At 44.7% G+C, this 576,716-nt stretch overlaps 1 protein-coding gene across 7 annotated transcripts; it reads left to right on the top strand.

The window, feature by feature from the left end:
- The first annotated feature begins 155,206 nt into the window (after positions 1-155,206).
- On the top strand, positions 155,207-519,731 carry PDZRN3 (PDZ domain containing ring finger 3). Of its 7 annotated transcripts, none has more exons than XM_068253998.1 (10): positions 155,207-155,226; positions 208,356-208,442; positions 238,818-238,925; positions 488,134-488,387; positions 501,633-501,720; positions 511,382-511,480; positions 512,556-512,618; positions 512,956-513,057; positions 516,028-516,144; positions 518,150-519,731. In XM_068253998.1, exons 4-10 carry the CDS (start codon positions 488,245-488,247, stop codon positions 519,707-519,709), a joined length of 2,172 nt encoding a protein of 723 aa, XP_068110099.1. In that variant the 5' UTR covers positions 155,207-155,226; positions 208,356-208,442; positions 238,818-238,925; positions 488,134-488,244; the 3' UTR covers positions 519,710-519,731. The 7 variants fall into 7 exon arrangements, with proteins under 7 accessions (XP_068110099.1, XP_068110097.1, XP_068110098.1 ...); XM_068253996.1 differs by lacking the exon at positions 155,207-155,226 and adding an exon at positions 163,460-164,242; XM_068253997.1 differs by lacking the exons at positions 155,207-155,226; positions 208,356-208,442 and adding an exon at positions 163,460-164,242.
- Positions 519,732-576,716: the final 56,985 nt, after the last annotated feature.

Below are 576,716 nucleotides of genomic sequence, written 5' to 3'. Positions count from 1 at the left end.
TACTTGGATTATCGGTGATTCTGCAGATCATCAATAATCAGGTATAATCTGTATTCTTGGTGATACTGCAGATCACCAATAATCAGATTCTCTCTGTGTGCTGACACCGATCGTTACAGTTTTGAGGTAAAGCAGTTTGGAATAGGACATCTTGGTTAATGAAGTCAGCCGTGGTGATTATCTGTGATCCTGAAAGCCCTATTCAGAACAGATTATAGTGACTTTGTGGTGTGAGTGAAGCAATTTGTCAGGGGTTGTGGCACTGTGTCACAGCACTGCCCTCTGTGAAAGGTCAGCCAGAGAGATTGCAGTATGAATAATTCTATAGAAGTCTGTAGTGTTTGGCTCAGCTGGGCCTCAGCAGCTCTGAAGTACATGTATTCAGACATGGTCTCCCGAGACTTGTTCGTGTCAACACAGGCGATGTATACACTGAGTAATTCTGTCCTGCTTCTGCTACATACTGAACGTATTACTTCAAAGAATGCTTTGCAGAGTTCAGCTAAAAGGGTAATTCCAAGGATAGAAATTGGGCAGTACAGCTTTCAATGCAGCCAAACCGAAGTACAATAGCCTATTTATTAATAGGAATGGTTTTCAGTAGATCTTGCCATTGTAATCATAAACCCTGATATCTCTTGGAATACTTTTTTAAGTAGTTCCGGCTCGAAGGAGGAAGTGCGCCAGCTGTGAGGCTTGCAACGCAACCAATAGGACACTTGCAAGCTCTTTGGAACACAGGGCGGACGGCGGAATTATGGCTAAATCACCCCTTCTATCCCCGCCGCACACCTGCACCAATTAAACCTCATTGGAATCATGAGTAATCACTCGTGATTACTCGTGTTTGCCTCCGGTGAGCACCCCTGTTTAGATTTACTTCACTAGATGCAGATCACCTAAACAGAGCTGGGACAAGGTTCTCCAGTACCCAAGGCTGAGACACCAAAGTGCGCCCCTCCATCCCTGCCACTCCAGCCATCACACATTGATTGCTGTTAGACTAAGAAGCGCCACAGGGCCCACAACCTCCCCAACACCTTAATATCTAGTTATCTGGCTTGCAGTCACTGCCATGTATCGCCTTTTCTTATTTCTTTCTGCTTCAAACACAATTAGGAATGACAGCTGAATGAATTGTGCGGCCCCTCCTACACTGCGCCCTGAGGCTGGAGCCTCTCCAGCCTATGCCTCGGCCCAGCCCTGCACCTAAAAGTATGATACCTCCTTTGAGCATGTTTACTTTGCCTTGTAAAATAGTGTAGAGTTCCTAAATTGTACAAATACAGTGTTCAGTATTGCCACACGTATTACGTAAGTCGAATAAACTGTTCAAGTTAAAAGTATAAAATATAGTTTTAGTTTCAAAGTCTTTTATTGAAATTTTTCAAAAGACAATACATAGTTAGCAATATAATTGCCCCTGTGGGGCCAGGAATACAATGATATTCTTAAAGAGATGAACAAGAACAAAGCAAGATTGACATGCCAAAATTATGGGTTTAAGGGTTACAGAATCTTCAGAAACTGATAAGGGGAAGGTTTCTTCAGCCAAGAATAGCGTAAGATCATAGGTAACAGGCAATATAGTTAATACCATGTTTATAAAAGATAGTTTTAGCAACCTAGTACAGTTTGTACATTGCCTAGGCAGGTGTCATTGCTTATCCCCCCACACACATTTGTGCCTATACGCCACTGATGGCTACGTGGTTGAGTGCACAATGGGTGGGCTGTAGCTAGCCCTGGGAACCTAGTGCAATGAGCGTAGGTATGCTAGCAATAATATGCGAGATTGCTAGGTATACTAATAATGGTATGAGGGGTGGGTGTATTGACCAAACAGTGACATAACCTGGGTCGAACCAGAGACGGCAGAGTGTTGCCCATAAATCAATCTGGTCTCCCAATCACAGTCACGGATGGCTACCTCACACACCACAGTCCTCAGCTGTACCAGGGGTGTATACAAGGATTAGGGAGTGCAATATATATTTACAGTGCTAAACAGTGCTCAACATGTTTCATCTTAGTTAGATTTCATCAAGAGCTAGATCAGGCATGGGCAAACTCTGCCCTCCAGCTGTTACGGAACCACAAGTCCAACAAATTTGCCTTTATGAGTCATGACTGTGGCTGTCAGACTCCTGCAATGCATTGTGGGACTTGTTGGTCCTTAACAGCTGGAGGACCAAGTTTGCCCATGCCTGAGCTAGATAATGTGCAGAAAATAATAAATGGAGAACCCCCACCACCACAGAAACCCCCAGCAGCATATCGCTCAAGTCAGAGCTGAGGCGCCCTGGCGCCCATTGAATGTAGGGTTTAAATATGCTCCTAGTGGTGAGAGACTCCCACCCATTTTGGGTGTGGCTGTAAATTAGTTGACCTCCCAGTCTTAGGTCAGGGCTCTCACATTACCTCCACTCCGTTAGCTGAGATTGCAATGAGAGTCCTGTAACCTGGATGGTGCCATTAAGTGCTGCTGGCTTTGTCTGTAATGGACAGACGCTAGTTTCACAGCCAGTACGATGCACTTGCATACTTCCTGTTACACGTTTGACGTCGCTTCTGTGTTTCCATAGTGACCCGCACTGAATCTGAGGTGGTAGTCATATTAACGCGTCAGTAAGGCCGTGTGTAACGCGTACATACACCAGTCATAGTGTTTAAAACGCAGGAGCAGCGTACTGGTGAGGAAATCTGACAATTGTAATGTGGCGTATAAGACCAGCCAGTGACAAAATCAACAGACTGTGAAGCTGAAATCCTTGCCCTTTCTAATTTGCAAAACAGCTCCAGCTCAGTCAGATTAGATGGATAGCGTTTGTGAACAGCAGTTTTCAGATCTTGCCACAGAGTCTCGATTGGATTTAGATCTGGACTTTGACTGGGCCATTCTAACACTTAGATATGTTTTGTTGTAAACCATTCCATTGTTGCCCTGGCTTTATGTTTAGGGTCATTGTACTGCTGGAAGGTGAACCTCCGCCCCAGTCTCAAGTCTTTTGCAGACTCCAAGAGGTTTTCTTCCAAGTTTGCCCTGTATTTGGCTCCATCCATCTTCCCATCAACTCTGACCTGCTTCCCTGTCCCTGCTGAAGAGATGCACCCCCCGAGCATGATGCTGCCACCACCATATTTGACAGTGGGGATAGTGTGTTCAGAGTGATGTGCAGTGTTAGTTTTCTGCCACACATAGCATTTTGCATTTTGGACAAAAAGTTCCATTTTGGTCTCATCTGACCAGAGCACCTTCTTCCACACGGTTGCTGTGTCCCCCACATGGCTTGTGGCAAACTGCAAACGGGACTTCTTATGCTTTCTGTTAACAATGCCTTTCTTCTTGCCACTCTTCCATAAAGGCCAACTTTGTACAGTGCATGACTAATAGTTGTCCCATGGACTGAGTCTCCCATCTGAGCTGTAGATCTCTGCAGCTCGTCCAGAGTCACCATGGGCCTCTTGACTGCATTTCTAATCAGTGCTCTCCTTGTTCGGCCTGTGAGTTTAGGTGGATTGCCTTGTCTTGGTAGGTTTACAGTTGTGCCATACACCTTCCATTTCTGAATGATCGCTTGAACAGTGCTCCGTGGGATGTTCAAGGCTTTGGAAATCTTTTTGTAGCCTAAGCCTGCTTTAAATTTCTCAATAACTTAAAGGGGAACTTCAGCCTAAACAAACATACTGTCATCAAGTTACATTAGTTATGTTAATTAAAATAGATAGATAATATAATCTCTTACCCACCCTGTTTTAAAAGAACAGGCAAATGTTTGTGATTCATGGGGGCTGCCATCTTTGTCATGGGGGCAGCCATCTTTTTGGTTGAAAGGAGGTGACAAGGAGCAGGAGACACAGTTCCAACTGTCCTGTGTCCTGATAACCCCTCCCAGCTGCACACACTAGGCTTCAAATGTCAAATTCAAAATGTAAAAAAAAAATTGCACCAAAACAGCAGAACGAGAACAACAACATCAGAAATCCTATCATGCTTTGCACAGCATCAGGGGAAAAAAGCCCGGGCAGTTTTCTTCTGTGCAGCTAAAAATGAGGCTTGTATAAGAGAAACAAAGTTCTGATGCTGTGAAACTGTTAAAGAAACACCACGCCTTTTCAGTGCTGCTGAGTCGATTTTTAGTCCGGAGGTTCACTTTAATCCCTGACCTGTCTTGGACCTGTCTTGTGTGTTCTTTGGACTTCCCGGTGTTGTTGCTCCCAATATTCTCTTAGACAACCTCTGAGGCCCTCACAGAGCAGCTGTATTTGTACTGACATTAGATTACACACAGGTGCACTCTATTTAGTCATTAGCACTCATCAGGCAATGTCTATAGGCAACTGACTACACTCATATCAAAGGGGGCCGAATAATTATGCACACACCACTTTGCAGTTATTTATTTGTAAAAAATGTTTGGAATCATGTATGATTTTCGTTTCACTTCTCATGTGTACACCACTTTGTGTTGGTCTTTCATGTGGAATTCCAATAAAATTGATTCATGTTTGTGGCAGTAATATGACAAAATGTTGAAAACTTCAAGGGGGCCGAATACTTTTGCAACCCACTGTATATTGATCTATAGAAAGCTTGCTAACACAAAATCTTCAGCCCCTTGGGGGTTAGGGTGTCTGCGTGGAAAATCCATTCAGATTCAAGCTGTAACAACTTTTTAACAAGGTTACCCCCAGGAATACCTCATTTCCATTGCTGGATGCCCCAGAATGATATTTTTCTGGTGTCTGATTAATGTTTCTCTTACATGTGGTGGGCTACACGTGAGTCTTTTTTATGAGCAATGTCACCCACATGTTCCAGCACTCGTTCTTTTAGGGGTTCTAGTTGTTTATATGTTATATATATTTTATTGCAGGTACATTTAGCAGCATAAACAACTCCCTTGGTGTTACAATTAATGAAGGATCGTATGGAAAACTTCCTGTTGATGGAAATTCAAACATTTTTACTGTTGGCATGTTAGTACAAGCCTTACAATGTCCACATTTATATTTACCATTCGGTTTGGGGGGAAGCCACGTCAGTCTCACAGGAACACTGTCATTGAATGTGCTGTACATGTACCAATATATCTTTTAAATTACGCGTTTGCCTATAAGTAATTCCCGGTCTTGCAGGCAGAAATTTGGTGAGTTCTTTATCTTGGTGCAAGATGGGCCAATAATGTTCAACAATGTTGAAGATTTCATGGGACTGGTTTGTCATACGGAGGGCATACACTAGGGCCAAAATAACTGATTGCCCTACTACACTCATCGACCAGATACTGTTGTAATGTATAGGCACATATGTGTGTGTGTGGGGGGATAAGCAATGGCACCTGCCTAGGCAATATACAAACTTTACTAGGTTGCTAAAACTATCTTTTATACTTTTAACTTGAACAGTTTATACGACTTACGTAACACATGTGTGGCAATACTGACCACTGTTTTTGTACAATTTTGGAATTCTGAGCCAAAACTGACTCCAGTGTTTTATCTTACATTTCCTGTACACACTGTTAACATTGTTCTTATCTAAAATAGGGTAGAGTCAAAGTAGCCATACATCTATTGACTTGGCGTTCAATCGACCTTCCGATTCGATAATTATTATTGATTTGGATGAAAATCAGTGTCTTCAAGCGCATGTCCAATCGACAATACGACCAATTTTGGGCAAAGCATGTAAATTGGACAAGCTGCAAGATGGTGACTGTCGTGGTCGATCAGGTGCGCGGTGGTAACGGCGATTGGTATTGGGTCGAAACGCAACAAAACCCCCGGCACAATCCCCCCATGCCCAGTGCAGTATTACTATACCTGTCCGTGTCCACTGCTGGCTCCATCCATACACATGCCCCACGTGGTTGCCGGAATCATGAAATCGATCGGGAATCAGCCTGCGGTGTATGGGCAGCTGACAGGTCTCTTGGTTGAATCTGTTCATCATCGCAAGATGTATGGCTACCTTTAAAATAGGCAAACAATCAATCAAGACTGACTGCTTTTCCAGATGGAAGTATTGCCAAAGGCTACTGTGGTCACATAATGGTGAACTGGGTCATATTTACCATTTGCAAAGAAAATATGTATCTTCTCCAAGCACCCAGGAGCAACACTCCAGGCTCCAATGTTTAAAACGGTGTGCCAAGGTCCTCACCCCGGTACCAAGGGGCCACAACAATGAAATCAGCAAAGGACTGGCACCACACAACGTATTGTACAGCTCTTCTTAGTGCTTTATTGAAATAAGCATGATAGCAACAACAGACGCTGTTTCGGCCTCCTTAGGCCTTTTTCAAGTTGCTTAGTGATCATCAACATAGTGCAATACACACATATATATACTACAACACCACTCCTCCCAATAGGGTCCAATGACCAATCAGAAAAGCCAAAAAGTGGAGGACCTGATAGGAGACTGCCATAGTCAAACAGACCAATGAGATAAATGTATTTCAAATCACGTCTCACCTATCAGAAGAACAGGAAGGTTCCCCACCTGTAGCCATCTATGGAGCAGGTAGAAACGGGCGCATCTTGATACAAAAAAACGCCGTCTCCATCCACAGAGGTGAGCGGTATGCGTCATGGTCACATGAGGAGTCACATGACTCGCTCAGCTGACCGGCGCCTACCAATCACTTGCGTCCATTTCGCCGCATACCAACATAAGGCTACGCATAGAAGCGGCAGGCGGTACTAAAGCGGCCAAAAGTCTGCATGACCAAACATTAGCCTATGCATACACACAGAGGGCGGTACCCATACAACACAAGGTCCGCCCCTGTCACCTAGGAAACAAAACACACTACCAGAATGTGTAAGCTGTAACTCCAAGTTGGCATTTTCTGTTGATCTGTAAAACAGAAATGTTAAAATACATTAAAAACAATCTCAATGAAACCATAAGAAGGTATACAGATATACATCTATTTTATCAAAGAGGCAACAGCAGTGACTATACAATTCAAATACAGAACCCCAGAAAATGTGTATGTAAAAATTCCTGCAAACTTCATCTACTTGAACTGTGCTATTTACAGCAGGGCCATTTCTAGGCATAGGTCATCTAGGCATGGAACCTTGGGTGCAACTTAGTGGTAAGGGTTTGTATTGTGCCCTTTCATTGTGGAATTGCTCAGCAACATTTGAGTCATCCTCCTCTCTGCATACAATTGGTTACTATAGGAGCAGCTTGGCAGGAAACCTCTGTTCCCCTCACTGCTGAATCTGTGCAGCTTCTGGCAGTTGTGAGGACTGAGGAATAAGAGGAAGAGACTGGAGATCAGGCAGATTAAAGGTACGTACACACACTAGATAAAAGTCAGGTAAAATGAACGATAACGTAATGACCATATCGGCCAGCGATCATCAAGTGGATGTACATCGGATGCCCAACGTCCCTTCATGAACCGGCATGGCGGATCATTAACAACACCTGAGCACCCCTGATCGGATTGTCATGCTCGCCACCTGAAGGCTACCGATGCATCTATATAGCATCAGGCCACCCGAGGGATCATTTCCCCATCTCTGCAAGGTGACAAGTATCGCATGTGTGTACTTAGCTTAAGAAGAGGACACAGATAGTGTCCTGGGCTGGTGGGTGAGGTGGGTCTGTTCCAATGAATTATATTTAGGCTGATGTTCCACGTTTGTCTTTGGATTCATGAGTGCGTCTGTGTATGTTTGTAAGTAGATGTCTATGTATGTATCTGCTTCTATATCTATGTGCATGTATATGTATCAGCATACAGTATATATACCAGCACCAATAACCGAATCTCCATAGATCCATCTGTAGGTTCTGAAGTTTGCAGATGACACAACAGTAGTGGCAATGAGTCTGCATACAGGCATGTAGTGGGACAGCTTTCTTCCTGGTGCAGCAATAACTTGGAACCTAACACTCTTAAGACCATGGAGGTGAAGTACCTCCCCCTAATAATAAATGGATCTACAGTGACCCGAGTAAAGTAATTCAAATTTCTTGGGTCTATAATCGCCAACAACTTAAAATGAGATTACAATACTGTCACCGTCATCAAGGAAGCGCATGGATGGATGTACCCCCTACAGCAGCTGAAAAAGTTTGGCCCACCACAAAAACTACTGGTGCAGTTCTATACTGTTCTATACTGCGATCATCAAATCCATCAGGAAATCATTTATGACTGTCTGGTTTGACTCACTCTCCATATGAGAAACAGTGAGACTGCAGTGCATCATCCAATCAGCACAAAGAATAATTGGCTGTAGCTTACCCTCCATGCAGGAGGGTAAGCTACAGGGATATCTAAAAAAAAAAACAACACTTGTTTTTGGATATTGTTGGTTTTGTTTTATATTTAAACATTTAGTAGATTGAATGTTTTGTCATCTCTGCTCAGTGGCAGCCTATTAAGTGTCCCTAAATGAAAATACATGAACTGTTGAAACTTTTCTATCTCCTTCTGATCTCAGAAGTTGAATTCTGTCAGGAAAACTTTTATGGCTGTAATTAGCTTATTAGTGTTGTTAACTATATTCCTTACAAGGTACCAACAAGAAAGAAGCTGTCACTTCCATGTGACAATCAGGCACTTTGGTTGAGAGTGTGTATGGGCCTTTCATTTATTTTTGGACTTTTAGGAGTTCTAAATATGTTCTTTTTTGAAGGGGAGATGCCCAAATTGCTAGAAATGGCACAAATTTACAGTGCTAGAAAAAAAAAGTTGAAACTGCTTGTATCTTTAACTTTAAATGCATTTCTTCAGAGATGTAAGTGTAGTATAAATTCTCCTTTATGACACAGTGTTTGCTGGTGGCATGTACTCAGGATTGGCTGCCCCAGAATTATAGATTTTACAGCAGAGGTAGTGCATACATGCAAAGCAGGGACTGGGGAAATTTAAATCCTTAGAAAACCCGATAGTAGAGTATTGGTTATTTTACAATACTCTACTATTACAGTGAAAATTATGATAGTAAAATATGGGTATTAATACCGATATTTTACTGTAGCTAAACATAAACCTATTCTCACACTGAATGTCTAACCTTAACCATTCCCCCTATGGCTAACCTTAACCACCTTACCCCCACGGCTAACCTTAACCACTCCCTCTATGGCTAACCTTAACCACTCCCCCTATGGCTAACCTTAACCACCTAACCCCCACGGCTAACCTTAACCCCCCCCCCCCCATGGCTAACCTTAACTACCTAACCTCCACGGCTAACCTTAACCACTCCCCCATGGCTAACCTTAACCACCTAAGTCCCACGGCTAACCTTAACCACTCCCCCATGGCTAACCTTAACCCCCCCCCCTATGGTTAACCTTAACCACCTAACCCCCACGGCTAACCTTGACCACCCCGTACGGCTACCCTCAAAGAACAACTGAAATGAGTGGTATATGGAGGTTGCCATATGTGTTTCCTTTTAAGCAATACTGGTATACTGGTTGCCTGGCAGCCCTGCTGGACTATTTTGCTGCATTAGTTCCTGAATCACACCAGATACAAGCATGCAGCTAATCTTGTCAGATTTGTCAAAAATGTCAGAAACACCTGATCTGCATGCTTGTTCAGGGTCTATGGCTGAAAGTATTAGAGGCAGAGGATCAGCAGGATAGCCAGGCAACTGCTATTGCTTAAAATGGACCTAAATTAAAAATACAAGATTTCATAAATAAAATCTATTTTCTAAATTTATAATAATAAATAGCAGCCTTTTTTCAGCTGCATGATGACAAATATAAAATATTTTACATTTATTGAAGGAACCCCTCCCTTCCTTTCATATTGCCGGGACAGAATCCTGCAAACTGGTGGAGTAGAAGGTGTCCGGCAAAGGAGGAATTGCTAATATTGTCCTTAACTGTCCCCATACCCCCACCCCACCCCCTCGATCGCCGGAAACCCGCACAAAAAGCACAAAAATAGCTTACATTGCAGGCGGCCCGGCACCTGATATTTAGCAGGTAACTCCAGCACTCGAATTTCCCCTCAATGCCGTTATTTCAATGGGCATGTATGGTGGCACCCAAACTTCCACTACTAGCGGGCGCCGGGCGCCCGAATATACATTCACCGAGGTAGATGTGTAAATATGTCTCTGCAGGTCCTTCCAACAACCAGACTGCTGCCAGTTCCCTTGTCTGGGTACAGCTGCTGTGCCCCTGCCCAGCGGAGTGTGTTTAGCCAGGAACACGCCAGCGTATGGAGATGAAAAAACAAGTTCCTTAATGGATTCCACACATCTTACATTACTGTGTGCTGCAGACCAGACTGAGTGTCTGTGTTCTTAGATATGAAAGTTTATTAGAAAAGTAAACTATGATGAAATGAATGGCACGCAAGACTTTCTCTGCATTTCTTTGTTTATCACATTGCCCATAAACAGAATGTGGCCACCATGAGGACTGACTTGCCAATCTAGCAAATTGAGAGCCTGTAAGAAACCTGGTTTGTTAGAATCTATAAGGGGGTTCACAAGAGATTTTGAGGCCCTACTGCAGGCACAGATTTAAATACTTTTATTGAGGAGGATCAATAAGGAGGATGACCAAACTGTTACTATTTTTGTATCATGTTAGATTTTGGAGATAAAAAAAGAATATATTTTTGGTGATATGAACTGAAGCAGCCTATGTGAAAGATTCAGGCTGGTTTCAGACTGTGGGCCTGATTCACAAAGTGGTGATAACTCAGTTATCACGCCTAAAAGACTTTAGGCGTGATAACCTTTGCACCTCTGAGTTAGCACCGCTTTGTGCTCTTTATCGCGCGTAAAGTCCAGTGCGCAAAGTTTTGCGCACGCATTCGTGAAATTCCGCGCACAGCGCCCATAGGGTATAATGGGCGCATTGCACAAAATTTTGCGCGAGTTTAATTTTATCACGCCTAAACTCAGTTTAGGCGCGATGAAGGGCTTTTCACAGGCGTGCAAACACTTTGCACTACTTTATAAATCAGGCCCCGTATACTGGTGTCAGCGATGCAGTGCGTCGCGCCCCGTCGCAACGCATTGCAACGGCAAAAACAGGCCTTCAGGGAACACTGCATTAGTATACGGTGTTTCCTGTCTGGCAATCATCCAAGCTGGAAGTGACGTGCATTTGCTGTCACTTCCTGTTTCGGGTATATGGAAGTGTATTGTAAAAATACGCATGCGTGCCGCGACGTCAACTTTTTAAACAACCCAGCGTCGTCCTAGAGTAACATGACTTACAAGCCAAACGCAAATCACCACAGGTCGCCGCAGGAGCCACACGGTAATGTAGTTCTGCTCTAGCTCTAGCGTTAGGGAACTTCCGGCACAGCGTACAGCAACGTGGGAAGTATGAACTTCCCCATGGAGTTACATTAGGCTGCGGTAGACCACGCCAGTGTGAAAGGGCCCTTAGGCTAAGTTCACAGTGGGGCATTGCGGTGCGACATAATGGCAATGCGCCAACAATGTCCTCCTGGACCTTCTATGTAATTTTGCACGCCGCCATTTCTTTGTTGTCCCCCGCACGCCTCCTCTATCACGCTCCTGTGGCCGGGAGCACTCTGCGCATATGCGGTAGCAATTTTTGCTTACTGCGCAGAGGCTTCCAACTACGGGAGCGTGTTGGAGGAGGCACAGAGCTGCACAAGAGGCGATCGGAGGTGGACACCAGAGGAACCGATTGGCGTGAGACAACGGAAGAAGACCTAGGTATGTAAATGGGCAATTATTTTTTCACTTAAAGCGGACCTAAACCCAGGACTTTCACGTTGCTCTAAAAAATAAGCAACAGCATGATAACCTTTACAGAAAAACATTTTCTTTTTACTGCTTATATAGCTCCATCAGAGATGCTGCAGAATAGTTACTTCTTGGTTTGCTGGGAGCATATACAGGGTTAAACGCCTGTGTTTACATATAGTCAGTCTGAACGGCACACCTTGCACAGTTCAGACAGAGATGATCGCTACAAATTACAGTAGCTCATTACTAGCAGATGAGGGAGAATTATGCTAGGTATACAAGATACAATTTTCTGACAGATTTACTGTCAGATTGATTATTTGCAACAGGTCCGATCTGATTTCCAATCGATTTTCCACAGAAGTGAATGGAAATTCGATCGGAAAATTGATCAAAAATCAGATCTGACCTGTTGGAAATAATCGATTTGACAGTAAATCTGTCAGAAGATTGTATCATGTGTACCTAGCATAAAACAGGCTGTTATCTCTAAATACAAACAGGGTGGGTTTTCCTTCTCTCCTGTGGAAGAGTTTAGGTCCTCTTTAAAGCGGACTTGAACTCAGAACTTCCTCTCTGCTCTATAAGATACGTAACAGCATAATATCCTTTAAAGAAAAAAAATTAATTCTTACAACTGATACAAATCATGCAATAAATCTACAGTTTCTACTTCCTGCTTTCATGGAAACAGACATATTGTTAACACTTATTTCTTTCAAATGAACTTATCTGCTGTGGCAGTCAGCTGACGAAGGGGATAGAACAAATTACAACTTGTGATTAGACACAAATGAGTAGGAATTATGCTGGGAATACACGGTATGTTTTTTGCGTTCGATTCTGTGCGCAATCTATTAGCCATCCGATTTTCTGCTCGATTCTCTTATCTTCCACTCGTTTTTCTTATCTTTTTTCCATTCACTTCTATGAGAAATCGAGTGGAAATGAATTGAGCGGAACATCGGACATGTCGGAATTTTATCATCAGAAGGCATCTATCGGAACGATTCATAGCAAAAAATGTACCGTCTATTCCCAGCATTAGACAGACTAAACTCTCTAAATACATACAGGGTACATTTCTCTATGTTTTCCTTCTGTCCTGTGCAAGAGTTCAGGTCCACTTTAAGGTTTTCTTTAAGGGCTATATTTTGAAGACTGAATTCTAATTAGCAGCCATGAAAGTCTGATGTAAAATCTGCTTCATTCAGCTGAAAAACAAACCGAAGTAAGGCCCCTTTGAGCCGCAGTTCAGTGTTTTGCACTGCCACCCACCAGTGCAATTCATTAAATGCAGCCAGCCGAATTGCAGCGGTTGTAACACCACTCGTGGCAAGTGTTACTGGTCTGAGCACAAGTCGAGTGCGATCAGATCTCACTCCATGATGGGACCTCCTGTACAGCGATGGTACCGGGCGATAACAAACACCCGTCCGGTGCAGGAGAATAGCTGACAGACTGTGACTTCACCAGAGAGCTGGATTGCCCCAGCCAAGCACGTTGTTCTCATCCTTACCCAACCTGTGCTATCATCCATCCTCCTCATCCATCCATAGCAACAGAATGGCTCTGCCCCTGAACTGTAGCCCAAGAGATTAAGTCCCAATCCCTCAGGTCGATACTCATACGTGTGTATGTACCTTAAAGTAAATGTGAAGTGGCCTGAAAAAAAAAGCGAGATTCACCTATGGAGAGGAAAGGCTCTGGATCTCGACTTAGAGCCTTCCTGGTCCTCTCTCCGTGCACTCGGTCCTTGCCTTTGGGAGCCCTTGGAAGGCTTCAAAAGAACAGTGTCTCCAAGTGCTTCCAAAGGATGGGCAGCTCCATACCCCGAATTTGCAGAGCCTCCCATTTGTAGTGTATGGAAGGATTGGATGGTGGCTGCCTGTGACTGCAGCACTCATGGGGAAGCAATGGATGAGACTGCAAGCAAATGGACAGTTGCGGCAGCTGGAGCAGGTTAGATGAGTAGAGCATAATTCATTGCATTCTTCTCTACTCATCCTATGGTAAAAACTTTATGCATGTAATTCTGCTTAACGTAGTTAATTGCATATGTTATGGCCAAAGCCAGAAGTGTGGCCAGTTCCCACATTGGCAGGCCAATTGGCTGACAAGGTGACAAAAAATGTGTTTTCTTCCAAATGGTTGACCTGCAGGCCTAAGCCTAACACTGACCATTACCTCTCTAGTGCCTAACACTAATCTCCGCTCTCCTCTGCCTAACACTAATCTAACCTCTCCCCTGCCTAACACTAATTTCCACTCGCCCCTGCCTAACACTAATCTCCACTTTCCTCTGCCTAAAACTATTTATTTATTGTATTTATAAAGCGCCAACATATTACGCAGCTCTGGACATTAGTTTAGGTTACATACAATATTTAGGGGTGACATACAGCAATATGACAATACAGGAGTACAAGAAAAACCAGATCACACAGCACAGTATGAGTACAAGGTAATGCTTAGTCAGTCACTGGATGGGAGCATGGGGATTAGGCAAGCGAGATCACTCAGATGCATAGCATGAGTGCACAGTAATGGAGGTGCATGATCAGGTAGGACACAAAAGGAAGTGCCCAAAGGCTTACAATCTAGCGGGAGAGGTAGGGACACGAAAGGTAGGGGACCAGAGTTCAGCTGTGGGTTTAGAGCACTTGTGAGGGGTGGTAGGCCACAAAGAAAAGGTGAGTTTTGTGGGCCTTCTTGAAGATGATGAAGGAGGGGACTGCCCTAATGGGTGGAGGTAGGGAGTTCCATAGTGTTGGAGCAGCTCTTGAGAAGTCCTGGAGGCGTGCATAGGATTGGGTGATGCGGGGGGGGGGGGGCGGGGGGTCAGGGGAAGTTTGTTCGGGAAGCGGAGTGAGTGGCTAGGTGTGTACCTCTGAGTAAGATAGGAAATGTAGGTTGGACAGGTTTTGTGGACAGATTTGTAGGTCAGACACAGTATCTTGAATCTGAATCTGGACTGGATAGGAAGCCAGTGGAGGGGTTCACGGAGGGGAGCCGCCGTGGTAAGCTCCCATCTACTCTGCTTAAAGTTAACCTCCCCTCTCCTGTGCCTAAAGCCCCCTCTACAACATGCAATTCCATGTGCGATTGATCGAATTCGATTGGACATGTCGGATCTAATCAATCCAATCGGGATTCAATTGATCGTGTGATCAATTTTGGTTAGTTTTAAATGCAAAATTGATCACACAATCGATTGAAGCCCAATTGGACATGTTGGATTTAATCCATCCAATCGAATTCGATCCAATCGAATTTGATCGATCACACATGGAATTGCATGGTGTAGAGGGGGCTTAACACAAACCTTCACCTCTCTACTGCCTAACACTAATCTCCACTCTCTTCTGCCTAACACTAAGATCCCCTCTCCTCTGCTTAAAATTAATCTCCCTTCTCCTGTGCCTAACACTAACCTTTCCTCTTCTGTGACTACCACTAACCTTCCCCTCTCTTTTGCCTAACCCTAACTTTTCCACCTCTCCAGATATTTCTGTCATGTTCAAGAAAGTGACACAACACCTGGAAAATAGTGAAATGGCAGGAAAGCCATTTTGCATTTGGTCGGCCAGTGTTGGACTTTCACCGGTAATGTTGCAACTAAATTACACATTTTGAGAAATGGCTCTCCAGTTCACACTTTGGCCGACTTCTGGCTCTGGCTGTAACACATACACCTCTATAGGCCGTATGGCGTATGCAATTAACTTTCATCTTCTGTTTAAAAAACTGGTAACTTTTAAGCACTCTGCAATTGGAAAAGTACCAAAAGTAGGTGAAAAAGTACTGTCAACATTATTCTGAGTATTTTCTTGCTTGCTGGTGGCTTAAAGGGCACTTTATTGATAATGTGTGAAAATATATCTAGGAGAAGAAGTGCATTAAATAATTGAAATTATTCAATTCACCTTTTCTTCTAGGTGATATTTTCATACCTCATCTATAAAATGCCATTTAAGCACACCAGCAAGCAGGAACATACTTAAAATCATTTTGACAGTGTCCTAAAAATTCACCTATTTTTGATACATTTTAAACTTCAGATTCTGAAAAGTTATTTTAACCAGAATATGAAAACTTATCTCCTATGAGAAAAAGTTAATTGAATAACGGCTTATGGCCCATATGCAATTCGATTTTACTCCTGAGTTTTAACACCTTGTCATAAAATGCCTTTTAAACCACCCACAAGAAAATACTCAAAATAATTTTGATAGTACTTTTTCATCAACTTTTTCGTACTTTTTCAATTGTAAAATCCTTACAAGTTATTTTAAAGAGAATATGAAAGGAAAAAAATCGCCCATATGCAGTTAATTTTTTCTCCTGAGTTTTCTACTAGGTGATAATTTTAAACTTGTCAATAAAATGCCTTTTAATCCACCAGAAAGCAAGAAAATACTCTTGTTTTACTATTATTTTGAAAGCACTTTTTCACCTACTTTTCTGTACTTTTAGGCTGGTTTCACACCAGGACGTTGCGTTTTAGGGGACGTTATGGTCGCACAACGTGCCCCTAACGCAACGCCTGGTGCTCTCTGCTTTGGACGTCAGAGTGAGCCGCGTTGTGCAGCTTACTCTGGCGTCCGTGATGCCGTTATGCACGCTCTTGGACGCATGCGGCATCACGTGGTCCCGCCGGCCAATCGCCGCACAGAGCGGCCTCTCCAGGAAGTAAACACTGCACGTCACTGAGTGCAGTGAATATTAATTAGCCATGTGCCTGGCCGCTCTCCGCTCCTCCCCAAAGTTACTGAGCATGTGCAAGCAGTCTAACACGGCTCTGCCACTTACAAAGTACTGCATGCAGTACGTTATATTATGGCGCAGCGTTACACAGTAACGCAACATGGGCACTGTGAACAACCCATTGATTTTTCATTGCTGTGCGGTGGGGTGCGTTACAGGCTGCTCTAACGTGCGCCTGTAACGTCCCACTGTGAAACCAGCCTTACTCGGAAGAAGCTATGTGCACACCACGTGACATGGTCGTAAGGCCGTGCAACCCACTGGCGCCCACAGCTGCCTCTTCTATATTCAGCACATGAACATGTCATAAGTATACCTATTTATTGCATGTGTCAAGATTGTGATCGGCACTGGATTTTCACTTTATTGTTCATATGCAACAGTAATTGAAGCTATAGTGCCAGACTTTTTTCTTCTCTTGGATTTTTCTCTGGGACCTGTACTGTACAGTCTCTAGAGCAAGGCTTTTCAACCTGTGGTACGCGTAGCACCAGTGGTACTTTGGCGTTGGCCAGGTGGTACATTCCAAGCTTGCCTGCTACTTAATTGCCCATCTGCCACTTGTCCTGGTCCCGTCCTGCTTCCACAAATGACGGCTACCCCTCGCTGTGCTGCCCTGTCGTCAGTGTGGACCGCTTGTCTTGCTGTCTCTTTACTGCGGCTGGGTTACCACTGTTCTAAGGTCTGAACTATTACGCGGGTAAGCACAGAGAGGAGCAAGTAAAGAGGAACCGAACTTTGTAGCAAGTCACTGCCCAGCTCTACGGTGGTGGGTGAGGTTACCTATATTGAAGTGGTACCCATAGTGGCAGTCTACCTACAGACTGCTAATAATGGCAGTCTGTAAGCTAGCAATCTAAATTTCATCTTTTTCCCCCCAAGCAATTAATCCTGCTATTCCCCTCCCGTATGCCCCCCCTTTCTTAAAGTGTACCTGTAAGAAAAAAGTTCCGCGTGGGAGAAACGCTCTGGATCCTAAAGAAGGCTTCCTCATTCCTCCTCAGTAGAGGGGATCCAGCACTGGAACCCCTTGATGATCTCCTTGTTGGTAGGAGTGCATGTGCATTTGCGGCTCTCCGTTGGAAACAGCCGAGCTTGATCAGGTCAGATCTATTGCGCTGGAACACTGATGGTACTTAAAATGTTTCAGGTGAAAAAAGTGGTACAATGAGTGAAAAGGATGAAAAGACCTGCTCTAGAGCACATAGCTTATGCTGAATAGCACTGCTGCAGCATACTGTGAATTAACCAATTGTGTATAACAGCTGAGTTTGAGTGCCACATTTTTCCTCCCTTTTTTGATAACTGTAAATATTTTAAAGGTAGAAAAATATGTAAAAGATGCCTAAGCGTTGTTACCAATATTTAATTATAGCAATAATTTCTCTATTTTTTTTTCCCCTGGACCATCACCATCAAAGAAATTTGTGTATACACTTATTATAAAGCACCACTAGATGGCAATGCAACACCCACCTTGATGCATTGAGCCAGGCAGGTACTGTACTAGTAAGTGACAAATCGACAATCATACTCATAACAACAAATATTTAATGTGATGAAATGCTGATATGCATTATCCACCTGAGCGGACCAAAATATTTTGTAATGTCTGTCTACGTTTAACTCTTGTCATTATTATCGTAACCCTCTTTTCTAAAATAAACTGGTCAAGTGGTTCTTGTCCAAACAGCACTAGGGATTATAGTGTACTAAATGCAAATTGTGAGCTTCCATTTTCATGGGATCCCCAGCCCTAGACACATTTGAAAAATGACTCCCCCTGCAGCGGGCACAGAAATAATACTTCAAATAAAATAAATAAATAAGGGGAGACCTGGGGGCCCCGATAGCTCTCGGGGGCGTTGGTGCAATTTCACAGGTTGCCCCTATGGTAGCCCTGGCCTGTATTAGTGTGTTAGCTCTCTAGTCATCAGTGAATAATTTGACTATGTCAGGGAATTAAAGAGCTGACCAAACATCTTAGTGACAAAAACATATATAAAGGTAAAAATTGAAATCCATAGTCAATCCAATCTAACTATCTGACATAGATAATCTGGCCTTGGTTGCCTATAGCTAGAATCACAGATGTGAATGTTAGTTTTAATGGTACATAATGTACCCCAACCAAACATCAGCACAAGGATCTCCTGGTAGGGCGTATTTGCTGTAGTTGTGTTACGAGTCGCTGGTTAATTTGTGAACGGCAGGTCACCCTTTCGCACCAACTGAGAATTGATGTCAACTCGAGCAGAGAAAATCTGCTCTAAATGCATCTTTATTCGTACTCAAAGCAGTGAGACAAATCTGTCTTCATGCTGTCAGGCGTTGCAGCGTAACAGGTTTTTGTCTTTTACTTTGTGGCTTCACAAGAATGGAGAGCTGCTTATTTACAGAGTATCATGTAAATTCATAACTTTATTGTAACTTAAGTAGCATCATATTGTGAGATAAAAGTCAAGAAGGGCAGGTGGCTCATTGCAACTGTTTGCAGGACCTGCAGGCACAAATGTTTACCTGGTTCTGTGTACACATCCACTGGCAGAGTTTGCTGTTAAGCTAAGTGCGCTTTGGCCTGAGTTTTCTCCTAGGTGATATTTTCACACCTTGTCATAAAATGTCTTTTAAACCCCCAGCAAGCAAGAAAATACTCAAAATAATTTTGATAGTACTTTTTCATCAACTTTTTGGTACTTTTTCAAATGTAAATTTATTTTTCAAATGTAAAATCCAGATGGATCAGAGATCTCCACCAACGAATGATCGTTCCCCGATCCAACTGGTCGAATCTGCAATCTTCGTTTACAGTGTCAGAAACAAACAATTGTGTAACAATGTACATGATGGCGGCGGGGTGGCATGTGTCATGGAAGATCGCTTAACAAATTTCTGTTTAATGATGTTGTGCAATATCATGAAAAATATTGTTTGTTGCGCAAAATTTTTTAAAAAAAAATCACTTAGTGGGTATGGGTATGGGTATGGGTTCAAGTTCACACTAGGTCAGCTGCCATACCGTTTACCAGAGCAGAAGGGCACACGTCCACAGACATGGAGCATGGACCTTCCCTTGCTCTCCTTTTAGCCCGTTCTCACTTTGGGCTTGATTCACAAAATCGTGATAACTGCTATTACAGCAGCTATCACGCAATCTGCCGCGCACGGCTGTTTGCACGCGTAAAGGATTACTTTGCGTGATAAATGAACGTTTGAAACACGCGCGTGATCGTGTGCAAACGTTCGTTTAACACGCAACGTAATGCTTTACGCGTGTGGCAGATCGCGTGATAACTGCTGTGATAGCAATTATCACGCTTTTGTGAATCAACCCCTTTGTCTTTTTGCTTTTCTACTACATACGAATGAACCAGCAGGATTTTACGGACAATGGATGTGTTGCCATTCATCGGATAGACTTGTATACATCCGCTCCCAGGTGGCAATGAGCATCTAGAATGGCACAGCATATCCATACAATTCAGATATGCTGCCTTGACTCCAGTGGACATCATTTGCAATGGGTCTCCTCTGTACAGATCCTGCTTCATTAGCTAATGCCAGATAGGACACTTTTAATGCTCGCACACATGTGCTACTATTCCGCCCGACTATCATCCAAACTTGGTCTGATGGGCTGATAACAGGTCAGGTGGTTTGCCCGTTCCAACTGGCAGATCAACTCACACGATTGTTGAGCTGATATCCTGCAGCTGGCCACGTATGTATAAGTCGTTTGAACGACTTATACTTGCTTTGTATTTTGCCATATTGTGCAGTCCGCTTGCCCGTGCAGTATGCAAATGAATTAGTTGTTCAGTTGGTTGGTGCTCAGAAAATCGAGTCGAGCAATTGCTTGGTTGTGCGATTATTCATTTTGTGGACTTTGTTGCGCACTTTGTTGGACATAAAGTATGAGCCTTTAGGGCTTGCTTTCACTAGGGGCTAGAAATCTGGGTGCAATGTGGTCTTCTGGGTGAGGCATGCGTACATCTCCATAATCCGCGCGTGTCTTGGGGGGCGGGGCTATATACCCCTATGGAGAAACGCACACGTCGTAAACAACATTGCAGGAAGGAAATATTCCACACGCAATAGTGCGCAATTTATTGCATTAGGGGAAAACAGACCAATGATTTTCAGTAGGCTGCCCCATCTAATGCAGTTTTTACGTACGTTCGGTGTCCGGGAAATTGGAAACAGAGGAAATGGTGCCTTAAAGGAACTAGACATCAAATTCTGTCCTAGAAAGCATGCAAACAATGTTCCAATAAACAAATGGATCCTGCTGTGAAATATTAAACCATCTTGCTGTGATATAGTCATTAAGCAAGTATTTTGCGCCTACCATGACCATTACCCTGAGATCATAAAAAATCTCAGTAATCTGGTAAATCACAAGTTATGGTAGGCGGAATATGTCAGTTCAGTGAGTTCACAACATTATTAATCTCCATTAACAAGCAGCTTTGTGAGCCTGGGACCCTTTTGCAATTGCAAAACGCTCTCAAAAATGCAAAAGCGATTTTGCCACATAAAAGCAGAGCAATTTCCACATTACTTTCAGGGAAAGTGATTTTGATAACTCCAAAAAATGCTGCATGTCGAGGGATTGCAATTCCAGCAAATTGCGATTGCTTCTGTGGGATCTTGGCCATTCACACTGTTGGAATTGTTGGCATGCATCCTTTTGATTTGGTTTTGTTCAGTTAGAAGCTGCATAAACTTTGCATAAAAATTGGTGCGCAAGTCTGGAAAATGAAAATTTTATTGACCACCTCTATTTGTTCCATTTTTGGAAGACACTACCCACTGCATACTGGGACTACTCCACAAGACCTGTTGTTTTGGAGATGCCCTGAACCAGTTCTCTAGCTATCCCAATCTGGCCGTTGCCAAAGGCGCACAAATCACACTTATCGGTAACTGTTATTCTTGCTTCCAAGACAAGCCCTTTTAAGAACTAAAGGTGCCCATACATCTACCAATATTGTGGCCCTATCGACCATCCGAATTGATAATTTTATCAAACTGAATGGAAATCGGTGCTGCAACAAGCATACCCAATTGATGATTTGACCAATTTCAGGCTGAAATCAGTGAAATGCATCGATCAGAAATGCTGAAAAGATCTCAGTTGAAAGTGCTTGATCACTTGCACGGTGGTAAAGGCATTGGATATCACAACGACCTACAAATGCAATGGAGACAGCCTGCTGGATGGTGTAATGGTTAAAGGGAACCTTAACTAAAAAAAACAAAACATGAGTTTCACTTCGGGGGACCGGAGGAGCCATGAGTGACTGCAAGGGCACAGGATGGCTGCAGGGGGCTGGTAGATGCCACAGATAAGTGAAACTCATGTTTTTTTTTTGTTAAGGTTCCCTTTAAGGCCTCTGCCTCTGATGCAGACGACCTGGGTTCAAATCCCAGTAAGCCAGCACCTATTTAGTAAGGAGTCTTCAGGCTAAATTCCCTAACACTGCTACTGCCTATAGAGCAAGTCCTAGTGGCTGCAGCACTGGCACTTTTCATCCACCAGGAGAAAAGCACAATATAAATGTTATTTGTCTTGTAAATGTCTGTGCAGCATAAAATCTCACCTGTCCCACTGACGTGACTCCAGGCCTCCCCTGTAGCACCAGGTGTGTGTGTGAAGTCACTTGTGTCTCTACGTGGTGGTGGTGCGACAGCAGACACGCAGGGAGTCTCAACCAGGGTTGCCACCTCATCCCTTTAAATACCGACACATCTAATTGATACAGGTTCTAGGGCTACTCACACATAATCAGTGCCTAAACTGCATCCAACTAGCCACAAGGCATTTATAATTCATTCATGTGCCGGTAAAGGGATGAGGTGGCAACCCTGGTCGCAACAGCAAGACTGGTGACATTTTACACCACACAGGCATCGGGGTGGGGGGCAGAACATGTAAATTTGGGGAGTGGCCGGGCAGGTGGAGAAAGTGGAATCGCTTGGCCGATTCCTGATAGATTTCGGGAATTGACCTGTGGTGTATAGGCAGGCAACAGATCTCTCTCCATTCAGATTCGACTAGAGAGAGATCTGTCTCTTGTTCATTCTGCCTATACATCCCTAGATGTAAGGGTACCTTGACTATTATTCACGTGATGCCTAATATAGCCAACCCCTTGATAGGTACCTTTCTAATGCTACGTACACACATGCGACAACGATCGTTCGTTGAGAACGACGAACGAACTTTTAATTGATGAAAGAACGACCTATGTAAAGATAGTTTAAAAAGGTGTGTAACGATCTGATCGTTAGAACGAACGTTACATCATGTAAAGCAACTATTGCGCCTGCGCATAAAAATGAGAAGTTTCACAGAGAAATAGTGAAATGCGCATGTCAAGCCTAGTACGAACGACCGTTTCCAACGATGTACTACTTTTGCAAACGATCGTCGTTGGTTAAAATCCGCCGAGACAGAACTTTCTTTTGTAGCGATTTGGCTCGTTCGTCGTTTGCCTTAATAGTCGGTGGTTCGTTTTTTGTAACGATCGTCGTTGGTAAAGATCGGGGAACGATCGTTACAAATGACTATAGTCGCATGTGCGTACGCACCTTAATAAGAAAACCAATGTTATCATCAACTCCATCAGAGGTTTCCCTGTTACAGCTGATCAGTGTATTCTGCATTCTTCTCAGGGAGGGATCACGCTGCAAGCGTTTTTCCTGTCAATTGTGTGCTTGGTGCACGTTTTACTTTTTTTTTTTTTACAGTAGCCAGTTATTTCAATGAGGAAACACATGCGTTGTGATGAAAAGTAGTGCAGGTGGTTTGGGTTTTTCTGAACACTGTACAGAATCACAGATGCCTCCTAAAAACGCAGTGGCTCCAAAGAAATCATTACTTTTGCATTGCGGCAAAGAGCTGCTGAACTGCGGTAGCATGATTCCTCCCTCAGAGGAGAAAATTCTACTTTTTTGGTCTCTGCACTTGCTTTGAGTCAGTGTAAACTACCCAGGGAGCCATTCAGACTTTAAAAAAATACATTTGCATATGCAGGGAAATTCCTTGCATATAATGTGTTGGGGTTTAATTAAGCATTTATTAAACTGAGCCCTTCAGAATGGGCCGCCTCAAGGGGGTAAACAATGGGCCCTCTGTCTGTGGCTGCTGCGCAGGTAACCGGACAGAATTGCTCCCTGCGATATACTTTACAAGCCCTGCGCCTCATCAAAGGGCAAGCATCAACCTGATCTCCCTACAGCCCATCATTATGGAACAGGTCTGACTCTACGTCTGCATGTGACTCCGGCATTAATGATGACCGCCAAACCGGTACTCACAATGTAAGCGCTAGTCATCTGTGAACATTTCCTATTTCAAGAAGTACACTACCAAGTATAGACGGCTTGCTTGCTGTGTCATGTGCTGTTTATGGTTAATCAGTGCAATGTTTCCTTCAGAAGATATTCAAATCTGCAAAGCACAACACACAACAAACACATAACTTTCTGGTCAAGGCTGCAGGCTTAATCTTGGCTAATAAGGTCTGGCCTGTCCACTATGGTGACAGAAGAAATGGTGGTCACTGTGGGGATACCACGGTCATCTATATGTCAAGGAGAGACCAGGAGCCAAATGGTGCAGTATTGTGGGGTATTAGATGTTAGATTGATGGCGTCCATGCTTGTGACCATATTTTAAAGGCACTTGTATTGACCTGAAGAAGCAGGCTGAGACTCGTGAAACGCGTTGTCATTTTAATCGTGCTGAATAAATATTTTACATTTTTTACATTAACCCTGTGGTTTGAGTTCTTTTATCTGGAGTGGTAAAGACACCTCCCTCCACCTTATTATTATTTTTTGTTTAATCACATTACCTATCTTTAGTTGCCTCCACCCCCCAGCACTATGGTGACAGACTGTCATAGTAGTCCTTGTATACCTGTTCAGTGGTAGCAGCCTGTGTGGCAGCACACAATAAATCATCGCTTTCTTTTAGCCAAGATGGGAATGGTGGTGGCAAGGTACAATGTGCAGGACTTTGGCACAGACAGCATTGGGCATCCACAATATACAAGTGCTGTATGCAGTTATAGGCATCAGATTGCAAATAAGCAGCAACCTCCAACATAATTTGCATCAAGGACCACTTTCCTATAAAAAGCAAAAAAAAACCCTGTTGCAGTTTCCCGTAAGACATATTTTCTGTTGACTGGGAAGGAGATTGAAGCACATAATAACATTTTCCACAGTTGAAACAAGCTATTGGGATCATTTCCGAGGCAGAGCTTCTTGGCGGGCTGAGCGTGCCGCATAGTGCCTGATTTCAGTGTGTCTATTGCAGCAATGCTTCAGTCCGCACCCTGTGTACAGGTTATTCGGGGATCTGGCCATCACCGGACCCTCAATTACTTCTCCCTCCAAGTTGCTATGACTCGGAGGGGGAATAGTAATTAGCGCCACCTGGAGTTTGTGCGGCGGCAGGGAGAGCCGTCATTAGACTCAAACTGCGCCAAAATGACGGGCACCCAGAACGAATGTATGCCATTGCTGGTTTTGGCGCTGTTCATATCAAGTGACTATCACTACATAAAGCCCTTCTACTTCCTGAACCTTCCTCCCGCAGTACCACCTGCACCGCTACTGCCAGTTTAATTTATTACCCTTGACGATTAACTGTAATTGCTCCTTACCCTCCCTACTCCTCACAATAAAGGTGCCCATACACTTATCAATGTTCCCATTTGATTCCCTGAAGATTTGATCATTTTGATCAAATCGGATGGGAAGCGATTCCTTTAAATATTCGATTCGATTGATTTTGACCAAAAATCAATCGAAAGTATCGAATCGTACAAAATGGAAAATGTAGGTCGATTGATGGCAGAGTATACAGATTAGCTTGAAAGTGGCAATGATTCAGTGAGACATATGTATCCGTTACCAAATTCATAAATTGAATCGTCAATAATCTTTCTTACAACGATGAAACAGTAAAATTAGCAAATTTATTAAGCATTAAAGTACAAGAGTGCTATTAAAAACAACATGGGATGGCCACCCCGTCACAACCACCCAATGCAGCTCACCATACACCCACACACATATTCAACGGCCGTAATGAATCACACTGAGATTTAGGGCTTAAAAAAGAACCCCATAAGAATTTTTCCTGTAATGGATGAATATAAAGTTCCAATGGTCTTTTTAAGAAAAAGTTGCACCACCCAAGCAAGCAAATTAGTGCATGTTGGCAAACCAACTAAGCTGGAGTAACAGTTCCTGTATCAGCAATGGTGTCACCTTAGCAAAGCAGGGTTAGTGGTCACAGTCTGCGCAGAACCAATACACAGTTGTATATCAAGTCAGCAGGCTGATATCATCATATCACAAAACTTTCACAACTCAAAGCTGTTTGCACAGGCTGCATGGTCTCACCACATCCGGACAGGCATCAGGTTTCTCATGTACATCATGGAGACAGCACCAGGAACCGATATATCTGTCTTATTGTCTTACTGCTGGGTGGTGTAGTCCATATCCATCAGAGATATGTAGGTAGGTAAATCCAACGTGAATCCAGGTTCCAAAAAATCCTAGTTGTCTAGATGGAACTCAGTGTGTGGTGAGTGAGGGGGCCGCAACTGCGGCGGTCGGGGCGGCGTGGTGTCCCATGTGAAAAGAGAGGCGCTCCCGACAGTTTCGCCGGCTTCCGGCTTCCTCATGGGGGAGTGGCCTCTCTCCGTACGCACACTCAATTAAATCATACATCCCAGCCAGTCAGACTCTAGCGTGGGACTGTCCATTCGGGTGGCCAGTAGGAGGGACGCGCCCAGTCCGCATCAGCGATTACCGGGCAGAACAACAAACTCGATTGATGGCAGGCCAGGAGCTGCAGATGATCGATAGGCCATAGTGTTGCAGTGAATAGAACAGTGCAACACTGCACTTCGATCTATTTTCAATAGATTTCCTGCTATTAAAAATGGTTGTACTGTTTGAGGTAGGAATCAATCATTTTGGTATATTGGATGGATATCTATAAGTTTATGGCTAGCTTAAAGGTAGCCATACACTGGTCGATTTGCCATTAGATCGACCAGCTGACAGATCCCTATCTGATCGAATCTGATCAGAGAGGGATCGTATGGCTGCCTTTACTGCCTTTACTGCAAACAGATTGTGAATCGATTTCAGCCTGAAACCGATCACAATCTGTTGAGCTGCTCCTGCTGCCTGTGCCCCCTCCCCTATACATTACCTGACGCTGGCTCCCGGGCGTCTTCTCCGCGCTGCACCACACCGCTCTGTTCTTGCTCCATCCCGGCGCTTCCTGTGTCACTCCGTGACCAGGAAGTTCAAATAGAGCGCCCTCTATTTGAACTTCATGGTCACTGCAGTGACACAGGAAGCGCCGGGATGGAGCCGGAACAGAGCGGTGCAGCGCGGAGAAGACGCCCGGGAGCCAGCGTCAGGTAATGTATACCTGATCGGATCGGCCGCCGCTAGCGAAGCGCACCCTACCCGCGGGCGATCGAGGGTAATTTCCCGCACGGCGCGATCGACGGACCGATCCGATTTCGGGAGGAAATCGGATCGGCGGGTGCGTTTAGTGCGAGCGATTGGCAGCAGATTCGATCCCAGGATCGAATCTGCTGTCGAAACGGCCGTGAATCGGGCCAGTGTATGGCCACCTTTACACTCCCTAACTCACACATAACCCTAACCAGTGACCCATTTTTATCTATGCCCTGCATAGGGCTATAGTCTTACTAGGTCCCGACTAGTGAGAAACTGTCACTTCCATAGCTAAGTGTTAAAGAGGAAATTCAGCCTAAAAAAACATACTGTCATTAAAGAAAACCCGAGGTGAGTTTGAAGAATGTGATCTACATACAGAGGCTGGATCTGCCTATACAGCCCAGCCTCTGTTGCTATCCCAAACCCTTCTAAGGCCCCTCTGCACTCTGCAATCCCTCATAAATCACAGCCACGCTGCTGACAAACAGCTTGTCAGAGCTGGCTGTGTTTATCTCTATAGTGTCAGTCTGCTGCTCTCCCCGTCTCCTGCAGAACTCCAGTCCCCGCCTGCATCCCTTCCCTCCCTGCTGATTGGAGGGAAGCAGGGCCGGATTACTGACCAGGCAACAAAAGCAGTCGCTTGGAGCCCCATTCAGAGTCAAAGTGGCCCCATCAGCACATAAACCAGACCTCGCCATCCTGTCAGTGGTGGCTGTATGGTATAATGGTTAAAGGGACTCTGAGCAGTGCAGTAACTATGGAAAGATGCATATCATTTTAAAGCTCTCTTTCTCCTCTTTCCAATGATATATAAACCGCCGCCCTATGCCTTTTAATTTTCGCTATTTTCGCAATCGAAATTGCGGCAATTTCGATCGTGAAAATAGTGAAAACTAAAAGGCGTAGGGTGGCAGTTTATCTATCATTGGAAAGAGGAGAAAGAGAGCTTCAAAATGATATGCATCTTTCCATAGTTACATTGTATTACACAGGACGACTTTTCTTCAAAGTTGGCAGCTCGATTCAGCACAATGCAATGAAATATAAGGAACCCAGGGGGATAAAATTACAAACATCATGCTGGTAGGTGTGAGGATGTAATTAGTTGTGGGTATGCTTAAAGGAATACCCACATGCACTGCTCTGGTGCTTTGAGTCCACCAGGAGAAAAGCGCAATATAAATGTTATTTGTCTTGTCAAATGATGCCGTGCGCTGCTGATTGTCTTCAGAGCCAGGCTCTCCTCCTAGGTCCCCCTCCTGCTACTGTGCGCTCTGCCTGAGTACCCTCCTTCCCACAGAGAACCACAGCTGCAGCAAGAATGATAGCAGCAAATGGCAAACGCTCACTCACCTATCCATGATCCAAGCGATAGAGATCCCGTCATCTGAAACCCATCTGTCTCTTCTACAGTGCAGCCGCTCGCTCTGAACTTCCTGATTCTCAGATCAGACAGGAAGTAGGAAGTAGTAATAGTAGTAGTAACAGAGCGGCAGCACTCTAGAGGAGACAAATGGGCTCCGGATGACGGGACCTCTATTGCTTGGATCGCAATAGGTGAATGTGAGTCATCTGGTGCTGTCATTCTCCCCCGCTGCGCTTGCCTTCTCTGCTGGACTATCGTATTCACTGGGATGGAGGCTGCATGGTGGCTGTCTAGTTTGGGAGGAAATCGGTTGTTCGGTGGTGGGGGTGGTTATGTAATTCTGTCTGGGGAATGGCTTCTGGTTTGGCGGTGTCCAGAGCTTTCTGCTATTGCCAGGCTGGAGATGCAGGGGGAAAGTGCTGCTGCTGTGATATCTGGCGCCCTCTTCACAGGGGTGCCCCAGCCCCTGAGTGCAAATGTCCCAGCCATTCATCTCACTCTGCATTTTGCCACTGCTATTCCCTGCATTGTGCACCCACAGAGGAAAGTGGGCTGTTGCCCATAGCAACCAGTAGCTCGGCTGCCCCGCTGTGTGCGGCATGTTGCTGTGCAGCTGCATCTTCTGATTCTATTACGATATGATGGGGGGGCCAAAATCAGTTACTTTGCTTAGGGCCCCATTTAGCCTTAATCCGGCTCTGGAGGGAAGGGACGGGGGCAGGGACCGGAGCTATGCAGGAGGCGAGGGAGCAGCTGAGACTGACACTACAGATGTAAACAGAGCCTCACAGCACGGCTGTGATTTATGAGGGATTGCAGAGTGCAGGGGGACCTTAGGGGGGTTTGGAATAGCAACAGAGGCTGGGCTGTATAGGCAGATCCAGCCTCTGTATGCAGATAACATTCTTTAAACACACCTTGGGTTCTCTTTAAGTTACATTAGTTATGTTAATTAAAATAGATAGGTAATCTAATCTCTTACCCACCCTGTTTTAAAAGAACAGGCAAAGGTTTGTGATTTCATGAGGGCAGCAATCTTTTTGCTTGAAAGGAGGTGACAGGGAGCATGAGACACAGTTCTAACTGTCCTGTGTCCTGATCACCCCTCCTAGTTGCTAGGCAACGAGAACAACATCATCAGAAATCCCGTCATGCTTTTCACGGCATCAGGGGAAAAATTCCTGGGCAGTTTTCTTTGATGGGGTGGAGCTTAGCTCCTAATCAGCTACAAATGAGGCTTGGGTATGAAAAACAAAATTCTGATGCTGTGAACCTTTTAAAGAAACACCAAGCCTTTTCAGTGCTGCTGAGTAGATTTTTAGTCTGGAGGTTCACTTTAAGGCCCCGTTATAACTGAAAGAAAACTGATTTTCAAAGTAATGCCCATGTTTTCCTATGGCACCTTTAACACTTAGGGCTTGATTCACAAAGCGATGCTAACAGTTAGCACGCTGGTGAAAAGCCCTTTATCACGCCTAAACTCAGTTTATCACGCCTAAAGTCTCTAACTGAGTTAGCACCGCTTTGTGAATCGAGCCCTTAAAGAGTAACTGTTAGCCCCCAAATTGAAATTTAAATCTCTATTGCAATGTTTTATTTAGTATTTAAGTGAGCCAAAAAGCCAATGCAGAACTTAAAAATCAATCTAATTTTTTTACTATGTAATCTTTTCCCCCAGCTCCGGACGCAAAGCCACATATCAGATACTGCGTAGCATGCAGAGCATGCCTATGTCTGGCCGACCCCCCTCTCCCCCCAGGACCAGGTGCCAATATATTCTCCCCACCAAACAGCTGACCGCTCTGACACGGAGAGAGAGCGGGAGCACTTCCAGCGCCGCCACCGCAGAGCAGCCGCCGCCGTGCATCTCTCTCACATGTGAGAGAATCACATGTGACTCGGCGGCGGCTGCTCTGCGGTGGCGGCGCTGGAAGTGCTCCCGCTCTCTCTCCGTGTCAGAGCGGTCAGCTGTTAGGGGGAACAATATATTGGCTCCTGGTCCTGGGGGGGAGAGGGGGGTCGGCCAGACATAGGCATGCTCTGCATGCTACGCAGTATCTGATATGTGGCTTTGCGTCCGGAGCTGGGGGAAAAGATTACATAGTAAAAAAATTAGATTGATTTTTAAGTTCTGCATTGGCTTTTTGGCTCACTTAAATACTAAATAAAACATTGCAATAGAGATTTAAATTTCAATTTGGGGGCTAACAGTTACTCTTTAAAGAGAAACCGTAACAAAGAATTGAACTTCATCCCATTCAGTAGCTGATACCTCCTTTTACGTGAGAAATCTATTCCTTTTCACAAGCGGATCATCAGGGGGAGTTGCATGGCTGATATTGTGGTGAAATCCCTCCCACATGAAACTATGAAGACCATGGTCCTGGCAGTTTCCTGTCCGTGAACCTCATTGCATTGTGGGAAATAACTGTTTACAGCTGTTTCCCACTGCCAAAAAGCAAGCAGCATCTCCTTCCAGTGACATCACCTGCCAGCAGTAAAAATGTCACCATGTAATAAATGTCAGAATGTAAATCAGGGAGAGGAAAGCTTTTACAACGGGCAAACACGGACTAAATCATTTATACATAATTATTGTAAAAATGAAGCACTTTTTTTATTACATTATTTTCACTGGAGTTCCTCTTTAACGCATTTTACCTGAAATCTTTTTCACAATGCACTGCAGTGCAATACGTACTAACGCACATCAACTGATTACGTGTAAATGGGCCCGAAGGCCCGGTTCACATTAGCGTTCGCTATCCGGATTTTCCGGATCTGATCCGGACCGCATACTGTACAAACGGAACGTACGTTCCGCATAGCAATGTAAAGTCTATGCGGACGTTCACACGCGTCCGTTCCGTACGCACCGGAGCCGGATCGGATCCTTACTCCGGACTGTTTTCCAACATGCGCTATTTTTTGGGTCCGAATCTCCGGCCCACGCACCCGGACCGGAGCCGGACCTGAGCCTGACAGCACCATCCGGAACACAGAAACCAATGGGGAACGGAAGGCACAGAACACACTGCCTACAAAAACCTGACGTTCTACCCCACTTCCTATGCGTATCCAAGCGGCCATTTCGGATGGGGACACATGGGCCAAGCATGTCTGGAGTGGAGCAGCAGTGACACACGTGCTGGAGCTGTTTGGCAGAATGTCGGAGGTGGAGGTGAGGCCTACAGTGGAGGAACCTGATTCTACAGGTGCTCCAGGTGCACCTTCTGCTGACCCCAACATTTTTTTCTTAAAATTTCGCTATATTTTGCCCACGGATCCGGATGGCAGCCTGATGCAAACGGACCAGATACGGATCGGATCCGGATCGGAACCGTACGGTTCCGATCCGGATCAGGTCCTGATCCGATCAGGATCCAATCAGGATCCGGTCCGTTTGCATGGCAAAATGCAAGTGTGAACGGGGCCTAACTCTTTCAGGCAGAGAAAGAAAAAAAGGAACACAGACTAGTTATTCGTGTGCTCGGCACTGTACATACACACGTGTCACCTCGATATTCCTTTAAATGACCTGTCTAGCATGTGCACAAGGCTCTGTTGTAGTGTAAGGTGCGAGTACACTAGCAATATGGACACAGCAGAAGAAACTTGGAATTCAGACTCAAAAACCCTGGAACACTAGAGATCTCCTGGAAATATAACCTGCTAACAACATGCAACCAGAAGAACTGACCTTTTCATAAACCTTTTACCAAATCTTCAGGGTCCTCCTCAGCATGTACAAATCCAGCGTTTGGCAAGCTGCTCAGAGTTAACTGGTAGAATGGGAAAACTCTTGAACTTGTCGAATTCGGTTATGCTTTGCTTCTTTCCAAACGACGGACATAAAACCTGAGACAATCTGCCTCCAAATATATTTGGAATATTACTCTAACACATTTTCCTAAGGATGCGAACATCCGCACACAGCCCTACTACACCGAGAGAGACTCGGAAAAATGTTTCTTGTCCAAGAAGACAATGTTTTAATCGCCCTCAGTTGCTGAAGTCTAGACCGAACTGTTCACGTGCAGCTTACATAATCCCAAAATAGTCATAAAAAGTATTTGGGGATGAAGGAAAAACAATTGGAGAGTATAACATAGAAAACAGTCTGGCCTGTAACCCACTAGGACCACTTTTCTGAGCACTTTGTGATTTGAAAAGCTCTTGCTAATGTAATGCTAAGGGTGTGATCCCACTCAGTGTTTTAAGATAGGCAATTACACCAAGCTTCGCTTTTTTAGTAGGAGGGCTTTTTGGTTCCTTTTATCCCCTATACATTCCTAGTAGTTTGGGTCACCCTGAGCTGCTTGGTTACTCTATCCCACTAGAGTGATGTGATTTTATAAAAGTTCCCCCATAGCATTGTATTAGCAAGAGCTTTTTTTTACATCACCAGCGCTTAGAAAAGGCTTCTAATGGGTTTGAGACCCAAGATATGGCACCTCTAAGTAAAGGAAAACTTAACTTTAAAAAAATTAAAGCGACACTAAAGCAAAAAAAACAAAACTTATGAGATAATTAATTGTATGTGTAGTATGGATAATTTAAAGAACATTAGTAGCAAAGAAAAGAGTCTCATTTTTTATGAAATAGGTAAATAATATTGCATCATTCCCTAATATTTGCAGAACTACTCTCTGCATTTTTAACTATGAAACAGAGCAGAGCTAATGACCCTTTGAATTTTCCTCTGCTTTAAAAGCTTAAACAATCAAGAAACAGTGAGCGACAGGTTGAGATAAGTGCTTCAGAAAACAGCACTGCAACAGATATAGTTACCTATCCAGACGGCTTCTTCTCTTCCTCCACCGATGACTCTCAACTTCCGGCAGGTCCTGTTGGTCCTGCTCACATGATATGAAATGTGATCAGGATCCAGGAGACCAAGTCAGCATTGCAGCGACTCTTCAACCAACCCTCTTCCACGCTGACATGGTCTCCTGACTCTGGATCACGCCATACCATGTGATCGGAACCGAGAAAACATGTCAGGGGTTACATCGCGGCTGTGGTGGAGGAAGAAGTAGCCGATCCAACCGTCCAGACAGGCATGTATGAGAGCTCCTTGCCGCCACATACCCTGCTGAGCCTGGCAGGCTGGGGAAGGCACACTTCCCCAGCGGTGGGAAAAATTTGGCCCTGCAGCCAAATAAAGTTTTACTTTCTTGGCTGCTAAAAGTTTAAAGAGACTCTGAAGTCTCCCTAAGATGAGGATTTTATTTTAAAAACCTCATTACGATTATTGTCCCTCCTAAAATGCCACAGAATCGCGGCTGAAAACCCCCTCGATCACCCCAAACAATCGCGGGCTCCTTCCGCATAGAGGCAGCGCAGCTCTGCCTCTATGAGCGTCAATCGGTCCGGATTGCCGCCTCTCCCCCGCCCCTCTCAGTCTTCCTTCACTGAGAGGGGCGGGGGCGAGGCGGAGATACGCGCTGATTGACGCGCATAGAGGCAGCCGCAAAATCCAAGTCGTGGATTTTGCCTGCCGTGTACCCCCTTCAGTTTGGGGATTTTCAGCAGCGGTTCTGCTGCGTTTTAAGAGAGACAATCATGTAAATGAGGTTTTTAAAATAAAAACCTCATTTTAGAGAGACTTCAGAGTCTCTTTAAAGTGCCCAAGGTGCACAAAACAAACACCTTACTTTTCAATAACGCAATGACAGTAGGTCCCCACAGAGCAAGGCTATCCACCTGCCACAGGAAGAGAAATCTAAGCTGAAGCCTGTTTGGGTAGAAGCGGCTGACATTTTGGGTGAGAGAACAGAATTGCTGCTGCTGTTCTGGAGATTGACTCATGCTGTCATGGTTTATTGTCATTGAAGCGTGCAATTTCTACTGCACTTCAATTTTCCAGTAAATAAACACAGTGACCGAGCCCAAGCCGCACGACATACTCCTGATTATGTCCCTGGCCACTTAGCTCCCTATCATTTCATGCCATTGCTTATTGTTCCCGCTCCCGCCGCCACGTAATTACTCTGCAATTTAAGGTCACTCACCAAGGCTGAGGGTGCCTCTCACATTGTACAGTAACAATGCTTGTTTTCATTGTGGCTTTCTGAAACCACAGCTGTGACAGAGATAAGAATGATCACTGCAGCAAATATAATCCCTCAATTATTTTAAGGGAAACAGTACTTAAAAATATGGTTAATTAACCCCAAACCTCTCCTGTAGTAATAATACCGTTATACTGTATACTCACAGGCTGCTTCTTGTTTAACGTGTTCCCTCTATACTAGTAGTAGAGTATTGTACCAAGTTAGCCATCAGTAAAAGCAAGACGTTTGGAATCAGGATGACCCCATTTATTGGCTACCTAAAAAAATATAAGAGTAAGCTTTCAGCTATTTTGCCTTCATCAGACTTAAAGAGACTCTGTAACAAAATGTTCATCCTTATTTCTTCTATCCTATAAGTTCCTATACCTGTTCTAATGTGCTCTGTCTAACTGCAGCCTTTCCTAATTGCACAGTGGCTGTATTATCTCTGTTATATGATCTAATCTTCTCTCCTCTGTCGGGTCTGTCGGGCTGAGGCAGTCAAGCTGGAATGTGCTGTGCTGCTTGGGATTGGATAGAAGCTATACACACCCTCTCCAGGCCCTCTGCACACTCTGTATGACTCACACACTGAGCTCCTCTCAGCATATCACTTGCTCTGTCTTTTGTTTGTAAACACTGCATAAAAATGGCAATTACAAGCCAGGATTGCAGCAAGGAGTGGCAGAAACAGCACATAGGGGCCCAGGAGAACATAATGAATAGAATGGTATGCTTTTTATTGTAAGAATTTTAGAGTACAGATTTTCTTTAAATCCTGTATGCTGACCAGTTGTTAAAGCACACAGCTATATACATCCAGGATCAAAAGGGGATACATGGATTTTTTTGGAAACATAAATACATGTCATTACAATGCCTTAATTGAAGCAAGGCATCCAAATAAAGTCTTGAGAGGAAGTTAGCTGATTCATGACAAATAGATAAGACCCTTTGTTTACTCAATGCTCACATAACTGAGGCTCTGTCTCGCACAGGGGCATCATAAATTCTGAGTTCAAGATACAAGCAGAAAAGATGCAGTTAGGCCTAGTGCACACCGGAGCGTTTCCGCTGCGGTTTGCGATCTGCTTGCGGGTGCGGATCCGCTAGGGTAATGTATTTCAATGGGCTGGTGCACACCAGAGCGGGTGGCGTTTTGCAGAAACGCATACTCCCGGGCTGCTGCAGATTTTGGATTGCGGATGCGTTTCTGCCTCAATGTTAAGTATAGGAAAAACGCAAACCGCTCTGAAAAACGGCACTTCAGAGCGGTTTGCCAGGCGTTTTTTGTTACAGTAGCTGTTCAGTAACAGCTTTACTGTAACAATACATGAAATCTACTACACCAAAAACGCTACACAAAACCGCAAAACGCTAGCTGAAACGCTGCAGAAAAATAAGAAAAAGCGTTTCAAAATCTGCTAGCATTTTGCGGATCTGCTAGCGGTTTTTGGTGTGCACCAGGCCTGAGTCTGGGCTGAAAAATAATTAAGACATTAAAGTGTACCAGAGATGAACTAACCTAAAGATTTGCTGCTTACCCAGGGCTTCCTCCAGCCCCATAAGCACAAATGTGTCCTCCCCGCGGTCCACCATTTTTCCGCAATCATCCCCAGTAACTATCTCAGTCGCGTCAGTTGGGATCGTCTGCGTGCGTGTGGCCTCTCCACACATGCACAGAAGAGCCTGACTGTCGCGGCTAAGCCCGTTACCAGGTCTGATTGCTGCTAAGGACTGCGGGAGGACGGTGGGGGACGCATCCTTGCTTGTGGGGCTGGAGGAAGCCCTGAGTAAGTAGCAAATCTTTAGGTTAGCTCATTCCCGATTCTCTTTAAATATCATCAATCTTATATAAGAAATTGGTGTCCTTGTTTGATATTTTATCTACAGATTTAAATAAATGTATACATTTTGTTTCTGCTGTTAGTCTCTCTTTCTCTGATGTGAATGACAGGTATTTATGTTTCAAAAAAAATCCATGTATCCCCTTTTGATATTGCATGTATACAGTATAGCTGTGTGCTTTAACAAACTGGTCAGCATATAGGATTTAAGTCTGATGAAGGCACAATAGCCAAAAGCTTCCACTAATATATTTTTTAACTGCTTTCCGACCGGTCCACGCCATCGGCGTGGATGCTGCGGCAGCCCCAGGACCGCTCAACGCCAATTGGCGTGAAGTCATGGGGTGGGGTTTTGCAGGAGATCGCGCCGCTGCGTCATCAATCTCCCAGAGGCGATCACCCTTAGGAGACTGTTAGACGGTGAAACCGCCGTCTATTTACATGGTACAGCTCTGCAATCTATGGCACGGCACGGCTGTCCCCCTGGGAGGCACAAGAGCAATCGGCTGTTATAGGTTGATGCCTGTGACAGCCGATCTTGGTGATTTGCTGGAGGGGGGAGGAAGGGTGGGCTTGGGATTAAAAAAAAAAAAAAAAAAAGTGAAATTTATAAACAAATAAAAAAATAAACAAACAGGAAAAAAAAAGGATCAGAGCCCACCAACATAAATCTCTGTTGGTGGGAAGAAAAGGTGGGGGGAATGACTTGTGTGCTGAGTTGTACAGCCCTGCAGTGAGGCCTTAAAGCTGCAGTGACCTAAATTGTAAAAAATAGCCTGGTCACTTGGGGGTGTAAGCCTACGGTCCTCAAGTAGTTAAGTTAGACAATAAATGGTATCATCCTTATTCAAAACTTCTTGCCTCTATACAAAATACTGCTGTGGTGCTCCCTGCTCCTGTTGGCTTCTTGATGTCTCTCCAGTGCCCTGCAGTCCCCCCACTGCTGCACAAGGCTGTGTGTGTAACAGCACTACTAACATACCTGTGATCTGTTATCTGCAAATCAAGTCTGCCTGCTCCTCTCTCTAGTTGAATGTAATTTTACCTTCTTAATGCTGGGAATACAGGTTACGTTTTGAGCGTTCGATTCGGCACGCGAGCTATTAGCCATTCGATTTTCTGCTCGATTCTCTTATCTTCCACTCGTTTTTCTTATCTTTCTTCCATTCACTTCTATGAGAAATCGAGCGGAAAAGAATCGAGCGGAACATCGGACATGTCAGAATGTTATCATCGAATGATTCTTAGCAAAAAACGTACCGTGTATTCCCAGTATTAAGCAGAAGGTGTTTGCGATAATTCAGCTCTGAGGCCCAGTGCACACCAAAAACCTCTAGCAGATCTGCAAAAAGCAGATTTCAGAGCGATTCTAGGCATGTTTAGAGACGATCTCTAAACATGCCTAGCGTTTTTTGGAGCATTTTTTGAGTAGCAGATTACAAATATTGTTACAGTAAAGCTGTTACTGAACAGCTTCTGTAACAAAAACCCCTGGAAAACCACTCTGATCTAGCTTTTTTCAGAGCGGTTTTCCACTTTCCTATACTTTAACATTGAGGCAGAAACGCCTCAGAATTCTAAAAAATGCTGCCGGCGTGGCCAGGAGCATCTGATGGGGTCGGCGTGGGCACGATACAGCTCAGGGGGCTGCTGGAAGCCCCAGGTGAGTAAAACTCATTTTTTTACAGTGACTTAAGTGACCCTTTAAGCAGATCAGCTAACTGTCACTTGTCAATGGCTGGTGACAGTTTATTGTTGACCAACAATGCTTGATATTTTTTGATATTTTTTCCTGGAAGTCCACTTTATCACTATGTTATCCCCATAGTCTCAAGAGAAGGTATATTATTGCAACCAGTAAAAATATTCACACCAAGAATTAAATAAAACCTCGCTAGAAAAAGATGAGATGGGAGTTTGACTTTAGATAAGAGTTTGACTATTAAAATTGGCAACAGCAGTATAAAAATTACACATGGAATTTATATAGTTGTTTTGTTCTAGTGTAAATACGCTTTCCTCTTGCCAAGCCCTTATCAGTGACAGGCTTATCTTGTAGCTGTCAGTTTGCCAGCTCTGTTTTCCTTAGCACCTCCATCTGAGTGATACATGCAATGTACTACAAGAGGGGCTGTTGTGTTCAGTGTATAAATTAGTTGCCTCAAAGTAGTCTACAGCATTTTTCTCATACCTCCCAACTACCACGTTTAGCCTGAAATAGGTGGTGATCATCTATCTCCAACATAGAAGCTTGCAAAGCAAATATTAAAGGCATGGGGATTATCAGGAGCAGGATTTGGAGTTAATAATTGAGAGTTTCCAAACCAGTAGTTAAGTATTGGGAAGGTATGGTTAGTTCAAGGCAGTGGCGTAGCAATAGGGTGTGCAGAGGTTGCAACCACATCAGGCCCTCAGGCCGGAGGGGTCCTGAGGGCGGAGCAGAGCTTTTCAGCGCAGGAAGATTTGGGCGCATCCGGCACCACCATAGACCGTGATAGGAATTACATCTATAGCGGCACTCAGTGAGTAACATTGGTGCCATCAGAAGACAATAATTCGGCCTCCAGCAATAGCTGGAAGCCGAATTATTTCACTCCCCACCATCCATGGTGGCCTTGAGGGGGAATAGTAATTAACACGGCCGGGACTTATGCAACAGCAGGATCAGCCATATACAGGCTGTATCCTGCGCCCAAGTCTACCGGCGCCTATTTCAAATGTATTCTCCTGAGGGGCCCTTTCCTCAACCACAGTATTAGCTCTTTATTGGCCCTGTGCTGGTAATAATCACTTCTATAGATGTTTTAAATGGTAGTTATTAACAAGCTGTTCTCCATCCCCTGCATGCACCTCTGACACCGTGGATTTCCTTGGCAGGTTTTGGTGTACTGTATCAATTGTTATGTACAGAGTGCTTTGGGGGGGGGCGCCTATGTAAAACTCACACCGGGGCCCATAGCTCCTTAGCTACGCCACTGGTTCAAGGTGATATTAAAGGATGACTCGCAAAAAATTGTGAAATTTAAAATGCATGCATTGACAAGGTTTTTTTGAGGGGAATTATTGGTGCCCAGAATCCCCCTCAGACTGGGATCGGTGCAGTGTATGGGGACAGGCACATGTTGAGACACCAGAATGCCAGCAGGAATCCTGCAGCTCACAGCACTATACTGCAGCCTGCACTATGTGCTATCCTGCCCCCCTTTCTTTCCCAGCTACATTTGACTTTGGATGTAGCAGCAGCATGTGTACAGAACATGGAGCAGCTCTGGGAAACCTGACAGAGCCAGGTATGAGCACAGCCCTGTACCGCTGTTGTGTGCTAGTAAAGAAGGAAGTCGGGACCTTGCAGAAGGCCTCACTTCCCCCTTCATTACAGATGGCGACTGTCCTCATTATTAACTGGCTCCTGTAACACCAAACTGAATATGCCGCAGAGGCCAGTGGATACAGATAACAGAACAAGAAGCACTGAGGAAAGTTTAGACAGATAAGCCAGCTGTATACTTCCTGGTCCTGGGCTGTTCATGTGATAGCCACCTTAAATCCAATTACTTCTATTTATCACTGAAGTGTGTAGCTCACTCTCCTCCATGGCTTTCTCACTCTCCCTGGTATATCCTCTCTCCCCCTTTACACCCCTGTCTCTCCTCTACAGTGTTTTTTAGCCTTTTATCTCAGTGTGGCCCTGCCAAATAGAATATTGCAATCCTGGTCATTCATCTCTCGCCATTTCCATGAAGCCCCTCCCCCCCCAATTCCCTCTGACCTGTGCCTCTCTCTCCCCTACTCTGTCCTGTGTGTGTCTCTCTGTCTCCCCCATTCCTGTTTATCACTCCTCCTCTTTCCTCTCTCTCTTTTCTCCACTTTCTTCTTCCCCACAGACACACTCACTCATTTCTCTCCCCCTTTACTGTCTGTCACTTTCCTCTTTGCCTTTCCCCGATAGAGATGGGAAGTTCGGATCTTTTCAATGATCCGGATGATTTGAATCGGATCATTGAAAAGATCCGGATCTTTGATCCGAATCTGGGATCATTTTACTACCGAAGCATTCGGGGGTGAAATGAATAGCAGGACAGGTCTTTCCCTGCTGTGGACAGGAGAAAGGGAGGGGGGTGGACACACAGAGAAGGGGAGAAGATGGACAGAGGGCAGGGAGTGGACAGAGAAGGGAGGAGGGACGAGCAGAGAGCAGAAATGTTTGCTTGCACACAATACCCACATGCTGCAATCATATGCTTTACATGTATTTCACCTATATGCTCATCTGTGTACTTTTAATGCAAACGTTGCACAGTGAAAGAAAGCATTCCCAGAAGTGAAGTGCAGCTGTTTAGAGCAGTGCAGGAGGATCATATTGCCCTGCAATCACAGTGCCTGCAAAGTTACTGAGCTGTGCTGAGCTGAGCCAAAAGCTTCCAATTTGTTCACTGTGCACAACTACGGAACAGACAGCCTATAATGAGCAGCACATTTCAGCCAGTATGAGTGCTCTACACATATCTGGCAGTGGCACCCATGTCCCCTCTCTCTCATCTACCTGTCTCCCTGCAAGGCTGCCTCCCCTCCAACAGAGCGATCCGAATCACCTCATTTTGATGATTCGGATGATTCGACTCACAAAATAGATTCGGATCAAAGATCCGAATCGTTCATGATCCGGACAACACTATTCCCCGACACATTTCTATCTATTTCTCCCAGGCTTCCACTGTCTTGTTGCTGTTTCACCAGCTCTCTCCCACCTAATCCACCCTAGAAGAAGATAAAAAAAAAACTGTCTCATTCTTATTAATATTATGTATTTATATAGCACTGACATCTTCTGCAGCATATTACAGAGTACATTATCATGACAGTGACTGTCCTCAATGGAGTTCCCAATCCATAGTCATACTCTAATGTCCTTCCATAGTCATACTGTAATGTACTACCATATTATTATTCTGTATTTATATAGCACTGACATCTTCATACCTCCCAACTTTTTGAGATGAGAAAGAGGGACACTTAAGCCATGCCCCTGCCACACCCCTGATCACGCCCCATCACACCCCTAGTCACACATACCATAAAGATTTCATAAGAAAAATATGTTGTTTTATAATTCAAACCACACTGGTCCTTTCTATCCTGGGTTATTTTCCTTTATATTCACATTTTAAAATTAGTAATATATCAATTAAAAGGGTTCGGAATAAAGTTTAGAGTCAATCAAACACATTTTTTTGTAGAGAAATATAAATATTTACATAGAAAGAGGGACAATGTCCTGAAAGAGGGAAAAATTAGGAGGACAGAGGGATAGGGCTCCCAAAGAGGGATTGTCCCTCCAAAAGAGGGACAGATGGGAGCTATGCATGTTTTGCAGCGCTTTATCAAGTACATGAGAAAAAGAAGGGACACCGAGAGCCCAATATAGTGTAGTAAATTGGGTGATGGGTAAATGGAAAAGTATATGATAGATATACTCACAAGTCAGGGTTACCAATTAGGCAACCACTGTGTAGGCAGGTGAGGAGATTAGGCCTGTCCTCACTCAGGATTAAAGGTGGCCATACACTGGTCGATTTGCCATCAGATTCGACCAACAGATAGATTCCTCTCTGATCGAATCTGATCAGAGAGGGATCGTATGCCTGCCTTTACTGCAAACAGATTGTGAATCGATTTCAGCATGAAACCGATCACAATCTGGGGTGGTGCTGCCGCTGCCCCCTCCCCCTCCCCGCATACATTACCTGCTCTGCCGGCGCGTGTCCCCTGGTTACCGCTGTCTTCTTCTCCACTGGGCTCCGAGTCCAGCAGGCTTCACTTCTTTCTGTCCGGGGAAGTTTAAACAGTAGAGGGCACTCTACTGTTTAAACTTCCTGCCAGGACAGGAAGAAGTGAAGCCTGCTGGACTCTGAGCCCAGCGCGGAGACGGAGCAGCGGTGACCAAGGGGACACACGCTGGCGGAACAGGTAATGTATTACCGCTGTATTGCGTCGGTCGTCGGGCATTCGAACGCCGCAATCGACGCACTCCCGACCCGCCAGCGATCGAGCAAAATCTTCCGCACGGACGGCTAAGGAGAACAGAGGCGCCAACAGAATAAAATATATCTAAAAACTTTCATATTCCTCGGGAGGCGGTGGTGGACTCATCTCCCCGAAGCAGACATGATACTGTCGGTTTTAGTGCAAACAAATTTATTTATATACTCCAACATACAGTGCAGCGCATTTTGCAGGTATATTCCCGATTCCTCAAGCAATAACGAACAGGAGTACACACTAAAAGACAGAGACAAATACAGTGTCCTCAGACTAATGAACATCATGTTTAAGTGTTGTTTTTAAAGCCATTGGTAAGGGGGCATAAAAATATGGGGGGGGGGGGGGGAAATGGGTTGCCAGGCTGGGAAAAGCCTGCTAGGGTGCTGGATATGCAGGACCTTCCTTATATCACTTTACTCTAAGTGTTTCATCCCCCCTCCTGTTTCCACACCCCATCCACCACTACCAAGTCCACCACCATATCCAGCACCCTAGCAGGCTTTTCCCAGCCTGGCAAACCGCCCCCCCCCCGGTATGTTTTTTATGACCCCCTTTTTTATGCCCCCTTACCAATGACTTTAATAACAACACTCAAACATGATATTCATTAGTCTGATAACGCTGTATTTGTCTCTGTCTGTCAGTGTGTACTCCTGTTTGTTATTGCTTCAGGAATTGGGAATATAACTGCGAAATACGTTGCACTGTATATAAATAAATTTGTTTGTACTAAAACCGACAGTATCATGTCTGCTTCGGGGAGATGAGCCCACCACCGCCTCCCGAGGAATTTTAAAGTTTTTAGATATATTTTATTCGGTACTTTACCAAGTACATAGTCATGTCACTGACCGTCCTCAGAGGAGTTAACGATCTAATCCCTACTGTACAATAGTCATACTCTAATGTGGCTGAGCAAGACCTTTCAGAAATCCCCTCCTTGAAACTCCTGGGTTTGATCAGACAGCACTACGGATCACAGATACAGTGGTTTGCAAAAGTATTCGGCCCCCTTGAAGTTTTCCACACTTTGTCATATTACTGCCACAAACATGAATCAATTTTATTGCAATTCCACATGAAAGACCAATACAAAGTGGTGTACATGTGAGAAGTGGAACAAAAATCATACATGATTCTAAACATTTTTTACAAATAAATAAGTGCAAAGTGGGGTATGCGTAATTATTCAGCCCCCTTTGGTCTGAGTGCAGTCAGTTGCCTATAGACATTGCCTGATGAGTGCTAATGACTAAATAGAGTGCACCTGTGTGTAATCTAATGTAAGTACAAATACAGCTGCTCTGTGACAGCCTCAGAGGTTGTCTAAGAGAATATTGGGAGCAACAACACCATGAAGTCCTAAGACCACACCAGACAGGTCAGGGATAAAGTTATTGAGAAATTGAAAGCAGGCTTAGGCTACAAAAAAGATTTCCAAAGCCTTGAACATCCCACAGAGCACTGTTCAAGCGATCATTCAGAAATGGAAGGAGTATGGCACAACTGTAAACCTACTAAGACAAGGTCGTCCACCTAAACTTACAGGCCGAACAAGGAGAGTGCTGATCAGAAATGCAGTCAAGAGGCCCATGGTGACTCTGGACAAACTGCAGAGATCTACAGCTCAGGTGGGGTAATCTATCCATAGGAGAACTATTAGTCATACACTGCACAAAGTTGGTCTTTATGGAAGAGTGACAAGAAGAAGGCCATTGTTAACAGAAAAACATAAGAAGTCCCGTTTGCAGTTTGCCACAAGCCATGTCAGGGACACAGAAAACGTGTGGAAGAACGTGCTCTGATCAGATGAGACCAAAATTGAACTTTTTGGCCAAAATGCAAAGCGCTATGTGTGGCGGAAAACTAACACTGCACATCACTCTGAACACACCATCCCCACTGTCAAATATGGTGGTGGCAGCATCATGCTCTGGGGGTGCTTCTCTTCAGCAGGGACAGGGAAGCTGGTCAGAGTTGATGGGAAGATGGATGGAGCCAAATACAGGGCAATCTTGGAAGAAAACCTCTTGGAGTCTGAAAAAGACTTGAGACTGGGGCGGAGGTTCACCTTCCAGCAGGACAACGACCCTAAACATAAAGCAACAATGGATTAGTTTGAAACAAAAACACATCCATGTGTTAGAATGGCCCAGTCAAAGTCCAGATCTAAATCGAATCGAGAATCTGTGGCAAGATCTAAAAAACTGCTGGTCACAAACGCTGTCCATCTAATCTGACTGAGCTGGAGCTGTTTTGCAAAGAAGAATGGGCAAGGATTTCGGTCTCTAGATGTGCAAAGCTGGTAGAGACATACCCTAAAAGACAGGCAGTTGTAATTGCAGCAAAAGGTGGTTCTACAAAGTATTGACTCAGGGGGCTGAATAATTACACACACCCCACTTTGTAGTTATTTATTTGTAAAAAATGTTTGGAATCATGTATGATTTTCGTTCCACTTCTCACGTGTACACCACTTTGTATTGGTCTTTCAAGTGGAATTCCAATAAAATTGATTCATGTTTGTGGCAGTAATGTGACAAAATGTGGAAAACTTCAAGGAGGCCGAATACTTTTGCAAGCCACTGTATGTGAGTAAAGATTTCACATGAAAAAAGACAGCAGAGAGGATATTGCATGGTAAATGGGAAAGCTGCAAGCTCAGTACCGAGAGCATAGATCAGATATGTAATGTACATAGGATACTGTGAAGAATTGTTTTTAAAAATGAGGCAGCTGGGGGTCTTCATAACTTTTTCAAGAGAGCAAAAATAGTTATGCATTATTGATCATAGAGCAGTTGGAAACTAATTTAATACATTTATATTGTACATATATATTTCGGCAGTAACCTATGGTTTAATGTGTCGTTAAAATTCAATTTAAGAGATAGGCTGTACCTTAAAGGAATACTTAAGGGAAACAAAAAAAATGACATTTACTCACCCGGGGCATCCCTCAGCCCCCTGAAGCTGGATGGTGCCCTCGCAGCCCCGCTCCGATCGTCCTGTCCCCGCCGGCGGCTACTTCCGGGTTCGGCGACAGCCGCCGACAGGCTGGGAACGTGGCTAATTTTCCGCGTTCCCACTCGCTATATGCTGCTATAGCGTATATAGCTACGCTATAGCAGCATATAGCCGGAAGTAGCCGCGGGGACAGGACGATCGGAGCGGGGCTGCGAGGGCACCATCCAGCTTCAGGGGGCTGAGGGATGCCCCGGGTGAGTAAATGTCATTTTTTTGTTTCCCTTAAGTATTCCTTCAAAGAGAGTTGGTAAACAATACTCACCAAATTAGGTTGTTTAGGTAGGCAGCCAACCAATAAGACATGTGGAGAACACCCGCCTCCATTTGGGTTGGATGGACTCTTGAGTTATGGTCGCTCTCCTGGGTGAAAAGATTGCCATCAGTACAGGTGTGCACAGCTGGAAGCCTCCCTCCAAGGAAGAGTAGACAATAGAAACAGTGAGAAAGAGGCACCCAGGTTGTAATAGAACTGCAATAAAAGGAGAAAAAGGAGGTGGCTTACCTCAGGGAGGACACGAAATTGGTTAAAAAATGTAAACATTTTACTTACACTCTGGCAAAGCGTTTCATGCGTTTTTATTACAGCGTTTTTATTACAAACTGGGCACCTCTTTGTCACTATTGTTAAAGTAGCTTTTGACAATTTCTGCATTGAAATTTCTTGTTGAATAAGCCCTATTTGTAACTGGTTCACTTTAAGCTGGGCAACCTTCACATGAATCTACAAAAAACATAGCTGACCTTTAAATATGCTCTGGCTACAAATCCCTGGTACAAGGGGAGTGTACTCATGCTTAAAAATCCTACAGATTTTAATGGAATTTGACTTGTAACACAATAGTAGCTCAGCGCCTAACCCCGTCTTTCAGAGGTCATGTGACATTTTTCTTTCCCGTTTCAATAATTAAATAGCAGAAATATCTCAGAACAATTCTATTTCAGTTCTGTATTTATCAGATGGACTTATGACCATATTTCTCTCTTGTGAGGAAAAATGATGGTATGTAAAAGTTCAAAGGAGCTGCTGGGCCCAGATTGAAACTCTTGTCTTGGGAATGGGGAGTTATGAAATCTGATAGGCTGCCTTTTGTCTGCCGCAACAATAAGGCTTTCAGTTTTATCATGTTAGCAGCTATTTAGCTGAATGTGCACTTTTTCGTAAAGGAGGGGGGACAAAAAAGAGGTTTTAATTAAGTTAGATTACAGCACAAGGGGGAAAATGTTAAACATACTTACGCAGAATGTGATTTTAATTGTAGAAAGATTTTTGGATGAAAACTGCTGTCTTGGAATGAAGCATTATAGAACTATGTATATAAGTGGTATTGAATGTTGCCATTTAATACACTTCTATATTTAAAGGGAACCCAAGGTGAGTATGAGATGGAGGCTGCCATATTTATTTCCTTTAAAACAATGCAAGTTGCCTGGCTGCAGTGGTATACCTACCACAAAAGTACAGGTGCTCACAGCCCCAGGTTTAGCCATGGCTAGGGGTGCCACTGTGGTGCTCAGCTACTGTGTTCTTTCACCTGGGACCTTATTTCATAGTTCAGGCAACATTCGGGAAAATAGCAGCAGGTAGTGCATGGGACTATACTGCTTCATGCACTAGATGAAGCACCCCTCCCCTTCCTGTCCCATGGGCAATGGGTATCCTTGCTCTCTACACACAGCATGCAGTGAGTGGATGTGCAGAGCAGCAGGGTGAGTAGAGAATAGGATTGCTGTGCTGCAGCTGGGACATTAGCAGGGAGATGTGACAGGATGTGCTTCAGAAGTTGCCTGTCATTAGTGTTACTGTAATACCAGAGTGCCCTAGACTATTGATTATTTATCCTGATCAGAGTAATTAATCAATAATGTAGAGCAGTTTGCTGTTACAGAAGCCAATGATACTAGTGCTGACAACCAACTTCTGTAGTAAGCAGAAAGCAAGCTCCAGGCAATTTAGATTAGCTAATCTTATCTCTTTTGCCAGTTCCCCCTCCCACCCTGTTGTCTTCCCCATGACCCTTTCCTCTTTTCAGATTTTAGTGGCTTCTTGCCAAACAGCACTGGTGATGTCTGCAGTCCACATGAGAGTCCTTCCTGCCATTTCTCCTCTTCCACCGTCCTCTCTGTTTTCTGCCTCGATCTCTGTATCTCCCCCTCATTTGTATGTCCCCCCTTTCTGACTGTCCTCATAGGAGCTCACAATGTAATCATACCATAGTCATAGTCTAGTGTCCTACCATATTATTATTCTGTATTTATATAGCACTGACATCTTTTGCAACACTGTATAAGAGTACAGACATTCAAAACAGTTAGCTCCGTCCACATCCTGACTTCTCCTTTTCCCAAAAACTCCCCCAAAATTTGCAGCAACATGCTCGTCGCCTCAACCCGTCCATCTTCCCATCAAAAAAATTGGTTGTTTGGTTTTTCTGTTAAAAATCAGCACCAGGTGTTAAATTCCCTAGGTAAGCCACTGCGCTGTACCCTGGATCCTCTGCCTTTAATACTTTAAGCCATAGACCCGGAAAAAAGCATGCAGATCAGATCCTCTGACTTAAGTGTCCCGGGTCCCGGACAATTTGTCCAAAACCGACAAAGTCGCCATCAAATGGTTCGAGCGGCATCGCGACCTGGTGATCAAGCAGGCGGACAAAGGGGGGAATGTGGTGATCATGTCAAGCGAGTTCTATACAAAGGAGGCCTACAGGCAACTGAATAATACTGAATTTTACCAGAGGTTGGGGAGTAATCCAACATGCAGGTACCAGTCAACTCTCCGCACTTTGCTAAGGCGGGGAGTTGAAAATGGGTACATGTCGCAGAGGCTGGCGGTTGATCTACTCCCCGTGTCCCCCCGGTACCCTGTGTGGTATCACCTTCCCAAACTGCATAAGTCCGCGGAGAGCCCCCCGGGAAGACCGATTGTCTCAGGGTGTGGCTCTCTGACGGAGCGCCTGTCCAGGTTCCTTGATCACCTGCTGCGTCCCTTACTCGTGGGGGTTCCGGCCTATTTGGCCGACACACTTGATACGATCAATATGGTCGAAAATATCATATGGGAACCTGGTTACAGACTGGCCACCATTGACGTGGAGAGTCTGTATAGCAGGATACCCCACGAGGAGGGACTGGGAGCGGTTCGGAGGTTCCTGGACAGGACGAATAAAGATGAAGGGTACAAAGACTTCATCTGTGATTGTTTGAGGTTTATCCTAACACACAATGCCTTTATGTTTGATGGAAGGTGGTACCACCAGACATCCGGGACGGCCATGGGGACCTCTGTGGCATGTACCTATGCTGGCCTCTTCCTGGGGGCGTGGGAGGAGGATTGCGTGTGGGGCCCCAACAACCCTTATAGGTATAACATCAAGAAATGGGCCCGATATGTGGACGATGTGCTGGTCGTGTGGCAGGGAGGTACAGAAGCTTTCGAGGCCTTCATGGATTATCTTAACGATAATCGCGTGAATATGCGTTTCACGTCAGAAATAAATGATGTTTCCACCAGTTTCCTAGACCTTAAGATAAAGCCACATGGCACGAAATTGGTATGTGAGGGCTTCAGGAAGACCACAGCTGTTAACTCCCTGCTACACAGGAATAGTTTCCATCCTAAGCATGTCACAGCCTCCCTGCCTTACGGCCAGTACTTGCGAATAAGACGCAACAATTCAAGTTTAGATACTTTTGAACAGCAGGCACAGGAACTGACTGGGCGACTGGAGGCAAGAGGGTATGACAGGCGCTCCCTTGAGGTAGCTCATGATAGAGCAAGAAAAGCGGATAGGAACTCCCTCCTCACTAGGGACCCCAAAAACCAAGAGAGAGGAACCTTCACGTTCACTTTCGATTACACCCCAATGTCCAAAAAATTGACACAAATTATCAAGAAGAACTGGGGAATAATAGTGAGAGACCCTACCCTTTGTAAGATTTTTCCGGATCCCCCCAGAGTAGCATACAGGAGAGCACCGACCTTGGGGGACACTTTGACTCGGAGTGAATATCGCTCACCCCCTATTCAGAACTGGCTTTCCAGTAGACGCCCCAAGGGGAATTATAGGTGTGGTAACTGTGGCTTTTGCAGGAACATGTGGGAGGGCACGAATTACCGGTTAGGTGGCCTACAGTGGGAAGTGAGAGCCTTCATCACATGCCAGACCAAATTTGTTTCGTATGTGATCTTCTGCCCCTGCCTCTTTTACTATGTGGGCAAAACTACCCGCCCCCTAAAAGAAAGAATAGGGGAACATTTTAAGTCGATCAAATCGGGGAAGGGCAGCCCGAGGTTGATTGAACATGTGAGGGAGGCTCATGGGGGTAGGGCCAGGTGTCTGAGATTCGCAGGCCTTCTGCACGTTTCCCCTTCGGGTAGAGGGGGCGACCGCGATCGGGAACTGACCAGACGAGAATCGCGAGTCATCTTACGTGCAGAGGCCATGGGCCCTTTGGGCTTGAATGATAGGTTGGAGCTATCATGCTTCTTGGACCCCTAAGGACTCTTGTTTCTTTCCTTCCCTTTTCCCTTCTTCCCCCTGGCTGGTTCCTACCCCCTCATTCATGGTGCTTTTCTCACTTACAGTGCACTTCTTCCCATGTCTGGCCTCCCACCTCCTGGTATTTGGGACCAACCAATTCATCTCTGCCCCTCTGGGATTACCCTGAGCACTCCCCCTTTTTTGGAGTCTTTCTTGCCGGCATGTGAGGCGCACCCAAGACGGACCAATTGCCCAACCACGATGTAGTGTCGGGCTGGGGAGGTGCAGACTGCACTGCCAGGTTCTCAATAAGAGACCAGGCTCCCCACCGTTTTGACCGAGAACAATTGTAGTTTGCGGCCAAAAAATAGAAGATTGAGCCGGTTCTATGACCCAGCGTCCGGGACCCGACCCTCTTCCCCTTCCTCCTCTCCCCCCTGGGAGAGGGGTTTGGGGGTTTGTACCTCGGTCTAGAGGGGTTGGGCCTGACATTCGGCCCGGTCTCTGGGCATTTTCTGGGTGATGGGCTCTATGACGCCTTGGCTTTCCTCTGGGCCCCACTATCCCAGCCTGCCTGGAATGATCCAGGTCTGTCCCCACGTGGTGCTCCCCTCCCCATAGATCCCTCTCCTTTCTCTTTTTCTCCCCCTTTTCCCCGTGCTCAAACATACACCTGTTAGCAACAGGCACCTGACCTGGTGTCTACCTGGCCTGGAGGTCCGGAGTTCTGGTACCCCCAAGCATTTTCATTGTAGAAATGACCAGCACCTGTTCTTGAGCATACAGGTGGGATGCCCTCGGGGCATCCAGGTATGGGGTGGGCAGTCCTCCGTATACTCTTACTCCCAGAGGATGGAATTAAACCAAATAGGAGTATGGGTGTATTCCCAAAGGTGAATGCGCCCCTTTAGGTCTCTTTCTAGTGCGCTTCACCCCCTGATCTGTTTTAGTGGGACTCCCCTTTGGGGTAGGTCGGATGGGGTATTTATCACCCCTTTTTAGCTTGTATTAATAAAGGGTGAGTTTTAAACATACAAAACTGTAGGATTCCGGATGGTCAAGCCATCATGCTGGCGTTAATGTATGCCTCCAACAATGCACTAATGCACTTTTAGTTTCATGCACTTTAAATGTTATGTGAAGCACAGAGATGAGTGATGTTTACAACAATTCCTGTTTAATAATGCACTAAATGTATTGCACGTATATGGTTTGTTTACATAGGTCACTTTTCTATTGGCTGCATAGCGCAGCCCAGCACGATCACGCATGACGCATGGCCAAATCTCTCCGCAGAGCGGAGAGTCTCCGCCCCCTCACCTCCGACCCCCACCATCACGCAACTCACACCAATGGGGCAGCGCTGGGGGCGCGGCTTGATGACAGTATGTAGGAAGCCGTTCAGCTCTGCCCCATTATCGGACACACGCACGTGAACAAGCGCCAGACGGCGTGAAACGGCTGTAGTGCCGTCCACACATCCCCCGGTCACCTCTTCCCTGCTCACCCCGGCACCCTCATCGATCCAGGTTTGGCAATTCCTTTTTTCCAAATGTCATCCATGCTGGCTGTTGGCTGTGAAACGGAAATAATAAACATACTGAAGGAAGGTGCACAGCGTTCTCTGTGTGTACTTTGCATTTGAATTTGTGCTCTGCACTACCCCAAAGCTTGCTGCACTTCCCAATGTTTGGACTGTGAGCTAACTGTTGGGTGCTGCTGAATGGGTGATGCTTAATGCAGGTATATTGGAGCTAGCTGTACCCCCCACGTAACCAGCTGTGTGCCAAGTGTCGTTTCTTCACTGGAGTGTCACAATGTAATCATACCATAGTCATAGTCTAGTGTCCTACCATATTATTATTCTGTATTTATATAGCACTGACATCTTTTGCAACACTGTATAAGAGTACAGACATTCAAAACAGTTAGCTCCGTCCACATCCTGACTTCTCCTTTTCCCAAAAACTCCCCCAAAATTTGCAGCAACATGCTCGTCGCCTCAACCCGTCCATCTTCCCATCAAAAAAATTGGTTGTTTGGTTTTTCTGTTAAAAATCAGCACCAGGTGTTAAATTCCCTAGGTAAGCCACTGCGCTGTACCCTGGATCCTCTGCCTTTAATACTTTAAGCCATAGACCCGGAAAAAAGCATGCAGATCAGATCCTCTGACTTAAGTGTGAGTGGATTAGCCACATACTTGTTTTGGGATTGTGACTCAGACACTACTGATGCCAGAAGATCAACAGGTCTGTCAGGCAACGGGGTGAGTCCTGGGGTTTGGGGTTGGGATAGGGGTACAATGGGTAAGCAGTCTGTGGACATTTTGTGTGCAGTGATTGTCATTGTGGATTTCTCTTCTCCCTTTAGAATGTAGGGTTTTCTCTCATTTTCTAATGAGGAAATTGTTTGATCAATTTCTTAAAGAAGGTTTCAATGGTTGCAATATATTTGGGGCAGTGCAGCAGAAAGTGATTCTCATCCTTAAGGGTTTTCTGCTCACAATGTTAGCATAGTCTATTCTCCCTATGTACATCTGTTTGTGTCTCCCAAACTCGATCTCAAGGTTGTGAGCACTCAATCTGTTAAAGGGGAACTGAAGTAAGAGGTATACGGAGGCTGCCATATTTATTTCCTTTTAATCAATACCAGTTGCCTGGCAGCCCTGCTTGTCTATTTCTCTGCAGTAGTATCTGAATAACACCAGAAACAAGCATGCAGCTAGTCTTGTCAGATCTGACTTTAAAGTCTGAAACACCTGATCTGCTGAATGCTTGTTCGGGGGCTATGGCTAATAGTATTAGAGGCAGGGGATCAGCAGGGCTGCCAGGCAACTGGTATTGCTTAAAAGGAAATAAACATGGCAGCCTCCATATACATCTCTCTTCAGTTCCCCTTTAACACTCAGGATTTGCCACTCTTGAGTTTTGAAGATTTTTTTAAGTATGAGGACTTTTTAGATTCTCTCTGTAGGGACTGGTATATGGTTAGCTTTTGTGACGGTTTTATTTCTCTCTATCTACATAGTCCTCTTTGCTCTTGGCAGTGGTGTGTTTTATATGTGCTCTTGTTAGGACCTGTGAATCTGGGCTTGGAGGGAGCATAGAGTTGACTACCTTTTTCAGGGCACATGGCTTTTTTTTCGGTCTTCTCTTCACTGTGCAACATGACTTTGTAGTGTGTGAGTCAGGGCTGCTACTCTGTAGGTGAGCCCAGTAGGACAAGCACTCAAGCAGAAATGGGAATCTCTCTGTTGGCAATACAAATAAGAGGTCATCTGCATACACTAGGAGCTTCACTGTTGTGTCTTGGTGCTGGTGAGGCATCTTATGGCCCATACTCACGGGCTACAATTGTCGCCGCAACCACGTGGCGCACGCGTGTTGCGGCGACAGGTCGCCTGTGAGTATGAGGTGCGCACCCCGAACCGTCGCCCATCGCTGCTGTCGCCAGGCGATTAGCGGCGGTCAATCGCATGGCAACAGTTGCCGCCGCAACTGCGCCGCAACTGTCGCTAGTCCGTGTGTGTAAACGGACTAGCGACAGCGACCTAATAGACAGTGCACTAGTTTCCGGCCGGGGGGAGGAACGTCGGCGACAGCTTCCGTCGTGTCGCCAATCCCTCTTCCGCGGTGTGTATGCGGAGGGACCTGGCGATGAGCTGTCGCCGAACTGTCGCGCACACGCTCCTGTGTGCTAGCGACAAGATGCAAAAGTAGCCCGTGAGTATGGGCCATTGGACTCATGCTGCAACCATTTCTTCCCTCCCCCCCCCCCCTTTCCCCGGCCCTGTGGGGAAAAAAAAGGTGTTTTTTTCCCATTCACTTTCACACTGTGTTTATTCCCAGTTTATGAGCTTTTCATGACATATCCTATTGGCGTTAATTACTATACCTCCTCCAGGCTGTCATGGACTCAGAGGAAAAGATATAATTCGCTGGCAGCTATTGCTCAGTTTTTATAGTCATTTGGGCTCCATTGACAGTGCCTAAATTACTTTCTGAGCGCCGCTGTTGCCATAATTCAGATTACAGCGCATGGTGGGTCCAATATTCCCTGCAACATTTTGAGTTGTCTCGCAGCCCTCCACCCCTCCCATTGCAAAAGAACATGTCACTGGCCTACAAGCTAACTACGCTACTGTACTGCCTCAGCCCAGTGATGTTGCCGGAGGGATCAGTTCCCCCATCAGATGATATCTATCTAGCATGTGCACAGGCCTTTAGAGGCAGAGAAGCAAGACATCCAGGCAATGTGCGTTGTTTAAAAGGAAATAAATATGGCATCCTCCATATCCCTCTCACATCACTTGTCCTTTAATTCTCAATACTGTATCATGTGGCAATATGTAAAGTGTATTTGTCATGATAGAAATATGTTTCTAGTTCTTTGAGTGGCTTGTCCTAACCATAGGCTCCAGTGTTTAGTGAGTCACTACCTCAGTACATTCATGCAATTAGCAGATGGGAAAAGCCAGACCTGCATGCACTTATGTTGGCTACATTTATATAGATGTTTCAATAGTTTTTTATTAAAAAGGTAAAGCACTACAATTTATCAAATGGCAAAAGTAATTCAAAAGACATTTGAACAACACAACCTATAAAGGTAGCCATACATAAGGTGATGATAAGGCGGATTCGACCAAGAGACAAATCTCTCTCTGATTGAATCTGATTAGAGAGAGATCTGTCGGCTGCCCATACACCGCAGGCCAATTCTCGATCAATTTCAGCATGAAATCTTTTGGGAATCGGCCTAGCCTGCCACGTCCGCTGCCTTGCCACTGTTCCCCTAGTGTACAAATGTACATGTATGTATGTATGTATGTATTTACACATTACCTGTCCTGTGTTGTAGTGCCCACCCATCTTCCGAATCCGCGGTTCTTCCATTAGCCTTATACACACCACATGTGTGACATCACACATGCACCGAGTGCTATGCACCAGTGGCGTATATAGATTTGAATGCACAAATACATTGTACATTCATTCACTAGGGTAACAGTGGTGATGCAATGGACTCGATGGACTTGGCCGATTCCCGTGAGCATAAAATTTAGCAGCAGATTTGGAGGACGGACGGACATCGCGACACAGGACAGGTAATGGTTAAATGCACACCTACATGTACATTTATACACTGGGGGAACAGCGGCAGGGGTTTTGTCACGTTCCTTATTCGTCCCGAAATAGCTCGCCATTAGCACCGCTCACCCGACCGACTACCATGGCCCTGCATCTTGCAGCATGTCTGATGGACATTGGAGAGGAGAGGCACAGTGGGCTGCGCATTACAGGCACTGGCACCATGCTTACCTCCCTCTGCTGCCTCCAAGACATCATCTCTTCCCTGCTGATACCCAGGAAGCCAGGCATGTGCTCACCCACACTTAGCAGAGTAGCCATCCGATCATCAGCCACACGTGAAGTCCTGCCTCCTCTCTGACTACAGCAGCACCTCATGTGACCCAGCAGCATGTAACAGATCACATGAGGCACTGCTGTAGCCATGGATATAGGACTCAGAATGGACGGATTGAGATCCTATCGCTGAAACGCTGAGTGTAGGTGAGTATATATGGAGCGGGAGACTGGGAGTGCGGGGAGGGGACATTTGAGGAGGAGAGCTGCCTCTTGCCGTTCTTTAATTGTTGCCACCCTGAAGCGCATGATTCACATTGCTTCCTGGAAGAACCGCCTCTGGGCACGCCCCCACAGTTCCCCCCCACCGACCTCTGGTTAGTTGATACTCCCGGATGGTTGAGTTCCAGTTAACCAGGACTTTACTGCACTTTGCATCCTAGTTCTGCTTACAATGTTTATTTGTAAAATAACTTTTAGAAAAATAACAAAATAGCCATCTTTGCAAACTTACCATTTTTTTTTCTTTAAGATAACACTTGTAGCACAATTCTATAAAGCTCTTTCCTTTGCTGACAAAGAATAATGTGGCTCCGAGACTTCTGCCAAACTCTCATGACTTTCGGACCCCCGCGCAGAAGAGAACAAGATTCCAGATTGAAAGAGCTGTTTTCTATTGTACACATCAATTCCTGATGTCAGGAAAAAAGTTGTACAATCAGCAGTTTATCAGCATCGCGGCCGTGCCAGGAAAACGCCTGCGCAGTAAGACATACAGCCTTTTAGGGCGAGCAAGGCCCATAAGCCTACAATTTTCTAGTAATGACTCTATTCGGGAGGACATTGAAATGAATTTGTAGTTATATTTTTATATGTCCACTGGCCAAAGGGAACAATCGCTGCTTGCCAAGTCTGCAGTTGCTGCTGTAACCCCTTAGGCACCAGCCAGAATCTATACGAGAGCTCTGAGCAGGCGAGAGTGCTGGGGCTCAGCGGTGAAAGGGTTAAGAGAGCGAGAGCGGAGAGGGCTCTTATTACAGTTCATACTAACTGAATTCACACAGAGCTCCATACAATCCATAAATCCATTCACAAGTAAAATGGCCCTGCTGTTAATTTATCTCAGGCTGAAAATGTCTCTTTCTTTTACAAATATCAGTTTGGCCGACTGTACATCTAACCACAGGTATAAAGATCAGGGCTGACATCAGCAGCACGTGGAAAGCGCTATCGGTAATGGACCAAGAGGCAAAATGTAAATTTAACGAATTAGTCTTTAAAGTGGTCTTGAACTCTTGCACAGCACAGAAAGAAAACATAGAGAAATGCACCCTGTATGTATTTAGAGAGTTTAGCCAGTAATTTGTGTCTAATCACCACTGTAATTTGATCCCACAGCTGTGTCAGCTGGCTGCCTCATCAGAGCAGCTAATTTGTAAACACAGGATGTTAACCCTATGTCTGCGTCTATGAAAGCAGGAAGTAGACACACTGCAGATTTATTGCAGGATTTTTTTCAGCTGTAACAAAAATATTTTTATTTAAAGGTTATTATGTTGATGCTTATCTTTTAGAGCAGAGAGCAAGTCTTGAGTTCAGGTCTGCTTTAAATGGTTAATACGGCACAGAAACAGGTTTAATTTTTCTCAAAATGCTTTATTATTATATGAAAAAAAGGGGAACCTTATGCTGACACAAGTGCTGATACCGTGTACAAATGATACAAATCACCATCTGTTTTAGGTAATAATAATGATTGCATAGCGCTTGTCTTCTGTTGGATTCAAAGTGCTTGAGAGCTGCAACTACTAGAGCCCACTCAACAGGTCACCCTTCAGGTGACTTGCCTAATGACTGCGTACTGAATAGGTACTGGCTTCAGCCAGGTTTCAAACTCTGGTCTCTTATGTCAGAGGCGGAGTCCTTTAATATTGCACTATATCTGGCCCTTCATGGCAACATGAATGTTTCAGAACAAGCTTTGTACAGGGACACTGCTCAGCTCTCAGCTTGTTGTGTTGTATGAAGAAAGAAGGGTGGAGGATGAGTGGGGGGAGCTCCTGTGTGGGGTCTACAATAGTAGTCAACATGATATATCACAGCTTGGTGGATCACTGAAGGGAGGACAACAACTTCAGGAGACACTTGTATGCAGAATCAGAATCAGAATCAGAATCATTTTATTTCGCCAAGCATGACTGGGTCAAGCCCGGAATTGGGTTTGGCACAATGGAGCAGAACATAGAGAGAAAGACAGGAAATACGTTAGAATGACAGTAATATCTCGTACTCAGTGGCGTAGCTAAGGAGCGGTGGGCCCCGATGCAAGTTTTACATGGGGGCCCCCCAAGCACTCTATACATAACAATTGATACGGCGCACCAAAATCTTCCAATGGCAACTACAGTGTCAGAGGTGCAAGAAGGGGATGGGGAGCAGTCTGGTAATGATTACCACTATTCAATGTCTCTATAGAAGTGATTATTATGAGCACAGGACCACTAGAGAGCTAATACTGCAGTTGAGGGAGGGCCCTTCAGGGCCCCTCTGGCCCAAGGGCCCTGATGCGGTCGCAACCTCTGCAACCCCTATTGCTACGCCCCTGCTCGTACTCAGGTATAAGCATATACACAAGTATAAGCACACACGAATATACAATCAGCAATTTGATATACACAGCCGAAGTCTGCCGCTCCTATGCAGGTGGCAGGGCGTTGATAGAGGGTGGTAGAATGTTAAGGGAGTTCAGGAGGCTAACGGCCATCGGGAAAAAAGAGTTCTTGTGTCTGGTGGTCTTGGTGGGGATGGCCCGAAGTCTCCTACCCAGTGGAAGCGGGGTGAAAAAACAGTGGCCTGGGTGGGAGAGGTCACCTGCAATCCTCAGAGCCCTGGCTCGCAGTCTAGTGTTATACAGGTGGTCAAGTGGGGGCAGAGGTCTCCCAATGATCCTCTCCGCCGACCTAATGATCCTCTGCAATTTGTGCCGGTCGCTGGCGGTGGCTCCCCCATACCAGACCAAGATGGCGGAACAGAGGATCGATTCAATGGTGGCAGAGTAAAAGCATGTTAGAATCTCCTGCGCCATGCCGAACTTCCGCAGTTGGCGGAGGAAGAAGAGTCTCTGCTGGGCTTTCCGTTGGGTTGACATGATATTGACTCTCCAACTGAGATCGCTGGAGATGGTGGTGCCCAGCAGGCGAGCGCAGGGCACTCTGGCCACCTCGGTGCCATCGATGTAGATGGGAGGTGGGGTAGGTGCCAACTTCCTGAAGTCAATTATAAGTTCGACGGTTTTGGCCGTATTGAGCACCAGGCTGTTCTCTTTACACCAGTGGCATAGTCTTTCCACCTGCTGCTGGTAATCCCGAATGTTGTCCTTGGTGACGAGGCCGACAATGGTGGTGTCATCCGCAAATTTTATGACTTTGACAGAGTCTGCCGTGGATCTGCAACCATTTGTGTAAAGGGAGAAGAGCAGCGGGGACAGGACGCAGCCCTGGGGTGCCCCTGTGTTTGTTATCGCTTCTCGTGAGTAGATGTCCCCCAGCCTGACAACTTGGGATCTGTTAGAGAGAAAGTCAGTGATCCATAGCCGTAGGGTGGAGTGGACCCCCAGTGTGGTCAGGACATTCTGAAGAGTGCTTGGGCATATAGTGTTAAAAGCCGAGCTGAAGTCTAATAGCAGTACTCTGGCATACGCATCTCTCCTGTCTAGATGGTTGTAGATGTATTCCAAGCAGATGTTAAGAGCATCATCAGTGGACCTATTTGCCCTGTAGGCGAACTGGAGTGGGTCTAGTACACACTACAATGCACACTACATTGTAACCCAATTGATCAGAAATTATTGTTTCAGATGATGAAAATGTAGCTTACTTCTTATGTATCGCTTTCTTGGTATTGATAATTCTTTATGGGTTTGATTAAGGGAAGTAGATGCCACATATGGCCCTCTTGGGTTCTATGTTTGTGGTTTACACTGTTCTAGTACTCCGAAGAAGTCGGTGTATAACCACAAAACGGGTTAGAATAAACCACTTTTTATTAATGCACTTCAACCTCATAAGAATTATATATGTTTTTTGGCCTTTAAGCTTATTATTATATGGATATTGTATTACATGTTATTCACCAGTGCAACAGTTTCACTGTGCTTCACTTTTCAAGGACTTTTTGTTATTCCTGTTGGTTTAATTCTCTATTTTGGTTTCTTGTTTACATTTTAATGATATTGTAAGAGATCTCTCTGCGCATACTGGTGGGCGGATGTCTCGCTCCTCTTGGCCGCAGTATGGTCTGAGGCAGCGACAGAGGTAGTGTCAGCTGACAGGATAGTCAGCTGACCTTTAGGCAGAGGTTTATTTTATTAATATAAAATATGGATGTTAACCCTGGCTGGGATTGAACCCTGGTCTCTCGCATCACTGGCAATGCTCTTGGCCAGTATGCTATAGCTGACACACAGTCAGGATGTTTTGCTGACATGTATTGCCACCTGTGTCAGCTGATCTCTCTGTCAGCTGACACTTAAACAGGAATAATGCCTGCATGTGATTGGCTGTTGTGTTCATGTGGCTGGCCACTGATTGGATGCTGTCAGTATTTAAGCCTTGCTATGACCGTTGCATGTTGCCCATGATAGCTTTAGCTTGCTGGGTGCTCTGTTTACCTGCTGTTGTTATATTGGATTATCTGGACTTTGACCTCTGCTCATTTACTGGCTCTCCCTTGTCTGCTGCCTGAATCGACCTATTGCCTGGATTATCGTTTCGACTGTTTGCTGCCTGGTTTGGCCTCTGATCCATTCTTGACCTCTCTTCTGCCTAGCCTTCCTGTACTGCAATATATCTGATCACCCGTGTATGACCTCAGACTGTTACTGAACTTTGCTACTCTGAAACCTTGTTTGGCCTGGAAGTTTATTCGCTCACCCTGCATTCAGCTCCAATACCTTGCACACTAAAGGCCTGGGTGTAACCGAAGTCGGGTAGGTGTTGTTTCCTCACCTCCTGTTCAAAGGGTGAAACGTGTGGAGTTAGATTGGGGCATTGGAGCCGATTCGTGGGTGGATACTCCTACAGGCCTGACAGATATAATAATAAAACTAATGTTATTTTATATGCCAAAATCACAATATGTTGTCTAAAAACTATGGGCACAAGTTAGTATGCTTCTTTAACTTTTACATTTAATTACCGGGCCTATATTATTTATTTCCCCTTTTCTTGGTATATCTCATTGCTGGCCCTGATTGCTTCCTCCTCGGGACCTCCAGGGTTCAAAATACACACCAAGTTCAAGCTTAATTTTCATTGATGTTTTTTTTTGTAATTCATAAATGAAACAAGCTATATATTTGTTTGTTTTTAAAGTGATACCATTTTTGAACCTGAGCTAAAACGAATCACAGCTGTCCACATCTTCTTCACTGGCTGACTGAAGCCTCCTCACTCCCCATCTATTCCCAGGCCATCAACACCACAAAGGTTGTGCCACCATACAACTACATTTGCAACCGGGGCTGCAGTCCCCATAACTAACTGGCAAGTCCAGACCCTGTTAAAGACCAAGGTAGGAACAAAGCACCTTATAAGTAGTAGAAGAGATCATAGAATCATAATTGATCCTGCTCATTCTGTATATATAGGCATCTGAGAATAAGTGATGTTCACTTGTGAAAGGTGAAAGTGACATTAGATAGCGCTGCAAGCAGCAGAGGGGGGGGGGAGGAGGGGGGGTTGTTAACTTACCTATGCTGCCGCCTATACCGGATGCGTTACATTTGCAGTCCACAAAATTCCACTACTTCTTCCTTCAAACCCAGAACGAGGAAGTAATGGTATTGCGTGGACTGTCAGTGAAATGCATAGGCTACGGGCGGCAGCATAGGTAGAGTAAACACCCCCCTTGCCGCAGGCAGCGCTATCTAATTTAAATTTCGATTGCGAGTAGCTATGTACTTGTAGCTACTGGTAGCGAACAGCACTACTGTAAACCTGTTTCTTTTGTAAGCTTTAAAGGTGGGTTCTACGGTAGTAGAACACAGTGAGAAAATAAAGCAATCGCAATTTGCAGTACCACGTGTCACCTGAATATATGCGGCAGGCAAGACTGGATATCACAACTCCTGGAGAGCGCAAGCAAAAAAGAATGCTAATGAGAAAAACAGCAACATTTGTGGACTTTTAAAGGGCAGCGCTGTGTATTTTTCTCATTATTCTGAGTGATGCTGAGCTGACAGATAGTGATTTGTGAATCCCCAAACACAAGGCTGTTTCATACAGTCCATCTCCGGTTTCCATGGGAGTTTGGGAAGTATTTAGTCCCACTCCTGAGTTTCAATCTGTTTTCCGTGTGATGGGCACTGGCGGACAAATTCCAGCCTTAGCAAGTGGCGATAAGATCAGACAGTAGTAGTGACGATCCTAAATCACATTTACAATGATGTCTCTCCTGCACATAAAAGCAGGAGGAAAATATAAACCCCCGATGCACAACAAGTACATAGAATGTCTCTACTTATCCTGAATTCCTAGCCTTTCCTCTGTAAACCTTTTAGTGACATGAACTGCTATTAAATAAGTTCATTTTGTATGTGCTGAAATCACAGAGGTGATCTGTAACTTTAATGACCGGGAAACATAAAAAAAAAAGATTGCTATGAAGAGTTTTTAATCACATTTACAGACATGTATGTAAAACACTCCAGCACAAAAACAACTTGTATAAGTGATTTAAAACAAAACAAACAAAGTAATGGAAACTGTGCTAAAAGAACTTCATAATCAGAGGTTACCTGCAGTCCGGTTTTACATCGGCAACCTGCGATAAGATAATCGTCCTGTGGCAGAAATACGCATTGCAAGCAAGCGTCCTGAAAAAATATACTTTGCGCATGTGCACCGCAACAGTTTTAAATATTTGCGTTACCATTGACTTACACGACTTCAACACTCATTACCGCGGACGTGGCCCATAACACGCTGTTGCCCTAGCGTTAAATCGGCGCATCGCATCACATCCCGTATGAAATGTCCCATAGGTAAAAATGGGTAACACAACGAAAACATGGCAGTGTCCAAGTGGCCGCGGTAAAAACTGCATGTTAAATTATTCTGTAATTCACTGCAAATTATTAATGCAATATGAATGAGAGGAAAGTGAGTTGAACTCTCGAGCTGCCTATGTGCCCATAAAGCTATAATCACATTAAAGTGGTCTGAAAGTCCGCATTTCTATTTTACGGTAAAAGATTCCTCACAGCTTTAAAGCTACTGTCCCAGAATTTTTTTTTAGCAGAACATCTCTGAAATGGTTAAACAAAGCACTTTGTCCTGCTATTCAGCTTCAAATCTGCATCCAAACTGGAGATAACAGTATTTTTGTTTACATTCCAATGTTGATACATGTGTGTAACAATAAAAAAACACAGTTCAGAGCAACTCATTAGAAGATTTTAATATATGCTAAAAAGTGGTTAGAATAAAATACAATGACAGCTTTCAGGGCAAGAAAAACTACACTTTGGAAACTTGTAATTTGTATACAGACAATATTACTTGTACATAACAGAAAATATGATAACTGAATGAATAATACAAAGTAAAAAAAAAATACATTTTTATTGAATGTTATGTCAGCGTTTCAGAGCACTTTAAAGGACCAATAGGGGCGGGATTTTCACCTAACACGCCTATCTGTAAATAGAGACTAAACATCTTTGAGGATTGTGGCCCTTGAGTACTGGAGTTGGACAACTCTTATCTGGAAGAACTAACAATGGCTCTTCTATAGGTGCCAATACATCAGGTGATGTAGGAGTAATTCAACCATCGATTCTGATACCTGATAGAACTCTGCATGAAATCTATAAGGAATCCGGCTAGCGATGCCGCCACTGCTGCATGTCTGGCCACCTCCCAAGTGTCACATGCCACACTGGTGCCCGTGCTATAAAAATTCTCACCTGTCCGCCGATCCTGGTCTCCTCTATCGCCATCAGCCCCCTCGTCCGCCATTACTGTGAGTGATCCACCACGTGGCATGTGTTTCATGTGGCATGCATGTGACATCACACTCACACGCCTGGTGCCATGTTCTACAGCACTCACACTAACAGGGGTGACGGCATAGGAGTGGCCGGGAGTTGTGTCTGAGGACAGGTGCGTATTTACAGAACACCATGGGGTAACAAGTTGCGACCAAGATTTTCTAGCATGTTGTCATGATCGTTTCTGCAGCGTGTACTGCTGGCTGCAGTGGTATTGCAACCCAAGCAGTTCTGATGTCATTACATGCATTTGCTTGCATAGTTTGGTTTGCACTCAAACTAGTTGCTGATTCCATCTGCAGTGGCTCTGCAGTTCTGGCCAGCTCAGGATTGAATAATTACCATTCACCTGTGTGGGAATCTGCATGTCTGCTCCCATTGGAGGGCCTCAGTATAAAGATCTGCTTCCTGCAGGGCTCCACGGGCTATCATAGTTTCAGATCAGTCTGTTACTCTGTCCGCCCCCCCCCGTTCCTAGTCCGTGTGGACTGCACTGACTCCTGCGCAGGGGTCAGTGAGTCCTTCCAGTCCTGCTCTTGTTATCAGTAATTGTTACTTTGCTAGTCTTGCATCATATATTGGTTCATTGCCAATATATACGCATACTAGCGTGTTTGTTATTTTCCTTGTATTCGTGTTATGTTAATACATCAGTGTCGCTGATATATACGTACTCGAACTGTTTATATCCTGTGTTCAGTCAGTTAGTTTCCAGCACGTTTTGGTAGGTTGCGCGTATCGTGATCACCCGTGCTTAGTTAGTTCAGTCCTGTTCCTGTTACCTTGCGTGGATTGCGCTCACTTCTGCGTAGAAGTAGCGAATCCTTCCTAGTCCTGTTCCTTGTATTGTTCCAGTTCCTAGTTAGTGTTCCTTGCTTATGTTATATATCGGTTCTTCGCCGATATATACATATGTTAGTCAGTCATTTGTAGCTTCATTGATAGCTGTAATCGTAATACGCTAGGAATATCGTGTCCATTGTATTTAAGTATTGTTTGTGGTTGCTCAGATCTACGCCTGCTCTGTGCGCCACATCTCCTATGGGAGTCAGTCCTCTCCTCCACTACAACTGGGGATATCCTGGTTCCCTGTGCTAGCGTGTGTACCTCCTTCACATCAGGTTATACTGACTGTGCTGACTGTGGAGAATATACCACCGAGCGTAACACATGTCCAATCGATGCTTTCAGATGATTTTAGCTCAAAATCAAATGAATCATCAATTGGTTGGACATTTTGTTGCACCAATTTCTAGTACTATTTTGGAACATTATGGAAAACTAAGCATGCTCCAAATCAAATGCTTTACCTGTCTGCCTGAGATCACGTAACACTAATTCTGGGCCATTTAAAAAGTATCTACACCTTATCTCTAGTCAGACACTGTAAGTCCCATTTTCCTTACTCTCCACCAGCATTATCACCCTGAGCAGATGTGCCGGTTTGCTTTAATGGTTATCCCATGGTCTTTGCTGAATTCATGGAAATCATCAGGAATCTGATATCCCAAAGCTGACATTTCTGCTGGGAATTGGAACTTCAGTAACATTTCTGAGAGTTTTCACATCGTCTTAGCAAGTCATACATATTCAAGAGTCATTTTATCCAAAAGTGCAGATGCTACGCCCGGGGCTTTGTAACCCGTGCCTGACCCAGCTTTCTAGAGTCTCATTGTATTAATATCAGAGCCGGAGCTGGTCCCTGTAACCTGCTGTGGAGGCAGCAAGTGGCTTTCTGGCTGTTAGGGAATTAAAATGCCAGGTTTACCAGGGCATGCTGGTTAGAGAGGACTGGTTCATTATTATTGTTATATACAGAATTTATGTAGCATGGCTTCTACAGCACTTTACATAGTCCATAGTCACATCACTAACTGTCCGCAGAAGAGCTCACAGTCTAATTCCTTCCATAGCCATATATCCTTAAGGTGCCCATACACTCGTCAGATTGGCAGCAGATAGATAAGAAATGCATCTGATGATCTATCTGATGCGTTTTTAGAACATTTTTTACCAGGAAAGAATTCCAATAGATTTCAGTTTGAAATCTATTGAAATTCGATCTGATGGCATTTTTTTGCCACCAGATTTCCATTAAGGACAATGCAAACTGATAAGCAATCTCATCAGATCGACCTAAATTTTCCATCCTGCCTGGTCGATGGAAATCCATCGAAATCGATCGAAATCGGCCATCGATCGGTCGATTGGCCAACCGATTTTCAAACGATCAATCGATCGATCGATCGGGATCGATCGATCGGCCAGAAAATCGGCTGAGTGTATGGGCCCCTTTACTGTCAGGGGCATAACTAGAAATCACTGGGTGCCCCTGCAAAACTTTGGATGGGGCCCCTCGCTCACTCTCTGCACAGGTAAAGTGAAAACCAATGTTAATCAATTGCCTGGTGCACACTTCTCTCCCCAGGGGGACCACTTCTGCTTCAGGGGTCCCCTGCAGCTGCATTCCTTGCAGGGTCTATTGTTACGCCCCTGCTTACTGTAGGCTTAATCCCCATCTACACCATACAATTTTCGATTCAATTTGATTCATTGATTCGATTCAATCCGACATGTCCGATCCGGATGCGATTCAATTTGCTATGGTTTTGCAATGGCAATTGTCTTGAATTGAATCGAATCCCGATCAGACACCTCGAATTGAATCGAATCAATGAATCGAATCGGACAAAAAATTGTATGGTGTAGATGGAGCTTAAGACCAATGTAAAAGAGAAACTTTCAAACTCTCCCTGCTGATGATAACTTATTATACAGCTCTACCTAGTGTGTCCACCCCCCCCCCCCCCCACTCTTAGATAGTAAGCCTTTGGCAGGGTACTCCCTTCGCTAGTGTATTCTACATGATCATGTACCCCCATCATTGTGCTCCTTTCCTATGACCTCCTCATACTTGAATTCCCACTTGTTGCCGGACCAGGTGCTGCCAGCGGGAGTTGACAGTGTAGTATCCGATCTGATGGTCCGGCTGGAGCCTGGTGCGGATGCGCTTCCCCATAGGCTATATGGGGAACGCATTCTCTTGCCCAGGATTCTCGTAGACTGCACAGAAGTGCGGCCCACTTACTGCAGCATGAACAAGTGTGAACCGCTCCTATTTATAAAATAGGAGCCGTTCACTCAATGAGCAGAGAACGGACAAAAATATCTGTTCTGTTTAGTGGGAACAGAGCCTGACTGGATCTACCTAACCAGCCCCTTATCACATGATCATGTATCTTGTACCCTGTCTGCCTTGTATAACTTTGTTCTATGTTACGTTACGTTTGCCATTCTGTATACCATTTTGTGGATTTATTGTCTAGCGATGCGTAATATGTTGGCGCTTTAGGGCTGGTTCACACAGGCTTAAGCAGCTCCAGCAGCTCCGCGCAGCGCCCCTCCACGTCCTCTTCCACTCCGGCCACCGGAGGAAGAAGTCGTCCCCTCCAGCTGACCGGGCTCCTGTGTGTCCGCATGGCAGCCATCTAAGCCGCGTCCGTCACCAGAAGAAGGCTCAGCTAAGACTTTATGGTATGTATGTAGAGTGGGATGTAGTACTGGATTAGCTGGGCCTGGTTTTAACTTTGAGTCTCAACCAACCAGAAGGCATCAGCGGATCCCTGTTGGTGCCGGATAATCGAGACTACAGTATATATGTCAATAACCTTCATCTTCCCTGTCTCATCCAGCTCCAAACCTTTTTCCCAAAATAACCAACAAAAGAAAAGACTTTTGTCCAGCTTTTGTCTCCGATATCATTCTGAGCGATTGTTTACACTGCATAAAGCGTGGCTGTCCCCCGAGACTTTGTATATTTTTATAGCAAGGAAATATTTCCAAAAGCCATGAATTCAGGCCCAGTATGGAAAGATTCTCTATTTATTTAAGCAGGGGCTTTCTATTCCTGGAGTTTTGCTTGCAGAGGACCTGGAGGAACTGATATGTTAATGTAGATCAGATGAGTATACTTTTTCTTGTTTAATGTAAAATCACATTTCTAACAAAAATGTAAAAATGTTAATATAGAAATTGCAATAGAAACTGAAAAATTTTTTGAAAAAAAAAAAAAAAGATAATAATACTGTATATGGTTCACCTGTGGTAATAACAGTATGTGAAATCTGGATTTTATACTTGGGTGCCATACACCAAGACCCACTAAGCTTATTTTCTCCTCTGTCCATACCTAAGCTCCTCCTCTATTCTGCCCCCCCCTTCCTGACAACAAAGCACCCACTCCCATATTAAGCCTGATTTAAACAAACAGGATTGATAGGGAACTAATTACTCTATAAGCAGAAAGTGAGTGTTCGACATGGGGATGGGTGGAGGAAGAGCTTAGGTGGGGTTGCAGGTAAAATAGTGCTTAGGGTTGGGTGTTGCCTTTGTGGTTATTTTTTTCTAGTATTTCATAGTGCATGTTATGATCATGTCTGCAGCGTTTGCTGCTGGCTGCAGTGGTATTGTAACCCAGGCAGTTCTGATGTCATTGCATACATTTTCTTGCATAGTTTGGTTTGCACTTAAACTAGTTGCTGATTCCATATGCAGTCGCTCTGAAGTTAATGACAGTTTAATATGCTTTTGTGTAAACAAACATTGTCTGCTGCTATGGAGGGGCAATCCCTTTCCTGCAGGCTGCATATCATTGTCTGCCTTTTCCTGCTGTCAGCCTATGATTAATTACCATTCACTTGTGTGGGAATCTGCAGGTCTGCTCCCATTGGATGACCTCAGTATAAAGAACTGCTTCCTGCAATGCTTGATGGGCTACCATAGTCTCAGATTCAGTCTGTTACTCTGCCCGTGCCCCACCTCGTTCCTAGTCCGTGTGGACTGCGCTGACTCCTGCGAAGGGGTCAGCGAGTCCTCCTAGTTCTGCTCTTGTTCTAGAAGTTGTTACTTTGCTTGTCTTGTGTCATATATTGGTTCATCGCCAATATATACGCATACTTGCACGTTTATTATTTTCCTTGTATTCGTGTTACGTTGATACATCAGTGTCGCTGATATATACGTACACGAACTGTTTATATCCTGTGTTCCGTTAGTCAGCGTTCCAGCACGTTTTGGTAGTTTGCGCGTACCGTGAGCACCCGTGCTGAGCTAGTTATCCTGTTCCTGGTCCTGTTTGTGGATTGCGTTCATCTCTGCGAAGAGATAACGAATCCTTCTGAATCCTGTTCTGTTACTGTTTGTGGATTGCGTTCATCTCTGCGAAGAGATAACGAATCCTTCTGAATCCTGTTCTGTTACCGTTTGTGGATTGCGTTCATCTCTGCGAAGAGATAGCGAATCCTTCTGAGTCCTGTTCCCTGTATTACTCCAGTCCTAGTCAGCGTTCCTGCTTATGTCATATATCGGTTCATTGCCGATATATACATATGTTAGTCAGACGTTACAAATAGTTTCATTGATAGCTGTAATTGTAATACGCTAGGAAAACATACTTATTGTATATTTATCTGTGTTACGTTCATCTATCTTGATCCTGCTATTTCCTGACTATCCTGTCCTGTCTTTGTGAGGCACGCCATCGCCGCAACGCATTGGCTGCCTCATTCCAGTCTGTCTGGTTTTGGACGCTTGCTGTCGCTAAGTAGCCGCTAGCTAGCAAGCGTTCATTCTGTCTACCTGTCCTGATCTCCTCAGTCCTGGTTTATGCGCTCAGCGCTACTTTGCGCTGAGACGTTATTACGAAAGTGTTGTTTGTGGCTGTTCGGATCTGCACCGGCTCTGTGCACCACAATCTCCTATTGGAGTCAGCCCTCTCCTCCACTAAGCTGGGGATATCCTGATCCCTTGTGCTGGTGTGTGTACCTCCTTCACGTCAGCTTATGTGTTGTATGCTGACTGTGGAGATTACACCTCCAACCTTAACAGTGCAGACAGGTGATTGACAGTAGCATGGACCTACAATGTGGCTGGAAAGTGTACTGGTTAAGGGCTCTGCCTTCAACATGGGTTACCAGGGTTCAATGTCTTGCTAGGGTCAGTACCTATTCAGTAAGATGTCCTTGGGCAAGACTCCCTAACACTGCAGGGTGGCCCCTTGAGCGAGCCCTTAGTGGCTGCAGCTCTTGAGCACTTTGAGTCCAACAGGAGAAAAGCGCTATACGAATGTTAGGGTTTTTTACAACGATGAACACTCTGAAAACTGTTGCAGTATTTCTGTAACATTCATAGTTTACACCCTTATGAAGTGTGTCCTTTTAAAAAAGTTAAAACAAACCTTTAATGAACCTCATGAGGACCGTGTGGTTACATTTTCATTCTATGATCACAGTGATTGGCTCACAGTGATTACAGGTTCAAGATACAATTAAATTGGCTCCTTACAGGTGCACAGAACTCAGCTGTTTCATTCTATGATCACAGTGATTGGCTCACAGTGATTACAGGTTCAAGATACAATTAAATTGGCTCCTTACAGGTGCACAGAACTCAGCTGTCATTTAGACGGCTGGAGCTATGAATGCACACTGTCGCGTCAGGAGCCAGTGTAGTCAAATCTACACCACGTCAGGCAAACAAGGCCACAAGAACAACATAGATTTTAACTAGGCATGATCCTCAAGAGGCTGAAAGGAAATTCTAATGTTGTAATAAAATTTCCATTAACATAGTTTGGGCTGCACAAGTCTATTTTAACGTTATAAAAATGATCCATTTCAATTTGCAGCAGAGCTAAGAAGAGCTGATGGAAAGCTCACATTGTACACCCTACAGATCAGGTATTTCTCTCTCTCTTTTTTTTCAATTTAAGGAGTTAATTATATACTGTATATTAGGACACAGAAGGATGGGGTGGATGTTTGGAATCCTGATGCTGGAAAGGAGTGATAGATAATTTTTCAAAGCAAATTATAAGGAAAAAGTAATGCTAACACTTGCTGTGATGACGTATACAGCTAGAAACCTGTATTTAATGTATCCTGGTGTTTCCCTTTAAGGTTTAATTGTTGAAGAGGATTCACAGGGAGAAGTAAACCTGTCACCTGGGGGTAAAGGATTTATACTTATCTGGGGCTTCTTCCAGCCCCCTGTTGTCCTTCAGCTCCCTCTGTGTGCTCCAGTCCCCTCCATTCTCCTGCTGTCAGCCCTGGTAGTCACAGACCACCATGCATGTGTGCCTCCTCCACCAGCTCTTATATCCGGGAGTGCTCTGCTCCTGCGCAGTCAATTAAAGGGACCCTTAGCAGTAGAAATAAAATAAATCAGTACTTACCTGGGGCTTCCTCCAGCCCACCGTAGGCCGTGAGGTCCCCCAGCGTCCTCCTGGCTCCTCTCCAGGTCCCGTTGCAGGCTTCATTACCGGCTACACCGGGGCCGAGTGTTGGCCCCACACTTCCTGAATGGTGACGGTACGTGTCATCAAGCCAGCCGCTACGCGTCATCATGGCGGCCGGCGTGACAGTGCTGCACATGTGTGATTCAAAGTTAGCAAACCACACATGCGCAGAACTGTCACGTCGGCCAAAGTGATGGCACGTAGCCTCACCGTTCAGGAAGTGTCGGGCCAACCCTCGGTCCCGGTGTCGCCAGTAATGAAGACTGCAGTGGGACCTGGAGAGGAGCCAGGAGGACGCCGGGGGACCTCGTGGCCTACGGTGGGCTGGAGGAAGCCCCAGGTAAGTACCGACTTCTTTTATTTCTACTGCTAAGGGTCCCTTTAAGGTTTGTAACTGCGCAGGCACAGAACGCTCCTGTCCAAGGGAGTGTGACCAAGGAGGTGCACAGCCAGGTAAATGTATGTGCACTAGTCCCCGACTTGCTCAGTTCGCCAGAACGGACTGGGAGAACAGAGTGGACTGGACAGGCACAGAGGAGCTGATGGACTAAAGGGGGAGGATAAAGTAAAGTATAACTTATAAATACTTTACTCCTATTCCTCGCAAGTAGACTTTAAGATGGAAACACTAAATGACCCTTACTCAACTCACTTTTCCTCCTTTAAAGTGAACCTCCGGACTAAAAATCGACTCAGCAGCACTGAAAAGGCCTGGTGTTTCTTTAACAGTTTCACAGCATCAGAACTTTGTTTTTCTTATACAAGCCTCATTTTAAGCTGTACAGAAAAAAACTGCCCGGGCTTTTTTTTCCCTGATGCTGTGCGAAGCATGATGGGATTGCTGATGTTGTTGCTCTCATTCTGCTGTTTTGGTGCAATTTTTTTTTTTTGACATTTTGAATTTGACATTTGAAGCCTAGCGCGTGCAGCTGGGAGGGGTTATCAGGACACAGGATAGTTGGAACTGTGTCTCCTGCTCCTTGTCACCTCCTTTCAACCAAAAAGATGGCTGCCCCCATGACAAAGATGGCAGCCCCCATGAATCACAAACATTTGCCTGTTCATTTAAAACAGGGTGGGTAAAAAATTATATTACCTATCTATTCTAATTAACATAACTAATGTAACTTATTGACAGTATGTTTGTTTAGGCTGAAGTTCCCCTTTAAGTTAATAATAATGTGGACACTACTTTTTTCACCTACTTTTTGGTACTTTTTCAATAGCAGAATGCTGAAAAGTTATTTTAAACAGAAGATGAAAAATGATCTCCCAGGAGAAAGTTTAGGAGAAAAGGCTACTAAAGAAGGGTCAGGACTATTGCCCATAGGGATTGGGACTCCATCCCATGGCTGACAGTCCAAAGCCAATTGCTGTATGCAGATGCATCGCTAAGCCACTGCCTGATACACCTTCTGTTGCCTTTTGCAGGCATACGTTTGTGTTTAAAGGAAACCTTAAGTCATGTAAAAAAAAAGCCAGTTTTACTTACCTAGGGCTTTTACTGGACCCCCTGTAGTAGCCCTGTGCCCGAGCCGGTACTTAACGATCCTCCAGTCCCCCACCGCAGCTCTGTTTCGCTGAGAGGTTTTCTCGCACTGCGTCTGCACAGGACGCTGCCGGTGTTCTATTGTCTTTGCAGCTGTAATGCAGATAATCTGCTTCTCTTGTTATTTCCAGATGCATGCCCAAGAGCTAGTCAGAGAGCATTTAAAGCATTTTGAAGGAGAAAATACACTGAAAATGTATAAATTACAAACATTATGTATACTGAATGTCCATTTCATGGGTAGCCATAGGGGATGCAGAGTGTGCCACCGCATTGGGACCCCAGGATCAGAGGGACTGTCCTTCAACCACTTTATTAGCTCCTCATTGATATCAATGATCACCTCTATATGTGGTCTTGATAGTGGTAATCAATAACAAACCATTTCTGTCCCCTGCCTTCTCTGACACTGAGGAAGTTCTTGGCAGGTTTTGGTGCTCATTGGTCAGATATAGCGCTCCCTAGCTATGCCATGTGCGTGAGCTTGTGGAAAACAGGGTTTAAGGAAGTGAATTAGGAAGTAAAAGAAAGTGGAGTGTTCCCTTAAACCAAATGTGTTTCTAATTTCTGCCACCGCTTCCTCTTACATAATGCATAGCAGTAGATCGCTTCCTCTATGTTTACATTGTTTACGTCGCATGCAAACATGCCACAGGCTATACAAATATAACACAAAAGGCTGGTAAAACACACAGACACCGCATAAAGTTAAACTTTCCTTGAATAATGTCCTCTGGCTGTTTTCTATTAGAAGTGAAGACCAACTAGCTGGCTGGATGTGCTCTTTACTGACAGTAGGGTTGGCTTGGGAATTAGCGGCTGTGAAGCTTCAAATAAGGCCTTGATGACAGTGTGCTCTGCTCTGAAATTCACAAGTGGTCTTCTGATCAGAGAGAACATACAGGAATAGACTGACAGCACTTGCAACTTAAAGAGGAACTGTAACCAAGGATTGAACTTCATCCAATCAGTAGCTGATACCCCCTTTCCTTTTCTTAAATGGATCATCAGGGGGCTCTGTATGGCTAATATTGTGGTGAAACCCCTCCCACCGTGTGATGTCAGCACCTAGGTACTGACATCACACTGTGCATTGTGGGAAATAACAGCTGTTTTGTACTGCCCCAAAAAAGCAGCATCTCCTTCCACAGAGATCACCTGCCTGCAGTACAAATTTCACCCTGTAATACATTTCAGAATGTAAATCAGGGAGAGGAAAGATTTAACAATGAGCAAACTGACTAAATCATCCTATCTAATAATATCTCTGTGTCCATGCGTCATCCTGTCCTTGTGTCCGTGCATTTGCGCTACTGCGCATGTGCAGGATGAGAACGGACAGCCATTGGGACAGGAGGATGGGGCCAGGGAGCCTGGCGGACGGGTGCGCTTGTGCGTGGCGGACAGGTGCGCACACATGGCGGACAGGTGCGGGCGCATGTACACTGACTGGTGGTGGCAGCGTGAAAAGACCTAGAGCCCATTTTTAAACGGGCTTAGGTCAACCAGTTTATAAATTAGTATTGTAAAAATAAAGCACTTTTATCATTACATTATTTTCACTACAGTTGCAATCTTTTGTGATGCGGCTGATGCAATTTCTAGAAGGATAGCTGCCACCCAATGCTTGCCGACTCCTTGGACATGCTGGAAAACTATATGTGATCACCATTGTTATATATAATGGGGCAGGTGTCTGCAGCTTGCTATCAATCATCCTACCCCTACTTCGGATTTTTTGCCACCCAAATTACTTTGGTAGCTCTATCATGTAAAGGCAAACAACACTGCTCCACCGCGCCATGTATAGAAAACTGTGTATGCTTGTTTCACAGCGCAGATGTGAGAAAAGTTATTTTTCCATCATTTTATTTTCTGTTCTTCATCTGGTTCCCATGCCTCCACAACACGGGGTTGGATCTGTATCTGGTAACCAGACAGAGAATGCACACGTGCCAACAAGCCCATAGGAAAGAAACTGATCATAAAACTTGAACATAATCACAAAGATTCTAGACTGATGTGAACCCACCCAGGGGTGTTGACTCTTGGAATGAACTGGCTGTAAAGGGTTCCAAAAGGATGATGCTGCGTAAAGGTGGGAATACACGGGTCGACCGGCGGCTCGATTAGCTACCGGATCGACCCCAGCCGCGTCCCCACCATGTGTCCGCTCGTCCGCGCGGATCGATTGCCGCTCATCCCTGTTGGCGATTCCTTATCAGTGCTCGATTCCCTGCCATTGTCCGCAGGCGGTAATCGAGCGGGTGGGGGTCGAGCGGCTTGATCGGGCCAGCTGAGTATTATCAGCTGGTCGATACACAGTACAGAAACGTACCGTGTATCCCCAGCATTACACTAGGCTACGGCCCAAAAAGCTTCAAGGTGGGCTAAAATACAATACAATAGATAGATAGATAGATAGATAGATAGATAGATAGATAGATAGATAAATAAATATGAGATTCACTAACTGGGAACTGACTCAGCAAAACATTTAATCTTGTTAAGGTGGGAATACACGAGTCGACCGGCGGCTCGATTAGCCGCCGGATCGACCCCAGCCGCGTCTCCGCCGTGTGTCCGCTTGTCCGTGCGGATCGATTGCCGCTCGTCCCCGCCAGCGCTTCCTTATCACCGCTCAATTCCCTGCCATTGTCCGCAGGTGGGAATCGAGCGGGTGGGGGTTGAGCGGCTTGATCGGGACAGCTGAATATTATCAGCTGCCCGGATCAGCTGGTCGATACATGGTACAGAAACGTACCGTGTATCCCCAGCATTAGTGTTTTGAACATTTCCAAAGATGTCTGTCTAGTCAGCTGAAGGTGATGTATTGAGCCAGGAGAGTAAAATCTGCAATTCCTCAGCTTAGTGAAACCACAGAAGGAAGGTGCCCACCTGGTAGGTCCAGGAACTGCAATCGCTTGCGAGGATTGCAGGATGGTATCAGGCAAATTTGGCACATGCGGCTTCTGGACAAATCGGGCGCCTCTATAGACTTCAGTTGAAGGTATCGGCAAACAAACACAGAACATTTATATCACGCTTTTCTTTTCTTGCAGACTCAAAGCGCCAGAGCTGCAGCCACTAGGACGCGCTCTATAGGCAGTAGCAGTGTTAGGGAGACTTGCCCAAGGTCTCCTACTGAATAGGTGCTGGCTTACTGAACAGGCAGAGCTGAGATTCGAACCCTGGTCTCCTGTGTCAGAGGCAGAGCCCTTAACCATTACACTATCCAGCCACCGCAAGCTGGCACCAAAAGGGAAATCTGGGCATCAGGCAACGCCTTATAATTACTGACTTTTGCTGTTTTTTTCTCTGCATAACTATGCAGTACATATAAGTAATATTCAATTTTGTATCTTCTGTGATCTGCCAAAGTCCTGAACAGACCAATGAGTTCCTCACAGAGAGAAATGATGCATGATGAGCCACCAGAAACACTAATTCACAAAGACACTTTCTCTTTTAAATCATCTAAGTCGTTTATCTGCAAGTGGATGCTGTGAAAGAATGTGGCCATAAAAATGATAACTTTTGAGTATGGCACCATTCCAGAAGACATCCCCATCAAATAGTCCCTCCGGAGGAGCTTCTTTTGGAGAGCCTGTTTCACAGCTAATTGAGGATGTTTGCAGCACAGACATAATCTATCACTTCAAAAAGAAACACACAGAGAGGATTAGAGTCACTTAACTGGGATCTGTTAATAATTGGTCGTATGATTAACAGCGTTCAGTAGCTCAGTAAGTCATTGGCGAGCTCCCATAGGCTCCTGCAGAGATAAAAGCCCCTGAATGAATCAGAACTATTAACCCGTGAGCTGCTGAGGAGTGACATTTGTCCTGTCCAGTGGGAAAGCTCTGCTGTACTCGCCCCTTTCAGCAGTCAAGAACTGGGCCTCTTACTGAGGACAACGTCACAACAGTTTGTGGTCATTACAAGTATGGGAGAAGATTGTTTGCATGAAATACACATACAAATTATTCCTAATTTGTCTTTAACCAATAACATACAGTCTTTTAAAAATAAAAAAAAATCTGTTTTAATGAAATATCTCTTTCATTGAAAACTTTCTATATACTAGATTTGTCCCGCAAAAGTCATTTTGTCAATGAGTGGTTTTGAAAATCATCTTTCTATTGCAATCTGCAGAAAGTTGTGAATTTTCCAAAGCTGATGGTAAGCTGAAGTGGCACTTCTTTACTGTCTTGGACATAAAAGCTGCCTAGAAATTAATTATTTCCTGAATAAGAAATTATAGGGTTTTTTTATGATTCTTGTAAGGGCCAAGAATACCTAGGTGAGAAGTAGGGAGAGACCGGGAGCCCAATGGTGCAGTATCGTCAGGTAAAAGGAGGATAAACTTATATAAATACAGTATATACTCACAAAGGTGGTGCAACCACCGTATAGGCCTGCAGGGGATTAACCGTCCCTGCTCGGTACTCCAGGTCCTGCTGGATACTGGACTGTCGCTCTGCTGTAGTACGATAGACTTTCCAGAAAAACTGCAAAGCTATTACCTCCAAAGGAGGTCTGACTGACTGGTAATGGATAGGATGAAGGCGCCCAATGTGCGTTCTATTTTAGTATTTTTAAATACAAATATAAAAATGATAAAAAGAGAGGTAATTGCTTACCTCTCCAGAAGATCTAGACATCAGTTCAACTGGAAAAAAGTTTCAAAAAGCAATCTGACAACACGTTTCACGGGTCATGGCCCGCTTCCTCAGGTCAATACAAAATGCCTTGATAGCATAGGGGATAGAGTAAGAAATTAACTGCAGAGGCCAGCAGTTTGTTACTTAGGCCCTGTTCACATGGACATCTTCCGGCAGCAGGCGGGTCATGTAATTTCCAGTCCAAAGTTTGGAATTGATGTTTCGATGGGTGTGCAATATAAATGTTATTTGTCTTGTCTAATTAAGCAGGAATCAGAGTCCAATAGGATCATTTGTGATTGTTTTGAGTGACAGCTCAACTGTTTTGTTCATGCAGCCCATTCTGTTCTATGGAAAGGTCCAGAAGGAGGCTCCTTGCTGTGGCAACTACCATTGCAGATGCCCAGGGCTAACCCAACATAGCAGATTGCTGAATTAGAGGCCACCAACAGTTAATAATAATAATAAAGTATTGGATATCAGCCTGGTCATATTGAAAACAATATCACCCTATCTCTGTGACAAGAGACACTCTCCAAAGCCAGCCAAGTAGCTTTTCAGAAGAAGTTCTGCAATGGCTTTGATGAGCTGTGTCTGTAGCTTAAAGCTGTATAAAAATATGCAGTGTTGGTGGGTCTTGAGGATAGGGTGGGGGAACTCTGCTATAGAGCCTTCCTGCTGCTCTCACAATCCCCTAATTGTCATCCCCGCTTGAACCCCCTGCCGCAGGAGGCTTCAGAAGTCTTTGGAAGTATGAGCACTCCTGAAGATGTGCAGTATGGAGCTGCCCATCTTCAGGAGCACTCGGGTTCCCAAAGACTTTCAAAGCCTCCTGCAGCGGCACAGACCAGTCTTTGATCCATCTGTCTAATGCTGGGAATACACAGGTCGCTCCTGAGCCATTTAGATGGCTCGATAGATAATTCCCGACATGTCCGATCTCGCGCCCAATCGTTTCCGCGCTCGATTCTGCATGAAGGACAATGGGAAAAGATAAGAAAAACGAATGGAAGATAAGAGAATCGCCCGCAAATTTGAGTGTGGAAAACGATCGGGCATGGAGTCGAGCGGCAAAATTGACCCGTGTATTCCCAGCATTAAACTGCTAATGGGGGGGGGGGAGTGCTGGAACAAGGGGATCAGCAGAGGAATGGGGAGGACCTATAGGACCCAGAGCCTTGCCTCTCCATAGACGAGTATCTGAGTGTCTGTTTTCTTTAATTAGACTTCAGGTTGCAGAAGCTTCCCTGATCCTCCACAACCCCTCCGCTGCTGGCTGTGACCCTCCTCATACTCGCGGCCATTAAGGAGCATGGAAAAAAAATGAAAGCTGTGCAGGAGCGACTCTATTCTCCTGTACAGATACGGGCCGTACTTTGTGCCTGCTCAGTGCAGCAGCGCACGAAGGGGAGCACAGCCGCAATCAACCTTCGACTTTAATGTCAAAGATTGTTCAGAGGGGCACATCACAGGAGAGGTGTAGGGAGATCACGGAAGTCTGGACCATCCAGAGGCTTCTCCCTACTGAGGTAAGTATCTAACTTTTTTAAAGGTTACAGGTTCCCTTTCACCCCAGTGCAGAGAAATCCTCTCAGGTTACTGCGTTATGCTGCTCAGCGCTGCTGTCCTGCTGAGAGGGATTTTTAAATAGTTGAATCAGTTCTCTGGAGTAACGCAGAAAGCGGAGAATGCAGTCTCGCTGGCAGAGAGGGAGGACACTTTGTACAGTTGCTCAATCAGTTTAAAGAGACTCCGTAACAAAAATTGCATCCTGTTTTTTATCATCCTACAAGTTCCAAAAGCTATTCTAATGTGTTCTGGCTTACTGCAGCACTTTGTACTATCACAGTCTCTGTAATAAATCAATGTATTTTTCCCTTGTCAGACTTGTCAGCCTGTGTCTGGAAGGCTGCCAAGTTCTTCAGTGTTGTGGTTCTGCTATGCACTCCCTTCTCAGGGGGGGAAGAAACACACAAATGATCTCTTGAGATTCAAAAGGAATGCTGTATACAGCCTGCTTGTGTATGGATGTATTTTCTATGTGTGGACATATTGTACATCAACCTACTTCCTGTTTTGGTGGCCATTTTGTTTGTTTATAAACAAACTTTTTAAAACTGTTTTTAACCACTTTTAATGCGGCGGGGAGCGGCGAAATTGTGACAGAGGGGAATAGGAGATGTCCCCTAACGCACTGGTATGTTTACTTTTGTGCGATTTTAACAATACAGATTCTCTTTAAGAACTGCATCAAGCATAACTTTCCTCATTGTTTCTCTGTCAGGTTTTCTACCAAACATAGTCATTACTTTCCAAAGTCGTCTCTTTCCAGTAATTTAACCAATGTAATTTCCACAGCAGGGGTATACTGAATGAATTATACACATGTTTGTGTTATTTACAGTTATAACCTAAAGCTCAAATCCAGACACAAATACTTTCCTGGGCTTGTCATGTACAGATGAGCAGAAAATTCTAACATGCAAATCTCCAGAGGTCCAGGAAGTGGAGGATGTGCTAGCAAATGAAAGCTGCTAGCTGTTTATCACTTAGCTGGCAGCTGATTGATTAACACAGATGTCAGCCGATTGCTAGTATGGCTTCCACTTCCTGGGTCTGTTGAGATTTGTACATTAGGAGAATTATCGCTCATCCCTAAGGCCTGGGACCCACTTGCAGTGTTTTGCACATCTTTTGCATTTTAAATAAAATGCTCTGCCATGTACTGTATCAGCCACAACATCAAATTTAATTTAAATACTGCACTATATTTATAATGCTGCCAGGAATCTCACCCTGTAGTGCAAGCTCTCCAATCTATTCAGAAATGTCTCTGCTGTAATTATCTTATCTCAGTATACCAAGCTCTATTCTCTTGCCGATGCCAAAGACAGAGAGAGAAGGAAGCTTGTCATAACCCCTCCCACATTCCTGCTCCTCTCTGATTGGGCTGAGTGCACTGCAGTGTGACAGGCTTGGCTGAAATCTGATCAAAAGTAAAAGAAGAGGCGGCACACCACTGGCTGCAATCAAGGTGCTGTGTATTAGCGAACAAGTCACACTACATGTTACGGAGGAACATCCTCCTTCATCAGGTGTCAAACAGGTGTTGTTAGACACCTGATGAAGGAGGGTGTTCCTCCGTAACATGTAGTGTGACTTGTTCGCTAATACACAGCACCTTGATTGCAGCCAGTGGTGTGCCGTCTCTTCTTTTACTTTTGATGTGACATAAGCTGTTTGAGCAATCCAGCTGAGACAAGGCACCGGCAGATTGTTTCAGGTAACTTGTTACTTGATTAGCTGCTTACCAAGCACCTTGGTGAATTCCATATTGGCTGAAATCTGATCCTGTGCTCACACGTGGTTAGAAAGCAAGCCAGAATGACACAGCAGATTGGAGGAGAACTTGATTTGTTAAAAAAGATTGTAGGAGAACTAAGGGAGGAAATGACATCAGGATTTAGCTTCAGACTTTGGGAAAAAGACATGGAACCTGACATGAACAGAATTGTCCTCATTTACTATTTAAAATTCACTGAAATCAACATGTGGACAGTACAATACATATGTTATGTAAGTAGATCAAGTATTTGTAGTATTTATCTACTTATACTGTATATGTGTTTTTTTTTCCTGGCATAGTATTGCTAACACTCCTGCTTTAAAGAGACTCCATAACAAAAATTGCATCCTGTTTTTTATCATCCTACAAGTTCCAAAAGCTATTCTAATGTGTTCTGGCTTACTGCAGCACGTTCTACTATCACCATCTCTGTAATAAATCAACTTATCTCTCTCTTGTCAGACTTGTCAGCCTGTGTCTGGAAGGCTGCCAAGTTCTTCAGTGTTGTGGTTCTGTGATGCATCTCCCCCCTCCAGGCCCCTCTCTGCACACTGCCTGTGTATTATCTAGATTAGGGCAGCTTCTCTCTTCTCTCTTATCTTTTACAAGCTGGATAAATCCTCCTCTGAGCTGGCTGGGCTTTCACATACTGAGGAATTACATACAGGCAGAGCTGTCTGCACTCTGCAGGAAGAAACAGCCTGACACTTCAGTGGAAGATAGCTGCAGGGGGAAAGAAACACACAAATGATCTATTGAGATTCAAAAGGAAGGGTGTATACAGCCTGCTTGTGTATGGATGTATTTTCTATGTGTGGACATACTGTACATCAACCTACTTCCTGTTTTGGTGGCCATTTTGTTTGTTTATAAACAAACTTTTTAAAACTGTTTTTAACCACTTTTAATGTGGCGAGGAGCGGCGAAATTGTGACAGAGAGTAATAGGAGATGTCCCCTAACGCACTGGTATGTTTACTTTTGTGCGATTTTAACAATACAGATTATCTTTAAATTATATGGTGCCTTTTACCTGTAAAGTTGTTTTTTTGTTATTAAAAGCTTTATTGAGCAGGTAACAAGTACAAAATGCTGAACATAGCATGAAATAATAATTTGCACAAATGGCAAAAGCCATCCCAAAAACTCAACACAAGTAAATAACCAACACACATAAGAAAAATAACACAAAGGTAAATAAAAAGAAAAAAAGAAAAAAAACTCTTGGAGAGCGGAGTCCAGTCAACCGGACCGTTTGACCTGGGAAATGGAGCAACAAGCACCTCCAGCTGAGATCCCAGGGATCGGTCCATCCCTCAAGTCCATATTACCTGCAAGCAAGAACTATATGGAGGCTGCCATATTTATTATTAAACAATACCAGTTGCCCTGAAGCCCTGCTGGTCTATTTGGCTGCAGTAGTTTCTGAATCACACTAGAAACCAGCATGCAGCCAATCTTGTCAGATCTGACAATAATGTCAGCAACACCTGATCTGCTGCATGCTTGTTTAGGGTCTATGCCTAAAAGTATTAGAGGCAGAGGATCAGCAGGACAGCCAGGCAACTGGTATTGCTTAAAAGGAAATAAATATGGCAGCCGCCATATCCCTCTCACTTCAGGTTCCCTTTAATATAACACTACACAGAAGATGCAGAGCGTTTCCATCACTCCTGGAAATTGGCTCTGTATAATGGTAATGATCAGGTCGCCAGCGCTCGATTAATTCCCACTTCTGCAGAATGTTATGAGGTAACGAGGCAGATTGAAATGATGGAGTGTGTTATTCCAGCGAGCGGTGGTGGGGCCCGTGTGCGCTCCCGTGCAATTTCCTTGTTAGCTTACAGAGCAAGAAATCCATGCACAGCTGTCAGTCAGCATGGAGCCAATGTTTCCTGCCTGGCCCCCAATTACATCCAATGGCTAAAAAGCCAGGATTAAATAAGATTACAGTAATGGTTTTCTTTCCCCAATAGTGGAGGGGTTGTGCGCTCAGAGGGACAGAAAACTCCAATATTGCAAACAGATTGTCAGCATCTCCACTGTGACACACAAACAACCCTCCTGAATTCACCCTATGACACTTAACCTCTTCATTACTGGCTTCCGAATGAGAAAGGACTGATACAGAGAGCAGTTACTAAGTCATCCAGCAAGGACAGTAAACCCGGTAAGGGCCGGTTCACACTATGGACTGGTGCACACCAAGAGCGCTTCTGAGCACTTTTTAAAATGCCAGCGCTTTGAAAAGCACTTGGCTAATGTATTTGAATGGGATGGATCACACCAGAGCGATGTGATTTTCTCCCAAACGCAAACACGGGTCCTGCAGCACTTCTGCTGATTTCTGAGGCGATTCGCCCTCAATGTTAAGTATAGGAAAGTGGAAAATCGCTCTGAAAAGCACTAGATCAGAGCGAGCGCAAGTGTTTTTGTTACAGAAGCTGTTAAGTTTCAGCTCTACTGTAACAAAAAATAAAAATGCTACACAAAAACGGTCCAAAAATTGCTAGGCATGCTTAGAAAATCGATAGGCACATGCCTAGAATTGCTCTGAAAAATAACTTCAAAAAACGCTGAGCGTTTGCGATTACGCCTGCGCTTTTTTGTGTGCGCTGGCCCTATGATTGCATTTAGTTTGCTGATCGCCAGCCATCGGCAAAGCTCTACGGCAGTGTCATCCTATGAGGGTGTTCTCATTGCAGCATTTCGATTTTAAGAAAATAAAAAATGTGCTGCCTGTACCATTTTTAGGGATTTTTTACACTACATGCAATTCCGATTTTGATGGGATTTTACATGCGATTCCGATTTTGATGGGATTTTACATACGATTCCGATTTTTCATGCAATTTAAAAAAGTCCTGCATGCTTCATTTTTGCATTTTTTTTCTTCTTGTGTTGCTAGCATCCAGTAAAAATCGGAATCTCAAATTGGAATCGTAAATCACAAATAGAATTTGCAGTGTGCTGGGGGCCTTAGAGTGATTTTTCTTAAAGGAATGTGCAAAAAGCACACATTCCTTTAACGATCGCTCTGAAAATCGCTTTGCAAAATTGCAATTGCTACGCACTTAGCGATTGCGTTTTGTAGTGTGAACTAGGCATAAGAATACCTTACAGATGAAGCCCTTTGTAAGTTACATGAAGTAGTCTTGAAGTTATATCAGTATTTTGATTTCACTTTTAGACATTTTTTTTTTTCTTATAAACCAGCTTGAAAGACAGAGCCTGATTTACCATAAGGCACTGTAGGCACGTGCCTACAGGCGCCTGATGATAGAAAGGCGGCTCACTCCCCTCCCCTAGTGCTTCCCTCCCTCCTTCCCTATGCAGAGTCCTCAAACAAAGCGTAAATTAGAGGTTAATCACCCGGGTCTCAGCATTCCACTGACGAGATCTCCTTTCAGTCGGGGGCACCACCAGTTACCTCTGAGGGTACCTCTGGCTGCCTAATACTATGCGACATCTGTAGCTACCTATGACTGGTAAGGGCAGTATGGGAGAAGTGACAGCTGGGCCAGCCAGCACACTTGCCAGGAGATCTGTGCCTATAGGCTCCTGTGATGTAAATCCAGGCCTGTTAAAATATCATGTTTATATGCTTTCTCAGCTCCTAAAAAAAAAATGTTGTGTTATTATGTATTGAGTTTAATGACACTTTCAGAAGGCATTTGCACAATGCTTGCTGTGTTAAAATCAGCTGTAGATCCCAGCCAGAGCCTGGACATCTACCATTCTTCAAGCTGACCGATTTATTTTCAATAAGAGATACTCCTGCTTCTAACAATTTATCAGCAATTTGTACGGGTGTAGTTCTCGTGTGAGATTGGACCAGGGTCGGGCCGAGGCAGAGGCAAGAGAGGCTCCAGCCTCAGGGCGCAGTGTAGGAGGGGGCGCACAACTCACTCAGCTTTCATTCCCCTATTGTGTTTGAGGCAGGGAGAAATAAGAAAAGGGATACATGGCAGTGACTGCAAGCCAGATAACTAGAGATTGGAGGGTTGGGGGCCCTGGGGCGTTTCTTAGTCTAATAGCAATCAGTGTGTGACGGCTGGGGTGGGAGGGATGGAGGGGCGCACTTTGGTGTCTCAGCCTTGGGTGCTGGAGGACCTTGTCCCGACTCTGGATTGCACAGCCCAGCCTTTGCTCGCCATGCACATTAAAGAGCCTGAAGAGCCCATGACCCTGTATCTAGTTCACTCTTTTTCCTTTATTGGACCTCTTCTCCTAGGCACTAATCGCTTCACTACATACCTGGACCACCCACAAGACCTGCAGGCTTTTGGATGCACTAACCCAGTATTCTAGCCATCACTATTTGGTCCTTTTTAGTGTTGCTCAAGCCTTATGCATTTTTCCGGCTTCCAGCACATCACCTCAAATAACCGACTGTTAATTTCCTATTCCAACCCTTGACAGGTGCTATTGCAAGAAGATAATCAATTTAATTCACATCCCCCATAAATGGTTTTCATGTTTTAGCTGATTGGTGCATATAATTAAAAAAAAATATTCAGCATTAGTGGTTTCATAAATGTGTAGGTGCAGTGGAGAATATTAATGTGGAATTTATGGGCTTGTTACTAGAGACAATCTCAAAAGTTAAATGTGAGCAAACATTTGTAAAATGCTTTATCTTCTTTAGGACACTAATTCCATGGGCAATGGAGTGTGTTTATTAAGCTACCCTAGTTCTTTGTTTATACACTCTAGTCACCAGGGGACAGTTTTGTGAGAGAATTAATCTACCCATATGTTTTTAGGATGTTTGCCGAAACTAGACTGGCTGAAAAAAACCAACATAAAGACCATATGATGTCTGTGCAGATAGTCAAGGAGCCATTGCACTGCTAGGGGATTTAACTAGGCTAGCTGGCTCCAGGGACTCATACAGGCCTATTTGGAAAGCATTTACAGACAATTAGGGTGTATCTCTGTAGCGGGCACTAAAATAACATAACTTACACAAGGGAATACACTGACTTTTATAAAGGGTAAGTGCACCTGAAATCAGGAATATTTTAGGTGTTTTCAGGAATATTTTACAAACAAAGGTTACAGTGTCATTCTCCTCACAAAGACAATTCCACACATATCTTTTGTTTGCACATCTGGAGTTTCTGCCAAGACAAATTAATCTTTGCACTTTGACTACTTGACCCTGATGCGACTCTCTAAAATAAATAAACAAACAAACTCAGAGGCAGAGATAACCCTTTAATACAGGGGTGTCAAACTCAATCACACAAGGGGCTAAAATCTAAAGCATAGTATAAAGTATAGTATATTACAGTATAAATATTCCCGCTGACTGACAATTCTTTGAGCGACTATCGATCGTTTCCATGATCTCGCGACGTGTATACAGGCGCGCGATTACCCAAACAATGATTATAGCGATTGCCACGGCAGATCAGATCTTTAAGATCTCCAATGACTCCATGCAAAGAGCCATGTTCACTTGACTTCTCTTCGCGCCCGTCATGTGCTGTCGCAAGTTCCCGCCCACGGAAAGATGGATCGGAATGCTTGTTGTCGAGGAACATCGCTGGGATCCATCTTCCTGGGTCGTCAGGTGAGTATTTAGCTATAGCCATGGACCATAGTCTAAATCGTGGCATAACTATAGCGACCGTAGCGGGCCAGCTCCTCCCCTTCTGTAGAGTAGCCCAGTGGAGTAGTTTAATATTTACTTGCTGCAGTGCTTCTCAGGGTCTTCTCCAATCTTTCCAACAACCCCATGCTTAATGGTGGCCATACACGACACAATAAAATTATCCTATTTTACGTCAATTCAATAAAAAGATAAGAGATTCAAAAACATCAAAAGCTTTTTTTTTATTCGAGCAATAATTTAGATCGGATTTCCAGTTTGTTTTTTTGGGATAAAAGTCGATCAGGAATGGTGCATTTTTCTGATCAATTTTCATTAGAATTGAATGGCGTGTGGTAGATTGTTAATTTATTAATATACACCCAAGCAATTTTCTCAGTTTCCAATCATTTTTATCATAATTGAGGAAAAACTGAATATATGTGTGTGGTATATTGGATCAGATTTTTGAAATGTTACAATCAGTCAGAAAAATTGATTGCTATTCTTGAATTGAACATATATTTAAAAAATTGTATGGTGTGTGGCCACCTTTATGCTGCATACCTCTGGCTCCTGAGGCATGTCACGCGATTAGGATAAGGTGGTATGGAAGCACAGAGCTTGCGATTGCCAGGAAGAACAGAAGAGACACAACGCATTGTTGGATCCAAGGAGGGGACCCTATGCTAACTTGGTTGAGGGATGTCTTGTGGGTTATTGCTGCACCTGGTACATACATAGTTACATAGTTATTTGGGTTGAAAAAAGACATACGTCCATCGAGTTCAACCAGAGAACAAGTACAACACCAGCCTGCTCCCTCACTTATCCCTGTTGATCCAGAGGAAGGCGAAAAACCCTTACAAGGCATGGTCCAATTAGCCCCAAAAGGGAAAAAAAATTCCTTCCCGACTCCAGATGGCAATCAGATAAAATCCCTGGATCAATATCACTGGGCATTACCTAGTAATTATAGCCATGGATGTCTTTCAACGCAAGGAAAGGATCTAAGCCCCCTTCAAATGCAGGTATAGAATTTGCCATAACTACTTCCTGTGGTAATGCATTCCACATCTTAATCACTCTTACTGTAAAGAACCCTTTCCTAAATAAATGGCTAAATCGTTTTTCCTCCATGCGCAGATCATGTCCTCTAGTCCTTTGAGAAGGCCTAGTGACAAAAAGCTCATCCGCCAAGCTTTTATATTGCCCTCTGATGTATTTATACATGTTAATTAGATCACCTCTAAGGCGTCTTTTCTCTAGACTAAATAAATAACTAAATAAACCCAGTTTATCTAACCTTTCTTGGTAAGTGAGACCTTCCATCCCACGTATCAATTTTGTTGCTCGTCTCTGCACCTGCTCTAAAACTGCAATATCTTTCCTGTAATGTGGTGCCCAGAACTGAATTCCATATTCCAGATGTGGCCTTACTAGAGAGTTAAACAGGGGCAATAATATGCTAGCATCTCAAGGTTTTATTTCCCTTTTAATGCATCCCAAAATTGTATTAGCTTTAGCTGCAGCGGCTTGACATTGAATACGATTATTTAACTTGTTGTCGATGAGTACTCCTAAGTCCTTCTCCAAGTTTGATGTCCCCAACTGTATCCCATTTATTTTGTATGGTGCTAGACCATTGGTACGACCAAAATGCATGACTTTACATTTTTCAACATTGAATTTCATCTGCCATTTATGTGCCCATATAGCCATCCTATCCAGATCCTGTTGCAATATGTCCCTATCATCCTGAGAGTTGTTGATTCTGGACAATTTTGTATATGCAAAAATAGCAACATTGCTTTCTACTGCATCTACTAGGTCATTAATGGACCCAGTGCAGACCCCTGTGGGAGCCCACTGCTAACAGTCACCCATTTTGAGTATGATCCATTCACCACAACTCTTTGTTTTCTGTCCATTAGCCAGTTCCCTATCCATGCACCCAGACTCTTCTCTAGTCCTTGCATCCTCAACTTTTGCACCAGACTTTTGTGGGGAACAGTCGACGGCCTTTGCAAAGTCCAAGTATATCACATCTACAGCATTCCCAATAAGCACATTAGCGTTCACTACCTAATAAAAGCTGAGCATGTTAGTCAAACAGGACCTGTCTTTATTAAAACCATGCTGATGCTGCAAAATAAGATTATGTTCTATTATGAAGTCATGTATAGTATCTCTTAGTAACCCCTCAAATAGTTTGCATACAACTGATGTTAAGCTGACAGGTCTATAATTTTCTGGATCTGATTTTTTGCCCTTCTTAAGGGGCCCATACACCTAACGATTTTCCCGCCGATATACAGCCGATCCGATCACAGTGATCAAATCGGCTGTGAAATCGCCGCGCACACCGCTGACAGAACGATCGATTTCCGTCTGAAATCGATCGTTCCCGTCGATTCCCGTTGAACCGTCCGTGCGGAAGATTTTTCTCGATCGCCGGCGGGTCGGGAGTGCGTCTATAGCGGTGTTCGAATGCCTGACGCAATACAGCGGGTATACATTACCTGCTCCGGCCGGCGCGAGTCCCCTGGTCTCTGCTGTCTTCTTCTCTGCTCCAGACCGTTCCTGCAGCTACACAGAACTTCCTGTCCCGGCAGGAAGTTTAAACAGTAGAGCGCCCTCTACTGTTTAAACTTCCCCCGGACAAGAAGTTCAGTAGCTGCAGGAACGGTCCGGAGCCTGGAGCGGAGAAGAAGACAGCAGAGACCAGGGGACTCGCGCCGGCCGGAGCAGGTAATGAATGCAGGGGGGGGGGGGGGAGGGGGGAGGGGGCGGCAGAGCAGCGGCAGTTCCACAGATTGTGATCGGTTTCAGGCTGAAATCGATTCACAATCTGTTTGCAGTAAAGGTGGTCATACGATCCCTCTCTGATCAGATTCGATCAGAGAAGGATCTATTTGTTGGTCGAATCTGATGGCAAATCGACCAGTGTATGGCCACCTTAAAATAATGGGAAAACGTGGGCTGTAGGCCAATCCACTGGGACTCTGCCAGTTGAAAGAGAGTCACAAAAGATAAGATAAAGGGGTTTAGCTACAACTGAACTTAATTCCCTTAGGACCCGAGGATGCATGCCATCTGGGCAAGTTGCGTTTTCTATTTTTAATTTATTTAGTCTTGCTTTCACTTCTTCCTGGGTTAAGTATTTAATATTTCAATTGGAAGATTGGGACTCTTCTGCATCTGTGATTTGCAACAGTGCTGTTTCCTTTGGGAAGACAGAAGCAAAGAAAGCATTTAATAACTCTGCCTTGGTCATCCACCATTGAGTTCCCATCCTCATCCTTTAGGAGTCCAGTACAGTCAACCTTTCTTTTTTTAGAGTTGATGTACTTGTAAAACTTTTTTGGGTTAGATTTGATATCCCTAGCGATTTGATTTTCAGCTTCAATCTTTGCCAACCTAATTTCTTTTTTACAACTTTTATTGAACTCGTTATAATTGCTTAATGCAGCCTCGGTCCCCTCCTGTTTTAGGTCCTGATAGGCATTCTTTTTCGACTTCATTTTATCTCTAACCTTTCTATTCATCCGTAGAGGCCTTTTTTGTTCCTAGACGTTTTGTTTCCATATGGGATATCCATACTACAATATTGATTGAGAATAAGTTTAAAAGCTTGCCATTTCCCTTCAGTGTCCTCCCCTTGTAGTACATTATCCCAGTTCACCAAACTTAGTGCTTGCCTGAGTTGATTGAACTTTGTTTTTCTAAAATGCATAGTTTTAGTGGTCCCACTGCCCTGTGGCCTGTCAGTCAGCAGATCAAACGTTATCATGTTGTGATCACCATTTCTAATAAAGATAATCCCGGCGCTGCAACCCAGTAGATTCCAATAGCAGTGAGTCAACCAGTCGACACCCCTATCCACCTAAGTGTAACTTCATGCAAACAGAAAAAAGACTGGGTCTCCACCTGGATTTATGTGTGGTCTTTTTCAAGTGATCACTATTTCCCAAATGTTCTTGAACCTGCATATTTGATACAGTTTCTGGTCTATTTGAAATGATCAAATCCAGTAACGCATTCCCCCTAGTTGGTTCGGTTACCATTTGTGTCAGGTAACTGTCCTGTAGTGTTGCCAGAAATCTGCCGCTTTTACCAGAATGGGTAGCCCCAATACTCCAGTCAATGTCTGGAAAGTTGAAGTCACCCATAACTATGACCTCATTTTTACTTGCAGCTTTTTCAATCTGCTGTAGTAATTGCAGTTCTGCAGCTTCATGAATATGTGGTGGTCTGTAGCACACCCCAATAAGCAATTGGCATCCTTTATTTCCACCATGAATATTTACCCAAACAGACTCCACATCTTCTCAATGTTCATCCATCTCATCGTTTAGGACCAAGGGCGTAGGGCCCGTGGTCGCAGCGGTCGCCTTGGCGACCGGGCCCGGCTCCTGAGGAGGCGGGGGAGGGGCCCGGGGGGCCCATCTCCGTTTGGAGGGCCATGCGCCCGTTCGCGCTGGTAGGAGGGAGCCGCAGCCGCGGGGAGGGCAGCCCGACCTCTTCCTCCCTTCCTCTCCCCGGGGCCCCCCCTCAGATGCAGAGTAAGCGGCTAACGGAAGCGCTATAGGCAGAACTCACCTCCCTGCGTTCCACTCGCCGCTGATCTCCTCTCTGGCTGGCTCTGCATAGATGTTGTTACACACGCAGCTTCCGGCTAAACAGGAAGCTGCGTGTGTAAGCATCTATGCAGAGCCAGCCAGAGAGGAGATCAGCGGCGATTGGAACCAGGGAAGGAGGTGAGTTCTGCCTATAGCGCTTCCGTTAGCCGCTTACTCTGCATCTGAGGGGGGCCCCGGGGAGAGGAAGGGAGGGAGAGGTCGGGCTGCCCTCCCCGCGGCTGCGGCCCCCCCCTCCATTATGGGGACGGGCAGCTACCTAATCTATCCTGGGGGGCAGCTACCTAATCTATCCTGGGGGGCACCTACCTAATCTAACCTATACTGGGGGGCAGCTACCTAATCTATCCTGGGGGCAGCTACCTAATCTATCCTGGGGGGCACCTACCTAATCTAACCTAATCCTGGGGGGCAGCTACCTAATCTAACCTATACTGGGGGGCACCTACCTAATCTATCCTGGGGGCAGCTACCTAATCTATCCTGGGGGGCAGCTACCTAATCTAACCTAATCCTGGGGGGCAGCTACCTAATCTAACCTATCCTGGGGGGCACCTACCTAATCTAACCTAATCCTGGGGGGCAGCTACCTAATCTAACCTATCCTGGGGGGCACCTACCTAATCTAACCTAATCCTGGGGGGCAGCTACCTAATCTAACCTATCCTGGGGGGCACCTACCTAATCTATCCTGGGGGGCAGCTACCTAATCTATTCTGGGGGGCAGCTACCTAATCTAACCTATACTGGGAGGCACCTACCTAATCTATCCTGGGGGCAGCTACCTAATCTATCCTGGGGGGCAGCTACCTAATCTAACCTAATCCTGGGGGGCAGCTACCTAATCTAACCTATACTAGGGGGCACCTACCTAATCTATCCTGGGGGCAGCTACCTAATCTATCCTGGGGGGCACCTACCTAATCTAACCTAATCCTGGGGGGCAGCTACCTAATCTAACCTATACTGGGGGGCACCTACCTAATCTATCCTGGGGGCAGCTACCTAATCTATCCTGGGGGGCACCTACCTAATCTAACCTAATCCTGGGGGGCAGCTACCTAATCTAACCTATACTGGGGGGCACCTACCTAATCTATCCTGGGGGCAGCTACCTAATCTATCCTGGGGGGCACCTACCTAATCTAACCTAATCCTGGGGGGCAGCTACCTAATCTAACCTATACTGGGGGGCACCTACCTAATCTATCCTGGGGGCAGCTACCTAATCTATTCTGGGGGGCAGCTACCTAATCTAACCTATACTGGGAGGCACCTACCTAATCTATCCTGGGGGCAGCTACCTAATCTATCCTGGGGGGCAGCTACCTAATCTAACCTAATCCTGGGGGGCAGCTACCTAATCTATCCTGGGGGGCAGCTACCTAATCTAACCTAATCCTGGGGGGCAGCTACCTAATCTATCCTGGGGGGCACCTACCTATTCTAACCTAATCCTGGGGGGCAGCTATCTAATCTATCCTGGGGGGCAGCTACCTAATCTATCCTGGGGGGAAGCTACCTAATCTATCCTGGGGGGCAGCTACCTCATCTAACCTATACTGGGGGGCACCTACCTAATCTATCCTGGGGGCAGCTACCTAATCTATCCTGGGGGGCAGCTACCTAATCTAACCTATACTGGGGGGCAGCTACCTAATCTAACCTATACTAGGGGGCACCGACCTAATCTAATTTATACTGAGGGCACCTACCTATCTAACCTATACTGGGGGCACTTACTTATCTAACCTGTATTGGGGGCACCTAGCTAGCCTATACAGGTGGCAACTAAACTGGCTACCTATATTGGAGGCACCTACCTAACTAACCTATACTGGGGGCACCTACCTATCTAACCTACGCTGGGGGCAACTATTCTGGCTACCTATATTAGAGGCACCCACCAAGCTAACCTGTACTGGGGGCACCTATCTATCTAACTTATACCGGCCGCGCCTGCCTATCTCACCTATACCGGGGGCAACTATACTGGCTTACCTATGCCTGACTACCTATACTGGGGGTACCTATAGCTGGCTATAGGGATTTTGATATGTGTGTGCATCCGTCGGGTGTTGTAGGGGGAGGGGGGGCTGTTGTTGCCGGGGGGGGGGGGGGGGGCCCACATCCAGATTCCGCATCGGGGCCCAGAGGTTTGTAGCTACGCCACTGTTTAGGACAGCTGTAAAAGAGATCTTAATAAAGAGACAAACCCCTCCACCTTTTTCCCCTGTTCTATCCTTTCCAAACACATTGTATCCCTCTAAATTCGCTATCCAGTCATGGCTTTCATCCATCCATGTCTCGGTTATTCCCACATGTCATAGCCTTTGTCAATCAGAATGAACTCTAGTTCGTCTATTTTATTTGCAAGGCCCCTAGCATTGGTTACCATGCACTTTATATTTTTACCACCACATTTTCCAATATTGTTTACATGAAATGGGCTACTTGAAATTTTACCTTACTCTTTACACATCCCAACGCTGACGGACAGGCGAGCGGAATGCAATGGGAACGAGGCCTCAGGGCTGGAACCCACTAGAGCGATTTTCTGAGCGCTAGCGATTTCCCTAAACGCTCAATGTTAATGGATGGGCCAAATTCCACTGGAGCGATTGCGATTACAAAATCGCAAAACTCAGGACATGCAGCATTTTTGAGCGTTAGCATCAGTGTTTCTGCAATGTAAAGTATATAAACGCTGGCATAATCGCTCGTCAAAACCTACACAGATCGATTTTGCAAGTGTTTTTGCATTACTGCACACTCTAACAAAATAAAAATTAATTGAAAGGACCAATCGGCTAATCGCTACACAACCACTGGCAAATTAATTACACTTTTTAAAATCGCTCCCGAAAACGCTCATGAAATCGATTACAAACCGCTCATACAAAACGCTGGCGATTGCGATTAGCGATATCGTTTTGTAGTGGGTTCCAGGCCTCAAGGTGATTTGACACTGCTACAAAATACATATCTTGCTGGGGTTTCCTAATATCCTAAAATTACTTGAAATGTTCCTGCAGGATAAAAAGGTTGAGAAAGGCTGTTCAACACAAATAAAACAGTATCCACAATTCTGAGTGTAATTTGCCTTCTTAAATGTTACAGAGCCACATCAACCCAACATGCAGACAGCCTGTTTTGCCTGTTTTGATTATAATTAAATCGACTAAGCGACTCCACTTTATTGGGCGATCAACTTCAGGGTGGTTGATCAAAAGTCAATCGACTAGTGGCCCACACACTACAAGCGATGGCCTACGCGATTCTCCTTCACTAATGGATCTGATTGATGTTGTGCCTTCAGGCTCTGAATGCAAAAATCAATTCAGTGTCAATTAAATGATATGTGAACAGTAGCCAATCCCTATACATTCAACCAATATCTTCCATCCTACTCAATCGACATAATATTGACCATGTTTTATCGATTGGGCATACAGGAACACACTCGACTCTCTCTTGATTTGATAAAATGATCTAATTGAATGGTTGATCATACAGCCAAATTGCTAGATGTATGGCCCTCTTTAATTTTATGCGGTCTATTCAACAATGCCATAGGAGCAGAGCTCTTCTGAGATCCTAAGCAGGCTCCTCCATTATTCTTTGGAAGACCCTGGGCACCCTGAAGGATTCTGGGAAATAGTGAGTGTCTCTTTTCTTGCTTCTGTCAGCATGACTTGGAGGCTTTGAAGCCTTTGTCTAGGAGATAACATGGTTCAAATCAAACAGAAAGCTGGATGGAGTTCATAGCTGGCACTTATCTGCAGACAAACAGGGAAGGTGACTCATGCATTACACAGATAGGACTTCCAAAGCACCCAACTGCTCTGTTTCAGTGAGTTTTTGTAATTTTATTTTACATATGCAGTGCAGTCCCAGGCTGAATCTCTGCCACAACACTGTCTGATGGAGTTTTTATGTTCTTCCTATGGATTTCCTCTGGGTAATTGAGTTTCATCCCAAAAACATACCAGCAGCTTGATTGGTTCCCTCCTATTTGGAAGGTGAGGAAGTGTATACTGTTACACACCATACAAAGGTCTATAGCTGCAGTGGTGAGAATGATTATGGACATTTTATGATGTAGAATGGTGAAGCCAGTGTAGGTATGTTCAATGGCTCTCCTGACCAATCAAGTTCCATTAGTAGATTAGACAATCAGTACCTTTTACTGATCTTAGTTATTTGCACAAACACATACTGTGTTATATGCAGGACTGATGAGTATTTTACCTCAATACCGACCATTTAACAGCCAAGAATCTGACTGGTTCTCAGTTATTTCCAGTCAGTCGGTAGAAGAATTCACTCCTGATCAAAGGCCAATCATATCATTCTGATTGTCTCCTGTGTAGCAGCTCTTTGAATTCAATTTACTCCTACCTTTGACGTAAAACACAACACTTCTGTACATTGTTCCACAGTCATGTGACTTCTTTCTGTGCCCAGGCTTTAGAGTAAGTTGAGGGTAAAGCCTTCTATACACGTAGAAGAATGGTCTCTTGACCTATAGGCTGAGGTGGCCCCAAACATCTACATCAGCCTGAAAACCTTGAGGGTAGGAACACACTAGGCAGAAACGCTAGCATACCTCCCAACATTTGAATTATTGAAGGCGGGACACTTAGACCACACCCCTGGCCACACCCCCAACCCCCAGTCACGCCCACCAAAAAGTTTTTTAAATGAATATTTTTAATTATTGAATATTAATTACTCCCGAAAGGGGAGGCGCGTGAAGGTGCCAGTGGGTGGGGAGGAGGGTGAGGGTGGCCGTGGGTGGGCAGAGAGGGGAAAAAAAATGATTGAGGCACCAGCGGTATGCGGCATGGATGGCCGCCGCCATTAAACTTCTCCATCCCTCCCTCCTAATGTGCCCCACAGTGTCGTCCCTCCCCCCCTGCAGAGTAAAATGCGCAGCGGAGCGGGCTGTAAATCTTACCATTGCCTCTCCATGCGTACCGGGATCTCATCTGGTCTTCTCGCTTCCTGCTTCCTGTGATGTTATAGGAAGCAGGAAGCGAGAAGACCAGATGAGATCCCGGTACGCACGGAGAGACAATGGTAAGATTTACAGCCTGCTCTGCTGCACATTTTACTCTGCGGGGGGAAGGGGACACTGGGGGGCACATTAGGAGGGAGGGAGGGAGAAGTTTAATGGCGGCGGCCATTCTTGCCGCATACCGCATCCCCGGGCTGGTGCCTTGATCGTTTATTCCCCCTCTCTCCCCAGCGGCCGGGACCAAGGGGGAGCAGCGCGGGATAGCGGGAGGGCCCCCCAAAATCGGGACCGTCCAGACGAAAACGGGACGGTTGGGGGTTATGCGCTAGCGTTGTGGAAAACACATAATGCAAGTGAATGGGCCACATGGAAAAAAGCATGTTTGCGTTCTGCAATGTGAGTTTTTTAAAATACAGGACTTGCTGCATATTTTTCCAAAACGCATCTAAAACACAGCTAATCAATGTCAATGGTGACGGAGAAGTATTGCGTTTTAGTGCGGTTTTTTATGTTTAAAAAAAAACAACAAGTTTAATGATGTATTTCCACTTCTTGTTGACTTCCTAGTGATTAGCATAAAACACATATCAAAAACGCAGCATGCAAACCGCAAGAAAAACATATGTGCGGAACAAAAATGCAAAACACAAACACACTCAAACCGCACGAAGAATGGCACCATACTAACTTTCACGCACCGCCTAGTGTGTTCCTAGCCTCATGCAGTGTTTTTATTCGCTAGGGAGAGGTACTTTTTCACTCAAAACAAGAATATTATGCTTCAGTACATCAGATGGTTAGAAAAAAAATTATAATTTTACAGTGTTTTGCAGTGTAACTCTTCTCTACAGGACTACCTTAACTCCTGCATAACTTTACAGCCTAACTTTAACCTCCCTGGCAGTAACCCCGACCTGAGCTTGGGGTAGGAAAAATGAGCTGCGACCCATAAGCCTGAGCTCAGGTCGGGGTAGCTGATTCTCTGCTTTAAATGCACTTTTGGAGTCCCACGCGCGATCTGCGCTGCGGGACTCCAGCCTTTCCCCCCAGCTACCTGTAATCTTCCCGGGACGCCGAGATCCCCATAGTCCCGCTCATCTTCCGGGGACCCGGCGGCCAATCAGAGCGGCGGTGTGGCGTGACATAATGGGGCGGGACAAAATTTTAAAGGTGACCTGAAGAGCCCTCACTGTTTGTATATATTTTGATCGAAACCGTGCCGTCTACAGACCAAAAAGGAGAAAGCAGGCCATAAAACAAGTACAGGACAATACAGTATACAGTGTGTGTGTGTGTGTGTGTGTGTGTGTGTGTGTGTGTGTGTGTATATATACACACACACACACACACACACGTGTATATATATTAGCGTTTGTAATTTCTCCTTATTTGCCTCTAATCACATATTATAATTCCATCTCTCCCCTGTGTCACCTGACTGCCATGGCAGAGATGGCAGATAAGCTCATTTTAAAGCACAGGATTACAATATAGCCAATTACTGTTACCGACGTCTGCCAGGATTTTGACTACTCTGCCTGCCTTATTTGTACAGTTTCAAAATGTTTACAGTTTACTCATAAATTTAATTAAATAAACAAGTTTGTGTTCCAGTCTTTTATTTATATGCAGAATGTCTACCAGGCTTTTATTCTGGTGAGTTATGACGAATTGGAGGCCTAAAATTCTTGGAAAAAATGTACTGCTTTTGACTTATAATTCCAGACAGAAATGCACCTCCAGGGAGGTTTAAGCCTTGTACACACATTAGATGGTTCTCTATAAAGAAAATCTAGCATTTGCACAGCAGCCCCTGATCTCACCTCCATAGCAACTGTCAGCCCTCCTACCCTCTTTAGCAACAAAACATGTTTCTAACCCTCAGGCTAGTCACATGTCTGTACAGCACTCTGCCCTGAACTGGTGCCCAAGGGATCAAGTCCCAATCTCGTGTACAAGGCTTAAAACTTTTGTTTTTTTTTTTACTGCTAAAGGGGTCTTCCAGGTGTATTCAATATTTAGCCAGGTTACCTGAAGTATACCATTCTCCAAAAACCATGATCTAAGGTTCAGCTTATCATCATGCTATTCAAATCTCCATGGGTCTGAGCAAATACTGAAGAATTTAGGGCCTCTTGCACACTACATGCTATTCCGATTTTTTTCATTTGATTCGATTTTTGATTCAGATTAAAAAATGTACAGCATGCTGTTACGTTTTTTTGATCGGAATAAAAAAATCGAACGTATGAAAGATCGAAATCGCATGTAGTGTGCAAGAGGCCTAAGGCCTCATTCACACTGGAGCATTTTCAGCAGCTTTTTCAATCGCAGGCGATCGCTAGCATTTTGAAAAGTGCTACAGCAATGTAATGTGTATGGCCAGAGCCGGATTAAGGCTGAATGGGGCCCTAAGCAAATTAACTGATTTGCCCCCCCCCCCCCCCCCATCATGTCGTAATAGAATCAGAAGATGCAGCTGCACAGCAACATGCCGCACACACCGGGGCAGCCGAGCTACTGGTTGCTATGGGCAACAGTCCGCTTTCCTCTGTGGGTGCACAATGCAGGGAATAGCAGCGGCAAAATGCAGAGTGAGAGATGAATGGCTGGGACATTTGCACTCAGGGGCTGGGGCACCCCTGTGAAGAGGGCGCCAGATATCACATCAGCAGCACTTTCCCCCTGCATCTCCAGCCTGTCAATAGCATAAAGCTCTGGACACCGCCAAACCGGAAGCCGTTCCCCAGACAGAATTACATAACCACCCCCACCACCGAACAACCGATTTCCTCACAAACTAGACAGCCACCATGCAGCTTCTATCCCAGTAAATACGATAGTCCAGCAGAGAAGGTAGCCGCAGCGGGGGAGAATGACAGCACCAGATGACTCACATTCACCTATTGCGATCCAAGCAATAGAGGTCCCGTCATACAGAGCCCATCTTTCTCCTCTAGAGTGCTGCCGCTCTGTTACTACTACTATTACTACTTCCTACTTCCTGTCTGATCTGAGAATCAGGAAGTTCAGAGCGAGCGGCTGCACTGTAGAAGAGACAGATGGGTTTCAGATGACGGGATCTCTATCCCTTGGATCATGGATAGGTGAGTGAGCGTTTGCCACCTGCTGCTATCATTCTTGCTGCAGCTGTGGTTCTCTGTGGGAAGGGAGGGAGGAGTGGGCAGCAGCAGAGCGCACAGTAGCAGGAGGGGGAACTAAGAGGAGAGCCTGGCTCTGAAGACAATCAGCAGTGCACGGCATCATTTGACAAGACAAATAACATTTATATTGCGCTTTTCTCCTGGCGGACTCAAAGCGCCAGAGCTGCAGCCACTAGGACGCGCACTATAGGCAGTAGCAGTGTTAGAGAGACTTGCCTAAGGTCTCCTACTGAATAGGTGCTGGCTTGCTGAACAGGCAGAGCTGAGATTCGAACCCTGGTCTCCTGTGTCAGAGGCAGAGCCCTTAAAGGGACTTCGAGGAGTGCCTGTGGGTATGCCTTTAAGCATACCCACAACTAATTAATTACATCCTCACACCTACCAGCATGATGTTTGTAATTATATCCCCCTGGGTTCCTTATATTTCATTGCATTGTGCTGAATCGAGCTGCCGACTTTGGAGATAAGTCGTCCTGTGTAATACAATGTAACTATGGAAAGATGCATATCATTTTGAAGCTGTCTTTCTCCTCTTTCCAATGATAGATAAACTGCCACCCTACGCCTTTTAGTTTTCGCTATTTTCGTGATCGAAATTTTTGATCGCGAAAATAGCGAAAACTAAAAGGCATAGGGCGGTGCTTTTTATATCATTGGAAAGAGGAGAAAGTGAGCTTTAAAATGATATGCATATTTCCATGGTTGAAAGCACTGCTCAGAGTCCCTTTAACCATTATACCATCCAGCCACTGCTGACAGGAAGGCGAGGGCTGGTTTATGTGCTAATGGGGCCCCTTTGACTCTGAATGGGGGCCCCAAGCGACTGCTTTTGTTGCCTGGTTGGTAATCTGGCCCTGTGTATGGCAGTGTTGACAAAAGCGCTGCATGCAGCATTTTTTAGCGATTACGTTTGAATGTTACAGAATCTCAAAACACAATCACTCCAAAATCGCTTTCCTGTACAGCGAAAAATCTCTGGAAAATCGATTTGCAAAAAGCTTGTGACTTTGCTTGCGTTTTGCAATTTCTAGTGTGAAGGAGGCCTAAAACTGCAGCATACAGCTCTAACAGGGTGTGCTGCAGCATAAGTGGTATGGGAGCCCCAGATCAGGGGGCTATAAAAGTATTTTTCTTCAGCCAATCAAGACACATAGATACAGATACACACACACACACACACACACACACACACACACACACACACACACACACACGTCAGCACCTGGGGAACTGTCAGTAATTGGGGTGATGAAACACACAGACCAAAAGGGTCATCCGGGTTCACCATAGAGGTCCCAGCAGCAAAATGGTCATTAGCAGGTGTTGGGATAGAGCACTGTTTAGTATGTTGGTGTAATTTCACTTTTCCTTTTCATATCCACTATTGCTAATTAATGAAGTGACCGTCTGTATTTCAGAGCCCCCTGTAAAGGTGCACACACACACACATGCCTTGTCGCCGGAAGCAATCAGGGGTTGATCCCTTGGGCTACAGTTGGAGAACTGAGTGCTGTACAGACACCTCGCTCGGCTGTAGAAGAGTGACATGTCTGTTGCTATGGGGAGGGGAGGAGGAGCAACGTGTGGTGCCTGATGGAGCAGCTTCCCGCGAGCAGCTTCCTCCTTCCACACTGAAAGGAGGAAGTGTCAGAGTCACCTGAAGCGCAATGTGACACGCATGGCAGTGATCCCCTCCTGACCCCGTCCGCTGGTTGAGGTGCTGAACAGTGGCGGTCGGGAGTATCCAGGTGTTTGAATTCACTATACCGAATTCTACCATTGACACCACTGTACAAGGCTTTAATGGGAACAGAAGCTATACTGACATATTCATAGTACTTCTCTCCTATGAGTAGAAGCTGTACACATAGCCCATCCTGAGCTGCTGGGCTGCAGGACTGAATGCACTGTCAGTGCTCTGCACAGAGCTTGTCTGCCAAGAAATTAATGAAGACAAGATGCACACTGGAGACTCGCAGCATGGAAAGAGCTGCAGAGAGTGGCGCTCCCCCTCCCTCCTCCGCCAGCGCAATGTAGCTGACAGCGTGGCGGCTTCCGGGGAAAATATTTACTTGGACCAAGTCAGAAAATAAATGCGCATCTTCAAAACAATAACGTAAGTCGCGTTTCTGGAGCTGCCAATGGAAAATAGAACTGTTAACTGACGGCCAGATTCTCGTGACAGACGTTAAAACACGCAAGCAAATCTGTGAGCTAAATCAAAATCAAATAAACAGAGCAGCCCAGCCTATAACAAAATCACAGCAGTGACAATGTTTAAGTGGCCTTCTAATGCCTGGTGCACACCATGCAATTTCCCATCAGATTTCGTGATGAATCAATAATTTCCGACAGGTCCGATCTCATTTCCGATCATTTTTATGATATCAGATTGGACCTGTCGGAAATTATCGTTTTGACAGAAAATCTGACAGGGAATTGTGTGGCGTGTACCAGGCATAAAATACACAATTTTTCAGATACTGTCCATAGAACCATTGGGAAACCTGCTTACTGCAGGTTTCTTTGTGCACAGATTTAATAGCTTAGGAATACATCTACATACATACACGTAAGATTTTCCTTGGCCTACACACAATTATTACAGGTAGTCTAGACTAGAGTACGTACTAGATGTACTTTAATGTACACAAGATTTCTCACACGCTTCACCCCTCTTTTGGAATCCCTTGCCACAACACATCCGTCACTCTCCAACCTTTGATATCTTTAAACGTTCCTTTAAACTCAGGGCCCCCTTCCGTGGCCCTTCAGTGCTCTGGGGCAATTGCCCCCTTTGCCTTTATGGTAGCACCAACCCTGTGGGGCAATAGTGATTATGTATGTATTTAGAGAGTTTAGCCAGTCTAATTCCTTCTCATCTGTGACTAATCATAGTGTAATTTGGTCAGCTGGCTGCCTCAGCAGAGCAGCTAATTTGTAAATACAGGATGTTAACCTTCAGTAACAGTTGGATTGACTTGAGCTGCGTCTTATCAGTTGTTTGAAAAATAGCAAACTTTTTTGGTTTGTTTCAACAACAAAAGTTGTTTGATAATTGTGCATTTAAAAAGACTTGTTGAGCGTGTAATGTATATGAGGCTTTAGGTGCTGGCTTTTAGGCATTATCACATGACCATGATTCCAGGCAAATATACTTATTCTTGACATACAAAAAAAGTGAAATGATAGCACACCTGATAGGTCTCAATTTGTGCTGCTGTCTGTTTATGGTATATGCAAAGTTCAATTCCTGCTGTGTTTAGGTGAGTTGTGAAGAGGATTCCTGTAGCAAAATGTATGATTATACGTGATGTTTTACTGTGTGCTCTAAATAGAGATTTGACTTTGAACAATTATTATGTAAAGTGTAGTTCCTATTTAAAGTGGGACTCTACACTAGTGTGCAAACAGAGAAACAAAGCAGGGATTGCCATATAAGCCACCTACAGCAGAACTGTGTTGTATGGTAGACATATAAGTCTAAAAAAAACCCTAAGAATAATTTTGGGTAACATTTTTGATACAAGCTTTGTACAGACACCATGTTCTGCTCCCTGCAGTACAGTGTAACCAGCTCTATAGAGAGGGGGTGTAACGATTGTGGAATTATCTCCGTGGTCAGCGCACAAGATGTCTGACACTGCAGAAGCCCTCCACAAGCGTATAAAACGACAGAACCCAGCTTTGGTGCTATGCACCTGTAGAGAGAAAGTGAGCACAGAGACAGAATGTATGCGTGTCCACCAATCTAGTCTCCACCCGGCGACGGCGAACACACAACAGCGGAAACGCAGTGGGAATGCAATCGCAAGAGTGGCGATTGCCAATCATGACACAAGACCGAGTAAGACAGAGCACAAGTGTAGCAAGAAAGACACAGCAAATAACAATGTTCAGAACGCCAAGGAAAATTACAAACGCACTCGCTAAGCGCGGTCGCCGCGCGAAAAGCGCAACAGCGACAAAGCACGCTAATGGCGCGGTCTCCGCACAAAAAGCGCAACAGAGACAAAGCACGCCAACCCTAACTAATCGATGTAACACAAACGAAAAGAGAACGTGAACGCTTGCTAAACGGTTTCCTCACCGAGCCTACAACAAGCGTTCGCTCCAGACAAGACAGACAGAAGGAGTAGCCAGTAGCAACCGCAGCTCTGGCCTACACTCCCAGACAGAAGAAACCACCGCCACTACCACTAGGGCGAATGCGATCCCAACAGACAGTACAATTTCCTGGCGACAAGACAATCGCAACAGATAGACAGTACAAAGCAAAACAGATAGTACAATCTGACTACACTAGAAGGATTGCTTAGTGCACTCCCAAGGAATTACTCTAAGATAATCTTAGCAAACGATTTGCAAAGGCTGACACTCCAGGTAAGTAAGCAGAAACAAACCAGTATGACCAGCAGGGAATTCTGGGAAGAAATGGTATTTATACTGCAAGCCATCAAAGGAAGCAGCTAAGCAATTTGCATGACAAGTGTATGCAAATTCCTCCCCAGAACAGCAGCTCTGCAACTTGCAGAGTGAAGACAGGTCTCTTTTCCAGAGACCTGCAGCACTCAGACCTAAAAAATGGTCAAACAGCTGTCTGCCAGTGCAGACAGCGGCGCAGATCATTACAGTGGGCTTGGCAGGCACTTCCTTTAACCTACCCAGCGTTCAATTTCCCCAGGATTTCTGTGCAAACAGTGATAAAAATTATTTTTAAAACTTTTTTTTTCCTGTAACTTGCCAAAATGTGTCAAGCAAGGGTCTAGTATACAGTGCAGGAGAGTATTGATGTGTATGCATGTTTATACTGTTCACAGCATGTTTTTTTGAATGGACATTTCTGTCCATACCGCTAGGGAGGTTAAAGATCCTGCAGGCAAAAGTAGACATTGGGGAACATCAATCAAACTAGGAAGATTGTTATGGAAAGGCTAATGATGTTGGTGGACACTTGTACATACTTTAACCACTTTATCCACCACTACAGTATATCTACGTCCTTGTGACTTCATCTAAGCCACGAGTCAGTAGATATACGTCTTGTAGCAGAAGCAGTGCTGTGCAGGATTGGGCTTGCTCCTGTGCACATTTATGGCACTATGTGATGCAGCACTAATTGGTGAACAGGAATATATGTTTCCTGAGCTAATGAGATTCATTATTACCATTAAAAATGCTTTTATTTTCTCAGTTCCTAGTGAAAAATACATTATTTTCAGAATCCAATATCTTCACCATAAATTGTGACAGGAACATAATTTAAGTTTTGTGATAAGCGGTAAGAATAGCCAAACAAAATGTATGTTTTTTATCTACAGTAGCACTTTTTATTTTTAAACTGTAATTGGTAAAACTGAGAAATAATGTGTTTTTTCTATTTTTTTCCATGTTTTCCAATTAAAATTCATAGAAAACAAAATTGGTTGAAGAAAAAAATGGCATACAAGGAATGCCTAGTTTATCTTGAAAAAAACAATATATATTTTATTTCTGTGTCATAAGTAGGGATAAAGTTATTTCTGATTAAATAGGAACATAGTTAAATAGGGACATAGCTAAACTGTCAAAACTGCTCTGGTCCATAAGTGAGAAACCAGGTCTGGATGCAAAGTGGTTAAATTTCCAACCTAGGGTCAGTTTTCGGGTGGACCTATTTCTCTTACCATTGTGTTCTTCAGGTATAGGAAAAAACCAAAATGGCCAAAGGAAACTCATTTAACCACTTCAGGACCACAGTCTTTCTACCCCTTAAGGACCAGGCACTTTTTTTCCATTCAGACCACTGCAGCTTTCACGGTTTATTGCTCGGTCATACAACCTACCACCTAAATGAATTTTACCTCCTTTTCTTGTCACTAATAAAGCTTTCTTTTGATGCTATTTGATTGCTCCTGCGATTTTTACTTTTTATTATATTCATCAAAAAAGACATGAATTTTGCCAAAAAAATGATTTTTTTAACTTTCTGTGCTGACATTTTTCAAATAAAGTAAAATTTCTGTATACATGCAGCGCGAAAAATGTGGACAAACATGTTTTTGATAAAAAAAAAACCATTCAGTGTATATTTATTGGTTTGGGTAAAAGTTATAGCGTTTACAAACTATGGTGCCAAAAGTGAATTTTCCCATTTTCAAGCATCTCTGACTTTTCTGCGCACCTGTCAGGTTTCATGAGGGGCTAAACTTCCAGGATAGTACAAATACCCCCCAAATGACCCCATTTTGGAAAGAAGACATCCCAAAGTATTCAGTGAGAGGCATGGTGAGTTCATAGAAGATTTTATTTTTTGTCACAAGTTAGCGGAAAATGACACTTTCTGACAAAAAAAAGAAAAAAAAAAGTTTCCATTTCTTCTAACTTGCAACAAAAAAAAAATGAAATCTGCCACGGACTCACTATGCTCCTCTCTGAATACCTTGAAGTGTCTACTTTCCAAAATGGGGTCATTTGTGGGGTGTGTTCACTGTCCTGGCATTTTGGGGGGTGCCTAATTGTAAGCACCCCTGTAAAGCCTAAAGATGCTCATTGGACTTTTGGCCCCTTAGCGCAGTTAGGCTGCAAAAAAGTGCCACACATGTGGTATTGCCGTACTCAGGAGAAGTAGTATAATGTGTTTTGGGGTGTATTTTTACACATACCCATGCTGGGTGGGAGAAATATCTCCATAAATGACAATTGTTTTATTTTTTTTACACACAATTGTCTATTTATAGAGATATTTCTGCCACTCAGCATGGGTATGTGGAAAAATACACCCCAAAACACATTATACTACTTCTCCTGAGTATGGCGATACCACATGTGTGGCACTTTTTTGCACCCTAACTGCGCTAAGGGGCCCAAAGTTCAATGAGTACCTTTAGGATTTCACAGGTCATTTTGAGAAATTTCGTTTCAAGACTACTCCTCACGGTTTAGGGCCCCTAAAATGCCAGGACAGTATAGGAACCCCACAAATTACCCCATTTTAGAAAGAAGACACCCCAAGGTATTCCGTTAGGAGGATGGTGAGTTCATAGAAGATTTTATTTTTTTGTCACAAGTTAGCGGAAATTGATTTTAATTGTTTTTTTTCACAAAGTGTCATTTTCCGCTAACTTGTGACAAAAAATAAAATCTTCTATGAACTCACCATACTCCTAACGGAATACCTTGGGGTGTCTTCTTTCTAAAATGGAGTCATTTGTGGGGTTCCTATACTGCCCTGGCATTTTAGGGGCCCTAAACCGTGAGGAGTAGTCTTGAAACCAAATGTCGCAAAATGACCTGTGAAATCCTAAAGGTACTCATTGGACTTTGGGCCTCTTAGCGCACTTAGGGTGCAAAAAAGTGCCACACATGTGGTACCGCCGTATTTAGGAGAAGTAGTATAATGTGTTTTGGGGTGTATTTTTACACATACCCATGCTGGGTGGGAGAAATATCTCTGTAAATGACAATTGTTTGATTTTTTTTTACACACAATTGTCCTTTTACAGAGAGATTTCTCCCACCCAGCATGGGTATGTGTAAAAATACACCCCAAAACACAATATACTACTTCTTCTGAGTACGGCGATACCACATGTGTGACACTTTTTTGCAACCTAGGTGCGCTAAGGGGCCTAACGTCCTATTCACAGGTCATTTTGAGGCCTTTGGATTCTAGACTACTGCTCACGGTTTAGGGCCCCTTAAATGCCAGGGCAGTATAGGAACCCCACAAGTGACCCCATTTTAGAAAGAAGACACCCCAAGGTATTCTGTTAGGAGTATGGTGAGTTCATAGAAGATTTTTTTTTTGTCACAAGTTAGCGGAAAATGACACTTTGTGAAAAAAAAAACAATACATATCAATTTCCGCTAACTTGTGACAAAAAATAAAATCTTCTATGAACTCATCATACACCTAACAGAATACCTTGGGGTGTCTTCTTTCTAAAATGGGGTCACTTGTGGGGTTCCTATACTGCCCTGGCATTTTACGGGCCCAAAACTGTGAGTAGTCTGGAAACCAAATATCTCAAAATGACTGATCAGGGGTATAAGCATCTGCAAATTTTGATGACAGGTGGTCTATGAGGGGGCAAATTTTGTGGAACCGGTCATAAGCAGGGTGGCCTCTTAGATGACAGGATGTTTTGGGCCTGATCTGATGGATAGGAGTGCTAGGGGGTGACAGGAGGTGATTGATGGGTGTCTCAGGGGGCGGTTAGAGGGGAAAATAGATGCAATCAATGCACTGGGGAGGTGATCGGAAGGGGGTCTGAGGGGGACCTGAGGGTTTGGCCGAGTGATCAGGAGCCCACACGGGGCAAATTAGGGCCTGATCTGATGGGTAGGTGTGCTAGGGGGTGACAGGAGGTGATTGATGGGTGTCTCAAGGTGTGATTAGAGGGGGGAAATAGATGCAAGCAATGCACTAGCGAGGTGATCAGGGCTGGGGTCTGAGGACGTTCTGAGGTGTGGGCGGGTGATTGGGTGCCCGCAAGGGGCAGATTAGGGTCTAATCTGATGGGCAACCGTGACAGGTGGTGATAGGGGGTGATTGATGGGTAATTAGTGGGTGTTTAGAGGAGAGAAGAGATGTAAACACTGCACTTGGGAGGTGATCTGATGTCGGATCTGCGGGAGATCTATTGGTGTGGGTGGGTGATTAGATTGCCCGCAAGGGGCAGGTTAGGGGCTGATTGATGGGTGGCAGTGACAGGGGGTGATTGATGGGTGGCAGTGACAGGGGGTGATTGATAGGTGATTGACAGGTGATCAGTGGGTTATTACAGGGAATAACAGATGTAAATATTGCACTGGCGAATTGATAAAGGGGGGTCTGAGGGCAATCTGAGCGTGTGAGCGGGTGATTGGGTGCCCGCAAGGGGTAGATTAGGGTCTAATCTGATGGGTAACAGTGACAGGTGGTGATAGGGAGTGATTGATAGGTGATTGATGGGTAATTAGTGGGTGTTTAGAGGAGAGAATAGATGTAAACAATGGATTTGGGAGGTGATCTGATGTCGGATCTGCGGGCGATCTATTGGTGTGGGTGGGTGATCAGATTGCCCGCAAGGGGCAGGTTAGGGGCTGATTGATGGGTGGCAGTGACAGGGGGTGATTGATGGGTGGCAGTGACAGGGGGTGATTGATAGGTGATTGACAGGTGATCAGTGGGTTATTACAGTGAATAACAGATGTAAATATTGCACTGGCGAATTGATAAAGGGGGGTCTGAGGGCAATCTGAGCGTGTGGGCGGGTGATTGGGTGCCCACAAGGGGTAGATTAGGGTCTAATCTGATGGGTAACAGTGACAGGTGGTGATAGGGGGTGATTGATAGGTGATTGATGGGTAATTAGTGGGTGTTTAGAGGAGAGAATAGATGTAAACAATGGATTTGGGAGGTGATCTGATGACGGATCTGCGGGCGATCTATTGGTGTGGGTGGGTGATCAGATTGCCCGCAAGGGGCAGGTTAGGGGGATGGGTAGCAGAGACAGGGGGTGATTGACTGGTGATTGACGGGTGATTGACAGGTGATTGACAGGTGATCAGGGGGGATAGATGCATACAGTACACGGGGGGAGGGGTCTGGGGGGGGGTCTGGGGAGAATCTGAGGGGTGGGGGGGTGATCAGGAGGGGGCAGTGGGCAGGGGGGGGGATAAAAAAAAATAGCGTTGACAGATAGTGACAGGGAGTGATTGATGGGTGATTAGGGGGGTGACTGGGTGCAAACAGTGGTCTGGGGGGTGGGCAGGGGGGGGTCTGAGGGGTGCTGTGGGCGATCAGGGGGCAGGGGGAGGGAAATCAGTGTGCTTGGGTGCAGACTAGGGTGGCTGCAGCCTGCCCTGGTGGTCCCTCGGACACTGGGACCACCAGGGCAGGAGGCAGCCAGTATAATAGGCTTTGTATACATTACAAAGCCTATTATACAATGTAAGTGCGGCGATCCGGGTGCTAGTAACCCGCCGGCGCTTCCGAACGGCCGGCGGGTTACTACGAGCGGTGGGCGGAGCCAGTCCCCGGCGGCTGATCGCGTCACGAATGACGCGATCGCCGCATAACCACTCCCGCAGCCGCCCCCGCCGATGGGCGTATTGCGGTCGTTTGGGCCCGGACTTTGCCGCCGCCCATCGGCTGGGGGCGGTCCTTAAGTGGTTAAACACTAAAGGTGGCCATACACTAAAGGTGCGTACAAACGCACTATAGAAGCCAACAACAGGTCCGTCAGACCCTCCCGCTGGGCGGACTTTCAGCAGACAGTAGTGCGTGTGTACGTTGGCTTCTGTAGTGCGTGTGTACGCACCTTTATAGATTTGCAGCAGATTCGACCATCAGATAGATTTCTGTCAGATGCCTGTCAAGTCCAATCTGACAGGAATGTATCTGATGTGTGCCACACACTAGGAACAGATTTCCAATAGATTTCAGAATGAAATCTATTGGAAATCGATATAAATGCATTATTGGACCATTAGATCCAATGCAACTTCATGGGCCATTGATCTGCTGCCAGCAGCAGATCGACCTAGATTTTCCATCCTGTCAGATAGATCAAATCGATCGAAATCGGCTGCAAATTGATCAAATGGGGAATTTGATAGAATCGATTTCTGATCGATCGATGGATTCTATAGAATCGATCAATCGATCAATGGCTGAAATCAACCAGTGTTTGGGCCCCTTTAGTATTGGGGGAATAGTGGCAGCACTATGGGAGATATGGTAGCACACTATTTGTTATGGGAGCCACAAGTGGGGGTTATGTTTTCAGCTGGAGGACCTCATCAGAATTCTGCTGGATGGCCCAATGGTTTGAAGTTACACCCCCGATTTAAGTTCCCATTACTGAATTCTTTTAAAAAATGTTTTTGCTTTCCTGCCCCATATGGACTGTGGGCTCCATCGCCTTCCTCCCCGGCCACTCAGTCCTCCCATGCTCAGCTGTATTCATTTAGCCAGTTGAGGCTAGTTGTGCTCTTCTGCTCATGCGCAGCCACAGGAGTGTGGCGGGGCCACTGACTGGCAGAATGAACACAGCTGAGCTTGGGAGAATGGAACAGCGGGGAGTAATGGGTGATGGAGCTCATGGTCAACATGGGGCTGGAGGAAGCCCCAGGGAAGTATGAATAATGCAGCATATCTTGTCTCAGGTACACTTGGTATACATTTTAGTACTACATTGAGGCTAGGATCACAGTGGCCAGTTGCATAATGCACACAATATAATGCCTTATAATGAGTGTGAACAGCAATGGAGACCGGAGACTTTAATGCAAAGCCAGAATGCAGTGAGTCAGAAAAATGCTATCAGTTATAATGCAATAATGTGAACAGACCCATAGAATTGTACGGGCAGTGATCTGACATGCAGAATTATTCTGCAACGCAAAAGAGCACTGGGAACAGGGCCTGAATAATAATAATAAACAAAAAATAAAAGAAATGTATATCACAACATAAACACCATTGTCCTCAAGAAGTACATTTGCTTTATTAACATACCAAATCCAAAAAGCTTTATTTTGACAGGACCAAATACATTTAGCATACACCCTCACTTTCCAGGGTTTGTGACAGGTTCCCTTTACAATTTCAATACTGCTAAGATTTATGGCATGTGATTGTTAGAGTGAATGAAAGCCACTGAGAGAGAGAGTTGTGGGCTGCTGTGTTTAGCTCTGGGCTGTTAAGTCTTCCAGTTAATTGCACAAACCACACAGCAGGGCTTCCATGTAAGCTCCATATATCTCCTCAACACACAAACATGCTTCTATTTTAACAAACTCCCTGCTTCTCTGGGGTGTCCCTGAGCTCTGCACAGCATGTGGCAGCACTGAGACACAGATTAGGCTACAGTACAAGTTAGAACCATTTGCTAAAGTCTCTCCTATCTGCTCTTATCTTATCTGCCTGTTGCTGACATGTCACAGCCCTAAATAGCTAAACAGTGACAAATTACCAGCAATTATGTGTCTCAATACCACTCTGCAGTGCTGGTTTGTTGTACAAACAGGGGGCATGGCATGTTCCCCACTGCAAACAGGAGATTATTTAAGAAAACCAAACAGTCATGGAATGACCAAAGCTATCTGATCTCTGCTGGCTACAAACAAGCATGTGAGGCTGTACATCCAGGTGTGATCCAACCACCCTCATGTGACCCCACATGCTGGCTGATAATGTGTGCTTCAGTGTGCAGATACATACACACAGTATGGGGCCTGACAAGTAGCAATTACTGTTTTGATCACATACTGTAATTACTTGAATCCACAGACCCATTCACTCCAATGGAGCTTCGAATCATGTGAGAGTGATCTGGAGGCTGCCTGCCATATTTATTTCCATATAAATAATGCCAGTTTCCTGGTAGTGACCAGATTTTTGTGGGTCCAACCTGGGACGGGGAGGGCGAAAGGTGGGGAGGACTGAGGAGCGCGCAGCAACGAAGACGGGGGGGGGGGGGGGGGGCTGCGGCGCCGTGGCGAAAAATGGGCGTGGCCATGACATTGTATGGGCGGAGCTAACGTAATGATGTAACAGCAAGGCATAAGACAAACGAGACTTTGCATCATCAGGTGTGCAGAAACTGTGTGATGCTAATAGTATACCGTAACCACAATGCAGCAAACATAGCCATCTATGACCATTAAATAATAAATGCAGTAACAGTTACCCTGGACACCAGAAAATAAACGCAATGAGCAACATGTCAGCACAAAATAAATGCAATGCGGGCAACATGTCAGTATAAAATAAATGCAATGCGGGCAACATGTCAGTACAAAATAAACGCAATGCGGGCAAACATGTCAGTACAAAATGAACGCAATGCGGGCAAACATGTCAGTACAAAATAAACGCAATGCGGGCAAACATGTCAGTACAAAATAAACGCAATGCGGCCAACATGTCAGTACAAAATAAACGCAATGCGGGCAAACATTTCACCTGGAAAAGAAATGCAATGCGGGCAAACATTGCACCAGAAAAGAAACGCAATGCGGGCAAACATTTCACCTGGAAAAGAAAGCATTTACTCACCTGGCAGAAGTCGCCGGCCTCTGGCGCGCTGCTCCCGGGACCATCTTGCTGCTGATCTTCTCTCCCGCGCTGACAGGGCTACGGCAAGATGGCGCCCAAAGCCCTGTACTGGAGACACAAATAGTCTCCAGTACAGGGCTCCGGCAGCCATCTTGCCGTAGCCCTGCTCGCCTGCCGGTGTCGGAACACCGGAAGAAGGAGGCTGGAGCGGGGCTGCGGGCAATGAACTTGCACGGCGTCTATAGACGCCGCTGCCAGTTCATGAGTATAGAGTGGCCAGAGTCCCGAGGCCGGGACGTCCCGCTGCTGAAAGCGGGACGTTTCCCGGGACCTCATGCTGCCTGGGACAGCGGACCCCGAATCCGGGATGCGTCCCGGGCCATCCGGGATGTCTGGTCACTCTATCTTCTGACATACATAGTGTCTGAGTCAAAACCCTGGAACAAGCATATGGCTACTCCAGTAAAACCTGAGTCAGAGTACCTGATCTGCTGCATGCTTGTTCAGGGTCTATGGCTAAAATTAATAGAGACACAGGATCAGGAGGACTTCCTGGCAACTGGTATTGTTTTAAAATAAATAAATATGACAGCCTTCATATCAGTCTCACCTCAGGTTCCATTGAAATCATTGTGGTGAAAGAGATTTGATTCTTTTTTACCCAACAAGAATAGATTGCCACTTCATATTTTAAGTCAATACATTATTGTATAGCATTTACAAATAGAGCTGGACCAAAGCTTATTTTTCACTGTTACTCAGATTTCTCTGATAACTGACCCACAGACAGTGCTGTTTTGGCCTACTAAGCCTCCTCAGCCTGGGGCCTCCACTCTTTTCTGCTTTTCTGCATTTTTCCCAGCGTGTCCGCTGTTCTGTGTGGCCGTGCTGGCCTTGTGCTCCTCGTCAGCTTGTGAATGGCTTCTTTACAAGGTTTGAACAGTTAAACCCAAGCCCTGCAAATCCCAGTATACAAGCCAAACAAAAACACACAAGCACTTCCGGAGTGTCCAGCCACTTCATGCAAATCCCATTTTTCACCAGCGTCCTTGACAAAGCTGCTATTACTGTGAGGTTAATCTCTGCTCTGCATCACTCATTCATTCTTGTGTCAAGCTGCGCTATGCTCGCCACTCTGTTCTAGAATTAGACAGCTGCTCCCTTTTAACCACCGCTGCCCGCCAAGGCCTGGAATGCTGAAAATGTTTGCTTCTGGAATAAAATGACAATATCCTTTAATGGATGTAGTCAAAACATAATGTTATACTTTAAAGGATAACTGTACATATGTATAGAATGTTACCTGCTTTACTACTACCATGTGTAACCATAACTAAACTCAGCCCCCTGCCTATGATGTCTGGATACAAATGGCTGGCCTCCGTGCTGGAGGTTGTGAACAACAGTGGCGTTTCCTGTGTACCTAAACAAGCAAGGAGGTAGTGCTTGTTCTAGTGACAGTTCTGACATTGCAGCCATTGACCACTATAGTCCTGCCCTCCACCACCAGAAATTCTGCTCCATGGTTTGCCTCCTAGCTATTTTGGGATGACCTGAGGTCATGTTGCTCTTGTTTATAGCTGTCTGCCTGGTGTGAACGGCACTAGGTCACAGTGGCCAGATCTCACTATCCAGAGTCTGGAGGTCAGTTTAGTTTTTGGTGCACTCTGTGGCATACAAAATGTAACTATCTTGAGGGTAGCAATTTTTCTGTTGCTATGAGGTGTCTTCTGGTGAGTAGAGCGTGTAGTAGGAAAATGTGGAGTCGTTTGGGAGTCAGATTTAGCTAAACATCCGGCATGTCCTTTCTTTAGTCGATGTCTGCCCCAGACCTATACACACTTACAAGTCTATGTTTTTTTTGAAGGTGGTTGTTAACATCTGCCTTGGCTGAGGTAATCCAGCGTGTGTGCATAACGTAAAGCCTTGTACAAACTTTAGATGGTTCTCACCACCTCACTTGGGAATCTAGCAAGTGCACAGAGGACACAACCTCCCTCAGTGGATCGGCAAGCGATCAGCTGAGGAAATTGTTCTCCCCAATCACCCGCTTGTTCTGTGCACTCCATTGTGGGCTGCTCTGTCGGCCCTCCTCCCCCTTTGTAGCAACAGAATATGTTGCTAGCCCTTCAGGTCTGTACAGCCTCAGCCCCACACCATTGACCGCGGCAACAAGTCCTGATCCCTCTTTGGTGACAGTCTGCATGCCTGAAAGACTATGCAACCAATACGGGCTGAAATTGGTCACATGAATTAGTCAGACATGCTGCAAGATGTAGGGCCGATTTGCTTAATGGGGTGTGTGGCTGTAACGGTGAGCAATATCGGGGCGAGCGATGAATGCGACAAAACACCCACCGCTGTCCCCCCAATGTGCAATGTGCCTCCCAGTGTCCAGAGCTCTATACATTACCTGTCTGTGTCCACCACTGGCTCCGGGTGCAGTCCTTGGTCCATACACACATACGTGACGTTACACATGAGCCCATGTGTATGCCGGCAACCACGTGGGGCGCATGTATGGACGAAGGAGAGAGCCAGCTGCACTGGGGGGCACATTGCACATAAGGGGGCGAGCATCAGGCCAGCGAGGCGGTGGATGCGGCATCACAAGGCCGACTCCTGATCATATTCAGCATGGACTTGATCAGGAATTGGCTTGCGGTGTATGATCAGCCAACAGATCTCTCTCTACCAGTCACCAATGTGGTGCTGGCAGAATCTAACTATCAGGATCAGAAGGATTTCACTAAGCCCCCACAGGTCAGCAAACATCCAGCAGACATGACAATACAGAGCAAGGCATTATACATTTACAATAACAACTTTCACAGCATAGACCCAACGACAACTCAGAGAGCTGAACGCTATGATGGGCGAGGTCTAAAAGGGGAGGCAGACTTTTATGCTGGCATCAGCCAATGGATGCAAGCATGCAAATCTCCACACAGCTGAATGGTAATCATTCAATCCTGAGCTGGCTTGATTACCATTTGCTAGCTGAAAGACTATCATAACAAATGCATGCAGTACTATGCAACAACATGCATGCAGGAAATCCAGGGCTATCTGGGTGCAGCTCAGCTGTAGTAAGCCATTGGTGGAATAATAACAGCATTCTGAGTTACCCAGACCTGCAGAGCAATTGCAAATGATAATGTGACTCATTGCGAATGCACAACCTAATGCAGACTGACAAGCCAGAACTGTCCGTTTGCGGCTCCACCGTAATGGACAGAACACGCCACAGGAGGAATCCTTCAGACAGTTCCTCTTTAAAGGGACTCCGAGCAGTGCAGAAACTATGGAAAGATGCATATCATTTTAAAGCTCTCTTTCTCCTCTTTCCAATGATATATAAACCACTGCCCTACGCCTTTTAGTTTTCGCTATTTTCGCGATTGAAATTGCCGTGGCCGCGATTTCAATCATGAAAATAAAGAAAACTAAAAGGCGTAGAGCGACGATTTAGGTGTCGCCAGAAAGAGGAGAAAGAGAGCTTTAAAATGATATCCATCTTTCCATAGTTACTTGTATTACACAAGACGACACTTTCCCCAGTGTCAGCAGCTCCATTCAGCAGAAAAAGTCGCCCTGTGTAATACAATGTAACTATGGAAAGATGGATATCATTTTAAAGCTCTCTTTCTCCTCTTTCTAACGACACCTAAATCGTCGCCCTACGCCTTTTAGTTTTCTTTTTTTTTCGCGATTGAAATCGCGGCCGCGGCAATTTCAATCGCGAAAATAGCGAAAACTAAAAGGCGTAGGGCAGCGGTTTATATATCATCGGAAAGAGGAGAAAGAGAGATTTAAAATGATATGCATCTTTCCATAGTTTCTGCACTGCTCGGAGTCCCTTTAAGTCAGGAAAACATGAAATAATGTTTATGAACAGTTCCTATTTCCTAGTTTCACTAGCAGGTGAATTAAACAACAAAACTGTTTGTACATTGCAGAAGAGCAAAGCCTCGTACATACACTTAGGGTTCTCGGCCGAGGTGGCCAGTTGGAGCCGTCTCTGCTAAGAATCTGGTGTGTATACGGCGATCTCATTGCATCACCAAGAGATCCGGAGTGCCCAGTCATCTCAGCTGAGGTAATTGTTCACCTACTCAGCCCATCTGCTTGAAGCAGCTCCGATGTGCACCCTGCCATCATTACTCCTCTCCCCTCCATAGGAACAGAACTACAGGCTAGCGACGCACTTGTACAATACTCGCCCAGATCGATTCCTGATCTCTGAAGCCAACAATAATTGTGTAACTCAAACCACTTCTAGACAAGGTGTGCACTGTCACTTTACTGGGACACTGCAATAATGGTATCTATACACATGATGCTCTGAATGACCAAAATATGTGACATTGGACATTTTGTCTGACCTTCAAAAAATTATGATTCTCGGGTTATTGCAATAAACTACCTCATCTCATTCTATTTTTTCGAATCTGTACTCAATGCTTTAAAGAGTAACTGTCGGGCATAAAATCAAAAATCAATTCTTTATTTTTATCTGGTAAACAAGTAATAAGGATGCTAATCAGGCAATCCAAAAGTTAAAATCACTATTACTTTTCTTGTTGATAAATTATCATTCCCCAGTTTACAGGACTCTTATTTGGTACACAGAAAATTTGGTACACAAAAGAGAAGTTGCAGGGCATGCTGGGTTGTCTTTTTTTGCTTCTCTACTTCTGCTCAGACTTAAAGTGGACCCAAATTAAAAATACAAGATTTCAGAAATAAAATCTATGTTCTAAATTATAATAATAAATGTCATTACCACTTCTGTATTTTGTATTCTGTATGCTGTATCATTTTTTTTTATTTTGTCACTAGTTATGTATCTTGTATATTAGTGTACACCATTGTCTGTATTATGTACCCCATGTTTGTTTCTTACTTTGTACAGCGCCACGGAATATGTTGGCGCTTTATAAATCAATCATAATAATAATAATAATAAGGGTGAAAAGCATGCACTGAAATACTCATAGGCTTAAAGGAGTGTTTATTTATCTTTGTATGTGTCAGAGTGGTGCAACTAAATATTTTGAAATAAAAAAATGTTTGGTTTGGGTCCACTTTAACTAATGCAGCCTGATTGGTTGAAGCCTCTTTCCCTTCTGTTTTCCCCTCCCACACCTCTGTTCCTCTCTAATTGGCCAAAATTTCTCAGGCTGAAACAATGCACTTTCTATAGTGAAGGGCGGGCAAATCAGGCAGAGGAGACCAAGGGCGGATATTACATCACAACTGGCTTCAAAATAGCCACAGTTAATATGGAAACTGTCTAGAATAGGATAATAGGACTTTTCCTTTATAAAATTCACAGGAATCATAACGTGGACAGTGCAATACATATGTTATGTAAGTAGAGCAAGTATTTATCTACTTATATATTTGTTTTTTTCCTGAGAAAGCATGGCTGACAACTCTCTTTAAAGTGACTCTGTAACAAAAATTACAACGTTTTTTCTACCATCCTACAAGTTCCTAAACCTATTCTAATCTGTTCTGGCTCACTGCAGCACTTTGTACTATCACGGTCTCTGTAATAAATCAATGTATCTTTCCCTTGTCAGACTTGTCAGCCTGTGTCTGGAAGGCTGCCAACTCTTCCGTGCTGGTCTGTTCCTCTATGCACACTCCAGTGTGTGTTTTATTTACATAAGCCAGCAGCTTCTCTGCTATCTTATCAGTGATAGAAGAGAGCTGGATAAAAATCCTCCTCTGTTAGGCTGTGAAAGTAGCTGGCTGACACATAATGAGGAATTACAAACATAGGCACATGCAGAGCTGTCTGCAGGAAGCCTGTAATGTTCAGTGCATGAGAGAAGAAGGGGACAGAAGGTAAACACACAAATGATCTTTTGAGATTCAAAAGGAAAGCTGTATACAGCCTGCTTGTGTATGGATGTATTTTCTATGTGTGGACATATTGTACACCAATCTACTTCCTGTTTTGGTGGCCATTTTGTTTGTTCATAAACAAACTTTTTAAAACTGTTTTTGACCACTTTTAATGCGGCGGGGAGCGGCGAAATTGTGACAGAGGGTAATAGGAGATGTCCCCTAACACACTGGTATGTTTACTTTTGTGCGATTTTAACAATACAGATTCTCTTTAAACACAGATTATTTTTACACCAAAAAAAAAAAGAATGTTACAATCCTGGCTGCAGAAAACATAACAACCATGTCAATATGGAGACTATAACCCACACAAATGAGTTTTCCAGACACCAAGAGCCAATATCCAGGCTATGCTCAGAAATGTAAATACTGTTGCTGCCAGAAAAAAGTCATCATGTCAAAATGCAACAATTATCACCTGGCCAAATGCACTTCACAGAACAGACTGAAACCACATAACAAACACTTTTTATATAATAGTATCAAAACATAACTAGTATGTATTTATTTAGTGCTGGCATCTTCCATGCTGTTTTGGAGATACTCAGTCACTTCACTGATATCCCTCAGAGGAGCTCACAGTCTAATCCCTACCATAGTCATGGTTTAATGTGTCTATCATAGTCTAGAGGTGTGTAACCACGCATAAAGAAGTCACCTGCAAGGATCAGGACTTGATCCCTCGGGTAATGGAGCCTACATGGCGCATGATGGAGTGACTATCAGCAGGAGGGGTAGGAGAACAATTTGCCTAGCCAAATCAATCTGGCACTCCTAACCTCTCGGCGACACATCAGTACCCACACCAACGTGGGATCAGAGGAGCAGCATCCTGGAAGTAATGATGCCCCCCCCCCCATGGTACACTCTTGCTTTTAGGGACAGTTTTGGGTACGTTTTTGAAAGGGTCACTGAACAGAATAAAAAAATGCAATACTGAACTTATCTGGGACTTCTTCCAGCTCTCGTAGCCCATGAGGTCCTCTGGGTCCCCTCCATCCTCCAGCTCGCAACTACGTTACCTATAAGACTGGCCGGGAGTCGTGGGCGACTGCCAATCATGTGCCGGTCGCCTTGAGCATTCACAGAGATCGCCTGGTAAGTAGCCAATAAATCTGGCTCCATACCCATAGGAGGAAAGTTTACTTCTGCAGCGAGCAGTGATCGGCTCAGAGAGTTAGAGAAATGCAGACGTGGCGTAGATTCTAACTACTGTGGTCCTGAACTGGATAAGGGTGAGTGAATGCCAAAAAGACTTCAAAGGTGAAACTCAAGAAAAATCCATATTGCAAGAATGACAATGGAGAATATTGTTAGCGGACAGAGGATTTCGGAGTATTTTAATGGTGCCTCATGAAAAACCGATATTATAAAAGTGCCCAGACAGGAACATGGCGGTGACATGAGCTGATTTGTTTTCCAGGGGGTGGAGAGGATGGTGGCTCCGGTTAGACAAGGCGATATGTATTGCAAGCTGCTACTACATTAAGCCTATTGGATTCTCTAGGTACTTGGATCCCCGGGGACCTGAACACTAGGTGGGACTTCAATTTTATCTGTTTATATCTATTTAATTTTGTAGTTTTTGTTATAAATTGAATAGTGATTTTTTTTATTTGCAAATAACCTTTTTTTCTGTATGACGTGTACAAGGTCCGGAACAGTTTGCTTTAAATCTTGATTAGATTCTCTGGGATGCACACCCTAAGGGGGTGTGTCTTACCGTATATATACCTTGTAAAGATGCCAGTTGTTTAAAGGTAACCTAAAGTTAAAAAAAACAGTTAAACTCACCTGGGGCTTCTATCGATCCCCTGCAGCCGCCCTGAGCCTGCTCTGTCACGGAACGATGCTCCAGTCCCTCGCAGTGACTGAGCTTTGATTTCGGTGACTGAGCCAGTTAATCACAACTAGGCCTGCGCAGCCCATCTCGTACATGTGCAATGGGAGCGCGATCGAGGATGTGTGCAGCCAGGGCCGTGCAGGCGCAATGGCCATTGACTGGCTCAGTTGCCGAAATCAAAACAGTCACTGCGGGGGACCAGAAGATCGTTCCGTGGTGGCGAGGGCACAGGGCGGCTGCAAGGGACCAGCAGAAGCCCAGGTGAGTTAAACAGTTTTATTTTTTTACTTTTGGTTTCCTTTAAGGATATGTGTAAGGAAGCTTAGTCTGAAACATGTCAGCCAACTCAATGCTGTACCTTCTGGTGCTCCGATTGTTGCGGAACTGTTGTGCAACAGGGGTTGAGGTTTGGCACTCTGTACATTGTGCCTGTAATGAGGGCGTAAAGCTAAGTACACATGGGGGACCATTGTAGCTGGTCGCTGGTACACCGGGGACGTGTGCGCGACAGCTCAGCGATAGCTCGTCGCCAGGTCCCTCTGCGCAGCAGCCGTACACACGGCGCACAGAGAGACAGAGATGCGGCGGAAGCTGTTGCCGAAGGTTCCTCCCCCCCCCCCCCCCCCCCACTGGAAGCTCCATGCTCCGGCTATGGGTTGCTGTCGCTAGTCCGCATACACACGTGGTACGACAGCTCTTACTAGCGACGGTTCGTGGCGCGCGCGTTGTACACACGGGGGATCTGTCGCCGCAACACGCGCGTGCCACGTGGTTGCCGCGACAGTTGTAACCCTTGTGTATGTACCATTAGTGTATTTTACACAGAGGCGTGTTTACTTATTGTAACACACGGGTGAGATTGTGAATCAAGTGGTGCAGAAGAAATTCTATACTGTTCCTGGGAGAGTACCTATCACCTGGTTATGCTATATTGGGCCCGAAGATTTACTGACATGTCAGTCTAAGTTTTTCTAATTGGAGTGCACTCCTAATAGGACTGTAGGGCTCTTTATATATGAACATGATCAGGTCAGAATTACCTGTGCTCTTTTGAATTTAATAAATGTGTACTTTTCTATATAACTAGCCCAGTGCTCTCCGTACCCTTTTCTTATATTTACCTGAAATATGCCAATAAATGTTTTCTTGGACTTTTACAACCCTGGAGTGTGTGGACCTCGTGTATACTGGAGAAATTCTTAGCAGAACAGAGGCTGTGAATAGGATGGTATAGGGAAATGAGTGCAGATATGAAAGTTGAAGCCAGACTGTAAGATTTGGTGAGAGTTGGCTGCCTCTGCCAGGTGTATGTACAGCCATTGCGATGTGTCGTTGAAAGATGCAAAATCTCAGCCGATCGCATTGTACCCCTTCTTACCCCGGAAGCCACTCTGTTGTGTGTTTTACTGTTGTCTCTTCTTCTCCATCCTGTACAGTATTTAAAGCCCCAACTGGCACATGAGGGATTGAGTCCCGAACACTTGCCGGTGATAATTATTATGCATGTATACGCATCCAGAAGACCTTGAATTATACCCTTTGTTATAGGCAGCTAGTGAAAGGACAGACCGAGAGGAGCAGCATTATAGAAGCGAAAGGGGAACCAGTCGCGCAGCAGGGAACATGATGGAATGGAGCCAGTTGGGAAGCAGGTAGGCCACACAGAAGGGTGTTACACCAATCAAGTTGGAAAGTTGCAGATCTGTGAAACCGACTATCTTTTTTGTTTTTTAGATATTGTGTGCATCCCCTGCCTATTTGTGAGTTTAAACCAAGATCCCTTTAAAGTGGACCTGAACTCTATCACAGGACAGAAGGAAAACATAGAGAAATACACCCTGTATGTTTTTAGAGAGTTTAGCCTGTCTAATCCCACCTCATCTCTGAATAATCACAACTGTAATTTGATCTCTCAGCTGTGTCAGCTGGTTGCCTTGGCAGAGCAGCTCATTTGTAAACACAGGATGTTATCCCTATGCCTGCTTCCATGAAAGCAGGAAATAGACACACTGAAGTTTATTCGACACACACAAGCAATAGAACACAGCAATACATGCATGCAGCTACATTTGAGTCGTCAGCAGGTGCTCGTCAGCCAATCAGGATGCACTGTCATACACCCTTTACCTACCATACCACATCTAGCAGCCATTAGCATTCAGGTGGGAGGCTTCAGTTGGACGCAAATCGCAAGATTGCGTCGCTAGCAGGACCGCCCCGTGCAGGCATCCCTCCCACAGGGGTCCCTCCCTAACCGCTCACCTGTCCGCCATGTCCTAGAGCTGAAAAAAAAACGTTTAAAAACACACGATTGGTTCGCACGATGGCCAGGGGCCCCAGACCTCTTGGCAGAGCAGCTCATTTGTAAACACAGGATGTTATCCCTATGCCTGCTTCCATAAAAGCAGGAAATAGACACACTGAAGTTTATTGCAGGATTTGTATCAGTTGCACTGAATAAATGTTTTTTCTGTAAAAGTTATTATGCTGTTGCCTATCTTTCAGAGCAGGGAGGAAGTCCTGAGTTCAGGTCCGCTTTAAACTTTGCCACGCAGAAGTAGTGTACCCAGGGCCGGATTTCTACTCTTTACCGCCCTAGGCCACTGTCACCAACCGAGATGACCCCTCACCCCTTCCTTCTAGTATAGGTAGCCTGATGACCCCCCCCCCCCCCCACCCCAGTATAGGTAGTCAGATGACACCTCCCCCTTCCCTCTAGTATATGTAGCCAGTTGACTCCTCCCCTTTCCTTCCAGTATAGGTAGCCAGATGACTCCCTTATTTCTCCTTTCCCCCCCACCCCCTTCTAGTATAAGTAGCCAGCTCGCCTTCACACCGCAGCAGCCATCTGTGTCACTCATTTCTCTGCTTGTCTCTAGTGCAGAAGCTTCCTCTTCCCCTCAGTCTCCAATGCTGCCCAAGTCCATAGCCGCTGGCCACAATGCAAACTTGCACAGAGAGCAAGGTGGCTGCTGCACAGGCGGCTAGCAGCAGAGTACCGCGGTCAGGCGCTTGCCTGATCTCCATGCAATGCAGCATTTGCAAGCTTGCAAATGCTGCACCAGTTTAGCCTGCTGCTTTGGTGCCCTTCCCCCTGTGGTGCCTTAGGCCATGGCCTAAATCCGGCCCTGAGTGTACCTGTGCCCTGAGTAAGAAAGGAGAGAGTGCAGGAATGATTTTTAGGTGGAGAAAACAGTAGATGGTTAGTTAATATCCTGTTCAGCTGTATGGTAAATAAAACCACAAGCCAAATACAAAAAGCTGTGAGATTAGATGTCTTCTAGAAGGGTCATAAACACAATGATTTCAGGGAAGCCTAGATTGTATGCTGCTGGGTAACTCGCACTGAAAGAGAAGGTGTGTAAACAATACTTTTTGCATTTTTTATCATATAACAACAGTGGAGTTAGGCTACCAGAGACCAGGCCCCAAGTTTAGTTGAGCAATATAAGATGCACAAGCTTGTATTTCCTCAGAGGATGAGCTGTCCCTGCGATCGATCGCAGCACCTGTTCCTGCTGAGAGTCCCCTGATGCTGAACTTTGATCTCCATAACACACAAGTATGACTTGGAAAGAAAAGAATTGAGTCTGCCATAAACACAGGCTGATGTTCAGCACCCGGGGAATGATGAAGGGGAGAAGGAGAAGAAAACATAACACAGACAACTGGCACTCAGCATGCCCTGCACTGTGCCGACGAATGAGACAGCCATATAAGGAGCGCACTGCAGGCCTGGAATATGATTGTATATGAGCTGGTAAAATATGTTGACAGAGCCACAGGCCCAGCACCACTCTGCGTCTTCCAGCTGCACAGTGCTATAATAGTGTCCATGCAGAATATGTTTCATTACTTTTACTGGGAAGATGACTGGCCTCAATGAAGGCAATCCATATGCACAAGTGTGTCTATTAATATATGCATATTATGCTACGTTCACAATTACATTTCTGTAGGCTAATATTAATTTTAGTCATAGCTACTATTGTGACTTGAAGTGTACCCAAGCTGAAGCTCAGGTACAACATCACATACTAACTTAAAGTGACCTGAACTCAGAATTACCTCTCTGCTCTAACCTTTAAAGAAAAAAAACATTTTTTTTGTTACAGCTGATACAAATCCTGCAATAAATCTGCAGTGTGTCAACTTGTGTTCATGAAAGCAGACATAGGGTTAACATTCTGTGTTTACAAATTATCTGTTCTGCTGAGGCATTCAGCTGACACAGCTGAGGGATCATATTACAACTTGTGATTAGTCACATAGGAGGGGGAATTAGGCTAAACATTCTAAATACATACAGGGTGCATTTCTCTATGTTTTCCTTCTGTCCTGTGCAGTTCAGGTCCACTTTAAGAAGAGGGAAGCCTTCGGATCCTAATAAGGCCTCCCACGGTGTCCTCTGGTCCCCTTTTGCCACCAGCAGACCCTCCAAATAGTGATGGCAGGAACTGTACGTGCCATCACAGACATCAGGCATCTCCAAGAAAGCAAGTCAGATGTTCCCACTAAGCGTATTGCATTTCAGTGTTGGATTGGACTGGTGCACTGCTTAAAGGAACACTATTAATTAACATGTTTGTTTTTTCAATTGAGATAGGAAATGTTTGGGAAGTGCTGCTAAGTACTGTTGTATACATTTGAATTCATATCTCTTTGTTTACTGTTATCTAATTCCTTTCACACTTGTATGAAGGCAAATCTGATGGCAGAGTGAACCATGATGGGAGGTGGATTTCCCTCTCACTTCATCTGTTAACCCTGTGTGTGTGAGAGAACGCTTGGTGCGCCTATATCTTCGCACCGGGTGCGCCTGAATCGTCGCACCGTGCAACGTTTCGGGCGCACCCGGTGCAACGTTATAGGCGCACCTAGTGCGCCGTTTTCGGTGTGCCGTTCTGTGCGCGCTGCACGGCGCTAAACTTTGCACGCGTGAAGCTTAGCGCGACCTAAAGCCCTTTAGGAGTGCTAAGGTCCTTTTCACAGGCATGCTAACACTTAGCACACTTTTGTGAGTCGAACCCAATAAATGAAAGCTTTTGCCTCTGATATTTAACATGAAAAGTAGGAAAATGTTTACACAGCTACTTAAACATTATTTGTACATTGTGATTTTAGAACACTTGGGGCTTGATTCACAAAGCAGTGCTAACCTACTTAGCACGTCTAAAGTCTTTAGACGTGCTAACCAGGGTGCTAAGTAGGTTAGCACCAGATTTCTCAATCAGATCGCGCACAAAGTTTTGCGCGCGCAAAGTCCTATGCGCGTGCTAAGTCCCATAGGCTTTAATGGGCACTTCGCACGGAGCGCCCTGCGCTCTGTGCAGTACGCGCGTAAAGTTTTACGCGCATAAAGTTTTACGCGCGAAAAGCTTGTTTAGACGTGCTAAGGGAGTTTTCACAGGCGTGCTAACAGTTAGCACCGCTTTGTGAATCAAGCCCTTGGTTTTATAGTGTTCCTTTAAGTGAATTCTGTTGCAATTTTTTGTGCTGCCCCACTTAAAGGGAACCAGAGATTAACGTTTCACACAAAATAAACCTAGCAATCGATGGTTTGTAAAGAATAAATGCGCTACCTGATAATTTCGCCGCTCTGGTGTGCTTTTTTGAGTGTTTTTTATCCATTATTGCTCCAGGAAAAATCCAATATGGCCGCTGGCTCATACCCATTCTGCTTCCAGGTTATGAGCTGTTCTGGATGTGCTGTCTAGGCTCTATGAGACTATAGACAAGCAGGGCTTCTGCAGGCTTTCATCTGTGTGCTTTTATTATTCTGGTATGCTGTGTGTCTGCTTGTAGGAAGTGTCTCTCATAGGAATGAAACTGCACAGTGCACACAGATCACACAGCCACACTTGTCTGTTTCAGAGCTTCTTTCTTGGCAGGAGCAGCCCCTCCCTTGTCATCAGAGCTCTAAGTATGCAAAGAAAGAAAACAAGGCCAGAAGGGGGCAGGCTTGGGCTTGAAAAGACTACACAGAACACTGACTCAGCTATAATGATTCCAGGTCAAACCTAGACTGAATGCTCAGTCAGGGATTCTCATCAGAACTGATAATAGGCAGATTTAGGAGAGTAGAATGAAACTTTAAAGCAAGGTAGGTGTTCACTGATAAATGTAATAAAATACATGAGGGTGCTTCGTCTCTAGTTCTCTTTAAAGGAATGAATAGGGCCAGCATCATGGTGTTCATAAATACAAATTCACTATATATATGCGCTTTAGGAAAATAGCACTCTCCGTGGTTCGCGTTCAGCAAATGTCAAGTGCAGACATAAACATAAAAAATAAAATAAAAGCAACGCGCACACTTGTCTCAAAGGTAAACAAGATCAGAAAATCTCACAGTTCCACTAAGGATATGCTCCACGGATCCAGCCATTATAGCAAAGAACTGTTCTTTTGGTCTCTTGTCCTTGGACAATCACATCCACATGCAAACAAACAAGGGAGAAAACATAGTGTAACACTGCTACCAAGGATTAAATCCTGCCGCAGAAACCGTCACCAAGATGTTCTAGCCGTGTATAGTAAAGCCAACTTAATCAGCACCAGTGTCAGGACACCCCCCTAAGTGCCCGCACTCACCGTGCTGGCCTCTTAAATCTCCGGAGGTGGCACTGGATGCTGTGGAGGGAGGAGGAGCTGTCACGTGATGTCTGGCAAGTTTGCAGCCTGAAAGCGGTCTATTTACCTATGAAGCAGTGAAACAGTCCTACCCCTTCCTCTGTCAATCCCACCTCCGGAGAGTTGAGTTTCCAACTGCCAAAAAAGCAAGCAGCAGGTACTTCCAGCGACGTCACCTACCAGCAATAAAAATGTCACCATGTGATAAATGTCAGAATGTAAATCAGGGAGATCAAAGTAAATCAAAGTTTTTACAATGGGCAAACACTGACTAAATCATTTATACATAATTATTGTAAAAATGGAGCACTTTTTTTATTACATAATTTTCACTGGAGTTCCTCTTTAAGGTGGGGTTTCAAGTGATGTGCGCATTACTGTGTCTAATCTGCATACAGAATAACGCAGCACAGTACTAGATAAATGTTTGTTCATAGAAATTAATTGTTTTGAATTGAATTCAAGAGCAAACGCGACCAAAAACACTATTTTATTATAAAATCCCAGTCACTGGATAGAGATATAGCTTTAAAGCGGATCCGAGATGAAAAACTAACTGTAACAAGTAACTTGTCTATATATCTTATGTACAGAGTAGATGGTTTAGACAGCAAATCTGTCTGCATACTGCTTTAATAGAATATGATTATTTCTTCCTGTGATACAATGACAGCAGCCATGTTGTTTGTAAACATTACAGAGGCAGACTTATCTGCACCATCAGCACTCAGACTGAAAAAAAACTAATCCCCCTCCTCCTCCCCTCTGTCTCTGAAATCTCTGGCTAGTAATAGCTCCCCCTCCTGCCCAGACTGAGCTCCCATGAGCCCTTGCTACTGCCAAGGCTCTCTGAAAACTGTGGGTGGGGCTTATTTCGTTTATAGGGTATTAGACTATTAAAACAAAAACAAAAAAGTATTTGGCTTGAGGAATGCCCTATAAACTATAGGAAAGGAACACAGTTATGCAATGAGTAAAAGTTCATCTTGGATCCACTTTAAACTCCACTGGATGTTCAGTGTGGCTCATTTATCTTCAGTGGAGCGTAAATATTCCTTTCAGTGACCATATACAAGCCTTTCTAAGTTTTCTATTGTTTTTTTTTTTTTTTTTTTGGTTTAATGTTTTAGAGAAAAAATTAAATAGTGAGTTGCAAACCACTTTGTAGGAGCAGGAATACTTTACCAAGCTCATCAGAGCACAAGCTTCCAACCCCCAACGTTTTTTTGCCACTTTTAACTCCCTGCTTAAACCCCCCCATCCTCCGTTTCCTCCCTCTCTGTCACTAGAGATGGCCCGAACGGTTCGCCGGTGAACGGTTCCCGGCGAATTTCGGTGATTTGCGTTCGCCAGTTGAAGTTTCGGATCACCCCCATAGTGCATCATGAGGGTCAACTTTGACCCTCTACATCACAGTCAGCAGGCACATAGTAGCCAATCAGGCTACACTACCTCCTGGAGCCCAAACCCCGCACTTATAAAAGGCAGGCAGCATCAGACATTGGACTCACTCGTGTGCCTGCATTAATTAGAGAAGGGAAAGATGCTGCAGACTCTCATAGGGAAGGCTCTTGTAGGCTTCTTAGCTTGCTCCTTGTTGTTTCTTATTGCTGAAAAAGAGCACCCTCACAACAGCTCTTTTGAGAGCTAATCTTGTTCTTGTGATCTATTTTGTGTGTGTGTGTGTGTGTGTGTGTGTCTGTGTGTGTCCCAGACACGTGTGTTGCATAGACAGCCTTGGTAATTCCTACTGTGTGTGCCACTGCCAGGCCCAGCACATTCAGTGACTACCTGTGTGTGTGCCAGGTGCACATTGTAATACCCATCACTGCATATACCTACCTGTTGTTCACTTTAGTGCACCCACCTACCTACGTGAGCATACGCAGGGTCACTGTGCCTGTCCGGTACCTGTCTGTGTGTGACAGGTGCACATTGTAATACCCATCACTGCATATACCTACCTGTTGTTCACTTCAGTGCACCCACCTACCTACGTGAGCATACGCAGTGTCACTGTGCCTGTCCGGTACCTGTCTGTGTGTGACAGGCGCACATTGTAATACCCATCACTGTATATACCTACTACCTGTTCTTCACTTCAGTGCACCCACCTACCTACGTGAGCGCACGCAGTGTCATTGTACCTGCTTGGTACCTGTCTGTGTGTGACAGGTGCACATTTGTAATACTCATCACTGCATATACCTACCTGTTGTGTTCAGTGCACCCACCTACCTACATGAGTGCACGCAGTGTGATATACCACTCCATGCATACCTGTTAACTGCACCTGTGTGACTGACTGCACATTGTATTAGTCAAGTCAGTGCAGACCTTTCACTTCATCCCCCCCAATATGGACAAAACAAAAGGCAGAGGCAGGCCACCTGGCAGGTCTGTTGGAGGTCTCGCTGTCGTGATTTTGTGCGTCCCTCGACCAAAGTACAGTGTTCAGAAGAAGGCACGTGCCATCAACCCTCAATATTGTCAGGACGTAGTTGACTATTTAACACTGAACACCTCATCTTTCTCAGCTTCCGCACGGAAGCATGACATATCTTCCTCCTCCTGCTCTGATTCTGGCACCCCACTTAACACTCAGTCGGCCGCCACCACTAAAGTGCCATCACCCCAGGGCTCAGCGTTGTGAAATATTTTTTGTGTGTCTGCCTCAGATGAGAGCAATGCCATCTGTACTCTCTGCCACCGAAAATTGAGCCGTGGAAAGACCAAGACCCGCGTAGGGACAACTACCTTACAAAGGCATGTGATTACAAAGCACAAACTGCAATGAGATTACCACCTGAGGAAAATCAGCACACAAAAGCAAAGCCACACACCGCAGTGGAAGATACCAGGCCACAATTTTTTCTCAAAAAAGGCGATACCTGAATTGTACTGTGATGTTGAAAGGCAAGTGGTGACATCTCTGGCACACAGCGTTGGGTCAAGGGTCCATCTGACCACGGATGCCTGGTCTGCAAAGCACGCTCAGGCCTGCCCGAAGACTAAGTCAGTCCCCACACACAGCATCTCTGCCTGCACGCCGTATGACTGCCTGCCCCAAGACTAAGTCGCTTCCCACACAGCATCTCTGCCCGCAGACCGGTTGACTGCCTTCTCCGCCACCACCAACAGGGTCCAGGACACCAGATGGATTCCTGAATTTTTAAGACCGCTGCTAGCAGCGGCCGCTATAATCATTTTTCTGGTGTGTGTACATGCCTGCCTAATTTTTCTGGCTGCACTGCAGCTGCAACAACAAAACAAAAGGCATGTACATGTGCCAATTCCCCTTCGTGATCATTACCTTGCCGCGGTGAAGGGGCTTGCATATCACAATGAAGCAATGACCGCCAGCTATATTAGTTTCTCTGGTGGGGCACATGCAATATAATAAGGTCGTTGCTTCATTGTGGACAGACCACATTTGATCAGCTGGACAGTCACTGTTGTTCTATCATTGAGCTACCACACCCCGGCGACCATATGGGGTTGAAAACCGCCACGGCCTGCACTCTCGCCATGGTGCGCACCAGTCCAGCACGGCCGTCACTACACAAACAGCTGTTTGTGGTGCGGTACACAGTGAGTTTGGTGTGTCAGTGTGAAGCAGTACTCTAATTACACTCCCTGATTGATGTATACACATGCAAGATGTTTTAAAGCTCTTTAGGCCTGCAATTTAGCATTCAATGTGATTTCTGCCCTTAAAACGTCGCTTTGCGTCCAATCCAGATTTTTCCCCGGGACTTTTGGTGTCTATCCCACTCCGCCATGCTCCCCTCCAGGTGTTAGACCCCTTGAAACATCTTTTCCATCACTTTTGTGGCCAGCATAAATGTTTCTAGTTTTCAAAGTTCGCCTCCCCATTGAATTCTATTGCGGAACGCGAAAGTGCGCGCAAACCAAACTTTTGTGGAAGGTTATGAAGCTAGTTCGCGAACCGAAAATCGGAGGTTCAGGCCATCTCTATCTGCCACAGATTTAGCCACCCACTTCACCAACAAAATTGTCTCCATCCGTCAGGAAATATCCAATCTTTAATCTTTACCTCCCACCCCCTTCCAACCAGCTCCTCCTCCACCCTATCCTCCCCTCACCTCCTTCACTCCTACTACCACTGAGGAAGTCAACCACCTACTGCAGACTTCCCATACCACTACTTCCCCCCTTGACCCCATGCCTTCTGATTTACTCCAGCCTCACTTCACGGAATAGGCCCCAGTCCTCACTACCCTGTTTAACCTCTCCCTATCCACAGGCACCTTCCCCTTTCGACTTCAAGCAGACCACTGTACTACCCCTGCTCAAGAAACCCTCCCTTGACCCCTCGCTACCCTCCAACTACCGCCCTATCTCCCTCCTCCCCTTTGCCTCAAAATTTCTTGAGCGTCTGGTTCACAAACGCCTGACCCAGTACCTCAATGCCAACTGACTGCTAGACTGCAATCTGAATTTCGGCCTGCTCACTCAACTGAAACTGCTCTCACCAAAGTGGTCAATGACCTTGCCTTAGCTAAAGCTGAAGGTAAATACTCCATTCTCCTCCTCCTTGACCTATCAGCAGCTTTTGACACAGTAGATCATCCCCTACTCCTCCAGTCCCTCCTGTCCATGGGCATTCACAATCTCGCCCTGACCTGGCTTTCATCCTATCTCTCCAACCGCTCCTTCACGACCTCCTTCAATGAGTCCTCGTCCACCCCCAACCAGCCCCAGTCCCCCAAGGCTCGGTCCTTGGCCCCCTACTGTTCTCCCTATACACATCCTCCATTGGCAAGGTTATCTCCTCCATGGGTTTTAACTATTATCTGTATGCAGATGACACCCAGATCTACCTCCACACCCCTGACATATCCACTACTACCATGGACAAGGTCTCCTCCTGTCTATCAGCCATCTCCTCCTGGATGTCCGCTAGGTTCCTGAAACTAAATCTAGACAAAACAAAATTTATGATCTTTCCACCCCGGCCATCCATGAACCTCCCAGATGTGCATGTCACTGTTAACCACACTACCATTTGCCCTACCTCTCAAGCCCGCTGTCTGGGTGTCACCCTGGACTCCGCACTCTCCTTCACTCCCCACATCCAAAACCTCACAAAGTCCTGCAACTTCCACCTTCGTAACATCTGTAAGATTCGCTCTTTCCTGACCTTTGCCACCACCAAACTCCTCATCCATGCCCTCATAACTTCCCGCCTTGACTACTGCAATGCCCTTCTTTCTGGTTCTCCTATGACCCGAATAGCCCCACTGCAGTCCATCATGAATGCGGCAGCAAGAATTATCCACTGCTCCCATCGCTCCACTATGGCGGATCCCCTCCTTGAATCCCTCCACTGGCTTCTTATCCAGTCTAGATTCAGATTCAAGATACTGTCTCTGACCTACAAATCTGTCCAACCTACATTTCTGATCTTACTCAGAGGTACACACCTAGCCGCTCACTCCGATCTTCCAAAGAACTTTGCCTGACCGCCCCCGCATCACCCAGTCCCATGTACGCCTCCAGGACTTCTCAAGAGCTGCTCCAACACTACGGAACTCCCTACCTCCACCCACTAGGGCAGCCCCCTCCTTCAACATCTTCAAGAAGGCCCTCAAAACTCACCTTTTCACTCTGGCCTACCACCCCTCACAAGTGCTCTAAACCCACAGCTGAACTCTGGTCCCCTACCTTTCATGTCCCTACCTCTCCCTCTAGATTGTAAGCCTTTGGGCATGGTCCTCCTCCTTTTGTGTCCTACCTGATCATGCACCTCCATTACTGTGAACCCATGCTATACATTTGAGTGAACCTAACTTGCCTAATCTCCATGCTCCCATCCAGTGACTGACTAAGCATTACCTTCTACTCATACTGTGCTGCATGATCTGGTTTTTCTTGTATTCCTGTATTGTCATATTGCTGTATGTTACCCCTAAATATTGTCTGTAACCTAAACTAATGTCCAGCACTGCGTAATATGTTGGCGCTTTATAAATGCAATAAATACATAAAAATGAGAATGGCACTACTCTATGCGGTTCTCAGTATTTGGGTAGGGGACCCGCAGTGCTACCACTACTAACCATGAAGCCTCCCAGCAAAACTTTGATGCAGCTTTCCTGCCTAATTTACACTCCCTTCTCTTATTGATGATCTTCATGACCAGGGGACCCACCTGTCAGGGATTAGGTATTACATAACAGGTGTGGCCACCATGACTCTTCCCACCGATCACAAGTGTGGCCACAAAAGAGAGAGGCACCTGTATTGGAGGAAGGGTAGAAGTTTGGTGCTACCTTATAGCTCTGGGCCCTCGATGATTGCAGGTGCTGCTTTTTCCTATGGGACCACCCTACTTAAAGTGGATCCAAGATGAACTTTTATTCATTACATAATTGTGTTCCTTTCATATAGTTTGTAGGGCATTCCTCAAGTTAAATACTTTTTTTTTTTGTTTTAATACTCTAATTCCCTATAAACTAAACAAGCCTCACCCACAGCTTCTCCAAAACGCCAAGGCACTAAGACCCATGTAGCAAGGGCTTATGGGAGCTCAGTCTGGGCAGGAGGAGGTTACTAGCCAGAGATTTCAGAGGCAGAGGGGAGGGGGGAGTGAATTTTTCGCAGGCTGAGGGGTGGAGATGCAGTTGCAGATTACCTATGCAATGATGACAAACAGAACATGGCCGCTCTCATTGCATCACAGGATTAAATCATCATAAACTGTTGAAGCTGTATGCAGCCAGATTTGCTGTGTAAACTATCTAAACTGTAGATAAGATATATAGACAAGTTACTTGTTATAGTTAGTTTTTCATCTCGGATCCACTTTAACAGGAACCAGATGCGTGCATCCCCCTCTTGATCAGGAACCAGGGGGGTGTGGTGGCCCTTTCCTGTAGTGATCCATGGAGGGGTGTGGCAGGACCATGGGTGAACCACAAAGACATCCAACCACCACTGTTTTCTTCAAAATAAATAACTTAGTACCTTTTAATCAGTTTAACATAACTTATACGACTGGAAAAAGGGGGAAGGAGGGGTTAGTGTACTAAAATATGAAGCTTTAGGGCACGCTTCCACTAGCGTGGTTTCCGTGCCGAATCCGCAGAATTTCCCCGCAGGCAAATCGCGCAGGGAACTCTGCCATAAGGTACAATGGTGCTGCCATTTCCATCCGAAATGGTGCTAGAGGCTGCGAATTGCATCGCACGGCTGATGGGATTCGTCTCTGTATCCACACACCAGGAAGTGACACTGCGAGTCTTGCAGACGCGTGCGTCACAAGTGGAAATGGGCCCTGACACAAGCTATTAGCTAACCATGGACTCAATGAGACATATCCTACCACATTGAGGGCTGATACTCCACAACTGAAATACTAGCACACTGTGGCCTCGATTCCAATCAGCAGGCATGACAATGTATGTATGTCTTCATTGTTCACTGTAACTGTAAATCAGTTAATCAGATCAGCATAAGTAGCGGATTTACTGGAAATAACCCTAGGAAAAAACTTTTCATGTCCAATATTCCCAAGCCATAACCTGTTCCTAGCCTATATTCTGCTATAATCCTGCAGATTCCTGCTTAAAGAGAATCTGTACTCTAAAATTCTCACAATAAAAAGCATACTATTATGTTCTCCTGGGCCCCTCTGTGCTGTTTCTGCCACTCCCTGCTGCGATCCTGGCTTGTAATTGCCAGTTTTAGGCAGTGTTTACAAACAAAAAAACATGGCCGCTAACCAGCATGTGACAGGCTCAGAGAAGCTCAGTCTGTGACTCATACAGAGCCTGCAAGGGGCGTGGAGAGGGTGTGCATAACGTCTATCCTCTCGCAGCAGAGCAGCACATTCCTGCCTGAGCCGACAAAGCCGGCAAAGGAAAGAAGATTAGATTAGATAACAGAGATAATACGCCACTGTGCAACTAGGAAAGGCTGCAGTAAGAGAGACCACATTAGAACAGGTATAGGAAGTTATAGATGTAACGTTTGCGGAATAGTTTTCGCGGTCAGTGCACAAGATGCGCACTGACACAGCGAAAACCTTCCACAAGCGTATAATTGGGTGAACCCAGGCTAGGTGCAATGCACCAGCAGAGAGCAATTCCCACCAGCAGATGGTGCTGTGGATTGCAGACGAGTACAGCCTCTGCACGGCCACAAATGCCAGATGGGAATTGTACAGATCTAAGACAGTGCGGGGCTGAACAGCCCTTAAAGAGAAGAGCACAGAGATAGGCTAAATGTGTGTTCCCCAATCTAGTCGCCACCCAGCGACGGTGAACACACATTCGCAGAAACAAAGTATGAACGTGATCGCGAGAGAGGCGATCGCCAGAAGTGACACAAGACTGACCAGAACAGAACACAAGAGTAGCAAAGGCACAGCAAACGAGAATGAGAAAATAACGAAAATAACAAACGCTAACTAAACGCGAACACCGCACTCATTCGCAACAGCGAACGCGTTTACACCGCAATCTCCACACTTTAAGCGCAACAGAGACAAGCACGCCTAACTAACCACCAACAGACAAACACGAAACAAGGAACGTGAGCGCTTGCTAAACAGTTACCTCACCGAGCCTACAGCAAGCGTTCGTATCAGACAAGACAGAAAAACGAAAAACAGGAATACGAGAGGAAAGATCCACTGCTCTTTCCGTCAGAGCGAGTGCGATCCGAGTTCAGGAACAGGCTAGGGAAGATCCACTGCTCTTTCCACCAGAGCGAGTGCGATCCGGGTACAGGGACAAGAAAGCAGATCAGAAGGATCCACAGCCGCTACCGCTAGGGGCTAGTGCGATCCAAGCACGACAGACAGATGAGATAGCAGGGAGCATCCGCTGCTCCAGCTATACTCCAAGAACAAAGATCAGAAGGATCCACAGCCGCTACCACTAGAAGCTAGTGCGATCCAAACACGACAGACAGATGAGGTAGCCGGTAGCAACCGCTGCTCCAGCTTACACTCCAAGAACAAAGATCAGAAGGATCCACAGCCGCTACCGCTAGAGGCTAGTGCGATCCAAACAAGACAGACAGATGAACAGAAGAGGCTACCAGTAGCGACCGCTGCTCTGGTTAGCACCCCAGACAGACAGAACGATTTCCTGACAACCACCGTTGGTGACAGGACAATCGCAACAGAGAAGCAATACAGACAAAACAGATAGCAAGCTAACTGCACTAGGGAAGCTGCCTAGTGCAGTCCCAAGAATTACTCTAAAATAACATAACAAGCAATAGCACGGCTGACACTCTAGGAGTGTTTCAACAAACCATGAAGGAATGACCAGCAAAGGACTCTGGGAAACATAGCTCTTTATACTGCCAGCCTACAAAGGAGTTAGCTGGGTGATTTGCATAACCAATGTATGCAAATTCCTCAGCAGCAGAGCAGATCAGAAACTTGCAAAGGAAAGACAGGTCTCTCTTCCAGAGACCTGCAGCCCACAGACTAGAGGAATAGTCAAACAGCTGTCTGCCTGTGCAGCCAGCTGAGCGGATCATTACAATAGAATAGAAGAAATAAGGCTGAACATTTTGTTACAGAGTCTCTGTCGCGAAAATTTTTTTACAATTTAAAATATATGTAAACACATACAAATAAGAAGTACGTTTCTTCCAGAGTAAAATGAGCCATACATTACTTTTCTCCTATGTTGCTGTCACTTACAGTAGGTAGAAGAAATCTGTCAGAGCCATGGGGGGGGGGGGGGGGGGGGGGTGTTCGCAGGGATTTCTTTATATGCACTTAGTGAATGGCAGTTGCTCTGTCCAACTGCCTCAAAAGTGTGCAGCACGCAGGGAGGCTGGTCAGCATTTTTGCATAAATCTTTTTCAGGGAGTGTCTTTATAAAGGTCATGCTGAGAATCCCCTATGGAGAGATGGAGTAGCCCAAAACCTGCCGGTAATGTCAGATTTCTACTACTTACTGTAAATGCCAGCAACAAAGGAGAGAAGTAATTTATGGCTAGTTTTACTCAGGAAGAAACGTACTTCTTATTTGTATGTGTTTTAAATGTTAAGATTTTCGCAACAGTTCCTCTTTAAGCTCAGATCTCAATGTTTACAAGCTTAAAAACGTAATATCTTAAACTTTATTTTTCTGTTGAACATTGGGGTACATATAAATGTTTAAAGCCATAGTTCAGCCTCTCAAATGTTTATTGGTAGTAAAGGCGTATAGGAGACTATGCCATTATTTGCTCAGTTGGTCATGTTACCCAAGGATTACTTTGGAAAACAGGCAGGGGACTGGAGAGGGGGAGTTGCTTCCCCATCCCAGAGCCTGATCATTTAGCCCCACCCATCTTCCGCTTCAGCTGCCAATAGATTAACACATTGTGGCCAGGATTGCAGATACAGCTCAATAGAGTCTTTTGCTCCGGTGGGCAACACTAATGTACAAGTGTATGAAAGTGGCATAGCCTCCCCCCTCCCCTGGACAGGACATGAATATCCTTACAATTACCCTTGGCAAAATCTCATTGGTAATTATATTACAAAAAATTGTTTTGTGAAACAGGCACTTTCCATGGTTGAGCATTATAGAACTCACAATGATGCTATTTCCAGGAATGGCATTCCGATAAATCTTCAGACAGCTCACATAACAATAGGCACAGTGCCAGGGCCAGGCCGAGGCATAGGCTGGAGAGGCTCCAGTCTCAGGGTGCAGTGTAGGAGGGGCGCAGAATTCCTTCAGCTGTCATTCCTAATTGTGTTTGAAGCAGAAAGAAATAAGAAAAGGGGATACATGGCAGTGACTGCAAGCCAGATAACTAGATATTAAGGTGTTGGGGAGGTTGTGGGCCCTGTGGCGCCTTTTAGTCTAATAGCAATCAGTGTGTGACGGCTGGGGTGGGAGGGATGGAGGGGCGCACTTTGGTGTCTCAGCCTTGGGTGCTGGAGGACCTTATCCCAGCTCTGCACAGTGCGTTGTTCAAAACGCAGAGCAGAGATACCGTTTCTGCAACTGGCAGCTTCTGTTATGAAGAGACAGCAAGTGTCCCTCAGCCAGTGCGCATCCCTCTCCAGCAACTGGCATAGCACCACTCCGACACAACAAGATCTGATGGCAAATTAAATGCACATTAAAAGACCTGTATTCTGGACATAATTCACAAGTTGTTTTTGCAGGCCGATAGAAGAGATAATCAACTCTACAGCAAGGAGATGTGCCAGATGCAACATCCAGAAGGTCTAATTATCTGTTTGTAACAAACCTTCTGCTGGATAATTAGTCACAAATTTGTCTAGGACTAAATAAACCTGCCACTTCCTCAAGGAAACAGAGAAAGCTCTGCACTGCATAAAGCCCATTTACTTTGTACTGTAGATGTGCATCTTTAGTATCGGCAACCAGTGCCAAGGTATTGGTACAGGATCCGGCTGGGCGCCCACTACAGAACGCTAACCGCTAAGGACCCGTTTCCACTAGGGATTTGGATGCGAGGCCATCGTCGCATCGCCTCGCATCCCTCCGCAGGCATTTCCGGTTGTCTTCCGGACTGCCGGATGCGGCAACATTTGCCATTTGGCGAAATAAAAGATTCTGATTCTGATTCTGAACATGCGGCTTCCCATCGGCGGCTATGGGGATCGGATGCGTGCTGTGGAAATCTGCAGCATGCTATCCATTATTTCCCCCGCTTCACATCGTGCCGGATCACGTAGGTAAATTCGCGTCAATGGAAACTACTCTATTGATGTGAATTGCTTGCACTTCCCTTGTGTTGCGATGCGGAGTGGTTACCGCATTGCAATGTGTCTAGTGGAAACGGGCCCTTAGTGTTTTTGAAAGCGTTTTGTAAAACAATTTTAGAGCAATTTTTTGCAATTTTACAGTAATTTTTTTTTGTGTGTTTGTGTTTACAGAGCCATTGTGATTTGCAATCTTTTGGTTCCTGTATGGATTTTTTGTGATATAAAAGTATTGCAGTTTGCTGACCTTTATCTAAAGCACAGGTGTCAAACACAAGGCCCACGGGCCAAATGTAGCCCTCCTTGACATTTTATGTGGCCCTTGAGAGCTTCTAATGTCCATCATTGTGAACAGCAAAACAACTACAACACACTGATTTCCAGTCCAGAGGAGCATACTGGTGACATCAGTTTTAAACGGTGTGCTGCAATAATCCACATGACTCCCTGAGCAAAATTAGCATGGGTTCCCCTACATGGATCCAAGCCCCCTCCCCTCTTGTAACTGGGAAATCAAATACACACATCTACACACCTTCCCCCCCTTGACACCATCTTCCGACATAGCAGATTAGCGCAGCAGAGCAGTGTAATGCTGCTCCAGTGATACGCTGTCTCTTCGGTTCTTCCTGGCAGTCAGACTCAGTGCTTACATACCTCCTTCTCCCAATCACGGGAGGTAGAGGAATACAGCATAGAGGAACAACAGAGGAGACCCGAAGCAGCACCGGAGCAGGTAAATATTACACTGCTCCACTGTGCAACTCTGTAGAAGGGAGGAACAGGCCAGCTTATATAGTTACATAACTTGATTTAATATTGTTCAATAAATATTAAATCTTAATAAACTATTTGGCCCTTACATGATTGAGTTTGACACCCCTGATCTAAGCCTTGTGCACACATATGGGGACTCCCTCAGGCAAATGTTTGCATCCAAGTTCTGCACAGACGTGTTTCTAGCATACAGGCTAACGACATTTACTATTGCTATGCGGTGGATGGCAGTGTGGCGTCAGATGTTCCTGCAGGGAGAGGGCAGGGTGGTTAGGAAAACAATGCCATTGTCCTGCACTCAGCTGAAATACTCGTCCAGTTGGATCTCCTGTTGATCCATCAAGGGGTATCAGGAGCAACTGTACAAATGCTAGATTCTCAGCAGAGGCACCCCTGAACTGCCCCTTCGACCAAGAACCATCTAGCATGTGTATAAGGCATAACTATGGCTGAGATCTCCAGATTGGATGCCAATTCAATCACAATGCGACCATGATGTGCAAGAATCCACAGACTCCTGGAACTCTTACAGCAGGTGTCACAACTGGAACCATTAAAATGAATAGGGAACCACTATTCACCATTGGGTTGGAATTTTTACACAGTACTTGTGTTGAAAAAAAAATATTGTGAAAATGCACATGTAAACATTGCATTTGTGCAGTATTCTCAAATGAAACATGCATTGTAAACAATATGGTCACATGAGCTACGTCCTTAAAGAGGAACTCCAGTGAAAATAATGTAATAAAAAAGTGCTTCATTTTTACAATAATTATGTATAAGTGATTTAGTCAGTGTTTGCCCATTATAAAATCTTTAAAATCCCTGATTTATATTCTGACATTTATCACATGGTGACATTTTTCCTGCTGGCAGGTGATGTAGCTCCTGCTTGCTGTTTTGGCAGTTGGAAACAGCTGTACACAGCTATTTCCCACAATGCAACAGGGTTCACAGACAGTAAACTGCCAAGAGTACGTACTCAGAATTTCTTTGTGGGAGGGGTTTCACCACAATATCAGTCATACAGCGCCCCCTGATGGTCTGTTTGTGAAAAGCAATAGATTTCTCATGTAAAAGGGGGTATCCGCTACTGATTGCGATAAAGTTCATTTCTTGGTCGGAGTTTCTCTTTAAAGGGGCAAATTGTAAAATTTAAAATTTGTGCAAACATACACAAATAAGAAGTATGTTTTTCCAGAGTAAAATGAGCCATAAATTACTTTTCTCCTACGTTGCTGTCACTTACAGTAGGTTGTAGAAATCTGACATCACCGACAGGTTTTGGACTAGTCCATCTCTTCATAGGGGATTCTCAGCAAGGCTTTTATTCCTTATAAAGATATTCCCTAAAAAAGGGAACTGTGCTCGCTACACAGTTTTTTGGCAGTTGGACAGCGCAACTGCCATTCACTAAGTGCTTTTGAAACTAAATAAATCCCTGTGAATCCCCCCATGAAGAGATGGACTAGTACAAAACCTGTTGCTTCTGTCATATTTCTACTACCTACTGTAAGTGACAGCAACATAGGATAAAAGTAATTTATGGCTCATTTTACTCTGGAAAAAACGTACTTGTTATTTGTTTATGTTTACATATATTTTAAATGTTACAATATTTCGCCACAGTGCCCTTCTAAATAGCTCAGCTAAGGGCTTGTGCTGCTGCTTGACTCATAACTAGCGGGGGGGGGGGGGGGGGGTTGCAAACACAGACTGAGCGAGCTGGAAGTCTCTGGGGCACACAACTCACTCAGCTATTATTCCCCTATGTTGTTTAAAGCAGAGAGAAATAAGAAAAGGGGATACATGGCAGTGACTGCAAGCCAGATAACTAGAGATTGGGGGGTTGGGGCCCTGAAGCGCCTAAGCCTCATACACATGAGGCACAAATGTCTGCAGTTGCAAGCAGACAAGAGACACACACAAAAAAAAAAGCAGCGACAGTTCGTCGCCAGGTCCCTCTGTGTGGCAGCTGTACACACGTTGCACAGAGGGACAGAGATGCAGCGGAAGCTGTTGCCGAAAGTTTCGTCTCCCTTCTGGCTGTGGGTAGCTGTTGCTAGTCCGCAAATACACACGCAGTACGCGTGGCGGACTAGCGACAGTTGCGGAGACAGATGTTGCCGGTGATTGAACTTTTCAATCGCGCGGCAACTGCTGTCTTCGGCGACAGTTCGAGGTGCGCGCCTCATACACACGGGGCAACTGTCGCCCAGACATGCGCGTGCCACGTGTTTATGGCGACAGTTGTGCCGAGTGTGTATGAGCCATTAGTCTAATAGCAATCAGTGTGTGACGGCTGAGGTGGAAGGGATGGTGGAACGCACTTTGGTGTCTCAGCCTTGGGTGCTGGAGGACATTGTCCCAGCTCTGATACGGAGCTACAATTGGCACCTGGAAGAAGAGTTATGCTTTAAGCCATGTACAGCGGGGAACATTCAAGGTTCTTTTCAATGAGAATTTATGTTATTAAAGCTCCAGCATTAGAACAGGAAGTAGACGACCTGCTGATCTATCCAAATGGCAGAATAAATGAAGTGCGCGGATGGAAATAATTAGGGTCATCACTTTCACTAATTCTTTCCGAAGGCAAATTAAAATAACATCTCTGCAAGCAGCAATATATCTGGGTCAAAGAAAAAAACTGGCAGGGAGGCGAAACATCTATCCTGTTACACCCAGAGTACACCCGCTCCATGTCACAACCCAAAACAAGGCTCCGGCTTACATAAACAGGATTTTATATCATTAGAGCAGATCAAGACAGCTCCAATACAGAACACATCCTCACAGCTGTGTTAAGATGCTCACTTGTTTCCTGTATTTGTGATATAATAGATTGAATCAAATTACAGATGGTCTCTTACTTACAAACGCCTCGAGTTACAACATTTCAGAAATAAACACCAAAGTTGTCTTCATTTATAAAATATACAATACTGTTTTTTTATTACATATTTTTGTTGTTAAAGCAAAGCTGAGGCAAAAATAAACATATGAGATAATGAACTCTGTGTAGTACAGCTAAGAAATAGAAAATTAGTAGCAAATAAAAGATTCTCGTATTGTTTTCTAGTACAGGGAGAGTTAAAAAAAAACTTTAGTTGTTATCTATGCAAAAGAGCTTCTCTGAGCTATTCGACTCACTGGGTTGAATACAGTCCTGTTTCCTGAAGCACTTAAACAGTCATGAAACAGTGAGAGACAGCTTGTGATAAGGTTGTACTGCAGGAAAGTTCAAAGGATCATTATTTCTGCTTTGTTTTATAGCTAAAAAGACAGAGTGTGGTTTAAAACTGCAACTGTGAAAGTACGATGTTGTTGTTTTTTTTTTTAAAAAGCTATATAACTGAAAATAAAAATATGAGACTTTTCTTTGCTACTTATGTTGTAGTCATTGTTCGTACTACACATACAATTCATTACTGTATATCATAAGAGGTTTTTTGCTTCAGGTTTGCTTTAAATGTTACAGTATTGCATAAAAACACTTTAGTCATTCAGGGACATAACTATACCCATCTGGGCCCCCAGCAAATAACAGTCATGGGGCCCCCGTTCACCAAATAGCCTCCCTCCCTCCTTAGGAGCCCAAAGGCTACAGTGGCTGCTTCTCCTCCCTTCTCCATTGCTGAGTGCAGCGGAGCTGTGTAAATACATTTACCCGCTCTCGTCCTGTCGCAGTTCCTCTTCCACTTGCCAGCCTCTCGCTTTGCTGCATGCCCGGCTCCCGATGTATGTCATGTGATCAGGAGTCAGAGAGGGGACAAATAGAGGGAGTGGCAGCCAGGGGAAAGAGGAGTCCAGATGCGATGTGAGCAGACAGGGCCGCCTCCAGGGCAGTATAGAAGGGACTGCCGCATGGGGCCCCAAGACAGTATGGGGCCCAAACAGTGGCAGTTCCACATGGGCCCCAGCTGTCAATCACTCCTGGGGTGTGGCCCCTTTTAGCCACATGAGCTATGTGGTGAAATGCTGTTGATGCCAGCTGCTGTATGTCCGCTATCTCCCACTATAAGCTACCTAACAGATTGTGATTTGACATGTGGAGGCACAGGGGAGTAAGGGGGGCCCAGTAGGTTTCCTTAGTACAAGGCCCAGAAAATTCTGATGGCGGCCCTGTGAGCAGATAAATATATTTAGGCCCACTTCACCTTGACCTAAAAAATGGGTACTTTAGCATGCCGTAATGGAACAAATGAGAATGGATGCGAACGGATCCAATGTTAACCAATGGATCAATTCACATTGGTCCGTTCAAATAGATCTGTTTGATCAGGTTTGGGTCTGCAGCGATTTTTCTGTATCGATGGATGCATCGCATTGACTGCGCGCTAACAGAACCTGGCTGGGGTTCCAATCGGGAACTCACCATTGCAAGGCGAAACCTGAACTGAAGGGGTTGCTTTTCTCTCATCGTTTCCCTCTAATAAGTGATCTCTACATTTCGTATTAATAAGTGTTGGCTGTGCCCCCCTGAACATTACATATTGCTAAGCAGACGCATCGGGAAAGCGATCTCATAGAAACCTTTATTCAGGCAGACAGACGTCGTTAACCATTGATGTGGCACTTTTGTGCATTGAAGGGCAGCATTAGATGAAGCGGTGTCAGATTATTTCCAGACCTTGATCTTTCTCTGTGCGGCAGAGTGTACGGCAATGGCCACGCCGCATTCAGCCAACCTGCAGGAGATGCCCCGAATGTCACATCTGACAGCTGCAGGTTGCCCAATCATCCCCCTCACATCTGATCATTCATACTATTCCATAGAGCGTTCAGATCGTCGTTTTGTTCTCTGCTGGAGACAGACCCCGGGCGTTCCCAAAAGCTGAATGAGCAGATCGGAGGGAGAAGGCGACCCGCCGCTCTCCTCCCAGGCTCCCCCCCTCTTGATGTGGTCGGCAGTATGAAAGAAGGGTCCAGAACCTGATTGAAATGGGAGATAAGAGCTACAAGCTATCCTGCTGCAGGCGCCGATTGAAGGGAGCCATTATTACCTGACCAGGCATTGTTAGCCACAAGCCAAGCAGAAGATAGACAGAGAATCAAAGGCGACTTTCCATCAAGGAACCAGCAAAAAGTGAAATAGTCTAAGGAATAAAAAGGAAAACTATTTCCTTCGCAGGGTTTTTGTGCACTGCTATTTCAAAGCCAGACATTTTTCTACTCGTGATATAATTAGACATTTGAAGCTGAGCTGAACGCAGGCTTCTAAATATATCATCTGAGCTTAGTAAGCAGAATCTTCTAATGTTACATTTTTGTGCCAAATGAGACTTTGCAACAAAAAATAAATAAAAAAATCCTGTTTTAAAAATATAGTCACGTGATCTGCGACCGCGCTGCTGGAAAAGTCACAGAAAGCTTGGCTCAATTTCATCTCGCTGTTCAGACTGCGAGGGAATACTGCCCAGACAAAACTGTCCAGAATGACTGCAGCCTGCAGCTCTGGAAGTCTGATGCTGGTGCAAGGGGCTCCTGACCAGCCCAGGTCATTTAAAGAGGAACTGTAACAACATATAGTAGAATGCAGTCAATTATTCAGGATACCCACTATTATGTTAAATATCCTAGTTTCAGTATCAGAAATACTTCCTATAGCTATATATCGCTGTAGATTGGTATGTAGCTCCATCCTCCCACTGAGGCTCAACTTAGGCTGTTTATTATGTGGAATTTGGACAAATGGGAGCCTATGGGAACAGACGATGTCCACAGCTATTTTGTGCCAATTCCCTTAAAATATATTTGAGCCAAATACAAGACTATCAGATTTACTTACCTGGGGCTTCCTCCAACCCCTGAAAGCCTATGTGTCCCTCACTGCAGCTCAGCTCTCTGGCAGTGTCCTGTTTCCCCTCCATAGCAGCCCCTGACCCGGCTTCTGCGCATGCGTGAGCGCGCAGTTGCGTAGCTGGGAGCGTTCTGCTTAAAGTGTACCTGAGACAAAGAGGGGGAAAGGATGTTTCCTTATCTGGGGCTTCCTCTGCCCCCTGTAGTCTGTTATCTCTCTTGCCATCCTCCTGGTTCTCTCAGTTTTGCTGTTGTCAGCCCTGTAAAGTCTGCAACTCGGCTCAGTTGTGAACCACTGCGCATGCATGGTCCCGGCTGCACGCACTCCCCAATTGCACTCCCGTAGGTGGGAGCTTTCTACACATGCGCAGTTTGGCAGGAGCATTCTGCACATGCGTAGTTTGTTAAGACTGTAACTGTGCTCATGAAGATTGCTCCCTGCAATGGGAGCACAATAGGGGAGGTGCATGGCCCAGAACAGCGCATGCGTTGTTCCAGCATCTCAGCTGGATTGCGGACTTCACAGGAGCACAGCCTTTAGTGGGCTGGAGGAAGTCCCAGAAAAGAAATATCCTTTTCTCCAATTCATCTTAGGTACACTTTACAGCACATCTGAACGGAAACGAACCCTGTAAAATAAATACATGTAATTAAATACTTACCCAATCTGACGTCTTTGACATCCCTCCGGTGTCCCATTCAGCCACTGCTCCTCTCCAAAATCCAAAACCTCCGTGTTGAAAATAGTGATGACCCTGGAAGAAATACTGTACATGCTCAGGACACTTGGGAATGAGCTTAGTGGGGTGGACAAGTGCAACATAACAGGCAAGCACTATCCTAACCAATGTTCAAAAACAGCAGTATTAAGAATTATGCATAATTATATACCTCTGGAATGCACTTGCACTATCAAAAAAGCAAAACCTCAAAAAGCACCAGACTGAGGCATTAATGTAAACAAAAATAATGGTGGGGCACATATGATATAATAAATAATATAGTAGTAACAATTGCTAAAGAGGATTCATAAAGTGCTAAGTGCATATGAAAAATCATATAACTTGATACCAGTGCTGAATCAATGACAACTATAATAAAGTGAAGGTGCAAATGCTAGATGTATATATTGGAATCAGGAAATTTAGGCGCATGAGGCAGGTGGACAAAAAGGGTGCTACCATTGACTCTCATGTTAAATATTGTTTAATATGCGCCCGATGGGAAATTTGGGCACCCGGTGAATAACAACATTTTCAATGGGCGCCCCGTGAATAATAACATTTACAAACATACTTACCATATAATAACATTTACAAACATACTTGCCATAGTTATCGTTTCTATCTACATAAGGTTTTATAACTAAAACGATATTTAGTAGAATAGTGGAAAATAAAAAATTCCTCAAATAACTAAATATATTGATTTAAAAAATAATTTGATAAACAATACGGGAGTTTTAGGGTTAGGCACTACTAGGGGGTCTTAGGGTTAGGCACCACCAGTGGAGATTTATGGTTAGGCACCACCAGGGGGAATTTAGGGTTAGGAACCACCAGGGGCGTCTTAGGGTTAGGCACCACCAGGTGCTGTGTGTTTGGGGTCATTGTTATGCTGAAATATCCACTGGTGCCCAAGGCCAAGTTTCTGTTGTTGTTGTTGTTGAGAATACTCATGTATTGCTCTTTTTTCATGGTGCCATTTACTGTGATTAGGTTCCATGGTCCATTGGCTGAGAAAACACCCTCAAAGCATTAGGATCCCACCACCATGTTTGACAGTTGGGATGGTGTTCTTTGGGTTGAAGGCTTCTCCTTCTTTATGCCAAATAAAGGAAACATCATTGCGACAAAACAATTTAATTTTTGTTTCATCTGACCATGACACAGAAAACAAGAACTCTTCTTCTTTGTCCAAATGAGCATTTGCAAAGGCCAAGTGAGCTTTTGTGTGCCTTATCTGGAGAAGTGGCATCCTCCTTGGTCTTCATCCGTGGAACCCAGCAGTGTGCAGTGTCCGTTGGATTGTCTGCCTTGAGACATTGCCACCAGCAGAGCCCAGATTTACCAGGATGGCTGTTATGATCATGTCTGCAGCGTTTACTGCTGGCTGCAGTGGTATTGTAACCCAAGCAGTTCTGATGTCATTACATACATTTTCTTGCATAGTTTGGTTTGCACTTAAACTAGTTGCTGATTCCATCTGCAGTCGCTCTGAAGTTAATGACAGTTTAATATGCTTTTGTGTAAACAAACATTGTCTGCTGCTATGGAGGGGCAATCCCTTTCCTGCAGGCTGCATATCATTGTCTGCCTTTTCCTGCTGCCAGCCTGTGATTAATTACCATTCACTTGTGTGGGAATCTGCAGGTCTGCTCCCATTGGATGACCTCAGTATAAAGAACTGCTTCCTGCAATGCTTGATGGGCTACCATAGTCTCAGATTCAGTCTGTTACTCTGCCCGTGCCCCACCTCGTTCCTAGTCCGTGTGGACTGCGCTGACTCCTGCGAAGGGGTCAGCGAGTCCTCCTAGTTCTGCTCTTGTTTCTAGAAGTTGTTACTTTGCTTGTCTTGTGTCATATATTGGTTCATCGCCAATATATACGCATACTTGCACGTTTATTATTTTCCTTGTATTCGTGTTACGTTGATACATCAGTGTCGCTGATATATACGTACACGAACTGTTTATATCCTGTGTTCCGTTAGTCAGCGTTCCAGCACGCTGAGCTAGTTATCCTGTTCCTGGTCCTGTTTGTGGATTGCGTTCATCTCTGCGAAGAGATAGCGAATCCTTCTGAGTCCTGTTCCCTGTATTACTCCAGTCTTAGTCAGAGTTCCTGCTTATGTCATATATCGGTTCATTGCCGATATATACATATGTTAGTCAGACGTTACAAATAGTTTCATTGATAGCTGTAATTGTAATACGCTAGGAAATCATACTTATTGTATATTTATCTGTGTTACGTTCATCTATCTTGATCCTGCTATTTCCTGACTATCCTGTCCTGTCTTTGTGAGGCACGCCATTGCTGCAAACGCATTGGCTACCTCATTCCAGTCTGTTTTATTGTGGACGCTTGCTGTCACTAAGTAGTGGCTAGTTAAGCAAGCGTTCATTCTGTCTACCTGTCCTGATCTCCTCAGTCCTGGTTTATGCGCTCAGCGCTACTTTGCGCTGAGACGTTATTACGAAAGTGTTGTTTGTGGCTGTTCGGATCTGCACCAGCTCTGTGCACCACAATCTCCTATTGGAGTCAGTCCTCTCCTCCACTAAACTGGGGATATCCTGATTCCTTGTGCTGGTGTGTGTACCTCCTTCACGTCAGCTTATGTGTTGCATGCTGACTGTGGAGATTACACCTCCAAGCTTAACATTATGGTAGCCCCAATACCAATCCCTATTGTGGGGGGAATTTCCAGAAATTATGACACTGTTTGTCAGGGGTCCTGCTCCTTTAAAAAATTTGAAAAGCTTGGTCCTGAAGTTACAGACAAATTTATATCAGAATTGGTTAAAGTTCTGGCCAATCCCGACTTTCGGGCTTCTGCAATTTCTACCTGGTCTGATTGGATCGTTTGTGCTCTTTTTAAGGGCAAACCTTTTGATTGGGCAATCGATGTCTTAGATCACACTCAGTTTAGACAAAGTCCTTTGCAATTTATAGCTTTTGTAATTCACAATTGGTTGCGCATAGATCCATTGCCTTTTCCTCTTAATGAACTCCTGGCAGCAGGCCAATTAGCTGCTCCTTCAATTGCTTGCAAGAATGAGCAGCAAGCAGAAAGTGTTACTGATAATTTTCCTGCAGCTTTGAATAAATCACCAAAAACAGCAAGGTCAAAGGCAAAACGCAAACGTTCTAAGAAACGTGTCCAATCTGCAGAATCGTTATCTTTAGCGACTGCGCATCAGACCTGCAATAAGATTCTGCCATTAACAGATAATGAAATGCAATTGTCTTTCAGGGGAGTTAAATGGACTTATGAAACTACTAATGAACTTTCATCACTGGCTAGGGAAAATAAAGATTTTTGTTTAAAAGAATTATCTGAGTATGATTATGAGGATATATTACAGAGTATTGAACAAATCAATCTATTCGTGCAGCAAGAAAAATTTGCATACACTACAGTCCAACACTTGCTACAGGTATTGGAGATCCTTAGGAATAAGAAATCTGCCAATCGCCTGCTAAATAATCCAATGTATGTTTCTGCCAAAACCACATTTGCAAACTGTGATCTGCCTGTTAAGTATGCTTGGAATCCTCCATTTGAGAAAGGAGAGATGGAAGCTCTGGTCAATGAATGGAAGAATGATTCAAGTTCATTTTGTCAATTTTACAGTGCAAAAAGTGAATTAGTATTGAATGCATGCATTAAGTCTGCCTATAACCTAATAAAAACTGGTGTGTGTGGGTATGACCTTGTGGCTCCATTGATCGATGTGTGGAAAATGATTTTGGACGATTTTTATGCGATTCAATCAGTTGATACCAGGGAAGACACACTGTCAATTGGAGACTGTTCCACTTCTCCAGTTACTGAGTCCCTGCCATGTCTTGTGAATGTTCCCGTAACTCCACCCTGTACCATGGATAACTCAGTGTTACTTCCCAGTAAAACAGAAGCCACTGATACTTTCTTAACTTTGCCCTGCACAAATTTCTCAGCAGAGAATCCAGAGGTCCTGCTGACTTCTGAGTCCAGCCTAGCCAGTACTCATGAGTCTTTGTTCAGTGAAACAGACACCAGAAAAATCTTGCCTGTCTCTGCAAACACTTCTGCCGAAAATTACCTGTGTTAATAAAGTTCAACTCCTGTCTGATCCAGCAGATGCCAATAGATGCACTACATCAGTTTCCGAGTCCCAGCAATCCTGTCCAGAAACCTCAGAACCCCAGCATCTGAATTTTCCAATTTCACAATTGAATGGTGATTTAGATGCGCAAACATTGTGTTTTGATCTTCCTGTTTCTACACCTCACTCTAGCTTCGTGAATAACTCAGAGCGTCTGCTATGTGAATCCGAAATCGCAGAATTATTACCGTGTTCAGAAAATGTCCCAGTAAATTTGCCCTGTACCATGAATTGTGCAGTAGATCTCTCCAATGAAACTCAGGTCACAGAATCATTATGCTGTCCAGCAGGTGCTTCCATGGTTTTGCCCTGCAATATGGACTGTTCAGTGATCCTGTCCAGTGAAGCTGTGGTCGCAGAGTCTTATGCTTCACCCAGTACTTTGGATACTTCAAACCCTCTAGCAGAGGAGTCTGAGGCACTGCTTACCTCAGTTGGTGTTGCAGTAATATTCACTTGTCTAGCAGCTGTTTTGGAATTACAGTCTGCTCTAATAAAGCTTGATGAATTCCTGCCCAGCGAAGCAGAAGACATTGAAATATTGTCCTCGTCAGCAAGTGTGTTAGATACCTTGCCCTGTACACAGTCTGATTTAACCAATGTTGTTGAGTCCCTCTCCAGTGTTGTAGCAGCCGAGGAACTCCAGCCCTGTCCTCTGAATGTTTCAAAAGTCTTGCCCTGTAACATGGATAATTCTGACTCGCTGGAAAAAATAATAGAAATCTCAGAATTTCAGTCCGGGTTAATGAGTGTTTCTGAAACCCAGCCCTGTATCCTGGAAAATTCTGGTTTTCTGCCCGGTGTGGCAGTAGTTCCAGAGTCCCCTTCCTGTCCAGTGAGTTTCTCAGTTTTGCCTAGTTCAGTGGGGATTGCTGCACTACTGACTTGTTTTGCAGCCCTTCATGAGCTCCAATCCAGTGTATTTGATGAGTCTCTGTCTAGTCCAGAAGAAGTTATGGGAACCCTGTCTAGTTCGGTGCATACATCAGAAGATTTGTCCTGTCTTGTAAATGCCCCTGAACATGATTTGTTAATAACCTTGCTGGAATCAGAGACATCTAAGTCTGATCCTGCATTTTTTAGTGAGAATCCAGTAACTGTGAAGTCTAGTCATGATGATTTTTTTTTGCCCAGTCCTGGTTTCGGTCCTACCTTGACTGACTTTGAGGTTCGCAGTTCCTTGACATGCCCAGAAGTCTCTCTTGTGCCAGTGTGCCCAGATGTGCTTCGTATGCCAGAGTGCCCAAGTGTGTCTGTGTTGGCGTGCTCACACGCTTCCCTAGTGGAGACATGTTCTGATGTTGCCGGTTGGCCTGCATGCCCGGAGATGGTTCTGGTCCCTAAAAACCCTGATCTTGATGTTTGTCCTTGTGACCCTGACTCTAGAGTTGCCCTGGGTTCCATAGGGGTTCTTGATGGTTCTCCATGTGAGCCTAAGGGGCGTTCTGACCTGTGGGGATCTCTTTGGAGCTTCCAAGTGTTCTGGGAGATCTCTGAGGAAACTTGTCCTGGTACCTTGGACTGGTTCAACGGTGGGTTTTGTGTTGGTAGGGACAGTTCCGGTGGGCATTGCAAAGGCTTTGGCGTTTTTGGACAGTCCCGGGAAGGCGGTGGGTATCGCTCAGAGAGTTTCTGGGGGCTTTTTTCTGGAAGTCGTGGTTCTGATGGGTATCACACTGAGGCTTGTAGTGCTGACGGGCATGGTTCTGTAGGTTCTGGTTCTGATGGGTCCAGTCTTGTGGGGACTGATTCTGGAATTTGGTCTTGCCGGGCTGTCCCGGTCATCATGAATTATCAGTCAGATTGTTTTGTTGGGAATTTCAGTTTTGAAAAGCGTCTGGTATCCGCTTTTAAGGGGGGGGGGGGGGTAATGTTATGATCATGTCTGCAGCGTTTACTGCTGGCTGCAGTGGTATTGTAACCCAAGCAGTTCTGATGTCATTACATACATTTTCTTGCATAGTTTGGTTTGCACTTAAACTAGTTGCTGATTCCATCTGCAGTCGCTCTGAAGTTAATGACAGTTTAATATGCTTTTGTGTAAACAAACATTGTCTGCTGCTATGGAGGGGCAATCCCTTTCCTGCAGGCTGCATATCATTGTCTGCCTTTTCCTGCTGCCAGCCTGTGATTAATTACCATTCACTTGTGTGGGAATCTGCAGGTCTGCTCCCATTGGATAACCTCAGTATAAAGAACTGCTTCCTGCAATGCTTGATGAGCTACCATAGTCTCAGATTCAGTCTGTTACTCTGCCCGTGCCCCACCTCGTTCCTAGTCTGTGTGGACTGTGCTGACTCCTGCGAAGGGGTCAGCGAGTCCTCCTAGTTCTGCTCTTGTTTCTAGAAGTTGTTACTTTGCTTGTCTTGTGTCATATATTGGTTCATCGCCAATATATACGCATACTTGCACGTTTATTATTTTCCTTGTATTCGTGTTACGTTGATACATCAGTGTCGCTGATATATACGTACACGAACTGTTTATATCCTGTGTTCCGTTAGTCAGCGTTCCAGCACGCTGAGCTAGTTATCCTGTTCCTGGTCCTGTTTGTGGATTGCGTTCATCTCTGCGAAGAGATAGCGAATCCTTCTGAGTCCTGTTCCCTGTATTACTCCAGTGTTAGTCAGAGTTCCTGCTTATGTCATATATCGGTTCATTGCCGATATATACATATGTTAGTCAGACGTTACAAATAGTTTCATTGATAGCTGTAATTGTAATACGCTAGGAAATCATACTTATTGTATATTTATCTGTGTTACGTTCATCTATCTTGATCCTGCTATTTCCTGACTATCCTGTCCTGTCTTTGTGAGGCACGCCATTGCTGCAAACGCATTGGCTACCTCATTCCAGTCTGTTTTATTGTGGACGCTTGCTGTCACTAAGTAGTGGCTAGTTAAGCAAGCGTTCATTCTGTCTACCTGTCCTGATCTCCTCAGTCCTGGTTTATGCGCTCAGCGCTACTTTGCGCTGAGACGTTATTACGAAAGTGTTGTTTGTGGCTGTTCAGATCTGCACCGGCTCTGTGCACCACAATCTCCTATTGGAGTCAGTCCCCTCCTCCACTAAACTGGGGATATCCTGATTCCTTGTGCTGGTGTGTGTACCTCCTTCACGTCAGCTTATGTTTTGCATGCTGACTGTGGAGATTACACCTCCAAGCTTAACAATGGCCTTGGTGGTGATCCTTGGATTCTTTTTCACCTCTCTCACTATTCTCCTGGCCAGTACAGTTGTCGCTTTTGGCTTTTGACCACGTCCTCTGAGATTTTCTACAGTGCGGAAAATCTTTATATTTTTTAATAATACTTTGCACTGTATTTGCCACTGGATGGCCTTGTAGCCCTTCCCTGACTTATGAGCAGCCACAATGTGCAGGTCCTCCTCACTGAGCTCCTTTGTCTTAGCCATGACTGTCCACAAACCAACTGCAGACAGCTGCTTTTTTTCACCTCTTGAGTTGGTTAAATCAGCTGTTTCCAATTAATCAGGGTAATTAGGATGCTTTAGAACAGCTTGGACTATTTGGAGTGGTATGGAGCTTTGAATTTTCCAACAGACTATGACAGTTTGTGAAGGGTATGAATAATTTTGGACTGGATACTTTTTGTTAAAATGTAAATAAAAGCTGAGAAATGTTTTTTTTCCCCACAATAATGCCTCTTGTACATCGTCCTATTATCTTTTGGGAAACACCTATGTCATTTCCCATCAAAAAAATACTTGCTGGTTGAATAAAAGTAACTTTAAGTCAAAATTTGCTAGGGGTATGAATAATTATGGGCAGCACTGTATAATATTGTGTTGAAGAGGGGACCAGCCAAGTGAAGGCGCACTTACCCGGGACACTAAGGACTTTGTATAGCTGGGGCTCTTTTTTTTCTGTATCTACCTCTGCACTTAGTTACAATAGTTGAACATCAGGCTAGGTATCCTTTTAAACTGACAGTACCCAAGAGAACAGACCGCTCCAACTGGGAGGATTAATCATTGTTGGCACAGTTGGGAGGAGGTTAGACGTGTCTACTAACTATTAATTGCACTTATTCCACATTACAGAGCCATTTCAATGTGACAAGGTGTCCTCTGCCAATACAATACAAAACCAGTGCAGGGAAAGAATTGGCTACTTGCAGTGATTTAAAAACAAATTAGCGAATATTGAGGAAAGATAATTAAAAATGAATTGCCATACTATCACGCTGGTGCGTGATGAGATAACATACAGATAAATACACAATCAAAGTACAAGGTGTAGTCTAACGGTCAGAACTTGTGCACAAGTTAGCGACAGGGCCGGCCCTAGACTTTTTGCCGCCTGAGGCAAATTTTAAAAAAATTGCCACCGCCGCCCCTTCCCCCCCCCCCCCCCCCGAGAGGGGGGGGGGCACGCTCTGGGGGGCCGCCGAACTGGAGGGGTAGCTGGCAGGACGGGGGTATTGGGCCAGCGGCGGGGAGGGGGGTCGGACCCCCCCCTCCCTCGCCTGGGTCCCCGTCCTCCGCTCCCTTCCAGCCTAAATAGACGCAGCCGAAGTGTAAGAGGCACGGGCGGGGAAGACACTCACCTCTTCCTAGCGTGCGCTCTACTGACGTCACTTCCTGCAGCGTCCTGCAGGAAGTGATGTCAGTGGAGCGCACGCTGGAGCGAGGAGGAGGTGAGTGTCCTCCCCGCCCGTGCCTCTTACACTTCGGCTGCGTCTATTTAGGCTGGAAGGGAGCGGAGGACGGGGACCCAGGCGAGGGAGGGGGGGGTCCGACCCCCCTCCCCGCCGCTGGCCCAATACCCCCGTCCTGCCAGCTACCCCTCCAGCTCGGCGGGCCGGCTCCCCGCACCCACGGACGGGCGGGTGCCGCACTGCCGCCCCTGGAAATTTGCCGCCTGAGGCAAAAGTTTCACCCCGCCTCATGAGCGGGCCGGCCCTGGTTAGCGATATCGAGGTACAGCGTCGTTAAGCTAAATCGTAGTCAAATTCCAGCAGGGTCATACATGTGAATCAGATGTCAGTCGTATTGCAAGGATCAGGCAGTAACAGAGTCAGGGACAGGCCGAGTCGGTAACGTAAATCAGATGGCAGCGGTACAAAAGGACTAGACAAGAGCGAGGTCAGGAACAAGCGAAAGGTTGGTACACAGGAAAAATATACAATCAAGAATATATACGAAAATAAGAAACAACTGACTAACTGGAGTACATATATATTGTGCGTCTACACAACATATTAATGTAGCTCAAAGTAGCTAGCAATAGCTAGAACCAGCGAACTGATTAGTATCAAGGTCAGCGAGCACTGAATGCCTCTGGCCTTAAATACAAAATACTCAACCAGTAGCCACTCCCATTTGGTGATGTCACCTGCAGTCATCCCTAACCCTCCTCCTGAGCCTATAAGGCTCACTCGAACTCGCGCGTGCGCGATGCGACCCGGAAGACACTGCCGGAGGGAAGCCGGGGATGCCGCCAGAAGATTCCAGCGCGGCAGTCCCGCCGCTCGCCCGGACCATGCCGCTGGAAGGAAAGCTCATCACACATACCGGGTGATGCTCGGGAGGTGGGCGGTACTTTTATTTAGTACGTGACGGATCTCTTCTTTAACCAGCAGTCTGTATGTCTCAATTACTCTAATTATATAAAATTGTAAATGGGATGGAAAAATTCAGAGGAGACAGATCTGTTTAAATAAAATATTGAGAAACCACATCCTATTGTCTCTTAAAAGCTAATGTCTAATTATTCTTTTTTTACAGGCACCAAATTGTAGTGGAGAAAGTATCTGTAATAAATTCAGAATTTATTGCTGGGTATTTCCAAGTCTGCAACAAAGAAAAGATTTATGTATTATTGCCAAGTCCTTTGTCTTCAGAATGAGCAGGTTTACCCCTCTGTTAAACTTCACTTCTCACTCTTATTTTGGGAGTAATGCCTTTGTCTGACATTTATTTCTCTCTTGGCCTAGGTTAGCTGTGATGTATCCGGACTTCCTGTAGTGTTACATGTGACAGGAAGCTACCCATGTAGATGACAGACGACTAACCTTAAGCTGAATACCCACCAGCAGATCAGGGCCAGATTGATCGGGGACCTCCTCCGATGAACGAACATTCTCCAATCTATCTGGCTGAATCGGTAAGCGTTGTTTGCGGCTTCAGAAACGAATGATTGCGTAAATGTGATTGTTTACACAATTGTGGTCAAACCTGCCTAAAGCTACGAACACACATATGACAACGATTGTTCGTTGTGAACGACGAATGATCTTTTAATTGTTGAAAGAATGACTTAAAAAAGTCGTTTTCAAAAGTGTGTAACGATCCGATCGTTTGCTAACGAGCGATCCAGAACAAAGTCACAGTAGAATACCGGAAAATGCGTGTTTTCTGCGACTGGTTCACGACTAGCCATTATTATGTCCTGGAAGTGACATCATAGGAAGTTCCGCCCGCACGTAACGAATGGTTCAAAGCGTACGTTACACTATTAAACTAACGTTACGTATATGACATTACAGTACAAGAACTCATACTGTAGGTATGTAGGTAGAGCATTTAGATAATACAGAGTTGAAAACACATAAAAAAAAAACACTCTGTCCTCTTTTAGTGTCCATTAAAATTACAATTATGGTATAATCATGGAGCAATTAACGTGTCACCGGACACATTCATAGAACGAACGTTAAATAACGAAAACCACGTGTTGCGCTTGCACATTACTATGAAAAGTTCAATGGAGATATAATGAAATGCGCATGTCAAGCCTAGTACGAATGACCGTTTTCTAACGATGCACTACTTTTGCTAACGATCGTCGATTAAAAAAATCCGCCAAGGTAGATCTTTTTCGTTTTTAACGATCTAGCTCGTCGTTTGACTTAATGATCGTTGGAGGTTTTTTTTAAACGTTCGTCGTTTGAAATGATCGGGAATGATCGTTTCAAAGACTATAGTCGCATGTGTGTACGCATCTTTAGTCAATGAGGATCATTGTAATCCTCAACAACTTAATTGGACGTCAGTCATTCAAAAATGAATGATCACCACAGATGACTTGCATGGTTAAATATTTGTTTAATTAATTTTTGATAAATGATGCTGCACAATATGACGGAAAAAATAGTTTGTAGTGCAAAATCAACTGTGAAAATCATTTAGTGGGTAACGGCCTTCAGGGAATGCACACACACACACGCAAAGGAATGTCACCCAAAGTGATCAGGACTCAATCTCTCAAGTGATGGGGGGAGGGGGGAGGGAAGTGCTGTACAGATGCCTCCTAAGCAGAGTGACATGTTTCTATGAGGAAGGGAGGATGATCGTTTAATGGAGAGGCCTCTGGTGGGAGGGTTAAGGAGGGGAACAATGCGTTTGAGTGTTCCTGTCATTTAAAGATCTGGTATTCCATTTCCAGGTCTTCAAAGCGAACCTGTGACATAAAACCCATAAATGTTGAATACTTACCTAAGTAGAGGGAAGCCTGTGGATGATCTAAAGGCTTATCTGATCCTCTTCCAGCCCACTGCTGCTTGTCAGGACCCTCTTTTTCTTCGTAGATGCACTCTGCTCTTTACACAAGCGTGGCCAAAATGCACAGGCACAAGTCTGGCCCATCCCTGCACAGTGGCACAAAGCCACTCGTGCACAGCTTTATCCTTGATGCTGCTAAGCAGCCATAGGGTGTACTTGCACGTGTGCAGTGCGGCCCCGCTTGTGCATGAAGGGGAGTGCGACTGTGAAGAAGAGGGTCCTGGCAGGCAAGCAGCAGCCACGCTTGTGCACGGAGGTATGACTGTGAAGAAGAAGAGGGTCCTGGCAAGCAGCAACCACGCTTGTGCACGGAGGTGAGTATGACACGCGCCCCAGGTGGTTGCCAGTGTATACATCAAGTGACGTCACACATGCACCCATGTATACGCCACCAACTACGTGGGGCCCGTGCATGTAGATGCAGCATGGAGCTAGCGTTGGACACTGACAGGTAAAGTATACTGCACAGGGCACGGGGGGTGCCCAATGCTCACTGAAGAAAAATCCATCTGATTTTATCCTACAGAAGAGCTGCTGTGTAGCATAGATTGCTGGTCATGAGAGGAGCCAGAACACACAGTACACCACAGCTGTGTAGCTTTAGATCAGTGTCCATGTTGACCCTTGTCCACGGTGCCCACTGGAGCAGTTTCAGCTGTGATCTTTGCTGTTGGGACTGCGTGCTAGGCTAATGCAAGCCTATGTTGGTGATTCCACAGGTGTTTTTTTGCAATTTGCCAAAATTATGATCACGTAGGCTGCAGCATTTTCGGAGTGATTTCACTCAGAGAATTCAGGGAAAAAATGCACATTCGATGAAAATTGCTGACAACCGAGGTGACAGGTGACGTGGTGAGATAGGCATGTGTATGTACTGTGCCAAGCACACAAATAACTAGGCTGTCTTCCTTTTTTCTTTCTTTGCCTGAAAGAGGTATGCAAGTTAAAGTTTCTGTCCGGGCCGGGATCGGGTCGGACTGGGTCAGACTATAGCATAACCCTCACTGATAAGTAATTATAGCCATAACACACATTCCTGTCACTAAATGGCTTCTGAGAGCAGAAAAGAGATAAAAAGGGTCAATAATTCATAAATTTTAGCTCTAGCATACTTCAATGAAGGTGTCATTGAGCAGAGACACTGAAACAGTGAAAACTTAAAAACTAGATTTAAATATGAAATAAAACTGTGGGATATCTTAAAAAGTAATTTTTAGAAGAAGGAGGATAGATACAATTGTCTTTCTCATCAGTTTATTTTAACCTCGGATGTCCTTTAAAGGATAAGCGAGGTGACAGAGCTGCATAAAAGTTTTTACCTGATCTGCTGCATAAGGTATCTGGGAGACAGCCTGCGGTCTCCAGGACACCATGCACGTGCGCTAAAATCCTGGAGACTGCCAAGAGCGCAGACTGCTGAGAGCGCAGACGCAGGACACCATGCACGTGTGCTCACATCCTGGAGACTGCCGAGAGCGCAGACGCAGCAACCGTGGGCTTCTAAGTGTGCAGGCGCACTTGCAGCCTGCCAAACTGCACAAGAGCGGCGTGTAATGTGTAGAATTGTTTCCGGGTCCAGGATGGTGACCCAGTGGAGGGTCAGGGCCCGGTCCGGACTGTTGGAGGCAATCGGGGGAAAAGGAGGACGCGCTACACGTCCGAGATACCTTATGCAGCAGATAGTAAAAACTTTTATGCAGCTCTGTTGCCTTGCTTATCTTTTAAAGTGTGCCTGTACTGAAAAAAGTGCTTGAAATGGGTACTTGTCTAAGTAGAGGGAAGACTTTGAATAATTAAAAGGCTTTGCCCATCCCTCTTCTCCTCTCCATTGTAGTGCTGGGACCTCTAAAACCCGTTGACAAGGGCTTGTCGATGAAAGTTGGCCCCACTGTGCAGGTGCAGATGGTTTCCATCTTCGCATTAGCAGAGAGCCGAATGGGCTCGGCGGCAGCTCTCTGCTACTGCGCACGCGCGAAACATTCCACCCCTGAAAAGGCGAGGTGGTGGTGGAAGGGGAAACCTCTGTAGGATACTTTGCCAAGGTAAGTATCTATATTTGTCTCCTTATAAATGCACATTTTGCTTTTTAGGTTCCTAAAAAGGCCTACGGTGAGCACATGAACTCAACCATGGAGTGGTGGAAGGAGTGGCCAGGACTGATAAAAACATCTTTTATTTTTTCTTTATATTCATGGAGGGGGAAGTCTAGGCTCCTGTGATGTAAACCTGGGCCTGCGGCTTAGTCTGGGTGGTGGCCTAGTGCGGCGGTTGTGCAATGCATGCAGAGCTGCACCTGTGCATACTTAAAGGGACCCTTATCAGTAGATATAAATGAAATTGGTACTTACCTGGGGCTTCCTCCAGCCCACCGTAGTGAGGTCCCAGGGGCTTCCTAATGGCTCCTCTCCTGGTCCGGCTGGCCACTTTACTACCAGCGAAACCCCGGCCCGAATGTCGGCCTGACACTTCCTGAACGGTGACACTACACGTCATCATGCCGGCCGCTATGGTCACCACGGCGGCCAGAGTGATGGCGCGTAGCGGGGGACCTCGCGGCCTACAGTAGGCTGGAGGAAACCCCAGGTAAGTACCGATTTCATTTACATCTACTGCTCAGAGTCCCTTTAAAGAAGAACTGTACTGAAAATGACATAAAGAATAAAATTTCTTATTGTTTACAATATTCATCTATAAACTTTTTAGTAATTGTTTTCCCATTGTAAAGTCTTTCCTCTCCCTGATTTACATTCTGTAATCTATCACAAGTGGCGACATCTTTAGTTCTGCCAGGTGAACTGTGCAGAATGTTCATTTTTGAGACTTCTATGCACAGAGGGAGATACTGCTTGCTTGGCAGTTGGAAAAATAAATAACGGCAGCTGGCCGTTATTTCCCACAGTGCAACAGGGTTCACAGACAGGAAACTGCCAGGTCCATGGTCATGACATCACACTGTGGGAGGGGTTTTACCACTATATCAGCCATACAGAGCCCCTGAAGATCTGTTTAAGAAAAGGTAAAGATTTCTTATGGGAAAGGGGTATCAGCTATTGATTGGAATGAAGTTTCAATCCTGGATTAAAGTTCCTCTTTGCACAGATGCACCAGTGGGTGGAGGGCGGCGGCTTAGTGCGGCACGCAAGTCTTCCGAGAATGAAGGATTTCCTAGGAAAATATGGTCAATAAGGAAAGAAGTATTTAGGCCCACGTGTACAATGTGGATGCTGATGTCTTTCACAGGCATCTTCCACTCTGAGCTCTGTATTGTTACTAAACTATTTGCACAGAAATATTGCAGAAGTCAAATATAAACAGTTTATCTTAACTTATTAGTCAGCTGTCTCTGAGTCAATGTGTCAGCAAACGTGTGGGAAAATCAAATCCCTCTGTCTACAGCATACGCAATGTGTACAGTATCAGTAATATTACTGAAAGGATGCTGTCTTTGTTGCTGACAGGAATTGTAAAAGACGTTTTCGATCAGCCATGATCGACATTACGATCTGCCAATTTAGTGGTTCTGTATGTCGTTCGTAATGTTGATCGTGATGCCGAAAACACAATTATTTCCCAATTAGTCATTTTTTTCTAATCGAATGTCTAATGGGCCCCTCCCCCCAAAAAATGGAACAGTGTATGGCCAGTATTAGGCAGCTTTGCAATAAAAGGTACAGTTTGATTGGCTCTAAAAGCGCATACACACACTAGTCTAAACACATTAGAAACACCTCTGCCAAGAATCTAGGGCTGGGTGCACACGGTACAGTTTTCCATCAGATTGAACAATACGGTAATTTCCGACCGGTCCGATTGAATTGATAAAGTAATCGATTTTGGAAAGTTATCAACGAAAAATCAATCGCATTATCGATCTAGAACAGTTTGGATGGCTACACACGATGCAACTTCTTATCCGATCACCTGTCGATCTGATGGAAAATTGTATTGTGTGTACTAGGCTTATTATGTGTAGAGCTGCTTTGATGTTAAAGGATAGCCGATGTGACATGGTGAGATACATATGTATGTACATTGCCTAGCAGACAAATAACTATGCTGTGTTCCTTTTTTTCTTTCTATGCCTGAAAGAGTAAAGGCTGCCATACACTGGTCGATTGCCACCAGATCGACCAGCAGATAGATCCCCCTGTGATCGAATCTGATCAAAGAGGGATCTATTGGCTGCCTACACTGCAAACAGATTTTGAATCGATTTCACTATGAAGCCGATTCACAATCTGTGGAACTGCCGCCGCCCCCCTCCCCCCCCCCTGAATACATTACCTGATCCGGCCGGCGCGAGTCTCCAGGTCTCCGCTGTCCTTTCTCCGCTCTGGGTTCCAGGGCTTCAGCTTCACTTTACTTCCTGTTGGGGGAAGTTTAAACCTGTTGGGACAGGAAGTAAGTGAAGCCAGCCGGAGCCCAGCGCAGAGAAGGGACAGCGGGGACACGCGCCGGCGGAACAAGTAATGTATTGCCGCTAGCGTCAGTCATCGGACATTCGAACGCCACTATCGACGCACTATCGACCCGCCGGCGTTTAAGCGAAATCTTCAGCGCGGACAGATCGACGGGAACAATTGGACGGAAATCGATCGTTCGGTCAGCGTTTGTGCAATGATTTCACAGCAGATTCGATCACAGTGATCGAATCTGCTGTATATCGGCGGGAAATCGTGTAAGTGTATGGGCACCTTTAATTATCAGGTATGTAAGTGGCAGTTCCTGTCTGAGTCAGGACTGGCTCAGACTACAGTGTGACCTTCACTGATAAGAAATTACAATGAGAAAACACTTTCCTAGCAGAAAATGGCTTTGGAGTGCAGTAAACAAAAGAAAAAAAGGGCCAATAGTTCATAGATTTTAGCTCTGGCATACATCAATGAATGTGTCATTGAGCAAAAAACAATGAAACATTAAAAACAAAGTAGATTTAACCTCCCTGGCGGTAAGCCCGTGCCGAGCACGGGCTATGCCGCCGGGAGGCACCGCTCAGGCCCCGCTGGGCCGATTTGCATAATTTTTTTTTTGCTACACGCAGCAAGCTTTTTGCTAGCTGCGTGTAGCATCCGATCGCCGCCGCTACCCTCCGATCCGCCGCTATTCGTCGCGCCGCGGCCGCCCCCCCAGACTCCGTGCGCTGCCTGGTCAATCAGTGCCAGGCAGCGCTGTGGGGTGGATGGGAGTCCCCTTTGACGTCACAACGTCGGTGACGTCATCCCGCCCGTCGCCATGGCGACGGGGGAAGCCCTCCTGAAGATCCCGTTCTTTGAACGGGATCTCCTGATCTCCGATCACCGGCGGTGATCGGAGGGGCTGGGGGGATGCCGCTGAGCAGCGGCTATCATGTAGCGAGACTGACTTGTACTGTAGCCACTTCACATTAGAGTTAAAAAACAGTATGTTCCTGGATCAGAAGGTAACGGATCGTAACGGATGGGAACAGATCCAGTGTTACCCTTTGGATCCGTTCACATCCGACTGTTCAAATGGATCGTTCCGCATGATCCGCTGAACAGACTGCAAGTTTCCTGCTGCACCGATTTTTCCGGACCGCTGAGCCCGGCAAAGCGCTGCATTGGGGGCAATGAGAAAACAGACCGTTCGAAAAAGAAAAATACACTTTGGGGGTGGCGGTCTGAGGGGGATGTGGGGAAACGGAACGTGGCAAATAGGTGTTCAACAGTAAACACATAGTTCTCTGCAGGCTAACGTTCTGTTGCAATGCGGGAAAGGGGGTGGGGCAGAGGGCTGAAGAAGCTGTGCAGGTGTAACGAGCGGGGAGAACAAATCTATTGGCCGTCGCTCGGCTCAATAGATCCACCTGGTACGACAGGCCATCGGAGGCAGCTGTACACACGCCGAATTATCGACATAGATGGTCGTTATCAGTTTCCTCAGCCGACTTTAATTTAGTGTATGTACAGAACTTTACACTAGGAACACACTGGTTGTTTACAGACCGATATGCTAAGCAAATCAATCCCTCCACGATATTTCGATCAGGTAGTGATTGATTCCTACACCACACTGCAAACTTAAAGGATACCAGAGGCAAGTTAAATAAACTAGGTTTACTTACCTGGGGAGTTGTTTTTTTGCTCAGCGGGAAAATAAACATTGCTCCCATTACACTGCGATTGTGCATTGGGAAGCATTATGTGCGTTTTCACGGTGTGGGAAAACGGACATGATTTTTGCAAGTGTGACCCCTGCCCTATCCCTCCCTCAGGAACCTGCTGCAATCAATCACAGGCAAATGCACGTATCCTGCGCAAAACACAAGGTATTCTCTGTGATTCCTGCAGAAACAAGCATGATCCCTCCCTAATGCTGGGAATACACAATGAGATTTTCTGTCAGATTTACTTTCAGCTTGATTATTTCCAACAGGTCCAATCTGATTCCCAATTGATTTTCCGTTCACTTCTATGAAAAATCGATCGGAAATCAGATCGGACATGTCAGAAATAATCGACCTGACAGTAAATCTGCCAGAAAATCTCATTGTGTATTCCCAGTATAATATATTGCGTCCTGACAATGCCAGGATCCCTTTGTCAGAATAGAATGTATGCAGTACAAGGTGATCTTAATACTACAGTGCTGTATTAAGAGTGAACAAGATCATAAAAGCACGATTGTCTGGTGTATGGCAAGAAGAATTCCATGACAGCGCAGCTTCAAATCGTCCCTAGTCAGCTTTACAAACTTTTGAGAACTTCTTCTCCTTGACACATGTGCCTCCCCAGTCCCTCCCCTGCCTGGAGAGAGTCCCAACCTCCAGTACATATGGTGGAGGCCCCCTCCCCCCAGAACAGGCTCTGCTGTGAGTAGACAGCCTGCAGCCAGCCAGTCTGGGATCTCCCAATGCCCACAACGGAGCGGCTCCAGCCAGTAGCACCATGGGCTTCGAACTGGACCGTTTCAGCGGGGATGTGGACCCCGATTTCAAATGTAACCTGTGCAACCGAGTCCTGGAGGACCCCCTGACCACCCCCTGCGGGCACGTCTTCTGCGCAGGCTGCGTATTGCCCTGGGTGGTGCAGCAGGGCAGCTGCCCGGTGAAATGCCAACGCATCTCTGCCAAGGAGCTTAACCACGTGTTGCCCCTTAAGAACCTCATCCTGAAACTGGATATTAAGTGTGACAACTACTCCCGGGGCTGCGACAAGGTGGTCAAGCTGCAGAACCTGGGCGAACACGGCGAGATGTGCGACTATTCCCCGGCGAAGTGCAGGAACAAGGGCTGCACCGAGGTCCTCAACCTGAAGGACATGGATGCCCACATGAGAGAGTGTTGCGAGTATCGGGCGGTGGGCATCTGCCAGAAGGGCTGCGGACTTATGGTGACCTACCGGGAGCAGAAACTAGGAGACCACTGCTGCTTCAAGGCGTTGAAGGGGCACAACACCCTGCTGCAAACCAAGATCGCTGGGCTGGAGACCGAGCTGAAGAAGAGGGCACTGAGGTCCAGCAAGAGGGAGAAATCCTTGTTGTCCCAGCTGTCTGCTGTGCAGAGTGAACTGCAGATGACAGCCCTTAGGTACCAGAAGAAGTTCACGGAGTATAGTGCCAGGCTGGACTCCCTCACCAAGGCTGTGGCTTCTCCTTGCAAGGTAAGACAGCTAGATCAGTCAAGAGTATACAAGTCTCGCCAAAGATAAATACAGCTTATGATTTCAGGCTACTCACACACTGAGGTTGTGGCTTTTTATTGCAAGTTTATTACAAATCTGCTTAGACAAGGGTAGAGGAGGAGGACTACATGTCCCACCATAGCACCAGCCTAAGTAGGAAAGTATAGTGCCACTGCCAGACTGTACTCTCGCCAAAGTTGTGGCTATTACTTGCAAGGTAAGACAATGGCCAAAGAAAGTTTACTAGATTAGGGAAGGAAGAGGACTACAAGTCCCACATAATCTAGGCAGGTATGAGTCTCAGGCTCAATCTTCTTGCCAAGGCTGTGGCTTCTTAAAATGTAATAGTTATAAAACATTAAATTAGCCTAGATGAAAATCAGCACAACAACTCCCACCATGGTCACAACCCCAGTATTGTTCCAGGCTGAAGCTCTTCACCAGAGATGCTGCCTCTGTGGGAGAAAGTAACAGCTAAGAGAGCTTATATGAAAACCTAGAAAAAGAGTCATGCCAGCTTGGCACTGGTCTGGACTCTCATGTGCAGCTTGTGGCTTCAATTTGCAAGGTAAGACAGCAGCCTAAATAACTATTCTAAATTAAATAGAGGACTAGGACCTCTAATTCCGTCATAACCACAGTAGGCTGGATGCCTTCACCACAGCTGTGGATTTTCCTTGCAAGTTTATATCAGGAAAGACAGCTTACTAGATCAGCCCGGAGAAAGAGCTACACATCCTACAATAGACAGTGCCTAGTAAGGAAGCCCAATGCATAGTTCCAGGGTGGACAACCTCAGCAAGAATGAAGCTTCTCCTCGCAAGGTAAGAGCTGAATCCTAGACAAGCCAAGTGGAAAAGGACTACAGGTCCCAGCTTGTTTTTTTTTTTTTTTAATGATGATGATTATTATTATTATTAATCATGTAGCACCAGCCTTTTCTGCAGGTATTGCCTATAGAAGGGCTTATAATGGAACCTACATAACACTCAGCAGCTCACCAGTTGACCTGCTGTTATGTTGTGCAAGGAATTCCAAACAAATTGTGTCATTTTACCCCAGAACTGGAAGTGTGGTACTGATCACCTAGGAAGTATTTCAGTGCACTCATTTAGGGACTAACGCTTATCACTCACCTTTATATTCGTCCAGACTGGCTAATAATTAATACTTTAGGAAATAAATTCAGAAGTATGAACTAATGCACCAAACAGCTGAAATGCAATCAGTACCACTGCATTTTGTAATGACTGGTACTCTACAAATTCCCGGTACTTATATCGATCTGCCTCTTAATCATTATTTTTGTCCAAACAATTGGAAAGTTTGGAAGCTTTTCTTTAGAGGAAGTGAACAGATTTCATTGATATACAAACTTTAGATAAATGTCCTGGAATGCAGTTATTTATGGGAAAAGTGGAAACCAACTGTATGTAGTGTCTTCTGTGTCTCTTGGTTGATTTTGATTGGAGAAAAAAATGTGTCTAGGGGCATCTTTTTTTTTCTCCTTGAGATATGAACCAGCTATTGGGACATTTCTGCTTCTTCCCACCCTCCTCCTCTGTAGGACTAGGTATGCATGCACATCTACCGGCTATTGGTAGAGTGCTGCTGTTTTTCCATGGTAGTTACTCATAAGATTATGTACTTGTTGAAGGTTTGCTTAGCAAAGCCCATGGTGTTCTCCAGGACTTTGGTATGTGTGTCTGAGTACCAACCATAAAAAAACTAACCATAAATCATGCAAATAGACTATTCAGCTATATACACTGTTCAAATGCCTAGATAAAACTCAGAAACTCCCATTATGTGTAGTTTCTATTGTCAGCAGTTAGTTGAGGGCCTGAAAAACTTAGATGACTCCTTGAAAATTATCTGCATCTTATCCGCTTACATGTGTATCAGGCAAGCTCTGCCACACTTGTGAACTCAGTGGCTGTCAGGCTTTTAATGATTAGATTCCTGCCTGATTTCCAGGGACAGCTTCATGCTCTGAAGAGTGGAAATGAAATGCTAACATTTTTATAGCACTTTTCTCCTATGAGACTCAAAGCACTTGAGAGCTGCATTCCTGAAGGGCATGCCCAGTAGGCCACCCTGGAGCATTAGGGACTCTTGTTTAAGGACTACTACTGAGTATGGAACCACTACTGAGTACGTATTGGTTCCAGTCAGCATTTGAACCCTGGTCTGCTATGTCAAAGGTGGTGTCTTTAACCAGGACACTATCCAACTGAGGACTTGTCTCCTAAAATCTATGTTTTCTGCCTTTGTTAACACATTTTCCTGTTAAAGGCCCATACACACGTCTGATTTTTGCGAACGACGGGTCGTTTGAACGTCCCTTCGTTCAGTCGTCCGCACGCCAAATCGGTCGTGTGTACAGACTGTCATTCGCGTGATAAGACTGAGTTTGAGTCTTATCACGCGAACGACAGTCTGTACACACGCCCGATTTGGCGTGCGGACGACTGAACGACGGGACGTTCAAACGACCCGTCGTTCGCAAAAATCAGACGTGTGTATGGGCCTTAAGGGTGATTTTGAGTCAGTTGTTACTATGAAGTAGCAGTAGAGTATCATCCTGATTCAAAACTTCTTGTAGTTACTATGTCATCAACATTTTTTTCCCTTTATCACTTTGAAAGTGTATGTTTGATGAGATGGCATAGAAGGAATCTCAAATAACCCACATTCATCTAATATTGTTTGGAGGATAACAGGTCAACAAATCCTGTTGAAAGCTGGTTTAAAATGTTGGTAAAATAACTAGGGTTGTGGAGTCAGTATAAAAATAATCCAACTCCGACTCTTCAGTTTAGCAACCTCTGACTCAAGGTACCCAAAATTTCTCTGACTCCCTAGTCTTATATTTACCAGGGTTGTTGAGTTGGTACAATAATCATCTGACTCCGACTCCTCAGTTTATGAAACCACTGACTCCGACTCCAGATACCCAAAACTACGCTGACTCCAACTTCACAGCCCTGAAAATAAACAGGAATAAAGATGGCCCCCTTCATGAGGCCCTGTTCAGTGGCCAGTTGTGTTGCAGAATAATTCACCATGTCAACTCACTGCTCATACAATTCTATGGGGCTGTTCACAGTAACTGATCGCATTATTCTAACTCGCTGCATGCAGGCTTTGTACTAAAGTCTATGGCCAGTCTCCATTGCAGTTTAGTCATAACTGACTAGGGACCTTAGCCCGTTTAATAACTGGCTCTAGATCTGTCACCGCCGCCACCTATCAGCCCGTTGGAGGCCCCCTGGCTGTCTTGCTCCCGTCCCAACAACGGCTGTCCCTGTGGCACATGCGCAGGAGCGCAGACGCAGGGACACACAAACACACGTACATGGTGCACAGAGACACAGGGGTTTTATTAGGTAGGATGAGTTATGCAACTGACCACTGTGAACCTAGCCTGAAACTCCTTTAGTTTTGGATAGGAAAAAAGAAAGCTTAGAACATCTGTTGCTATATGGTTCCCTTTCGGGAAGTCTCTCCCGATTTACTGTCTCAGTGGCATAGTGAACCCTGAACTCTAATGCTTCAAGGTGAGGTTGCTAACTACATTAAGCTAGGCATACACTGTAAAGTTGTATGAGCAATTCTGGCAGAAGAATGGGCAGCATTGATGGCAGTGATGCGCAAGTAAAGACTTTATAGCTTTGTTTTGGATTGGGCAGGTTCTAGTGGAATCTTATGTAATGTCTACTTGTATAAAGTGATAGGCCAGGTAAATAACAGATTTAAGGAAGACAGTGATCAGTTTACCTACTGTATTTTATCACTAAAGGCCCGTACACACGCTGGTTTAAAGAGGAAAAAAAAAGCCCCTGAGGTGTACTTACCTCAGGAGGGGGGAGCCTTACGCCTGGGCAGTAGCGCTGACACAATCGGGCTCGGCTGTTTGATCCTGAGCAGAGAGCCGCTAGTGCACATGTGCGCAGCCCGACAAACGGCCGTCAAGGAGATCCTTGGGGGTTCCAGCACTGGATCTCCTCTACTGAGGAGGAAATGGGAAGCCTCTTTAGGATCCAGAGGTTTCCCCCTCCCAACATAAGTATCCCCCAGGGGCTCTTTTTTTTTTGTTACAGATTCCGTTTAAAGTCGGCTGAGGTGGTCGATAAGGACCGCCTCTGCCGATAAGTCAACATGTGTACAACAGCCCCTGACTGTCGCCCAGCCAGCGATCCACCAGGCGGATAAACTAGGCCAAGTGCTGACCGATACCTTTGCGCTTACCACTCCCTCCCGCCCACTGGATGACATCACGTCTGTGCCGCTCCATCTGCCCTCCGCCTCTCTTCATAGCAACACCGTCAGCCTGAAGGCCGGCTATGCATCTGTACAGCCTCGGCCCAGGGATATTGGGTCCATATCCCTGTTGGGTAATATCCATCCCCTGCGTGTATACGGGCCTTAATTCAACTGTGCCTGCCTATCTTTATCCACTATCCTGCCCATATCTATGAGGCTTTGTTATTGTCAGTGTACCTGTTAAAACTATATCCATTACTTCCTGCCTAGATGATACGGTCACTGAGGACAGACGTTACAGATTGTCCTGCAAGCTCATGGTAAACCAAAACTCCCTGAGGACAGAAGGGAAAGGGTGAATCTCCTCACTGGTGCCATAGACATGCGATGCCCATTTACCCTCCGTTGCGTTCCAGTTTTAATAGGGAGCGCTACTCCCCACTGTGAATGATTTACTGTTCTTTCTAGAGCTGAAGAGCTGTGAAATACCTTTGTGACCCTTACCTGGGACGTAGCAAATCATAGCGAGGATTGCTAAAGCATGAAACAGTGGTTTTATGATTGAAGTCCTATGCAGTCTATTACAGTGAGAGATTTGCTTAGAAATGCAAGTTCTTCTGTAATTAGTACAAAAAGTTGTACTGCAGATGTGTGAGGGCAACAACTGCAGAGGGTTGGTTGCTTCAATAACAAGTGTCAACGCTTGCTATGTAATGCAGTTGCAACCACACGTGTGTCAGTGGTTGACACAAGATTAGGTTACTGCGCAGTAACAAACAATTCATGTAATGAGATGGGCGCCAACTCGCTGCCCTTGCCGGACATTTGCTGCTTGGAAGTGCATGGCAGATGCCCTGGAGCAATTAAGCAGACCTGAATTCAGAACTTCCTCTCTACTCCCAAGGATACGCAACAGCATAATAGCCTTTGAAGAAAAACATTTCTTTGTTACAGCTTATGCAAATCTTTGTCTACTTCCTGCTTTCATGGAAGCACAGTGTTCTCCCCAGAATTTTTTTCCAGCCGGGTGGCATGAAAAAGTAGCCGGGTGGGACAAGATGAGAGAATGCAGGGCTGGCGCTTCTCTGCACAATTCTGCTTACAGCAGAGAGGAGAGGAGCCGATGACAGCCGGGTACTCACCAAAACTAGCCGGGTGGAGCACCCTGCTAAAAGGGTCTGGGAAGAACACTGCAGCAGACATATTGTTAACATCCATTGTTTACAAATTAGCTGCTGTGCTGTGGCAGAGGAGAATCCTGAGCTGACACAGCTGAGAGATTCAATTATACTTGTGATTAGTCACAGATGAGGGGGGAATTAGATAGGCTAAACTCTCTAAATACATGCAGGGTGCATTCCTCTATGTTTTCCTTCTGTCCTGTGCAAGAGTTCAGGTGCACACGGGTGTTGGATGCATCAGGCTACTGCCCGTTTGAAACAGCACCAGATCAGTCCACGGTAAAGGGTTTTCCTGAGATTTCAGTATCTGGGAGAGATGTGGCTGTCAGAACATTTCTGTGACTTATGTTCTGGGGAGATATGCAGAAGCTTTCATGCACAGTGTGTATACGCTGTAGTATGACTTTATCCTTAATTCAGGATGTTTGGTATCCCAGTACATACTTGAAAGGTGAGCTGATCACTGGAAGGTAAAAATAGTCTCAGGCACCTTACCCTCTTCATTAGGTCAAGGCAAACTGTAACCCATGAACTATTTCAGCACAGCTATGAACTTGCATCGTGACCTTCAGAATATCCTTAGTACGGTTTCCCTAGGGGTGGAATATTCCTATTATGGGCAATCAGTAGCTCATTTTCCCTCCCCCATCCACTTTAAAATGATTTCTTCTGCTTAACGCTTGACAAGATCCAGGGTAATGATTGACATCCATGCCCCCCAGGGCTCCTCTGCAACTGCTACTTTGTGTACAGTCCCCTGTGGAGGACAAATGACTTGTCCTGCAGGCAGGAGATGCTATGCCTGCTGCTAATAGAAGCTGTGTTTTCATTGTTGAGTGTAGAACAGGGCACCTCAGGCATAGACTATTGCCAGGGCTGATCCCACAATTGTTTACACTTGTCTTGGGTGAAAATCTACAGTCAGGGATTAGAGGTGTTTCTGATGTTGGTGGCCTCCGCTTCAATGGTCTGCTGAGTTTCTGCTATTACCCAGCTCACCATTGCTGTGGTCTTCTCTGCAGGCCTCAGCTTGACAAGTGAGCATCTTCTCACACCCCCCTCTTCCAAGGACAGAATGGACTGTCCAGCAGAGAGTTAAGCAGCTTGTCTGTACACTGATTGGGAATAAACTGTCAACCCAGGCAGAAAGTTTTTTTTTAGATTCCAGATGGTTAGCCAAGTACAAGTACCTATAGGATGAGTGAGACCAGGAGCCCAATGGTGCAGTATCATAGGATAAGTTGGTATTGTATGTAAATTATAAGACAAGACAAATAACATTTATATGGCGCTTTTCTCCGGGCGGACTCAAAGCGCCAGAGCTGCAGCCACTAGGACGCAGTGTTAAGGAGACTTGCCAAAGGTCTCCTACTGAATAGGTGCTGGCTTACTGAACAGGCAGAGCCGAGATTCAAACCCTGGTTTCCTGTGTCAGAGGCAGAGCCCTTAATCATTACACCATCCAGCCATCCATCCAGAAATATACTTGCTAAGGTGGGTTGCAAGAACTTTCAACCACCGTCAGAGCCTGCAGGAATATAACCGTCAGGTTAGTGGAGAACAGAATGTGATCAATTTTAGTGTATGTGTTATGAGGGGTTGAGTAAAATGTATAGCCTCTTTTTGGACCATATAGCTCTCTCCATGTGTCTGAAACAGCTAAATCTTGTAAAATGGCGATTACGCTTAGAGAGTCTGTCAGGGGAGGGCAAAGATTTATCTAAGGCATCATTAAGAGTTAAGTTCAGTCTATTACTTTTAAAGTCACTTCATGTACACTTAAAATGCCTAATGTGGCATATGGGTGTTACATGGGCCAGCCTTACATAAGATCCCAGACGCTTCTTTGTTATTGTGAGGGGTAAACCAGGCGTTCAGCATCAGGCACGGCCTGTAAACAACAAAACACATTGATTTTGCTTGTCCACAAAGCGATGATAAGAGCTTAAGTACAATAGGATCAATAGACAGCTTACAGCCCCTGTCCCAGGTTTGCATGGGAACTGGCTGAATGCCTCTTTTAAAGGCCATGAATGACATGTTTTGTTACCTTGTAACTAAGTTGTCAGTCAACCATGTGTGTAAAATACCTGTTCATTGATTTGATCTTGTATCCTCACATGACTCGTGTGGTAATGACCTCTGTACCTGAGGTCCAGACTCCACCCACAAGCTGCAGAATGGTATAGGAATTTTTGGGTCCTTTTCCACTAGCTGTGATCCACTTCAAAAAGCGGATCGCAGCTGTCTTGGCGATCGCAATAGCACCGCGATCGCGTTTCATTCCCAACAGCTGCATGACGCAATCGTGGCAGTGGAAAATGCATCTTGCTAGTAGTCTGTTTCTTTTTTGGTGACCAAAATCACACCACCGGAGTCCCCAAGAATATTACAAAGCAATATGTGTTTTCATATCAGCAGTTTCCAGTCTTAAGTGGATTGATCCTTTAAATAATCCCAGTCAATGCTACAGTTGATACTTGCCATTTTTCTCAGGAGAGCTAGTATGTGCACATTGTAGAGGTGTACAGAGGCGCCAAAAGAGTAAAATACGCTAAAATCATCTAAAATCGTTCGGGAGGCGGTGGTGGACCAGACACTCCAGACACGATGCTGTCGATATATTAAATGGAATTTATTCACATACTCCTAGTAGTAACTTGCAACGCGTTTCACGGGCACAATCCCGCTTCATCAGGCGATAAAACAACAGGAGTAACACACAGCTAGGGGTCCAGACTATGCTTGCCAAGCATAGTCTGGACCCCTAGCTGTGTGTTACTCCTGTTGTTTTATTGCCTGATGAAGCGGGATTGTGCCCGTGAAACGCGTTGCCAGTTACTACTAGGAGTATGTGAATAAATTCCATTTAATATATCGACAGCATCTTGTCTGTTTGGAGTCTCTGGTCCACCACCGCCTCCCGAACGATTTTAGATGATTTTAGCGTATTTTACTCTTTTGGCGCCTCTGTACACCTCTACATAGTAAGTTATCCACCCTTGGTGGAAGGGTGATACACCCTCCTTTTTCTTCTATCCACAGAGAGCGACATCTTAACCCTGAGTGGGGACAGGTCTAATCTCCCCACCTGCTTCTTCAGTGGTTGCTTACGCGGTAACCCTGGTTTGTGAGTATAAATACTTACGTTACATATCATCTCCCTTCTTCCAAAACATACTTCACCATATTGGGCTCTCGGTTTTCTGTTTTAGTATGTGTACATTGGCCCTTATTAATTCGCTTTCTCTTCTACATTTTCTCTCAGGTGATATGTTCACACCTTATAGATAAAATACAATTAAGGACTATATGCAGTTCACTTTTTCTCCTGAGGGCTCGTTTCCACTGTGCGCAGCATGTGTCTTGTGAGACGCGCTGCCGACACAGCTGTGACACGTCCTTCAGCCGAATCCCTCTAGCCACGCTATGCACGGCTATGGGATTCGGACGAGATTATGCTGTAGGCCGTCAGATTTTCCCCCGGCCACGAATTCGGATGCTCTGCATTCACTTCTATAGGCTGCCAAATTCCACCTGAATTTGTGGCCGGGGAATCGACCCGTTTTTGCACAAATGGAAACCTAGCTTGGGTTTTCTCCTGGGGAAAATTTTTCATCTTTAATTAAAAATCACTTTTTAGCATTTTGCAATAGAAAAAGTACCATAAAGTAGGTGAAAAAGTACTGTCTAAATTATTTTATTCTATATTTTTCTTCCTTGCTGGTGGTTTCAAAGGCATTTTATTTACAAATTGTGAAATTATCACCTAGGAGAAAACTCAGGTGAAAAAGTAAATTGCATATGGCCCAATACCATTTCAGCTACCAGCAAGCAAGAAAATGCTCTGAGTAATTTTGATAGTACTTTTTCACCTACTTTTTGCTACTTTTTCAATTGCACATCGCTGAAAAGTTTATTTAGATAGAACATGAAAAATTATTTCCTAGGAGAAAACTTGAACTACATCCTCACCTCGCCAAGAAGATGGATCCCAGAGATGTCCCATGATGACAAGCTCGCACATATCCATCTTCCTGCGAGCTGGTATGCGCGATGGCACACGACGGGAGCAAACTAAAGTACAAGTGATCGCGGTGCTTTGTGCAGAGTCATGGAGGATCTTAAAGATCCGATCTGCTGTGACGGTCATTATTGCGGCGCGACACTAAACAACATTTGCACGATCATGTGCCTGTACCCATGTTGCGAGATCGCGGAAACAATCGCTCATCGCTCAAAGTATCGCAGGTCATTGGAAAAATCGTCTGGAAAATTGCGCTATGGGTACCGGCCTCCTTTAGGAGAAAAGGTGAATTGAATCAGGGTTATTACCTGTTGGGCTTGTCCCACACATATTCATTTCTGTAGTCAGTACAATGATTGAATCTGCTGGGGATCTTTTGCCCCCCAGCGTTGTCTAAAAATTGACTTTTAATTTATTTTTGATATTTAAATAATAGAAAGAGGGATCAGGGATGTTGAAAAATCTCAAAGCAGGTGGAGGGAGGAGCCATGGGTATGACAAAAGCTACGTGGCATTGCACTGCATCCACTGGTACATCTCTGGCAGTTTGATTCTAGTTTAGAGTTTTTACTGAAATATAATCATAATAGAGTGGACAAGGTGCTTGAATTGATCAGTACTCTTCAACTGAGGGAGTGACTAGTCACTTGCTGTGTCAGGCAGTAACGACCTTCTGTATGATCAGTGTTTTTGTGGCATATCTGTGTAAGGCGACAATTAAGTCTTATGATGGCCACTAACGATCAAATCTCCCAGCCATTTCAGTGTTTACAATCACCGATATAATTAATCAGAAATGATCGATCGTGGCCACTAACGAATGGAACCACGCTGACCAGCCCAATCAGATTACTTGGATCCATCTGAAAAAAAAAGATTTAACTCGCTAAACTGATTGGTCAGCCCAGTTCCATTCGTTAGTGGACACGATCAATTGTGCTGGGGCAACTAGAAAGTGCAAATTGCTGAGTTGTTTTGGTAGCGTTTTTTGGTGGCATTTTTTTGAGCGATCTCCAGCACTTTCAAAGTGATTTTAAATGTAATGCTGGCAGTTGAACAATTGCGGGGAGGTTTGTTCTGGGTAATAAAATTGCTGCAATGTGCAATCATTCCAGGAATGCTGCAGGATCCACAATTACAATTTGGGGAAATTATCCTATAGCTGGTGAATCTAAATCGCGGCTGAAACAGCTCTTGTGGGTCTCAGCCCTGAATGCAAATTTGCCTTCTGAAAACAAAGGACATTTGCAATTATGCAGCTTTATGCAAGCAAGAAACATTTCCCAAGATGCATCACTGCTTAATATGCAATTCATTCCTTTATTCCCCTAACAGTGAGACACATACCTAGAACCGCTGGAGCGCCTAGTGTGCCCTGGCCTATTTCGCTATCTGGGTACTTTGTTTCACAAGCAGATTTTGGGGAAGCTGATATTTTTCAGCACGCTGAAACAGATTTTTGTAGAGGTCCCATGTTTTGTTTCCAAGTCCCCAAGTCACAGCTGTTTTGTGTCAGCCTGAGTGGAGATGTCACCAGGCCGACACAGGAGGGTTGAGGTTAAAATATAAGGTTTCACCATGTTTCCCTCTACTCTAAAGAAGAGCAAGTTATTCTACAAATGTCTGGGAAAAGAAAACAGGGCCATGTTTATCATGGTGCAGTTTCTTAAGTTAGTTGTAGGCCTTGTTCTCAATGCATTCATATTCAGCAATGTGGAAACACATTAGAGCAGAGAGCCTATGCTACCGAATGGGCTTTTTCACATTTATACATATTCTTTAAATGATAGCAAATGTTCCCCTTCCCTGCCGGACAGAAGCCGCACCACTATTTGTCCTTTCCATGATGTAGGGTTCATATAACCAGGGATGTGGAGTTGTTACAAAAATCACCCGGCTTATGAAACCACCGACTCCGACTCCAGGTCCCCAAAATTTGCTACGACTCCTTGACTCGGACTCTACAGTTCTGGTACATATTTAGAGCATGTTTGCTACAGATTGTGACACAGATTTTTTAATTTCTTTAGAATATTAAATTAATTATGCATAAAATGTTTTGTAAGAAAAGGTAGTTTCTGCAATATAAAATGGAAAATAGCCATTGTACCTGTTTGTAGATCCTCTGTGAACTCCTCTTCCATCCCCACGGATCCTGCAGAGCAGGGGCAGCAGAGTTTCATACTTGACCTTGTTTCTGTGATGGGATAGGTCTTCCTCGCTCTTCTTCAGTGTAGGCTGTGCAGTCTTTCACATAGCAGCTCCCGACACTGAATGTCATGTGAGGTGTTAGGCTGCACCTCAGCTACAATGAACAGAGGATTGAAGACAGCTTCGCTGCGGTGGTACTCTGCACTTCGGGATCTTAGCGATCCCCCCTCCCCACGAAGACAGGGTTAACGGGGCTATTGCTATACCCCGGTAGCTATAGTTTTCTGAAGCTTTATTTACTTGTGTAGCACATATTTTCTTTTTCTGTTTCATAAAAATCATTTTTGTGAGCTAGTGTTAACTAGTGTTCTAATAGACGCATGTACAAGAAACAGTGCCTGAACTAGGGCTTTATATAGTAAATATGCACAACTTTGCATGTTTACAAATGAGTGTGCTTAGACGCACTTCACATGTAGTCCCGTGCACAAACCCCAGTAATTTGTTCCATCAGCTACCAGCTGGTGAGTGGAAATGCTTGCAGTCTTTTTTTCTGATGTTCATGAGCAATATTGCAATATTTGTGTGTTAGTTTAGATACTGATGGGTCTGAGACACCATAGCAAACCTCACAGCACACTGGGCTGTGAGCCACGCTAGACAATGTGGCCACTCTCTGTGGTTCTGAAGTGGGCGTGGAATTCCTTGGGCTGCTTATCCACATGATTAGTTATCCTACATAATAAAATCCCTTTGTCTCTGCGTCCGTGTGTGTGTCCATGTGTGTGTCCCTGCGCATGTGCCGAAGGGACACCCTTTGGACGGAGCCGGACAGCCAGGGGACGGGCAGGTGCATGCACGCGCTGGCCACGGTGACGGACCTAGCCCGTTTTTTACATAATGTGATCCATAGAACCCAGAAGTGGGGAATGTATGACCCATTGAGTCTTCAGTCCTTGAATGGATTGACGATTGGCCATGAATGTGCTACAGAGGGCAGTGAAAAAAGTAGCATGTACAGTTATTGAGTAAATTGACTTTTAAAGTAAAAATCAAAACATTTTGTTTCCGCTTTGAATAGAAAAGCAGGTAAAGATTAGGCCAGAAAAAGTGTATTTCAAATTTTACAGCTGTCACTGAAAGACGAATTGAAGTTACATGTTCCAGTGAGGCACCTGTTTTAGTGACATCTGTTGAAGTAGGGATTTCTTTTCTTGTAGCTTAGATTTTTTTTTTAAACATTCTTTTGTGTCTGTGGAGAAAAATCTTCCTAAAGTGGATACAGACAGAAATAAAAGTGTGACTTTTCCCCTTCAAAAACGGAAAAAAAATAATAATTTGGCCATGTTTCTGGTGGCTCAGAGTTTCATTAGGGCCTGAGCCCACTAACGCAGTTGTGTCCGCTTCTGTCCGCTTTTAAGAATTTGTAACATTGACGTGTAACTGAAAAGTGGATAAGTAAGTGGGCTCAGGCCCTTAGGCCTCGTTCACATCATTAGCGCAGATGGCTGTACGATTGGAACGCAACGCGTCCGATCGCACGCCATCTGCGCTCCTATGCGCTGCGCTGCAGATCCCATTCATTACAATGAATGGGATCTGCGCTGCGATTCCCAAAAATGCGTGCAGCACGCGATAGCGCAATCGCGCTGCCACGCAGCGCATATGATGGGAACGGTAGAAGGGCTGTCTATGCCCTTCTACCGTTCTTGCGTGTCGCACACTATACGCGCTGCCAAAATGCGCACGGCAGCGCGTATAGTCTGAACGAGGCCTTAAGGTTACTATCACTCTAACACATTGCATTGTATGTTGCACTGTTTTGCACACTTTAATGTGATGTCATTCAAAGTAGATGAACAGTTTACACTCAATCAGTTGTGATGCCATGCAACGGATGCTGATGTCACTATGTCAAAACATGCAGTACGTTGCTAGAGTCGCACATCTGACTCCATGTGGTGGTGGTGGGGGGGGGGCGCCTGTCTTGCACTGGTACCAAGCGCTAACAAGCACTTGGCTGGTGCAGGAGAGCAGCTGACAGGTGGTGAATCCACACAGCATTGTTGGTCTTTATTGTCCTTTTTAGTCCCGTACACACTCTTAGGAGTTATATTTCTTTATGAGCTTGCTGCGCTATCTGTAAATCTATATGACTTTAAACACCATATATGAAATGATCGTGCTCCCTCAGAGACCTACCACTTTGGCAATAAAGGTTTTTACACACACGTTTACAATGAATGTCCACCGGCGAGTACCCGTACCTGACACTGTACAGACGCGCCGTTATCCTGCAAGCCAAGGATGTCTTCTGATCCTATGCAAGGGGGGTACAGGTATAATTTCTACTGTATCCGGAACACAGAGTAAATTAAGATTCCACAGAGATGCACCTGACAGCACTAAAGATGTCACCACCTGTGATACATTTTCAGGGCTGTGGAGTCGGTACAAAAATCATCCGACTCCGACTCCTCAGTTTATGAAACCACTGACCAGGGCTGTGGAGTGGGAGTCGTGGAGTCGGGGCAATTTTGGGTGCCTGGAGTCGGAGTCGGGAAAAAATGCACCGACTTCGACTCCGACTCCTAATGAATTTAAACTGTAATTAAAATAGAAAATATGATAAAATGTTCTACTTCTCAGATAATAGTCATCATAAATAATTTATACATACAGTAATAGCTGTGCTTAGTCCACAAAAATGAAATAAACCAATCAAAATCAGTTACTTGTGCTGCTTCAATAAAGCAGTCCCCGTATTTTTAAAGTCAGATATACATATCTGATTGTGACTGTATATAGGATGTGTACACAGGAATCTCTTATATATACTAAATAACATCAATGCTGTAAGAATAAAGCCTGATGTGTAGCCGTGTCACTAATAGAGATGGTCAAGGAGATGGAAATAATTCTGCGTTGATTCTGATTTATGCAAAAGTACGCACTCCCTTTGCTGATGAAATCAAATAAATTGATATGTTGTTAAAATTTGGTTTGGTGACTACGAATGAAATGGTACCTGAGAAGGATGAAAAGAAAAGTTTTATACATACCTGGGGCTTCCTCCAGCCCCCTTCAGGCCAATCAGTCCCTCACTGTCCACCTCCACCACCTGTATCTTCTGCTATGAGTACTGGTAATTCACCCAGTCAGCGCAGTCCGGCCGCATGCCGCTTCCACAGCCAGGAGCGTGGACCTGCGTAATAGTGCTGCGCATGTTTAGTACGCTCCCGGCGGCAGAGTGTGTGCATGCACACTACGCCAGACTGGCTCAAGTACCTGGACTCATAGCAGAAGACCCAGGTGGCGGAGGAGGACAGCGAGGGACTGATTAGCCTGAAGGGGGCTGGAGGAAGCCCCAGGTATGTATACAACTTTAATTTCATTTGTCTCAGGTTTACTTTGTTACACAGTAGTACTATACTCTACATATTCACTCTCTACAGAGCTGCAGGGAATCCACTGAGAATGTTGTGCACATTGAACACAGAGGTGTTGTCTATCACCCATAAACCTGGTTCAGATTGTGCATGAAGAATGTATAATAGAGGAAGAATCTCCTTATTCCCCTGCAGAGTACCTGCACATCACTCTTACATGTACCCACAGTTACATTGCCTAGGGCCTGATAGATGTTCTTTGTTCCGGTCTGTACCTTTTACAAGTACTCTTACCAAGGACTAGTTTTAGTCTATGACTAAATAAATATGGCAGTCTCCATATCCTTCTCACTTCAGTTGTCTTTTAAAATTCCTAAGCGTTGGCAGTTAAGAGAAGAATTTCATGTTACATACTTTCAATCAACAAGATTGTAATATGCAGATTAGAGGAGTCAGAGTCGGTGGAATCCTAAACTGAGGAGTCGGAGTCGGTGGATTTTTGTACCGACTCCACAGCCCTGCCACTGACTCCAAATCCAACTCCAGGTACCCAAAATTGCTCCGACTCCTCGACTCCAACTCCTTAGTGTAATACTTACCAGGGCTGTGGATTTGGTACAAAAATCATCCAACTCCGACTCCCGACTCTAGCTCCTCAGTTTATGAAACCTCCAACTCCTCTTCCAGGTACGCAAAATTGCTCCAACTTCATAGCCCTGTAAATTTTAGAATGTAAATCAGGGAGAGGAAAGATTTACAATGTGTAAACGCTGACTAAATAATTTACAAAGTAATATTTAAAAAAAAAAAAAAAAAAAAAAGCAATTGTATTCATTACTTAATTTTCAGTCTGCCATTTTCCAGAAGTCTCTTTGGGCACAGGAAGTGCGGTCACATGTTGCAGGATACAGCAGACATGGGGCTCAGGACTGGCTGTACAGAGAACAGTAGAGTTTTACACGTAGGCACAGCCCGCAATGTGGGATTACAACCGTTATTTTGGTTTTGGTTAGAATGTCTTTTTAAAGACTGGATTGGCAAATGAGATGAGGAAGTCTCATTCAAATAAGACTCTCTCTCTAGATACGTCTATTAATCGCTGCAGCTTGCCATTTAGCAATAAACTAGTTAACGTGCAAAAGCAAAAACCCTTCAGGGCAGATGGAGAGATGTCTCATCGACCAAAATTATGGGTTACTAATATTAAATTCTTGACTAATGTCAGCCTTGCGGAAATTAAAATAAAGTGTACATTTACTTTGGGTTATAAAATCAGATTTTGGCAACCGTTTGAACCTGTCCAGTCCACAAGAAAGCTACAAGTCTCTGCTCTGCGCTCTTGTTGAGTGATTTAACAGCTTTCCCTTCGCATTTGTGCTATTATAAGATACAAGACGTCATAATCGCCTTGTAGGAAGATATTATTACCCATTTTGTTTTATACTTGTGTAGGCCAAGAACAAATGTTCTCGGAGCCCAGTGTATGTGCCGTGTGTCAAGCTTGTTTTAATCTCTGTGTAACGCCTTGATTAGTTGATGTCAAATTAATCACTTTTGAGCACCCGATCAGGGCCCCCTACACCAGGTCGGTGGAGTCGGGTCGAGGAGTTGGAGCAATTTTGGGTACCTGGAGTCGGTGATTTCATAAACTGAGGAGTCGGAGTCAGATGATTTTTGTAGCAAATCCACAGCCCTGATAAGTATTAGACTAAAGAGTCGGAGTCGAGGAGTCAGAGTCTGAGCCATTTTGGGTACCTGGAGTTGGATGATTTTTGTACCGAATCCACAGCCCTGCCCCATACCAGCCATTCCCTGCACCACATGCTTCAAGCAAACCTGAACTGAAAATTAAAAGTCAAAATGCACATACGCATGTCATACTTACCTCCAGCATAGTCTACTCATCAATCCTTTTCTACTCTTGGCATCCTGGTTGTCTACTGTGATCAATAGAATTCTCAGTCCACCATTTTAAAAATGGTGATGACCCCGTAACAGCTTCTGGGTCAGCACACCGTGAAACTGTAATATCATCGCCCACTTGAGTCATAGGGAAACATGAACATTACCTTGTAATAGTAGTGTAGAGGCGCCAACAGGGTAAAAACAATATTCATTAAAATGATAAAATGAAGTAGCTAGTGGTGGACTTACCCCTCCAAAACAGACACAAAAATTGCAGTCTGGTGCATAGCCTGGCACCTCTGTGTGTTAGACAGAGGCGCCAGGCTATGCACCAGACTGCATTGGTTATATGCTCCTTTTTTATTGCCTGAGGAAGTGGGATATACCCACGAAACGCATTGCACCTTGTTCAGAGTATGTCAATAAGCCTATTTTTTGCTTGAATCAGGATTTTTTGTGTCGGTTTTGGAGGGGTAAGTCCACCACTACCTACTTCATTTTAAAGAATATTGTTTTTACCCTGTTGGTGCCTCTGTACTACTATTACAGTTGTATCCACTCCTGGTGGAGGGGAATTGCTATTCTCCTTTTTCCCGATCTACGGAGAGCAACTTCTTAATCCTGAGTGGGGACAGGTTAAATCTCCCCACCTGCCTTTATAGTGGTTACCTGGACGGTAACCCTTGTTTGTGAGTATAACCAACCTATACTTACTTTTCACATCCACATTTACAGTACATACTACACTATACTGGGCTCTCAGCGTCTCCCCTTATATCTATGAACATTACCTTGCACATCAGTTGTCCTTTTAGTTTAACTGACAGCAACTGATATATTTCAGTTCTGACAAAATCTTGTTAGTAGGAATCATTGTTAAAAGAAGGTGGTGAGTTTCTGAGAGGAACTGACGCGTACGAGAGAAATCGGCGCAGGAGATTTGGGCGCAGGACACAGCCGGTATGGCTTATCCTGCTCCTGCACAAATTCCAATCAACGTTAAATACTATTCCCCATCCAGGCCACCATGGATGGTAGGGAATGAAATAATTCGGCTTCCAGCAATTGCTGGAGGCCGAATTATAGTGTTTTATAAGTAACTTCAGTGCTGAAGTTACTCACTGCTGTGCCCAAGTCTCCTGCGCTGGAATGAAAGTGTTCGGAACTGACGGCCAATGTATTGGCAACCAGACCCCAATGTACACTGAACGCTGTTTGTGCTGTGCTGAAGGCAAGCATAGGCTAATATAATATATATAACATTTATCCGCCATTTACCAATCCCCGTAGGTACTGGATAACCGAGATTCTACTGTAATAGACTTGTAATGTAACAGTGCTTTTGCTTCTATGGATCTTTTAGCCTAGTACGCACAGGCAGACTTATTCATCAATCTTGCAAAGAATCCAATGTTTCCTGATCGGTATGTGATCAGACAGGAATGTCATAATAACATACACAGTTGCATGATAAATCTGTCATTTGATCGTATGTTCCCTGCCACCTTGGGCTCATACAGACATGCACAGACTTGCACGTCCATTCACTTAAGGCACGTACCTAAAATAGATTGGGGAGCGCTCTTCATCGCTTGACGTCACTGTGAGGTTCCCAGATCCATCTTCAGGTTAGATTATTTGGTCAAGCAAACTCTCTTCAATTTTGATTCTTGGATGTATCAGCTTATTTGTACTAGACCTAAAGCTACATCCACATGGGAAGGGAGTCCCCCAACAGAACTTTAGCATCACCTGATCCCACATTTCCCCTCTTCACCGTGCTTGCCAAAGACACTCCATCATCCACCACACCATCATCCCTTCTTCATAGAAAACAATGCATCCCTCAACTGTAGCCGTGGGGTATGACTGTACAACGTTATAGCACTGGGGTGTCACCCAAAGGATTCAGCTCAATTCTGATTGCTAACACTCACTGAGCATGTGTACCCAGCTGCAAGCTGGAAAACTGCATATGCCAGTCTCCTAGGTATTTATAGGCAGCTGTCGGCGATTATGAGAGCGGGTAAAGTTAAACCCACTCAGAAGCAGCGGTTCAGGACAGATGCCTCAACCTGAACATTGCAAGTTGCAGCGACAAGCCCTAAGCTCACCTAAGTACTGTGTGTGGCACATAACCATACACAGCGTGCGGTATGTGGTGAGTGGGTAAAGCGCACTAAAGCATCCCATTTCAACACATTCTAACCGGAAGTATCGACAAGTCCTAAATACAGCTCTATATACACTTAAACTTTTTTTTTTCTTTAGAAAACAGCCTGGGGCACACTAGAGCACTTTTTTGAGCGATTTGGAGTTTTGAGAAACAACAGCACCTTTACAAACGCTTTGCTAATGAAAGTTTATGGAGGTGAGCCTACTAGAGCGATTACAATTTTGAAAATCTCAATCGCAGGCTTTCGTTGTATAGGAGCATAGACAAAGAGCGCTTAAATCATAAATGTAAGTGATTTGCATGTGAAAGATGCACCGACTCCTAATGAATTTAAACTGTAATTAAAGTAGAAAATATGATAAAATGTTCTATTTCGAATCTCATATAATAGTCATCATAAATTTTATATATACAGTAATAGCTGTGCTTAGCCCACAAAAATGAAACAAACCAATCAAAAATAGTTACTTGTGCTGCTTCAATAAAGCAGTCCCCGTATTTTTAAAGTCTGATATACATATCTGATTGTGACTCTATATATGGTGTGTACACAGGAATCTCTTATATATACTAAATAACATCTATGTTGTAAGAATAAAGCCTGATGTGTAGCCGTGTCACTAATAGAGATGGTCAATGAGATGCAAATAATTCTGCGTTGATGCTGGTTTATGCAAATTTATGCACTCCCTTTGCTCATGAAATCAAATAATTTGATATGTTGTTAAAATTTGGTTTGGTAACTACGAATTAAAGGGTACCTGAGACAGATGAAAAGAAAAGTTTTATACATACCTGGGGCTTCCTCCAGCCCCCTTCAGGCTAATCAGTCCCTCGCTGTCCTCTTCCACCACTTGGATCTTCTGCTATGAGTCCCGGTAATTCAGCCAGTCAGGGCAGTCCGGCCACGTGCCGCTTCTACAGCCAGGAGCGTTCTGTATCTGAACAATACTGTTGCGCAGGTGTAGTATGTTCCTGGTGGTGGAATGTGTGCATGTGCACTGCGCCCGACTGGCTCAAGTACCTGGAACCATAGCAGGAGATCCAGGTGGCGGAGGAGGACAGCGAGGGACCGATTAACCTGAAGGGGGCTGGAGGAAGCCCCAGGTATGTATAAAACTTTCATCTGTCTCAGGTTTACTTTAAGTTACACAGTAGTACTATACATATGCACTCTCCACAGAGCTGCAGGGAATCCACTAAGAATGTTGTGCACATTGAACACAAAGGTGTTGTCTATCACCCATAAACCTGGTTCAGATTGCACATGAATGGGGGAAGAATCCCCTCATTCTCCTGCAGAGTACCTGCACATCACTCTTCTATGTACCCACAGTTACATTGCCTTGGGCCTGATAGATGTTCTTTGTTCATGTCTGTACCTTCTACAAGTACTCTTACCAAGGACTAGTTTTAGGCCTCGTTCACATCTATGCAGCGCAGATAGCCGTGTGATCGGAACGCAACACGTACGATCGCACACAATCTGCGCTGCTACCCGCTGCACTGCTGATCCCATCCATTGGCAGCGAATGGGTCAGCTCTGCGGGCAGAATGCATGCAGCAGTACGCAAGCGCATCATAGAGCATCGTACTGCTGCGCAGCACATTTGAAGTGAACGGCAGAAGGGCTGTCTATACCCTTCTGCCGTTCTTGCATGTTGCCACGTCATACGTGCTTCCAAATGCGCATGGAAGTGCGTATGATGTGAATGAGGCTTAAGTCTATGGCTAAAAGTATTAGAGGCAGAAGATCAGCTGGATAGCTAGGTAACTGGTATTGTTTAAAAGGGAATATAATATATAATAAATATTACAGGCTCCATATTCCTCTCAGTTCAATTGCCCTTTAAAATTCCTAAGCGTTGGCAGATAAGAGATGCATTTTATGTTACATACTTTCAATCAACAAAATTGTAATATGCAAATTAGAGGAGTCGGAGTCGGTGGAATCCTAACCTGAGGAGTGAAGGATTGGTTGCTGTTGCTGGAACTGTCCATCCACCCCGCACATGCCCCCTCCTGCCCCTCTCTGATTGGCCGGCATCACTGTGTCTATCTGCCCAGCACATACCCCCTCCTCACTCGCCCCGCTCTGATTGGTTGCCGCATGCACAGCAACTATATGTATATATATCTCTTTAAAAAAATTAAAGTTATTCATTTTCTGTTTGAAGCTGTAGGACTGGTCAGAAATGGAGTGTTGCTTGAAGTGCAAGATGACTAAGCTGTAATTTATTATGAGAGTTGGGGATATACTCTGTGACACGCCTCATAATGGTGTATTTTATGATAGAAAGCCCCTTTTTTTCCTGCCTGCCCATAAATTTGGTAAAGTGGCTGGAATGATGTGGAAACGTATTTTGTGCCTCCCAGACATGTCTGTCAGCTGCAGCCTCAGCCAGGCGGTGGGCTCTGGGCTATGGGACAAATATTTACTGCAAGTTCCTATGGTGCTCGGGGAGGAGACAATGTCTGCTTTATAAAGTCATGTCAAAGGCCACGCTTATAATAACAACACAAAATACAAGGAAAATTAACACCTCGCCTGCCAGAGGACAATGGAATACACAGCAGTTGGCTCAGAGCACTGCAGGGCCTGATTCAGTAACAGGGCAGCCATCCTGTAAAGACAAGCGCTATTTAAAGGTTGGGAAGCTGGAGAACGTGTGAGCTGGGTTTAGGTTACAGGCAACTGGAGGTGTTCTACAGCTAGCTTGTGGCAGAACAACAATATCCAGCATGCCCATGTGTTTCATCCTCCTGAGTGTACAGAGTCTGGTGTTATTATTATAACTTGAATAAAGAATAGGTTACATCTGTATCGAGATGAGCTCCAGGCTATCATAAAAACACCCTTTGGTTCAGCTGTGTAGTGGCTGAAGTGAAATTCCAGGCTCTAGAGAGATGCCAGGACCAAATCTCCGTCAATTTCCGGTATGCTATGTCAATACTATAATGCAATTATAATATTACTCCTCTTATTTCCTTAATGAGCTCTGAAAACCCATTAATGACCTATGCTTTACATATTCACAGTGACCTACCTAGCCCCTCTTTGCCAGGTGCTCCACTTGGTTGGTATTCTGGTAATTTGGTTGTCACAATTCAGCCCCCCCCCCCCTCCCCCCCAACCCCAATCTGTTAGCAGTCACAGGTGTTCTTAGACTCTGACTAGAAGTTATTAGGTTGTATGTGGAGCCAGTTTAGCACACCAAACTTATAGATACAGTATTCTGTTTTTTGCATCATCAGCTGAAGCTTGACAATTGTTTTAGAGCCACAGAGGGTCCTCTTCTTCAGAAAGTGCAGTCTGCAGACCCTCCATGGTCCCGAAACAATTGTCAAGCTTGTGCTTATGTTGCAATAAACGGAATACTGCATTTATAAGTTTAATGTGCTAATCTGGTTCCATGTATTTCTTTATTTAAGTATTTATATAGCGCCAACATATTACGCAGCGCTGTACCGAGTATATTGTCTTGTCACTAACTGTCCCTCAGAGGGGCTCACAATCTAGCCCCTACCATAGTCATATGTCTATGTATGTATCTTGTTGTGCATGTATCATAGTCTAGGGCCAATTTAGGGGGAAGCCAGTTAACTTATCTGTATGTTTTTGGGATGTGGGAGGAAACTGAAGTGCCTGGAGGAAACCCACACAAACACAGGGAGAACATACAAACTCCTTACAGAGGTTGACCAGGCTGGGATGCTACAGGCCACGTGCTACTGATTGACTACTGGGTGACTTGGCTTAGCACCCCAGGTTATGCACCCACATCTTGGGTAAGGTGTTCCACTCCGGACCTTTTTTGCACAGAAGTTATTAGGTTAATGCGAAGCTGTGGCACACTATAGGGGCCCCAACAAGGCTGAAGCACACTTGGAGAGTGGGGCTGGGGTCTAGGAGTCAGCACACGCATGGTGGCACTGGAACTTTGGCATACTAAATATCTTAGTTGTGGAACCACCTACTAATTACCACACTCACCTGTTGACTTGCGCAACTGCAGTCCCCCCCCCCCCCCCCCTGGCTGAAATACTTTATTGAGGAGAAGACTATAACTGAAATATGCAGTGACCAGCCAAGATATAAAAACTGCATTCCCAATATTGTGTTGCTGCCCCTTTGGGTGTAAAAGCTTTGATCAATCGAGGGAAGGACTTAACAAGAAATGTGAATGTGTCTTGTGGTTACTCAAGAGACATTATAAGACGATATTGAACAGGTGATGTAGTAAAGTAGCCATACATCAGGCGACTCGGCGGCCATTCGACCATCCGATTCGATTATTATAATTGAATCGGATGAAAATTGGTGCCGCCAAATGCATGCCTGACTGACAATGCGACCAATTTCGGGTTGAAATTTAGTTTTAGGGCCAACTTGCTTGATTGGGTGCGCGGCGGTAAGAATGTTCGATTTCGGGATGATCGACAAATGTGACCAAACCCCTGGCTCTGTCCCCCCTAATGTTAAATGTTCCCCTGGTGCCCAGTGCAAGTGATACATTACCTGTCTGCGACCTCCGATCGTCCTCCGCTGGCTCCATACTTTCTCCGTACACATGGGCGCCCCATGTGGCTGCCTAGTAGGGGCGCACGTCCGACGTCACACGTGGCCACGTTACTAGGCAACTACGTGGCGTCCGTGTATGGAGAGCCAAGAAAGCCAGAAGCCGGCGGAGGACAGGTAATGTATATAGCACAGGAGACATTTAATATTAGGCGGACAGCGTTGGGTCGGCAAGGCGGTGGATGCGATGTCACAAGGCTGATTCCGGATCAGTTCCAGCATCAAATTGATCGGGAATCGGGCTGCGGTGTATGGGCAGCCAACAGATCTTTCTCTAATCAGATTCAATTAGAGAGAGATTTGTCTCTTGGTCAAATCTGCGCATCATCTCTAGATGAAGGGCTACCTTTAGATTCAATATGATCATTAAATATAACAAAAATCTATTTGAAGATGGAGCCCTCCCAAGCCAATTGATGTTCAGTTGCTTTGCTAGCCAAAGGCCAGGAATGACAAAAGAGCGAGGCTCTGTATCTTTAAACTGCAAAAAGTAATACAAGCTTATGGCTGTGGCAGGTTGAGGGATATTAGAGCAGATGTCTGTTCTACTGAGATCTGAACTACTGTAACATCTGATGGGCTACTGGGTCAAGGCAGTGAATGAACAATATGAGGCATATATGAGTTGTTTGCCAAGCCTATATATAGTGTATGCCTTTAACAGCAGTACCTTTAACGGGAACCCGGGGCATTTTTTCTTTTTTTAAAGTTGGATATTTACATAGGAAGTATGGTCTATATAGGCTTCCCATCTCTTCCTCACCCTCACCGTTGCTGTGCATGGACCCTCTGAACATATCTGACAAAAACTTGTTGAAAATGTTCTTGTGGCTGCATTCCCCACCATGTACGAGCGTGGCCGGACTGCGCTTGCATGAGTATGGCCGCACCTGCGCAGTAAGCTTAAGCTGCTCGTCCTTCTGAATATGCAAATTATCTCCTTATGCCCCTGAAGCCAGGCTTACTTCCAGAATCGCAAGCCTATAGCTTATAATTTTACAGAGCCACATCCAGGGCGGTGGAGTCAAGGTGTTGGAGATTGAGCAGTTTTGGGTACCTGGAATCGGGAGTCGGTGGTTTCAATTGACTGAGGAGTCAGATGATTTTTGAACCAAATCCATGGCCTTTGTGAAAATTACACTAAGGAGTTGGAGTTGAGGAGTCGGAGCAATTTTGGGTACCTGGAGTCAGAGTTGGTGGTTTCACAAACTGAGGAGTCGGATGATTTTTGTACCGACTCCACAGCCCTAGCCACATCAGCCCAATATGCAGACAGCCTATTTGGAACTTTTGGTCCTCTTCAGTGCATGACAGGGATAAGAATAATGATTTATTATTGTCCAGTTTTCCAGTACATTGCCCTCAAGAATCCTTGTGACTCATTGTTTAGTTTCTGCCCTAATGCTGGGAATACACGGTTCGTTTCTGGCGCTCGATTCTCCTCTCGATCGTTTTTGCCGCTCAACTCTGCAGTGGATTCTCTTATCTTCCGCTCGTTTTTCTTATCTTTTGCCATTCACTTCTGTCAGAAATCGAGCGGCGACAGAATCGAAAGAGAGATCGGACATGTCGGAAATGATCTCTCAAACTATCTAATCACCTAAAAAACGAACCGTGTATTCCCAGTATAATAAATGAATGCACTGACTGCTTCCATATCCATAGGAAGAAAATATACATTTTATTTTCAGCTTTTTCCAAAAATTGGATGTTGTCTTCAGCAGGCTGTGTCCCTGTGGGGTTATGCGGGGCTGGTCTGATTTTAACACAGACATTAAAGAGGGGAATAATTTGAGGGAGAAAGCCTTGCTTCTTGTGGCTTTATAGACTGTCAGGAAGAGATTACTGGCACCTGGAGTGTCGATTCTAACACCTTTCCCAGTTGCAGCCAGTCCCACTTGTCAGCTCTGCTGCAGTTCCTAGGCCAGTGCAGTGGAAGGGGTTAAGGCCTGGGATTGCAGGGAAGGTATTGGGTAGAGTTGAGTCATCTTTTTTAACAGAACACTGAACAGGGAGTCTAATGATTGAGGGTGTCTGAAAGTACAACCTCAGCACCTCCTGTAACCAATCAGCTTCTCTGTTGTAGGGAAAATGGGAACATTTACAAGGAGCTCAGGCTGTTTTATACTCACGCGACCAAAGACCATAGTAATGTGCGTTTTAACACAATGCAGGGTCTCAGGAAACTGTTTTCCTAGTTTTGCTTAGGAGCTCATTGGGAGAACTTAACTGCGTAAAAACTATTTAAAGTCAAATAAATCTTTTTAGGTCTAGTTTACGTGGATATTTGTCAAGAGGTTAAACATCCTTAAAATGCTCCGGTGTGAAGTCCCCATTTATGGCAAATTGCCGGGAAGTGTGAGGAGCAGTTTATGGCATTATGTTTGACGGTGTCAAAGAAAATGCAGCTTGCATTATCCAAAGGCCATTTACTCTAACAAAAAGTGCAGCCAAATACACATTGTGGGAAAATGTGCAAATACTCATCCAAATATGGCTAAATGCGAAAAAATGCCAGGTGTCCAATCCTCCACAACATGATACAAAAGACTTTAAAAATACCAGGGAAATGTAAACTAAGCCTAAAAGTACCCGGGCAATAGATCCTTCACCAGCTGTTTCCCACAGAACAGGCCGCAATGTTCTCATACAGCTCTGTCAGTTCTCCACCTCCTTGTAGTCCAAACAGCTTGAATATTCTGAGCAAAGATCAGCAGCAGTCAAAACCAAGGTGTCTACAGAGATGGCCATACCCATTAGATCAGGTAAGTGATTGATAGCCCCTTAAAGGACAACTGAAGTGAGAGGGATATGGAGGCTGCTATATTTATTTCATTTTAAAGGAGTGATCCAAGCTTTTTGTTTAAAAAAAATCCACTTACCTGGGGCTTCCTCTAGCCCGTAGCAGCCATCCTGTGCCCTCCCTCGCCACAGCTCCGGTAGCTCCCGGTCTACTCCACTGGCGCAGCCCACCTCGCCAGGTCTGGTTCCAGGCCGGGTTCTTCTGTGCTCCACCGCGCTCTCTGACGTCATCAGGACGGTACTGCATGCTTGTTGCTGATGTGCTTTGTTGCTGATGTGAGTCAGACACTACCGCAGCCAAATAGATCAAGAGATCTGCCGGGCTACTGGTGTTGCTTAAAGCGGAATATAACCCTGCATTTCAACTTTGCTCTAAAACATTATTTACAGTATATTATATGCAACCAGCATTTTTTTTTACTAGACCAGCATTGGAAGGGTTACACAGGGCTTTAAAGTTCCTTTAGATTTCTGCAGACGCATCGGAAGCTGAAAGAGATACATTTTGTTTACATAAATGTATCTAAGTGTTGAATGTGACTCATCTCTCTGACTGAGAAGGAGCTTGGAGGACTGCCAAAGAGTGTGTAAACATTTCTCAATAGTTACATTTCACTAAATAGAATGTATCTATCTGAACTTCTGCATATCTCTCCACGGAACTTTAAACCTCTGTGTTTAACCCTTCCAATGCTGGTCTAGTAAAAAAAAAATGCTTTTTGCATATAATATGCGGTAAATAATATTTTAGAGCAAAGTTGAAATGCAGGGTTATATTCCGCTTTAAAAGGAAACAAATATTGCAGCCTCCATATTCTTCTCAAAATAGTTGACCTTTAATGTCAATGGTTTACTTGCTTACCAAGTTCCACCACACAGTGTGGTTAATTCAGCAAACTTCTCTTGTGCTGTTAATGCCTGTTATAACTTCTATTTTAACAATCTTCTGTCTTTGCTTTATTTCCCAATTCAAAAGGACGCCATATTGTGGGAAAGGTGTTTCTTTAAAGGTGGCCACACACCATACAATTTTTTAAATATCTGTTCAATTTAAGAATTGCAATCAATTTTTCTGACTGATTGTAACATTTCAAAAATCTGACCAATGTACCACACACCTATGTTCAATTTTTTCCTCAATTATGATAAAAATGATTGGAAACTCAGAGAAAATTGCTAGGGTGTGTATATTAATAAATTAGCAATCCAACACACACCATACAATCTTTAGTAGAAAGATACAATCTTTAATAGAAATTGAAGAGAAATATCTGGCATTCCGGATCGATTTAAATAAAAAAAAAACGGGAAATCCGATCGGATTTTTCAGTCGAATGAAAAAAAAGCTTTCGATTTTTTCGAGAGATACGATCGTTTTTATCGAATTACTGTAAAATCGGATCATTTTATTGTATCGTGTGTGGCCACCTTAATAGTAATTTATGAGCTGACTCAACTTAATTTTACAGCCACTGCTAACCTGTAGCTTTAGGATTTGAGTTAAGATCTGCATACAGAGACAGAGCTCATATACTGTACTTATAAGGTTGATATCCCGCATGTGCATTAGGTTATTTATGTGGTTATACAGCAGACATTCCCTGATAACACAGCAGAGTTGGGCTTTTATTAAGTAAAATACATTTCCTCGCTGTTTGGATATACGTATAGTATCAAACAGCAGCATTTTCTCTTCCCTCAAAAGTGTACCTAAAGTTACTTACCCCAGTAGTGGGATCCTCCTACAGCCCACTATTCCAGCGTAGGGTCCCACTAAACCTGTTTGACAAAAGCTTGTCGTATAGGTTTCTTGTGGCTTCTTGCCATGGACAATCACATCCCAACTAAGCATGCAGGAGTAGGTTTATGCATGTCCAGTAGAACGAAGCACTCGGGCATGGATGAAAAAAGCCATACGCTAGTTACTTTGTTCTATTGTACATGTGTGGACCCTACTTATGCAGTCTGGATGTGCTAGTCCACAGCCAGAAGATGAAGAGGGATCATGTCCTGGAATCGTGGGTTCATTGAGGATCTGAGAAGCCTCTGGTCCAACTACGAAGATATGTATCTAACCTCAACACCCCCATTACAGTGTTGCTTTAAAGTATGGCTGTGGAGTTGGAGTCGAGGAGTCATAGTTTGAGCAATTTTGGGTACCTGGAGTTGGTGGTTTCAATAAACTGAGAAGTCGAAGTCAGATCATTTTTGTACAAACTTTACAGCCTTGATAATAATTAGACTAAGGAGTCGAGGAGTCAAAGCAATTTTGGGTCCCTGGAGTCGGAGGTTTCATAAACTGAGGAGTTGGAGGCAGATGATTTTTATACAGACTCCACAGCCCTGCTTTAAGGAGTCCCATGGTCACAGCTGAGAGTGGTGTGGCTTCAGACCAGGGGGACAGCATAGTCCCCTTCTTTTTCCAGAGTTCAGTCCACTACATTGGTAAGCATGTTCAGCGAAATCCCTGTGCCTGATGGAATACCTAGTCATAGGAACAAGGGGTGTATTTTTTTCTTCAGGGTTCTGTTCTAGGACCCCTGTCGTCTTCTGCATTCATGATTGCAGTGTAGCTCCTTGTTGAAAGAAGACTTATTTCTGAGTTACTTGTAGTCTACAGAGAGACAGTCCTTTTTGAGCTCTTCTGCTCAACTTTCCTGCTTTCCTGTTGCTAGCTGCTCCTCTATTTAGAGACTTCGCCATGTCTCTCCACAACATGGACATTTAAAGATGTGCTTTTTTTTCCTGGGGTTAGCTTTGGTTTAACTTTTTGAAAATTAAATTGGATGTCATTGGAAGGTTGGTGTTAGGTACAGTGCTGCAATTTATCTGGGTTTTTGGTCACAATATGCTGATTTCAGTAGAATTGATTACCGTATTTTCGGCATTTAAGACACTCCAAACTAGAAGACGCACCTAGGTTATACTAAACCTGGTGTGTCCATGGTCCAGTAGCGCCTTGTAGATGTTATTCTCCAATTATTGTATCCCTCTTGTACCTCATGTGTCCTCCTGTGTCCTCCATGTATCCCCTTCTCTCTCCAAATGTCCCCTTCTGTTTTCCATGTGTTCCCTTCTGTCCCCATATGTTCCCTTCTGTGCCCACGTGTCCCCTCCTCACCCCCATGGGTTCCCTTCTGTCCCCCGTGTGTGTCCTTCTGTCCCCCACTCCCCCATGTCCTGCTCTGCTCTCTCTGATTAGATGTAAGCAGCGGCAGCATGCCTCACTTAATCCATTGGCTCCAGCGGTGATCAGAGACCTCTCCTCTCCCTCACTGTTCCCCTAGTGCCAGTTCCTGCTGATCACGTCATTAGCATAAGCCGACACTAGGGGAACAGTGACTGATAGGAGAGGTCTCTGATAGCCGTTGTAGCTGATGGATTAGGAGAGCGTTCTACCGCTGCTTATAATTATACACAGAGGAGTGGAGAACATGGAGCGGAGGACACAGGGACAATACAGGGAGTCCCTGATGTTGTGACTGTTCGGCGGTTCAAATTGGCGGGTGCTGTCAGTTGGGAACGCCCTGTACTTGACGTATACCATATTTTTGGAATGTAAGACAATCCGGCATATAAGACGCACACTTCACTAACTAACCCCTGCTGCTGTAACCACCTACTACACTGCACTAACCAACCCCTTCTGCCACCACCAAATACACTGCACTGGCTAAACCCTGATGAAACCTCTCACCTGATCCTGTTGCCACGATCCCCCCCCCCATCTGGCTTTCTTCATCAGAGGGCGACCCCTCATTCAGGATGCAGGTCTTCAGGGTTCCAGCTGCTGCGCTCCTCTTCAGCTGCAGTCTCTTCTCTTCATCCCAGGACGTCCTGTCATTCATTGTGAAGGTCTTCAGAGCCCCAGCTGCCCACGCCCCTCTTCGCTGCAGTCTTCATATAGACTGCATCCTTGCGATATACACATGCTGCCACCGCCATTCTTCCTAGTTACAGCGTCCTCCCCCGACGTCCTCCCTAGTTACAGCGTCTTCCTCCGACGTACTTCCTAGTTTCAGTGCCCTCAGCTGGTTGATCTGCAGCGCAACGTGTGCGCGTGACATCAGAGGCACTGTAACTAGGGAGGATGTCGGGGGAGGACGCTGTAACTAGGAAGGATGGCGGCGGCAGCAAATGTATATTGCAAAGACTGCAGCGAAGAGGAGCATGGGCAGCTGGGGCTCTGAAGACCTTCACAATGAATGACAGGACGTCCTGGGATGAAGTGAGCCAGACGAGGAGGAGAGGATCGCGGTGACAGGATCCGGTAAGTATATTCTGGGGTCACATTTACCGCATCATTGGAATATTAGACGCACCCACTTTTCCCCCTTATTTTTGGAGAAGAAAAAGTGTGTCTTATATTCCGAAAAATACGGTAAGCTGAAGTGACTCTTTCTCCCCATTTTTGGGGGAGAAAAAGTGTGTCTTATATGAGTCAGTGCATTTTTTCCAACTCCAGGTACCCCAAAATTGCTCTGACTTCTCGACTCCAACTTCACAGCCATGGGATCCATCATGGACATACCTCTGTACTCTGCTATTTATTTATTGTATTTATAAAGCGCCAACATATTGCTGTATACTATATTTTTCGGACTTTAAGATGCTTCTCAACATAAGACGCACCTAGGTTTAGAGAACAAAAACTAGGCGAAAAATATATATGTTACGGCCAGAACCCGAAGTTTGGCCACTTCTAGTTCTGGCCGGCCACTTCGGGTTCTGGCCGGCCAATGCGCGAACTGGCCGCTGCGCTGCGGCCAATGTGAGGAATGGAATGAATCCTGTAACATTCATGTATATTCTGGCCCCAGCGCAGCGGCCAAACCTATCGCAACTTAGTTATTTTAATGAAATTAAGCCGGCGGCTTTTTCTCTGCCTCTTTCTCTCTCCTCCCCCCCCGCCTCTCTCTCCTTCTCTTATTATTGGCAGCACTACGTGTCCCCCTCCAGAGTCGTTCGTCGCACCAGGGAAGCCTGCCGTTCCTGCAGAGCGGGGTGCTGGCAGAAGCGATGTCTGCAGCCTCCCCGCTCTGCTCTCCCTGGCGCGACGAACGACTCTGAAGGGGGGACACGAGTGCTGCCCATAATAAGAGAAGGAGAGAGAGGCGGGGAGAGGAAGGAGAGAGAGAGAGGCAGAGAAAAAGCCGGCGGCTTCATCTGTTTCATTGCCGCCGGCTTAATTTCATTAAAATAACTAGGTTGCGATACATTTGGCCGCTGCGCTGCGGTCAGAAGATACATGAATGTTACAGGATTCATTCCATTCCTCACATTGGCCGCAGCGCAGCGGCCAGTTCGCGCATTGGCCGGCCAGAACCCGAAGTGGCCGGCCAGAACTAGAAGTGGCCAAACTTCGGGTTCTGGCCGTAACATATACACTAAACTTGGTGCATCCATGGTGAAGGGGCATCTTGTGGATTATACCCCTTAGAACCTCTTGGCACTTGTACCTCTTGTGTCCTCCTCTGTCCCCCTTGTGTCCTCCTGTGTCCCCCCATGTGTCCATCTCTGTCCTCCTCTATGCCCTTTGTGTCTCCCTTGTGTCCTCTAGGCCCCTTTGTGTCCTCTGCATGGGCACAGTACAGGGATTCCCCGACATTACGGCGGGTTGGAGGTTCGTATTAGCAGGTGTTCACAAGTCAGGAACTCCCTGCATTTGGACTATAAGATGCAGTGACTTTATTTACCCACTTTTGGGGGAGAAAAAAGTGAGTGTTATAGTCCAAAAAATATAGTAAATATTAAAAGCCTTCCCTTGGGTCTGGTATCCTTTAAACAAAATAGGTGTCGTGAGAGGAACACAATTTTACTTGATTTGTTCAACATTTACGTCTGTGGTTTAATAAGTATCAGAAATACATAGTTGTGTTACTTTACTGTATAAGCACTTTGATGTTATTACCCAGCAGCAGCCGTTTCACTACTGTACACTGCAGCATTGTTCACCTTGGAGGGAAGAAAAAACAAAATTTCACTGAGGCAAAAATAATAATCGTTATCCTGCTCAGTGTGCAGCATATGTGCCAAAGGCAACACGTCTTGCTTCAGCAATTATTCTTAAGTGGACGAGTCCAGCTTTTCCCAATAGCATAAACTGAGGCTGTGATACCTTACCTGGACCTTGTCAGGTTCAGTATGTGCTGAGGGAACATGTAGCTGTGCTGAGAGTTAAAGCTCAATGCTGGAAAAGGACCAAGTTTAGATAAAGAAATTCATAGAATATCTTGAGCTCTCACCGGTCTGTGTGCCTTGTTGGAAATTCTTCCCTCACTTCCTGTTATATCTGTGGACAACCTTTAAAACCCTTTTTAGCCTTGGTACGAGTGGGACAACAGTTAGAATACCTGCTTTGTGTTAATACCTGTCTGTGTCTCCTTGGGCGTCTCCTGACCCTCTGACGAAGGATTTTCCGAAACAGCGCTGTCAGGGTAATGGACATTTGATACTCTGCTACAGATACTGTAGGATCCTGTGTCTCCAAGCTTGTATTGTGGCTGCTTTACTAGGATCTCTATCGCTGTATTTCATGTGGTCAGCACCATAGGTTTACAAACAAAAAATTTTTTTTTGGCATCCCCGGCATCACCTAGTCCTACTGATGTTAGACTTATTGCTGTTTACTGCTGTCATTGATGTTATGTACTTCTATGGTGTACCACCATTTACAGAGTGTCTTAATTGAGTGTTTATCTCAGCTGTAACTATATTGTTGTTACATGTGATTGTCTAGCTTTTTGACTATTTAAATATAAAAACTTTTTGCAACATACAAAATTGGTGTGCAGGTATACTTGATTTTTAATGTATTTTGGGGGCTGTCAGCCCTATTTATCTTACCTAGCACCCAGTCGCACTGATGTCATATGCTTGATTGTGGGTGTGCATACCATATTTTTATACAATACCTGTCTGTGTCCCCATTGCAACAATATCTTGTCACTTCCTGTCCCTGCTGTCGGGACAGGAGAAATTTTTTTCAGCTGGAACGCAAAAGGAAATTGAAGCTTATCCGATGTTTTAAACCATTCCTACCTTCTTCCTTTAGTTTGATGGGAAAGGGTGTGGTTATATGAACCACTTAACCACCTACCATTCTGACCAGTGGGAGAGGGCATATACTAGAGATGCGAAGTTCGGATCTTTTCAATGATTCGGATTATTCGAATCGGATCTTTGAAAAGATCCGGACCTTTGATTCGAATCTCGGATCATTTTACAAGGGAAGCATTCGGGGGTGAAATGACTAGCAGGACAGGAGAAGGGGAGGGGGGTGGACACGCAGAGAAGGGGAGAAGATGGACAGAGGGCAGGGAGTGGACAGAGAAGGGAGGAGGGACGAGCAGAGAGCAGAAATGTTTGCTTGCACACAATACCCACATGCTGCAATCCTATGCTTTACATATATTTCACCTATATGTTCATCTGTATACTTTGAATGCAAACGTGGCACAGTGAAAGAAAGCATTCCCCAAAGCATTCCCAGAAGTGAAGTGCAGCTGTTTAGAGCAGTGCAGGAGGATCATATTGCACAGCAATCACAGTGCCTGCCCTGTCCTAGCCCAACACGCTGTCTGTAACGTTACTGAGCTGTATCAAAAGTTTCCAATTTGTTCACTGTGCACAACTACGGAACAGACAGCCTATAATGAGCAGTACATTATAGCCAGTATGTGTGCTCTACACATATCTGGCAGTGGCACCGATGTCCCCTCTCTCTCATCTACCTGTCCCTGCAAGGCTGGCTCCCCTCCAACAGAGCGATCCATCTCTGCTCTGCTTCCAGGACCCCGCTGCCCGCTGAGAGGGGGGGCATGTCGCTCCTGGCCCCGCCCCCTTTGCGATACGAATCACTCATTTTGATGATTCGGATGATTCGACTCACAAAATAGATTCGGATCAAAGATCCGAATCGTTCATGATCCGGACAACACTAGCATATACACAGTGTGGGATTGGACGTGGCTTTGTGGCAAGTGAAGCAGGAACTTGTGGAATTTGATATTAGGCATTGTGGGAAAGAGTGTCACCCTATGAGTAAAATAAATCAGCGCTCACTGTGTGTATATTTCGAGTGGGCAAATGACTGCATGGACAGGTCTCCCCTGGTTTGGTAACCTGTTCGGTTAAGAGTCCGTCAATATGCGGGTGTGTCCCTCTGGTGGCCGCGGACCTGGCATTCAATGTTCTGTAGTCCAGTCAGCTTGTGGCTATTGGCCCCTTGCTCAGCATGAAGTCTGCTCTTTTTTTGGTGTGAATGCATTTCAAGGAGCTATTGGTGCAGCATGGATGAGTGCAAAAGAACCTGAGAGGTGATAATAACTTGTATTTTATTTGTGATAAAAGTGCTTACAGCACATTTCACAGGGGTTCTGCCCCGCATCCTCAAGTAATACATACACTTCATGAAAACAACTGTTTAAGTAACTTCATGTATGAGATGCCAAAGGGCTGAATAGACATGCTCTCCAATTGCTTCTCCAAGATGCATGAGGCCTCAAATGAAGTTATATCCTCCTCCCGATTGAGGACCTCTGTAAGGCGTGTGTGTGTGTGTGTGGGGGGGGGGGGGGGGGGGGCAAAGGTCTTGGGTGGAAGGCGATAGGTTGTTCTTAGTGAAAGGTTGCAAATGTTTCTTGAACCTTTCACAAACCTGGGTAATAGAAACTGTGAGTAAAACCCGTTCTGACCATTACCCAGAATCGCTAGCAGCCTCTGTAAAGCAGGCCACATGCAGATACTGCTCTGTCCTTCTATGGCTGCTAAAAATAATGATTTGCAGATTCTCACACAGCTACAGAAATGTCTCTGTGGAATGGAGCTGCTTCCTCAGTGAAATGAAGGCCTGCTCTGTGTTTTTGCAGGTAACGGGGCCCACGCACATTAGTATTTCCCTCCTCAGATCTTTTGCAAGACTAAATCCCCTACTGTCAGAGATACCTAATTTGTCACCAGGATTGTTTCTGCAGGATGAAACTCTACACACATTCCAGAAAGAAAGAAACATAGTCCTCTTCAGACTGTCATACCTCAGGTTCCTCTGAACCATTCATCTTATAGAGGCACAACTGTGCAGTTTAATAAAGAAGAGCACAAAGGAGTGCCTGGCCTATATCCCTGAGGTGAAGTATTTTGCATAGTTTTGGGCACTGTGCTTTTTGATGTGGGATGAGTAGGAATGGTCTAAGGGGTATATATGGATTTGGGGCAGTTGGTTTCGTACTGGCTTCCGGCAAGCTTAGTAGTGGCAGCGTATTATTAATATTCTGCTTATTGTTATGTTACCATAACCATAACTAACCTCCTCAATGCTAGATTCCCTTACTGATGCCTAATCTCCCTCCCAATGATAAATCCCCATTGTGAAAAATAACCCTAACCTTTACCCAACACTGAATCCTCTTCTTGATGCACAACCCTAACCTTCCCCCAATACCGAATCCTCTTCCTGATGTATAACCCGAATCTTCTCCCATCATTTAATCATCTTCCTGATACATAACCCTAATCTTCCCCCCCAACACTAAATCTCCTTCCTGGGTTACTCTAACCTAACCTTCATCCAACGCTGAATTATCTTCTTGATGTGCCACACTAACCTTCCCCAACACTGATTTATCTTCCTGATGCACAACCCTAACTTTACCCCATGACTGAATCTCCTTACTGGGTCACCCTAACCTAACCTTCATACAATGCTGAATAATTTTCCTGATGCACAACCCTAACCTTCCCCCATTACTGAATCTCCTTCCTGGGTTACTCTAACCCTAACCTTCATACAACACTGAATCATCTTTCTGATGCACAACTCTAACCTTGTCCCATCACTGAACCACATTCCCCCAAACCTGAATATTCTTCCTGATACATAGCCCCAACACTGAATCCCTATCAGAGGAAGGGGGCATAGTTCTTGGTAAGGGGTTACATTTAGTGTTATTCTCAGGAGAGGGCAGAGGTTAGGGTTAGTGAAAGGCCACAGGGTTAGGTTAGTGTTAAGGTAAGTTGAAGACTTAGAGTTAAGCACGTGAGGAGGAGAATGATCTGCTGCATAAAACATCCAGTACCCAATGGAGAAGTGTGCAACAAAGGCTTCCTGTTGCTTGGTGTTCAACATGTGATCTGAATCAGTTGGTTAAGTGCAGACAATCTCTTCTCGGAGCTTGTGGCTCTTGATTTTGCCATTGAGTACTGGATGCTGTGTTTGTATTGCAGCAGATCAGGGGTAGCCAATAAATTAGTTGTGGTTTGCTTTGAGTGCATTTCATTCTGGCTCAGCATTATCATGCCTTTAGAATGAAGTAACTGTGATCTAATAAAATTAATGATTCCAACAACAATCACATGGATAATGTTCCTGAACTTTACTCCTACTCCTCACCTGCCCTGACCCTAACCTTTCAACTTACCTTAGCGCTAACCTAGCCCTGTGGCCTTTCATTACCCCTAACCTCTGCCCTCTCCTTTGAGCTGCACTAAACTTAACCCATTACTAAGTGCTGAGCCCTCCCTGACCTTAAAGCAGAGAACTGTTAAATAAAATATATCCCCAATTATGTCAGGTATTGTCAGAGTAAGCACTTCTATCATAAGGTCTGCCACAGCAGGCTGCCAACAGGAGCTGTCATGTCTTCCTGGAATTAACCACTTAGCTGCTGCCAGCACAAGCCCCTCTCAGTATCTTCTAGTTGCGTGATACTTGATATGGTTATAGTTTTAATATCGTTTACCAGCATACACAATATTGGAATTATTATTTTTGAAAGGGCTTTTTTTTTAGTACCAAACATTTAACCCCATATAGTATGGTAAACAAAAATAAGCGTAAAAACAAACACAATTTTTTATTTCCCTCCATTTTGACACGTTAAAACCTTAGAGCAATTCCGAGGGAAGGCAGGTTGAAAGTCTCAAATATAGCAACAAATTCCACAAACAACCGCCACTCACTGAACTATATGCAAAAAATTCTTTATTGTAGGAAATATCATTGCAACCAACCCATTAAAAATCCAAACCCCGAAAAACATAGAAAATGGGCAATTTCCACACAGGCGTACTCCTAGTGCACACGAACACTCTCATACCACACTCACATCAGATCTGGATCGGCCGATCTTTTAACTGCATGCTTATGTGACGCTCTAGTCTCATATGCTGCTGTTTGGCAAAGCCTTGATCAATAGGGGACAGTCTTATAATCATGTGCACATAATAATGCTTCCCGGATAAGTCACAGTCCCTCCATGTTGTATTGCAAACAAAAATGCTTCTCAGCAGATCTCAGACTAGGCAATTCCACCAATGCATTTAGAGGGTCTAGCACATCAACAAGTCTCTTGGCAGTATCTCGCTCTCTTCAAAGAAACAATTCAATTAGTCCCAGATTCATCTTCAATGAATAACACTCTCAAGTTACGCTCACCAGATTGTATTGCTAATCGATTACAGATCAGCACATGCACCTCTGGCCCAGCCAGTATCAGTTCTTCTGGTCTTTAATTTCTCGACATGGAAAAGAAGGAAAAAGCCACACTAGTGCAGTATGTCCTTTTCTATGTCGAGAAATTAAAGACCAGAAGAACTCATACTGGCTGGGCCAAAGGTGCATGTGCTGATCTGTAATCGATTAGCAATACAATCTGGTGAGTGTTACTTGAGAGTGTTATTCATTGAAGATTAATCTGGGACTAATTGAATTGTTTCTTTGAAGAGAGCAAGATCTTAAGCCAGCATATCAATTTTTCACTTTTTGCATAGGTAAGAAAATAACAGGAAGTTACTGGTTCCCATAGACAACACATTTCCTCCTAACTCCTACTCACTGCGAGGAGTACAGTACCAAAATCCAAAGTAATCGATCTTGATCGAGTGTCAATTCAATAGTTCACCAGCTTTATCCTCCCATTTACTCCAACTCAGCAGAGGAAATTACAGTAAAGGCCCAGTACTTTGGTGGTGGATTACATATATGCACTAATCCGTGAAACAGGAATTCAGTGATAAAAAAGATATGGTCACTCAAAAAATATCCCATCACATTTTTATACACTAGAAGTCTGGTAACAATTGATTGGAAATAACCCACCCAGTAAAAAGGAGTGGATATCCTTGGTTAAAGTGGTATGGAACTCAGCATTTCCCCTTTGCTCTAAAATATTATTTACAGCATAACATCTACTACCACAAAAAATTGTAGCAGAACAGCATTCAAACAGTTAAACACAGCACTTTGCTCTTCAGTGGAAAGCTCCTTGCATCAGTGGGCAGCTTCTGGCCACATCCGATGTAATAACATTATCTTTTGTTTGCATTCCTTTGTCAAATACATTTTGTAAACATTAGCAAACTGCTGAAACTGAGCTCTCTCTGCTTCTAGTATGTGTGCAGCTGAGAAGTGATCACTAGATAGATTTTATATATATATATATATATATATATATATATATATATATATATATATATATATATATATACATACACAGCAGCAGCGATGCAATAGAAGCTTTCAGAGCAAATAAACTGTACTTTGGAAATTTGTCAGAGACAATATTACTAGTACACAAAAGCAAATACGGTAACTGTATGGTTAATAAAAAGTAGAAAAAAACATTTTTATTGAATGGTATGTTAGAGTTTTATCCCACTTTGATAAGGAACTTATTTATATTAGGTGGGTTTATACTAACAGGAAAAGTCCCTAAAATGTTTCTAATGACCAATATCGAGATAAAGGAGTATATCTATGGTCAGTTAGGATAAAGGCCCATACACACGTCGTATTTCCGCGAACGACGGGTCGTTTGAACGTCCCGTCGTTCCGTCGTTCGCCCGCTAAATCGGGCGTGTGTACAGGCTGTCGTTTGCTTGATAAGAGTGAGTTTGAGCGATCCGCCTGGCGGATCGCTCAAACTCACTCTTATCAAGCGAACGGCAGTCTGTACACACACCCGATTTAGCGGGGGAACGACTGGACGTTCAAACGACCCGTCGTTCGCGGAAATACGACGTGTGTATGGGCCTTAAGGCTGCTATGGTTGGTAGCAGTGTGGGGTGCACATCTGGCTCAGACACACTTGCATGAGGATGGTGGAGGTGGACTTGCGTTAGGTCACCTGATTGCTTGACTTTGAATTCCTTCAGTCTCTATGATGGGTCTGTTCCAGATTTGGATTGTGAGCAGTTAATGTTAATCTTTTTCTTGCTGCATGTCTGGAATTTGTGAAAAACGTAATAAAACTTTTCCTTTAAAAATAAAAGATCTCTTCATGTAGACCTCTTTTAATGAGGTAATACTTCATAAGAAAAAAGTTAAAATTACATATGGGCCCAGTGAGAAGCCAAGAATCCTACACATAGCTACTTAAGGCTTATGCCAATGTCCCCATTCATAGCACAGCAGCTGTGACTAGTACGGCCACAGGAATCATTTCTGTGAATAAGAAACCACTACAGGAGATAATTTAGTAAAGTGAGTTGTTGATCAGGCCATTAAACCAAGCTTCATGCCAAGTCATGGCATTGTCTGGGCCGAAGCTAAACACAGATGCTTCCAGACAGCTGCATGGTCTCTATAACACAGTGTTGAATCAGAATGCGTACACTCATTAGTCAGATATCTCCCAGAAGTGGCTATCTTGTGTTATTCGTTGTACTATGTATTACCAGGTAGTTAATGCATTTCTAGTGTCTCACAGACTTGCCTGTCTTGTGTTGTTTTAGGGCCAGTTCACATAGACGGCTATCAGTGGTTTTTATTGTCATTTGTGTAGTTTCTACAGCTTCCAATATTATTATTATTATTATTATTATTTAATATGTTATAATATAACAATTTTGTGTTCGCGTTTGACAGCATTGACGAACATTTTCAAAAGCACTGCATTTGATCGACATTGAGTCATCATCGTTCACCAAACAATAGAACCCGCTGGCAGTCGCCTTCCAAAGTCAGCAAACGCTTTGGTTGTCTTCTCAAGGCATCCTGGAGGTATGCGGCTGACAGGAAATAGGCCACCATTCTCAAGGTGGAGAGGACAGGAAATGGACCATAATCCTCTGGTCCATTAAATCGTCATAAAATGCTTTCAAAGGCAAACTATTTAATAAATTCTAACTGCTTACAAACGACTTGACTAAACAACATGGCGTTTGAAAGCGGTCAGTGTTCAGTATTTCAAACAACAGAAACGTCAGGCCTCCTCAGACATCCGTGTGAACCGGCCCTTACTTTGTATGACTAGATACGAAGATGCATTGCCGACGTCTCATAGGAATAGTTCTTTTGTACGACTTGACTTCATACAGCCAAATAGCGATGTATATTGTTGTGTCAAAAAAGTAGCTATTATGTGTTTTACTTGGCATTACCAAAGAGCAAGATGGCATCATGGTATGTCGTCTCACAGAAGTGGCTTTTTGTCAAAACTCTTTGTACTGTATTACCACATAGCAAAATACACTTCTCTAATTCAAAACCTAAACTTTCAAGATCAAATCTTCTATTTGGGCAAAGAGGGAAAAGTAAAACATCTCTATTTAACCCATTAACAGCTTCAAAGGAATTATCGTGTTTGAGATAAGTGCGCTGCTTTTGACTTCAACTGGCAGAACTCCTTGTGCTGTAAGTTATTGGAATGCTTTAATGTCTCTCTGCTAGCAGTGGATATAGAAACTGAAAACAGAAGTACTCTGTTATTGTCCCACACTGCCTCCTAGTGTGAAGTGGCCATAAATACACATTACATCTGTACTAATTAGTAGCATGGAAATGTAACAAACGAGAAATTAAAAAAATGTGTTAAAATTAATTAGCCTGGAGCACCTGCAAGCCTCTAAATAAATTGGCTGCTAAAGGGCAAAGTGTATAAAAAAAAAAAATACACAAAAAAAAACGGAATAAAGCATTTTCTAAAGGAACTTGTTATAATGTCAGGCTTGGCAAGTTCATCCCTCAACAAGAGATAAACATACCTCCTGAGTCCTTGTCTGAAGGTTTCTGCTGTCAATTCTGGCTAGGATTCCTATGTTTTCTAGAGGAGAACCACTATGTAATCACAGCAGCCTGGCCTCTCACAGTGCACATCTGAGTGGGAATTGATGTATCAGCCTTCTGTTTATCTTGTTACATCCATATACGCTCCCACTTGCTATGGTCAGTGGTAAGGGGATGTGGCTGCTGGAGCCACTAGCATGATTATGTGTGTTTGTGGGATGGGGCATTGCAGCCTTGCCACTCACTATTCTACCGGTGTTACAGATAGCTTAGCAAGCTCATGGTAAACCAGAACTCCTAGGAGTGTGTAAGGAGGCTCCTTACTAAAATGTCATTTAAAACAAAACTTATCTTTCTTAAAACAGGGGGTATCTACTGTCTGAAAATGCCAAGGCACTCTGAAAAGCTGTGGGCGAGGCTTGTTTAGTTTATAGGGAATTAGAGTATTAAAACAAAAACAAAAAAGTATTTGGCTTGAGGAATGCCCTATAAACTATATGAAAGGAACACAATTATGCAATGAGAAAAAGTTTATCTCGGATCCACTTTAATATATGCCATGCTCTGATGAGGGTCAACTAATTTGAAACAGTGTGTGTATGAATGTTCGATCAGTTTGGCTCTGTAAAATTAACAAGCTGACACATCATTGCATTCCAGTGGATCTGGAGGTATGTTTAGCTGTCGGGACAACAAAGGAATGATTTGCATATTCAGCAGTGATGCACTGTGGGAAACCTAATATGCTCACTCCAACCTGACAATTTCAAGACAGGATTTGTAGCTGCTGAAGCCTCATTGAGCACAAAAAGATAACATCTGAGACCTCTTATTACTAAACTATAAGATGATATTTTTAGATAGGTACCTAGTGATTTTAAATGAACAGTTAATGAGCCAGGTCTGTAGAGTGAGCTCTAGGAAGAGACAATCACTATAATAGGTATCAGGTGATGTATGGGAAGATTGACCAAGAGACTGATCACTTTCTGATTGGATCAAATTGGAGAGAGGTCTGTTGGGCGGGGTAAACCGCAGGCCGATTCCCGATTGATTGAAATCTTTTGAGATTCGCCCTAGTGACGTTGCCTCGCTGCCCCAAGTGCTGCCCCCCTAGTGTAAAATCTGCAAATGTGTAATAATGGACAATCTACTTGTGGGTATTCAGCAATTCCGACCTTCTCTATTTATTGCTTTGGTTATCTGTCAGAAGACATTTCATGCGTTTGGTCTCAGCAGGTCTTTAGCATAGAAACAATTCTAAAATGAAGACCTCTTTATGTACCGACCAACCAATCAGTCTCACAGTCCTAGTCTGAAAATAAATCAGGAATTCAAGTAGTTGTAGAGGGCAGCAAGAATGCTTTTCCTTCAGGATGTTTTCCATACTTAGCTCACGTGGGAGTTTATAGTTCAGATCCACTTTAAAGTGGGAAGGGGCCCTGAAGTCCTCATTTTATGCTTTCCGCTTTATTGTTGGGGAGATAAAAGTGACACGAGTTCGGCTAGTGTTGCCGAAGTGTGGGTGTGACAAGTTGCATTAAGGCATGTCGGAGTGATGGCTTTTTGGCTGACAGCTGTGAGCCCGGCACATTAGCTTGCTGTGGACACAGACCGTGTTTACTCATTCCTTGCTTTACAGCAGATGAGCTGCTGGGATATTTTTGTACTTAACTCTCTCGCAACTCCTTCACCGAGGCTGAAAACATAAGTTGGAGATGGGCAAATCCAACCTCACTGCAGAGTCTGCAAATTTAGGGAAAGGCTGGTTCCTCTGTATCCACTAAATTTCCATCATGGCTATCGTAGACGATTTACATCTACATCTAAAATAGAGAACACTACATGATGTTTTTGCCGCTAGCCTAGCGTTCTGTTGTTATGAAGGGGGCGAAGGGCCTATGGCTAAAAGAATAGGAGGCAGAGGATGAGCAGGACAGCCAGGCAACTTGCATTGTTTAAAAGAAAATAAATATGGCAGCCTCCATATCCCTCTCAGTTCACCTGTCCCACTGCCGCGACTCTCGGCCTCATCCGCCATCGGTACCAGGCGCGTGTATGTGATGTCATGTGGTGGCACTCACAGTAATGGCTGGCACTGGGGGCGACAGCAGGCGACACCGGGAGTCGCGGCAATAGGACAGGTGAGATTGAACGCTGCACCCTGGGAGGGTAGGGAAGGGTAGTGGGACATTTGCACTTCGGGTGGCATCACTAGGCCAATTCCTGATATATTTCATGCTGAAATCTATTAGAAATCGGCCTTTGCTGTATGGGCAGGCAATGGTTCTCTCTCTGGTCAGATTCGATCAGCGAGAGATCTGTCTCTTAATCGATCTGCTCATACATCGCAGGATATCTGCCTTTGTACAATGATTTGTTTACATGAAGAGATATTTCTCGAACTACCAAACCACGTGACGTTTTTATCCATATGAAAATAATTGCTACTGATGGCCGAAGTGGGATTGCAGTTCTGGCTCACACAGGACATTCCCGAGTTTAATATTTGCTTTTTTTGTATAATTTATTTACTCAGTGCTTAACAGTGCTTGAGCGAGCGTACACTCTGACACGCAACCAATCTGAATTCTTTCCCCTGTGCATTGTAGGGAGAAGAGACGACTGCACTGACTCTGGTCCTCCACCGAGAATCTGGATCCCTGGGATTTAATATTATTGGTGGCCGGTCGTGTGTGGTATGTTAATTGTTAAAATGTGTTTTCGTTTTCCTGTTGAGCATGGGGGCCAGTGTCTGAAGCTGGAAGAACACAGGGCACATTGGTCTCTGCGGGAGACTGTCTACTATTCAGGCCTGGGAAGGCAATCCGCCGCACACAGGAGAATTTCTATTTCAAAACAGTAAAATCTTTATTTAGCCACCTTCTTGTTCGCAAACAGTGGTCCATTCTTTGTTTGGTCTGGTTGTGTTTGACCACGACGGTATCGGCATGCCAATGGACTGTCTCAGAACACTGCTGCGGCTGATTCGGAAAGGAAAGGGGATATTCCTAGCAGCAGCAGAAAAATATCTTTGCTTGTCTGTGGAAGGGTGGGATGAATTTATAGAAGGTCTAGTTTATTTTAAAAAGGCATAGCATGGTCACTAAAAAGTGGGAGTAGCATAAAGTAAACCTGCAACAACCCAGGCAATGGAAAAATACCATGTGCTGATGAAATACACAACCAGACGCTATCCTCTCTCAAACCTGTATGACAAAATATGTACTAGATCCAGAGATATAGGCCCCTGAAATCTGGTGAATGTAAAGAGAGCTCATTCCAGACGTTCCCTGGTGTCAGTTAAAGAGTACCTGTGCTGAAAGAGATATGGAAGCTGCAGGGACAGCCATACTATCCCAGGAAATAAACACATATTATATAAGTAGATACATGTTCTACTTACACAACATATGTATTGTACTGTCCACCTTTTGATTTAAGTGAATTTTATATTGTAAATAAAGAGAAAACTGTTCCAGGCTTTTTCTATCTTTACTCCCTCAGACAAGCCAATCCTGATGTAATTTCCTTCCTTACTCTTTTTTTTCTCCTAGAACATGCATTGTCATATCTAGCTTGCTTTGTAAACAAAGGTGATCACAGCCTTGACTGTATTTCAGCAACTTGTGTAGAGAGGTGAGGTGTATTTCCCTTCTCAGCCTGTCACACTGAACTGTCCTCAGCCAATCAGTGAGGAGCAGGAATGTAGGAGGGGAGAAAACAAGCTTACTTTTTCCCGGCAATGTACCGGAAAAGAGCCAGGCTGACCAAGATAAGATTCATTACAGCAGAAACATTTATGATTATATTGGAATGCTTGCAATGCAGACTGCATGTAGACTATATAATAAACACAGACCAGTGGGTAAATGGAATTTGATTGTGTGGCTGGAAATCCCGCTTTAAAAAATGCAACTTGCTAGGCTGTGTTGGTGATCCTATGCTTCTAACAACCTAAAAGTGATGACCTGCTCTGCTTGCTACAGGTGTGTGACTGGGTTTCCTTTAAGCCACCCATTACATTTAACACCAGTAGAGAGGCTTGTAGAGCTGAAGAGTTTGGCCAAGGGGACTTTTTACAGAAATGTTTATTTGTCTCTACTTCTCTTTATCTTTTGATCTTCTGATGATTTTTGTATGCAGTTCTTTCTATTGATAACCACTTTTATATTATGCTTTGTCTCACCTTCCCAAACTCCAGCTGTTATTTTCTATCAGGTCAGATGAAATATCAAGTTGATAGTTCTTTTCTTGCAGTATTGGATTCCTGGACTGGATTGCAATAGGGGCATTAACTGTAGGGATTATGTAGGAGAACAGAGGTGCCAAAAGGATAAAAGGAAGCTAAATGAGCTTAAAAATCAAATTCTTGGTAAATAGAGGAGGTAGTGGTGGACTTATCTCCTCCAAGTAGACACACAACGACTGTAGTAAAGACAGTCAATATATTTTATTTATGAACTCCAAATATGCAACGCGTTTCGCAGGTTTCATCCCGCTTCAGGCACCTCTGACAGAGGTGCCTGGCTCTTCTACTGACCACATATGCTATTGCTCCGTTGTTATTGCCTGATGAAGCGGGATCAAACCTGTGAAACGCGTTGCATATTTGGAGTTCATAAATAAAATATTTTGACTGTCTTTACTGCAGTCGTTGTGTGTCTATTTGGAGGACGTAAGTCCACCACTACCTCCTCTATTTACAGAGAATTTGGTTTTTAAGCTCATTTAGCTTCCTTTTATCCTTTTGGCACCTCTGTTCTCCTGCATAATATTGAGTCCACCCTGGGTGGAGGGTTGAACCCCCTTTTTCTTATTTACAGAGAGCCACTTCTTATTCCTGAGTAGGGTCAGGAAAATCCCCCCACCTGCCTTTATAGTGGTTGCCTAATGGTAACCCTGGTTTGTGAGTATTAATATTTACTTTATCTAGTAACCATTTACCAGTACATATTACACTATTGGGGCTCTTGGTGTTCCTTGTTTTTATTAACTGTAGGGAGTTTATATTTTACTTCTTGTATTGAGGATATAACTGTAATGAACGTGAGTGTTAAATTCATTTTTTTTGTTCTTCCTGTTGTAAATTGTGAATGCACTGTAGTCGCAATCCATGACGATGGGGCGGATTTATGGCAGGGGGAGATAGAAACCTGAACATATTTCTTTGTGGAAAAGGCCCCTAACTGCCTGCAATACAAGTTTTATGCCACCTGACTTTTTCTGGTTCCCCACCTGCCCCAGCAGGTCTCCCCTCCTCCCTACAGATCCCAATATGGGGAAAGAGATGCCCCGGTGTATGTATGAAACCATATGAAAACAATAAAATAGAAAGAGATTGAGGTAGGGCTGCACGATTTTAGGGAAAAATCGAAATTGCGATTTTTCTCTCAGAAATTGCAATTTCGGTTTTCCCCCGATTTTTTTTAAATTCCTGCCTTTTGCACTTTGGGCGGGGGGGGGGGGGGAGGGGGCTTGGCTCACGGTCTGCACTGCCTGGTCCGCTGTCTGTACCATCTTGCTTCTGGCCCCGCTGTGCGCGGATTGGCCAGAAGCTGTGAATATGTATAAGTGTTAATGACGGGGGGCGGATCCACTAGAGCGAGCGGCCGGGCACATCATACAGCATTACCTATCACTGGCTAGTGATGGAATGACGGCAGCGGTAGGCGGAGCTGTATGCTCTGTACATCTCCGCCTACCGCTGCCGTCATTCCATCGCTAGCCAGTGATCGGTAATGCTGTATGATGTGCCCGGCCGCTCGCTCTAGTGGATCCGCCCCCCCACTCATTAACACTTATACATATTCACTGCTCACGGTCCGCACTGATGTACAGAGCATACATCTCCGCCTACCGCTGCCGTCATTCCATCGCTAGCCAGTGATAGGTAATGCTGTATGATGTGCCCGGCCGCTCGCTCTAGTGGATCCGCCCCCCGCTCATTAACACTTATACATATTCACTGCTTCTGGCCAATCCGCGCACAGCGGGGCCAGAAGCAAGATGTTACAGACAGCGGACCGAAAAACCGAAGGTACTGACGATCAGCAGATCGTCTTGCCTCAAACCGCGGTTTCGGTTTTAAACGGAAAAACCGTGCAGCCCTAGGTTGAGGTAGCTTACCTCAGTGACAAAAACCTTTGTGTAAACAAAAAGTTTTTATTTTGCACAGGCAACGTGTTTTGGAAGTCTGAGTCCGCTTTCTCAGCCTCCCTGTTTTGGAAGGCTTTTTTTCAATTTGCACCTTTTCCCCCATATTGTCCTTCTTTACATCCCCCAACAGAGTCTGTTGGTGGGGTTGAGACAGATCACAAGTGGTCCCCACCACAGTGGAAATCTGTCACTTTTATCTAGGAGATCGACCGCATCCAGGTCCATCTGGACCACCCCGAGTGGAGTCGGGTTCATTGTCTCCACCTACTTCCTGTGGTTGGCTGCTCCGTCTGCAACCCGCCTTTGTGAGTAGAGCATCTATTTCCTCTTTCATTACAAATACTGTACCCAAACATATTGCACCACTGGGCTCCCGTTTTGTTTCCTGTAATTTTTCTTTAGGGTGTCAAGACACCCCCACTATCTCCCTACAGATCAACATGCAAGGTTATAAATGGCTTTATAACCTTTACCAGACTGATAGATCTCAATTACTTTTGTTCTCATTTGTTCCTGAATTTCTTTGGATCTTGGCATGATGTCTAGCTTTTGAGGTGCTTTTGGTCTACTTCTCTGTGTCAAATAGCTCCTATTTAAGTGATTTCTTGATTGAAACAGGTGTGGCAGTAATCAGGCCTGGGGGTGACTACAGAAATTGAACTCAGGTGTGATAAACCACAGTTAAGTTATTTTTTAACAAGGGGGGGGGCAATCACTTTTTCACACAGGGCCATGTAGGTTTTGAGTTTTTTTTTCTCACTAAATAATAAAAACCATCATTTAAAACTGCATTTTGTGTTCAATCATGTTATCTTTGACTAATAGTTAACGTTTTTTGATGAGCAGAAATATTTAAGTGTGACAAACATGCAAAAGAATAAGAAATCAGGAAGGGGGCAAATAGTTTTTCACACCACTGTATTTACTGCATGCTTACGGCTGAAATGCCTCATGTTTTACCTCATTTTATGCTTATACCTCATGTTTTACCTCATGTTTAGAAATGGAAAAAGATCTTTCAGAATTGCTAAAAACAAAAAGAGGAAAATACCTCATGAGGTATTTTACCTACAAAAAAATATTTACCTCACATAGCTACCAGAGTTGAGGCCATAGTCTCCAAGTAGCTGGCAGAGCTGCAGGCATACTGTATACATTGGAGTTTACCACATCCTTTTTGTGCTTGAAGACTGGAATAGTGCACAGAGCTGGATTTCTGGAAAGGCCACAAAGACCTGGGCCTCGGGCAGCTGGACATGGAAGAGGGCTGGCTGCAATTGGATAAGGGAGACTCTAAATGGGGAAAACCAATGATAGAAGGGTGTTGCTGATCAAGGGAGCTTATTGCACATTAAAGAAAGGAGCTGCTATTCATGGGGGCCACACATATAAGAAGTGCTGCTCATGAATGGGAGAGGGCTGCCTCACATGAAGACGCTGGCCTTGATGGTTATTTTGCATATTTTGTACTGAACTCTGCTGCTCGACTCATTCATCTCTCCTCTCGCTCTTCCTCTGCTGACCCTCTCTGTCAAGCTCTTCACTGGCTACCAATTAATGAGAGGATTCAGTTCAAACTCTTAACCATAACCTACAAAGCTCTCCACAATCTCTCTCCCCTGTACATCTCCTCACTAGTCTCCAGATACCAACCCAACCGCAATCTCAGATCTGCACACGAGCTTCTTCTATCCTCTTCTACAATTACCTCCTCATATTCACGTGTACAAGACTTCTCACGTGCCTCACCCCTCCTCTGGAATGCCCTTCCACAACACATCCGCCACTCTCCCACCTTCGAAATCTTTAAACGTTCCCTCAAAACCCACCTTTTCCGACAAGCATATTCTCTAGCTTAGGCCAGGGGTCCCCAAACTTTTCCGGCCCGGGGACCACTTTCTGACCAAATTTTTTTCCGGGGCCCGCCATGGGGTGGGTGGTCGGGGGTCTGGACGTTGGGTGCGCGTCCTAGTGGACAGTGGAGTGGGTTACGGGGGGGAGGGGGGTCTGGCGAGGGTGCAGTGGCATAGCTGGCATAGTTGCCCTAGTATAGTGCCCCAGTATAGCCAGTATAGTGCCCCAGTATAGCCAGTATAGTGCCCCAGTATAGCTAGTATAGTGCCCCAGTATAGTGCCCCAGTATAGCTAGTATAGTGCCCCAGTATAGCCAGTATAGTGCCCCAGTATAGCCAGTATAGTGCCCCAGTATAGCCAGTATAGTGCCCCAGTATAGGCAGTATAGTGCCCCAGTATAGATAGTATAGTGCCCCAGTATAGATAGTATAGTGCCCCAGTATAGTGCCCCAGCATAGCTAGTATAGTGCCCCAGTATAGTGCCCCAGTATAGCTAGTATAGTGCCCCAGTATAGCTAGTATAGTGCCCCAGTATAGCTAGTATAGTGCCCCAGTATAGCCAGTATAGTGCCCCAGTATAGCCAGTATAGAGCCCCAGTATAGCCAGTATAGAGCCCCAGGATAGTGCCCCAGTATAGCCAGTATAGTGCCCCAGTATAGCCAGTATAGTGCCCCAGGATAGCCCGTATAGTGCCCCAAGATAGCCCGTATAGTGCCCCAGGATAGCCAGTATAGTGCCCCAGGATAGCCAGTATAGTGCCCCAGTATGGGTAGGTGGTGTCCCCCGCCCTTCCCCGCCGCTGTCATTACCTTAACAGCGGCCGCTCTCCCCTCTCCGGCCCGTGTATTTATTCAAGCAGCGTATCTCCCGGCTGCTCTGTGTGATGCGGCAGGAAGCAGGGCAGCGGCTTCCTGTAGCGGCGATGTGTATCGTGGTTACTATGGTAACCGAGCCCTGCTTCCTGCGCATCACACAGAGCAGCCGGGAGATACGCTGCTTGAATAAATACATGCGCTGGAGAGGGGAGAGCGGCCGCTGCTAAGGTAATAACAGCGGCGGGGACGGGCGGAAGGGGGGGGGGGGGGGGAAGAGGACAGTCCTGCGGCCCAACTGGGAGCGTCCCGCGGACCACCAGTGGGCCGCGGACCACAGGTTGGGGATCCCTGGCTTAGGCCATGCACCCACTAAATAACCTAATTACGCACTGCCTGTACATATACTGTATACTTCCCCCACCTCTTGTTTCCACCCCATTCCTTTAGATTGTAAGCTCGCAAGGGCAGGACTCTCACCCTTTTGTGTCATGGAATGTTATTAATTCAATTGCTTGCACACTGTTAGAAATTTATACATTTTAGTCATCATGTTAAATCAAGTTGTAATCAGCAGTGCTGTATCTTGTATCAGTGTTCATATTTCATGTATATCATTGTGTGTATCATTATTATTATTATCCCCTTTACTGTTCACCATATACATGCTGCCACTTGGAGAAATCATACAAAAACATGGCCTGACATATCATTGCTATGCTGATGACACCCAGCTATATTTGTCATTCAGACCTGATGTCACAGACCCTACTCCACAAATAAACGCATGCTTAGCTGAGCTTCAGGAGTGGATGAATAATAATTGGCTAAAACTTAATGCTGACAAAACTGAGGTTCTTATTATCGAGGGCCAGGGCTCAACAGCAAAGCAGCTCCAGTCTCAACCAACACCGCTAAGGATAGGGAGCTCGGACCTGAACAATTCAGACTGTGTGCGCAGCCTGGGAGTACTGATTGATGGGAAATTAAGCTTCAGGAATCAAATCTCAGCTGTTGTGAAACATTCCTTCTTTCACCTAAGGAATATTGCAAGGATTAAACACCTAATTCCTTCAGAGGATCTTCCAACCCTAGTTCATGCCTTCGTCACATCAAGGTTAGACTACTGCAACGTCCTCTACACAGGCCTGCATAAGAAAGACTTACGCCGCCTGCAATTAGTACAGAATACCGCCGCAAGGCTGTTAACGAGCCAACCCTGCCATTGCCACATAACACCAACCCTGAGCTCACTCCACTGGCTACCGATAAAATGGAGAATTCTGTTTAAGATTGGCTTACTGACATTCACATCCTTGCACAATCTGGGCCCTGGATACCTGAAGGACTTGTTGCAACTACATCACACCCCCCACAATCTTAGATCAAAAGGACGTAACACCTTGGTCACCCCCAGAGTCCACCTCAAAACCTTTGGAGACAGAGCCTTTTGTCATGCTGCCCCTACACTTTGGAACTCCCTGCCACACCCAATCAGGACAGCCCCATCCCTGGAAGCATTTAAGTCTAAACTGAAAACCTACCTTTTCAGTCTGGCATTCATGAACATCTGACTATCTCCTCTGTAACACAACCCAGCCTGAAACCCTGTATTAATCTGAGACACAGCTATGCGCTTTGAGTCCTATGGGAGAAAAGCGCTTTACAAATGTTATTGTATTGTATTATTGTATTATTATGTATCCCTTGTTTGTTTTCTTACATTGTACAGCGCCACGGAATATGTTGGCACTTTATAAATAAATAATAATAATAATAATATAAATAATTGGCGTAAATGGTATGACAGGAAGCTATGTGACATAGAAGGGGATCACCCTGTCGCAGAAAAAGGGCCTATGGCTATTTACTGTGGAAGAAGTGGAGCCTCATCTTGCATAATTCCATAGCCAACTATAAGATTTACTAGCTTAGAATTACTTTTTGCTTAATATCCCAGGGAACAGAGGGAAAACAGGATTAAAACTGAAAAGCTCATTACAGAAAGCAAAGAGGATCACACAAACCCTTTGAGGAAAATAAGTGATAAGGTACCCGTTTTGAAAACTAGGGAAGAGCCCTTGAGGATCCTAACACATAATATAAGAAATGTTGTTTTGAAGCTGAAAAGTTGTACAAATTCTTTTTTCTGAATTAAAGGCAGTAAGAATAGACGTCACAGGTATTCGTGAGGTAAAATGAACGGATGGAAAAATTAAAAGAGAAAGATACAAAGTAACTTTCTCCGGAAGTGATTAGCATAAAAGAATATAATGGCCAGATCATGTCAGTGTTACAGGCCAGTAAGTGATAGTTAATGTAGCAGCTCAGAAATGCAACCTATTTATCATTTATATGCTTGCTCCAACTCAGGAACATACAGAGGAAGCGATAATGCAACTCTCTCAAGAGGTGCAAAATCGGTATAAAGCCAAGTGTGATGATGTAATTGTCACAAGGGGGACCTAAGTGCTAATGTGGGTTCTGAGAAAATATCGCACTGTGTGGGTGGCCGTGGCCTTGGATCAAGAAATGAAAGAAGGGAAAGATTAATACAGTTTTGTGAAGGCAATAACTTGGTAATTGCAAATAATTAGCCTGAGCATCCCCCCAAAAGATTATATACTTGGAAGGACCCAGATGGAAATTATGGAATCCAAATTCAATGTATTACGATGAACAAAAGATGTAAAAACTCTATTCTACAAACGTATCTAATGTGAGGTCTGATATATCAAACAAACACAGACACAGAACATTTATATTTTGCTTTTCTCCTGACGGACTCAAAGCGCCAGAGCTGCAGCCACAAGGACGCGCTCTATAGGCAGTAGCAGTGTTAGGGAGACTTGTCCAAGGTCTCCTACTGAATAGGTGCTGGCTTACTAAACAGGCACTGAACAGGCAGAGCCGAGATTCGAACCCTGGCCTCCTGCATCAGAGGCAGAGCCCTTAACCATTACACCTTCCGGCCACCAGCTGGAATGTAACTGTTTGGATGCCAAAATTAAGATGCGCCTAATATTAACAGAGCTAAAATATGCAAACTATTCATTTTTGTATCTATTCCCTGCACTTAAAAGCTATTTTCTGACAGGAAAGAGTTTTATGGCCGTTATTCCTTATCAGTAAGGGGAACACTATACTGAACTCCGATTGGAGAGAAAATGTGACAGGCATACCTGAATGTTAACTTTTTCAGGCAGAAAAAGAAAAAAAGGAACACGACCCAATTATGTGTATGCAAGGCACTGTACATACAGACGTACGTACAAATATCTATCTCATTATTACACATCACCTCAGGTACTTTTTAATTTCAGAGAAAGTTACAATTGAAAGTGTACCTGTAAAGAAAAAAATGGAAAAGCTAGATACTCACCTCAGTACAGGGAAGTCTCTGGAATGTCCAGTGGCTTTCCCCATCACCCCACTGATCCAGTGCTGGGACCCTCTGACCCTCTTGTTGAATATGATCATGTGGCCGCACTCCCATCCGTGTACAAGCGCAGGAGCACAATGCTGCACATGCACTGCTTTTTCCTCCATGCACAAGGAACTCTGTGCTACTGCGCAGGCTCGGACGGGAACACAGAAGAAGAGGGTCCCACCCAGTAGCAGTGGAGGAGTATCTGGACAAGTCTGTGGATCACCCAGCGACTTCCCTCTACTCTCAGGGATTTCTTTATTTAAAAAGCACTTAGGGCCTGTTCTCACTACGGTGATTAGCAGGCAATTCCCGCTAATCGCCTAAGCAAGTGCTAACGCAATAGAAACCTAATGGCAGTGATCTCTCTGCTATGATTGCTGCCAATCAGAAGCTTAGCGGCAGTGGTCAAACGTTTTACCTGCAGCATTTATGGGCCATTCAGGAGCGATCACGATTAGCATATATAGAGGCACTAATTGTGATCGCTCCAAGAACGCATATCTATCGAGTGATTTTTTTTGTGTCATAACTGCAGAAAAATCACCCACACAAAACGGTTGCGCTTTTAAGTGTGAATGGGCCCTTAGTGAATAGCAATTGCTCTAACTGCTAAAATAGTGTGCAAACAGGTAGGGTGGCAGGCAGCATTTTTTGTAGATCCCTTCCAGGCATTGCTATTGTAAAAAATAAATAAAATACTTAAAATCTCCCATGAGGAGATGGACTAGTCCAGAACCTGTCAGTTTTGTCAGATTTCTACTACTGTAACTACTGTAAATGATAGCAACATACGAGAAGAGTAATCTCATTTTACTCTGGGAGATATGCACTTCTTATTTGTATGTTTACATGTATTTTGCATTTTACAATTTTTTTTGCAATAGTGGTCCTTTTAGACGGAATTAAGTTATTTTTAAACTCTGCAACTCAATTTATGAAATAAGTTATTTACTTAAAGATATTAAATTCTCAATTTTTATGCCTATTGCAATATAGAAGTTTAAACGGTAATCCTCGTCAGTCATCTGGCAAGAGTTCTGATTGGTATTCTCTTTAAGAGAAAAACAAAAAATTGCTTTCCTAAAACAGAAAGAATTTGCGATAATTCAGGTTGGAGTGAGCTTGAGATGTCTCCCAGAGCACCACTGCTGAATATATGCAAATTAACCATTGTTTAGGGTTTACAAGCCCTACTCCATAGAGCCAAATTAATCCATGGCATGCACTGATGAGGATCAAACAATCCGAAACAGTCTGTATGCATGTTGGATTATTATGGCTCTGTACAATTTAACAAGCTGACACATCATTGCATTCCAGCGGTTCTGGAGGTGTGTTTAGCTTCTAAGGGTACAATGGTTAATTTGCATATATTCAGCAGTGGTGCTCTGGGAGACATCTCAAGCTCACTCCAACCTGAATTATCGCAAATTCTTTCTGTTTTAGGAAAGCAATTTTTTGTTTTTCTTAACATCTTAGTAAGGGGGCTTTTAGGACCATTGTAGTCCCTTACACACTCCAATGAGTTCTGGGTCACCATGAGCTTGCTGGTTAGTCTGTACCTTTAAGGGCCCTTTTCCACCTGCAATCGCTAGCGTTCATGCTGAACGCTAGCGATTGCTGAATCGCAAAACCGGCGATTCCCCCGACGTTTGCGGCCGCGATTTTGCTATGCTATGCACTGCATAGCAAAATCGCGGCAATTATCGCTCCGCCGCGCGTTCGCGTTCCCGACAAAAGCGAATCGCGGTAGTGGAAATGACCTACCGCGATTCCTATGTTAAAAAGCAAACCGTAGCGATTGTAAAATCGCTAGCGGTTTGCGGTTTTGCGATTCAGCCAGCGCAAACGCGCTGGTGGAAAAGGGCCCTAAGAGAAAGAAAGCAAAAATCAATGGCAAAATAAATGAAACACAGGGTAGTTTTAATGAACATACGGCACAGGGGAAGACAGTTTAAACACCGGAACAATAACAGAAAGATATCTAGAAAGCCCAAATAGTATGTTAGCTCAGCTTTATTGATTTTACAAAGGCTTTTGATCATTTGCAGTGTGAACGTCTAATCACAATACTAATGCACAGAGCATCAGACTGCATTAAAATATCCACTGGGATAAAACTGCATCCCTGACAATAAATGGGGTTTTTCATATGAAATTCCATTTCTGCAAGGTTCTGTCCTGCTCTATCTCTAATGCTTTTTTAATATTTACTTGGATAAAAACTTTGTAAAATCAATTGCTTGAAGGGAATTATTATTATTATTTTTTATTTATATATTAAATATTATATTCCGCAGCGCTTTACAAAGCACAATAAGACGAAAAGGGGAACATAGATACAACTAACAAATGTACAGCAGAGTTCCAAGCAGCACAAATATTATTACAAAGCAGTAAACATTAGGAGGATGACCCTGCCCTTGCGAGCTTACACTCTAATGGGTAGTGGGGGACACACTAGGTAAGGGGTGGAGGATGGATGAGGCAGTGACCCTGTGCCTCTGATTACAATGTGACAGATAAGGGCTATAGAATGTTATAAGCTTGTCTAAAAAGGTGTGTTTTTAAGTGTGCGTTTGAAGATGTCCAGGTTTGGAGCATGACGTACAGGCTGTGGAAGAGAGTTCCAGATAAGGGATGATGCTCGTGTAAAGTCCTGGATGCGAGCATGAGAGGAGGTGATCAGCTTAGAGGCCAGGAGAATTTCTTGGGAGAAGGGAATGAAGGTGAGAGGAAAAATAGTAACAACTTGAGATATTAAACTATTTTTAAAGTGACAGAATACTACTCCTGTGCATGGATCCCCAAACCCCTGCACAATGCTCTGAGCTGGGAAAAAATGGATAATAAAGGTGCCTATACATCTAGCGATGATGGGCAGATTCGACCAAGAGGCAAATGTCTCTCTGATCGAATCTGATTAGAGAGATTTGTCAGCTGCCCATACACCGCAGGCTGATTCCCGATCAATTTCAGCATTAATCTCCTGGGAACTGGCTGAGCCCACCACCTCACCACTGCCCCACTGTGGTGTGTATAGCGCTAGTGGAGGAGCGAGATTCCAAAGACGGATGGGCACCACGCGGTGGGCGACATAGGACAGGTAATGTATAATTGCACACACGGGGGGGGGGGGGAACAGTTATATAGTCGCGGCAGCTCCAGAGGTTTCGTCACATTTGTTGCTCTGCCCGATATTGCTAGCTGTCACTGCAGGCCACCCAATTGACCACGACGGCCCAACATATTGCAGCATGTCCAACGGTACACGCAGCCAATTTGGCCCTGGAAATGGGCAAGCTCTTGGCGGCATCGATTTTCATCCGATTTGATGATTATTGAATGAGAGGGTCGATCGGCCGTCAAGTTGAGAGATGTATGGCCACCTTTACCTAAGAAGAGGGGAGACTTTGGATTATCCGGATGCTTCCCACGTCCTCCGTGACCCTACTGCTGTTGGACAAGACACTTTTTAGTTTCAAAATGTTTTATTAAGAATTTCAATAGAAAACTTACAGCTTTTAGGAATTCCCTTACACAGGGCATCATACAATTTGTCATCATAACAGATAAACATATAAACAACACAAACCATACATGCAGGTCACTTTATTAGTTGTTAATGCAGGATAGTCGCCGGGGCGGGCATAGCCCCTAAAAGGCGAGGGCACAGGACCGTAGCCCCAGAGACTCGGAGGCCGAGAGCCATGGTTGCCAGGTGCGTGTAAATGATAGCGTCGTATCGTTTATTATTGCTAATAATCTTTCCGAGATGAGTATATCCATAATGATGGCATCCGCCATGTCCAGTGAAAGGTTGGGTTTTAGCCACTGACGTGCTATATGTAGACGAGCCGCCTTTGCCACATGCTGAGCTAGTCTATGTTGCGGATACTTCCATCTCTTAGGTTTGTGCCCTAATAATAATTGAAGGGGGTCAGGGGGGAGGGGTATCTCGAGGGCTGTACTTATAGCCGAGGCCACCTGGGCCCAGTATTTCTTAGCTATCGGGCAGAACCACCAGGTATGTGCAAGATCACCTACTTGTCCACACCCTCTGAAGCAGAGGGGAGAACTATCCTTGGATATAATGTGCAATTTCTGGGGGGTTATGTAGGTGCGGTGTAGAATTTTATAGTTAGTCTCAATATGAGAGAAATAGTTACTGCCTTTGGCTAAAGTCAGGCAGCACTTAGCCCATTGTTTCATGTCAAGTTCCTGCCCCAAGTCCTCCTCCCAGGCTTTCATCGACGGGAGTTTGTTTGGCTCTAGAGGTTGGGATATTATGGAGTATAAATAAGATATAAGTCCGCCCTCCAGCGGCCTCCGGCTGCACGAGTGCTCATAGGTAGTGAGCCTTGTGGGGACGGGGTTTGATTGTGTGAGGGCTTTCAGGTAGTGGTATATCTGAACAGCTCTGTAAGTCTCTGTGGGAGGGTATTTAATATGTGAGCAAAATGTGGGCCAATTTGGGAATTTATCATTAATGAGAAAACTTGTCAATGAGAGGAATTTATGTGACGCCCACCAGTGGAAGGGGCGTGAGTCCAGTCCAGGAGGGAAGTCAGGATTGCCAAGTATTGGCATTAGGACAGGTATGTTAGATTGTAACTTTTTGTTGAATCTCAGTCTCTGCCAGATGGAAAGTGAGTGGGCTGAAAGGGGTGATTGTCTTTTGTACTTTGCCGGGGAGAGGTGCGGAGACCACTGGAGGGCCGCCAAACTGATTGGTGACAGCAGATCGTCTTCTATTTCAGCCCAAAGTGGTCTGTTAGAGGTAGCATGAACTTGTGCCATCTGAGCTAGTTGAGCCGCTCTATAGTAGCTAAAGAGGTCAGGGACCCCCAGTCCCCCCCTGTCCCTATTAAGGTACATGACTGATTGTCTGATTCTACTCTTTTTATTATTTGCAATATATTTAAAGATTGAGGTTTGGAGGTCTTTTAGGGAGGCTTTGGTTATTTGTATCGGAAGTGATCTAAATAGATAGAGGATCCTTGGTAATAGATTCATACGTATGGATTGAATGCGACCAGACCAGGAAATCGATGGAGAGTTCCACCTCAGCAGGTCTCCCTTCAGCTCGGACAGGACAGGTTTGTAATTTAATGCAAAAAGATTAGACGGGTCTGTAGAAATTTTTATGCCTAAATATGTAATATATTTGGACAAGACACTTTTTTAGTTTGTGGCTGAGCTCTCTTTTTTGCCGGAGCATGGCCATACTGATTTATACAAGGTGGGGTGTTCGGCTATGCGAACATATCCGACAAGCTCTTGTCAGATATATTTAGAAGGTCCGTGCTCGGCAATGGCAGAATCGAGGAAGAGATGGTAAGTCTCTGGACTATTTAAAGGCGTCTCTCTACCTAGGTAAGTATCTAACGTTATTTTCCACAGCTCTGGCTCACTTCAAAGAAAAGCGCTGACCCTCAATCACTGGTTTTCGGTCACATGATGTTTCAGCTATCATGTGACCCAGCTGAGCAATAAGAGTGGGAGAATGTCCTGCCTATCATGAAAAACTGTTGGTAATTCTTAGTGGGCTGATCTTGCATTGATTGCTGAGTATATGATTTTATTCCGGCCTCTACTGATACGAATTGACAAGACACAGAACATTTATATTCCGTTTTTCTCCTGGCGGACTCAAAGCACCAGAGCTGCAGCCACTAGGGCGTATTCAATAGGGCAGTTGCAGGAATCAGCAGTAGCAGGGAGTTTTGCCCAAGGTCTCCTCACTGAATAGGAGCTGGCTTACTGAACAGGAAGAACAGAGGTTAGAACCCTGGTCTCTGGGTTCAGATGTAGAGCTCTTAAACAGTACACTATCCAGTCACTGCTAGGTTCAGAATAGCTATCTGTAAGAGTGCAGTGCAATTTTACCATAAAGATGTGATGTGCCCCAAGAGATCTGCACATCACATCTTCATAAATGTCATGTAGGCAATTTTTACACTACAGCACATATGAAAACTGACAGTTTTTTTTTTTTTTTTGCTTTTTGCAAATGGGCCCATGACCTTTATTTATAGGTATGTTAACCATAATACAAAGCTGTAGGCTAGTTTTTTTGTTGTTTTGGCCTAAATATTGCTTAGCAGTGTTTCTTTCCTAGTCATTGATATTGATGTAAGCCATTGTCCCTCCTGATGATGGCTGGTGTTCAGTTTTATGTAGAGAGAGTGGTATAGAAGGAAACTGAGGCCACCCTGTCCTATGAGCACAACGGTTCTGCCTTACGCTCACACTGGCCTTCTGTTCCATCACCTGGAATAAAGGTTTTGCTGTGTAGAAACTTGGATCGGCTGTGCCAAAAAATGTTTCTGTATGAATTTGCTATTCAGCGAAGCCTCTCGGAGATGCCAAACTTCTTAACTGGCAACTGAAATGAAAAATTATAAAAAACACAAATATTAACCGTCCATTTTCATAGCAGCTAGACCTCTGATTCCGCCACATCTGGGCCTGGAAAGTGTACATACTTTACTCCTATACCTGCAGACTCCTCTTGCGTCACTGTGGTCTTTCAGGTTTAAAGTGTTAATGGTGGGCGTAAAGCAGAATTTGAAAATTACAAATTCCAGAGGTGGAAACAATTTCGCTTGTTCATTGGATTCGAAAGGCAGCCTAGCAGGATTTAATGTGGAACTAGAGTCGGCGTTAAAGAGGGCCTGAACTCAGAACTTCCTTTCTGCGCTAAAAGATAAGTAACAGCATAATAACATTTAAAGAAAAAAACATTTCTTTGTTACATTGGCTGGATAGTGTACTGAGGCTCTGCCTCTGACCCATGAGACCAGGGTTGAATCTCAGCTCTTCCTATTAAGTAAGCCAGCACCTATTCAGTAAGGAGACTTTGGGCTAGACTCTCTAGCACTGCTACTGCCTACTGAGTTCTCCCTAGTGGCTGTAGCTCTGGCGATTTGAATCTGCCTGGAGAAAAGCGTGAGATAAATGTTCTTTGCCTTGGCTTACAGCTTATAGAAATCCAACAGAGATCCTGCAGTTTTTACTTCCTGGGAGCACAGAAAGGGTTAACCTCCTATTTTTTTTATTAGCACAGAACCTCAAGCACAGTAGGCACAGTTCACACACAGCTGATAGCCCTGATTTAAGGCTCGTACACACGTCCTACAAATCCACCTAATTTTGGTCTTTTGGACGACAATCAGGCATGTGTACTCGTGGCAAGCGAGTAGACGAGTGACAGATAACAGGCGTTTTGCCTGATCCATCCAGAGGATCAACTCACATGACTGTTGGGCTGATATCGTTCAGCTAGCCATGTATGTACAAGTAATTTGAGCAACGTGTGCTCATTTTGAATGAGGCCATATTGTGCAGTTCGTCATTTTGCGTGTGCGTGGAGTATGCAAACGAGTAGGTCGTTTAGTTGGTTCGTGTGCGGAAAATACAAGTTGTGTAAATGGTTTAACGTGCGGTCTGTTATGTCGTGGAGTTGGGCATGCACTTTGTTGGACATTTGTACGCACCTTTACACTGGTTGAATTGCCATCAGATTCGACCAACAGGTAGATCCCTCTCTGATCGAATCTGATCAGAGAGGGATCGTATGGCTGCCTTTACTGCAAACAGATTGTGAATCGATTTCAGCCTGAAACCGATCACAATCTGTGGAGGTGCCGCTGCTACCGCCCCCTCCCCCCCCCCCTCATACATTACCTGTATCGGCCGGCGAGAGTCCCCGCTGTCTTCTTCTCCGCTCCGGCTACTGAACTTCCTGTCCAGGGGAAGTTTAAACAGTAGAGGGCGCTCTACTGTTTAAACTTCCTGCCGGGACAGGAAGTTCTGTGTAGCTGCAGGAACGGTCTGGAGCCCGAAGTGGAGAAGAAGACCACGGGACTCGCGCCGGCCGGAGCAGGTAATGTATACCCGCTGTATTGCGTCGGTCGTCGGGCATTCGAACGCTGATAACGACGCATTCCCGACCCGCCGGCGACCAAGGAAAATCTTCCGCATGGATGGGTTGACGGGAATAGACGGGAACGATCGATTTCGGACAGAAATCGATCGTTCTGTCAGCGATGCGCACGGCGATTTCACAGCTGTTTCGATCACTGTGATCGAAACAGCTGTATATCGGCGGGAAAATCGTTAGGTGTATGGGCCCCTTTACACTTGCTGATTACTTGAAGAGAATTAGAAAGGATGTTCTTTGTAAACACAAACGGGGTAAATTTCTCAGCTTTTTCATGTCTGCTTTGCAAGAGTTTAGGTTCGCTGTAATAAAATGGCTCAGCATATAGCTCAGCATATAAAACCTTTGAAAACTATTTTGATTTGCTTGTCCTTTTGGTGACAAGAAGCTATTTTTGGAACTACCACATATGATTTGCCTTTGCATAAAACCCCAAAAACACGCATCATGGTTTTCTCCATGGACAAGTGTGCCAAAGAACTTCGTCTACCAAAGATCGTTTCGGAGCCTTGCAGGGTCCCCCTTTGTCAAGGTATCTTAGACAGAAAAAAATATCTAAGATTTCTTGACAAATGACCTTGCGATGCCCCGAAACGATCGTTGGTAAGATTTTGTGTGTATGTTCAGCATGGAACAATAAATGTATTGATCCTGGAAGCAGCGTCTGGAGTCTTTTCACTGGTTAGTGTGAGAATAGGAGCCAGTGAGGGAATATGACAGAACAAGGAATCCAGTGCAAAAGACCTCAAAAAGGTGACAATAAGAAATGTACACCTGCCTGATGGCTATGTCCTTAGAATGATACAGGCAACCAATACCGTTAAAATAGACGAGATCATAGATCTTGTGCCTAGTGACCTTGCACCTCAGATTGTTATCCCCAGCAACTAGATCTAGGGAAGCAAACAAAAAGGAGAGAAGGGGAGGAGAGGTAGATTAATAGGAACAAAAACCACACCAATATTGTAAAACATGTAGGAACATTTAGCCAGTGCCTCAGTTTTGAAGCAAATTCATTTTTTTCTGTAAGGCCAGGGACCCATTTGGAATCGTGCAAGCTCTGTGTGCAGTGATTCCTTAAGCAATTGTGATTGCGTAGAGCGCTTCCAAGTGGCAATTTGCCTGTGTAAATAAAGTTTTACATACTCACCAGGTGTCCAGATGTCTGGCTTCCGCCCATAGCCCTGCCCCTAGCAGGAGAGGTCAAATGTGCTTCTCTAGCTCCAATCAGAGAAGTACATATAACCTCCTCTGCTAGGGGGCGGGGCTACGGACTGCAACCAGACATTAAGACACCCGGTGACTATATTAAACTTTTCTTTTCTTTTTTTTTAAACCAAATATTTGGCCCCCAAATTGTTGCAAAATCGATTTGAAAATCAATTTTTCAGCACTTGTATACCAACATGCTGCATGTCCTGCCATTAGCCCTAATCGCAATAGCATTATTTGGAATCGTCAGCGACTGTTGGTGATCCAGAAATGTGCTCAAAAGCGCTCTAGTGGCATACCTATTACATACAAACGTATCACCATGATGTTGCGCTCAGTCTCTGATATCCTTATTCTCTTTTAATGCCGGCTGCTGACTATATATGAGGACAAGTCTCAGATAATTTTCAACCAGGCTAGCCGCGCCAGACGTCTATACACAGGCAATCCAAATTGAATGACCTTAAAAATAAAAACACAGCAAGAGGTATGCTCTCATAGTGAGTACTGCCTCCACAGTTCACCCTTGTGCAAAACACACACTGTGCGAGGAATAACTACCACCATGAGTGAGGGGATTGACACAACCCCCCTTTCATCCCCTGCTCACCAGATAATTTCTTTCAACTTTGCATAACACTTTCAACGTCGTTCTCCAGCATCTATAAAAACCATGTAACTTTCATAGTGTAAAACCGTTTTAATATGCGCCTAAAGGGCCCCAAATAAAAACTGCGTACATAGGTATACTTGAACAATTGCATATAACTATACCACTCCACTCCGGTCCCGGTCACCTCTCACATGTCCGGGTTCGGCAGTACTAAGAAGTTGATTAGCGTGCGTCCTCCTGGCTCCGCCCTACGCGCGTTTCGTCACGTGATTTGTGACTCATCAGGGGCAGGTAGTTATTCCCTCGCACAGTGTGTGTTTTGCACAAGGGTGAACTATGGAGGCAGTACTCACTATGAGAGCATACCTCTTGTTGTGTTTTTATTTTTAAGGTCATACCAATTACATAGCCACCAGGAGATTTTGGCGCAGGGGAATGCCAATAAACGGCTTACCCTGCTCCTGCACTATTCCCCCTCCAGGCCACCATGGACACACTGGGGAAAGACGTAATTCGGCTTCCAGCTATTCCTGGCGGCCGGATTACAGTGTGTTTGCAGTGATTTGTGCTCCGTCTTCTGATGGCGCCCAAATCACTCACTGAGCGCTGCTGTAGCCGTAATTTCTATTACAGCCTATGGTGGCGCCAGCTGCACCAAATCTGTGCTGTTTTTACAGCGCTCCCTCTAGTGAGTCCCAGCCCTAATGGTTTACAGCATTCAATAAAAGCAGCTGAGAGAAAAGAAGGTGGGTGGTGGCAGGAGTTCCCAGGGGGGCCTAGCTGTTTGCTGCTGTCAGGTGGGCATTGTTATTAAGCCCAACAGTTTGCTGAAATGGTTACATAGACCCTGTGTGGCATCGCTGGCAGCTCTTGTTTTTATCTGCGTAGAAGCTTCTTAATTTGCTGACATCATGTAAATCACTTTTTAAGTACCTGGCCAAGAGCCTCTATGCGAGTCATTTCCTGCAGGGCAGACTTCAGTTCCAGACTTTAATAATCTCAGACATCATTTTTAGCGCTCTGCTTTTATTGCTGTCACATGGTTTATCATGAACTGTGCTTGTGAAAGAGCTTTAGTAGTACCCCCTGCTCTGTAATGTATAGTGCAATTGTTATTTGGCTTGTCTTGTTTTGTAATTGTCCCCAGTGTGAACGAAACTATCCGGGAATGCACGACACCTGCGTTGCTTTCTGTTGCGGTGCTAGCACCTATTCAGTGGCCTCATTTCTGGTAGCTATGTGAGGTAAATATTTTTTTGTAGGTAAAATACCTCATGAGGTATTTTACTCTTTTTTTTTTTTTTTAGCAATTCTGAAAGATTTTTCTCCATTTCCGAACATGAGCAAAAACATGGAGTAAATGCATAAAGGCCTCAATTCTGGTAGGTATGTGAGGTAAATATTTTTTTGTAGGTAAAATACCTCATGAGGTATTTACCTCTTTATATAGCAATTCTGAAAGATTTTTCTCCATTTCCGAACATGAGGTAAAACATGTGCTAAAACATCAGGTAAATGCATAAAGTGACGTAAAACATGAGGTATTTCAGCGGTAAGCATGCAGTAAATAAATAATAGTAGTGTTTGTCTTCCACAAGTCAGGATAGTCTTTGGAAGATGTTTATTTTTTGAGGGGGGAAGGTGTATTTGGTTATGTATCAACCTATAAAAAAATATATTTATAGGCATCCCTTTAAAAAAAATAAATCTGTAAATATTTGGAGTTTTATTCCCACTATTCTTTTCTATTACACAACCTGAATAGGCACGACACTAAAACAGCAATATGAACTCCACTAAAAACTGCAAAATGCATACAAATTGGCTTTATCTCCAGGTACAGGCAGGTCTTAAACTGATCGGTAAATTATGTGCTAACATGCCCTCTAATTTTCATGAGAATAGCTATTTTTGGTAAATTACCTCATGAATTATCTCATAATTTAGCTCATGAGGTAAAACATGACTAAAACCTACCAGAATTGCTAAATGTCATTACCTCGTGAGGTAAATTACCTCACGTGAGGTAATTTGTTTGATAACCCGACCAGAATTGAGGCCAAAGTGAGGTAAAACATGAGGTATTTCAGCGGTAAGCATGCAGTAAATACATTCTAGTAGCCTTTAATTGTCTTCCATAAGTTAGGATAGTCTTTAGAAGATGTTTTTTTTTTGAGGGGGGAAAGTGTATTTGATTATTTATGTAGCAACCTATGAAAAGTATATTTATAGGCATCACTTATTAAAAAAAATCGAGTAAATATTGGGAGTTTTATTTCTATCATTCTTTTCTATTACACAGCCTGAATAGGAATGACACTAAAACTGCAATAGGAACTCCACTAAAAACTGCAAAATGCATACAAATTGACTTTACCTCCATGTACAGGCAGGTCTTAAACTGATCGGTAAATTATGTGCTAACATGCCCCCTAATTTTCATGAGTATAGCTATTTTCAGTAAATTACCTCAAGAATTAGCTCATAATTTACCTCATGAGGTAAAACATGACTAAAACCTACCAGAATTGCTAAATGTCATTACCTCATGAGGTAAATTACCTCACATGAGGCAATTTGTTTGATAACCCTATCAGAATTGAGTCCTTGCCCTTCTGAGCTAATCATTTAAAAGAATAGTGAGGAAGCAAGAGGCAGGGGTAGTATACAGTTTGTCTACCTAGAGGAAGTGTATTGTCAGGTTATACTTAGTAAGTTGTACAACTTGGCCAGAGGTTGAAGAAGAATGGCCAAAGTAAATATAGTCACAGTTCATCAAAAGGGCCCTCCAGTATACTCTGTATTCTCTGGTAACACCAGTCTATTACTTCCACTTGAAGCGCCCTTACACTATATGATCTCAGCTATCATCACCACCGACCATGTGAGCTGACACTCACCGGATTTTAAGACCTTCACTCAGGTCTAGTCACACATCGGGACACTTTGGGCCGCCCCCGACCTAATGCGATCATACACCAAGCACATATGGACTCCTTTCTTCAGACTTCCAGTCTCCAGATAATAGTGACCTCAAAGAAAATGCCTCCCATGGCATAAAACCATCTAACATTTATTGGAAAATAAAAATCTTTGCACTCACAAATTTTCTTTTTTAAAATACAGTATAGAGTTTGACCACGGGCTCTCCCCCGTTTAGCTGGGCACTGGCTGGCTCTTGGATCTCCTCCCCTCTCACGGGCTGGTGTGCACTCCCCAGTTACCGCTACAAGTCAGGACGCCACTCAGATCACCCACGCTGCCTGCCGCTCTCAGGGGCCCCTCATGAGTCATACGTCTTGCTAGGTGAAACATGTTGGTCGGAGCCTGGGTGCAGAACTGAGAGAGGCAGAAAATGAATTTATAGTGCAATTTACTTTAGGAAAAGAGTACTTCTTACATATGTGTATTTTAAGTTTTACCATTTTTCTTGTTAATGGTCCTTTAATACATGCTTAAACCAATCTATCTATTGTTCAGCCTATCCTTCCCCGATGTGCTATGCTTAGCTAACTGATACACTTACCGATGTGCTATGCTTAGCTAACTGATACACTTAACCTAATCCTCGAGACATTGAAACGCTATAATGTTTCTATACTGTTGACATGAAGACTGTTGGTATGTCAGGAATCAGGCACCAAACTGCATTACTATTGGAGCAATGGCGTCCTGCTCTGTTCACTTATTTAGTCCTTGTTCACATTGTGTTTGGCTCTCGTGTCCGTTCGCTGTGGGCTTTTTTTTCTGAGTTTTTTTTAAAGCGTTTTCTGGCGATTTTCTGCATGCTCGCTCGTTTTTGTCTGCGTTTTTGTAAGCGCTTTTACAGAGCGCTTCCGTCTTTTAATCCAGGAAAAAAAATCTGGAAATAATAAGTACAATGTATTTTTTTTTTTTTAAACGCTCACGCAATCACTTGCCAAAGCGATTTTGTGAGCGTTTTGCATTTTTTCCTATACCTTCCATTGAGGCAAATCGCCTCAAAAATGGCCCAAGTACCGCTTTTCAAAGCGGATCGCAAATGAGCCGCTCTGATATGAACTCTCTCATAGAGAATCATTGCACAATCGCTTTCAGGGTGATTTTGAAAATCGCCTGCGCTTAAAATTTTACAAAAACGCCTATAATGTGAACAAGGCCTAAATGAGTTTAGTACAATAACTTGTCCTATGAGTGGAACATGCATGTGTGCCTTCCAGGAATCTGGTGGAAGAGTCTGTGTAAACAGTTCTCAGGTCTGACATGGGTAAACATCAACAAGGAATTTGGAGTCTCTTCCCAGTTTAAAAAGTGGCTCAGTAGAAATAACACTTATGAGTTAACTATTAACCCACTTTTACTCATGAAGGAAACACTCATAAAAATGGGGCCTCTGTCCCCTGCACCAAGTATTGCTTCAGAATGCAAAAAGACTCCCCCCCCCCCCATCCACCCACCACTCTAGGTTTGGTTCCCACTTGCATGGGATATGACACATACACTTTGGGGGACAGTGACTGGGGGTCTGTTGGTCGTCTGGAAATTGAACGCCGTTATCACTGCACTCCTGATCGAGCCCATGTGACCAAGATCTCTCAGCATGCCCGATTGATCCTTTTGACCGAATTTGGATGGTAATTGAAAGATCGATCAGGTTGTCATGTTGCGGCATCGATTCTCCTCCGATTTGATAAAAGGATGTGATTGAAAGGTCGATCAGCCAGTAGGATTGTGTAAGATATGGGCACCCGTCCCTGACACAAACACTTGCTCTGATCCAAGTGTGTGTGTTACAGACATGGTGCATTCACACCATGTACATTGCGTCAAGTTGTGTTGCGCAGTGTGAACGCACTGGCAACACAATTGTATGGACATGTTCACATTTCTGGATAATGTTTGTGAAAACCTCCTTTGGATGACTGTTTTGGCCGGTTCTGTATAAAGCTATGTATAAAGTCTTGCTGTACAAACATGTTGCTTGGCTATTTGATTTACGTCTAAAGGTGGCTATACGTCGCTTGACTTGGGATCCAATAATTATTATCGAATTGGATGAAAATCGGATCCACCAAGAGCTTGCCCGATTGACGATATGGTCGCATGTATCAATTGGACATGCTGCAAGATGTCGGGCCATTGTGGTTGCAGCGGTAACTGCAAATGATATAGGTACAAACTGCGAACCAGACGCTGTTTCCCCAGTCTATAAATGTGTCCTCCCTGTGTGCATTTACACGTTAACTGTCCTGTGACACCCACTGCGTGGTGCCCATCTGTCTTCCAGTTCTTCCTCTTCTATTTACGCCGCCGGTGTATAGCTTGTGACATCACATGTGCCACAAGCTATATGCCAGCAGCGTGTGAGGCGCAAATAGAAGAGAAAGAACCGGGCGACAGATGGGCACTACCTGGTGGGTGACACGGAACAGGTAATGTACAGGTTGGGCCATTTATATGGATACACCCTAATAAAATAGGAATCGTTGGTGATATTAACTTCCTGTTTGTGGCACATTAGTATATGTGAAGGTGAAAACTTTTCAAGATAGGTGGTGACCATGGTGGCCATTTTTAAGTCGGCCATTTTGAATCCAACTTAGGAAGAGGGTCATGTGACACAAACTTATTGGGAATTTCACAAGAAAATAAATGGTGTGCTTGGTTTTAACGTGACTTTAATATTTCATGAGTTATTTGCAAGTTTCTGACCACTTATAAAATTGTGCTGTCCATTGTGCTGGATTGTCAATGCAACCCTCTTCTCCCACTCTTCACACACTGATAGCAACACCGCAGGAGAAATGCTAGCACAGGCTTCCAGTATCTGTAGTTTCAGGTGCTACACATCTCGTATCTGTATAAATACACACATGAGGGGCATACTGTATGTATACACAAGGGGGAGCAGAGGCAAGGTGGTGGAGGCAGCGGGCTCGGATTCCCGAGAGATTTCATGCTGAAATTGATTGGGAATCAACCTACTTTGTATGGGCATGTGTTGAGGGATACTTAATATGATGTTACCCACATTAGGAAGTACTTTGCCACCATCGCCTTTCATAAACTGTTTCATAAAGTGCTGCATGCTATAACAGTGTTGAGAAACATAAAGGGTGTCTGGGGTAATGAGTGTCTGTGAAAAACAGCAGCCATATCTGTCATGGAAGAGGGAGCCCGGTCACCTGACCTGCATTTCACTGATTTCCTCCGAGAAAAGTTGTAATGCAACCAACAAGGAAAATATCCAACCAGGCAACCATGAGAAATCTTTACCTTTTCTCGAATAGATCAGCGGGGGGAGGGGAAGGGGAGGTTCTTTATTGCTGATATTGTGGAGAAAGCCCTCCCACAGTGGGATATCAGGACCCAGGTCCTGACAGGTTCCTGTCGGTGAACCTTGTTGCATTGTGGGAAATAACACCTATTTCCAACTGCCAAACAGCCAGTCAGAAGTTTCAAATGTCTCTTTATTTACAAGGGCATACACAATAAAGTTGTACAAACAATCGTAAAATGTGCAGATAGAAAACATTGCGGTAAGATGGTGTACTACCATCTGCATCAAAAAGGTATATCTCTAAAAATAGATATTTTTTAGCCGATCGCAATGTTAGTGGGTGTGGTTATAAATAATGGCAGTTGGTGCTGTCTAGTTTTTTTCTTGTCTGCCAGTTGTATAGATAATTGCAAGCAAGTTCATTGTGGATCAAGGAACCTGAACACATTACATGGTGAATTTCAATCATTTCTTGATCTCTCTTCACTTTGCAAAATGTTGATTTATTTTTTCCCCTTTTCGCCGAAGTTTCTCTTTAATTACTTAGCCTACACAACATGAGGTATATTCACTAAACAAACCAAGGCTCTACAACTGCTCTACTACTGGTTATTTTAGCTTCACCCGTGATTGCCAACCACAACTCTCCCCCTTCGTCTTTACTTTGGCTGCATGTTGAGTTTGCTCACTTTCTTCGACCCAACAGGTTCCCTTGAACAGCATACACATTATTAATGCAAATTATATATTTCAACCTGGAAAGTAGGTGTGAGGCAGACGTCTGCATTAATTATTGCATTACAGCAGAAATACCTCATTTTCCTTTCCCTCACGCTCTTAAAACGCCCCGTTTCCTCTCAGGTTATCTGAGGTAGATGCAGAGTCTGTCTGCTGTTACACAGGTTGCCTGTTTTTCATAACCTGTTATTGCTGTGGAAATGTTTTTTTCCAAAAAACCTACCAAGTGTGCATGTTCATGTCTGTGGAGACTGCAAGAGAAGAGCCGATCTCCTGCAATGGTAATTTTACAGTACAGCTTTTAGTGCAGGTTACCTCTGTATATATTTCTATATAACTTTCTAAGCATATATGGCCCAAGCAGCTCAGAGTGACCCAAACCTCTAAAAAAGGATAGGGGACTAAAACAGACTGAAAAGCCCTCCTGCTAAAAAGTAATGCTTGGTGTGATTTGCCTTCTTAAAACACAAGGTACTTACGATAATTCAGCTTTAATTAACATCTGTGGTTACCCAAAATGCACCGCTACTGAATATACAAATTATCTCTTTATGCCGCAGAAGCCAGGCTAGCATCCAGAACCACTGGTGTATAGTCACCCCAAGCTGCTTGGTTACTCTGTTGTACTGGTCCAAGCCCTATATCCCATACAGCCATATCAATCCCTGCCATGTACTTATGAGGACCAAAAGTCCGAAACAGGCTGTCTACATGTGGGGTTGATGCGGCTCTGTAAAATTTAAAGCTATAGGCATGCTACACACCAGTGGTTCTGGATGCAAGCCTGGCTTCAGGGGCATAAAGAGATTATTTGCATATTCAGTAGCGGTGCATTGTCGGTAACCACAGATGTTACTTAAAGCTGAATTATCGCAAGTACCTTCTGTTTTTAGAAGGCAAACTACACCAAGCTTATCTTTTAGAGCAAATAGGAAGTTCTACCCTCGTACACACGTACCCGGTCCCTCAGGCGACATAGCTGGACTGAGGCTGACAGACACATCATTTTCCTGCAGGCTAGTGATGTGTTCTGTTCCTATGCAGGGGGCGGAGTGGTGCGGGAATGATGTCACACAATGGACGGGGTAAGCGGAGAGAACAATGCTGTCGACCCTCAGTCGGCCAAAGCGGTCTGCCAGATCCAGGCGGATCATTGGTCGAGAGGGCTCAGGGGTTGCACATTTATTCTTAGCCCACTGACCCAGCACTGGGACCCTCTGAACATATTTGACAAGGGATTTGTCAAGTATGTTCTTCTGGCTCCTCTCCCACTGGTGTATGAGCAGGCGGCCTGTACAGTAGCCACTTGTGCAGCTGCATAAAGCAGTGCAGACACGCTCGTACACAGATGAGAGCGCAACCGTGAGGAAGAAGAGGATCCCCGTGAGCATCGGGGGCGTGGCTGAGGATCAGAGTAGGCTCTTGGATCATCCAGAGGCATCTGTGCACCGTGGTAAAAACCCTACCTTTTTTTTTTCACACGGGTTTGGTTTAATTCCTACATTAGAATAAAAGTACAGTAGCATAATTATATTTACCTTTGCATAAAGCTAAACCTAGCACAGTATAAACACCCGTTAAAGCTAAACAGTGCATTTGTTGGCACAGATGGGTATATCAGACCTTTAATGGAGGGGTTTTGTGGAGGAAGAAGAAACTGACAGGTTTTGCTCTGGAAGAGGGAAATCTCAGCTAGGAGAGATATGCGGAACAGCCAGCTATCATATGAGAAAAGACGGCTCAGATGGATGAATTCTACATCCCAAATGATTGTCATGAGTTGTGTCCTGGTATGAGGTGGTGGAGAGGCTCCGCTCCATGGCTGACAGACACAGAGACTAGTACAATCTCTGTGGCATAATGCCCTTGTTGAACAATTTTTTTTTTTTTTGAAGCTTTAGTTTTTTTGAACGCACATGATAGTAAATTTGCGTTGCTTAACAATGCACAAGGTTTTATCCTTTACATGTGTGTATGTTTTGCACAAAATATATTTAAAATATCTGTCTGGCTTGTTCCTGTAATGTCTTTTCTTATAGAGACACCCAAATGTTTAAAATTATTATACAGATAGCTGCCCAATCTCCTCCCTCTATCATCTACCTGTGTTCTCAAATTGTATGACCTTGGCTGTCGCCTACCTTTTCTGAAAGATGAACTCTTTGTTGCTAGTACTACAGCTGAGCAAAGTCTTATCTCTTCGCTTCAGCTTAATGTGTAAACATTTTATTATTACATTAAAAGGCCTTTTCTGATTGTGTGCAAAGCAGTCCTTCCACCTGGGCCCCTGGACCAGAGGGTCTGCCTGGTTACTTCCTTTAGCCACTGCATTTGTTTTTTTCATTTGCAATTTAATGGTAATGATCACATCTCTGTGCTTCTTATTGTAGAAATGATGTGCGTACTGTTCCCCTAGTCTTGCTTACACATTTCTCAGGTTTTGGCAGCATGTGATTTATACATGTACAATACTGGTGGTCTCAGTGAAAAATTTGCACTGGGGCAGAGGTTATGTAGCTACGCCATTGAGTCATTCTCTTTAGTGTTACTGTGTAATGTTCCAGTGACCAGCACTTGTGCTCAAGGGTGACCACATGGGGTTTACGGTGTATATGCTTAGTTCAAAGCCCAGAGGCTCCAAGAACTGGGGGCCTTTGGAGCACTAATGGGATGTGTGTGTGTGGGGGGGGGGGGGGGGGGATTCAGCATTCAGGCCCAAATTCAGCCTAGAGAGGAACAGCAATTGAAAAGTGGCAGAAGTTCTAATTCTTATTAAGCTAAGTGCACATATGATAATTTGTCATCCATGGGTGTCGGAGAGAAATTGGGGACCAATGTTTGATAGACATAGCTCTAGCATTCTGCAGCTATAGAGGGGGGCTGAGAGACAACTATCGGCACACCAGGGAGTGGGCGGGTAGAGTGAAAAACAACATAGAGATCTGGCATAGTTGGGGGTTGTTAGGGATCCAACATGTTCGTTCCTTAAGCAACATCGGCTGTATGCTTTACTCACATTAGAAAGGTGAATGATCGCCGGCCGAAGTAGTCGTTCTCTGCCGTTTCGCCTGACTTTCTTGTGAATACGTACCTTTACCTGTGCCATATACGGTACCTCTGCATAACCCCCTATCAGTAACGCAGGAAGTAAGGGTTGGTTTCTACTGGTGTGCTCAGGCCTTCACCATGATTACGCATCTGAATTCCTCTAGCCGAGCCATACATGACTATGAGGATTCAGGTGTGTGGTCCGAAAATTGGAAACAATGATTTCAGTAGTCTGCAATTTTCTGGATTTGTGTGCTAAAGATCACCCCTAGTGGAAACGAGCCCTAAGCGCCACAGAATATGTTGGCGCTTTATAAATCAATAATAATAATAAAGAACATTTTTTCCTAATGACACCCAAACTCTGAACCTCTGCATTGGGAGCTGATTTTATCCACTAGGGTGAGGCATCTCTCTTCATTTACATTTTCATGCTCCTCCAGTGACTGCAGATATCTTTCCTCTGTGGTAACCTACCCAATTGTGTGTGGAAAGTTGGTTGTTGTACAATATTTATTTATAAATCACCATGTTTAGTCAGTGTTTGCCCATTGTAAAATCTTACCTCTCCCAGATTTACGATCTGAAATGTATGACAGGTGGCAACATCCTTAGTCCTGTCACGTGAACTCTACAGAATGTTTGTTTACTAAACGCTCTAAAGCCAGTAGAAAATGTACCCTTTCTCCCAGAATGCTGGGAAAATGGGTAACATACAGGAATATATAGATATAGCAATATATAGATACATGAAGTGTTTCTGATGCTAATACCAGGATATTTGAGGTAAAGGTGGTTATCCTGAATAATTTACTGCATTTTACTTTAGGTCACTACAGTGCCTCTTTAAAATACTTGAAATGTATTGAGAGAATTGTATTATTGAATTCCCTTAGATAAGATAGAATAAGAAATTCACCTTAAATTATTGCTTGTTTATGTCTTATTTTTGAAGCTATAAATGGCAACCTATAGCTTATGCATTATTGTACATTTCTTTCAGGACAATCAGGATGGGCCCTCAAGCGAAGGAATTTTTGTGTCCAAGATAGCTGACAGCGGCCCGGCTGCCAAAGAAGGGGGCCTTCAGATTCATGACAGGATTATCGAGGTATGTGAAATCTGTCTGGTTAAGTTCCATGTCAAAACTGATGTGCTGTCTGTGACCTCCTTGCTGAATGGAAGCTGTATAAGATGTTCAGCGTCTCTGGGAAGTAAAGTCCATCAAATTCTGGTGGAATGGAATCACGGCTGACCTTTCTGTCCCCGAGCGCATCTTCTATCTTTAGACACATGGCTGAACGCTGGTGGCGTGACTTAACTACTGGGGAACAGCGAACGTTTAGCATTCTGTGTTGGTGGCTAACCACACAATCGTAGGCAGTGCTGTACGTGAGGTATTGTTATCAGCAGTAAATGCCTATTTAGGCATATGAGATCGGGAATGTTGGAATGGGGAACTGTTCTTGAGTTGTTGCACCCAACAAGATGCTTCCTTTCATGGAAATGTGAACAACAAAGTCTAGAATACATATTCTTTAAATGGAACTAGTCAGAAAAGGTGTATGGAATAATATGAATCTGACCTTTGAAATGAATGTTGCTGTGAAGGTACATATTGTCTGACATAGATGGTTGCTTGTCAATAGATTACATTGTGTTTCCACGGTTCCTTGCAGTTAATTATGGTTGTAGACTACAAGGATCCCATAATAACTATATTTTTCCACAAGACGTGCAAAAAGGGTGCAGGAAATTTTGGCGAACCATACACCGCCACAGGCTGTAATGTGAATTACGGCTACATTCACAATCTAAAGTTTGAGAAAGGGCCTCCGCCCGAAATGTCATGCATGCTGTTGTTATGCTCCTGTACTACTGCCATTAATATGCAATAACAGAGAAACCAAGCAGCTCAGGGTGACCAAAACTACTAGGAATGTATAGGGGGATAAAAGGAACCAAAAAGCCCTCCTACTAAAAAAGCAAAGCTTGGTGTAATTGCCTTCTTGAAACAGAAGGAAATTTGCAATAATTCAGTTATAAATGAACATTTGTGGTTACCCACAATGCACTACTACTAAATATGCAAATTATCCCTTTTCGCCCTTGTTAAGCCAAGCAAGCATCCAGAACCGCTGGTGTATAGCAAGCCTATAGCTTTAAGTTTTACACAGCCATATCAAACCCACATGTAGACAGCCTGTTTCGGACTTTTGGTCCTCATCAGTACATGGCAGGGATTGATAAGGCTGTATGAAATATGCAATAAAAAATTGGAAATACATCTGTGGAGGGTCGAGTCCGACTGGGAATGTTCTTTGCGAATTACAGCTACATTAACATTCAGATAATAATTTGGGTGCTTTCAAAAGATGAAGCCCAAATTTCTATAAAAACAGCGTAATTCGTCTGCCAGCTATTACTCCTTATCCCCGAGACCATGGCTGCCTGGAGGGGGAATATTAATTAACACCGCCAGGACTTTTGCAGGAGCAGGGTGAACCGTTTTTCAGCTTTACCCGGCGCCTAAATTTCCTAGCACCTTAATTGCATGTATGGCTTTTTCGACCCCAGTTAATAACTTTCAAAAATACGTTTTCAAGTTTGTTTTCACATACATGAAATTATACTTATATGAGGCAGTTTGATGATTATCATTAATGATTATCATTAATGACCTCACGCAGCAAGTAACACTTCTGTCACCAAAAGCCAAGTCAAGGCTGAGAATTATCTGATTCTAGAGGAATCAGTTACTGTCCCACACTGTGCATAGATTTCCAACAAATGTCAGTATGAAATCTATCCCCCCTCCTCATGTGCTCCTCCGGCTGTGCAGAGTATTGCAGCCGAGTGTATCCTCACCTATCTGGCGGTGTGCCTGTGTTTTCAGCACCAGCGCCTTTACCCAGTGATGGGGTGGCACGTACATAACCAGGTACATACTGTCAGGTCACAGGGTGTAGGTGCCCCGGCACTGGTGAGAGGATGCAGGAGAAGGCGCACCCGCGGATAAGTGAATGTATGCTCCGCTGCAACACTGTGCACTGCCCAGGGGGAGCACATTTTAGATGGGAGGAGACCGACTGGGAATCCATCGTTCGTTTCAAAGCCGCTACCCCTGTGCAATCCCTTGTGTAATCGAGCGTCCACATGGTGGCATCAATCTTTTGCAGATTCGATCATAATGAGTAATCATACTTACTTGAGGTAAGTCACCTTGAGGTAAACTCGATGAATATCTTCATTCAAATCGCCATTAGCACCTCAATTCATCTGAACACACCAGTGATCACTGTACTCAGTAGATCAGACGTTTGTGCCAGTTGAATCTCTGTGCCTTTTAGGAGGGGAGGTGTAGCTTGACACCCCTCCCAATCATGGTGTACAGAAACTCCTAATCCATGGAGAATGGCAGAATTTGGATGACATGCTCTTTGGAATCTCAATAGATCACAGCGCGGTAGCTGCTCTGCTACGCACCAAACCCTGACCCAGCATCAGGTCGTCTACGAATGATTGAGCACCGGGTTCCCAATGAACGTGCGCTCCGGGAAAGAGGCGGCCCGCTTCTGTCCGCGCTCCGGTCCCGAGGGCTCTTTGGAATCTGTCTTTTGCTGTGGACAGCAACTAGCAGTCAGCTGAAGGCATTGACTTATGAATCTTACATAGAAGGTCTAGTGAGAAGGGGTTGGAGCTGGAAGAGTAATAACATTTTTAGCTAGACAGAGGCTTTAATTAACAGTCCTTTCTGTCAGAAAAATTGGAAGGACGCTTTCTTTGAAATCAATCTACAAGAGCTCATAGAGAAGTAGACTTGTGCGCATTCTTGTGGAATGCAGATGATTAAATACATGCTGATAACACGCATTACAGACAAAATGAAAGTTGTGTTTTTCCAGTTTCCACAGATATGACATTTACAGAGGATTTACACTTGTAATATGGAGGGCTTATGCTTGCATGTGTGGAAACCGCATGCGTATTTTTGCGCGCATTTATTTGGACACTACGGATGTTCGTATGCTTACATGCGTTCATGTTTTTCAAAAGCAGCTGCCATAAAAAAAAAAATAGAATGAGCACGGTGTCCCAAAAAATTCAACAGGATGTCCAATGTTTTTCATACGGTGGGAATAAGAAATGTAACGTAATGTTAACTGACCAATGATTAAAGTGGACCTGAACTCAGAACCTCCTCTCTGCTCTAAAAGATACGCAACAGCAATAACATTTTAAGAAAAACATTCTTTGTTACAGCTAATACAAATCCTGCAGTGAATCTGCATTGGCCTCAATTCACTAAGCTTATCTCCTGTCTTTAATAACTCTTCTGAGCTGTTTCTACAGTTATCACCATAGTGATAACTGTAGAAACAGTTCAGAAGAGTTATTAAAGACAGGAGATAAGCTTAGTGAATTGAGGCCATTGTGTCTACTGCCTGCTTTCATGGAAGCAGACAAAGGGTTAACATCCTGTGTTTACAAATTAGCTGAGGCTGCCGAGATTCCAGTGCTGACAGCTGAGAGCTCAGATGACTATCGTGATTACTTGCAGAGGGGGAAGTAGACAGGCTCTTCACTCTAAATACAAACAGGGTGGATAATCTGTGTTTTCCTCTGTTCTGTGCATGAGTTCAGGTCCACTTTAACATTGGGTGTGCGGTGGTTCTCGTTTCATAATGCAGAAAAATGCATGTGAAGTTTAGCAAGTGTGATCCCTGTGCCTAAATATCTTTTTATAGGTTCATTTAATATGTGATACTAGAACAAAATGTAAAATCAGGAAGTTACACAGAACATTATTGTTTAGGTTGTTAAGTGGCTGTCCTTAGGATGTAACCTACCAATAGTAATATCAGTAACACTCCAATCTGAACCCTATAGTTGGCAAAGTGATAACAGAAAAGGCTAAACACATAAGATATCGCAGGCATATATCCTTGTTAAACAATGATGAATGATAGGATACAACTTCTAGTGACATTGATACAATGAAGATGTATACTGCTGTATAGCACTCATTAAAGGATAATAGATTCCAGTCATTAATGGAAAATGCCAAACATTTAGCTAAGCCTTGTAAGCAAGTAAGTTTTACTGCCTCTTCTTCATGTTTTTGTCTTTTTCATTTGAATCTTGCTGAACCCACTTAAAGGGAACCAGAGATGAACGTTTCACACAAAATAAACATATCAGTCGATTGCTTGTAAAGAATAAATGCTCTACCTGATAATTTCGCCGCTCTGGTGTGCCTTTTTTAGTGTTTTTTATCCAATATTGCTCCAGAAAAAATAAAATATGGCCGCCGGCTCATATCCCTTCTGCTTCCGGGTTATGAGTTGTTCTGGATGTGCTGTCTAGGCTATATGAGAAAGGCTGCTGCAGCCTTTCTTCTGTGTGCTTTCATTTTGGTATGATGTGCAGCTGCCTGTAGGAAGTGTCTCTCATAGGAATGAAACCGCAGTCATTATCATTATCTATGCTGAGAGCACACAGAGCACACAGATCATATTGCAGGCTTGCAGCCACACTTGTCTGTTTCAGAGATTCCCCTCCCCAGCCCCTCCCATGTCATCACAGCTCTCAGTATGCAAATCGGGAAATCTGAGCCAGGAGGTGGCAGGCTTGGACTTGAAAAGACTCCACAGAAGAGTGACTCAGCTATAATGATTCCAGGTCAAACCTAGACTGAGCCAGTCTGGGATTCTTATCACAGCTGCTAATAGACTAATTAAGCAGATAAGATTGAAACTAAAAGCAGGGTAGGTGTTTACTGTCTTGTTCCCACTGATAAATGTAATAAAATACATGAGGGTGCTTTGTCTCTGGTTCTCTGTAAAGGACCTCTGTCGCGAAAATCTTAAAATGTAAACATATACAATTAAGAAATATGTTTCTTCCAGAGTAAAAGGAGCCATAAATTACTTTTCTCCTATGTTGCTGGCACTTGCAGTAGGTAGTAGAAATCTGACAGAACCGACAGGTTTTGGACTAGTCCACCTCCTCATGGGGGGTTCACAAAGATTTCTTTATTTTCAAAATGCACTTATTGAATGGCAGTTGCTGCATCCAACTGCCAAAAAAAGTGTACGGGTAGCAGGGAGGATGGTCAGCATCTTTGTATAAATCTTTTTCAGGGAGTGTCTTTATAAAGAATAAAGGCCATGCTGAGAATCCCCTATGGAAAGATGGACTAGCTCAAAACCTATCGATAATGTCAGATTTCTAATACCTACTGTAAATGCCAGCAACATAGGAGAGAAGTAATTTATGGCTCATTTTACTCAGGAAGAAATGTACTTCTTATTTGTATGTGTTTTAAATTTTAAGATTTTCGCGACAGTTTCTCTTTGGCTGGATAGTGTAATGGTCAAGGGCTCTGCCTCTGATGTAGGAGTCCTGGGTTCAAATCCTGGCTCTTCCGACTCGGTAAGCCAGCACCTATTCAGTAAGGAGTTCATTGGGCAAGTCTCCCTAACACTGCTACTGCCTACTGAGTGCGCTCTAGTGGCTGCCTCGCAAGCGCTTTGAGTCCGACAGGAGAAAGGCGCTATACAAAAAAAGGAATTATTAATTATTATTTAATTATAAACAGAATGCAGTATTGACAGATGCCATGGTGCCCTCTCCATTGCTTCTCATGATGGCAGAGGCAATTAGGTGACATCAGGTTTGTTATTCATCAGTACAGTGGTTACATCATACTAATGTCAGACTTAATGTAAACTGATGTAAAGGCCCTTGTACATAAAACTCAGGTTACAATGAACAAAATATATTGGTTGGACTCGTCAACGTCTTTATCAGTGGTGTGGTAGCAGCCTGTGCAGCTGCTATGGTGCCCAGAAGCAGGATATGGCCCAGTCATGTTATTCTTGTTATTCTTCCCTTGCTTAAAAACCCAGATACAGGCATAACAACTACACATTGTATGTTGCAGTCAGCATTGAAAAGTGTAATTTCTGAGTTATAAAAGGGTAAATATTAATTTCCCCTAGTTTGGCATGCAGCACCTCTTGCTGATTGGCCAAGGAGCCAATCATCTGGGAGGATCATGTGACTGTATCGTTTGTTGATATAAATAGTTACGTGGATGTGTTTTTTAATCTCATGCTTTTGTTAGTTGGCAGCTCTGTTCTTAAACTCTATCTCTTGAATATGTTTAGCATGGATTAGTAAATGTGGTGTGTGTGTGTGTATTGGGGATGAATTGGTGGTGTCGTGTGCAAGGAGGACTTTGTTAGCGCTCTCACCTTGCAGGGCTAGGATCCTGGCTCAGACCGGATATTGTTTTCATGAAGTTTGCAAGGTCTTCTTGCGTTTGCTTGGGTTTCTTCCAAGGACTCAGGTTCCTTTCCAGTTCCCAAAACCATGGAAAGTTAAATGGCTTCTATAAATACAATTCCTGCGTTTGAAGGAATAAAAGAAATACATCCTTTCACCCCAGCTTTTTAGTATAGTTACAGTGGCTTTCATAGTTATCAAATGAGGTTCTAGGATATCATGTTTACCCTCATGCCTAAAGAAACTCCAGTTCTCATTTTTCCTCAGCATAGTGGTCGGCAGGCAACACAGTCTCAGAATATGCTGATTGTGACCTTAACCTCGATCATCATAAGAATTTAAAGAACGGCTAGCTAGCGAAAATACAGGAATGCCTTTTATCAGGCTGTTATAAGCAGTGCTGTGGAGTACAAAAATCATCTGACTCCTCAGTTTATGAAACCTCCGACTCCAGGTACCCAAAAATTGCTGCGACTGACTCCATAGCCCTGGTTATAAGTTGTTGAAGGAACAATCGGGAGTCATACAGAGGGATGCTGCACCACAGCACAGTGCTTCAGCTCCTGGCATGAGAACCCCCACACAGTAAAAGTTAATTCCCTTCACTGAGAGTGCAATGCTGAAACCCAGCTCATTGAACTGATAATCGTAGACAGGTATTTCCCTGACAGGAAGTACTGGAATAAAGGTCATGTTATTATTTTTTATTTATAACTGTTTAAAGAAAATACAGAATTTGCTTTACAAAGGCAATTAACCCTGCCCTCAGAACTCATTAAAAATTGATGCTTATGTGTTGACACGAGTTAGACTCAAAAAATGACATGAGATATCTTAATAATATTTGGTCAGCCTATTTTTAGCAGCATCCTGCCTTTTAATACCTTGGCACGGCTATCAAACAGGAGACTAGACCACTGTTAATTATGGCTTTGTTTAAAGTTAAATAGGATTAAAATGTTCCTCAATGATGGATTCCTGGTTAAGCTGTCTAATCTCCCCCTAAAGACGTATCGCTGTTTTTTAAGGCCAGTAGCACTCTTCATAAGACTTGGTGATAGATGGTGAAGAGCTCGTCTTCTGTGCGTCTGAAAATAATGAGGAAAAGATGAGATTTAATAAGTTCTAATAGGCAAAATTTTAAAGCTATCCAAAGCCAAGGACTTCCCTGTGATCATCAAACTGTCAATTTGTTGCAGCACTCATTCTTAATCTTCCTTTGGCTGGGAGCCTTGCTGAAGGCTGGGACATGACAGTTTTTGGGCTTGACGAGACAATCTTCCAGAGATTTCCCCCCAGATGATGAGTTCAAGAAGCCATATGCCTGGAGTGTCTTTGTCTTTATCTCTTTATGCTGTGAAGGAATGGGAGGGAAGAGGTGAATCAAGGATACTAAAGTTCAGTTCTTCAAGTTGTGTTATTTTTGTGAATTATTCTCAGAGAGGGATGCGGGAACAGATTTACTTTCTGCAAAGTACTTCTTACTTGCATACCTCAATTTACATGTAACTTTTGGAGAACTTTGGCCTCTTCTCTCGTCTTGCTTTCAGCTACCTGGTATTGTGAGTGTAACACAAATCTTGTTGGACTTTGGGCTTTGCTTATCATAACAAGTGCAAGGAAAAATGGAAGAAAATGGAATTGTTACCCAGAACTGCCAATCAAAATAATTGTTTGTAAAGGTGCGTACACACCTTTGACAGATGTCGCCCACTTGGGCGACATCGCTGGGCTGCATACTCGACGCGCAATATTACCATGTGGGGAACCAGAGTAGGATCTGCAGACTTCAGATGAGTTTGTAGAAAGCTAGATAACTTTATTGCAAAAATCCACAAAAAGACATAGACATCCACAGCGCAGAAACAAGTGATGGACCGAGGACCAGGAAGGCTCTATGGTATCTAAATCCTTCCCTCTACTTAGATATCTATCAAACCTGAAGTAGGTCAGGTTTGGCGGATGCTAAATCTTTCCAACTCTACAACAACAAAAATGTTAGTTATAACCCATTGTCAGACTGTCCAAAGTTAAAATAATAATAAACAAATTCTGGAATTAGAGTTTCACAGCTAAATCCTGCTTGATTACCTTAGGCACTCAATTGGCTTTCAAACTTGCATTTTATCAAATCCCAGTCATACACGATATGTTTCGGGGTATATCACCTTCATCAGGTGTACACCTGATGAAGGAGGTATACCCCGAAACATGTAGTGTATTACTGGGATTTGATAAAACGCAAGTTTGAAAGCCAATTGAGTGCCTCTTTTGTGTTTACTATATTGATATCGTGTGTGGAGTGGTGGCCCGCAGAGGGATCGTGCATCGGCTACTTAGTTAACCAGGTCTAATCCCACAGGAACTCGCTGCAGATTGCTTGTTGTGATTACCTTAGGCAGCTGCCTTACCTTTGCTCCAATTTTCTTTGCACCTGACTTAATGAATCGGTCTTGCTGTATATTTTTTTTCACTTTACCTGGCTTATTGGTGTGGAACTGATTGGCTTGGTTGTGTTGTACAAGAGTAAATGCAATTGCTATAGCTCCAGTAGTCATAAAATCTTCACCTAGCGAAGATACCTTTACAATGTGAGTAGATTTTTTCTTAACTGTTGACATAAAGATCTATAGCTGAAAGCAGATCTGTAATTTACACCTAGTGACATTAATTCATGTGTTGGGAACATTCCAAGTGTGATAAAGCAAGCCTGAGGTCAAATTGGCTCATTCAGCTGAGCCTCATTGCCAGGATAAATGTTTTATTCAGTCAGAGGTTTAGGGATCAGATGACACTATGTGTATTTGTTTGACACCTGCACTGAGACACAGGTATAACGCAACACACTTACTTAACCCAGCATTGCCATGGTAAAATGCATGTTATCGCAACTGTTACCCCAAAACGCACTGTAGAAAATGTGTCTGAATAACATGTCAACCCCCCCGAGTTTGCCCATGCCTGGGTTAAGGGCTAGTTCACAGTGCTCAGTTGCGTTGCAGAATAATTATGCATGTCAACTCACTGCCCGTACAGTTCTATGGGCCCGTTCACAGTACTGCGTTGTAATGGATCACATTATTCTAACTCGTTGTATGCAGGCTTTGTATAAGCTACTTTCGGACAACACTAATTGAAATCTAAACCCTGTTTTGATGCTGATCTGGCTTGCAGGGCACAGATTTTATCTCACCGTCGCTGCGCCCAAACGCAGTTTTTGTCACTCCACTACACTGCAAGTCTATGACTGCAGAGCCCTGTGAGCCGGTAAGGAGCCGATTTTATTGGCTCCTGGCCGTGTCTATCAATGTAAGCAACTCCCATTGGCTTACATTGACAGACACAGTCAGGAGCCAAGCGGCTTCTGACCGGCTCATAGGAACTCTGCCATCATAGAAACGGCAGAGTGGCCCAGGTTCCCAACGTGCGGCGGGTATGTGCGGCGATTCGTCGGAATTCTGTATTTTCTGGTCCTTAAAGGCGTTATCAGCCAAAAATTAACAAAATAAGCGCTACTTACCCGGGGCTTCCACCAGCCCCAAGCTCCCAGCATGTCCCTTGCCACAGCTCTGCACGAAGCCATTCGCCGCAGCTCCATCCCGGTCCCCGGCGATGATGTCAGGCCGACCCCTAGGTACCACTGCTTGAGCAGCGCTGTCAATCACCGTCACGTGGACCGAAGCGGACTGCGCAGGCGCTGTAGATCTGCCTATGACCTCACCTGGAGGTCGGCCTGACGTCATCGCTGGGGGCCGGGAGGGAGCTGCGGCGAACGGCTGCGTGGAGGAATCCCCGGGTAAATAGCGCTTATTTTGTTAATTTTTGGCTGATAACTCCTTTGGGGTCAGAGTCCACTGGTACTTAAGAGGTTAAAGTCTATGCCCAGTCAGGTGAAAATTACAGATGTACTGCCTCTGCCAGTGAAGCATGAGGCTATGAGTAAGTCAGAAAAAAAAGTCTCTATTGCAGTTCACACTCATTATAAGGCGTGCTTAATGCAACTGACCACTGTAAACCTAGACTAAAACCTAATTTGTCCCACACATTGACATTACTGACTGCACAGTCTAATAGTCTAGTTTTATGCCTAGTTCTAAAATATTAGTAGTTATGCAGAGGTAGAAAAAAAAGGCCCATTTTTTTTATCATTTCTGCAATAATGTCCTTCTTGACCTTAAGACAAATACCTGGCAAGCCTTTTTCTCTACACATCTGAAGTGATTCAATGACCTCTGGTAGGAATCGGCTTAGTTCACATGTTTTATTGAACTTTTTACAGAACAATAAAGTGAATACGCTTCCTGGTCATTACCAGAACATATATCCCTTTAAATACTGGCTCTCCTTTGCAATTGTTGGCAAGCACTACACTTTTGATATCTCTCGAATGTGATTTCAAGAAATTAACAAACATCTGTTGAAGATTTCTCCCTCTGGCAGCAGAACAATATCTATCTGCTCGTATTCTGCTGATAAAACAGCATTCGGGATTTGGGGAAGCAGAGCTTTCAAATAACAGCCGTGGTCCAACACTCAAACGCAGCCAAGTCTTCATAGCATTTCCATGATTGCATTGCTATGTAATATTTAATATAACACAGATCATGGGGCGAGCTTGGGAACCGTTTCATGAAAATGTATTTGTTGGAGATTAAGAAGCCAGTGAAAGCACAAGTGTCCCTGGCAATCATGATAATTCTGATTTGCAGAGTTTGAGAGGTCAGTAAGTAAGGGATGACACAAAGCTTAGGCCTGGAGAGGTTACAGTTTGTACCACATGATGAAGTTTTTTGTTTGTTTTTGTAAGTTGTGGAGTTGTTGAGTGGAGACAGTGTGTTCCTTGGAAGAGTAAAAAGAGAAATCATGTTTTAGATCAGGTATTGAATAACATTTGTAATGTAGGCTTTTTTTAATGCTTGTTTTCTTTCGAAAGTTATTGGGCTAAAACATTTTTGCTATTCTCCAGGCTTTTTGTCTAATCCACTGTATAGGCCCATACACACGTCGGATTTTTGCGAACGACGGGTCGTTTGAACGTCCCGTCGTTCAGTCGTCCGCACGCCAAATCGGGCGTGTGTACATACTGTCGTTCGGGTGATAAGACTGGTCTTGAGCGATCCGCCCGGCCACTCAAAACTCACCCGAACGACGTGTGGACGACTGAACGACGGGACGTTCAAACGACCCATCGTTCGCAAAAATCTGACGTGTGTATGGGCCTTATGGCTAGTTTCCAAAAGATTAGATTGCTACATTTAAATAGTGAGGGCTGCATTGAATGGTTTTCAAACAATGGCTATTCTTCTGACTTCTATCATTTACTGTCCTGTACATGTTATTTCATTACCCAGTCTTGTCAGAAGAAGTGTGGAGGCCTTTTTAAGTGGCTCTGTGCTGCCTGTTGTTTTCAAATCCTGCTTCTTCTGGCCCAACGTGCTCCTCTTTCACCAATCCTCCATACCTTTTGGCCCAATGTGCTCCTCTTTCACTGATCCATGATCCCTTCTGGCCCAATGTGCTCCTCTTTCACCGATCCATGATCCCTTCTGGCCCAATGTGCTCCTCTTTCACCGATCCTCGATACCTTCTGGCCCAATGTGCTCCTCTTTCACCGATCCATGATCCTTTCTGGCCCAATGTGCTCCTCTTTCACCGATCCATGATCCTTTCTGGCCCAATGTGCTCCTCTTTCACCGATCCATGATCTCTTCTTCCCAATGTGCTCCTCTTTCACCGATCCTCGTTACCTTCTGGCCCAATGTGCTCCTCTTTCACCAATCCTCGATACCTTCTGTCCCAATGTGCTCCTCTTTCACCAATCCTCGATACCTTCTGGCCCAATGTGCTCCTCCTTCACCGATCCATGATCCCTTCTGGCCCAATATGCTCCTCTTTCACCAATCCTCCATACCTTTTGGCCCAATGTGCTCCTCTTTCACTGATCCATGATCCCTTCTGGCCCAATGTGCTCCTCTTTCACCGATCCATGATCCCTTCTGGCCCAATGTGCTCCTCTTTCACCGATCCTCGATACCTTCTGGCCCAATGTGCTCCTCTTTCACCGATCCATGATCCTTTCTGGCCCAATGTGCTCCTCTTTCACCGATCCATGATCCTTTCTGGCCCAATGTGCTCCTCTTTCACCGATCCATGATCTCTTCTTCCCAATGTGCTCCTCTTTCACCGATCCTCGTTACCTTCTGGCCCAATGTGCTCCTCTTTCACCAATCCTCGATACCTTCTGTCCCAATGTGCTCCTCTTTCACCAATCCTCGATACCTTCTGGCCCAATGTGCTCCTCCTTCACCGATCCATGATCCCTTCTGGCCCAATGTGCTCCTCTTTCACCGATCCATGATCCCTTCTGGCTCAATGTGCTCCTCTTTCACCGATCCATGATCCTTTCTGTCCCAATGTGCTCCTCTTTCACCAATCCTCAATACCTTCTGGCCGGGCCCAATGTGCTCCTCTTTCACCAATCCACGATACCTTCTGGCCCAATGTGCTCCTCTTTCACCAATCCTCGATACCTTCTGGCCCAATGTGCTCCTCTTTCACCAATCCTTGATACCTTCTGGCCCAATGTGCTCCTCTTTCACCGATTCATGATTCCTTCTGTCCCAATTTGCTTCTGTTTCACCAATCCTTGATACCTTCTGGCCCAATGTTCTCCTCTTTCACCATTCCTCTATACCTCCTGGCACAATGTGCTTCGATTTCACCAGTCCTCGATACCTTCTTTGAATGGTGGTTCCAGTTGCCTCTTATCCTACTCTGCTCTCTCACTGATAACCCCAACTGACTCCTGATCCTTCAGTTCACTATGCTCTGGTGCTTCCTGTCTCTTCTCACTACTTTGTGAATGATCCAAGCTGTTTGCTTTCATGCTACTCTGCTGTTACTAATTTCATCTTTCTGTCCCATCCTGCACTACTGTCGCCAATTCATGCTATCCTGCTCCTGTGTCTATTATCTCATCCTGGTCTGCTGTTATTGATCTCAGCTGCCTTTTGTCCCATCCTGCTCCACTGTCACCGATTCATGCTTTCACTAGCCTCATTCTGCTCCTCTGTCTATTTCATCCTGCTCCAATGTCTGTTATTTCATCCTACTCTGTAGTTACTAATCTCAGCTGCCTTCAGTACCATTCTGCACCACTGTCACTGATTCATGCTTTCTGTAGTCTCATTCTGCTCATCTGTCTGCTATCTCATCCTGCTCCTGTGTCTCCTATCTCATCCTGCTCCTGTGTCTGCTATCTCATCCTGCTCCTGTGTCTGCTATCTCATCCTGCTCCTCTGTCTGGCATCTCATTCTGCTCCTCTGCCTGCTCCTCTGTCTGCTGTCTCATCCTGCTCCTCTGTCTGCTATCTCATCCTGCTCCTCTGTCTGCTATCTCATCCTGCTCCTCATTCTGCTGTCTCATTCTGCTCCTGTGTCTGCTATCTCATCCTGCTCCGCTGTCTGCTGTCTCATCCTGCTCCTCTGTCTGCTATCTCATCCTGCTCCTCTGTCTGCGGTCTCATTCTGCTCTTCCGTCTGCTATACCATCCTGCTCCTATGTCTGCTATCTCATCCTGCTCCTCGGTCTGCTGTCTCATCCTCCTCCTCTGTCTGATATACCATCCTGCTCCTATGTCTGCTATCTCATCCTGCTCCTCTGTCTGCAGTCTCATCCTGCTCCTGTTTCTGCTCTCTCACCCTGATCCTCTGTCTGTTATCTCATCCTGCTCCTGTGTCTGCTCTCTCATCCTGCTCCTCTGTCTGCTATTTCATATCCTGTTCTGCTGTCACTGATCCCCTTTGTCTTATGTCACATTGCTTTACTGTCACTGAATGTATGCTGACTAGCAAACATGCACCTGTGCAAAAGAGGCACCCAGAAGCCCTCCCAAGCATTCCATTCCATTGGGCCCTTCTGCACATGCATGGATCTGTGCAGGCGCAGAATGCTACTGGCCACGAGAGAACGATGGGGGGCGCTCATGTGGCTTGACCAACACCACAACTGGCCCCGACTGAAGACGATACCAAAGGGGCAACCACTGGTCAATGGAGCGGCCGGGGACGACATCGAGAAAGCCCATGTTCACCATAGGGCTTGAAGATGCCCCAAGCAAGTATAAGTCAGGCAAAGTGTACCATCTCAGGTACACTTTAAAGGCAATAAATACTGGTACAACCTCCAAAAAGATCGACCATGCGATTGATTGGGTCGGGTGCCATTCGGCAATGAATGATTTCTCTATCGATCATTCCGTTGATCTGAATTTTGGAACAATTCTCTTGGTCTGATCGGATTATCTTTTTCCCCTGTGGTGGTGGGCCTGAACAATCCTTTCCAAATGGACTGTCAATCGTTTGAAAAATTGGATCGCTAATGGGCACCTTTACAAACACTCAAGTACTTTTCCCTCGGGCTGGGGCTGTACAGCTGCATTGCTAGCATCCAGGCTACGGACAGGTGTGTTGGTAAGCAAGGAGGAGGAGGTCCTATGGAGTGGCACATAGCGAACGGGGTGAGTGGTAGTGAAAACATGAATCCCAGAACCATCATTGTGTTTGAATGCAATTAAAATATTTCTGGTAGTGTTAGTTTTAGTTCATAGGCAACTAAAGAGAAACATTAGGAGTAATTTGAATTTTTGTGCAATTTGCTCAGACTGACAGATCTGATTAGCTGCTATATTAGTAAATGTCACTGTCTGCCTAGCAACACAATCGTTTTTCATGAAGCAGAGGAGGAGAAGCAGCTGTTGGACAACCATGAAACCTGCATGCGGCTAATTATAGTTTCCAGAAGGCTTGTTAAACTGTTACCAAGGCCTGATTCCACTGGGCAGCCTCATCTTTGTTTCCAAAATAAAACATAAAGCCTATATTTGCAGAAGACATGTTAGAGTTGCTCGTAGCAACCAAAACTTTTGTCCAGTTTTCATTTGATGAAAATAATATTTAGAATCTGACTGGTTGCTATAGGTAACAGGGACACTTTCCACTTTTAAGAAATTTCAAGTCCCATTTATGAAATTGAGTACACTAATGTGAAATATTGAGGTGCCCATTAATGGTACAATCTCCTGAACTTTTCACTGTGTGATCAATCGGATCAGGTACCAATAATAGAGCCAAATGTTGGTGTGTCCGAATGATCGTTTCCAATCATCAAATATACAGTCAGCCAGGCACTGCCATGGAATAGAAGTGTAGACAAGCACGACATGGAAAGCAACACACGTTTCCCAGAAATCTGGAAGAACTCCAATTATGGCTCGGAGTTCCTAGATCTGTGTAGTAGGAATTCTGTCTGCCACATTCTCATGGAAGCCAATAGAAAGCTCCTAATGTGATGGACAGCTCTCACACGACCACAGTGAGGTATGCCTACTTAACACTTTTTAAGTCGGAGAGTTTGCTGTGTATTAGATGTAGCCGTAGTTTATAGGTAGAAGGGGAATGGTATTCACTTGACTTGGCTATTTAGAACTGATATATGTTCTGCTTATCTGTGTTTCCTGTATCTTGCTTCTGTAACCAAGGCTGAACACTGTGCTTTGCTGACTTACGCAATAAATCTTTAACAGACTTGGAGGGTCTTTGGTCTGTGTATCCAGCCGCAGCTGTGTGAATGTCCAGCTGATACAAGAGTAAGTGGGGTTATTAGATCGCTGGTACCGAACGGTGGTTACCAAGGGCAACCATTCATTTTTTATCCGATTGAAGCAATTGGATCGAATAGTCGATCGCTCAGGAAATTGGATTGTTAATGGGCACCTTTAGCAATATCCAGAGGGACTAATCAATTTCTCTCTACATTACAGAAATGACAGCTAAAATATGGTTACTATGGGCGTCAGCACCTTTACATACTGTAGGTAACACATAATGGCCTCAATTCACTAAACTTATCTCCTGTCTTTAATAACTCTTCTAGAGTTGTTACCATGGTGATAAGGCATGTAGTATTCAGGAAACATTTTACCTCAGGCAAACCTAAAGTTAACTCTTCTGTCTTTAAATTAACTCTCCAATCCTTAAAATAACTCCAGAGTTAAAGACAGGCTGTTAATTAGCTGCATGTGAAAATAACTACATAGGAGGTAAATTAACTACAGAGGAGGTAAATTAACTACAGAGGAGGTAAATTAACTACAGGAGAGGTAACATAAGGAATGAAGAGGTAAGATAACTCTCTCACGTGTGGAGGTAAGTTTTCTCTTGCCTTATTATCTCTAGCATGATCTTAGTGAATTGAGGCCTATGGCCTCAATTCACTAAGCTTATCTCCTGTCTTTAATAACTCTTCTAGAGTTGTTACCATGGTGATAAGGCATGTAGTATTCAGGAAACATTTGACCTCTGGCAAGCCTAAAGTTAACTCTTCTGTCTTTAAATTAACTCTCCAATCCTTAAAATAACTCCAGAGTTAAAGACAGGCTGTTAATTAACTGCGTGTGAAAATAACTACAGAGGAGGTAAATTAACTACAGAGGAGGTAAATTAACTACAGAGGAGGTAAATTAACTACAGGAGAGGTAACTTAAGGAATGAAGAGGTAAGATAACTCTCTCACGTGTGGAGGTAAGTTTTCTCTTGCTTTATTATCTCTAGCATGATCTTAGTGAATTGAGGCCAATGCGTAAAAAGAAAAGGAAACCTTTCTTGTTGCTCATAGCAACAACTCTGTTTTAAACCTGAGTTGTTTAAATTACATTTTAATGTAACAAAGTACATTGTTGTCGGTTTAAATCAAAAGTGATTGCAGGTCATCACTTTTAGCGTGTGTCCAGAACAGGCCCATAATGCATCACTCCAGAACAGTGGGCGGAACCATACACCTCATTAATTTATGCCAATGTACAAAGGAAGACCACATGTGCACATGTCATGACTGTGTGTAAGTTTATTTGGAGACTTTTATCTTAAGTAAAGGTTTCCTTTAAGGAAACCATCATTTAATGATGGTCATTAGTTTCTGTTAGTTTACCAAATGGTGCGGTGACAAGGCCTCCGGTTATTGAAGCAATTGTTACAATATGTCTGCACTTTGATGTGGCACAGATCCCATCTTTGCAATCTGGGGTTGATGAGCTGGGCTGATATTATAAATTGTTTAACTTCTGTTTGGGTTTGAGGCTTTAGAGGGCTATAACCTCTCAGTGACACGTGAAATCGCTATGGCATATCCACATTTTGTGTTTTGTTTTGGCTTTCCCATGGCGATCAGCTTGCTGACCCCAACAAAGTGGATCGAGTGATTGACCTGATGGAAACTGTCCTGCAGTTAGGACTGTTTTACACACAAATCTGTACATTTCCAGTCCAGTCCTCTCCTGTCCTGCCCTGTCAATTTTGCCTAATTTTTTTTTAACAGTCTTACCTAACAGAATTGGAACTGTACACCTTTTATGTGTGAACCTAGCCATAGAAAACTGATACAAAACTGACAGGACAGGAATGGAAATGTACAGATGTATATGTGAAACAAGCCATACAAAATTCATACAAAACTGATGCAAACTGTCAAAAACTGACAGGACTGGAGCAGAACTGTTACACATTTTATGGGTGAGCCCAGCCTTAGTCAGTTAGAAAGAACAATGGCCTCAATTCACTAAGCTTTATTAAATACTTTATTGAACGCTTGATAATTTACCTCATGAGTAAAATCTAGTTTTGAATTCACTAAGGTGTTATAGATTTATTGAACATTTTATAGATAAAACATGCGATAAATCTATAACACCTTAGTGAATTCAAAATTAGATTTTACTCATGAGGTACATTATCAAACGTTCGATAAAGTGTTTGATAAAGCTTAGTGAATTTAGGCCATAGTCCCTTGTCTTGTGGCTTGCTGCTTTGTACATGACTTTCATAAATTTGTGGTTTGTATTTTGGCCTTTGTTATTCTCAAGTCTCAGTTTTTTATTGTGTCTAGTCAGTGCGTGAGTTTCTAACCTATTAATTGACAGAGACACTCTGTCAATTAATAATGACAATGAGCACTTTTGTTTTTAGTAATCACTGGTGAGCTGGATTGACCACTAGCCGTCTGCACCTCTCTGAAACTAATCTTCACCCCAGTGCTATGGACCTTCTACTATTACTATTCTTACCCCCTAATTGTGTGGACAACTGTTTTTTTTTTTTTTTTACACAAAGTACCCAGTTCTTTTTATCTGAACAACACCACAAACTACTGGAACGTGTCACTTGTCTAACTTTTAGCCATGCTTTGGAATCACCCACGATTGCAAAAGCGCTAGGCTAATTAGAGGCAAAGTAGCAGAGCCCACAGAGCGTTTGTGATTTGACGAAATCGCAACTGTGAACCTGCAGCATTTTCGGAGCGATTAAATAGAGAAAAGTGATTATCTAGAATTGCTTTCCTCTAAATCGTTTATTTTAAGTTGCAAAATCACTCTCAGCATTTTGAGAGTGCGTTTGCAATTGCATATGGTTGTCCACAGTGATATGATCCGCCAGGACATCAGAAGTGTATAGAGTGCACTGTCTCATGTTTCCAATGTTGCGATTCACGGAGGAATTGCAGCACATGGTTGCCAGCAAAAATACTTAATTTGTGGATTCCATTCATAGCAATGAATGGAAATCACAACCGCATCGAGGGGAATCGAAGAGAAACTAAAGTGCTGTGTGTTGCAACGACCACCTGCATTGTCACAACACGAATGTGGAGTGTTATGTGCTACGTTCTTTATTGTGTCTACTCCCCTGCATCTAACTGACAGCAGCTGCAACCAATAAGCAGCAGAGATGGTTGCACAACATGCAAGCAGGCAGATGAGTGGAGAACTAGCAACATAAGGGTTGGAGTAAATGTTTTCAGCAGAGGAGGAGAAGCACAAGCTGCATATTTGCTAGCTGCTGGCAGGGTTTGGCACCCTCTGCAGCAACACAGTTCACACATGCCCAAGGCTGAGCCTGCACCTGGGTATAATCTTGTTAAAACTGCCCGTGGTGTCATATGGAGATAATTGACGACCACTGTTAATTGAAATACTATTTCCAGTAAGACAGTTATCTGTGTTGTGTAGCTCATTAGTTGTTCATGTCTGATTAACACCTGGTGAACTTGCCTACCTTATAGGAGAAGTCAAGGATGTGCTGGATTAAACTGTTCCCTTAATCTTTGGATACTGTTTTTCACATGTTTATAGTACATGATGAAATATGTATCATGGAGTGTGTCGAATTGACTTTTTGTCCTGCTGGTTTCCACGAAAAAGCTCTTGGACAGTCTTTTGTGTCTAAAGATAACGCTGCTGTCATTAGAGTTGTAAAACCTTTAAAGGAAACCTGAGACTTACATACTGCTGTATTTATACTTACCTGGGGCTTGCTTCAGCCCATGTGGTCCGTGGGCTCCCTTGCTGTCCTCCTCGGCCACTCCATTGTCCCGTGGTAGCCTCTGGTATGTTCCTCAGTTGGGCCCTTCTACACATGCATGGATCTGTGCAGGCGCAGAATGCTACTGGCCACGAGAGAGCGATTGGGGGGGGGGGGGGTGCTCATGTGGCTTGACCAACACCACAACTGGCCCCGACTGAAGAAGATTCCAAAGGGGCAATCACTGGTCAATGGAGCAGCCGAAGAGGACGTCGAGAAAGCCCATGTTCACCATAGGGCTTGAAGATGCCCCAAGCAAGTATAAGCCAGGCAAAATGTACCATCTCAGATACACTTTAAAGGCTCTAAATACTGGTACAACCTACCGAAAGATCGACCATACGATTGATTGGGTCGGGTGCCATTCGGCAATGAATGATTTCTCTATCGATCATTCCGTTGATCTGAATTTTGGAACAATTCTCTTGGTCTGATCGGATTGTTATCTTTTTCTCCTGTGGTGGTGGGCCTGAACAATCATTTCCAAATGGACTGTCAATCGTTTGAAAAATTGGATTGCTAATGGGCACCTTTAAAAACACTCAAGTACTTTTCCCTCGGGCTGGGGCTGTACAGCTGCATTGCCAGCATCCAGGCTACAGACAGGTGTGTTGGTAAGCAAGGAGGAGGAGGGCCTATGGAGTGGCACATAGTGAACGGGGTGAGTGGTAGTGAAAACAACGTCCTTGGCCAACACTCACTTATGTGCGGAGGGAAATCGAGGGCTGGTGTACACACGCTAGATTTTGTCAGTCTTTATCAGCCATCTTGGTCAAGTCAATGTAACCTATGTACATACTGTAGTTTAAAGCTTCCCAAAGATACTAGAGTTTAGTTGCTCATGATGATAATTTGTGAGAGTCGCTGGCAAAAATCAAATGGCATTATGTACATCCCATGACATCTCCTTGCCGGATCCCTACGTGACCGACACAATTGACCATTATTGTTCAGTACGTCCTGCTTGCAGTTGCTTCTCTCCATAGAACATGCCGGGCTTTACGGTTGTAGTTTAGCAGTGTGTCTGTACAACACTAGTTCCTAAAACGTTCATCCAAAGCTCTTGCTAATGATTGTTCCAGGCAAGTAGGCAACAGTAACTAACTATTTTTTACATTATTTTCAGACTCCTTCAAATTGGTGTGTTGGCCAGATGGCCGGTGAGATTGTTCAAACTCATAACTTCTGAGAGACACCATATTTTACAAACTTATTCCGATTCCGTGGTCCTTCCAATGACACTTCATGGAATTCTCCTTGAGCCCCCGGTTTCCCAAAACTGGCCTTCTGATCCCACATACTGTATCTATATATCTTGTTGGGAGAATGCAGGGCAGGAATTACCCAAAGTTCTCTTCCTGCGTTTTATGTTTGAGGAATATTACAGTTTGATTTAGCGCCAGGCGTCCATAATTGTTTTCACGTAGCCTGCAAACGGTCAGATCTGAGGCTGGATGATTTAGCTCCTCCAGTCCCAAGACAAACATGTGGTATTTATATATGTTCACAGTTTCACAGTAAATGAATTATGCTGCTGTTTTCGCGCAGATGTTCTGGCTACAAACGCTGGGTTCCAGGAGACGCACACGTCTTCAATGCTTCCTTGTTTCAAACCATCTTGGCCTGACTGTTTCTAACTTCAGCTCAAGTTTTGTAGTGTTAGTTGATGGGCAACCTACTGTGGAATCACAGCCTATAAAGCAAACCTGAAGTGAAAATATACTTTTGAGGTTAACAGTTGTATCTACCGCCCTAACCCTACATTGTTTTTTTTTTACACGAATCCCATAGTCTTGTTTTGGATTTAAAGTTTAAAAATTGCCTTCAAAATTTTGAGCGCCACAGGTTCATGGTCTGTATAGGACACTGATGATATCAGTTTTTTTTTTTTTTAATTCAGCTCCTGTACAGACACATTTTGAACTGTTGAACTTGTTATGTGTTCCCTGCATTCAGGTTTGTTTATTTCAGCTGCACAGAGTTTTGCAACCCTAATTAGTTAATGGGAGTTTCCCTACTGACTGCAGAAAGACTGTGATTTATAGCCCTTAATTCCCTAACCTTACATTAAAACAGAAGGTACAAAGCCTAGTTCCAAGTAGGAATGGGACTGTACACTCATGTTTACCTCATCCTGTCACTTCATAATAAAGAATGCTGATAAACGGAAAACTCTATTACGTGTCATTGGACTTGGCACTCAGTATGTATGTAAAAATTTTTGTTGTCCTACAAGGATCAGGACTCAACCCGGCCCAATGGTTCTTTGCTCTAGCTGGCTGCCGCGGTTGAGAACCATCTAACGTGTGTATTAGGCTTAATGTTTGTATTGTATACTTTTTAAAATGTATTTGTCCTTCACAAGTTAACAGCTACAACATGATTCACGCTCGTCATATTCAGCTGGTAAGCAACTATTTGAATGAGTCTGGAGATGAGAAAAGAGGCACATTATTTGCATTATAGCTGCGAGGACAATGTTGTTATTTTTAGAGACAATAGGCACTTCTCTATGCATGCTTATGATCGTTAAGGGCTTGTTCACCCTGGAAGTCCTGGAAAAATGCTTGCATTGATCAGCGCTGTTAGCAAGTGCTGACTGGTGCAGACTGGTGCATGCTAGTGACTTCACTGCCACTGACAGACGCTTTCCATTGACTCCTGTGGCGGTCATATCAGTAGCCAGCACCACCAAAATGCCTGCAGCAGGATTTTTAGAGAAACCAGCCAGCATCTAACTTGTAGTGTGAAATGACCTAATTGAGTTGACCTCATTGCTAAAAATGCCACTAAATGCTAGCATTCACCTGCAGTATAAACTTGTCCCAAAGTGGACCTGCCTGTACTGGACAACATATAAAATCACATTTGTTAAAAAGACTAAGCAAAAATAAATGTAATTATCCATAAAATATGTTATGATCAAGCTTGCAAACACAAGAATGATTACCCATGTGGTGCTGCTCTGTAGCCCCCCTGTCTGTATGCGCTTCGTCATCTCAGCCCAGAGCCGCACATGCCGCAGTTTAAAGGTCTACATCTCCCAGCATGCATTGAGGGGGGGGGGTGCACGCTACTGCTGCAGAAGCTTCAAACTGTACCCGCAGTTTGAAGCTCTGGATCAAAAAACTGGCAGTTGCACACTCATCCATGGTTGCTGGGCTGCTAAATCTTGAATCACATGCTATTAAAGCAACTTTAGCACTACACTTTTACATTTTTTTAAATGAACCTCCTCCTAATGGGAGCAGGCTTTAGTTTTTAGGCCTTTAGTTTTGGAGCAGGCTTATACTTACCTATGGAGGGCCATAGCGCCACGTGTCTATATGAAAGACTCCATCTTCTCTGTCCCTTGCCACAAAATCCGCAGGTTCCCACCTCCCACTGTGTTTTTGTAAGTCTCCGCCCACGCAATTCATGTTTCAGATGCGTTATGCATGCTGGGAGATGTAGTTTCCATTGATGATGTAACCGCATCATGGGGTAGAGTTTTCTTCCTAGGCTCCAGCCTACTAGTAGTAGGCAACTTATACCCCAGTGGCAGTGTGGTGCCCCGCAGTGAATTACATAGAATGAGTGCACTTCGATCCATTACATTGATTGATGTAGTGCAAGATGACTGTCCATGTTAGTTGTCTTTCTTACATACTTATTGTACAGTGCCGTGGAAGATGTTGGCAGTTTATAAATCGCCATTAATTGAAGACTGATTTGCCAAACAGGCTGTTTTGAAAGCACACAAGGAATCCGCAGATGGCTGTTACTGAGAGTGTGCATTGGAGCACAACAAACAGCCTACTTGTCAAACTGGTATACCTGTCATCACCCCACCCCCCCTCCTCTATAAAGGAGACACTTCCAAACTCAAGCTGGGCTCTTACTGACCACTGAAAGATTAGTAATGCCTCTTCATGTTGGATATGTAGACGTGCTTATTTAAACAAGAGCTGCTGCCTAATGGCATTGCTGGGTATAGTTTTAAGCACATCCAGCTAGAGCAGAAGTAATGGAGACTCGCCCTGCAAATACCGGAGCAACTGCAGTAGCAGTGTGTAAAGACTTGCCTTTGAAAGTAGAAGTTTTGTTGATGTTGTCTATTAATATATTGGGTATTATGCCTGCTGCAGTGAAGGTACACTGCTGCATGACCTCTACCTGCTGGACTTTTTCAGTATCTCAGGACAGTGGTTACAAATACACTTTCCTGATGATGACCCACCCCTGGTCTTCTCCCCATCTTACTCTATTACAGCTTTTCTTTGGAAGCTTCCTGGGATATAACCGAGTCCTGTGATAAGGAATCTGGCTCCAGCCTACGCACTGCAGATTGTAGCCGGAAAACAATCAACAACAACCAAACACAGAACATTTATATCGCGCTTTTCTCCTGGCGGACTCAAAGCGCCACAGCTGCAGCCACTAGGACGCGCTCTATAGGCAGTAGCAGTGTTAGGGAGACTTGCCCAAGGTCTCCTACTGAATAGGTGCTGGCTTACTGAACAAGCAGAGCCGAGATTTGAACCCAGGTCTCCTGTGTCAGAGGCAGATCCCTTAACCATTACACCATCCAGCCACTGCTTGGATTGTTGTTTGACCATTCTTACCTTTCATGTGCAAGGTTTGCAGCACAGACTGATCGGGAGAATGAGGACTTGTGTTTTCCTCTGTACAGCCATATTGCTTTCCTATAAATCTAACCATTTCTTTTGAAGTAAGTTTGGGAAAGGCATTAGCAAATGACCTTTGCACCATCAAGTAGAGCTTAGAATGAGATGGTAGCAATTCCAGATCTAAGCTACTTCTATGAAAGACTGTAAGGATGGGAGGTGAGGTGACTTACAACTTGAGGAAAAAGCACAGACAACGGGAGCCCAATACCACAGTTTGTCAATAAAGTGGAAGATAAGAAATAGTGAAATAATACTCACAAAAGTGGGTTGCACAAAAGGCAACCAACCGCTTCAGGCAGGTGGAGAATTATAGCCTGTCTGTAATCGGGGGTCCCAAAGGTGGTGTCTTGGGGGTGGTCGCTCTCTTGAAAAAAGGGTACTGGTATCAATGGTGGTCAAGCCACTTTGGATCGGGTTCCCCTCAAAAGGGAGGGTAATTTGCACAACAAGGAAGAAGAGACGCCCAAGAAGGATGCAACTCCATTAAAATCTAATAAAATTGAAATAGGAGAAGTGGCTTACCTCTCAAATTATACTAGGAGGAATTGTAGACAGGATTTATTTTGAACGGGCAACACATTTCATTGGTCACAGCCCACTTCCTCAGGCCAATTGCAGTTAGGAGATTTTGGCTGATATAGTAGTTGACACTGGAATTTATTCAATTGTAACCGTGTTTTATCATTCCTGAGCGTCTATTCTTTCTTGTGCTTTTATGAAAGATAATTTTTCAGCGCAGTGCAGCATTTTTTCTTTAGCGCATTATGTAGTTCACTAGTTCAGTCAGTATATCAGGGTAAGTAGGTTGTCTCGGAGCTCCCAGGATACCGGAAAAAGACAAAGGTAAATAGCAGGAGCCTATAGTTTAACCTGTCAATTACACCTTACAAGATGGAGATTGGGTGTTATACTCACGTTTTACGGGTTGCAACGGATAGCAACCGCTTTCAAAGTACAGCAAAGTCCTCGTTATCCGGAAAACAGAATTCTCAACTAACTGGCATGCCTGAGGGGATAATGGAGACTACATGTAGCTCCTAGCGGCTTTCCGGCGCCGCTGGGAGCCATGCACAGAGGACACCAGGAGCTACAGGAAAGGTAGAAGGCGTCACTGGTAAGTATTTATTCCTGCGTGGGGGGCGGTTTGTACTTTTTAGGCTGGTTGCTTAACCGACAAGTACTTTTACCAGGCATCAGGTGATCCCCGTTGGTGCCGGATACCAGAGACGTTACTGTATAGTATTGCTACAAAATTGCTTTGCAATTGCTGCACAAAAGCAGCTTTGCAACAGTTTACTACCCGAACCACCAAAAATTAATAAAATGAAAAAACGCAAATCACAATCGCTGGCATTACATTAGAAAGAGCTTTGAAATCAACTGAAATTGCACCAAAAAACGCTGAAAAAAATGCTACACAAAATGCAAGCGCTACTTGCAGTAGGCCCCAGGCCTTGCAGTGACTGTGCCGTCTAACTGAATCTGTGTCTATCTGAATTTGTATGTGACATTAGCTCTGGCTTACGCTGGAAGCGCAGGCATTCTGTGCAGCCGGGCAGCTATTAGCTCTCATCCACTGCTTCTGGATTGTCACTGCTGGGAAGGATCATAATCCAGACCAAACAGTGTGATAATGGCTGCAGATAACCGGCGTCCTGCCCTAACGTCTGGCGAGTACCGGCGGCCTCTTTGAAGCCTCTTGCTGACAGCGATTCATAAGCTGTAATCATATTTCATGGCGTATCAGTGAGAGATTTGGATGGTGGAGGATGATTGCGCACAGGCCAGCTGGATCCTCTGCTCTGTCTGATTTTAATAAAGCCTCTCAGCATGTTGACAGTGGACGTTTGGTGGGAGTCTGGATGGAAGGGAAAGCTCGGGGCCGGCTCTTCCAAACATTGCATTTAATTGCTCCTTTTCCATAGCAAGTCGCTGGCAAATTTTTTGATCTGAGGCCTGCAGAACTCAGACAAGCTGCGGCCTTGAGAAAAAAAAAAGCGGCTTTATCATGAGAGCGAAGGGGGGATTTTATTATTAATAACAGGGAATGACATATCCGGGCTGGATTGCGAGCTTGGAGCTGGCGGGGGGAATGATTGGGTACTAGAGTGATGAAAAGGAGTCTAATCGCTTATGAAAACCGTTCATTGTGATTACTATGCTGCCGGAATTTCATTACACTTAGATTTCCTTTATCATATCCTAAAAGTTTATAGAGAGGGCTCTGTCAATATCCTTTCACTGAAGACAATATACTTTCCACGGGCTATATTATTAACATGGCCTAATTATTGAGAACTGGAGCCACTTCCTCTCTGTCGGTCACATTCAGGTTTCTCCTGCTTTGAGTTTTACTGGTGAATGCATCGATGTGTCTGGAACAGGATGATTTATCATGTGGACGATTTTTTTCTCAGCAGCCAATCAGAGAGAGAGCTGAAGTCTTAGGGCCCTTTCACACTGGCGCGGTGCAGCATTTTACAGCGGCCTAATGCTAGGGCAATAAAAATATTTTAGTCAAATCACACTACACGTGGTGCGGTGGGCCTAATCTAACGCAAGCGTATACCTACGTTACCATGCGACACCTGCAACAACCTGTGGCGGACAGGAAGACATGTATGTCTATGGAGACACGCATGTTTTAAAACAACTGCCGTGTTTACGTGTTGCGCATGTGTGGAAGTGCTAGAGCGTCACTTCCTGTACGGCCTGCTGCCAGACAGGGATTACTGTGTATTAAGGTGGTAATCCCCGAAGGCCTTTTTTTCCCCACTATTGCCAATATGCAGTGTGAAACTGTCCTTAAAGGAGTTATCAGGCAATCTGTAAAAAATGAGCTTTACTCACCTGGGGCTCTCCATCCCCTTGCAGCCGACTGTCCTACGCCGACCGCTCCGCTCCCCGCCGCTGTCCCGGTCTCTGTGCACAGTGCAGAGGCTGACCGTGGGGTCGGCCTTACTGCGTCTGCGCGAAGCGCCGCTGTCAATCACGGCCACGTGGGCCGCGGTGAACTGGAGAAAGCCCCAGGTGAGTAAACCTCATTTTTTACAGATTGCCTGATAACTCCTTTAAAGAGACTCTGAAGCCTCTTTAAAAATCAGTTTTTAGCTCTTATTTATGTTAAGGATCTATGCCCGACCTAAAACGCCACTATCCTGCGGCTGAACGACGGTTTTATCACACTCAAATCCACCAGAGCAAAAACGGGGGAGCATTTCCTGGAGGAGGCATCAATCCCCGCTGATCGCCGCCTCTCCTCGCCCCTCTCAGTCATCTTTCACTGAGAGGGGCGGGGGAGAGGCGGAGATCTGCGGTGGATTGACGCGAATGGAGGCAGAGCTACAGCGGTAAGATTTTTGCCCTAAGATTTGAGGTTGGCGTTTTAGGTCGGGCATAGATCCTTAACATAGATAAGAGCCAAAAACTGGTTTTTAAAAGAGGCTTCAGAGTCTCTTTAAAGGAGTTATCAGGCTAAATTAATAAAGTAAGTGCTACTTACCAGGGGCTTTCTCCAGCCCCAAGCTCCCAGCATGTCCCTCGCGCAGCTCTCCCCGCAGCCGTTCTGGAGGGAGGTCGGCCTGACGTCATCGCGGGGAGCGGGCTGTGGGGAGAGCTGCGGCGAGGGACATGCTGGGAGCTTGGGGCTGGAGGAAGCCCCCGGTAAGTAGCACTTATTTTATTTATTTAGCCTGATAACTCCTTTAAAGTCTGTACTTACCATGTGATTTTTGTGGTGACTTTTTTGCAACAGGTGACTTTTTGCACGCCTAACGATCGTTTTTCATGATGTTATGTAACATTGTTTATCAAAAATTCATTCATTCCTAGGAAATGATTTTTCATCTTTTTTAAATAACTTTTCAGCACTTTGTGGGCGAGAAAGTACTATCAAATTTATTTTGAGTATTTTTTTTTTCCCCTTGCTGGGAGTTTAGGGCATTTTATTGGCAAGGTGTGATAATGTCACCTAGGAGAAAACTCAGGAGAAAAAGTGAATTGGATCGGGGCCAAAGTGACTTGCCTATAGACCAATGGCCCATATGCAATTCAGTTTACCCCATATACAATTCACTTTTTCTTCTGCATTATGTCCTAAGAGATCATTTTAATTTCCTCTTTAAAATAACTTTTCAGCATTTTACAAATGAAAAAGTACCCAAAAATAGGCAATTAAAATCATCTTCAGTATTTTCTTGCTCGCTGGTGGTTTAAAAGGCGTTCTACGACAAGGGCCCATATGCAGTTAACTTTTTCTCCTTAGTTATCGCCTAGGACAGGGGTCCCCAAACTTTTTTGGTCAAGGGCCGGGTCAACATACTTCAGACTGCTGGGGGGCCAGCGTATACATGAAATGTAGAAAACATTACATTGAGCCTACGTAGAGTAAACTACTACCTGTGCAGCCCTTATATCTCCCATTTTACCAAATCCGATAGTATGCCCCCCAACACAGCATGTATATGTTATGCAACACAGAGGAGAACTCCTCCGGAGGAGAAGCAGCCATTTATGTGTCACCCGAGAACATTTTTGCTACAGTGAAGCATACCCAGGTGACAACCTGCAGTCCAATTGGACCCATGTGGATGGGTGGTGCCAGCACTTCTATTCTATATGTGGGTCGCAGATGTTTAAAGATGCTGTGGACCGCATCTATAAGTAATACAGTAGATTTTGAGAGTGAAGGGCCGGTGAAAAAGCCTCCGGGGGCCGCATTCGGACCACGGGCAATAGTTTGAGGACCAGTGGCCTAGGAGATAATTTTCATATTCTCTTTAAAATAACTTTTAAGCATTTTACAATTGTACCCAAAAGTTGGTGGCAAAAGTACTATTAAAATAATTCTGAGTATTTTCTTGCTTGCTGGTGGTTTAAAAAGCATTTTATGACAAAGTGTTAAATTTCACCTAGGAGAAAACTCAGGAGAAAAAGTGAATTGCATATGGGTTTTTCTCCTAACCTTTTTCCTAGGTGGTATTTTCACAACTTGTCAATAAAATGCTTTTCAAACCACCAGGAAGCAAGAAAATCCTCAAAATAATGTTGACAGTGCTTTTTCAACTGCTTTTTGGTACTTTTCCGATTTGCCAAGTGCTGAAAAGTTATTTTAAAAAAAAAACCTGTAATGAGAAAAACCTCCCCTTGGGGGTACTCACCCCGGATGGGGGAACCCTCCGGATCCTATTGAGGCTTCCCCCATCCTCCTCGGTCCCGCAGCGGCGGCGATAAAGCTCCCCGAACAGCGGGGATGTAAATATTTACCTTCCCGTCTCCAGCGCAGGTGCAGTATCGGTTCTCCACTCGGAGATAGGCGAAAATAGCCGACTGCTGTCGGCCCGCTCTACTGCGCAGGTGCAAGTCTCTTGCGCCTGCTCAATAGAGCAGACCCGACGGAGATCAGGTATTTTCGCCTATATCCGTGCTGAGAGCCGCAACAGCGCCCCCGCTGGATCCAGGAAAGGTAAATTTATCAGCGCTTGTCAGATTTGTCGAGGGAGGATTCCGGGCCACTTCGGGGGAGCCAGCGCTGGACTGCCTGCAGCTACAGCAGATTGGGAAGCCTCATTGGGGCCCTGAGGCTTTCCCCTCCCGAGGTGAGTAGCCCCCTAGGGGAACTTTTTTCTGTTACAGGTTCTCTTTAAAGAGAATATGAAAGATGATCTCCTAGAAGAAAACTTGGGAGAAAACAGTAATTGCATATAATGAGTACAGGACTATAAAAGTGAACTTGCATCGTAACATGTTATGCTGGTTTTATAGGCTTTAGTTTCGAAGAAGGATTGCTTTAACCTGCCAGAGCAGCTAGTTATAAAATCAGCTCTGGGGCCCATCTTTCATCTTCCAGAGGAGGCTTAAATGATCCTTATAGAATCTAATCACTGGACCTTGAATGTGTTTCTAAATGACAAGCAGAGGGATTGCTTTCTGTTCCATTGTGGTGGCGGTTTTCCAAAACACAGTTTTCCAGCGTGGACATAACCTAAGCAGGCAGCCTGAGCAGGATTCTGGGATCTCTGTCCTGGCTGGTACAGTCGTTCCTCTTGAAATGCCACAGCTTTATTTCTCCTGTACAAAAAGCCCCGGGTAATTAGCGAGGAAATTCTGTCTAATCAGAGGGTCTGCGGTCGCATGCTTCAATGCGTAATGCACTAGTGCTGCCAGCAGACAGGACTGAGAGACCTGCAGAATGACTCTTTCCTCCAATCCAATCCTGAAGTGTTCTGCCTTTCTGTTTTCACAAAATAAAGTCAGATTACGCTGTAATATCCGCAGGCTCTGGACTGCCTGTTAGAGAGCTCTGTTCTTGGAATGCGCTAATGGAAAAGATGGCCGAGTTATAAAAGGGGATTTTTTTTATTTTTACTTTTTTATTTTTTAAGCGTCCATTAAATTTAAGACACAGAGTCGGCCTGAAAATTCGTTTCTGCTATTCTGCAAAACTAGTGTTAAAGTTTTTCTTGTGGGGCAAAATTGAAGATGGGGTAACGTCAGACAGGGAATCAAGCCTCCTGCAGATGTTAGACTGCTGCTGTGATCATGTCAGGTGACAGTCTAGTGTTTGTACAAGTGGCTGCTGTTCTGTGCTGACATTGTTGTTAGGAAAAAATAGCAATCAGCCATGCTGTTCTTTTCATCCAGTTGCAGAGTACTCCGGGCTCCACCATGTCTCTCTCAGTAGAACGGCACATGCTGCTAGGCAGTGAGGATAATAGTCAGATCTCACAGGATTACAGAACATTTGTCACTAACCTTGGTCACTAACCTTGGCAATAGCATTTGATGAAAATATACCTAATACGGCTGAAATGTATCAAGGGGTGGAGGCAAACCCTTTTTCCAGTTAAAGGACATCCAAGGTGAAAATAAACTGATGAGAAAAACAATTGTATCTATCCTCCTTCTCCTAAAAATGACTTTTTTAGATATCCCACAGTTTTATTTTATATAGGTAGCCCCCGGTTAACGAACTTGATGGGGATTGTAGGTTTGTTCTTAACCTGAATCTTTTCTTAAGTCAGAACAATGTGCCATCTCTGTCCCCTGTACCTCCTCTGTGCCCCCCTGTACCTCCAGTCTCTGCTCAATGACACCTTCATTGAAGTATGCCAGAGCTCAAATCTATGAATTATTGGTCCTTTTTACCTCTTTCCTGTTCTCAGAAGCCATTTACTGACTGGAAAGTGTTTTATGGCTGTAATTACTTATTAGTGGGGGTTATGCTATAGTCCGACCCGGTCCCAACCCAGACAGAAACTGTCACTTGCACACCTGGGGCTTGATTCACAAAGCGGTGCTAACTGTTAGCACGCCTGTGAAAACCCCCTTAGCACGTCTAAATGAGCTTTTCGCGCGCAAAACTTTACTGCACAGAGCGCTCCACGCGAAGTGCCCATTAAAGCCTATGGAACTTAGCGTGTGCTTAGAACTTTGCGCGCGCAAAACTTTGATTGAGAAAACCGGTGCTAACCTACTTAGCACCCTGGTTAGCGCGCCTAAAGACTTTAGACGTGCTAAGTAGGTTAGCACCGCATAGTGAATCAAGCCCCTGATGTTTAACTCTTTGAGGCAGAGAAAGAAAAAAGGAACACAGCCTAGTTATTTGTGTGCTTAGCACAGAACATACACATGTCTATCTATTCATGTCACATGTCACTTTGGTTGTCCTTTAAAGAAGAACTTTAACCATGGAACTTCATCCCAATCAGTAGCTGATATCCACTTTCCCTTGAGACATCGTTACCTTTTCTATAATAGAGCATCAGGGGGTCTGTATGGTTGATATTGGGGAATTCCACCCCCCCACACACACACACAATGTGATGTCATGACCAAGGTCCTGACTTTTTGCTGTCTGTGAACCTTGCTGCATTGTAGGAAATAACGGCTTTTTCCAATTGCCAAACAAGCAGCATCTCTCTCGGTGCATAGAACTCTGAGTAACGAACACTGTGTACAGATGTCATGGCAGAACTAAAGATGTCACCACCAGAGATACATTTCAGAGTGTAGTTCATAGAAATCTGGTAGACAACTGATAGATTTTGGACTAGCCTATCTCCTCATGGGCATTTCTCAGGGTTTTCTTTATTTAAATACTGATAGTCCTCCATGGAGAGATGAACCAGTCCAAAACCTGTTAGTTCCGTCAGATTTCTACTAACTACTGTAAGTGACAGCAACATAGAAGAAAAGAAATGTATAGCTTATTTCACTCTGAAAGAAACCTACTTCTTATTTCTATGTATTCACATGTGTTTTACAATTTTTCACGACAGTGGCCCTTTGAATTAAAGGGCCACTGTCGCACAAAATTGTAAAATGAAAAATACATGTAAACGCATACAAATAAGAATTATTTGAACAGTACAAGCATATGTGAATGAACATTTGTGAATTTATTTTCCCTGTAATATGCTTAGACATGCTACAGTTGCTGATAGGCTGTCTCTCACCCATCCTGCTTGGTCAGACCACAGTATAGTTGCAGCAGTGATAGTGTGACAGTACAGGTGGGATACAGAAGAGGAAATTCCCATAACAGTGACGGATGAGATCACATTTGAGGTTCCCTCTCTCAGGCCCTCCAGCAGTGCGCAGGTTAATGTTAGGCTCACTCCTCGCCAAGGCATGACTCTACCTTGGGACAAGCAAGAGCACTTTCTGCCCCATTAAATAAGGAAGAGGTAAAATTTCTGGTCATGCCTTGAAGAGTTCTCAGATCAGTTTCCGCGTCATTACACGCATGTAATTAATCACGTTGGGCAGATCTGTCTCATTATTAAGAAGCATTTCTCTGATGCTTCAGATAATAAGCTCGTAAAGACACATATTACATTAAGGATGCCAAGTCTATTTGAAGTCATTTTTTTTTACCTTGCATGTAGTTAATGTTCAGTGTTATTTCCACGGTTTCCAAGACAACAGAGTAAGCAGCTATTTCTGCACTGGGATCATCAAGAGCCCTACTGGGTCAAATTTCCTTTAGTTGATTTCCCAGTTATGGCACAAGTGTTTTCCCAGTCCTGTGCAGGCACTCAGAGGCAGGACTTGTTGTCATAGCCTCATATACACACCAGAGGGTTCTTGGCTGAGGCAGCCAGTCAGGGCTATCTCTGATGAGAATCTAGCATGTTGAGGGCCTACCCGGTGCATCAGAAAGTGCTTGATCATCTCATCCGAGCACATTGTCCTCCTGCTTACCAGGGCTGTGGCGTCAGAGCAATTTTGGGTACCTGGAATCGGAGGTTTCATAAACTGAGGAGTTGGAGTCGGATGATTTTTGTACTGAGTCCACAGCCCTGCTGCTTACCTCTCTTGAGGGAGGTTGCTCCGTTGTACACCATGCCATCCTTCCCATCCCATCCCAAAGCACTTGTCCCTGAAACTGTACCCTGAGGTGTTCCTGTGAGAGACATTTGTGTGTTTTCGCGATGAGCAAAGGACTGTGTACAATTTATCTCTGTAGGACCATTCTCTCTGCAGCGCTTGCCATTTGTGCAAATGGCAAAAATGCTGCATGTAGCATTTTTGGAGCAATTGAAATGTGATTCCTGTTCTCTGAACCGGATTACAAAGCACAATCGCTGGAAGAAGGCGGCAAACTGCAATGCAAAATTGCAATGGCTTAGCAATTGCATTCTGTGATCCAAAGTATGAACTGGCCCTTAACCTATTAGCAGCCACATAAAGTAAAACTTTATGTGGCTGCAGGGCAATTTTTTTTTTCAGCTGCTGGGGAAGTGTGTATCTTCCCCAGCCTGGCAGGCGATGCAGAGCAGCTCAAGGAGCGTTTTTATATTTACCAGTCCGGACGGCTGGATCGGCTACTTCTCTTACTCCTTCTGCGCCAATGCAATCCCGATATCGTCTTCTGGCTTCCGATCACATGGTATTACATGTGATCAGGGCTCAGAAGATAGTGTCAGCATTGCAGCGCCACCTGGTGGTGGAAGAGTGATGATGGAAGAGTCTCTTCCATCAGATACTCAGACCCATACCCAAACCCTAGGCACAGACTGTAACATGGGGCCTAGTGGCTGTATCTAAATGGCTGAAATGGTGACATCACAAGAGATTAAGCTTATTATGTGATGGCCATAAAGGATCTGGGATCTGAACATTTTGGTTTCCAGACTTCACATTCCAGTACTCTGAGAACACAACAGAATGTTGCAAAACTAGTAATGGAGACATTTCAACCTTTCAATGGCCTCCAAATGCAATACAAGATGAAGGGCTGGAAGCCACACAAAAACTATCTGACCAAAGCTTTCCTCCATTTGATCTTCTTTCTGCCATCTTCTACATACCTGAATAATGTTGTTTTTCTAGTGCATAATGGCATCTTACCTTGTTGGCCAGAGCTGCAGAATGTTGTCTCAGTTTCCTGGTGGCTGCCATCTCCATTGTTTGCACATTCTGGAAATGACATTAACCTGCAGCGCTTATGTTTCTAATTGACATCTGACGGTTGATGCTGAAGACCTCTTTCACATAGACATTTGTCAATGGTTATAAGGTGGCTAAACAATGTGCTTCTCTATAACTCCATAGTTCACTATGGGGAATACTTCTGAGGAATGCTGTGGCCAGGCCACGTGTATGCAGTTGGGAGTGTTTTCTGTGGTGGCCTTTATTGAAGGTGGTTAAATGCTACATGTCAAAAACACACATGTAAATGAGGCCTAAAGGTCTATTTTATATCTGTGAGCTACCCTGAGAGGTTGCATTTGCCTGCGCTTACTGGTGGGGACTAACTATGTGAGCAGGATGGAACAAATATGACCCCTGGTGAGGACACACATCCCAGTACATGGGGAAGTACTCAGTCTTGCCCACTTCAGGTCTACATCGCTACCCTTATCAGCTCATGGAACAACCCAACCAACCCCCCCGGTCTCCTCCTGGCTTGAGGACCCCGGGGCTCCTGCAAAGTTTTTGGCAGCATGGCAACTAAAGTTGTCATTGGAGGTGCGCTGCTCTATTAGACTATGCACTCTCATCCTTAAGCTGAATACTCACCTCACAGTGACTCTTCCCGGCGAATGAGGAACATGCGTGTTCAAACGATCGCAGCACTTTGCACAGGGGTCGTCTGGGATATTAAAGAACTGATCCGCTGTAACGGTTGTTATCGCCATACGTACACCTGTACTCACGCTGCGAGGTCCCAGAAATTATCACTCACCACTTAAAAAAAAATTGACGGTCTTCGCACAAAGAATCGCAAGGTGAGTACGGCCTTTATCCTCACCTGGACGCATCTTCTCAGTGATATACTCGTGCCATTATGTATTAACATGCATTGGGTCACTGAGAAGAGAGGCGCCACTATGACGCTGAAGATGGGAGTGCATGAAGTAATGGAGCAGCGTGGTGCCTGGACAGGTGAGTTGCTATATTGCCAAAAACCTTGCAGGGGCCCTGGGGAGCACAATAAAGATGGGAGAGAGGAGGGTGATATGAAGGTAAGGGGCCCAGCAGCTGGCTTGGGGGCCCTGGGGGGAAATTTGCTGCCAGGGGGGTGAGGGACTGTCAAGGGGCCCCAGGCTACTTTAGCCCAGGGGCCTCATTGTAGATAGAACAGAATTTCTGGGCACAGGAGCCTCATTTGTCACAAAAAGTAACATTCGTACTAACTAAGCCCTTAGATGGTATATTAAGACCTTTGCCAGCAGTTGGGCTTTAAGTAGGATCCAGTGATCTTGCTTTGGTGCGCAGTGCTGCTAATTTAGGGCCCTGATTGCTGCTTGTTCTGTTTGGGCTATTTGGGTGTCTTTTACTAACTTGTAACCCTTCTCGTGTCACTGTACGTGTTAGGTGGAAAAAGATCAACAACACAAAACGTTTTTTTTCCCCCTTTTAAATAAATAATTTTTGTCCTCACATAAGCTGCTCACTGAAATCACTAAACTGAAGCAGATGTGAGATGTATCACACCATAAATCTTTAAGAAGAGATTACAGCCGGCAGTCACATACAGATACCCACACACACACTTTTTCAATAACATTTGGATCTTTCGGTCATGACTTTGGTATGTTTTTTTTTTCTTCGTTAAAATATACACACGGCTATGTTGGTTAACTCTTTCCTAAATAAGGTTTAAACCCTTTGCCTCATATTCTTAGCTGAGAGCTGTAGTGAGAAATGCGTGAATCACATTTGGCATGATAGGAAAGCAATCAGAACTGCCCCTGGTGAACTATTGTGGGGGGGTGAACTTGGGGGAACAGTATCAGTATCTCTAACCTACCCCAGGGAGGAGGAGTGGCAAATTCTCCTACTATGCAAATACAGTTAGCGGAAACCATAGCAATTGAAAGCCATTTAGTCCCTAGTCAGTTATGCTGGCCGCCAATTCATTAAAGCGGACCTGAACTCCTGTTTGCTCTAAGAGATCAGCAACAGCATAATAACCATTAAAGAAAAAACATTTCTTATAGCTGATACAAATCCTGCAATAAATCTGCTGTGTGCCTACTTACTACTTTCAAGGAAGGAAACATAGGGTCAGCATCCTGTTTTTACAAATTATCTGCACTGCCGAGGCAGAAGATATACCTGAGCTGACAGCTGAAAGATGAGATTACAGTTGGGATTAGTCATAGGTGAGCAGGAATTAGACAGGCTAATTTCTCTAAATACATACAGGGTGCATTTCTCTGTTTTCTTTCTGTCCTGTACAAGAGTTCAGGTCCACTTTAATACAGCGTCCAATTAGGGCCTTGTTTGCACAAACACTTAAGATTCTGGAAAAAAAATGCCTACGCCACTTGCATGCTTTTACCAAGATATTTTTCATGAGTTTGCCAGAATTTAAGACCCTAGTTCTTGCAATTTTTACCCCTTTATTACATTTTTATGCATTAAGCTTTGACCATTTTTGCAGTACTGGTTTTTATTATTACTATTTGTCTGGCTTTGCAATGCTGAATTCCTGTGCTAATATCTGATACTGGCTGACTGGACTGAACAGCGGTCTATATTTTGTCCATATTTCTCCCCCTCTTCAATCATCAGGCTGTAGGGTGAAGCTGGAAGGGCACATCTGCCAGCCTAATGTCTCATACACACATACCTTATATACACGCCTATAAGCCTAATTTTTCAGCACAAAAAATGAGCTGAAAAGTTACCCCCTTGATTTATACACGAGTCAGTGGAGCAGAACGGATGGTGAAGCAGGATTTGATACTGGCAGAGGAGTGTAAGGATTGGGCACTAGCGATTCTGCTCTTGCCAGCTGGCTCCCTACTGTGTCTGTGCCCCCCATCCCCTGCAACATGGTGTGCAAAGTGCACTGCTCAAGACTACCTGTGTCCCCTAGTTAGTGGAGAGGAGCATGCAAGTATCGTGTCAGTCAGGGATTCTGGCAATCACTGTGTCTCATATCTATGGCGCCATCTAGTGGCATCTTGAGACACAGCTGTATCATCCTTGGTGCACATCTGGCTATGGGAAGAGGGGATAACTTGTACTGGGGGCATATTTAGCTAATGTTGAGGGGGCTATACTAGGGAGGGGGCTTATATGCGAGTCAATAACTTTTTCCTGGTTTTTGAGGCAAAAGTGGGTGCCTCGGCGTATACACGGGTTGGTTTATATGCGAGTGCAAAGCATTTTGCCCGGCCTTCTGTCCGATCCCTCAGGTGGCATTGCATAACTGACGCTGTACAGAAGGGTCTCTAGCCTATAGGCTAGCCATGTGTTCTGTTGTTATACAGGGAAGAGAGGGCCATCAGAACAGCGCAGGAGTGACGTCACCCAGGTGATTGGAGAGGACAATGCTGTCGATCGTTGCTCAGCCAAATCGAACCACTGATCACTGGCCAGGGCATCGGACCTGCTGTACACACACTAGAATCTCAGAAGAGGTGGTTGTTATCGGTCACCTCGCCCAAGTTTCTTTTGGCGTGTGTACAAGGTGTTGTGAACACAGAGCTGACAATTAGTAGCACACAGCCCAAATGAATGAGTCCGCTCCTGTTTCCACTGAGTGCTCTTCAATCAGGCTTTTTTAAAGTGCACACAATTGGCCGACGCTTTATCAAGCAATTCCCATGCTACTTTTACAATGCGTGTGTCACAATGTGATATAAGTGTAATTTAAAAGTGATCTATTTGATGTCCGATAATGACGTCTTCTACAAAGATTTTAGCCAGTTCTCGTGCTGAGTGCCTGCACAGGACGGACTAGGTATTTATTTGTGTCAAGACAGGGCTCTGTACAAGACTGGTGAGTGCCAATTAAAGACTTCTTGGATCCCTTACATATCATCTATGCTCAGAAAAGGGAGCTTTTTATAAATCTAGACATCAAAAAAGCTCTAGCTGTATGTTTAGCTTTCCTTGTTTTGTTGATACGTCAAAACTAAAAATAGCATCCCCAAAAACAATGCTAAATGATACCATATGGTTCAGGAAAAGGCACAGATAGTTTGAATGTTAATGTTCTGGGAGCCAATTAACCTAGTGTTGAGTAGAAGACAATTATCGATTAACAAGCCACAGATGCCCACAGATTCCAGATCTGAATGACATCACTGAACGGTTATCCAATGAGATGACGGAAGATGTGGACAATCTCAGAATGCCTCAGCATGACCCTGAGGTTAAACTGTTCCATGCGCCTTTCTAGGTTCTGACGTTCGGCCATGCAGATCTGCAGTAAATTCAAAAGCGATGTTGGGTAATACCAGGAAGTTAGTTTGGGAAACCTAAATAAATTATCTCTAAGACTATTATGAAACTAGCTATGAAATCACAATATATACATCACATGGAGTATAATGTAAGGAATAGGGATTTTAAAGGACTAAAACTGAAGTGAGAAGAATATGGAGGCTGCCATATTTATTTTCTTTTAAACAATACCAGTTTCCTGGCAGCCCTGTTGATCTATTTGGCTGCAGCTGTGTCTGAATAACATCAGAAACAAGCATGCACCTAATTTTGTCAGATCTAACAATAATGTCAGACATACCTGTTCTGCTGCACGCTTGTTCAGGGTCTGTGGCTAAAAGCATTAGAGACAGAGGATCAACAGGACAGCCAGGTAGCTGGTATTGCTTAAAAGGAAATAAATATGACAGCCTCCATATGTATGAAATGCTCAGCACAGCCTTTTCAAGCCCCCCTCTGGGCCCTGGCATTATACTTATTGGCACTTTGTCTTTACCCACGGATGGGGGGGGGGTGCTCCTGGGATTATGTTGCAATTGCTAGAGCGCCAGGAGCGTGGGGGACTGAGCTACTGCACATACATAGCTAACTAGATCAGGTTTAAAGATAGGCAATTTCTTCTGGTCAAGCTGAACCGAATTACCAGCTGACAGCTGCCCGAAAGTAAAAAAGTAAGTGATTGCTCAGGTGCCTGTGGGTATCCTCTGTTTCCCGGCTTTTTGCCTTGGTATAAACTGTGATCTTTCATATTGTTCACCATCTAATTGTGTTAATTTAATGTTACTGCACCAGCAAAAAATGAGAAAAAACAACCCAATATGACCTTCCCACCCCTCACTTGTGACAATATGCATCATGATTTACCACTCCACAATAACAGCATAAAGAAAGGTTTAATATGGGATTATGATGTCACAAAGAATTGAGGTACTGCCTACAAAAGTTTTAGACTTAACGTCGACCTGAACTCTTGCATAAGACAGAAGGAAAACATATAGAAATGCACCCTGTATGTATTTAGAGAGTTTAGCCTGTTTAATTCCCCCTCGTCTGTGACTAATCACAACTGTAATTTGATCTCTCAGCTGTGTCAGCTGACTGCCTCGGCAGAGCAGTTAATTTGTACACACAGGATGTTAACCCTATGCCTGCTTCCATGAAAGCAGGAAGTAGACATACTGCAGATTATTGCACGATTTGTATCAGCTGTAACAAAGAAATGTTTTTTCTTTCAGGCTAGATTCACAGTGAGACGTTATTGTCCAGCATTAATAAAGTAACATAACGCAGGTTACCGCATGGCGATGTTAACCCTAAGCAACGTTCACGGTGCGACATTAAAGTTGCGTTGTAAATATTGCGTTTATTGTGACGCGCTGCAGTGCGTTACCTCTTACCGGTGACGTTCACAGATACAGGAAAGCATACTTTTAGTTGCCTGTATGCTCTACTGTATGCGACGGTAGCGCAGCGTTAAGTTGCGTTGCCACTTTTTGTGTTGTGGTGTAAGTTTGCGTTGCGACCTTTTAAAGAGACTGAAGTCTCGCTAAAATGAGGTTTTTATTTTAAAAACCTCATTAAAATTATAGTCTCACCTAAAACGCTGCATTCCCGCGGCTGCAAACCCCCTCGATCACCCCAAACTCATGGGGGTACGGGCAGGCAACTTCCGCATAGAGGCAGCGCAGCTCTGCCTTTATGCGCGTCAGTCTGCGCCGGATTGCCGCCTCTCCCTCGCCCCTCTCAGTCTTCCTTCGCTGAGAGGGCCGGGGGAGAGGTGGAGATACGCGCTGATTGACGCGCATAGAGGCGGCAGCAAAATCCACGGCCAAGAAAGTCGTGGATTTTGCCGGCCCTGTACCCCCATGAGTTTGGGGTGATCGGGGGGGGGGGGGGGAATGCGGCGTTTTAGGTGAGACTATAATGTTAATGAGGTTTTTAAAATAAAAACCTCATTTTAGCGAGACTTCAGAGTCTCTTTAAGGGGTTCTGTGGAGGCTTAAAAACAAAACTGAAACTTACCTGGGGCTTCTATCGGCCCCTGCAGCTGTCATGTTCCGCGCCGTCCTCCTACGAGCCTCCGGTCCCCGCCGCTGGTCTGGTCTAATTGTTCGTCTAACAATACTGCCTGCGCAGTAAGCTCCCACTGACGCACGTGGGAGCGAGCATACGCATGGCCGTGCAGCCACAATCTACTTAGATGAATAATGGGACCGGCAGCGGGGAACAGATGATCATAGGAGGACGGTGCGGGACATGACAGCTACATGGGGCCGATAGAAGCCCCAGGTAAGCGTCAGGTTTTTTTAAAGGCTCCACAGAACCCCTTTAACGTCGCATCATAATGCAATGTCCTACTGTGAATCTAGCCTAAAAGGGCCCATACAGTGGTCGATTTCAGCCATCGATCGATTGATTCTATCAAATCTATCGATCGATTTGCGGCCAATTTTGATTGATTTGATCTATCTGACAGGATGGAAAATATAGGCCGATCTGCTGCTGGCAGCAGGTCAATGGCCCATAGAGTTGCATTGTATCTAATGGTCCAATAATGCATTTAGGTCCATTTCCAATAGATTTCATTCTGAAATCTATTGGGAATCTGTTCCTAGTGTGTGGCACACATCAGATAGATTTCTGTCAGATTCGACTTGACAGGCATCTGCCAGAAATCTATCTGATGGTCAAATTTGCTGCAAATCTATAAGTGTATGGCCACCATAAAGGTTATTATGCTGTTGCTCATCTGTTAGAGCAAAGAGAAAGTTCGGAGTTCTGGTCCGCTTTTAGGCTACTTGCACACCAAGACGTTGCGTTAGGTGCTACGTTAAGGTCGCATGACGTTCACCTGATGCAGGGCCTGGTGCTCTTCGATGTGGACGCCAGAGTGAGCGGCGTTGTGGAGCTCACTCTGGCATCCGTGATGCGTACTCTTGGACGAATGCGGCATCACGTGGTCCCGCCGGCCAATCGCCGCACAGAGCGGCCGCACCAGGAAGTAAACATTGCACGTCACAACGTACAGTGAATATTAATTAGCCATGCACCTGGCCGCTCTCTGCTCCTCCCCAACATGACTGAGCATGTGCAAACAGTCTAACGCGAACGCTATAGTATGCTGCACTTTCGGAAGAACGTGCAGCGTTACATGTAACACAACGTGGGCAGTGTGAACAGCCCACTTGTGTTACATTGCTGTGCGTTGGGGGAGCGTTATAGGCTGCACTAACGTGCGCCTGTAACGTCCCTGTGTGTAAGCAGCCTAAAGGGGAACTGTAGTGAAAATAAAGTAATTAATAAAATTGCTTTTTTTTCTTTTTACAATATTAATTTATATTTTTTTTTACCTATAATAAAATCTTTCCTCACCCTGATTTACATTCTGAAATGGATCCCAGGCGGTAACATTGTTAGCCCTTCCAGGTGAGATCTGTTCATAGAACTCCCAGTGAATGAACATTCTGCAAAGGGAGATACTGTATGCTTGGCACTTGCAAACAGTCGTTATTCCCCACAGTGCAACCAAGGTCACAGACAGCAAAATCACACTGTGGGAGGGGTGTCATCACAATATCAGCCATACAGATGTCCCTGAGGATTTGTTCAAGAAAAGGTAAAGATTTCTCGTGGGAAAGGGGGTATCAGCTATTGATTGGGATGAAGTTCAATCCGAGGTTAAAGTTCCTCTTTAAGCCGATGAATGGGTAACACAGATCATGTGACAACTTTTTCCTTTGTTAAATTCAGGTACTTAAAGCTGCCTTTAATGAAGTGACAGAGCTATAGCAATGCTAAAATTGGTGTTCTATACAGTAGTAATTATACTTTTTGTTCCTGGAGTTCTGCTGTAAAGATGCGTACAGACACACGATTGTGCGCTGCAAGGTATCAAGTCCCGATTCCTCGGGTGAGTGCCAGTTTACACCAAAAATCACTAAGTGTAATTGCAAACGCCTAGCGCTTTTAGTAGCAGTTTGCAGTAGTGATTCCCAGCATATGCCTAGCGATTTTCTATTTATACCTTGGGATTTTGGAGCGTTTGAGTTTAGCGATTTTCTAGTTCATCTGGCAATACAGGATGTACACTTTGACCTGGAAGTGAACAGCTTTTGGCAAAACATGCTTTGCGTTCACGTTGCGTTCTGATCGCACGGCCATCTGCGCGTTATGATGTAAATGAGGCCTAAAGGGGGAGGCAGAGTGGCGATACAAGGTGCCCCCTGCATGTGGCTCCACAGCTTTGGCCTACGGGCCACTTGGAATTAACAACTGTAGAGAGCTCCGGGGCTACCAGAAAAGGCTTGGCGTACTGTATTTAGCCCCCAGGCTGGACTTTGGATGTGCCTGCTCTAGATGGAAAGACCTCACTCGAAAAGTGAAGATCGGGGTACACAGCGGTAGTGGCGGTGGATACACGGCCGATCAATGGAACAATCCTACCATCACCACCACCAGACTTCTCCATACCTTCAATATTGCTATCTGGGGCCCTTGCAGCGTGTTGACAGTGGATCTCACATTTATCTGTCTGCTGCCACACTCCAATTTCCTGTCTCAATCCTCGCCGATGCACCTGTTCCCGTTGACCCGATGGCATGTACATTATGTGACTATGTATATGCTGCGGAGTCACAGGGGAACAGGCAGCCAGCAGGAATAGCGACAGGAAGGATACAGAAGTAACGTGCTAACAGACAGGTGAGTGTGCTACGCTGCCAACACTTTGCAGCGGCCCAAGGTTGAACCTGGCGGGCCTACCAGTCGACCATACAGGGTGACGGAGGCAGTACATCCATAGATTTTTTTGATAGATTATATGGAGAGAACTATTATAAATCTATTTACAGTGTGTAGCTCCCACTCTGGTCAGATTTCTATCGGAGAGGGAGCTATCTCTTTGTCGACTCTGGTGGCCATCTGCCAGTGTATGTTACTTTGATATTGCCTATTGATACTGCTCACACATGGCATTGGTCATGTGAGCTCTGCCCAGAAAATGCAGATGGTGGTTATTATTATTGTTATTTAGTATTTATATAGCGCCAACATCTTTACAGAGTATACAGTATTTTGTCTTGTCACTAACTGTTCTGCAGAGGAGCTCACAATCTAATCCCTACTGTAGTAATTCATCCATTGTAGTCCTGGGCCAATTTTAGGGGGAAGCAAATTAACTTATCTGTATGTTTTTGGGATGTGGGAGGAAACCAGTATACCCTGAGAAAATCCACACAGACACGGGAAGAACATACAATATGCTATCCTCTAAACCTCCATGGTTAGGGTGTTTTGCCACTGCAATAGTACGCGGTATATACAGGATCTTCTCAAAAAATTAGCATATTGTGATAAAGTTCATTATTTTCTATAATGTACTGATAAACATTAGACTTTCATATATTTTAGATTCAAATACACACAACTGAAGTAGTTCAAGCATTTTATTGTTTTAATATTGATGATTTGGGCATACAGCTCATGAAAACCCAAAATTCCTATCTCAAAAAATTAGCATATTTCATCCGACCAATAAAAGAAAAGTGTTTTTAAAACAAAAAAAGTCAACCTTCAAATAATTATGTTCAGTTAGGCACTCAATACTTGGTCGGGAATCCTTTTGCAGAAATGACTGCTTCATTGCGGCGTGGCATGGAGGCAATCAGCCTATGGCACTGCTCAGGTGTTATGGAGGCCCAGGATGCTTCGATAGCGGCCTTAAGGTGGCCATACACTGGCCCGATTCCCGGCCGTTTCGACAGCAGATTCGATCCTGGGATCGAATCTGCTGCCAATCGTTCGCGGTAAACGCCGCCGACGATCCGATTTCCTCCCGAAATCGGATCGGTCCGTCGATCGCGCCGTGCGGGAAATTACCCTCGATCGCCCGCGGGTAAAGTGCGCGTCGCTCCCGGGCGTCTTCTCCGCATCTTCTCAGCGCTGCACCCGCTCCATCCCGGCGCTTTCTGGGTCACTGCAGTGACCCAGGAAGTTCAAATAGAGGGCGCTCTATTTGAACTTCCTGGTCACGGAGTGACACAGGAAGCGCCGAGATGGAGCAAGAACAGAGCGGTGCAGCGTGGAGAAGATGCCCGGGAGCCAGCGTCAGGTAATGTATGCGCGGGGGGAGGACAGGCGGCAGGAGCAGCTGAACAGATTGTGATCGGTTTCAGGCTGAAATCGATTCACAATCTGTTTGCAGTAAAGGCAGCCATACGATCCCTATCTGATCAGATTCGATCAGATAGGGATCTGTCAGCTGGTCGATCTGATGGCACATCGACCAGTGTATGGCTGCCTTTAAGCTCATCCAGAGTGTTGGGTCTTGCGTCTCTCAACTTTCTCTTCACAATATCCCACAGATTCTCTATGGGGTTCAGGAGAGTTGGCAGGCCAATTGAGCACAGTAATACCATGGTCAGTAAACCATTTACCAGTGGTTTTGGCACTGTGAGCAGGTGCCAGGTCGTGCTGAAAAATGAAATCTTCATCTCCATAAAGCTTTTCAGCAGATGGAAGCATGGAGTGCTCCAAAATCTCCTGATAGCTAGCTGCATTGCCCCTGCCCTTGATAAAACACAGTGGACCAACACCAGCAGCTGACATGGCTCCCCAGACCATCACTGACTGTGGCTACTTGGCACTGGACTTCAGGCATTTTGGCATTTCCCTCTCCCCAGTCTTCCTCCAGACTCTGGCACTTTGATTTCCGAATGACATGTAAAAGTTGCTTTCATCCGAAAAAAGTACTTTGGACCACTAAGCAACAGTCCAGTGCTGCTTCTCTGTAGCCCAGGTCAGGCACTTCTGCCGCTGTTTCTGGTTCAAAAGTGGGTTCATGCTTCCATCTGCTGAAAAGCTTTATGGAGATGAAGATTTCATTTTTCAGCATGACCTGGCACCTGCTCACAGTGCCAAAACCACTGGTAAATGGTTTACTGACCATGGTATTACTGTGCTCAGTTGGCCTGCCAACTCTCCTGACCTGAACCCCATAGAGAATCTGTGGGATATTGTGAAGAGAAAGTTGAGAGATGCAAAACCCAACACTCTGGATGAGCTTAAGGCCGCTATCGAAGCATCCTGGGCCTCCATAACACCTGAGCAGTGCCACAGGCTGATTGCCTCCATGCCACGCCGCATTGAAGCAGTCATTTCTGCAAAAGGATTCCTGACCAAGTATTGAGTGCCTAACTGAACATAATTATTTGAAGGTTGACTTTTTTTGTTTTAAAAACACTTTTCTTTTATTGGTCGGATGAAATATGCTAATTTTTTGAGATAGGAAATTTGGGTTTTCATGAGCTATATGCCCAAATCATCAATAAGAAAAACAATAAAAGGCTTGAACTACTTCAGTTGTTTGTGTTTGAATCTAAAATATATGAAAGTCTAATGTTTATCAGTACATTACAGAAAATAATGAACTTTATCACAATATGCTAATTTTTTGAGAAGATCCTGTATGTGCTGTTGTTGTCTCCACTGACTCCCTGTTTCAGAGTGCCCTGTGTACTGCTGGGCAGATTAGGACAGGTAGAGCACAGTTTTTACAAGTAGATTATGTAAACATTGTGAGATAAAACTTAAGGTAAAGCTAGAAGGACTATGACCTGCTGCAGTCAGACACTACCCAAGGAATAGTTATGGTCAAACCGCGTAACAGGGACCTTGTGTAGAATAGTTTTGGATAACGATTGCCAGATCCAGTGAAAGCAATTTGTTGTAATGATAGGCTGTTGGATTTTATTTTGGCCACAATGAAAATTGTGCTGTCCCACTGATGCCGCTGGAGTTACATATGAAAGAAGGAATGGCAGTGACATTAGTGTTTGGTTGTGCTTTCTCACAGTAGGACAAATAATAAAAGAAAGTCTTGAAGATTTGAGAGGAGTCGGGGGAGGGGCTCAGAAGAGACCGTGGAAGAGCTGTACGTAGATTATGCAAGATCTGGTGTTTTATTAAGTCCAGATGTTCTTCTCTGGCTGATGCAGGCTGTGAAGTAGAGGCTTTCTTTTGGATAGCTCTGCAGATTTCTAAAAGAACAAGTAATCACCTTTGGGAACAAGAGAATGTAAAAAATATATATAATATAAGGTATATTTCTGAAAATAAACGCTCTCTGCTTTTCTTTGGAAGATGAGCTGTACTTGGCGTAGTCGGCAGTATTCAGGAGCGATGAAGACTGTACAGTTTGTGTTCTCATCTATCTCGCTGGGTCATTCTCGGGCAATGTCTAAAGTAGAACTCCAGATGAAAAACTGTATTCACTGCATTATTGCAATTTTTATTAGTGTAAACACCTTTGCCAGGCTGTATATCCAGCAGGGTGGGTCAGTGAGATGCAAATAATTCCATGTTCATGCAGGGTTTATGCTACTTTATATGCAGAGGATTTCTTCCATTGTCCATTTCCAAGCTGGATAGATATGCATGAAATCTGCATCAACTTGAAATTTTATTGGTCATCCCTAGCAGCCAGTCCCTGATACCACTAATTTCTATTTCAAATTAGCTTGTGCACAGTCATGATAGCTCACCCTGTTAGGTGAACACCACACCCAAATTTCCATTTGCAGAGTCTGTGTAGTTCAGCTGACAACAATTAGCACTTTCTGTTCAGTTGTCCAGTCTGTTTAATAAATGAAAGTTGGAGAATGTGAGATCAAGCAGTCAAACTCAGTGTATGGTTTTTCAGATTCGATTAGGAATTTAAAGCCTACATGTTTTTGGGTACCGTGGACAAAATATTGTTTTGTATATCTGTAGTTTCCATAGCATACATACAAAAAGGCCATCTTGAAATTATGACCAATTCTACCAATAGTAGAGTATCGGTAATATTACTGTATACTTTTGTACATCAGTAGTCTCCATAGCATACATACAAAAAGGCCATCTGGAAATTATGACCAATTCTACAAATAGTAGATTATCGGTAATATTACTGCATACTGCTATCACCAGGGCCGATTTAAGGGCACTGGGGCAAGCTTAAGGCCCCCCCCCCACAACTTTAACCCCCCCCCCCCACAAAAGTAACCTAACCTTCCTCTGCTCGTCCCCGCCGGCGCCGCTTATCTTCCGCTTGATTCCCTGCCATTGTCCCCTCATGGGGAACGAGCAGGGAATCGGTGGTGGCGAAATCCGACCTGACGGATCTTATCAATCGAGCGATAAGTCACATCGCCTCGTGTAGATGAGGCTTAATGATGATCGAAATGACCAATGTGGTTTGAATGATAAAACTACATCTTTTGCTTCTGAATTCTTTGTGATATGCATACCAAGGGGTGTAGAGTGGGGGTGGGCTTAGAGGTGTGACAGGGGCGTGTCCTAAAGTGCCCCTCTTTCTAATCTCAAAATGTTGGGTGGTGTGGACACACCCAATACTCGTGGTGTTAGCAGGAAGGCTTAGCTATGCAAATATGTGTCTCTGCAGTTAACCTTCCTGGCGGTAAGCCTGAGCTGAGCTCGGGCTTTGCCGCGCAGGAGGATATCTCTGCCCCTGGTGGGGCGATTTGCCCCATTGAAAGTGCTGTGCGCGCAGCTAGCACTTTGCTAGCTGCGCGCACAGCTTGATCGCCGCCGCTCTGCGGTGATCACCCGCACGCAGCGGCAGAAGAGGGCCCCCCCGCCAGAGCCCTGCGCTGCCCGGAACAATGAGTTCCGGGCAGCGCTATGGGCTGGATCGGAGGCGTCTGACGTCAGGACGTCGGCTGACGTCCATGACGTCATTCCGATTGTCGCCATGGTGGCAGGAGAAGCCTGTATACGTTCCCCTGTTTGCTATTGATGCTGGCGACGATCGCACTAGAGGGACACATGCGCCCTCTAGTGGTGTTTCATGTAGCTACCACTCTGGTAGCTTTACATGAAACAAAAACAAAACATTAAAAAAAAAAGGATTTCTGCCTATTTGGCAGAAAAAATAAACCGCCAGGAAGGTTAAAACCAAGTTAATAAAACGTAAATAAAGTTTGAAAATCCATGAAGTGCTTATATCTGACCTGAGGAAATTCTTTCTTTTATCATGAAGTGTCTAATATTACTTTAAGTAGCCAGTACTGTTCCTTGTGTAATGGCTGAAGTACTCAAAGGGTAGAAAGTTTTTTCCAAAAATCCTTCAAGAAAGAGCTCATCTGTATTCCAAGGTTGGATGGGAGTTTATTTTGGCTGACAATTTGTAGCAGTGAGACAAGTATTTTGTGTTTGCTCTGATTTGTAGAGAACGACAAAGGTTAAAGCCCTAGATAAGGTACATGTTACATAACTGCATTTCACAGAACTGCTGTTATAGATGTGCATTTAAATGTATATTCATGTAGTGCTGATGCCTTCTGCATTGCTTTACAGTACACACAGGCATGTCACTAATTGCCCTTAAAGGAGCTCACAATCTAATCCCTACCACAGTCTTATGCTGGGCATACATGGGTCGATCCGGCGGCCGATGGGTCGACCCCCGCCACATCCCCGCTCGTCCGCGCAGATCGATTCCCGCTTGTCCCCGCTGGCGGTCCTTATCAGCCGCTCGATACCTTGCCATTGTCCGCCGGCGGGAATCGAGCAGGCGCAGGTCGAGCGGCTTGATCGGGCCAGCTGAATATTATCAGCTGGCCGGATCAGCTGGTCGATACACGATACAGAAACGTACTGTGTATCCCCAGCATGAGTGTAATGTCCTTGTATGTTTCTGGGAGGTGGGAAGGAACTGAAGAGCCTAGAGAAAATTTGCACAAACATGGGCATAACATACATACTTAAAGGGAATGTCCAAGCAAAATAAAAAAATGAGTTTCACTTACCTGGGGCTTCTACCAGCCCCATGGAGCCATCCTGTGCCCTTGTAGTCACTCACTGCTGGTCCAGTCCCCCGCTGGCAGCTTGCCGACCTCCGTCGGCGGGGCGCATTGCGTACATTTTTACGCATTCCCGATAGTGCAGGAACATTAACACATACATTTTTACGCATTACTGGTTCAATGCGTACAAATTTACGCATTGAACCAGTAACGCGTAAAAATGTATGTGTTAATGTTCCTGGACTAGTGGGAATGCGTAAAAATGTACGCAATGCGTCCCGCCGACCTCCGAGGTCGGCAAGCTGCCAGCGGGGGACTGGAGCAGCAGTGAGTGACTACGAGGGCACAGGATGGCTACATGGGGCTGGTAGAAGCCCCAGGTAAGTGAAACTCATTTTTTTATTTTGCTTGGACATTCCCTTTAATGCAGTCAGTGCCCAGAGCAGGAATTGAAGCTAGGACGCCAGTGCCACAAGAAAATAATTCCAAACTCTATGACACAGCTATGATCATCCACAAGGCAAACCTAGGCAGTTGCCTAGAGTCTGGAAAGAGTGTAGGGGCCTGGTGGATATCAGTGGTGGGCAAAAACGGCTATCTTGCCTAGGGCCTCATTTCATCTTAATTCTTTTCTGCACTATGCCAGGATGTCATAGTTGAAGTTTTGTCTATAAGCTGTCAGTGGTGAAAGAATCTACACCAGGCATGGACAAAGTATGTCCCGCAGGCTCTATCCGGCCTCCCAATGCAGGCCCAGATTCACAGTGCTTTACCTCCTTCTTCTCTCTCCCCCTCTTTATGCGGAGGTGCAAGCGGAGTATATTAATAAGGTTACTCACCCACTCTCCGCCTCCAGCGCCCATTTCCATGACTACAGCGGTGACTCTCGTCATGTGACAGCCAGTCACAAGATTTTCATAGCTGGTCTTCAGTGGAAGCAGTTATCATGTTGTCTGGGACCTGACATGTGAAGTGTGTTTTTGGCCATTGCTAAATGCCATATTTGTGGTCATTGCTACATATACCTTTCTGAAATGATGGATCTGTTTATACAGCGGCCAATGTAGCTGATTCCATGGTCTTTGCTGGTCATTAGGCCTAAGTGTAATAGCTCTAAAGTAAGCCCTGCTATTACCGGCTTATGCAGGATACAGTGTGCATGTTTATACAGCTAGACCAGGCTGCAGGAATTAATATGAAATCACCATCACTGGATTGTGAGTCTCCCTGGCAGAGGAACTGCATGTACAGCCAAATAACCCAGCCCCCTCCCCCAACCCTCTTTCTTTCTATTTTTCACAAAAGGTAACCACAGCAAAACATCACTTTTAACATCTGTGCTGAGTGTCAAATATCCAGCAGCTCAATCAGAGAATGACAACTGTTCCCTGTCTGCTTTGCGCTGATCTCTGTATCCTTTCTACGTCTGCCTCTCCAGAGTCCGCCAACAATGCGTACTAACAAATGCAGAATCAAAGAACTTTCCCTCGAGCTATTGTTGGGAAGTGATTTCAACATTGTTTAAGCTCCGGAAATTAGACTAGAGCAGGGAATGTTTATTATGCTGCTGACTTACAGTGCAGGCTTAGTGAAGCTGCGTCTGTAGTGGGCCGATCTGTGGGACTCCAGTCAGTGAGGAACTACAAGTCCTAGCATCATTATTTGGCTAGTGTATAAGGGAATATACTCATCTGCATAGATCTCAGTTTAGAGTTGGCCTGTCTATGTCTCTGCTAGACTTTGTTCATGATGCTTCCTAATAGGAGCCGTCAAGACCTGAACATAGGAGCTGACACTTGTGCTTCGTGTTTAAAGGTAGAAGCTTGAGGTAATTCTTACTTGCTATTAAGTCAGCCACTGACCCATAACAAGCATTCATTACAGAAGAGCCTTAACTGCATGCTTTTCTAGAACTATTAATCGCTTATCAATGAAGGGAAGTGAAAACTGATGGCCCCGAAATGTAAAGAGAAGTCCTCGCAATGCGTACTGCTCCCCATCACTGTATCCCATAGCGAGTGAGACTCGTGGCTTACTCCTCCTACCACACAGCTATCCTTGGAACTAGGGCAACATTATCTTGTTATTGTGGTCCTTGCGTCAGCTTATAGCACACAGGCCACTCAGGAACAATGGCACTAGGAATTGTTGCATCCTAGCTCCAAAGGTAGACATGTGTCAGCAGAGAGTCTTCCCTCCCCCATTGCCTGCTGTAGTGGAGATAGTGAGTATAGCAGATTAATGCTAAACTAATGAAGTGAAGATCCAAGGTTGGCACCCCAACACCGGCAGAAAAGACTAGTAGCCTCGAATGGTGTGCTTACTGCTTTTCCAACTTCAAAGCCTGTTTAACACTTGCACATTTGCACGCTGTATGTGTTGTCACCAGCGCACACATAAACACATTGTGAGATCTCATAAACTATTGCTTGTTGTGCAAAAATAATCATTGGTTGTCAGAAAAAAAGTTGTGTTGTGGGTACAAGCCTCTGGAAACTGAATGTTACACTTTAATTTTTGGATTTTTTCTAATTTCCAAATTTTTAAAAATCTTTGGAAATACTTTTTTCAGAGAATTGTGGAGTCCCAAAGCAGCTCTGTGTACAATACCATTTATAATAGAAGCTGACACGGAGTCCCAGTGTAGTCGGCTGACAGCCTGATCCAGTGACCGCTACAAGTGACAGAGTTCAAAATCAAGTAGAGCCTTTCCCATGGGCATTCCATGTCAGGATGTTTGGCCTCTGCTATTACAGGGTTAGGAAGTGTTGCAGCAGTTGAGAGCGTTTGTCAGTCTGGCAGCTGTTGATCTGGTTGGGAAGGCATGTCAGAAACTTGTGTAGGATTTATAACAAATGACTTCAAACCAAGACAGCTCCAGACAAATCAATCTTATTTACTGAGGGATTAGACATCCTCAGATCTTGTGGCTTCAGGAAACACAAAGCAGCAAATCTTCTCTTTGTGCCGTATAGTTAAAGGAAACACACAGTATAGAAGAGTCACTGTAATAATAATGCTTGAAGTCTTATCTTTTAAAATGTCACTGTTTTGTAGAAGTTTTTAATAAAAGTACTGTTGGGCAAGACATTGCAGTCAGCCTCCAGCCTATCACTGGTCAGTATTGTTCATCAAAATCCTGCCAATTCAATCATTATGCTAAACATTGTTGCTGTGAACGATTCACAATCGATTTTTTGGCTGAAATTAATTAAATTGAGGCGGGCGTAAGATAATGTTCAATTGGCGTCGGGTGGGCATTCGATCTTAGGATGACCGACACAGAAGCGGTGCTTACCGTACTCTCACTTGTCCGCTGCCTTTTTCTCCCGTGTCTCCTCTTCACTGCGGGGCACTCCTTCCTGTCTCTTCTCTCCTGCGGCGCCTGTGTCAGGTGACAAACACTAGAGGCCTTTAGTGGTTATATAAGGTAAATGCCACAGTGGCTCTAGTGTTTGGCCTCTCGCATATAGTCAGGGGACATACAGCTCCCTGGGAGAGAAGAGACATCAAGGATCTCCTGGTGGTGGAGAGAAGGCAGACTGCCTACAACTGCCACTGCCTACACTCTGCACAACCTGGTGAAGGGAGGGAATAGATTGGGAGACCCACTGACAGTGCAAACAGATATGAAGCTGAAATTAATTGAAAATCTGTGTAAAGTTTACGGAGGTATTCAATCAGGTAGATCCCTCTCTGATCTGAGAGGGACCTATATGTTGGCCACATGGGGGTCAATTCATAAAAGGCTGTGCGGTAAAAAAAAATCTGGTCGGGAAAATACCGCATTCGGTATTTTAGACTTTTATTTATGTGCTAATTCATAAACATTTTCACAGCTGTGACTAAACTGGCGGTAACATGAGAAGAGTAGCTGGCTGAGTTGTTACATTTGCTGTTCTCTGTGCAGAGACAGCATTACAATAAAAGAGGCATCCCAACTTCAATTCAGATGTGCATGTTTTGTTATACTGCCTCTGCTTGCCCTGAATCTGCTCTGAATCTGTCTATTATGCTGGGTACACATGATGCGTTTTTTCATTCGGTTTTCCGTCCGATCGATTTCCGATTTGATTTTCCAATCGATTTCCGATTTGAATCTGTTATCTTTTCTTATCTATTTCCATTAACTTCTATGAGAAATCGATCAGAAAAACGATCGAAAATAAGATCGGACATGTCGGAAATTATCTATCGAACCATCTATCTCACACAAAATTGTATGGTGTGTACCTAGCATTAGTCTTTCTAAACAATCTATTTACTTGCCACAGCGTAGAAGAACTTCAAGAAACTTTACACATGACAGGCTTTCTGATGTGAAATACACATCTTAAAAGCAGGAACCCAAGAGGTTAAACACACAACCTAAGGTATTCAGGGGAAGCCTTGATTGTTCTGCTCTCCCTGCTGCTGCCTGGCAGAGATCTCACTGCTTCTGCTTCTGAGTCTCCAATAACTTGCTCTTATCGCTCTCTTATCACCTCTTCAAAGCAGGCGGTATGTTTCCTGGCATTACCGCCTGCTTTAATCTTTATGAATTGACATTTACTGCCATGTGTTGAGGTAATTACCGCACAAGCCAGTAATTTACCTCACTGCTCGTGAATTTCTGGTTTTCATGCGATAACAGCTTTAATGAATTGACATTTTCCTAAGTGATCGGTAGTCAGCTGTTTTCTGCATTGCCGAATGTGGTAATGCTTTATGAATCGATACCTGTGTGTATGTTTTATTGCATATTTACAATACGCATTCATCCATCTCAAACTGATGTTCTCATTCCAATTGATATGTATCTGTGCTCTGGTGATAGCTATATAAGAAATATCTGATCTATTAATGGGCTTAGACAACACAACACCTTCCCTTCTTTTGGCATGTTAAGCCTCACATTAAGCCTTGGCTGGAGACATTACAATCCAGTGTTACAATGTAAAAGTTTGTTGTACAAATGATTGTCCTTTGTGTATAAATCAGCAAGTAATAGCTCATAGCCCAGGGCTTGTGCAGTAATGTCACCAGCATATCACAGGCTCTGATGAGTGATGTATCTCGCTGAATAGTCAGTGAAGCTCTCTCTTCTCTAGTACAGAGGAGTTAGTTTTCTTATTGCCTGTCCTCCAGGCCATTATGGTAAGCCGCTCCTTTATAGCAGTGTGCAGAATTTCTGCCCCATCACAATGAAGATGTACGCAGAGCCAATGGCAAGTGGCTTTACATGCAAAATGACACCTGTGTTTGTTCCAGTAAATGTGGCGGATCTAGATAAGCTGCCCCGGGTCACTCCAGTCTTCATGTTTCACGAGCCTGATTCACTATTAGGACTTGTTCACACCAGCTGTGTTACTCTGCAGCTGGGGCATTTTCCAACACAGTACAAGATGGGATACAACACTTTTTTTTATAGCTACAGATATAAGACACTATCTGAGAAAACAGACCATAATTCAACAGTTTTTCCACAGTATGCTTTGCCAATCACACATGTACAGGAGACTTTTACTTGATGGAACACAGTAGTCACCACCAACAAAAAGCCTGCACACTCACGCACTCTATCCCAGGAGGTTCGGTGCTGTTTCAGCCCATATAAAAACTACATAGCATAAAAAAAATAATAATAATAATTTACTGGACGCTTACAATAGAGTAGACAACGCATTTTGTGGGTCTTTGCCTGCTTCTTCAGGTCAAGTAATCAGTGACTTTAAAAACAGACTCAGTGACAGGCGCTCAAACAGTCCGCTTCTAAAGACTCTGATTACTTGACTCAAACCAGTGGGCAAAGTCCCACAAAACAAGTTGTCTTTAAGTGTCCATTAACCACTTCAGGATTCGGCGTACGCTTAACTACGCCCCTGAATCCTGAAGTGGATTCCATGGAAACAGCCGCTCGTTCAAGCGGCCGTTCCATGTCAGTTCACGGAGGGTGTCTCCGTGAACACCCTGCGAGCCGCCGATCGTGGCTCGCAGGGTAAATGTAAACACACGGGGAAGATCTTCCCCGCTGTTTACATGTATACGGCGCTGCTGCGCAGTAGCGGAGATCGGCGATCCCCGGCCTCTGATTGGCCGGGGATCGCCGGCACCTGATAGGCTGAAGCCTGTTCTATCCAGCGCAGGACGGAATTCCGTCCTGCGCCGCTCACAGGGGGAGGGAGAGGGAGGGAAGGGGAAGGAGGCCAGGAAGCGCTGCGGAGGGGGGCTTTGAAGAGCCCCCGCAAGCGCAAACAGCCGGCGGCGATCAGACCCCCCCAGCAGGACATCCCCCTAGTGGGGAAAAAAGGGGGGGTAGTCTGATCGCCCTGGCTGCTAGCTGATCGGTGCTGCGGGCTGGAGAGCCCACGCAGCACCGATCAGGCAACCCCCCCGGTACAGAAGTGGTTAAAACTATTTATTATTTTTATGCTATATTGTTTTAATATGAGCTATTACTTATAATACTTGTTTAGGTTCGTTTTTTTATGCATTTTATTATCTTATTTGTCTCAAAACGTATTTTAATGGATTTACCGTCAAGTTTAAATACCTCCTGAAGCTAACAGAAGTACCCCCAGGGGTAGGTATATTGTGTGTTGAGAACATAAGCTTTAGGCATTTAGGCATCCCTAGCTCATAATCATTTTTTTTGTATTTCAGTATTCCCCATTTTTCTGGCAAGAATTGCCTTAATATAGTCAGTCACTATCGTTGTTCTCCATGAGTAGATCTGAATACGTAGCCTCTCATAATCAAAATTTAAATTAGACTGTGCTGTCCGTGGTAGGGGGGGAATTACACTTACCCATGCAACCTCCTTAGCCGATGCACTCCATGTCTCGTTCCACATCACTTCTATGCTTCCTCCTTCAACCCACACGAAGCAAGCATGGTAGTGACGTGGAATGTGAGTGCAGTGCATTGGCTAAGGCGGCGGCACAGGTAAGGTAAACACCCCCCCCCCCCCCCTGCTAATTTAAATTCTATTCCATGTAGCTACTATGTATTGTATTGAACAACACTATCACCAGCTGAAGTGTTGCAGACATACTGCTGCCAGAGATGGAACAGTGCATGGCTTTGTTGTTAGCAGTGCTATAATGGCAATGGAGAGTGTATGTGGGCAGTTTTTAGCGCTTTGTCATTAACATGTGAATCGCCCATGTGACATTGGCCTAGGCTGCTTTATACACTCTGTGAGGCGGTTATGAAAATTGTCCCCGTCCTTATTAATTGCTGTAAAACTTTATTCTCACTGCCTCGTCTGGATGCATAAGCAGATGTTACAAAATAATTTAGCGGTTTCTAAAATAATTGCTTTTCTGTTGTGAATTATTTCATTAAACGCATCCTAGGATGTTTTTTTCAGTTTTTAGGAAAATATTTTCTTTGCAGTAATGAATAACATTTCCACTGAACATCTTGTGCTGCGCCTCTGTAAATTATTTTTTTAGTACAGGCAGAATATGCTGTGGAGGCAGAAATTACATTACAGAGGGCCTTGCGCATAAACGCTGGACGAATGATGAAAGAGGACAATGTTTTATTTTACCTTTGGATGAAATGAAAAGGGATACAACCACTTTTGGGGGGATCTTTTCTCACTTCCACTCCCTGTGACCTCCATGAATGAACCCGGTAGAGTCAGGACAGAAAATAAGGCCTAGCAGTCAAACATTGCCTGGGCCTCTGACTTTTACCCCGCCCTGCAGGAAAAAAACAAAAGATTTTTAGATGTCATTTCGTATAGGTTTATTTTTACCTTTCCAGATGGAGACATCAAGAGCAATGGAGTAGTCCTAACCGCTCAATTTTAGACTCTAGAACGTTAATGAAAAGTCCTCAGTTAGTTATGTTAGTTCTTCCAGTCACATTTCAGTACTTTTTTCCTTGCTTATTAAATAAAAGATTTCTACTGCTGTAACCTTCTCAAGTGATAAAGACCAACCCCATTACAGTGACTGAGGCCACCTCCAGTGACATATTCTTCCCAATGACAGGGCCCTTAACCTTGCCACTCAGAAGTTTGGCACCAGACAGGGAGGCAGAATCCTTCAAGCGGGCAGGCTGTGAATCGGGATGGGCAAGGACAACAGTCACATTAGAGTGGGTGGGATGGGTCTTCTCATTAAATTAACCAAGCAGCGCATAATCAACTGCTCAGGATAAACGCTATCCTCTGGCTGATTTGTGCATTGCCCAGGAGCTGGAGGTACCCAGGACAAGGACAGCAAGGTGCAGACTTAGGCAGGGTTAGGACTTAGGTTCATTTAACTGTGCACATAAATAAACACAGGCAGCAGATACCAAGAGTCCTTTTATGGTGACCCCCTCACTAACCTTGTCCTTAAAGGACCTCTGTCATGAAAATCTTAAAATTTTAAATACATGTAAACACATACAAATAAGAAGTGTACGTTTCTTCCAGAGTAAAATGAGCCATAAATTATGCTTCTCCTATCTTGCTTTCACTTACAATAGGTAATAGAAATCTGACATTACCAACAGATTTTGGACTAGCCCATCTTCTTATTGGGGGGGGGGGGGGGGGGGGGGGCAGGGTTTTCTTTATTTTTAAAAGTTAGTGAATGGCAGTTGCTCCGTCCAACTGTCAAGGAAGTGTACGGTGAGCAGGAAGGCTGGCCAGCATCTTTGTATAAATATTTTTCAGGGAGTGTCTTTATTAAGAATAAAGGCCATGCTGAGATTCCCCCATGAAGAGATGGACTAGCGCAAAACCTGTCGGTAAGGCCAGATTTCTACTACCTACTGTCAGTGACAGCATTTATGGCTCATTTTACTCTGGAAGAAATTTACTTCTTATTTGTATGCGATTTAAATTTCAAGAATTTCGCCGCATTAAGCTGCTCGAAACTGAAGGCAATTGCAAAGGCATTTTTCTTCAAAGGTTTTTGCTCTCCTTTAATAACTCCAGTCCAGATTTGCAACTCATTGATGATCTCTGGAGATGTTGAGAACATCAGACTGATAGTTTCGTCTGATCAATTTCTTAAATAGTTTTGTAGTCATCATTGCCTATAACAGTCTGTCACAATTACAGGAGCAAGAGATTCTTACAGAGCTATGCTAAATACAACTTTTATTTAATTATTTATTTAAGTATTTATATAGCACTGACATATTACGCAGCGCTGTACAGAGTATATTGTCTTGTCACTAACTTTACCCCTCAAAGGCGCTCACAAGCTAGTCCCTACCATAGTCATATGTCTATGTATGTATCGTGCACTGTAGTGCATGTATCATAGTCTAGGGCCAATTTAGGGGGAAGCCAATGAACTTATCTGTATTTTTTGGGGGGATGTGGGAGGAAACTGGAGTGCCCAGAGGAAACCCACGCAGACACGGGGAGAACATATAAACTTGCAGATGTTGACCTGGGATTCCAACCAGGGACCCAGCCCTGCAAGGCGAGAGCACTAACCCCTATGCCACCGTGCTGCCCAGTAATACAATGTTGCCTTCCTAAAATGAAGGAAACTATTTGCAAGTATTGTGTTTCATGTAAGCAGGAATTTACTCCCATGATGCAGCACTTCAGGTTTAGGAGTGACTATGCAGATCATTCCTTTTAGATCTCTGAAAAGCCAGGTGCCTAATCAGAACCACTGGTTTCCAGCACACCCAAAGCATATTAATTTTATTGAGCTATATAATATAACTTGCAGACAGCGGGCCCTCTACAGATTATCCTTGTGATACTGCCATAGTTGGAAAACATGGAAGACAGTAAACAGAAAAAGCAAGTAAGCAGCTATGGACAGTCATTGCCGGAGTCAGGTTGTCCTGGTGACTCTGAAAAATGAGGCCCTGTGTGCTCCTTGCACCATTCTCCTGCCTGTCAGGGGCAGCCATGTTGAACGAGAGGAACATTTGATGTTTTTGTTTGGAAGCCAAATGATGGCGCAGAAGACAGAGGTTAGCCGGGGAGCATGGCCTATTCCTACACCTGTTCCGTGACTGGCATATTTGGATGGATTGGTATAAATAGCATGCCTTTCCGTTTGATAGAAACATTTCACAGTCCCTTCTGTTCTACCCGCAGCAGCTGCCCTGACTGTGCATAGCAGAGTTCCACAGTTTCCTTGTATAAAATGCCTAACTTCTTCATAATGATGTCATCAAGCAGGCCTGTTCTTGCTTGGGAGGTTTAACCTTTAACCCCCAGATGATCATGTTTGAAGAATCTTTTGGGTGCTATGAACCAAAGCTGTGAATGTGATCAGTAATGCCTCCATATACACATGCTATGAAAAATTTTGCATAGAAGATTTACAAGTTCAAGACTTTCTGTCATTTCAGCAAACCTAAAATGAAAATAAACTTATGAAATGATTCATTGTGTATGTTTTACTAAACGTAAATAAAACATGGAACTTAGTATCACGTTTTATTTTCAGTTTATAGGCAGAACGATGGCGTAGTGGCTAGCTCTCTCGCGCTAATCTGGTTCTAACCCCAGCCAGGGCACTATCTGCAGGGAGTTTGTTTGTTCTCTCTGTGTCTGCGTGGGTTTCCTCCAGGCACTCTGGTTTCCTTCCAAATCCCAAAACATACAGATAAGTTAATTGGCTTCCCCCTCAATTGGCCCTAGACTATGGTACATACATATATGACTATGGTAGGGATTAGATTGTGAGCCTCAGAGGGACAGTTAAGTGACAAGACAATATAAACTCTGTACAGCGCTGCAGAAGATGTTGGCTTTATACAAATTTTAATTAATAATAGTTTAAGTGCTTTAGTTTAAGACAGAAGTCCTGTACACACGTCAGATGATGAAAGGCTGATCGACTAATTGTTAAAGAAAATGGAAGCAATCGGCTGAATAAGATTAGCAGCGGTTCCCAGTCACTTTGGGCAATCGTTTTGACAGAGTGTGTGTACAAGAATTGTTAGATAGTGAACACTATACCACTATGCATGCTTACACAGCAGCGTGTGCCTTCCTTAGATAGGAGCGTGCCTTCCTATATATCTAAGGAAGGTGCGCTCCTTACATGGCAGCAAGCGCTGCTATGTAAGGCATGCATTAGCGGCTGCTCCTTCACATTAAGGTGCACTGCTTTAGCCCATTGTATCTACAATTGCATGAAAAAGAAGTGTTGTGATCCTTTTATTCAAACATGTCATACACCCAACATGGTAACAAAGTATTTGTGCATATTTATGCATCATTGTGATGATGGAAATCATCATCACAAGAGCTTGTATGTGAAGTTGGCAGTGGGAGGTCTGTAAGTGGTATAGGCGTTTGGCTGTTTATCAATGGCTTCATTAACATCACTTCCGGCACACCACCTCTGCTGGTCACACCTGTGCCCATATGCAATTCACTTTTTCTCCTGCCCTAACTTGGCTCTCCAGCTGTTAAGGAACTACAAGTCCCATAATGCATTGCAGGAGTCTGACAGCCACAATCATGATGCATAAAGGCAAATGCATCATGGGACTTGTAGTTCCTCAATAGCTGGAGAGACAAGTTTGAAGACCACTGTCCTAGGAGATAACACAGGAGAAAAAGTTAATTGCATATGGGCCCTGGTGGGGTCTGCAGCTACAGCACCCCTCTAGTGACGCCATTGGCATTGATTCTGATCTGATATTGCATCAGCTCTCAAATGAGCTAAATTTCACCTTTATGTGAACTTCAGCTTATCTTTAGACAACAAGAAAGTCTGAATTCTGGACAGCCATGAGAGAGCCAGCAGGTTTCGTAGTGAGCAGAAACGGTACAGCATTCCTCCTGCTGCCTAGAAATGTGCTTACACTTATGTGAAGACAGATGGCAGCCAGGCAGACTGCATTGTACCACATTCTGACATGAATTCCACCGCTGGAACATGTGTGGATACAGCAGATGTACCACAGTCACTGAAATAAAGCAAATATACATGGGACTGAGGTGTTCCTGGAAGCCTATGTCCTTATTTTCACTTTTATTGACTCAAGAATAAGAAAGATCGTAAGACTGTCTGATTCAGCATCTGTCAAAAAGATCCAAGCTCTATTCACCATCATGTAATGTTCTGTGGCAGTGTTATCTAAAGAATAGATGTATGCATAAATAAAGTACAGTTATTCACTTGTCTTCCAGTGAGAATACAAGATAAATTGCATCTCCTACATAGGATGTCTTGACAGTAGTAAGTGATGCAATTTCCTGTCTGGGAAGTAGACCAGGTGGGAACGGATCCTACAATATTTATAAATAAAGTTTTCTCTTAGGAGATAAAAACAACTTTTCATCACTCTGCAATTGAAAAAGTATAAAAAGTTTTGTCAAAATTATTTTTTTTTCTTGCTAGTGGCTTAAAAGGCATTTTATTCATAATGTGAAAATTTCACCTAGGACAGTGATGGCTAACCTTGGCACTCCAGTTGTGACAAAACTACATATCCCATCATGCCTCTGCCTCCCGGAGTTATGCTTAGAGCTGTCAGAGTATTGCAATGCCTCATGGGACTTGTAGTTCCACCACAGCTGGAGTGCCAAGGTTAGCCATCACCGACCTAGGAGAAAACCCCAGTATAGGTTTGGAGGATCACTTCGTAAGTCGCCTCTAGCCCTGGAGAAACGTGGTCTAACCCAGTGTTGCTAAACCCAGACAGTAATAGGGTTCATCTTTCTGGTAGTGCTGACTTTTATTGCTACATTCAATGTGTACATTTTTTTTCCATGTGTTTATTCGCTGTACTTCTTACATTATTCCATAACTGTTTTGGGCAGTTTTTTTTTTGGTAATCAGATGTGATTGTTGGGGAACAAAAGAATGAATGTCATCTACATGTGTTTGTTTACTAGAGTGGGAGCATGACCCCAGATGCTTCCATGGGATCAATGATTTGGGTATTTGTTTAGATAGAAAACAGATGTTTACACAACTCCCTCCAGCTTCATGGAGCGTAGTTCTGGGCCAGACCGTTTGTGGGGACCTGCCTAATCCTGAAGCTGCCTTTTCTCCTGATGAACTTGTGATTGTTCCCGGCATCTCAGCCTTCACTTTGCAGCTGATTACTCCTCCTGCTTACGCAATGGCATGCCAGATATCACCTGTTAGTAATTAGGAATGAACCCAGATTCCAGGGCTCCAAAATGGAGCTTGAGTGGGTGCCAAAGAATGTCAAGCGTACACCACATGCTGTGGGATCAAGTGATGCTTTCTGCATACTGCATTTCCTGTACAATGCAGGGAAGTGCGGATCACTGTAGCTCCGCCTTGGCAAACTGGCTTGAAGATCTGGGTTTTGGTACTGAGAGTGACAGGTGACAGCAATTATTCAAGCTGGCCAAACACTTATAGATTCCCGCTAATGTGGCGAAATGATTTATTCCAGGCAGAAAGGAATCGATGACTACCACACACAGCACATCACTTTTTATAGATTCCAGCAGGGAATCTATTCAAAATCGTTCAAACTGCAGTGCCCCCGATGAACCAGGATTTTCTCTACCTGTCGATCAATATTTTTGATTGATTTTTGGTCAAAATCATTCAAAATTTGATCAATGAGACATTTTGGGGTAGTCAATACACAGCAGAATGTTAGTTTTTTCGAAATCTGCAGGGAATCGATTTAGAACACTAATAAGTGAATGGGTAATCACCCGCACATTATTTTGGCAGCTAGACTGAGCAACTGCCATTCAATAAATATTTTTATAAAACAAAGAAATTCCTGAGAATCCCCCATGAGGAGATGGACTAATCCAAAATCGGTCAGATCTTTAAGACCTATAGGAAAAATAGTAATTTATAGGTTATATACATTTTATGCATATTCATACATATGAATTTTAAATTTTACAATTTTTTGCAATAGTGGTCTTTTAAAGAGGCCCTGTAGTGACATATAGTAGAACACAGTAAATTATTCAGGAATCTGAAACATTTTCTAATTATATCTATATATTGCAGTACGGCTTTATGTAGCCTCACCCGCTTAGTGATGTTTATCCTTGGCTGTTAAGCAATGTGAAATTCTCCCCTCAGAGCATTCTGGGAGACCAGGTACATTTTCTACTCACTTTAGAACTCTCAGTTAACAAACATTCCACAGAGCTGCACCTGACAGGACAAAAGATGTCACAACTTGTGATACATTTCAGAATGTAAACTGGGGTGAGGAAAGATTTTACAATGGGCAAATATCAACTAAATCATTTAGAAATGAACATTATAAGAAAAATAAGCAATTTTATTAATTACGTTACTTTCCCTTCTTTTCCTCGTTAACTGGGACAGTTACTTGGCAACAGGAATTACAAGTATGTTCATATGTTGATAATCTGCAGGAAATCAGGGTTCAAAGTGTAACTACAATAGTCTGAAATTTGGTTCTGCTTTTGACCAGCCCTGACTCTATGCCTCCCCTTCCCACCTTTCTAACCCTACATTAATCCCTTTCCCTCTCACTAAACTAACCTTTGCTCAACTCTTAACCTTAAATCCTTGCTAACTACAACCCATGGACCTATTGTTGGGCTAAGTCCATCCAGGTGGGCAGTTGACATTTGGCTATTGCTATGTGCGAGAAGCATGTCAGGCATGCAGCATGGCCTTCTCTGAGTGACTATGGCTTCAATTCATCAAAGGGTGTTCGATAACAAAATCCCAGTCCTTAAAATACCGCATTCGGTATTTTACACTTCACTGTGCTAATTCATCAATATTTTCACACATGTGGTAGATGTTCGAAGAGGTCCATGCAGTGAGGGCATTACAATAGGAAAGAGGCAGCACCGACATCCCTATACATGTGCCTTTTATATTTGTTGTGCTGCCTCTGCTCTTGCTGAATCTGTCTCATTAGTCTAAAGTTTCTATTTACTTGCCACAGCTTAGATGAACTGCTGAGAAACATTACACATTCCCTGCTTAGGTCATTTTGCCACGAGCTCCCACTTGCATCCCTGCATATTTAAACAGGCACTCAAGGGGTTACACTACCGAAGGGTGCCTAGAAAAGAAGGGTGCCGGGAAAATAACTTTAATTCTTTTCTCTCCCCTGGCTGCCTGTGGGGGTCTGTTCCATCCGAGAAGCCTGGCCAACCTATCAGCAGCACTTGCAGGGGACAGGGGAGGTTTCTATAGTCCTGTCACACATGGAGAAGGCATTCCAAGCTCCTTATCGACAGGGGAGAGCTGGAGATAAACACCGCACATGTTATCGAATGCTGTGAGCTTGATGAATTAACATTTGCTGACATTTTACTGACATGTGTTGAGGTAATCACTTAACAAGTCGGTAATTTATCTCTCTGCACAGGAATGTCTGCTTCTCATGCGGTAACTGCTTTGATGAATTAACATTTTACTAAGTGCTCCGTAAAGTCAGCTGTTTTCAGCATTACCGAATGCGGTAATGCTTGATGAATTGAAGCCATATGCCGGCACTACGCATGGATTTGGACATACTATCTTTATTTTAAGTGGGAATTGCTTTTTACAGGTATTAGTGCATTCCATTTTGAATTGAGCATTATGATCTACATCATGACATTCTGAGGAGGTGGTGCTAATGGGAATTTGATTGCGTGAGCTAAGGGAAACTGAGAAAAATTGAACAGGGCATTTTTTTAAGGCATTTATAAAACACTCTGGAAAGAGTATATGATTTATTTCATTGGAGGTGCTGATGACGGTGACATTCTCCCTATATGAGATACTTTACATTTACAGTGAGTTCTATACTTTGTTTTTTTGTATTTATTCTTTCTCCCTCTCACTGTATATACAGCAGCCCTGAACATTACACCAGATACTTTAAGGACCACTATCACTGAGGATTGTAAAATGTTAAATACTTATAAGATGTAGATTTGTCCCAGAGCAAAATCACTATAAATTACATTTTTTCTATGTCACTGTCACTTACACTAAAGTAGTAAAAATCTGACTAATTTTGAACTAGTCCATCTCCTCATGGGGGATTGATTCTCAGATGTTTCTTCAAAGGACCACTATCACAGAAAATTGTAAAATCTAGAGTACTGTATATACGTACAGGATGTGTATTTGTGCCAGCATGGAATGCATTATAAATTATTTTTTTCTTATTTCGCTAACACAATAGGTAGTCTTTTGACAGCTCTGACAGGTTTTGGACTAGTCCATCTCCTCATGGGGGAGCACTTACAGCATGGCAGTTGTTGAGTCCAACTGCCAAAACAGTATTGGGAGTCTAGCTGGCAACTTTGTATAAATACAAAATTAGTCAGATCTGTCATATTTTTACTACCTACTGCAAGTGAGAGCAACATAGGAAAAAAGTAACGTGTTTATGTCTATTTTATGGTAAATATTATATTTTTTTGTGATAGTAGACCCTTAATTTTAAAAGTACTTATTGAATGACAGTTGCTTAGTCCAGCTGCCAAAATAGCGTTCAGCAATGTAAACATGCCGGCCAGCACCTTTATTGGTGTTTTCCAGGGAGTGCTTGTTGATTTTAAGTGTGTGAAAAGCATTTTAACCGCCTACATGAAGAAAAAGTCTTTCACCAACTCCACCAAATAAAAACCTTTCCTCTCAGAATAAAGCTTTTATAGCCATCGTGTGCAGAATTTGTCCCGCTGTCTAGGAGGATCAGGAGGGCTTATATGATGTCAGCACTCTGCGACTATCGTGATTGTTTGTTGTTCACTAATTTATTGGACAAATAGAATTTTATGAAGTGACAAGGCTGAATCGGCCAGCTCTGGAGCAACTTTACTCTAATCTCTAAACAGTATCTGGAGCCAATTTACTAAAGGATTGTGGATTCTGGCTGTGATGTTTGGCAAGCAGATGTCCAAACGGAACTGAGTGATGAAGATCTAGCCCTCATCCTTTCTGGGAGAGAAGAGTGGCCTTCTCTGCTATGCCTGGGGCTACAGTGAGCCTGGGAAGGGAGGAAGAGAAGGAGGACTCTAACTGATTATAATGTTTGCAGAGGTGAACTTCAGTAAGAGGTGGAGTGGACAGTGAAAGCTCCTCCGGCTCCTGAACTAAGCTGCAAAGGTGATCTACAGGTCAGTCCTTGATCTACATAACTACAGCAGAGTAGCTATCAGTCGGGTAATGTGCCAGTACTGGGCACAAGTTGGGAAGGCCAAGGACTTTATTTTACATGAAGTGCCTACGGTGAGACTAAGGGCCACTTTACCAGGACTGTGGAGTCGTAGTTGAAGTATGAGTCGAGGAGTCGGAGCAATTTTGGGGTGCCTCTAGTTGGAGTCGGAGGTTTCATAAACCGAGCAGTTGGAATCAGATGATTTTTGTACCGACTACACAGTCCTGCAGTTTACATGGGCACTTATCTGCTAAACGGATCCGATTTCCATTCAAACGGTTCCGTTTCCTTTTGGTTTACGTTTTCCGCTTAAGTTCTGTTGCCCATATCCCCGCCAGACCTCCATCACCAAAGTAGATTTTGCTGGCTAGAACAGTCAGTTTTTTAGCCAGTGTTCACCACAGGATCCATTTCTCATTGCAGTCTCAATGCAGTCCTTCACCAACCGTTTCCATTCCTCTGGGCGCTGCTGTCCAGAAAAATCTCTCAGCTGAGTGTGCGGAATGGATTTGTTCGAACAGACCAATGTGAACAGATCCATTGGTTAACACTGGATCTGTTTGCATCTGTTCAGATCATCTATGATCTATGACCGGACCTTTTTTAATTGCCAGTGTGAATCAGGCCTAGCAGTGTATGGTGTTTGGAGCCTTGAACATTTTTATGGATAGTTGCCTGGAAGAAGTCCTTACAAGCTTATGCGCTTTGGGTCTTACGGGAGAAAAGCACTTTACAAATGTTTCATTGTTGTTGTACTGTGCATCTAAAATGTGACTGGCTTGGCTAGTCATGTCCCTGGATCTGGCTCCTCTTCATGTTTTATATGTTCTAAATCGGCTTTGCTATGTAGTGGAAGGCAGGTAGGAAGCTTATAATACCATACATTTTTGGGGAATCAGTGTTTGTTGTATAAAGGATCACTATATTTTCACGTTATAATTTTTCTTCTGAACAATCAATCATCTTTTTTCGAAAAGCTGGAAAATCGATTGATTTTGTTGAATCATGTGTGGCTACCTTAAAGGGAATCTTAACAAAGGGGATATGGAAGTTACCTTTTAAGCAATACCAGTTGCCTGGCAGTCCTGCTGATCTCTTTGGCTGCAGTAGTGGCTGAATCACACACCTGAAACAAGCATGCAGCTAATCCAGTCTGACTTTGTCACAGCACCTGATCTGCATGCTTGTCGAGGGGCTGTGGCTAAAAGTATTAAAGATACAGGATCAGCAGGAGAGTCAGGCAACTGGTATTATTTTAACCACTTCCCGACCGCCGTATATACAATTGGCGGCCGGGAAGTGCACCCCGCAAGGACCGCCGTATAGACAAATGGCGGCGGTCCTTGTAGGGGCATGGGCGGAGCGATCGCGTCATCAGTGACGCGATCCTCCGCCTGGCGCCGCTCACCCGCCGCAACATCCCGCCGGCCATACGGAAGCGCCGGCGGGATGTTAACCCGACGATCGCCGCATACAAAGTGTATAATACACTTTGTAATGTTTACAAAGTGTATTATACAGGCTGCCTCCTGCCCTGGTGGTCCCAGTGTCCGAGGGACCACCAGGGCAGGCTGCAGCCACCCTAGTCTGCACCAAGCACACTGATTTCCCCCCCCCTGCCCCAGATCGCCCACAGCACCCATCAGACCCCCCCCTGCCCACCCCCCAGACCCCTGTTTGCACCCAATCACCCCCCTAATCACCCATCAATCACTCCCTGTCACTATCTGTCAACGCTATTTTTTTTTATACCCCCCCTGCCCCCTGCTCCCTCCTGATCACCCCCCCACCCCTCAGATTCTCCCCAGACCCCCCCCCCCAGATACCCTCCCCCCATGTACTGTATGCATCTATCCCCCCTGATCAGCTGTCAATCACCTGTCAATCACCCCCTGTCACTGCCACCCATCAATCAGCCCCTAACCTGCCCCTTGCGGGCAATCTGATCACCCCCCCACACAAATAGATCGCCCGCAGATCCGACATCAGATCACCTCCCAAATCCATTGTTTACATCTATTCTCTCCTCTAAACACCCACTAATTACCCATCAATCACCCATCAATCACCCCCTATCACCACCTGTCACTTTTACCTATCAGATCAGACCCTAATCTGCCCCTTGCGGGCACCCAATCACACGCTCAGATTGCCCTCTGACCCCCCCCCCTTATCAATTCACCAGTGCATTAATTACATCTGTTCTTCCCTGTAATAACCCACTGATCACCTGTCAATCACCTGCCAATCACCTATCACCCATCAATCACCCCCTGTCACCCCCTGTCACTGCCACCCATCAATCAGCCCCTAACCTGCCCCTTGCGGGCAATCTGATCACCCACCCACACCATTAGATCGCCCGCAAACCTGCCGTCAGATTACCTCCCAAATGTATTGTTTACATCTGTTATCTTCTCTAAACACCCACTAATTACCCATCAATCACCCATCAATCACCCCCTATCACCACCTGTCACTGTTACCTATCAGATCAGACCCTAATCTGCCCCTTGCGGGCACCCAATCACCCGCCCACACGCTCAGATTGCCCTCAGACCCCCCTTATCAATTCGCCAGGGCATTATTTACATCTGTCCTTCCCTGTAATAACCCACTGATCACCTGTCAATCACCCATCAATCACCCCCTGTCACTGCCACCCATCAATCACCCCCTGTCACTGCCACCCATCAATCAGCCCCTAACCTGTCCCTTGCGGGCAAACTGATCACCCACCCACACCAATAAATCGCCCGCAGATCCGACATCAGATCACCACCCAAGCGCAGTGTTTCCATCTATTCTCTCCTCTAAACACCCACTAATTACCCATCAATCACCCATCAATCACCCCCTATCACCACCTGTCACTGTTACCCATCAGATCAGACCCTAATCTGCCCCTTGCGGGCACCCAATCACCCGCCTACACGCTCAGATTGCCCTCAGACCCCCCCTTATCAATTCGCCAGTGCAATATTTACATCTGTTCTCCCCTGTAATAACCCACTGATTACCTGTCAATCACCTATCAATCACCCATCAATCACCCCCTGTCACTGCCACCCATCAATCACCCCCTGTCACTGCCACCCATCAATCACCCGCTGTCACTGCCACCCATCAATCACCCGCTGTCACTGCCACCCATCAATCAGCCCCTAACCTGCCCCTTGCGGGCAATCTGATCACCCACCCACACCAATAGATCGCCCGCAGATCCGACGTCCGATCACCTCCCAAATGCAGTGTTTACATCTGTTCTCTACCCTAAACACCCACTAATTACCCATCAATCACCCCCTGTCACTGCTACCTATCAGATTAGACCCCTATCTGCCCCTAGGGCACTCAATCACCCGCCCACACCCTCAGAATGCCCTCAGACCCCAGCCCTGATCACCTCGCCAGTGCATTGCTTGCATCTATTCCTCCCTCTAATCACACCTTGAGACACCCATCAATCACCTCCTGTCACCCCCTAGCACACCTACCCATCAGATCAGGCCCTAATTTGCCCCGTGTGGGCTCCTGATCACTCGGCCAAACCCTCAGATCCCCCTCAGACCCCCTTCCGATCACCTCCCCAGTGCATTGATTGCATCTATTTTCCCCTCTAACCACCCCCTGAGACACCCATCAATCACCTCCTGTCACCCCCCTAGCACTCCTATCCATCAGATCAGGCCCAATACAACCTGTCATCTAAAAGGCCACCCTGCTTATGACCGGTTCCACAAAATTCGCCCCCTCATAGACCACCTGTCATCAAAATTTGCAGATGCTTATACCCCTGAACAGTCATTTTGAGACATTTGGTTTCCAGACTACTCACGGTTTTGGGCCCGTAAAATGCCAGGGCGGTATAGGAACCCCACAAGTGACCCCATTTTAGAAAAAAAGACACCCCGAAGGAATTCTGTTAGGTGTATGACGAGTTCATAGAAGATTTAATTTTTTGTCAAAAGTTAGCGGAAATTGATTTTTATTGTTTTTTTTTTCACAAAGTGTCATTTTTCACTAACTTGTGACAAAAAATAAAATCTTCTATGAACTCACCGTACTACTAACGGAATACCTTGGGGTGTCTTCTTTCTAAAATGGGGTCATTAGTGGGGTTCCTATACTGCCCTGGCATTTTAGGGGCCCTAAACTGTGAGGAGTAGTCTTGAAACATAAATGACCTGTGAAATCCTAAAGGTACTCATTGGACTTTGGGCCCCTTAGTGCAGTTAGGGTGCAAAAAAGTGCCACACATGTGGTATCGCCGTACTCGGGAGAAGTAGTATAATGTGTTTTGGGGTGTATTTTTACACATACCCATGCTGGGTGGGAGAAATACCTCTGTAAATGACAATCTTTTGATTTTTTTACACACAATTGTCCATTTACAGAGGTATTTCTCCCACCCAGCATGGGTATGTGTAAAAATACACCCCAAAACACATTGTACTACTTCTCCCGAGTACGGCGATACCACATGTGTGGCACTTTTTTGCACCCTAACTGCGCTAAAGGGTCCAAAGTCCAATGAGTACCTTTAGGATTTCACAGGTCATTTTGAGAAATTTTGTTTCAAGACTACTCCTCACGGTTTAGGGCCCCTAAAATGCCAGGGCAGTATAGGAACAACACAAATGACCCCATTTTAGAAAGAAGACACCTCAAGTTATTCCGTTAGTAGTATAGTGAGTTCATAGAAGATTTTATTTTTTGTCACAAGTTAGCGGAAATTGATTTTAATTGTGTTTTTTCACAAAGTGTCATTTTCCGCTAACTTGTGACAAAAAATAAAATCTTCTATGAACTCACCATACTCCTAATGGAATACCTTGGGGTGTCTTCTTTCTAAAATGGGGTCATTTGTGGGGTTCCTATACTGCCCTGGCCTTTTAGGGGCCCTAAACCGTGAGGAGTAGTCTTGAAACGAAATTTCTCAAAATGACCTGTGAAATCCTAAAGGTACTCATTGGACTTTGGGCCCTTTAGTGCAGTTAGGGTGCAAAAAAGTGCCACACATGTGGTATCGCCGTACTCAGGAGAAGTAGTATAATGTGTTTTGGGGTGTATTTTTACACATACCCATGCTGAGTGGGAGAAAGATCTCTGTAAATGGACAATTGTGTGTAAAAAAAATTAAAAAATTGTCATTTACAGAGATATTTCTCCCACCCAGCATGGGTATGTGTAAAAATACACCCCAAAGCACATTATACTACTTCTCCTGAGTACGGCAATACCACATGTGTGGCACTTTTTTGCAGCCTAACTGCGCTAAGGGGTCCAAAGTCCAATGAGCACCTTTAGGCTTTACAGGGGTGCTTACAATTTAGCAGCCCCCAAAATGTCAGGACAGTAAACACACCCCACAAATGACCCATTTTGGAAAGTAGACCCTTCAAGGTATTCAGAGAGGGGCATGGTGAGTCCGTGGCAGATTTCATTTTTTTTTTGTCGCAAGTTAGAAGAAATGGAAACTTTTTTTTTTTTTTTTTTTTTTTTTGTCACAAAGTGTCATTTTCCGCTTACTTGTGACAAAAAATAATATCTTCTATGAACTCATTATGCCTCTCAGTGAATACTTTGGGATGTCTTCTTTCCAAAATGGGGTCATTTGGGGGGTATTTATACTATCCTGGAATTCTAGCCCCTCATGAAACATGACAGGGGGTCAGAAAAGTCATAGATGCTTGAAAATGGGAAAATTCACTTTTTGCACCATAGTTTGTAAACGCTATAACTTTTACCCAAACCAATAAATATACACTGAATGGTTTTTTTTTAATCCAAAACATGTTTGTCCACATTTTTCGCGCTGCATGTATACAGAAATTTTACTTTATTTGAAAAATGTCAGCACAGAAAGTTAAACAAAATAATTTTTTGCCAAAATTCATGTCTTTTTTGATGAATATAATAAAAAGTAAAAATCGCAGGAGCAATCAAATAGCACCAAAAGAAAGCTTTATTAGTGACAAGAAAAGGTGCCAAAATTCATTTAGGTGGTAGGTTGTATGAGCGAGCAATAAACCGTGAAAGCTGCAGTGGTCTGAATGGGAAAAAAGTGGCCGGTCCTTAAGGGGTAGAAAGACCTAGGTCCTCAAGTGGTTAAAAGGAAAAATCCATATCCTTCTCAGTTTAGGTTCCCTTTAAGAAGCAGCTACACAGTTAAAATCATTTATATTGCCTTTTATTTTGAGGCAATTGTACTACTTACTCCTATGAGCACATATATTTTACATTTATTCTCCTTTTAAAGATACATTTCTGCAGGTTTGGACGAAGGGCAGCACGGTGGCATAGTGGTTAGTGCTTTCGCCTTGCAGCGCTGGGTCCCCGGTTGGAATCCCAGCCAGGTCAACATCTGCAAGGCGTTTGTATGTTCTCCCTGTGTCTGCATGGGTTTTCTCCGGGCACTCCGGTTTCCTCTCACATCCCAAAAACATACAGATAAGTTAATTGGCCCTAGACTATGATACATACATAGACATATGACTATCGTAGGGACTAGATTGTGAGCCCCTCTGAGGGACAGTTAGTGACAAGACAATAAACTCTGTACAGTGCTGCGTAATATGTCGGCGCTATATAAATGCTTGAATAAATAAATTAAGGGAACAATACTAATATTTACTGTACATATGAATATAATATTGACGTTGTTATCCATTTAGTAAAGTCTGATATCTCTCTTTTAAAAAGATGGTGGCTCTATACTTTTAGGCCTCTTACACACTAGATGTTGCGTTTGATGCAATGTTAAGGTCGCACAATGTGCCCCTAACGCAGCGCATGTAGGTTATGAAACTGGACGTTATTTTGCACTGCGTTATGTGTCTTTTGGTGCACCGTTTTCGTCGCATACTGATGGAACGAAAACAGCGCATGCGTTACATTGTTTAAAAAAACAAAAACCTTACTGAACATGTGCAACACACATAACGCAGCAAATGTATTGCTAAACGTACAGCATGCAGCACTTTCTAAATATTGCTACACGTTACACACAACGCAACGTGTGCACTGTGAATGTTGCACAGACTTAATATTGCTGTGCGTTAGTCCACGTTAAAACATTATCTAACGTGCGACTTTAACGTCGCACTGTGAAAGAGGCCTAAAGCTAAATGCGAAACATGTTACAGTATATGTACAGTACATGCAAAAATGTGAAACGAGAAATTTTTTTCCAGTTCATATTGCACCAGGCCCCAAGTCTGGGGATATTGCTCTTGTAATGCTAAAGTTTCAGAAAGGATTTTCAAAAGAAGCACCAGTTATAGTCAACATTTATTTATAATAGTTTATATATTTAAAATTAAAATATTTTTACAGTTTTGATGTTTTGTGTTTAAAGTGGTATGAAACTCAGCATGTTCTCTTTGTTCTATAAGATTATTTACAGCATAAAATCTACTACCACAAAAAAAAATGCAGCAGAACAGCATTCAAACTGTTAAACACAGCACTTTGTTCTTCAGCGTAATGCTTCTGTCTGCATCCAAAGAGGTGATAACATCTTTTGTTTACATTCCTTTGTCAGATACATTTAGAAAGCATTAGCAAACTGCCAAAACTGAGATGTGCTGCGCTGAGAAGCAGAAAAAGCTAAGAAATGATAATTAGATAGATTATAATATACAAGTACAACAGCTATGCACTAAGATACAATGGCAGCTTTCAGAGCAGATAAACTGTACTTTGGGAATTTGTAACCGGACAATATTACTTGCCACAAAAGCAAATATGTGTAAATAAAAAGTAGGAAAAAACATTTTCATTGAATGTTATGTGAGAGTTTTACCCTAGCTTAATCTAAGAAGTTAACTAACTACATAAGCTAAAATAGGAAACATTTCAAGTCTTGTTAACAATTTTTTTTTTAACAGGTACATTTTTATTACTTTTTGATGTTTTTTTCAAACACAAGAAAATAACATAACATAACATTACATTTCAATAACAACTATAGTAGTAGGTCAAAGCTTAAAGTGGATCCGAGGTGAACTTTTACTCATTGCATAATTGTGTTCCTTTCCTATTGTTTATAGGGCATTCCTCAAGTCAAATACTTTTTTGTTTTAATACTCTAATTCCCTATAAACTAAATAAACCACGCCCACAGGTTTTCAGAGAGCCAAGGCAGTAGCAAGGGCTCATTCATGGGAGCTCAGTCTGGGCAGGAGGAGGAGGAGGTGTTACTAGCCATTGATTTGAGAGGCAGAGAGGAGGAGGGGGGATTAGTTTTTTTTCACAGGCTTAGGGCTCTTTCACATTAGGGCAGATTTTCTGCGTTTCAACGCAAAGGGTAAAGTTTGCGTTACCCAAGGTGAAATGAAAGTCCATAGACTTTCATTTTAGCTTTCACATATAACGCAGCCTTTTTGTGCGTTGCGTTACACTGCACCCAGGCGCAGTTTTTCGGCCGACGCTAGCTTTATGCGTTACAATGTTAGTCAATGTAAAACGCACACTATGCGCGTTTTTAATCCGTTAACGCAGGCAATCAGTCCCAGAATGCAACAGAGGAACAATGTAGAAAGTTGAAAACTAAAACAAAAAAAAATTACCTGCGTTTTTCTATGTGCTGTAACGCATTAAAAACGCACACTCACTGCAGTGCAACGCATATCAAAACGCATTAAAAGGCATACAACAAAACGTATGCTTTGAGCGTTCTCCAACGCAAGCTCTGATGTGAAAGAGCCCTTAGTGATCAAGATACAGATAAGCCTGCCTCTGTGTAATGTTTACAAACAACATGGCTGCTGTCATTGTATCACAGGAAGAAATAATCATTTTCCATTAAAGCTGTTTGCAGCTATATTTGCTGTGTAAACTATCTAAACTTAAGATAAAATATATAGACAAATTACTTGTTATAGTTAGTTTTTCATCTCGGATCCGCTTTAATAGAGGAGAGAAGAGATAAGGAAGAGAAAGAGAAGGGCTCCCCCAAACGGAAGTCTTGTTAACATTTTTATGAGTAGATGGAGTAGATGTGATCAGCTCCTGTGGCATGCTGCATGGCTTCTATTTATTGGGCCATGTATAGGCATCTTAGCAGTGTCTTCTTCCCTTGTTGGCATCAGTGAGAGCACTGTGCCTGCTGGAGGTCTGGGTGCCAGCTGTTGTACAAATCTGTCTAATCCATCAAGTGCTGGCGAGTTCTTGCAGCTTGTGGAGCGACAAAGCAGTAACACAAGCCAACAGCATGTCGAATTTAATGAAATCATAAACTGTTCATGCTGACAAATTATTCAGTGTTGGCCTCTTGTATGAGCAAAGGAGATTTTTTCTGAATTATTGTGTATGGATTAGGCAAATATCCAACAAAAAATGCACCCTTCAGGGGCAGTTGTGGTCTGTCTTCTCTGATTGGTGGTTCAAAACTTACCTTCACAACTGTCTAGCCCAGGCATGGGCGAACTCGGCCCTCCAGCTGTTACAGGACTACAAGTCCCACAATGCATTTGCCTTTATGAGTCATGTCTGTGGCTGTCAGACTACTGCAATGCATTGTGGGACTTGTAGTTCCTTAACAGCTGGAGGGCCAAGTTTGCCCATGCCTGGTCTAGCCGGCAGACAACGTGTACTACTTCTAATTCACTTGGGGGGATTATTTGTATCTATTTTTTTTGGGGGGGGGGGGGGTTGTTCTACCACTTGTTGACTTGGTGCACAAGTGGGCATAACTACCGTAGACTGAGACTAAGTGAAGTAGGCTGCAGGTGGCATTTACTGCAAATGTCTGTGCACACCTTCAACTTAGGTCACCCTAAACAATCATCAAAGATCATTTTGGGCCCCCGCTCTGAGTACAGGTGTCCTTTGACATCTGTGACCAGCTTCATGGCAATTGGACATGTGGAAAAAAAAACATTAATTATGTCATGTACCAAAAGAAGTCTCTCTTGTGCATACTCCCCTCTCCATAGAGCAAATACCGTTACCTTGATTGGCAATGGAACAGCATGTTTGTATGGGGAAAACTGCCCAAACAATCAAGCATGGTGCTCCTCAGCATTGCTCAGGCCTGTTACAGCAGCTCTTTGTAACACTATGTTTAATGAAGCTACAGTACCCGAGATGATGCCACAAATACTGATTGAAATAGACTTCCCAGTCAAGTGGTATAATCTATTAGTAATGGAATCAAATCCAGCCTCTCACTGTGGCGGTGTGCTTAATCTCATGCTGCTGATACTGACTTAGCCTGTATGTGAGCCTGCTTAGAAAAATGACTTCGCTGGGAGTCTGGCCTAAGAGGCGAGACAGCAAAAATAGCTGTTCACTCCCTTTCTTCTGTGGCATGGAAAATCCATTTCATTTATTTAGAAAAGTAGGTATATTAAAAGGTCAGTCTATACAGAGCTCTGAGTCACTGGAAGGGAGAATTGCATACCAATGCCTTTTCTTTTCTCTGTGAGGCTTCTTCATCGGAATTCACAGCATTGTAGCAATTTGATAGTACCAGTGAGGCCTTCCTCCGATGACTTCCTCAGGTGGGCGGAGTTGAGTGAGGCTATCTTCTGAAGCCCTCAGCAGGTGAACAGAATTGACTGAAGCCATCTTGTAATGTGCACAATAGGTGGGCGGAGTTGGCTGACGTAATCTAGTGATTGCAGCAGGCTGGCAGAGCTGAGGGATATCATTTTATTTATGACTGTAACAAGTGTGTGAAATTAAGCAAGGCCATATTCTGACTTGAACCAGTGGGCAGAGTTAACCGAGGCAGTCTTCTTATAAGTGCAACAGGTAAGTGGGGCTAGGTAAGATCATCATCATCAAGTGACTGCACTGGTAGGCAGAGCTGAGAGGATCATCTAGTGACTATGACAGGTGAACGGAGATGAGTGAGGTCATACTCTTATAGCAACTTATTGCAACAGTTGGGTGGAGGTGAGTGAACATGTCTTCTATTACTTCAGCAAATAAGTAAAATGAAGTGAGGCTATCTTCCAAGTCAGCAACAGATGGGTGGAGTTGGAAGAGGCCATCTTCTAATGATGTCAGTAGCTGGGTGGAGTTGGGTACGGTTGTGCAGATCTCTTTTGGTGGAAGTTTTATGTTCCTCTTCACTTTCCATTCTCCACAGGAAACTACACATGTGATTGCACAATAAGGGAAAGAGGCGCCCTGATTTAAATAAAAGCTTTTAAAACCAGTTTAAAAACGAAAAAGAAAAATGAGGTATCTTACCTCAATGACGAAATCTCTGTAAACTTACAAAAGATTTTTATTTGAGCACAGGCAACGCGTTTCGCGGGTCTGAGCCCGCTTCCTCAGGCCAATACAGTGCCTAGAACAGCAGAAAGAGTTCCTCAATGTACATACATATACATATTTCATAAAAAATTATAAAAATAATAACGGTCAGAGTACATATATAAATGAATCAAAGAGATGTGTGTGTGCGTGCGCATAAATATGCGTTTGCATATGCACAGCATGGAATCAACTATTAGGGCATGGATAAATCTGCCAAATTAAATTCATGTTATGCTATTTATTCATTTATATATGTACTCTGACCGTTATTATTTTTATAATTTTTTATGAAATATGTATATGTATGTACATTAAGGAACTCTTTCTGCTGTTCTAGGCACTGTATTGGCCTGAGGAAGCGGGCTCAGACCCGCGAAACGCGTTGCCTGTGCTCAAATAAAAATCTTTTGTAAGTTTACAGAGATTTCGTCATTGAGGTAAGATACCTCATTTTTCTTTTTCGTTTTTAAACTGGTTTTAAAAGCTTTTATTCAAATCAGGGCGCCTCTTTCCCTTATTGTGCATAGTTATACCCCCGTACATGTTTGTCCGAGGAGTGGTGACAGAACACCCGTTGTTTTACCACGGTTAATGTTTTGTGCATCCTTTTTCATCTAAGAGAGCGACCGCAACAGGGGAGGACTGGGACCTTTTGGCCTGGGGGACAACACAAACTAGAGGCCCGTTTCACGGCATCCCCAGCCCAAAGCCATATCTTTCTTGTGTGCAAATCTTCAAATTGTGATGACTAACAGCCCCAGCCACACACACACACACACACACACACACTATGTACCTCATGCCTAACCCCATTTCTCCGCACAATCTACCTGTCTGTGTCTGATGCCTAACCTAAAGGCCCCGTTCACACTGCACGCGTTTGTGTCCGTTTTTAAGGTACGCGGTTTGTGTGCGTTTTGCGAGGGCCAGAAAAATCAATGCAAAGGTATGGCCCTCGTTCACATATACGCGTGGCAAACGTATGCGTGGCAGAAACGCATAGTTGGATGCATTTCTGTGCGTCGCGCACAGAAACGCATTATAATGAAAGTCAATGGGCGCGCACTAAAAACGCATGGCATGCGTTTTTGTATGCGTATTCGGAGGTGCGTTTCTCGTCGGAAGTGTAGGACTCTTCCAGGTATGATCAAAAACGCATAAGGAAAAAACGCATACAAACGCATTACAAAAACGCGTACAAACGCGTACAAACGCATGCGTTTTTCCAGTGCGTTTACTACATGCGTTCTGCACGTTTTCCACACGCACATAATATGAACAGGGCCTAAAGGAGTTATCGGGCTTTTTTTTTTTTAATGAAAATAAGTGCTACTTACCCAGGGCTCGTCCAGCCCCAAGCTCCCAGCATGTCCCTTGCCGCAGCTCTGCAGTCAGCTGTTCGCTGCCGCTGCCTCCCAGCCCCCGGCGATGACGTCAGGCCAACTGCGCCTGTGCAAGCGGCGCTGTCAATCACCGCCACATGGACCAGAGCGTACTCTGCAGACGCAGAACTACTGCGCCTGCGCAGTACACTCCGGTCCAAGTGGCGGTGATTGACAGTGCTGCTCGCACAGGCGCAGTACAGGCCGACATCCAGGTCGGACTGGTGCTATCGCCAAGGACTGGGAGGAAGCGGCAGCGAATGGCTGACTGCAGAGCTGCGGCGAGGGACATGCTGGGAGCGTGGGGCTGGAGGAAGCCCCGGGTAAGTAGCATTTATTTCATTAAAAATGCCTGATAACTCCTTTAAACAACCCCCCCCCCCCCCCCACACACACACACACACACACACACACACACACACACACAAACCTACCTACCTGGTGATGCCTAACCCCACTCCTGCCCACCCACCATACAAACTACTTGTCTGACACCTACTCCCCCCCCCCCCCCCCCCCTCCAACTACCTGTTTGACAGTGCCTAACTGCCTGCCTCCCCTGCCGCCAATCACACCACAAGAAGAAAAAACTTTCCCCCTCAGGCCAGGGTCAGAATGGGGATGATTATCACACAAAAAAAACTCAGAGGGCACTGGCCTGGGCAGAGAATTGAATTTGACAGCAGTAGCAGGCAGGCAGCAAAGTGTGAGTAACTCAGTGACAAGAAGAAGTACAGAAACAAAATTTATAAAAACCACCTTCTCCTCTGGCAACCTGGACCCGACCTCCTCTATCCTCCTGTCTCCTCAGTCCTACACCTCCTCCTCCTCCACAGCAGCAAGCAGCTATAGGTGGCATCTCCAACTCCCAGCCCCAAGAGTGTCCGACTCCTCCAGCCAGGACAGCCAGCCAGCCACTCGTAGCTGCAGCTCCAGGCCCCCAGCACAGAAAGCTGAAGAGTGAGACAGCTCACTCCGACGACACCTCAGACACAGCAGCACAGGGGAGGACAGTGTCCGACTCCTCCAGCCAGCCAGCCACTCGTAGCCACAGCTCCAGGCCCCCAGCCCCCCCAGCACAGAAAGCTGAGGAGTGAGACAGCTCACTCCGACGACACCTCAGGCACAGCAGCACAGGGGAGGACTGTGTCCGACTCCTCCAGCCAGCCACTCGTAGCCACAGCTCCAGGCCCCCAGCCCCCCCAGCACAGAAAGCTGAAGAGTGAGACAGCTCACTCCGATGACACCGCAGCACGTTGCGGGCGGCAATGGCTCCAGGGGGGGTGCGGAGTCAAGCAGTTTCAACCCACCTGGCCGGAGAGGACCTAAGCTATTTGTGTCCTTGTGCCGCTCACATCCACCGCAGGCGCAGCCACGCACAAGGGCACACCACGGCCGGCCGCCTCAGCCCCTTCTTTGATTGGATACTTCAACTTGCCAGGAAATATCGCGCGAGGTTGCGATCCCCACTGCGAACCTGTCACCTGTGGTATGTCTGCGGCCGCTGCGTATAGCAGCGGCCAGCCCTAATTACTTAAGATTCGGGCAGCCCGGGGGGCAATTGCCCCCCGTCCCCCTGGGCCAGTCCTCCCCTGGACCGCAACCAGGTCCGTCCAGGACCACCCCAAGTGGAGTCGGGTTTATGGTCTCCACATGCTTCCTGTGGTCGGTTGCCCCTTGCAACCCTCCTTTGTGAGTAGCCCTTTCAATCAATTGATTTCTCCACACACCTACTATTGACATACTGCACTATCGGGCTCCCTTTTTTGTCTCCTGTATCTTTTTTTTCCCATAGGGTGCCAAGACACCCCAACCACGATTACACATGTGATTGGCTGTTCTGGTCTTACGTGATCATGCATGTCTGTGCAGCACTCTGACACAGGAGACCTGGGTTAGAATCTCGACTCTTCCTGTTCAGTAAGCCAGCACCTTTTCAGTAAGGAGTAATTGGGCAAGACTCCCTAACACTACTACAGCCTACTGAGTGCACCCTAGTGGAAAAGCGTAATATAAATGTTGTTTGTTGTATCTTAGACGTTCATAAGTATTTCAAGAAACCAGTGTCATCCTGAAGCCTCCTTGAATCTGATAATTACTTTGGGTTTGCAAAACCCTAAGCATTCTCTCTGCTGGGGCTTTGCCTGGTGCAGCTGATCTCTGTGTTCTGATTGATAGTAATGTTGCAGCGCGTCTGGGAAATGCAAAATACTTCTCCCAAATCTCATAAATACAAGCAGTGCTGCCACCTGTAGTGTCCGCTCTGCCACACAACTGCGCAGTGTGATTAAATAGTACTTCATGATCTTCCTCCCATGTTTCTGTCCCTTCTTTCTAAATGTTTCACTCCTCTTCTTCTGATCTCTTAATACCTCCTCTCTTTCTGTATTTCCCTTGTTCTGTCTTTCCCTTGTGTGACCTTTTTCTCTTGTTTTGTTATGCAATCTTAATCCCTATATCACCTCCATTACTTCCTGCTGCATCTCTTGCTTAAAGAGGGAACTGTAGTGAAAATACCGTGATGACTAAAATTGCTTATTTATTTACAATATTCATTTAATTCAAGGTCCGCTTTAAGTCAATCAGATGAGATCTCAGGTAAACATTATGATGTATTCTATTCAGAGGCTACGTATGTACCAATTAGGGTCAAACAGCAGAGAATTGGACCTTTGTATTGTTACTTGTGGAAGCCAGTTTCATTTCAATAGTTTGATTATTTAGATAGCATTTGATACAGGGCACTGTTGTAAATTCTACTTCTATTAGTACAATGGTAGATGTGCATTTTCTCTTTTATATTTGTCATGCTCGGTTCTTTTGTGCTTTTACACATCACCTGAAGAAATCCTACACCCTTATTTTTCTTTTTTTTCTTCTATATTTTCAGCTCTTTATTTGAAGCAGGGATCTGTCTTCATGTCTGACGCACTGGCAAGCTCAATTAAAATAATAAAGTGTCTCCTAAAATATTCCCTGACATTAAAATGAGAAAAATGTTGAGGCCGTCTGAAATCCGAGCAGCTTTTTATAGGTTGTTTTTCAAGCCATAGATCAAAGCTGGGGGCTCCGTGGTAAAGCTGGAAAAATGTAACTTTTATTTCCTACCCGACATCAAAAGTGAATGTTATATGATTCCGATACATCAGAGCAGGGTAAAGTGGGCTGTTGCAGAACGTCAGCTTCACAAGAGGCCTAGAGTGTGTCAGAAGCGGATCGGAGACAGTTGTGACAAAGAACATTTTTAGTTTAGATACACGTATCATTAAAACAAATAGCAGTGAGCGTATGAAAGCATGTACAGTGCAGTATTTGTGTTCTCCGCTGTCTATAGCCGGATGTGATGTATCTGCTATTTGCCTGGCAACTGCCATTTCGGTGTGTGCTTTGTGTTTTAACAATTAAGGTGGCTATACACTAATCAGTTTGGCAGTCAATCGACTATCTGATTCAATAATTATTATCGAATCGGATGAAAATAGGTGCCACCAACAGCATGCCCGATCGACAATGCAAACCATTTTCGGGCCGAAATTGGTCACATGTCTCAATTGGACATGCTAGAAAAATCTCAGACCGACATGCTCGATTAGGTGTGTGATGGTAACGGCATAGAATAATTGCAAAGGAAAAACACAATGGAAACCTCAGCCACAGTCACTGTTCAGCCGCTGTTATTCTTTACCTGCCACGCCCCCTACTGGTGTCTGCAGTACTCCCGCATTCTGTGCCCATGTGACTGCCGACATATAACAAGCGGGGCGTGTGTGTGCATCACACATGCCCCCCCCCCCCAGCTATAACGCCGGCAACCACATGGGTTACAATGCGGAAGTACAAGGATGGCAGATGGTTGATCGGCCGGGCCGCCAAGTTGAATAATCTATAATATAATAATCTATAGGCACCTCTAGTAAAAATTGCATGTAGTGTCTTCCACAGCCACCGGTGCTTTCCAGCTATGGCAGATAAATCAACAACGGCCTTCCAAACAAGGACTTATACCGCTTATAGCTATACAGAATTGTGCTGCCAGACAGTTGGCACCAGAATTCTGCTGCCAACCAACCTCGTCACTGCCACATAACACCGGTCCTGCACTCCCTTTACTAGCTACCTATAAAATGGAGGATCCTATTCAAGATCGGCCTGCTGACATTTAAATCACTAGATAAAATCTGGGCCCTGGATACATGAAAGAAATGTTGCAGCTGCGAAGCAATTCCAGATCCACAGGTTCTAAAAATCTAGTCATACCCAGAGTGCACCTGGAAACTTTTGGTCCCAGAGCCTTCTGTCATGCTGCTCCTACATTATGGAACTCCTTACCTCAGTAGATCAGGACAGCTCTATCTCTGGACGTGTTTAAATCCAGACTGAAAACCCACCCGTTTAGTTAGGCACTTGCAGAATTATTATTTTGTTGTGTTAAAGGGAAGGTTCAGGGAGGGTGGGTAAAAAATCAAAATCAATTTCCACTTACCTGGGGCTTCCTCCAGCCCGTGGCAGGCAGGAGGTGCCCTCGCCGCCGCTCCGCAGGCTCCCGGTGGTCTCCGGTGGCGCGCCCGACCTGGCAAGGCCGGCTGCCAGGTCGGGCTCTTCTGCGCTCCAAGGCCCGGAACTTCTGCGTCCCACGCCGGCGCTCTGACGTCATCGGACGTCCTCCGGGCTCTACTGCGCAGGCGCAGTAGTTCTGCGCCTGCGCAGTAGAGCCCGGAGGACGTCCGATGACGTCAGAGCGCCGGCGTGGGACGCAGAAGTTCCGGGCCTTGGAGCGCAGAAGAGCCCGACCTGGCAGCCGGCCTGGCCATGTCGGGCGCGCCACCGGAGACCACCGGGAGCCTGCGGAGCGGCGGCGAGGGCACCTCCTGCCTGCCACGGGCTGGAGGAAGCCCCAGGTAAGTGGAAATTGATTTTGATTTTTTACCCACCCTCCCTGAACCTTTCCTTTAATACTTCATCCTGCTACCAATTACTGAATATAAGAGATCCTAGGCGCTTTGAGTTTTGTGGGAGAAAAGCGCTATAGTAATATTGTTCTTGTTAACACCTGCCTACCTGCAGCGTGCAATGCTTGAAAAACACTACATCAAGCCTCTTCTTTGCAGAGTCTGTACAGCTTATCTGCAGACACAACCATGGAGCACATTGTGTTCAGGTACTGCTCACCTGCCTCTGAAGTTTATCTTCTTAAAACTAGGGTAGATTTTCTTTAAAATATATTTATTAAAGAAAGTGAATGTATCCTCTTAACCCCCAGAGCTCTAAAATAGCCTTTTTCTCTATAGCCAATCCATACCTTACAGCTTCCATACTCCATAGCATATATAATGTGGCTCCCTGGTGGTGTTGGTGAAGAATGATATCACTTTATAGGTGCTCATTAACTACAATCCCATAGATGATCGTTTGTCCGATCTAACGGTTATGATCAATTAGAAATGTTTTGGTCTGCCCCCTAATGGACAAAAATGTACAAACCAATTTTATCAGATTGATAGAATCGATCCCGAAAAATGGATCAATTCAATCAATCAAATCGGATTGGTTAGCAGGTGTCCGTCCACAAATGGCCATGAATGCTCGTTTCCGTTAAATCATAATGATTGAATCGGGCGATAGATCGTCTATAGGATTGTATCGTTAATGGACACCTTTTTTTAAAGTGGGATAAAACTCCTTAGTAATGGAAAAAAAATCCAATAAGAAATTACTTATTTAGCCGACTATCCAGTTGTTTTTAGTGTTCACTGTCAGATTTAGGTGAAATGTGATATGAAAAAAAAGAAAATATTATTTCTGCTGGTTTGCATCTTCACTGTTTCTCTATGATGCTAAAATTGACATGACTTCTGCCCTTTGCATTTTTTTCAACCTAGCTTAGTGTAGCTTACTGTCCCTCCCACTGTAAACAACACCTAGACAACAGGCTTACACAACTGTGTAAACTCTTCAAAACAAGCGGAGGATGCAACTACCATAGTGTCCTTATCTTATCTAAATGGGAAGCTTCTCTGTTATTTGCATGTTAACTTAAGATGAGCTTGTTACTATAGCTATAAAAAAAAACCTTCCTACAATCCTACTGGAACTGCACAGTTCCTGCAGTTAGGCAAAGGCAACCATATCAAATAAAATAAAATAAAAATTGGGGGACGTATAGGGATCTATTTTAGAATTATTATTTTTTTTAAGAAAAAAGGGGGTTTACATGCAGTATATTTTTTGATGTTTGCAACCCCCTTTAAATAAGCAACATAGATGATCTGTGTGTTGATACTTTTCCCAGTTCATTGCAGATTGGTTGCAACTTGAAACCAAGACAATCAAACCTATTAGCTATTCATTTTGATAATTTCTATTAAGCAATGATAAGACTCTACATAGAACAGTTTAATAAGATTTCACCTTTCCAATCTGATTACTGCTCTAGAAAAATTAAAGTAAGTATGTGAGTGACTGCAGTGACCGACAGACAGTCTGAGACATTATTAATCAAAGGCAGTTTAGTTCTGATAAGGCATCACTGTCCCCAGAACAGATCTCTAGGCTTCCCTCCACCAGAGTTCAGATAGCAGCAATGGAGAGATTATGTCCCCTGATGCGGCCCCTGCCAATTCCAACAAGCGCTTGCCAACAGCATGTTGAGGAAAAATAAACAAAATGTAGTTATTTCGGAGGACTCCATGCACAGATTAAATGAACATTTGAATAAATAATCCTAGTCACTGAGCACTGCATAGAGATGTGGTGGGATGGCCAGAGATAACAGGAAATGCTCTAGATGTAGATACCTACACAGCCACAGATTACAGATACTACCTTTATCCCATTATACTGGTTCCTTTTAAAGCGGTATCGTCACCAGAAAAATCAAATTTCAACAGCAACTGATCTTAGTGTAATAAGTGATAAAGATGCTAATCCTGCATTCAAAATGTTCAAAAGTTTTTCTGCTGTTATGATTAGGAGTTATCACATACTTAAGGAACACTGGCCCTTTAGTAGTCGTGCCAAAGAATTGCATGCTGGGGGTTCTTTTTATCTATAATCTATTCCTCCTCTTCCCTTTATTTCCCTGCCAGCTTCTTATCTGAAACCTAATCCCCTACTCACTTGTGTGGATGTGGAAAGGATGCCGTGTGAGGACTGAGGAGATAAATGAGAAGGACAGAAGCAGAGCTTGTAGGTAAATTGTGCAAGGGGGGGTTGAGTTGAGCACAAACCATCTCTGCACAATGGTTTAAGTAGAATGGTGTTCCTCCTTTACAGGAAGTGACTTCACTGCTCTCAGGACCTGTAGCAGTGCTACTAGTATTTACAACAGTGTTCATTGCCCATAAAAGATTTCCAGCAAGCTTTGTATGAGCTGGAGAGAGATAATACTACATCTGTGTGTATTTGCTGCATTTGTTATACTTTAGGTGTGCTGAACAAATATGCCTAGTCCTAGGATGTGCAGTTGCATCTGGTCATCACCCATTCAAGGTTTGCACTAGAGATAATCCAAATACATTGAAATAACGGAGTGATTGCATAGATAGAACAACATAGACTGAGCAGACTTCTCTCAGGAAGGCTTTCTGAAGTAATCCAGCGTCATGCCGGTCAGGTTTTGGACGTGTGCCCCTCTCTCCGGCAGCCGAGCAGCAATAGGTAAATAAACGCCATTGTCGGGGTATTTGGATAAGAAATGTGCAGCTCGGGCCAGCGTGAGGCTGTGTTTGTTCAGTGCAAATTGAGAAATGAATGTACAAATGGATCTCATTGATAAGTTGTTATTCTTAGACCCAGGAGTTGATGAATAATGGACGCCGTTTGGGCAGTTAGGAAATTGATTGAACACATGACACCTGTAGAGCAACTCCTATATATATATATCTGACTAGACTATACTCCCACTGAGTAACTACACAGGCCTAGAAACACATTTGGGTCTGAAGTAAAGTCCTATTCCAAGGTTAAAGTTTTTATTCACCAACTCTTCATCCCTTGATAATGAAGGAATACCCAGGCAGCTCATGGCATCACAGAACCACTAGGAAAGTATAAAGGGCTATAGGAGACCAAAAAGCCCTCAGTTAAAAAAAAATGCTAAATGTAATTTTGCCTTTATCTAAAACAGAAGTTATTTGCGATTATTCAGCTTTAAAGTGTACCTGAGACGAACTATGTTTATTCTTACCTGGGGATTCCTCCAGCCCCATTGAGGCATGCCCGACAAAGCACGACTTGGCCTGAGTACCGGGGACAGCTGCGTTCCACGGAGATGGCGAGTCACCGAGTAGCCTCAGGCAGGCTGGAGAAAGCCCCAGGTAATAACACCTGATACATAGTTCATCTCAGTTTTCCTTTAAGTGAGCAACTGTGGTTTCCCATGATGCATCCCTCCTGAACATGCAAATCATCATTTTATGCCCCTGGAAGCAAAGCTGTATATCCAGAACTGTTGATGTATAGTAAATCTATAGCTAATACATTTTTCAGAGCCACATCAATCCAACATGCATACATCTGTTTCAAACGTTTTGGTCCTCATCAGTGCATGGTATATGGCTCTATGGGATATTGATTGGACCAATACTAAGGAATACCCAGGCAGCTCAGGGTGACTCAGAATGTGTAAAGGGCTAAAAGAGACCAAAAATCCCTCTATTCAAAGATAAAAGAGATGATTTACATATTCAGGAGTGATGCATCCTGGGAAACCACAGTTGTTCACTTAAGACTGAATTATTGCAAATACCTTCTGCTTTAAGAAGGCAGAATTAAATTTAAATTAATAATAAGATAAAGCGTCATACATATGAAGCATGAAGGTAGCACATGAAGTGATGGGCACTGCATTGGCATCATGTGACGGCTCATATTCCAGGCAACACTGAGGCGTTCCAGGGATGTACGGTGGTCCGATAAAGGGTCCAGAGCAGATGCGCACCATTCATTTTATGGATGGCAACACAATGTGCTGTCCGTAATCTTACCAGTCAGGGCTGTCTGTTGTGTTTCCGTAGAAATGGACACCATACAATTGAATGATTATGATCAGACCTATAGAAAACTCTAAGTGCAGCTAAGAGGTCTATTGGCATCTGGAAATGTGCTGGTTTCAGCAGGGAGTTCACGGGTTGGAAAAAGGGCCTACCACAATCTCAAACAAGGCAGTCCCAACTGAACTCAACCTTTTTTGGAATGAATTTCCAATTCCATTGTTGCATATTCTCAGCAGGTACATAGCACACAACCAGTGCTAGTTCCTTGCTATGTAACTGCTGAGAATATGCAACAATAACATTGGAAATTCAATCGTAAAGGTCGAGTTCGGTTGGAGCTGGTTTTTCCAGACTATAGGAAACTCTGCCAGCTTTGAGTCACTTTTGAATCCAGTCCACTCCCTATTGTGTGAAAATGCCGGACAGCAGACCCAGGGTGACCTGAACTGAACTCTAGTGATACATGGAGAGAGGGTAGCTACTTAGCTTCTAAGCTGCCCAGTTGAAAAATTGCATTCAGATAGTCAAAGCCTACTAAAAATGTATCTGCTTGGTGAACACATTCTCAGGTTAGGTCATGCAACAGTGGCCTTAAAAGTCAATAGTTTGCATCATAGATTGCCAGCTAAGGCTGGCAACCCGCCATTGCTGTTTACAGTGAGAAACAGGATATTTAAGTTCCCAGGAGTTTCCATTAGGCCCAGGTGGTGAGCGGGCCTGGCTGGCCCTGATTTACTGTGTTTGGGGGTCCTGCTATTGTACAGACCCTCATTCCTCACCTAATGAGACCCCCTCTGCTCTTGTGAAAAGAGACATTGTCAGACGGGGGCTCCCTGGACATACAGCATTACACCAAAATAAACATGGAAAAGAGATTTCTAGCCTGGTGATGGATGACGTAGCGCTCAAAGTGTCACGTTAAAGGTAATTATAGAACTCCTGGGCTGCTGGTTATTCCCCCGAGCCCCCTAATACGAGACAAGCTGTCAGGTCTTACTTCAAATTTCCACTCTACAGCTACAGATGGGAATTACGTACTCACTGACCCCCCCTTCATTACCTACTTGTAACAAGACTGAATTACCACGTGTGATTACATTTCTTATTTCATTAATCGCATTAACAAGGCAGGAACGTGTTTAAAGAGGAAATATACTGAATTTATTGGGGGAGTGTTACCTATTTAGCTTTATTTTTCTGTAACACTTGCAGAAGTGTTGCAGTTCGAACGCAAGTGGAGTTTACAAAGCGCAGGCTGCAGGTTTATGAGGTGTTGGAAGGGCAAGAGAGTGTACCGTAATGTTTGCAAAAGCCCGAAACAGGAGCTAGATTACTATCACCTGAAATCATCATTAGTTTCGTGCTACAGATTGAGAACAGACCCAAGGCTTGGCTAGGTATTGAGCAGTCTGCTCTATTCTATGGGAGAGTGTTGAACCACAATCAAATAAATATAGTGGTCACACAAGGGTGATCACTTTTTAGGATCACTAAAAAGTTCTTTATGAAAAGTGTGTTAATGATCAGGAATGACAAATGGTTGTCACTGAGAAGGATGAGGTGTCCCATGATGTAATGGGCTTGATTCACTAAGACAAATAGCATGCCTTATTAGAGTTAGCACACCATGACACACAATGACGAGAGTGCCACTCGTCCTGCCCTGAGCCCCTGCGGGTCCAATCACTTTAAAGGGCATTATCCCTGCACTTTGATTAACCCAATAGGCTGCCTGTCACTTGACAGGAAACTTGACAGGCAGCCTATTGGACCAATCGAAGTGCAGGGACAATGTCCTTTAAAGTGATTGGACCTGCAGGGGCTCAGGGCAGGAAGAGTGGAGCTCTCGTCATTGCCAATTAGCAGGCATAAGTTCGTAGTGCTCACTATGCTACTCTGATAAGGCATGTTAACTCTGATAAGGTGTGTTAACTTTGATAAGGCATGCTATTTGTCTTAGTGAATCAAGCCCAATGTGTGGTTGTGAAAATATTGACTGGATAAACATACAAAAATTGGCTTATCTCTAATAAGAAGGGGGTAGCCCAATTTAAATGTTACAATTTTTATAGAAACCAGACTCTTAAATGATAACGCATTTTGCGGATCGGAGTCCACTTCCTCAGATCAGATAACAAGTTTCTCAAAACTAGCATTTTACAGGCAGGGAGCTCCTCTATGAGACTGCAATCCGTGAAATGTGTTATCTAGTTTCTGTTTTCTATTAAAAAAATTATAATTTTATTTGGGCTACTCCCTTCTTATTAGAGGTTAGCCAATTTTTTTTATGTTTATCCAGTTTATATTTTCACAACTACACATTACATCTTGGGAAGTCTCCTCCCTCTCAGTGATACTGTATACTGCCCCCTGGGCTTGGGGTGCTGCCCATGTATGTTGGTTCCTCAATCCCTTACACTCTTTTTCTTTTTGTGGGGAGTGCGACCCACACTATTGAAGATCAAAGAACCCGAGTGAGTCCTTCCTGGCTGATACACTGTGGTTGCCAGTCTTGCAACCCACCCTTGTGAATACCCTGCATATTACTGTTGTTGAGTGTCCCATACCCCTGACATAATACACTATCAGAGGCTCCTGGTGTTCCTGACTCACTTTTTTGTCTCCTCTGGAAGGTTCTTGGACTCTTTTGGTCACCACACCCTGACTAATGGTTGTGGTTTTAGTCACAGCGCCACTTTCAAAGCTCAGACCATCTAAAACTTGTGAGTATTGGGAATAGTAGGCATTGCAGTGTTAATTACCAGATGTCTATTGCTTCTTTCATCAATTAACAATTGTTTTACTTCATGTTGGGATTGGCCTGGCTCCCGCTATGAAGCCACATGACCCCAGGAATATCAGCCAGGATTGATTCCTGGCAAACCGTCATGTAAATTAATTGGTGTTTCCGCACCATTGTACCTCCCCGGCAGACCACATTTTATTACAAAACTGGGATCTTGTTAAGAGGAATAAGCAGGATGTATTATTTCTCTGTCTGTGTTCTCTATGTCTCCAGCCACACTGTTATGTTGCACATAAACCAATTCAATATTTTTATGCCAACCTTCATAATGCGTTTTTGTTTGTGGTGAGTAAAGGGTGATAAAAATAATTATTATAATTATCCTTCCTGCAAAAGACAAATTGTGCATATTTGCTGACAAAAATACGACCCAAATCCCTTTTACCCAACTACAGAAAGAGCATGATTTCCAATTACTATTTAAAGTGAACCAGAGACGAAGCATCCTCATGCATTTTACCATATATATCAGTGGCAACATTAGAGAAAACACCTACTCTGCTCTCTGTTTCATTCTTCACTGCTCAGCTTGCTCCTAATCAGCCCTGATAAAATCCCCAACTGAGCATTCAGTCTGGCTTTGCTCAGGAATCATTATAGCTGAGTCTGTCTTCTTTGATGTCTTTTCAAGCCCAAGCCTGCCCCCTTTTGGCTCTGCTATAATGACTCAGCTATAATGATTCCTGAGCAAAGTCAGACTGAATGCTCAGTCGGGGATTTTATCAGGCTTGATAACAAGCAGGCTAAGTAGTAAAGAATGAAACAGAGACCAGGTTAGGTGTTTTCTCTAATGTTCCATCTGATATATATGGTAAAATACTGCATATGAGGGTGCTTCGTCTCTGGTTCACTGTAAAGGGAAGTTTGCTCTGCTGCAGTTTATTGTTTATGAATGTCCGTTGGACAGCTGTTACCTGCACTGACAAATCGACAGGCAATAGACCCAGTGTGATCCTGCTGTTATGCTGGGAGTACACTTATCAAAATTGATGATGTCATCAAGCCGGGACCCGGTTCATTCAGCATAGTGAGGCTGACATTGGTAGTGCACAGAGGTGACTTTGATCGCCACTAGAACATAATAGGTGAGAGATACTTAGAGTATTGATCCTTGCTGCCCGAACGCAGCAAGGGAGAAGGGGATGTATTTTAGTGGATTGGGCGGGTTGTAGGTAGATCGGCGTAGTTAGGGGGAGGGTGATTAATGAGCGCTATGCTCATTTAAGGCCAAAGACTAATATTCACGTTGTTGTGTTTTCAAGGGGGTTCGGCAACGACGAGAATATGCTGTAGTTAGGTAACAATGTGAAAGGTAGCACCTAAAGTATTGCTTAGGGCAACTGACATCTTGTTCACTTTTAAGAAAGAAAGGTGCATGGTTATTAGACCAATTATTTTACACTGGTTCCTAATTCTAAAAACAACAGTGGTTTTTCAGACATGGCGGAAAAAATTAAACCAATTTTTGTCCAGAGTTCAGCTTTATAAAATGGAAAAGGAGGGTGCACACAAAAAGGGAAGGAAAAACTGATTTTTTGATCTTGTCCGGAGTGGGCCTTGGAGGATAATGGACTCTTTGGTCAGGGTCACCGATCTTCTGCCCAACATGGGAAGCTTTGCATTTGAAATGTAGCAACCACAGACAATCGCCCCATTTTCTCTGCTGTCGTTTTTTCCCTTTGATGAGTAAGTGTGTTTCTTGCTAGATGTAAAGTGGGTAAGATAATATTGTGCTTCCACGGTAAGCAGCTTCCTGCTGAGGCACTGGTCGAGTTGATGTTCCATATGATGGGCACAGTGTCAATTCAAGTCTTTGTTTTATTCCACTGTCTCGTGGCAGTTCTAATGGGAGGCTATTAATGGTGTAGTTTGGCACTGATTCCAAAGCACCATCTTACCACTGAGCATGACATAGTGGAGTGTTGTGTTTAGTTTGTAATGGACCTTGAAAAGCTATTAAAGGCAGTTGAGGGGCTTGCCAGGGGGACCCATTACTCATTAGGAAATTGCTATTTGGATTTTCCCTCCCGAATATTCCTTTAATACTGTAAAGTGCTAGTAAAACACAGGCAGCAGGGGTAGCCATGTAACGGGCGGTACCCTTCAACCCTTAATGCCTCTTTGTGCTCACACATAAGTGTAGATGCTATATCCTTAAAAAAGGCCTTCATATATAAACCAATAAAATGTGCAGTGTTGATTTTAGGTCGAAATCAAAATTATTGATATTATTTTTGTCTCATTGTCATTGGTTACTGCATAAACATAGGTAGTACAAAGATACAGTGGCTTAACTATAAATCATGTGGCCCACCAGCAAAACTTTTACCAGTGTTCACACCCATTCCCTTGCATCCCCTTGGTGCCCTTAATGGCCTTGGGGCCCATCTCACAAGGGTCATAAAACAATTGTGGCCATCATTATCTTCACAATCATAACAAGTGTAGCCACAAACACACCAGATAGTCCCCTGTATCGGAGGAAGGGAAGGTTAGTAGTTGGAGCACCAAGACAGCTCTGGCCCCCTTCAATCATAGGGGTTGTTCCCCTTTAGTTATGCCCCTGCAAAAGATACAATTTTCAACGAATTGTCTCCAACAGGGATCAGCGCATTGTAGCAAGTTTTTATTTAATCAGTATAGGCATAGAGTAACGGTATATACAGGAGGGGACATGGATGTTTTATAAAATGAAAAATGTAAGTATATTGTATAAATGACCAGGGCCCATTTTGGACATTTAAATATAAGTACACTAGTGCTTTAAGAAATAATTAGCATATTTCATCATATTGAGCTGTAGGTTTGCTGGGTGAAATATGTAAACTGAACCAAAAGAAATGTGAAAGCCCTCTATTGAAAGCACCGCAATGTACAGTGCTACCAGATCTAGAATTGTAGCTTGTAGCACACCTATTGCTTTTTATTCAGTCTTTTCCTCCAACTCGCAGAAAGTTGTTTCTGTCTTTTAAGGCCCTCATCAGTAAGGTATGGATTTGTCCAGTAATACCAAAATGTTATAGATGAGTTATAAACAGTGGCACAGCAACAGGGGATGCAGAGGTTGTAACTGCTCTGGGGCTCTTGGACCAGAGGGGCCCTCCCTCAACTGCAGTATTATTTCTTAATTGCTCCTGTGCTGGAAATAATCACTTCTATAGCTTTGAATAGCAGTAATTATTAACAAACGGTTCCTCATCCCCTTCTTGCACCTCTGACACTATAGCTGGGCAGGCTTTGGTGTGCCATATGAATTGTTGTGCTTGGGGGAGCCCAATCTAAAACTTGCAGTGGGACACATAGCACCTTAGCTACACCATCGGGTATAAATTAGATATTTTGTACGCCTGGCTTACAAGGGCCTAAAAGTAGCAGTAGAATATTGTACCATGTTATTGTACCATGTTAGCCATCAGTAAAAGCAAGAAGTTTTGAATCAGGATGATACCATTTATTGGCTAATTTAAAAGTATACCGGTATATTAAAGAGTAAGCTTTCGGCCCTTGGGCCTTCGTGGGCCTAAAGGAATGATTTGCATGGTTCTGCCAAGTTTTCTGAAGTGATGAGGGCTTGCTTTATAGATATGCAGAAGGGATAAACTGATATTGTTCTTTGACAAATTAGACCTTACCTGTGATTTCAAAGGAATGTGCATAAAATGTTTTGCTTCCTGTGAAAGCTATAAGTAATAACCAATCAATTTCACGGGCAAGGCTGTATCCTGCATTTCAAAGTATTTAATTAGTACATAATGATGTCGTTTCCAATCAGATTTTTGTTAGGAATTTTACTAGACTCTGAAGTGCAGTGCAGCTTGCTTTTCTTCTAACCCTGTTCACCATGTTTGTTCCCATTGGGTGCTGACTACGGTATTACTGGGAAGAGTTACCGTATTTTTTGGACTGTTTAGAGGAGAAAAGCCAGGAGAAAAAAATATATATACTAAACCTGGTGCATCCATGGTGAAGGGGCAACTTGTGGATTATGCCCCCTTTGTACCTCATGCCCCCTTGTATCTCGTGTCTCCCTGTGTCCTCCTCTGTTCCCCTTGTGTCCTCATGTGTCTGCCTCTGTCCTCATGTCCTCCTATATGCCCCTTTGTGTCCCCCGTTTGTCCCCGTACCCTCCTCTGCATAGGCGCAGTACAGGAAGTCCCCAACACTGTGGCGGGTTGAAGGTTCGTATTGGCAGGCATACACAAGTCAGGGACTTACATTTGGACTGTAAGACGCAGTTACTGTATATACCCACATATAATCCTAATTTTTCAGCACAAAAAAATGTGCTAAAAAGTTATCCCCTCGGCTTATATGCGAGTCAGTGGAGCAGAACGGATGGTGGAGCAGGTTTGTATTATATATTTGTAATTACTGATGACTTTCTACATGCAGCTTCTTTTTAAGTGGTTCAAAAGTGTTACACTGGTGTGTGTGTGTGTGTGTGTGTGTGTGTGTGTGTGTGTGTGTGTGTGTGTGTGTGTGTAGTAATGTGTGTGTGTGTGTGTGTGTGTGTGTGTGTGTGTGTGTGTGTGTGTGTGTGTGTGTGTGTGTGTAGTGATATGTATGTGTGTAGTGATGTGTATGTGTGTGTAGTAATATGTATGTGTGTAGTGATGTGTGTGTGTGTAGTGATGTGTGTGTAGTAATATGTGTGTGTGTGTAGTGATATGTATGTGTGCAGTGATATGTGTGTGTTTAGTAATATGTATGTGTGTAGTGATATGTGTGTGTAGTAATATGTATGTGTGTAGTGATATATAAATACTAAATAATAATAATATGTGTGTGTAGTAATATGTATGTGTGTAGTGATATGTATGTGTGCAGTGATATGTGTGTGTTTAGTAATATGTATGTGTGTAGTGATATGTGTGTGTGTGTGTGTGTGTGTGTGTAGTAATATGTATGTGTGTAGTGATATGTATGTGTGCAGTGATATGTGTGTGTTTAGTAATATGTGTGTGTGTGTGTGTGTGTGTGTGTGTGTGTGTGTGTAGTAATATGTATGTGTGTAGTGATATGTATGTGTGCAGTGATATGTGTGTGTTTAGTAACGTGTGTGTGTGTGTGTGTGTGTGTGTGTGTGTGTGTGTGTGTAGTGATATGTATGTGTGTAGTGATATGCGTGTGGTTGGTTTGCTGAGTTTCTTGAAAGATGTTGATAAAGGAGTGATTTTGCACATCTCTGGGATACAAATGGTTTCCTCCTCTCCTTATGACAAGAGGCTGCTTAGCGATCCTCCAGAACAGTGTAAATGGCATTAAATCATGTCACCAGGTCAGAGGTTCTGGAAGGCAATTGTGAACAGATGTTGCATCTTTTGTACCTATTGGGAAGCTGGAGAGTTTGGAAGGCCCAGAGGACATCTCTGCATACGCCCAGCACCATCCCTGTCCGGATTGTCTTTCATGAACAGATAATGCAAATATGTGTCAATGAGAAACAGATGTAAACCTTCAAAGCGCAGGACCGTCCACCTCTGATTTAAAGCCGAACTTCAGGATTATAGATTGAAAAGCTGTGATGGATGTCAAACCCTAGCAAGTCACCGAGAGGTTGATTTACTAAGGTTGAAGAACACAGAAGAACATAAATCATCAAATCAACCTGGACCGGATATTGAAAAAGTGGCGGCTATTAGGTGGTAAAAGCTTTGCAACACTCAGCTTGGTCATATAAGAACATAGAGAGAATGTTGAAATGTTGGTGAATTAAAGATGCATTCTGGCTGTGGGGGTATTAATGTTTGCATGAATGCATACGAGATGTAGCATGCAAACTTATGTCACCACGAGCAAGGCAAATTCTTATACCAACCAGGACAGGTAAACGTAGAAACAAGATCATGTATAGAAACAAAGGTATTAATATATTATTCATAAGCTGTATGTGTTTGGAACTGCTATACAATTCATGTTCTCTCTTCTCTGGATTCTGTTGCTGGGCAGAACAATAGATGCCTGACTACATTTTCCAGAAACATAGCATTACCATATAAACAATGTGTCTGCATAAAGAGGTGGAGTTTTGAAGTTCACAGGAAGTAAGTGTAAGATCTCATCTCAGGAAATGACAGGCTGTAGATGATGTAAACCATACATGTCAAACTCCGGCCCGTGGGCTAAAGTTGGCCCTAGGAGCCATCAGATTTGGCCCTCAGGTGGTTTCCCCACTTTGCATTATGTTTGGCCCACTCTAGATCACCAGAAAAACTATATTGGAGGTGAAGCCCTAGAACACCAGGGAAGCCATATGGGGAGGATGAAAGGTTTAAAGCACTAGACACCAGGGAACTGTATAGGAGAGGGAAGGGGGCCACTAGACACCAGGAAACTGTATAGGGGAGAGAGGACCACTAAGCATCAGGGAATTGTATAGATGAGGGAGTGAGGACCACTAAACTTCAGGGAACTGTATAATGGATGTAATGGGGGCTATTAGACACCAGGAAACTTTATAAGGGAAAGAGGTGGCCACTAGACATTGAGGTCCCAAAGCTCAATTTCAGCCCACTTTGTATTTGAATTTGACACCCTGATGCTTGGTGTAATATAAGTCACAAATCTGCCTCTCATAGCCTTTAAATTATATATAAAAGTAATTTGGCAAATTCCAACCATTACAACTGCAGATTCCAGCCTTGTTGTTGGCTACACATCCACACTGTGCCGAATCTGACTGGGACATTCTGTACTTAGAAGTACGCAACTACGTGGAACTAGGCCTATGCACTGAGCTATGTGAGTATAATATTGGCACCAGGGATATTACTTGTTCACATCACATGATGCCCCCACCTCCTCTGAAAAACAGATGCTCTCTTGCAGGTGGCTCCTGCTTGACACATGCTGTTAAATGCTGAGAGGAAAATAAGTAAGCTGTACTGCAGGTCCAAGGGCGTTTGGCCTTTACATCAGGCAGCCTGTCCAACTTTTTAGCTTCTGTATGCTATAGTCACTTATCATCTTGACTGCCATTAGAATTTGCTTTGCTTGTTTCTGGGTTTAGTGGGGCTTTACGCCCAGGTCATGAAACACAAACTTTCTAGGAGAAAAATGCAGGCTAAAGTGATGTTTCAAAGCAGATTATAAGCAAAGGATGAATAACATTACTTGCTAAAACTGATATAACTTTGAAAATTCTTGCATTTAATACAGGGCTGGACAAATTAATATGGAATTCCAGAGCCAGTCTGTCCATTACAGTAGCCAGCTAGATATTTTTTGGGAAGCTTGGCTGTCAGGGATGGTCAATGGGATACAAATAGACAAAACATAGACAAGTCACATAACATTTATATTGCGCCTTCCTCCTAGGGGACTCAAAGGACCAGAGCGATCAGAATTATTAGCCAGTACGCTATCCAACTGAATAATTCCAAGTTGATTGATTATGCAAGAGAAGAGACAGCTGCTCTGTGTGTTTAGTGCTGTCAGCAGCAGAGGACTACATACTCCGGAGCAGACAGCATGACTCATGAGAAGGGAGAAAGTTAGCTGCTAGTTGAACAGATCCAATGAAAATAAACCTTTAAGAAAAAAAAAACTGCTCCTAGGGGGGTACTTACATCGGGAGGAGGAAGCCTCTTGGTCCTAATGAGGCTCCCCCCATCCTCCTCAGGCAGCCGGATTCAGGCGCACCCGATTAGTCTCATATAAAAACATTTACAATAGCCACTGCATACATGCGCAGTAGCGTCAGAAATAACTAATACTGCGCAGGCACCGCGCCTGTGCTTTAGAGCAGACCCAATCGTGCTCGGCTATTTCCACTGGAGGAGGAATGGGATGCTGTGTTGGCAGTGGAGGGGCAGAATGCTGTGTTGGCACAGTGGGATTGAATTCTGTATTGGCGGAGGATGGGTGGAATGCTGTGTTGGCAGAGGAAAAACTGAATACCTTGGTGGCAGAGGAGGGACTAAATTCTCTGGCGGAAGGGTTGGATGCTGGCGGGGGGACTGAATTCTGTGCTGGCAGAGGATGTACTGAATACTGTGCAGGCAGAGTAGGAACTAAGTTTCAGTCATTTCTGTTCCATGTGCAGGCACAGCAAGATACATACAACAGATGTTCGCATTGTCCATTTTCTGGGAGTTATCAAGTGGATACAAACCCTGAAATATTTTTAAAGAGTTTGCATCAATCTGAAAAATGATTTGCATAAGCTTTTCCCAGAGTGACCGATCCCCTCTAATTTTGTTCATTTATATTGGCTGCAGTTAGTTTCTTTCCCTCACACGATTTGCGGCTATTTGACCAGTTCTGGTTGTGTTTAAACATTCTCAGATGATTTGTGTGGTGAGTGGAGCAGAGTCCCTAAATTACAATGTCATTGAGGAGGCCAGAGAGTCATAAAAGAGGAAGCGCTGCAATCTATGGAAATAGTCATCTCAGCCTTCTTAATGGACACGGCTCCCCCCATGATTTACGTGAACGCTGACTCTTAAGCTCCGGCTCCCAGCCACCCCCATGCTTATAAAATGCTGCAAACATAAAACAGCAGAATTTATTTTAAGCGTTTTGGAAAGTTGACAGAGGGGAGATGAATAGATAATTCTCACTGGCTCAGCAGAAAACGAAGACCTCCTCTGTGATCTCCTGCAGATTAACGGCTCACTATTTCCAGGCCTTCCTCTGAGCCTTCGAGAAAAACACTGTCGTATATTGTAAAGTAGAAGTAAGAACAAGTGTAACATTTCCATACATTTTGTATTTATTGAATAAATGGTGAAGTTATTTTAACTCGTGTGAACTGAATGACTTCATCTATACATCCAGTTGCCATCATCCCCTGCACACCAGCTGACATCACACATCAGGCTCACAGAAGGAGACAGTGTCCCCAGTGGCTGAGATGAGGAGGCAATTAAATAGTTTGATTAACCTATAATCTTTCTGTAGCTCTGATAGTGTTGTGTTTAGGTCAGTAGGTGGGAAAATCATTTTAACATCAAAACATCAGCCTGAGTTTTTGTGTTAATATCTAGACTTCATCACAAGCTCTCAGAAACGCACAAGGAAGCAAAAGATGGGCACCATCAACAACATATTGCAAATTTTAATGCAGACAGACTCCAGTAACATCCATGCGGTACAACCGCTTAAGTACATTGCAATACGCAGAGGTGAGCTGATGCGGTAGAGGAGGTGGGTGCAGGGGCACAGAAGGGACTAAACAATGACTGTTTTGCGTTCCCTCAGGACACTTGGTTGCGTTCAAGTCTTCAGGCCTTATACCTGACCAAGCGTCCCGAAAGGATGCTGTCGTCAGCTCACTGCTGCACATTGCAATGTACCTGGTGAGGTGGTGGCTGGATAGTGTAATGGTTAAGGACTCCGCCTCTGACAGGAGACCTTTGAATCTTGGCTGTTCCTGTTCAGTAAGCCAGCACCTATTCTGGGAGGAGACCTTTGGCAAGTCTCCCTAACACTGCTACTACCTGTAGAGCGCATCCTAGTGGCTGCAGCCCTGGCACTTTGAGTCCGCCAGAAGAAAAGCGCAATATAAATGTTATTGGTCTTGTCTTTTGTCTACTGTAGTGGTTATACTGCATGGATGTCACTGTTGATTGCCATGTACATTGGAGTCTGCCTGCATTAAAATTTGCACTACGTCATTGATGGTGTCCATCTTTTGCTTCCTTGTACCTTTCTTGATTCCTGTTGCATTTGGGCCTTGAACCCAACATTTTCCCCTCTGCCCCTGTGGTCACTTTTGATTCTCAAGGCTTTAACGGAGGCAAAATTCAGAAGATCTGAATAACATATTCAGAGAACTGCTTTAAGAGGGGATAAAGCGATATAACATTCAGTAGACAAGTCTCTGTTTAAAGTAACTGTAGAGGAACTTGGCCAAAACAAACAGTATGCAGAACAGCAGGAGGATCGGGTTACCAGACTCGGATCAGGATGCCCAGTGGGACAGACAGCTGAACAGCATGGAAAAAGGTGGAAGCAGAAAAGCCTTAGGAAGTGAGGTGAGCTAAGAAGTCATCAAATCCAGCTAAAGATTGACAATCATGGGAAAATAATTTCCAGACTGTAAGTAGGTGCAGTGAAAGACATCAGCGGGGCAGAAGATAAAAGGAGAACTCTAGCCAGGTCTCTTGCAAGAGTGATATGTGTGTGTGTTGGCGGGGGGGGGGGGGGGGGGTAATGGTGCCACAGGGTTGCAAGGAAATATAAGGGGATATATTGGCCACATGTAGATGCAAGTAAATACTATTTTTTCTTACTGGACCACTTTTCACAACAATTAGCCATGCCTAATGTCAGATCAGGGTTGTCTACACCTGGTCTAGAAGTGTTCGCGTGAAGCGGTGCTAGAAATCCTCCATCTGACTGAAAACCAAAGCAGCAGCTTCAGCGTAGGTTTGCATAGATGCACATGAATCCCGCAGCGGCTGCAGCCCAGGTTTGCAGAGGTGCACATGTGCCCTGCAGCAGATAACGACTCTGTACGTGTGTATGAGGCTTAATATCCCACCAGTCCTTACCTTCCTATAGGCTTATTGCTAGAGGCGCATTAGACCCACTATTATCTGCAGAAACCTAGTCAGCAAGGGCATATTTGACACTTGAATTTATCCTGAAGGCATCTTCTTCTTACTATCATCATTAAAGGTATATTTCTCTCAGGTCTTTAAAGAACCAAGTGTTGAAAACTTTCTTACCGAGGTGTACAACCATTTTTATTTTCTTAAGTGCGTTATTTATAGTGTAGATTCAGTTCCATTCTTTCTAAAGGGCGCTGTCACAACAGAGTAGATCCATCTCTTCTTTTACACAATCTGTTTTTACTGCAGACATAAAAGAAACGTATAAAGGCCCAACCAGTGATTTCTTTCCCCTTCTTTTCTGAGCCTGATAGTGGTGTTTTATTTTTAGAAGCAATTATTAATGAATCCAGCATTCCTCTCGCTATGCATGTGTTTTCCTTCATCCTTCCATCTGATAGTCGCGCTGGAGGTCCGAGGAGCTGAGAACAGGCCAGAAGCGCTGCACAAATAGAAACAGCGCACATCAGGATATGCCAATAATTTTGCTGAAAGGACAGATATTGAATGCAGTCTTCCTGTCTCGTATGGCAAGAAGTGAATTTAAAGAGGGTCTGTCACCAGGGGGAACATGTGGTTTTTATGTTGAAGGAAGTTCACTCTCTGCTTACTGTTAACCCATTTTGAGGCGGCGTAGCTGTATATCTGAACGATTGGTTTTGAGATCCAAGAAGTTTGTCACTTTCCTGCTGCCAGTAGCCTTTGGAACAGGAAGTGAGCAAGTGTTTAAAGTTTGAGGAATGTTTTAGCTCTTTCACATGTTATTCGAAACAAGAAGCTAGACTTAAGAGGTACACATATCCTGAATATCCCCCTCGCCCCCTATAATTACCCTTTAGAGGTGTGTGGTGCTTGCTTCCACCAGCCTGCACCTGCAGGTACTGAGAGCTTAGCATAATTCCTAGCGTTTGTTTAAAGTGGATCCAAATTAAAAATACAAGATTTCAGAAATAATAAATCTATTTTCTAAATTATAGTAATAAATAGCAGCCTTTTTTTTCAGCTGCATGATGACAAATATAAAATATTTTACATTTATTGGAGGAACCCCTCCCTTCCTTTCATATTGCCGAGACAGAGTCCGGCAAACTGGTGAAGTAGGAGGTGTCCGGCAAGGGAGGAATTGCTAATGACTGCCCCCTGTATAACCCTGGTTATGAAAAGAGAAGGTTGAAAAGCATGCGCTGAAATGCTCATAGACTTGAAGGCGTGTTTACTTATCTTTGTATGTTTCAGAGTGGTGCAACTAAATATTTTGAATTAAAAACATTTTTGGTTTGGGTCCACTTTAATCACCATGCAGCTGTAACCTCCTGATCACTCTACCGGTAGGTGTATTTAAAGTGGATCCGAGATGAACTTTTATTCATTGCATAATTGTGTTCCTTACATATAGTTTATAGGGCATTCCTCAAGCCAAATACTTTTTTTTTGTTTTAATACTCTAATTCTCTATAAACTAAACAAGCCTCACCCACAGCTTCTCCAAAACGCCAAGGCACTCAGACCTATCTAGCAAGGGCTTATGGGAGCTCAGTCTGGGCAGGAAGAGGAGGAGGTTACTAGTTAGAACTAGTTACTAGTGAACTTTTCACAGGCTGAGGGGTGGAGATGCAGTTGCAGATTACCTGTGCAATGATGGCAAACAGAACATGGTCGCTCTCATTGTATCACAGGAATAAATCCTCATAAGCTGTTGAATCTGTATGCAGACAGATTTGCTGTGTAAACTATCTGAACTTTAGATAAGATATATAGACAAGTTACTTGTCATATTTAGTTTTTCATCTCGGATCCACTTTAATGCAAATGGATTTGGACCGTCTACAGTGGTGTGCCCTGTATTGACTGGAACAACAAGGCCCCAGGTTCTTGTGGGTGCAGTCGGGTGGGATCAAATACGAATAGTGTCCAGTGGTCCACTTCTGCTTCAAAAAACAGGGTTAGCCAATGCCAAGCCTCAACAGGTCACCTTCCTGGCAGAAATAGCACAGTGTTCTCCCCAGGCTCTTTTAGCCGGGTGCTCCACCCGGCTAGTTTTGGTGACCACCTGGCTGTCAACGGCTCACCTCCTCCTATACTGTAAGCAGAGTTGCTCACAGAAGCACTGGCCCTGCATTCTCTCATCTCGCCCCACCCGGCTACTATTTCATGCCACCTCGCTACTATTTCATGCCACTCGGCTGGAAAAAATTTGTGGGGAGAACACTGTAGCGCCAGACTTAAATTTAACAGAAGAAGGTGGCATACCACAGGCTTGCAGTACCAGTTGCGGTCTCTCCAGACCTTCCTCAGGTGTTAATTGCTGACCTCTGAGGAATGTCCAAAGGGACCGCAACATGTTGTGTTCTCTCTCTTTAATACTGCAAGTAGCCTGCTGTGGGCCACCTCCTTCTTTTATGTTGAAGGATGGAATCAGTTACCAGAATCTTTTGGGTGGGAGATGGAAGGTGGCCATATCATCTTTGCTGGAGATAGCGGCATGACTTTGTATTCCACCGCTTTGTATTCCACCGCCTTATGCAATGAGTAAAATTTTATCTCAGGTCCACTTTAACTTTTCTGTATGTTTTTCTCAAACCAGGGACCCAGCGCTGCAAGGCGAGAGCACTAACCACTACACCACCGTGCTGCCTGTGATGTGTTAAATTTCACAATGCACGTCAGGGCGAGGGAAGATTTTTTTTAATGGCTTTATAATTTATAAATGAATGTTGTAAAAAAATAAGCTATTTTACTCATTACATTATTTTCACTACAGTTCCTCTTTAATAAATAAGTTGAAAAGAATTGGACCCAGCACTGACCCTTGGCATTTGGAAATGTCGCTGGGATTTTCAGAGAGAGCATATCAAGTATTATATATCAGAAACATCTTGTCCTGGAGCACTGTGTCGCTGAGAGGTTCAGACAGGTGATGGATTTAATGTCGTAAGTATATTCTGCTCTCCTCCATAAGCAGGTTAGGTCAGGTGTAATTTTACGAAGAGAGTAAGAAACATTTGAGCAGCCTGCTTATCTGTTTCCAGTGATTGTTAAAATTGGGTGCTTCCCTCACTCTGTACAATACATAGAACTTAAGGTCGCCCCATATCAAACCTGACAAAACATTCACTACCTACTATGTGATTTCTATGACAATTTTTCCATCGATCTGCGAATTTTTGAGCAACAAGCAGTCGTTTCTGCAATCTTGTAACATGGGTCATTCAGAATTGGCCTTACAGTCCTTTCCACAGTGCTCATTTTGAAAGGCGAGCCTATAGAGCGCTGAGACTACAGTCCCAACACTCTGATAATGGAGTCTGGCTGCAAAAGCAACTGTGGTCACTTTTCTCTGCCCCTCATTTGACCATACAAGAGCTCTACAGCAGAGGCTGCCTTATAATCATGTGGATGGAAAGGGTATGTGGCCATGACCCATAAACCCTTGCACTGTTCACTCACCTGAGAAACTGGTTTACGTGAAGAAGGCAGGTTTCCAATGACTAGATGATAAGTCAGCTTCTGCTCTAGGGAAGATGCATTGTATGGTCATATGGGTGAGTGGAGGTGTGAGTACTCCCTTCTCTTTGGAATTACAAGAGGATAATCTAGAGAGTACTATCTATCAGCAGTGGATAACTACAGGTTTTTAATGGCAGTATAGAGGACGGAGTACTTTACTTGTGCATTCTAATTCTCCCTGCTTTAGGGATTATGCAATTTAGCAGTATTTTACATATACTTTTACATATTTTTTTTAAGGGAAACCAGGTTGCTCCTTGTATGCATAATTGGATGTGTGAGAGAGCAAATGTTGATTGTTGAATTGGATTATTGACCTGGATCATTTTAAGCATTTGTATGCATAAAAGATTACTGACCTGAAATAACTCAGCGCTCCTCATTAGTTTATACGATAATATAGAGTATCTCATTTATTGCAACAAGCACTGCATGGAGGAAGGTTGTTTACAATACAGCATTATCCTTAGCAGGCATTTTGTCAAGTATAACAGGAATTTGCTTGAATTCCAGGTATTGATCTAAATTCATCATTTGATGGGTTAGCAAATGAGCCCAAGAACTACCTGTGAATCATGCTGGAGTACTACAAATACTCATCCAATTGTGATGCTGCATTGCTGCCTATCCACTGCATATATATTCCTGCCATAAGGACCAGTTACGTTGCCAATAGTGGTATCCCCATGTGTCCTGCTCCTGAGGACATGGGGGTGAGAGTGTCAGCAGAGAGGGGAAGGAGGTTTGGCTGCTGGAAGGGCACAACCCAAACCACATTGTAGTATCAGTGGAAGGAGGGGGCTGGAGTACTGAAAAGGAAGGAGGGTGGAGGGAGTGCAGTTGATCACTGGGGGCAGAGACAAGACAGACAGATGGAGTGGGAACTCTGGAAGGAGGCAGGTTTGCCACCAAAGTGATATATATAATTATGGTATGACTTGAAGGCATATCTTTCATGAGAGATGGCTCTGATATATACCTAGATGCTGATGGCAGCACTGGATGGCACATGTATATGGTGGAGTGAGTTGGGGTGGAGCAACATTCATGGATGTGAAGAGAGGAGAGGTTGTGAGATAGTCCTCTCTGCAGGTTGTTTTGTATTGTATGGAGCAGTGTGGTCCGTACACACAGATAGGCACCCAGTATAACAAGTTAGATCTTTTTAGTGAAGAAAATGTACAGAGATTAAATCATAAACCACCATCAGGAAATGCAGCTTAAATAGACCAGAGAGGAACTCAGGAAGAAGACAGAAAATCGCAATACTATAGAGATCATTGCAGCATTTTACATTTTAAAGCGACATCTTGTGTTTGCTTTACTATACTGCAGTTTAAAATAATTCTGTTGCTACTGCCAACATGAATGGTGTATGGATGTGTTTGACCACAGCCAGTCAAGGTGTGCATAAAGTAGTAAACGAGCTGTTCCTCCGAGTGCCTGCAAAGACCTGGGTATGGCGTTGGGGTTTAGCTCCAGAAATTGTCAAGTCACAAAGCAGCTCATTACATAACCACCCATGGGCGTCTATGAAGCTGTGTGTCATGGAAGTGTGGTAATAATAGCCTGGCCCCCAGGATCAGCACAGATAGAGAACACAGAAGTGTGAAGTGTGATAAAATTGAGTGTCTCTGTTTCTGATTTGCACCCAATTAAAAGTCGTCTTGGCCGCAGAACAGCTGTGTGGACTCTGAATAGTTCCTACCACAGAATGTGATGCAAGGCAACCTACAATGTTATTAGTGACAAAGTGGAAGCAGTGCTGCTTCCCTCTGATTCTAACTGTAATGGAATGTTGAGTTTGATTAACCCTTCTTGTCGGTTTTAGGTGGAGTCAGCCTTTTGTCTGAAGGGCCAAGAGAACAGACAAAGCAACTGTAGACTAACTGGAATGCTGTGGTAACTTAGTTATTTGTAAAGGAGGAACCCCCAAGTGCCGAGAGCCTGCTTAGGCCTCGGGGCAGACAGTTTTTATGTTCCCAATTTGTCTGAAAGTCGACTTAATAAAAGGAATCATGTAGCCCAGAGATGGGAATGTGCTAGAAAAGATGTTTTCTTTGGCTTCCATTGGGCCTGATCTTCTAAGGCTGTTTCGGGCTGGAGAAGTCTATCTGCAAACGTAATTAGGACTTAATAAATCTTAGAACTTTCTTATAAATATCTCTCCTTCTCTGTCTGAAAGCGGACCTTAATTAAGAACTTCCTATCTACTCTAAAAGATACGCAACAGCATAATAACCTTTAAAGCAAAACATTTGTTACAGCTGATAGAAATCCGTCAATAAATCAGCAGTGTGTCTGCTTCCTGCTTTCATGGAAGCAGACATAGGGGTAACATTCTGTGTTTAGAAATTAGCTGCTCTGCCGAGGCTGCTGGGATTCCTGAGCTGATACAGCTGAGAGATCAAATTACACTTTTGATTAGACACAGATGAGGGGTGATTAGACACATACTGTACATACAATTAAGCCGCAAAGAGATTTGCAATGACAAGTATTATCAGTACACCACTTTTTATTTTGTCAGTATCCACAGAAAAGCTAAGAGATTTGAACGCAGGGTAAAACTGAAAAATGGCTCGACCCGCTCCTGCAAAAGCCCCGGCAGTGCTAATTACTATTTACCTTCCAGGTCGCTGTGGATGGTGAGGAAAGATGTAATTCGGCTTCCAGCTATTGCTGGCAGCCGAATGTCAGTGTTTTATCGTAATTTGGCGCCGAAATTACTCACTGAACACCGCTATAAACGAAATTCCTATTACAGTCTGTGGCGGCGCGGCTGCGCCCAAATCTCCAGCCCTGTTTTTACAGCGCTCCGAATTAGACAGGCTGACTTTATCTCACCATGGGCCTTGTGCACTACACTCCAGTAAAGTTGCTGCGCACAGAGCAACGTTACCATTGAGAAAGGGATCAATTTTGTTTAGTACTTATCTCAAAATTGATCCCTTTTTCCACCAGAAGCAGATTGGACATGCTGGGAATTGTATGGTGTGTAATGCTGGGAATACAGGGGGTCGATTCTGGCGCTCGATTCTGCGCCCGATTGTTTTGCCCGCTCTTTTATCTTCCACTCGTTTTTCTTATCTTTTTTCAATTTACTTCATTGAGAAAACAATCGAACGGTGATCGGACATGTCGGAAATTATCTGTCGAGTCATCTTAATAGCTCAAATTCGAGCCGTGTATTCCCAGCATAACAGGCATAATGATTAAAGGCCATTTGGCTTACCGACTGGTAAGATTAAAAGTCGTAATGCCCCATTTAGATCTACTGAGTGATGGCTATATAAATAAATGAGATTTAGAGCCAGTGGATTAAATTCATCAATACTTACTATGAGACCTCTAGCACAAAGGTTGATGAATTGTATGCAGATAATGCTCTGATCTCCATTCAAAGGTTCAGTGGCAGATTCACTTTTCCTGGGTCCCTGGATATTTGTCACGCTGCAAATGAAGCAAGCACGGCTTGTGTGTCACCCTTTCAGTTATGAGATCACCCACAGATAAGCCCTGTGTGCGTTCTCTTCTCACAAAGGCACCTGTAGGAATTGTTTAGCTGCCGTTCAGCCACATCACTGAGGCGCTACGGACAATTTGCACTGACTGGCAGGGTGTAGGTGAGGAGGAAGATTCTTCTTTCCATCTGGGCCAGCCCGGGATACAGGTCACCAGTGGGTCACGTCACATGCTGGTATTATTGCTTGTCATATAGGAGTGCAATGGGTGGCGTTAACCCTTGGTTTATTTTTCCACTTTTGTGTAGTAACAAGATACTAAATACAGTGTAGTACACATTTGCTTAGTAACTTAAGATTCCAAGTGAAATTGCTCCCTGGTTGTTGTAGGTCCATCAGCGCGGATTCTTTACAGACTTCTTCACTTTCTCAGCAACCATATAATGAAACTTGTACCAGAAAAGGCTGGGAGATGGACCTGAGAGTGTGCAAGGGGGCAGTGGCGTCCACACATAAAACATTTGACACCAACTCTTTTATTTAGGAACCTTTGGCTCCAACATTGACTCCTTTTGATAAATGAAAAAATAAATGATTTTTTGTAATTAAATATTTACTGTCAACACTGTCAATGTGAATCGTAATGCAGCTTAGTAGAATGATAAATTGTTTGGATCAAAAGGCTATAGCTATGCCGTTTTGTTTATTTTATTTATTAAATGAATTGTAGCCTTAAAGCGGTATTGTCACCATAAAAATCTCATTTCATCAGCAACGGGTCTGAGTGTATTAAGTTATAAAGATGCTAATCCTGCATTCAAAACTTTTTTTGCTGTTATGGTTTGGAGTTATCACATACTATAGGAGCACTGGCCCGAATGCCAAACAGTGCCAAAAAGTTGAATGCTGGGAGTTCTTTTGAATGCTGGGAGTTATTTTTATCTATAATAAATTCCTCCTCTTCCTTTTATTTCCCTGCCTAGCTGATCACTTGTGTTTACAAGCAAGGCTGAGGTGACTCAGTGATTGGATGTGTAAATAAAAAAAAGACTCTGGGAGGAGGGCAGCTAATGAATAAACAATGGGCAAGAGAAAGGAGGGGGGGGAAGACTCTGGGAGGAGGGCAGCTAATGAATACACAATGAGCAAGAGAAGTGAGGGTGGGAAACAAGAGTCAAGGAGGATATGATGTCAGCATTAGCTTGGCAAGATGGCCACTGTCTAGACTAGGATTTTCTGCTTTTCCTTTATAAAATTCACAGGAATCATTACGTGGATAGCACAATACATCTGTTATGTAAGTAGAAGTATTATTTATCTACTTATATATGTGTTTTTTATTTCTAGGTTAGCATGGGTGTCGCTTGTTCTTTAAGGCTTGTTCCCACGTCACAATTTTTTGCAAATTTTTCTGCGATGTTTTGTGAGACGAACAATCGTTTCCCTGATCTCGCAACATGGGTACATGCGGGTCATTAAAGGAATGACAATTACAACCATCACAGCGGATGACTCCCGCACAAAGTGCTGCGATCACTTGACTTCCCGTTCAATTTGAGTATCTACAGCAGCCTTTGTACCCTGGAGGAACCCTGCAAATAACTTTTGGATCTCAAGGAAGCCCTGCAAACAATTCTTTGATCTTGAGGAATCCCTGCATTTATTTTGCTGGAGGCATGGTCTTTAAAAGTATGTGCGGCCATTTACTTCCCTACCCCCTATTACACTGCCACTCATACTGTCTCCTTATCCTAGTGCTTTTTTATTAATGTGCTCATTATTATTCTGACCCCCAATTTAGTCCTTTTTACAGTAGCCCCTGTTATAATGTGCTCTATTGTACTTCCCCCCCCCCCCCCCACAATGGGGGAACATGCCAAGGAACCCCTGCAGAACCTGGGGATACAGGGAACCCTGGTGGAGAAAGCCTAATCTACAGTATGTACATACACTTGTTTATCTCACAATTTTATTTTCATTTCAGGTTCTGGTTTGCTTTTTAATGAATAGGTAATTGCAGTCAAACTAGAACCACTCTAGCAGAATGTCTAAAACGTTACTTCCTGCTTTATGACTTCTGGGTAAACAGAACCAATGAAACAAAAAAAGAATTCTGGCAAGTCCTGCACTGTATACTTGCCATGGCAAGCAGCAAATGTACTCCGACTTTCACCGGTTTTAGAAGGTTGTCAGAACTACAGCACGAAATTGAGAGTACTAAAACCGGAATAACATTGTTTATAATATTCAGATATAAAAAAAGATAGTGTAATAATTATATGTTTCTACATTTTGGAATACAGAGCAGTTACCCTTCAAAGTATTCACATTGGACTAATGTACCTGTCCATAATAACAGCAGTATTTATGACACTTGAAAGGAGACAAAACCAGTTCTGGTAAGTATGAATATCATGTTTCCTGATGTAGATAGGATATAGTGCTGCAGGTTGTACTGCACTCTGACTACCTGTCAGATCAGAAATCAGGCTGTATTAACGCCAATTCATCATGTCCCTTTGTAGCGACTGTCAGATTTAGCCTTTACTACTATGTAAGCATGACTGCCAGTAGCACTTAGTCGGGAAAATACCTTAATTGAGACAGAAAGTCTGCTGCCGCTATTGCTGCTCTATGTAATAATCCTGTATTGTTGCTTCACTTCACACAGCCAATCAGCCTGGGCTACTTTGATGTTTCACTAATAGGATTAAAGCTAAGTTGCTAAAAAACTTGGGATCTGAGGTCAGCCGAGAAAACGGGTTAACCCTTCCTGATATGTTCACATTCCTCTTCATTATAGTGCTTCATACACTGATCAGCTAAAACATGAAAGCCACCTGCCTAATATTGTGCCCCCTCTTGTGCTGGCATAGCAGTTCCGACTGTAGCGTTACCTGAGATTGTGTTTACATGTGAAGAGGTCTGAGCTTCAGATGCTTCACCTGTTCTAATCCACCCAGGAGCACATGATTCCCCCACGGTGGATTTCCATTGCTCAAAACCATTGTTCATGATTGTTTCGGGTGATTTTATACCATGTGTACACATTTCTACTTGTTCCTCTTCAGCAGTCCATTGAGTTGGAGGTTCCCTGACCTCTTACAGCAGGGCACATCATGCTTGTACTCCCGATTCCCCTTCCATAGGACATACTTCAGAATGCACCACTCAAATGTATGGAAGTACAGTAAGGACACTTCCTAGTAGCAGTTAAAACACTCAAAATTAGGTATTTGAGGTGTGTTATTTTTGGCAGATATGCACTATTATATTGGGAGAGTTGTGGAAGGGTGGACATCTATCAGAAACTGTACCTATACTTTAAAATACCTGGAGATGACATAACCATTGCTCAGTAGGCTGAACAAGCAATGATCCCATACCTGTGAGTTCTTGGGTGTGGGCTTTCAGTGAGGAGCACCAACCTAATGCCTTGGAGATTGATGAGGAACGTCTACGGACCACCACTAATGTCTATGGACCACCACTAACTATTTTTAAATAGGAAGTGGGGAGCCCAGAAAGCTGAAACCCATGGGTTTTAGTATACAAGACATCATGCAAACTTGAAGCAAGTAGAGCTTACCTGCCATAAATATGTGCACACCTCCGTCAATATCTTCAAAAAAAGCCTAAATAAACCATCTGCAAAATTGCTGCTAGGATGGCCAAATGGTCACCAGTAGTTATGCCCAGTAAAGCATCCTAATGACAGTAGATAGGAACAGAGAGTCAGATGGAACTGCACTTCATGCAGCGACTCGATGTGCATTCTAACTAACTCTGCAAATTCTTAATTTAAAGCCTCAGGATTTGGTTAGCAGGTAAGTACTGCATTACTACCAATGCAAGGAGAGCATTTATTACCAGTACTGAAATTAGGCAGGACCTTGCTCTTACTAGGGGCTTCCACAGTGGCACTGAGGTGAGACTGAAATGTGTGGAACTACAGGGACAGAGAGAATACTGAATACAATGAAATAACAGTCCAAACAGACATCCTGATGTAGTAAGACTTCTGTATTAGGGCTCATTCACACTTTTTTTTCCTGGCCACCTGGAAATGCTACCTATATAAATCTATGATAATGTTGGAGTACACAGTGCTAGATAGCTGTATGGGGAGAAAATGGGCAAGTACTCCGGCCCAGAAGCACCCATAAATGGCTGCAGGAAATGCTTCTCAGCAAGTGTAAAAGCACTTACAAAACAGATCCATGCGGGTAACCAGGGGCAGCAGAGGCTTAGAAATGTTGCTGTAATAACTTGCCATTTTTTTGGCAGCCAGAAAGTATAGTAATCCCGAGTGACTAGCCAAATGCTGCCAGAATGCTGCCTAGGCTAACACCACAAAAACACCATCAAAGCAGTCTCATTGAAACACTGGCATTTTTAAAGTGGTTATTGAGCCCATGAAGTGCCCATGTGAATGAGCCCCAAGAGCGGTTTTAAAGTGCAAGCTATTACAATTGTTTGCCTGTGAGTCTTTAACCCTTATTTAGCAAAGTGCTGCACTCCCCTCATTATGTCATTATGCAGTGAAAGGGAAGCTGGTGGCGTTTGGCCTTTTCAGATTTGACAAGGGTTAAAGTAGATGCCATTGAACTTCAAAAGGAATTACTTGTAATGTTAATCTCTGCAGATTTAATACTCTGCAATAACCAGTGGCAGCTTCTCTGCGGGGATAATCTGGCAGGTACTTCACACAGGCGGCTCACGTGGGGGCACCGTACACGTCTCGCTAAGTTTTCATTTTATAAACTGATTTACATGAGATGCCATCTAACAGTAAGACCATTGAGGATAAGTGTACTTATAATGAATCAACCTCAAGTTACCCCCGATCAATGACACAACTACCATACATTACTGATTGCCTTTCTAGCTACTCACCTCTGTTCAGACATGATGTGCAGATCACAGGTATGTAAGTAATGCTAGGAACAAAACGGGCCAAATTGAAAGCCCACTATAGTGTAGTATGTTCAGTAAAGAAAGATATGTGTTAATTATGAGAAACTACTCACAAGGAGGGGTTACCTCTTAGGTAACCTAGGCAGATGGTGAAATTATCTTGTCCCCACTCAGGCTAAGTAGTCGCTCTCTGTAGTTGTAGAAAAATGGGTAGAGAACACTTCAATCAGAGAAGATAAACATAGGGACGCCCCTTTTTCTCCCTGATGGAATTGAAGAAAGCAGGCATTTTTTGAGTATGAAATAAACAGCCTATGCCCCCCCTGCCCCCCCCCTCCCCCTTTAAACAGTTTTTACTATAATATATACTATATGCTATCCAAAATGATGTAAAGGCGCATAGACACATACCAACAATCTGTCCAACTATCTTCAACACTTGTCTGTTGGAAGATAGTTGGGGGTGTGTGCGGCTGGCAAACAACCAGATGACCAACTGATAACAGGTTGTTTGCCAGATCCAACCGGTGGAGCAATCTGCCCAACTATCATGTTTTGGAATGCGGACATGTTGTGCCTTTTGTCATTTAGCTTGCACGCATAGTATTTAAGTAAGTTGATTGGCGTGTGTGTACGTACTTGTCAGGTAAACAACCTGTTGTGTGGTTGGTCATGTTGTGCGGTTGGTTGTGCGTTAAGTTGGACGTGTGTATGAGCCTTAATGTAAGTAATTCTGTCAGATGTTGGGTGGAATCATGGGAAGGGTTGCACAGAATGACACAAGGAACTGTAAAGGTGCCCATACACTGCCTCCTGATCATCAGATAGATAGCTCTGTGATCGAATCTGATGCTATTGCCTGCGCATACACACTGCAGACAGTTTTCCAATAGTTTTCAGCAGTAAATCTTTTGGAAATCTTCCTAGCGCCATCACCGGCCAGACTAATCCCCCCAATCCCCCCATGTCATGTGGTAAATTAGCTTGTAGCGACGCTGGACACCAGAGGAGCCCAGCAGTCACGCCGAAGTTACAGGTGAGCCTTCAACACTCGGCATAGGGTGGGGGTGTAGGGTGAGGGGAACAAACATACATTTGGGGAGACCCTGGGTGGGGTTCTGTCGGTCGTCAGGAAATCAAAATGCTATTAGCGCCACACCCCCGATTGATTCCACTGTGTCCACACCGATCAACAAATTGATCGGGTGGCAATATTACGGCAACGACTCTCTTCCAATTTGATAAAATCATTGGATCGGAAAGCCAATTGGGTTGAAAAATGTAGTAATGTTTGGGCACCCTAAGTCAGGTTCACTGAAACGATTGGTGTATATGTAGAAACAACCAGTAAATGGGGAGCTTGGAAACACCAACCAGTTAAGGGGTCCTCACATCTCAGATTTCAGAAAATGTTTTTAATTACAGTGATCCTTCAAGTAAAAAGATGACAGCAGTTAAAGTGCTCCCACCACATCCCAAGATGTAAATTTGGATAAATAGTATTGATTGCTGTCCGTGTACTCATGGTTGATTCTTCAGTGCTAATAAAATTCAATATTTTATAGACTAAATGCATTGGCTGATATACAAGGCTTGTAAGTGCCTTTCTTCTGAAGAGGGCTTGATACAAGTGGTACTCCAAGCAAACACCATTAGCAGTCACTGGGAGCTCTGCTGTGTGCTTCTGCAGGGTTCTTTAAACACTTCAGAAGTTCTGCTCAAACAGCAGGCCCTTCATTATTCCCTAGAGTGGGTGATGCACATCAGTGGCCAAGGAGTGACATACTAGCTCAACTGTAATGGATCCTTTTTTTTGGATGGACAGAGCTGTCAGTCTATGTTCTGTTGCTCAACGTCTGCCAAGAAGTTCGGCAGCTGCTTCGGCTTTGTTAACCAGTTCACATCACTTGCTCAAAATGAAACCACACATGATCAAGTGTTAGTTAAAGGAGAATTCCAGCCAACAGTTTCTAATAAGCTTTGTGTGTGTGGGGGGGGAGGGGGGAGGGAGGCGTAGGCTCATATTCAATTCACTTTTACTCCTAGGTGATCATTTTTCATCTTGCAATACCAGTAACTTTTCAGCATTTCGTAACTAACTAAAAGTACCAAAAGTAGTAAAAATTATAAATATCAAAATATTTTTTGTGGTGTTGTATTGCTCGCGGGGGGTTTAACCTCCTTAGTGGTATGCCCGACACTGTGTCGGGCATACCGCTTTCGCTTTCTTTGCTCAGGAGGCCCCCAGAATTAATTAATTTGTTCTCATGGCAGTAAAAGCTTTAGCTAGCACTAGGCTAGCTAGTAAAGGTGTCCGGCACCCCTGGATCCCCTGCGATTCCCCCCCCCATTTATACATTACCCAGCCTGGGTCCAGCGATCTTACAGCCTCCCTGCACAGCTCCGGTCTCTCTATGGGGAGGATCGAGTTTGTGCATGTCGTCTTGTGCGATCCTCCCCTTAGTAAAGACCGGAGCTATGCGCGGAGGCTGCGCCGATCGCTGGATCCAGGCTGAATAATGTATGAACGAGGGAGCGGCGGGGATCGGGGGGTGCCGGGCATTTGTACTAGCTAGCCTAGTGCTAGCTAAAGGGTTTTCAGGCATGAGAACAAATTATTTAATCCTGGGGGCACAAACTAACGAAACCTCCTGAGTGGCGTAACGCTCAGGAGGTTAAAAGCCATTTTATTGCCAACTCCAGGATTTTTTTTATATTGAAGTTTTCAATGGTAGCTTAATTGTTTATAAACTTTTGGGTTTTTTTTTGTTGCTGTCTATGTCAGATATCCCCTCACTTCCTGATGCTGTGACCCCCCATGCACCTTTGAGATTGGGAGTCCCAGTGACAGCAACAAAATCTGGTCAAGAACTCATCCTCTCTACAATATGTTTTTCTTTCTCTCTGTATCATTCTGCGAGAGATCTCATATCTGGACAGGAAATGATGTCTAACAGATAATGATTCATGTCATCAATAAACATTAAGAAGAGGTTCTAATCCCTTACCACCCTATCTAAAGCAAATATAACACCTTTTCCTGGTAGTGGGCTGCATGTGTATCTTTTGAAAGATTAGCAATATTTTTTAAATCTCAAAGTACCTGGTAATATGCCCTTTATTGTTGCACTTCCTGTGCTCAGAGCCGGTTCTACACTATGTGCCGCCTTCAGAATTTTTTTGTTGTTGCCATAGCTACAGAGACTAGTGTGCGTGAATTTTGGGCACCAGGGAAAAACGGGCGCAGGAAATCTGCCAATAACAATATTGGTACTTTTACCAATATTCTAGTATTGACAAAGTTAATATTCTATAGTAAAATATTGGTAAATCTTACTGATATTTTACTATAGCTAAACTTAACCCTACTCACACAGAACTCTCCCCCCCCCCCCCCCCCCCAGCTAAAAACCCAGCCAAATCAGTAAATATCTGGCCCCACTGTGCGTCCGAATTTCCGCTGTGGCAACGGCTTGCCAATGTATTATATGGAAGTCAATGGCGGTGCTTGGTTTGCCGCATGCACCCAGTTTGATTGTTACCTAGAGACTATACACAGGAATAAAGTTTTCAAAACATGAATGCATGTTGTTTTACAAGCAGTATTTTTAGTGTGAGGAGAAAAAGATGCAAACAAGGACAAGAACCATTTTATTGAACGTGTGTCTGACCCTGCAACATGGCTGGAATTCCTTCTTTTATTTCAGGGAATCTGGGAATGTAGAATGATGTTATGGGACAAAAAGAAAATATGTGAGTGGAGATGGGCAGGCAGAGGCCTAGATAAAATGTGAGATAGTCAGGGACATGAAAAGACGTGAGGAGAAAGAGAAACAGCAAGAGAGGAGAGAGATGAACCGTGGATGTCATGTGAGAAATAAAGCATGCAGGTTAGGCCAGAGCATGAGGAATGAGCCCTACATGAAAGGAAGAGTGTCCTATGCCTCTTCCCTGCCCTGCCTATGGATTTACGGCAACATAATTAATGTCAGACATGTTTTCTGGGGAAGAAAACATGTATTTGTCTGTTGAATGTAAAAAGGGAAGCATGGCTGTAATGCGGAAATAAATCCTCACCTGGCTCCTCTCAAAATACATTGTGCAAAGTGAACTTGTCACATTCTAAATGTTTGTGTGTTGGCATGGCTTCCTAAAGCACTCCTGAAAGGAAGCTGTATTGAATATACATGTTTAGATTCCTAGCTTTTAAATTACTTTGCGCAGTGAACTTATTTTATTGCATTTATGGGTAATACTTGTGGACCCCTCCCTGGTTACACTTTTCTGTTTTCATGCATTTACGCTTTTAAACCAGGGCTCTGGAGTCGGTACAAAAATCATCCTACTTCTCAGTTTATGAAACCTCCAACTTCAATTCCAGGTTCCTCAAAATTGCACCGACTTTGACTCCTCGACTCCGACTCTACTGCCCTGTTTTAAACTGCGAATTAATGTTAATCAATGAGCTAGTTTAATCTTAAATTTGTTTATGGCGTTCAGAAAAAAACTGACATCCTGCAGCATAGATTCTGCATAATTACTGCTGCTGGGATAAATACACACACTTTCTCTGCTGCATACAAATGCAAATGGTGTGTAGAAAATGTGCACTGAAAACTGAAAGGTACAAGTGTGACCCCTGCCTAAGACTATTAGGTCCCTTCCCCACTTAAGGCCATCAAGGAATGGAAGTGGCTGTGCAACGTATGGCATTTCCATTTCAATACCACTGCCATTGCATTCATTTTGATGAATGGAAATTGCAATTGGTGCGCAATAATTTTCCAGCATTCATGCATTGTGATACTGCAGTGAATCACAACGCATGGATGGGGACATCAGATAGTGAAGACTATGCACTGCTGATGTCCCTGTGGGTTGTGTCACACCATGTTTCTAAAATGCATTGAAAATCGCATTATGTTGAAAAGGCCCTTAGGGTAAGATCACACTATGGGGTTTATTCACTAAACTACAGTCATCTGAATAGCGTGCGCAACGTTTTACTGCACAATAAGTAGAGCGTAATGCAGCGTAGTAAAACCAAACATTATACACGTTAGTACGGCTTAAACACACAATGGAAATATGGTGCATACTCTATATGTAAATTGTGTCGAAAAATACTGCAGCATGGAAATTGTGTGCCGGAAAGCCACGGAAGTTTGGGCACCGCCATAGGTGCTCATACAATAATTGGTAATACTGTGTAAATTGGGCAGCTGATATTTGTAGCCACAATTGTCATAGTGGGCAGCCACTACTACATTTCTCAGTATTAGCGATAATTCTATGGTGCATTTTTCTGCGGAGGGGTGGAAGGCGTTTAAGATTAAATGTGGGGAGAGAGTAGGCGTGGGGGGCGATTAAAGTTATGCGTGGGGTTGGTTATTATTTAGTATTTATATATAACGCCAACATCTTCCACAGCGCTATACAGAGTATATTGTCTTGCAACTGTTCCTTAGAGGGGCTCGCAGTGTAATCCCTACCATAGTCATATGTCTATATTGTGTAGTGTATGTATTGTATTCTAGAGCCAATTTAGGTAGAAGCCAATTAACTTATCTGCATGTTTTTGGGATGTGGGAGGAAGCCAGAGCACCTGGAGGAAACCCATGCAGACACAGGGAGAAAATAGTGCCCTGGCTGGGATTCAAACCAGGGACCCAGCACTGCAAGGCGAGAGCCCTAACCACTATGCCACCGTGCTACCCTAGTATTCAACATCGGTAGAGGGAGGGTTCTGTGTGAGAATAGGGTTAGGTTTTGTTGTAGTAAAATGTTGGTAACATTTACTGATATTTTACTATCGTAATTACCACTAAAATAGTAATCAGCTATTCTCAGGTGGCCAAATTTCATAGTGCCTTTTATTTTGCGTACAAGAAAATACTTTTTACGTTTTACACAGAATTACCAAGATCATCCCTTGTTAGGAGCGGGGAAACATCTGCAGCTCCAGAATTCTATAGGTTTGAGGTAATGAGGATTCATGTTGTCAGTTGCAGGAGTCCAGCGAGTTCCCAGAGCTTCCTGGGCACATTTCAGCACTAGATTCCCTCCTTCGTGTTCATGAATAACCTCTCTCACATCAAAGGATTCAGCGCAAACCCCCAGAGCCTCGTCTTCCTAAATAAAGAGGTATTCCGTGACCTGCTGGGGCACACCTGACAGTGTTTTGCATCTGAAGCAACCGCTCTGCAATGAGTGCTCTGCCTTGGTTTAATCCATCTTTCAAGGGTCACCGGCTTCCTTAACTGTTACTTGATCTCGATAGATTCAACTAATTTGTTAATTAGGCCCGGAGATTAGCGTTCCAGTTTTAAAACATATTTTTGGAAAAGTGCGGTAATATTTTCCCTTTCAGCCATCATGGCTCACTCAGCCGGGAGCTGCCTGGGATCGCCCGTAATCCCAGAGCAATAATACCTGGCTGGGGAAGAGCATATTAGAGGAACACTGAGGATAAATGGGGGTTGAAGGCAGCATTTTGTTAAGTGCCGCTTCCATCCTCCTGAGGCAATTTAGCAGGAGACGCAGAGATGCGTGCTTTAATGTTCCAGAAAATCGCAGGTTTAAAGTTTCAAAGCAAGCAGGTTTTACAAAAGCAGATAAAAAGTAATTCTGGGTGAAAAAATGGCTGGATCAGCGATTGTCTGAGCCGCTATCAATGGCTGATTCATCCAGTATGCATTCTGGAGACAAAAGCGATGACCAGCAGCTCTGTGGTAAACATTCTGCAGAGTTTTTCCCTTTGTTTGTGGAGAAGTAAGAAGTCATATCATTCCGTTACTAACCTCCCCCCACTAAAGGGAATCGAGCGAGAGGAATAGGGAGGCTGCTACCTTCAATCCCCTATACACAATGACATTTGCCTAGCTGTCATTCTGAGGTTTAGGGCTGGTTCACACTGGGGGCGAGTGCGCTGCGCCTACTGATCGCCAGTGATTGGCAAAGTGCTACTGCAGTGTCACCCCATGATGATATTCTCACAGCATCATTTACATTCTTAGAAAATTGAAATCTTGCTGCAAGATTTGTAACCTAACAAACTCAGTTATGTACTTTCTGTCCAGCAGGGAGTACATCACTGGGCGAGGGGCGGCGGCGTTGGGCGCGGCGCCTGTTGGCCCACTCTGTTGCAAGGTCATATGAATGTATTTTTAGGCGATGGGGGCGGAGCATCACACCGCAAATGCAAGGGCCACGTGTAAAACTGGCTTGGAATGTAGTTTTGAGATGGTGCATAAGGAGAAAGCTATTATGACTTCAGAACCCTTTTAAAGGACACCTGAAGTGAGAAGAATATGGAGGCTACCATTTTTTATTTTTAAACAATGAAAATGACCTGACTGTCCTGCTGATCCTCTGTTTCTAATACTTTAATCATAACCCCTGAACAAGCATGCAGAATAGATGTTTCTGACTGAAGTCTGACTGGATTAGCTGCATGCTTGTTTCAGGTGTGTGATTCAGACAGTAACCAAAGAGTTCAGCAGGATGCCAGGCAACTGGTATTATTTAAAAGGAAATGAATATGGCATCCTCCATATTTGTCTCAGTTCAGGTGTCTTTTCCAGTTGCTACATGGTGTCATTCAACATCCAGCCTGCGTTGGAAAATCATAGCTTGCCCCTGATTTGCTGGTGTCGGTCTCACAATCCTGCTTTCGTCTAGCATGCTCAGTGTTGCATCACAGCCGCCTCCTTTCACTGCACTGTAAATCCTGATTATAATATTAAGTGGTAATTGGGTTTGAGCATTAATTGCCACCAGGAAACAAATGTTTTCTCGTTACTGGAGAGTATAAAAGCGCCGGGCTCTTTCATGTGGTCACGGATGGTTTCCCCTCTGCAAATGACATATAAAAATGGCAGGCGTAGTTACCAGATTTTATTAGTTTCAGCCACAGGCAGAATTTTCCTCTGCATTAAGTCCTTTCAGAATGTCTCAGTCATGCGGGTCGTGAGAACAGCAAATGCATGTGTTTGGTTATGTGTAAACCTTACAAGATCCTGCTGGACTTCTTCAGTATGAATTGGTGTTATGGGGTCATTCCGCCATGGAAGTGACTCAGGTTTTGATAGATGCTCTATTGGTGACAACTCTCACTCCCTTCCACCCAGCTCCTCATGTCTGGGGGCACCTGATTGGTGGAATCTGTGCATTTAAGTGACCTGGTCTTCCAGTCTGTTGTAACTATTATCAGTAGTTCAGTTTTTCCTTGCCTTTATGGTGCAAATGGGCACATAGACCAAGAGACAGATCTCTCTCTGATCGGAAAGAGATATGTTGCCGGCCGATCCCCGATAAATGTTAGCATGAACTCTTATCAGGTATCAGCCTAGCGACACAGCCTTTAATGCCTGCCTGGCAACCCCCCCAAGTGTTCATCCCCCACTTCCACCCTGTGCAGTATAAAATCTCACCTGTCCCGCTGCCACGACTACTGGCCTCCTCCACTGTGACCCCTGTGTCTGCCTTTGCACTGAGATCCGGCGCAGGTGTGATGTCACACACGTGTCTGGTGCCATATGACACGACAGTGGATGATCGTGGGAGTCGCAGCAGCAGGATAGGTGAGATTTTACAGTACAGGGGGAGGGGGGATTTTTACACTTGGGGACAGGGTTTGTTTACGTTCCTTGATCGATTGCCGTTACCGCTGCACATCCACCCCACACATGCCCTCTTCTGCCCAGCTCCGTTATGTTTGGCCATGGCACTGATTAGAAGGCTCACGCATGAGGTGAGATGGCGCACACGCATTTCTGCCCCATGCAGCGGTGCGCTCGCCACTAACTATTATAGATATAAGAAGCATTACTGATACTGAAACCAGGATAATTAGAGCAAAAATGGGTATCCTGAATAATTTCAGCCGGATAATTTATTTATGTTCTGGTACAGAACAATACAGGTCCTCTTTTAAAAAAAAACTAAAGTTACCAAAGTTCTCTTGAGTTGGAAAAGATTCTAGACCGTATGTGATTAGCAAACCTTACTTGACTATCAAAAATTGTCTCTTGGCGACAAGAGTTTTCAACTGTTGCGCGGGTCATATCCGATCATCACAAGGGCTACTGGTAGGTGTAATGAATTAGTGTTTGTGACATTCCAGTCACTTGCGAACATCCATAACAAACATTTTCAAGATAAATACAGGCTAGGTTTGCAGGATCACTAATGTCCTTCGACATTTTTGATCTCTGGAGAATGTTTGTACATCAGTTGGACACTGTGCTTGTAGAATCTGTACAGAAGATTTTATGAACAGTGATGTTTATTACAGATTTATCTTCTGCCGCAGATCAGTTCTGACAGTGTTTGGCTAAATGGCTGTGAAACCCCCCCCACCAGGGTGACCAGTAAAATAACTGATTTATGCCAAAGAGATTTTCATGGCTTTGCGCCCCCTGTTAAAAGACTTTTTGGTTGTACATTAACTTTGCCCATAAACGCTCACACTAGTGCATATGCATGCCTAGTTTATCATTAGCTTTAACTGCTGAATTTTATGGCAGAAAACAGTCTCCTCTCAGGACTTTTCAATGTGGTAACATTGATTTTACTCAAGAACAGGTAAGATCCCAGTGCATCCATACCTCTCAGTTAGACTCTGCAGGACACTTATATTACCATAGTGATCAGAGATAGCCGCGGACAGAAGAACAACCAGACATCTAATGGTGACCACCAATGATCCAATAGTTTTGTCCAATCTCACCAAATCTATGTAGTAGAAGAGTACACTTAGGGCTTCTTTACATTATAAGCGATTTTGCTTATTTTTAAGCGCTTGCGATTTTACAAATCACCTTAACGCTTGTGCAATGTTAGCTTATGTGAGTGTTCTCACATAAGCAATGAGCTTTCTATCCAATCGCAAACGTGGCTCCCGCACCATTTCCTGAGCGTTTGCGATTCAATAGAAAGTATAGCAAAATTGCTAAGCACTGGAAAAAGCGCTTTGAAAAGCGATGTGCTGAGCGCTTTGATGAATAAATACATTGTACTTATTCATTTCCAGGTCAAAGAGTTCACTTCCCGATTGACGTCAGGAAGTGAACAAAACATCGCTACACAAAAGCGATTAGAAGCGCTTACAAAATCTAAACGAAAACTTTCGATGCAATTTTAAACAATCATAACTAATCAGAAGGCAATTATTGATTGTCTTCATTAATGGAACAAATTAAGAAGGTTTTACATTCTGTTTCGATCATAAAATTGAACTTTCGGATCTATATTTTTTCCTTTTCTGATCGACCAAAGAATCATTTCACATCGATTTGCTCCACACATGGCGCAGTTTTCTATACAATTCAATCATAAAAATCACGTTAAAAGATTGAATCTGAAGGAACAGTTGTACCATGTATGGGTACCATAAGAATGATAATAGCTGTCTTGTGTTGCACCGTGGGGGGCTGCTGTACATATGCTAGATTCTTGGCAGAGGTGCTCCCCGGCCAGCCGCCTTCACCGAGAACCATCTAATGTGTGTAGCTGACTCATTGGATTAGAGCCAGGATCGTCCCATTTATCAGCAGCCTGATTTTCTCCCTCTGCTTTCATACATGTGTTATTCTGAAGTGCTTTATGTACTGTTTGCTGACGGTCTTATCACAAGCTAAGTTATCGCAGGTCATGCAATCATTCTTCGGCTAAAGCAAGCACATTACTCACCCTGGTAATTGTGGTTGGGAATTACCTGAGTTTAGAGATGACAGGAAACAGGCAGAAAGAACATTCATTTCCCAAATCTGATAGAAGCATGCACCTGCCATATATACACAAAGCAGCCATGTTTATACTTGAGCCACGTATTAGAAAACATGCCTTCACCATAACCAGTCATGCTATATAGCGGCCTAAGGCTTGCTTCACATTTGATTTAAAAACGTATGTGTGGCTCTGTTTTTGGGCCCAAACCGGAGCCACAGATACAAATGTTAAAAATTGCGGCCGGGGGATCCGCTTTTAAAAACTGAATACGGTCCATGCGGAACCAGGTCCGGATTTGCAGGGTTTTCATGGACTCCAGATACACAGAAGGGTAGTGAAAACCATGTAAAAACGGATTCCCCTCTACACAGACAGCTTTGGACACAGAAACAGATCCTTTTCGAGTGTCCCAGCCCTGTCTATGGGTGGGGCGGGGGCTGCCATGCTGTAGGGGGTAGCAGGTAGGAAGGGGGCAGCGGGTACATCTTGTTGCCCACCTTCCCCACTCCCCCTCTAAATAGTTTATTTAAAAATCAGCAAGCAGGGAACTTACTCACTTCCTTACATTCCACCTCTAGCCGCGTCACTTCCTGCAATGCCGCCCTCTGTACTCGGCCCTCTGGCCGGCATCGCAGGAAGTGACGCGCAAGCGGTGGAACAAGAAAGTGAGTGAGTTCCCCACTCGCTGCTGAATTGATTTTAAAAGAAACTAGCTGGAGGGGGAGTGGGGAAGGGGGCACCCTGGTGAGGGAGGTGGGGTCCGAACCCCTCCCCCCCCCCCCCCCCCCCCCACAGCTGCTGTGCCTGCTGCCCTCCCTCCGGCCTGCTACCTCCTCCAGCAAGCTCGGCCTTCCCACCCATGGCCACTGGGTGATTAAACGGACTGGAAACGTGCTGCAAAAATGCAGCATGGATCCGGTTTGTTTACCCCTACGTTCCGGTTTTTGAAAAACTGGACCGCGGATTGCTTTCTGCAACTGCATGTAGTGTGGACGGAGCCTTACTGTGAACATTAGAGAGACTGACACAAATAGTGACAATCTGAAGCACCTCTGATGCTAGGTACACACCATACAATTTTCTGGCAGATTTACCTGCCAGATCGACTATTTCCAACATGTCAGATCTGAATTTCGATCTGTTTTTTATAGATTTTCATTCAGTTCTATAAAAATCGATTACAAAACGATTGAAAAAACAATCAAACATTCGATCAAAATTCAGATCGGACATGTTGGAAATAATCGATCTGGCAGGTAAATCTGTATGGTGTGTAGCCATCATAAAGCTAAAGCTTTATCAATAGAATGGCAATGCTTAGGAGCATGTTATCAGTTTGATCAGCTGATAGATTTGTAAGGCTCTGATTTGCTGTGATTACTTCCTGGTTTCATACATGATCATGACCAGCAAATCAGAGCCTTACAAATCTATCAGCTCGTCAAATTGATCACATGAGTTCTTCTAAGTAGGGCCATTCCTATTTATCAATACATACAGCACAGCTGTTTCTGGTGCTTATTTCTAGAGTTTTGCCTCATTGAGGCAACAAGGTTAATTGTGTCTAAATCTGCAGCCTGATCCTGTTACATTCATAACACATTTCAAAGTTGCCTGTGACTTTAAATGACACTTGGATGCATGCTTGTCGGGTAGCTAAGCCTGCTGGCTACCAGCACCTATCACTGCAGTTTCATGCAGTCGGACGGCAGCGTTTGTAACCCAGCAAGTGTCATTGTTTGACATGAAGTGGCGCAACCCTATGGCAAAAAAACACAGCATGTTGCCTCTGAGCATGGCTGTAGCCTGGTTCAGATGGTACTCATTCACTGCCTGTGTCGAGTGTTGACAAGAGCCTGGCAGTTGCACAGGGCAGCTGACAGGCAGTGAATTCACTGTGCAACACGGGCCTTCAGGTGGCCACAGATTATACAATAAAATAGTCGAATTTCTGATCAGTTTTTTGAAAGATTGTCTGGTGTGTGGTAGATTGACAATTTTGAAATGTAGAGGGGCAAGCAATTGCCGAAAAGCCCTGCTTCATATTGGACCATGGCTCTCTAGCTATGCCACTGGATGCTTGGCCTGTATTCAGCTTCGGCTGGGATAAAAAGGATTTGGAGTGTAACAGGTACTCTCACGCACCTTGTGTACCTATACTTGGGCTACTGTGCTAATTTAGGAATGTGAATTACAAAGCATAACAAATCTGTGTCAGCCACAGAAATTAACAAGTTTGATCGATTTACTGATCTTTGCATGTTGCAGAACCCAAAAGTAACAATCTGACTCTATAGATAACGCATCCATGTTTGACTCACAGGAGGCTGCTGGGCCTCTGCGTGGTGTGTCTGGGCAGCCATCTTGGATTTGCATGGATATTGATGGTCAGGAAGAATATTTCATGGCTGTTCAGAGAAAGTTCAGACCGTTTCTCTGGCGACCAGATGTTTCCTGTCTGTGCAGGGAATAGCTGCCTGACTCCATGGATATTGTACAGGGCTCTTCTCATGCAGTTTTAATAAGCTCAGAGGAACTTTTTCAATGCATCCTTGTACCCCCAATTCGCAGATGTTCAAAGGTAAATGTGCACATTTGTTAGCTGTAAATTTCCAAGTTCTGCTTCTCGCTTTGATGACTTTCATCTACACTGTAAAGTGCAACGTCATGCTCCATTTAAAATGAAAGATTAGACCCAGTGCTGCAGATTCAGCTAAAACACCATACAACAATTCATAAAAATCTTAGTGTTGCTTTCACTTATATAATAAAAATAACATTTTTACAACCCAGATACAGATCTAAATATATTTCCTATTAAAGCAAACCTGAACTGCACTGTATTCTTCTCATCTCTGCTGTGGTCTGCATACCTATTGCAGTCTCATGCCACCTTGTCAGCCAGACCTACAAGCTCTGTTTCATGGAAGCAGCCATCTTAGTTTTTGGACTTTATCTGTAGAGTAGATTTTTCTGAGTGAGTCCTGACGACTGTTTCAGACGCTAAAGGACTGTCTCAGTATCTGAACACCTCTGAAAGGAGATTGTTTACATCTCATACAAAAGTCAATCAAACAGGTCTGTTAGCTTTTCACAGTTCTTTATAGAGAGATTTGACTTCCTCTCTGGTCACCTATTTTTTTTTTAAGAATCTAATAACTTGGTCACCCCCAGAGTCTACCTCTGGAGACATAGCCTTCTGTCATGATTCCCCTACACTTTGGAACTCCTTGCCACACCCACTCATAAAATATCAATCCCTGTAAGCATTTAAAGCGGATCCGAGATGAAAAACTAACTATAACAAGTAACTTGTCTATATTATAATCTTATCTAAAGTTTAGATAGTTTACACAGAAAATCTTTATAGGGAATTAGAGTATTAAAACTAAATCAAAAAAGTATTTGACTTAAGGAATGCCCTATAAACAATAGGAAAGGAACACAATTATGTAATGAGTAAATGTTCATCTCGGATCCACTTTAAAGTGACTCTGTAACAAAAATTGCAACGTTTTTTCTACCATCCTACAAGTTCCTAAACCTATTCTAATCTGTTCTGGCTCACTGCAGCACTTTGTACTATCACGGTCTCTGTAATAAATCAATGTATCTTTCCCCTGTCAGACTTGTCGGCCTGTGTCTGGAAGGCTGCCAACTCTTCCGTGCTGGTCTGTTCCTCTATGCACACTCCAGTGTGTGTTTTATTTACATAAGTCAGCAGCTTCTCTGCTATCTTATCAGCAGGGGCGTAGCAATAGGGGGTGCAGAGGTTGCAACCGCATCGGGGCCCTTGGGCAAGAGGGGCCCTCCCTCAACTGCAGTATTAGCTCTCTATTGGTCCTGTGCTCGTAATAATCACTTCTATAGATACTTTAAATAGTAGTAATCATAAACACACTGCTCCCCATTCCCTTCTTGCACCTCTGACACTGTAGTTGCCATTGGCGGGTTTTGGTGGGACATATCAATTGTTACGTATAGAGTGTTTGGGGGGGCCCCATGTAAAACTTGCATCGGGGCCCACAGCTCTTTAGCTACACCACTGCTTATTAGTGATAGAAGAGAGCTGGATAAAAATCCTCCTCTGTTAGGCTGTGAAAGTAGCTGGCTGACACATACTGAGGAATTACAAACACAGGCACAGGCAGAGCTGTCTGCAGGAAGCCTGTAATGTTCAGTGCATGAGAGAAGAAGGGGACAGAAGGTAAACACACAAATGATCTTTTGAGATTCAAAAGGAAAGCTGTATACAGCCTGCTTGTGCATGGATGTATTTTCTATGTGTGGACATATTGTACATCAATCTACTTCCTGTTTTGGTGGCCATTTTGTTTGCTTATAAACAAACTTTTTAAAACTGTTTTTGACTACTTTTAATGCGGCGGGGAGCGGCGAAATTGTGACAGAGGGTAATAGGAGATGTCCCCTAACACACTGGTATGTTTACTTTTGTGCGATTTTAACAATACAGATTCTCTTTAAGTCCAAACCGAAAAGCTACCTATTTAGTCTGGCATTTACGAACACATGACGCCTTCCTCTGTAAAGCAGTCCAGCCAGCAACCATGTATTGATCTGAGGCATACCTATGTGCTCTGTCCTATGTGAGAAAAACACTTTACAAATGTTATTGTATATTTTATATTGTATTGAAACAAGCATGCAGCTAAACCACTCAAACTTCAGTTAAACATCAGATCTGCATGCTTTTTCAGGGTCTATGGCTAAAGTATTATGCTGGGCATACAAGGACCTTTTTTGCTCCGGTATTGAGCCAGCGGCTCGATGCTGGCGCGTCACCGCTCGTGCGCGCGGATCGATTGCCGCTCGTCCCCGCGGGAGCGGCTAATGAGCCGCTCGTTACTTGCCATTGTTCTCCCCGCCGGTATCGAGCGCAGTATCGATCCGGCGGGGTATCGGACACGTCGGATATTATTATTATTATTTATTATTATTATTTAGTATTTATATAGCGCCGACATATTACGCAGCGCTGTTCAGTATATATACATATATATATATATATATACACACACATATATATATATATATATATATATATATATATATATATATATATATATATATACATACACACACATCTTGTCACTAACTGTCCCTCAAAGGAGCTCACAATCTAATCCCTACCATTGCCATATGTCTATATTATGTAGTGTAAGTACTGTAGTCTAGGGCCAATTTTAGGGGGAGCCAATCAACTTATCCGTATGTTTTTGGAATGTGGGAGGAAACCGGAGTGCCCGGAGGAAACCCACGCAGACACGGAGAGAACATACAAACTCTTTGCAGATAGTGCCCTGGCTGGGATTCGAACCAGGGACCCAGCGCTGCAAGGCGAGAGAGCTAACCACTACGCCACCGTGCTGCCCTTATCAATCGAGCCATCAGGCTCGATTGATAAGCCTTCCTCCTGTCCGTGTATGCTCAGCATTAGAGGCAGAGGATCAGCAGGGCAGCCAGGGAATGTGCATTACTTAAAAGGAAATAAATACGTCAGTTTCCCTTTCTCTTCATGTGTCCTTTAGTTTACAGGACAACTGTAAGCTTTTTTTTTTAGCTCACAGTTGTTCTTTAACCACTTGAGGACCACAGTACTAAACCCCCCTAAAGACCAGGGCATTTTTTGTTAATTGGATTACTGCAGCTTTAAGGCCAAGCTACTGGGCCGCACAACTCAGCACACAAGTGATTCCCCCCCCCTTTTCTTCCCCCCAACAGAGCTCTCTGCTGGTGGGGTCAGATCGCCCCCATCCCCCCCCCCCCCCGATGTTTATTTGTTTGTTTATTTATATTTATTTTTGTATTTTTAACCACTTCAGTACCTGCACCCTCTGCCCCCAAGGCCCACCAACAGTACATGTTTTGCAGAAAACCACAAACATGCACAGGTGAGGTAATTGGTGTCTCAGCAGAGCTGATTAACTACCTCTGTGGATTTCCACAAAACATGTACTGTTGGTGGGCCTTGAGGACAGGGTTGGGGAACACTGCCCTTAAGGACCAGAGGGTGCTGGTACAGTAAACCGCCGCTTACCGACGAATCGCTGCTAAAATCCTCCGCTCCCGACAGTCACGCCTCTCTGTCCCCGCCGCAGGTTGTTCTCTCTGCCGTCGGTATGACGGCAGAGCGCTGTGCGCCGGTCAGGAGCCGCTTTCATTGGTCTTCTGACCCTGTCACTCAATGTAAGCCAATGGGAACAGCTTACAGGAATGACAGGGCCAGGAGCCAATGAAAACAGCTCCTGCCCGGCTCACAGTGCTCTGCCGTCATAGAGGTGGCAGGGCAGCACATTGCAGCAGGGACAGAGCGACGGGGACAGGCGGGGGCGCGCAGTGAATGGAACGTAGAGTTTACGTCCGGTCTGAACCGCAGCGCCACCCGCCCGCCGTAGATTTAAACTGCGTCGGTCCGCAGGTAGTTGAATACATTTTACTTTTTTTTTTTTATTATTTACATATTCCCCCTCCCTCCCCCCACCAGCCTATCACAGGGATCGGCTTCAACCTATCGCTGCCAATCGCTCTCTTGTGCCCCAGGGGGACAGCAGTTTCACACAGCTGTCCCCATTACAGTGCTGCCTTAGATCACAGCGCTATACCCAGTAAATAGACAGCAGTTTCGCTGTCTAACACTCTCCCGAGCGGCGATCACCGCTCGGAGACTGAAGGCGGGGCCAAGCAGGAGACGCATGTGTAGAGTGCGCACAATCTCCTGCAGTAGCCGGCACCTGGACTTGACACCCATTGGCGAGTTTGCTATATAGTACAGCAGCTTTATGGCAGCCACTTACTAACACATATTTCTGGCAGGTTCAATCTTTTTTTAATTTAAACCATGCTCTTCTAGTGTAATCAAACGTCTATCTGGGAAGCAGCAGAGGCAGAGATATCCCTTCAGTGTCTGAAGCAGCTGTCAGGCCGCCTTTTTACGAGCATCAGAGCTCCAGGTAAGGTAACGTCCATGCCCTACAGATGGAATTGTGTGTGTGTGTTTGAGTGTGTGTGTGTGTGTGTGTGCGCGCGTGTGTGCGTGCGTGCATGTGTGTGTAGACTACATTAGGTTTACAAAAATGTTCCTTCTCTCACAACTGATCACCTTGGATCAGTTGGAGAGAACTGGTCAGAGGAAAGTCTAGATTGCATTAGTAATATGTCTGTCAATGAAGCAGTTAGGCCCATTTCACATGGGTAGCTGCAGGCAGTACTTTAGCCTGTCATCTACTTCCACCAGCCAGGCACCTGGTAGTGCTTGGAACAGGGAGTGAAGAGGCGTCTGACGCATGGAGCAACATCAGATGTGACATGATGCAGTTTCTTGCTGCCAGGTAACCAGTAGTGTGTCACTGACACGTGTGAGATTACAAACGCTGCCATTCAGCTGGATTGGATTGCAGAAGGTGCTCGGGGCCCGGCAGCTAAGAGTCTGAAATGCTTGACAGGCGCATAGTTCAGCCACCCCTGTGACAGGCCTGTGTCACTCCTGGAACACTGCGGAACAATGGATTGGGATAGGCTGAGTTATAGGACAACTGTAGAAAGAAGTATATGGAGGCTGCCATATGTATTTCCTTTTAAACAGTACCAGTTGCCTGGCAGCCCTGCTGATCTATTTGGCTGGAGTAGTGACTGAATCACACCTGAAAAAAACATGCAGATAGTCTTGTCAGAGCTGACAATAGTAGTCATATACACCTGATCTGCTGGATGCTTGTTTAGGGTCTACGGCTAAAACATTAGAGGCAGAGGATCAGCAGGATAGCCAGGAAACTAGCATTGCTTAAAAGGAAATAAATATTTCCGCCTCCATATACCTGTCACTTCAGTTGTCCTTTAAATCTGTTTGCTGATTGGAAATGAGGCTGTGATGAGATACATTGATCTTCCTTGCAAATATTTGGTTCAGTCCACTCTTTAGCTGTACGGGATGTGTCCAGCTTTACCTTCTGTGATTTCTAGCTTTTGTTCTGTCAGCCAATATTATTCCAGAGTTTGTTTAGATTTTGAAAAGCTTTGTCAGCAGTCAGCAGAAGCACGTCTTGTGTTGTGACCAGGCTGCCATCTGGTGGCCAGATCTGTAATCAACTCAAGATGCAAGGGATGATTTCATTAGTAACTAGTTTATGGATGAGCAAGACAGTTCTCAGGTAAATCTCCAGTGATCAAGGAAGTGTGTGCCAGCAAATTAATCCGCTGAATAAGCAGTCAATGATTAAAGTGCTACATAAGTCACAATATTCTGTAGGAATGGATAGTATATATTTATCCATTGGGGAACATGCCTATTGCAGTAAATAACCCTGCTGTGATATTGGAATGTGTACCTGAAAATTTGGGCGATGGAAATAGACACTTATAGAATATCAGTAAAATTACTGATATTCTACTATTAGGCCTCTTTTCCACGGACAGTTGATAGGCAGTGAAATGCCTCTCAAACTCTCACAACTGCTACCTGATAACTGCTCACTGCTGCCTAGTAACTGCATGCTGAGCACACAGTTCAACGGTCCGTGGAAAAGAGGCCTCAGGCAGTGATAATTCCAATATTTTACTATCATTAAACCTAACCTCTTCTCTATTTTTTGCAATAAAGCTCCTTATCTACGAGCAGTTGAAAGGCAGTGAAAAGCCTGTCAAACTCTCACAACTGCTTGCTGCTGCTTGGCCACTGCTTGCTGCTGCCTCGTAACTGCTCACTGCTGCCTGGTAACTGCTCACTGCTGCTTGGTTACTGCTCACTGCTGCCTGGTAACTGCTTGCTGAGCATACAGTTCAACTGCTCGTGGAAATGAGCCCTAAGATTGCTGCATGTGGAGTTTGAGGAGTGACTAAGCGCCTCAGCTGAGTACATCTGTACAGGTAGCACTTGTGTTTACACAGGAACCATGCAGGTAGCAATTGTACGAAGCATCTACAACCGCCTCATCACCCCTGAAACCTGCAGGGTCAGACAGCAGTGTGCAGTTAAAGGGGAACTGAAGAGAGAGATATATGGAGGCTGTCATGTTTATTTCCTTTTAGACAATACCAGTTGCCTGGCAGCCCTGCTGATCCTCTGCCTCTAATACTATTAGCCATAGCCCCTGAACAAGCATGCAGCAGATCAGGTGTTTCAGTGGTTCAGACTTATAAGTCTGATCTGACAAGACTAGCTGCATGCTTGTTTCTGGTTTTAATCAGACAGTACTGCAGAGAAATAGACCAGCGGGGCTGCCGGGCAACTGGTATTGATTAAAAGGAAATAAACAGGACAGCCCCCATATACCTCTCTCTCCAGTTCCCCTTTAAGAGGGCAGTAAAATGGCCACACTTTACCATTATATAAATATGGTAGTGTGAAACGTGCTCCTATATTGTCCTTTGTGCAAATGGTCATAACAACTTGCTGTCAATGGCACTAATCCCCCCGCAATCACAACACCATGCCCTAGAAATTGAATTACATCACACAAGCAGGGGATCGTAACCCCAATAAACGCAAAACTAGAAGGGTTTAATGAACATTTCTTTTAAACTGCTCACTGCTGCCTGGTAACTTTGTTGCTGCCTGGTAACTTCTCACTGCTGCCTGGTAACTGCTTGTTGCTGCCTGGCACACAGTTCAACAGTCCATGGAAAAGAGGCCTAAACGTCTTGCTACTAATGGCTTATATGGTACAATTAGGGCCGTTTCACACTTTAGGCCGATGTAAAACGGCACAGAAAAAAATGTGCTCCGTTCATATTGCATCCGCTTGCATAATCTGTGCCATCCGCTCCGCATACTTCTGTCCGCTGTGATAGCGATTGCTACTCACGTGTCCCGCCACTGCTTTGTCCCTCAGTACACAGCACGGAAGCTGGTAGGGGATTTTTAGGATTAGGACCTGCTTCCTACCCTGAGCAGACCAGTGTGTCCTGAACGGGTATGTTTTTTTTAAGCCCTATTGCTACTGTCCTTGTAACTGTGGCAGTACTTTTTGCTGTTACCAGTAGATGGCAGTCTTGCTCTTTTTTACAATTACTCCCTGAGCATAATTTCACAGTTATCTAGCTATGAAGTTATTATTGCAATTGATCTCTCAGATTGTTAATGTACACTGATGTTCTGGATAAGAAAACAAGCTTAGGGTCAAAAATTGTTTGAATTGTAATATATATGTATAAACACAGAATAAAATTGAGTATTTTATGCCCAAACTCAGTTTTGAAAAGAGGAGGGTCTGGGTCAGCTTACATCTTATGTGTCTTATTTACAATTGGGTATAAAATACCTGAGTTGCTTTCCCCCATGTGGAACTGTGCATGGGAGTATACCAGGACATGTTATAGTTTCCTGTCACATCATGGTCTGCAGCTCCTCTGTAGCCGCTATCACTGCTCCTGCTGCATCACACAGGTGCTAGTGGGAGGTGGAAGCGAGGGAACCAGTAGAAGAGCAACACAGATAGGAGTGCAGCCTGTGATAGGCTTACCTGCAATGGTCTGCATGGGAAAGGGGGGGAGGATAGCAGGGGCCGTACTTGTGTTGTTGTTTTTTACATGCCTATGTTTATAGAGATGACATAGCTTTGCTTGTAGGCAAGCCCAGATTTACATCTCAGGAGCATATAGGCACAGATGTCCTGGCACCTTAGATTTCGACCTCTTTGAACCTATTAACCCCACCAAACTGCACCACAAGTGTGCTAACTGTCCCAGCTGTCTCTTCTCCTTTACTTCCCTTGCCCATCATAGGTAACTACAGGTGCCCTTTAGTATTAGGTAGACAGAAGTACTCTCAATAATAAGTAGCTAGAGGTGCCCCAAGTACTAGGTAGGTAGAGGAAAATCAGTATTAAGTAACTAGAGGTGCCTATGACTGAAGGGAGATCTCGTCAGTGGAATGCCGAGACCTGGGTGAGTAATCTCATTGATGCTCTGCTAGGGACTCCACATAGGGCCACCTTTCTATCACCAAGCACCTGTAGACACGTGCCTACAGTGCCTTAGCGTACATCCAGCCCTGCTTGTAGGGGTTTACATGGCTCTATTTTTACATGAACAGGGATATACTTGTTTGGAAACATGGAAATTATTATAGGGAGAATATAGCTATGCTTGATTTGTTTATCAGCTTACACTACATTAAGAAGGCCATACATTTTGGGGTCCAGATGTATATATGGACGTATGTGCATTTCGGTACTTATCCGTTAGCCGGGCGCATCCGGCAGGTGGCGACAAAACTCCACCAGAATTACATCTTTCCCTACTATCCATGTCGGCCTGGAGGGGGAATAGTAATTAGCGCCACCTGCCGGATGCTCCCGGCTAACGGATAAGTACCTGCATTTCTACCACAGCAGATCTGTGCAGACTGGACTGAACAATGCCAGGAGGGGAATCCCTATGTAAAGGCCTGCCTGTGCACATGCAAAATCAATGTCGCCCGGCAGGGATTGGTACTCCCATCATTCAGGCGATACTCCAGGGCTGAGGCTGCCAGACGCCTCGCTTGCACTGTTGCTATGCCAGTGGGAAGGGGGGGGGGGGTGACGTCACATGGCAGCTAGGTAAGGGGGATAACAGTCGCTGGTCGAGCAGGCTTAGGGCTGCCGCACACATGCTGGAATCTCGGCAGAGGCAATCAGTATTGTTTCATCTGGCATGTGTTTGGAGCTTAACATCTGTGGGAAATTAGCACCTCGATTTACATGTAAATTGTGGTGCTCTACCGATCAGCAAAATGGCTTCAATCCGATTTTTGAAGCAGATCGCAGCCAGTGGAAAAGGGCCCCTAAATCAGTGTTTCTCAAACCAGTCCTCATAACCACCGGATGGTGCATGTTTTGCAGGCAACCTAACCTATGCACAGATGAGGTAATTAGTGCCCCAGCTACATGGAATCCACCTATCTGAGACACTAGACACTAATTACCCCACCTGTGTATAGGTGATGTTGCCTGCAAAACATGCACCGCTGGGGAGTCACAAGGACAAGTTTGAGAAACACTGACCTGAATACATCCAGGGCGGATTAATCTGTGCTTTTCTTGTGTGCTGAGCGTGAGTCCAGGCCCACTAGAACCCCACAGACAGCAGTTAGGGCTCAGCCACACTATAAGCGCTTTTCTGGGCGATTTGTGATTGATTAGTGCTTCCTGAGCGCTTTATAAAAATCGCTCCCATTCACTTTCCTTAAAAATCGCAACGATCTTTATGCAATTTTAAGGAAAGTGAATGGGAGCAATTTTTAAAAAGCGCCCAGTAAGCACTAATTAATCACAAAGCGCTCAGAAAAGCACTTATAAAACCACAAAGAACTTAGCCAACATCTTTTCCTTGGAGTTGGACTTATAAACTGCACTCTCCTCCCCCTATTGTTTTAATTTTTCTTTCAAAAAATTATTATTGAAAAATGAGTACAAGTCATTATACATTTACGTATGAGCGTACATTATACATATACGTTCTAGCTGATTGCTTATGTATAAAACTGCCTTTCAGCGTTGGTCTTTGTTCCTTAGGCAGAATTGTGGAATGAGCTTATACCATCAGCGGGGCTGGTTATCCCAGAGCGCGCCATGCATGGGATGCCGCGCAGCATTTGCATAATGCAGAGCCTGTCGGGTGGTGCTGATAATTTCGTTATGACCCAGGCCGGGAACACAGGTACCAATTTACCTGCCGCCACAGATTCATTATACATCAAATGCTTGCCGGATGGAGAGGAGTAATCCTATTTCTCACCCTCTGCCGCATCGCTTTACACAATAATTTCATTTGGCTAATTAGAAGATGTTTGCCGGATGTGTTCGCGCCAGTTTAGCCAAATAAGCCGTTCTCATTTTCCTGTTGGAAAATCCGGACTTGTAAGATAAAGCAGAGCAGTCGTCTTATGAATACAGTAATAGAATTTACTGAATCTTCCACCAAGCACATTTCTGTATTAGAAAAGAGAATAAATACGTAACACATACACACACTTAAAGAGGAACTTCAATGAAAATAACAGAATAACTATATATATATACATATATATATATATATATACATATATATATATATATATATATATATATATATATATATATATATATATTTACTTATTTATAAATTACTAGCTGATGGCCTAGCGTTGCCCGGGTATGTATTTGATTGGTATCTGGTTGGCTGTTTATGCCCCCACCCCTTTTCTGAATTTGAACCCCAGTCACCCAATGACCAACTGTACCAGGTTTGAGGCTTGTGTCAATACAGTGCAAGAATGGCAGCAATTAAATATTCCCCTTGAAAATCAATAGGTTAATTTTGATTGGCTTTTGTAGGCTCCACCCACTTTTCTGAATATTAATCCCAGTCACCCAGTGACCAACTGTGGAAAGTTTTAGAACCCTGCCATTAATAGTGTAAGAATGGCTACAGTTTACATTTTCCCAGTGAAAATTGTATTTTTCTCTGCCCACTGATGACCCAGCATTGCCAGGGTATATATTTGGCTGGTGTTGGCTGCACCCATTTTTTGTAACCCTAACACACAAATTCTCAATTACTCAATGAGCAATTTTGTGAGCTTTGCGGTCTTTGGCATCAATAATTTGCATTGCAATGAAACTAATCTGATAGGCTGCTTGTGGCTCCACCCCCTTTTCTGAATTTGAACCCCAGTCACCCAATGATCAGCTGTACCAGGTTTGAGGCTTCTGCCATTAACAGTGCAAGAATAGCAGCGATTAAATATTCTCTTTGAAAATCAATTAGGTGAATTTTGATTGTAGGCTCCACCCACTTTTCTGAATAGTAATCCCAGTCACCCAGCGACCAACTGTGCAAAGTTTGAGAGCCCTACCATTAACAGTGTAAGAATGGCTGAAGTTTACATTTTCCCAGTGACATTTGTATTTGTCTCTGCTCACTTTTTGGTTATGGGGATAAAAAGTATCCTATGTTATTCCAGGTAATGTACTATGTGTGAGCCAAATTTCATTCAAATCCGTTCAGCGGAGCCATTGTTGCCTATTGTAAAATCTTTCCTTTCCCTGATTTATACTCTATTTGTCACAGGCAGCTACATCTTTAGTGCTGTCAGGTGATCACTGCGGAATGTTTGCTTCTAAGAATTCCAAAGTCAATACTACAAAATATACCTGGTCTCCTATGCTGGGGGGGTTAGAATTACACGTATCTAAATAGCCTAAGCTTTGCGTCACTGAGAGGGTGTGGCTACACAGGGCTGTGGAGTCGGTACAAAAATACTTCGACTCCTCAGGTTAGGATTCCACCGACTCCCGACTCTCCTTATTTGCATATTACAATTTTGTTGATTGAATGTATGTAACATGAAATGCATCTCTTAATTGCCAAGGCTTAGGAATTTTAAAATACAACTGAACTGAGAGGGATATGGAGGCTGTCATATGTATTCCCTTTTAAACTATACCAGTTACCTGGCTAGCCGGCTGACCTTCTGCCTCTAATACTTTTAGTCATAGACTAAAACTAGTCCTTGGTAAGAGTACTTGTAGAAGGAACAGACAGGAACAAAGAACATCTATCAGGCCCTAGGCAATGTAACTGTGGGTACATGTAAGAGTGATGTGCAGGTACTCTGCAGGAGAATGAGGCTATTCTTCCTCTATTATACATTCTTCATGTACAATCAACCAGGTTTTTGGGTGATAGACAACACCTCTGTGTTCAATGTGAACAACATTCTCAGTGGATTCCCTGCAGCTCTGTGGGGAGTGCATATGTAAAGTATAGTATTACTGTATAACAAAGTAAACCTTGCTGTCCTCCTCTGCCACCTGGATCTTCTGCTATGAGTCCAGGTACTTGAGCCAGTCGGGCGTAGTGCGCATGCACACACTCCGCCGCCGGGAGCGTACTACACCAGTGCAGCACTATTGCGCAGGTGCAGAATGCTCCTGGCTGTGGAAGCGGCACGTAGCCAGACTGCTCTGACTGGCTGAATTACCAGGACTCATAGCAGAAGATCCAGGTGGCGGAGGAGGACAGCGACTGCATTAGCCGGAAGGGGGCTGGAGGAAGCCCCAGGTATGTATAAAACTTTTTTTCATCCGTCTCAGGTACCCTTTAATTCGTAGTCACAAAACCAAATTTTAACAACATATCAAATTATTTGATTTCATGAGCAAAGGGAGTGCACATATTTGCATAAATCAGCAACGCAGAATTATTTCAATCTCATTGACCATCTCTATTAGTGACACAGCTAGACTACATTTACTACTGGTGAGCGGCTGTCTTCTACTTTCAATATTAGTGACACAGCTACACATCAGGCTTTATTCCTACAGCATAGATATTATTTAGTATATATGTTACAGCCAGAACCCGAAGGCTGGCCACTTCGGGTTCTGGCCGGTCACAACGCGAAGTGGCCGGCTGATCCGGCCAATATACAAAATGCCTGTGAATTTTGGACTTTGGCCGGACAGAACGCGTTGTGACTTACCTTGGCCGGCCAAGTCCCGAAGTTTCTTGCACCGCTGCCCCGCCAGCTGCTCTCCTCTCCCCTCCCCACCACCAGCCAGGAAGCCCCGCTCCTACCCCGCTGCCGTTCTAGACCTCAGATCAGGGCGACCGGACCGGGGAACAAAAAAGGCTTGCAGGGGGTATCTTCAAACAGTATCAAAAAGTTTATTGAAAAATCCTATACAACCTTCATAATTACCCTTATCCCCCCCTTAAAAAACACGGGCGTATTTCCACTTGTCAGCTGACCATACACCCTCTCATACTCAGCATTCACTCAACAGTTTTGAATACAGAGATTTGGTTTCCCCTGTCCCGCTGCATGAGACAGGATTCAATCTTCTTACGCAGCCTTGTGCGCAGCCTTGGCGTACTAATCGATGGGGATTTGAGTTTCAGAAACCAAATTTCATCTGTAGTTAAATCTTCCTACTTTCATCTGAAGAACATTGCAAAGATTAAACATCTGATTCCCCCAAAGGATCTTCCAACCCTAGTCCACGCCTTCATCACATCACGGCTGGACTACTGCAATGCCCTTTATGCTGGCCTCCCCAAAAAGGACCTGCGTCGCCTGCAATTAGTGCAGAATGCTGCTGCCAGATTGCTAACAAACCAGCCTCGTCACTGTCACATTACACCGGTCCTTCGCTCACTGCACTGGCTACCAGTAGAATGGAGAATACTCTTCAAGATTGGACTGCTGACATTCAAATCCCTGCACAATCTGGGCCCTGGATACATGAAGGACTGGCAGAAGCTGCACCACACCTCTCACAACCTCAGATCAGCAAGTTCTATAAACTTGGTCACTCCCAGAGTGCACCTCAAAAAATCTGGAGATAGAGCCTTCTGTCATGCTGCCCCTACTCTTTGGAACTCCCTGCCACACCCAGTAAAGACAGCACCATCCCTGGAGCTATTCAAATCCAGACTGAAAAGTCACCTGTTTAGCCTGGCATTTCCGGACTTATAAAATGCTTCCTCTGTACCACGATGGTCGGAGCCATGCTTATGCGCTTTGAGTCCTATGGGAGAAAAGCGCTCTACAAATGTTATTTGTTGTTGTTGTTGTTGTTCTACTATGAACTGAACTGAGTAATAAAACTAGCAGCATGCAGTCACTAAGGATAACAAGTCCCAGCTGGAACCAAACAGTAGAGGATTGGTAGAGGTGACTGTTAATGGTAATTTGCCCTCGCAGATGGTCTCATAACTTTCTTCAATCGCAAGAAAGATTGCAAAAAATCAGCCCCTACTGCAGTCCACTGATACCAGTATCCTGGAAAGGGGTTAACCACAGCCTATTCCCGTAGTATTGGTTCTCCCAATTCTTCACAGGGGAAAGGAAAGGGGGCTTGAGTCCTTAGCCACATAAAGCATATTGCCATGAAAAGCAGACACACGAGTGCGGGTATATAACACTGCCCAGCTGGGCTCTCACCACCACTGTTTATGCTGTTTTCATCCGCCCTGCTGCTGCATAGGGTCACGATTCCACCCTCCTCCGCTTGTTATCTTCCTTAGATAAGGACACTCGGCTGCAGTCTCTCCAAGAGGTGTCTCACCACACACTGATACACAGCTTCCGACCGGACCGGGGAAGCAGAGAGAGGCAGAGCAGCTCACGCGACCCGCAGGACGCATACACTTCAATGCAGAAGTGACATCATTGAACACTTCCGCATTGAAGTGTATGGGTCCGGACGGGTAGCACGCGCGCACTCTGCCTCTCTCCACCTCTCTGGTCGCCCTGATCGGTGTACTGGGGCACCTGCCTATCTAACTTATACCGGGGGCGCCTGCCTATCTAACCTATACTGGGGGCAACTATACTGGCTACCTATACTGGAGGCACCTACCTGGCTAACCTATAGCGGGGGCAACTATACTGGCTCACCTATGCCTGGCTACCTATACTGGGGTACCTATTATTGGCTACCTATACTGGGGGGACCTATACTAAGTGCAACTAGACCTGGCTAACCTATACTGCGGGCACCCATACCTTGCTCGGGGGGGGCGGCACAATTTTTACACCCTCGCCCTGGGTGCAATTTAGCCTAGAAACTGCACTGATTAAATAAAAATAAAAAATGAATTAATAATAATAAAAAAGCCCACAGCAGTGATCAGACGCCACCAACAGTAAGCTGCGTACATAGAAAGGAATGGCAGGGCTCACCTGTACAGCACCCAGATAAGCACCGGGGCAGTCTTCAGGGAAGGCTACTACTTACCTGCTATGGGGATTGGATCTGGCCAGTGGCAGACTAGGCTGGTGTGAAGCTGACATCCTCTTGCTGGCCAAGCAGCAGAAACCCTGTGTTATCACTCCCATTGGAAACCTGTAGGAAGTCATCACTGTGAGCAGCAACACATGATTACTGCTGCTTGGCCAGCTAGTGGATTTCAGCTTTACAACAGCCCAGTCTGACACTAGATCTAGCAACAGTATCTGAATGACCTCTTTGCTCAGTCAAAACTTGTTAGGGTGCAGTACCAATACAGTACTAGTTAATAGGTGGTGCATTAAAAGATGGCCCATGCATAACGGCTATTGGACAGGATGTTATCAGGGTTATCCTGGAGGGAAATGGACTGACCAAAAACTCAGCAAAGAAGGTTAGCTCGAGGATCACCAGGAGCCCAGTAAATGCCGCCAGTGGATGCAGTAAAGACCCTAATGGCTGTGATCAGGCAAGAGGGCATATGTTGCTGCCATAGACACAAGATCGTTATCTGTTTCATCAAAAAAATACCTTGATCAGGCAATATCAACGTATGTCTATGGGTAACTTTACAAGTAATTCTATAAGCTACATTCGATTGGGTACAAAATAATAATAATATCTGTAATTCTTGCTGTTTAAAAGTAGTTTTGTCCTTTAAAAGTCATCACCAGTACAACTTTCAACTATTTTACAAACTGTGTTTACAAGGTGATCAGCGGCCAACCTTTAGGGCAGTCAGGGATTCCGGTTGATTTCCTGATTGTTCAGAAAAGCAAAAACACTTGACACATGTCTGTGATGGCTTTTCCAACCAATATTTTGCTCCGAAAGGTTCCTTTATGTGTTAAAATGTGTGGGACCGAATGATGTGTACATGCTGGCTTCAGACTGTATATTGGCTGGTGCGGTGCAGCCCCTGGTCCCCACACCACCACGTACAAGCCTTTGGGGATTACTGCTTATCCCCGTCTGGCTCTGATCGCTCGCGGCCACTTCCTGTTTGGGAAGTACGAAAGTGCACGTACGTATTGCAAAAAATAAGTTTCCCACAAGTGTGCCGCATCGCCACCTCCATCCTTTTTAAAACCCCTGCGTCACCATAGACTTACATGTCTTCCGGTCCGCCGCAGGTTGTCGCAGAGGTCACGCGGTAATGACAGTTTATCCACGCGGTAGATTGCCAACTTCCAGCGGACTACACTGTTGTTTGCATGTTGTTTGAAAGCACCCGGAGGCCTTCATTAGCAAAGCGGTGGGGTGCAGTAAAATGACCCACCGCACCAGTGTGAAATGGCCCTCAAGCATGTCCGATCTCTCAGCAACCAAGGAAATGATCCTTTATGGGTCACTTACGAACTGTGGATACGTGATCATTTTGATCAGTTCGTTTGATGGCCAGGCATTGCTATTGTGTACCATTAGTCTGAGAGATTACTAGAGAAACAGGTTTTTTGAGTAACTATGAGGAATAACTGAACAGCAGCTCCTGCCTGGGAATACCTCCCTATCATTGTTGGCATGCCAGAAACTGTACAAACACCTTCCAAAAGCACCTCAGGGTTTGCACACACATCCAGTTTTGATTGGCCAATTTTACTACCTCCATGTAGAATGAAGGCCAACAGATTTTGAGTACTGTGAGAAGGTAAGCTCTCATACTACATGGACGATTGACCAATACAAATTGGAAGTTTGTATGCACCCTTAGACAGGCCATGGTGCACTTAGCTGTTTTTAGTTATCTTTCAGAGCTGGTGAAAAATGAGCTGTGATACCTGATTTAACTTGAAGGATAGTTTTATTGAATACATAACAGAATTCTCCTCTCAGTCAGATCGGTTGACAGATTTACTCACCCCTTTTACTGTGCTGTGACTCTCCGATGTGCAGGTTTAATGCAAAAATACTCACAATATAGAGAATTTCTTCTCGCCTCTGGAAAATGTCACGGCATTTAATTCAACCAATAACTTTTAATACGTTTTCTGGCCATAAAAGCGTATCATAAAACTTTATTTTTGTTCTGGTATAATAGTAGAGAACATATAAACCAATCACTTTATGTACATGCAGCGGGTGATGCTTTCATTGGTGCCTTCCATCATAGCTAAATGAGCTGACAAGAGCCAGAGGTACATTATGTGTTCCCCAACGTGTCTCCATCCTGGCCACTGCCCAGCCCTCTGCCTAGTGAGGGGCTCAAGAGAACCTGTCCTTCAGCAGCACTTTCCTATTAATAGGATAAGTGAGCTTGTAAATATATGAAAATCAGGGCTGTGGAGTCGGAGCAATTTTGGGTACCTGGAGGCGGTGGTTTCAATAAACTGAGGAGTCGGAGTCAGATGATTTTTAAAGCAAATCCATAGCCTTTGTGAAAATTAGACTAAGGGGTAAGAGTCAAGGAGTTGGAGTCGGAGCAATTTTGGGTACCTGGAGTTGGAGTCGGTGGTTTCATAAACTGAGGAGTCAGAGTCGGATGATTTTTGTACCGACTCCACAGTCCTGATGAAAATCACTCCAACTTGTTCCCTAATGAACAGTGCAACTATCATTTATTGTTGAATTTACCACTGAAAAGATCTGAGGACATTCCTGACTGCCTATTGTTTACATGTTTGTCGTTCTCCAGTAGGTGGTACACACCACGTACTGGAAATCCAGGATGTCTATGGCTACCTATAGCTATACTGTTTTCTGCAGAGTTTGTCTATTGCTACCCATACACTGTCAGTGACTGTTGCCTGTGTAGTTCGGAGCTCAATCCCTCAGACAACAGTATGTCCATACTCCCACAACTAAAACAGAGGGACATGTTTGGGTCCCTCTCGGCTGCACAGTGAGGGTTGGCGAGTTGGGGCAGCAATAATGGGGGAATGCTCTTTTACAAATTGCTTTAATTTGTCTTCAAAGGTAAAAACATACAAACTCCTTTGAAGACAAAATAAAGCAATTTGTAAAAGAGCTGCGCTGGATTACGGGTTTGGGTACTGGTTTTTTTGGGGTTTTTTTAGTTTCGACTATGACTCCCCCTTCCCCCTTATTATGCCATCCGTGGGCCTCTCACCCTCCAAACCACAGTATACCCACTCTGAGGATCTTCAGGATCATGGGACCCCACCATCTGGCTGTACAGACATGAAACCAATGCTATCCCAAATCACTTTGTTTCTGAATGGCGCTGTCCTAACTTCTCTTCCTACAGCCCCCTGCCTTGCACCACCCTCCTAGTAGTGCACCCCCTGCCATGTCACATTACAGATTCCAAGACCCCTGCCACTCCTATTTGTGTAGGACATGCTATAACAGACACACCTCTCCTCCAAGGCGTTTGCAGTTATGTGACAGTCTACCTCCGGAATTCGATGTAGACCCAAATTAAAGCCCATTCTTGATGTAATCTGTAGAATTTTAGGGTTTCTGGTTTGTTTTGGGAGAGGAGAGACCTTCAGGGCCCTTTTACACTTAATGTGTTGTGTTGCGTCACATTGCGCCCCATTTACCAAAGTGGGATGCAACGCACATCGCATTAAAGGGCAACTGAAGTAAGAGGTATACGGAGGCTGCCATATTTTTTCTTCCTTTTAATCAATACCAGTTGCCTGGCAGCCCTGCTGGTCTATTTCTCTGCAGTAGTATCTGAATAACACCAGAAACAAGCATACAGCTAGTCTTGTCAGATCTGACTTTAAAGTCTGAAACACCTGATCTGCTGCATGCTTGTTCAGGGGCTATGGCTAATAGTATTAGAGGCAGAGGATCAGCAGGGCTGCCAGGCAACTGGTATTGCTTAAAAGGAAATAAACAATGCAGCCTCCATATACCTCTCTCTTCAGTTCCCCTTTAAAGCAGCAGGGACAGCCATACTATCCTAGGAAAAAAAACACATTTATAATTAGATAAATACTTGTTCTGCTTACATAACATATGTATTGTACTGTACACGGTTTGATTTTAGTGACTTGTATATAGTAAATTAAGAGAAATTTGTTCCTGTATTTTTTTATCCTAACTCCCTGTGACTGAAGCCAATCCTGATGTAATTTCCTCCCTTACTTTTTTCTCTCCTAGAAACAGCGCTGTCATATATAGCTTGCTTTGTAAACACATGTGAGCACAGTATTGATCATATAACAGCTTCACACTAAACTGCCCTCAGCCACTCAGTGAGAAGCAGGAATGTGGTAGGGGAGATGACAAGCTTCCTTTTCATCGGCAATATACCAAATAGTGGTAGGCTGACTGAGATAAGATTTATTACAGCAGAAACATTTCTGATTAGATTGGGCTGCTTGCAATGCAGGGTTAGGTTGCAGGCTGCATACTAAACAAAGAACAGTGGGTAAATGGAATTGGATTTTGTGGCTGACAATCCCACTTTAGGGGTAAAAGGGCCCTCAAGTTAATTGTGAAGATGTGTGGCTTTACAACTTGCCAGTTTGGCTGGTGCTTTTCTTGTAATTGTGAATTGACTAGCTAAATCCACGCACATCTCAGTCATTAAGGTGTCGCAGCGAAAGCCAATATGTCAGGGTGTTGCGAATGGCGTATTGATTTTGCCATACGCCTGAGCAATGCATGAAGTGTTCTAATGAAGGAGTTAGCAGCTCCGGTGATGTACAGGGGTGGATCAGAGCCAGCGACAGGCTCTCTGTTAACTCAATTTTATTTTTATTGCCTGTTTTGGATCAATGTTTTGTAAAGATCCGCCTCAGTTTATACAGCAAAATGGTTCCTTTAACAAGTACTTGTCAGTTAGGGAGATGAGAAGGTTGGCTAGCAGATGTGAGCAGTGAATGATTTGCTATGTGTTAGAATAATAATTACCATCTTGTATTATGATTTATCTTGCAATGATGTAGGAGAGGCTGCAAAATATGTACTGTACAGGCCAGCTCCAGTGACAGGACTTGACCTTATCTGTGTGTAAGCATCGTGGTTAGCTGACATCAAATTCTTTACTTTGAGGGCGCTTTTTGAGCATGGAAAACCGGTATCAGGCGCATGCGGCTTGTGGACAAATCGGGCACCGCCATAGACTTTCATTGAAAATATTGGCAAGCTGGCGCCAAAAGGGATGTCCAATAATTATAGTTTTTTGCAGTTTTTTACTCTGGTTTGAAGTTGGCGTTGAAGGGGAACTTTGGGCGCCACCCAGTTATTGTCCTTTTTTTGCATTTTTTTTCATTATCGTTTTTATTCAGAGGAGCAGTTAAGTTTAGGCATAGGGTTAGGCACAAACGGGGGGAGTTCTTGAGGCTAGGCACCGGGAGGTGATCTTAGGGTTATGCACCACCAGGAAGGGTTTTAGGATTAGGCACCACCGGTTGGGGGGTGGTGGGCCTTAGGGTTAGGCACCACCAGGGAGGTCTTAGGGTTAGGCACCACCAGGGGTGTCTTAAAGAGAATCTGTACTCTAGTATTCTTACACTAAAAAGCATACCATTCTATTCCTTATTTTCTCCTGTGCCCCTCTGTGCTGTTTCTGCCACTCTCTGCTGCAATCCTGGCTTGTAATTAACAGTTTTAGTCAGTGTTTACAAACAAACTAACCAGCTTGTGATAGGCTCACATAAACAGAGTGTGTGAGTCATACAGAGTGTGCAGGGGGCCTGCAGAGGGTGTGTATCGCTTTTATCCAATCACAAGCAGCCCTGCACATTCCACACATTCATGCCTAAAGGTCCGTACACACGCCGGTCTGGAGGCAACGACGGCGTTCCAGCGACAGTCCGGCGTGTGTACAGTCTGTCGGCGGACTGATACGGCTGTTTCTGAGCGATCCGCTTTAGCTATAGTAATATATCGGTAACAATTACCAATATTTTAAATAGTAAAGAATCAGTAAATTTACCAATAATCTACTATTGGCACTATTCCTGCGCCCAATTTTCCATGGCGTCCGAAATGTACGTACGCTGAAAAACCACAGAGCTTTACTCAAAAACCGCAAACTGTTTACACCTATAGGTTACACCTATACACCGTGGGGCATCACGGTGGCGTAGTGGTTAGCTCTCTCGCCTTGCAGCGCTGGGTCCCTAGTTCGAATCCCAGCCAGGGCACTATCTGCAAAGAGTTTGTATGTTCTCTCCGTGTCTGCGTGGGTTTCCTCCGGGCACTCCGGTTTCCTCCCACATTCCAAAAACATACGGATAAGTTAATTGGCTCCCCCTAAAAATTGGCCCTAGACTACAGTACTTACACTACATAATATAGACATATGGCAATTGTAGGGATTAGATTGTGAGCTCCTTTGAGGGACAGTTAGTGACAAGATATATATATACACTGTACAGTGCTGCGTAATATGTCGGCGCTATATAAATACTAAATAATAATAATAATAATAATAAATAATATAGGTTCTAACTTGTGCAGCAGTTTGGGTTTGGCAGAGTCAAGGGTAGTTAGGCCTCTTTCAGGCAGGAGGCTAAACTGGGGAACTGGAGAACTCTGCACAGGGGAAGGATTATGTTATATATTAGTACAATAGGCAATCCTATTGTAATCTTTTTGGCAATTGAATAACCAAGCAGCTCGGGGTGACCCAAAACCCACTAGGAAAGTATAGAGCACTAAAAGAGACCGAAAAGCCTTCCTACCAAAAAGCAATGGTAAGTGTGATTTGCCTTCTTAAAACAGAAGGTAATTGCGATAATTAAGCTTTAAGTGAACATCTGTGGTTACCCAAAATGCACCGCTACTGAATATGCAAATCATCTCTTTATGTCCCTGAATCCAGGCTTGCATCCAGAACCGCTGGTGTATAGCACGCCTATAGCTTTAAATTGTACAGAGCCACACCAATCCCACATGCAGACAGCCTGTTTCGGACTTTGGGATTGGGAAGGTTGGATTCTTGTCCATGCACTATTGTTACGTTTTTCCACTGCAGAGTACTGCACTTTCATTTCCCCCCTCCACAGAACAGTATATACTGCCCAATCAGTAACCCAGCAGCATGACTGTACAACTCTTGTTCCAAAATCCTCACCTGAAATGATCGCTAATGATCATTTAAGGTGACGATTTTATAAAGTCATCATGCAGATTAGATCAGTTTCATGGAGAGAGAGTAAGATGATTACCATGGCGTACTTGCGTGTGTCTTGAAGGACAAGAAGACAGGCATGAATCGCACAATGGTCGCAGAGCGAATTCTTGTGAAACTGGAGCTGGCGGGCAGGACGTCACCTTTGCCCTGCCCTCAGACACTGCGTACTTTGTTTGCCCAGAACAAGACACAGTGCCTCACCAGCTAATGGCACCGTTTATTGCCGTATGACATATAGAAGATTTAGGAGCGGCCATCTTAAGCCTGACAGGACCTATTAAATGCAGACATGATAAAACCGCTTGGGTAGAAAACGTTGGTATTCTTCCCTCCGCAATGCTCAGCGGGGCCATAATGTAGCAGAAAGCTGCCTTGAAGACACGCTCAGCCGTATTGATACGGACAAGTCATTTTGGTAGAAGGGGGCAGATGGGCTTATAAAACTTAGTGCAATTTTCCGCTTTGCACCAATATCATTACGAGACAAAGAGGACTATTTGTCAAAGTCCAGCTGCAGGAGAGAAGTGACAACACACCCATAAAGCAGCCCCACAGCTCGGCTTTCTATTTCATAAGGTGGCTTACAAATTTATTACATGAATGTTACCTAAATTCATCTGTTTCTTCTTTTGACTCTTCATTATTTAATTGCTCTTTATCACTGCTTGCTTGCAACTCAAAACAGGCGTCCAGATTCACAGGCCATAAAATTAATGCTGTACACCGGCCTCTGTAAAGACAGTTGCTGCACCTGATTCGCTAAGGCCTTCCAGGCTGATGATAATTGGATAACATAAGTAATCCTGCAAGCCTGGCCTGAGTTTATTGAATGATTATCTGCTAATTGGTAGTAAGAGCTTTGCTGGATCATATCAGATCATAGTAAGGGAACAAACACTATTTTTGTGTCTTATAAGACAAGATACAGAACATTTGTGTTGCACTTTTCTCCTGGTGGACTCAAAGCGCCAGAGCTGCAGCCACAAACAGGGGCGTACTCTACCTACCGTAATAAGGTATGGCAGGGGATAGTCCTTTGTTATTAACATGTCCTTGCATTTTGATTTGAAGAACATTTTATTTCTGAATTGAACAGTATAAGGGGAGAGCGAGTGAGTTACTGAGACAAGAAGCGAGGATCTCAGTGTCACTTGGTACTTTGACAGGAAGTCAAACAGGAAGTAAGGTTTTCTGTGTTACTTCTTACCGGAACAGGAAGTGAGGCTCTATGTGTTACTGTTACTTGTTACGGGGACAGGAAGTGAGGTTCTCTGTGTTACTGGAACAGGGAGTGAGGTTTGCTGTGTTACTGTTACTTATTACTGGAACAGGAAGTGAGGTTCTCTGTGTTACTGTTACTTGTTACTGGGACAGTAAGTGAGGTTCTCTGTTACTGGGACAGGAAGTAAGGTTCTCTGTGTTACTTGTTACTGGAACAGAGCGTTAGGATCTCAGTTTTATCTATTATTATTATTATTATTATTATTATCTAATAAAAGCAGAAACTGAGATTTGCAATGTCACTTAATATTGGGACAGAAAAAAAATTATCCCATGTATAGACCCCAGCAAAGATTTCCACTTTTTCCTCCTTCAGTCTGAAAATAATTTGCATAGTGTCTGTCACTGGTAGGGACAAGGACTTGATCCCTCAGGTGACAGATCGGGGCTGAGTGCTGTGCAGACATATGGCTAAGTTACAGCCAAGCAACACGTTATGTTGCTATGGCTGTAACTTAGGGCAAGGACAGCCCAACCGTAACCCTCTGCCAAGTTTAGTTTTGCATGTGTATGAAGCATTTGTTTTAGGCACAGGTGAGGGAAAGGTAAGAGTTAAACTGAGGGTGAGTTATTTCTTAAAGGACATCAGAGGTGAAAATAAATTGATGAGAAAAACAATTGCATCTATCCTCAGTCTCCTAAAAATGACTTTTTTTGATATAGCTTACGGTTTTATTTTATATTTGAATTTAGTTTTTACTGTTTTATTATCTCTGCTCAATAACACCTTCATTGAAGATATGTGAGAGCTCAAATCTATGAATTATTGATCTTTGTTATCTCTTTCCTGCTCTAAGAAGCCATTTACTAGCAGGAAAGTGTTCTATGGCTGTAATTACTTATCATTAATGGTTATGCTATAGTCCAACCCGGTCCTGACCCGGGCAGAAACTGTCACTTGCATACCTGATGTTTAACTTTTTCAGACAGAGAAAGAAAAAAAAAGGAACACAGCCTAGTTATTTGTGTGCTTGGCACTGTACATACACATGTCTATCTCGTCAAATTACGTCACCTCGGTTGTCCTTTAAGGTGTGGCAGCCTTATTAGTATTATTAATAAGACAGTAGGGCATTATTAGACAGCAGGGCATCAGGTGTTATGGGTGGCCATGCTCTTGTAGCAGAGAACAGCAGCCACATATTGACAAAGAGGGACAGAACACTCTCAAAAATCAATACAAGCCGGTATAAACAGAATAGCTGATCCAGTGACCGACATAGCTGCTCTGTACCTGCAAATATGGGACACTTGATGCCTTGGCGCTCCCATATGCCTGTTCAGCGGAGTACAATACAACAGTAACTAGCATTTGATCAATGCACTTACCATAAATGAAGCTTAGATTGGAAGGAAATGACAGGCCAATGCTGTTCAGACTTTCTGCCTCTACAGCAGAGCGCACATAGTAATTCTCATTATTATCAGGAAAATTTGCTTTATTGTAGGTGTTCATCCATGGGGAAAGAAATTGATGTTTGATGAATATAATTCGCCCAGCCACCAGTAACGACACACAGTAATTATACCGCTTTATAGGGGGTATAATTGTATTTTTCTATTGAACTGTTTTTGCCAATTAAGCATATTTTTTCACTGCATGGTGGCAACACACATGAATTTTCTGTCTTATTGACTTAACGTTCTGACGATATTTATATTTCATATTCAAAATTGCGACGTTACTTATTACTTTTCATACCGAAATCTGACAGCATTATGTTAATTCAATTACAAAAATTAGATGAAAAACAGTTTGTATTGAGTTTTAGGGACAGGTGGTAATTCTGGAGGAAAATCAAAAGCAATAAAAAGTGTCTTTTTCCATTTTTGTCAGTGTTTTTCACATAAACACGTCTTCACATTTATTTTGCATGGAGGCCTCTTTTACACCAGCAGCTGCGTTGGGTTACTGTATTTTGTCACAAAAGCAATGAAAGTCTATGGAAACTTTTGCACTTACCGCGGTCCAATGCGGTGCGCCATGAGTGTCCGATCTGACGCAAGTACTGCAAGTACTTACTGCACGGTGCTTGGGGTAGTGCTAGTATATGAACGACGCACATAGTGTAAACAATAGAGCACGGTGCACATGTGAGAACCGTGGGGAATCCCAATGATGTACTTCCTGCCCAGCAGGGAGTATATCACTGAGTGGGGGGCGGCGCTGTGCATATGACCCTGTTGTCGCACTCTGCCGCAGGGTCATATGTTTGGAATCCGCAACACAAAAAAATAGATGTGAAACCGCCCTGAGTAAAATATACTTTACATCAAGACAAAGGCTGGGGTTGGTCTGTTCCCAAAGAACTAAGGGGGCTGCTTCTATCAGAATTATCACAGCCGTCTCTCATTTGTGGTACCCTTATTCATTCTACAATATACGGCCTCTTTTCCAAAGGAGGCTGAAAGTGGTTCACTGCCTGTCAGCTGCTCCTTTTCAACCCCCCCCCCTCCATAAAGTAACATTAGAGCAAGGTGGTAGCCATCATCAGCTCCATGAAATTTCAAAAGGTGCTTGTGGTAAGCAGCCAGGAGGCTGAACTGTCTGACACGACCACATTTCTAGTTTTTAAAGCAGCTGTACAGTGTATATATATATTGTCTTGTCACTAACTGTCCCTCAAAGGAGCTCACAATCTAATCCCTACCATTGCCATATGTCTATATTATGTAGTGTAAGTACTGTAGTCTAGGGCCAATTTTAGGGGGAGCCAATTAACTTATCCGTATGTTTTTTGGAATGTGGGAGGAAACCGGAGTGCCCGGAGGAAACCCACGCAGACACGGAGAGAACATACAAACTCTTTGCAGATAGTGCCCTGGCTGGGATTCGAACCAGGGACCCAGTGCTGAAAGGCAAGAGAGCTAACCACTACGCCACCATGCTGCCCATTTTAACCACTGGTATTGGTTAAAAGGAAATATATATGGCAGCCTCCATATCCCTCTCACTTCAGGTGTACTTTAAGTCTAATTACATAAAAAACAATAGTGTTTGTGTCTGGACACTTAACTTACATGTGTATACTTAAAGAGGAACTCCAGTGAAAATAATGTAATAAAAAAATTGCTTGATTTTTACAATAATTATGTATAAATGATTTAGTCAGTGTTTGCCCATTGTAAAATATTTTAAATCCCTGATTTATATTCTGACATTTATCATATGGTGACATTACTGCTGGCAAGTGATGTAGCTGCTGCTTGCTGTTTTGGCAGTTAGAAACAGCTGTAAACAGCTATTTCCCACAATGTAACAGGGTTCACATACAGGAAACTGCCAGAAGTACCTCGGTACTCTTGCTTCTTGTGGGAGGGGTTTCACCACAATATCAGCCATACAGAGCCCCCTGATGATCAGTTTGTGAAAAGGAATAGATTTCTCATGTAAAAGGGGGTATCAGCTACTGATTGGGATAAAGTTCAATTCTTGGTCGGAGTTTCTCTTTAAAATGGCATTAAAAGCATTAAAACCCCAATAAAAACAGTATGCAGCAGCAGAACACTGTATAGTATCATGGATCGTTGTACAGCAGAGGTCAGTGTAGCTGTACCTAAGGAACAGCGATTATAGTACAGTGATATATAGGAAATACATTATAATCCCAGAGATGCATATAATTTATGTATGTGACCCTTAATGCAGTAGTTAAATCCTTGTAATGAAGATGAAAGGTTTAATAATGACAAGTACGGTATCACAAATGTATATTTAATCATTGCTAAATCGATTACTGGAACGCTCACCCACGTGTTAAGGCCACTGGAAAGTCAGAGCGGCGGATCACAGATTGACAAATGGTACTTTAGTACAGTCACAATTGAGTTATTGGACCTGCCAAGCCTTGCAGATACGATTAGCATTGTGTCAGCCATATGGGTTTATCGGCTTTAAGAAGGTCATGAGTGGAGGGGCGCTGCGGGCAGAGAGGGGTTAAAGCGACTCCAGACAAGCTGTATTGTGGATAGTCAATTAAAAGGGACAGCTAACGGCTAATGCTTAGTGGTCAGCGCTGAGGTCCCTCAGGGCTATTTAAAATAGACTATAAGTGCATGGCAAGCCTGGCCTCGGGCTGTTTAGCGTTTGACAAATAGCTCTGCCGAACAAAGGCTGGACAAGAGAAGCGGCACACATCCTCGCTCTTTATGGTCTGCTGTCATGCGGCCAAGATCACCAGCAGCCCTCTCATTTCTCACTTTCAGCATGACTGCTTATATAGAACTTGTATAATTCTATCATGTTGTGTGGCGAGGAAGACACAATGTTTCTCCTCACATGTTATATAGGGAAAAACTGCATGATGAAACAGGAAGCAGAACTGTCACATGACCACACGACAGCAACAAGCCACAGACTTACTATTCTGGTTGTGAAGAAATTTGATTGTTATAACAGAATGCAGTAGGAGAAATAAACCAACTAGGACTGAATATGATTTAAGTGACCTAAAAGTCATTTTCCCCCGATTTATTTTCCCCTTCATTCCGAAGTTTACGTCTGTTTGAAAGCAATGTCACCCGGGACAATGGTTATGGAATAATCAGTTGCATTAGATTTGTAGAATAATCCAAATCTGCAGCTTAAAACTGAAACACTGTATGGGCAGACTGACAATGATTGATCTGTTGCTTCATCATACACCGCAGGTAGATTCCCAATAGATCTCTGCATAAAATCTATCCGGAATCCGCCACCTGACTGGCTGCCCTCCAGGTGCAAAATACCCCCCCAGGTGCTCATGCTGCAGTGTAAATTCTAACCTGTCCCGCTGGCGCGACTCCTGGCTTCCTCCGCTGTGACCCCCTTGTCCGTTGTTACCACATTGCCCATGTACCACGTGGGGCATCACACACGTGACGGTGGAGGGGGCCAGGAGTCACGCCAGCGGGATGGGTGAGAATTTACACTGCACATGGGCACCAGGGGGGACATATATACTTGGGGGGAAAGTGGCCAGGAGTCCATTACATTGATCGGGCATCACGATATGAAACGCCATTAGTGCTGCCCACCCGATCAACTACGTTCTTATTGACAGTATGCCTGGAGGGAGCACAGAGTGGAGAAGCAAGAAATGCTGTGGAAGTTTTGGTGATGTCATATGCGCCCATACAAATTCCGGCTATAAGGGGAAATTTGGGCACCTGCTATTTTTAGCCGCAGTTTGCATAGTGGGTGGTGGGCACTATTTAATCCAGCACCTTGCAAATTTCTCCTGTATGGGCCTGTGTCGGCGCCCGCGTATAAAGGTGGGTTTGTGGGGGTGGTTAAGGTTAGGCATCGGTGGGGGTTCTTTTAACTTCAGGCATCACTGGAAGGGTGGAGTTGATTAGGGTCAGGCATCGGTAGGGCGTTGGTTAGGGTCGGCCGGGGGGATAGGGATGGTTGGGCATCGGTGGGGTGTGGGTAGGCATTGGCGGGGGTCATTAGGGTTGGGCATTAGTATGGCGGGCGTCATTAGGATTAGGCATCAGCAGGGGGGACATCAGTTATGCATTGGTAGAGGGAGGTCCCTGTGCCACTGGCGTAACAATAGGGCCTGCAGCCCCTGCACCCGCGGGGGGGCCCAGCCCCCCTCCTGGGGCCCGCTCGGGGCCGTTTTGTGGGGGTTGGAGGGGACGCAGCATGAGGGGAAAGCCATGCAGCAATTCGGCGGGGAGGGGGGAAGGCTCTCCCCTCTGCGCTCCCCTCCACCTTAAATCTAAGTCCGGGCAGTGTCTGGGCAGCGGCGGGCAATCGTCGGGTGATCCGGATAGTAGTTATCCGGATGACACCCAGTACTGCTGTGCTGTGCGGGCTGGGCGGAGGATCAAGCTTACCCTTCTGACGTCTTCTCCGGCCGTCCCTCGGCGCCTCCCACGATGCGTTCCACTCGGCGCTCACGTGACTTCAAACACTTCCTCCTTCAACCCGGAAGGAGGAAGTGTTTGAAGTCACGTGAGCGCCGAGTGGAACGCATCGTGGGAGGCGCCGAGGGATGGCCGGAGAAGACGTCAGAAGGGTAAGCTTGATCCTCCGCCCAGCCCGCACAGCACAGCAGTACTGGGTGTCATCCGGATAACTACTATCCGGATCACCCGAAGATTGCCCGCCGCTGCCCAGACACTGCCCGGACTTAGATTTAAGGCGGAGTGGAGCGCAGAGGGGAGAGCCCCGAGGTGAGGGAGGGGGGGGACCTTCCCCCCTCCCCGCCGAATTGCTGCATGGCTTTCCCCTCATGCTGCGTCCCCTCCAACCCCCACAAAACGGCCCCGAGCGGGCCCCAGGGGGGGGGGGGGGCGCTCAGAAATTCTGCAGGGGGGCCCGGTGGGGCCTAGTTACGCCCCTGCCCTGTGCTGAGACAGGGTTGGGTTTTGCTATAGTGAAATATTGGTAAATTAGCACTGTACAATAGAAGAATATCTGTAATGTTACTCATATTCTACTAGCAGCTGTTTCCAGTGCTCAACTTTCCCTGGCACCCTTTTTGCACCAAAATCACAGGAGCGAATCAATTGAGCATGCGTAGTTGATCGGGTGGATTACCTCTATGCAATGCACATATACAGGTGTTCATTACCAGCATAGCATCAATAAAAAGCTAATAAGATGTATGAAAGAGGGCCCTTAGGTGGCCCCTCTGCTCCAGGAGCCCTGGTGCGGTTGCAACCTCTGCATCCCCTATTGCTATACCACTGATAGTCAAAATGATCTGTATGCTGACGATACCTGAAGTCTGACAACAGCCAAAAGAATCACAGACTATGGGGTTAAGTAGCGATTGTCAGACGTTTGTCTTTACGTACTATAATTCCTCACTCATACGCTGGTGTTCTTGACTTCTCTTTGAGGTCAGACAGAACACAGCAGTATTATAGTTATACTGGAGCGATGTGCCAAGAATTAATGAATAATGGGTGGGAGCCTGCTTCCCCCGGTCCGCTGGCACACCCGCGACTGCCGCTTCTGCTACCATGCTTGATACTCTGCTGCAGCTTATTTCATTAGCAGGACATTCCTTGGAAACACAATCTGGGGTCCATAAAGGCTTCTTCTTATAGCCTGACATAACAGGATGATTATTCTATTCAGCTGCTATAAAATGCCATATATGTATTGTAGTTTTTAATATGCCACTATGGCACAGCTGTTGAATGACCAGTCTGTCATGTAGATCCTATGTATACAGTGCTCTTCTTGTTCTGCAGCACATGCACTGAATGGCCAGTAATTGAAGAAGATCTAATAGAGCTCTTCTTATTCAGTGTGAAAAGCCATAGAAGCTGTTTGATTCTGAGCCGGTATAGACTGGGCAAGTATGGCGGACAGGACCTTCCCAGTGATGTCACATCTCCTTCATGTCCTCAACATCCTGACTAGGAAGTCCTTCAGAAGTTATTGGGTGAACCATAATAATAGAGTTGCTCTACATTAGCTGTTGGTAATAGAATCATGAAAACCTAGAAAAAATTATATTGTTTGTCCTTTTGTTGGCAACTTTCAATTAACCAATAAAAGTTCCAATTTAACTTTACAGTTTCCAGTAATCTGAGCATATTTATCAATGCTCGTATATGAAACAGTGTTGTGTGCTCCATATCTGTTTTTTGAGTACATACTTTAGCCTTGTCTGTACCAACTCCACGGGGTAGTTCAATCTCAATCTTCTTTCTATATTCCCAAACCCTCACATACCCACCTACCCCCATCTATCTATTTACATAACCACTAGTCATATATACGCTTACTCTTGTCCCCCTTCCCCACTCCCCTCATCTATCCTTCCACCACAATGTTCTCCCTTGTCACCCTCACTTTTTCACCCACATCTGTCCTTCCTCCCTTGTGTCTTCTCTTGTCATCCTCACCTACTCTCCCCATCTGTACTTTCAACAAACCCTCATATTATTCCTTACCTACCCATGTCCTCATCTATCTTTCCACACTGTGTTATCTCTGATTACCTTCTCATCTATTCTTACACCTGTTCAGTCCCCCTCACCTTATTTATCTTTACTCCCAGTCATCCCTCCTCACCCTCGGCAACCCTCTCACTCATCTATTCTTCAGCCTCACCCTTGTCATTAACCTTCCCTCATATTTATCCTCGCTTTTCCCCATGTCATCCCTTTTCACCTATCCACCCCCACTCTTCCATCCTCCCCCCCCCCCCCACCTGTGTTGCCTCCTCACCTTTACCTACCTCCAGCTCATCTGCACTTCTATCCTCATGTCATTCCTCCACACCTTTACCTGCCCATCATCATCCATATTCCCCTCTAGTAACATGCCTCCTCACCCTTACCTGCCACTTCTTATATTACCACCCCTTGTATCATGCTCCCTCACCTTTGCCTGCCCTCACCCCCTCATGTCATGCATTATCCACCCCCATGACATGCTTCCCCAACCTTGCCTGCTCACCTCCCTCATCTATCCTCCCACCCCCTTGTCATTCCTCTTCACCTAGCCGCCGCACTCATCTATCCTACTACCCCAATGTAAATGTCTCTTCACTAACCCCCCCCCCCTTCCCCCCTTACCCCTTTCATCTATCCTTCTACCCTCATGTGTGCCCTTTTCATCTATACTTTCACTTGCCTATGTTAACTGTCCTGACTTTAATTTACCCCCAAAAACTGTCTCCTCCCTGACTTTAATTTACCCCCAAAAACTGTCTCCTCCCTACCGTGGACCTTGCACCCCTCCTCTATTCTGCCACCTCAATAGGTCCATCACTATGCTCACCCCTCCTGACACATTCCAACTCGACCATCCTTCAACCATCCTACCACCAGCTGTGTCCACTGCCAGTCACCTATTCCCATTGTCTGCCTGCTCCACCTGTTCACTCTTACCTGTGCTGTGCCCAATAGGCTCATATTTGCTGTTTTGACTAAAAAAGAAATGTTTTAGATTGAATGAGACTGAGCAGACAACTGTATTGTGGAAAGCCTTGAATTGGTGCAGCAGTGCAAAAATATCATTTTTTTTTTACAACTTATTTAACATAGTTTTAAATATAGTTGCTTATAGCTATGGTACTAGGGCTTTAAAGCCCACTCCAGGCGCAGATCTAAATATACTCTGTGGTAGATTAATAAGTGGTGTTCCCAAATCTTACTATACCATTTAAATTGAGAGACTGCAGCTAAAAATCCTGTTCCAGATTCTGATCATTATTTATACATGACTAGTTTGAAATACCATTTTCCTTCTGATATCCTATTTTTATGTACAAGGGAAGCTTCAGTCCTTCCTGATGTATTGTAGTGTAAGAGGAAGTAGCCATGTATATATAAATAATCTCGTGGATTCTACACATGACCTATAATAATGGCATGTTGGACTGTAATGTATTCAGTTTGTTGACTTATTTGAAAGCTTTTTTTTTCCAGGAGCGAGCAGTTTTTATCTTGTTCAGTTCTGTGGTGTCCATGGACTTGACAAGTAAGTTCTGTGCTTCTTGAAGCTGGTCAAATAGGCCTTAGCCTGTCAGATGTCATCCCGACATTTTGCTGCAGATACAGAGACAGTTATCATCTTTTACATGTCTTTCTTGTACTAGATTCTTGACCCCATACCTGGCCGTGCCTGATGATATTCCCAGTTAGAAATAGTATGAGGTTAAAAGCATCTGGCTGCCAGCGCATTTCAATGTGGTGTTTTTTTTCCGTTATTATTATTTGATTTCTCTATTCCCGTTCGAAATTCAAGGTAATACGTTCCAGTTCTACACAACCCGTGGCTTAAATCAATGTTCATTTGATGAATATGTAGCCCAAGGATAGCGCTCGGCTTGATAAATGGTAATTGTCAGGCAACGTGACAGATTTTGTCACGCGGCCCATGCTCCTGTTCCTGTAAATGATCGCTGTTAGTCAATGGCCATAGACTTAATTGTAATTGCCCGCTACCTATTGAACCTGAAGAGATTACGCTGAGGGCAAAAAAGGAATGATTTCGCTTTATCAGTCCATCTGTCATGCAGCAGCTGTTATAAAGTTTTCCCTTCAGCCATCAACAGTGGTGTTTTTATAGCCGTTTTATGCTTTACCGATCTCAGCCTTGGTTTTCAGATTGTTTACCTGTGGATTAATTCACCTGTGAGAAATTTTACTTGCCCCCAAAAATCTGTAATTCTGTTCAGTCTTAAAAAGAACCTGAACTGAAAATAAAAAGTCAAAATAAACATACACAGGTCATACTTACCTCCCATGTAGTCTGCTCATCAGTCTCTTTCTCCTCTCCTGCATCCTGTTTGTCCACTGTGATCGATGGAATTCTCTGTCCTCCATTTTGAAAATGTCCATTACCCCATAAAAGCTTCCTGGTCAGCACACTGTTAAACTGTAATAGCGCTCACTTGAGCCATAGGGAAACATGGACATTACCTTGCACATTCAGTTGTAACTGACAGCAGCTGATATATAACTGACAGCAACTGGTATATTTCAGTTTTGACAAAATCTTTTCAGAACTGGAAGGGATCACTGTAAGAAGAAAATGGTGAGCTTCTGAGAGGAACTGATGGCGAGGTAAGTATGTAATATTCATTTGCAGTTACATCATGTGTTTATTTTAAATAATTTTACTCAGTTCAGGTTCCCTTTAAGACATGTACACATGCACGATTTGTGTCATTTACCAGGATAGACCTCAATCCTGTGAGTGACACTGCAGGTGTACATAGTCACCAGGCAACAGCCGAGCAGCGCATTCTGTGTCTATGAAGAAGGGGGAAGGGACGACAGCACCCAAAACATCAGCTTCCATATGCAGAGAAAGGAGAGTGGGAATAATTGACTCTGTTGCCAATTTTCACTTAAAGCAAACAGAGATTCACAGGTTAAAAAGTTAGATACTTGCCTGGGTCCTCCAGAGGCTTCCCACATCATCCTCCAGACCACCGGTCCAGCGCTAGGAGCCTAGGGTTGCCAGGTGTCCGGTTTTACACCGGACAGTCCGTTTTTTGTGCGCTGTGTCCAGTGTAAAAAAACATGCTAAACCGGACAATTAAGTTGTCCGGGTTTAGAGCCCCCCCGCAGCGCAGGAGGAGAACAGCGCAGCAGAGAGAGAGCTGGGAGCAGCGGTGGAGAAGGGGGGCAATCTCCCCCCCCCCTTCCCTCACCTTAGGGTGCTCTCTCTCCCCCGCTGTCTCCTCCAATATGATGTGCAGGGCTGGCGAGTGGCTGCAGGCGGAACTTACCTCTGTGTTGCTCCAGCGCCGGAAGTTCGGGTCCCACAGCCGCTGAGAATCTCATTCATGAGCCGGACAACACTATCAGTCTGAATAGTGTTGTCCGGCTCATGAATGATTCGGATCTTTGATCCGGATCTTTTTTGAGTCGAAACTCAGCGGCTGCGGGACCCGAACTTCCGGCGCCTGCGACACAGAGGTAAGTTCTGCCCGCAGCCACCCGCCAGCCTGCACATCAATATTGGAGGAGACAGTGGGGGAGAGAGACAGCACCCTAAGGTGAGGGAAGAAGGGGGGGGGAGATTGCCCCCCTTCCCCCCGCCCCTGGCTACCTATTCTGGGCACATATAGCCCCTGGCTACCTATTCCGGGCACATATACCCCCTGGCTACCTATTCTGGGCACATATAGCCCCTGGCTACCTATTCTGGGCACATATAGCCCCTGGCTACCTATTCCGGGCACATATAGCCCCTGGCTACCTATTCCGGGCACATATACCCCCTGGCTACCTATTCTGGGCACATATAGCCCCTGGCTACCTATTCTGGGCACATATAGCCCCTGGCTACCTATTCTGGGCACATATAGCCCCTGGCTACCTATTCTGGGCACATATACCCCCTGGCTACATATACTGGGACATATATACCCCTGCCTACGTATACTGGGACATTTACACCCCTGCCTACATATACTGGGACATATATACCCCCTGGCTACATATACTGGGCACATATATCCCTGGCTACATATACTGGGAACACTGGCTGTTTGTCATTATGTGCATTTAGTGGTGAAAAGCTGTCTCTTTTGTGCATTTAGTGGTGAAAAGCTGTCTCTTATTATGTGCATTTACTGGTGAAAAGCTGTGTCTTATTATGTGCATTTACTGGTGAAAAGCTGTCTCTTATTATGTGCATTTACTGGGGAAAAGCTGTCTCTTAATATGTGCATTTACTGGCGAAAAGGTGTCTCTTATAATGTGCAGTTACTGGTGAAAAACTGTCTCTTATGTGCACTGGACCAGTACTACTGGTGAGGACAGTTAGTGACATGGCTATGTACTCTGTAATGTGCTGCAGAAGATGTCAGTGCGATATAAATACTATAAAAAATTTTTTAAAAAAGCCCATTGCTTAGCCCCACTCTACATAAAAGTGCGCTTCTGACTCCGCCCCTAACTCCACCCCTAACTCCACCCCCTGTCCGGTTTTCTCCATCAGCCGACCTGGCAACCCTATAGGAGCCTCAGAAGTTTTTGGGCACACTCCCGTACCTGAATGGCTGCAACCGCACGCACAGGATGGCTCATGCTTGCACAGTAGCAGGGAGCCACCTTTCAAGCTTGGCAGAAAAAAAAACATGGCAGTTCAGCTCCATGCGATTGCGCGTGAGCAAGCCGTCTGTATCTGCGTAATGCATTTGAGCTCCATCAACACACCCTTGTCTATTCGCTTCAGGGGGTCCCATCACTGAAAAATGGCAAAGTGGAGGGAAATGGGGGAAGCCTCTGGATTATGCAGAGGCTTCCCTTTAGTTTGGTAAGTAACCATTTGAGACATTTTTTTTTTACTTCAGTTGCACTTTAAAGAACCAGAATTCTGGATCAATACGTGACGTTTGGGAACAACTGTATGTTAGATTGTCAGCCAAGATGACCCCGACCAGCCTACTCGCCAATAACAGTCTAGTGTGTGTACGAAGCTTTGCACAAAGGTGACACCTCTGTTCCTTATTACAGCTTAGAAGCTTCCTGTGTCACCAGCCTGCACATCTATTTTCTGCACACCCCGGCCTCTTCTTCTCGTAGAGGGAGCGTGTTTTCTTCTTTGATTGGTGTCTTGGGTTTCTGGGATGTGCCATGAGAAGTTATAAAGGGGGAGGGGTTGGAGTCCAAACAGTGTAGATTGAAACTTAAAGAAGAACTGTATTGAAAATAACGTAATGAAAAAAGTGCTTAATTTTCACAATAATTATAAATGATTTAGTCAGTGTTTGCCCATTGTAAAATCTTTCCTCTCCCTTGTTTACATTCTGAAATTTATCACTTGGCAACATTTTTACTGCTGGTGATGTCTGTGGAAGGAGATGCTGCTTTTATGGCAGTTGTAAAAAGCTGCTATTTCCCACAATGCAACAAGACTGCCACAGTGTGATGTCAGCACCTAGGTGCTGACATCACACTGTGGGAAGGGTTTCACCACAATATCAGCCATACAGAGCTCCCAATGATCCGTTTGAGAAAATGTAAAGCTTTCTCATGGGAAAGGGTTATTAGCTACTGATTGGGATGAAGTTCAGTCATTGGTTACAGTTCCTCTTTAAGGTGTCCATTAACAGTACAATTTTAGCAAACTATTGTATTTTGAACTCGATTTTTCATATTGTATTGCATGAAACTTGCTGATGAACCATATCGATCCTGAACAATCGCATTATTATTAGTTAAAATAATTGTTGCGCTTGGCTGATTTTTTTCCCCATAGATATAACTGGTGGAGATTTGATAGCATTCTTTACTGGTATGGATCCATGAAATACAATCTTTTCTTTCAATTTGAATGATCTTATCAAAAATAGGATAATTTGCTAAATGTTGGACCGTTAATGGTCACCTCAACAGCATCATGATTGTCTGTGCTGTGGACTTGTGTGACCCTGAAGATTATCACCACATAGGAGAGGAAAGGGGATGTTCGGAAGAATGTGGGGAGAACAGGTTTATGTTAGTTTGGGGCAGGAAGGAATTAGGAATAGGCCTTTTATTAAGCCTTGCAGCCCTCATAGAAGATGTACAGCAGCACTCAGAGGACGCTTGTCACATTCCTCTCGCTAGCACAGATATATATTTGGATAGATGTGACCACAGAGGAGCCATCTACTAATTCCTATTTATTCAAACTACACCATGTGACCGGAGCCTCGTCTCGCTTGCAATTACACGCCGGCCTCCGTGAGGGACAGGAGAATGGCGCAATAAACGCTCTCATCAATTACACTTACAGACACGTCTGAAATATTCCCCGGTGCACGCCAGGCTTTTACTGTAAGATGTTAATAAGCCGAAATGTTATTGCCGCTTATGTATATCCTGGAGCATGCACAGATAAAATATTTATCACACTCATCCCAGGAGAGAAAATTACAACTTAATGAGATGAGCAGGAGTGAGAAACACAACGTGGAGGAGAGGCAGGAAGCAGAAATTACACCACACAAAGTGACACACGAGTCTTAAGCTAATTTCTCACTGTCATTTTTTAAACACTACTCAGAAATCTCAAGTAGCAGATTCTGGGTAAAATAGTGCAATGTTCTCAGTAGACATTCATTTTAGCTGAGGGTAGCTTTGTTTCAGAGTAGGTGTGATCAATGGTGGGAGGTGCCATGTTCAGCATGCCTAGTGCGCCGACATTCCAGCCCCTCCCCCCCCCCCCATTTATGTGGTGGTTCTTTCCTCTACTTCTCATACTTTGCTACAATTCTCTAATGCTCCTCAAAGTATGTCCCACCATTCCAGTGCTCCTGTGTTGTAACCTTGTCTTAGCACTCCCAAATCTGTTGTATGTTTCTAGCCTCACCTTTCCCCCAAGGTTTGTTGGAACTTTTTGTAATGTGTCCAAAGCTCTGTAGTGCTTAAAGTGGATATAAATTCAGAACTTCCTCTCCTCTCTAAAAGATTAGCTACAGCATGATAACCTTTAGGGGAGAGAAACAATCTTCATTAGAATTAATGGAAATCCTAAAAGATCCTTGAAGATTAAATCTGGTATCACATTGCTGGGAGCTCTGATTCACAGCTGCCGATAAGAGCTAATTGGACCATTTCATCTAGCTAAACAAACACAGTGCAATGAATTTCTTTAGCAACCATATATGAAATAAAGACTTCTCGTTGCGTACTGTGCAAGAGTTCGGGTCCACTTTAATAGCCATAAACAGACTGTGAGATCACATGTGACTAGTGACAGACTGGTGGGCTGCAGTGTGACCACTAGATGGTGAAAATCAGTCAGGTGCAACATCTGGGAGAAACGGGCTCCAGAGAGCACTAGGGTAGGGGGAGTTAAAGCTGGCATTCAGCCACTGTCTATACTTCTGCAGAAGAAAAACTTCCAAACTGCATAGGGTTCATTTTACACATTTATTTTGCATACAGCATAATTTTATGAGGCGAGAAAGAAGAACACTTTTGAGGATAAACATATTTGGAAAAAATACATGTTTCCACCATCTGCAGCGGCACCTTCCTCACAGCTCTAGTCAGGCATGCAGTGAAGGATTTGGGTGCAGCAGATTTATTTTCATATTTCAGATCTCTCTGGTCCTATATTTTCCACACGCCACGATTGTGCTTTGAACCTTCAGGAACGGAGGGCATTCGCGCCAAAAATCGTGCAGCCCGACGATCGCGTTAATGGAAAATGAGCCCTGTGCTTTACATGTAAATCGCGGTGCTGTTGCGATCAGAAAAACAGTCACAGTCCACTTTTTGGAGCAGCTCGCAGTAAGTGGAAAAGCAGCCTGAATCAGAGTATTTCTCAATTGCTTTCACACTGAAGGAAAAGATGCGGTCATTTTCCTTTGCCGGTTCTGAAGTAGATCATGGCAGAACCTAGTGTGGAAAGTTGTTTTTTGGTCTAGTGAATTAGACATGCACAGGACATAATGAATGCTAAGTCACCATGAAATTCTATGTCTGAGCCTGATTCCGCCACACGCTTCAGCCACCGCAGGCACTGGGGGAGTTAACTTGGGTCGCGGTGGTATGGGAGATAATTTAGCCTGGGGATAATAAAGGAGTTCATTTTTTTGTCTTGGTGCATTTATCAGCCTATTATGCCATCTCGCCTTAATGCCAGGAGAGTGCAGCCTTGTAATTGTACACTTCTGCAGTGCACACAGGACAATGCTCTGTGATTGCCTGCGTTATTACACTTTTCTTCCTGGATGTGGTTCTGCATGAGAAAGACATGCACTGACATTCTTAAAGCTACATTTCTGAGTGTTAAAAGAGCAGCTATATGGATTTCTCCCCACGCCTGGCACAGAGCATAGGAGCAATATATATTGTATTTTAAAAAAATTCTTCCACCTTTTGGATCATGTTATACTGTAGAACAGACTGCCTAGCTTCATCCTACACTCTTTTGAAAGCCTGTCTGTCCAAACTCTGCTGCCATCTCCACCTACCCATACCCTTCTCCATTGGCTGATAGGGAGGGAAGCCATATGACAGCTCGGCCATGCCTCTCCCACATTGGCCTGCCTGAGGAAGACTGACTTGCGGTATGGGCTATACTACCTCACACAAGGCATTACAGGAGGTACTGGGGGGTTACTTCAAAGATTTTAAGATCCTTCCAGGCAAACAAAGTAGAGGTTAACTAATGTTTTGGGGTTGCTTTGCTGCTTCAGTCACTGGTTGTCTTCACTGTGTGCATGTTATTTTAAATTTTGAGGACTACCAAAGAATACTGGGGCACGCTGTAGGGACTAAGGTCAAAACTCTGTGTCTTACCCGGAGGACACGGCCTTGCAGCAGGACAATGACCAAATGCATACTTCAAAAAGCACTCCGGCAAAGTCCTGAGGAGTTCTGAAGTCGTCAGCAATGGGTCCAGATCTAAGTCCCATAGAACATCTGTGGAGAAATCTAAAAACAGCGGTTGGAAAAAGAAGAAACCTTCAAATCTGAGAGTCTTGGAACAGCTTTCAAAGGAATAGTGGTCTGAAATTGCAGTAGAGAGATGCAAAAACCGATTAACATCGGTCATTTCTTCCAAAGGGTGTGCTGGCAGATATTAGGGTGAGGGTGCCAATAATTCTGCCAGAGCCATTTTTGATATTTTGTATGTATTGTCTCAGATTTTTTGTCTTATTCTAATCATATCACAAAGATAAGAGGATATCTGATCATTCCCACTGTCTCCTACGCCTGTGGGACCTCCCCATATCCCATTAAGCCAGCTTTGGCAATATCGGGCACCAATAGAAATATATAGAGATTTGACTTATGGGGGTCTTTTACTTCACAGGGTTGGTTTGTCTTGCTAAATGGCTTTCTGAGCTATTTTTGACAAAACTTAATAAAGGATTGACTGAAAATTGATTTTAATTTGGGACTGTTGTCTGTAGTGGCATTTTGGTAGTGGTCAAGGTTGGTCAGGTTCCTACCATTCAGGGCGCCCCGTGTCATAAAACATCTGGAATGTTTTTTTGTCTTTTAAAGGTAGCCATACATCTTGCGATTCTGATCCAATCAACAAAGCAATCAACTTTATTGGGGAATCGACTTCAGTATGGTTGATCGAAAGTCGATCGACTAGTGACCCGCACACTACAAGTGATTCCTATGCGGTTCAACTTCACTAATCGATCTGAGCAGTGTTGTGTCTCCATGCTCTGAATGCAAAAATTGTTAGAATTATACAATAGCCGATTCCTGTGCGATCGACCGATATCTTGCATCCTGCTCGATCAACTAAGCTGGTCGATTCGACATGATATCAGCCACTTTTCATTGATTGGGAATTCTGTAACGCACTCAATTCTCTTTCGATTCCATCTCAATTTGATAAAATGATCGAATTGAATGGTCGATAGTACTGCAAAATCGCTAGATGTATGGGCACTTTAAGAAGCCTCAATATATTTGCATTTGATTGTATTCCTATCCCAAGTAGTAAATCCCTGGAGAAGAGTCCAGTCTTATTGAACTGTTGATGTTGTGATGATTAGCTTGGTACAGTAGTACTGGACATGTCAGCTAATGATAAGGAAGCTCCTTCTGATATTGTTGAGATCTGCTGAGACAGATGAGAAGCAGTACCTGACCACAATGAAGGATTTGATGAGATAACACATTTGGCAGGATACATAAATATTCAAGAGGCCTCTATTGCCAATGCATATCAGATCATATTTCTTATGTCATCATAATATAACCCATGTCATTCCTTCATCACTTAACCTGGACGTCTCCATTTCAGCAGCGAGTAATCAAACATCAGGTTCCATGTTTATCACCAACTTTCCTGGCTTAAACTTGCTCTCTATTCAGCGAGAGACACTAACGTGTCCCAACTTCATGCCCAGTTATATGTCACAGCACAGTAGGCAGAGTGCCCAAATGTCTCTTTGATCATATGACTTGGCTAAGGCTTAGTTCCCACTTGCAATAGAAAACGTGCCCACTCGGTATGCTTTCTGCAGCACAGTGAAACACAGCAAACTGATCCTACATGAAAAGTAGGGTCTGCTTCAACTTGCATTTTAAAACAGATCCATTGAACCCATTAGCAGCTTCAAATGAATTACCGTATTTTGCTTGAGATAAGTGCACTGCTTTTGACCTTCGTAGGCAGAACTTCTTGTGCTGTTAATTCTTGGAATGCTTTGATGTCTCTCTGCTAGCAGAGGATATAGAAACTGAAAGCAGACATCCTATGTTCTTGTCTCACAGTGCCTTACCTAGTGCCCATCAATAGGCATTACAGCAATACTAGTAAGCAGAAAGAAAATGTAACAAAATAAAAGAAAAAGTGATAAAATAAATTGGCCCGGAGCACTTGCAAACTTCTAAATAAATTGGGTGCTTAAGGGTTAATACATTGAAAGCAGGGATGTTCCGGACAAGCGAATCCGTTTTACATAGAAACCTATGGTAGAAACTCTTCCGTTCCTGATGAGAATATGGAGCAGAGTGGAACAGAACTCTACGCTCCAAACTGAAACGACCCGCCACAAGTGGTAACCGAATCTAAAGAAGTTAATAGCAGGCATTGTAGGAAGGACTGTGTGCAGGGATTACATTTATTAAAGGGATAGCGTGCAGACACAACTGCCTCAGAATATTTCTGCCTGAGTCTCTGAAAGTGTGTGTTGCATGATGTGGCTGGCGGAGGAGCTCCTGACCATTTTGATTTCAGCTAACCAAGCTTTAACACATATATGTTAAACAAGCTCTTCCATTCAATACCCACAGGAAAACATTTGTGAAAGGAGCTGACCTTTAAATAAACAGTCCAATGGAGCAGAGTTTGGCAGCCTTTTACATTGCTGTTGGTTAGTATTGTTATCCCTCATCACATGAGCCAATCGCCCTCTTAACTACCAAGCCTGTGCTTCATTTAAAAATGTCATTACAAAAAACAGAAGCTTTGTGTTTCGAACAGAGCATAGCAAAGGGCCATCATATGACCATTGCAGAGGCTGGTTGGTTGAGAATAAGGATAAGGTATTGGGAAGATTATTTGTGTCTAGTCTGGAGTTCTACTTTAAACGATACCCATCCTGCACATGCCAATAGTCCGGCCTCTATTTCCTCTCCCCACGTCCATCAGTTTATTACATTTATTGCTATAATGAATGTGCAGTTTAAGAGATGAGTCATTTGGGGTGTGTCATTTAGTAACACTAAAACGGAATTTCCAGTATTCCATCGTATTATTTTATTTTAAGGGAATCACACCTAATAACGAATTTCACTTAATTAAGTATAACTAACGGGCGGCTTGTGCTGGCACCACTGATATTTTTATGAGCTCTTCAAATTTCCTGAACTTTATTAGCAGGATCTAAATTGTGTATCTCCTGGGGGCGGCCATTTTTCAGCCCTTGCTGGAGGTTATTCTAAAACTGTTTAGAGAAGGAAATTGGTCACTAAGTCTGGTCCAATTCTTTTTAAATAAAACAGCCTATACTGGTGTATTAAGGATTTACAAGATGATTAGGTGCATATGTTGTACTTTTAAAATAGTTTCTGTAATTAATTTGCACTGTTCACCATTGGATTAAGTTTGCAGAATTCTAACCAAAAATAAAAGAAAAAAATTGTTAAGATTCTAGTCAAACAAGGTCAGATTTTTATATTTGCCCAACATTTGATCTTCCCCAAGAATATTATTCTCTTGACTTGTGCTAAACACTTGAAACCAGTCTCAGCTGCTCCTGGGGGCATCTCCTTGCTGTAGTACACACAGGGAGACACCGTGGGATGTAAAGCTAGATACCCAGGTGAAGACTGCTAAGGATGGATCAGGAAACCTCCGGGGTTCCGACGAACGCTCGTTCCCTGATCCATCTTCTGCAGTGGGTACAAACGAAGGCACATGGCGGTACTTTTGCACGGGAGTCTATGGTGATCAGAACGATCATTTTCATAACTGCCGTGACTGTCATTTAAAGATAAGCAATCATGGCTGCATCGTGCAACATCGTTTAACAAGGCTTTGTTAAACGAGGTAGTGAAAATCACCGTAAAAATTGCGTTGTGGGCATGGGCCTTAAAGAGACTCTGTAACAAATTTTTCAGCCTTAGTTCTTCTATCCTATAAGTTCCTATGCCTGTTCTAATCTGCTCTGGCTTACTGCAGTCTTTCCTAACTGCACTGTCTCTGTAATAAATCAATGTATCTTTCCTCTGTCCTGTTTGTCGGGCTAAGGCTTGATTGTGTGGAATGTGCAGGGCTGCTTGTGATTGGTAGAAGCGATACACACCCTCTGCAGGCCCCCTGCACACTGTGAATGACTCACACACTATGCTTAGCTGAGCCTATTAGAAGCTGGTTAGTTTGTTTGTAAACACTGCCTAAAACTGTTAATTACAAGCCAGGATTGCAGCAGAGAGTGGCAGAAACAGCACAGAGGGGCACAGGAGAAAATAATGAATAGAATGGTATGCTTTTTATTGTAAGAATATTAGAGTACAGATTCTCTTTAAGCCTTCCTCTTCTCTAGCTCTTCCTTGACTTTTCCTGTGTGATGTAAGATTTCTCTTCAACTGGTGTCACTTGCATCCACACTTTCTGCCTTGACTGACGTCTTTGACACAGTCATGTGCGGAGAAACCTCAGACCTCTCCCACTTACATAGGCTCACGCTTTCTGAATAACATCGAAGCCATGACATTATATACAAAGAAAGCAGAGCTTCTTATCTATATCTGAAAGCTGTGGAAAAGAGCAGAAGCAGAGGCTTCACTCTTTTATTTGCATTGCTGCACCTCCTACTCCTCTCCCAGCCTGATCACTGACTGAAGGCCTCTGCTGTGGGAACTTACTGCTAGTGGATACTAGTTTACACTTGCAGATCAATCAAATGATAATAATAGACAGGAACCAAAGAGATCAGTTGACTTTATCTATGTTTCTGCATTGCTAAGACCAGCTTATTTATATTTTAAATATGAAAATACCATATGCTAAAGGTTAGCTTTTGCTTGGAATTGTGCTTTAACAGCCTTGTTCACATTATCAAACATAGATGCCATGCGTTTGCAACACAACGAACACCATCTGGTGTGTCGTCTGTTGTGCTGCTGATCCTATTACAGTGCAGTGGTTGGGTTAACACTGCGTTTTGGGCAAAATTGGATGCAGCAGTGTTATTGCTGAAAACAGTGTTTAGTGTGAATGAGGCCAAAGCGGATCACTGCTGGTAAGCAGTTCCACACCATTTTGAAATCGTGCAAAGAAACAGTGGCCCTGGCAATAGGATTGTTCCTTTTTATACTACAGATTAATAACACATTTTCAATGATAATTTTGCCTAGAGCATGGCAGGACAAATCCCGGGAGCCATGTAGCCTCAGTTCTGTACAAATTACAGTTTGTGCCCATCTTTGGAGGTTTTTCCCTATTTGTTTCCAGTTCGTGATGACTCCTAAAAAATGGACAAGCAGGTTCCTGGCTGAAATCCATATTATTTTCTCCACCACTATTAGAGTTCCCCTTTAAAATCCTCTTCATCCATAGGGGTGAGAAGGTTACGTATCAGTTTGATCATACTCTTGTCTATTAGTCTGGGAAGCTTTTGTGGCTGCTTACTGAAGTAGTTTGAAAACCGTTCAATCAACAGGTCCGTGGAATACAGCAGCTGCCCAGAGATGAGTGAGAGAAGCTCGGGAACAAATATGACCCTGCGGCCCTCTTCATCAGCATGTCAGCTAGGCTTTGCTATCTTGGCCTGACATGAAACCTCCTGCTGGGTATCATCTAGCCTGCCTGTCACCAGAAGCAGCAAGTGCCAGCCACCGTGATCATTGCCGTGTTCATGCTTAATAACACAAACATCCATGCAGTTCTCTAATGCTTCTGCCTCTATAAAGTAAAGACTTTACTTCCAGCTCCCCAGCAGAAGGTGTTGACATCTCCCATCAGAAGACCATAGGCAATGCTGACATTTTATGGCATGTGTGAGCAGGGAAAGGAGGTTCATCTACATATTATTGCTGGCAAGGCAGAGTCATGCTAAAATATACTAAACAATGTTGCACTAACCACTGGTAGTATTGCAGTGCGCAGGCAGCACACATTAGTATCGCCATTAGGATACGTTCAAAGTGGATCGCACCTTACTGCAAAATAGTAGCATCTTAACGCAAAAAGTTACACTGCAATAATCAGTCTATGCGACGTTCAGGGTGCCTCCGGTGCAATGGGTTCCAATGGACTACAGTATCCCAATACAGGTAGTCCTCGGTTAACGAACGAGATAGGGACTGTAGGTTCTTAACCTGAATCTGTTCTTAAGTCGTAACATTGTGCCATCTCTATCCCCTGTACCTCCTCTGTGCCTCCAGTGTCCCCCTCTGTGTCACCTCTGCCCTTTGTACCTGTTTATACAAGTTTAAAAGCCATTTTTTCTTTGTTTTTTTTTAGTCCAATTTGAAAAAAAAATGGGGGCTTGTTCCCATGGAAACAGAGAATCCATGCTGTTCGTATCATCGGTCGTTCCTAAGTCTGGCGTTCGTAAGTCGGGGACTACCTGTACAGTGTGTTACTCCACAACATGTGCTTTAACAGTGGCAGCTAAGCATAATTTAATTGACTGTATGTTTTACAGTATGCTATGCAAAGGTTGTATAATGTGCTGTGCGAGTTTTTAGTTGCATTGCCTTCTTGCTTTTACAGGGAGCGCCACACAGCTGCCACAGTGCACTTAGCCTTACTACTGCCAGCAGTGTACCATGCATTATAGTACAGTTACCACAACATGCGGTACATAATTAACATAAGCGTTACTGCTACGGCAATACGCATTTAGCAAAAGTAATGCACTTTACTGTAGCAACACTTGCGCTACTAATGTACTGCGGATCACATTTACTGCATAACGCCTGATACACTGCTGGCAGTAGTAACAATAATATTGCCATGCGCTGCCTGCACATAGCAATATTACCAGTGGTTAGTCCATCAACCCCATTATTTTCTTGCATCCAAAACAATGGGAATGGGCTTTGCCTTGCCACTGGATGGTGGGCATATACAGGATATATGGTCTGTAGCACTAGTAGACCTTGTCAGAGGCATGCTGGGTATGCAAGTGTTTACATAAAAAGCTTTCATACTCTCCCCAGGAACCATGTTATACGCAGGGCCCACTGTCAAACTCCCACCAATAAAAATAGAACATATATTTAGAATGCCTAAATACCAAAAATAAATTAAGAAACTACCAAGTAAAACTACACATTAAGCATCACCCTTTCATAAATGTTACCCAGTATATATAGTTTTAATCTTATCTGTCTAGGCAGGATTCACACTCAAGGAGGTCACAGTTTTTCCACATACTGCATCACACCAGAGGTGACAGCCCTTGTGCCCTGCATGCAGGGATAAAAACTGGCTGCTTGCAGCATAATGCCGCACACCACGAGTGATTCCTATGTCATTAGTCAGCTGAGTGTGAGTGATGCGCAATACAAACAAAAAATTGTCAGTGCGAAACGTGTGAACCCTCTCTAACTGTTGCTGCTTCCAGAAGTCTAACCCAAAACTTTTGCTTAAACATAATTCTTTGCATGATAAAACCTTCTGAACCAGTTATCATGCAGTTCTGCAGAGCTGATCTAAGTCGCCTAAAATCTCTACAACTGTTTGTCCACTGCCACTCCGTGCATTCCTAGGGAAGCGATTAAAAAGGCAGTTGGATCAGTAGCTGCACAGGTGTTTGTCAACAGCAAAGATGGACTGCAGTTCACCAATACTGCATGCAGCATCCACGGCACGGTTCAGCTGCTGGTTGCCATAGAATAGTTGCATTGCAATGCGCAACAAAAGCTTACAAATGCACTTCCGCATGGGTACAACATGGCCAGTGGTGCCATCCTGTTGTAAAGCAGGAATGTGGCAATAGCAGTACACCCACTGCATCTTTCTAAATAGTGGGGCAGCAATTTTTGTGTTAAAAATATCACATGACTGTTAGGTGGCATTAGGTTTCCATCATGACTGAAAATTTGTCCTACTTTTCAGTCATGATGGTCACCACAGGGTCACTTTAAGGTTGGTAATGATCTTGCTTATATTTTCCCCGTAAAGGGAACCTTAACTGTAAAAAAATGAGTTTTACTTACCTGGGGCATCTACCATCCCCCTGCAGCCATCCTGTGCCCTCGTAGTCACTCATGGCTCCTCTGGTCCCCCGCTGCCAGCTAGTTTCGTTTTTGCCGACTGGGAGTCGGCCGGCCGCCATGCGTACATTTGTACGCATCCCTGCTGGTGCAGGAAGCTATTGCAGACATCAACAAGTACATTTTTACGCGTTACGGGTGTAATGCGTAAAATTTTATGCATTACACCCGTAACGCGTAAAAATCTACTCGTTGATGTCTGCATTCGCTTCTTGCACCAAGCAGGGATGCATAAAAATGTACGCATGGCGGCCGGCCGATTCCCAGTCGGCAAAAACAAAACTAGCTGGCAGCAGGGGACCAGAGGAGCCATGAGTGACTGCGAGGGCACAGGATGGCTGCAGGGGGCTGGTAGATGCCCCAGGTAAGTAAAACTCATTTTTTTTTTTACAGTTAAGGTTCCCTTTAAAGCTTGGAGATACTGGCCCAAATGCAATTCACTTTTTCTACTGAGTTTTCTCTTAGGAGATAATTTTTCATGTTCAATTTAAAATAACTTTTCAGTACTTTGCAATTGAGAAAGTACTAAAAAGTAGGTGGAAAAGTACAGCCAGATTATTTGGAGTATTTTCTTGCTTGCTGGTGATTTAAAATGCATTTTATTGACAAGTTTGAAAATATTACGTAGGAGAAAACCCAGGAGAAAAAGGTAATTGCTTACGGACCATTGTGGTCAAATCTGTACTTATCGAAAAACATATGTGATCATACCTTCATAAATATGATTTATAATTCTCATGTGGGTAAGGCACAATAATCTGTAAAAACACATCTGAATAAGTGAACCCTTTTTAGCTCCTGTAGATTCAACCCTCTCAAGATCCCCTCTATTCCCGAGAACAATTGCTTGTTGATTGCCATCTCGGTTTTTGTGGCTCTTCAATTTATTCCATTGCCAGCATAACGCGGCCAATATTTTGTTGACGTAACAAAGCAGCTTCAATAGACGGTAATACAGGCATAGCAGTTGGTTAAACAGCACCGGTGAGGACCACTTAGTGGTGACAACTAATTTAAGGCAGGAGTGTATTTTAATGACTCTATCGCCCCTAAAAGCGAAGGAGTGGTGGCCGTGAATGCGTTACTGCCACTTCTAATGAAGAAGACGAGACCTATTCCTCCATCAGCAGGAAGACTTAAAAGCTTTATAGTAGGCAGTTAAATGCAGCTTTCATCCACCTGCTACTAGCAGGCTGTTTTGTTTTCATCGCAAAAGTGATTCTTAATTACACTTAATTTGCGTTCGCATCCCTCATTTCCTGCCTGGGGAGCTCTGTTACTCAGCTTGCAGCTCCATTGACAAAAGCAAGAGCTCTGTAAGTTCACAATCAGTTTGAATTGTACGGCGCTACGGAATATGTTGGCTCTTTATAAATCCATAATAACATTGTGAGGAGCTAGATGGGCTCCATGTCTGCCAGGAGATAACTGTAGAACAGAAGTAATCATGAAAACCCTGTTTTGGTTATATTAAATATATAATTGTCTCACAGGGTGCCTAGCTGCCTTATGGGGAACCAGAGCAATTAGGAAAAAAAATGTATTTGCACATATGCAGCAGCCACACAAATACTTAATTGCTGGAAACCAATGAATGAAGTTTCCATGATCATTACACCGTACATGCCTTAAATTTGTGCGATAAAGGTCAAAAGATTTTGAATGCTATGAACAGATTGTGTAGGTAAGCTCTCGTACTAAATAGAGGAGGTAAAATTCAGGTCTGTCATTCACCAATCAAAATTGAAGGTGCATACTAAGCTTTAGTGTTGCTCAGGAAGAAACCTCAATCCTGTTACCAAGCAAAAGTCAAGCCATATTGACCAGCTGCCCACTGAACCTGAATAGCACAAGTAGTCCGAAACTGGGTAAATAGGATATTCTGATAAAAGGGTTAATAAACAGACTGGACTGTCCCAGATTGCGCTTTCTGCAGCATGATATAAAAGCCTGTCAAATGTTTTTACAACTCCCAGCAGGGACATTCAGGCGGCTATTTATATTGGCTGTGAGCAGCCTTTTCTGCTGGAGTGTTAATGTTGGTGTTGGATGGTGATAACAAGCAATAAAAGTATGTAGCAAAAGGAACAGATTACAGGGAATTAATGCGTCAGTAGATGATAAGCAACAGGCCTTTGCAGCTAGGCCCCAAGTCGTGTTTGGTAATAGCACAATTTATTTTTATCTGACACACTAATAAGTGTCCTCCTATTGTTCTACTGTAAATCTTAGCCGGGCTTGCTGTGCCATAGAAGTAATGCTTTCTTCCTCTCTGCATGACCATATTTCATCTCTAATTAGCTTTACATATCTATCGTATTGTGTAATTATTGCCCAGCGTTACCAGCATACTTACATAATTCAACCCTGCAGTTAGTTGCAGGATATGCCATCTGGTACATTTAGGGATTCTAAAGGGAGTGTATTTTTGTTGCATTTAGGGACTGAGAGAGTGGACAGCAGTGTCTTAAAGGACTTCTGATGCGAGAAATATGAAACAGATTTTACTCACCTGGGGCTTCTTACAGCCTGTAGCAGCAGTCTCAGTCCCTCGCCTCACGCCCCGGTCCTCCGTGTTGTCCCGCTGGTAAGGATCGCGACCCCGCCGGCGGGTCGGATCTTCTGTGCCTGCGCGACATTCGTGGCCGTGTGTCCACATCATCTAGCGCGTACTGCGCTTGCGCATTAGTTGTGCGCAGGTGCAATACGTTCCAGATGACGTGTACGTGTGGGCACGAATTCCCAGGGGGCTGCCGATAAGGGAGGGAAACCTCAAAAGGATCCTGAGTCTTCCCTCTTTTCAGGGTAAGATCTTGACTCATATCTGTGCTACTAATGTTCTATTTATTATCCGTACTACACATACAAATCATTATCCAAAAGTTCATTTTCACTTCAGAACTGTAGAAAACATTATGCATTGCATTTCAGGCAGATACCTATCCTTGTCAAGTACATCATTGAGGTTTGGTCCTTACTACTGTTTCTATCTTACCCTGACTCACATGCCAGATATTTATTGCCCAAAACAATTTTTTGTTGTCATCTCAGATATAAACCAAGAGTAAAGGTAGCCATACATCTAGCGATGTATGGGCAGATTCCACCAAGAGACAAATCTTTCTGTAATCAAATCTGATATGAGAGAGAAATCTGTCAGCTACTCATACACCACAGGTCGATTCCTGATCAATTTTATGCTGAAATCGATCCGGTATCGGCCTTGTGCGGCGCTTCCGTCCACCTCGCTCGGCCCACCCGGTGCCTAGTTTAAAGTATACATTACCTGTCCGCGGCCTGCGCTTGTCGTCCGGGATTTCTCCATTCTGCATACACGCACGCCCCAGGTGGTTTCCTATTAACGGCATGCGCATGTGATGTCACACACCCGCCCCTACTAGAAAACCACGTGGGGCACATGTGTATGGATAGCGGAATGCGCCTGGAGCAGCAGAGGGACGAGCGCAGGCTGCAGACTAGGCCTGAACGATTTTAGGAAAAAATTTAATTGAGCGATTTCTGTCTGAAATTGCGATTTCGATTCAATTCACGATTATTTCAAATTTAGCTTTGTTCCTCCTCTGTGCCTGTTTGTTCCCCCTGTCTCTCTCTGTGCCCCCTTTTGCCTCTTTATGGCTCCTCTGGGACTCTCTCTTGCCCCCTTTGTGTCTCTGTGTCTCCTCTGTGCCTCCTCTGTGTCTCTCTGTGCCTCCTCTGTCTCTGTGCCCCCTCTGTGTCTCTCTGTGCCTCCTCTGTCCCCAAAGCTGCATCAGTTCTGGACATAGCTTCAAGCACGAGTCCAGCGATCCCCATCTATCCACTTCGCCTCCTGCAGGCTCTAATGCACGGAATACTTCCTGTATGTCATGTGACATACAGGAACCTGGAGTTTTGCCAAGCACAAGAGCCGGCGATAGAGGACGGACAGCGTTGGACTTGTGCGGAAGGTATGTCCAATGCTGCGGGCCACACGTGCCGGGACTTTTGGGAAGTTTGAAGCCACTTCTTCAAACTTCCCCATTTGGAAATGATGTGATCGCGATAATTGCCGCTTTAACGATTCCGAAATTGTGATCTTGGTGATCACGATTTCGGTTTAAATTCGATTTATCTTTCAGGCCTACTGCAGACAGATAATGTATGCTTTACACTGGACACTGGGGGACAGTGCCAGGGGTTTAGTTGCGTTCGTCAATCGTCGTGAAATTGCACGCCTTTCCAGCCGTGCACCAGAACGAGCAAGTCGGCCCAACATCTTGCAGCATGCGTGATTGACAATGCGACCAATTTTCGTCCCGAAATTGCAGTTAGCGGCACTGATTTTCATCCAATTTGATTATAATAATAGAATCGTATGGTCGATCGGCCGCCAAGTCGCCTTTCTTGATCTCTCTTCTATTTTTTAACTTCTCAATTTACAATGTATTGATTTATTCTTTTTCCCCCCTTTTCACTAAAGTTCCTCTTTAAATGTACTTTTTTTAATCTTATTTCTATGAAATACCAATATAAAAATTGTTCCTGCACAGGCCTCTGAGGTAAGCTTGTGTTCATTGAAAAGACCTTTTTACTCGGCAGTTGAAAATGTGTAATAGTACTTTAGCCAACTGGCCTTCTTTCTACCTCCTGTGGGGCATTACGAGAGCCACAGAGTGTAGCACAGAGGAAGGAAAATGTCACAGCACACAGAATTGACGGGCAATTAGCGGATGACGGGCACAGAGCAATGTCACACTCAGGTCTGTCATGACATGTCAGCATTACAGACCTAAATAACACAAGCGAGGACTTCGAGAGTTAAAATGTCAAATACTTCCTAAATCCATCTTCTGTGCCGGAATACTAACTGCAGCCAACGACTATTTATGATTTATAGCTCATGAGACGGCGGCTCAAGATGTAATTCCACTCAACACCTAGGATTACTGTGTGAGTGGAAAAAGTGGCGTGCAGATGAACAGGTAGATTTTCAGACAATTTCACAAAGGCTCTAAGTGTGGTTTTTCTATCTGGCAATTCACAGACCTGGAACTAGTGTGCCAGGCAGGTGTTTAGACTAGCTCCTCGCATGTGGTTGGTCAATGACTCACTAGACAGGTCAGAATCAGAATCATGGCTGTGAAGCGTGCGTGCTCAAAGTGTAATGCCAACCATGGAAGCAGGACAGTTCTACTTTCAGTGTTTCCAGGCTGAAATTCATTAGTGTATTATAACATTTAATTCTCCTCAGTAGAACACTGGTGGGTAAAAAAATCTCGTCTGATCCCAATGAATACCTCCTGGGACTGCAGGTCAGAGCAATGCTCCTCTGGACTTAGATGAGATCTCATGTGATTGTTGTTGCATGATGTCCTTGTGAAAAGCTGCTTTAAGGAGAACCCAAGGCTTATTTGAAATTTTAAAAAAAACAAAAACATACTACCTGCTCCAGAAGAAATCCAAGATGGCTGTGACCCGGGAAGTACTTCCAGGGGCACGGCTTACCTTCTGATTGGAGGAAGCTGGCGGAGGCGGGGAGTGAGGTGACAGAGGCGGGAGAGCAAGCTGATGGAGGCGGGGGGAGCAGGTGATTGACAACTGGAAGGGCAAAAGGAGGCTAGCGACAATCGGATTGTCGCTAGCTTTGAGGCAGGACAGCAGAGCCCAGGGGGGACTGACAGCGGCACCAGAAGGACACCGAGGTATTCCATTGGGTAGAGAACATGCCTCTGTGTCCTATAATCTATACACAGTCCGCCTCAGGTACTCTTTACCCCTCATTTGCCCATGGACACCCACATAGGTGAACTTTGGTCTTTATACTGGTAATAATTACCACTGTGATAGTTTTTCACAGAGGAAATTAATACTAAACTGTTCCCCACTCTATGCTAAGGCATCACTCATTGTGGCTGACTTTGAAATATAGGTGTATAATTATGTAGGTGGTGGTCTTCAGTATTAGGGATGGACTTGATTGGTCCATTTTCAAGCTACATGCATTTGCATTCAGAATTTACCTAATCCTGCATGAACTTGGAAATATTTCTATGCAAATGTATTCAGCTTGAAAAGTCCCACCAAGGTTGAAACAGGTAAGTTTTCAAGCTGCATTGATTTGCATTTCAAATTTACATAATCCTGCATGAATTTGGAAATATTTGCATCTCATTGATGATCTCTATTCAGTATTAAATTTTCACCAAGGCGCATGGCTCTCTAGCTACCTCACATTACACCACTGGAAGATAGCCTTTAGGATGTGGGAGGAAATCAAATTGCCCAATGGAAGCTCACACAGACTTGAGGAAAATACCAGTGGGATAGCAATAGGTGATACAGGGTGACAAGGGAGGCCCACCAGGGGTTCAACTTCAGTACTAGCTTTTCATAGGAGCTGTGCTGGTAATGATCACCTCTACATAGAGGTACGGTAATTACTAACACACTGTTGCTCTCCCTCAGCTTACACATCTCCAACATTGTGGCTGTCCTTAGCAGGTTTTGGTCCTCCATATCTGTTGTTATGTATAGAGTGCTTGAGGGGGGCACAAAGACTCACCCTGGGGTCCATAGTTCCTTAGCTACGCCACTGGAAAATACATAAACACCTGGCAGATAGTGTTTGGAGGGATTTATTGATTCTTACCCTGGTGGCTAAACGATTAGCACTCTTTCCAAGCTTTTTCTATATCTGTAAACTTAGTTCACACTTGTCAAAATCAAGGTTAACACAAAATCACAATCACGATTTTGTGTTATGCTATTTTGCGATTTTTTTCAGCAATTGCTATTCTCATTCCAGCGAATGAGAATCGAAGCACAATTGCTGGGAAAATGTTGCATGCAGTGTATTTGCGATTGGCGATAATCGTAAACACGCCACAATCGCTGCAATGCGCCGGCAATCACGGGTGCAAAGTGCCCGAGTATGAATGGGTCCTTATGCAAAATCTAATATGTCAGAATTGCACAATAAAAAAAAACTCAGAGGGGCTGATTGGTCAAAGGCAGTGCAAAGAGCACTGGGACAGACGTAGAGCAGCTGTCAAAGAGAACCAATCTGAATGACTTTCAGCTAAAGCCTGATTGGTTACTATGAACAACTGCTCCACCCTTGCTGCAATTTCCTTTGCACCTGTCTTGATAAGTAATAGTGCTGAGGTTTTATTAAGTAGATCGGAAGCTGCAGTTGATTATAGAGCGGATCTCTGCATCACCCTTCAATCTTTGGTTCTTGGTAATTGGAGTTGGTGTATTGTGGCATGACCAACGTGACAGATGACTGTCTCGGTAGAATTAATCAATGCATCCTTTGATCCATGACATGTGCTCCCCATAGACACGCTGGGTCAAAATATTCAGCTTTTGTGTCCTGCAGTTTAAGGGGGTCTTTCTTTGAAACGGCAAGAAAAAAGCATTTATATTGGGCAGGAAGCTGACATTGACGAACAGGGCAATGTAACAGATAACACTTATCTATCCTGTCCTGTTTCCTTTTCACAACACAACCTTATTGAAAAATAATGGATTCTTCTTTCCTCACCAGATTTTTTTTTTACAGTTGCTGTCAGTGTTGAAGGTTTCAGCATTCATTTTGTACCTATGTACCTCTATGGAATTATTTAACCTTCAAACTATAGGTGCAATTTTGTGATACAAACTTAATTGTTATATTGGTTCTCATGTTTCAGTGTCAGATGACATTTATTGGTCATTTCTGTACTTGCAGTGCTTTAAAATGGACCTTAACTATTGCTCATGACACAAGGAAAACACAGAATACCTGTGTGTATTTAGAGAGAAGAGCCTGTTTAATTCCCCCTCATCTTCACGTAATCACAACTGTAATTTGAGCTCTCAGCTGTATCAGCACAGGAATTAGAAATTTGTCAGACTTGGCAGACACAGCTAATATGTAAACACAGGAAGTTAACCCTTTCGCTGGTTCCATGAAAGCAGGAAGTAGACACACTACAGATTTATTGCAGGAGTTCTTTAAAGTAAACCAGAGACCTTGAAAACTAAAGATTTGATACTTACCCAGGGCTGCCTCCCGCCCCATAAACACGTCCCACGCCGTCCTGCCGTTCAGCCGTGATCAACCCACAGTAACTGGCTCAGTCGCGTCACACATTGGCAAACGGAAACCGGATCTGATCATCGGTCGATCGATCCATTTTCACTCCGTTACCATGCTTGTTGCAGCAGCCAGGCGGGTGAGGGAGAGAGGGTGCAGCAGCCGGGCGGACGGGTGAAGGAGGGTTAGGGCTGCCGGGCGGTTTCTTCCAGGCTTCTTGTCTTCTTCCACCTCAATTGTGTCCCACATCAAGTCATGTGACTAACAACTTCCTCCTTCCGGGTTAAAGGAGGAAGTGAAGTCACATGACGCGAGGTGGGACACAATTGAGGCGGAAGAAGACTAAAGCCTGAAAGAAACTGCCCGGCAGCAATTGAAGACGGAAGCCTGGGTAAGTTTTAACCCTCCCTCACCGCCCGCCAGGCTGCTGCACCCTCCCATCCTCTCTCACCCGACCCTAACCCACCTGCTCAGGTACGGCCCGGTTCGCGTCCCCACATCCCCGCCAGGCCCCACCCCAATGGATTTGGCTTCCTAATGGTCCGTTTCTTCACTAGTGTGTTCAGCAGAAAGTACGCAATGGATCCGTACGAATGGACGCATGTGAACGGTTCCATTGGGTAATATTGGATCCGTTCCGTTTGTACAGTATATGTTCTGTTCCTCTTATGACCCATTTTTTTTACGCTAATGTGAACCGCCCTTACAGTGTTAGGAAACATATACAAAACTTACCTGCATTGTGAAGAACAGGCACTGTTTCAGTTTTAAACTTATAAGGTACATAGTCATAAACGTTCAGTACCGGATGCAGAATTTTTTTTATCTTACATTTTGCATGAGCCATTAGTACATTTTCTATAGAAATTTAATTTTTTTTAAAACCCCCTATATGCTAACTCTACAGCCTAATTTTACTTTACTGACATTTAGTCCATGCGCGTTCCATGTAAACGGCACTTGCAGTATGTACACAATGCCCACGTTGGCTGTAAAACACCATTATATGACCAGCGTGCATTTTGTAAACATAACATAAGTTGCACTATGTACAGCATAGTTTTCTTTGCCGCTCTTGTTTTGAGCTTTAGTGCTTGGCAACAACAGTAGATTTCGGTAAGGGTGCTTGGTTTGGGTGCCAGTTTTCAGATAATTTATTAGGGGTGCTTGCTGATAAATTGGGTGGTGGGTTTGGGTGCCAGTGCTCAGTGTAACATTGCCAATACCGGCACACACAAGATTTTGCACCCTGGTTCTTTGTTGTAGCACTGGAGGTGAAAATGTTGAAAGGTGAATATTGGTAAAGCTTAAGAGTAGGAATTTTATAGGGGAGGCTAGTTAGATCAAAGGGTCAAAAGTTAAAGGCTAATTATAAGTAAAAGTAGGTAATGTTTTGGCAACAGGAAGGGGTTAACTTTGGGGGCAGGATGAAGTTAGGTAACAGGAAAGGGTTAGCATTGGGAGAGGTTAGGGTTTGGCATCAGGAAAGGTTAATAATAGGAAGTAGATTGAATTTAGGCATCAGAAAGTTAAAGGGGAACTTCAGCCTAAACAAACATACTGTCATTAAGTTACATTAGTTATGTTAATTAGATCAATTTAGATAGGATGCCTGGGAAAGCCTCCCCAGTAACAGTTAAGGCATCTAATTACATTTATGTTTGCTAAAGAATGTTTCTCCTCTGTATGTCAGTGTATATAAGCTGTGTTTTTCAGTTCTGGTCAGGAACCAGTCCGACGAAGGCTTTTTATAAGTCGAAAGCTCACTGTTTATCCATCTCTAAGTTAGCCAATAAATGGTATCATCCTGATTCAAAACTTCTTATGTTAATTAGAATAGATAGGTAATATAATTTTTTACCCACCCTGTTTTAAAAGAACAGGCAAATGTTTGTGATTCATGGGGGCTGCCATCTTTGTCATGGAGGCAGCCATCTTTTTGGTTGAAAGGAGGTGACAGGGGGCATAAGACACAATTCCAACTGTCCTGTGTCCTGATAACCCCTCCCAGCTGCATGCGCTAGGCTTCAAATGTCAAATTCAAAATGTAAAAAAAAAAAAATTGCACCAAAACTGCAGAACGGGAACAACAACATCAGAAATCCCATCATGCTTTGCACAGTATCGGGAAAAATGCCCGGGCAGTTTTCTTCTGTGCAGCTAAAAATGAGGTTTGTATAAGAGAAACAAAGTTCGGATGCTGTGAAACTGTTAAAGAAACACCAGGCCTTTTCAGTGCTGCTGAGCCGATTTTTAGTCTGGAGGTTCACTTTAACCTTAGGTGGGAAGGTTAGAGATAGTTGTTAGACTTAAGCTGTGTACACACGTTAGATTCACATTGGCCATGATGGCCAATAAAGACCCCTCAGTCGCAGAATGCGACCCCCGATGTCTGAGAGACACCTTAGCACATTGTTCTCTCAACTCACCAGACCCACGGTAAGCTGCTACGTTGTGCGCCACTCCTTGTTCCTCCGCTCCCTTCCATAGAAACAGATGTGTTGCCAGCCTAAAGGCCAGTGGCTCATCTGTACAGAGTCAGCTCTGATCATGTTCCAATCCCTGCCTGCATTATGTAACCAAAGCTATTCATGATACTATGAACCTGCGACAAAACCAAATGTAGCAGGAATACCAAACCTGCGGAGATGCATTAAACTGTGCAAGCAAATATCACAGCTGATATCTGACTGTGTATAGCTGCAGAGTCTTCAGTAATATCATTCCAAGTTTCAAACAGAATGTGTGGATTGCAATTTCTGTATTCAAAAATGACGAAGCGAATCTTCACGGATTAGCTTTGCTGTAATTATTCTGAATTCTGTTCCTGTACGATTTATTTCAATCAATGAAAATGTTGTTCAGACATCCCTATTGGCATAGCAGAGGTACATTTACATCCATTGACAACAGGGAAATAATTATTTTCTCAATGTAGAATCTATTTAATAATCTGGAAATCAATGGTCTCCCCAGGAGGGAGGGGCCGTGTTTAAGCCCCATCCAGGCCCTTTCCTCTCTCCCCGCGCCCAGGCACATGTTCCACGCCAACCGCAGGGATGCCAATCAGGAGTCACAGGCTGTGTGGCATGAATATTTATAAGTGACGGAGCCGGAGGTCTGCTGGATCTGACACTTTAAAGGAACACTTAGTTAATTAGGAAGCGACATGTCACCCCAGGTCCCCTGACACAAACCGGCCTTCTTTCTCTGTGTGCTTTCCCTTCTTTCTTTTTTTTTTGACAAGTCAGATTACATCATTACACTGAGTTTCTACTCGTTAGCTGCCCCCCGAATGGAAAGGTGCATATTTTAAGTATTAATTAGACGTTGTCTCCGGCAGACTCTGAATTCAGCAGGAGCGAGACAGCGAAAAAAAAATACATTTCAAAGAAATTCCTGATCAGGATTTCAGGAGCCCATTAAAACCTTCCTGTTATAATAGCTGCGGCTGCCTGGGAGTGGGAGTCGCGCTTGCTTTTTAAATGGCTTGTAAAACAGGAATATTTAACATTCACTATTTGAACAATTTTGTGTTGCCGTGCTAAGGTTATAATGTAGCCAGAAGCAAAAGGAGAGAGCGAGAAATTCATTTGCATAGCTTATACAAAGCATGAACGTTGTATGAAAAGCTAGAATAACAACCGTAAGCGCAGATTAGAAGTTACCACCTGCCAGCTCTGTAAGCAGGGCACCCAAATAAACAGGAAAAAGTGTCCACACACTGGCCTATCAAGAGTGTACTAGGGCTAGAAACATACGGTATGTACACCCAGGGAAGAACAGAAAGCCCAAATAAACAGACCTGCTCACCTGAAGTTCTAAAAAAAAAATTGAAGAAATTATAGGATCTTTATTTTACATGAAGAAATGCAGCAGATGCTATAACCGTATTTTTTGGCATATAAGACACTCCAGACTATAAGAAACACCCAGGTTTAGTAGACAAAAACCAGGGAAAAAATATATACTAAACCTGGTGCATCCATGGTCCAGGAGTGTCTTGTAGATGTTATCCCCCAATTATTATGTTCTCCTGTGTCCCCAATGTGTCCTCTTATGCTCCCCCATGTGTTCCCTTGTGTCCTCCTTTGCTCCCCATGTATCCCCTTCTGTTCCCGTGTCTCTTTGCTCCCCTTCTGTCTCCCATGTGTCCCCCTCTGCTCCCTGTACATAAATAGCAGTAGCGCGGCTCACCTACTCTATGGCTCCAGCAGCGATCACAGACCTCTCCTCAACCGCATTGCTCCCCTAGTGCCAGCTTCTGCTGATCGAGTCATCAGCAGAAGTCGGGACTAGGGAAACAGTGATGGAAAAGAGAGGTCTCTGATCGCCGCTGGATGAGGTGAGCTGCTGCTACGTGCACGGCGAGCAGAGGAAACATGGAAGGGGGGGCAGCGGAGGAGGACACAGGGAAAATACAGGGAGTTACCGACATCACAGTGGGTTGGCGGTTCGTATCAGCAGGTGTTCATAAGTCAGGAACTCCCTGCATTTGGAATATAAGACGCAGGGACTTTTTCTCCCCTTTTTTGGGGAGAAAAGGTGCCTCATACATGCAGAAAATACAGTGATTAGAAATGCTGATAATGGGGAATTGTAAACAATTAGCAGCCAGTGAAGACTAAGATCTCTTCTATAAGTTTATTATAGTTGCTTATTGGTGTGGTGTGGATTCGGCATTTGTAGATGATCACGTACCGTTTGGATATCAATGGAAAGATTGAGTCAGTAGTGCTTGCTGCATCCGCTATTAATCTCAGATCTGAACTAATTAAATCATAATTTGCTTTTTTGCATTTCAAGCTGTTGGAGAATGAGAATATTGTAATCTGGTAAATCAGCCGGTATGCATTAAATGGTGTGAAGAATTAATTTCTCTGATACCTAATTAATTAAGCCGCTACATTTTCTAAATGACATTACAAACTATCTTTACTTTATGGCGGGAGCAAGCACGTGCACAGCCGCAGTCTTAGTGGGATCGCATTTACACCGGGACCGGCGGCGGGGAACGGCGGCGGGGAACGGAGGATCATTGAAGGACATTTAAAGCCTCATCTACACGGGTAGATGAGGCTGCGATCCGGCGGGTCGATTAGCCGCCGGATCGCCTCTTCCGCGTGCCCGCCACGTCCCCCGTGCGCCGCATTCGATTCCCCACTCGTCCCCGCCGGCGCCGCTTATCTTCCGCTCGATTCCCTGCCATTGTCCCCTCGCGGGGATCGAGCAGGGAATCGGCGGTGCGGAGATCCGTCCTGTCGGATCTTATCAATCGAGCCGCATCAGTGGCTCGATTAATAAGGAGCATCGTGGCCGCATCTACTCGTGTAGATGCGGCTTAAGCCTTGTACACACGGACCAACCTGCTGCCTGATTATCGTCTGACTTTAGTCTGTTGGACAATAGCCAGGCACAACGACTAGACGAGCCACTGATAACAAGTGGTTTGCCCGATCCAACCGTCAGATCTACTCACATGACTGTTGGGCTGATATTGTGCAGTTGGTTGCGTATATACAAGTCGTTTGAACGACTTGTTTTGATTGTGGCTGTATTGTGCAGTCCGCAATTCCGCTTGCGTGTGCAGTATGTAAATGAGTTGGTCGTTTAATCGTGTGGACATACAGGTCGTGCGGTTGTTGGCCGTGTGTCCGCAGCTTTAGAATGATGCAGTATTACCAGTCAGGGACAACTATTTGTCTCATCATTTATCTGTGTTTTGTCCCAGCCACTAAAGTGTCCCACAGACCATGTACCCTTCTGGCTATAAACAGATACACTTGCCCATGCATTTGTGTTTATGGATTTGAGGGTGACTGGATTGCACATTTCTCTACCCTCTAAAGGTGACACCTAACGGTCCAATTTCAACCGATCAGAAAATTCTGATCGGATAGGTTGTAAATAATCTCCATTGATGGGCACAATCGATTACGAACGATTAAAAAAAATGATTGTATTTTCGTCAAACCAAAATTTGGATTTTCTTGTCGGTTGTGATAGGCAGGAAGCAAAGATTGGTTTGTTGATGGTGTGGTGAAAGATGTATTACGATATTTCACTTCCGATCAGTATTATCGGATAACTCAAACAATTTTTTGATAGGAATTGGATCGTTAGTGGTCACTTTAATGCTGATTGCCTTCCTTGCCAGTGGAATTGTGATTGGTTACCTTCCACAGCTTTGCTGTACAGGTGAAACTCAAAAAAATGAGTATATCGTGCAAAAGTCCTTTTATTTCGGTAATTCAACCTAAAAGGTGAAACTACATATGAAATATGAACCCTTTGCAGGTGTTTTGGATTAATTAGCTGATTAGAGTCTGACACTATAGCTCAACACACACCATACAATCTTGGTTGTTCAATCTTACCACTTTCATGTAGTATAAGAGCTTATCCAATCAATCATTCAAGGTATTTTCAATCTGTTGGCCCTTATACTACATAGATTTGGTAAATCTGTACAACCAAGATTGTATGGTGTGTGTTGAGCTTATGAGCCTAGAATATTGAACATTTTCTCATCAGCTGTAAGCCATAATCATCAAAATTATAACAAATAAAGGGTTGAAATATCTCGCTTTGCATGAGTCTATTTCATATATGTTTAACCGTTTAAGTTGAATTACTGAAATAAATGGACTTTTGCATGATATTCCAATTTTTCACATTTCACCTCTATAATCATGGATAGATTTTTTGAAAAATATTTCTATATGCTTTTAATTAACTGAAATATTTATCTTCAAAACTGACTTAAGCGGATCCGAGATGAAAAACTAACTATAACAAGTAACTTGTCTGTATATCTTATCTAAAGTTTAGATAGTTTACACAGCAAATCTAGCTGCAAACAGCTTTAATAGAATATGATTCTTTCTTCCTGTGATACAACGACAGCAGCCATGTTGTTTGTAAACATTACACAGAGGCAGGCTTATCTGTATCTTGAGAAAAAAACCTAATCTCCCCTCCTCCTCCTCCCTTTTCCCCTTTGCCTCTGAAATCTCTGGCTAGTAATACCTTTTCCTGCCCAGACTGAGCTCCCATGAGCCCTTGCTACTGTCTGGTTTCCACTAGCAATCGCTAGCGTTCACGCTGAACGCTAGCGATTGCTGAATCGCAATTAGCGGCGATTCCCCGACGTTCGCGGCCGCGATTTTGCTATGCTATGCACTGCATAGCAAAATCGCGGCAAATATCGCTCCGCCGCGCGTTCGCGTTCCCGACAAAAACGAATCGCGGTAGTGGAAATGACCTACCGCGATTCCTATGTTAAAAAGCAAACCGTAGCGATTGTAAAATCGCTAGCAGTTTGCGTTTTTGCGATTCAGCCAGCGCAAACGCGCTGGTGGAAAAGGGCCCTAAAGTGCTTTGGCTCTCTGAAAACCTGTGGGCGTGGATTCTTTAGTTTATAGGGAATTAGAGTATTAAGACAAAAACAAAAAAGTATTTGGCTTGAGGAATGCCCTATAAACAATAGGAAAGAAACACAATTATGCAATGAGTAAAAGTTCACCTCGGATCCACTTTAAATAGATTGCCAGAGATTATGCTAAGAACTCTCTAGGATACGAGTAGCTTGAATTAAGACCCTAGGTGTTAAAGTATATAGGGCAGTGATGGCTAACCTTGGCACTCCAGCTGTGGTGGAACTACAAGTCCCATGAGGCATTGCAATACTCTGACAGCTCTAAGCATAAGTCGGGGAGGCAGAGGCATGATGGGATTTGTAGTTTTGTCACAGCTGGAGTGCCGAGGTTAGCCATCACTGATATAGGGTATAGTAGGGAAATCCATATTTGGCGAAACTTGGAGAGAAATCATCCATACAGTGCAAGGTTTATACTAAAAATGAAACCAAGACCAGTCAACGAAGAGATAGATGTGTTAGATAGACATCCCCCTATTTAGAGATGCTGATCCTTCTATGATTGCCCCTAATCATGGGGTTTTAGTGTAAAGGGGAGTCAGCAATGAGTATGCTCAGTAAATACGTCTATACCAGGCTTCCTCAACCAGAGTACCTTGAGTACTCTGCTGCGGTTCCTCGGCATTTATCCCTATCGTGGGGGTGAGCACACTATAATAGGGGGTACTGTAAAAAGAAGCATTACATTCAGAATAATAATGAGCACATTAATAAAAAAAAGCACTAGAATAAGGAAACATTATAATGAAGCGCATTATAATAGGGGGTTCTGACAAACAGTCACACCAGCTTTTAATTAAAGACCATGCAACCTGCAAAATAAATTCAGGGGTTCCTTGAGATCCAAAATGTATTTACAGGGTTCCTCCAGGGTAAAAAGGCTAAGAAAGGCTGGTCTATACTATGAGGGTGGAACTGTTGCCCATAGCAACCTATCGACCACTGTACTTCCTTGTTCCACTCTAGCAGAGATTAAAAGTGAAAACTACCACCTGACCAATAAGGATATACAATAAACTTGTTTTTTATTTTCTGAAATTCCCAAAACTTTATCAATAGCTTGTTGTCTTTAATAGTTGAAAATAAAATAGAGGGAATTTTATAATATAGAAAGTCCTGTTGTAGCTTCTTAGGCCAGTAGATGGAGACATTGCTCACTTCCTCTTCCTTGCTTTAGCAGATACCTACATGTTCTACAGTGTAGCGTATTGGCTGGGTTCTGTAGAGGTGTTATTACTGTGTAACTCCAGTTTTGTCAGAATTTTGATATAACACGTGCTAATGCTTCAGAAGTCATTTTCATTTTAAAATTACTTTGACATTTCAATTTGCAGTTAGCTATGATTTTTTGAAATTGCCTGGAAATTTCTCTCACTGATCTGCCCTCGTAGCTCTAAATGGAAATTCCAGTTTTGCTGTAAACATGTCCTGCTTAAGTCTTTTTGTAATTTAAAGTCCGTCCCCAAACACAGATCTAAAATAGCTTAGTAATCAGAATTCTACAGTGCTATTTTTTTTTTGTGTGAAATTAAAGTGCGTACACATGCACTACGGCCGCCAACGACGGGTGCGTCAGACCCTCCTGCTGGGCGGACTTTCAGGCGACAGTAGCGCGTGTGTACGTACTGTCGGCGGACTGATAAGGAAACAGCCTTATCAGTCTGCCGACAGTACGTACACACGCGCTACTGTCGCCTGAAAGACCGCCCAGCGGGAGGGTCTGACGCACCAGTCGTTGGCGGCCGTAGTGCGTGTGTACGCACCTTTAGACATCACCACCTAAATCTCTTCCTGATCACAATATTGATAACATGATCACAGGCTCTAGAATACAGGAAGCCAGTTTCAGACTTGCGTGGGTGTGGCTGCTGTTGCTGCCTCACAGTAAGGCCCAGTGCACACCTCAAGCAGATCCGCAAGATGCTAGAGGTTTTTGAAGCAGATTTCAGAGCGATTCTATGCATGTTTAGAGAGGTTCTCTAAACATGCCTAGCGTTTTTTGGAGCGTTTTTGTGTAGCAGATTTCAAATATTGTTACAGTAAAGCTGTTACTGAACAGCTTCTGTAACAAAAACGCCTGGAAAACCGCTCTGATCTAGCGTTTTTCAGAGCAGTTTTCCACTTTCCTATACTTTAACATTGAGGCAAAAATGCCTCAGAAATCTAAAAAATGCTGCAGCCCCCGAGTTTGCATTTGTGGAAAAAACGAGCCGCTCTGGTGTGCACCATCCCATTCACTCTCATTAGCCAAGCGGTTTTCCCCCTGCAAGCGCTTCAAAAAATGCTCCAGAACCGATCTGGTGCGCATCAGCCTTGTCTGCATCATCTCTGCTGTTCTGACTGCAAGGGGTCCATCACAGTGTGAGGCCTGGTGCACACCAGAGGAGTTTTTCTGAGCGTTTTGAGTTTTTGAAACCTCCTGCTAATGTTATCCTATGTGTCTGTGCACACTGGAGCGATGAGGTTTTGTAAAAACCCCCATAGCATTACATTGGGAAGAGCTTTTGAAACCTCTAGCGTTTGGAGAGCTTTTCTGGCGTGTCTCAGCCCTGAATCTATTTGAATTTGCAGCCTATATGGCAGTGACAGTCTGTGGAACAGGAAGTACCTAGTGACTACCCGTGTCAAAACCTTGGAGCCTGAGCCTTCTGTCATGCTGCCCCTACCCTTTGGAACTCCCTACCTTAGTCAATCAAGACAGCTCCAACCATGGAGGGTAATAAATCCACATTGAAAAGACACCTGTTTAGTCTGGCATTTATGGACACATTGCTTTTTCCACTGTAGCATAATTCCAACTCCCAACTACTTACTGATCTAAAACATATTTATGCACTTTAAACCCTGTGGGAGAAAAGCACTTCACAAATGTTATTATTGTGGTTAATATCTAGACCCCTGACCAGATACTTTACAAGAGGCATTTTTAAAGTGTACCTGTAGCGAATCAAAGTTCACAAAATGGGTACTTACCTAGATACAGGGAGGTCTCTGGATGATCCAGAGGCTTGCCTGTCCTCTTCCTTCTTGCCATTCCAGTTCTGGGACCTCCCCAAAAGCCCATCAACAAGGGCCTGTTAACAGGGCTCGGCCACACTGCGCAGGAGCCGACTGCTCGCACCTGCGCACTAGCATGGGGCTGAACTGGCTCGGCTTTTTACCAGGCGGAGTCGGAGCTGCGGCTCATGGCTATAATTACTAGGTAATGCCCAGTGGTGTTGATCCAGGGATTTTATCTGATTGCCATCTGGAGTCGGGAAGGATATTTTTCCCTTTTGGGGCTAATTGGACCATTCCTTGTAAGGGTTTTTTGCCTTCCTCTGGAACTTTGCGTAATATGTTGGCGCTTTATAAATACAATAAATAAATAAACAACAGGGATATGTGAGGGAGCAGGCTGGTGTTTTACTTTATTTTTTGGTTGAACTCGATGGACATATGTCTTTTTTCAACCCAAATAACTATGTAACTAATGCTTTTGCACTGGCATGAGTCATTCTGCACCTGCACAGTGTGTCCGCTGCTCATTCAGGTACGGGAATGTGGATACAAACTTCAGGGTTCGAGCACTGCAGCCGCGGGGTGGAGGGAGACAGGGATAGCCTCCAGAGGATCAGATAGCCCAGATATTTGCCTCTTAAAGAGAACCAGAGACGAAACACCCTCATGTATTTTATTACATTTATCAGTGGGAACATGACAGTAAACACCTACCCTGCTTTTAGTATCATTGTTATCTGCTTAATTAGTCTATTAGCAGCTGTGATAAGAATCCCCGACTGGCTCAGTCAAGGTTAGACCTGGAATCATTATAGCTGAGTCACTCTTCTGTGGAGTCTTTTCAAGCCCAAGCCTGCCACCTCCTGGCTCAGATTTCCTGCTTTGCATACTGAGAGCTGTGATGACATGGGAGGGGCTGCTCCTGCTGAGAGAGAAGCTCTGTGGCTGCAATATGATCCCTGTGTGCACTAGATACTGATGATGACTGCAGTTTCATTCCTATGAGAGACACTTCCTACAGGCAGCTGTACATCATACCAAAATGAAAGCACACAGATGAAAGGCTGCAGCAGCATAGTCTCATATAGCCCAGACAGCACATCCAGAACAACTCATAACCCGGAAGGAGAAGGGATATGAGCCGGCGGCCATATTTGATTTTTCCTGGAGCAATAATGGATAAAAAACACTAAAAAAGGCACACCAGAGCGGCAAAATTATCAGGTAGAGCATTTATTCTTTACAAGCTATCAACTGATATGTTTATTTTGTGTGAAACGTTCATCTCTGGTTCCCTTTAAAGTACCAGTAATTAGGGTTACACTGCTGCAGTGCTGGAACCAGCTATATTTATTAGTTTTCCTCATATGAAGTACTAAGTGACTTCCAGCAGCTTTGACACTTCCGATCTGAGAGTCTCTGGTATGACCACTGAAAAGTAGCTGTGTTTTATGTGCACATGAAGTAAGCAAATTGTATACAGTACCAGCATCAGAGCGATGTATGTTGCAGTATACTGTTGTATATTGATCTATATATATTCTGCAGTGCCTGACAGGAGTGAGAAAAGTTGCCGCAGTGGATTTCTGCAGGTGTAGAAAATGCATACTCTGTTGAGGTAATTACTTTTGCAACACGATGTTAGTTTATGGATGTACTGCACTTCCTAAATACGTATCCTTGTGTGTTCTACACTTCAGTTAGAGCCCTGTTGCCATGGTTGCAAGAAGCGCACTAAGAGCTTACTGTCAGTTTTGGAAATTCTTAGATGGCTACAAATTGAAATGGGAAAATGATGTTTAATAAATTCACACACTCCAAAAATATTTTTGCAGCTCAGATCTATATTTATGGCAATTTTATAAAGGAAATGAATTCCCTGTAAGCAGGGTCTCTGATTGCATTCCTTAATATGCAGATGAGGATTAGAGGAAGTTTTACAAAATTATACATGAAATAGTCATTATAGTCCATCCACAGTTTATATTTATTTATTTTGTCTCTTCCAACTGTCTCCACTCTCTCCAACCCCTTCCCTCCATCCCTGCTCTCTCCCACTCCTTCCAACTATTCCTGCTCTCTCCTACCCCTTCCCTCTATCCCTGCTCTCTCCCACTCCTTCCAACTATTCCTGTTCTCTCCCACTCCTTCCAACTGTTCCTGCTCTCTCCTACCCCTTCCCTCTATCCCTGTTCTCTCCCACTGCTTCCAATTATTCCTGCTCTCTCCCATTCCGTCCAACTGTTCCTGCTCTCTCCTACCCCTTCCCTCTATCCCTGTTCTCTCCTTCCCCTTCCTTCTATCCCTGCTCTCTCCCACTCCTTCCTTCTATCCCTGCTCTCTCCCACTCCTTCCAACTATCCCTGCTCTCTCCCACGCCTTCCAACTGTCCCACTCTCTCCCCTACCCCTTCCCTCTATCCCTGCTCTCTTCCACTCCTTCCAACTATTCATGTTCTCTCCTACCCCTTCCATCTGTCCCACTCTCTCTCCTACCCCTTCCCTCTATCCCTGCTCTCTCCCACTCCTTCCAACTATTCATGTTCTCTCCTACCCCTTCCATCTATCCCTGCTCTCTCCCACTCCTTCCAACTATCCCTGATCTCTCCCACTCCTTCCAACTGTCCCCACTCTCTATCCTACCCCTTCCCTCTATCCCTGCTCTCTCCCACTGCTTCCAACTATCCCTGCTCTCTCCCACTCCTTCCCTCTATCCCTGCTCTCTCCCACTCCTTCCAACTGTCCCCACTCTCTCCTTCCCTCTATCCCTGCTCTCTCCCACTCCTTCCAACTATTCCTGTTCTCTCCTATCCCTTCCCTCTATCCCTGCTCTCTCTCCTACCCCTTCCCTCTATCCCTGCTCTCTCCCACTCCTTCCAACTGTCCCCACTCTCTCCTTCCCTCTATCCCTGCTCTTTCCCACTCCTTCCAACTATTCCTGTTCTCTCCTACCCCTTCCCTCTATCCATGCTCTCTCTCCTACCCCTTCCCTCTATCCCTGCTCTCTCCTTCCCCTTCCCTCTATCCCTGCTCTCTCTCCTACCCCTTCCCTCTATCCATGCTCTCTCTCCTACCCCTTCCCTCTATCCCTGCTCTCTCCTTCCCCTTCCCTCTATCCCTGCTCTCTCTCCTACCCCTTCCATCTATTCCTGCTCTCTCCCACTCCTTCTAACTGTCACCACTCTCTCCTTCCCTTTCCCTCTATCCCTGCTCTCTCCCACTCCTTCCAACTATCCCTGCTCTCTCCTACCCCTTCCCTCTATCCCTGCTCTCTCTCCTACCCCTTCACTCTATCCCTGCTCTCTCCTTCCCCTTCCCTCTATCCCTGCTCTCTCCCACTCCTTCCAACTATTCCTGCTCTCTCCCACTCCTTCCAACTGTCCCCACTCTCTCCTTTCCCTTCCCTCTATCCCTGCTCTATCCCACTCCTTCCAACTATTCCTGCTCTCTCCCGATCCTTCTAACTGTCCCCACTCTTTCCTACCCCTTCCCTCTATCCCTGCTCTCTCCTACCCCTTCCCTCTATCCCTGCTCTCTTCCACTCCTTCCAGCTATTCCTGCTCTCTCCCACTCCTTCCAACTATTCATGCTCTCTCCCACTGCTTCCAACTATTCCTGCTCTCTCCCACTCCTTCCAACTATTCCTGCTCTCTCCCATTCCTTCCAACTTTCCCCACTCCTTCCCTCTATCCCTGCTCTCTCTCACTCCTTCCAACTATTCCTGCTCTCTCCTACCCCTTCCCTCTATCCCTGCTCTCTCCCACTCCTTCCAACTATCCCTGCTCTCTCTCACTGCTTCCAACTAATCCTGCTCTCTCTGTCCCAGCTCTCTACCACTCCTTCCCTCTATCCCTGCTCTCTCCCACTCCTTCCAACGATCCCTGCTCTCTCCCACTCCTTCCAATGATTCCTGCTCTCTCCCACTCCTTCCAACTGTTCCTGCTCTCTCCTACCCCTTCCCTCCATCCGTGCTCTCTCCCACTCCTTCCAACGATTCCTGCTCTCTCCCACTGCTTCCAACTATTCTTGCTCTCTCCCACTCATTCCAACTGTCCCAGCTCTCTCCCACTCCTTCTCTCTATCCCTGCTCTCTCCCACTCCTTCCAATGATTCCTGCTCTCTCCCACTGCTTCCAACTATTCCTGCTTTCTCCCACTCCTTCCAACTGTCCCCACTCTCTCCTACCCCTTCCCTCCATCCCTGTTCTCTCCCACTCCTTCCAACTGTCCCCACTCTCCCCCACTCCTTCCCTCTATCCCTGCTCTCTCCCACTCCTTACAACTATTCCTGCTCTCTCTCACTCCTTCCAAGTATTCCTGCTCTCTCCCACTCTTTCCAACTATTCCTGCTCTCTCCCACTCCTCCCAACTATTCCTGCTCTCTCCCACTCCTTCCACCTATTCCTTCTCTTTCCCACTCCTTCCAACTATTCCTGCTCTCTCCCACTCCATCCAACTATTCCTGCTCTCTCCCACTCCTTCCAACTATTCCTGCTCTCTCCCACTCCTCCCAACTATTCCTGCTCTCTCCCACTCTGTCCAACTGTCCCCACTCTCCTCCACTCCTTCCCTTTATCCTTGCTCTCTCCCACTCCTTCCAACTATTCCTGCTCGCTCCCACTCCTTCCAACTATTCCTGCTCTCTCCTACTCCTTCCAACTATTCCTCCTTTCTCCTACTCCTTCCAACTATTCCTGCTCTCTCCCACTCCGTCCAACTGTCCCCACACTCCCACTCCTTCCAACTATTCCTGCTCTTTCCCACTCCTTCCAACTATTTCTGCTCTCTCCCACTCCTTCCAACTATTTCTGCTCTCTCCCACTCCTTCCAACTATTCCTACTCTCTCCCACGCCTTCCAACTATTCCTGCTCTTTCCCACTCCATCCAACTATTCCTGCTCTCTCCCACTCTGTCCAACTGCCCCACTCCTTCCCTTAATCCCTGCTCTCTCCCACTCCTTCCAACTATTCCTGCTCTCTCCCACGCCTTCCAACTACTCCTGCTCTCTCCCACTCCATTCAACTATTCCTGCTCTCTCCCGCTCTGTCCAACTGCCCCCACTCCTTCCCTTTTTCCCTGCTCTCTCCCACTCCTTCCAACTATTCATGTTCTCTCTGACTCCTTCCAACGATTCCTGCTCTCTCCTAATCCTTCCAACTATTCCTGCTCTCTTCCACTCCTTCCAACTATTCCTGCTCTCTCCCACTCCTGCCAACTATTCCTGCTCTCTCCCACTCCTTCCAACTATTCCTGCTCTTTCCTACTCCTTCCAACTATACCCACTCTTTCCATCCATCCCTGCTTCTCCCCCTTTTCCCCCTCACAGACACCTCTTCAACCTATATCCTTGCTCCTTTCCACTATCCCCACTATTTCCCTCTATCCTTGCTCACCTCCCACTCCTTCCAACTTCCCCACTTCCTTGAACTCCTTCCAGCTATCCCTGCCTCCCACTCTATCATTTAATCCCTGATCCTACCCATTCTGTGGAAGAACCCGGGAGCTTTCTCAGATTTACTGTAGGTTGTTGTGGGATTTGAAAAATCTTGATATTGGTGGATGGAGCCAGTGTGGATTTAGATATCCCAGATGTCCAGCTTAACGGTGGGGTTACATGACTCCAAAGGCTAGTTAATGGGAGGTGGGGTTAGTTAAAAAAAATAAAAGTGGAATAGGTCTTTAAACAACTGAATAGAAAGCAAGTTGCTTGGAAACGATATCAAGCACTGGACAAATCCAAAGAGCCATGAAATTATGAACCTCAGCAAATACAGCTTATGCCATACTTTTTAGTTTTCCTGCTCTTTTTCAAAAATTTCCTGTTGGCTGCTACATTGAACACACTTGCTTATCAGCGTATCCACCCCTGCCCTTCAAAGATCACCGCTCGCTAAAGTTCTAGCTCAGAGCATGTATTCTTGTGCTGTATTTCTTCTTCTCATCCCTCCAGCTTGTTTTCCTCTAACATTTCCGTCCCTCCTTTGTCACGGTAACAGCTGAAGCCTTATCGCGCACCTTTAAAATATGCTCTTGTGCGGTTGGTAATTGCATTAGTGGTGCATTAAGCCGCACAATAGCTGGAGGTTTTAACTGTCCAACAAACATCCATTTTTGCTGGCAAATGACTCATTTAATACAGCGTAGCTGCTCCCGGTGAAAGGCTGGGAAGATTAAGGAGAAAAGGCAGAGCTAAATTAGATTGGACGGAGGATTCCTGGCCAGCGTTCTTTTCCTGAAAGGCAGGTTAAAAGTTCACTTGTACACAATGGAGACCTCACTGACACTCTGCATTGTCTTCTCTCTTGTCCTCTTCTGCCAAGAGGTGACAGTACTACAGAAAGAACATCTCTGTTAACCTTTGCCGTTGATCAGAGCCTTGGGTGGTCAGTTTCTTAAAGGCTCAGTCCACAGAAAAATAATATTCTTGTTTTAGGCTGGTGTAGTCAAGTTGAACCCCATGCCAACTTCTTGCTTCCTTCGTATGCTGGGCAGACATGGACTGCTGGGAGGCTTAATTTGATAATATCCGACGTTTCCGATACCCCGCCGGATCGATACTGCGCTCGACACCGGCGAGGAGAACAATTGCAAGAAACGAGCGGCTAATTAGCCGCTCCCGCGGGGATGAGCGCCAATCGATCCGCGCAGACGAGCAGGGATGCGCCGGCATCGAGCCGCTGGCTCGATCCAGCGCATAATTGCATTGAGAAACGTGCCGTGTATGCTCGGCTTTAGTCTCCAAAGGCAAGATCGAGATTCCCTTCTGAAAAGTTCAAAAGGGAGAGTGAATCCCTTCTGAGGGCTGGTGCACACCGAGCGGCTTTTTCAGCGTTTCTGCAGCCGCTTGCGGCTGCGGATCCGCTTGGTCAATGTATCTCAGTGGGGTGGTGCACACCAGAGTGGGAGGCGTTTTGCAGAAACGCATACTCCCGGGGTGAGGCATTTTTTGGATTTCGGATGCGTTTCTGCCTCAATGTTAAGTATAGGAAAAACGCAAACCGCTCTGAAAAACGCCTGTTCAGAGCGGTTTTGCCGGCGTTTTTGTTACAGAAGCTGTTCAGTAACAGCTTTACTGTAACAATATATGAAATCTACTACACCAAAACCGCTACACAAAACCGCAAAACGCTAGCTGAAACGCTACAGAAAAAGAAGAAAAAGCGTTTCAAAATCTGCTAGCATTTTGCGGATCTGCTAGCGGTTTTCGGTGTGCACCAGGCCTTAATGTTGAACGGGTGGGGCTGAGAACTGAACATGGGCTTTGGTAGATTCTCCTAATTGGCTGGAAGGGTGAATGCCAGTTGGCATGCAGGTGTTCATATCTCCCGTCAAGAGTATTTTAGAGATAAACCATGTTATGTAGGATCCCATTGGGCAACAAATAAATACAACTATAAAGACAAAACATGTGAAATTGAACATATATATCCACAAACAAGATGTAGACGTGTCCCAGAGTATGATGTACAGTTAGTATAATGTACAGTTAGTCCCCGGTTATGGAACGAGATAGGGACTGTAGGTTCGTTTTTAACCTGAATCTGTTCTTAAAGGGAACCTTAACTGCCGTGGAAAAAAAAATTCACTTACCTGGGGGCTTTCCCAAGCCTCCTGCAGCCGTCCTGTGCCCGCGCCGGTCCTTCGGTGCCCTCCGGTCTCCCTCCGCCGCTAAGTTTCGTTTTCGGACGACTGCCAGTCGTCCTCGGGCCTCTTCCGCATTCCTCGTCGTAAACTGCAGTAAAGCGCGTCCGCATGACGCCAAACGCGTCATGTGCATGACGCCAAACGCGTCATGCGGACGCGCTTTAATGCAGGTTACGATGAGGAATGCGGAAGTGGCCCGAGGACTACTGGCAGTCGTCCGAAAACGAAACTTAGCGGCGGAGGGAAACCGGAGGGCACCGAAGGACCGGCGCGGGCACAGGACGGCTGCAGGAGGCTTGGGAAAGCCCCCAGGTAAGTGAATTTTTTTTTCCACGGCAGTTAAGGTTCCCTTTAAGTCAGAAGCACTGTGCCATTTTTGTACCCGGTACCTCCTAAGTGAACCCTGTGTCTCCAAAGGCCCCTTTTTGTGTCACCTGTTTCCATGTGCCTTCAGTGTCCCCCTCTGTGCCAGTTATGCCCCTCCACTGTGTCACCTCTGTCCCCCTGGACCCTTATGCTTCCTTCTGTCCCCATTTATCTAGCACTGGATCACATGTTTGCTTTAAAATGTGTATGCAGAGCTCGGAAATCACTATATACCGTATTTTTCGGACTATAAGACGCTCCGGACCATAAGACGCACCCAGGTTTAGAGGGCAAAAACCAGGGAAAAAAAATATACTAAACCTGGGTGCATCCATGGTGCAGGGGCATCTTGTAGACCTTTTTCCCCTCAAGCTCTCCCCGCCAGCTACAATAACTAAGCTCCAGTGCCCAGCTACACTAACCCCTGCTGCCCCCACCAGTAGAAGTACCCTACACTAAAGCCTGATGCCCCACCAGTAACCTTACACTACACTACATTACATTACACTAGTCCCCAATTACCACTACAGTTACTACACTACACTAACCCACCCCTGCTGTCCCACCAGTAACAATACACTACATTAAAACATCCCCTGCCTCCCCACCAGCTACAGAAACTAAACACTACAACTTGTGATCTCACCTATCCAGTTGTCCCTCTGCGCACTCCTTTCCTTTGATGTCAGCTGTGATGATCCCCCGGTGGGGGAGCAGTGGCACAATCCTGGCATTCCTTTGAGGTGCGATCTCAGCGGGGGCTGCAGCGGCTGTCTTCATGTATTGTGGCGGGGGGAGGCAGAAGAAGAGCGATCCAGGGCCAATTGCAGCATCAGTCATAGTTGTTCATCCTCCTCCATGCCCGCTCTCCGTGCCACAGCAATAATCCGGCTCTGGCTAGCTCTCCAATGTGCCTCCATGTCTGTTTTCCAAGTTCCTACACGGCGGTGGCAGCGTGGCATTAGACGGGAGATCGTTTCGGTAGTTATGACTACCGATGCCTCAGTACTTCCTTGTTTACTAGTGCCCCCTCATGACGTGTGACGCTCGTGCGTGGGACGGAAGTACAAGGAAGTACTGAGGCATCGGTAGTCATAACTACCGCTACGATCTCCCGTCTAATGCCACGCTGCCATCGCCGTGCTGGACCTTAGAAAACAGACATGGAGGCACATTGGAGAGCTAGCCAGACAGAGGCGGATTTTTACGGCGGCACGGTAGAGCGGGCATGGAGGAGGATGATGGCGGCGGTGCAGAGAGCCGGTGCTCCAACACTTTATCCTACACGTCGAAATAACCTACATCCCATAGACTTTTACTATCCCTTCCCCTCCCCCAACCCTAACCCCTAACCCTCCTGCTATACTTTTGATAGTGGATGTAGGCAAATTCGACGTGTAGGTTATCACGTCGGAACACCGGCATGGAGGAGGATGATGATGGCGGCGGCGCAGAGAGCCTGCATGGAGGAGGATGATGGCGGCGGTGCAGAGAGCCGGCATGGAGGATGATGATGATGGCGGCGGCGCAGAGAGCCTGCATGAAGGAGGATGATGGCGGCGGCGCAGAGAGCCGGCATGGAGGAGGAGGATGATGGCGGCGGGCATGGAGGCAACTAATAGGCGGCAGCATTGAGGGCAGGCACAGAGGCCGATCGGCAACGTTGAGCCGGGCTGAATAGCTGCCGAATTTAAATCCTGACCCAAAGATGTATGGCTGCAGTGGCGGGTACCGAATGAGGCTAGCAGCAGAGCGAGGAGGAGGAAAGGTGATTGACTGCACCGCACACACAGAGACCCTAAATAGTAAAACGGTTTTATTTTTTTTTCAATTTGTGTACTACTTTTTTTGATACATTCGGACTATAAGACGCAGGGACTTTTTCTTCCCACTTTTGGGGGAGAAAAAGTGCGTCTTATAGTCCGAAAAATACGGTAGTATAGTGCGCCACAGAAAAATTCAATTTTATTGAGTTTAAAAAATATTTTTTTCTTTAATTTTTTTTTAATTTATTTTCTCAAAAAGTACAAAGGTCTATTTGAAAAAAAGTTTCCGTGCCCTCCTATAGCCATTTGTAAGACGGGTGTACCTGTGCTGTAAATTACTTTCTTTCTAAGTAGCTGTCATTTATAGTAAGTTATCAGATGGCTCTGATATCTTACCAACAGGTTTTTGACTAGTCCATCTTTTCATGGGGGATTCTCAGGGTTATCTGCTTCTGTGGACCTACTTAGCCCTTGCAGGTCAGTATGGGCTTTACAGTTGCGTGCTTCATGTGCATGTATATAAATACTCACTGTAATGACACAGGAAGATGGATCCAGCGACCTCTCTCGATGACAAGCATTCCACGATCCATCCTGCCGGTGGATAAGCGTGACATTACACGATGGGCATGAACAGGAAGTAAAGCGACCAATTGTACTTTGAGCCGAGTTATCGGAGATCTTAAAGATCCGATCCGCCATAACGGTCATTATTGCTGCGCATCGGTAAACCTTCGTGTGATTGTGCTTTTGTACCCGTGTCGCGAGATTTGGGAAATGATCGCCCAAAAAATTGCCAGGAAAATCGCGTTGTGGTTATCAGGGCTGTGGAGTTTTAGTCGGAGTCGTTGATTTCATAAACTGAGGAGTTGAAGTTGGAAGATTTTTGTACAAAATCCACAGCCCTGTTAAGTATTAGACTAAGGAGTCGAGAGTCGGAGTCGGAGCCATTTTGGGTACCCGGAGTTGGAGTCGGAGTCGTGGTTTCATAATCCGAGGAGTCGGAGTTGGAGTTGGAAGATTTTTGTACCGACTCCACAGCCCTGGTGGTTATGGCCCTATAAGCCTACAGCAGCTGCCTAGTAGACATTACATGAGACCGTTTTCTTCTGTGGACAGCCATTACAATGTATGTGGTTACAAACACTGCCATTCATTTGTAGCACATGTACATTACAGCCATATGATGCTTGCTGTCCTGCAGATCAACAGTATAGCGCTCATGCAGTACAGCCATCCAGCCAGTCTATAAAAAGGCTCAGTGGGCTCCAAGAGTGAGTGGACCACAGACTACATATGAATACATGTTTACAGATGTGGAAAGAGGGACATTCAGAGGCTGAGGTGGGGTTTCTGAGAACACCTCCAGCGCTTTACCATATTCTTCACAGGTCAGCTTCAGTAGTACCGATGTATCAGCTGACGTTTTTCACGTTCATTAGCTGCTTAGCCATAAGTGAACAGCTGGCGAGCCACTCAGGCGCAGAGCTACCTCAGCTAGTTCACTGGGCTTGTCCAAGACCAGGCCTGAGGTGTTTAACAGTCCAGCAAAATAAAAAGCAGATCCTTATTGAAGGGAACATGGCTGAGAGGTGATTCCAATGAACACGCTACACTATATATTGTACCTTGGGGTAAGACTGTGCTGTGATAATGGAGATAACAGACTCGTTAAACAGGTAAAATATTTGTACCTACAATTCAATTTTAACATCAGGTTTCATCCACACACTACAGTTACCAAGACCGGGAAAAAGATGTCGGACAAAACCTTTGCACCACTCCTGCACCAAATTTCCTCAGTGAGCACTTGCTTTTACCATAATTCACATTACGGCCTATCACGGGCACCACATTTAAAGGTCAGTACTTTCAAAGTCACACGACTAGAACAAGCATGCAGCCAGAGACATCAGAACTCCTGGTCTGAATACTTCCTCTGGGTTCGTTATTCAGGCAAGTAGCATTTTTTAAAAGAAGTGTATCAATTGTACCTGTCATTTTCTTTTCACCTCTAATTTTCTTTGAAGGGTACCTAACATGATCACCAATATCACATTAAAATCTGGGAATGTAGCACCAATCTTACCAAGGGCTTGCCGGTGTTTTCCTTAAAGCAGCCTGAAGTGAGAGTCAGGGAAGCTATTTCCTTTTAAACAATGCACCCCTGGCTGTCTTGGTGATCCTCTGCCGCTAATAAAGGTAGCCATACACTGGTCGATTTGCCATCAGATCGACCAACAGACAGATCCCTCTCTGATCGAATCTGATCAGATAGGGATCGTATGGCTGCCTTTACTGCAAACAGATTGTGAATCGATTTCACTATGAAACCGATTCACCATCTGCTGAGCTGCCGCTGCCACCTGTCGTTCCCCCCCCCCCCCCCCCCCTGGCATACATTACCTTAGGCTGGCTCCCGGGCGTGATGTCCCCGTCATGTGGCACCTCCGGCATCCGCATATAACTTACGCTATCACCCCAGTGAAAGCAGAAGTTCAAATAGAGCACCCTCTATTTGTACTTCCGCTGTTACTAGCGTGACAGCGGAAGTTATACGAGGATGCCGGAGGTGCCACATGACGGGAGCAGTGACGGACGGGATGCCCGGGAGCCAGCCTCAGGTAATGTATACCTGTGTCGAAAGGCCCCGAATCGTACGCCGCAAGCGACGCTCTCCCTACCCGCCGGCGATCGATGGTAATTTATCGCACGGCGCGATCGACGGACCGATTGATATCAGGAAGAAATCAATCGGTCGGGTGCGTTTAGCCCAAACTATTTGACAGCAGATTCAATCCCAGTGATCGAATCTGCTGTCGATCGGCGGGAAATCGGGCCAGTGTATGGCCAGCTTAATACTTTTGGCCATAGACCCTGACAAGATTAGCTGCTTGCTTGTTTCAGGCATGTGATTCAGACACTACTGACCAGACAGATAAGCAAGACTGCCAAGCAACAGGTATTATTTAAAAAGAAATAAACATGGAAGCCTCCATATTCCTCTCACTTCAGCTTCCTTTTAATTTTTTTTTCTCTGAAAAGAAATCCATTGTTGTAAAATCCATTATCTCTTCAGTCAGGTAAAATTGGACAGCAGCTCTTCTTGACATCTGATAAGGGGACACACATTGTGCCTCTGTAGCTTTGACAAACACTCCTGACAGCAGGGAAGAGATAAGAGGTTGCATAGGTCATCATTACTCCATATGACTACGGGCTACGTCCCCCCAGATGAAGATGTACCCCACACACCCACACTCGGTACCTGTGCATGAATACGTTTCCTGTCGGTGGCAACCGCTGTCTCTTTCTCCGCACTTTTCCTCACATACATGCGCCCCACGTGGTTGCTGGTATATTGCATGTGGGTGCGTTTAACATCACACGCGCCCATGTGCAATACATTGGCAACACGTGGGGTGCATGTATGTGAGGAATTGTGAAGAAGTATTCATGCACGGAGGTGGCATATTTTACACTAGGGGGGACAGCGCCGGGGGTTCCATCGCGTTTCGGCCTGAAATTGGTCGCATCGTTGATCGGGCATTTTCCTGGTGGCACCGATTTTAAGTATCGAATAGGATAGTAAATTTGCCGCCAAGTCGAGTAATGTATAGGCACCTTAAATGTGTAACCTCTTAAAAATCAATATTTATTTACAAATGAAACCCGCTTATATGCCTTTTTTAGGCATTTTTACAGTCAAGCTTTAAACTAGATCCTCTTTGTTGGCTGACACAAAACATTGCCAAAAACGCATCACGCTTCCCTCTGTAGTGCTGCCTGATGATCATCTGGTAACATGGCATACACGGGTCCCTATCAGACAAAAGATGCGCCTTTCGTGTAATCAGTATAGTTATCTATTGAGCACTTGCTACTGCGATTATTATTATTTTTTTTCTCAGGCATTTCATTTTGTTAAGTGTCGCTGTGAAGCCACTTGTTCAAAAGAGGAATGCGTTCTGTCACAGCGATGTGCTCTGGCTTCCATATCAGTGTCTCCATCTGAATAGGCAATGAGATCTGATTAATATGCATGAGGAGCGGTATTTAGTGTGTGTGTATGTGTGTGTGCTGGACCAGTGCACAGCAGCCAGTCGCCGGCACTAGAGGGAGGGCTGTGCTGAGGATCGGATACAGCTTACAGAGAGAGACACACAGAGGAACAGTGTGCTTTCTGTCAGCATCCATGTGAGGGTTTTCTCGGGATCTGTGCCTGCCTGCCCTGGATAGCTGCACGCATGTGTCCCCTCTGAGAGGTCCTCTAACCATGGGGTGCAGCTTATGCAGCCTCAGGAGAGCCGATGAGGAATACAGACTACTCTATGAAGTTTGCCAGGTAATGTCCTGATTTTCTATGCATTTCCACATGTGATGAGTGGCACCTGCTCCTGCCAGCTCTGCGGGGACTGTGTTACTGGGACATCCTTCCTAAGCCAGTGCTGCCAGTTGCGCCTGATGTTCCATTGAGTCTATTTGTTCATGGAAAAGTCATTTGTTGAAAGAATTCAGAATTATATTGAAAATTCCTTGTTTTCTGTATGTGACAATCCATTGTCATCTCCAGTCAGGATCAGAAAAGGAAATCAGGCTAGCATGTAGCAAAGTCACAGTAGTAAAAGTGTTTAAAGTGGAGCTGAACTCTTGCACAGGACAGAAGGAAAATGTACCTTGAATGTATTTAGAGAGATTAGCCTGTTTAATTCCCCCTCATCTGTGACTAATCTCTCAGCGGTGTCAGCTCAGGAATCCCCTCTGCCATGGCAGAGCAGCTCATTTGTAAACACAGGATGTTAACCCTATGTCTGCTTCCATGAAATAATGCAAAATTTGCATCAGCTGTAACCAAGAAACATTTTTCTTTAAAGGTTAATATGCTGTTGCCTATCTTTTAGAGTGGAGAGAAAGTTCTGAGTTCAGGTCCGCTTTAAAGTCTTCCCCTTTCAGTGAGGGTCTTACATGTGCTACAGCCATGATTTGTTTTTTGTTTTTTTTGCTCCCGTTGAACTGATGAAGTGGAAGAAAAGCCCACGAAACATGTTGTCTTAAAGGAATCCTGAAGATAAAGGGATATGGAGGCTGCCATCGCTTTTGCATCAGTAGTGTGTAAGTGACACACGTGAAACTAGCATGCATCCAGTCAGAGTTCAGTCAGACACACCTGATCTGCATGCTTGTTCAGGGTCCCTGGCTAAAAGTATTAGAGGTACAGGATCAGCAGGACAGCCAGGCATTCTGCATTGTTTAAAAGGAAATCAATGTCAGCCTCCACATCTCTCTTTTAGTTGAGGTGTACTTTATAGCTTGATGTGCCTCTTTTTGGGGGTTAAGCCAACACTTACTCTTCTTTTGATAATCTTATTACTTAGGTGCTACATAGCGTTTTCAGTTACTGTTAAAATTAGTATAAAGATATATATATTCTGCTGTAGGACCTCTCTGTACTGGGCTAACACTACAGGCTTTTTCTGATACCCAAGATTGCAATTACTGGATCCCTACCCTGCCATTGCTCTGCAGTGATCTCTCTATGCAGCAGCTGCTTAAAGGAGATCTGACAGTAGTCCAAAATGTACAAAGTAGTAACAGCATTTAAAGGGAAATTGCACTTTACTTTAAAAAAAATACTATAAACATATGTCATCAGTGCTTAAAGAGAGTCTGAAGCGAGAATAAATCTCGCTTCAGACCTCCTAAATAGCAGGGGCATTTGTGCCCCTGCTAAAACGCCGCTATCCCGCGGCTGCACGAGGGTCCCTGTCCCCCCAAATCCCCTCCGTAATGCGGGGGAGCGATTCCGCATTGGGGCAGGGCTAACTGCCGCAGCCCTGCCCCACGCGTGTCTGTCAGCGCGTATCTCCGCCTCTCCCCCGCCCCTCTCAGTCTTCCTTCACTGAGAGGGGCGGGGGAGAGGCAGCGATGCGCCGCTGATAGACGCGACTGGAGGCAGGGCTGCAGCCGTTAGCCCTGCCTCCAGTAGCGACCAAATGCACGACCAAGTCGTGCTGGGGTGGGTTTGGGGGTGAAGGGACCCCCTTTGTGCGGCGCGATAGCGGCGGTTTAGCAGGGGGAAACATGCCCCTGCTAACTTTGAGCTCTGCAGCGAGATTTATTCTCGCTTCAGAGTCTCTTTAAGACTTTTGGCTGTTTTATGCTTTTTAGTTTGAATCTCTGCGCCATTTGGAAGTATGGACTGTCCAGAAGCTTCCCTCTTCATACACAAGCAGACAGATAGGCAGATCAAGGTTCTCTATCATTCATTTTGCACAACTGGAGTAGAATTGGCTTTTCCTATCTGAGGGTCTCTGTTAATAGACTTTTAGTAGGATCCACAAAACTAATCACCGAATCTCAGTCCTAGCATTGTTCCTATTGAGCTCTCTAGGCATCTACTGTTTACAATCTGCAGTCGCCAAGTTATATGTATACGGAGGCTGCCATATGTATTTATTTTTATACAATACCAGTTGCCTGGCAGTCCTGCTTATCATTATGGCTGCAGTAATGTCTGAATGACACACCTGAAACGAGCATGCAGCTAATCCACTCAAACGTCAGTCAGAGACCTGATCTACATGCTTATTCATGGTCTCAGAGGCAGGGGATCAGCAAGACAGTCAGGCAACTTGCACTGTTTAAAACATGATTTAAAAGAAAATAAATATGTCCGCTTCCATATTCCTGTCACACCAGGTTCCCCTTAAAGCTATGTATACAGCGGCCGTCTGACTTCTCCTAAAGAACTGGCATGCTGATCCTCGCTTAGCCACCAGTGGGAAGCCGCTCCAACTTGCACCTCTTGCCAACCCTCTACCCGCCTCCATAGCAACAAACACATCACTAGCCTGCAGAATACTTGCGTATCTGTACAGGATTTTGCCACAGTTAGTCCCCCAATGGATTGAGTTCTGATCTCTGCTGGGCAACATGGCTTGAATGTATGTACATAGCTTATTTCTCTTCCAATACCAGTTCTCTCTTTAGCTGCCGAGCATGTGAGGTAGTCCCGTTTCCTGACACACACCTTTCTGTTACGGCATGGTCTAAAAGGATTGACTACCTGGGGATCATTTGGATTCGATGAGTTTAGTTTTATATTTACTGTACTCTACTGTAAGCTTCTTAATGCTGCTTTAATTGAGGATAAACATAAACAGATGCAGAGGAGCATATTTCTGTTCTGCTGTGACATTTTAGCTGTCTCAGAGGCCAGTAAATACACAAACACGTCATAGTATAGAATGACCCTAAATGCATGGGATCAGCATGACAGTGGAAACTGAAGATGTACATTTTTAGCAATTTAGCAGTGCACCAATTCCAGCATGGCCGCTGTCCTGGCCCCAGACTGGTGATGCTGGCTGGATGTGCAGTGTGGCGGTACACTGGGATGTCCTGGCCCCAGACTGGTGATGCTGGCTGGATGTGCAGTGTGGCGGTACACTGGGATGTCCTGGCCCCAGACAGGTGATGCTGGCTGGATGTGCAGTGTGAAGGCACACTGGGGTGTCCTGGCCCCAGACTGGTAATGCTGGCTGGTTGTGCAGTGTGGAGGCACACTGGGGTGTCCTGGACCCAGACTGGTAATGCTGGCTGGGTGTGCAGTGTGGAGGCACACTGGGGTGTCCTGGCCCCAGACTGGTGATGCTGGCTGGATGTGCAGTGTGGAGGCACACTGGGGTGTCCTGGCCCCAGACTGGTAATGCTGGCTGGTTGTGCGGTGTGGAGGCACACTGGGGTGTCCTGGACCTAGACTGGTAATGCTGGCTGGTTGTGCAGTGTGGAGGCACACTGGGGTGTCCTGGCCCCAGACTGGTGATGCTGGCTGGATGTGCAGTGTGGAGGCACACTGGGGTGTCCTGGACCTAGACTGGTAATGCTGGCTGGTTGTGCAGTGTGGAGGCACACTGGGGTGTCCTGGCCCCAGACTGGTGATGCTGGCTGGATGTGCAGTGTGGAGGCACACTGGGGTGTCCTGGCCCCAGACTGGTAATGCTGGCTGGTTGTGCAGTGTGGAGGCACACTGGGGTGTCCTGGCCCCAGACTGGTGATGCTGGCTGGATGTGCAGTGTGGAGGCACACTGGGGTGTCCTGGCCCCAGACTGGTGATGCTGGCTGGATGTGCAGTGTGGAGGCACACTGGGGTGTCCTGGACCTAGACTGGTAATGCTGGCTGGTTGTGCAGTGTGGAGGCACACTGGGGTGTCCTGGCCCCAGACTGGTGATGCTGGCTGGATGTGCAGTGTGGCGGTACACTGGAATGTCCTGGTCCCAGACTGGTGATGCTGGCTCGATGTGCAGTGTGGAGGCACACTGGGGTGTCCTGGCCCCAGACTGGTGATGCTGGCTGGGTGTGCAGTGTGGAGGCACACTGGGGTGTCCTGGCCCCAGACATGTGATGCTGGCTGGTTGTGCAGTGTGGAGGAACACTGGGGTGTCCTGGCCCCAGACTGGTGATGCTGGCTGGATGTGCAGTGTGGCGGTACACTGGAATGTCCTGGTCCCAGACTGGTGATGCTGGCTGGATGTGCAGTGTGGAGGCACACTGGGGTGTCCTGGCCCCAGACTGGTGATGCTGGCTGGATGTGCAGTGTGGAGGCACACTGGGGTGTCCTGGCCCCAGACATGTGATGCTGGCTGGTTGTGCAGTGTGGAGGAACACTGGGGTGTCCTGGCCCCAGACTGGAGATGTTGGCTGGGTGTGCAGTGTGGAGGCACACTGGGGTGTCCTGGCCCCAGACTGGAGATGCTGGCTGGTTGTGCAGTGTGGAGGAACACTGGGGTGTCCTGGCCCCAAACTGGTGATGCTGGCTGCTTGTGCAGTGTGGAGGCACACTGGGGTGTCCTGGCCCCAGACATGTGATGCTGGCTGGTTGTGCAGTGTGGAGGCACACTGGGGTGTCCTGGCCCCAGACTTGTGATGCTGGTGGGTGTGCAGTGTGGAGGCACACTGGGATGTCCTGGCCCCAGACTGGTGATGCTGGCTGGATGTGCAGTGTGGAGGCACACTGGGATGTCCTGGCCCCAGACTGGTGATGCTGGCTAGATGTGCAGTGTGGAGGCACACTGGGGTGTCCTGGCCCCAGACATGTGATGCTGGCTGGTTGTGCAGTGTGGAGGAACACTGGGGTGTCCTGGCCCGAGACTGGTGATGCTGGCTGCTTGTGCAATGTGGAGGCACACTGGGGTGTCCTGGCCCCAGACTGGTGATGCTGGCTGGATGTGCAGTGTGGAGGCACACTGGGGTGTCCTGGCCCCAGACTGGTGATGCTGGCTGGATGTGCAGTGTGGAGGCACACTGGGGTGTCCTGGACCTAGACTGGTAATGCTGGCTGGTTGTGCAGTGTGGAGGCACACTGGGGTGTCCTGGCCCCAGACTGGTGATGCTGGCTGGATGTGCAGTGTGGCGGTACACTGGAATGTCCTGGTCCCAGACTGGTGATGCTGGCTCGATGTGCAGTGTGGAGGCACACTGGGGTGTCCTGGCCCCAGACTGGTGATGCTGGCTGGGTGTGCAGTGTGGAGGCACACTGGGGTGTCCTGGCCCCAGACATGTGATGCTGGCTGGTTGTGCAGTGTGGAGGAACACTGGGGTGTCCTGGCCCCAGACTGAAGATGCTGGCTGGATGTGCAGTGTGGCGGTACACTGGAATGTCCTGGTCCCAGACTGGTGATGCTGGCTGGATGTGCAGTGTGGAGGCACACTGGGGTGTCCTGGCCCCAGACTGGTGATGCTGGCTGGATGTGCAGTGTGGAGGCACACTGGGGTGTCCTGGCCCCAGACATGTGATGCTGGCTGGTTGTGCAGTGTGGAGGAACACTGGGGTGTCCTGGCCCCAGACTGGAGATGTTGGCTGGGTGTGCAGTGTGGAGGCACACTGGGGTGTCCTGGCCCCAGACTGGAGATGCTGGCTGGTTGTGCAGTGTGGAGGAACACTGGGGTGTCCTGGCCCCAAACTGGTGATGCTGGCTGCTTGTGCAGTGTGGAGGCACACTGGGGTGTCCTGGCCCCAGACATGTGATGCTGGCTGGTTGTGCAGTGTGGAGGCACACTGGGGTGTCCTGGCCCCAGACTTGTGATGCTGGTGGGTGTGCAGTGTGGAGGCACACTGGGATGTCCTGGCCCCAGACTGGTGATGCTGGCTGGATGTGCAGTGTGGAGGCACACTGGGATGTCCTGGCCCCAGACTGGTGATGCTGGCTAGATGTGCAGTGTGGAGGCACACTGGGGTGTCCTGGCCCCAGACATGTGATGCTGGCTGGTTGTGCAGTGTGGAGGAACACTGGGGTGTCCTGGCCCGAGACTGGTGATGCTGGCTGCTTGTGCAATGTGGAGGCACACTGGGGTGTCCTGGCCCCAGACTTGTGATGCTGGTGGGTGTGCAGTGTGGAGGCACACTGGGATGTCTTGGCCCCAGACATGATGCTGACTGATTGTGCAGTGTGGAAGCACTCTGGGGTGTCCTGGCTTTAGACTTGTGATGCTGGGTGGATGTGCAGTGTGGATGCACACTGGGGTGTCCTGGCTTCAGACTTGTGGTGGGTGTGGAGGTACACAGGGATGCAATGATTCTCTATAAGCTTAGTGTGATTCTCCAGGACTCATGTGTCAGCTCTTCCAAGGATTTTAGGTAAGTATTACTAATTAAGGGATCAAGGCGTTAGGGTTAGTGTGAATAATCAGCTAGTGTTATATTAAGATTTAGGATTTTCTAGGGTTGTTGGCTAGTGTTTGGCAGAACTGTTGGTACTCTTGCTATTAGTTTGCTACAAAAGATTTCTGTGAAACATTAAAGGGTTAGGGTCAGGTGAAAGGTCAGGAATAGTGTTAACTTCATTCATAAGGATAAGTAATTAAGGTTTAGTTTAAGGTATGAGATAGGACTGTTGGTAGAGAGTGCTTTGGCGAATACAAGGTTAAAGGGGTTCTCTGGTATTTTTAAAAAAGCTAAAACTGACACTTACCTGGGGCTTCTGTCGGCCCCCTGCAACTGTAATGTCCCGCGCCGTCCTCCTCCGATGCTCCGTTCCCCGGCGCCGGTAACCTGCTAGTTATTTGTCTAACTAGACGAATAGAACTGCGGTTGTGCGGCCCTGGCCACATGCGTGCTCGCTCCCGTGCGTCATCAGGAGTTTACTGCGCAGGCACAGTACAAGAAAACTTCAATCACTGCTGGGACACTGGTGACGGAGCAGGACGCATCGGCGTGTGCGGTCTCCTGCAAAACACGCCCCCAGGACTGCACTCCAAGCGGCGTTAGGTGGTCCTGGGGCTGCCGCCGTGTCCACGCCAATCGGTCGTTAAAAGGTTAAAGAGAACCCGAGGTGTGTTTAAAGAATGTTATCTGCATACAGAGGCTGGATCTGCCTTTACAGCCCAGCCTCTGTTGCTATCCCAAACCCCACTAAGGTCCCCCTGCACTCTGCAATCCCTCATAAATCACAGCCGTGCTGAGAGGCTGTGTTTACATCTGTAGTGTCAGTCTCAGCTGCTCCCCCGCCTCCTGCATAGCTCCAGTCCCTGCCCCCGTCCATTCCCTCCAATCAGCAGGGAGGGAAGGGATGCAGGCGGGGACTGGAGTTCTGCAGGAGGCGGGGAGAGCAGCAGACTGACACTATAGAAATAAACACAGCCAGCTCTGACAAGCTGTTTGTCAGCAGCGTGGCTGTGATTTATGAGGGATTGCAGAGTGCAGGGGGACCTTAGGGGGGTTTGGGATAGCAATAGAGGCTGGGCTGTATAGGCAGATCCAGCCTCTGTATGCAGATAATATTCTTCAAACCCACCTCGGGTTCTCTTTAAGGTCATGTCAGGGTGGAAGGTTAGTGTTATGCTGGGAATACACGGTAAGTTTTTGGGGTAGATTTATTTTCTGAACAAATTTCCGATCGTTTTTCCAATCGATTTTCATTCACTACTATGAGAAAATCGATCAGAAAAATGATCAAAAAGCAAACTGGACCTGTCAGAAATTATCTATCCAAAAAAAAAAAAAAACTCCTGGTGTGTTCCCAGCGTAAGGCTAGGTACCTTACCGAGGGTAGCTTTATACAGGAAGATAATTTATCAAGGTTTAACTCTGATATCATTACACCACCATGCACCTTGTATGACATGTTTATTAAATGGGATTTTTTTGGACCCTTATTGCGTTTATTTATGTATCATCTTTTTTGAATAATTGTCTATTATTGTTCATTACAAACAACCAAGTATTTATTCATTAACAATGAAAACTGAATTTGCAGTTTAAAACAAAACAAAACTGAGATACTGATCAATAGTGGGCAGCACGGTGGCGTAGTGGTTAGCGCTCTTGCCCCGGTTTGAATCCCAGCCAGGTCAACATCTGCAAGGAGTTTGTATGTTCTCCCCGTGTCTGGATAGGTTTCCTCCGGGCACTCTGGTTTCCTCCCACATCCCAAAAACATACAGATAAGTTAATTGGCTTCCCTTAAATTGGCCCTGGACTATGATACATGCACTACACGATACATACATAGACATATGACTATGGTAGGGGCTAGATTGTGAGTCCCTCTGAGGGACAGCTAAGTGACAAGACAATATACTCTGTACAGCGCTCCGTAATATGTCGGCGCTATATAAATACTTAAAATAAGTAAGTGAATAAATATTAAAATCCAGGGACAAATATTTCCAGGGACAGCTTCTGAACATGGTGCTGCCCATGGACACTAGCTAGGGAGGGGATTATGCATCAGGAAAGGGTTAATTTAGGGATTATTGGTTAGGGCTTGACGGTGGGGGGGGGGGGGGGGGGGGGGTTGTTATGGGGATTGATAGTGAGTAACTGTATGATAGGGGAGAAATGATAAAAGTGTTGCCAGAAGACAAGTCGCATAGCTGAAAGTGATACCAGCGTCCAATTGGATGGCATCCAAATTAATTGCGCTCACACGCTTCTTATGTCTCTCGGGGACGTGGTTGGCAAGATTTCCCTGTTTCTTTCATCCAATCCCGCAGATCGTAAGATTAGATCTCTCTTTCTGCCTTTCACGCTTTTTCTTTCTTTTCCACCATTGTGTGATTTACAATATAACGATCGTAGCAGGGGGAGTACCACCTCCCTACATTAACATTGGCACAGTGGTGAATATAGCCAGGGATTCTAGCAGGAAACTATTTCCAACAGAGTCCCTGGGAGCTGTCAGAAGTGGCTGGTCAATTCAGCTTGTCGGATTCCACTTAAAGGACCACTATCCCGAAAAAATGGTAAAGTCTAAAATATATGTAAATGCATACTTACAAGAGGTACATGTCACCCAGATTACAATTCAGCATAAATTAACTTAATCCCATGTTGCTGTCGCTTGCAGTACGCAGTAAACATCTGACATATCTTACAGGGTTTGGACTTGTCCATCATGGGTTATTCTCAGTATTTCCTTTACTCTTTACAAAAACATTTCCTGTAATGGATCAAAGATGCTGGCTGGCCTACCTACTATTTTGACAGTTAGACTGAACGCTGAATGCTGTTCAGGAAGTGCTTTTGAAAATAAAGAAAACCCTAAGACCCTATGAGGAGATGGACTAGTCCAAAACCTGACAGATCTGTCAGATTTTCAAAACTTACTGTAAGTGACAGCAACATAGGAAAATAAAAGAAAATCATAGTGCATTTTAGTCTGAAGCAAATGTACATTTATACTTATGCATTTTCAGTTTTGCAATTTTTTTCGCTCGTGGTCCTTTAAAACTGAATTATCAGATTTGTACTTTAGGGCAGAATAGAGTTTCAGGTTCCATTGGCAGCCGACACTACATTGAATGCCAAAGCATGTATCGTTCTACCTGCAGCCCCTTTGGATGCTGGAGGCTACCTGGCACTGTTTGGGTACTACAAATTGTTCCAGAGGCTCAGAAGCAGAGCACTTTATTGCCTGTTAAGCAGCGGGGGAGTCTGAGCTAGACGTGCTCTGTAGTTTGTAGAGGATGTCGTACTATTTCATCTGTAATGAAGAGACTGTTCTTTGGTGTTTTGTATTTTTTTTCCTCATGGGTTGAGAGAAGCTGCATAAAAAGGTTGGCGGGAGCGTGTTTCTGATCGCGTAAAGCGTGAGTGAACCTTCCTGTCGCCTTGTTATCTGTCAGTGGGGAATCTCGCTACTTTCATGTTCAAAGCACAGCCAGTTAGGAGTGTTCCAGGGATGGATAATGAATTCTACAACTGGTCATATTTGTATAGATGTGCCACTTTCAACAGAGTGACCTAAGCAGAACACACAAAGGACTACATTGCCATGAGCAAATACTCAGCAAACGCAACGGATGGAAACTCAGCTCTGGTATACCTTTCCAAATGGTTTTATGCATGTGTGCAATTTTATAGGATATTCTATGCCTGCACAGTCACCCAGTACTTAACATCATCTGTAGCTCTGCAGCCAGCCACCATTTACCCTCTTCTCTGCCAGCTCAGTCACCCAGCATTCACCCTCCTCTCTGCCTGCGCAGTCACACAGCACTGACCCTCCTCTCTGCCTGCACAGTCACCCAGCATTGACACCCCTCTCTGCCTGCACAGTCACCCTGCACTTACTCTCTTCTCGGCCAGCTCAGTTACCCAGCACTGACCCTCCTCTCTGCCTGCACAGTCACCCAGCATTAACTCTCCTCTCTGCCTGCACGGTCACCCAGCACTGACCCTCCTCTCTGCCTGCACAGTCACCCAGCATTGACACTCCTCTCTGCCTGCACAGTCACCCAGCACTTACTCTCTTCTCTGCCAGCTCAGTTACCCAGCATTGATCCTCCTCTCTGCCTGCACAGTCACCCAGCATTGACTCTCCTCTCTGCCTGCACGGTCACCCAGCACTGACCCTCCTCTCTGCCTGCACAGTCACCCAGCATTGACACTCCTCTCTGCCTACACAGTCACCCAGCACTTACTCTCTTCTCTGCCAGCTCAGTTACCCAGCACTGACTCTCCGCTCTGCCTGCACAGTCACCCAGCATTGACTCTCCTCTCTGCCTGCACGGTCGGTCACCCAGCACTGACCCTCCTCTCTGCCTGCACAGCTACCCAGAACTGACACTCCTCTCTGCCTGCACGGTCACCCAGCACTGACCCTCCTCTCTGCCTGCACAGTCACCCAGCATTGACACCCCTCTCTGCCTGCACAGTCACCCAGCACTTACTCTCTTCTCTGCCAGCTCAGTTACCCAGCACTGACTTTCCTCTCTGCCTGCACAGCTACCCAGAACTGACACTCCTCTCTGCCAGTTTAGTTATTCAGCACTGACACTCCTCTCTGCCTGCACAGTTACCCAGCACTGACACTCCTCTCTGCCTGCACAGTTACCCAGCATTTACTCTCTTCTCTACCTTCACAGTTACCCTGCACTGACACTCCACTGCGCCTGCACAGTCACTCAGCAATTACCCTCTTCTCTGCCAGGTCAGTTACCCAACACTAAGGAGGCTTTCCCCGTTGTCCCCCGCAGACCCCTTCCGCCTCTGGGAACCCAGAAGTGTGGCTTCCGTGTGTATGTGCACTACCACCCTTTCGCTCGTGCTCTGGTGTAAATAGCCGAGCCCAATCGGGTCTATGCTACTGTGCAGACAGCTCGCACCTGCGCAGTAGCGTGGAACCGATTCAGCCCAGCTATTGCCAAAGAGAGCCAAGCGGTATAGTGCCAGCGCACATGCAGACTTTCAGGAGTCCCACTGCTGGAACTGGGCTGCTGACACGGTCAGGGAAAGCCTCTTTAGGATCCAGAGGATTTCCTTCTCCCAAGGTAAGAACCCCCATGGGGCCCTTTTTTCACTACAAGTTCTGTTTAAATTGAACCATAATGGCACTTGTAGTCGGCAGAGGGGACACTGAACTGCTCCACAAGCATGCAGTTCAGCCATCCATCTGTAAGAGGCCTTAATCTTTTCTCTGCCTTCTCAGTCACAGACCATTCACCTTATTTGCCTGCATAGTCATCCAACACTTCCCCTCTTCTCTGCCTCAGTCATCCAACACTTACTCTCTTCTCTGCCTGCACAATTACACAGCAATCACAAGCTGCCTGCAAAGTCACCCAGCACTTACTCCCTGCCTGCGCAATCACCCAGCATTTGCTCCCTGCCTGCACAGTCACCCAGCACTTACTCCCTGCCTGCGCAATCACCCAGCATTTACTCCCTGCTTGCACAGTCATCCAGCACTTACTCCCTGCCTGCATTTGCTCCCTGCCTGCACAGTCACCCAGCACTTATTCCCTGCCTGCACAGTCACCCAGCACTTACTCCCTGCTTGCACAGTCATCCAGCACTTACTCCCTGCCTGCACAGTCACCCAGCACTTATTTCCTGCCTGCACAGTCACCCAGCATTTACTCCCTGCCTGCACAGTCACCCAGCATTTGCTCCCTGCCTGCACAGTCACCCAGCACTTATTCCCTGCCTGCGCAATCACCCAGCATTTACTCCCTGCTTGCACAGTCATCCAGCACTTACTCCCTGCCTGCATTTGCTCCCTGCCTGCACAGTCACCCAGCACTTATTCCCTGCCTGCACAGTTACCCAGTACTTACTCCCTGCCTGTGCAATCACCCAGCATTTACTCCCTGCTTGCACAGTCATCCAGCACTTACTCCCTGCCTGCATTTGCTCCCTGCCTGCACAGTCACCCAGCACTTACTCCCTGCCTGCACAGTCACCCACCACTTTCTCTCTTCTCTGCCTGCACAGTTGCCCAGCACTTGCTCTCTTCTCTGCCTGCTCAGTCACAGCACTTAACTACTGTGCTCCCCAGTGTAGCTTCCCTGGTGTTAAGCGGCCCCCTGTCCTTTCCTCCCCAGCCCAATGTATATAGCAGAGTATATGTGTAGCGGCAGCCATGCTTCTCTCACCTCCTCTGAGTGCTCCAGTGATGTGCCTCCATCTTCTCACCGCTCACCTCTCTCTCTTTACTGCCCAACGATTCAGTCTCCTTATGTCGTGTGTAATCAAGTGACGCAGGAGGAGAAGCAGACACTAGAGTGAGTGGTGAGAGGATGGACACACAGCGTTGTAATGCCCAGAGGAGGTGAGAGAAGCCCAGTTACTGCTCTGCATATACTGCTATACTCTGCTGCATATACTGGGTGGGGGTGCACGACTGGACACGAGCTGTTGACACGGGACTATACCTTCCAACCTGAAATAGACCAGGCCAAATTGAGATGGCTGGGAGCTATGGACCTACAGTATATAAACATGTTGGCCGACCTGCCTAATTGTGTGCCATTATTCTGGCAGCTGGAGTGTGCCATTGCGGTCCAAGCCAGTTTTTCAGTGTGTCTGCTTCAAGTACGTCAGGCAGAGGCTACATTGATGTAATAGTTCTCAATCCTTATATAACTCTGCCGCTTATTGTATACCATGCTGCAGGGGATGTTCAGCCTTTGAGATCAATAATAAACAGATTAAGCCTATAGGGAGCTGTTATACAAGAGAACCGTGTTACAGTAATGGGGGTGAATGGCCATTGCAAGTCATTCAACATGATAATCCAGTGCGTTAATACTGATATGTTACACTGAATCTCATGTAGATAATCAGCTTTGTTATAGTCTTACCCATACAAAAAATGTGTTGAAATGAATTCTAGTGAGGAAACCGCAGAGCCATTTTAGAAGAACACACATTTCTGTAAAGAAACAAAGGGGAAAGGTAAAAAATGTAGTCCTGATGATGATAATGCGCATGTGGAACCAATGTTTTCGTCTCCTCCAAAAATTGGCCTTAAAAGACCACTATTAGAAAATGTGTAACATTTAAAACACATGTGAACACATACAGTGTTGCTATCGCTTAAAGTAAGCAGTACAAATGTGACAGGTCTCACAGGTTTTGGAGCAGTCCATCTCATCATTGGGGATGGGGAGGGTCAGTATTTCCTTTTTTCTTTTCAAAGTCACTCCCTGGAAAGGATCTGTACAAAGATGCCAGCCAGCCTTACTACTCACTAACGCACTATTTTGGCAGCAACTGCCATTAAAGGAAACCCTGGGAATCCCCTATGAGGAGATGGACTGTTCCAAAACCTGGCAGATCTGTCAGATTTTGAGCTACCTACTGTAAATGACAGCAACATAGGAAAATAAAGTTATAGTGCATTGTATTCTGGATCAAATGATTTGTATGAGTTTTACATTTTACATTTTTTTCACGATAGTGGTCCTTAAAGCAACATAGCTTAAAGGGAATCTGAGATGAGAAGCGTCTCAGGTTCCACACTTACCTGGGGCTTTCTTAAGCCCTTTGAGGCGGCTTGTCCCTCGCTGTCTCCCCGGGTGGCTCCTGTCGCTTGCAATTCAGCTCGGAAACCTGTCCGAGTCGCCCTTCATCTCGCATGCGCGGGTCGGCCAGGTGCGCATCGCCGTTATGTTCCCATCCCTGGGAGCATCCTGTGCCTGCGCAATAGTACTTAGGGTGACCATATTTTGATTTCCAAAAAAGAGGATGATCACAACAGCATGTGGGTGTTGCCAAATATACAAGACCTTAGCAGTGTGCTGTCCAACTTCGCGGGCATGGAGGGCCGTTTTTTTTTTTTCCAGACCACATGGTGGAGGGCTGGCCGACCACAAAATTCAGATTCGCAGAAGATTTCCCCACAAAATGCAATGAAATTGGCAACATTTTTCCCCACAAATGGAATCAGATTGGCAGCATATTTCTCTACAAATGCAATGAGATTGGCAGCATATTTCCCCACAAATGGAATCAGATTGTCAGCGTATTTCCCCACAAATGCAATGAGATTGGCATCAAATTTCCCCACAAATACTATGAGATTGGCAGCACATTTCCCCACAAATGCAATCTTATTGGCAGCACATTGAATCCTGTTGTCTAAACCCTAAAGTAAAGTGACCCTGTTATGTGTGTGGAGAGGGGGGGGGGGGGGCGAGGGGGGTTATGCATGCAAGATAAGCTTAAGCTCTAAACCAAAGTTCATCTTGCATGCATATCCCCCCCCCCTCCCCCCAACTACAGGGTCTCTTTAATTTAGGATTGGATAGCATACTTTAAGTTCACCTTTGTATGTGTATCCCCCCTTGCCCTGCAACCTGCCTGACTCACCACCACAGATGTCTTGAGTCAGGCACATCCGTCCAGGCTAGCTAGCCGCAGCCACTGCACAGTTCAGTTCACCCTGACCAAGCGGCATCAGAGCACGTCCGTCTAAGCTAGCCAGCCAGCCTCGCAGTCGCTCCTGAGTCCATCCCAAGTAGCAAAGGGCGTCTTCTTTCATCCTCGCAGGCATGGACGTACTGACGTGATGTCCATGCCTGCATCGTGATGTCGAGGGAGAGCGCCGCTGCGGCTGGCAGCGTGTGATGCAGTACCAATATCACACTCTGGGAGCCATGGAAACCGGGAAGCCACCACTGAGAGAGAGCCGTTTGGGAGCCGAACACGAGCCGGCTCTTTGGGAGCCAAGCGGCCAGAAGAGCCGATGCTTAAAGAGCCGGAATTACGGCTCTTTAGAAAGCATCGGCTCTTCTGGCTTGCGCTTGGCCGCTCGGCTCCCAAAGAGCCGGTTCGTGTTTGGCTCTAAAACAGCTCTTCATACCGACATACCTGAATATTTAAATAAGCCGGCTGGACGCCCCGGAAAGGTCTGAAAAAGAGGACATGTCCGGGGAAAAGAGGACGCCTAGTCACCCTAATAGTACTGCTCTCAGCCACGCAGTAGTGCTGCGCAAGCGGAGAATGTTCCCGGCTGCTCTTAGGAACGAGACGGGGGAGTGCGCCTGGCTGGGCCACACATGCACAACGAAGCACGATTAGGCCAGGCTTTTGGGCTGAACTGCAAGTGACAGGAGCCTGGGAGGGACGAGCGGCCTCAAGAGGGCTTAAGGTAGCCCCAGGTACGTATGGTGCCTGAGATGCTTCTCAACTCAGGTACACTTTAAGACATATTTTTGAGGGAGACCTTAAACTAACTTATCTGTATGTTCTGAGATGTAAGAAGAAACCTACGTAAACAAAGGGAGAACATACTAACTCTATGCAAATAATGCAGGGCAAGAGTGCCATCTACAGCACCACTGTGCCATCTGTTTATTTATTGATCATCGTTTTTTCACTAACATTTCATAGACTGTACAGACTACTAAAGAAGAATCGTTGTGCTATTTTAAATCTTCTTTAAATGCAGAATCAAGAGCAAGATAAAATGTAAATGTGATTTCATAACTAGGCATTCAAAAAAATCACAGACTATGTTAACACTAGACTAGACAGATTTCCACTGTTGCAGTTTCTCATATGACCATTAGAGGGCAGCCTGTCTATAGAAAGTTATTTGGTAATTCCATTTTGATGAATGGATAGGATAGGAAGGAACTTTGGCAAGAAAGATCTTTCGGTGTTGGGAAGCGAACAACAGATATATCTACTTGTGGTGTGCCAGCTTGTTTTTCAAATTAACGAGTTTAATTAAGATAAATCATAGCTATTTACTATCCCTCTGCAAATTAAGACCTTTAAGAGCCCAGATTGCATTTTAAGTCTGCAGCATCTGTGTAATTTATATTACCCAGAGGGACGGCGCAGTTAAATCCATCATCATTTCCACCCGGGGAACAGGCAGTGTAGACCTGTGTGTATGTCAACAAGCAACCCATCCTCAGAGGAGTGCTATATAGATGTCAGAGGCATGGAAAGCAGTGCAGAGCAACCTAACATGCTAGCTTTCACATTAAAAATAGCAGGTGAGGCCTTTTTGTTATTAGCAGCATCAGTCCTATTGCTGTAACATAGTTTTTTAGAACTCCTGCTGTGGAAAAAGGAATTGGGTACATTATCCTAAAGGTGCCCATAAATTAATTGATTTTTCATCGGGTGATTAACCCCTTTAGTACCAGCAGTCTCTGGCCCCTTAAGGACCAGAGACCGCTGGCACCAAAAACCAGCTCCTTCTGGCGAATCACCGCTCTGAACTGCTGATCATGCCGCACATCCGTCGCCTCGGCCCACCCACTCTGCCGTGAGCCGGTCAGGAGCTGCTTTCATTGGCTCCTAAATGTGTAATAAATGTATATTGACAGCAGGGAGAGTGAGCTGCAGCGGGGAGAGAGCAACGCAATTGGCGAGAGCGGCAAGAACGTGCGGCGGCGGTGAGGTGAAATCTACTCCCTGGAAGGAATAACAGCCTCCAAACAGGGCGTATATTTCAACCAATGCTGTCCGGGAGCGGTTAAGCAATCGACTTTATTGAGCAGTGCGGTTGATCGAAAGTCGATGGACATGTCCCCTACACACTGCAAGCGAGATCCTGTGCAATTCTCCTTTTCTAATCGAGCTGAACAATGTTGTGCTTTCATGCTCTAAAACCAAATATCGGTTCTGTGTTGGTCAAAATCATGTGAGCAGTAACTGATGCCTTCAAATCACCTGACACTCTCTCTCATTCAATTGCTGTTGTCTGGATATATTATAGAACAATTCATACAAACAGAAAGCTTTTTTCTCTTTTTTTTTATCACTTTAACAGGAATATTTTGAAAGTTGTTTTTTTATTCACTAAAGATCAAGTCTATTCCATAGTGAATGTAGATCTCATAGGTACATGGTGTACTTACCATGTTTTTCATTCTGGAGTAGCACCCTGAACTTTTTCCTTTCTAACCTTGAGTGCGCATTGTATAGTCACACTGACTTTTTTCAGTTTTATTTTCCCCTCTGATTTCTGTACTTATGACCTTTAGGGAATGTTTGCACTGTGTGCTTCTGTTTGTGATACTTTCATAGAGGCAAACTGGGCAATTGCCCCAGTGCCCCGAGCCAGTTGCTAATACTGTATATTCTATATTATTGTCCAAAGAAGAAACCTGAAAGCATGCATCTACAGTCTTTATAATTAGACAAGAAACCGTACCCTTCCAAACACCCAAACTTGTAGTCTCATTCAGTAGACAGCAGGTATAAGCCCTGTGTTCTGGCTTCAGATATGGGCTGTTTTCTCCTGCATTGCACATCCTGTTTTGTGTGTTTCCTCAGGCAGGATTTTCTGTCTGAGTCTCTCCACTGAACCAGTGAATGAGGCTTTTTGGCCTCTGTCCCATTTGGAAGACCAGATCACAGTGCTGCCCCCAGAACAGGCTTGGCACCTTCATTGATGGCAATCCATCGGTGCTGCCAAGTTTTAATGTAGCGTGGCTCAGAAGACTGTAACCAATTGCCAGTTTTTGGAGTGAATCAGAGCAGACAGAGGCGTCCTACAGCTGAATGGTCCAGAGAAAATATCTGCCTGCTTCACTGAACACCCATGTAGCACATTACAATTATTATGTAACAACTCACGCCATTGGCTCCTTACAGTCACGTCAAACAATAGTGAGCTGAGGGTGTAAATGGCTAAGTGTTGCATGTCACAATCCAAGTCTGTATGCTATACTGACAACGAAACATTCCCACTAGAGGTACTACCAGCCTCCACCTTGTAACTGTTTTATACTAATACCGGCCAATTCTTTCAACCCATTATGTATTAATGAAGGAAATGTTCTCAGGGAATTTAAGCTTGTGTTCCGTGGAGAGCTAAAACTCCCCTTTTCTCACTTGGCAGGCGCCGTCTAGTTAGGTCTGGCCATTATAAAGGCAGAAGGGAATACAAGGGATTCCTGCTATAGAATTAGCTCAGACAGCTGAATATACATCTGAAATACAGATATAAAATGTCTCATTGACCAGAAGAGCTGTAGAGCCCCACACTCAATGCTAGAAGGATCGGGGAACGCTCAGTGACGCAGCCCAACAAACCAGTGTTCCTGGATCCATCTTCCTACTCGCAGGAACGAACATGCAACGTCACAAGACGGGCGCGAAGGAGAGTTCACACAATCGCTGCACTTTGCATGGGAGTCTCTGATGATCTTAAAGATCTGATCTGTCATAGTCGTTATCACCATGTGTTGCAAAGCATCCGCCTAATTGTGCGCATCGCGAGATCACGGAAACGATTGCTCGTCGCAATGTGGATATGTAGCTTAAGGGTGGCCATACACAAATAGAATGTAAACCCAGTGGCATAGCTAAGGAGCTGTGAGCCCTGATGCAAGTTTTACAATGGGGCCCCCCAAGCATTCTATACGTAACAATTGATACGGCGCACCAAAACCTGCCAATGGCAACTACAGTGTCAGAGGTGCAAGAAGGGGATGTGGAGGAGTTTGTTAATGATTACCACTATTCAAAGTATCTATAGAAGGGATCATTATGAGCACAAGACCAATAGAGAGCTAATACTGCAGTTGAGGGAGGGCCATTCTGGCCCCGATGCGGTCGCAACCTCTGCAACCCCTATTGCTACGCCCCTGTGTAAACCAAATGAGCTAAAAAGATCGACCCCCCCTCTGATCTCAATCTGCTCAAAGGGGGATCGATTCCTACCACTAACAGCATATCCATTTTCAATAGATTTCAGCACGCAGTGCGACACTATGGACTGTCCATCTACTCCTGCTGCCTGCCTGCCCTCAGTCAATGGAAATTTTCCACTATGGGGTCAGATTAGCCTGATATGAAGACAGATTCAACTCCTATCTGTGTTATAAAATTGAGGAGATCATTTTAATTGAACACACACAAATTAGGTTTTTGCCACATTTGTTTGTTAGCCTCGAACTGACGCATCATACATTTCTTTCAGCAGAGGCTGGTTGAACGGAAACTCTCCTCTTTTCCATCTTTAGCTTTGGGGAGAGTCACATGACAAGCTGAACTGACAGTGCAACTATTGGCGGGGGAGTAGGCAGAACCTTTACCTTAGTAAGCAAGAACTGATTGGATAGTCATTTTCAGAAATGCTTTGACAGACAGGAGGGTCTATTTACTATTGGCCGGCAAGACTTACGTGCACAGACAACATTTGCATAACTTGTATTGTACACAAAATGCACGAATTGCGTTTACAACGTGTAATTTGCTTAGCGCATGTTACATACGCAGTGTATGTGTTGTGTTTGCAATAGGCATAACATATGTGATTTGTGTAACACTTGCTAAATTTTACATACACTGCCTGCATGTAGATGTTACCAGCCATTAGGGCCCATTCCCACAGGGGATCACACAATCGGTAGTGTTTTGCGATGGGGATATTTTCACGATTTTTTCATTGGACATTTTCATGATTTTTTAGTCATCGCAATTTGCGTTTCTTTAACATTTAAATCACAAACACGAAAAATCGTTGCATGCACCACACTTTCGTCAGTGATCACGGCAGTGAGATCACTGCCATAAACATTTAATTACGCTAGCGATCGGCGATAAACACCTGCTGATCGCCCCAGTGTGAATGGGCCCTAAGTGATTAGACCCCCATAATGTATAGTAAACATGCTGTATGTGCAGACATTTCTTTATTTTGCAGAAGGAAGGGGCCAGTTTACTTTAGTCCCATTAGATTAACAATTCATCCAGCCATTGCAATGCTTCTAGCATGTATCCTGCCAGTATGTAAAGGGTTAAACGCCTGGTTTTGCAGCACCACGCTGTGTGCAGGTACGCGCCTGTCTCTGGGCCGTTATCTCGGTCTGTTGCGTTTCCCCTCGGTTAAGTAATAGCACAAGCCATTGATTGTATTTCTGAGCCCGAGGCAGAAGCAGATGTGAAGGGATGAATAATAGACGACAGTTTGCCCGCTGACAGACAGTCTGATGCAGGTAAATAAAAAAGTAACCAGATTTATGTGACTGTCACCTGACTGCACCAGTAGGGGACGCAGACATCCGGAGAACTCCAGCTGTTTCCAAACATTGAGGGAATTTCAGACAATGTGATTATTTAATGGGATGTAAATAGTTGCAGCTCCAATGTGTCAGAAAAGGGATGTGAAGGGATAAGCGTTCTTATAACCGAAATATGCTAAACCCGCAAGTCCCCCCCCCCCCCCTCCATCAATAATGCAAATAGACTCTTTTTAGCAGTTTTACCGGTTCCACTAAAGAGATGTAATAACTCCTAGATGTCCCCATTACCAGCAGCCTGTACACCCTTCACTGTACAGCAGCCACTGATACCTGCTAGTTTGTCAGCTCTATCAGCCTGGTATTGAAAGCTTGCTGTATTACCTTAGTGTAGACAGGAAGGGACTGGATTATAAATACCACTGATCAGATTTGATGTTCTGTAATGTGTAAAGAGGCGCTGTAATGACATGTAGTAGAATGTAGTTAATTATTCAGGATACTGTACAGTCATTTTCCTGGTTTCAGCATCAGAAACCCTTCCTGAATGTATATATTGCTGTATATTCAATGTAGCCCTGCCCTTCCAGTGATGTTTAGCCTAGGCTGATTAGCTACTTGGTAATTCTTCCCTCCCCCCTCTACCCCAAAAGCATTCCGGGAGAGCAGGTATATTTTCTACTGGTTCACTAAACAAACATTCTGCAGAGATTACCTGACAGGACTAAAGATGTTGCCACATGTGATAAATGTCATAAAGTATAGCAGGATGGGGAAAGATTTCACAATGGGCAAACACTGACTAAATTATTTATTAAAATATTGTAAAAAAATAAAGCAGTTTTATTCATTACATTATTTTCACTACAGTTCCTCTTTAAAGGCGGTATGAAACTCAGCATTTCTTCTTTGCTCTAAAATATTATTTATAGCACATAATGTACCACCAAGAAAATGCAGCAGAACAGCATTCAAACAGTTATATACAGCTCTTTCTTCTTCAATGGAAAGCTTCCGAAGAGGTGATAACATTATCTTTTGTTTACATTTCTTTGTCTGCAACAATTAGTATACATTCCTAGCTGTGCTGAAAATGAGCTCTCTCTGCTGTAGAAGAAGAGAGCTGAGAAGTGATCACTAGACAGATTTTAATATATAAATACAGCAGCTATACAATAAAATGTAATGGCAGATTTTAGAGAAGATAAACTGTTCTTTGGGGACTTGTAACTTGTAAACAGACAATATTACTTGTGCACAAAAGCAAATATAATAACTGTATGGGTAATAAAAAGTAGGAAAACACATTTTCGCCTTCCCCTCCTACCGCCGCTGCACGATAGTGGTCACTACGATCAGCCGGCTCATAGTGATGGCTCCTGATCACTGGGGGATGTCAACTGTCATTTGACAGCTTAATCTCCCCTCTCGGGTGCGCATGATTGCTTCGGGAGCGGAAACAGCAGGTGGCGTAAATCCTACGCCACATCAGAGTTAGACAGCCACAAATGCGGCGTAGGATCTACTATCAGCGTCCCCAGGAGGTTAAAGTGGATCTCCATCCTAATTTATGAGATCCTGCAGAGCTGCTGTCCCGAAGAACCTGCATGACTCCACTTCCGGCACTTGGCACCGCCTCCCCTCTCTCCCCAGAGGAAAAACGCCAAGCTATTTACGGCAGTAAATGCAGGGTAAATATTACTTTTTCTTTACAGCAGCGCTGCAGGATTTTGTATATTAGCATGGAGATCCACTTTAAGTAATCCTGTAATGCTGGCTACACATGGTGCGTTCCCGCATCGAATGCGCTGCTCGATTCCCATCGATTTGTTTATTTCCGAGCGTTTCCAAGCGCATCTCGATGATTTATAGGTCGATTGCCACGTAAAGTATGGCAAATCGACCTAACGATCCATCGAAACGCGAATCGGACATGTCGGAAATAAACGAATCGAGTGGCGCATCGAGTGCGGGAACGCACCATGTGTAGCCAGCATTACGTACAGCCATGAGGAACGGGAAAAGCCATGGATAGGTAAGGGAAGCTGTTAAACAAACAAGCAGTTCTGCCCTTGCTCTGATTTTGTTTATAATTGTTTAATTGATTGGGGCAATTTGCGGTTGGTGTGACATATCTACAGTATTTTGTAAATATAATTACACCTGTCCTTTAACTTGTTCAAATCGAAGGCAGATCATGACTGGAGATCACCATATTAGAGCTGATATTTTGGCCTCATGCACACAGGCGTCATAATAAAGCTTATCTACCACACACCATTACATTTTCATAAAAATTCATCAGAAAAATCCACCGTTCCCGATCAACTTTTATCGAATAAAAATGGGAAATCCGATCGGATTTCTTGCTCGAATAAAAAAAAAAAGCTTTCGATATTTCGGGAAATTCGATCTTTTTTTATCGAATTGCTGTAAAATCGGATCATTTTATTGTATCGTGTGTGGCCACCTTAAGGCTACCGCTTGTCTAATGCCTGGTGTATACATTGTATTTAGCATCTGGGCTGCATACTTGTTCCCAGGCAGGGAAATGACCATGTTTAGCCTTCTTGCGAGGGATGTCTATTCCCTGGAACAAGTGTGTAGCCCATGTGTCAGCTTCCAACTAAGGCTTCTCAGTCCCTTTACCCATATATAAACAACACGATGCAGCCTTGCCTGTATTGCACAAAACAAAATCCCTTATTTTATCCTAGGAAGATGCGCCAGTCAATTACAGCTCAGCAGTCCCAGCGCATCTGTTTGCCAGGATGGCGGCAGTCAACAACACAAAGAGGATCAGATCTAGCGGAGCGCCTGCTAGATCCCCCCTCTTCATCCACTAATAACATAAAGCTTCTCACTTCATTAAGGGATTTGGCAGTGAGCCAGCAATTTTCATTTTTAGCTGCTCTGTGCTTAATAATGCAGAACAACATCTCCCTCTTGTCATGAGGACGCCTTATTGTACCCTTAATTACATAATAAAATGTGTATGAGGACATCTAGTTATTATAAGCCAAGGGTTGTGCCGCCCAGATGAGGAAGGGTTCAGAGCCAGATAAGCCAGTGCAGTCTGGAATGCAGGGGGTTAAATGATGGTAAGGTCAAGCTTTGCTTGAGCATACAGATACACATGGCCATACTTACACTGTTCCAGTTTTGCATGTCCATTTTTGGAAGGAGAGGAGGTCTGGATTTGTTTAGAGGGCACCTGTCCTGCTGATCCTCTGCCTCTGATACTTGTAGCCATAGATCCTGAACAAGCATGTCAATCAGATGTCTCCGACATAAAACTGACAAGATTTTGCAGCATGCTTGTTTCTAGTGGGATTCACAAACTAATGCGGCCAAAGAGATTAGCAGAACTGCCAAGGAACTGGGATTGTTTAAAATGAAATAAATATGGCGGCCTCCATATACCCCTCACTTTACGCTCCCTTTAAATGTGAACTAATAGAGGCTTTGTTTTAGACATAGCAGTTTTAAGGTGGCCATACCCAATACAATCAAATCAATAGACCTTCCCATTTTTTTCAATCAAAAAAGATTGATTTTACAAGAAATCAAAAGTAAATTTTTTTTACCAGTCCAGAAAAAAACTATCAAATATTCTTTCAATAAAAATCTGATCGGATGTGTTGGAAAAATCAGATATCACTAGAGACTGAGTAACCACTGATGTCATTAAGGGCCAGTGCTTACCAAAAAACGCTAGCGTAATCGCAAACGCTTAACGCTTTTTGAAGTGATTTTCCTAGGCGATTCTAGGCATGTGCCTAGCGATTTTCTAAGCATGCCTAGCAATTTTTGTAGCGTTTTGGTGTAGCATTTTTTTACTTTTTGTTACAGTAGAGCTGTAACTGAACAGCTTCTGTAACAAAAACGCTGGAAAAATCGCACTGATCTATCGCTTTTCAGAGCGATTTTCCACCTTCCTATGCTTAACATTAAGGCTGAATATCGGCAGAAATGTTGCAGGACTTGCGTTTGGGAGAAACGTTCATCGCTCTGGTGTGCTCCATCCCATTCAAATATATTAGCCATGCGCTTTTCCAAGTGCTGGCATTTTTAAAAGCGCTCAGAAGTGCTCTTGGTGTGCACCAGCCCTCAGTCCTGATTTACTCCTACAGTGTCACAAGAGACTGAGCGACCACTGCCATGTAATAGTAGACTGAATTACCATTACTGTGTCTCAAGAGACTGACCACTGCCATGACATGGCAAATTGAATTACTAACATCACACAAGACTCACTGACCACTGCCATGGTGTGGTAGACTCACTGACCACTGCCATGGTGTGGTAGGCTGAATAGCCACTAACATTACAGGAGTCTAAGTGACAATTGCTTTATCACAGGGATCCGAGTGACCATTGTCATGCCGTAGAAGACGTTACCACCTCTGTTTTCAGTCAACAGATCTATCACTGCTACAGAAGACCTAAGTGTTGAAGGAGTTACGAGAGGTGGCTCTTGACTTTCTTGCTGCCTGAGACAAACTTCAGAATGAGTCTTTCCCCTCCCCCTTCTCCTAACACTTTTATATTCTGGAGATTGTATAATTGAGCCCAGGTGAACAATAGTCACAATCAACACTAAAAATATTGGGCATATTAATGATTGTCAAAAATTGCAGGTGCCAAAAGGTACTTTACTGCTGGAAAAGTACTGGGAAAAGCCTGATTCTGGGGCATCCTAGCTAGATAACCTCCCCACTGTTGCCACATATTGGCTCCCACCACCAATGGTTGAAGATGGCTGCCGCCACATGATCAGCGTGCCTTGTGGCCACAGACAGCAATTAAGCCCAGGCTTCCTTTCACAAACAAATGTAACTTGGCCAAAAGAAAATGATCAACACATATCCATAGTGTGACATCCTCAACTCGTGTGATGCTCCAGAAACTGTCCCCTAATGAATGTGGCGCCTGTGTGCAGCGTTCACTTGTTCTCTCAGCTTAATTAAACATTCATCAGCACTTGGCAATTGAAATGTTCCTCTTGACTTGCAGATGAATAATGTCGCGGCTCTGTGTGAATTCCCACTTGGAAAATCCCCTTTTATTACACATAAATCTGGCTGAATGGGGAATATTCAGTTACCAGAAAGCGAACAATCAAGCAGTCAGTTAGAGACAAAACGACAGGAGACTCTTAGGAATATTATTGGAGGGAGCGCCTCACACATGCCCATCCTGGCTTATAGACGGCTGCCAGTTTTTTATCGGAACGCAAACTAAAAATGCTTTGCTGGCTTCGCTGCCACAGAAAGTGAATTGAGCAGCTTTGGCTGTTTACCTGAGTTTTCGGCTGTCATTTCTTTTTAAAGCGTTAGTCCAGTTACAGTAATGGGACAATACAGCTTTCAATGAGGCTAAGCAAAAAAAAGTGAAATGTCTTTGGACAGTTTTTCCGTTAATATGTTAACTCTATCTTAAAAGGGAAGTGTGTGTGGGGGGGGGGGGGGGGGGGTGCCGAATGGATTGAGGGGAGGAGTGATTTTCTCATTTGATGACCGGTTTGCTTTAGAAGGTATCTGTCATGAATGAGCATTTGCAGGGCCTGATTTCAGAAAGGGCCACAGAGGGCCAGACATTGGGTAGCTGTAGCCCAAGGGGCGTGTAAGCATGGATGAGGGTTGTTACTAATGGTAATGAGAGGCTGAAAATGGGCAGCAACACATGGAAGAGGGAAGCAGCTGCCGAAGTGAACCGTACATTATAGAGAGGGGCTGCAACATGGATTAGGGGACTTCTCATGAAATGATGCAAACTGAAGGGGAAACCACAAGAAAGTTTGTATAGAGGTGGATAAAGTCTAAAGTCATCTTTGGGCATTTGTAAGAACCTCATCGATTTTGACCTCAAATTTTTATTACAGTGAAGTTTTATCTTTGGATGATAGGTGTTTCTTCTAATTTTTAACATGTTTTGCCTCTGATGCTCTGTATTCATAGTAGGAGGAAAGAGGTGTCTTATCTGTAGCCTTGCCTCATTATTGGTAACATCTGCTTGCAGGTTATGTCAAGACTATACAACAAAATACCAAAAGTTGCAGTAATGTAAGATTGACTTCAATGACAAGCATGACTGTGCACGTTCGGTTACGTGCAGCAAAACGCTTGCAAATCTAATAAGTGTGTCCCCTGCCTTAGACTGCAATTGAGACACTAGTGTTACCATACATGCCGGCAGCTCCAGTGTCCGCGCACGCGTGAGCTCTTCCTGCTCTTATGCCTCCCCGACCAGCGTCACGTGGGTTGCCCTGGTACGCGCAGTCGCGTTCCTGCCTCGTACCAGGGCGCCAGAATTCAGGTATTTAAAGAGACTAGTCACAACCATCCAGTGCTGTGATTTCCGTTCAGCTTGGAGCAAGTTTATCCTTGGGCCTGTTATTTCCTGTATTCCCGTTGCCAACCAATTGCCTGTTACCCGATTACGCCTTTCTACCGCCATTCTCGGCTAATTGCCTGTTACCCAATTACACCTGTCTGCCACCTGTCTCAGCTAATAGCCTATTACCCGATTACACTTGTCTGCCGCCTGTCTAGATCTACTGCCTATTACTCGATTACGCCTACCTCCAGTTTTCTAGCAGTGGACACATCTTTGTCGTTCTCTCTGCCTCCGGTGGGACCGTGAACTGGTGGGCACCGGGCAGCAAAATAGTCCATTGCCCGCTAGGGATAGCGGCCCATCATCCCTTGCGGGGTGCTCTGGTGAAGACCTGTAGCCACTTAGATTCCGCACGGGAGCGCCCATGCTAACCACTGGTGTCATGGGCGTAACACTAGACTATGACTATGTTAGGGATTTCATTGTGAGCCCCTCTGAGTGACAATCGATGGCATAACTACCTACTCTGTAAAGTGCTGTGAAAGTTGTCAGCAGAATATAAATGTTCTTTAGTTTAGTATACTGAACTGAGTTTTATGTGTCTTCATAGTTTATCATACCCTTCCCATTAATAAGACTTTTAATGAACTGAGTTAACAGAGTGGTTAACGATTGGCACTACTGCATTTGCCTAAGCAAACATAAAGGACAAGCAGGCTCCTTCCATAATGTAGAATTCAATAATTGTTCTTGGACCTCACCAGAGTACCCCTTGCAAAGAATGATGAACTTCAGAGAAACTTGTTACAAGCCATGGCTTTATGTTACTGCTTGACTGTCAACCTCAGCTAAAATCCATATGGGCGTTCCACTCATGCTTTTCCTATAGAAAGGCGCTGTTCAGCAACTCTGGTGAGAAACCTATTGAGTTGCCCTAGGGACTTTTGCCATTGGTTTGGGTCTGGGTGTTTTTTTTTGTTTGTTTGTTTTTTACAACAAATTGCACCCCTTGGGGTATTTTAGTAGGATTCATTGAGTGCTGGAGAGGCGAATAAAAGTGATACATCATATCAAAAAATGAACAAGCATTTATCAGAAGCTTCAAGGAATGTCTAAAGTGCACTTATGAACAATTATGGAGTATACCTAATAGATATCCGCACATTGCGGGTTACTTGAGATGATGTTACCTACAGCATGGGGGTACTTGGCCAGCACAGTCATTAATAAATACATGTTATAATAATGCTATGAAACACTGATGTAGAGTGACAAACAGGGCAGGTATGTCATGATACCCAAAGACAACTAGGTGGACAGGGCCGCAGTGAAGGAGGTCTGGACAACAAGAAGAGGTCTAAATGTTGTAACTAAAAAGAAATCCAAAACTGGCCAATACAGCATAGCTTGGGGCAGCACAAGTTCAAAGGTCAGGAGGCAAAAGTACGGTCAGAGACAGGCAGCTAAGGTTCAGAGGTTGGAAATTGGTACAGAGGTCAAAGGGCAGATGGGATGGTAGGGTTCATAGGTCAGAAATGGTCTTAGGTCAGTACATGGCTGCTGAAAAAAATGTTAATACACTTTAAAGTAAGTGGAAACCTAAGTGGTTTGGTACCATTTAATAAGAGTGAAAACAAGGACCGGATTGCATGCATGTGTGCTTCACAATAGGAAGACCTTAGTTCCTGAGGACATGTCGGCACTGGAGTCAGAACAGGTAAGTTACAGTTACGTTCTCTCCCACTTCAAGGAAAGAAGGAAATTGGTGTCTTGTTATGTTTATTGCAGTCAAATTCTTCATTTAAAAACATCCCTGTAGTTCTTATATATGAAACAGCAGAGAATGACTTTACTCTATGGAGCTGATGATGTAATCTCCCAATTCCCGCTCACCCCTCCACACATACAGTACATCTGCTTATAGCTATGAAGCAGGTGGTGGGGAGTGGCCTGTCTCAGCCTGGGTCACGTAAAGAAGACAGAATGAGACATATGGATGGGTAAAATGTGCAGAACACATAAAATGTCTTGCCTATAATAATTAATTATGAAGGGACGGCTGGCCAGTATTGTTTTCTGCCACTTAAGAACATGGCAGACAAAAGCCTGGTAGCTGTCTGAGATTAATAATTAGATCTAGGATGGTGCCTTATTTAATCTATATATTCGATACTACACAGGTCACATCCTTACTGAGTGCTCTCTTGGGATAAACAGCTGACATGCTGTATTTGATATCTCATGATACACTGGCAAAACTGACAGGTCCTCTTGGCAGAAGGTCACTTAGCAATATATTTTATTTGACTTATTTGTTTAATTTACATAGCCACAGTAAATCCCTTATGGTGTGCTTTAAGAAAAAATAAATTAAAGTACACTATTCAACAGCAGTGCCGATCGCTCCATGATCGACATTACAACCAATATCGTGGGTCGATCTCCTAAAAACCACCTATTCCAAGGGTTGAACGTGAGCATTGTTTGTTTTCCTCCATGCAAAAGTGCTTAGTTCAACTGGGCTTGTTGGTCAGAGGCGTAGCAATAGGGGAGGTTTCGACCGCACCAGGGCCCTGTAGGGCTCTCCCTCAAACGCAGTATTAGCTCTTTATTGGTCCTGTGCTTGCAATAATCACTTCTATAGATGCTTTGAAGGGTAGTAATCATCAACGAACTGTTTTCGATCCCCTTTTTACAGCTGTGACACTGCGGTTTTCCTTGGCAGGTTTTGGTGCACCTTTTGTATAGAGTGCTGGGGGGGGAAGGGGCAATGCAAAACCACTAGGGCCCCATAGCACCTTAGCTACACCACTGCATGTGGTACTTACTCATGCGTGCCCAGTGTTCTCCCCAGAATTTTTTTTCCATACTGGTGAGGCGCGATGGGGGAATGGAGGGCCAGAGCAACTCTGTTTACAGCAAGAGGAGGATGAGGATAAGAAGGCAAGCCGATGATAGCCGGGTGCTCACCAAAACTAGCCAGGAAGAGCACCCAGCTAAAAGAGCCTGGGGAGAATACTGATGCATAAGTGGGATGTTCTTATGCGCGGCTGGAATAAGTGCAGAGGGACCCTTTGCCGGAACGGTAGGCCCTCCGGACAATCCAAAGGCATCCTACTATCAAGGTAAGTATCTAATTTTTACTTTTAAAAATGCTTCAGGGAAACTTTAAGAGCAGGATGAACAGGAAACTGGGGCATTTGAATGTGCTGATAACGCTGCAGTAATATGATGGTTAGTGTCCGCTTTAAGTTTTAGAATTATTGAGCAATGAATGCTTATTTCATTCACCAAACTGATTTCTGCCTTCTGAAATCTGGACAAGGGGAGTTTGGTCCCCCCAGTGCTGATTGAACATTTCCATTGAACAGCACACAAAGCCAAATGAGCCCGTGCAATTTGTCTTCTGAGGTAGTTGACTGAACTCAAGCTATTTAACACGTTTCCCTGAATGGAGCCCATGAAGGAAGAAGTCTATTATTACACAATATGGTCTAGTTTCCTCCAAATAGAAAGATGGAGCAAAGAAAAGAGGGATTAAGCCGGATAGCAGGTCGAATGAACTTGTATCCAGAACCACTCTCATGGAATCGGCCAACAAAATGGACACATTTTTGGTGCTCTGCAGATTCTTTCAGCCTCTTTGAGCTTCTTAAAATGTCGTCATCTGAGGGCCTAAATAAAGTTGTTTAGCAGAGCAGAAAGAGTAGCTTGGACAGAAAAGAGAGGTCCATATTCGGCCATGAATTGGATCCCAGTATAGCACATTTCCCAAGGACTTTCAAACTTCTCTACTTTGTCCCACTGAATGCAAACCTTCTTTCTCCAACCTATCTGAATAAAAAGAAGCCAACAAATGCCTTAATGCATACAAATGTTTACCATTCATTGGCGCTAAATAACCCAAAGCCAGTCAGACAGCTGTAGCGACACAGATATTTTCCTGTTCCAAAACATTATCTCATTCCTGATTCAGAGTCCAGAGCTTTGTTACGTAAAGAAAAGGTAAAGCAAGAACACAAAAGTCCCCTGTGCCTCGTCCCAACAGATGCAAGTGCTGCCTGGAGAGACTGTCAGTACAGTGCAAGGGACAGTGATGTGCAGTAACCTATGGCAACCAGAATTCAGCAGTGTACTTTCTTATTGACTGTTTTTTTTTCATTAAAGAGTCCCTGATCTATTTTAAAACTAAAAGTCTAAATCGCAGCCAGTTCATTAAGGCGTGAGCTGCGACAGCACCCTCCCTATTCCTGACTCTTCTATGTAATTATCAATACTTCTGGTACTTACGGTAAGTGATAAACACGCTTTAAACTTTTGTCTCCTGAAATATTTTTTTTAAACCATCATTCTGGATAGTTTTAGGAATCGATTTTATATTGATTGCTGTACAGACACATTATATGTCTCCAGGATTAACTGTGGATTATGTGCCTTGAGAGGGTTGAGGATGCGCTAACAGGAACAGTTCTTACCCATTTCTGTGTCATGCCTGATGAAGAAACTTAGTTTCCAAGATTTGCAAGAAAACTATGTAGTTAGCCATTAAAAGTATCATGATTGATGGTTTGATGTCATTAGATCTTCTCCATGAGTTATCTCAGACCATACCTCTCCCTAATGATCATTTAATGTGATGAATATAGCCATGTAGTTCTTACTATAGATAACCATTCTTACTATAGATAACCATTGATTATGTATTTTTTAGTCACATTCTGTGTTAGTTACAACAGGGGTCCTGTAAGGGCCACATCACAAGCCATTCCATTGCAGGACAAGTTGCTAAGGGGGAATCCCCATGATGTAACTGCTCTCTGGAATGATTTCCATTGATTAGAGCGTTTTTCTTGTCTAATCACTGCATCTCATCTTTTACCCTCCTTCACCACCACCAAAGTAACCTATATACAGCCAAACCACAAGGTACTGAATGAGACTCATTGATCCTGTCTATCAGATCCAAGAGCCTCAAACCGCTATATGCAAATCTCAGAATCTCAGGGTATTGGCATTGGCTCTTGTACCTGTACCCTCTTGAAATCACACTGTGACTGGCCAGCCGGGAAACTGCAACTTGCACTCAGGAAGAACGCTACTGTAAATGTAGTGATTGGATCTACGTGCTGTTTGTGATCAGTACTTGCCAAGTGATTGGCAATTCGCTCCAGTCAATTTTGTTATCCCAATCTGAGGACCGGTGAGCATATTAAATGCCGAGTTCTGCTATTCCTGGAGGCAAAATTGTATAGGCAGATTCTGGCCTCTACCCCTTCTAGTGGATCAACTGCAGTGAGCTGGCCAAATATCATAAACAAATTACGCTTTAAAACTGCTGAGGGCTTGTGGGTCGTTCATCTTCATGTGACTATTGCTGAGGTCACTACAGCACCTGATCTCATAGGGGCTTAATGGACCACATCAGTGTAGTGAGCCGAGGGACTACTGTTATTAAATTAACCCCTTCAATACAGAAGAGTAAATATGTATCCCCTGAACTGAGACTTTAGACTGTTTTACCAATATGTTTTATGAAGGCCTGGGAAAAAAATTGGCTCTTCATAAATGAATAATAATAATTGCTGAGACTACCTGCCTGTTTTCATGCTGGTCTGGTGCGATGTTTGTCATGTGATTCTTTCTACAGCTTATAATAATCACTTGAAATTCGTACTAAGCTGTAAAGTTGACTGTGACTTTAATGATATGTGAATAAAGTGGCAGGTTTAGATTTTGGCTAACCCAAACTTTTTAATGGCCTAATTGCTTGCAGCTCTCCAGCTCTTGTAATAATAGCAAGTTCTAAAGTTCCATAGCCACGGCAAGATTTTTTTGTGCGATCTTACATGATTTAAACTATTGTTCACATTCTGCTATTTATCTTTTTCCCGGTGATGTTGCCATATGGATCATGGAGCGATCGTTCGCCTGCAGCTTTTGGGTGCATACACACATCAGACCATAGTCTTTGGAAAATGAAAGATCACAGACCAGTTTTACCCCCTTCCATGTAGTATGATAGCTATACTCTACACAGACTATTCTATTGAGCTGAACTCGCCATCAGATAGAAATCTTTGCAAGATGCTGGACACAAAGATGCTGTACAAATTCAAAAGATCAGTATCTGCAAAAGATCTGTTCCTGCAAAAGATCCGTTCCTCCAAAAGGCATTCATAGTCTATGATATCTTGGTTAACAGACATTCATCTGCAGATTTGAAGATCCATCCTGGTGGATCTGATCTGCGGATGAATGTCTGTTAAACAAGGTGTGTATAAGTATATACGGCATGCGAAGCATTGCATATGTAACACACAATTCGGCTCTTCCCCTCCATTGCACGCTATCTACAGGGGATTTGTAGTTTTCCCTGTCTTATCACAGCTTTCCTCCCACATCCTGGAATCATTCTGAGAGGTGAAGCGGCTCCCCTTAAATTGGCCCTAGACTTTGATATATAATTATGTATACTAGAGTGTGAACTAGTTTTAGAAATAGCAAAACTGGTCATACACGGGTAAATTTTTCCATCAGATTTGAAAACTTTGATTAGATCTGCAAGTGACCTATTCACTCCATCATATCAAACCAGTAGACTCCCACTAGCAGCATAATATTGTACTGCCATCAACTGGCACTACACTAGTAGAAGCAGGAGCGGTTTGATCACCTTTTGATAAGATATTTTTACTGAGTCTGATCAAGGTCACATAGGCCAAGGTGGCACATCAATTACTACTACACACACACATATGTAATAAAAAAAAAAACAGTTTTGTATATTTTGCACATATAGACAACTTTGTATCCAGGGCTGTGGAGTCAGTACAAAAATCATCTGACTCTGACTCCAACTCCTCAGTTAATGAAACCACCGACTCAGACTACTGATTCCAGGTACCCAGAATTGCTCCAAATCCACAACCCTTGCAGGGCTATGGAGTGGGTACAAAAATCTTGCAACTCCGACTCCTCAGTTTATGATAGCACTGACTCCCACTGCAGGTACCCCAAAACTCCTCAACTCCAACTCCACAGCCCTGTTTGTATCTCATGAAACATTGTAACTCAAGTTTTTGTAAGTAGGGGACTGTCTGTATTAAATTTAAAAAAAATACTTTTTTTCACTACCCCATTAATTGACAATAGTGGTGTGCTGAGGAGAATAAATAACCACACAACTCCTACATTTTTCAAATTCCTTGACGTGTAGATAAGTTACCTCATAATCAGTAATCTGTTATTCTAAAATTGAACTATGGTGACGTTAATAACAATGATTGAAAGGGTCTGTGAGAAAGCCATTTAGACCTGTTATTAGTCATATCGTCACTCTGGGTATGGGGTTGGGTAGCCTATTGATGCTAGGGTAGTATAACCATAAGCTTTCAGTACTTTGCTCTACAACCAGAGCTTCTGTAGCCGCTGTCAACAGTCCTTAACCCCATCATATTGGAGATCCTGGTCATTCACCTTCCAGCGTTTGGCGGTCATTTAGACCTGTTATTAGTCATATCGTCACTCTGGGTATGGGGTTGGGTAGCCTATTGATGCTAGGGTAATATAACCACAAGCTTTCAGTACTTTGCTCTACAACCAGAGCTTCTGTAGCCGCTATCAACAGTCCTTAACCCCATCATATCGGAGATCCTGGTCATTCACCTTCCAGCGTTTGGCGGTCACATTATACTTTCTAAAGGCAGCAGACAGCCGGGGAAGGAGCCTCCCTGGAGAAAAAATCTTCCAGTCGTAGCTTGGTGACTTCCAGGTCATTGAGCAAGTTATTAAAATCGGCAAGAATAAAGTATCTCATTACACAGGCAGAGTGAGGACGGAGGTCGTGCTCTGGAAATGAGGAGTGACAGCAGCAGGGAAGGCTCAGAATGAGCAGAGACTTGTCATTATTACTATTATACAGCGTTTGTGCTGCTAGATCTCTTCTACAGGAAAGCCTTAGTACAAGTAACTGGCTGATCGGTGTGACAAATAACTGGAATGATTCCCAAGGCTGTGTCCATTCTCAGGGAGAAATCACACTGCAGTTAACTGCATGGGGCACTTTACTACTGCAAAATGTTGTTAATGTTAATTCTTATTAATATACTGGATATTTGTGGTTTGAAGCCTGATTGCAGACAGACAGGCAGAGATATAAATATATTATGGTAGCTGATAAGTTAATAAAGTATATTGCCCATATGTTTTATTTTCCCAATGTGATGCCTTCAGCGAAAAATTCTAAATTTATAAAATCATGCTACTTGAAGCAACCTCACTGAAAGGGTTAATAGCAGGTTCTGTGGGTGGGGCTGCTTCTTGGCTCTAGTCTGAGAAGTGTGGTGGGGACGGGGGCACAGGGAAAGTAGAAGACCCTTTGATAGAGCTCTTCAAAGATGGGACACCCTGTGAATGTGTTGATGGCAGCTGAGATACACCTTGAGGAGCATTGAAAATCTAGGATACCCTCAGAGGGACACTGAAAAGCTAGAATACCCTCAGAGGGACACTGAAAAGCTAGGATACACTCTGAGGGGCAGTGGAGAACCAGGATACACTCTGAGGGACACTGGAGAGCTGGGATACACTTTGGGGGACAATGGACAGCCGGGATACACTCTGAGGGACACTGGAAAGCTGGGAAACAATTTGAGGGGCATTGGAAACCTGGGGTTCACTCTCTAGGGTGCTGGAAAGCTGTGACACACTCTGAGGAGCCCTGGAAAACTGGGATAGCTTCTGGGGAACACTTAAAAGTTAGGATACACTTTGAGGTGCGCTGGGGAGCTGGAATATACTCTGAGGGGCACTAGAAAGCTGGGATATACTCTTTGAGGGGCATGGAAAGACAGAATTCACTCTGAGAGGCACTGGAAAAGCCAGGGCACGCTTTAAATGGGCACTGAAAAGCTGGGAAACACTCTGCGGGGCACTGGAAAACTGGGATACACGTTGAAGGACCCTGGGGAGCTGGGATACAATCTGAGGGGCACTGGGGGAGCTGGAATACACTCTCAGGGGCACTGGGGAGCTGGGATACAATCTGAGGGGCACTGGGGAGCTGGAATACACTCTGAGGGGCACTGGGGAGCTGGAATACACTCTGAGGGGCACTGGGGAGCTGGAATACACTCTGAGGGGCACTGGGGAGCTGGAATACACTCTGAGGGGCGCTGGGGAGCTGGAATACAATCTGAGGGGCACTGTGGAGCTGGAATACACTCTGAGGGGCACTGGGGAGCTGGAATACACTCTGAGGGGCGCTGGGGAGCTGGAATACAATCTGAGGGGCGCTGGGGAGCTGGAATATACTCTGAGGGGCGCTGGGGAGCTGGAATACACCCTGAGGGGAGCTGGGGAGCTTAAATATACTCTGAGGGGCGCTGGGGAGCTGGAATACACTCTGAGGGGCGCTGGGGAGCTGGAATATACTCTGAGGGGCGCTGGGGAGCTGGAATACACTCTGAGGGGCGCTGGGGAGCTGGAATATACTCTGAGGGGCGCTGGGGGCTGGAATACACTCTGAGGGGCGCTGGGGAGCTGGAATATACTCTGAGGGGCACTGGGGAGCTGGAATACACTCTGAGGGGCACTGGGGAGCTGGAATACACTCTGAGGGGCACTGGGGAGCTGGAATACACTCTGAGGGGCACTGGGGAGCTGGAATACACTCTGAAGGGCACTGGGGAGCTGGAATACACTCTGAGGGGCACTGGGGAGCTGGAATACACTCTGAGGGGCACTGGGGAGCTGGAATACACTCTGAGGGGCGCTGGGGAGCTGGAATACACTCTGAGGGGCGCTGGGGAGCTGGAATACACCTTGAGGGGCGCTGGTGAGCTGGAATACACTCTGAGGGGCGCTGGGGAGCTGGAATACACTCTGAGGGGCGCTGGGGAGCTGGAATACACTCTGAGGGGCGCTGGGGAGCTGGAATACACCCTGAGGGGCGCTGGGGAGCTGGAATATACTCTGAGGGGCGCTGGGGAGCTGGAATACACCCTGAGGGGCGCTGGGGAGCTGGAATATACTCTGAGGGGAGCTGGAATATACTCTGAGGGGCGCTGGGGAGCTGGAATACACTCTGAGGGGAGCTGGAATATACTCTGAGGGGCACTGGGGAGCTGGAATACACTCTGAGGGGCACTGGGGAGCTGGAATACACTCTGAGGGGCGCTGGGGAGCTGGAATACACCCTGAGGGGCGCTGGGGAGCTGGAATATACTCTGAGGGGAGCTGGAATATACTCTGAGGGGCGCTGGGGAGCTGGAATACACTCTGAGGGGCGCTGGGGAGCTGGAATATACTCTGAGGGGCACTGGGGAGCTGGAATACACTCTGAGGGGCACTGGGGAGCTGGAATACACTCTGAGGGGCGCTGGGGAGCTGGAATACACTCTGAGGGGCGCTGGAAATCTGGAATACACTCTGAGGGGCGCTGGGGAGCTGGAATACACTCTGAGGGGCGCTGGGGAGCTGGAATACACTCTGAGGGGCGCTGGGGAGCTGGAATACACTCTGAGGGGCGCTGGGGAGCTGGAATACACTCTGAGGGGCGCTGGGGAGCTGGAATACACTCTGAGGGGCGCTGGGGAGCTGGAATACACTCTGAGGGGCACTGGGGAGCTGGAATACACTCTGAGGGGCACTGAGGAGCTGGAATACACTCTGAGGGGCACTGGGGAGCTGGAATATACTCTGAGGGGCGCTGGGGAGCTGGAATACACTCTGAGGGGCGCTGGGGAGCTGGAATATACTCTGAGGGGCACTGGGGAGCTGGAATATACTCTGAAGGACACTGGGGAGCCGGGAATACAATCTGAGGGGCAATGGGGGGCTAGAATAGAATCTGAAGGGCAATTTAAAAGCTGGGATACACTCTGAGAGGGACTGGGGAGCTTGGGTTCAATCTGAGGGGCACTGAAAAGCTGGGAAACACTCTGAGGGACACTGGGGAGCCGGGATACAATCTGAGGGGCAATGGGGGGCTAGAATAGAATCTGAAGGGCACTGGGGGAGCTGGAATACAATCTGAGGGGCACTGGGGAGCTGGAATACACTCTGAAGGACACTGGGGAGCTGGAATACACTCTGAAGGACACTGGGAATCTGGAATGCACTCTGAAGGACGCTGGAGAGCTGGAATATACTCTGAGGGACACTGGGGAGCTGGAATACACTCTGAGGGACACCGGGGAGCGTGAATACACTATGAAGGACACTGGGGAGCCGGGATACACTCTGAACGGCAATGGGGAGCTGGGATACAATTAAGGGGCACTGAAAAGCTGGGATACAATTTGAGGGGCAATGGAAAGCTGTAGCAAGTTTTGGGGCATGTGCACTAGAAAGGTGATTCCATACAGAGTACTAGGAATCTATAGTGCACATGTACCTGTATACCATATCCACTAATACCCACCCATTCCTCTTTTCCGGGTCACTCCAGCCTAAAAATTCCTAGGTGTGAAAGAAAAAAATCAATAACATTAAACACCCAGGATATTCTAATGGCTTTTCACATTATCCAAAGGTAAAATAAATGTTTTCCTGAGTTTGGGCTGTAAGAATGGAGATTCATATTCATACAAATGCCCATTCATAAGAATCTCTACCTAAAACAAAAAGATTCCACTCATTATACATTTACCAGTGTGTATACTGCATCAGGGCATGCTGAAACATGTAGTTCAGAAACTGTTTCTTGGCTTTCAAGCCCTGTGGAAGCCGCTTTGTGCCATTTTTCTGCCGGTATGAAGTGTGCGTCCTTGAGGTTGTGGCGAGTCCCTTCAGTGACAGCCGTCATTGTGTGCGGCGCTGCATCTCAGACAGCATTACAAGCAGCCTGACGGCTCTGGGGTTTTGAACACAAACACATCTAGCGATATTGATTGCAGCCTCCTGTACGATAAGCTTGTTTATTACCGCTAGCTAGAGGCGATCAATGCCTTACGCTGTCTACCTCCTGTTCTGAACACTGGCGGAGCTGAGATAACAGACACAAAAAGCGTCATTTCATTCACAGGACATAGCGACATGAAAAGAGGCGGCGAAGGAAAACATTCCATGTGTGAAATATAATTAGTCTATTAGACCCTCTCCCTGGAGTCACTGCAAGTAAATAAGGCCCTGCTGCCTATCGGCATCACTGCTCACAGACGTTTGACAGGTGTCACCCTGAGTGACAATTGCTGCCTGAAAGAAGATGATACTGAAAACAGCATTCTATACAAGGCTGGAAACGTATTGTGGTGGCAGCAATTTAGCTTCAGGATCTATGGTGTATTTCAGAAAGAATTCCTTCTGAATATCAATTTCAGCATGATGGCTTAAAGTGCAACTCCGGGGACAGGAGTGAGACAGTACTGTGTGGCTGAAATACTTCACTTTCTTTTTGTTATTATTGAGTAATAGTGTTTTTTTAGATGCTGCAGTTAAAAAACTAGGTTTTGTTTTTTTCTGGTTTGGCAAGCCTACACAGGACCTGAATCATGACTCCTCCCCTCAATACACAGGTGCGCAGTCATCCTCCCTGAAATGGCCCCCATCAACATGTTTAACCCCCCCCCCCCCCCCCCCACCACCATATTAAATGTGTCCAGCATGACAACCTACCTTCCCTCATCAACCCTGTTCTTTATGCTCAGGTAACTCCCTTCACAACTGCTAAACCCATTCCCCACCCCCACCCTGTCCAAACCCATTTTATGTGTCGTCCCCCTCCCCTCCCCCCACCACACCCCCACGAGACAAAGAGAGAGAAACATTGTACCCTTTGCCAATATACTCCATATCCCCCCGGCATCTTCTAACAAGTGCAGCTGCCACAGCTCCGCCTCCCTCTTTTTATATGTGCAGAAAAGTGCGCAATGTATCTTGTCCAGTACTTCGCCTGTACTGTTACTCCATCCAGCTCCTAAGCATGTCACGTGACCAGTCAAGTGGTCATGTGATTCGCTCAGGAGCTGCACGGAGAGAAGTGTCACAGACAAGTACTAGGTAATTTCTCATTTTTTTCAGCATTATTTATCTTAAGAAACCAGGGCTGTGGAGTCGGTCCAAAAATCCACCGACTCCGACTCCTCAGTTTAGGATTCCACCGACTCCGACTCCACGACTCCGACTCCTCTAATTTGTATATTACAATTTTGTTTATTAAAAGTATGTAACATGAAATTCGTCTCTTAACTGCCAACGCTTAGGAATTTTACAAGACAACTGAAGTGAGAAGGATATGTAGACTACTATATTTATTCCCTTTAGACTAAAACTAGTCCTTGATAAGAGTACTTGTAAAAGGTACAAAACGGAACAAAGAACATCTATCAGGCCCTAGGCAATGTAAGTGAGGGTACATGTAAGAATGATGTGCAGGTACTCTGCAGGGGAATGAGGAGATTGTAAACAGACAACACCTCTGTGTTCAATGTGCACAGCATTCTCAGTGGTCTCCCTGTAGCTCTGTGGGGAGTGCATATGTAGAGTATAGTACTACTGTGTAACAAAGTAAACCTGAGACAGATGAAATTAAAGTTTTATACATACCTGGGGCTTCCTCCAGCCGCCTTCAGGATAATCAGTCCCTCGTTGTCCTCCTCCACCACCTGGATCTTCTGCTATGAGTCCAGGTACTTGAGCCAGTCGGGCGTAGTGCGCATGCACACACTCCGCCGCCAGGAGCTAACTACACCTGTGCAGCACTATTGCGCAGGTGCAGAATGTTCCTGGCTGTGGGAGCGGCATGCGGCCGGACAGCGCTGACTGGCTGAATTACTAGGACTCATAGCAGAAGATCCGGGTGGTGGAGGACAGCGAGGCACTGATTAGCCTGAAGGGGGCTGGAGGAAGCCCCAGGTATGTATAAAACTTTACTTTTCATCCGTCTCAGTTACCCTTTAATTTGTAGTCACCAAACCAAATTTTAATAACATATCAAATTATTTGATTTCATCAGCAAAGGGAGTGCATACATTTGCATAAATCAGCATCAATGCAGAATTATTTCCATCTCGTTGACCATCTCTATTAGTGACACAGCTACACATCAGGCTTTATTCTTACAGCATAGATGTTATTTAGTATATATAAGAGATTTCTGTGTACACATCATATATACAGTCACAATCAGATATGTATATCTGACCTTAAAAATACGGGGACTGCTTTATTGAAGCAGCACAAGTAACTAATTTTGATTGGTTTATTTCATTTTTGTGGACTAAGCATAGCTATTACTGTATATATACATTATTTTTAATGACTATTATCTGAGAAATAGAACATTTTATCATATTTTCTATTTTAATTACAGTTACAAATTCATTAGGAGTCGGAGTCGGTGCATTTTTTCCCGACTCCGACTCCAGGCACCCAAAATTGCCCGACTCCACGACTCCGACTCAGACTCCACAGCCCTGTAAGAAACAATGCATTTTTTTTATCTCTGTGTGGTATATGAAACTGAACAGGTGGATAAGAGCTATTTTGTTGAGATTGTTATACATATTGATATTGCATTATAGGAGTGTTTGGTATCTATGAGCTCTGGCATGGCTGACCACAAGTTGATTTATTAACATTCTCTTATAATGATCCAGCAGACTTGCTCTGAGTTTATTAAACCATGTCAGAGATTAGTGGGTGGAGGTTTGATATATATAGCGGTTGTTCGGTTTTAGTTATGTGCACAGACAGACAGACAGCATAAACTCTTGAATGACAACATTCAGTGACCAGCCAACAAGGAATCATTCAAATAATGTCTTATTTTGTTCTGTACAGGTCAATGGAAAGGATTTATCAAGAGCCACTCATGATCAGGCAGTGGAAGCCTTTAAGACGGCCAAAGAACCCATCGTAGTGCAAGTTTTACGAAGAACCCCTCGCACCAAGATGTACAGCCCTGGAGTCGGGGTGCAGATGCTGGACACAGGAACGCAGACAGAAATCACCTTTGAACACATCATGGCTCTCACCAAAATGAGCTCCCCATCTCCCTCAGTGGCTGGACTCAGCCCCTATCTTCTGAATGAAGAGTGAGTACGCAGCCCTGTCCTGTGTGTCATATCACATCATGCTGTTGGTTTCCCCATGATGAATCCTTAATACATTGTTAACATAAAAGTAATTCTGGATCTTGGTAATTGCTGACAATATGGACATTTACATCCAGTAAAGTTCCTTTCGCCCACATAGCATGCCTGAAGAGACATGGGGGTGATTTCACTCAACTATGGTAAAACTGTTGTGCGCAGACAGCACACAGCAATTTTACAGGTGTTTATGGAATCAATGTAATGTGTGTTGCAAACATAGTTCAATTCATGTTATGCACACAGTGCTTTTTGCGTAACACGCGTTGTGTGCATAATGCAAGATGTGCTATGTGTGCAACTTATGTTCCAATGCTTGCCTAAACACTGGTAAAATGAATATGCGCATATACAATTTTGCTGAAGTTTAGTGAATCAATCCCATGATGAAATAAGCATGTACATATAGTGCCAATCCTACTTAGAGCTTGCCTGCGTTCCCTTTTTACTTTTTTCAACAGTGATTTATCTAGGCAGTCAGTGAAGCTGAACTGCAGTAGTTTCTCTCCTGAAAAGTAATTAGAAGCCAAAATACTGTACTTGTATCTAGCTGTCCAAACACTCCTCCAGCAGTATAGTGATGAAAAGCCTAAAAGACCATCATTTTTCTGTGTTGACCTTTGGATGTCTGTGTTGGAGCTGATTGAAGCAGATTCGATGTCATACTGACACGGCCACTGTTTACATTTCAGACTTAAAGAGACTCCGTAACAAAAATTGCATCCTGTTTTTTATCATCCTACAAGTTCAAAAAGCTATTCTAATGTGTTCTGGCTTACTGCAGCACTTTATACTATCACTGTCTCTGTAATAAATCAATGTATCTTTCCCCTGTCAGACTTGTCGGCCTGTGTCTGGAAGGCTGCCAAGTTCTTCAGTGTTGTGGTTCTGCTATGAACTCCCCCTTCCAGGCCCCTGTATGCACACTGCCTGTGTGTTATTTAGGATTAGAGCAGCTTCTCTCTTCTCTCTTATCTTTTACAAGCTGGATAAATCGTCCTCTGAGCTGGCTGGGCTTTCACATACTGAAGAATTACAGACAAGGGCAAAGCTGTTTGCAGGAAGAAACAAGCAGCCTGAAACTTCAGTGCATGAGAACAGGGGGAAAGAAACACACAAATGATCTCTTGAGATTCAAAAGGAAGGCTGTATACAGCCTGCTTGTGTATGGATGTATTTTCTATGTGTGGACATACTGTACATCAACCTACTTCCTGTTTTGGTGGCCATTTTGTTTGTTTATAAACAAACTTTTTAAAACTGTTTTTAACCACTTTAATGCGGCGAGGAGCGGCGAAATTGTGTCAGAGGGTAATAGGAGATGTCCCCTAATGCACTGGTATGTTTACTTTTGTGCGATTTTAACAATACAGATTCTCTTTAAAGTAAACCTGTAAGGGTTTGCTCACACCTAGGATGTTTTCTCCTTTTTTAAAACGCGGGCGATTTTCAAAAACTCCCTAAAAGTGCTTGTGCAATGATTCCCTATGAGAGTGTTCACATCTGAGCAGTTTGATACCAGTCCGCTCACTAAAGCGCTGCCTGTACCATTTTTGGGGCAATTTGCCTCAATGGAGGGTATAGGGAAATCGAAAAGCACTTAAAAAAGCGCTTTGTATAGCCATTTCCCCAGCGCTTTCATGAATAAATACATTGTATTTATTAATTTCCGGGTGAAAGAGTTCACTTTCTGAATGACGTCAGAAAGTGAACAAACAGAACCCCTATGCAATGGCGCTTAGAAAAGCGATTTATACAAAATCAAAGCGCGCAGGTAAGCGCCGGGAGGGGTGAAAAAAATCACTAAAAAAATTGAAAATCGCTGGCATCAGCGATTTTGATTTTAGATGTGAACAAAGCCTAAGGGGAAAAGGTTCCCATGGAGAGGGTAAGCCTCTGGAGCTTAATGAAGCTGCGCCTGTCCTCTGCAGCAGAGAGGATTCAGCGGATGGACCTCCTCCCGAAGATCTCCTTGTTGGCGCTTGTCGATGCGCAGCAGCGCCTCTCCACTCTGGCTTCAGCGGAAAGTCAAGCTCTACTGCGCAGTACCCAATCGGGCTTGGCATTCCGCTGGAGCCAGAGCGGGGAGGCGTTACTGTGGAAATCTATGTGCAGTGTGTGGAGGGATTCGATTAGATAGATCCCTGTCTGATCAGATTATAGTCTGAGAGGAATGTATCTATTTAGCCATATCGACCAGTGTACGGCCAGCTTTACTCAATGTTTTTGTGTAATTATGTACCTTCTAATAATTATTTAAAAAATGAAGGTTAATCTTTTTGTGGTTTATCCCGTAGCTGCCAGTACAAGGGTTTTATTTGTAATTAGTCATTGTTTATAAATCATGGCTTATCACTATAATTCTCCCTGAGATAAAGTGGTGACAGCAGCATCTGTTGTCAACTCGCTGTTCATCCCCCTCCCCTCTTCATAGGACACTTTGCCGGATTATTGTCAACATCGGCTGCCAGAAAGCCCTGAGGGTGCTCTGATGATGCCTGAACATTCATCAGTCCTTTAAAGCGGAATATAACCCTGCATTTCAACTTTGCTATAAAACATTATTTACAGTATATTATATGCAACCAGCATTTTTTTTTACTAGACCAGCATTGGAAGGGTTACACAGAGCTTTAAAGTTCCTGGACAGAACTGCAGACGCATCCATAGATACATTTTGTTTACATAAATGTATCTAAGTGTTGAATGTGACTCACTCTCTCTGACTGAGAAGGAGCTGAAGGACAGCTAAAGAGTGTGTAGTGTTGTTACATTCTATTTAGTTAAATGTATCCATCTGAACTTCTACATATCTCTCCACGGAACTTTAAACCTCTGTGTTTAACCCTTCCAATGCTGGTCTAGTAAAAAAAAAATGCTGGTTGCATATATTATGCTGTAAATAATGTTTTAGAGCAAAGTTGAAATGCAGGGTTATATTCCGCTTTAATATTTGTGGGGACCTGCAGTGTGAAACCCAACTGAAACATTTACTTACATTACATTCATACATTATATTCATACCAGCTAAACATAGTGCAGCAAAGTTGCCTTAAGATTGTTCCATCAGATTGTCTCCTTTGTGGCCGGCATACAGGCCCGTACACAAGCCTGACTTAGGTTGGCAGAGGCGGCTTATAATGATCACCTCAGCCATTAATCAGGCCTGTGTATGGCAGCCAGCGACCCACAACCTGCGAGCAATCCGCTGGGCGGATGTACTCAACCCCAGCAATGCCAATGCCATTGTTTGTGCCAGTCCCCCACCCGTGCACACACTACTACATGTGTGTGCAGCCCAGCAATGTCACCCAAGAGGATTGGGTCCTGATCCCTGACAGGCGACATTCGTCAAATATGTAGTCAAAAGGATACTACACTATTGCGGTTTTATCTCTTTTTTATCTCTTTTCTGAGGAACATTACTGCAGATTACAGTAGACAACCAGATTGATATATGAGCTGGGACTGAATCATTGCTGGACTTTGTCATAAACCTCAGGTTACCGTATAGAGCACAAACACCCCTTCATATCTTCGATAGGAGAGGTAGCCCAGCTTGACAACTTGGGACCTATTTGTGAGGAAGTCCATGATCTACATAAGCAGTGGTTGGGGTGGATGTCAAGCCCTGCAAGATTGTCATGTAGTACGTGGGGGCAGATGGTATTGAAAGCCTAGCTAAAGTCTAGAAGGTGAATCCTAGTGTACGAGTATGGTCTGACCAGGTGGTCGGTGATGAGATCTAGGCAGGTGTTAATGACATCGTCAGTAAGACCTGTTTATCTGTACGCATGTCCCTCCGGTCCCCTCCGATTACCTCCGGTATACATACCCCCCAGGGATCCCACGATGGCGCAGCCTCCCAATCAACACCCGGCTTCGCTATGGGGAGGATCGGAACTGCGCATGACATCAATGACTTCATGTCCGATCGTCACCATAGCAATGAGTGAAGCCAATTGGGAAGCTGCAGCTCTCGCGGGATCGCAGACGGGTGAGTCAGACCGGTGCCGGGGGACTTGGGGGCCACAGTTAGCTAGCCTAGTGCTAGCTAACATTAAAAAAATACTTTTAATAAAAAAATTCCTCCCGCGGACGCAGCCACTGCATCTGCGTACCGCCAGGGAGGTTAATCTAAGTAATGTTTTATAAAACAAATACAGGCCAAGTTTACTAGAGCTCATAAGTTCTCCAACCTGAAGAGAACCTTGGATAACCTTAAAAGAATCTGGTTTAACATATGATAGTAACCTAGCCTGTCCCACTGTAGTAAGTTACACAGAGGGTTTCATTGCAGCAGAGAGTCCTCTGAAGATACAGAACATCTGGAGCGCTCCTTCATTCTCCATGAAAGAGTAAAATCTCAACTGTGTCCATAAGATGATGATGATGGTTGGAACAATGACTGTATAGCATATTGTTGAGTCTTTAGGCATCTCATTTGGAAATGTGGAGTTAATCCTGCCTGGTATTTTAAAGTGACCTTCTGTCCAGAGTGAGTAAGATATGATATGGAGTGGGACACAGGTCAGAAATTGTGTCCACCCCTTCCTTGATCATAAAGCTCCTCCTATTGGTTGGCAAGATCTCTAGTCATGTGATACTAATGATGGGATTAGTGGGCACTGGTCTATTGACATTTGTACAATTGGAGCAGCTTAGTGAGGAAGGATGGGAGCAACACAATTTCCGACTCAGGTCCGTATTTTCCACTATCAACAGTTGGAAACAGGTTAACTTAAAAGATGAAAAAGTTGGTTTTCAGAGGATACAAAGAATGTATAGAGTGGAACAAAAGTATGTTGGAAAGTCGCTTGGCTGTTTTAAATAATGGCCAAGAAAACATGTGATTCTGTTTTGAGTTCATCATGGTGACACAGAAACAAAAAATAAAGCCTACTGTGGAATACTTCCTCTCTGGAGATGTTGTTGCTTTAGGAGGGAAGGCTAGGCAGTTTTGGCATGAAGAGGACATTGCCATGGTGGACTATTTGGAGAAGGGTCAGACTGTTATATACATACTAAACCATACAATGATCCAGCCTCCAAGTGTTCATGGTATAGAAGCGTGGAAAATACATTAAAGGCATTCTGCTTCCTTAGAAGAACACTCCCAGCCACACTCCCCAGTTGCCATGGCCACCATCCATTATGCTAGGCTTTAACTAAAGGAACATTTGCCCTACTTAACTGATCTTGCCCCTAGTAACATCCATGAGTTTCCAACATGAAAGAAAATCTTCGTGGGAAAAATGTCGGGTGTGACTCGGCAGTCATGTCAGCAAACTGAAACTTTGTCAGACTCTGTTTTTCATGTTCGGATACAGATGGGAGTCACTGGAAGTAAAATCAGTTAAGCGGTTAGTTCACTTTAGCGGAGAAGGACTCTGTGCTTTGATACCAGGTCTACATATTGCAAGGATCAATTGTACACCTGATTCTAGTTGGCTTACAGGTAGTTTTTCTAATTTTATTGTAAAACTATAATTCTGCAGCATTTTTAATTGAAACTTAACACATCAGACTCTTAAAAGTTTTTGCAGCACAGGTAAAGGAAAAAGATTAACAAAGGCCTTTGCTCTGTGCAGGTAATTCTCATGGAGCAAGGTGAGAGTTCCTGGACAGTCTCATGGTAAAGGACAATACACACACAGGATAGATGTCGCCAAAAGGGGATGAAGAGACGATTCCTCGGGCAACATCACTGCCAAAAGCATAGTTGGCCCGCAGGTGTACTGTTGCAATGCAGAGGACCTGCAGGGTGGCACAGATGTGATGTCACATGGCAGGAGGCGGGGCGAACAGGGAGAACAATGCACTTGCACTTGCTTGGCCCGCTGGCCTGGCAGCAGTTAGGGGTCGGGGGCTGATGTACACACACCAGATTATCGGCTGAGACGGCCGTTATTGTCCGCCTCAGCTGACTTCAATCTAGTGTGTGTACGGGCCTTTACTCTACTGAATATACAGAGTATTGTTGGCAAGGTTGCTTCTTTTCTGACATTTTTATCTGGCTGCTGATAGAAATGACTGGATGATATTTAATAACATTAAATTTAGAAAAAGACTTCAACAGCACACATCGGTATTAATGGCAGTTTTATTATTAAATCACAGGTGATGATCTGTGCAATCAAGCCCATGTTCTCAGAGATTGTCGAAACTATTAGCAAAACCCCCGCCTGCATTGCCACAACCCGCCCTTGGCTTGGCAGTCACAAATTATGCTACAGCTGCCAAGCTGGGAAGGGCCCACAGCAACGCAGATGGGCGTGGCCAGAGCCGCGCTGTAAAATTTTAAAAACATTTACCATAGTTGCAATATCGAGCCCCTCCCCCCCCCCCACCCAAATTGTAAAATCTTTCCTCTCCCTGATTTACATTATGAAATGTATCGCTGGTGCAGTGTTCTCCCCAGGCTCTTTTAGCCGGGTGCTCCACCCGGCTAGATTTGGTGACCACCCGGCTGTCATCGGCTCACCTCCTCACCTCCTCCTATGCTGTAAGCAGAGTTGCCCTGCATTTTCATCTCAACCCACCCGGCTACTTTTTCATGCCACCCAGCTACTATTTCATGCCACCCGGCTGGAAAAAAATTCTGGGGAGAACACTGCTGGTGGTGACAGCTTTAGTTCTGCCAGGTGATCTGTATGGAATGTTCGTTATTGAGAGCTCTATGCACAGAGGGAGATACTCCTTGCTTGGCAGTTGGAAAAAGCTGTTATTTCCCCCAATGCAACAAGGCTCACAGACAGCAAACTGTATGCACCGTAGTCATGACATCACACTGGGAGGGGTTTCACCACAATATCAGCCATAGAGTCGTTCCCCTCTTCCTTAAGAGTAAATCAGTAATATTTCCGGAATATATTAGATATCCTGAGGTCGCAGAGACTCGCCAAAGCGGAGTCTAGTAGGACAGTGACATGAAAGAGATGTACGGCACATCTAAGTGTAAACCGTCTTTATTACATAACAAGTAAAACAATTTAAAAACAAGGATAAAAGAAACTCACATACGGGGCCCGTGCACTGGGAACCCCGAAAAAGTAGCGCGCATAAAATGGTCAATAGAAGACTTCAAATAAACCGTCTTTACTTTTACTTTTTCGGGGGTTCCCAGTGCAAGGGCCCCGTATGTGAGTTTCTTTTATCCTTGTTTTTAAATTGTTTTACTTGTTATGTAATAAAGACGGTTTACACTTAGATGTGCCGTACATCTCTTTCATGTCACTATCCTACTAGACTCCGCTTTGGCGACTCTCTGCGACCTCAGGATATCTAATATATTCCGGAGGAATTTGTGATGTGCAACATCGCTGGTGAAACGACACTATTTGAAAGCTCTGCAGACCATCTATCAAACTCGTTTACAACCTTATAATGTGGGTTGTTGGAATCTGGTAAGCCTTGCTTCTTTACCTTTTTGTTCAAAGATTCTGTATACCAGAAAATTACGAAATCTGTATTACTATAGACCTGCGCTGACTTTATATATTCATTGCTTGTGTGGACTTTTGGACATTGTCCTTCTCGGCTGCGGTCGCCTTCTGCCTTGGCGCTGACACTTGTTGTTTATAAATGAGTAATATTGTCTGAAACTATTTCTTACATTAATCAGAATATAAATGAGTTAAAAAAAAACATCCAGCATAGTGCAGAGTTTTGGGGGATTTTATTAATTTACTGAATACTGAATAAAGTGACCGGATTACTTTAAAAGTCAGCATTCTCTAACAATGTGCTATGCAAAACCTTTTGGCTTTGCTGAGTGCCTTTTGCAGCGGCCGCGGTGTCTTCCCATTAGTCTGCATAATGCTAATTCTTCGAAATAAACACGGAATGATCTTCGGAGGACGACGACGTTCCAGCCCAGTAGCCGAGCTCATCCGCATTTCTGATGAGCTGAACACCCAGACATTAGCTTTGCACAATGCCGCTTCCCACATGCAAATGCGCGCAATAATTAGACATTTAGACACATGGAGCTGATGAACGTTGCCGTGGTGTGTCAGGCAAGAGCGAGTCTGAAATAACCAGCTGAGGGAAGGGATTCCAGCGCAGCAGGCACCAGACATTGCCGCGCTGACAGGTCACAGTCGCAGTGACAAAAATTCCACAGCTCCGCCGCCGACTGTCAGAACTCCTCACGACTGAACATCAGGGCCTCCACCGACAGCTGGGACTGCATTTTATGGCAATTTGCACTTTTTTTTTTCTTACAGAAAAGTTTTTGCTTGTCGTTCAGCTGAAATTGCTGATATCCCTGGAGCCCCAACTTTAGGCATTCTGCAACTGCAGTTTCTTTGTAGGCAGAAGAGTCTCAACTATGGCTGCTTAGACATCTACAAGTGCAACTTTAGAGAGAGGAGGTACCTTGAAAAATAACAACTATGCCACGTGAGCCATAACAGAACAAACAACACTATAATAAGGGCCTCCATGGATTATACCCATAAAGCCATACCTAAAGCAAACCCCAAATTCAGAAATTCCTCTCTGTTCTAAAAAATAAGGAACAGCCGAATAACCTTTACATAAAAAAAAATCTTAATTCCTGCAATAAATATGCTGTGCGTCTACTTCCTGCTTTCATGGAAGCAGATATAGGGTTAACATCCTGTGTTTGCAAATTAGCTGCTCGACCGAGGACTGCCAAGATCCCTGTGCTGACACAGCTGGGAGATCAAATTACAGTTGTGATTAGTTACAGATTTGGGGGAATTAGACAGGCTAAACTCTCTAAATACATACAGGGTGCATTTATCTGCTTACCTTCCGTCCTGTGCAATAATTTAGGTCGACTTTAAGAAATGAAACCCATGTCAATCCACCGGCACATAATAAACTTTCCAATCAACAGAGACTGGCCTTTAAAGGGAACCTGAACTGAGTAAAATTATTTAAAATAAACACATGATGTAGCTGCAATGAATATTACATACTTACCTCGCCATCAGCTCCTCTCTCAGAAGCTCACCGTTTTCTTACAGTGATCCCTTCCAGTTCTGACAAGATTTTGTCAGAACTGAAATATACCAGTTACTTTCAGTTACTGTATATATCAGCTGCTGTCAGTTACAACTGAATATGCAAGGCAATGTCCATGTTTTCCTATGGCTCAAGTGAGTGATATAACAGTTTAACAGTGTGCTGATCAGGAAGATGTTATGGGGTAATGGCCATTTTCAAAATGGAGGACAGAGAATTCCATCGATCACAGTGGACAAAAAGGATGCAGGAGATGAGGAAGAGATTGATGAGCAGACTACACGGGAGGTAAGTATGACCTGTGTATGTTGTTTTTTTTTTACTTTTTATTTTCAGTTCAGGTTCTCTTTAACCTCTGTAAATAGACCAATAGCAGTTGCTATGTTGGGGCCGTCCCAAGTGTGGAGATATTGTTGCATATACTTTTTTTTTTGATTGCAGTTACTGATCTGTACATATATGCACATATTGAATTCACATACTGAATTATAATATTTTGCCTTTCATATCTCTGTGTATCCCCATAGCTTTGGTTCTAATTGTTTTCATCACATTTCTGTCCAGTATTTAATAAAGATTAGTCATTCACATGTGTTTGGCAACTTGTAGAGTAAGGGCCCGTTTCCACTTGTGCGAATCTGCATGTGTTTTCTGCAGAGCCATCAGAATTCGCATACAATGTATTTAATAGGAAATTCGCATGCGTTTTTGTATGCAAATTTTACCGCGAAGTTGCGGACGTTTTCACATAAAATCAACGTAAAAGCACACAGGCACTGACATGGTTAAATTCCCATACTTACTAACATATGCAAAAACGCCCACGAATTCTTGGTAAAATTTGCATCAACGTTTTCGTTTTTGCATTTTCCGCTACTAATTTGCACCGCACAAGTGGAAACGGGCCCTAAATGTTTTTTCAGACATTAATTTCTTTTCTTAAGTATGGTATCTTGATAAATAAGCACAGAAACAACAGGAGCCTGGATAGTGTAGCGTGTACTGAGAATGGAGCAAGGGTGGGTAAATGGTATTCACAAAATTAGCTTGCTAAGTAGGTACCAACCAATAAGGCTTGTGGAGAACTCTGTGTCCTCTCTGGTTAGATGGTCTCTTGAGTCTCGGTGCATGCAGTTGTAGTCTTCCTTTCAAGGGACGGTAGACAATATAATCAGGGGAAAGAGGCAAATAAAATTGGGTAAAAAGAAGGTGGCCTGTGCTCATCCACTAAGCAGATCCTTCGCTGAGGCACTGAGCACAATAGGAAGCCAATGTACACACACCAGAGCAGCGATGGGAAAAGTTTGCGTAGCCCGGGCCACCAGCTGTATTTCTTTGAATCTCCCTCCCTGCAGAGTCGCACGCAGGCAATATGAGTGGGTTAACACCTAACCTCCGCTTGCAGCGTCGGGTCTCCATGGTCACAGGGCATCACATGACACACCGTTAGGACGTGCCAGCGTATGATATGCTGGCATAACCTGATGGTGTATCAGGTGACACCCTGCTGCCATGGAGGCGCGAGGCTGGAAGCAAGAGATTAGGTGTTAACCCACTCATATCGCCCGTTCACCGTGTGCCGAATTAACAGAGCTTTTGGGCCAGATAAGGCCTGCGGGCTGTAGTTTGCCCACTGCTGTACTAGGGTCTCGCCTGACCAGCCACCTCAGCCGAAAACCAACTAGCATGTGTACAAGGCTTTAGAGATCTGTTCCTGATCAAATGAATCACAAGCTTCTTCAAGAAGAATGTATGTACAATGCATTGGTCATCTCTGACTACTAGTACAAAGGGTGAGGTGTGATTAGCTTTATGCTGTTAGCTAGTGGCGTGTTAGGCTAAGGGTAATGCTTAGGATTGGGTGATAGTTACAGACAGTTTAAGTTAGAAGAAGCAATAATTCAGGTGACATAGGTCTTGTAGAGAAGCTGTTGTACCGCAGAGCAGTGTCTACTGAAACATACTCTACTAGCCCCACTTTTATCCAGTGAATTTCAGTTGGAGATGTGGCACTGCAGCACTGGAGCGTCTTTACCCCCAAGAGAGGTTGCCATACACTATGCAATACTCTACTGAAAGATGCTGATCCAGATCAACCACTAGATGGCAATGTAAAACTATGTGCACACCACACAAGCTTTTAGCCCCATCTACACCATACAATTTTTTGTGCGATTCAATTCGATTCATCGATTCGATTCTATACGACATGTCTGATCGGGATTCGATTCAATTTGCCATATCAAGGGCTGTTTCACACCAAAAAGCGATAGCAATTTTGGAATCATTTTATAGCGATATAGCGTTAAATAGTCCATGGGATTTCAATGTCCAATCACTTTTCAAAACACTGTAATGCGCTGGAGGTCAGCAAAGCTCTATAAAAGAACTCTTGGCGTAAAACAGGCCTTAAAGGGAACACTGCTTCTTCAAAATGTGTCAAATGAACCTCCCCTAAGCGAAGTTCAAAAACTGAGGGGGTTTTTGGGGGTGCAGTAAGCGTTTACTTACCTATGAGGGCTGCTTTGTAGCACCCCGCCTATATGGAGGAATCCATTTTCGCTCTTTCCGTAATGCAGAACCGTAGGTGGAAAACAATATAGCTCGTCCTTGACGGCCGCAATGCATGCCGGGAGATGTAGTTCCCAGTTATGTGGTTAATTGGTATACTTTAAAGTGGACCTGAACTCAAGGAAAACTGAATGAAATGCATCCTTTCGAGAGAAGCTCCTGTCTAATTCCCCCTCACCTGTAAGTAATCACAAATGTAATTTGCTTTCTTAGCTGTGTCAGCACAGAAATTTGGCAGTCTCTGTAGACCCAGCTAATATGTAAACACAGGAGGTTTAGGCTTGGTTCACATTGGAGCGCACGGTTCACATCCACTTCCGTTCCGTTAGCGGAGCGGGAATGCAGTGGAACGGAGCAATGTGAACTTTCCCATCGGGAAAGCATTGCTGCCGCTGCTGCGTTCCGTTCATCGGAGCGGAACGTAAGCTAAAAGTTCCCAATGTGAACCGAGCCTAACGCTAATGCTGGGCATACACGGCTCGATTCTGCCGCTTGATTCTCCTGCTAGATCGATTCCGCAGGCAATTCTCTTATCTTCCACTCGTTTTCCTTATCAATTTCCATTGTGCTCAATGCGGAATTGAGCGGCAAAACGATCGGGCAAGAGATCGGACGTGTTGGAAATTATCTATCAGGCCATCTAAAATTTATTTATAGATTTATAGATTCTAAATGGCTCAGAACCGAGCCGTGTATTCCCAGCATTAGTCTGCTTCCATGAAAGCAGAAAGTAGATACACTGCTTATTTATTACAGGAGCTCTGTAAGCTGTAACAAACAATGTTTTTCTTTAAAGGTCAATATGCCGTTGCTTATCCTTTAGAGCAGAAAGGAAGTTCTGAGTTCAGGTCTGCTTTAAGCCTTGTACGCTTTTGTTGCCCTAGCATTCCCTAATTGATCTTTGGGAGACAGGTTTGGGAACAAGCACTGTAGAGATATGCTGCTGGGTATAGCCCAGCAGCATGTGCAATTCTACGCAGAGGCAAGGAGGAACAGAGGACAAAGGAGTGAGCCCCAGGCCGGTGTACAAAGGAAGACAATGCGCTGTCTCGATGTGTGTCATTAAGCAATGTGCCACGGCAGAAACAGCAACAGATAACACTAACAGTCAATAACAAACAGCATAAACAGAGAGATACCGTTGTGTTCAGCAGGCCCCTTGCTGGAGTCAGCCTATTACCTATAAAGAGAAGAAGAATTCTTGCAGTCAATACCTGCCTGTTATTGTATTTCCAGAAACAAGCTTTACAGAAGATTCCGTTATCTTCCTTTGGAGATGATGAGCTGTTTGGAGCTGTTTTTGTTTTGAGATGTCTTGTAAACACGATGTCAGATAAGAAGTGAAAACAGCCCTTGGAGTTGTTGCTTTCACACCTTCCTTTTGTAGTAATGACATGTTTTCATTTCAAAGGCAACAGAGGCCATTGTGCTCTAAACACAAATTATCCCAAAAGAGTCCTTTTACCTTTTCATCTATTTAGCGTGTTTTAATTATGAATAATGGGAGCTAGAGGTCAGGCACCTCTGTCTAGAAAACTGTATGCAAATGAGAACAACAGAATAATTGCTCGTTAGGAAGAGAAAGAGGCGTGTTCTAAAATCTTGCTGGGTTTTTTTTTGTAGGCACTCGTCACTTCACGAATACTTTGACCCCAACGACTTCATGGGAGGTTTACATCAAGACATTGACAGAGACGAACTAGAATTAGAGGTATGATTTATTCATGTTGGGAATAATTAAGAGTTTTGAGCCGTACATTGGTAAATAATTGTGTTGCCGTTTAAAGATTTTCATAACGGGGTCAGTTGTGGATTTCTGCTGTGTTTTTGATTTACAGGCGGCATTAAAGATAATTATTCTATTGCATCTCCTTTGCCTTTTTAAGAATAACATGAAAAGACATACAAAATGGTTTCCTCTTGGCAAGGTTTCGCCGGCGTTCTGCGATTGTAAGTGTGAATGGGCCCTGAGGCCTGTTTTACACTTATATACTTTTTTCATGTTGCATTACTCTTTCTGCATACAGGGTAGCGAAACAGCAATGAAAGTGTATGGGGCCCAGTACACTTACCGAGTTGTGTTGCTCCAGAAACTAGAGGCCTGCATTGGGTCGGGTACCTGCGGTATACCCGAATTGCGGGTCGGGGGTACCCATTTTGATCAGGTTACGGATAGCTGCCTGTGGGTGCGGGTCGGGTCGTAGTGAAAGCAAGCAAGCATGAGATAATTTAGTCATAATTTTAAAAAAAAAATTATCTTAAAGGAAACCAGAGATCAACTAAAGTAAAGAATCGATACTTACCCAGGGCTTCCTCCCACCCCATAAACACGTGCGAGTCCCTCGCCATCCTCCCACGGTCTGCTGTTCTGCCGCAAATCAGCCCCGGTAACTTGCTCAGTGACATCAGTCGGTCTACTGCGCAAGCTGAACGGCAGACTGAACAGAGGACAGCATGGGACTCACACATGTTTATGGGGCTGGAAGAAGCCCTGGGTAAGTATCGATTCTTTACTTTACATTTTAAACACTTTGGTACACTTCAAACACTGCTTTGGTTTGTGTATAAAAATAGGTTTCACTTACTTTACAGCCTTCCAGTGCAACTACCAATGTATATTTTATAATAAAATGGAAAAAGCGGGTCAGGTTGCGAGTCTGCAGGCCTGCAGGTCGGGTGCGGGTACCAGATTCACCCAGTTTAGTATAGCGTGTGTTTGCCTCACTACCTCCTTCAAGTGGTGTAGGAACAAAAGTCAGAGAAGTTGCAACTGTAATTTTGGTTTTCTTTAAAATGGTTGTGCAAAATACAGTGTGGGGTGAATGTCAAGCAAAAAAGATTTGACCAAAGAAACGTTTTAAGGTCTGCTCAGATTTATTCATCAAGGGACTGCAGATACAATATCTTATGAAGTAAGATGGTAGTTTGTCTGATGTGGTGGCTGCCTGGATAGTGTACTGGTTAAAGGATACGTGAGGCAAACAACTTTGATTGTTGATTTACTTACAGCCCCTAGACGCCTCTTTGTCCCTCTCTGCAGGTTCGCTGTCTGGGGTCCCCTCTGCACATGCACAAGTGCAGGTGCTGCTCTTGGTCGCACTCCTGTCGGCAAGAGCATTCTGCGCAGGTGCTGTGCTACTGCACCTGTGCAGAATGGTCCTGTCGACTGGACCACAAGCTGTGCATATTCACAGAAACTGCTACGGAGGGTACCCCAGGAGAGTGGCTGACGGTGGACCTGTGGCGAGAGACACAGAGGAGGCCGACGGTAATTAAATCAGCAATTAAGTGTTTTGCCTCATGTATGCTTTAACGCTCTGGGCGATACAATTGCATCGCCCAGGAGGGGGCGCAGCACTTTTTTTTATTTTTTAAATCATGTAGCGAGCCCTGGGCTCGCTACATGATAGCCGCTGCGCAGCGGCATCCCCCCACCCACTCTGATCGCCTTCGGCGATCAGAGTAAGCAGGAAATCCCGTTCAGAATGGGATTTCCTGCTGGGCTTCCCCGGTCGCCATGGCCTCGGGGCGGGATGACGTCATGGACGTCGTGACGTCAGAGGGAGTCACGATCCACCCCTCAGCGCTGCCTGGCACTGATTGGCCAGGCTGCGCAAGGGTTCTGGGGGGGGGCTGCGTGGCACGGCGGGTAGCGGTGGATCAGCGGAGAGCGGCGGCGATCGTAAGTTACACGCATGCTAGCAAAGTGCTAGCTGCGTGTAACAAAAAAAATAATGCAAATCGGCCCACCAGGGCCTGAGAAATCCTCCTGCGCGATATACCCCGAGCTCAGGATTATCGCCCAGGAGGTTAAAGGCTCTGACACAGGTGACTAGGGTTTGAATCTTGGCTCTTCCTGTTCAGTAAGCCAGCGCCTATTGAGTAAGAAGTCCTTGGGTAAGACTCCCTAACACTGCAGGGTGGCCTATTGAGTACGCCCTAGTGGCAGCATGCCTCACGCGCTTTGAGTCCGACATGAGATAAGTGCTATACAAATGTTAGGAATATTATTATTATCAGGAAACATTGTTAGAATCCAGCCTGTGCCTACATCAGTGAGGCGCATTCCTCTCTCAGGGCTTGTGTGACTTTGTTATACTCTCTCTCACAGCCACATAAAGCAGTCCTCAGCCCTGGAAGAGAGATGTTGGTGGCAGTCACCGGGTTTTGGCTCATATTAATTATCACTGACAAGCGTCAGCAGAGAGATTAGCAGTTTAGTCAGCAGTCAAACAGTATTGCTATAAATAATTCACGGCGGTGTGTCTTACTTCTGTCAGGCCGTGTGTCGCTTTTGAACTCCACGCGGTGACATATGAAGCGTGGCTGCTGTGCTTTATGTTAAATGGGAATGTGAGGAACAGCTAAGGGCCTACAGCTTTCAAGAAAATACAAATCCCAGAAAACATGTCATGCTCAGATATTTATGGCCTACAGCTTTCGAGAAACCGCAAGTCCCAGGAATCATGTCAATTTCATATATACTGTATTACCCTGTCAGTGGCTACACTGTAACTAGTCTGTAGCTGAAAATATATGGCCAATTCTTACATTTTCTGTAGGAATCCATAGTGAAGTTGAAATAAGGCTACAGTAGGCATTTTTATAGCGATCCTGATAATATAAAAATTGACACTGACTGTTGCTTTATTTTAAGGTGTAAGCTCTAGGGCTGTCATTCTTTTCCTTCAAACACTGCTTAGATATTCACTGATCTGGGACAAGCATGCAGCCAGCAAAGTGTTGGGGTTTCTCATTCATCAGTAAAGCCAGGATCAGGGAGGAAGCGCAGAAACATGGCTTAAGATTTGACCAATAGGAGTTGCTCAGGTACATCAGAAGCATGTGATCAGTTTGATCCTGTGATGGATTTGCACATGGGAATGGGGGTCTCACCAAATGGCAAAAGCAGGATTCACTAAGGGCTGGTGCACACCAAAACCCGCTAGCAGATCCGCAAAATGCTAGAAGATTTTTAAACGCTTTTTTTTATTTTTATGAGGCGTTTTGCTAGCGTTTTGCGGATTGCTGCTGCGGTTTTCAGTATAGTAGATTTCATATATTGTTACAGTAAAGCTGTTACTGAACAGCTTCTGTAACAAAAACGCCTGCAAAACCGCTCTGAACAGGCGTTTTTCAGAGCGGTTTGCGTTTTTCCTATACTTAACATTGAGGCAGAAACGCATCCACAATCCAAAAAATGCCTCACCCAGGCATTTTTCGTTTCTGCAAAACGCCGCCTGCTCCGGTGTGCACCACCCCATTGAGATACATTGACCAAGCGGATCCGCAGCCGCAAGCGGATCTGAAAACGCCCAAAAAGCCGCTCGGTGTGCACCAGCCCTTACATTTGCCACATGCAGATATGTTATTGAATCAATCAATAAATATATTACCAGATATATACCGGTACATTTTTGTATAACTAAGTTTTCTTCATATCTACAAGTATGTAAGTATGATGGGTCAGCTGGATAGCGTTCTGGTAAGGCCTTTAATGTACGATTTTAGCCCTTAACCAATGTTCAAATCCTGGCTTAAGCCAGTATGTTAAACAGTAATGAGTATTTTGGCAAGGCTCCCTAATGATTCTGGTCACCAATGGAGCATGCCCTATGTGGCTGCAGCCCTGAAGCACTTTGAGTCAGCCAGGAGAAAAGCACAATATAAATGTTCTGTGTCTTGTCTTTTAGCTCATCCTACCTTATAAAACCTGTGTCTCTGCGTCCCATGTCCGTGTGTGTATCCCCCTGCGCATGTGCCGCAGGGACAGCTGTTGTTGGGACAGGAGCAGAACAGCCAGAGGGCCAGCCGGGCGGGCGTATGTGCACGCGTGGAGGGGGACACGTGGCAGGGGCGCGCATGAATGCTGACAGGTGGCGGCAGTGACAGACCTAGAGCCCGTTATTAAACGGACTAAGGTCCCTAGTAATCATATACAAATTTAAAGAGGGATTATCAGCCATAAAATCAAATTCCATTTACCCACTGCTTTGTGTTTATTATGTAGTAATGAATCTTATCTCAGTCAGTCTGGCTACATTCTGTTATTGTTACACCACCTACTACTTACCGCTGTCCAGCAGCGACTTCTCATTAGCAGGGGGATGCCGACCTGGTGGACTTCCTGGATCAGTGTCTTCATTCCGCTAATCACGTGCGTACTCATTCTCCATTTGTTGCGGGGGGCGTGGCCGCAGCACTGGCGCGATAGTCAGGGTATTTAAAGAGAAACTCCAACCTAGAATTGAACTTTATCCCAATCAGTAGCTGATACCCCCTTTTACATGAGAAATATAATGCTTTTCACAAACAGACCATCAGGGGGCGCTGTATGACTGATTTTGTGCTGAAACCCCTCCCACAAGAAACTCTGAGTACCGCGGTACTCTGGGCAAACTGCCACAATGTAACAATGTTCACAGACAGGAATTAGCTGTTTACAGCTGTCTCTAACAGCCAAAACAGCTAGGAGAAGCTACATAACCTGCCCACAGTAAAAATGTCACCATGTAATAAATGTCAGACTGTAAATCGGAGAGAGGAAAGATTTTACAATGAGCAAACACTGACTAAATCATTTATACATAATTATGGTAAAAAATGAAGCACTTTTTTTACTACATTATTTTCACTGGAGTTCCTCTTTAAACTCTGAACACTCGCTGTTCAGTGCTGTGTGTCACCCAGCCACGCCATGCGTCCACACCATCCCTAGACTGTTCCCTGGCTCTCTAGCCTGACAGACCTGTCACTTCCTAGTCTACCTGCATATCCCTTGAAAAATCTGCTTGTCCAGCCTACCCTGTAACTGTCTCATATGTCCCTGTCACTACCTGTCTGCCAGTCTGGGCCCTGTCAATACAGCCTACTCTGTTCCCTCCAGGCTGTACACTCCAGTACTTAAGTACCTATCCAGCGTCCCCTGGCCAGTACTCCAGTACTTATCCAACTAGTCTCTGTTCAGTCTGTTCTGTTCAGCCTGTTCCTTTCAGTCCGTCCTGTCTGGTCCTTCTGCTCCAGACAGTCCCATCCGTCCCATCCCATCCACACTGCCCTATCTTGTTGGTTTGTCCAATTCTGTTTCTGTTTAATTAGTCAGTTCTATTTTGTACTCCTTTCCCTACCGGCAAGGTACCCCTTCTGTTCTTCTCGCTTCTAGTGGGGTAGGCCTAGGGATCATGACCTGGCAAACACCAGGCAGCAAAATAGTCCACCACCCATTAGAGTTGATGGCCCATCATGCCTTGCGGGATGCGCTGGTGAAGACCCATGCTCGCTTAGACTCCGCCCCCTGGGACTTACTGTATCCATCACCAGTGACAAGATCAATAGAACCCAGACAGATATATTGCTGGGGAGAGGGAAGCTTGTTATCTCCCCTCCCACATCCCTGCTTCTCACTGATTGGCTGAGGGCAGGTCAGCATGACAGGAGGCTGAGAAAGAAAATACACCTCACTCTCTGAAAAAGCTGCTGCTGTGCTCACATGTGTTTCCAAAGCAAGCTAGATAGGACAGTGCAGCTTTTAGCACAGAGCTCAGTGGGGAGGAGGTCTGGCAATGCATACACCATTTCAGGCAGGAGAAAAAAAAGAGTAAGGGAGGAAATTACATCAGAATTGGCTTCAGTCAGAGGCAGTAAAGATGGAAAATTCCTGGAACAGTTTTCTCTTTTTTTTACTATGTAAAATTCACTGAAATGAAAACATGGACAGCACAATACATATGTTATGTTAGTAGAATAAGTATTTATCTACTTATATATGTGTTTTTTTCCTCGGATAGTATGGCTGTCCCTGTTACTTTAAAGTAATTGGGAACCATTACTGAAAAAAAAAATGGCAGATACTTACCTATGGAGAAGGAAAGCTCTGAGTCCTAATGAGCGAGCCTTGCCGCTCCTCTCCCGGTGCCCTCTGTGCTGCGCTGTGCCCGGGAGCAGTATTTGACTAATTTAGTTAAATACTGCTCGTTCCGCTGCCGAAGGTGGCTCCAGAAAGTCTTCAAGAGCTCGAGTGTTCCAGGAGGCTCTAAACTGCGCACGTGCGAGCGCCCTCTTGCTTGCGCGTCTGCAGTATGGAGCCACCTGTCTTCGGGAGGACTCGGCTCCTGAAGACTTATGAAGTCCCCCGCGGTGGGGGATTCAAACAGGAGATCCTGCGCTGCACCGAGTGCAGCGGGAGAGGTGAGTGAAGGGTCAGTAGGATCCAGAGCCTTTGCTTTCCATAGGTAAGTATCTGGCATTTTTTTAAGACATGACTCCCAATGACTTTAAAGCGTTCACAAACTTTCAACAATCCTCATGTTTATATATTATATATGTATTGCACTGTTGTTACCAATGACATTATTCGAGTTCTTACATTGAAAAAGCAAACAATTTGAATTGAAGGTTGAACTTGCAGTTGGGAGAATAGTCAGCATTTGTTTCAGGCATGGACAGACTTAGAACATTCGCTATCGGTTGGAGGAAGACTTGCTTGTCTGTTAAAAGATAGAAGCAAACATTTGGCCTTCCTTCTGTCAGAGTATTACATTTCTGTTTTAGTACGTTGAACTCTAAGAAAAAAAAAAGACTGACAGAATGTCTGTTCCTTTGACCGCAAGTGGAGATGTCACATTTGAATATTTCTCCCATTAGCAAGCTAAGATCACAGGGCCTTATGTCCTGGTGCTGGAGGAAGGGCTGACATCTGGCCTAGCGAAAGGATTGTGTCAGTGCTGCTTCCTTAATTGGCTGACAGCAACACTTAAATACATGGCCTCGTAATCCCGAGAGGGCCAAGGACGTAACCCGCTTAATGCAATCACCACTGGCTGTTTAGCAGTTTATTTCACAAAATGGCCTGTGCAGCAAGCCTGCCTTTGCCACTTACACCTTCCCAGAGTGACTGGAAAAGCTGAAGAGAAGGTGTGGTGGAACTCTAACCCTCAACCCTTATACCTTAAAGCAGACCTAAACTCAGAACGTCCTTTCTGCTCTAAATGATAAGCAAAAGCATAATAACCTTTAAAGAAAAAAAATTCTTTGCTACAGCTGATACAAATCCTGGAATAAATCTGCACTGTTTCTACTTCCTGATTCATGGAAGCAGACATATTGTTAACATCCTGTGCTTTCAAATGAGCTTATCTGCAATCTCTGCCATGGCAGTCATATGACACAGAGGAGAGAGCAAATTACAACTTGTGATTAATCACAATTGAGAGGGAATTAAACAGGGTAAACTCTAAATACATAAATGGTGCATTTCTCTGTTTTCCTTCTGTCCTGTGCAAGAGTTCTGGTCCACTTCAAAGCTTAACTACAGGTGAATACCTACCAGTAAATGAAATGCAGTGAATGTAAAATATACAGTTTTACCCGACACAAATTAAGAGACATTTTTGGTTAGTCCTGTGGTTGAGATGGCCTAGACCGCCTGGCACAGCCATAAACCTGACATTATGTTTTTTCCCACTGCAGATGGATAACACAGGGAGGTCAGAACCTGCTGATTGACTAACACATTAATTGGTCATCACTCTGCTCTCTCCTCCAGTGAGGGAGCTTACAACCCCATAGTTCAGCCTCCCGTTTTTTTAATACATATGAATTAATGTACATAAATTAGTATAATGTTTTGTGTGCGCCAGGTATATTGAATATAGCCTGCTGACTGCATCTTGTAGCTTACCTCTCTGTTATTATTCATTATTATTATTATTATTATTATTGTTATTGTGTGTTTATAAGGCGCTAACGTCTTCTGTAGCACTTTACAGGTTGCATAGTCATATCACTAAAGTTCTGTACACACGCTAGATAAAACTCGGCCAAAGCCACCAATAACAATTGCCTCTGCGGAGGATCCAGCATGTGAAGGACAGTCCTTCCATGGATGCCCAGCCAGCCATCCCCACTTACCCTTCACACCGCGTCACATCACAACCACATCAGCTCTTCGTCTACCTGCATAGCAACAGAACACGTCACTAGCCTGTACAATGTTAGACTTGCAATGTTGCTTGAGGGGCTCGATCCCTCGGATGACATTGCAGGCTGTACAGATATTTTGCTAGCCTGTAGGTCAGCAAAGTGTTCTGTTGCTATGTGGGGTGAAGGAGTGCCGATGGAGCCTCATGCTAGTGACATCACACGGCGTGTAGTGTAAGTGGACAGAACAATGCTTCCAGCCAAGTCGTTCCGCCAGGCATTGGGGCCACTGTACACACGCTAGATTCTTGGCAGAGGCGGCCGCTATCGGCCACATCGTCCGCATTTCATCTAGCCTGTGTCTGAAGCTATAGCCTAATTTTACTTTCACACTCCAAAAATGATATTTTGGGGGGGAGCCAATTAACTTTCCAAGTATATTTTTGGGATGTGGGTAGAAACTTGGGACCCATGACTGCAAAATAAAAGGACAACCCACAAGATTTAAACTTTTTAGCCAAACTAGCAGTTGTAAATCCAAAAACAATAAATTGTTGGAAGTTCACATTTTCCAAATGAAAAAAATAAAGATTTTTTTTTTACTCACAGAAAACAATGTTTAGTAATACATCTAATACATGCAGCAGAATGAAAAACCCTTTACAGTCCATGTAAAGGCCCATACCCAGTAAACCATTTTTGCAAACGATTTTGCGCAAACACATTTTTTCTTGCGATAATGCGCTACATCATTAAATGAAAATTAGTTAAATGATGTTTAACAAAGCACACCACCCATGGGAAATGTTCATTTTTAAAAAACAGACATGTCTGATGAAGTCGTCATTGACTTGCGCGGGTCTTGCTGTGACTTTCTGAGGACGTAAACAACGCTTGGAGATTCAACCAGATGGATCGGAGGGAAAAAACGTTCGTCGGCACAGATCCATCTGGTTATGTCTGCCGGTGGGTTTTTAATTTAAGACCTCACCAGGCATTCCTTTAAGCTGTCTGCAGTTGCTATGATGCTTCCAATAAATTTCATTTCCACCGATCCAGCGTTTTAGCAATAAACAAGGGTTGTAATTTACCCTGAAATTCATTTTGTTAAATTCCCATTACAGTTAGTGATACCGGTGTCAGATGCAGGAGACATCTATTATTAGGGGCATTTAAACCATTTATGTTTTCCCCCAGCACTGACATCACTTCATGAGACATTTCCTTCAAAAAAGAAAATCAATATTTTTTTCCTCCTTTTGTAAAATGGCTTAGTATTGACAAATAGGCGCGGGTCTTGTGCATGTTATTGATCTTGTTGGTGTAAATCTCTCAGAGCTGAGTAAGTTAACCAGGGTTCAATTCTAGGGGATGGGAAGTAATAGTGGTGTGTGTGTTTAAGTAAATGAGTTGTGCTTCTGCTAACGACGGCCATCTTGTATCTCTTTATTCAGGAAATAGACCTGTACCGACTTAACAGCCAGGATAAGCTGGGGCTGACTGTGTGCTACAGAACAGATGATGAAGATGACACAGGAATTTATGTTAGTGAGGTAAGCATCCAAATTGTTCATTTCTAATCTAATTTTCATGCTGAACTCTATTAAAAATCTATTTGCAGTGTGTGGCAGTAATAGATCCTCTGAGCAGATTTCAATCAGAGAGAGATCTATCTTTGGCTAAATTCGGTGACCATTGATTACATTGTACCTGAGATATGATCAATTGGTGCATTTCTACTTACCTGAGGCTTACCCCAGGTAAGTATAAATACACCAATTGATCGTAGGTTTCCTTTAACCACATCCATACCAGCAGTCTTTGCCCCCTTTAAAGGAGTCATCAGGGATAATTTAATAAAATAAGTGCTACTTACCGGGGGCTTCCTCCAGCCCCAAGCTCCCAGCATGTCCCACGGAGCTGCGGCGAACGGCTGCGGGGAGAGCTGCGGCGAGGGACATGCTGGGAGCTTGGGCTGGAGGAAGCCCCCGGTAAGTAGCACTTATTTTATTAAATCATCCCTGATGACTCCTTTAAAGGGGGCAAAGACTGCTGGTACCAAAGGACAGCACCTCCCGACAATGCGCTGCATATATCCGCTGGTCATGACGCTGTCCCATTGCTGCAAGCCCCTCTCTCTGCCGTCTCTATGACAGCAGAGCGCTGTCAGACGGTCAGGAGCCGCTCTCATTGGCTCCTGACGCTGTCTATCAATGTGAGCCAATGTGATTTGCTCTACATGATCATGTGGTCAGGAGCCAATGAAAGCGGCTCCTGACCTGCTCACAGAGCCCTGCCGTCTTATAGATGGCAGAGTGAGCGAATTGCGGCATGGAAAGAGCGGCAAGATCAGCGTAATGGCGGAGATGCGGAATACTGAAGCAGTAGAATCTACATCCAGTCAGAGCCGCAACACCACCTGCTGGACATACTGTAGATTCGTACTGCTTTGGTCCAGAAGCAGTTAATGTCTGTCCACCTTTAGAATGTCTCTGGAGGCCAGACAGGTAATCATGGTGGTAGAGCAATTAAAGTAATACTGAACACAAATATATCTGCTGTGCCCAACCATAAGGGTAAATTCATGCCCGAGTACAACTTACAATATTATCCATACTTGTCTTTCAGATCGACCCCAACAGTATTGCTGCCAAGGATGGACGAATCAGGGAAGGAGATCGAATAATACAGGTAAGAAGAGTAGACCTGTTACATCTGAAGTAAGATCACATTAGGCCCAATCCAATTCACTTTTTCTCCCAAGATTTCTCCTAGGGGATATTTTCACATTATAAATACATTGCCTGCACCACTGCCTTACTTTCCTGCATACAGGTCATGTGATTCTAAAGACACACAGACATCTGTGCAGTATAACAGATTAGCTGCCCTGCTGGTGCCCTTTCAGTATTGTGTTTGCTGCTGTTCTGATAGGAGACAATAGTGCCTTTATGCTGTATATGATATGATATGATGCTATTCACACAAACATACCCCTACATATATTTTTTTCTTATTTGCTTTGCAGATTAATGGCATTGACGTTCACAACCATGAGGAAGCTGTGGCCCTCCTCACCAGCGAGGACACAAGGAATGTATTTTTACTGGTAGCAAGGCCAGAATTACAGGTATTGTACACATTGCTTGAATTACAGTGGTGGGTCTTAAGGAGGGATGAGTGAATTGTGTTTCTATTGCAATGTTGTGTTTGCAGCCCCCACAAAATTTCCTGTAAAAACTGACTCTATTCAGTCCTCAGAGGGTGCACAAGAGCTGATAATAATCCAAGTAGGGAGGATAAGGAATTTTGGGAATGGTAGCAGCTTTTTCCCGCCTTTCGCTCAATCCCTTCATTTCGTCCTGGATGGCTACATTCAGCTCTCCCGTTTCCCTATAGGGGGCCCAAGGTGCGAAGAATTAACAATGGGAACCAATGCTAAATGCTTTTCTGCCTAGTTGCACAACACTGCAGAAGGTCGGTGTGAACCAGCCCTTACTTTACAAGTGGGGACAGGAAATAAAAAAATGTAGTCCCAGAGACAGACAGCGAGTGACAGAGAAGCTGGCCGGGGGTGGACATACTTGGCCCACAGACCTGTGCCCCTCGGCTGCACTAGTGCAGAACTTCTGTTTTCTTCCTTTGCTGCATGCTGCATGTACTAGAGGCTTGTTCCGACCTGATTATTTCAAGATTTGCGTCAAGGCCACATGGGCCGGTGCCTAGGGTACCTGGAGATGGGGGGGCCAGCACTCAGGCAGTTGATAGGTGCTTACCAGCTCCCAAACCCGGCTGGTCCGCAGCTGCCCTTCTTTTTGTGCACATTGCAGGCAGGGGACGACACACACACACCGGGCTAACTACACTGGGGGGAGGGGAACAGCATATCAGCTAACTACACTGGGGGGGGGGGGGCACAACTGGATAACTACACTGGAGAAGGGGAGCACACCCGGCTAACTACATTGGAGGGGGACAGGACACACACACCTGGCTAACTACACTGGAGGGGGAGAGGCACACCTGAGTAAGCATACTGGAGGGAGAGGGGGACAGCACACTTGATAACTGACACTTGATAACTACACTGGAGGGGGAGGGGGGAAATACTGGATACTGAAGAGGGGGGGCGGCACACCTAGCTAGCTATACTAAACTGAGGGGATATGGCACTCCTCCTGGCTATCTATACTTAAGGGAGGGGGGACTGCACCTGGTTACCTATACTAAAGGGGAGGGAATGGCACCTGACTACCTATACTAAGTGGGGGCAGCATCTGACTATCTATACCAAGGAGGGTGCCATCAGGCAACCTATACTAAAGAGTAGGGGAGGGGGGGGTGGAGACCTGACTACCTATACTAAAGTGGGGGCAGCATCTGGCTACCTATACTATTGAGGGTGCCATCAGGCAGCTTATACTAAAGAGAAGGGAAGGGTGGAGGGGGGGTTTGGTGGAGATGCTGTTGGTCAGGGACGGCTGGTGACAGTGGGCCTTGGGCGGTAAAAAGTACAAATCCAGCCCTGGATCTGATGATGCAACTGCTCAATACATCTGTACACAGCCACATCACCAGGTCCAGCCAAACCTCTAGTACAGGCAACGCGTACCACAATGGAAGAATGGAAGCCCTGTATGAGTGCAGTCGAGCAGCGCAGGATCAGGTATATCCACCTCCTGTACAGCTGCACTGTCATTTGCTGTCTGTCCCAGTGCTTAGTGAGGAGGCGGCAGACAATCAGGGCACCGTGGACACAAGCCCCTGAAACATTTTTGCCTAAAGACTCCCCTGTCTCTTGCTTTTCAAGGACCTGTTCACACATGTCCATCTCTACTGCAAGCTAATTTGTCCATTGTGTTCCACTATGCAAGGAGTTTTGAATCAGGATGATACCATTTACTGATGGCTAACACGGTACAACACTCTACTGTTCCACTACGCACAAACCCAACCTGCGTGATCTTTTTGAACATTGGATGAGTTGCCATACAATGACATGCCTTCATTCACAAGTGGATCACTTTGGTTTGTACCTGCATGAATAAAGGTGTCTATGTTTGCAATGGACATTGTGCGGAACCCATCCACTTTGCTGCCGCTTCGGCCCGCTGGTGCAGATAGCGTATTTGTGCTATGGGAATACAGTGCCACTCCTGCACATTGTGAGTTTAGAGTCAAATACCATGTAGAAGAAGCAGGGCTGTGGAGTCAAGGAGTCAGAGCAATTTTGGGTACCTGGAGTAGGAGTTGGTGGTTTCATAAACTACGGTAAGTTGGAGATTTTTGAACTCACTGAGGAGTCAGAGTTGAGGAGTCGGAGCAATTTAGTTTATCTGGAGTCTCTGGTTTCATAAACTGAGGAGTTGGATGATTATTGTACCGACTCCACAGCCCTGAGAAGCATTGTGGATATCTTCAAAACACATTGTTTAAACGGAGACTAGCACAGTCTGTAGCTTGTTTACTATCAGTATGAGAACGGAGAAACAGATTATTCTCTGTATACTGGTGTTGACATGTCTTCTTAAGAATACTGTAAAATGAATCATGCAAGGGCATTACATCATTGATCAAAGTCTCATTTTAAGTTATTATGAACACACATAGACACACTGTAAGCCAAGCAGCAGTAGGATGTACTGGGGGTGGGGGGAGTAATTAGGGCATTAATAAAAATAATAGAATAGTCCCTTTGCACATGGAGGAAAGAGGGCTATCCCTTTGTCACAGGAGATATTTTCTAGTGGAGTTTATGAAGAAGGGTAACAAATAGTTAAGCTGCTGGAGGAATTTTAGTACCAGCATCCCCTGATCGTTACACTGTCAGGTTGATAATTTTATATTCCAGTGACCATTGCCCCATGCTGATAAATCTTCAGGCCAAAACTTCAGATATGTCAGGTGGAATAAAGACAATCGCTGGCAGTGCTGTTCCTGGGTCTGAGATTATGGATACAAGCACTCAGTATCTGTGCCACAGAAGTTCCTTTATAGATCTCTGTAGGGCCGTTGAGGAAGCGGGAGAGAGTGAGGCGGGGATGGTTATTGTTCTCTGGACAGCTCTGTGATATCATCCTTTTTTCTCCCCGGTGCACAGCTGGATGAAGGATGGATGGATGATGACAGGAACGATTTCCTGGATGATCTGCACATGGATATGCTGGAGGAGCAGCACCACCAGGCAATGCAATTTACAGCCAGCATGCTCCAGCAGGTAATGTGATTCCGCACTGTACTCTGTCACCAGATCTTGTCACATCGGATAGAAACGTTCCCGCCTCCCATTAAACGGATTAATCTAACCCGCCAGTTTAATGAATTTATGAGGTTAGGAGTAGCAGGGGAGATTTGTCAGCATTTCATATTAAAGGCTCACGGGGGAGAGGATGATATATTTTGCCTTGAAAACATTCCATTATTTTAGCTGGATTCGCTTAAGATAACTGGACTGACAGCTGGAGAGCAGACGGGATTGTGATGCTCAGTACTGAGAGCAAAGAATAGAGATCTTTCTGAATTATTCTCTAGTATTCTCATTGAACGTGTGAATAACAGTGAGCAGGATTTATGGATGCACCAGGAAGGCACTGTATTTTATTACCCATGGCAGCCAGTCAAGCAAGCTGAGCCATTGGCAGTGAGTAGCTTGCCATGCTGTGGTTGGGCAGTTTTGTTTCCTTTCCGCTAAGCCTTGTACACATGCTTTAGTTATGTCTCCTTTAACAATTGTTACTTGATGCATTAAGGCAACATTGCGAGGAACAATCGCTATACAGACACACTGCTTGGCTAAGATGGGTGCAAGGCTTAAAGAGAACCCGAGGTGGGTTTGAAGAATATTATCTGCATACAGAGGCTGGATCTGCCTATACAGCCCAGCCTCTGTTGCTATCCCAAACCCCCCTAAGGTCCCCCTGCACTCTGCAATCCCTCATAAATCGCAGCCACGCTGCTGACAAACAGCTTGTCAGAGCTGGCTGTGTTTATCTCTATAGTGTCAGTCTGCTGCTCTCCCCGCCTCCTGCAGAACTCCAGTCCCCGCCTGCATCCCTTCCCTCCCTGCTGATTGGAGGGAAGGGACGGGGGCAGGGACCGGAGCTATGCAGGAGGCGGGGGAGCAGCTGAGACTGACACTACAGATGTAAACACAGCCTCACAGCATGGCTGTGATTTATGAGGGATTGCAGAGTGCAGGGGGACCTTAGTGGGGTTTGGGATAGCAACAGAGGCTGGGCTGTATAGGCAGATCCAGCCTCTGTATGCAGATAACATTCTTTAAACACACCTCGGGTTCTCTTTAAGCATCCGCAGGATCTCTATGAATAGTGCATAATGATGTGTATTAATAGCAACCACAGCTGAGAGTACTGTTGTTGGTCATCATAACTGACTGCCTACTACAATCCTGCATGCCTGGCTGTCAGGCTGATTAAAACAGTTCTACTGGGAACCCGGTCATCTTTACAGAGCAGTGAGGGGTCTTAACCATCATATTCATGCTCGGAGGACCTGGTTTATATATTTTTGGATTTTCCCTGGAGACTTCAGTTCTGACAACCATTTGCCCCTTCTGTACTGCATTCTTTACAGTTCCAAACCAGATACCCCACTGCAGCTGCATGTAATGGGCACCATAATCCCGCATAGCCATTAGACACATGAGTATTCACAGTATTGCCACACACTTTTCCACAGTTACCATGTTGTCTATTTTTATCAATTGTATTCAATGTCCTGAGTGTTCTTCCTTTATGCTGAGACAGTTGCCTGCACAGTGCTAAATAGTGTAAAAACAAAATATTGGACCATATTTGCACCCACAGTATTATAAATACAAAATTTAACAATACTACCTAGCTAAACCTCACCCTGTTTTTGATAAGGGAGTTGCTGCATCAAATTCAGCCTACCACCATCTTTAAAAATGCAAACTCATTTAATCTTTCTGCAAATTTTATTTCTGTTGCCATTCTGGGAGCTTGTGTAGTAGTTGTCCCAGCATAGAACACGATTCTGGGGGGAGGAGCTTCATCCTGGAATTAAATGAATGGTTATACTTTAAAAAAAAATTGTATTGTTAATTATTATGCAAGGCATGATCAGTTTTTGATGTTAGACCAGATTTCTACTGATGTGGTGGAGCTTATGCTATATTTTTTTTAATTATGTTCTGCTTGTTTTAGTTAATATATTTACCTTGTCCTATTTGATTTTTTTAGAAGAAGCTTGAAGAAGATGGAGGAACCACAGACACCGCTACCATCTTGTCCAACCAATTAGAGAAGGATAGTGGCGTTGGCCGCACAGATGAAAGTACTCGGAATGATGAAAGCTCAGAACAGGAGAACAATGCTGATGATCACACCACGTCTTCAAACACACTTGGAAGTCAGAAGAAACTCATGTACAGTCAGGACACCTTGGGCAGTGGAGATATGCAATTCAGCAATGAGTCCTTCATCTCTGCAGATTGTACCGATGCAGACTTTTTAGGCATTCCAATGGATGAGTGTGAGAGATTCCGAAAACTGCTGGAGCTGAAATGTCAGGTCCAAAGTGCCAATCAACGTAGTCGATACTATCAAACTAGCACCATGGAGAGCAACCGGAGTGACCAGGAGAGTGTAGACCGAGAACTGGAGATGCTGAATGAGGAATTACACAGCATTGAACTTGAATGTTTGAACATTGTTCGGTCTCATAAAATGCAGCAACTGAAGGAGCAGTACAGAGAGTCCTGGATGCTGCATAACAGCGGTTTCCGTAACTATAACACAAGTATTGACGTACGTCGACATGAGCTTTCTGACATTACAGAGCTGCCAGAGAAATCAGACAAAGATAGCTCAAGTGCCTACAACACCGGGGAAAGCTGTCGTAGCACTCCTCTGACTTTAGAGATGTCACCTGACAACTCGCTACGTAGAACAGCGGATGCCCTTGACAGTTGTCCAAGTGCTGAGGGAGCAGCAGGTAACGTTCCCTGTAATGCATCTCAGAAGAGCTCAAGATCAAGTGGAGACAGCGGAGAGTCGAGCCCTGCCAGGTATCTTCAGGCTGCTAAGGACTCAGACTCAAGCAAGACATCAGAAGTCAAAGACAAAAGAGTCAATGAGCCGGGCAAGAGTCAAAACTCTTCAGAAAAGCAGTCCAGTTCCTTTGCACCACCATATCGCCATTCGCCTTATAAACATGCCCATATCCCTGCTCATGCACAGCACTATCAAAGTTACATGCAACTCATCCAACAGAAATCTGCAGTTGAGTACGCACAAAGCCAGATGAGTTTAGTCAGTATGTGTAAAGACCTTCAGAATGCTTCAGAGCCAAGGATGGAATGGAAAGTTAAGGTGCGTAGTGATGGGACACGATATATCACCAAAAGACCAGTACGAGATAAGTTGTTAAGAGAAAGAGCAATTAAGATTAAAGAAGAGAGGAGTGGAGTGACAACAGATGATGATGCCATAAGTGAAATGAAAATGGGACGTTATTGGAGCAAAGAGGAACGGAAACAGCATATACGGAAGGCCTCTGAACAGCGGAAACGGAAGGAATATATGATCCAGAGCAGGTTGGATTGCTTGAAAGAGAAGCAGACCACAGAGGACAACAAAGAAGTCAACATCCTTGACCTCAGCCACAAAAAGATGATGAAGAAGCGAAACAAAAAGATTTTCGACAACTGGATGACAATTCAAGAACTGTTAACCCATGGCGCAAGATCTCCAGATGGGTCTCGAGTCTACAATTCTCTACTGTCTGTTACAACTGTATAAAATACAGAACTCTACAAACTTTTCTCCTTTTCTTTTGTAAATACCAAGCTACCATTGTGGTAGAATTTCCCCGCCTCGTTAAATGTGGCAAATATTTTTTTTTTTGTAAATATAAGATAATTTTGGTCACTGTGTTGCTAGTATTGGCTTTTTACATACTTAATTTTACAACTTGGTGTCAAAATTGTACATAACTTCACTATTTCTAAAATTGTACCATCTACTTGCAGCCAACACTCTGAGTAGCGGAGGAATCGAAAGGTGCCCAAAAGGTTGTACGATCCAACCACAATTATTCACCCAAGAGGCTGGGGTGGCTAAAACTATAAAATCTTGTGATTTGGTACCTAAGCTTACAGTGATTAGAGGGCCCTACAATGGCCATAGAAAGTCCTAAAGTGGCTACATACTTGTATGGTATCATGCAACATTTTTCTGTATCAACAGCTCAGATAACATAAGGCTGTTGATCAATCATGGAAGCTATTTTATTCAACAGCATAAACAACACAGCTGTTTGATGATATGCCTGGGTTTAGTCATGCACAGACTTATTTAAATGGCAGCTCCAGCTTAAACACTTTTGAAGGAATGCATTACTAGGTAAAAATAGGTGAAGTAATGTATGTTCTCTTGGGATCCATCTTTCTGGCTGCATTGCATGAGAAGGTTGAGGACATCCTGAATGTGCTAACAGTACTGCCAAAGTTCGCTAACAGTACTGCCAAAGTTCATGCACATTTTGTAATCTCTCTTATTATTTCCTATGCTCCAGAGAGACTTATGTCCCTCATCCACTGCTGTACAGATGACATTAATTTTCCTGATTTTGATGCAAGTATTGCACTTAGCCATAAAACACTGTAGTGTCATAGAATTTAATTTACTTTATTTAGGTATCTTCAGTGGGGATAACATAAGTGATCCAACAAACTTGAAGTAGATTAATTAACAATTATCTGCTATTACAGTACCCCTGAATCAGAGGGAAAAATTGTGAATCAAGCCCACGAAGGATGGATCTTGAGAAGTTTTATGCTGCTGTTTGTCTTTGTGGTCCCTACCGATCCCAACCCAGGTCCTCTAATTCTTCGACTGGCTTCCTCTGTTGAAGAGCATCTTGAACATTTCCTCCAGCAGTGATAAACCATTCAGGACTGTGCATGCGTGAGTTCTGAATTGCGTGTGCACAGCAAAAGGAAGCTCTAGTCTATGGGCACGTTCTTAAGACGCAGTTCAAAATCGGTAGTCGCCACATGTTGGGGACTTCCAGGAGACTGAGGAGAGAAGAGGAATGGGAGGGACCCTAAAAACAATGAGCAGCATCAGTCTTCTCAGAATGAGATAATCTAGCCCTCTGTGAGCTTAATTCAATTGTTTTTTACTTGATACAAGGGTGTATCTAGGAGTTGCTACTGTTGCTTAGATCAAGGGTAGGCAAACTTTTTCTGCTGCGGGACGCATGTCTCTAGTGGCCTGCATGCCTCTCATCCCTTCCTGCAGAGTTGCAAGCAGTGCATTATGATAGGTTTAACTCATCAAATCGCATCTTGTAGCGGCGATCACCATGGTGGTGTCATGTGACACGCTGGCATGCGGGTCAGATGACACCACAGTGGCCATGGAAATCGCCACTGGAAAGTGTGATTGGGCGAGTTAAACTTATCATTACACACAACACTTAACTTTGCAGGGAGGGAGGAAAGGAGAGGAATTTATCCCTTTATCGGCGGGCCGGATTCAAAACACCAACGAGCCAGGTGTGGCCCACCCGGCCCCGGCCTAGATGAAATCAGAGAGTTAGTGATGAGCAAAATTCTCCAAACATTCAAATGACCTTTACCAGTAAGGGAATGTTGGAGCTAGAAAATAACTGTACAATTATAATGCTTCTGGTTTAAAGCGGAACTGTAAAGTGTTTTTAAACACATTGTTTCACTTACCTGGGGCTTCCCCAAGCCCCCAGCAGCCGTCCTGTCCCTCGCCGGTCCTGCCCGAACCGCCGTTCTCCCGTCGCCAGCTACTTTTGGTTGCGCCTCCGGGCCACTGCGCCTGCGCAGCTCTGGCCATGCGTATCCTTTCTTCGCGTCCCCTGCTATTGCAGAGGGGAACGCGATGAAAAGATACGCTTGGCAGGGCTGCGCTGACGTCGACTTAGAAGTCGACGGCGCGGCGGTGGGAGAACGGAGGCTCGGGAAGGACCAGCGCGGGACAGGATGGCTGCTGGGGGCTTGGGGAAGCCCCAGGTAAGTGAAACAATGTGTTGAAAAACACTTTACAGTTCCGCTTTAAGAACACATGCACAGCCTGGAAGGCTCAACACATGCTGCGCATGCACTTAGGGGATTGTGGTGGAATTTGAGAGTGTGAATGGAGGGTCCCTAGAGAAAAATAGAGAGTGAGGGCTCCTGAAAAGGAGTAACAATAAGGCTTCTAGAAACAAAGATTTTCTAGTGCCAACTTCTGCCTCCTGGGCAGGGTTAATTGCGACATGAGGGAATATTTTTTCCTTACACTAAAATTGCTGAGAGCTTTGTGATTGATTGGTTGTGTGACTCCAGTATTTGTGAAGAATTCACAGAAATATTTTTTTCTTTAAAAATAGAAATAGAAAATTCTCACTGTAGGTGGGCTGGCGTGTACATTTAAAAGGGGTAAAATGAGTGTGAGGAAAACCCGATAGTAGAATATCTGTTATTATAACGATATTGTACTAGCACTCATGGCAATGCTATTCTCACACTTACTCTCCCCACCTACGCCAACACTAACCTCCCTCCACCTACTTCTCCTTCCAATATATTTTATTGAGAACCAATGACAACATACAGCAAAAGTATAAGTGATAACAAGCATAGCGTTTACAGCAATATAATGTGGTTAAATTTGAAAGGTAAGATAGGTATTGGGTCCTCAAGAAACATTTTTCAAAATTATACATCTTTTAGAAATACAACATGTATAGGTAGAAAAGAAAAAAAAAGATAAAAGAAATGATGCTATAAAACATCACAAAAGCAGTGAGAGATTAATAAACAGTAATGTTGTCCTCAGATGTATCTTAGCCACTGGCGCCTCCACCTACTCCTAACACAAACCTTCCCCCATATATGTCAAGCACTAACCACTCTTATCTATGACAACGACCCGGTGCCAAATTACACACACTCACACACACCCGACGCTCGGCTACAACGTCTTAATGGTAATTAGGACTCCACGGTGCCTATACAATATACCAGGACCTAAATTACACCACCCCCAATATTATAGCTGAGCACCTATTTTCTCTCCAACGCCACTCCACCTATTACCAAAGTTTGCCTATACTGTATAGACCAACTCCAGTGTCCAAATTACTCGCTATGTAGCAGCCTATAGCTGCAGCCAAAGTACGAGGCACGTGTCACGCATTTTACTTACCTCGGGACTGGCGACCTAACCTTTCACCTTTATTTATGTGTGATCCAAACGAGGGCTGAAACCTTATAGAACCTGACAGCAGACGATTTTTAAAAACTCTGGTGTAGATTTGTTGAATCAATAATGATATTCCCATAGGAGATGCTTGGAGATCTCAGCAGCTTAGACTAGTTGTGTTTGCATTACTGTCTCAAGTTGTCTCTGACCCTATCACAAACAATCATTTCAGGCAACAAGGACAGCGGTCTGTACAGGGCTTTACAATAAAGGACACCTGAAGTGAGAGGGATATGGAGGCTGCCATATTTATTTCCTTTTAAATAATACCAGTTGTTGGTGTCCTGCAGATCTTTCATGCATAGTGTCTTAATCAGACACCTGAAACTAGCATGCCGCAAATCCAGTCAAACTTTAGTCAAACATCTGAACTACATGTTTGTTTGAGGTCTTTGGCTAAATGTATTAGAGGCAGAGGATCAGCAGGACTGCCGGGCAATTTGTGTTGTTTAAAAGGAAATAAATATGTCCTCTTCCACATCCCTCTCATTTCAGGTGTCCTTTAAAGAGAATCTGTACTCTAATATTCTTACAATAAAAAGCATACCATTCTATTCATTATTTTCTCCTGTGCCCCTCTGTGCTGTTTCTGCCACTCTCTGCTGCAATCCTGGCTTGTAATTAACAGTTTTAGGCAGTGTTTACAAATAAACTAACCAGCTTCTAATAGGCTCAGCTAAGCATAGTGTGTGAGTCATTCAAAGTATGCAGGGGGCCTGCAGAGGGTGTGTATCGCTTCTACCAATCACAAGCAGCCCTGCACATTCCACACAATCAAGCTTTAGCCCGACAAACAGGACAGAGGAAAGATACATTGATTTATTACAGAGACAGTGCAGTTAGGAAAGACTGCAGTAAGCCAGAGCAGATTAGAACAGGCATAGGAACTTATAGGATAGAAGAACTAAGGCTGAAAAATTTGTTACACAGTCTCTTTAACTTAATCCATTCAAAACCCAACACAAGCCTAAGATACCTAGATCCCAACACCAACCCAGGTCATCTGCACCATATCCATTGACCTACCCTAACTCAGGCTCTCATCGTAATCAATTATGGAAAAAGAATGTGTTATCTACTGGGGAAATCATTACAAGAGCCCCCACAACCGAAGGAAACATTTTGTGTGTAGCAACCTACAGCGCAAAGATCACAGCAGTAGTAAGAATACATCTCAAGATTAGAATTTAAGGTCTTCTGTATAGCAGTGCCCTGAGACTCACCAGCACCCAATGTAAGGACTAGAACCTCACCAGCACTACCAAGATGCCTGGACTGTGGCAGTGTTGTCAGTTTACTCACTTATAGTGACTTCACCAGGACAAATCACATAGCTGCCAGTTATACAGTAGCTCCCCTGGTAACTGTCAGCCTGCCTTCTCTGTCCCATGGAATGGCGGCCATTAATGATCCAACATTTTTGTCCAGTCTTAAAGAAATAGAAATAATAAGATGATTGAACAGGGAAGATTGTGTAATTTGTGGGCAAGGTGCCCATTAACAGTACAGTTTTTTTTCTTCAGATGCGATCTTTCAACACATCTTTTACGATCAAATTGTACAAACAACTGAACAGTGTGTGGTCAAAATCTATGTAAAATGATTCTATGAACAATTGGAACAGAAAGTGTAATCGATCCGAAAGTTGGATTTTACAATCGTATCTGAAGAGAGAAAATGCCCTAATTGACCCATTTATAGGTACATAAAATTACCTTCCGATTACTTATGATTGTAAAAGGTGTGTCGAAAGATTGCATGTGATGAAAAAATTGTACCATTAGTGGGCTCTTGAGAGTCCCTCCTCATCCAATCACTTACAAAGCAGCTCAATTTCATCTTTCAGCTGGTAGGTGGTAATTTGGTGCAGAGATTTACGCCAGGTGAATGGGATCGACAATAAATTTTAACTTAAGAAGGAAGTTGTAAGTGAATGAAAGTGTAGTGATATTTTGCTGGAGTTGTCCTTTAATAAAGTAATGCACATAGCAATGATATACAAACCGCAGTAACACAATACTACCAATCGGATTTTAGAGTATTGAAATCTGTTTAGCTGAAAGAGGATTTCTGATTGGTTGATGCACTTTCCGCATTGCTGATTGCCTAACTAAATAATCCATTTATCTCTTCTGCCGAATACATTCTGTGGTACGTTACAAAAACCAACTGTTCTCTACAGTTATCCAATGCAATTGCCAAGTAGTCCTTTATTACATACATAATACCTTTTAAACTTTACTCATAAATAAACACAAGCTTTTTTTTGCCTGAAAACACAGAAGCAACTGCCAATATAAAAATATATTTTATAAAACTGTATTTTGTGATATTACTTTGCTGTTTGTGTTTTTATATAACCTGCCTTCCTATTTATCATTATCTACAGTAACAGGATTATCTTGATTGATGTAAGCCAGCAATCTTCAAAAAGAGCCAATTATGTATCAGTTCTTATTAAAAATGCTGTTTTATACAATGTTTTTGATATGATGAAACTGAACTTTTTGAAGGGGTTGTGCAAGGCTGAATGCAGTTGTAAATTATGAATGTATCTGGTAGTAAATGATAGTACAATGCCAGGAGAGGAAACTATTATTTCTTAATGGGTTTTCCAGTTTGCAGGAGGCATTTTGCTCTGGAACCAAACTTAAAGCTGAATTGTCAGCCACAAAACCAAATTCCATTTACCCACTGCTCTGTGTTTATTATGCAACCTGCAACCTCACCCTGCGTTGCAAGCAGTCCAATCTAATCAGAAATGTTTCTGCTGTAATAAATCTTACCTGTCCACCTTGCTCTATTTGGAACATTGCTGACGAGAAGGAAGCTTGTCATCTCCCCTCCCACAATCCTGCTCCTCACTGATTGGCTGAGGGCAGTTCAGTGTGAAGCTGCTGAAATCTGATCTATGCTGTGCTCGCATGTTTACAAAGCAAGCTAGGTATGACAGTGCAGTATCTAAAAAAAAAAAAAAAAGAAGAATGTGGGAGGAAATTACATCAGGATTGGCTTAAGTCAGAAGACGTCAAAAAGGAAAATGCCAGGAACAGTTTTCTCTTTATTTACTCTATAACATTCACTGAAATCAAAACCTGGACAATACATATGTTATGTAAGTAGAACAAGTATTTATCTACTTAAATATGTGTTTTCCCCCTGGGATAGTATATGTGTCCATGCTGCTGTAAAATGAACAGGCTGCATGTGATGTTTATACTAACTCAGTAAATGCTGCCTTTGCAGTGAAATACTCTGTTCTTCTATGCAGTGTATCTACAGCACACTTTACATTGCAGAATTTGTAAGCAATGATTGACAGTATTGAAAGCTTCATAAAAAGAGGTACTAATAGGTTCAGCCTCTTCAGCAGTCTTCTTTTATTTGTGCCTTGCACAGCCCCTTTGAATGGTCCATTGTCACGATGATGTGATGTGTTTCTTACTTACTGGCAAGGAATCGTCACTTTGATCAACAAGAACTTGTCGTTTTCTTTCCAGACCTGTTTGTACTGAAATAAAAACAAGAAAGAAAATTTTGTAAAATTGCAAAATGGTTTCAAACATGGCAGATGAGAGGAAATAAATTATTGTTTTGTACCCCACAGTAAGGAGGAATTGTTTTGTTTTCCTCTGGACAGTTTTAGAAATGAAAGGGCCACGCTACAGTGACATCAATTTCTTAAAGGAAACCTGCAGTGAGAGGAATATGGAGGCTGACATATTTATTTCCTTTTAAAGTAATCCCATGCCGAAGCACGGGTTCAAAATAGGCCATTACCCTGAAGAGAGGGCTCAGGATCCTACTCTGCAGTCTCCCGGCTGTCGAGCGCAACGCCCCCTCCACATCGGGGCTGCGCAGCTCCTCTTCCTGATTCATAGCCACGCGGTAGACCCGCAAGCCCGTCCACGCATGTGCTTGCAGCATGGAGCCCGTGGCTCTGGCTTACTGTGTAGGTGGGCTTGCACGTCTGCTGCACGCCCATGAATCAGCAAGAGGAGCTGAGTGACCTCAATATGACTAGTGACAATGCCTTGTCTCTAATCTTCGGGGGGGGGGGCTTCAACTCGGGTACACTTAAAACAATGAACATTGCCTGGCCTTAATGCTGATCCTCTGCCTCTAAGGCTCCTTTCGCACTATGTCCATTACGTTGCGGCGCTACAGACAGTATAATCGCATTAAAATGCAATTATATTACAATGGGGCCTTTCACATTGGTAGTTTTGCGGTATGACGAGTGCCCACGAAAAAAACGCACTTCCTGCAGTACGTTACCGGAGTGAGCCTATACAGACAGCTTGAGGAAAGAGTTTGCCTCCGATACAGCGTCTGTCGCTGTCCCTGGGCTTTATCTTTATGCAATAAAGAGCTTAAATACATCTACGTGGTGCTGCTGATCTCTTCTACTTGTACGTTACCAGACGACACGCACGGTACAAGTATAAAGGATATGGACTGTATGCTGTACAGAAGATGCTGGCACTTTATAAATTAATAATAAAAATAATACTGTACGGGTCACATTGCAGTGGTAGGCTGTGGTGCAACTTAACATTGCGATCCTATATTTCTGGATTTAGTGTGAAAGGAGTCTAAGGGTGAATACGCACATCCAGTTTTCATTGACCAATGATTCTCCAATTTTACAACGTCTATGTAGTATGAGAGCTTACCTATACAATCCGTTTGTATTATCTGTTGGCCCTCAAACTAGATAGAGGTGGAAAAATTGGCCACTCATTAGCCAATATTGTTTCAAGGAAAATAAATATGGTAGCCCTCATGATTCTTACTACAGGATCCCTTTAAAATAGTTTATCTAAACACACCTACAATATGCAATAATAAATCTTAACGAGTAGGGTTGAAGGATTCAACCAGAAACCGGCTGCTTGGCACGACCTCACCCATGTGACCATGCACCAGCCTGTGTATTGGTCAGTGGAATGGAATGTTAAAGACTGCTTGAATAAGGTAGTGAGATTGATCACATGGTATTACACGGGCTAAAAAACTGTTACCAGTGTCTTTAAGGGCTGGTTCAGACGGACGCTTGTGGAGCGTTTACCGCCAGTGTTCGGAGCTTGGCGTTAAACGCTTCCATTCAAGTGAATGGGAGCGTTTGTACCAAGCTTTTATGCGCGTTTGCATGAACGCGGCATTTGGGTCCCGATTTTCCCTGGCATTCAAGGAGCCCCTGGAAGCTACATGTAACCGCGACGGGTAATGTCCCCCTAGGGGAAGAAAAAACGCGACCGCATCCGAACGCTGCTGAAAGCCCGAACGCATTGCCGCTGCGACGCCTCCAAACGTCCGTCTGAACCAGCCCTTAGGCTGGCTGGAGGTCAGCTTAACATAAACCTGATATGAATTGGAGAAATGGATTTTTACTTAACTGGGGTTTCCTCCAGCCCCCTGTAGTTCATCATCAGCTCCTTCAATGTCCTTCTGGGTCGATCCTCTGTTCTCCTGTGAAGTCCGCAATCCAGCTTGGTTGCAGGCCACTGCGCATGCACTGCTCTGGGCCACGTGCCTACTCCATCATGCTTCCATATCCGGTAGAGTTCTGCGCAAGATAGTCTTAGAATGCTCCTGGCTAAAGGAACATGATTGGGGAATGTGCATGGCTGGGACCACGCATGTGCAGTAGTCCGGGACTGAGCAAAGTGACAGAGGGGTCCAGGAGAACATCGAGGTAGCTGACTAAAGTGGGCTGGAAGAAGCTCTAGATAAGTAAATTCCTTTTCTCCTAATCATCTTAGGTACACTTTAAGGAGATTTTTCGTTTCGCACTTGTGTGAAAATCACTTTATTTGCTACATTGTTCTCAATTATACAGAATAGAACTGCTTTCCGACCTAATCATTTTACTAAGGTCAGACACAATGAAAAAATCAATTTCATTTAAACAATTCTTCATTCCTCCCCATCCCTCCAGTGCGCAGCCGTCTCATGTTCTGCCCTGCATTGTACTCAGTGCTGTATGGAAGTGTTCTTCCCCCCTCTCAGCTGTGATTGTGGAGGAATCCCTCTGCCACATGACTGTATCTTTATTTGGACTCTTTTTATTGAAAGAGGCGCCTGTCCTGCATGATGCAGAGTATACAGCGTGGTGTTACCTAATCTCACTGCTACAGAAACAGAATAAAATCAAAATCAATTTTATTTGGCCAAATACGTTTGCACTTACAGGAATTTGATTTGCTGGTGCTTAATAGACACAGACAAGAACAATACAAGGACACACAGTGTAGGTAATTGCAAGTCAAGGACAGTATATAAGTTAAAGTGGCAGCAAAGAGAGTGAGAAGAGTTCATTTTCAGTTCTCTGCTGTAATGCTTTCCAGTCTTAGCAGCTATAGCATGCTTCCGCATTAAAGAGACTCTGAAGTGTCATAAAATTCAGGGTTTTATATAAAAACTCTCTTTAACATCATTGCCCTAACTAAAAGGCTGCATCCCCGCGGCTGCACACTAATTAAATCCCCCCAAACTTCCCAGCAAAAATCCACCACTTTCTTGGTCGTGGATTTTGCTGCTGGAGGAGGAAGAGCTTTCAGCTGCAGCTCTGCCTCCATGCGTGTCAATCCGCACGTATCTCCGCCTCTCCCCGCCCCTCTCAGTGAATGAAGACTGAGAGGGGCGGGTGGAGGCAGCGATCTGCGCTGATGGACGCGTGTAGAGGCAGAGCTGCAGCCAAAATCTCTGCCTCTTCACGGAAGCGCTCCCCGCAATGTGCCCGATTTAGTTAGTGTGCAGCTGCGGGGATGCAGCGTTTTAGTTAGGGCATTGATGTTAACAAGATTTTTAAAATAAAAACCTGCGTTTTATGAGACTTCAGAGTCTCTTGGCTACCACCTGGGGGAAGAAGCTGTTCCTGTGCCTGGAAGTTTTTGTTGTGACTGACCAGTATACTCCTCAAGGCATACGTTGGAAGATGGAGTGAGCGGTGTGAGAGGGGTCAGAGGCAATCTTAGGCCCTCTCTTTCTGCACCTGCCATCATACAGGTCCTGCAGGGAAGGTAAGCTACAGCCAATTATTTTGTCTGCTGATCGGATGATGCGATGCAGTCTCACCTGTTCTCATACAGAGCACAAGCTGAACCAAACATACATGATGTCATAATGGGTTCAATAATCACAGTATAGAACAGCACCATTCATTTCTGGTAGGCCAAACTTTTTCAGCTGCAGTAGGTGGTACAGCCTCTGTTTATGCTTTTTTGATGATAGTGACAGTATTCCCATTGTTGGAGATTATGGACCCAGGAAATATGAATGACTATTCTCAGGTCAATGTAGATCTGTTTATGATTAGGGGGATGTGGTGTGGAGTGTTCTTGCAAAGTCTATTATCACCTTCATGGTCTTAAGAGCATTAAAGGGGTTCTGTAGCGGTTTAAAACTCCCTGGGATTTCTAACGCCCCCTGCTGCAGATATCCTGTCCTGCGCTTTCGGTCAAGAATCCTCCGTTCCCCGACGTGGGTCACCTTCCAATTATTCGTCCAACTAGAAGAATTTCACTGCGGCTGCATGGCCATGGCCACGCGTGTCCTCTCTCCTGCCTCCAGGAGCTTACTGCACAGGCGCAGTACGAACTCTTCTCCTGCGCAGTCGCAGTGACATTCGTCACTATTAGATGAATAATTGGACGGTGAGGAACGGAGGATTCTTGTGCTATGGCGCAGGACAGAATATCTGCAGGGGGCCATTTGAAGCCCTGGGTAAGTAACTCTTTTTAATTTTTTAAACCGCTACAGAACCCCTTTAAGTTTAAAGTTGTTGCTGCTACACCAGGAGGAAAGCTGTCCCACTACATGGCTGTTTGCAGACTCATCACCATTTTGTATGTGACCAAATACATTACTGAAACAGATCAGAACATATATCAACTTGTTACTGTCAGGGTCTGAGCACACTGATGCAGATTTCAGCAACTCATGTCTTGATTGGCTGTAACATAACCTCTGGATATGACACTGAGACAATCATTTGGTCAACCATGGTGAGCAGGCACGTGCACAGGGGGGTGCTCTGGGTGCCCAGGCACCCCCCTTTTTAAAATCTTCAAAAAAGGCCCCTCTCGCCGCGCAAAATAAGCTCTGCCCTCGACCGTGATAAGCCCCGCCCACCCGCTGGAAGCCCCGCCTGGGACACTTTCAAGTGAAGAGGCCCAGACAGGAAACCTAGTGTGGCATACTGACCTCTCCCTCCACCTAGGACCCATACTGACCTCTCCCTCCCCCAGCACCCATAGTGACCTCTCCCTCCACCTAGTACCCAGTGACCACTCCCTCCCCTAGCACTCACAGTGACCTCTCCCTCCACCTAGGACCCATACTGACCTCTCCCTACCCAGTACCCACAGTGACCTCTCCCTCCCCAGCACCCACAGTGACCTCTCCCTCCACCTAGCACCCACAGTGACCTCTCTCTTACCCAGCACCCACAGTGACCTCTCTCTTACCCAGCACCCACAGTGACCTCTCTCTTACCCAGCACCCACAGTGACCTCTCTCTAACCCAGCACCCACAGTGACCTCTCCCTCCACCTGGGACCCATAGTGACCTCTCCCTCCCCAGCACCCACAGTGACCTCTCCCTCCCCAGCACCCACAGTGATCTCTCCCTCCACCTAGCACCCACAGTGACCTCTCCCTCCCCAGCTCTAGCAGTGATCCGGCCTACCCCAGCACCCACACTGACCTCTCCCTCCCCCAGCAGCCACAGTGACCTCTCTCTCCACCTGCGACCCATAGTGACCTCTCCTTCCCCAGCACCCACAATGACCTCTCCCTCCCCCAGCACCCACAGTGACCTCTTCCTCCACCTGGGACCCATAGTGACCTCTCCCTCCACCTAGCACCCACAGTGATCTCTCCCTCCACCTAGGACCCATAGTGACCTCTCCCTCCCCCAGCACCCACAGTGACCTCTCCCTCCACCTAGCACCCACAGTGACCTCTCCCTCCCCAGCTCTAGCAGTGATCCTGCCTACCCCAGCACCCACACTGACCTATCCCTCCCCCAGCACCCACAGTGATTTTTCCTTCCCCCAGTGGCTACCCTCCTGTCCCCTGCAGCACCCACAGGGACCTCCCATCCCAAAAGCAGCACCTACAGTGACCTCTCCCATTGCCAGCGCCCACAGTGGCTTCCCCCAACACCCAGCATCCACTCCCTCCTCCAGTAACCACACTGACTTCTCCCAGCACCCACAGTGGCCTACCCTTCCCCCAGCACCCACACTGACCTCTACCTCCCTTAGCAGCAACTATGCCATTCATAGCAGCACCCATAGTGACCTCCCACCCCCTGCACCCACAATGACCTCTACCTCCCGAGACCCACAGTGATCTCCCCCAAAGGACCCACAGTGACCTCCCTTTCCTCCAGCACCCATACTGACCTCTACTTTCCACAGCACCCACAGTTACTTCTCCCCCCAGCACCCACAGTGACCTATCCTTCCCCCATCAACCACACTGACCTCGACCTCCCCTAGCAGTAACTATGCCATTCATAGCAGTACCCACAGTGACCTCCCACCCCCTGCACCCACAGCAATCTCACCAATATTCAGCACCCACATTACACTCAACCAGTAACCCACACTATAGCAAGCACCCAGTACTTGCACCAAACACCTTGCACCCAATACTCACATCTGGCCTCAATATGGCACTTAGTACTTGCATCAAACAGCCACATGACACCCAATACCTGCACCCCTTCACCCTATAGCTAGCACCCAGTACTCACACCTACATGGCACAGTACTTGCACCCAGCTCTGACATGTCACTCACTACTCACACCTGCACACAGCCTCCACATGGCACCCACTCACATAACCAGTACTAGCACCCGATGTACCTGCACTCAGAACCCACGTGACACACAACACCCACCCAGAGCTAGCACCCAGTGCAGGCATGGCACCAAGTATTTGCACCTATGTGATACCCAGTACCTGCACCCAACACCCACATGTTTCATCTGCAGTAGTTCCAGTTGCACTAAGCCTCCACTTGGTGCTCAGCACCCACACCAAGCACTCACATATGACATCCATTACTTGCACCCAGAACTCAAAAGGGACTGAGTACCTGCAATCAACACCTACATGATGGTTGATACACACCCATACAGCCAGAATCCACATGACACCCTGTACCAGCACCCAGAACCCACATGGCACCCAGCATCTGCCTTTAGCACACACATGACAACAAATATCCCACTAGCCAGCACCCATCACCCATATGTCACCATGTACTCACTCCCAGTACCCACTTGGCACTCAGTATTTGCACCTAAGACCCACATACCCCCATAATCAACACCCACATGGCACAGTACTCACGCGTCACCAAGTTCCAAAGTCATTATATGCACCTGGTACCCGTAAATGGCCAGCACCCAAATAGCACCCAGTACCCATCCTTGGTCCGAACCCATATGAGACACAGTACTCCCCCATGGCACACATCCAGACCACGCATGGCACTCCCTACTCACTCATGTCCAACACTCACATGGCTCCCTGTACCAATTAGCACTCACATGGCTCCCACTATTGTTTATCACCATCTGCTACTCATTCAGCACCCAATACTGCATAGCACCCACTGCAAATAAACACCCAATACAAACTGGACCTTGGTACCCAAAGCAGCTTGACACAGACTTTACGTTGGCATCTCGGCACCCACTGCAACTTACCACAAAGTGAACCTTTGCGTCTTACCATCCGCTGCATCTGGGCACCCACTGCACCTTGGCACTTACTGCAGTTTTGCATCTACTAATGCTTAGCAACCACTGCATATTGGTAACCACTTCTTTGCCTTAAAAGAGGCTTGGGTGCTGATCAAGAGGGACAGAAGTCCCAATAATGAAAGGTGAGACAGTGGGCACCTATCACTGCTGATTTGAGGGTGATAGCACCAAAAGAGTTGGAAGGAGACACACAGTCTGCCTGATACTGCTATAAAGGTGTGTGTGTGTGTGGGGGGGGGGGGATAAGACCGCCTTATGCTTTATGGAGAGGGGGTATTACATACACAATATAGCACGATTTATCGATTTCAAATTTGAGCACCACACCCTTGAGGATCCTCTGCATGGCCCTGCCCCTTCCTGCAGCACCCACACTGACCTCTACTTTTACCATCAGCCACCCCTTCCCCTCATAGCTGGCACCCAGTACTCACACTCACATGACACCAAGTATCTGCACCCAGGCCTAAAATTGCACCCAGTACTCACACCTGCACACAGCTTCCACATGGCACCCACTATCTGCACCAAGTATCCACTTAACCCGTAACCGCACCCAAAGTACCTGCATTCAAAACCCATGTGATGCCCAAAGCCCACCCATAGCCAGCACCCAGTACAGGCATGGCGCCAAGTATTCGCACCCATGTCACACCCGGTACCTGCACCCAGCACCCACATGACATCCAGTACATGCACCCAGATCTTACATGGCACTAAGTTCCCCACATGACATCCAGTACATGCACCCAGATCTTACATGGCACTAAGTTCTTGCAATCAACACCCGCATGACACTCGATACCCAACCATAGCCAGAACCCACATGACACTCAGTACTTACACCCAGAACCCACATGGCACCCATTATCTGCATTCAGCAGCATGACAATCAATACCCCCCTAGCCAGAAAGATGAGGGGGGGCATGCGGGGGAAGGCATTGCCAGGCCCCTTTTTTTAAATTTGAGCACCCCCCACTTAAGGACCCTCTGCACGGCCCTGATGGTGAGCCCTGTTCTGAGTGGAACCTGACCTGCAAAACCCCTGTATGGGCTTGGCCACCATGCTGCAACTCAGTTTAGAATGTTGGCAATCTTCTTATAGCTTAGGCCATCTTTATGTAGAGCAACAATCCTTCACGATCCTCAGAGAGTTCTCTGCCATGAGGTCCTAAGTTGAACTTTTAGTGACCAGTATGAGAGTGTGAGAGTGCTAACACGAAATCTGACACACCTGTTACACATTCAAACCTGAGACCTTGTATCACTAATGAGTAACATGATCCCGGGGAGGAGCAAAAATATCTAATTGGGAAGAACTTTGACATTCTTTGCTTAGGGGTTCGCTCCCTTTTGCCCCCAGTGGTTTAGACATTAAAGCGGATCCGAGGTGAAAAACTAACTATAACAAATAACTTGTCTATATATCTTATCTAAAGTTTAGATAGTTTACACAGCAGCATCTAGCTGCAAACAGCTTCAACAGAATATGATTATTTCTTCCTGTGATATGACAGCAGCCATGTTGTTTGTAAACATTACACACAGGCAAGCTGATCTGTGAAAACCTAATTCCCCCTCCTCCCCTCTGCCTCTGAAATCTCTGGCTAGTAACACCACCTCCTGCCCAGACTGAGCTCCCATAAGCCCTTGCTGCTGTCTGAAAATGCCAAGGCACTCTAAAAAGTTGTGGGCGAGGCTTGTTTAGTTGATAGGGAATTAGAGTATTAAAACAAAAAAGTATTTGGCTTGAGGAATGCCCTATAAACAATATGAAAGGAACACAATTATGCAATGAGTAAAAGTTTATCTCGGATCCACTTTAATGGCTGCGTGTTGAGTTATTTTGATGTTATACAAGCTGTACACCAATTACTTTACAACTTATCAAAGTGTTATATCTCCAGTCTTTTCCCATGAAAAGAGATACTAAAATATTTACAGAATGTGTGGTGTACTCACATTTTGTGAGATACTGTATGCAGTAATGATAATTACATTCAGTATTTATATCAAATCTAACTTTTAAAATGTAACTATTACAATGTGTTATGATGCATTCTGAACATAATATAGGTCCATTTAACCACAATACAAAGGCTGCACTGTACCTGGGAAAAACTGGCTATCTTTGGAGCCTTAACCCATCAGACTGTTCTATCACTTATCTTTCTGACTCGCTTGCTAGAAACAGAGAGAGAGGTGAAAATTCAAGTTATATCTGTTAATTTTTGAAGAGTAAAGATAGCCACACATCTAGGATGATGGGCAGATTCGACCAAGAGACAAATCTCTTTCTAGTCGAATCTGATTAGAGAGTGATTGTTATCTTCGGTGGTTATCTTCAGACGCTGTTGACCTTTCCACTGAAGGAAGAGGCGTTACCCATAAGTGGATCTAAGCGACCACGGGTCTTCGCCCACACCCCCTTGAGGGGAGTGCAGGATTTCGCTGCCTAGTGCCTAGCCAGGTCACAACTGGATAACCTCAGCAAGTGGTCAGGAGAACAGCGACGCTAATATGTGAGATGAACAGACGTAGTCAGACAGTAGCCAGAGGTCCGGGGCAGGAGAGAGCAGCGTAGTCGGGTCACAGGCCAGAGGTCGGGGCAGGCGGCGATCAGGCAAAACGAAGTACAATCCAAGAGTCGGGGCAGGCGGCAATCAGGAGAGGTCGGGGTCACAAGGCAAGGGTCAAATCCAGGAGTCAATTCAGCAAACTAATAAACAGAGTTTCCACGGGGCTTACGCCAAGCTGTCAGAACGAGCAGCACTGGAGTAATGGCCAGTGCTGCCTTTATACTGGATTTTGGCGGCGAAGTTAACACCCTGCGCATGCGCAATGCCGCGCGTAAACGCGCAGTGCCGCGCACAAGGCGCGTGCACAACCTTGCGCATGCGCGCATCAGCATGCGCACACCGCGCAACGCCGCGCGCCGCCAACCAGGAAGTCCAAACACAATAGCCAAGGACCCCCTGTGCGTGCGCACCTCGGAAAGGACACGAGACCAACGCCGGGACCTGAGATGGTGAGTGTGACAGTGATCTCTCGGTTGTCCATACACCGCAGGCCGATTTCATGCTGAAATCGATCTAGAATCGACCTTGACGTTGCATCCGCTGGCCCAACGCTGTCCCCCCCACAATGTGCAATGTGACTCCAACCCCTACCCCACTTCGGTGCCCAGTGCAGTATATATTACCTTGGCTCCGGGCTCCATCCATACACGCACCCCTCATGGTTGCCAGCGCTCCCGTGGGTGTGTGTCACACATGCGCCCACGTTATTCCGGCAGACACAGACAGGTAATATATACTGCACTGGGCACCGGGGGGAAGGGCAAATTGGGGATTTGTTGCTTGATCCGATATCACTCGCCATTGCACACCCAATCAACCATGACAAATTGGTCACATCGTCGATCGGGCATGCATTCGGCGGCACTGATTTTCAATGGTCGATCGGCCGCCAAGTCGATAGATGTATGGGCACCTTAATCAACCTTCCAATCTGATAATTGTATCAAATCTAAGGAGCATTGGTGACGTATCATGGCCACTGATCAACCAGTTTCTGCCCAAAATTGGTTGAAAGGCTTAATCAGGTGGATGATGGTAACAGCATTTGATATCGCGATACCCGATGGACCCCCAGCCAATGTCCCCCCAAATTAATGTGTCCCCCCGTGTGCAGTGTGGCTTACATGTCACATGGCGGTGCGAATCCTGTACTCCTCTGGTGATCACCTGAACCACATGAGGCTGGTGCATGTAGGATATCACTACCTGTGCTGATGTCACGTAGTACAGGCACTTGCGGTGACACCAGATGAGATCAGGATTTGTACCAGGGAGTGAAAGCCTTCAACACTGCGCACAGGGGGGGAGGGGGTCCCTATACACTTGGAGAGTGGCAACAGGACGATTTCCAATAGATTTCATGCTAAAATCTGTAGGAAATAGGTGTTCAGTGTATGGACAGACAATAGATCCCTCTCTGATCAGATTCGATCAGAGATGGATCTTACTAATCTGGTGGCACATCGAGTGATGTATGGCCAACTTGTTGAAATTGTAGAAGAAAATATGACAAGTGGTATTCTGTATTAATGCCCAGTTCGATGACATCATGAAGTTCCCTTTCACAATGGGAATGCAGATTCTCATACATGCTTATTTACAATGGGATCACTTTAAAGCAGGACCTTTGTTTGAATTTCAAATCGCGAAGATGTAACGGATTTCAAGAACACAAACAACAGCGAGGACTTGGGTCAAACATAACTTGATTTGCTTTGGGTAAAATGAAAACACGGAATTGTGCACATTAGCGATCCTAAATGAGATAAGGCAGAGCCACGGGTTCTCCAGGGAGTGCTGAATGAACGGCTAATTATGTTTAAAAAGTGAAAGAATGCAAATTAGCATAATATAATTACTATGCTGGCCGACTATGGAAATAGGATAGCAGATACTTGTTAGCAGGATTACACAGGCGCCTGCGAGCAGTAAATGTACCTATACATCGCTGTCTGACGCTCCCGGTAATGCAGAGACAGTGAAGCAGACTAGACTTTGAGGTCTTCTACAATGAACAGCTAGGAGCCTGTTAAATCAGAAAATGGATCTTCAATGCAGAGTGACGGGATATGCTACACACTTGGTGGTCCTGCCCTCGCCTTATCAGATTTTGGAGCCGTGTCTTTAAGTTGTTGTCCACCTTATTTCATAAGACAATTCTCAAAAACCCATGGCAAGCCCTACTGCATGCAAAAATAGAATCATTAACTACCAAACAAAACAAGCTAGCGTCTTTAATTTTCTCAGTGGCTACAATGACTATAGCAAACAGTTGGAAGAAGCCTTCAGTTAAAGTAACTCCGAGCAGTGCAGAAACTATGGAAAGATGCATATCATTTAAAGCTCTCTTTCTCCTCTTTCCAATGATATATAAACCGCCGCCCTACGCCTTTTAGTTTTCGCTATTTTCGCGATCGAAATTGCAGTGGACGCGATTTCGATCGCGAAAATAGAGAAAACTAAAAGGTGTAGAACGGCGATTTATGTGTCATCAGAAAGAGGAGAAAGAGAGCTTTAAAATGATATCCATCTTTCCATAGTTTCTGCACTGCTCGGAGTCCCTTTAACTTCGAGGAAGTTAAGGCTAGAATTAATTCCTACATGGTCAATGGAAAACTCACAAGTATACTTCGGGATACTTATAAATCCTTCGAGAAAACATGTGAACTTTGGATTCAGCTTGAGCATCCAAACATGGAGGATACACTAATCACTAGGCTATGAGATTGGCCCCTTCTTTTCCTTCCTTTCTGCCTTCCTTTTTTTCCACTTTTTCTTTCTCTTTTTTCCTTTCTCTTCTTCTCTACTATACCCCTGGCCCTCTACACACTCTGAATAGCGGAGGTTTTTGCTCGCTGCTTTGAGCTAACCTCCTAGGCTTCCTCTCACACCGGCCTTCCCTCCCTTTCCCCCTCCAGGTCAGTTCCTACACCTTCCCCTTACCATAGCATACCCCAGATAGCTGGTTTAATCCTCTGAGGTACATTTATCTTTTCACAGGCACCACCCCCCTTTCCCAACCCTTACCAAGCCTACTGGTCCAGCCTGGCCCTTCCCCTGTTACCCCTCATGTAGTTTGTTTCCCTCCCTCCTCTTAGGTACATTGGGTGACTTGCTAACCAAAGCTAGGCTCTCGCTCCCATCCCAGCCTGAGTGATGTAATGCACCCCTGACCGGAAGGTTGCCTAGCTTCCTCGCTATTCGCACACCCCTTGTTCTGTTATGGTCATGTAACTGCTGTATTACTCATGATTACCCTATGTTCTACGTTTTGTGCAACATGAGCTTTGTTGGTCTGTTTCCTCCCTCTTGTTATCCATTGTTTATGTTTAAAATTTTCAATAAAAACTTTGAGGCTAAGTTCACAGTGGGACGTTAAAGTCGCACGTTAAAACAGCATTTAACGCAGAATAACTCACTGCAATGAAAAATCAATGCCCTGTTCACAGTGCACACGTTGCGTTCGTGTCTAACGCTGCACGTTGAGTAAAAGTACTGCATGCAGTGCGTTATACACATTATTAGCTGCGTTGGACTGTTTGCACATGCTCAGTAATGACTTGGAAGCATACTTTTCATTGCCTGTATTTTTTACTGTATCTGCTGTATGCAACGGTAATGCTGCGTTGCCCCTTTTTGGGCGCGTTGCGTTGTAAGCTTGCGGTGCGACTTTAACGTGGCATCAAAACGCAACGTCCCACTGTGAATCTAGCCTAAAACAAATAAAAGAAAATGGATCTTAACTTTTCAAGATGCCACTTTTTAAACAGTAGTAGGTTTTGTTCCCTGGTAATCATGCATTTCTGTAGTGTGCCCTGTGATTACTATGATTGGCTCACAGTAATCACAGGGTCAGGAGCCAATGAAATTGTGGAAGTGCAGAAGGAATAGCGACGTAGTGGCAAATCTAGAGTGGTGTACCCATGGGTGCCATGCCTGCCACCCCCTCCCAAACCCCCCGCCACTACTGTGCCGCCTGATCCTGCTACCTCGGTTTCAGTCAGACCCCAGATCAGTGGCAGACAGAGAGAGGCAGAGCAGGGCGCACACTACTCGGGGACACTTCACATACGTAAGCCCACCCACCCAGTGAGGCAGCACCCAGCAAAGTACCTGTGTATCTAATTAGCTGTAATTGTGAGGGGAGTGGTTAGTGTTAAGAGTGTAGTGGAGGTGAGGTAAGTGTCAGGATAGAATAGTGTTAAGAGTTAAAAGGGGAAGGTTAGGACCAGAGTGGGAGGTTAATATTAAAAGAGGTTAGTGTTAGAACAGAGTACAAAAAGTGAAAAAGAAGAGAGTTTTTCAAGAAATTCAAAGTAGCAAAAAAAGAAGAAATTCAAAGAAAGTAACAGACAATATACCACGCCAAAAAACTAATACAAATGTATACGAGAAATTCTGCTGTTTTTGCATGGGAATGGCGCTTGGGGGGGAGGGGGTAGGGGTGCGAACGGCGAGGATGGCGCGGGTTCGTGTAAATAGTTGGAATTTACATCATTTCAGAGCCGCATGCCCACCAGCAGGACATTCAGGAGATTCCTATTATGTTGGTCCGGAAGCAGTTAATAAATGTCTGTGTAAACAAAGCGTAATACCTCATCAATGCCAAATATGACAAACCGTAAAAATGCCAGCCATTCCTGATATGGAATAATTGTGCAGCATCTATCAGCACGGCAGCTTATTTAGAGCTCGTACCCTGCAGGAAGCTACATACATGTTGCTAACCCTTTTTGGCTTGTTAATCTTGGTGTGTTGTGGAGGCAATAACCAGATTTGAGGCTCCCTAATCTTCCTGAAATACCCAGGAGAGCTTCTAATAACATAAACAGGATTATTTCCCCGCGTTTCTCCTGACTCCAGCCAGCGGCTTACAGAGCAAACAGATGCACAGTACGATTAGTGTATTGTCTGCTGCTCCCGTGTGTGAGCGCAAGAGCCTGCCTTACTGGAAACGCAGGCAATTGCTGCAATATATTACAGGACCCGCTATAGTGAAGTCATCAGATAACTGGAAATACTGTGTCCATATATGAAGCACACACAGGAGAGGATTGTAGTTAAAGAGGAACTCTAGGCTCAAAAAGTTTATCAAGAGCAGCGCTCAAGCTGAAAATGGCAATATAAGAGGATTCCACATGCAAATAGTTCAACATGGTTTTAAGCACAGAACAGCTGCAATTGTACACAAAGGATAGTGTGACCATAATAACATATCCGGCAAGCTTTTGTTGGATATGTTCAGAGGGTCCCTGTGAGTTGAGTAGATGGGAGGCCTCTTTTTCGGTAAGTAACGTAAATTTTTTTAGCAGCTCAGTTTTACTTTAAGATGCACACGATCACACAGGGAACACTTAGGTCAGTAGAATCTTTCAAAATGGCTTTACTCAGCACAGCAAGATCATCTGTGATAATCCAGGCAGGCGGATGCATTCCATATAGCCTATTGTGGTAACACATCTGCCCCAAGCTACACCCGGACCACAGCAGACCGTCGGAGTGGGCACTACACTTTCTGTACCCGCTGGCTGGACATGGTCCGATGGCAGATGGGACGGGAGCCAAAGGCCTGGAACCCACTAGGAATCGCTGCAGCACTTTAACCACTTACGGACCGCAGGCTTATACCCCCCTAGTGACCAGGCTATTTTTTTACAATTCAGTGCTCTTTAGCTTTAACAGCTCGCTGCAAAGCCATACAACTTGGCACACAAACAAAAAAAAATTTCTCTTTTTCTTGTCACCAACAGTGCTTTCTGTTGCTGGCGTCTGATCACTGCTGCAGGCTTTTTTTAAATTATAGGCATCAGCCTATGAGAGGGCATTGCGTAGAGAGCAGCTCCAAGGGGCAGGGCTGTCCCCAGTACAGAGCTGCAGTAGATCGCAGTGCTGTACAAAGTAAATAAACAGCGGTTTCTTTTGTATACCATCTGGCAGCGACGATCGGCATCCCTCGAGTCGGGATGCGTGCCCAATGCCCGCTAATCTCCTCCCCAGGACTTGACGCCTTTCAGCATTAGGCACTCCTACGGAAGCCACTCTGCGGCCGCCAATCGGCGTTAGGCAGTCGTACAGAGCTTTAAATCTCCTCAGCGCTGTGTGCAGCAATTCCTAGTGCGATTGCCATCACGTTTCCCAGCGCTTACAAGCACTGTACAGTGTCTGTACAGTGCTTCCAATTAGCATTTTTTTTTAAATAAAGTTTATTGTACTTACCTGGTGTTGGATGTCAAGCTTCCATGCGTAGCCCTGCCCCTAAAGGAAAAAAAAAAAGCTCCTATGACCTCTTGGTCATAGGTGCTTCTCTATGATCTATCAGAGAAGCACCTGTGACCTCTTCCTTTAGGGGGCGGAGCTATGGACGGAAGCAGGAAATCAAGGTGAGTATAATAAAGTTTATTTAAATTGTAATCGCTCAGCTCCCCAAAGCACTGCAAAATCGCTTTTCCAATCGATTTTGCTGTGCTTACAGTGGGTTGCAAAAGTATTCGGCCCCCTTGAAGTTTTCCACATTTTGTCACATTACTGCCACAAACATGCATCAATTTTATTGGAATTCCATGTGAAAGACCAATACAAAGTGGTGTACATGTGAGAAGTGGATTGAAAATCATACATCATTCCAAACATTTTTTACAAATAAATAACTGCAAAGTCGGGTGTGCGTAATTATTCAGCCCCCTGAGTCAATACTTTGTAGAACCACCTTTTGCTGCAATTACAGCTGCCAGTCCTTTAGGGTATGTCTCTACCAGCTTTGCACATCTAGAGACTGAAATCCTTGCCCATTCTTCTTTGCAAAACAGCTCCAGCTCAGTCAGATTAGATGGACAGCGTTTGTGAACAGCAATTTTCAGATCTTGCCTCAGATTCTCTATTGGATTTTGATCTGGATTTTGGCTGGGCCATTCTAACACTTGGATATGTTTTGTTTTAACCACTTCCCGACCGCCTAACGCACAGAGGCGGCCGGGAAGTGGAGCCCTGAAGGACCGGCTCACCCACAGAGGCGGCGGTCCTTCTAAGGGCATAGGCGGAGCGATCGCGTCATCCGTGACGCGATCCTCCGCCGGCGCCTGTCACCGTTCGCCCGCCGCAACATCCCGCCGGCTATACGGAAGCGCCGGCGGGATGTTAACCCCGCGATCGCCGCATACAAAGTGTATAATACACTTTGTAATGTTTACAAAGTGTATTATACAGGCTGCCTCCTGCCCTGGTGGTCCCAGTGTCCGAGGGACCACCAGGGCAGGCTGCAGCCACCCTAGTCTGCACCCAAGCACACTGATTTCTCCCCCCCCTGCCCCAGATCGCCCACAGCACCCATCAGACCCCCCCCTGCCCACCCCCCAGACCCCTGTTTGCACCCAATCACCCCCCTAATCACCCATCAATCACTCCCTGTCACTATCTGTCAACGCTATTTTTTTTTTATCTCCCCCACTGCCCCCTCCTGATCACCCCCCACCCCTCAGATTCTCCCCAGACCCCCCCCCCCCCCCCTGTGTACTGTATGCATCTATCCCCCCTGATCACCTGTCAATCACCTGTCAATCACCTGTCAATCACCCTCTGTCACTGCCACCCATCAATCAGCCCCTAACCTGCCCCTTGCGGGCAATCTGATCACCCACCCACACCAATAGATCGCCCGCAGATCCGTCATCAGATCACCACCCAAACGCAGTGTTTACATTTATTCTCTCCTCTAAACACCCACTAATTACCCATCAATCACCCATCAATCACCCCCTATCACCACCTGTCACTGTTACCCATCAGATCAGACCCTAATCTGCCCCTTGCGGGCACCCAATCACCCGCCTACACGCTCAGATTGCCCTCAGACCCCCCCTTATCAATTCGCCAGTGCAATATTTACATCTGTTCTTCCCTGTAATAACCCACTGATCACCTGTCAATCACCTGTCAATCACCCATCAATCACCCCCTGTCACTGCCACCCATCAATCACCCCTTGTCACTGCCACCCATCAATCAGCCCCTAACCTGCCCCTTGCGGGCAATCTGATCACCCACCCACACCAATAGATCGCCCGCACATCCGACATCAGATCACCACCCAAACGCAGTGTTTACATCTATTCTCTCCTCTAAACACCCACTAATTACCCATCAATCACCCCCTATCACCACCTGTCACTGTTACCCATCAGATCAGACCTTAATCTGCCCCTTGCGGGCACCCAATCACCCGCCTACACGCTCAGATTGCCCTCAGACCCCCCCTTATCAATTCGCCAGGGCATTATTTACATCTGTCCTTCCCTGTAATAACCCACTGATCACCTGTCAATCACCCATCAATCACCCCCTGTCACTGTCACCCATCAATCACCCCCTGTCACTGCCACCCATCAATCAGCCCCTAACCTGCCCCTTGCGGGCAATCTGATCACCCACCCACACCAATAGATCGCCCGCAGATCCAACATCAGATCACCACCCAAGCGCAGTGTTTACATCTATTCTCTCCTCTAAACACCCACTAATTACCCATCAATCACCCATCAATCACCCCCTATCACCACCTGTCACTGTTACCCATCAGATCAGACCCTAATCTGCCCCTTGCGGGCACCCAATCACCCGCCTACACGCTCAGATTGCCCTCAGACCCCCCCTTATCAATTCGCCAGTGCATTAGTTACATCTGTTCTTCCCTGTAATAACCCACTGATCACCTGTCAATCACCTGTCAATCACCCATCAATCACCCCCTGTCACTGCCACCCATCAATCACCCCCTGGCACTGCCACCCATCAATCACCCCCTGGCACTGCCACCCATCAATCAGCCCCTAACCTGCCCCTTGCGGGCAATCTGATCACCCACCCACACCAATAGTTTGCCCGCAGATCCGACGTCAGATCACCTCCCAAGGGCAGTGTTTATATCTGTTCTCTACCCTAAACACCCACTAATTACCCATCAATCACCCCCTGTCACTGCTACCTATCAGATTAGACCCCTATCTGCCCCTAGGGCACTCAATCACCCGCCCACACCCTCAGAATGCCCTCAGGCCCCAGCCCTGATCACCTCGCCAGTGCATTGCTTGCATCTATTCCCCCCTCTAATCACACCTTGAGACACCCATCAATCACCTCCTGTCACCCCCTAGCACACCTACCCATCAGATCAGGCCCTAATTTGCCCCGTGTGGGCTCCTGATCACTCGACCAAACCCTCGGATCTCCCTCAGACCCCCTTCCGATCACCTCCCCAGTGCATTGATTGCATCTATTTTCCCCTCTAACCACCCCCTGAGACACCCATCAATCACCTCCTGTCACCCCCCTAGCACTTCTATCCATCAGATCAGGCCCAATACAACCTGTCATCTAAAAGGCCACCCTGCATATGACCGGTTCCACAAAATTCGCCCCCTCATAGACCACCTGTCATCAAAATTTGCAGATGCTTATACCCCTGAACAGTCATTTTGAGACATTTGGTTTCCAGACTACTCACGGTTTTGGGCCCGTAAAATGCCAGGGCGGTATAGGAACCCCAGAAACGGACCCCATTTTAGAAAAAAGACACCCCAATGTATTCTGTTAGGTGTATGACGAGTTCATAGAAGATTTTATTTTTTGTCAAAAGTTAGCGGAAATTGATTTTTGTTTTTTTTTCACAAAGTGTCATTTTTCACTAACTTGTGACAAAAAAATAAAATCTTCTATGAACTCGCCATACAGCTAACAGAATACCTTGTGGTGTCTTCTTTCTAAAATGGGGTCACTTGTGGGGTTCCTATACTGCCCTGGCATTTTAGGGGCCCTAAACCGTGAGGAGTAGTCTAGAAAACAAATGCCTCAAAATGACCTGTGATTAGGACGTTGGGCCCCTTAGCGCACCTAGGCTGCAAAAAAGTGTCACACATGTGGTATCGCCGTACTCAAGAGAAGTAGTATAATGTGTTTTGGGGAGTATTTTTACACATACCCATGCTGGGTGGGAGAAATCTCTCTGTAAATGGACAATTGTGTGTAAAAAAAATCAAACAATTGTCATTTACAGAGGTATTTCTCCCACCCAGCATGGGTATGTGTAAAAATACACCCCAAAACACATTATACTACATCTCCCGAGTACGGCGATACCACATGATTGGCACTTTTTTGCAGCCTAACTGCGCTAAGGGGCCCAAAGTCCAATGAGTACCTTTAGGATTTCACAGGTCATTTTTGTTTCAAGACTACTCCTCACGGTTTAGGGCCCCTAAAATGCCAGGGCAGTATAGGAACCCCACAAATGACCCCATTCTAGAAAGAAGACACCCAAACGTATTCCGTTAGGAGTATGGTGAGTTCATAGAAGATTTTATTTTTTGTCACAAGTTAGCGGAAAATGACACTTTGTGAAAAAAAAACAATTAAAATCAATTTCCGCTAACTTGTGACAAGAAAATAAAAACTTCTATGAACTCACCATACTCCTAACGGAATACCTTGGGGTGTCTTCTTTCTAAAATGGGGTCATTAGTGGGGTTCCTATACTGCCCTGGCATTTTAGGGGCCCTAAACCGTGAGGAGTAGTCTTGAAACAAAAATGACCTGTACTCATTGGACTTTGGGCCCTTTAGCGCAGTTAGGGTGCAAAAAAGTGCCACACGTGGTATCGCCGTACTCGGGAGAAGTAGTACAATGTGTTTTGGGGTGTATTTTTACACATACCCATGCTGGGTGGGAGAAATACCGCTGTAAATGGACAATTGTGTGTAAAAAAATCAAAAGATTGTCATTTACAGAGGTGTTTCTCCCACCCAGCATGGGTATGTGTAAAAATACACCCCAAAACACATAGTACTACTTCTCCCAAGTACGGTGATACCACATGTGTGGCACTTTTTTGCACCCTAACTGCGCTAAAGGGCCCAAAGTCCAATGAGTACCTTTAGGATTTCACAGGTCATTTTGAGAAATTTCGTTTCAAGACTACTCCTCACGGTTTAGGGCCCCTAAAATGCCAGGGCAGTATAGGAACCCCACAAATGACCCCATTTTAGAAAGAAGACAACCCAAGGTATTCCGTTAGTAGTATGGCGAGTTCATAGAAGATTTTATTTTTTGTCACAAGTTAGCGGAAATTGATTTTAATTGTGTTTTTTCACAAAGTGTCATTTTCCGCTAACTTGTGACAAAAAATAAAATCTTCTATGAACTCACCATACTCCTAACAGAATACCTTGGGGTGTCTTCTTTCTAAAATGGGGTAATTTTTGGGGTTCCTATACTGCCCTGGCATTTTAGGGGCCCTAAACCGTGAGGAGTAGTCTTGAAACGAAATTTCTCAAAATGACCTGTGAAATCCTAAAGGTACTCATTGGACTTTGGGCCCTTTAGCGCAGTTAGGGTGCAAAAAAGTGCCACACATGTGGTACCGCCGTACTCAGGAGAAGTAGTATAATGTGTTTTGGGGTGTATTTTTACACATACCCATGCTGAGTGGGAGAAAGATCTCTGTAAATGGACAATTGTGTGTAAAAAAAATTAACAAATTGTCATTTACAGAGATATTTCTCCCACCCAGCATGGGTATGTGTAAAAATACACCCCAAAACACATTATACTACTTCTCCTGAGTACGGCAATACCACATGTGTGGCACTTTTTTGCAGCCTAACTGTGCTAAGGGGTCAAAAGTCCAATGAGCACCTTTAGGCTTTACAGGGGTGCTTACAATTTAGCACCCCCCAAAATGTCAGGACAGTAAACACACCCCACAAATGACCCCATTTTGGAAAGTAGACCCTTCAAGGTATTCAGAGAGGGGCATGGTGAGTCCCTGGCAGATTTCATTTTTTTTTTGTCGCAAGTTAGAAGAAATGGAAACTTTTTTTTTTTTTTTTCACAAAGTGTCATTTTCCGCTTACTTGTGACAAAAAATAATATCTTCTATGAACTCACTATGCCTCTCAGTGAATACTTTGGGATGTCTTCTTTCCAAAATGGGGTCATTTGGGGGGTATTTATACTATCCTGGAATTCTAGCCCCTCATGAAACATGACAGGGGGTCAGAAAAGTCATAGATGCTTGAAAATGGGAAAATTCACTTTTTGCACCATAGTTTGTAAACGCTATAACTTTTACCCAAACCAATAAATATACACTGAATGGGTTTTTTTTAATCAAAAACATGTTTGTCCACATTTTTCGCGCTGCATGTATACAGAAATTTTACTTTATTTGAAAAATGTCAGCACAGAAAGTTAAAAAAATCATTTTTTTGCCAAAATTCATGTCTTTTTTGATGAATATAATAAAAAGTAAAAATCGCAGGAGCAATCAAATAGCACTAAAAGAAAGCTTTATTAGTGACAAGAAAAGGAGCCAAAATTCATTTAGGTGGTAGGTTGTATGAGCGAGCAATAAACCGTGAAAGCTGCAGTGGTCTGAATGGAAAAAAAGTGTCCGGTCCTTAAGGGGTAGAAAGCCCTAGGTCCTCAAGTGGTTAAACCATTCCATTGTTGCCCTGGCTTTATGTTTAGGGTCGTTGTCCTGCTGCAAGGTGAACCTCCACCCCAGTCTCAAGTCTTTTGCAGTCTCCAAGAGGTTTTCTTCCAAGTTTGCCCTGTATTTGGCTCCATCCATCTTCCCATCAACTCTGACCAGCTTCCCTGTCCCTGCTGAAGAGATGCACCCCCCGAGCGTGATGCTGCCACCACCATATTTGACAGTGAGGATGGCGTGTTCAGAGTGATGTGCAGTGTTAGTTTTCCGCCACACATAGCGTTTTGCACTTTGGCCAAAAAGTTCCATTTTGGTCGCATCTGACCAGAGCACCTCCTTCCACATGTTTGCTGTGTCCTCCACATGGCTTGTGGCAAACTGCAAACGGGACTTCTTATGCTTTCTGTTAACAATGCCTTTCTTCTTGCCACTCTTCCATAAAGGCCAACTTTGTACAGTGCATGACTAATAGTTGTCCTATGGACAGAGTCTCCCACCTGAGCTGTAGATCTCTGCAGCTCATCCAGAGTCCCCATGGGCCTCTTGACTGCATTTCTGATCAGCGCTCTCCTTGTTCGGCCTGTGAGTTTAGGGGGACGGCCTTGTCTTAATAGGTTTACAGTTGTGCCATACTCCTTCCATTTCTGAATGATCGCTTGAACAGTGCTCCGTGGGATGTTCAAGGCTTTGGAAAAAAATTTTGTAGCCTAAGCCTGCTTTAAATTTCTCAACAACTTGATCCCTGACCTGTCTTTTGTGTTCTTTGGACTTCACGGTGTTGTTGCTCCCAATATTCTCTTCGACAACCTCTGAGGCCCTCACAGAGCAGCTGTATTTGTACTGACATTAGATTACACACAGGTGCACTCTATTTAGTCATTAGCACTCAACAGGCAATGTCTATAGGCAACTGACTGCACTTAGATGAAAGGGGGCCGAATAATTATGCACACACCACTTTGCAGTTATTTATTTGTAAAAAATGTTTGGAATCATGTATGATTTTCGTTCCACTTCTCACATGTACACCACTTTGTGTTGGTCTTTCATGTGGAATTCCAATAAAATTGATTCATGTTTGTGGCAGTAATATCACAAAATGTTGAAAACTTCAAGGGGGCCGGATACTTTTGCAACCCACTGTATATACTTAGCATTAATAGCAAACATGCTCAAAATGCTATATGTCCTGTTACTGTGATTACCCCTAATCGCAATCCCACTCGTGGGTTCCCCACCACTCACTTTCACTGGCAAAGCATTTTTGAGATTGCAGCAAAACGCAACAAAAAAAAAAATGCCCTAGAGGGTCCCTGCCCTAAAGGTGGGTACACACATCAGATACCAGCTTGAATTCTTAATGCAAGGTACACACTATGAGATTCTTCAGCCGATTTACTGTCCAATCGATTTTCTTATCAATTTCCATTCACTTCTATGAGAAATCGATCAGAAAAACGATGGAAATTATCTATCAAACCATCTATCTGCCATACTATCTTATGGTGTGTACCTAGCATAATAATGTAATTATTATTAGGTTGTAGTGGAACAGCCGTGAAAGAACACACAAACCTGTACATATACTGTATATCTAGATAAGCAATGTCAGTGTAGGGATTTTTTTTTCAGAGTGTCTCTTCAGAAAAGCTTTGTCAGAGTGGAAACAGAATGGCCCATCTGCAGGAATAATGTCTATCTAGCGATTATCCTCTAATGCAGCTGAGAAAACATTGAACTTTAGAACATCCCAGTTCTGTCAGGAGGAGGTGACCTTCCTCAGTGGCTGCGCTCCCCACAGTTCCCCTCTGATTTTTTTTCTTTCTGCGTTGCAGACAGAAATCTCTGCCTGTCTGATGGTCTGTCCCCTGCTGGGACCACGCTGAGCGTGAAAGAGAAGCACATGGCAGGCCTGCTGCTTCCCAGCATGCACCAGGAGCAGTTTGCAGAGCGCGCTTTGTTTTAGCGAAAATGGTTTTTCATCTTGCACTGTTTGGGGAAACCTTTAAAAGGGAATTCTTCACACATTTCAAAGACGTCAAAGCGTGTGTTTACCTAATAGCGTATTGATCTGCTCTTTCCTCTTCAGATTCTGCGTTTATTTTCACAGCCCTTCCCAGTATTAGTTAAATATTATTTTACACAAAACACGCGGCTTATACGCAGGGTTAGGGTTATTTTGGTGAGATCTAAGAATACTGAGGTGGGGGGGGGGAGGAGGGGGAAACATACAAGCAAAATACAGTTAAATAGTCCATTTTCGGCTTATGTCCATTTCACCAGCCAACCTGAATGTCTGTCCAAACTTTTATTTATTTTTTTAGAATTAGTGTTATTAACAGAACAAAATATATCGGAACAATAATGGTCAAAGGCCACATATCAAATATACAATTATTGAGAAACTGTAATGTTAGTGGAAAAAAAAATATTTTTATTTTTTTTTTTGTCTGGCGAGACTGACTTTTCTTGACATCAGTTAGTGAAATAAACACAAGTATAATTTTTTCAAAAAAAAAATTCAGTTATGTAGTTGTTATTATTAAAAGAGAATACAAAGTTGTTGTTTTTTATTCATTGTTTTTAATGTGAAAATACATTTTTATTGTTTTAAATTAGTAACAAAATAAATATTACAAATAAGCATATTTTTGTAGCTCCCTTTTTAACTACTATGACAGACAAAGTTTTCAGATTGTCTGAACTTTACAAAGGACAAGTCTCTTTTGGTGACAGATGTTTTAGGCCTTATTTTTCTCCACAGAAATCTTTAGAACATGTCATTACTTAGTAATATTGACAGAAAAATACAGCAAGTGGATCTCTGAATAAATATATAAAAAATGTTTAGCTAAACTTAACAAATAAGGTAAAATTAATATTGTACATCAGGGTGGCCAATAAACTTTATCTCTATCAACAAGAGGCATACATATTTTTTTTTTTTTTTTTAGTGTGTGTAATGCTTAGGCTTGCTATACACCGGCGGTTTTAGTTGCTTCATGGGCATTAAAGAGAACCCGAGGTGTGTTTAAAGAATGTTATCTGCATACAGAGGCTGGATCTGCCTATACAGCCCTGCCTCTGTTGCTATCCCAAACCCCACTAAGGTCCCCCTGCATTTTGCAATCCCTCATAAATCACAGCCGTGCTGTGAGGCTGTGTTTACATCTGTAGTGTCAGTCTCAGCTGCTCCCCCGCCTCCTGCATAGCTCCGGTCCCTGCCCCCGTCCCTTCCCTCCAATCAGCAGGGAGGGAAGGGATGCAGGCGGGGACTGGAGTTCTGCAGGAGGCGGGGAGAGCAGCAGACTGACACTATAGAGATAAACACAGCCAGCTCTGACAAGCTGTTTGTCAGCAGCGTGGCTGTGATTTATGAGGGATTGCAGAGTGCAGGGGGACCTTAGGGTGGTTTGGGATAGCAACAGAGGCTGGGCTGTATAGGCAGATCCAGCCTCTGTATGCAGATAATATTCTTCAAACCCACCTCGGGTTCTCTTTAAGAGATAATTTGCAAATTCAGTAGCGGTGCATTGTGGAAAACCACAGATGTTCACTTAAAGTTGAATTATTGTGAATACCTTCTATTTTTCTGTGTTTGTTCCAAAGTGAGCAGAAATAACGTGGTCTTCCAGAGTGCTCTGGGTCGGAAGGCTGTATATCTATATATCCTCGAATATAAGTTGACCTTGTGTATAAGTTGATTTCATAACTTTTATTTATATATCTTTTATATTTATTCATAAATCTACCCAGCAAAGTTAATGGTTTTACTGGGGAACCGGGAGGGGTTAATGACTGCCCTGCATAAAATATTGCAGCCATTATCCTCTCCTGGCCATTAAGTACAGGCATCATCTACTCCTCCTCCTTAGTAAGCACTGCAGCGCAGTATCTTCCCCCCGCCCTTTCCTTGTTAGTTTTCGTAGCCGGGACTTTCAGACCTGTTTTCTTGGCATTTCCTTTTATCAAAAAAGTGTCACTTACTGGTAAATTGGTGCAAATGGAAATGTCACCAATTGTACACACATTACTCAGTGTGCTCAGTGTTGCAGTCATTAGTTGGTAAAAATGTAGGTGTCTCAAAGGCAATGGATGCCTCCAAAACCTCCTAATTTCCAAACTAACCTATACAACGTGTTTTTCCAAACAAAAGCTGAGGGCTTGCGCTGCAAAGGTTATGAGTCAAATTTAGGACTGACTCCAGTACAAGTTGGCCCCTATATTTAGTGAGGCAGACCTAAATTTCTAGACTTCTAGTTGAGTACATGATAAAGTAAAAAGCCTAGGTAAACATTACTGGGATGGCAGGGTTACCCACCAATATGCACCAATATATACATATAGGAAGTGTTCTGATGCTGAAAACAGGTTTATTAACATTACATTAGGTATCTTGAATAGCATTTTACTAAAGTTTGTTGTGGTGCCTCTTTAACCATTTGGCACAAACTGGATGTTTATATGCATCCAGATTGTGCCCCGCTAACTCAAACAAAATGTACAGGCACGTCCTATCAATCAGCATCGGATCCGCGTGTGCCCGCTGCTCGCTCACGCTCAGACTTGCACGTGGGTGATTGGTTTAGAGCACAGTTCCCTAACCCTATCCTCAAGGGCCACCAACAGTGCATGTTTTGCAGAAAACCACAAACGTTCACAGGTGAGGTAATTCGTGTCTCAGTGGAGCTGATTACCATAAAACATGCACTGTTGTTGGGCCTTGAAGACAGGGTTGGGGAACACTGGCTTAGAGAACATGTGTTTCCTGAGCCAATCAATGTGCCTGTGTAGGAATGAACATGACTTCAATGAAAAGCCTTGTTCATTTACAAAAATGAAAGTAAAAATTATAGTAAATCAAAAATAGTTACCTTAGGGACTTTATCTACAGTAGCATTGTTTATTTTACAACTATAGGGGATGAAATAGGAGAAATAGTGTAATGAATAGAAAAGAATTACTTTAACCGCTTAAGTACCAGCGGTTTCTGCCCCCTTAAGGACCGCTTGTGCAGAAATGGCATAATCCTAACGAATCTCCACGCATACCCGCCGCACGTCGGGAACCTGGGCCACCCACTCTGCTGTCTCTATGATGGCAGAGTTCCAGTGAGCCGGTCAGGAGTCGCTTTCATTGGCTCCTGGCCCTGTCTTTCAATGTAAGCCAATGAGAGTTGCTTACATTGAAAGACAGGGCCAGGAGCCATAGTTGAAATCTACACCCTGGCAGCCAGATAGCCATCAAAACAGGGCGTAGATTTCAATTATCATGGTCCTTAAGTAGCTAAAAAAAAAGTATCGCCCACAAAAAGCCTAATTTGTGGCTAAAAAGCAAGATATACGGGGGGTGGTCTTGCACGACGAGTGGTGATACTCAATAGAACTGTGCACGGGCCATAGTTGGTGAAGGACTGATATTTGCTTTGGCAGCCTATGCGATGAAGTTTTTTGTTCTTCTTTTTCCCCTCTTTTTTGCATGAGGTTCTCCGGCTCCAAGAATAGAAGATTTGTCTGAATTTTTTTGGATCTACGGGACTTGACAGTGTTCTGTTAAGTATAGTGGACTGTGAGGCAGCGCATAATTTTGATAAGCATTGTGTAAAAAACAAGATATAGATCATTTAGGTGTGAAAAACAGTGATAAAGTTATGGTCAAATGAATGGGATGGGCTCTGAAAGGTGAAAATGGCTCTTTGTGAGAAGGGTAAAATAGCATGTGGGGTAAAGTGGCTAATTCACCTGTGCTGCCAGTGTGCTTCCTCATGTCCACATTCATTGCCCAAGCTTCCTCACAGCCCCTCGCAGTGCTGGGCAACCATTTGTGTCACTACTTCCACTGCTGTGTAGATTCCACGGCTTCCTATGCTAGCTTCAGGAGACCTTTGTGTGGCTGCTCTGACATTTGGGATTATGCTGTACTGTGCATTGTGAGACTTGAATAGTTGTGGTCTGTTATCTAGCTGATAAAAGTTTGGATTTTTTTCTCTGGTGCCAGCACTGGATGAGAGGAATTCACACCCTAAATGGAATACCGTAATTGTTCTGGCAGTGAAAATATACTAATAACATGCACTGACAGTCTTTACGAACATTTTTATCATATGTACCTACCGACGGGTGAGGAACATTGAGATGGCTGTAAGGAGCCATTAAGAGGCCCAGGACACTGACTGAAGGTGAGACATGTGAGAGCAACTCCACCACACTCCGCTACCACTACTCTGCATGGGGAGCACCTCTATCTGTCTAGAGATTTAAGGACAGCCCTGTGTGTTTGTTTTTATATCACGGGCCTAAAGGGAGCCCATATCACACACTACCTGTAGATTTATTGAGGGTTACCAACATTGTGCTACATGCCTATTAAATGTAATTGTATATAATTAGCATAAGTACCTGAAACTATTAGCTCCTTGTAATCTGAGGCACCGTAGGAGTTTGGGGAGGCAACTGCTACTAATCTTACACTGGAAGCCTGTTTATAGATGGAGAATTCAAATTGTCATTAGTTTGCTGCTGCTTTTTTACAGTCAAATATGGTAACATTTGTATACTACCACCTTTCCACTGTGCAACGTGCTTGAGAGCTGCAGCCACTAAGGGCACCAAGCTCAGTAGGCAATCCTGAAGCATCAAGCTGTGTACAAATGTTAGATGAACCTCGTCCGAGGCGGTTAATAAGGACCACCTCTGCTGAGAATCTAGTGCATACACAGTGGCCCTCGATTCTCAACAATCCTACATGCTGAAATTTATTACAGGTGGCAAAATCTTTAGTGCTGTCAGGTGTGCAGAATGTTAACTCTGTGGTCCTGCAGTCAGTAGGAACAGCCTGTAATCCAAGAAAAGTAAGTGTGGCACTCCTGACAATCCAGGAAAGTTCAGTGGGTAGAATGGCACTGGGCCAAAACTTCTCGCACAGTCGATCACTTGCACTATACAAATTCAGCCACTGACGTGTGCCCCGTAAACATAGTAGGAAGGAAGTATTGCAGGAATTCACTGTAAACAAGAAGCAGATTCGGGCACCATCCGTCATTCAGCTCATTTATTAAAACAACTTGTGCAATATGAGATGTCAAATGGATATCACCTAATTCTCATGACGATACTGTGCAGGATAGGGTGGAGGTGGGTGCTCAGGGTTGCAGAAGGGTCGGCGACGGCCGTTTCGCGTCCACCAGGACGCTTGGTCACGCTGCGTTCCACAAAATGGCCGCCGAAGCACTTCCGGTATATGACGGGGATAAGCCCCGCCCCTTCCGGGTGTGCGTCGGCGCCAGTGCTTGGAGGTGATTGGTTGGCGGGTCAGGGGAGCCCGGATCGCGGTACGCATGCGGGGCCTGGTGACGCGAAAAAGGTGCGACCTCCACCCTATCCTGCACAGTATCGTCATGAGAATCAGGTGATATCCATTTGACATCTCATATTGCACAAGTTGTTTTAATAAATGAGCTGAATGACGGATGGTGCCCGAATCTGCTTCTTGTTTACAGTCAGTAGGAACAGCACCTGGTCTCTCAGAATGTGCCAGCCTTTAGTAGATCAAGCCTGGCATTTCTGATGTGCTTATAGCTGGTGCTGAATTCTAAAAGAATGCAATAGAGACTGAGCACATTATAACACAGTTGTGGAGCGCAAAGAAATCCACGGGTTAAAAATAACTCTTTCTCCTCTTGACCTCCAGCTACCATGAGTTCTGTGGAAATGTTACTCCTGATAAGAATCATGCTATCTCGACAGCCCTTAGCTGTGACCAGCAAGGCACCCAATAAGCAGAGAGCAGCAGAGTCAGGCTGTGACTGATACTTATTTCAGATAAGACAGATGGAAAGCTCCTTGTAGATTTGGAGCAGCAGATGTTGTGGACTCTGGGAGAGATACTGGATGCTGACTCTAGCGCTCTGCTCAGTATCCAGCCTCACCTTCACAGATCTTTCTAATACTGCTGCAGGTTAACCCTCTGCCTTGCTGATGGGTAATGGGATAGATCTTCAGTCACAGTATTTTTTTTTGTTTTTTTTTTTTTTGTTTCAGGTGGTGATGAGTATAAAATCAAGATGTTCCCTAACTTGTAACAAGACATGAGAGAAAACTCTCACTAACAGTGGTGTAGCTAAGGCGCTATGGGGCCCCGGTGCAAGTTTTACATTCCTCCTCCTCCCCCCAGCACTCTATACATAACAATTGATAGAGCATACCAAAACCTGCCAAGGATTTCCCCAGTGTTAGAGGTGCAATAGGGGATGGGGAACAGTTTGTTAATAATTACTACTATTTAAAGCATCTATACAAGTGATTATTACCAGCACAGGGCCAATAGAGAGCCAATATTTTGCTTGAGGGAGGGTCCCTCTGACCCAAGGGCCCCGATGCGGTCGCTACCTCTGCAACCCCTTGTGCTTCTCCACTGCTCACTAAGAAGCTCAAGGATCTTAGTAAAAGCTAATTCACATGGGCAGTGGATGCAACCACTGTCTATAACTTTCCCACAGAGGCTGATGGTGTTGTAGTGTGGATGTGAGAAATGGGCCTCCATGAAACTGGGCCCCCCACAATCTGCACAAATTTCCATCATGTTTGGTTAGTGCTACTTTTGTGCCTATTTGCGCTGCTTTCATTTTGAAGCTAATAGCAATTATTTGTTACCAGGAAACATAACCCAGTCCAGGTATAACAGCCTGCATGCATTTAACTGGTATGGTCACACATTCAGGCCAGGTTTCCACTTGTGCGGTTTGTTAAAGATTTTTCGCTTTGAAAATTCGCATTAGTTTAGCAACAAATGGTAGTGAATGGGGCCATTTCCATTCAATGAGAATCTCCGTAAGCGTTTGTACGCAAACAAAAAAATCTGAGGTCCTGCTTCATTTTTTCGGAGATTTTACACGTATTGGCCACGATTCGCGTATAATGCTTTGCGATGGCCTTGCATAGCAACGCAAACTTTTGTGTTATTTGCATGAAAATTCACATTAAATGCATGGTTACAGGAAGTTGTCAGCAGTCATTAATAAGCTGTTACTAGGCAGATTGTTACATTTTACTAATGCGAATCTTCGTGTACAAAATTATATGCAAATTTTCACGAATCAGAAAAATCTTTTACGATTTTTTTTTTTCGTATGCAAAAATGTAACACTACAGTGGAAATATAGCCTAAAAGGTGTCCAGTCCTGTTAGTTTTTGACAGTTGGCATCAATTTTATATATGTTTTTATGGCTGTGTTCGCACATGAAAGGTGTACACATTTCAAATTCAGAGAAAACTGACAGGACTGGACCAGACTGGAGATGTTCAGATTTATGTGTGAACACAGCCAGAGATTTCTCCTAGGAGATCATTTATCTTCTATTTAGAGTAACTTTTCAGCACTTTGCAATTGAAAAAGTACCAAAAAGTAGATTAAAAAGTACTATCGAAATTGTTTTCTTGCTTGCTGGTGGTTCAAAGGGCATTTTATAGACAAATTTGAAAATTTCACCTAGGAGAAAACTCAGGAGAAACTTAATTGCAAATAGATCCAGCTATCCCCAAGAGAAAACAGAACACATGTAAACCAAGTATCATCAATTGTTCAATAGAAGACCACCAAGTCACTTTAAGTAGAATTTTCGGCATGTTTTGTAAATTACAATAGAATCACCTGAATGGCCGCTTGCATCGGGCACATCACAATCCTTCTGGAATTCCAGCTGTGTAAGTCAGATGGGACCTCCACACTGGCAATTTCACTGTCCTTGTTTGTTTATTCAATAAAAGCAGTGGCCGGTTACAGAACTTGGTGTGTGGGGCAGCCGCAGACAAGAGCCGACACACTTCCTTGCCGGCACACCCATTCTCTCACACTGGCGTCTGTGCACCTCCAGGCCCCCCCTGCACGTTTTGTTTCGTCACTATAGTGGCTCATCAGGGGCTGGAGGTACGCTACCATAGATGCCTTATATCCTCCATCCCCCATGCAGGCAATTTGCATAACATTTGCATAGTAAATTGACCGCACGAGGGATGGAGAGGGGTGCAAGGCTATGGACGGAACCCGAACATAGGGGCACCTGGTAAAAAAAAAAAAAAGAAGTTAATTGGAAGTGCTGTACCATACAGTGCTTCAAATCAGAGAGAAACTCAATTGGACAAGGAATAGCTGCACACAGCAGTGGGTTCCAGCGTAAATACTAAACATTATTAAGGTAGCCATACACTGGTCGATTTGCCATCAGATTCGACCAACAAAATCTGATCAGAGAGGGATCGTATGGCTGCCTTTACTGCAAGCAGATTGTGAATTGATTTTAGCATGAAACCGTTCACAATCTGTGGTGGTGGTGGTGGTGGTGCCCGCATACATTACCTGCTTCGCCGGCGCGACTCCCCAGGTCTCCGATGTCTTCTCCTCCGCTCTGGTCTGGTCTCTGGATCCGGTTTGCTTCACTTCTTCCCGTCTGGGGGAAGTTTAAACAGTAGAGCGCCCTCTACTGTTTACACTTCCTGTCCCGGCAGGAAGTTCAGTGAAGCATGCTGGACCCGGAGACCAGACCAGAGCGGAGAAGACAGTGGAGACCTGGGGAGTCGCCCCGTCGGAGGAGGTAATGTATTGCAGCTGTATTGCGTCGGTCGTCGGGCACTCAAATGCCGCTAGTGACGCGCTCCCTACCCGCGGGTGATCAACGGTAATTTCCCGCACGGAGCAATCGACGGGATCAATCTATTTCGGGACGAAATAGATCGAAATTTAGCGTGTAGCGTGAACGATGTGACAGCAGATTCGATCCCAGTGATCGAATCTGCTATCGATCGGCGGGGAATCGGCCCAGTGTATGGCCAGCTTTAGACTTTTGTTTTAAGTTGTTTGTTTTTGTTCATTAGGAAAATGTTCTGGCAGACTTTGTCAGTTCAGGAAATGCTTTATTTTACTGCTCTTTAGTGAAGATATGGATTTAGTTATCAGTCGTCCAGTCTGAAAACTGGAAAAGGGAAAAACTCTGAATTGTTAGTGGTGAAACAAGGGGGTAAAGAGAGCAACAGGAAGACTATAGGATCCAGAGCCTTCCCTCTACATAGGTGAGTATCTGATTGCAGGCACCCTAGGACAGTGTTCCCCAACCCTGTTCTCAAGGCCCACCAACAGTAAAAGTTTTGTAGAAAACCACAAAAATTCACAGGTTGTGTAATTAGTTTCTCAGCAGAGCTGATTAACTCTGTGGAATTCCACAAAAGAGTTATGCTGGGTACACACTATGAGATTTTATGGTAGATTTACTGTCAGATCGATTATTTACATGTCCGATTTGCTTTCCGATCGATTTCCGAGCATTTTCCGATCGATTTCCGAGTACACTTAACGGAAATCGATCGAAAAAAATGCTCGACAATCAATCGGAAAGCAAATTGGACATGTTGGAAATAATCGATCTGACAGTAAATCGACTATAAAATCTCATAGTGTGTACCCAGCAATCAGTTCTGCTGAGAAACTAATTACCCCACCTGTGCATTTTTGTGATTTTCTACAAAACTTGTACTGTTGGTTTGGCCTTGAGGACAGGGTTGGGGAACTGTGCCCTAGGAGTCTGGACTATGGCCACACTTTGTGATATTACAAATTAACTTTAGGATTGACAGAGTACATAAGAAATTCAACCATGAAACTGCTCAATCTCCTAATGCATTTAGAACTGTCTCCAATACCCAATAGTGCTAGAACTAGGCAGTTGTCACCTGTCTCTCTATCCATCAGACCTGTTTGGGGTGAAAGGGCTGCTTTGATGGACACATTTATAGCGTATAGATTGATGGAAACAAAGCCAGGGAGGCCTTCAGTAAAAGCCACCCAGATGTTATCGGTATGTGTCACCTTATCAGTGTGCTATTGACCACACGGAACAGCATGTAATTATTGTACATTGATTTCAGGCGGTCCATTTGTATGGAGCCACGCTGTTTATTAGGAATACTATCTGGCTATCCCAGCAGTCCCTCCATCTATCTTTAATTGCTACCTCGGATCCTTGGCCTGTTAAACTGACAGGTCTATAATTTTCCACAGAGCTTTTATTTGATGTCCTGCACTGACATGCATCTGTCTCCATCAGCACCGCCTCCCCCATTGTACACATGAAGGTCCCTTAAATATTTAACAGGCGATCTGGCACTCTTTTTGGAAAGGAAGATATGGTCTTGTCTCTAGGATTTAATAGCTGAGCACTGACCTGGGCACTTGTAAATGACTCCTGAATGGGAACCGCAGGAAAGGAAGAGTATATCGGACAAAACCATTTTTCAAAGTCATATTTAATATAGGAACACTATAATGGGCATAGAGGGGTTTTAAGAGGAAAAATATATGTATTTATATAGTGACATCTTCCCCAGCACTGCATACAGTATATTATGTTGTCATTTAACTGTCCCTCAGAAAGGCTTACAACCTAATCTCTACCATAGTCATGTGTATGTATGTGTCATGTAGTGTATGTATCGTAGTCTAGGGCCAATTTTTAGAAGAAAAGCCAAATAACTTATATGTATGAAGTCCACAGCCTCCCTTGGTGTGTGTGTTTGCTCCTGTCTATTCTCCCGCAGTCATCCTCAGTAGTCGGGGACCACTGCATATGTGTGACTCTGGCCGTGTGCCTCCTTGGTTGTGCTCTTGTACCCGGGAGCAGTTAGTTAAGACTTGTAACTGTGTAGGCGCAGAAAGCGACAGGACAGGGCACACAGCCAGGGCCATGCATGTGAGGTAATTCCTAACTAGCTTAGTTGGAGAATTTACTGGAGCTGTGGGAGAATGGACAAGACTGGATACTGGACAGGATCGGAGAATGGACAGGACCAGATACACACCAAGGGAGCCCACAGAGAGCTACAGGAGGACTACAGGGAACTAGAGGAAGCCCCAGGTATGTATTTGTAATGTATCCGGTACCCTTTAAGCTTCGTATACATGTACGAGGACTGTCGCCTGTCGGATCGCGAATCTGTTCCTCGGGTGAAAGTTTGAGGCCGAACGTGTACAGATGCGTCGTTAGCCTGGCGGCAGGGATGCTAATCCGGATTCTGGATATCCGGGTAACCCGGTTATCCGAACTTTTTTACGCTGTCCGATTCAGATTCAGATCCCGGATTTTTTTTTAAATACGGCTAGCTATCTGCTGATATTTGGATATTGCGGATATCCAGATCCGAAATACTATAACTAAGTACATGACGTCCTGGAGCCAATCAGAGGGCTCCCAGCAGAAGCCCTAGCAACCAATCACAGAGGGGAACCCTGACCAGCCCCACCTGCCCTTATTGAGCTAATCAATGGGCTCCCAGCCTAAACCCTGGCACCCAATCACAGAAAGGAAAACTGGCCAACCCCCCTGTATATAAGGAGGGCTGCCATGATGAGACATATCGTCTTAGCTTGCTGAATGCTCACTGAGAGACATGCTCCAGTGCTGGTGGCCTACCAAGGGCTGTACACAGTTATAAACCTAAAGCTGTTCATTGATTAACCCCTTCACTACTATCACTACACTATTAAATCGTTAATTAGCTTGATTAATGTCATAGTGTGACAGTCAGAGTGTGTGCTCCAGTGCTGCTGGGCCTAGTAGCAAGGGCTGTACACAGTGATAAACTGTTCAGTGATTAACCCCTTCACTACTATCACTACACTATTGTTAAATCGTTAATTAGCTTGATTGATGTCATTGTATGACAGTCAGAGTGTGCGCTCCAGTGCTGCGGGCCTAGCAGTGATAAACCGAAAGCTGTTCAATGATTAACCCCTTCACTATCACTACACTATTGTTAAATCATTAATTAGCTTGATTTCATTTGTGTGACAGTCAGAGTGTGTGCTGCAGGCAGCTGCTATGTGTCTAAGTGTGTGCTGTGCACAGACCAGGCCAGCTGCTGCCTGCTGGCCAGCTATTAGCCATAGGTTAGGTTAGGGATTAGGGAATAGGATTACTGTGTTATTGTGTAGTTAGTACTGTAGTACTGCAGTCAGTGTGTGCTAGTAGTTGTTAGAGTAGTGTCTTCTCCTCTGCTGTCTGACTGTCACGTGGCAAGTGACACTTGGCAAGTGCCACGTGGCAAGTGCCAAGTGACACGTGACATGTGCCAAGTGACACGTGCTAAGTGCCAATTGCCACGTGCCACGTCCGGAATGCTCCTCCTGGCACACGCTACACCTGCTGCTGCTGCATTCTCTCACTTCCAGCCGCCGGCTGGGGCGTTAGAGATTGAGCGGCTCCCCGCATTGAAATAAGAGGAACAGTCTACACTACAAGGAGCGTGAGTACATCAATATTATCAACGTTAGCCATGCATGTGCTGAAACTGTACTGAGAATATTTCTACTGCAATTGAAGAAAGTGCACTTTATAAACATTCAGTCACCTTAGGAGTACTACCCTACATCAACTAACAACTAACAACAAATAAAAAATTCACCTCCACCAAAGGAGAAGTGCAATATTAATGACAACCTTATCTACAGCAGGAGTACTAATGTTTTCAGCTATCAGCTGATGCTATCTATTAGTAGCAACTTGCCAACAAATTCCATTATCAGCGAAAGTGCAATAGCACCAATTGTTTGCCAACGACCACATTGTATTCATAACATATTATCCAAATTGGAATATTAATCCACAGGTTTTAATGTACTATTTACACTAGTTTTTGCATTTAATTATCAGGAATATCTTTTAGATTAGTTGGGTATAATTAAGATTCCCTAACTTTTTTATGCTATCCTTTATTATTGTACCTATTTTATCCAAGACCAATGGTCTGCAATAAATGTAAAAACCATTGATATAGCGCAGTCGGTCTATTGTTTTACTATTGTCATATTATTAGGGAATTGGGACATCCCCTGACTAGACTTAGCAGCTATCCATCTAGGCGCATCCCTTTTCCAATTTTGAACGTTTATAACGCAGCTTCGCAACATCCCACTGTGAATGAGGCCTCAGTCTACCACAAGTGGTAGGCAGCTGCACACACCTAGGCCCATATGCAATTCGCTTTTTCTTCTGTGTACTCTACTAGGAAATAAATTTCATATTCTCTTAAAATAACCTTAAAGGGGTTCTTTTGCGAAAAAAGTAGGCAGTTAAAAAATGTGACAGATGACAGGTTTTGGGCCAGTCCATCTTTTTAAGGGGGATTCTCAGGGCTTTCTTTGTTTTCAACAGCATTTCCTGAACAGCAGTTGCAAAATCTAACTGACATAATAGTGTGCAAGTGATTAGGGAGGCCGGCTGGTATCTTGCTATTTTGGCAGTTAAACTGCTGTTCAGGAAATGCTGTTGAAAACAAAGAAAGCCCTGAGAATCCCCCTTAAAAAGATGGACTGGCCCAAAACCTGTCATCTGTCACATTTTTTAACTGCCTACTTTTTTGGCGAAAGAACCCCTTTAAAGGGAACCTTAAAAAAGATGAGTTTCACTTACCTGGGGCATCTACCAGCACCCTGCAGCCATCCTGTGCCCTCGCAGTCACTAATGACTCCTCTGGTCCCCCGCCACCAGCTAGTTTCGTTTTTGCAGAATTGGAGGGCCGCCACACATACCTTTACACGCATTCCCACTGGTACAGGAAGCTATCGTGGACGTCAACAAACATTTAACGCTTACACTTTTTCTCGTTGAACTTGCAACGCGTAAAAATGTACGTGTTAATGTCCGTGATAGCTTCCTGCACCAGCGGGAATGCATGCAAAGGTATGCGTAGTGGCCCGCCGACTCTGAGCCGGCAAAACCGAAACTAGCTAGTGGCGGGGGACCGGTTTCCGTTAATCATTTTACCATGGAGGAAAAAGTAATTGGTGGAGAAAATATTTTGAGTATTTTCTTTATTGTCGGTGGTTTGAAATGTATTTTATAATGTGAAACTATCACCTAGGAGAAAGCTCAGGAGAAAAGTGAATTGCGTATGGCCCATAGGGAGCTACCACACTGCTGTGTATGTCAATAGCCTTGCCTGGTTAATGTGGCTACAAGTGTCTCAATCAAAATAGGTTGGGAAACCGTGCATGCATGTTATCTGTTCATCAGCAGTGACTGCCGGTACGCTGCTCATTGGGCAGGCAGCTTATACAGTTTTTCAGGTGTGCAGGTAGGCATGCCAATTGTGCCAAAATAGAATAAAAAATGTGATACTTTGATAAAAAAACAAAGTTGAATAAGATAACATGATGCCCTCCAACTAAATCCTTATTAACAAATTTCCATGCAGGCTGATATTTCTAAGAAAAGCAGAGCTTATGAATGTGGAGCTCCACCCCCCTGAACAATACCATCCCATATGATCCATAACATTAGTGTGGAGTGCTTCCTTCTCCTGCTTTTGCAAAGGTTGTTTGTTTAGCATTGTATCCAGGAGGAGGTGAAGGTGATGGTAGAGAAGAGATTGATGGTGGAATATGCATGGAATCTCCCTTTTAGTCAGATGGTAATATACAGGTCCTTCTCAAAAAAATTGCATATTGTGATAAAGTTCATTATTTTCTGTAATGTACTGATAAACATTAGACTTTCATATATTTTAGATTCATTACACACAACTGAAGTAGTCAAAGCCTTTTATTGTTTTAATATTGATGATTTTGGCATACAGCTCATGAAAACCCCAAATTCTGATCTCAAAAAATTAGCATATCATGAAAAGGTTCTCTAAATGAGCTATTAACCTAATCATCTGAATCAACTAATTAACTCTAAACACCAGCCTGGTTCATTACTCAAAACCGCAATCATGGGTAAGACTGCCGGCCATCATTGACACCCTCAAGCAAGAGGGTAAGACACAGAAAGAAATTTCTGAATGAATAGGCTGTTCCCAGAGTGCTGTATCAAGGCACCTCTGTGGGCAGTCTGTGGGAAGGAAAAAGTGTGGCAGAAAACGCTGCACAACGAGAAGAGGTGACCGGACCCTGAGGAAGATTGTGGAGAAGGACCGATTCCGGACCTTTGGGGACCTGCAGAAGCAGTGGACTGAGTCTGGAGTAGAAACATCCAGAGCCACCATGTACAGGCGTGTGCAGGAAATGGGCTACAGGTGCCGCATTCTCCAGGTCAAGCCACTTTTGAACCAGAAACAGCGGCAGAAGCGCCTGACCTGGGCTACAGAGAAGCAGCACTGGACTGTTGCTCAGTGGTCCAATGTACTTTTTTCGGATGAAACCAACTTTTGTATGTCATTCGGAAATCAAAGTGCCAGAGTCTGTAGGAAGACTGGGGAGAGGGAAATGCCAAAATGCCTGAAGTCCACTGTCAAGTACCCACAGTCAGTGATGGTCTGGGGTGCCATGTCAGCTGCTGGTGTTGGTCCACTGTGTTTTATCAAGGGCAGGGACAATGCAGCTAACTATCAGGAGATTTTGGAGCACTCCATGCTTCCATCTGCTGAAAAGCTTTATGGAGATGAAGATTTCATTTTTCAGCACGATCTGGCACCTGCTCACAGTGCCAAAACCACTGGTAAATGGTTTACTGACCATGGTATTACTGTGCTCAATTGGCCTGCCAACTCTCCTGACCTGAACCCCATAGAGAATCTGTGGGATATTGTGAAGAGAAAGTTGAGAGACGCAAGACCCAACACTCTGGATGAGCTTTAGGCCGCTATTGAAGCATCCTGGGCCTCCATAACACCTGAGCAGTGCCACAGGCTGATTGCCTCCATGCCATGCCGCATTGAAGCAGTCATTTCTGTAAAAGGATTACCGACCAAGTATTGAGTGCATAACTGAACATAATTATTTAAAGGTTGACTTTTTTTGTTTTAAAAACACTTTTCTTTTATTGGTCGGATGAAATATGCTAATTTTTTTAAATAGGAATTTTGGGTTTTCATGAGCTGTATGCCAAAATCATCAATATTAGAACAATAAAAGGCTTGAACTACTTCAGTTGTGTGTAATGAATCTGAAATATATGAAAGTCTAATGTTTATCAGTACATTACAGAAAATAATGAACTTTATCACAATATGCTAATTTTTTGAGAAGGACCTGTATTTTTCAATCCAATTAAGACAACCAGAAAAATATTTTACGGTAATTACACATGCAAATGCATAAACCTTTTCTTTAATTATTTTATCTGAATCCTTTTTTTTCTCTCTGCTTTATTCATCACATTGGTATAATAATAGATATTATGTTTAAATGGGCTATGGCATCCTATTGTCTAGATGTGAAATCTATTTTAAGATTTTGAACTGGTTATGGTTTTTGTACAAACAAGTAAAATTACTTTATACATTTTTGATCATTTTTTACACTTAACCCCTCAAAGGTTCCAGAGACCAAAAGTATAAACAATGCAATAATTGCTATGGTGATATTTTGGATGAATTAGTGCTGATACCTTTTTAGGTCTCTCACATATGTTTCTACAGGTGTCCCAACTTGTCCTGAATACTTACATCTTCTGTCGTCATAAAAGAAGTATTGGAACACATTGTGGTACCATATTGTAATTACTGAGCTCAGGGCTGGTGCTCAGCAAAAAGTGCTAGTGTAATTGCAAATGCTAAGTGTTTTTAGAAGTGATTTTTCTAAGCGATTCCAGGCATGTGCCTAGCGGTTTGCTAGCTATGCCTAGTGATTTTTAGAGAGTTTTGGTGAAGAGATTTTTCATTTTCTTTGCACAGTCTGAGCTGGAAGTAAACCGCTTTTGCAAAAAGCTTTGTTATAACGATTTTCCACTTTCCCTATACTTAACATTGAGGCTGAATCTCCTCAGAAATGCTGCAGGAAAAAAAAATCACATCACTCTTGTGTGATCCATCTAGGGTTGCCACCTGGCCGGTATCTCCCCGGCCCAGCCGTTAAATCAATTAAAAAGCCGCTGCCGGAAAAATGTTTTTACCGGCAATGTATCTGCCCGGTAATTTGGACTATTCCACAGAGGGGGAGACGCCAGGTCTGTTATAATAATTATTTTCTAATTTAGATGAGGCTACAGCCTGCTCTCCCCCTTCCTCCTTTGTGATTGCACAGCTTCCTGTCACTGCGGACTGCGGAGCTGATTATCATCCATCCCATACAAATACATTAGCCAAGCGCTTTTCAAAGCACTGGCGTTTTTAAAAAACTCTCTACAGCCCAAATCTGTAGAGAAAATTCTCTTCTTCCCCTTTGGATACAGCAGAACAGTGGTGCTCAGCAGAGCTCGAATATTCGAGTAGCTCGAATATTCGAGCTCTTTTCCAGCTATTCGAGCTCGGTATTCGAGCTCCGAATAGCTGTAGCTATTCGAATGGGCTATTCGCGTACACTCGAATAGCCCATTCACTATTCGAGCTATTCGAGCAAACGGCGCTATTCGAGCTCGGTACCGAGCTCGAATAGCGTCATAGCCCAGATTGATGTCCTTAGAGCCAATCAGAGGGCTCCCAGGCCCTCTGACGGCAGCCAATCACAGAGGGGGACCCTGGCCAGCCCCTACCCTATAAATAGCGGCCGCCATGTTACGTTTCTCCGTCCTTGCCTGAGACTTGCATAGAGAGAGAGTTGCTCCTTTGTGCTTTGGCTTAGCAAGAGCTTTATTGTGGTCATTTACCTAGCGTTTTTGCTCACATACACCTCCTATACACACCTATATTGTTGTTAGTTAGTTAGACATTGTATTTTTGTTAGTAGCTTTTGTGTTACATAGAGACAGGCCAGCTGCTGCAGGCTTACAGCTTTAGGCCTCAGGGCCTTGCCTGTGTGGGCAGCTGTCCTCCTGTCCTCTGTTTATTTCTCTCTATTCTATACCAGTATTTCTGCTGTCCTTTACTACTGATTGTATTAGTATTGTAGTTATATACTGTAACTGTACTAGGACACTCACTGTCACTGTTCATAGGCTACTAGCTGCTCCTGCGTGTGTGCACTCACTTTCTGTGTACACACTACACACACTCTATTTCCTTCTGATAACTGATTGATTATTGTAATTGAATATTGTAATTAGTTATTTGTACTCACTGTTACTACTTACTGTACTAGGAGTCTAGGACACTCAGTCACTGTTCATAGGCTACTAGCTCCTGCGTGTGTGCACTCACTGTCTGTGTACACACTACACACACTCTATTTCCTTCTGATAACTGATTGATTATTGTAATTAGTTAGTTGTACTTACTGTTACTACTTACTGTACTAGGAGTCTAGGACACTCAGTCACTGTTCATAGGCTACTAGCTCCTGCGTGTGTGCACTCACTGTCTGTGTACACACACTACACACACTCTATTTCCTTCTGATAACTGATTGCTTATTGTAATTAGTTAGTTGTACTTACTGTTACTACTTACTCTTACTGTACTAGGAGTCTAGGACACTCAGTCACTGTTCATAGGCTACTAGCTCCTGCGTGTGTGCACTCACTGTCTGTGTACACACACTACACACACTCTATTTCCTTCTGATAACTGATTGCTTATTGTAATTAGTTAGTTGTACTTACTGTTACTACTTACTCTTACTGTACTAGGAGTCTAGGACACTCAGTCACTGTTCATAGGCTACTAGCTCCTGCGTGTGTGCACTCACTGTCTGTGTACACACACTACACACACTCTATTTCCTTCTGATAACTGATTGCTTATTGTAATTAGTTAGTTGTACTTACTGACTGTTACTACTTACTTACTTACTGTACTAGGGACACTCACTCAGTCACTGTTCATAGGCTAGCTCCTGCGCGTGTTTGCGCGTGCGTGCACTCACTGTCTGTAGTGTACACACACTAAATTTACTTGTGATTACTACTGATTATTGTAACTGCTAGTTGTACTTCCTGACTGTTACTACTTACTTACTGTACTAGGGACACTCACTCAGTCACCTCACCCACCAACCCACTCCATTAAAGTACCCCACTTTTCACCCGCCCTTTTAAAAAACTTTTGTCTATACGCCCAAAACATCGAAGATGTCTGGAAGTGGCAGCCAGCGCGGTTTGGGCAAGGGGAAGGGCAGCAAGGGAATCAGGAGGAGAGGGAGCAGCATTGTGGCAAGCCGCGGGCGCGGGCGCGCCACCATGCACAGTTCCGCAGCAGCAGCGTCAGTGGCTAACATTCCTCCCATAGCCACTGGCCGTGGACGCCTTGGGCGCCGCCCAGCAGGAGCATCTGCAACTCACGCTGCAGAGACACAGCAGCAGCAGCGTGTAGCACCTGCTCCGATTTTCCTCCAGCCGGGTCGGAAACGTCCCATTGAGGAAAAGCATGCAGACACTGTGGTGCAACTGATGACGGAGGATGAGCAGCCCGCCATCAGCTCTGCATCCGAGGCCTCCACCCTCACCACCACCCCTGTTCGCAGCAGCCGCCCAGCAGGGCCTGGGGAGGAGGCCAGTTCACCGTCAGTTGGCGACCTGTCATTCAGCAGTCTTTTGACCCCAGGCATCATGAGTCAATTGTCTGCTGTTGTTGGCGATTTTGAGGAGGAGATGCTGATGGGCACTTTGGGGGATGAGGGATTGGACAGCAAGACTGTGGCGACAGTCAAGCAGCCCATCCATGCATCAGGAGAGGAGTTTGGGGGGTCCTCATCCCAGCAGGACATGTTTCAGGAGGGGGAGGATGATGATGACCCGGTGACAGACAGAGACTGGGTGCCACCACCTCCAGGGGATGTCGTCCTCAGCAGCTCTGAGGAGGAGGAGGAGGAGGATGCTCTTGTGGGCCTTGCAAGGAGGCGCATCATTGCAAGCATTGGCAGCAGCAGTAGGCAGGTCCCACAGCCTGCTGGTGTCTCAGGCTCAGCAGCAGCAGCAGCATCTGCCAGTACCACCACCAGCCGCACCCAAGCCCCCCAAGCCCCCCCCCCCAACCACCACAGGGAGACAGGCAGCAGCGCTTCCATGCCGTAGGGGGATGTTTCTGTCACCAATCTGGCGCTTTTTCACCATGCCCACAGTGTACAGCAAGTACGCCACTTGCAACCACTGTCAGCGGAAGTTGAGCAGAGGTGCAGACCCCTTAAAGTTCTGCACCAGCTCGCTCATCAACCACCTTGCTGCGAAACATTTCCACCAGCATCAGGAGTTCCAGAGGCTGAAGGCATCTGGTGCTGGCAGTGGCACCACACCCATCACTGCACAGCCTTCAGCAGCAGCAGCAACAGCAGCCACCCGCCCTCCTGCTCCTCCAGCAGCACCAGCAGGAGTGCGGAAACGCACTGCTCCTCCCCCCTCTGCAACTCCTGCCGCTGACACTGAGGCCTGTTCTGGCAGCCAGTCCTCAGTGGCCTCCTCCGCTGTGTCTGCTGATTCCCGTGCCAGCAAAAGGCCACGCCAGAGCCTTTTGAGCGAGTCCTTCCAGGGGGTGGTTAGGGCTCTGCCTCCCAGCAGCCGTCGCGTGCGGCAGCTGAACGGCTTGCTGGCACGGGCCATGTGCTCCCAACTCCTGCCGTACACGCTCGTGCAGGAGGGGAGCGACATTCGTGCGCTGCTTGCTTGCGCAGCCCCAGACTGGCAGCTCCCCAGCAGACACTTTTTCTCCCGCAAGGCCATTCCTGCACTGCACCGCTTTGTGATGGCCAATGTGGAGCGAGGGCTGGAGCACGCGGTTGGTGAAAGGGTCCACGTCACCATGGACTCCTGGAGCAGCCGCTTCGGGACAGGCCGCTACCTGTCCTTTACTGTCCACTGGGTCAGCTTGGTGGAAGGGGGTGAGGATGGGAGAGCAGCAGCGGGCACAGCAGCAGCAGCAACACAGTGGGTGGTGCCACCCCGCAGGGTCAGGGGAACTGCAGCAGGTTCCTCTGCCATCCTCCGGCACACCTGGCCAAACCCCCCGCCTCAGCAGCAGCGTGAAGGCCCGCCACTGCCAAGCGCTGCTGCACTTGGTCAGCCTTGGGAAGACCAAGCTGACGGCAACCCATGTGTTGGCCAAACTCCAGGAGCAGGAGAGGATTTGGCTGACCCCCAGAGGCCTCAGAGTCGGAGAGGTGGTGGCCGACAATGGGGCCAATCTGGTTGCCGCAATAGACAGGGGAAACCTGACCCACATCCCCTGTCTTGCCCACGTGCTGAACCTGGTGGTGCAGAAGTTCTTGCGCACCTACCAGGGGATGGGCGAACTGCTGGAAACGGCAAGGAACGTTGTGCGTCACTTCCGGCGCTCGGCTGCAGCCTGTGCGAGCCTGGAAGACGTGCAAAAGGAGCTGGATCTGCCACGCCATCGGCTGATCCTTGACGTTCCGACTCGCTGGAACTCCACCCTGGCGATGTTGGAGCGTCTGGTTGAACAGAAGCGCGCTGTCAAACAGTACCTTGCCCTGGCCACTGTTTCCGCCGCTCAGAGAAGGGACAAGACCAGCAACATCCAGTCCATCGTCCCCGATGATGACTGGAGGCACATGCAGCAGGTGTGCTTAGTGCTGGCTCCCTTTCTGCAGGCCACTAACATGGTGAGCAGGGACCATGCTATGGTCTGCGAGTGGGTGCCCCTGGTTTGTCTGCTGAACAGGGCCCTCGATGCTTTGCTGGAACAGGGAGCGGCAGCCTTGGACCAGCAGGAGCGGCAAGCAGCTGCACAGTCCACCTCTGAGGGGGAGGAGGAGGAGGACTTGGTGGAGGTCCCTGACCTTGCTGCTGATGAGGGGGATCAGCACAGTGCAGCTGAGTTGGTGCGGGGGTGGAGAGAGGATGAGGCTGACGAGGCAGAGGAGGAGGATGAGGACAGCAGCACTGCCGTCGATGTGCCAGCAGACGTGGCCCGCCTCTTCCCAATGGCAGCGCACATGCTGACGTGCCTGCGCAGAGACCCCAGGGTGATCCAGATGAAGCAGAGGGAGGACATCTGGATCAGCATGATGTTGGACCCACGCCTCAAGGGGAAGTTGAGCCAGTTCCTGCCGCCTGCAGGAGGAGACCCAGCGCAACAAATAAGGAGCTTGCAGCAGGCCCTTGTTGAGCGCTTGGAGGAAGCCTTCCCCCAGCCTTCCACCCCCACTGTCCAGCAGCCAGCACAGAGGCAGCAGCAGGTGCCTGCATCCAGCAGCAAGCGCCCCACAGACCTGCTGTCTCTCAGCCACGAGCTCTACAGGACTGTAGAGGCTCCGGCAGCAGTGACTAGAGAGGAGGTGCATGCAGCAGCATCCTCCACCGGTCACAGCCAGCGCCTGACCCGCATGGTGGCTGACTACATGGGGTCCTACAGCGGGCTTGACAGCGATGCCCCTGTTGATCCCATGGAGTATTGGGTCAAGCGCCTGGAGATCTGGAGCGAGCTGGCGCAGTACGCCCTGGAAGTGCTGTCCTGCCCCCCTTCCAGCGTGCTGTCCGAGCGCTGCTTCAGTGCAGCTGGTGGTGTGGTCACCGAGAAACGCTCACGTCTGTCTCACAAGTCTGTGGACAGACTGACGTTTCTCAAGATGAACCAGGCGTGGGTGGAAGGCGAGTTCCTGGCCCCTGTTGTCGGCGAGAGGGGGACATGAACTGGCTAAGAACCATCGTTAATGTGCCTTACCACCCTTTACCACCTCCTGGCTCCTGCTCACTAAGCCAGCCTGGTTCACTTTGACTATTACGTCGCCTGCAGCCACACATTTTACACCTACAGTGGGCTGCTGTGTACTGCCCTTCTGCTGTCTGTCTGTGTTTCCCACTGCCAGGGTACACAGATTTACCTTCTGCTGCCACTCTGCCACCAGCTATTACGTCAAAAAATAGCTATATCTGTGTAATTGGTTGTAAAACCAAAACTACAAAACCATTACAAAAAAAAAGGTTTAATTTTTCTGAGGTGCCCGGGTTGAAAACTGTGTTGTCCCAGTTGTGTATTGGACACGATGTGGGCTGCACGACCGCTGTCTGGGACCTCCTGTTGTGTTCATTTACGGCCTGGTATCACCGCTAGGTACCAGGGCTATTATGTCACGCTGCCTGCCTGCTGCCACACTCACACTACTCCTCCATTCCTCCTGCTGCTGCTGTCTGTCTGTGTTTCCCACTGCCAGGGTACACAGAATTACCTTCTGCTGCCAGTCTGCCACCAGCTATTACGTCAAACAATAGCTGCACACATAATTACTCCTCCATTCCTCCTGCTGCTGCTGCTGTCTGTCTGTCTGTGTTTCCCAACGCCAGGGTACACAGATTTACCTTCTGCTGCCACTCTGCCACCAGCTATTACGTCAAAAAATAGCTATATCTGTGTAATTGGTTGTAAAACCAAAACTACAAAACCATTACAAAAAAAAAGGTTTAATTTTTCTGAGGTGCCCGGGTTGAAAACTGTGTTGTCCCAGTTGTGTATTGGACACGATGTGGGCTGCACGACCGCTGTCTGGGACCTCCTGTTGTGTTCATTTACGGCCTGGTATCACCGCTAGGTACCAGGGCTATTATGTCACGCTGCCTACCTGCTGCCACACTCACACTACTCCTCCATTCCTCCTGCTGCTGCTGCTGTCTGTCTGTGTTTCCCACTGCCAGGGTACACAGAATTAGCTTCTGCTGCCACTCTGCCACCAGCTATTACGTCAAACAATAGCTGCTCACATTACTCCTCCATTCCTCCTCCTGCTGCTGCTGCTGTCTGTCTGTGTTTCCCACTGCCAGGGTACACAGATTTACCTTCTGCTGCCACTCTGCCACCAGCTATTACGTCAAACAATAGCTGCACACATAATTACTCCTCCATTCCTCCTGCTGCTGCTGCTGTCTGTCTGTGTTTCCCACTGCCAGGGTACACAGATTTACCTTCTGCTGCCACTCTGCCACCAGCTATTACGTCAAAAAATAGCTATATCTGTGTAATTTGTTGTAAAAACAAAACAAACCCCCCCCCCCCCAAAAAAAAGGTTTAATTTTTCTGAGGTGCCCGGGTTGAAAACTGTGTTGTCCCAGTTGTGTATTGGACACAATGTGGGCTGCACGACCGCTGTCTGGGACCTCCTGCCTGCTGTGTTTATTTATAGCCCTGGTATCACCGCTAGGTACCAGGGCTATTATGTCACGCTGCCTGCCTCATTGACTGCCTGCTGCCACACACTCATCCTCCTCCTCCTGCTGCTGAATTTACCTCCTGCTGTCTGTGTGTTTCCACTGCCAGGGAGCACATACAATGGCGCTTCCAACATGCGTGCGCCACTAGCTATTTGTTACGCTCAAAAATAGCTGCATTTCTTTAAAAAAAAAATTTGAAAGGAGAAATAAGTGAAGAAGAAGACGATATAGAAGAAGATGAAGAAGATGAAGAAGAAGAAGAAGAAGAAGAAGAAGAAGAAGAAGAAGAAGAAGGAGAAGAAGATGAAGATGAAGATGAAGAAGAAGAAGATGAAGAAGATGAAGAAGATGAAGATGAAGAAGATGAAGAAGATGAAGAAGAAGAAGATGAAGAAGAAGAAGATAAAGAAGAAGAAGATGAAGATGAAGAAGAAGAAGAAGATGAAGAAGATGAAGATGAAGAAGATGAAGAAGATGAAGAAGAAGAAGAAGAAGAAGATGAAGAAGATGAAGAAGATGAAGAAGAAGATGAAGAAGATGAAGAAGAAGAAGATGAAGAAGAAGAAGAAGATGAAGAAGATGAAGAAGAAGATGAAGAAGATGAAGAAGAAGATGAAGAAGATGAAGAAGATGAAGAAGAAGAAGATGAAGAAGATGAAGAAGAAGAAGATGAAGAAGATGAAGAAGATGAAGAAAAAGAAGATGAAGAAGAAGAAGATGATGATGAAGAAGATGAAGAAGATGAAGAAGAAGAAGACAATATAAAAGAAGAAGAAGATATAGAAGAAGATATAGAAGAAGAAGATATAGAAGAAGAAGATATAGAAGAAGAAGAAGAAGAAGATATAGAAGATAAAGAAGAAGAAGAAGAAGTATATACAGTACTGAACAAATTTCTGGACACAACTTCTCTTTTCAACTTTTTTTTTTTAAAGGAACATCCCCACATAATCACTTGCTGTTGTTACTTGGAAAAAAAGAGGTTTCTTGCATCATTCACCCTCAAAACAAGTGTTGGAAGCTATTTAAGGCCATTTCGAATAGTCAGCTCGAATAATGAGCTCGAATACCGACTCGAATAGTGAGCTCGAATTCCGAGGTCGAATCGAATAGTAAAAATTATTCGACTCGAATATTCGACTGACCTCGAATAATTTACTATTCGAATTCGACCTAACTCGAATTTTGAAAAGGGGTATTTGAGCACCACTACAGCAGAAGATTATCTTCATTATTTACACAGCTTTGAATTAGCTGAACACAATCTCATAAATGCAGCACAGCAAAAAAACATTTTTTTTCTATTAGTTTTATGCTATTTGATCCATAGATGGAATTTGAGTTTTATACTACTTTAAAGGGAACCTTAACTGAGAGGGATATGGGTGTTTCCTTTTAGGCCTCTTTCACACCAAGACGTTGCGTTTTAGGGGCCGTTAAGGTCGCATAACGTGCCCCTAACACAACGCATGGTGGTGTTGAAGTTGGACGTCAGATTGAGCCGCATTATGCGGCTCTTGGTGCGCTGTTTTCCTTCTATCTATACTGATAGAACAGCCGCTCCAGGATAGTGATGGGAAGTCCGGATCTTTTCAAGGATTCGGATGATTCGAATCAAATCATTGAAAAAGATCCGGATCTTTGAACCAAATCATTTGAATCATTTTACTAGGGAAGCAGACTGAGGGTGAAATGACTAGCAGGACACGACTTTCCCTGCACTGTACAT

Source organism: Hyperolius riggenbachi, chromosome 9 (assembly GCF_040937935.1).
Source record: "Hyperolius riggenbachi isolate aHypRig1 chromosome 9, aHypRig1.pri, whole genome shotgun sequence".
NCBI lineage: Eukaryota > Metazoa > Chordata > Amphibia > Anura > Hyperoliidae > Hyperolius > Hyperolius riggenbachi.
Note: the sequence above shows the minus strand (reverse complement) of the source record. Positions and strands in the feature narration are given on the sequence as shown.

Coding starts and splice junctions, on each gene's coding strand:
- PDZRN3 (XM_068253996.1), top strand. CDS start 163,529: ATGGGCTTCGAACTGGACCGTTTCAGCGGGGATGTGGACCCCGATTTC. Junction 208,443..238,817: donor TTGGTGGCCGGTCGTGTGTG/GTATGTTAATTG, acceptor CATTTCTTTCAG/GACAATCAGGATGGGCCCTC. Junction 513,058..516,027: donor TAGCAAGGCCAGAATTACAG/GTATTGTACACA, acceptor CCCGGTGCACAG/CTGGATGAAGGATGGATGGA.